This window comes from Lygodium microphyllum, chromosome 19, assembly GCF_053477565.2.
Source record: "Lygodium microphyllum isolate KBCC chromosome 19, Lygodium_microphyllum_v1.1.10, whole genome shotgun sequence".
Lineage (NCBI taxonomy): Eukaryota > Viridiplantae > Streptophyta > Polypodiopsida > Schizaeales > Lygodiaceae > Lygodium > Lygodium microphyllum.
Window position 1 is genome coordinate 47,193,066 of NC_141153.1, and position 576,299 is coordinate 47,769,364.

General features: G+C 43.3%; 3 protein-coding genes across 3 annotated transcripts; 2 read left to right on the forward strand and 1 right to left on the reverse strand.

Annotated features, from left to right (window-relative positions):
• Nucleotides 1-56,176: 56,176 nt before the first annotated feature.
• On the forward strand, nucleotides 56,177-380,838 carry LOC148019832 (intraflagellar transport protein 172-like). Its single transcript, XM_087700018.1, has 46 exons — nucleotides 56,177-56,315; nucleotides 64,216-64,315; nucleotides 64,422-64,522; nucleotides 64,888-65,014; nucleotides 91,133-91,263; nucleotides 101,131-101,183; nucleotides 101,318-101,379; nucleotides 101,481-101,540; nucleotides 114,183-114,259; nucleotides 131,817-131,912; nucleotides 132,158-132,266; nucleotides 132,356-132,448; nucleotides 132,590-132,655; nucleotides 133,092-133,199; nucleotides 138,847-138,918; nucleotides 143,794-143,862; nucleotides 143,958-144,026; nucleotides 146,014-146,142; nucleotides 187,720-187,815; nucleotides 187,999-188,100; nucleotides 268,759-268,887; nucleotides 268,966-269,019; nucleotides 269,116-269,280; nucleotides 297,546-297,665; nucleotides 297,736-297,885; nucleotides 297,975-298,172; nucleotides 298,283-298,334; nucleotides 298,541-298,602; nucleotides 304,059-304,136; nucleotides 304,255-304,416; nucleotides 306,674-306,853; nucleotides 307,060-307,125; nucleotides 307,204-307,337; nucleotides 317,330-317,471; nucleotides 335,302-335,448; nucleotides 335,797-335,880; nucleotides 335,972-336,091; nucleotides 341,714-341,800; nucleotides 342,129-342,263; nucleotides 343,884-343,953; nucleotides 344,046-344,116; nucleotides 344,274-344,378; nucleotides 378,935-379,094; nucleotides 379,228-379,283; nucleotides 379,412-379,495; nucleotides 379,876-380,838. The coding sequence occupies exons 1-46, from the start codon at nucleotides 56,206-56,208 to the stop codon at nucleotides 380,044-380,046; spliced, it is 4,812 nt and encodes a 1,603-aa protein (XP_087556144.1). The 5' UTR covers nucleotides 56,177-56,205; the 3' UTR covers nucleotides 380,047-380,838.
• Nucleotides 380,839-409,723: 28,885 nt separating this feature from the next.
• Nucleotides 409,724-427,526, reverse strand: LOC148019833 (uncharacterized). Its single transcript, XM_087700019.1, has 9 exons — nucleotides 425,347-427,526; nucleotides 425,136-425,258; nucleotides 423,758-423,806; nucleotides 416,828-417,042; nucleotides 416,669-416,737; nucleotides 415,940-416,046; nucleotides 413,718-413,811; nucleotides 413,552-413,621; nucleotides 409,724-411,595 (listed from the first exon to the last, which is right to left on the reverse strand). The coding sequence occupies exons 1-9, from the start codon at nucleotides 426,487-426,489 to the stop codon at nucleotides 410,571-410,573; spliced, it is 2,895 nt and encodes a 964-aa protein (XP_087556145.1). The 5' UTR covers nucleotides 426,490-427,526; the 3' UTR covers nucleotides 409,724-410,570.
• A 127,105-nt stretch (nucleotides 427,527-554,631) lies between these two features.
• Nucleotides 554,632-557,816, forward strand: LOC148019834 (uncharacterized). Its single transcript, XM_087700021.1, has 5 exons — nucleotides 554,632-554,942; nucleotides 556,671-556,792; nucleotides 556,958-557,075; nucleotides 557,154-557,355; nucleotides 557,483-557,816. Exons 1-5 carry the CDS (start codon nucleotides 554,849-554,851, stop codon nucleotides 557,655-557,657), a joined length of 711 nt encoding a protein of 236 aa, XP_087556147.1. The 5' UTR covers nucleotides 554,632-554,848; the 3' UTR covers nucleotides 557,658-557,816.
• The last annotated feature ends 18,483 nt before the right edge of the window (nucleotides 557,817-576,299 follow it).

Sequence of the window (576,299 nt, forward strand, 5' to 3'; positions counted from 1 at the left end):
AAATCTTGCTAGGGAATTCAACAATGGAAGGATCTATGGGGTGAAAGGGCCCTTGACTAGATTAATGGACTTGAAATCCAGAGAAGATGGAACCTCTGTGAGAGAAGGAAGCTAACTAGATTGAGAGGGTGCTTGCTTTTAGGAAAGAAGATTAGCCAACATCTTATATCCTTAAGGAAATGAAGTTGATCGAATGCCTTGAAACTGAATGTGGCAAGAGACTTGGTGATTGCAAGAAAGCCAAGGATTTTCACAAGGGAGATGGCAGGCACATTTTGAAGATGCAAGTCCCATTATCCTTGTACTAAAATGAGGATTTGGAAGAGGAGAGTGAGCAAGGTACAGGTGCTTACCCCCTTAAGAAGGCTCAACCTTATTTTCTGGAAAACTTTGATGAACAAGTTTCCAATGAGGGAGAGACTTTGCAAGTCCAAGAATGTCTATGATCTATTATGGAGTATGTGAGGGACATCGTGAATCCATGAAACATCTTCTATGGGACTACATAGAGGTATGCAAATCTATGGAAGGAACTACTTAAATGGATTGATAAAGCTAGATTTCACATGGTCACTACACCCAAAATAGTTCTTTTAGGGGAGAAAGTAATATGAACAAAGGCTCTTTACAAGTCTGGAATGTAGTGCATGCAATAGGCATTAGAACTATATGGAGGCATAGGAACAAAAAATGCTTTGGAAATTGCCCCTTTTGGAAGCCTCTAGATGTTGCTTTAAGTCTCAAATGCTCACTATACTCAAAGGTCTATGTAAGTTTGGCTCCGCTTTGAGAGTAGCCTACAAGGCATTAAAGAGAGTTTAACTGCTTAATGCTAGCTAAGGATCATCCCCACCATTGATGGTTGATGTAATTATTTCTTACAATTAAAAATTTAGCTTATTGTTCAAAAAAACCTATAAATGGATTTTTGAAGACAAATAGATTGAGTTGAAGTTGAATTGCATTACAAAAAAATTTATGCTAAAATAAGAAATTCACTTATTTGGCTAGTAAGAATGAGATTGTTTTCCAAGGAAATGAATGAGCTAATTATGTTTGGTTTATTTGGTGGCTCGATAGAAATGAATAACTTATTTTGAAAAACTTTAGCCTTGATTGAATTGAATTAGAAAATAGACACCTCACACCCCCTTTCAAGCAAAATTATTGTCTTTTTTCTTTTTGGAAACAATTTTTTTAGTATTAAACCAAGTAAATGAATTTATTTGGCTCAATCAAAATGGGATTGTTTTTCAAGGAAATAAATGAGATGATTATCTTTGGCTTGTTTGGCTCAGCAATAATGAATAATAGAGAGTTAAAATGCTTCTAAGAATCTTAGTGCAATGCATTTAGGTCAAAAGTTTTTGAATTTATTATTGACATTTACATGTCGCCAATGTGAGAAGCTTTTCTTCTTCCATCACTTATGGGTAAGGTTGATGACCCATGTATTACACCCCTAGAGAAGCAAGTATTGTTGAATTGCATAATTCCATAATTGGAGACTCTTTGGTAGTAGAGTAGGATTCCTTATTGATATACATTTGAAAAACAATATGGACCAAAAGTTTCTCCAATCTTCAATGGCTTGTTAGCCTTTTTAGTTTCCCTTAAAGAAATTGCCCCTTCAAGGGTTGCCCTTGGAAAACATTCCTTTGGTGCCTAGGAGGATCGGCTTCAAACTGTGTCTTACATCCATCCATTTTGTCAACTTCCATATGACAAGTTTGTTGTGGTTTTCATGTTCCAAGCTAGGAGTTGGAAACTCATTCTTTCAAATTGGACTCACTTGGGTTCTTTTCTTTTCTTTTTGGCATATATTGCAATCTTTTTATTCTCATCTTGTGGAGAACTTACCTACATCTCTTTAAGCAAAAGTTATAAGGTTGTTTGACATGTAGGGTTTACATTGAGTAACGTTGGAGACATGGTCTACTTGTTCGAGTAAAGGTTATAAGGTCGCTTGAGTAAAGGTCATAAGGTTGTTTGTTATGTAGGGTTTACACAAGTAGTGTTGGAGATGTGGTCTACTTGTGAGTTGTTTTTGCTTTGTGTTGGACTATTTGAAACCCTCTAGATCTTTGCATGGAGCCTTTTGATGATAACAATCTCTATTATCAATCGGTAATTGTATTTTTTTTACTTTCAAGGGGTGGTCTTCTCGAGGCCTTCTTTAAGTAATGTGACTAACATTATCACAATGAAAACCTATACCTACTTATTGCCCTACTAGATTCTATTGTAGAGTAATGGCTTCACGAACAAGTTTATGAGGGCCACACATCCAAAAACCTTATCTTCATTCTCAATAGATCATGGGTACAAGAATTCTCAAATATGCACCGAAATACAAATGCAAAAAACAAGAGGGCAACCTTGTTTAATACTCCTGCTCAAGACAAAATTTCATATAAATAATAATCAATAGAGATACTAGCTAAGGAAATTGCAAAGAGTGCTTTGATCATATAATCAATCATCCTACCCCATATCTTTCCAATCCAACCATAATAAATTTTCAACAAACCCTATCAAATTTCTAAATCCATGTTCAACAAAAGAAAGTTTGAGTGACTATTGATTGCATGATCAATTTGAAAGACCAAATTCAAAGCATCATGAATCCTACATTCTAATGGCAAGTGTTTTGGTCATCATTTCAATGGGGACATTGAGCATGGTAAGAGGTTGCATGTGGCCAGGCAACCTCCTCTCCATAAACTTGGGCATAAGCTTTATCACACCCTAATTAACAAGTGGGATAAGGGACTTCTCCTTCTAAACAAATTCAACATATCACATAAGTATTGGGTACATACAACCTACACTATACATAGAAATCTAATGGGAATAGACTAGGTTCCTTGCCCCGTTTTAGTAACTTGACCATAGGTTCAAGCTCCTCCTACATACTTAAAAAATGATCCAGGGCCAACACACCATTTGCATCAATCTTCCCCTCTATATTCCTTACAACATTTTGCACATGCAACTAATAATCATTATCAAAAACAAAAGGTTGACTCATCAGAGTGGAAAGATTCTTCATGAAGACTTGCAATTCCTTCATCTTAGAACTTCTTATCCTCCCCACGTTCAATCTTCACCAAAAATCCTCTACTCTACTTATTTCGAACTGAGGAAAGAAAAAATGAAGTGAGAGCTTTGGTTTTGAGATACGCCTCAACCTTCAATAGAATTTTAGATATGTAATTCTTCAATGTAGTTTTCAAGGTTCCACATGAGGTGAATAAAAATGTCATCACTAGGCACAAAAAGATGAGTATTAAGAACATCACTCTACATTATTGAGATGAATCTAGCTACCATCTCAAATCATAGGCTAACCTCTCCCATATCTCTTGCAATATACTTTGTAACTTATTGCATGCATCGATCCCACTTAAACACAGGGTCACCACCAAATTTAACTATTGAAGCCCAAAATTTTAACTTTCTCAAAATGGAGATTCGGCTTGGCCATTAAATGTTTTCTCACACACATGATCCTAGGGGCAATGATCATAGATAGCAACATGATCTAAAACTAGAGTATTATAAAATATTCTATATTTCAAATTAGGAGAAACCAAAGATGCCTCACCACAAATGTAAAAGTGGTCCAAACAAGCCACACTCCAAGTGTCATCAAAATGTTCATTATGCCGAGTGATGGCTTTGTTGATATCATTCAACACAACGAAATTGATGTCTATGAATTTGAGCATGTTACTAATGAGTTCTAATAGGTCTTCTCACATTCCAACATGCAATTCATATGACGGGACTAGTCTCACATATCTACAATCATGTTCCAGTTTGCCAAACAGAGTTGTAGAATCACTCACAACTTTGGAACAAGGCCACATCCATTTATCAAATTACATACTTGAAGGATTGGGAGCGTACATAATGCAGCAACCCAAGGATTCCCGCCACACTAATCTCGATTTTGACCTCAACAATGACACAACCATCATCATCCATTACATCAGACAACTGCTTTTGTTTGTCCTTCACAAAGAATGGAGCATCACGAAGCTTGTTACCTATATACCAACAACATTAGCCTTACTCCTCTTTGCCCATATGATACTTTGGACAACGGTGCAACAATAGTTTGAACTTCTACTTCAAATATTGGATGAACATTAGGGAATGATACCCAAACCATACACTCAAAAGCAATATATCCTCGTGTAAAAATGTAGCTGACAAAGGCCAATTATGGACTAAGTTACCCTTGGAGTCACAAAGCATGATAGAACCCTATTTCTTTCCAACTAACAACACACAAATATCTAATAGAAGCCCTTAGCTGCAAACCTAAAAACACAAGTCTACATTGAGCTTGAAAGATATTAAGGAACCATTACGAGAACTCATCGTCAAGGACACTCGATCCATGAACTAAAAATAAAGACCAACAAAAGCAAAGTCATAATGTTTCCAAAAGAACAACTCCATAAGAAGCTCCATGACCACCTTATTGACTCTCTTAAGAGTCAAAAACAACAATTGCCTCTTAGCATGGTTAATGTTGTGCACATCTAAAGCCAAAGCATATGCAATACCTTGAAAGTTAGGGCTCTTCCCTTTCACTTGTGTAGTATAAGGTTCCATTTCCATGTTGCAATCAACACTAGCCTTCTCCATTTTGCATCATGTAGAACACTCCTAGTTCAGCCCTTCCCTAGGCTTCTTAGTTGGCATGCAAGCCAAAGAAACTTGTGCTACTAGTAATTCTTTTCCACACCTTCTTTGCTCATTCCTACCTATTTCCACCTCTTCAACTGGACTCCACTTCAAAGAAGACCTTTAACTTTCATGACTTATCCTTATTGAGCAAGTTAAACTTTTAAAATTTGTTATAAATAAATAAGCAATAATCACAAGTAGTTATTTAAATATAAGCTAATCTTAGCCTAAAGGTGACAATTAGAAACTTAATATTACACATTTACTTTCAATTGGCTGAAGTATGCTTGCTCCACGCTTTAAGTGTGGCTCCTTCAATCCACCACGTTACTTCATCATGATAGATGCAATCCTCAAATGCTCCAATGAAGAGAAGAAAGAGGTGTGGCAACCTTGGCCTCAACTCCACCTCTCACTCTTCAAGCTATGGAAGAAGAAGGGAAAGAAGAGCAGAATGCAAGGCAAAAGAGAAGCTTCACTTTCCAAGTTTCTCACTCTCTCCCTCACTCTCACGCTCCCACTCTCAACATGATGCATAGGAAGATTAGATCTAAGCACAATCAATGTAGTTCTCAATTTTGCACACACGAGAATGAGCTTTTCTAATCACTTTTTTGCTTTTATACATGGGTCTAGGATTTGGGATTTCCTCCATAAGTTTGGCACCCTTCCTTTCTTTTGGCTCTTCACCAATCCCTTTTAATATACGTATATGCCTTATATTAATAAGACCATCATGACCAAAAGTGGATAGAAGCCAAGTACCCACAACTTCACTTGTGGATCTTTTGAACTAAATTGACTGCATTTTACAAATTTCATGTGAGTGATTCCAACTCTCAATGATATTACAATGATAGCGCAACCCAAAGTTGTTAGTGCTTATGTGGACAACGATGCCTAGAACAACACATTGTAATCCAAAAAAATAAATTTCTTTCCAAATCACTCATGGCATGTTGCAATTTCGCTTGCCTTGCATCCTGCTTTGCCATTTGATGGTAACAATGGTAGACCCTTCTCCCAAGCAAACATAGTAGGTTTAATCAATAGTGGTCAAGGGAGAAGTGTAGCACATATTGTTCTTTTGTGGAGTTTGAGAACAATCATGAGCCTAGATTTATGAGCATGAATGTTCCTAGATATGTAGTTAATGCAATTACAGTATCATGAGTTAGCAATGGATTATTAGTAAAAGTATGGGTAGTATAGACCTCCAGGAGCCCCCAACTAAGAAGTAAATGCCCTATGTATGAATATATAAAAAAACCTTTATTTGATGATTCTTGTAATGAATATGGCCCTCTACAATGGATATCAAGCATAAGGAGGGAAATATCTTTATACACATGGCAAACCCTTCTCCAATTCGTTGTCTTTAATATAATGAGAATGATCTTTCAACAAGATTTGTCATCAAAGTATTCGTACATATATAGTAGTTATTAATGAAATCACATCATTGGGGGCTAGAATAGTTGAGGACTAAATGCTTTGTGTATGATATGACATACAATGAGAGGTATACCTTCTTTCCTCCCATTTAGGGAGAGAGAGAGAGAGTCCACACATGAGTATGCCTAATGCATCAAAAGACTAATCAGCACAAATTGATCAATATAATTAAATTCAGGCCAATCAGTCTTATGATGCAATAGGGATCTATGCATGTGTGGACTCTCTCTCTCTCTCTCTCTCTCTCTCTCTCTCTCTCTCTCTCTCTCTCTCTCTCTCGTTGAGAGAAAATAACCCAATACCTCTAATTGGTTATGCATTGATTGGTTCAAATGTTGGGATTTAACGGATTAACACTACAAGGTACATGCCACACATAGACGTCTAAAGCAACGAAAATATTCATCTAAAAATTTGCTCTTATCATCGCTAAAAATATCAGTATATACATCTCTATAGATCCATCACTATTAGTCTTGTTATTACGACACAAATAGTGACTCTTTCCAACGTATGTATCAATGCTGATAGCAATACATGTAGTAAATTAGTGACACTAATAGCGACAATTACTTAGGGAAAAAAAAAAGATGGTATGGCAAGCTGCCCTACAACCTTTCAACACCATGTACTGAATAATGTTCCATAAAGCAATTATAAATTGAGTACACAATTGTCATCGAGACATGTGCATCATGAGATGTTGGAAAAATAGAGTCGTTGATTCAATATTCAAATAACTACCAGATTGATGATGACAACTCATAAAGCTACATGGAATGATAGAAAGGAGTCTTTAAAAAACAGGAAAATGTATCTACAAATATCACAAGATGCGAGTCCATACAAAGGATGAGAAATATATCCAAGGAATGCTACATGGAAAGAGGCTCCATGGATCACAGGGCTAAAAAAGGAAAGGATGTGTGCTCCACAAATCCAAGCGACTGCTACAGCTCTTCGCCATTCGATAGCTCACCTCAACACAATGGAGCATTAAACAAACTTTGCAATATAAACAACTAGAGATTAATCCACAATGCATAATGCATCGTATAAAAACTAACAACTGAAAACAAGAATTAGGCAGCATGACTTACTGAGCTGCCACATGCATACAATCTATCGATGAGTGTAGTGAGACCATGTCTCTTTGCATATCGAGTCTCCAAACCTATAGGATCATGGTTTGTGATGGAGTGATGTAAACAAAACAAAGTAGTATTGTTAGAAACAAGGTTATTAGTATATGTGGTATTCCAAATAAGAAAGGGAGAACAATCGAAAGAAAACTTACAAAATCCTATAAATAAGTTCTCTGGCTGCCCCTCCTTAGACGATGCATGACCACTACCTCCTGTTGTTGTTGCCATGGTCTTGGAAAATTTGTGGCCTCCTTCTTGAATCTCCATCAATCCTCTGTGTCTAACCACTTGGGCTTTGAAGCGCCACTCTTGATTGCCTTGCATGCATCTGATCGTTTATGTGACATGTGTATATGCATACAATCCATCATCCATCCTATGGAAAATCTATGTCGCCATAGGTACCGAGAACTCCTTGTGCAAGGATGCTACCACATAGTCCTTGCTCCCCTCCAGTTTATTTTTTCAATGATCTAAAATGTTGTGTCTAAATACTTGTTGGCACAACTCTCATGCGAGTCGTTACCCTCCTTCCCTCATCATTCATGATCATGATACATGTTTTCTCATCCACAAGATTTCCATATCTTGCTGAGGTGCGTCAAAGGTGTGCCCTCTTCCACCTACAACCATGCTCTTGGACATAACTAGGAGACCCTTGTCCATTTGACATACCTATGGGGGTGGTATCTCTTAGAGTAGCACCCATAGGGGTGCCACTTGCGGACGGTTGAGCGAAATTTGAAGTCACAAGAGTAGATGTCCCTACAGATGTGGCAAACCTTGGAGGTGATAAGTATCCACTAGATCAACGAGATGAAGACACTAAATCAGTGCCTCCACAATACCCACCCAAGCCACTCTCTCTAGAATTAGTACGGGAATGAGAAGTAGCAACCAACTGTGGGGTCAAAACATCTGCATCTTTGCAGCACCTCTCAGAACCACCCCTCCATTAGTCGAGTGAGGCATCCTTGAGCCTCCCTCCAAAGCTAGTCTAGAGAAACTCCATCCACTAGAGATCAAAGCATCTGAGCGTACTGAGGTAGACCGCAAAAAATAGCCAAGGCCGAGACAACTCCTGGTCTGCCATATATTTGAAGCGGGCCATTTGATCCGAAGACATATGTGTAAAGTTCTCGTATAGCTTCTCATTTGTTATCCCTCGACTCATCTTGCTCTTTGGGTATCATCAAAGGTAACCTACACAGTCAAAAAATGATGTTAGCGTAATCAATATGAGGATTTAGGTAAGTCATGATAACATAACTTTGCAAAATAGAATGTTAATTTAAACACATATACTAAAGTACCCTTAAAAGAAAATTATCAACGAATTGAGTAAGCGAATGCAAATACAATTGGCGCTTTATGGCTCCATGTCAAGCTCTTGGCATAGCTCAATATAGATTAGAAGGTCTATACATAGGTCTCCATAGAAAGAGGATTCAACTTTATTCTTGAAAAAATCTTAGTCTCCTTTCTCTTCATCTACATTAATGATGCTTGTCTCCTTTGCATGCTCCAAGCCCTCCTTGCCCTCCACCCCCCTGCAACATCGACCCCTCTACCCGCATACTCTCCTTGTCCATGCTAGGGACATTGCATACACTCGAGCGCTCCAAGGTATTGATGGCACAACATACCACCAATGAGATTACCGAACATTTGGATAGAAGATTTAATATCACATATAAGTGTATCACAAAGTTGTGACTATTTTATGTCATGGAAAAATTAACAAAAAAGATCATGCACCTGTTCACAATGATAGCAAGACAAACATGTTGCACAGATCATTTTATCTTTTCTCGAAATCTACCTCTAGAAATCCAGACCCACCTCATCAAATAGTTGCTCCAGCTCCTTTCGATACAACTTTAAACCACTCTATATCGAATATGATCATGGAGAAGCTACGATAATTCATTGAGATAATACTTTGCAAGTTACCAAAATACTCCTAGATGAGATCCGTGGCTCACCATTGACTCTCTTGCTCGAACTTTGGTATAACACCATAGTCTGTTGTTGTGGAGTGCATTTTGTTGATGCGCTCAACTTGAAAATGTTGCCTACGTGATCGTGCTGTGCTAAAGATTTTTTACTGAACATCAAAATGGCTAGGTTAGTTGTTGCATATTAAATCTAGATATGAAAACAAAGAAAGCATGCGGTCAGCTTTGGACTATATCCCCTCAAGAATTCCCACTTCTCCCTAGTGACCTCTACCCCTTCGTGCGAAGCTATGGTCAAAGCTTTATACAACCACCTCATATGCATGAATCAAAGCATCTCCTCCATGCTCTCAGGACATCAAACCGATCAATGGTGTGTGCTATGTTGAAATTCAAGTTACGCTCCCTCGCATTCTCTTTTAGCCTAATCATACCTACTGAGCCACTTCTCTATGGATACATGATGCAACATACAAAAACGATTCACTTTCTCCTCCATGGTACTATTCATCTTCTTTTCTACCCCATTTTCAACCACCACATCTCTTGTTAGTCTATCATCATCCTTCAACGTCCATAGCATACTGTTATTTGAATCCACTGGTCAAGGCAACCACTCCGAAATATGTACTGATGCCTCCAACACTAGCCACCTTAGGCATGTTGCCCTTTGGACGAGCTCATTGTTGTCACACAAAGCTCTTTAGGATTTTCATGAAGTGCTCCAAAAAGAACATATATCGGATATAAACGAGTCCCGCAATCTCCACTTCATCCATGATGTACTAGGAGATGAGTTTGTATCATGAGTATGCTTGTGGGTAGGTACTTCTCAAAGAGATAGACCATCTCTGCCACTCTCCTTGCCTTGCGGATTCAATAGAGGATGACCCAATCTCCTTTTTGTGAGATCCATTGCACTAAATTTAAGAACTTAAAAATCACCGAACATAATTCTGGAGTGAGATACCTCACAATCGTGATCGATAGTATAAACTACTAAAAATTTAAAGCATTATGAATATCGAATCGACACAAAATAGTGGAATATTGATTATACTTGCTATCAAGGCTAGGACAAACCTGGCATATCTTGTGCCAATCATGGGATTTTAGTCATATTAGTTGGTCATCTTTAGAAAAAGTAGACATGAGGGAATGCATCATACTTGTCAGTGTGTAAATAAACCTGATAATTTGCTTCACCGTACTCTCTTCTTTAATGAACAATACCAAGGAGCACAAGGTAGTTGCAAGCAACCATTAGAGCTCGATTGTGGCGAAAGTGCCTCCATCTTGTCTACCTTCTTCAAATCCATCCCTGCCCCTACAATGTCTATCTTTTCTATGATATGGTCCCACAATAAGCTGCCCATATTCTTGAAAATGTGTATGGGACCCAATAAATGTTTGATCTGTAACAAGTGGGTCTAATATGGCAACTCATAGAAAATTGAGAACCATCATATTCTACTTACAGAAGTGACTCATTGTGGACTATTTTTAAACTTCTACTAGCTTTGGGCATTCATTCGTGTTAGAGGTCATCCAAGAAAACATGCCCTCAATTCATGACTCTCCGGCAAGAAAGCAGCGTGTCCCTGATATACCATCTTCTTCATGAACTATGACCTTCCGGAGTCTAATAGTGGTCTACGCAATGGACATGCATGATAACTTGAGATAACCAGACATGTCACAATATCCCTATGCAGTCAATACAAACATGAATGAGCCATATTAGGTTTCAGCAACAACAAGAACATAAGCTCATTTACTTGAGTACTCCTCGAATCTTGGAAAGTTATGCATGGTCCACATAAAAATAGCTTGTATATTAGCGGACCGTCAACCAAGATGCTTGCTTATGTCTTTCATAGCAACCCCCTCCTCCCATAAAATCTTGAGCTCATCAACTAATGGACGCAGATAGATATCCATGTTCTTGACTTTATAGCACCCAAGAATGAGCAAGCTGAGGATTAGGTATCCCTTCTTTGTAGAAAGCCATGGTGAGATGTTGTAGTTTACAAGGACTACATGCCACACACTGTAAGAAGTTGAGCACAGACCGAATGGATTCACGCCATCCATAGCAAGATTGAGTTGAAGATTCCTTAGCTCTCGTGCAAAGCTTAGAAAGATGGAATCAATGTGACTCCATGCACATGAATTTGCTAATATTCATTGGACTCCATATATGGAATCTATTTTGCACATGCCACTTTGTCAAGCTCACCACGATGCCTGACGTGTGAAACATGTGATGTACATGTAGTATAAGTGAAAAGTGTCTAGGAACCTCCTAAGGGACAGTTTACCCTTGCAAGTCTTATCGATACCTATGAGCACCACACTCTGAACATATCTCCATAGTCTTGTAGTCTCCTCGAGACAACACACAATCATTGACACATACATGAATGTTATTGTAGCCTATGGTTAGCTTTCATAACACCGATCGTGCATCATTACAAGATTTGGGCATTGTGTTTCTAGGTGGCAATATTGATATTTTAGCAACCTAAAAATAAACTCCAAGTAGCTTTAAAGAGCATAAAATTAGTTTTTATAATGGAGTAAAAGACAAAGGAGAGTAGTATATACCTAAACAACTCGGTCACACTCGCATTGCTCCTTCCATACTTTGCCTATACACTTAGGAGCGCAAGTAGCATCTTTAAGTGAGGTACCAACACCCATCATTTAATGGTATGGATACCTCCTCTCTCACTGGATCAAACCACTCAGCATCTATACTTTACATGTACACTTAGGAGTGCAACTAGTGTACTTAAGCGAGATACCTAGTACCCATCATATAATGGTATGGATGCCTCCTCTCTCAATGGATCAGATGACTTAGCATCCGTACTTTGCCTATACACTGAAGAGCACAAGTAGTGTATTTAAGTGAGATACCCATTACCCATTGTATAATGGCATGGATGCCTCCTCTCTTAGTGGATCGGGTGACTCGGTATCCATGGGTAGTAATGCATCGATCATTGCCTCTATCTCGCGCTTCAAAATTGGAGGAAGGTCTAAAAGACTCACCATCTCCTCTGGTGTTGTCAAGGGCATATTTAATTGTGTGCCCTCTAATGGGTTTATCGGCTCAAGCCCATTCATTACATGTCTATGAACTCTTATTATAGATTGCAATAAGTGCACCTCTTTATAGACATTTTCAAAGCACATCTAATATTATTGTATATGATATTCAATTACAATTTGAATGTAAATCATGATTGGTACACACTTTTCTTATCGTTAACTCAAATTCTGAGATTGCTTGGTTAATGATCTCCGATTGATACTCGTCGAAGCATCACACATGGTGTATAGATAAGTGATGCTTTTGTCAAATTGCCCAGCATGCACCGCATAAGGGCACGAGACACCTTGATTAAGATATGCCTCAAAATCTTGAATGTCGTGGCCATCATCGTTGTCCATTTCGTCTATGTTATGACATAAAATACACTTTTGTTTTCCTCATTATTTCTCTTCCCCCATCTCTCTCTACTTTTCTCTTTCGCCTTCTCTTGCTCTCTATTTTTATATTTCCCTTCAATTCTCTATTTGTGTCCCCCTCCCTCTCTATTTCTTTCCTATCCATATCTCTATAAACAAAAGTAAAGAGAGAAAATAAGAAACTTAAAAAACAAAGAAATGAAAAGTAATGTCTCCTTTTCTCTCTTTTATCTCGTTTTTTCTCTCCATCCCTCTTTTTCTATCTTCTTCCATCTCTCTATAACTCTTCCCCCCTCTCTCTCTATTTTTCTATTTCCCTCCATATCTCTATTTATATTTCCCTCTCTCTCCCTCTCTTTCTCTACTCCTTCCTTCTCTTTCTCTTCCAGCTGGGAACACGCATCAATGCACCCTCCAAGAGTTCTATAGATCCTCGGCCACCCCCTCTACAATGAGAAATCCAGTCAACCAACTAGTGGCCCCACCCCAACCCCAAGGAGTCACCTTGGATAGAGCTACAGAGAGAGGCAAAGCTTGCTGCCCACACCCAGCAGGCCCACACCCCCACAGGAGGCATCATCTATTACAGATACAACGAATATACAATGCCACCGAGGAGCCATACCCTACTGCTTCAGCCTCTCCATGTTAGACAAGCCCATGCGGGACATCTTAAGATGACCATGCTCCATGAGCAGTTCCACACTACACTTGAAGTGCATCTAGATTGTATCGAGGTTGTATACCATTTTGTACCTACTCACCTAGTTCACCATAACACCAGATAGTAGCTTTACTGGGACTTGGAAAGCTTCCTAGACATTTTGTATGTAACCTTTTGGTTTTACAGGCCAACTTGGCCTCTTGCAGACGTTAATATAACTTTCTTCTTTCTTTTCCTCACCCTCCCTCCATCTCTCTATTTCCCTCTCTCTCTCATAAAGCTTCCTCCCTCTTCCTTCTATCTCTTCATTTCTCTCTCTCTCTCTCTCTCTCTCTCTCTCTCTATTTTTCTATTTCTCGCTCCATCTCTCTATTTTTCATGAAGCCCCCTCTCTCTCCCTTTTTCTTTCTTTCTTCCTCCCTCTCCCTTCTTCTCTCTATTTCTCTCTCTCCCCCTCAATGCATATATCTACAAACAAAAGTAAAGAGAGAATAAAAAACTTATAAAATTAAAAATGGAAAGCAACATCTCCCTCCCTCTCTTTATCTCTCTCCCCCCTTCTCCCTCTACTTTTCTTTCTTTCCTCTCCCTCCCTCTCTCTCTCTCTCTCTGTCTCTCTCTCTCTTGCTCGCTCTCTAATTTTATTTTTTCATTCATCTCTCTATATCTCTCTTCCTCACTCACACACACACTCTCTCTCTTTTTTCTCTTTCCCTCCATATCTTTATTTGTCTCTCCCTCCCTCTATTTACCTCACCCTTCTTTTCTTCTCCTCCTCTCTATTTTTATCTCTCCTACCTCTCTATTTCTCTCCCGCCCCTCTTTCTCTCCTTCCCTTTCTTTGTTTCCTTCCTTTCCTCTCTCTTTGTTTGTCCCTCCCCCGTTCTCTCCCTCGTTGGTTCTCTCACTCATCCCCCTCTCCCCCTCCTTCCATCTCACTATTTCTCTCTTCCCCTATCTCTTTGTTTCCCTTGTCCCTTTTTTTCTCCCTCCCTTCTTCCCCTTCCCTTCTTCTCCCTTCTGCTCTCCCTCTCTCTCAATGCATCTCTCCACAAACAGAAATAAAGAAAGAAAACAAGAAAACACAAAAACAAAGCAAGGAGAGGCAATGCACCTACCTCAATGAATTAAAGATAAAACCTTTTGTGCCTCCCTTCTGTGACTTCCCTCCCTTCCCCTTTGTACCCTTCTCCTTCTTCTTCACATATGATGGGGGTGGCGGTGGTGATAATCTCCTCCTCTTTCTCTGTCTCTCTTTTCCTCTCCCTCTCACTCTCAAAGCTTTGAGCTTTCTCACTCTCTCTTTATCGTTCTCTTTTGCAAATGGTTTCAAGAAATGCCACTTGTGCTTTTGGTGTTTTTTTCCCTAAAGTGACATTGCCATTTGTGTCACTATTAATATCGCAAATAGTGTCTCTATTACCATCGCTATTAGCATCACTAATTTTAGTTTGCGATGCTTATAGCAATGCTCATAGTGACATCGATATTTTTTGTTGAAACTGACCATTGCTATCAGCCCATTCCCTTGTAGTGTAAGTAGGGCATGGATGTTGGGGTGGATAGAAAAGGTGAAGTTAAGTATTCAAGCAAATGATGTTGCAAAGAAGGTGGACATATGGGACATGTCCCTGATGAAAGGAGGTCATGAGCAAGTTCAAGACATATGAAAAGGGCACCTTCTTAAAGAACAAAGTTCTCGAGCAAGTCCAAGATGTATGCAAAGGGTAAGTTGGGTGAGGATGTTGGGGTTGATAGAATAAGTGATGTGTTCAAGTGTATGACATTGCAAATAAGATGGACTTATGGGGCACCTTCTTGAAGAACAAAGGTCCTTAAAAAGTCCAAGACATCTAAAAAGGATAAATTGGGGATGTTGTATTTCACATAGTGAAAGATGAGTATGATATCTTGCTATTCCTTTAAGCAAATATATGATTTTTCATATACTTGAAGAAGGGATGATGCATGTCCTTTCATGCATGAAGCTACAAATTGATAAGCTCAGTTCACATATCTAGATTTATGATGTAGAGTTGCTCCATTCATGTTATTGATCATGAATAAGTTATCTTTTGAGATGTGGAAGAATGGAAGAAGAGACTTGGATATGAATTTCATTCCCCTTAGGTCTTCTAGGCAAATATGTTAGCTCTAATTGAATGCATGGGGCTCTATTCTTCATTTGATTTTCAAACCAATCAGGCAAAGTGAAAATCAAACAAAGAACAAAGCCTTGAGTAGTTGATTGGGCTACAGTGTTTGCTTGGAATATCTAATGTTGAGTAAGATTCACATTGAAGACCCTTCTCTCCATTAGTCCATGCATGAATAGATAATATCAAATGAGTAAGATGTATATTGAAGGCTATTAGACAAACACAAGATGCTATTATTACTTTCCACATTCAAGTGAGGTTGTATTTCTTTCAATAAGGGTTTATTTCTCAACAAGGAGTTACTTGTAATGGGTGGGATAGGGGGTTGGGGCCTCATGGCAATAGCCTAAAATGGCCAGTAGGAGTCCAACTTCCCAAGGACTCAAGGTTATTTTCTACATGTCTCGTTCTATAGGGGACCTTCCATGGTTGTAGTCCAAGGAGAGCTACTTACTACAACGAATTTGTAACGTAAAGTTGTATGATGGTGCTTATATTGCTACTCTAGATTGCAAGAGTTTCTTTCTATAAGTAGCTTTCTCTTAACTTGAGGACCTTGTGTGTGTATTTGTAAAGGGTTATAATATTTGAGAAGGGGAAAGTCCTTGTCTCCTGTGCGGATGATGATGGTTCTAAGAAGTTTCATACAATCTATGGTGAAATAAACATTTAGTTTTCATGGTACAAGGGCCAAGAAGAGTTATATGGGGATTGTAGACTTAAAAAAGTGTTATTTGATTTGGGGAGACGAGCTCTAGGGATAATCATGTTATCAAATCATAAACCGTGACATTATAACCCATTTTCTTTCTTTTTGCCAAGGTGTTTGCATTGAGTTATTGGATTCCTAGGTGTTCATATTTAATAAATATTTTCACAAGCAACTATAGCTAAAATATATTGGGTTTAGGGTTAAGGTTGTAATAATGCACACATACACGAATAACAAAATAGGAAACTCAAGAGCACATGACCAAGAAAATGACTCTTACTAAGTTTGTCACTATAAAAGATAAAGTAGGCTTAGTAGCAAAAATGTATATGCATAAAGGGAAAAAGCTCCTAAACATGGTAAATTAGTTGATGAGAAGAGAGTAACTATTGAAGAGTAAAGGAGTATGTGAAAGTGACTAGTGTAAACTTCATGCACAACAAATTTGCTATAGCTAAATTATATTAGGTTTAGGGTCAGGATTGCAATAATGCACACATACATTAATAATAAAATAAGAAACTCAAAAGCACCCAAGGAAATGAGTCTTACTAAGTTCATTAAGAGTAATATGGACTCTCTTTTTTGCCCCTTAAGGGGTTTCTCTCACCTATCTCTCTCTAAAAATAGATTCTAAAATAATATTGTAATAAGATATATTTTACAATCAAGAAAATCTCATATTCGTATTTTTAATAGAATTCACCCATTGTTTTATCCCCAAATTGTAGGACAAGGTCACTTTTTTCTCAAAATTCTCACAACTAGAAAAATACAGTTGTGTTTTGTTCAAAAGTAGATCCAATAATTGATGTATGGCTCTTTAATACCCTTATGACTTTTCAACATTAAAATATATTAGAATCATTCCCATTCTCACTTCTTTAAAGGGCGAGAGTCAAAAAGCGGTATAAGTTCACATACACATCATATTTTAAGATTAAATTTTACCCAAGTATACCTTTTTGACTCGGGAGTTTTCTTGTAAATTTTTATCTCTTTTGGACATTTTTAAAGGGCAAATTTTCCTTCCCTTCATAAGCTTTACTTTGATTCCAAATTTTGTGTACTCTTCTCTTTTCCTCTAGAATATGGTTTCTTGCATACAAATTTTTCTTAAATAGCATTGAGGAGTGGTTTTGATGCCATTTGTTGAAATAAAATCATCTCCATCTACAACACTCTCTCTACTACTACAAGCAATCTCCATCTTCAGCACTATTCTATAAGCAATCTCCCTCTTCAACAATCAAGTGATAATGGAGGTATCTTTATTTTTTAATCTTTGTGATGTTATTATTTTTCACAATTGTTGTTTAATCCTTAAGCAACAATTCATGGAGAGAGAGAGAGAGAGAGAGAGAGAGAGAGAGAGAGAGAGAGAGAGAGAGAGAGAGAGAGAGAGAGAGAGAGAGAGAGAGAGAGTATTTGACTCTGTGAGATGAACTAAGAAAATAAGTGATAGAGTGACAAAGAGTAAATTTGGGCAAAATATAAGATGATGTTATTGTTCTTCACTATCCAAGCTTTTGTATAAATGTGTTTAATAATCTTTGATCAATTCTTATATATATATATATATATATATATATATATATATATATATATATATATATATATAAAGAAAGAGAGAGAGAGAGAGAGAGAGAGAGAGAGAGAGAGAGAGAGAGAGAATATATATATATTTTGATAGAACAAAATATAAGATTAGAGGCTAATTAGGGGTTGATTAGGGTCAAGAGAAAGAGTCAATCTCCAATTGGATAAAAAGGAATATAGATATAGTGAATCAAATGGGTATAATTATGTGATTTGAATGATAATCCAAGTTAAAATTGTCATACATTTTTCTTTGTAGAACGCAGGTGCAAGATGTACTAAGACAAAGAGAGATATTCACTTATAATGAGAGGATAAATATGCACCATTGTTCAAAAGAATTGTGGAAAGGGATGATACAATAAGATACAGGATGCAACAAGAAAGAAATGCAGGGAGAAAAATGTGGATCTTTGGGTTGATGGGTGCAATTATCCACCCGATTCATTAACTCATAGGCCACCACAATTTAATAGGCTTATATTATTTATAAAGTTTGTTTGTGAAGGCAATGAAGGATTGCATGGATATACATGTAGACTTGTGACACAAGGATTAGCAGGGGTTCATCAAGCCTTAATAAATATGTAGACAAGATTACAAGGGTATGTGCAATCTTTGAGGGAAAAAGATAGATTATTGGCTGAGAAGGATAGGGAGAATCATAGCCTACAACAAGTATGTCATTGAATATGCTATCCATGCTACACATGTATATAATATGGAGTTATAGTCTAAAATTATGGAGTTGGAGAAGGAGAATAGAAACATAAAGAGAAAGCTCATAAAAGCTTTGGAGATTAGGCCCATTTTAAAAATCAAAGAAGCACACTAATGCATCTAATTAGTTAAACCAATCCACCAATTAACCAGAGGAAGTGGACAATATCATAGATGAATATATGCTCAATCTGCTACAATGAGGAATATGTTTCCTAATGCAGAGAACATCACTATTGCTAAAGTCCTTAGCAAGGACATGGCAAAAAATGCATTGAAAAATCATAAAGTCAGGGACGTTGTGGATGGTGTCGCAAGTGAACATCTTAGAGATATAAGCAACTTGTTTATTGCTACAGATGCTCATGGATTATATGACAAGGTGGGAATTAGTTTTGAGCCATATAGTATGCTCTATCAATAATTGGATACAAGTTTTAAGAAGGTCTTCAAAACTAAGTGAGTAGTGCCTCTGCCAAAAGCATTTCATGAAAAAGGCTTGAAAACAACTAAATGAAAAAGTTTTAGAACTAATTGGTGAGCCTATACATTTGGAACACATACACATATTGAAGTATGGTTCCAAACAAGTTATGTTTGTATTGAATGCATCCAACAACTTTGTATTGGATATATGTAGAGTCCAGGTAGCTATGGTCAAGTTCTACTATATGTTTATGGAAGAATGCAAAGAGAAGCTTAAGTTTGCCTTCAAACTTGTATCAAGGGACAAAAACTTGAATGTGTGAGTATAACACTTATGAATTGAGCATTTGATCCCGACATTGATGAAAACCATCCTTTATACTTCATTTGCAATCAGAGAATGAAACATGGTGATCCTCTCTTCTTCTTCTCTTCTCTTCTCTCGTCTCATGCATGGCTATGGAGGATGGAGCTTGGAGGTGGAGGTTTGAGGATGCTTGAGCTTGCATCAAGTATCATGGAGCTATTGGGGTACTTGAGAGAGGAAGCAACTCAATGAGGCATCAAGGTAAGCTCACTACATTTGTATAAAGGTATGGCATGTCCGCTATGTGAGAGCTAGCCATTAGTGCTCACTTGAAATGTTTGAATAATAACCGGTCCGTGGATCTTGGCAGTTGAGCTTGTGCTTGCCTCTACAAGTAGCTTTCAGCTGCCTCTTGGAGAGCAAGCAAGGCTATCCTTGACCATCGCCCCATATTCCTTACTTGGTTCCTTGAAAAAAACTTGTGATGATGCCCTAGCTTGCAGATCTTGTAGTATTTCTCGCACCAACCTAGAGAATGGTGCCTTAGGAATAATCAAGTTGCTAGTATTCTGCAATTTTCTTATCTCACATCAAGTAGCTGTGCCTGGCCTCCATCTTCACTTCTTATGTGTTGGAGGATGTGTATTACATGTTAGAGTAGTAATGGGAGCTAGAGCAACTGGAGCATGTGGATCACCATTTTTGGACAATGGTTGACCATCATTCTTGATAGATAAGCCATCATTATTAACCGTTGTTGGTCACAATAGCACCATCATTATTTAATGTAGTAGGGCCACCATTGTCGGCCACCAAGGGGCCATTGTCACTCAGCACTATAGGCTTGCTAGATTCGAAAGAATGTTGAGCTGTTGTTCTTGCATGTGCCTTCTTGATAGGAAGTTTGGAACATGCCATGGTTGTGATGATGTAAGATAGAAAAGTTGAGGGTAGAGTAAAGAGTAATGGGGGAAATGAAAAGAGAGACTTGACTTAAACATGAAGCTCTTAAAGTTACTATAGTATAAATGAACTTTAAAATTACTTTGGTATAAATGAACTTTCAAACTTACTATAGTATAAATGAACTTCTCTCTCTCTCTCTCTCTCTCTCTCTCTCTCTCTCTCTCTCTCTCTCTCTCTCTCTCTCTCTCTCTCTCTATACACCCCATCCCTCCCTCTCTTTGTCTCATGCCACCTCCCCCTCATGCCCCTCTCTACAGGCTAGTGAATGTTCTAAGGTTTGAAATTTTCAAATATTTATCTTAAGATTTTGAAATTGGCTTTTTATAGTTTAAATTTAAATTTTTGAATGTTACAATAATATATTGTATCTAAAGTCAAATAAAGGACTCAAGTAGAGATAACCTTAAACTTCACTCTCTAAGATAGGTATTATTACATTGTCCCTTCTCCCAAGAAGTGTGGTTTAAGATTAATAGACCCAAAAGATAGAGCAATTGATATCAAAACCTTGAAAAACATAGTTTGAATCTTTGGAAATATAAATAAATTTTATAAATTTCTATTTTAGCTAAATTCAAATAGACAAACTATCTAAAGCTTAAGATAGGAGTGTTTAAGGTATCTCATGTTTAAGATAGGAGTATTGATGAGTCATATCCTTAGTACCTATACTTTCTCTTAGACTCTAAATATATCAAAATTGTATTCTTTATCTAGGTCTCCATTTCTTGCCATCTCTCTCTTGGATTACCAACCATTTTTCATGGCATTGTCTAGTTGTGCCGTTTTCATATCTTGCTTTCCTCACTTAATATATTACTTTACTTAAAAACTCTACTTCCTGGTATCGTATATCTAATCTCCTATACTACCATTGGAATAATTGGCTCATAGAATTGGAATCATTGATACCACCTCCATGATCGGTTACCTTTTGAAAAGCACAAGGAGTTTGCCAGTGAGATCGTTCCATGCCTTAAGTTGACCATGCTGCTAAACTCCCTTGATTTGCAAAGTATGGACCATGTGCCTCAAGTATATGTTGCATAAGAAAGAGAGATTAGAAACTCAAACTAATTTGCAATGATTATATATTTTTGTAATGGTGACAGTACTACTGACCATGTAGTGTGTTATGCTATTTGAAGTCCATGCCTCCACCATTGAGTTTTGAAATTTAGCCATTGTCTCTTTAAATGTATTGGCATCACCATCCCTAGACCTCAACTTTTGTAAGAGAGCTGCTAATCTATCTAGGTGTATCCATGCTTCTACCTTTTCAATCCTCATTCGTCCCCCATTGATCAAATCTAGAACAACAAGTTGCAACTTTTTCCATGCTTCATACTTCTCTGCTTGTTTCATAAGTATATTGGTTTCCTCATCTCAAGGTGGAGATACAAACTTCCTAGCTTGGGTCCACCAAAGCATGGTTTGCAAGGGATATTTCCACTTTTGCTCGATTTTTTCTCATTTTTTTAAATTTCTACTTGGCCCTCATGCAATCCAACTTCAAAGAGGACTTGTTCTACCTTCTTGCATGTAGCATCAGCTTCTGACATAGGCTGCATCTTGTATGTGAAGCATACATATTCACATACTAACTTCTCAATCATTCTAACCAAACAATGCAATGTGTAAAAGTGAACCCTTATCAATGATATTTCCAAAATAGGGTGCCAATTTAGATCCACTGGGACTAGCACTCCATTTCTCACAACTTTCTAATCACGTGTTTTGGAGCACCTTATTGTCATGCCTTGGCAAGCCATTCTTTCTTTCCATCTTTCCATTTCTTCCCAGTTTGTATATAGTATATGCATGGAAATTTTGTATTTACTACATTCAATAAACCAAACATACACTTCATTGTTTTTAAATCACCTGCAAGATACTATTCCACTTAATAGTCTCCAAATCCAGCAACATGTAAAGTTGCTTCATTATTTTGCTAACGAATGACACTGGGTATATTAGTGAGGTTTAAAAGAGGGCTTCACCTCCAAGATCCCTCACCCTTACACTCTCACTCCCTCCCTCAGGTACTCACAAGCAAGAAAGAGAGGAGAAGGGAAGAAGAGAAGAAGAAGAGTCCACTTTGCCACACACCAAAGAATGAGCACTCATTCACTTTTTGAACTTTATATACAAAACCCTAAACCCCTTTTGGACGGTCATCCCCTTTTTTACATGGCAAGCCATGGCCTAGGCCCTTTTTCCATTGTTCTTCTATCTTCCTAACTTCCTTCCTACTGCCTATCTACCTTTACAACTTGCACGGGTCAGAGTCATGCTCTTAAAATAAATCATAGTGTACCTTGCGCTCTTTTACAAAAGTTTTGACTTACACTTTTTCTTATGCTCCTCTCCTTGATTTAGGACTTTTTCACACTTCTTGTGTTTCCCAATTTTTCTTCACGTGTCTTCATCCTCCATTCCGCTTTTGCCTTGGCCTTGTCTTTTGCTTTAGATTTTCTAGATTTTCCACCTTGTATATCTAAGGGTCCTCCTAGTTGAGTGCCAGTCCCATGGCACTTGCTGGGTGGTGAGTTTAACGTGTTGCTAGGGTAGCCAAGTGGCTTTTTGAGTTTGTATACAAGTCATGTTTGGGGTGTGTTGGAGGGATTTATGGAACCAAAAGGCCCTTGCGTTGGATATGATCCCTGGTGCTGGAGGGATGTATGGAACTTGTTGAAGGGATTTATGGAATTGAAAGGCCCTTGCGTTGGATATGATCCTTGGTGCTGGAGGGATTTATGTACCTATTGAAGGGATTTATGGAACTAAAAGGCCCTTGCATTGGATATGATCCCTGGTGCTGGAGGGATTTATGGAATTGAAAGGCCCTAGAGTTTGAAATGGGCCCGGTCTTGGAGGGATTTATGGACCTATTGAAGGGATTTATGGAACTCAAAGGCCCTTGCATTGGATATGGTCCCTGGTGTTGGAGAGAGGCCGGTGGACGGATCTGGTTTTGAAATTGAAGATAAAGTTGGACAGATCTATTGTTTTCCCCTTTGTGGCTGTTGTCTCTGGCATGGTTTTAAATGAGCTTCTTCATTCACTTTTTGACTGCGGCTGGTGCGTCCACCCCTTGCTTTGTTGTGCCTACATGGTGACATGTCACACAAGATGGGGAGTGCATTGCATGGATGATGGGGTCTATGGAGTTGGTGGTATGAGCCTTTGTTTGTACCTGGGAAGAAAATAAGGTGCACTACCTAGGGGTGTATCTGCCTTACCGTGGAGTGCGTGGTGCCGATTCTTGTGAAACTGGGAGATGGGTCTTCCTTGGGCAAGCTCTCAGTGGTGTTCCACACTTGAGGACCCAATTAGTGCATAAGGGAGGTGCAGTGCAAAAGGCTTAGGGTGATAGGTCTCCTAACCGTAGGTGAGTGTTGCCTCCCTAGGTGTGTCTTGCCCTTGATGTGCCCTAAGCGTGAAGGGGGGGGGGGGGGGGGATTAAAAGGAGGCTAAGTGGTTAACAGAGTCGACTGATCGAGGCCACCAGACATACCTAGCTTGAGGACCCCTGGGTGCAGTGACTGTGGTTGATGTGCAACTTGCGGTGGCTACATGTGATATATTTTTATTTTTTAATTTTTTAAATAAAGTTACATAGTCGCAATAGAAGTTTAATCTTCGTTATTGGAGTGAGGTGGAGAAGGGGGCTTAATAGATTTATTAGGGAATCAATGGCTTTGGAGATACCCCTTGAGGTTTAGGTAGACTTAAAGGGTGGTGGTGGAGAGGAATGGATGATTCCAGCAGGTGAAGGGGCTATCATTCATGTCCTCTAGAAAAGCTAAGCAAAATGAAGGCAATAGAGCAACTTGAATCATTAGTTGAGCCATCGCGCAACTATCTATAGCATTAGGATCAAAATGGAGTACTGGGAGGCCGTGCCCCTGCGGAGTGGGGTCTTGCCTAAGGAGTATCCTAAGCAGGTAATTACAAATAGTAATAAAGGCGGGGTCAAGGCATGAAGAGAAATTGTTAGTGAATTGGATTAGGGTCTTATACAAGTTTTCTAACATGAAGACGAGGGCATCTTCATACATAGTACAATGAGGGTTATAGATTATAGGGAATCGTAGCGGCCATGGACATTGGAGTCAAAATCCACTCCCACCCTTCGAGGGTAGGGCATAAAGGTTGGGTCATTCCACTCAAAGGGTTGAGTGTTGCAAAACGCCATCCAGGTGTCCAGGTTGGTGTTGCAAACCCTTCTTCTCCATGTAGGTTGGCATTCATAGCTGGGAACAAACCTTGGTACTTCAAAAACTTTATTTTGCCAAAATTGAGCATATTCAGTGGCCCATAATGTGGGGTTTTGCGCTCTCTCCTCCAGCCATTTTTGCTCGAGCTTGCTTCCAATGTTAATTACCTTCTCCACCACCTTGATGGGTAAGATCCTACGTAAGGTGGTGGGGAATTGAAAGTTAAAATCAAAGGGTCTTCTAGACATTTCTTGCCTCTCCCAGATTACAAGGTCGGTGTAGAAGCTTGCTGGGGCATTGTCCTCACATGATGGGATAGGTGCCTAGGGTGCCCTCACTCCCTTGGCGTTTCATTTTCTCCTTATCTCCTCCACCATTTGTTTTATTTTTCCCCTCAGTGCCACCTTTCTTTCTATGGAAGTGTTTGCATGTTGTTGCTCTTCAAGCCGTGAGGAAGGAGGTGGTGGGACAAGCTCCTCTTCGTGTGGTCCCATTTCCAAGTTCACATCCACCTCTCTTTCTTGGCTTGGCTCTTGCTGTTCTCCTTCAATGAACCCAAGTGCATCCACTTCCTGTGGGGTTAGGCCTGCCAATAAGAGATAATGGCTTTGCTCTTCTAGGCTTGGGCCGACCCCGCTAGGTTGTGGCAGCATCTGTAGTCCTCTTTTCAGTGCTCTACGACCCATTCCTAGTTTCCTTTTCATTGCCTCTATGGACTCTCCCTCTTCTCATTGGGTGAAGTCCAATAGGGTATCCAAGAAGGCGTGCTGTTGGGTCTAAAAGCTCACTTGGGCAGCCTCTGCTCTGCTTTCAGCAAGTATTTTTTCTTTTTCTACTTGAGGAGACGACATGCCAATGCTTTATTTCTTTTTTCGTTCTGATTAGCCCATTCTTCTGCCCTCTTGTTCATGTCTTCGAGGCTTTCCCCCTGTCTCCGAGCTAGCACTGCTAGTCTATGTTCTTGGTCTTCCATCTCTATCCTTAGCTTTTGCTGCTCTTCTTCTGCTGCGGTAGCCTCATGGGTTAGTTTTTCCACCTCCCTTTCATACATATATGAGCTCTTTCCTCCCTCAACTCCTCCAACTCTTCTATGGCTTTAGTGATTTTCTCCATTTTAGCTTGTAGATATTCATAGCATGCCACAAACTCTTCATTATGTTGCCGTAGGCGTCGTGTGGCCTCGATTTCTTCGTTCAAGTACACCTGGCATTCAACTTCTGTCTCTTCCTTAGCTTGTAGCTGCTCTTTCAGCTCATTGACTTCCCTTTGGGCTATGGCCATTTGGCATGTTCTCTCCAATTGGGATGCAACCATGGCCTCCTTTTCTGCTTCGAGCTCTGCTACTGTGATTCTCTTCTCCTCCTTGGTTCTCTCTAATTGAGAGAGGAGCTCCTTGACGTACTTGCCGTATTCTCTGGGCGGTCTCTTTGTTGTGAGGACGGAGGTTGTAGAGCCTGCCACCCTTTGCCTCTTAGGATCTTGCCTCGACTCGGCGTCTGCCACCACAGCCGGACTTTTGGTTCCTACAAGGGGGGTTCCTTCTCCTACTCCTTGGGCCATTTCTTTATTCAATGGACCCAAGCCATTAGGTTGCTGGCGTCCACCTAGATCATAGAGCTGGGAGTGGAGATGGTGGGCCTTTGGAGAGTGGAAATGGGGGTGATTGGGGCTTTGCCCTTGCCTTCTTGCGCCGCAAGTGACACGAATTCTGGCTCCTGGGAGCTTGAGCTTGCCCTTCATTTTTGATTGGGCTGGTGGCAGGTTCTGGCTCGTTGTGCCTAGATTGCTACTCAATGGACCTATGCATGGTGAGGGCTATGTCTTCCTCCTCCTTTTTTCTCAACTCCTCCTCATCCTCTTCCTGCTTCTGCTTTCTTTCCTCCTCAGCCTTTTTGGACTCCCTGTGGGCCTTTTGTAAATCTGCCTTTTATTGTTTCCTCCTCTCCTCTTCCTACTGTCCTTATGCAATTTTCTTCTTTGTCTTCCTAGTCTTTTCTTAGCTAGTTTGCTCCTGTTGTTCCCTATATTCTTCTTCCTCACTCAATGTCCTTTCACTGGACTGTGCTTCCTGTTCTTGGTGAGGTGGCAACCTTTTTGGTGTTTCATCCACCTCTCATCCTCTTTCTTCCTACCCTTGCCCCAAGGCTTCCTTGATGTTTGTGGTGAGGGACCCCCTCGAATCCAATGGTTGTGGCCTTTGAAGACGAAGCTTTCCTTTTAGCTCTACTGGTGGGAGATTCCCCTCCTATAGTCTGTCCTCCCGTAGCCAAGGCTTTTGACGAGGTCTCAATGGTCTTTCTTACAAAACCATTGAGGTTCACCTCATCCAGCGACCCTGCTGCGATGCTCTCTAGTAGGGGGACGTTGATGCGGCTCATGATGGTGTTGTATCTTTGACTAGAAAACAAGGTGTGCACCATTTTGGCATGGAGCTGGATTTTGGGATCATGGATATTTGCCAAGCTGCCATTTCTAGAAAGGTATATACATCTCTTTTTGGTTTTCTCTCTACTTTGTTTGCCAGCCCAATGCCTTTTCCACTAGCTCCAGGGTCAATTCAATTTGTACATGACAAGATCCCTCTCCCTCATGCACCGTTACGGTGCCGCGGTTCCTGTGGAAAGTCCTCAGGAACTTTGCATAGTGGAAGTAGTCCATCCCCTGGCTTACTACTTCCATGCATTTCTACAGATTGCATTGCTCGATGATTTGCCTCATGGCTGACTCTTCAATGACCACATCTTCTAGGTTGAAGATATGTCGGAACTTGAACTAGTTGAAGGCTCGTGTCTCCAGCAAAAGTCCATATTTTGCCTGTTCCTTTTCCAAAAAAGGCAACTTGCTAGTGTTTTCTTGGCCTGCCATGATGGGTGCCTAACATGAAACCATGTTCATCATTACTGTTATTCAGAATAATCATACAAAAAAGGGAACGATTACATACTTTGCTAATTGAAATGCTTGAGTGCAGAATCGTACTTTTTCCTCCAAGTAGTTTATTGATTTCAAATTTTATTGATATTTTTCCCAATCACAAGTTGTTGCCTTCTACCTTTGCAATGTGTGCTTTTCCTTTATTGTTTTCCTTATGTAATTGATTTGATTCACCTTACCCCCACCTTACCCCCTCCCCCTCTGGAAATGAGAAGAATCCTTCCCAAGATTAAAGGGTTAGAGGATGAAGGGCCTTCAGCGCATAATCTTAGTGTTTTACTTTTGCACGAGCCATGCATAGAAATTCAGATTGTATTCTATCTTAGCATAGCTATCCATATCGAAAGATCGGATGCCGAGGTAGGTGATATAGGTAAGGACATTGAGCAAGAAGTCACCGGAGCCCATACGGCTAGCGATGTGGAGTTCTTCCTCGGCCAGGATGTGATCCAAGTAGGGGTGTCCCTGAACATGTTCTTCCATGGGTCGGTCACAATTGGTCATCAATACCCTATAAGATGTTGGAGCAACATAAGTTGGGCCATACTTCGATGTTTTAATAGCACATCGTTGCTCAGCATTTGTCATGACCCGACATTCCTCAAGCTCCCATTGGAGGCGAAGAGTGTATCATTTTTCCAAGAAAGGGGAGTTGTTGGCTATAAACTGTTTCAAGTCGTTAATTTCTTAATTGTTGGTATAGGCTGTGCACTTATTATATGTAGTGATGAGGCATTGTCATAGCGCTTGCTTGCAGGTGACCTTGGTGGCAATCAGCTCGGTAAATGCTTCAGAAGCCTTAACAAACACAAATTTCAATTCTTCCCAAGAACAAGGGAGTGTTCGTATCTCCATGACCAATTGTTCCTCCAATAGCCCCAAGTCTAAGCAATCATAGCTTTTAGCAAGTGACATGAAAGTTGCGTCCAAGCATCAAAGGCAAGCAACCAAGTCATCCCCCATATGTTCAGCTAAGTCTGCGGCAAGGGTTAGAATTGATCACTACTCATAAGAGGGTTTAAGGCCGGTGGGTGGTTGAGGCCTGACAAAACTAGAGAGTTCAGCAACTAATGGTGGCAGCTTGGTGTGCTCTTTAGGTTGTGGCTTGGCCTCATGGTCAATGGGTTGGGTTGTAGTGGCGGTTGTCGTGTGACTAGATTCCTCTGAGATTTGAGGGATATCATCGGGGCTAGATTTGGGTGGTTTGTGAGTATAGCAGGCGGCAGTTTTGGGCGATAGATTGGTTTAGGCACTGGTGAGCTAGGCATTGGATATTCTATGGACGTAGCGGCCTGATTCTCTTGTGGTTTGTGTGTTGATGGCATAAGGTTTCGTGTGGTCAAGCTTGAGGATGGCGATTGAGTAGGGCCTTTGGTTGTTTTGGCTCTAGGTAACTAAATCCAGGTGTTTTTACCTTTTTAGTTGCCATGCGCTTGCAATATGGCCATGGGGACCCATCGCGACTTGATCGTATGTCGATTGTTATGATTTCATCTTGGCTTTTGAGGTTTCGGGTACGGATCATTAGCCTTGTGAAGCCATGCATTTCTATTTCTAGGTGGTGCTGTCTATTTAGGTACCCATTTGAACTGGAGTTCATGGGCTTCGGCGTTGGTTCTAGTGGGTTGCTGGCATTGAGGCTTGGTAGGTTGTGATGAGTCACGACCCCCCTCCTTAGACTTGACGGTGGGTTTCTCTACCGGTGGCTTTACGGACTTGGAAAGAGTCACATCGCCCTTATTGAAAGCTGTAACTATGCGGGCATTACCCACGGCTAGGTGGATGTAGTGCGACTCGTAGTCGACAATACAATGAGCTTGCTTCTTAAAGGTTCGTCCTAACAACGACTCTGTGCATGCATCTTTAGTGTTGGGCAACACAAAGAAGATTATCGACACGCTTTTAGACTTGATAGAAACAACAACCTTGCACTTTGCCAGAAGTGTGTATGGTTGGCCTCCATAAGGAGTGAGCTTAGCATTAGTGGGATGCAATTGTGGTTTGCCAATTTGGGTCCAATGGTCATGGGTTAAGACATTAAAATCGGCTTCCTCATTGATTAATGCGTTGATGGTGCTTGTATGCTTAGCAGTGACCATCATGCTTAGGTAAGCTAGTGGTACTGCTTCCTCATTCTCACCATCCACCTTAGAGATAGTGGCTACTTGTATGTGGACAGGGGGTGCTAGCATTGGGGGCTCATGCAATGGGTGCATGGGAGGGAAGTACTTTTTCATGCAACTGCCATTAAAGAAGCCTATGCCCTCACCATCTAGGGTTTCGAGTTCTACATTGTCAGTTTGACTGATGGTTCAAACCTTAAAAGGTCCTAGCCTCGTAAACTTTAAATTTTGTTTGTGTCCCTTGGTTGAGTATAGCAGTACCAAGTCACCCTATTTAAAGTTGCACTGCTTGACATGCTTATCAAACCAGCGTTTGTGTCTTGCCTTCTCGCATATTAGTGCATGGGTGGCCAGAAGCTGGGTTTGCGATAAAGTTCAAGTTCAATTAAGCGTTCTGTCTATGCCTCCTTTCCATCCCATCTCTCTTGTAGTGCTATCCTGAGACTTGGTACGAAGAATTCCACGAGAAGGATTGCCTTTGTACCGTATGTCAATCTAAAGGGGGTCTGTCCCACAGCCATCTTGTAAGCCGTGCGGTAGGCCCACAAGGTCGCCATCAGCTTGTTATCCCAGTCACTGTGTGAAGAAGAGACTACTTTGCTTAGGACATTTACTAGAATTTTATTTGTCGATTTGGCTTGACCATTTACCTATGGGTGATAAGGCGAGGATTTTCGATGGATGATTAGGAAGGAGGTGAGCACCACTTTCTTGATGAAGTGTGTACCTTGGTCGCTAACTAGTTCGATGGGGTAGCCAAATCATGATATCGATTGCTCCCATAAGAACTTAGCAGTGGTCTGAGCGTCATTCTTTCTCGTAGATCGTGCTTTTTTTCCATTTTGTCAGATAATCGGTAGCCATAATGATGTATTTGGCTTGTGAATATTGTGTTGTAGGATTAATAGGTCTGATGAAGTCAATCCCCCATTTCTTGAAGGGTTATCGTGGGATAATTGGAGTTAGCTCCATGTGATCCTTACGAATTGGAACTTTAGTCCTTTGGCACTCGTCACAATATTTCACAAGTCGTGCCGCATCTAGGAAGAGGGTGGGCCACCATTGCTGGGACTACAACACCTTGAGGGCTGTTGCATCTTCATTGAAATGTCCTCCTACAATTCCATCGTGTGTCTCTATCAGCACGTCATGCATCTTGTGTTCACACATGCATATGCGCAGTAACCCGTCTTGCCCCAGCCTGTAAAGTTGGCCAACTATCAGCTGATAGGGTTGGACTTTCAAGATGAGCTGCATGAGTCGAGCCTTTTCTATCGGTTGTTCCGGTAGTTCATGTTCAAGCACTTGAACTATGTCATCTGCCCAATATGGTGTCATGTCAGCTCTAAACAAATCTTTTTCACTAGATAAGTGGAATAGATGCATGTTTGGTAGTTCATCCACAATCGATTGTCCAGCCGCTTCTCTCATGGGGATGCGGGACAGATGGTTAGCCATGTAATGATGTTTCCCTTTACACACCATCACAGAGAAATCAAACTCCAAAAGTAGAAGAAGCCATCTAGCAATGCGTCCTGTAGCACATGGTTTGTTAACCAGATACAACAAGGCTTGATGGTCAACAAAGAAAGTAAAAGGCATAGGTAGGAGATAATGTCAAAATTTCTTTATGGCAAACACCATGACCAAGCCCTTTCTCTCTGTTGTAGAGTAATTCATTTTAGTCTTAGTGACTTGTTTGCTAGCAAAGGTCAATGGATAGTCCAAGTTGTGTTCACCAGGTTGGCACAACACAACTCCTACGGCGAATTTCAAAGCGTCGATGTGCACGTGAAACATGATGTCCAATTTGGGGCTCGTAGTATTGGTGATGTGGTTAGAGCCTTTTCTAGTTTCTCATATGCACGTTGGCATTCCTCGGTTCATTCAAATATAATCAATAGCTTGTATAGAGGTCTAGCAATCAATGCATAGTTTAACATAAACCGTCGATAATACCTTGTATGTCCTGAAAAGCACTGAACACCCTTGTAATCAGTTGGGGATGGAAGATCGACAATGACCTTGATCTTCGAGAAATCTGTGGCAATGCTATTCTTTGACATCATGTCTCCTAGGATACATCCATGCTTCACCAAGAACTGGCACTTCAAGGGGTTTAATGAGAGGCGATATAGCCAACATCGTTCAAAGACTGCTCGGAGCCTGTCTAAGTATTCTCGTCAAGCAGAGTGAATACACAAGTCGTCCACGAAGACCTATAACTCCTTCCTCAGCATGTCTTTGAATATTGTACACATCAGTCGTTGGAAAGTGGCTGGCGCATTAGTCAATCCTCCAAAAGGCATGACTATGCAGGCAAAGACTCCCCATTCAGTGGTGGCGAATGCGGTTTTATACTTGTCGTTAGGATGTACTTGCACCTGATTATATCCAGAGAAGCCGTCCAGAAAAATTTAGGCCTATTTGCCAGCCACTCTCTCGAGCATGTGCTCGGTGTATGATAGTGGGTAATTATCTCTCTTTGTAGTTGTGTTTTACCTTATTGTAATTGACACACACTCTAATCTTTCCATTCTTCTTTAATATGATGACGATGGGGGAAACCCAGTCTGTGTGTTCAATTTCTAGGTGAATCTTGCTCTCATTAGCTTGTCGATTTCTTCCTTGACAGCATGGATGTGCTTTGAATTCATGGAATATGGTTGTTGCTAATCAGTGTTGCATCAGGTGTCATGGGTATGTTGTGAGTCACCACACTCGGGTCTACCCCTTTGAGCTCTTCTAGGGACTAAGCAAAGACGTCTATGTACTCTTGCAAGGGAGTAACAAGACTTGCTTCATCTTGCTGAGCCAAGTCATCGACTATAAAGACAGGTCATGGGGTATGCCCCTCCCTAGCTAAATTGACTTCCTTGATCTTGGAAGGTCCTTTGATTGGTTTGCTTGCTTGCCCCTGTCATTTGGCTCCTAGCAAGATCACCACCCTATCTCCCTTTTTGAACTTTATGAATCGTTTTGGTAGGTCTTGTGGTTTCCATTGTTCTTTCGTCCGCATTACTTTTCTCAGCGTTTGTCCTTCCTTCCTTACCTGTCAACGTTGTAGGTGGACAGATAGGTCCCCCTTAGTGCATCCAATCTTGGGAGGCCGAGGTATTTCAGGGTCACTATCCGAGCTGACTTCCAATTTGGAATCAAACTCTCTGTCTTCGCTAGAAAAGAGGGGCTCTCTCCTAGTGGTCGTAGCTCAGAAGGTGAGTCCATTCACAGTAGTGGTGTATCACTCAGTTGGGCTAGGCCTGCCTACTCGTAGTCAATTGCACTAGTGTGCTCCAACCAAGTTCAATCGTAGTCCATGCATTTGACTTCTTTCTCTATTCTAAGTGTCCTCTTCTTGCATGGTCTAGGGTCTACTAGTATTTTTCGATTATACGTCCCCAAGTGTTGTACTCTAGAGTATTGGTTTTCCTTCTGCTCTTGTCACTGAAGGAACAACATTCATCATATTCGTCGTCAGAGCTATCTTTGTATGGCTGCTCCTCATTCTTCTAGTTCTGACAAGTCTCTTCTTGTTGGCCCAATTGTATCTCAAGTTTAACTCGTGTATCTTGGACCATCGCCATTCAAGCTCATCCAAGAGGTCTTGGAGCGGCTTAAGATTCGTTGTTGGATTGCCAGCCGACTTGTTGGTCAAGTACCCTATAATTTTGAGGAGCTCTCGTCTATTGTTTGGGACTCGGAATGCAACATGATTGGGTCTTCCACGTGGGCTCCCAATCATCATGAAGACTGGCACTGAAGGTGTGTCCTTGAGCTTATTAGTTGCCTCAATGGCATGTTCGTACTCTTCAGTGTCTGAGAACGGAAAATCGAGGGTAGCAAGAACATGCATCGAGTCTCGCTCATCCTCAAGATACGGGATATACTTGGTAAGGGCCCCATAGGATCCCTTAGACTGTTGTTTGTCGCCCTTCAGCATGGTGGAGATGTGTTAACCCCAACACAAAGAAAGCAGAAGGAAATAAAAAAGACGCAGGGCAAAGGCGGAAAAAAGGTAGCCCGACTGAAGAAAGAATAGGAGAAAAGGCCAAAAACGCAAGGGCAACCTTAAAAGTCCAAGGCAAATGCAAACGGGGAAATGTGCATTTTAAAATAAAAAGGCGCACCCTAAAATCTTGTAAAAGAGCGCCGGGCTCTCACCCGTGCAATTTGTAAATGTAGATGGGCGGTGGAAAGAAAGCTAGGAAGATAGAAGGACAATGGGAAAAAGGGCCTAGGCTATGGCCGGCCATGCAAAAAAGGGGAAAAGGGGATGACCGCCTAAAAGGGATTTAGGGTTTTGTATATAAAGTTGAAAAGTGAATGAGAAGCTCATTCTTGTGTGTGGCCAAAAGTAGCTCTCCTCTTCTTCTTCTTCTTCTTGTTCTTACTTGCTTGAGTTTGTGCTTGAGAGAGGGAGTGTGAGAGTGTGAGGGTGAGGGACCAGGGAGGAGAAGCTCACCATTTTCTCCTCTCTTCTTCTCTTCTCTTCTCTTCTCTTGTCTTGCTCGCGGCAATGGAGCTTCGAGCGTGGAGCTTGGGGATGGAGCTTGCTTGAAGCTTGCACTTGGATCATGGAGCTACTGGAGTGTGCGAGAGAGGAGGCAACTCAATCGGCTTGGAGGTAAGCTCACTACACCCGTATATATGGATGGTGCGTCGGTTATGTGAGAGGTAGCCATTAGTGCTCGGCTTGGAACGCTTGAACAATAAGCGGTCCGTGGGTCTTGGCGGTTGAGCGAAAGCTCCCACATTTTGGTTCCGTTGTCGGGACCAACGGATTCAAGCCTTGAGCGCTTCGAATCGAGCATTGGAGTAGGGTTTTCTCCGAACCAGTGCTTGAGGTAGATAGGTAGGAAGCGAGGGAGTTTGAAGAGGTATTCAATCTCCTTAGCAAGTAGGTTTTTGGTTTTTTGGATTTGGAAAAGCATGTTGGAGTAGTATAGGTGATTGCTTTGTGATTTGTATGCATTTAGGATAGGAAAAAACAAAGAAAAAGAAGCAAACAGTAGGGTTTTCTGTTGCTGTATAATAGGCTAAAACAGGGAAATAGGGGCACAGATCCTTGGAGTGCTGTTTGATTCGAGCACCATAGTGATTCCAGGCATGTCTGGCATTTCCTTGTAGTGTTTTGTACCTATCTGAAAGGCGCTGGATGATTCGGTGGAGTAGACGTTGACCTAGAGGCATCGCACACAACTCGCGGGCCGCCGTCCGCACCGTTGGACCAGGCCGTCCGAGTCCCAGAATCGGACCACTCCGAAAATTGGACCCCTGTCCATAATCGAACCACCCAGAATCGAACCAGTCTATAATCGGACCACCCAGAATCGGACGGGACCAATTCGGAATCGGACCCCAGTCCAGAATCGGACCAGTCCAGTCTGAATCCTCGTCCTACTACTAGAATCGGACCACCCTATCCGATCCGATTCCTAGAATTGGACCACTTTGAATATCCGACCACTTTTTCGATCCGAGTCCCAGAATCGGACGTGACCAAAATCGGACCACTGGGCCGATCGAATCAACCCAAAATCGGACGTCCGATTTTGATAATCGGACTCCTAAAAATTGGACATTTGAGAATTGGACAAAAAACTGTCAAAATCGGACATGTATCTAGAACACAAATTTTGATGCATCTAAACCCCAAAATTGACCCCAAAGGCTACGTAGAGCTAAAGGCACATCACAGATCCGTCACTGGGCTGAAACTTAGAGCAATTGGCTCAAAATTTGGCTATAAATGGTCCTCCAAATTGTGCATGGTATTTACCATAACGGCCTTGCGGGCCAGGGGGCTGCCCCCCCAAGACCCCCGCAGAGGGGGCTCTGGCTCTGCCCCCTCCGCACCTCCCCTAAGTAGGTTGGAGGGAAAACACGCGTCATGATAGGTCCTCCAAATTAGACCCTAGTGTAGTAATGGCTCTACACGAGCATGGATCCTCACTTGTAAAAGAGCAATCAAAAGCCCATACCCGAACAAAGAGAAACAGAGACCCTAGAACCTCAACGGGCCAATCTAGCCATCCAGGGCAAAAAGGCCATACCACAAGAACACATGTACATTGTGTTCAAACCGCGTCTAGTCGAAGTAGAATGCAACATCATCAAGCTATCAATGCGAGGATGACTAGACATGACAGTCCTGACGATAGATGTACCTTGAGCAGCGCTACACAAATGACCCAAGACCTCAGTAGAGAATCCACATCTGATTGTGCAGTTAGGGACTCAAAGGCATCTGTCAGAAGGCTTAAATTTACAAGCCAAGACCCAGAAGATGAAGACATAGTACCACCTGCTTATCTTAGGGTCAAACTCACTGCGAAAAGAGAGCATACTATTGATGCTCTGATTGATGAAGGAGCAGATTTTAACATCTTGACCTATGAATCATGGACCCTACTAGGCCAACCAGAGCTCCACATCGACTAGTGTAACTCTTAGCCCTTATGGGGGACACCCACAAGCACTCATAGGGAAGTGCAAAATCCTTGCGACAATTGAAACGGAAAGCTTGCCTATCCTATTTCATGTTCCTCCAAATAGTGCTAGTTGCGGGATAGAAACCCTCCTAGGAAGACCCTTCAAAAGGGCGACCACGTGTGAGGCCGACTATGTAGCATAGAGGATACACATGACACTACCGGGTGTAAGGATAGTCACGACCTTTAGCGAGGGTGATCTCATCAAACCTCGAGGGAAAGGCAACCAAGGTGCTGACACAACAGTCAAGCTTGCTGACGAGAGCAAGGACTTGTTGAAAGAGTTAATACAAGCACATGTTGAACAACGAGAACCAGTGAGTGAGGCCATGCCTGAAACAAGAAGGTCAAGAGACAATGCCAAGGACGGGCTTTGGACTTACAAATATCGTAGAAGACCCCAAAAGAAGCCCAAGCCTTATAGACGCAGGCATTGATGGAGGGTCAGCACAACGCCGCGATGGTTATCCAAAGCTTTGCTTCGTGCTCAAGGGTATTATGCAGGCAACCAATGGATTTGGGTACCAAAATCCCCTGCTAAACCACCTCCATCAGCTGAAGGCCAGAGTGCATCAAAAGCAATGAAGCACAGGAGCAAATCTAAGAGAAACTCTAGGTCTTGAGGCAACAAACCAGACATGATTTTTCGAAAGAAAGAGCCTCAGCCTAGCATGGTAAATAGATAGATGTCATATGTAGCCATTGAGCATGCACAAAAATCAGTAGTGCCCAAAGAGCCTTTGATTTCCCAAGGGGAGAACAAGCATCATAGGCACAACATTGCTCATGGCAAGGCTGATCGCTCAACAAAGCAAATGGCACAATCGTCTAATAGCCTTGAGCAAATCATTCAGCTAATGCCATGCCCACCTATGAGTCCTAAATCTCCTACATCCTCTTTTCCCAAACAGACACATGAAGCACTACAGCAGTTGTCAAGGGCGACTGCTCAATTCCAATCTCTATCTCCATCTAAGCTTCCAAATTTCCAAGAGGAGGGACATAATGCCATCTATAGCTCTCGACCTAAGGATATGCCTGAGCAACCTAATGTGACTAGATCAACTCATGCTCGATCTACACAGATGAGTGCTCAAAGGGCAACAAAAGACACGACCACTTCCGATCGCCCCAGGGACTTGACACCGCAATCCACCAAGGGTAGCCGGCCCACTAAACTCGTTGCTACTACTTCCAATCAGGGATCACAGCAGTCACAGCCCTTGGCCGTGACAATGCCCCTTGCAGAACGTGTCCTTAGCAGTTTAGCTATGGAGGAGGTGTTGCAACCAACTTCATTGATAACTCCAACACTTCCCAAGCCCCTAAAGCCTAGGCTATGGGAGCTAAACAGAAGGGAAGAGCTAGACTCTCCAAAAAGGGAGGCAGTTGTATCCTCACAACCTAGCGAGGCTATTCAGCAGGCCACGGCTATGTCCCATAAGGACACACTAGAGAAAGAGAATGCTGAGGCCCAACCAAGCACATCAACGGTTGACCGAGTCCAGGGTCCTGAGTCGTTGAGAGATGCACCTTCATTGACCAAGAAAAAGAGGAGAAAACATCGAAAACAACAACAGTTGCAAGTGGTTGTGGACCCCAAGAATATTGAGACGAAGAGCGCTGGAGAGCTGATGAATAAAGCATCGAGTCCATCCACCAATGAGCCCATTGATGCCTCTTAATAGCGGTGAAATCTCAGACACATCCGTGTGCTCTGAAAAATCAAAGCAGTCGTTGCCATCAATAGTTGCTTTCAACACTCAATCCACTGACAATAGAACTTGCATCGACCAATCAAGAGTGGATACAACACTGTCACAACAGGATGCTAAGACCATGCCTGTCACATCCGAGGAGAACCATGACACAACTACCATCAAGCCTCAAGAGAAACATGAAAACCTTGAAGGCATAAGCAATCCTGGCATTGATCAATCTTGCTCATCTAGGCCTGAGCCCCCAGCTATGCTAAAGCCTAAGGAAACCCTTAGAACTTTGCATGAGATAGCAACCGAGCAAGCCCTCATAGAACATAGAGATGTCGCAGAGTGTTTGACCGAGTGGAACACTAAACTGAAATTATTTGCACGTGTCTATGTTCATGTAGACATGGGCACATTCCCTAGGGAGCAACTTGAGGAATATTTGCCTTATCCGCTATCATGGGAAGAGCATGAATATCTTGACGGACATTATGACAAGCTCTTATATGAACGGATGCGACTCATCTCTGATGAGGAGGCTGACGAACTACGCTTAACCGTGACATTTAATGAAATGCTCTGCTAGCCAAATCTCTTAGAGATAGAGCAACTAAAGCGATCAGAGGGTAGAAGCCAATTTTAAAAACGTTGGTTTGAAAACACGCGCTACAATGGCCAAACTTGGAGCCCAAATCATGATAGTCTCAGAGCAGCGACTGGCCAAATGGCGGTCCCAAAGAGACACCTATGTGGCACCAACTTTATTTCGAGTTCTAGCTTTAGTTCGAGGTATGGACCTAGCTGGAACTAGCCTAAAGAGCCCTTTGATTGATAAAGTTCTCACTGAGGAGGAGCTACATGTTTCCAGTAGACTCGGACAAGGCACCATGCTACTCGATGTTGCCAAATATTTATTATTGCTAAGTAGGCTACCACAGAAGCTAGATATGTGTGCCACACTCGAGTACAATCCTGAGTTCTACAATTGGTTTTTATCCTCATGGAGTGACATGGTTTCATGAACATGTGCATAAATAAACAGCGTGTTTTGTGACTGTGTAAATAATACCAAAAGAAGCAGAGGCCAACACACCCCATGAGCAATGATGACCAAGTGCAGGTGATACGCATCAAGTCAAAACTAAGGGATTCAGGTTGGCGATGTCTTGTTTAGCTGGACATTTTCATTATGGTTGAAGCTTGTGACTTGCATGTACTCTCACGCCTTTCCAAGTGAATGTAGAATGACACATGTCAATGCCTAGAAGTGTTTAATATCCAAGTCACCACAAGACCACCAACCCCACAAAGAACCATTATGGAGGAAGTGACAGGAATACCAAGAAACAAAAGCCATGACGGAAACGCCACTGGATGAGAACCCAAGGACACCTCTGCAGGAAGCACATATTGCAACTGAGCATGGCCAAAGCATAATCATCGATTACCTCCTCCTTCTTGGCTAAACTCTATGTTCAGGCAGGAGCCACGCTCTCAACAAGGGCGAACGTCTCTTCATCATCTAGGATTCAATTCGCAAGATGCTCTGCCCTTGTCCATGCACAGCTCACTCCAACTGCTACCTCAATTGTTTGATGTCTCATATGTGACAAAGAGGTTTGCAAAATCTCAAGTGTATCTCTTCATCTCAACAACAGTTCCTCTAGCATCAAGGTTGGTGACACAATTATCTCTGTAATATCCATTCTTCATAGCCTTTGGATCCCAACATTTCTCAATCCAAATGAAAGGCTAATAGCCTCAATGTATGGCATTGATTGTATTCATTTTTTTTCCACAAAAAAAAAGAAAGAAAGAAAGAAAAGAAAAGGAAAAGAAAAAAGAAAAAAGAAAAAAGAAAAAAAAAGCACACATGATCACATCACCGCACCTAGGGGTCCTCAAATTAGGTACGTCTAGTGACCTTGGTCGGCTGGCTCCGTCCCTAATCCCCTAGCCCTTTGTACATCCCCCACAATTGTTTAGGGCACATTAGGGGCAGGACATACCTAGGGAGCTCATCTCGCCTATGGTTAGACTTGTCACCTTGAACCACCTGCACAATTCTTTTGCACTCCATCTCAATGCCATTACAATCAACAGTGGTAAGCAAGGCATGAAAGATAATGGAAAAGTACACCATACTTTTCAAGCACTACAAGTAGCCATTAGGTACCAAAAGCTAAGACATCAAGAAGCTCAATTATGCTACATTGCCTTGACAAGACCATAATGATATCTCAAGCAATCTTCAAGTGTACTCTCCGTCTTCATCAACAAATTTTTCCATCAACTTAGCCCCTTGCTTCACTAACCCGTTGCTATACAAGGAACCAGGCCGACAGTCTTCTAACTAAGTAATACCTAAATATGCACGAGTACTCACATAATATCTGCACCGAAGTATATACACGGTTTGGGTCCTCAAGTGCAGGACAATACTCCAGGCTTGCTTAGAGTTTGACCTGCTCCAAGCCCCTGTTTTGCCACTTGGTTAGAGTGTTTAAGTAGAATTAGGTTTTTCTACTTCTTGGCCTATTGCAACTCTAAATTCTCTTTTGTTAGCCTAATTTTTTCTTCCCTAAGCTAGCCTTGGCTTGAATTGCTTTCGGTTTTTCTTTTCGTCATATCAGTCTTTGTCTTTCTTGGCTTGCTAGGTCCATGCCTCTCCTTGATCCTCCAACTGTTGGGCCTACTTGCTTAACTCGCACTATAACTGAGCTTTTTCTTTGAGGATGGTTGCATATTGTGCTTCCAAATTTTCAGTTTCTTTTTTTGTGTTGAATTGCTCCTACACTTCCTCATTCTTTTCATCATCACTCTTCTTCTCCTTTAGGGAAATTACCTCCTTCCTAAGGGAATACATCTCCCTAACACTCTACTTTCATTAAGCCACCGATGTCTCTTTGGTGAGTCTTGTTCTCCTTGGGTAGTTATTGTTTTTGAGGACATTATGAAGACACATGATTTGGTTGTCCACAACTCCAAGAACCTATGATCTCTCACAGTTGGATCATTCCACATGCGCTTTCATGTCCCAATATCATGATAGGTAATGGACAATAGTCCATTAGGATAGTGTGGCCTTCTTAATCATAGCTAACAAAGGGATTAGTGTAGTCCTCTTCTTCTACCCGTTCTTCAATGTATTGTACATTAGTGTCACTAAGGGCATGTATGATTATTAGTCTTCAAGGTCTAGGGATTGATTACCAGTCTAGGGGCTTCTTATATTTAGTTTAGTGGTGTTATTAAGGATAATTGAGGTTGTCTTTGTAGGGAAGTCTTTGAGTGAATTGTTGATAGTGAATTGTTAGCATGTAATAGTATGAACAAATAATTGCAAATTGCTATAGGATTGCAACTTGTAGATTTGAATGAGAAATTACAATAAGCTTTCAAGAACATGGTAAATGGACTACATAAAACTTGTAGAACTAATGCATGTATAATAGAATAAGACATAAAGATAAGGGATAATCGAGAAAATACTATAGAATCATAGAACCTTTACCAAGTAAAATGATAAATTTTACTATGAAATTACATTATAGAGAACCAAGTCTTGACTTCCTTTTCCTAAGAAAACTATGCGACCTCAATTTCCTTCATATGCATGAAAATATGTGCATTTCTATTGTTTTTCATGTAGCTCTTATATTTCCTATTGTTACAAGAATTCGTGTTGCTAATGCAAGAGTTGCAAGAATTTGGGTTCTTGCAAAAATTTTGGTTCTCTTGAATTGTTGGAATCTGCTATAAACATAAATAGTTACTTTGTAGGTAGAGAACTTGAATACTTTTTGATATAGAAAACTTCTGCAATTAGCATCTAGCTCATTCAAAACCGTCATGGTCATGCTCACAAACTAATTAAGCTAAATAATCTCAATCATTCTTGCTCTAGCATGAACTACATAAATATCCACTATATGTACTTGCATACTTCCATTTGCTCCAACTTAATTGACAAACTCGCCAAGCTCCTCAAAAACTTCAAAAATATTAGTCTGAATTGAAACATCGAAACAACCTTATCATTCAATGCATATAGATTCTCAAGAAGACTTGGAACATAAGAAAATGCCAATTGAGTATGCACATCATTATTTTCATTATCCTTTCACAAAACAACTTCCTCAAGAGCGTTAATAACCTTAGTGCAATGCTCGCAAATCCATTGGATTATTCACTTGAGAAACCTCTTGTTGAAATAATGCTTTCTCTTCTTAAATTCAACTAATGAAACATATAAAGCTTAAATTACTGCACTTTCTATTGTATTCATTTCCTTTTCAAGCTTAGAAGAAATCCAATGAATCATCTCCATTAGAGATTGATTGATAGAGCACATCTCATGTGAATCTTTAGGAAAATCATATAAACTAACTGATTTGATAATTCTTGGCATTCAATCAAATTTTACAAACTTGATCATTATTAAAAACTATTCATTTTTTGTCCCAAAACATAGTATGCTAAAAAACTACACATAAGGTAATGGATTTGAATGGTTGCAATAGTGGAAACTTATTGAATTTCTTTAGGCTGAAGAGTACAATGACTTGAAATAATATAAGGTAATGGATTTGAATGGCTACAATAGTGGAAACTTATTGAATTTCTTTAGGTTGAAGAGTATAATGACTTGAAATAATCTTCTGCATGTTGGAATCAATATATCTAAAGATGGTGCATTCTGCACTACAAGTAGTGATACTTCAAGTGCTCACAAAGACTCTTCACAAAAATCTAGCTTATTATCTACATTATCTTTCTCAAGAGTAATAAGAAAACAAAGAAAATTATTCACAATCATTACCCTCACTGAGAAAACTATAATCTGCAAACCTATCATCCATAAAAACAACATGATCTTGAATACATAACTGATTTTCTTGATCACTTAACTCATCATCTATCTTGTTGATGACTTCATTACTTCTTTCTTTTTGAGTGAAGCTAATTGGGGATTGATGACGGTAGTTTGTTAGATACAAAAATATGGAAAATACCTTCAAGTTGTCAATGCAAGGTATGTGATGCTCCATTTGGTGAGCTTCTTTGTTGGATTTGGGGCACTCATTGGCTTCTTTGGCTCTTATCCCCTCTCACTCCATTTGCTTCAATCTTTGGCAACACCATAGGTGAAAGGGCACCACCAATCCTAATCATCATCACTTGAACTTCAATCCATATTTGAATTCAAAATATCGTAACACTTCTCCTAAAGTTTTCGACTATTCTAAGCAATCTCTTGACATGCTTTACACTTGAACAAATCTCAACTTTCCTATCTTTATGATTATCATGCCACTCATAAGCTTCATGAAGTACACGCTTAAAAGAAGTTAATTTTTTCCAAAACTCATTATAGAAATACTTGCAAGTTTTTCCTTCTTCATAAGAATAATTAATATAGGATCAATGTTTTGAAGTATGTCCATGATCAAAGTAAACTTTGCAACTCTTTTGCTTCTTTTTTGATTTACCTATTAGAGTTAATAAGAATGAAAAATTTTGAACTTCAAAAGTGAAGATAAAGCATGAACAATCTCTTCCTAATTTTGCTTGGGCTTCCAATAGTATAGACATAAGGCATTGCTTCCTCTTTCTCCCTAGAACCAATAGGAATTTGATACATAGAGGTTACTCCTGCAAAAGTACTTGCATCCTGAAACTCCATTGTGAACAATCTATCAGTTTTCTCATCCAAGGCTGAAGATATTCCTATCTCTCCTTCTTCATTGTGCTAAGACGCCTGTCGATGCTTTGTCCATAACTCCCTCAATTTTGTGGACCTATTTTCTAGAAAAAATATTATTAGAAGGATGAGAATAATTGTCCAACATATAAACAAAGAGGTAGAAGTTGCCTTTTGAGGACCATCCCTTGTTTCACAATATATATGGTGTCTTTAGGGTTTGCAGGTAATTCACAGATCAACCATCAAACAATGTCAGTTTTGCAAATGATTTAAGTCAAATGTACACCATCATGTGGAGGATCATCGAAGTGTTATAGCCCTTGCAAAACTATTGCAAGAAAACTACAGATCAAAATGAGGAATTATATACACATATAATAAAACAAGGTGCACAGATTTTGGAATATCAAGAAAATACTACTGAATTGTAGAAGATTAAATAATTAAAAATTACAATTCTACTGAGAAATTACTAGACATATAACCAAGATTTAGCTTCCTTTTCCTAAGAAGACTACAAGACCTCAACTTCCTTTATATGTATGCAAATACGCTAATGTGAAGAAAACAAGTAAGCCTTACCAAGACCTCAACTTCCTTTATATGTATGCAAGTATACGTATTTTTAACCTTATGCTAATGTGAAGACAATTGAGCCTTACCAAGGGTCAACTTTTGGGCAATAATGGGGGCCAACAATTGGAATCCTCAATAAAGTGGGGTAAGCCAATCTTTTTCATTAGCAATCTCCTTAAAAGGTAGGATTATGTCTTTTTATTAACATTGCAATATAGGCAACCTACACAAGGGTATTTCAAAGATTCCATATAATAATTAGGGGCCCATGAAAGGAATGGCCACAATTGCTGTTGCGGATCTATCTAGATGTGTTCGTCACACTTATTGTATTTAGGTGGTAGCTCAAATGCATTGTTCCAATTGTAAATTTTGGGAATTTTAGTGTGATTGATCCCTTGTTCTACATAGTTCGAATCTTGGATTTTAAAAAACTAGAGGATATATACTGTAATGGATGGCACAATACTCTTTACCATGGCACAACCAAATCTGGAGCCTTTACAATTGATTTGCTTACAAGAGTACATCTAGTATTTGTTTGGGACCCCTACTATCCTACTCAATAACCTTAGATGCATTGATTTTTGATACCCTTGGACCTTTAAAAAAAATGCAAATTCATCATTTTCTATGCCCTCAGAGAAATTTCCATTACTTTGATTGTGCTTAGAAGGAGCCTTTCATGCACAATGAAGTACTCTATAGATAAGGAAAAAATTAGGGAACATGTGATTGCACCATTGTGTTAAGCCCTGTGTGGCACAAGATTTTGGTTCATTTGCTAGGATAAGATGGAATCCATTGTCTTGATTTGGTCATATTCTCTCCATTGTGTAGAAATGATTTCCTAAATAGGATGGAATGAGTTGTTGCTCTCCCTTTGAGAAAGTATAGCCAATCCAAAACACGTATATAGTTAGATTAGAAAGGATAGGCGATAATTGATAAAAAAAATTCTACGAACTAGTGAATTTATGGATATGGAATCACTTGCTAATGACGGTTTATCTTTACTGACTACCTCTTGTTGAAGTGGATTGGTTGTCTAATCTTGTGTATAGTCTGGAATTTCTTTTATGTTGTGAAGCTCTGTTGTAGCAATCTTCTTGGGTGGCATCTTTATTAGATATATCATCAGATGGTGGAAGCTAAGAGATGGGTTATGGGGAAGGTTAATATATTCCGGCATCTCAGGGATAGCAATAAGAAGTGGCAGGAAAGATTTATCCAGCTTTGAAAGTCTAAGGTTTCGTATTAGGGTAAAGTGTTCATGTGGAGGCTGCTCGTTGGGGGTCTTCCAACGGGAGAAGTGCTCCGTGCCTGAAAGATCTCTCTAGGTCATTGTGTTTTGTGTATTATATGTGATGAGACTTTGCTTCACCTCTTTGTCTTTTGGCCTGTTGCGTGACAGATCTGGAATTTCATTTCCCGTGTGTGGTTCTCGGTGGCTCAACACCGCATACCAGTTCGTTCATGGATTATGGAAAATATGTCCTCTATGCCCTTTTTGCCTTCAAATTGTTCCTGCCTATTCCATTTCCTTAGAAGGACAGCCCTGTGGCATATATGGTGTACTTGCAATGCCTTTATTTTTGATTCGGCATCGGGCATCCACGGGCATGTGGCCCATGTGCCTGGATTGGTGTTATGGAAAATCTCTTCTATGATGTCAGCTAACCTGGTTCTTCCAAATATTGATGGTCCCTGACTGGCGATTGTTCGCTCTACTCTAGCTATTCCTTCTGTGTGATGTATTAGAATTGGTCATGTAATAGGTTGTTCTGAGGCCTCATGTAAATATTCTACAAAGAGAGTGTGAGAGAGACAAAATATGCTGACCTGATGGTTTGATGTAATAGAATGTAAGAGATACAAAGAGAATGTTGACCTAATGGTCTGATGTAAATATTTACTACTTAATTCAATTACCTTCATGAAAAAAAAAGTGAGAGAGGTGGTACTCACAATGCCTTTATTTTTTATTTAGCATCGGGCATCCATGGGCATGTGGCCCGTGTGTGTGGATTAGTGTTATGGAAAATCTCTTCTATGATGTCAACTGACCTAGTTCTTTCGGATATTGCTGCTCTCTAGCTAGCGATTGTTCGCTCTACTCCAGCCGTTCCTTCTGTGTGATTTATTAGTACTGTTCATATAATAGGTTGTTCTGATTGTTCTAAGAGCTAGTATGCCTCATGTAAATATTTCCTGTGAGAGAGAGTTTAGGTCTTTTAGCTCTATGTGACCTAATGGTCTGTTGGAAATATTTACTTCTTAATACAATTACCTTCACGAAAAAGAGAGAGAGAGGTGTGGGGGGGAGGACAAGGAGATGGTGGCTCATTTATGAGGTTTTGGTCATTCTATATTGGTTGACCATATTATTTTTATTTTTATTCAATTGGTTGATCTGATGCATATTCGGTATTATTTTATGCATATATATTCAATATCCCTCCTCCTAGGTCAGTAATTCATCTGTATATGCCTGTAGCAAGTACCGATGGTGGAGAGAGGAAGCTAGTGCAAGTGCCCACACAGCCACTGAGACAGACATTATTTTTGTATTGTCTCATGTCTTGATTGAGAGATACGGTTTAGTATGAGAGATATATTTGAGAGAGCTTTCATAAAAGAACAAATATATGTATAAGAAAGGAAAAAAGAAAGGGAAGAATACGAACAAGGCTTTTCAAAAGTAGTATTTGTTTTGTATTTCTTTACTATCAATGAAGAATATAGAGTTTTATTTGGTCATGTTTAAGATTATTTGTTCGAAGGTATTTGTTTTAATTTCTGGTATCCTTAAGTTCTTTTTGTTGAGTTAGTTGCAATGCAGCTTCTGTGTAGAGATGCAGGTTGGGAGAGAGAAGATACAAAGACACAAGATTTGTGGTCCTGAAGAGTACCTCAATAATTTTTTAGATAGGTATATGTACTTTGTACAGCCTGGCCCTTACGAGTGGACACGGGCACTACCCTTTATCCCAACAACCTCCCCGCTAAAGGCAATGTGCCCAAAGGTAGAGGAAAAGAATCAGCTAAGCCTAAGTATGTACAAAGTTGAACCTATCCAATACCCATCATTTGTTGGCAATGGGCAAACCTCTATGTTGGAAGACCCTTCATGAGAAGGTTTGCAAGGTTATCATCAGTGTGCACGTTGACCAGCTCAATGCTCTTGCTATCAAGTACCTCTCTGATGAAATGATACTTCACTTGTATGTGTTTTGTCTGTGCATGAATCAGCTAAGCCTAAGTATGTACAAAGTTGAACCTATCCAATACCCATCATTTGTGGGCAATGGGCAAACCTCTATGTTGGAAGACCCTTCGTGAGAAGGTTTGCAAGGTTATCATTAGTGTGCACCTTGACCAGCTCAATGCTCTTGCTATCAAGTACCTCTCTGATGAAATGATACTTCACTTGTATGTGTTTTGTCTGTGCATGAAAGACAGGGTTCCGTGCTAAAATGATAGGACTCTATCATAGTGGAGGATAGGAACCTTAGTAATCCCAAGCTTAGCAACCAAATGTGATAGCCATAAGGCCTCTTTGCATGCCTCTGTCAGCCACATACTTTGCCTCTGTAGTAGACAATGCAACACACTTCTGCAGCCTGTATATCCAAGAGACAAATTCCCCTGTGAAGTTAAACATAGACCCTATAATGGACTTTCTCTATTTTGTATGTCCAGCATAGTCTGCATCCATAAAGCCAACGACAAATGCCTTATGCTTACCAAAGCATATGCAAAAATCCTTTGTGCCCTTGAGGTGTCTCATAATATCTTTAATTGCTTCCCAATTCTTCTTGCCAGGGTTTGCCATGTACCTGCTAACTATTCCCACTCCAAAGGCAATGTCAGGACATGTAACAACCATAGCATACATCAAACTGCCAACGGCGGCTGAAGCATATGGAATCTTGGCCATTTCAGCCTTCTCATCATCAAATGTAGGGTTGTCCTCTGCACCGAGTTTCACATATGGAGGCAATGAAACTCCGATTGCTTTCCCCCCCTCCATATTGAAACGCTGCAAAATCTTGGATACATACTCCTGCTGAGATAGGTAGAGTAACCCCTTTGATCTATCTCTGAGTATTTGCATCCCAAGAATGTGATTGGCATCACCAAGATCCTTCATGTCAAAGCTGCCATGAAGACTTTGCTTCAATGAATCCAAGGCAAGAGTATCCCTACCAACAATCAGCATGTCATCAACATACAGAACTAAGATAATCAGGCTACTGGTGTATAAGTAGTTGATCAACTTAACTTCTGTGAAAGCCTTGAGACTACATGAAAGTATCAAATTTATGATACCATTCCCACGGTGCTTGTTTTAGCGCATACAAACTCTGTTTCAGTTTACAGACCATCTTCTCTTTGCCTTTAGCAACAAAACCCTCAGGCTGCTGCATATATATGTCTTCATGCAGATCACCATGTAAAAATGCAATCTTTACATCCATCTGTATGAGCTCCATATCTTCAGCTGCAACCAAGCCCAAAATGGTTCTTAGAATAGTCATATTGACTACGGAAGAGAAGATCTTGTTAAAGTCAATTCCATGTTCCTGCTTGTGCCCCTTTGCACAACCAACCGTGCTTTGTATTTTGGCGAGGAACTAGAAGTGACCTTCATCTTGTAAACCCACTTACATGGAAGAGTTTTCTGTCCTTTAGGTAGCTACACCAAGTCCCAAGTACCATTCTTATCAAGTGATTTCATTTAGCATGGCCTTGAACCACTTCTTGATGTCTGGTCTAGTCATTGCTTCCTTGAAGCAGCATGATGGCTCACCATAGTCAATAACCATGACATAATTTGCAGCATACTGCGGAGCAAGAACAAACTTGTCAGGTGGCCTCGATGGTCGAGTCGACCTATGCAGCAAAGGCTTAGTATTTGCAGGTTGTGGAACTTGCAAACTTGCATTTTCAGCTTGCTGTCCTGAAATTTCAGCATGCTATCCAGTCCTTGCTGGTTGTCCTAACTGTATATTTCTTGTTGCAATTGTGGATCATTTTGGGCAATACCTTGCAAGTCATTTCTAGCACCATTCCCTGCATTTTCAAGGTCATTTACAGCAGGTATACGTTGATGTCCACTAGCCATAAATGACTATCTGTTTAGTTCTCAACCAATAGGAATTTCTCAAAATTTTCATGCGCTTCGTCCTTGCTAAGGTAAACCCATACCTTCCAAGTAGCATCATCGATAAATGTGAAACTATTTCTTTCCTCCTAGAGATAACCTTGGCATCTGACATATATTGGAATGTACTAACTCTAGAGGCAAAGATTTTAGTGAAAGAGACTTTTTATGAGATGTTTGCACATGCTTACCGTAAACACAATGATCATAGAGCTCAAAATCAACATTACAAAGACAAGGCAAGTAACCCAAATGAGAAAGTACTTTCATTCTTGTTTGACTCATGTGTCCCAAACGGCCATGCCACAAGGAAACACTTGGTTGCTCGGTCACGACGACAACATGGTCACACACACTAGATACATGAAGTGGATACAAAGTATCACTCTTGCAACCTCTGGCAATAACCCTAGATCCCTTATAGATCTTCCATTCTCCATCACCGAAGGTGGTATGAAGTCCATCGTCATCTAGCTATCCAGTACTAATTAAGCTCTTCTTGATGTGTGGTACATGCCTTACATTCTAAAGAGTGAAGACAGATCCATGCTGAAACTGCAGTTGCACATTGCCAATGCCTGCAATGTCACATGTATAATTGTCCCCAAGATGGATAACACCATGTCGACCTCCTGTATAGTCTGTAAACAACTCAGGATGAGGGGTGACATGAAAAGAGGCACCCGAATCCAAAATCCAAGTGTGCATTGTCATCATTCGTATCAACTATCAAAGCATGTGCGCTGAAACATGAAGAGACAAAGAGTACATCATTCCCATTGTCGCTCTCAGGCTGACTACATTCGCCTCTTCGATATTTACACTGCTCTTCTTAGCAGACTGACTCTCTTTCTTCTCTTCCTTGATGTCATCCGTCTTCTTGCCCTTCCCTTTCTCTTTCTTCCATTTATAGCAGTCACATTTGAAGTGACCCTCTTGCCACAGTGATGGCATTCAACATCCTTATTACGTCCCTTGCTATTAGATTTGCCTTTTATGCTGTGATTTGCCTGTAGTATGCAAAGCACTGCAAGACTTACTAGATGCATTATTCTACCAATTCATTTCTACCATGAGTAGAGCACTCTCTACATCAGCATACAAAAGCATAGCATTAGAATTGCTCATAGCAGTCCTGAAGGTATCCTAGCTCTCTGGCAGAGTGCAAAGCAAGGATATAGCTTTGAACTCAGCATCAATATTGAACTTCAAAGCATCAAGCTAGTTGAAAATGGAGTTAAACACACTAAGGCGAGTAGACATTGCAATACCCTCTTTCATACGCAAATCCATGAGTTTCTTCAGTCAATAGACTTTGCTTATAGCACTCTTCTGGGCATACAATTCTTCCAGTCACTTCCAAATGTCATAAGCACAATCCAACCCTTCAATGTTAAACAACAAGGCATAAGAAATTGATAGCTCAATGGTTGAGCGTGCTTGCTTCTTCTACAATAATATATTATAGCACTGCTTTTGCCAAACTGCAAAGTTGTGTGCTCCTTCAAGCTTCTTGATATGCATAAGATGATTGTCACTGCTGCTAGCCATGATTCACAGCCAAATGATTGTATGACAGTAAATGACAGCTAATGCCAAACAATGGAAGCTCCAAAATCCACTCTGTAGTATGTTAGGAATATTCCCAAGTATGTAGCAGCAAGAATATACACCAGTTCATTGCCCAAAATGCCTCAAAATCATTTAATGAGAGTAAACATACGAATTTCTTGACAAAAACAGAGTGCAGTCCCAAAACTCCTGACAATACAAGTGGCTGTCCTGCAATTTAGGAGTGCAGTCCTGACATTTAGGAAAAATTTGTCCTGAAAATTCAAAATTGAAATAACCTCTTAGACTGATTGAGATTAAGGTCCAAAGAACATGCAAATTTTCTCAAAACATCACCATAATGTTCTTGTATAGAAACATATCAAATTTCCTGACAATGAGGTATGATGTCCTGAATATGCAAGAAACTGTCTTGAATGTACAATAGTAGACATATAGGTAAAGCTGATCAAAAAATGAGCTTTAATAATGCTCAAATGCATTCCGGAATCAAATCCAAGCATGTAGCATCAACCATAAGCATGAATACATGGTTTGGAATGCTTGAGACCAAGTCTAGAAGCAAGACATAATGCATAGACAGTCAAAATGTCATTCAACCCTATTATTCCAGCAACCAAATCTCTGTCAAAACCAAGCAAAATGACGACTCTAATCACCCCAAAATGATCTCTAATCATGGTCATAACATCTCCAAGTCATGTAGCACCAAATGCACTCAAGAAATAGTTGCTGCCCTGTATCTAGCCACAAATATGTCTACAAAATGAGCCAAATCCTTGCCAAGATTAACTCAAAATGGCCTCAAGACAATACCACATGGTTCCCAATGCATGCAACATCAAGATACATCCAAATAGCTATCATATGAGCATCAATCTCAAGAGAGCAGGTGTTGCCCTGTTTATTACAGATCTGAATACTGTGTATTTCAGACGCGAAGCTAAATGTATATCAGTCCCAAGTGTAATACTACACTTCAATGCTCAATGCTAAGCATTAGATGCAAAGTCTAGAACACAACCATGATGCCAAATGAAGAGGAGCAGCTGCTATAGATCTTAAGCATGCTGAAAACCAGATCTACATACCTACGCTAATGGCGGCTTCAGCCCTGAAGAGATTGGAATGCTAGTCCAAGTGTTGGAGATGATGGGGAGGGTCCCCAAGTGGCCAATGATGACTGCCAACAAGCTCAAATGAAGAGGGAAGCTTCAAGCTTCAAACCTTGCTGCCCTGCTTGCAGGCTCTTCGGAGTGAACTCTTCTTCAACTTCAAGCTCCTGCACTTGAAGAAATGCCAAGCTCCTAATTGCCTAAATAACCAAGCTTTGATACCACTTTGTTGAGTTAGCTACAATGGAGCTTCTGTGTAGAGATGTAGGTTGATAGAGAGAAGATATAGAGACACAAGATTTGTGGTACTGAAGAGTACCTCCATAATGTTTTAGATAGGTATATGTATTATGTACAACCTACTAGCCCTTATGGGCGAACATGGGCATTGCCCTTATGTACAACCTGCTGGCCCTTATGGGTGAACATGGGCATTGCCCTTTATCCCAATACTTTTATTCCCCCCCTTGTTTGTCAAACTTTTAATTATCTCATTGTATTTGCATATACAAATACACAAAGGGGCAACAATGAGGGAGAGAAGAAGAAAGAAGACAAGAATAAACAAGACTTTTCAAATTTGATATTTGATTTGTCTTTGTTTAATATGGTAGAATATATGGTTTTATTTGGTCTTATTTAGGGTTTTTGGTCGTAAGCACTTTAATTTAATATTTGGTATTCTTATTTTCATTCATTTAGTCTTGTTTTGTAGATGGAGGCACATATCCTCATTTAACTTGTCATAGGTGTGGTGTAACTGGCTTGCATATTTAGCAAATTATTGCAAGCAAAGGTGGCTCTCTCTCTTTCCCTTTCACACTAAGACCTCAAATTTCTTCTTTCAGTTACCAGTATCCTTGGTTTTTTTAATTTATTTTTTTCTCTCATTTCTCTCTCTTCCCCTTCCTCTTTCTATTCTTTCTCTTGCTAGATGACTAAGCTATCCATATGTGTGTGGATGTGTATCTTCTCTCAAGGAAAAAGAAAGAGCAACTTAAATAGTAAAAGATACTAAAACTTAGAGATCGATAGAAACCATTGGAAACTTTGTTAGCACTCTAGTTCCTCAATTCTTTTGGCCAATTTCATTTGTCTAATCAGAAGGTATTTCCTTCTTCGAAAATTTCCATCCTCCCATTCATTCCCACTAGATCCTAGTCCTTGCTAAAATTTCCCCTTAACAAAAGCAACAATAAGACCACAACAACTCTTTCACAAAAGGCAAAAGCTACCACCACATGTTGCAATGTAGAACCATCTTGCTCATTTCACTATATGAAAAGATTATATCCTCTTTCTCTTTTTCTCTTCCTCTTCTCCTCCTTTCTATCTTCCCACTCACAATTTTCAGCAACAAAGCCAAGAGACCATTAGTTAGTGATTATACCTCTTTCTCTTAGTTAGCTTTGTTCCTCTTGCACAAAGACAAAATTAAAGCATGAGCATGTTTAGGGTCAACATGCCCTTGCAAGTACGTTAATAGAAAAACAACACTTTAATGGAGGCATTTGTGAACCTCCAAGTTGTCGATATCAAGTGTGCACTTTGAACAATGAATTTGCACTCATAGATTGATGCAATTTCTAGCAAATTATTGAATGTCTAGATAAGTCTTATAGCAAGATGAGTTGCATAAACTTAATCCGTGTTTTGGGAAGATTGCATTAGCTCAATTAGTTCTATAATGCTTTTCTAGCCAAGCAACATCACCTATAATTATTTGTTTTTGCATTTGTCATAAGACGCACAAGGAATACTATAAAATTTACTATTTGAGGGACCAAAGGATTACTCCTCGTAAACCTTCTAGAGAATGTTCTTTTCGCTCAATAAAATAATGGAAATAAGCTCTAACGTAGTCCTCTCATTTGTTGTCATCTAGACCATCACATTGTGAAAATGATTGCATTCAACAAATTTAATGCATTTTCCCATCTTGTGAATTTAAAAGTGCTCCAACAACATAAGAAGCACGAACACAAGAATTTGTATGAGTTAGTATGGTTTATTTCTATAGTTTCAACTAATCCTTTTCTTACTCTACGATCTTAGGCAAACATGCCAATGACATTTCAAAATGAATTTTCACAAGCCACGATCCTCAATAGCTAGTTTGATCCTTCAAAAAGTATCATATTCCACACTAAGCTCCTGCAAATAAAAAATGATCCCCTTTTACACTCCAACTCTCTAAAAATCGAAACAAATTGCTTCACATTAAAACATTTAAAAATCCTATAAGATCCTCTTCCACACCGGGACTTCTAAATTCAAAAGGATCCTAAAAAAAAGAATGACTTTTAACACCCAAACTTGTAGAAATGGGCAAAGGTATCCCTTTACATTGAGCCTTCAAGGTATTGTTGTTCTCACTCACAACAAAACGATGAAGCCTAACCTTTGACACAATCTTGTCCTTATCAATCTCAATGTCATCTTCATTCACCATGATGAAATCGATATTGTCCAACCCATTGTATATGTGTTTGGATGCAAGAAAGAGAGCCCTTTAGGATGTTGTATATTGGACAAAGGTTGATATGATTATTATTTTGAAAATTAATTTATTAGTTTCTTTGATTGATTATTGATTTATAGTGATTGGATTTTTATCTTACATGGATTTTACGTTATGCCGATTTGCTGCACATTTGTGACTTGTTGTACATTAGAACATGTAGCACCAATGGTATTGTGCAAGGTGGAGATCAAAAGGATTAATGTATTTTGCGATGTTGGTGTGGACAAATATTTAGATCAATGAAATAAAGAAGGTCTTGGAATTTATAAAATATTGGGTGGAGTGTGAATAATTAGTCTTGCCAAAATGATATATTTGTGAGCATGGATTGCTAGACATATTGTTGTATGCTTTCAAGGTTAGGCATTATCTTACTACTATATTAATTTTGTTGTAGGTTCGAAAAGCACTGAACCTCTAGAGGCTTCCCAAATCTAGCCCCTTTTCCAAACATCCCTTTTTTAAATCAAAACCCTCTCCCCTCCCCTCTTTCTCACGTGTAATCTCTCATTTTCTCTTCCCCCCGCCCTTTTTTTATTAAAAGCCCCGCACACATCTCCCCCTCCCCCCCTTTTTTTAAATTTAAGCCCCCTCCCCTCTCTCTCACTCATACTCTCTATCTTTTCCCCTTAAATTCCTCCCCTCTCCCCCCCTCTCTCTCATGTGTAGGGCCTAGGTTTTTTTTCTCTCTCACTCTCATTCTCACAGTTAGATTAAACTTTATAATTTATCTTTAAATTAAATATTATTAAAAATATTTTTTAATTTAAAGTTTTTAAGGCATAGTTTTTCACACACTTTCAAGAAGAAGAAGAAGAAGAAGAATAAGGATTAAAAAAAGAAGAAAAGATCGAGAGAGGGAGAAAAGAGAAAAGAAAACATTCTTTTTTAAATTAAACCTTTTTTAAATATAATTTTTGACTTAGAAAGAGACAGAGAGGAAATATATAATTTGAAATAGAGAGAAAATAGGGGGAGAGAAAGGGAAAGAGAGAAAAGAGAAAACTAGAGAGAGAAGAAAAAATATATAAAGAGAAAAGAGAGCGAGATAAAAAACTTGAAAGAGAAAGAGAGAAGAAAAGAAAAATAAGGAGAGAGAGAGAGAGAGAGAGAGAGAGAGAGAGAGAGAGAGAGAGAGAGAGAAGAACAATGTAGAGAGAAGAAAAGGAGAGACATAGAGAGAGAGAAAATAAAGAATTTAAAAAGAGAACGAAGAGAGAGAGAGAGAGAGAGAGAGAGAGAGAGAGAGAGAGAGAGAGAAGAAGAATTAAAAAAAAAGGAAAAAAGAGGAGAGGGAGAGAGAAGGAAAAGAGAGGAGAATAGAGAGAGAGAGAGAGAAAGAGAGATAGAGTAAATTAAAAAATTAAAAACAAAGAGGGAAAAGAGAAGAGAGAAAGCTGAGGAATGGATTGTTGAGTGAAGTTGTCATGCCGCTTCGGGGCATTGAAGTTGTTGTGAAGCGTATCGTACGACAACTTCGCTTGCCGCTTCGGGACAGCAAAGCTGTTGCTTCGCACACTCGAAACGCTAGTCAATATTATTGAGTGCAAGATATTGTATAACTTTCTAGATGTTGACCTGATATTAGGAAGAAGAGAAAAATCAATAACCAAGGAAACCGGAAGAAGAAATTTGAGGTTTCAGTGTGAAACCGGATTCGCTGGTCGGGGACCAAACTGGCCGTTGAGAATCGTAGGCTTGTGAAATGAGCTAATGTTGCTTTGAAATGTCGTTAGCCTGTTGGCCCTAAAACCCTTAGAGACAGAGAGAGAGTAGCAGATATGGCCTTGCAGCCTCCGACGAAGAGGATAAACTTTCGGCATAGCTCCACCATCATGCCTCCTTCCAACACCATCGCAAAAGTCACCGCTCTGGCCTGGTCTCCGAACAGGTTTTCCTTCCATCGTCGATTTTGCTTTTCGGACCGCTTGGCGCACACTCGCACACTCGCACACACACACACACAGAGAGAGAGAGAGAGAGAGAGAGAGAGAGAGAGAGAGAGAGAGAGAGAGAGAGAGAGAATACTTTTTCCAGCTGAATGTTGTCTGCCTGTGTATGCAAATGGATTGGTTACGGTTTCTTTAATTGCATATTTGTCTATAAATGGACCACTTATGGTTGTTGAGTTGATAATGGAAACACTAACCAGTTTGCCCTAAGCATATGGGCATGCATGAAAGACAAGCTTACAGTGTGTAACTTCAAATTATGCCTCTATATAGCAACAAAATAAGACCGTTCCATCAATGTCTTTGTAGACATTTGAGGGAACCGTGTGATAGAACCCCATGTTATGTAGACTTTGTGTCTTATCAAGATGACGTTACCTTGTACCATAGAGTTCCAAAAAACATTATTTGGAGCATCCCGTGAGCCTATGTGTTTGAACTTGTGGTGCATTTATGAAAAGTGGTCCCTCTAAAGAGGTACTTTTTAAATTTTTTTTACAGTTTCCTTATTTGTTTAAGGCTTTTTCTTTGTATTGATTGGCTTTGATGACAAGAGAGGATGGATTCTTAATAAGGTTGGTTGAGTCTAGAGAAAATATCGCCTATGTTATTGCCATTGTTTGTCAACTTGATTGGATGGATGGATATTTTTTTCATTAGTACTAGGTTGGTTCAATCTAAAAATGGCTTCTCTTGCTAGAGATTTGGGGAGGAGTTCTCTATGTTCCCTCCTTGGCACAAGGAGTCATCATATGAAAAAACATATATACTTCATTATGAGTTATGAGGTATTTGATAGTAATGGGAAGATCCTAAGAAGGACAAAGTTCTACCTATTGAACTCTTGCCATTGAGGTGATAGGTATTCAGGCCAAAGTGTATATAAATGTCGTAGAATTAAATTAATGCTAGTCTAAGACTGTGAATGGGCACTAGCAGTTCTTGGGTAGGGACAAAGGAATGAATAAATAATTTTTAGAAATTAAAATGTGAAAATTAATTAATGTTGAAAAATGCAATTAGAAGGTTGCCAAGTGGCAAAACATGCTACCACTTGTCAAAATTACCTATGCAAGGTTGAGAGAGGGTTGTTGGGTCTAGCTGAGGGTCATTTGAGCCATTCAAAGGTTGGTGGAGGCAAATATAGTTAGAGGAGAGGCTACTACGGTAGGTGCCAACAATTCTAGGGCGATTCTAGCCAGCTAAGGGCTTTGCCATACTAGACGATAGCTTCCAGGGGGTGGCTAGTAGTAGGCAATTGCTTTTTGGGGTTGGTGACAACATTTTGGAGAGGCCAAGCAGTTGGCGATAGCATCAAATGTCATGCCACAACAGGTGACAACAAGTTTGTGGCGACAAAATTGGGGAATTTCTCTCTCCTTAGCTTCCTCTCTCATTTGATAAACCCTTAACAATTCACAACCATTTCTAGCATTGAGTGAAAAGAAATTGAAAAAATTGTTGTTGAAACCTAATTTACATAAAAAATTAGGGTTTCCGTAACCACTCAGGGTTCTGTGCCCAATTATTGAAGTCTTGTACTTGGTGTAGTAGCTAAAGGCAAGAAATTTGCAGTTGATCCAAGAGGTAGCCTATTCTCAATTTATTGTGGTCCACATGCAAGAGATTGAAGACCCAATTAGCACCATATTGGGAAATATGGGAATTTCCCATAAGTTTGGGACATATGGTCAAAGCTTTGGATTTGTTATAACTTGAACATTATAACTCCAAATCGAGCGCTCTATAGCTCAATAGATTCCATTTTTCAAGCGCTTTCCAATGATAGGTCACATCATATGGTTTTGAGAAACTTATGGCCATGTTATCGAGGTGCCACTTTTTTAGTATTCAAAAAATGGAAATTGGGAGAATCCCAAACTCACTAATATTGTGTTAATTGTGCTTGGATTGTGGTACAATAAGGGGAAAATTGATTTTATGAACTGCTGGTCATTCTTGGCAGCAATTGTATTGAAGATTGAAGGAGATCAGCCCATGCCTTAGTGTACTTCAATGTTCTAGTAATATGAGATAAAGAGAGACCACAAGGGGTGTTGGTTGTTGGGGCCAATCTAATGTCGGTTGTCCAAGATTAAGTAGTAAAGTTTGCATTTTCAGATTTGTGTATTTATTGATTGCTGTAATTTGTAGTAAATCAGGTCATCTACCACCCTTTCCAAGAAGGAAGGCTGATTTCATGGTTCCATTATTGGGATACATAAACTCTCTTGAGTAGGTGGGCCTGGGGCACTTGTGTGCAAACTAGAGAATCTGCATTCTTGCTGAAATTGTGATCAGTTGAGTGCATTACAACAGGCATGTCATCATACAATAGTTTAAGTCATGATGATGTCTCACCATTTGAAGGTACATAAAGCAATAGGGAAAATGCAATGCCTATCTTGGAACACGCATGCAACATGGACACAATGATGAGAGAATGTGGGTTTAAAGTAAGAAGTGGGTTCCTCAAGGTCACAAAATGTGATGACCAGCAAGGGGATAAAGAATATGATGACCAGTTTAAGGCTCATTGAGGACAATAGCTGATATCTTTGATCCTCAGTTCATGTGTTTTTTGAACTTCTCAAAGAAGTTCTCAAAGAAGGACAACAAGGGCAAGAAGAAGATGCCATCCTCTAGAGCTTCTGGGCAGCAAGAAGCTCCCAAAGAGATCCATTGCAGCCTGAGAATGCACAAAATGTTGGTGATAAACAAAAACAACTCATGCCAGTGGGGCAAGACATACAAATGCAAGGCGATGTTGGTAGTGCCAATCCGTTAGTTTTTGGACAGCAGGGCATGCATGCTAATATGGGTTATCTAGGATACTTTGGTGGTGGAAGTAGCTTCCATGCGATGGTTGGTGAAGGACCGCATATTGGGATGTATGGTATGAATCCATAAGGTATGTAGCAACCAATGCATGGAATGCAAAACCCAATGTAGTGGAATGTAGAATCCTATGTTATAGCAATGTGGGCATGGTGTCTGGGCACAATATGGCATGTATGGTAATGGGTCTGCAATCCTCGGTGCGCATGGGGCTCAAGGAAAGAATGTTGGCCATGGAAATGCTTTTTTTGGTGCTGGTCATAATGCAATTATAGTAAATGCACCCTTTTTGCAGCCATCAATTTATGATAATTTAACACCAAAGGGACTAGCAAAGGGCTATGATGATGGTGGTAAAGGGGTGAAATTTGAGACCTTCAGTGTTGCACAAGATAGATCGAAAGTGTTGATTTTCATTCAATAGTTTGATGCAGCCTACTTTGGAGGTAACTTTATTGAATCTTCTAAGATTCAAAAGGAAGCCACAAAAATGCATTGCAGTGGTGGTCCACACTTTTGATGCAAGGTAGAGCACCATCAACATGGGTATAATTTAAGCAATTGTTTGCTTAAATTGTAGAGCACTATCAACATGGGTACAATTTAAGCAATTGTTTGCTTCTAACTAGTTGATGAGTACCTTTGAAGTGGATATTATGTCTGCTTTGGAATAAGTTGGATGCATCACAAGGCAAGAATTTGGAGCAATACAATAAGAAGTTTTGGGAGGCATTGTTGTTGGTCACTTCTTTCTGTGTTGTCCCCCTTTTGGAGCAAATGGAAAAGTATTGTAGTGGGATGCCTAGGGAAATCAAGGATTTTTGCATAAAAACCACCATGACCAGCATGTTACAGCTAATTGAGATGGCATGTATAGTCGATGCTTTGTTGCGTGGAAAGTCTTCGGGCTTCGAGGATGAAGATAAGAAGTCATTTAGGAAAGTTTCCAAGGCTAAGAAAAGGGGTAGATTTGAAAACAATGATGAGAAGAGGCAAAAACAACAAGGACTTGGAAATTGGTGATGCAATGCAAAGAATTAATGGCTGCAAATAAATGCTTTGTATGTGAATAGGAGGGGCACATAGCAAGGGAATGTCCCAATAGGCAGCAAGTTGAAAAAGTTGAAAATAATGGAGATCCCAAAGGAAAAACCCCCAAAATGTTGGTTGGCTTGGATCCCAATGTGGTGGTGGATCAGCCCAACGATGATGCTATAGAACTTTGTGGAGCATGGGGTAAGATTAGAGATTAGCATGCATTTATTGTTTCTTTGATCCTGGTGCACATTCAATTTTATCTTTGTAGACATAGCTACCCATCTAGGCACTAGATAGAATGAGATGGGTCCATGGGGGAGATTGGTATGGCATGCAAGGGGCATGCAGAGCTCGTCACTCTTATCATTGGGAAGCTTTGCTTACATATTCAGACTTATGTGGACAACAAAGGGTTCTTCATAGATGTGATGTATTACTTCGAATGACTTGGTGCCATCACGCTATAGTAACAAGGGATGGACACTTTGTAGCTTTTCATCCCACTCCCATCCCGTACCCATACCGTCCTAGTCCCATTTTCATGTTAGAGCCCCCTCTCATGGTAACAGAGGATGGCAATTCTTGCCTTGTCCCCGTTCCTATCCCCATTGCCAAAACGTGTCCCATGTTACTATGTATCACATGCATGCAGTAGTTGATGCCCATGACAAAGTTGTAACTCTTCATCATAAGGGCAAGGTCCATACATTGGATATAAAACTTAAAAGGGAGTCTGTCCTTGCTACAACAACTTTTGCTATCTCTAAAGTAATAAAAAATTATCTTTTAGGGTACTTGATTTTCGCTAAGGATAAAGATGATGATGAAAATGTTGGGAATGTGTTCTAAGTTGGATAAGGATAATATTTCATTTCTAAAAAAATATTCAGGTTGCTTTTCTCAATCATTTCTAGGGCAGATTCCATCTAAAAGGCTAGAAGATCGCGGTATAGATTTGATCCCTAGGAATAGCCCTCCTAATAAGCCATGATATAGGGTGAGTGCAGCCAAATAGGAGGAGATTATGAGCCAAGTTAATGAGTTGTTGGAAAAGGGATTGATTTAGCCCAACCATAGTAGCTAGGAGTTTCAGAAACGGCAAGGTAAGAAATGGGTTTCAAACAAGTTTCCTATAGTATTAATTTTTAGGAAACATCTAAAAAACCTTTCTTATCTACATGGTAAAAAATATGGGTTATAGAATAAATATACACAAAATACTCAAAGAAGTAATCCTACCTATTCATTATCTATATGACCAATGATTAAATTGTACACTATAAGCATGAAAACAATATCAAACCTTCAAGAAAATAGGCATTATTGACCATTTGCAAATCACATTTCACTTTATAACTATTGACATCCTTATCAATGATTGTCAACGCGAGAACACAATGATGATGCACTAAATCGTACTATGAGAAGAAAAGCTAATACAGTGGAGCCGAAGCTTAGAAGATTACTACACTGTCTTGTCTGAATCGGGCCGCAGCACCCATAGGGAATCTACACAATGAAGGGAGCAAAATGTAGTCCTCCACGCAGTGCGCTATCAAAGTAATCACTAGAAGGTGAAGGACAACTATCAAAGAAGTGAACCCTCGTCCTCCAATGCCATCAAAGACAAAGAAGATGATCACTAGTTGTCAAGGGAGGCAAAGCGCAATCCTCAAATGTCAAGGAGATGGCCTGGATGCAAAATGCAAATGCCAAAGGCCACAAGGCTACAAATGCAAATGTGATCACTGACACCAAGTGTGATGCACTATCACCAAGGGCAAGGAAGTTGATGCCAAGGTGAAGGAGATGACACCAGGCAATGAGATAGCCTCCAAACTGCAAAATACAAATGCCAAGGTGACGCCAGGGTGATGGAAGCTAACGCTTGCTCGTGGAAAGCCTCCCGATGCAGCAAATGCAAAATGCAAGATGACGCCAACTAGTGGGGACTGATGCCAAGGTGATGGAAAGCTAATATCTATATTACAGACGGAAGGCGCATTAGTGCATTTCTTTTTGGGCATTGTAGGCTATCCTATGCACCCACATTATGGGTCTAGCCACTTGCTTACCAATTGTGGCCCCAATTTGCCTATTCATAGGGGATGAGGAGGGTTGGTGGAGGTGGAGAGAGTCAGAGGAGAGGCTGTTACAACAGGTGGCAGCAGTTCCAAGAAAGGTCCAGCCAGCTAGGGGGTCTCCAACAATAGGCGATAGCTTCTGAGGGGTGACTAGCAGCAGGTGACTGCTTCTAGGGCTGGCAATAGCATTCTGGAGGGGCCAGGTAGTTGGTGACAGCATCAAATGCTGTCCCACTGCAGGTGACAGCAGGTCTGCCCCTATTTTGGTGACAGAATCGGGGAATTTTTCTCTCAGCTTCCTCTCTCATCTATTGATAAACCCTCAATAGTTGAAGGGTCTTACTAATATAAATTTTCTCTTCTCTGATTAAAAAAAAAGCAAACTTCACTACTTAACCTTGGACAGCTGATTGTGGATTGGCCCCAACAACTGTCACCCTTGTAGTATTTCTTTATCTTGTATTACTAGAAGGTTGAAGTACACCGAGACATGGGTTGATCTCCTTCAATCTTTAATACAATTGTTGTCAAAAATGACCCGCACTTCATAACAACAAATTCCCCCTTGATTGTACCACAATTCAGGCACAATTGGGTCTTCAATCTCTCACATGTGAGCCACAATAAATTGAGAATGGGCTACTTCTCCAATCAGCTGCAAAATTCTTTCCTTTAGCTGCTACATTGAGTACAAGGTCTTTTGTACTTCGGCATGGATCCCTAGTGGCTGTGGAAACCCTAATTTCTTTTGTAAATTAGGGTTTCAGCAGTGATTTCTTCAATTGCTCTTCACTTAATGCAAAATATAGATCAGCCCTGTAAGGCACTTCCATATCAAAAGATTTGTGTAACAATGGGGAAGTTTGTGTATTTATTGCTTGTTGTAATTTGTGGTAAATCAGGTCATCTACCATGTTTTCCAAGAAGGAAGGCTGGTTTCAGCATCTGTAGAAATGTTTCGGGCACCTATTATGAAAAGAAAGGCCTTCCAAGCCTCCTCCTTTCTATATGCGATACCTTGAAACTCTATGCCTATGCCCTCCTAATCCTCCAAGGTCTCTAGATTGTTGAAAGTTACCTCCAACACAATCGAAGAATCAACTGCAAATAATAAAGCTGTCACTCTATCTAACTAGAAAGCTTGTGATTTGACGTTAATTGGTGGATAGATGTTGAGGTCCGAGGATCCCAATGCTGGAGCTCCCAATATCTAGCCTGACACAGACAGCTCTCTTTGCAACAATACTTCCATGGTCTCTCACACATGACAATAGACTTGTTTAGGTACACACCCCTCTGCTCTGGCTATGGGCGCTAATTATACACTGTTGGCTTGTAAGCAAGTGAGTTTGTGTTCCTATAGGGGAACATTGATATGTCTGCTAGCTGCAGCTGTCCTTTGGAATTAACAGCTTCCTAGGTCTTCATGCTCTATTAACTGGAGGCTGTTGATGTTCAAGGTGATGAGTGGGGGTTGGTCGAACACATTCATGTTCAACATGGTTGAAGATGAGGAGGGTGAGCTATGTGACATGCAATGCTGATTGGCTGCAAGTACATAAAGCCTGTTTACCTTAAAACATAGTGGCCAGCAACATGTAGAGCTTCTCAATTACAAGAATTGATGTTTTCCCACATCAAGTAAAGGAAATTTGGATGATTGGATAGCATATCTCCAAGATTACTTTGAGAACAAGCAGGTTTTCAGTGAAAAGCATCAAATTAATTGCAAACTTGATAATTGCTTGTAAGAGAAGTAAAGGTCTACTAGGAAAGAAAAAGTATTCTGGAATTGAAAATTCTGCTTCTTTCATGACATATGATCTTGATGCTATAACCCTACATCTCACTAGAACTTAATCTCTATTGGCTGGTTTAGTCGAAGGTTGGCTGCTGTTACAATATCACGAATAGTCTACCTTTTTGATGATGCTGGAGGATTGAAGGAGAAATTTGCTACTAAGCCGGCTGACTCAAAGGTGAATAACTTGAAAAGTGCTCTAGTTTGCAATTTGGTTCAATTTAAAACCAGTGGTTTTATCATATCTTTTCAAAGAATAACAGTATGTCTTTGAACAACTGCAGGGCTCCAAACTGTACATAATAGTAGAAATGATGTTTTCTCCTGATAGCACAAAGCTTGCTCTTGCTCAAAGCGATGACATTATCTTTATATATAAGTTGGGGTAAGGAAATTGTAGTTCTTTTTGTTCATGCTTAGGGCTTTTGCTAAAACAATGGCTCTTATGTTCATATAGTCTTTGAAGTTTCCATGCCTCTCTAGCGTTTGCTCTTGTCTTATCTGTTTGTTTCTTTTCCTTTTGCATGAATGAGATTTGAGTGAAGGAAATTAAAGCAATATGTTGCCAAACACCAAAAATAAATCTTTGGCTCCTAGTTGCATGTAGAAAGCTTCATCACTTTTCTGAGAAAATTGGTTGTTCTAAGAATAATAAATATTTCCTGTGACATTGTCAGGTTTTGAATGATATAATATGGTTCTTATTTAATTTTTGAATGTATGTAACTTATTGCATAGTGTTTGTTGTAGGATCAACTGGGGAGAAAAAAAGTCAATTTGCAACAAGTTTCAGCAAACTCTGCCAATTAATAGCATTATTTGGCCAAGGACAAGCCCAAACGAGATTGTTTTTGGGCTTAGTGATGGAAAGGTCAAGGTATGCTGGAAATATTTTTGTGTTGCAGGGCCAAAAAGAGTCCTAATTTACTGCTGTTATGGCTTGCCTATTTTTAATGAATCTACCACAATCAGCATTGAGCTTTTAATGGTCCATCAAAACTGAACTCTGCCCTACCTTGTTGTGGAAGATGAGAAAAAATTATCCCTAGTATTATCACCCAAACGGGCAATGTACTGAAAAGGCCATTGGATGGTGTTAGGTTGTTTGGTCATTGCTAACCAGTGGGCAGGCTTGCATTTTTCTTAGGGTGGTTAAATAACGAAATGGGCACAGCCCATCTCAGTCCCTGTTTTCAAATTGCAGGCTTTATTCATTACCATCAATCGGACTGCCTATTTTCATCACAGGCAAATAATTGGCCTGCTGGTTAAGGTGGTATATTCAATTCTTGGCATTTTCTCTAGAGGAGAATCTTGAACCATATGGCTGAATAGTCCTTGAGGGGAAAGCTTAGGTGCTCAATCACTTGTCTATATCTATCATTAATCTATCCTAGTTATTATTATCTCTGTGAGAAGTCCCAGTGTGGGACAAAGGGCCTTGAATGCCTAAAGCATTGTCCCCATAGAGTTGGTGCCAAGGTGAAAGGCTATACTACAAGAGCCGTGTGACCATCTCCACCAATGCTCAAGAAGAGCATCCTAAGAGCTTTTTGCCAAATTTCTGTGCTTAGTCTAAAATTTGGTGTCGGCATTTTTTCTAGAGGAGTAGTCCTTGAGGGGAAAGCTTAGGTGCTCAATCACTTGTCTATATCTATCATTAATCTATCCTAGTTATTATTATCTCTGTGAGAAGTCCAGCGTGGGAAAATGGGCCTTGAATGCCTAAAGCATTGTCCCCATAGAGTTGGTGCCAAGGTGAAAGGCCATACTACAAGAGCCTTGTGACCATCTCCACTGATGCTCAAGAAGAGCATCCTAAGAGCTTTTTGCCAAATTTCTGTGCTTAGTCTAAAATTTGGTGTCCTTGGTCTTTGAATCTAATTTTGATAGCCAAGCTGCCTATGAAGTCCTCATGCATGGAGAATTGAGACCATAATACTAGAGTGTATGTGACTATCTTTTCTCACTAAAAAGGAAATCCAATTTCTTTCCACACCTGAGAAGAGCATGCTTAAAGGTCTCAGCTAAGTTGTCAATCCTAGGTGGCAGTTCCAAGTGTGGTGTGCTTAGTCTTTAGGTGACATCACTGCCATAGCCTTGAGAGACTGCTGTTGGAGCCTAAGTACAGCTTTTGATATTTAACTTTTCATGTTTTCTTTGGTTGGTCACAGATAATAGCTTTTCCATAGCCACTTGGTTGGCTCTGGTTGGCTCTATTTGGTCAGCTCATGCATTCCATCTTTCTTGAGAATCCCTATTGCCCTCATGCTCAACAAGAAAACATAGTTCAGGGTACCTTGGGTATTTTACTTGAGCTTTGGTCATATCTACATCATGACACTGCGTACAATGGCTTTGGCTATTAGACATTGGCCTTGCCATCTTGTCTTGTATGAGATTTAGGGAGACTAAGTTTATAGGGGCTTAGAAGAAGAAAATTGATGAGATATTTCTTGGGTATTTCACTCATGCCTCACTTATGCCTACGCTGGCATAGGAGTGTTGGTGATCAGTAGGACACTGGGGCACTTTTTACTCTCGATAGGAGAGGTTTTTTCCCCCAGACTTATGGTATTATTTCGTATGTGCTTATGACACACACTTATGGGCACTTACCGTGTTCGGGTGTGAACACCCCCTACAACCCTAAGGTTTAAGGATTGTACCTTGTACTTTCAGTTTACACTCTTTCAGTCTATTGCATTGGGTGTCGTGCTTCACTCTCAAACTGTCTACTGTTTTCTGTGCTGAGCTTCGATCCTGCTGTCCTCTCTCACATTTGGTATCAGAGCATCGGCTTTGCTTTGCTAAGCTCAGTTCAGCTTAGCTTTGCTCAACCTCCGGGAGCTTCTGCTCATGTCTCAAGTTCTTGCTCTGCGCCCAGCCAGCTTCGTCAGGCTGCGTTAGACAGCCCGTTAGTTTCCTCCACACTGCCTGTTCTTGAGAGAGCCACCCGCCAGTCTGCTGTATGTTAGCCGACTACCAGCTCCGTCAGCAATAACTAGTGCTAGAAGCGCTGCTTGCAACGCTCGTGTGCCAGGCTAGTAGGCCCGCTTGACGCCTTCCCTTCTCCATGTCAGTTTTGCAGCCGCCACGTCGCCCGCTAGCTGCTGCACGCCTCGCCAAACGTTCGTCACTAGTCGTCATGCATGCTTGTAGCCGCCTGTGCCCTCCCGCAGTCCCTGACCTGCCGCTCGCCACTCGTCTGGCCCGACGACTGCACTGTGAGGAACTTGCTGCGACGCCTGAACCCGCCAGCGACAGCCCGTTTGAAGCGCCGCTAATCAACCCGCATGACACCTGTCTGACGTCTCTGCACCAGTTAACTCGTAAATTTTTTGGTAAATTGTTTTTAAAAATTTTAATTCTAGCATAAATTTCTGGAAGTAGGGGTTTCTACGCAACAGACACAGCATTTAGAAACGTGTCTGGGACACATTGGATGCAAATTTTTGGGCATATTCATAAAAATTTTTGGGGCTTTTATGTTTTTTGAGGACATTGGTATATATACTACAGCTGCAGTCACAGAAAGATTGTTTTGAACAAATTTAAGGCAGGAAATTTTGGGGATTTTGTTGGTACAGTGTTAGTGAACACTAAATGCACCTTGAATTGCGTGCATTAAAGATAGTTTTGACAGAGTGCACCTTTGCATACTAATTGCAGAAAGTTATTTCGTGCAATTTCTGGAAATTTTCAGATTTCCAGTGTGGTCCTACTTTGACATTGCTCTTTTGCATTTTTTTTGGTAATTGAAAATCATGGCAAATCAGGGAGGAGATGTTTTCACCTATGTATCCAAGGAGGACAGATTGGATGGAAATAACTATTCACTTTGGTCCTTCATGATGAAGAATGTACTTGTGGCAAAAAATCTTTGGGATTATGTCAGTGGAGAAGAAGCTAGACCTGGAGTTGTGGCTCTAGCTACTTCTCCTCTAGGAGGACATGCACAACGGGCACCTTAGCCTGCTCTACTTCAGCCACTTTCCCAAAGAACAGTAGCTCAAAAAGCATGGGATACACAGGATGCACAGGCTTTGTCGCTAATTGCATTGGTAGTTCAGCGGTCAATCATCCCCCACATTTGTTCAACAGCTTTGTCACGAGAAGCTTGGCTAACTTTGGAGTAGATGTTTGCAGGCAAGAATGAAACTCGCATCACTTTCTTAAAGAAAGAGCTAGAGACATTGAAAATGGATGAAGGTGATTCTATCAGGACTTCCGAGAATAACTCATGAATGTTGATGAGTACTATTCAAATGCACAGATGATATCTACCACTTTGAACTCATTACCTCCTTCGTACTTGGCTTTTCATACGGCCTTAAACCTCACCATGAGGATTGCTGGGCAGCCAATCACTTTTCTTTAGTTATGAGTTTCCTTCTAGAGAAGGAGCAAACAAGAAGAAATAGTGGTGTGGATGCTATAGCCTCTGAGCAGGCTTTCATGGCTAGACAGAAGGGCAAAGGTAGCCAAGTGAAGAATACTCTGCAGAGTTCTAGGACTTCTGGCACATCACAAGCAAACAAAAAACAAGGGGGCTTGCAAGCCAAAAATGGAAAATGCCATTATTGCTAGAAGCCAGGCCAGTACATTATTGAGTGCAGAAAAAACGCACCGCCAAGGAGAAGAAAAAGGAGTTAGGAATGTCTGTTTCTGATGCTCCTTCTATTGCTATCGAGTCTGCATCTTTTGTTGTAGATAGGGACTATTGTTTTTATGTATGCAGTTATGACACATCTTGGGCAGATCGAGCATTTAGCTCTACTGAGGATGCATGTACTTGGTTTTTTGACAGCGGTGTTTCTAGGCATATTATATCTCGCAGAGATTTATTTGCTTCTGTTAGTGCTGCTCCAATTGGCAAGTCTGTACAGTGTGCCAATAATGCATCATACCCTGTTCGAGATATTGAGGAGATTATGCTCACAGCCATTGATGGCTCTATTCTCTGCCTACAGGATGCTTTATTTGTGCCAGCATAAAGAAGAATCTGCTCTCTATTTCTTCTTTGGCACGTCGTGGATTGCAGGTCACATTTGATGATGACAGATGCATAGTGAGAGACAAAGAACACATGACTTTGGTCTTGAAGGGCACTTTATGTCATGGGCTATATAAGTTGGATGCTCTTTCAGTTGATCAGTCAGCGTATTTGACCTCCACTCTTACTCCTGCTATGATACAGGCAGAGTTATGGCATGCTAGGATGGGGCATGTAAACTTTGGCAGCTTGAAGCTCTTGCAGCGTACGTAAATGCTAGATGGATTACCTCTACTGGAGAGACCTCCTGAGCACTTGTGTGAAGGATGTATTTTGGAAAAAATGCATCGGTTTTCGTTTTCCCATGATGTTGCTTTTAGAGCAACAGCCAGATTGCAGTTAGTGTATTTAGATGTATGTGGGCCTATGCAGACAAAGTCATTGGGAGGATGTTACTATTTTGTGACTTTTATTGATGACTTTACTCGTTTTTGCTGGGTCTACTCTTTGGTCAAAAAGTCAAAAGTGTATGATGCATTCTTGCCTTTTATTGCACTTGTTGAAAACTAGTCTGGTTGTAAAATTAAGACTCTCCGTTCGGACCGAGGAGGGGAATACATGTCCTCTATGCTGAATTCCTTTTCGAAGCAGAAGGGCATTTTCCATCAGTACACTACTGCTTATACTCCATAGTAGAATGGTGTTGCAGAGAGAAAGAATTGGTCACTCATGGAGATGGCCAGATGTATGCTAAAGGCAAAGAGTTTGCCTCACAGTTTTTGGATGGAAGCTGTCATGTGTGCTTTCCATGTTTTGAACAGATGCCCCACCAAAGCTTTGAGGAAAATTACACCTTTTGAGGCTTGGAATAGCTGGAAACCTTTTGTTGGACACTTTCGTACCTTTGGGTGCCTTGCATATGCACATATTTCAAAGGTACTCATAAAAAAGTTGGATAACAAGGCTGTTAAATGCATTTTTGTGGGATATAGCAGTGAGAGCAAAGGCTACAGACTCTATGATCCTGTTTCTAAAAAGGTGTTTGTCAGTAGGGATGTACTATTTGATGAAAAATCAGAATTGTCCCTGGCTGGTTTAGACACATATCAGGCTGCCCGTGATGTATTTGAAGGGCTGCTGCCCATTACATTTGGTGATTCAGCTAGAGTTTCAGCAAGTGAACTCAATGTTCAGCCAACTGCTCCTTTGGAAAATGCAGAAAATCAGCCATTGGCTGATTTGAATATTCAGCAAAGTGCTGAAACTGAAATTCAGCAAGAGCTTATGCACAGTCAAGAGGCAAGACAAATGCCTAGATGGTATTTACAGACTATGAAAGATAGTCATCTGGATGCACCCATGGCTGGTCGTAGTAGAAGGCAAGCTCGTATGTATGATATTGCACATACCATGGAGTTCGTTATGGTAGAAAGCACCCTTGATGATGAGGAGCCTGAATGTTTTGAGGATGCACAACAAAGTGTGCATTGGATGGCAGCAATGCAAGCTGAATTGGATTCTAACATTAAGAATCAAACATGGATTTGGTGTCTTTGCCATTTGGGAAGAAAACCATTGGAACAAAATGGGCCTACAAGCTGAAACGGAATGTAGATGGATCCATTGATAAATACAAAGCAAGGCTTGTAGCTAAAGGCTATGCACAGAAGAAAGGCATTGACTATGAGGAGACATTTGCTCCTACTTCCCGGATGACGACCATCAGGTCTATGGTTGCTTTGGCTGCTCATTATGGATGGACTGTACATCAGTTGGATATTAAAACTGCATTTTTACACGGGGAACTTCATGAGAAAGTATATGTACAGCAGCCCATTGGTTTTGCAATTGAGGGCTTGGAACACTTTGTCTGCAAGTTGAAAAAAGCTTTATATGGTTTGAAACAAGCTCCTAGAGCTTGGTATGCAAAGATAGATGCTTTCTTGCTTAGCCAAGGGTTCATAAACAGCTCATCTGAGTCTACCCTTTACGTATGTAAAGAAGGGGGATCCATGTTGATCATTTGTCTTTATGTTGATGATCTTTTGCTTACAGGGACACATGCTGATCAGATTTCAGCATTTCGGTTATGAACACCCCCTACAACCCTAAGGTTTAAGGGTTCTACGTTATACTTTCAATTTACACTCTTTCAGTCTATTGCATTGGGTGTCGTGCTTCACTCTCAAACTATCTATTGTTTTCTGTGCTGAGCTTCGATCCTGCTCTCCTCTCTCACAATATTTATGAGGGGCTGCTAGAGGATTGGAGGATGAAGAAAGACACTTCTCTTGCTTGGATTGGCTAGATTTTAAGAGAATTCTAATTCTAATGCTAGTGATTGCCACTCGAAATGAGGGATCCTTTTCCTTGTTTGGTCAGACAAGATGGGAGACCCATGAGGGAGGAAGTTGATATGATAGATTACTCATGGACTTGTTAACCTACCTCAGAATTAGTCTTAAACATAAACTGATGGTATTGGCTGAACTCCTTTGGCTTTTATACATCCCCAAATGAATTCTTTGTACAACCCCAAAGGAATTCCTCATTGTAGTAAATCAGTTACAAATTTCTAGAATTTTGATAGGACGAATGACTCAATAAGTTCTATAAAAAGTAATCATGGGCATTGGGCATCTCTGTCATTCCACATTTGTGTTAGCTCTCCATCTTTCATTGCGACCATCATCTTCTCATGGCCTTCATCAATCTGCTGCTGCCTGCTTCTAGGTGCTGCTGCCCTGCTGGCATGAGACTGCTGCATTTTCTCCCACACTTGCTGCCTGTTTCCTCTGACATCATCCAATCGGTGGTCTTTTGACTTCTCCTGCCTTCTCCACTATTGGATGTGATCATTGGTGGCTGAGTTGCTATGCTGGCCTGCTCTAGGCTAAAGAATCTGCTGCTTTTGCTGTTGTTTGGCATCCCTTCATCATCTGGCGTCAAACATGGTGGTTTGCTAGACTCGGGACCGATTAGAGTATGCCATACTCCATCCCTCACAGCACTGCCACAAGAGATGATGGCTGTTGGCCAGTCCTCGCTCTTGGAGCATATGTTGTATCACACCCCACATTCTTGGTTTTTCCATTGAGTTTCCTTCATTATTCTTCATTCATTTTGTTTCTTCTTTACTTGCATGTTTTTGGTCTGAGTTCATTTGTTAGTTGTGTTTGTACACTTTGTGTTCTCTGTAAATTCTAATGTAGCCTCATGTACACTTTGTGTTCTCTGTAAAACCTAATGTAACCTCATGTAAGTATTAGAGCTGGTGCTCTTATAAAGAGCATCTTGGCACAATGGACATGGATCTCTCAACCACCTTCATCCTGGGAGCATCTAGTGGTCCACCTTGCTTCTTGTCCAGACTTTGAGGTTGCACCATTCCCTAGACATGGAACACATCACTTCTTTCTTTTTCTTCTTCTTCTTCTTCTTCTTCTTCTTCTTCTTCCCAAGTGACTTAAGGAGGATGATAGGGAGATGAAGTGTTTGGAATTTAATCAAAACAAGTTTCCTTCCTTAGCTCCCAACTCCAATCATCCATGCTACCATTGATTCACTTGAAGTCACACCAGAGAACGGTGAATCTCAATCATGGCAACTGCCTGGCATGGATGGCCACCTCTTAGTGGGGAAGAACAAACCACATTTGGGATGATACAGGATCCAATGCCTTCATCTTAGCTAGGCATAGTGGTAGGCTCATGAATCCTTTTGATTTGTATACGCGAAGACCTTTCTTCATTACTCTTGCTATGTAGGAATTGGTTGCAGGTATAGCGGAGACCCAAGTTGATACTAATATGTAAATTTCAATAGAGGAGGCTCTAGAAGTAGAATAACTTAGATAGGTATACTTGTTACTCCTGGTTGCATTGCCTATGTACATGTGCCAGATGAGTTGAGATCCAAGTTGGATCGAAAAGCTGAGAAGTGCATCTTTATTGGTTACTCTCTGCAGCAAAAAGGGTATCGATGCTATAACCCTTCTACTCCTAAGTTTACAATGAGCAGAGATGTTGTTTTTGATGAGATGAGGAGCTGGTATAAACCAGTAAATGTGATTGATAATGTAGATGCACAAAATGGTAATGTTGCACATAATTCTCAGCAGCAGTCACAAGATATTAGTGGACCTGGAGTGTCGCTCACCTTCTGTTTCATATGAGCATGGTTTTGGTGCCTTGCATTCTCAAATCCCATCCATCCCACCCTTCTAGCTTACATTTCGGCTCTACTACACTTCCTTTTGTAGTTTAGGTTTAGATTCTACCTTTTCTTTAGCTTTTCTAGGTTTCTTTTCCTTAGATCATTTTCTCGATTTTAGGACAACTTTCCTTCTTATTTGCAAGTGAGTATTCCTCTCCTTATTGATGCTACTATGTTGGCCATCACTCTCATGCATTGTCCACCTCAATTGTCATTGGGATGTGAAATTTCTGATTTGCTTTGGTCTTGCTAGTAATATTTGATTAACTTAATAATTTAATGTGCAAGTTTGTAAAGCACATGTGATATACATGGTAGTTCTTTCATGGTAACATGCCAACAACCCCAAGGAGGCAGTGGATGTCAAAGGCAAAAGTTGTGATAAGTTATGCCAGCTGGATTTTGATGTCAGTTGGTGTTAGTTTTGGTCCTAGGATAATTAACTGGCCATTAATTGTCAATGGTTAACACTAGGGACTAAGCATTAATTAATTAATTAATGCTGGTGTAAAGGTAATTAAGGCTGGGGACCACTTGGGGTTGCAAATGGCCTAGCCAATTTAATTGTGGATGGGCACTTTTAATTTTGGGCATGGTTAGAAGGGCTTAAATTAATTTTAGAATTATTTAATTTTGAAAATTAATTAATTGGCTGAAAATTGCTGGAAAATGGGATTAGAAGGTTGTCACTTAGCAAAAGTGCCTATGCAATGGGGGAGAAGGTTGTTTGGGGGACTGGAGAGACTCATTCAGTGTATGCAGGCTATGCAGGCTGTGGAAGAGAGAGAAGAGAGGTGGTTGGTCTGATTTTCTACCATTGAAGGACCTTCTAGGGCCGGCTGTTGCAAGAGACCAAGCTGGAGCAAGAGATAGCGGTTTTGACCCTTCTTGGAGCAGGCAATAGTAACCAAGGGCTTGTGAAGGCATTTAATGCATCTCCTAGCAGAAGGCGACAACATTTCAAGCTAATTCAGGCAGGAAGTAGGTAATTTTGAGGTTTTCTCGTGTGGAAAATCTGGAATTTCTCTCTCCTCAACATTCTCTCACCGTCTCCAGCCCATTCTCTGAGAATCTTAGCATCTCTTAGCCAATTGAGAGTATTCTCAATTAGATTTTGTGGACAGCTGGGAGAATTCTGCTGTAAACCCTAATTCTCAGCAGAAATTAGGGTTAGCAGCCACATTGGGACCAATACCAGTAAAGAAAGGCATCATACACTGAAATCAGCAGCTGAAATTCAAGGAATTGTTAGGGATTTCAGATGCTAGCCCATCCCATTTGATTTGGGGCAGCATTTGGCCAATTTGTGGTTCCATTTTACAAATCCTGGGTGAAGATCAAGCAGCACTCGACCCAAATTACTTTGTTGATCGGTTGTGACAGCAAAGGGGATTTTGGATCAGGAGAGGAAATAGTGAAATCTCAGTTGTACTCCATCCAATAGCAATACAAATGAAATAAATATTGTTAGGGGCACTAGTTTTTGTTGACGATGGAGATGGCAGCTATCAGCTCAACATATAGTATGGATAGTAGAGAGAGTGTAGACACAGCTTGACATACGATTCAATTTCAAGTGTGTAAGTGAAAGTACAAAGTACAACGGAGTAGGCTCCGTGCAGATACATTAAGATCAGCAGCCAAGTGTCTGAGCCATACACATTCAATTGTAGTAGTGAAAGCTGCCTTGTATTTAGCTTCACAAGATGATGTGGTAACAATGGATTGTTTCTTGCTAAGCCAAGAAATGCAAGAGGAGCTAGGAAAGAAACAAATTTCACTTGTAGAGTGACGTGAATCAAAATCACCAGCTCAATCGGAATCACTATAATCATGTAATTGCACCGGCCCACTTTGCATAAAGCAATCCAAGAGTCCTAGTGCCCTACAAATAATGAAAAACACACTTCATAGCTTGCCAATGTGACATGTGTGGGCTGTGCACATATCTACTCATTAGGGTTGAGACTGGAACATAAATAAACGAGACATTCAACTATTGGAGCATGTGTATGAATGTCAAACAAATCACTGTCATCATGCAAAGGCAGCTTGAGTCCAGTCTCCATCCATGTGCTAACTGGCTTGCAATCGGCTTGCAATCGTGGAAGCCAAATCTCTCAAGGAGTTTACCGATATATCTAGACTGTGATAATTCAATGCCTCTAGCATCATGAAAAACCGAATGCCGAAATAGTAATGCAAAGGCTCCAAATTTGACATTTCAAAAGTTTGTTGCAAAATTTTCTTGAATGCTGAAATCTGATTAGCATGTGTCCCTATTAGTAGAAGATCATCCACATAAAGACAAATGACCAGCAAGGATCCCCCTTTTTTGCATGCATAGAGAGTAGACTTTGATGGGCTACTAATGAACCCTTGGCTGAGTAAAAAGGCATCAATTTTTGCATACCAAGCCTGTGGAGCTTGCTTCAAACCATACAAAGCCTTTTTCAGCTTGCAAACCAAATGTTCGGATCCTTCAATTGCAAAACCCATGGGTTGTTGAACATACACTTCTTCTTGAAGTTTCCCATGTAAAAATGCAGTTTTAATATCAAGTTGGTGAAGGAATCGATAAGGAACGGAGATAGAGGTAGACAGACCTTACGCTTAGTGAGGGAGACAGAGAGAGTGCGAGTGTGCAGAGTAGAGAGTCAATACGTTTTTTGGTACAATGACGAGTGTACCACTTTAGGTTTTAGATAGATATATGTATGAAGGTATAATGTGCTAAGGGTGTGTTCACACCCGTGCACATATAAAAGGCACGATGGCCCTTTATTCCCAACAACCTCCCACCTAAAGGCAATGTGCCTTAAGAGGAGAAAAGAATTAGCTAAGTCTAAGTATGTACAAAGCTGAAATAAATATATCTATCCAACTCCCATCATTTGTCGGCAATGAGCAAACCGCTCTGGTGGAAGACCCTTCGTGAGAAGGTCTGCAGGATTATCATCTATATACACTTTGACAAGCTCAATGCTCTTGCTGTCTAGTATATCTCTAATGAAGTGATACTTCACCTGTATGTGCTTTGTCTTTGCATGAAAGACAGGATTCCGTGCTAGCATGATAGCACTCTGACTATCACAATGGAGAATAGGTAACTTTGTGATGCCAAGCTCTCCCACCAAACGTGAAAGCCATAAAGCCTCCTTGCATGCCTCAGTGGCAGCTACATACTCTGCCTTTGTAGTAGACAATGCAACACACTTTTGTAGCTTGGAGATCCAAGAGACCGCTCCTCTTGTGAAAGTAAACATATACCCAGAAGTGGACTTCCTACAGTCCGCATGACAAGCATAGTCTACATCCATAAAGCCAACAACAGATGCTTTCTGCTTTCCAAAGCAGATGCACAACTCCTTTGTGCCTTTGAGGTATCTCATAATACCTTTCACTGCATCTCAATGCTTCTTGCTAGGGGTTGCCATGTATCTGCTAACCACTCCTACTGCAAAAGCAATGTCAGGACGTGTAGCAACCATAGCATACATCAAACTGCCAACAGCTGAAGCATATGGTATCTTGGCCATTTCAGCCTTCTCATCATTAGATGTAGGGCTGTCCTCTGCACTGAGTTTCACATATGGAGGCAATGGAACCCCAAAAATTTTCCCCCTCTCCATATTGAAACGCTGCAAAACTTTGGACATATACTCCTGCTGAGATAGATAGAGTAAACCTTTAGATCTATCTTTGAGTATTCGCATGCCAAGAATGTGATTTGGATCACCCAGATCCTTCATGTCAAAGCTGCCATGAAGACTTTGGTTCAATGAATCCAAGGCATGAGTATCCCTGCCAACAATCAGCATGTCATCAACATACAAAACTAAGATAATCAGGCTGCCATCTGCTACCTTCTTGGTGTACAAGTAGGGATCCACTTGACTTCTATGAAAGCCTTGGGATTGCATGAATGTATCAAACTTATGATACCATTCTCTTGGTGCTTGTTTCAGCCCATACAAACTCCTTTTGAGTTTACATACCATTTGTTCTTTCCCTTGTTCAACAAACCCTTCAGGCTGTTGCATATATATGTCTTCATGCAAATCACCATGTAAAAACACAGTTTTTACATCCATTTGTATAAGCTCCATATCCTCAACCAAGCCCAAAATGGTTCTCAATGTAGCCATCTTGACTACAGGAGAGAAAATCTTATCAAAGTCAATTCCATGCTCCTATTTGTGACCCTTTGCAACCAATCTTGCTTTGTACTTTGGTGAGGAACCAGAAGTGACCTTCATTTTGTAAACCCATTTGCATGGAAGGGTTTTCTGCCCTTTAGGCAACTGCACCAAGTCCCAAGTACCATTTTTGTCAAGAGATTCCATTTCTGACAGCATGGCTTTATACCATTTCTTGCTGTCCTGTCTGTCCATTGCTTCCTTGAAGCAAGATGGTTCACCACAGTCTGTTAACATGACATACTCAGCCACATTAATTGCACCAGGAACAAATTTGTCAGGTTGTCTAGTAGCCCTAGACGATCTCCTAACCCAATGGTTATTGTTTAGTGGTTGTTCCTGCAAATTTCCATTTTCAGCATGCTGTGCTAGCATTTCAGCCTGCAAATCAGCATTAACAGCTTGTTGTCCTGGCTGTTCCTGCACATGTAATGACTCATTTTCATGGGCAATGGCTGGCTAATCATTTCCAACATCATTTCCTGCATTTACAAGTTCATTTACAGCAGGTATTTGTTGCTGTACAACGGGCACATTTTGCTGTCCAAAAGGTATTTTTTCCCGGAATACAACCCTACGGACCTCCTCAGTCTTTTCGGGTTGTTTGTGCATGCGATCTTCCCGGAAGATAACGTCATTGCTGCGTACTATTTTCCTTTTCTTGGGATTCCACAATTTATACCCCATTTCACCCTCGTCACCATATCATAGGAAAATATATTTACAGGACTTTGGCTCAAGTGTGCTGCGTTTTTCTTTACGAATGTGCACAAAAGCCTCACAGCCAAACACTTTCAGATGAGCATATGGAGGTGGCTTTTCCGACCACGCTTCTTGGGGAACTCCCCTTTCCTCCCCCCCCCCAAAGACCTGTTTGGTGACCGATTAATCAAGTGAACGGCTGTCATAACAGCCTCTGCCCAAAAACCATGGGGTAATGCAGCATGAGACAGCATCGTACGGACCTTATCCTGTATGGTATGATTCATATGCTCTGCAACTCCATTTTGGGGTGGATTATGAGGGGCAGTGAGCTCCCTCTTTATTCCTTTGCTGTCACAAAATGCCTGAACTCTTTGGACACATTTCCTACCATTGTCAGAGCGAAGACACTTAAGTGTCTTATCTGTCTGATTTTCAGCCAACACCAAGAATTTTTTAAACTTGTCAAGCACTTCATCCTTGCTACGAATAGGGTAAACCCATACTTTCCGTGTAGCATCATCGACAAAGGTGACAAAATATTTCTTTCCCCCTAAAGATAATCCTGGCATTTGACATACATCCGAATGTACTAACTCTAGAGTAGAAGATTTCAAAGAAAGAGACTTTTTGTGAGAAGTCTGTGCATGTTTGCCATAAATACAATGATCACAGTGCTCAAAATCAGCATACCGAAGACAAGGCAAGTAACCCAAACGAGAAAGCACTTTCATTCCTGTTTGACTTATGTGTCTCAACCGGCCATGCCACAAAGAAACACTTGGTTGCTCGGTCACGGCAACAACATGGTCACGCACACTAGATACATGAAGTGGATACAACGTATCACTATTGCAACCTCTGGCAATAACCCTAGATCCCTTACAGATCTTCCATTTTCCATCACCAAAGGTGGTATGAAAACCATCATCATCTAGCTGCCCTGTGCTGATCAAGCTCTTCTTGAGCTAAGGTACATGCCATACATGCTGAAGTGTAAAGATAGAGCCATGCTGAAACTATAACTGCACACTACCAATACCTGTAATCTCACATGAGCTAAGGTACATGCCATACATGCTGAAGTGTAAAGATAGAGCCATGCTGAAACTAAAACTGCACACTACCAATACCTGTAATCTCACATGCATAGTTGTCCCCAAGATGGACAACACCATGTCGACCCCCTGTATATGCGGAAAACCACTCATGATGAGGGGTGACATGAAAGGAAGCACCTGAATCAAGAATCTAGGTATGCATGTCATCATCTGTATCTGCAAGTAGAGCATGTGCACCAAAATGTGAAGAGACAAAGAGTACATCACTCCCACTGTCACTGTCATGAGTGACTACATTCACCTCTTCAATTTTTACACTGCTCTTCTTAGGCTGACTATCCTTCTTCTCTTCCTTGCAATCATCTGTACCCTTCTTGCCACAATGATGGCATTCAACATCTTTGCCATGTGATTTACTTCGTCCCTTGCCATCATATTTTCCCTTTTGCTGTGATCTGCCCCTAGTATGCAAAGCACTGGAAGACTTACTGGATGCATTGTTCTGCCGATTCATCTCTTCCATAAGTAGAGCATTCTCTATATCAACATACAAAAGGATCACATTAGAATTGCTTAGCAGTCCTGAATGTATCCCAACTCTCTGGTAGAGTGCAAAGCAAGAAAGTAGCCTTAAATTCCTCATCAATCATGAACTTCAAGGCAACCGGTTGGCTGAAAATGGAGTTAAATTCACTCAAGTGAGTAGACATTGTTGTACCTTCTTTCATACGCAAATCCATAAGCTTTTTCAGCCAATACACTTTACTTGCAACGCTCTTTTGTGCATACAGTTCTTCCAGTCTAGTCCATATAGCATATGCAGAATCCAAACCTTCAATGTTGAAGAGCAAGGCATCAGAAATCGATAGCTCTATGGTTGAGCGTGCAAGCTCATTCAACTCATCCCAATCGTCCTGATCCATGTCCGCAGGCTTTGCCCCTTTAGTTTTGATCGGCTTTGCCTGCTTCTTTTGTAACAGGATATTGTAGCAGTATTTTTGCCACACTGCAAAATTATGTGCACCTTCAAGCTTCTTTATATGCATCAAATTACTGCTGTCATTGCTGCCAGCCATGGTTTTCAGCTCAAAAGTGACAAAAAAAAAACCAGTAAATGGAGGCCCAAATTGTCACCCAAGTGACCAAGGTACAAACAAGTACCAATCAGCAATAAATGACCACGCAGAAGTACAGATTTCAGATCTATAATTCAGTTTTCAGAAGCACCAAACCAAGTGCTACAGCATTATCCAACTGATTACAGCTGTTCCAAAGGGCTTGTGCATCACATTACATGAGAAATCCCAAAATTCCAGCTGCAATTTCTGTTGTACGTGTATCCACGGGCATAAAATTTGACACGAACGGTCAAAAGCCCCAAAATTTTGTGCTCAAAAGCGTCAAACACACATCCGCATTTCCTCTGTCATTCATAGGATTGTCCAATTTTGCCAAAATAGAGCAATTTCAGCAAAACCCCCAAATTTCACCAAGTGTTGATGTCCAAATTGCGCGGAATTCAACCTGCATGTACATAAAATGACCAAAAACTGCACAAATTTTGCCCAAATTGCAAAAGCCCCAAATTGCACGGGGTCCAATGTGCCTCAATGTCGAGAAATTGGATTAATTTCAGCCCAATTTGTGCATGTACATGAAAAGCCCCAAATGTCGGGGACAAAATGTCACAAATTCCTGCAATTTTTGAGACAAATTTGCTTGTCCTGTATCAAATTTCCCAAATCTGGGAGAAGCCCCAAATTTCTGGGCTAAATGTTGAGAAATTTCACTCAGATGAGCAAAATTTCAATAATTTTGGCGAAATCCCCAATTCAAATGTGCACAATGTTTGTAATTCCGACGCAGATGCCTCAGTTTTTCATGAATAGTGCTCAGTCTGGCAAAGCCCCAACTTTCTGGGCCAAAATTGCACAAATTTGATGTTTTGTGCTTGCACGCACGAACCCCGGTTAGAGGAAGGAGTTTGAGAAAAATATTTTTTTTTTGAAAAAAAAATGTTTCGAATGACGGGTCCGTTGACCCGTCAAGCCTCCCTGTCGCGCGCTTGCCCGCTGGTCCCGTCACGCGTCGCGTGCCCCGTCAGGCCTGTCGCAGGTCAAACGTAGCCTCGTCACGCGACGACTGCTGCCCACTACTTGTCATGTCACGTTTGCCCGATGACGAGTGGCCTCACTGCCACCTCAAGGCAGCGCGACTACAGTTCCGCCACATTCGCCCGATGATGAATGGTGTTGGCGCAGAGCTGGAGCCTGGCCCTCGCACACTCTCCATATCTTGTCCGCTTTCTGTAGCTCACGAGTGCCTCAGCTTGACTTACGATCGACTGCAGCACGCTTAGCACCTTACGCTCTGATACCAATTTGAAGGAATTGATTAGGAACAGAGATAGAGGTAGACAGACCTTACGCTCAGTGAGGGAGACAGAGTGCGAGTGTGCAAAGTAGAGGGTGAACACGTTTTTCGGTACAATGACGGGTGTACCACTTTAGGTTTTAGATAGATATATGTATGAAAGTACAATGTGCTAAGGGTGTGTTCACACCCGTGCACATATAAAAGGCACGATGGCCCTTTATTCCCAACAGTTGGAGCACAATCCAACCATAATGGGCAGGCAAAGCAACCGTACACCTAATGGTGGTCGTACGGGATGCAAGAGGAAATGTCTCTTCATAATCAATGCCCTTCTTTTGCGCATATCCTTTTGCCACAAGCCTGGCTTTGTACTTATCAATGGATCCATCTACTTTTGTTTTCAGCTTATAGACCCATTTAGTACCAATAGCTTTCTTTCCAACATGCAATATATCTAAATCCCATGTTTGATTCTTCATGATAGAATCGAATTCATCTTGCATTGTTGCCATCCATTGCACACTTTGTTGTGCATCCTCAAAAGAATCAGGTGTTGAGAAACCCTTCACCCTTCACCCGCAGTTTGCGTTTTTTGCGTTTTTGCGTTTTGCGTTTAGGGTTTGCAGCCCCAAAAAGGGGCGCCACTGTCTCATTCATTCACTACGGCTGATTCATTCAGTCTGTCACCTCTTTTCTCCAGCCTCTCCACTACCCTCACACCCCTTCAGGAGGACATTGCGGTTCGTGGTTCGTGGCTGTCTTTATCATCTTCCTTGTGCTATGGCACGCTTGTTTCCTTTTATCACATTTACTCCATGATTTGGAACTTCATCATTCCATTCATTAGAGTTTCTTCTCTCTTCTCTTCTCTTCTCCATGTTTGTCGAGTTCACTTCGTGTTCCTCCCCGCCAACCCTACTGTCTCGCTGGTACGTCATCTTTTGACATCAGGCTCCTCAGCATCAACTGTGTTTGTTGCCATAACAAACTCCATTGTATTAGCGTGATTATGCAGACGTGCTTGTCTTCTAGTACAATCAGCAAGAGGAGCATCCAATTGACTATCTTTTAAAGTTTGTAAGTACCATCTAGGCATTTGCCTAGCCTCCTGATTATGTATATGCTTTTGATGAACCTCAAGTTCAGAATCTTGCTGAATATTTAAATCAACCATAGGCCGAATTTCTACATTGTTTAATGGAGTAGTTGGCTGAAAATTTTGTTCATTTAATGAAACTCCACCTGTATCACCAAAAGAAATAGACAGCAGCCCTTCAAACACATCATTTGCAGCTTGATATGTGTCAAGACCAACAAGAGATAATTTTGATTTTTCATAAAAAAAATCACATCCCTACTTGACAAAAACTTTCTTGGAAATAGGATCGCACAATCTGTACCCTTGGCTCTCAGTGCTATACCCCACAAATATGGAGTTGATAGCCTTATTGTCCAGCTTCTTTCTCAATACTTTGGGAATATGAGTATATGCAAGACACCCAAAAGTATGAAAGTGACCAACTGAAGGTTTACAGCTATTGCAAGCCTCAAAAGGCGTGACATTTTTCAATGCCTTTGTAGGACACCTATTCAAAGCATGACAAGCATACATAACTGCTTCCATCCAAAAAGCATATGGAAATTTTTTAGCTTTCAGCATACATCTGGCCATCTCCATGAGCGATTGATTCTTTCTTTCTGTAACCCCGTTTGTCTGTGGAGTGTATGTGATATTATATTGATGTGCAATGCCTTTTTGCTTAAAGAAATTATTCAGCAAAGAAGATATGTATTCCCCCCCTTGGTCCAAATGGAGAGTCTTAATTCGACAACTAGATTTATTTTCCACGTGCAATAAAAGAAAAAAATGCATCATACACTTTTGACTTTTTCACCAATGAATAAACCCAACAAAAGCGAGTAAAGTCATCAATCTCTCCAACACCTCTAACAAGATAAGATGCATTATTGGCACATTGCATAGATTTTCCAATAGGAGCTACGACAATAGAGGTAAACAAATCCTTGTGGGATGTAATGTGCTTAGAAGCACCACTGTCAAAGAACCAAGTGCTAGCATCCTCTGTAGAGATGAATGCTTTATCTGCCCAAGAAGAATCATAACTGCAAGTGTAAAAATAGTAGTCACGCTTGACAACAAATGATGCGGACTCTGTAGCAGTAGCAATAGAAAATGCATTGAAAACAAACATCCCAAACTCCTTTTTTTCCTTGGCAATGTGTTTCTTGCATTCTGTGATGTAGTGACTTGGCTTTTTACAATAATGGCCCTTGCCCTTCTTGGCTTGCGTGCCCCTTGCTTCTTGTCGTTCTGTGAAGTGCTAGAACTTCTAGAACTCTGCGGAGCATTCCTAGACTGATTGCCCTTGCCCTTTTGTCTTGCCATGAAAGCTAGTTCTTAGGCTACAACTTTCACCCCACTGTTCTTCCTTGTTTGCTCTTCTTCCAGTAGCAAACTAACCAATTGAAGAAAGGTAAGCGGATGTGGAGAAATTCTCATTGTGAAATTCAATGCTGTGTGAAAGGCCAAATAAAAAGGTGGCAAGGAATACAAAGTAGTAGAGATCATCTGTGCATCAGAATAATACTCATCTACATTCATCAACTGCTCACACAAGTCCTGAATTTTGTTAAGATGATCCTCTATAGCATCACCTTCCTCCATCTTCACATTTTTAAGCTCATTTTTCAAGAAAGAAATGCGTCTCATTTTTTCTAGCAAACATTTGCTCAAGTGTAAGCCATGCTACTCGTGAAGAAGTAGCAGACCGTATATGCGGGATTATGGACCATTGAACTGTTAATGCAATAAGTGACAATGCTTGGGCATCTGGAGTGTCCTGAGACTTCTGTGTAGCTGCTCTTTGGGGAAGTGGCTGAGCTGGAGCTGGCCACTGACCACGTCCTTCTTGGGGAGGAGTTGCAGGAGCCACAACTCGAGGACAGACTTCTTCACCACTAACATACTCCCAAAGATTTTTAGCAACAAGCACAATCTTCATCATGAAGGACCATAGAGATTAGTTGGAATCTTGTGTTAGGAGGAGAGCAAATACAATAGAAGAAATTGCAAGCTTGACAAAGGTTGAGACTAGTCCACCCTGCACGGACTTGTAGGTATGGCTACCATGCATGACCTTTGGATGAGGTTAAATTGTTTCTATCATTAGTGTAAGTCATGCATGCATCCATTGCTCCCCATTGTACTTGATCTTATCTTCAAATTTTGTTTTTGAGACCCATAGGTCTACTCATCCACTTGGAAGAGAGAGAGAGAGAGAGAGAGAGAGAGAGAGAGAGAGAGAGAGAGAGAGAGAGAGACTTGGATGTAGAGACATGGAGGGAATTGAGGCCTTAATTTCCAAATTATCATTTGAAATTCATGCAATTGACAAGGATTTCAGATACCAGGCCATCCATTGTGAATTGGGGCAACATTTGGCTAGTTGGTGGTTCCATTTGTACAATCCTTGGGTGAAAATCAAGGGGCAATTGGCCCAAATTGATTGCTGATTATATGTACAGCAAGGGGCTTTTGGATTAGCAAAGGAAATTGTGGAATCTCAACTTGTACTCAATCCATTAGCAATTGAAGTTAAAGAAATACTGAAAGAGGTGGCCAATTTGGGGCCAACCGGGTATTTTTTGTCCAAGATTATTAAGGTAAATTGTACATTTCAATTTATGTTTATTTGCTAATTGCTGTAATTAAGTGCTTAATCAAGGAATTACCACCCTTTCCAAGAAGAAAGGTTGGTTTCACCTTCCACTCCTTTGGCTTCACAATCTGCTCTACTGAGAGGCAAAAGGTGTTGCCCAAGTGCTATCCATTTTCCCTCCCTTAGATGGCTGCACGTACACCGACTCTAATGAGGGCATCAAGGATATAGAGGGCTCTCCTCCAAACCTCCTTAGCCCGTGGGCAATCTCAAAAGCAATGCCTTTGAGTCTCCTCATTCTCCCCACATCTAGCGCAAGGAATAGGGTCTCTACCATAGCCAAGCTATATACCAACTGCTAAATTCCTGTGTGCTAGTAACCAAAGAAAGAGTGAAATCTTTATTCGCCTAAAGCTGTCCTCTAGTCTCCTCCAGAAATGTTCTAGGAAAGATTGTGATATACCTTGGAAAGTCCAGTGCAGCTGGCACCACTCCGGTCGTGCTCATTTATATTCTCCTCCCCAACCTATTGGTATAGCCAAAGAAGGGGAAATCTTGAGAAATCTCTGTAAATGGATCTATTATCTCTCCATACCCACTCCCCAAGATCCCACTAAAGTCTCTGCAGCGACCTCCTCCTATGTGTCCAATGTCTCCATCCATCTTCCATACAAGTTTGAGGGTCTAGGTCTAAGTATCAAGTCCTATGAAAATGAGCCACAATTCCAATCCTTTGTTGAGAGCATTCTCTGAACTCTCTAACTAATCTAGATTCTCTTGCCTAAGTTTGCCATCCATCTCTCTTGAGAAAGTAAACACACTCTCTCCACTGGTGGCTACCACTGCAAGAAGAATCTCTCCTCTAGTAAAGAGCCCTATTCATGCCTAATCTGTCATTGTGTCATTTCTCCCTTCAAGAGGTACCACCTCCCTAATGCTCTCCATTATATCTCTGGCCCCCCTGATACCTCAAAGTCTCTGTCTTTGTGTATGGGCTGGCACCTTTAGAAAGGCCAACCACTCTCCCACTATAGAAGCTACTTGTGCCAAGAACCTCCCCCAAGATAGGAGGGTTCTCTCTTCAATGGTGTGGCCTCTCTTTGTCTTGAGTAGCTGATTAAAAAGAAGTGGCTACCTCAACTTCACTTCAACACTCCATTGGGTCAATCTGATGAAGTCCTGTAGATACTGATCTCCATGCATGTATAGTAGATGCAACAAATCTGACCTCAAAACTATTCCCATGCCTTGTAGCTTGGATATGCTGAAATAGCCAATTTATGCTAGGCTGCCACGACTCTCCACGAGTGGGAACAACGATCTCTAATCTCCAAAATAGTAGCTTCTTCTATGGCTCCTCACCCAAAAAGAGGCCCCTAACAATGAGCTTTACCATTAGTGCTCTACTCTAACTATTTGGGTCAATAACCCCCAAATCACCCCTTGATCTAGGCTGGATCGTAACATCCTCGCAGGACTACCATCTCCATCCGAACAAAGGAAATTCCTGTTGAGTCACTCCACTTGGCCAATGCATGACCTAGGAAGGCCCAAGAAGAAGCTATGTACCACATGGTGGAGAACCTAATTTGCAACTACCACCCTGCCTGTTAGTGATAGTCTTGTTGTGCTCCAATATAATAGCTTTTATATTATGCTAAGTAATAAGGGTGTCAACTGCTGGCCTGAAGAAATATCAATGCATGCATTGCAACCCAGGTATCTCACAGAAGTTCCACGGGAGACCCAACTGAAACTCTCGTGTGGTTTACAGTCTATCTGCCAAGTACCACAAATCCAAAATCAATGGGATTTGTGCCAATTACTAAGAGCTCGTGATGCTCTACAAAAGACTTCCATAGTAGCTTCAAAGGTCCTTAAAGTTCTCCTTATCCCCATGTAGATAGATAGATGTGTCATCTAAGAACTTTGTTAGCCTGCCTATGTTAGTCATGTTAGCCTGTCATCTCTTGCTTGTGAGCTCTTGTTAGAGTTTGACGGAGACATTGGAGCTCAGGTAGTTTTAGGTGCATTTCCTTCTGTTGTCAACTTCCTGTGTGCATTTCTAAGCTAGTTTCTGCTTTCCACTGTATGCCTCTACCTACCGGACATTGCCATTGTCATCTGGGACTTCTGTGGCCCTCCCTTTTTTTCTGGCATTTTCCTCAGTGGCCAAGGATGCTACCATTTGCATTATAAGCTGACAGGACGATGCATAGTGCAATGACATGTTTTATGCCTGCTGAATTGACATATGGTCATAAACCCAATTTGCTGATTGAGGAGATGGTTGCTACATAGAGTGTGTTGCCTTGGCAATAAGGGTTAAATAGAGAGGAATTATTGACTCTATGCATTAGAGAATTGGAGAGAAGGCCAAAAGACATTGAGGTAGCAATTTCCAAGTTGCAGGCAACAAGGCTTTAGAACAAGAAGAGATTTTGTTGGGTATTTGACTCACGCCTTACTTACGCCTACGCTCATATGGGAGTGTCGGTGATCAGTAGGACACTGGGGCACTTTTTACTCTCGGTAGGAGAGGTTTTTTCCCCCAGACTTATGGTCTTATTGTCGTATGTACTTATTTGCTTATGTTACACACATTTGGGCACTTAGTGTATGTCGGGTGTGAACACCCCCTACAACCCTAAGGTTTAAGGGTTGTACTTTGTACTTTCAGGTTACACTCATTCAGTCTATTCTCTTGGGTGTCGTGCTTCAACTCTGTCTCTCACTCTCACACTGTCTACTGAATCCCAGCTGTACCTCGATCCTCTGTTCTCACATTTGGTATCAGAGCTCAGCTCAGCTTCAGCCTGCAGTCTGGTGTCTGCAGTCCACGCCAGTTCCGCTCCAGCACGTTCGCCAGTCGCCACCAGTCTGAAGGGCGACGCCAGCTCCAGCCCATGTCAGCAGTTAGTCTGCCTGTCGTTAGTCTCGCCAACAGTCAGTTTCGTCAGCACTGAGGCGCGCTGTTTACCAGTGCGCTGTTCCTCTGTGCGCAGCCTTCGTTCGACTGTCCGCCTGTCGTCCGCCCGTCGGAAATTTTGGGGCTTTTGTGTATTTTGTGGACAGTGGCATTTGCACTGCTGGTACAGTCACAGAAAGACTGTTTTGACAGAAATTTTGGCAAAAATTTTGGGGATTTTGAGATAACAGTGTTGCAGTGCACTGTTTACACCTTGGGAAGCATGCATTAAAAGATAGTTTTTTGACAGAGTACGCCCTTGCACATTAATTGCAGAAGCGTGTTTGCTGCAATTTCTAGAAATTTGCAAGTTTCCAGTTCATACTGCTTTGACATTGCTCATTTTGTCTTTGGAAATTTGTCATCATGGCAAATCAGGGAGGTGATGTTTTTACGTATGTATCCAAGCACACAGCTAGGATGCTAGACAGCTACCTAGATGGTATTTGCACACTATGCAAGATAGTCCTTTGGATGCACCCATGGCTGGTCGTACTAGAAGGCAAACTCGTTTGCATGATTTAGCACATACCATGGAGTTTATTATGGCAGCAAGTACTTTTGATAATGAAGAGCCTGAATGTTATGAGGATGCACAACACAGTGTGCATTGGATGGCAGCTATGCAAGCTGAATTAGATTCTATTACTAAGAATCAAACTTGGGATTTGGTGTCCTTGCCATTTGGGAAGAAAGCCATTGGAACGAAATGGGTCTACAAATTGAAAAGGAAAGCAGATGGATCCATTGATAAATACAAGGCACGGCTGGTAGCTAAAGGCTACGCACAGAAAAAGGGCATTGATTATGAGGAGACATTTGCTCCTACTTCCCGTATGACGACCATCAGGTCTATGATTGCTTTGGCTGCACATTATGGTTGGACAGTACATTAGCTAGATATCAAGACTTTATTTTTACATGGGGAACTTCAGGAGGAAGTTTATGTACAGCAGCCCATTGGTTTTGCAGTTGAAGGCTCAGAACATTTGGTATGCAAGCTCAAAAAGGCACTATATGGTTTGAAACAAGCTGCTAGAGCTTGGTATGAAAAGATAGATGCTTTCTTGCTTGGTCAGGGGTTTCTAAACAGCTCATCTAAGTCTACCCTTTACGTATGTAAAGAAGAAGGATCTATGCTGATTTTATGTCTTTATGTTGATGACCTTTTGCTCACTGGAACACATGCTGATCAGATTTCAGCATTCAAACAAAATTTGCAGCAAAGCACTACTCGTTATGTTTCTCTTGACTCCAAATTGGTTCTCAACCATAGGACTATATGATCATGCCGGACCATTTATCTTGAGTATTTAGTCTAGTGGGAGAACCAACGGGAGGTGGAGGCCACTTGAGAGTCAATACATTCATTGAAGAGTTGTTTTTCCCACTTCATTCTCAGGGATATTATTGAGGACAACAATCTTTCATAAGTGGGAAAGTGTAACATCCTTGGATATATGGATAGGTGGTAGTAGCATTGGTAACAATGCCCATGAAATGACCTAGTGTGAATGCACTAAGGGCACTTCAAGGTTGGGGCAGGCAAGTTCAATTATAGGACTCAAGGCCCAGTTGTGCACATCATTGTGTGATCAACACTCTTAAACTCTTGGCCCGTAGGCTGATGTGCTCGTACATTGGGATGGTGTGGGCCAATGGTATGGGACATCAGCTCTTTGGACGTGGTTGTGATCCAATGTGCTGCTATCTTCCAGCCCTTAGGGGTGAGCCCGTTTGGGTTTGTGGCTAGGAGATGAGTTTGATGTTCAAATCTTGAATGTTGGTGGATATACCTTGTGTTATGGCTTGTGTCAGGTCGGATACTGGCGTTTCACTATGGTCAACCTCTGGCCATGCTCCATGCTGGATGGTAGCTAAGAAAAGGTATCACCTTGCCCATTGCTAAGAGGAAAGTCTAGGAACCCTTTAGAGAGCTGACAGAGGTTTCAAATTGTCACAGGAACTTCTCACCTGTAATCGGATGCAAAAGGGAGTGGGAAGTTCTATAGACATAATTGACAGCAGTTCCAGAAGGGTCACTAAACTTTTATGATGGTGCAAGACTGCAAAGGAAGGAGAATTTGGAACGCATAAAGCTTATCTGAGTTCTTAAGTAGCGATGCTTATATCCAAATGTGTAACATACAGTTACTTGTCCATACACTCTACACATTACCCATGTTTTTACTACTGAAACCATCAATGCTCTATACCTCCCTTAACTTTCTTACATGTAGATTGAAGGCAGACAGCAGATCTGCCACTTGTTTTTCTAAGTGAAGTATTGCCATTTTCCTGACTCATTATTTAGTTGTAATGCTCTACTTTGACATATCCAGTCTGCGCTATAGAACCTATTTTGAAATAGTCTTATCTAGTGTGAGATTCTATTTTTAGTTATACTAAAATGAAGTCTCCAGTATATTCACTTTGGAAAAAATCTTATCCAAGCATGTGATACTGCTGAGCATGAAATTGAAGTTCATGCTTCCAAATCTCTATTGTGATTTAGGGAGCCAGTCCTGGTTTTTACTGCAGTTAATCTACTGAATTTGTGTGAAAAGAAATCAGATTTGAGCAAAAGAGGGGTTGGATTATGTTGTACATCAGTCCCAAGGTGAACATAAACATTCTGTAGGTTGTGCTCTACATGTTGCTCTCTCTACCTCATCACTTGTGGTGCTCCTTAATCTGTCTCATTACCAGTGATGAATAGGTTTGATGCTTAAACACACATTGTTTCAGTTGTTATTGAATTTTTTTAATATTAAGGAGGTAAGTCTTTGATAATGCAGGTAGGACAGCTACGCACGAATAGGACAGCGACACTGTATGATCATGGAGCATGTAGCCCTGTTGTAAGCCTTGCTTGCAGTCCTGATGCTAGCACGTGCTTAGTTGGGCATTTAGACGGCTCAATTTTTTGGTGAGCGTGCTATTGCATGTGCTTGATGCTCACCTGTTCTGATTATTTTCTTACCAGATTGTTTACTCTAAGCAACAACTTTTGATTTCAGAATGCTTTTTTAATTGAGAGAGGGGTTGAAAGTTTGAAAACAGATGTGCAGACCTGATCAGTTGACTTGAGATGTTGTTATATTCTTTGCAATTCATTGTGCGATAAGGATGTCTTCAAGTGTGGATGAAGTCATGTTTCTTTCTCGTACTCGTAGTTGAACTTGTTCACCACTTCTAATTTGTGGGTAAGTGTTGAGATGTCAGCCCTATACATGCATGTCTTGTACTACGTGTTCTTGAGTGGTCATATTATATTCAATCCATGGAATAGATTGAACTTGTGAAATGAGTAGAATAAGTGGAGGTGGGGGATAAAGGATGTGTACAAGGGGAATACGTGTAGGGATGGGAGGGATAGGGTGACTATGCATAGCCGAGAGGGAGGGGGAGATGTTGTTTTGCGAAGTAGGTGGCATCTTGTCTTGCAAGAATGGTGAGGTAGAGGGCTGCTGTTTGGATGGCTGTGGATCCTTAGCAATATCAGGGTGCTGAGTAGAGGCCCCCAATAAGAAGTCTCCATGTGAAAACTTTCCCTTGATAGGGAAGCTTACACTTTCATGGATGAATTAACGCATCACGCCACTTAGCTTCACTGTCATGAACAGACCAAACTTTATTTGCTTTCTTAGTGATCCGATTTGATTGGCTGACCATTTCAGGATGTCTTTTAGTTTCACAAAAGGCTAATCCAATTGCAGCGACAAGGACTAAAAAGACGGCAAGGGAGAGTGCCTCTCCGATGTGGGTCTTCCAAGGTCGACCAAATCAGCCTGTAACCTCAAGGCACTTGGAAATACAGAGGAATATGGCAGAAAAAATAAACCCTAGACTGAACTGGAATAATAGTGTCTTGAATAGTCTTCAAATCCAATCTAGCCATCCTATTACATTTATTGCTTTGCAATTGCTTGCCAGGCCAATTTAGCATCAACTTGCAATTCTTTGGATGATCTACAAGGTTCCTGGTGTGATTACACATGATGGAATCATATTCCACCTGCATAATGTCCATCCACATTGGATCTTCCACAGTGTCTTCAAGGCTTCCAAGAACTTGTACTTTCTCCAACATTGCCATCAATGCATAGTTGACCAATCGTGCGTGAGCCCTCTTTTGCTTCTTTATGCTCTTGGATCCAGTTGGTACATCTGGAAATTCTAAAATTGTTGGTGGATCCTTGCTATTCAAGAGGTGCACTCCTTGACCTCTATCTCAGTAATATTTGCCTCCATACAATTTTCCCATTTAGGCTTCACCTGTTCATGACCATACCTAAAAAATAATGACAAACAGCATGAACTTGATTAGTGAGAATTTTTGGTGGACCCAACAAAGATTTATAGTACTCTAGACACATTTGAATTATAGATGACACTTAGTTGACTAGAACACCTTGCGTAACCAACAAGTGCACAATATGCTTGCATCTATATCTTTGGTGAAGATGATAAAAAAATTGATGAGTTTGGAAATTTTTTACATACAAAGCATCTAACTGGGCCAACAATTTATATTTTGCATATTGCTCATCATGAAGAGCCTAGACTCTACATTTCAACCATTTTGAATAGGTGGTCAATTCATTAGATGTGTCCCCAACACATTGCAAAGTCATAAAATGTTCCTATAATTTGGTTTTGAATGCAGATACTTGCTAAATCCCATATAACCTACACAAAGCACAAGCATTGTCCTAGAAAATTGGTCATGCATCCATACCCTCAAATAGGACCTAGCTGGCAAATGAAGCAATCAATTATTGGATATACTTGGCGAACTGATCATGCATTAAGAAATATTGATTGAATCGTAAGGGCAAACGAGCGAGTAGTGCCTTAGAACACCTTGCGTAACCAACAAGTGCACAATATGCTTGCACGTGTATCTTTGGTGAAGATGATAAAAAAATTGATGAGTTTGGAAATTTTTATCATACAAAGCATCTAACTGGGCCAACAATTTATATTTGGCATATTGCTCATCATGAAGAGCCTAGACTCTACATTTCAACCATTTTGAATAGGTGGTCAATTCATTAGATGTGTCCCCAACACATTGCAAAATCATAAAATATTCCTATAATTTGGTTTTGAATGCAGATACTTGCTAAATCCCATATAACCTACACAAAGCACAAGCATTGTCCTAGAAAATTGGTCATGCATCCATACCCTCAAATAGGACCTAGTTGGCAAATGAAGCAATCAATTATTGGATATACTTGTTGGGTATTTGACTCACGCCTCACTTACGCCTACGCTCATATGGGAGTGTCAGTTTTTACTCTCGGTAGGAGAGGTTTTTTCCCCCAGACTTATAGTCTTATTTTCGTATGTGCTTATGTGCTTATGTTACACACTTATGGGCACTTACCGTGTTCGGGTGTGAACACCCCCTACAACCCTAAGGTTTAAGGGTTGTACTTTGTACTTTCATTCCACACTCTTTCAGTCTATTCGATTGGGTGTCGTGCTTCACTCTGTCTCTCACACTCTCGCACTGTCTACTGCACTCTCAGCTGCACCTCGATCCTCTCACCCCCTCACATTTGGTATCAGAGTTCAGCTCTGAGCTCAGCTCCTGTCTGCAGTGTGCAGTCCCGACCGCACCCGAGCCACCTGTACCAGCGCCCTGTACCTGCGTGCTGCCGCTGCACCTGCAGGTGCTGCCACCTCTGCCCAGCGTGTCCTCTGCCCTGTGTCTGCCCAGCGTGCCCCTTTGCCTGTCAGTCTGCCTGCGTAGCCTCCCTGCGCTGAGCTAGCCTGTGCTGTCAACTCCAGCTGCCAGCGCGCAGCTCCAGCCGCCAGTGCGCCACCTGTCTCCACCCGCCAGTCCTGGGGGCCGCCTCCTCTGCCCAGCGCGCGCCAGTCCTGCCTGCGCGTGTCACTGGCCTGCACGAGCCACCTGTTCGTAGGACGCCGCCTCCTGTACCTGCAGAAGCCCAGCCTGTTCCTGTGTGCAGACGTTGCCTCGGGATCCGTGCACATCGTCAGTCAGCTGCAATCATTCTGCAGAGGTAACATTTTGCATTTTTTATTTCAAACACAGGAGTTCGTGCAGCAGCAGGATCAGTTTTTTGCATTGGGACACGTGCCTGTGTTTGTGACAGAGACGCAGCAGAATCAATTTTCTGCATTGGGACACGTACCTGTGTCTGTGACAGAGACGCAGCAGGATCAGTTTTCTGCATTGGGACACGTGCTTGTGTCTATGACAGAGACACATTAAATGCACATTCTGGTGTATTTGTGACAGAAATTTTGGCAGAAATTTTGGGGATTTTGATATTACAGTGTTGCTGAGCACTGTTTGCACCTTGGGAAGCGTGCATTAAAGACAGTTTTTGACAGAGTACACCCTTGCACATTAATTGCAGAAGTGTGCTTGCTGCAATTTCTGGAAATTTGCAGATTTCCAGCCCTTACTGCTTTGACATTGCTCATTTGTCTTTGGAAATTTGTCATCATGGCAAATTAGGGAGGTGATGTATTTTCCTATGTATCCAAGGAAGACAGATTGGATGGAAATAATTATTCGCTATGGTCATTCATGATGAAGACTGTATTAGTGGCTAAGAATTTATGGGATTATGTCAGTGGAGAGGAAACTAGACCGGGAGTTGTAGCTCCCGTTACTCCTCCTCCTCTAGGGGCACGTGGACAACGGGGACCTCAGCCCGCTCCACCTCAACCACTTCCTCCAAGAACTGCAGCTCAAAAAGCTTGGGATACACAAGATGCACAGGCTTTGTCGCTGATTGCTTTGGCAATTCAGCGGTCCATTATCCCTCACATTCGTTCAGCATCTTCTTCACGAGATGCATGGCTGACTTTGGAGCATATGTTTGCAGGAAAGAATGCGACTCGAATCTCTTTCTTGAAGAAAGAGTTAGAGACTTTGAAGATGAATGAGGGTGATTCTATGCAAGATCACTTGAACAAGATTCAGGACTTGCGGGGCAGCTCATGAATGTAGATGAATACTTTTCGGATGCACAGTTGATATCCACCACCTTGAATTCCTTACCTCCTTCGTACTTGTCTTTTCATACTGCCTTGAACCTCACCATGAGGATTGCCGAGCACCCACTTACTTTTATTCAGCTGGTTAGTTTGCTTCTAGAGGAGGAGCAAACAAGGAAAAATAGTGGTGTGGATGCTCTAGTCTCTGAGCAGGCTTTTGGGGCAAGACAGAAAGGCAAAAACAACAAGGTGAAAAATGCTCCACAGAGTTCTGGTACATCTGGCACATCACAGAATTAGACACAAGGGGGCACACAAGCTAAAAAGGAAAAATGTCATTATTGTAAGAAGCCAGGCCACTATATCACTGAGTGCAGGAAGCGCATTGCCAGAGAGAAGAAAAAGGAGTCAGGAATGTCTGTTTCTACTACTCCTTCCACTGCTAGTGAGTCCGCGTCCTTTGTTGTAGACAGGGACTATTGTTTTTACACTTGCAGTTATGACATCTCTTGGGCTGATAGAGCACTTAGCTCTACAGAAGATGCGGACACTTGATTCTTTGACAGTGGTGCTTCTAGACATATTACATCTCGCAGAGATTTGTTTGCTTCAGTTAGTGCACCTCCCGTTGGGAAATTTGTACAGTGTGCCAATAATGCATCATACCCTGTTCGTGGTATTGGAGAGATTCAGCTCACAGCCATTGATGGCTCTATTCTCCGCCTGTAGGATGCTTTGTTTGTGCTTGGGATTAAGAAGAACTTGCTATCTATTTCTTCTTTGGCACATTATGGTTTGCAGGTCACATTTGATGATGACCGTTGCATGGTTAGAGATAAAGAACGCATGACTTTGGTCTTGACAGGATCTTTGTGTCATGGTTTATATGAGTTGGATGCTCTTTCAATAGATCACTCGGCATACTTGACATCCACTCTTACTCCTGCTATGATACAGGCGGAGTTATGGCATGCTCGTTTGGGGCATGTAAACTTTGGCAGCTTGATGCTTTTGCAGCGTACTTAGATGCTGGATGGCTTACCTCTCTTGGAGAGACCCCCTGAGCACTTATGCAAGGGATGCATTTTGGGGAAAATGCATCGTTTCTCATTTCCCCGTGATGTTGCTTTCAGAGCAACAACTTGATTGCAGTTGGTGCATTCAGATGTTTGTGGGCCTATGCAAACAATGTCATTGGGCGGTTGTTATTATTTTGTGACATTCATTGATGACTTCACACGTTTTTGCTGGGTCTATTGTTTGAAAAAGAAGTCAGAAGTGTATGATGCATTTTTGGCTCTCAGTGCACTTGTTGAAAATCAATCTGGATGCAAAATTAAGACTCTCCGTTCGGACCGAGGGGGGGAATACATGTCCTCTATGCTGAATTCTTTTTTGAAGCAGAAAGGCATAGTCCATCAGTACACTACTGCCTATACTCCACAGCAGAATGGGGTAGCAGAGAGGAAGAATCGGTCACTCATGGAGATGGCCAGATGTATGCTGAAGGCAAAGAGCTTGCCTCATAGTTTTTGGATGGAAGTAGTCATGTGTGCTTGCTATATTTTGAACAGATGCCCTACCAAAGCCTTGAAGACCATCACACCTTTTGAGGCTTGGAACAACCGTAACCCTTCTGTTGGCCACTTCCGTACCTTTGGGTGTCTTGGCTACGCCCATATTCCATAGGTACTTAGAAAAAAGTTGGACAACAAGGCTGTTAAGTGCATTTTTATGGGATATAGCAGTGAGAGCAAAGGCTACAGACTCTATGATCGCGTTACAAAGAAGGTTTTTGTGGGCAAGGATGTTGTTTTTGATGAAAAATCAGAATTATCCTTGGCTGGTTTGGACACATATCAGGCTGCCCCTGATGTTTTTGAAGGGCTGCTGCCCATTACTTTTGGTGATTCAGCTGGAGCTTTAGAAAATGAACCTAATGTTCAGCGAGCTGCTCCTATGGAAAGTGCAGAAATTCAGCCATTGGCTGATCGGAATATTCAGCATAATGCTGAAACTGAAATTCAGCAAGAACTTGCACACAGTCAGGAAGCTAGACAGTTACCTAGATGGTATTTGCAGACTATGCAAGATAGTCCTTTGGATGCACCCATGGCTGGTCGTACTAGAAGGCAAACTCGTTTGCATGATTCAGCACATACCATGGAGTTTGTTATGGCAGCAAGTACTTTTGATAAAGAAGAGCCTGAATGTTTTGAGGATGCACAACACAGTGTGCATTGGATGGCAGCAATGCTAGCTGAATTAGATTCTATCACTAAGAATCAAACTTGGGATTTGGTGTCTTTGCCATTTGGGAAGAAAGCCATTGGAACAAAATGGGTCTACAAACTGAAAACGAAAGCAGATGGATCCATTGATAAATACAAGGCACGGCTTGTAGCTAAAGGCTACGCAGAGAAAGAGGGCATTGACTATGAGGAGACATTTGCTCCTACTTCCCGTATGATAACCATCAGGTCTATGATTGCTTTGGCTGCACATTATGGTTGGACAGTGCATCAGCTGGATATCAAGACTGCATTTTTACATGGGGAACTTCAAGAGGAAGTTTATGTACAGAAGCCCATTGGTTTTGCAGTTGAAGGCTCAGAACATTTGGTATGCAAGCTGAAAAAGGCACTATATGGTTTGAAACAAGCTTCTAGAGCTTGGTATGCAAAAATAGATGCTTTCTTGCTTGGTCAGGGGTTTCTAAACATCTCATCTAAGTCTACCCTTTACGTATGTAAAGAAGGGGGATCTATGCTGATTATATGTCTTTATGTTGATGACCTTTTGCTCACTGGAACACATGCTGATCAGATTTCAGCATTCAAACAAAATTTGCAGCAAACTTTTGACATGTCCGACTTGGGAATTTTGCATTACTACTTGGGCATCCAGTTCATACATGATGCTCGAGGTATTGGGCTATCACAGTCAAGGTATACTGGACAGCTTCTTGAGAAGTTTGGCTTACAGGATTGCAAGCCAGTTTGTATCCCCATGGAACCTGGACTGAAACTGTCAATACATGATGACAGTGATTTGTTTGATATACATACATATGCTTCTGCAGTTGGATGTCTTATCTACCTTTGCAACACTAGGCCGGACATGCAGTTTGCAGTTTCAGCTTTGAGCAGGTATATGCATCAGCCACGTATGTCACATTGGCAAGCTGTCAAGCGTGTTTTTCGTTACTTGCAGGGTACTCGATCTCTTGGGTTGCTTTATGCCAAGGGGGGACCACTGCAGTTACATGCTTATAGTGATTCTGATTGGGCTGGTGATTATGATACACGTCACTCCACTAGTGGCAATTGTTTCTTTCTTGGCTCTTCTTGCAATTCTTGGCTTAGCAAGAAACAATCCACTGTTGCCACATCGTCATGTGAAGTTGAATACAAGGCAGCTTTCACTACCATAGTTGAATGCGTATGGCTTAGACGCTTGCTAGCTGATCTGGATGTATCTGTTACGGAGCCTACTCCTTTGTTCACTGACAGTCAGAGTGCCATTGCAGTGGCACGGAACCCAGTGTTTCATGCCCGCACGAAACACATTGAGATCCATTATCACTTTCTGAGAGAGAGGCTACATGCAGGTGATATCAGCCTTGTCTATTGTCCTACCACCAGTAATGTGGCAGACATCTTCACCAAAGCTCTTCCTCGTGACAAATTTGAAGCATTTCGTGATGCTTTAAATTTGATATGCTTTGGTGGCGGATGATCCTTGTACTCTTGATCACTCTTCACTCCAGGGGGGTTTGTTGGGTATGTGACTCATGCCTCACTTACGCCTACGCTCATATGGGAGTGTCGGTGATTAGTAGGACATTGGGGCACTTTTTACTCTCGGTAGGAGAGGTTTTTTCCCCCAGACTTATAGTCTTATTTTCGTATGTGCTTATGTGCTTATGTTACACACTTATGGGCACTTAGCGTGTTCGGGTATGAACACCCCCTACAACCCTAAGGTTTAAGGGTCGTACTTTGTACTTTCATTCCACACTCTTTCAGTCTATTGGATTAGGTGTCGTGCTTCACTTTGTCTCTCACACTCTCACACTGTCTGCTGCACTCTCAGCTGCACCTCGATCCTCTCACCCCCTCACAATACTTGGCGAACTGATCATGCATCAAGAAAGATTGATTGAATCATAAGGGCAAATGAGCGAGTAGTGCCTTGAAGGCATCCATGGGGTGATGAATCATTTCTAGGACCGAATGGTAATGGTCCAAAAGGACATGGTGTTTCTCCACCCACATATTAAGCACTACCAAAAGGAAGAAATCACTTTGATAGACATATATCTTATGCAATCTAGCCCAAGTATGAGGATGCTGAAGAGAATGAAAGGTAAATCAGGCTTGGAAGGATGGAGCTAGGACCACATATCTTGTTTCAATGAGAAGGCTAGGAGAGCATCCCATGTTTGGCATTTAGGATCATCCATTACTGAATGAGGCAAAGTTGCCTGCTCAGCATACAAGTATTAAAGTCTCTCACGACAATCCCCTAATAGGCCATAGAGAGACAGTAAAAGTCCTCCCATAGCTGCCGACGATCCGAGCTGTGTCGGATGCATACACCCCTACTAACCACAAAGCCTCACTCTCATATATGATTCTACAATCATGAACCTATGTTGAGCATCCTCGCAAATCAAAGATGGCTACAAGGGTGGGAAAACAGCCAGCATGACCCCTGATCTACGGGGAGCTTGACCACTGAAAAACACCGTAAGGTCCTCATATACATAAATGGAACCAGCCATTGAGTGTGCTTGTGTGACACTGCACAAAAAATATCCCAGTTTCCAGCAAAATTAGTCTTCCGCATTTTATACTGCTTGCTCGGAGACGAGATACCCTTGACATTCGAGAATGCTATCCTCATGATAAAGAAAAAAGAGAAAACTATTGCAGCAATGCTTTCCCCTTGGCATCTGTAGTTTTATCTGCATGGAATCTCACTATGAATGACATCCACAAGATCAGCCCTCTGCAAACTAATAGCTGATGCTTGAGAAGGATATTGCTGCTGTTGAGTAGAAAACACATCTCTTGATGGAAGCAATCTTCCCTGAGCATCAAACTGCAAGACAGAATCATCAACCATACCTACTGTGGGCGTATGAAATCATTGAGTACGAGCTTGTGGAGTGCAAAAGAGAAGCTTAAAGAACCCTTTTGGCCCATCATAAACAACAAGAATGCTCTACATTACCTGAGTACGAGCTTGTGGAGTGCAAAAGAGAACCTCAAAGAACCCTTTTGTCCCATCATAAATCTCCTACATCAGAGGAGACTATAGCTGCCCATTATCAACTTCCTTGTACAAATCACCATGTAACAGCAAAGCCTTAAGCTAGGCCCGGATATGAGCAATGAGGAGAACACCACCAGTAAAATAGAAAATGGCAGCCTGGTCATGGAAGGCTGCAATTTGCTTCAGTATAATATTTGTTCCTAGAACTGCCACTACATGCTCACCATTTGGTACAACTAGGAGAAGGCATGACGTGGTGAAGGTGTGCAAAATTTATGTAGTGTTGAGGGGGAGGAGGTAGGTGGGACTGCAAGGAAGAGAGGAAGAACGCTAAAAGGGCTCAGGGGGAGTGTCATTAAAACATTCCATTTCTTGTATTTTTAAGCATCGGTTTCCCTCTACAATTTTTATATCATGAGTAGGACAGTAAGATTGTTATTAGCATGCTTTTCTACTCTTTAATATGCAAGGTTCAACTAGATCTATCTACTAGTGTCATAACTCAATAATAGTTCTAGTCCTCTTTTTGAAGGTTCCCCCTTGAGAAGGTTGTTGGTACTACTGCAACAAAATTGATAGATCATAGTAGGTGTACTTTTGAGGATGCTTTTAATGTTTAAGATTTATATTATTCCAGGCAAAAAAATAAGTCTATTTAGTAAAAGAGACCTTTAAGTTTGGCCAAGAAGCTGAAAATTGTATTATAATCAATATTTTAGCTTCTATTCCCACGGTGCTTGCATGGGGAAGAAGTATTGTTGCGGCAGGTCCTGACTCCAGGGTAACACTCAAACTTTAAGAAGTTTGGTTTTAGATTCTTACATTGTACTGCTGAGTCAACTTCTATTCAAACAATACATTAATTTGCTTTTAATAAAGCAGGTTACATTTTATGACACAAATGGAATAATTTTGGGATTCTTCGATTGCATTGATGACAAGGTACACTAAACACTCTTTTTGTTTGAAAACTTCATTTCTACTTGTTCTTATTCTAACATGTTCTTACCTTGACACTAAATTTTTGGTGTTTCACTTTTCAAATTGGCTTCAAAAAGCTAACGAGTAAGAGATAAAAAATGCCTCGTCGTAAAGGAAGGTCACCTTGGCAAAGATCTTATATGCAATACCAAGCAAGGCGATTGGTCTCTACTAAATGATGTCCATGTTGAGCTAAGCATGCATTACATGCTGATTAGCCACTTAAAACAACCCCAAAACGAGCTTAATCAATAAAATTAGCATGTCTATTGAAATTAGGGTTCCTAGAGAGTGTCTATGCCCAATAAGACAAACCCTAATTTGGGAGGACCCAACCATCCATTAATAGACAAGTTGCCCTCCACTCAATCTCAATCTCGTTTTTGCAGCTTGTAGGTGCCTTCTCACTGCTGTCCACACTCCGTTCGCAAAGGATATCTCAGCCAAAGCTTCCCACCATTGATGTCTACTATCTTGCACCTCCATGTAGCCCTCCATCTGCTGTTGGCAACTGCTACTAGCCTGTCCACTCCATTCAGCTGACTGCGTTTTGCTTTTGTCCACGATTTCCAGCCTGTTATCACCCGAACTGGCTGCCTTTACAGCTGTAGGAGTCCTTTGAGCTTGCTTTTCATCATCAAGAACTGCCATCTATAGCTAGCAACTGCCTCCACATTTGCATTTTGCTGTCCAGCCCTGCTGCACTGCCACATCATCATTTACTGCTGCGTTTTGGTGTTGTAGCTGTCGCTTGATTATCTCTAACAAAATTCTACTACTTTCTGTCTGTTAGTCATTCGCTGATCTAGCCTTGGAGAGGTGTGTTTGCTGCTGGCTGACACCTTTGAAGGCTGTTTGCTGCATTTCACAATCTGTTAGAGTACGACACACTCTTTTGCTCGTACTCTTTGTGTAGGTTCTCGAGACATGGGAGTTCAGGGGTTAGTTTTCACCTTGCATAGTGTGTTTGCTGTATTGAGCATTGTATCTATTTATTCTTATCTAGTGTCATTATCTTTTGTATTCATTGTCTCTGTGTTACCCCTAACCCTAATTGTGTTTCTTTATCAGTCTATGTGTTTGTCGTACGATTGTGTTTTTATTCCGTAGATGAGCATTTCTTTACAGTCCAATCTTTCTTCAGTCCCTTGGAGAGTGAGATGAAACAATCCCCTATTTTATACTCTAACTTGTGTTGAGAACATTCAAGTATATTAGAAAGAAAGTTTTGTCCACTGTGTTATCTCTTGGGCAATTGCATGAAGGCAAGGCTGCCAAAGCTTTTGGAAGTTGCTCCTTGTGAAAGGGCCATAATGGATTTTCTCATGCATGTTAGGAATGGTGATTTTGGAACTTCATTATTAAGAGCCTTCATTGCCTTTCTGATCTCTTTCAGATATCTCACACTATGTCAAAATCTTCTCTTATGTTTTGTTGGTGGCTTGGATGGCTTGGACGGCTGATGAATCTTTTGAGAAGTATTTCTAGGATCAATTTTCTGCTTCCTTCTAGCATTATCTTGACAAGAGCGGAGGTATTCCTAGCCTTCCATGAGCGGACAACCTCATATGGATAATGAAACAAGTGCAGAATCAAGTTGGGGTTTCAATCCCTACCATAGTTGTCAGGTACGAAAGGTACGATAAAATACGGTACTAAATGGTACCTTAAGTTTTTATAAGGTACGGTACGATATTAGTACGAAAAAAAATAACATGATTATTTTGGACTAAAGAGAATAGAATAGATATTTCAAGTCTAAATAGTAATGCTATTAGAGTATATAAGATGAGTACTTGAGGGTAATGTTGGGTTTTCACTCACGCCTACACTCACGGAGGAGTGTCGGTGATCAGTAGGATACTGGGCACTTTTTACTCTTGGTACGAGAGGTTTTTTCCCCCAGACTTGTTGTCTTCTTTCGTATGTGCTTATGTTACACACTTAGGGGCAGTTATCATGTTCAAGTGTGAACACCCCCTACAACCCTAAGGTTTAAGGGTTGTACTTTGTACTTTCAGATTACACTCTTTTGTTGGGTATTTTACTCACGCCTTACTTACGCCTACGCTCATATGGGAGTGTCGGTGATCAGTAGGACACTGAGGCACTTTTTACTCTCGGTAGGAGAGGTTTTTTCCCCCAGACTTATGGTCTTATTATCGTATGTACTTATGTGCTTATGTTACACACATTTAGGCACTTAGTGTGTGTCGGGTGTGAACACCCCCCTACAACCCTAAGGTTTAAGGGTTGTACTTTGTACTTTCAGATTACACTCATTCAGTCTATTCTCTTGGGTGTCGTGCTTCAACTCTGTCTCTCTCACTCTCACACTGTCTACTGAATCTGGCTGTATCTCGATCCTCTGCTCTCACATTTGGTATCAGAGCGGTCCTCAGTCAGCAGCCAGGAGTCCCCGCCAGTCTTGCCTCCGAGTCGCCAGCTCAAGACCTGCCCAGTTCTACCCTGCGCGCAGCTCACAATCAACGCGCAACACTGCCCTGTCCCAGCGCGCCACCAGCAGGAGCCGTCAACATCCCAGACGCGTCACGTCAGCTGCAGGCGCGCTGACGTTTGTCAGCGCAGCCTTCTCACATTTCGTCGTCGCCTGCAGTCGTCCACGTCAGACGTTAGCGTCGTCAGATTCGTCAGTCCGCTTGACAGAGTCTCGTCACGTCACGAAACTCCACGTCAGCTCGCGAGCAGCTCCACCAGTCCGCCAGGGCCCCGTTTCCTGCAAGCGGAGTCAACGCCTGCTCGTGACCACGAACTGCCCGCCTACCCGCGTCAAAGTCGCTGCTCGCCTACCCGCGTCAGACTCGCGACCCGCCTGCCCGCGTCAGAATCGTCAGCCCGCCAATCGACAGCCCGCCTGCCCTGTCCACGTCGCCTGCCCTGTCCACGTCGCCTGCCCGTCAGACCACCGTTTTTTACCACATGCCCAGGTAAAATTTTCAAAAAATTTTATTATTTCAGCCCTAATAAAATTCTGGAAGCGGAGGTTCACACGCGGTTGGCACAGAACTACTGGAGAAATAAATTTCATGCAAATTTCTGGACTGAATCGTCAGAAATTTTGGGGCTTTTGCGTATTTGGAGGACAGATGCATTTAAACTGCTGATACAGTCACAGAACGACTGTTTTTGACAGAAATTTTGGCAAAAATTTTGGGGATTTATTCATAACAGTGTTGCATTGCACTGTTTGCACCTTGGGAAACGTGCAGTAAAAGACAGTTTTCTGACAGAGTACGCCCTTGCACATTAATTGCAGAAACGTATTTGCTGCAATTTCTGGAAATTTGCAGATTTCCAGTTCGTACTGCTTTGACATTGCTCATTTTGTCTTTGGAAATTTGTCATCATGGCAAATCAGGGAGGTGATGTTTTTACGTATGTATCCAAGGAGGACAGACTGGACGGAAACAACTATTCCCTTTGATCATTTGTGATGAAAAATGTATTAGTGGCCAAGAATTTATGGGATTATGTCAGTGGAGAGGAAACTCGGCCGGGAGTTGTAGCTCCCGCTACTCCTCCCCATGGCGCACGTGGACAACGGGGACCTCAGCCCGCTCCGCCTCAGCCACTTCCTCCAAGAACTGCAGCTCAAAAAGCTTGGGATACCCGTGATGCACAGGCCTTGTCGCTGATTGCTCTGGCAGTTCAGCGGTCCATCATACCTCATATCCGTTCGGCATCTTCTTCACGAGATGCATGGTTGACTTTGGAGCATATGTTTGCAGGAAAAAATGAGACACGGATCTTTTTCTTGAAGAAAGAGTTGGAAACTCTGAAGATGCATGAAGGTGATTCTATGCAGGATCACTTAAATAAGATTCAGGACTTGAGGGAGCAGCTCATGAATGTAGATGAGTATTTTTCGGATGCACAGTTGATATCCACCACCTTAAATTCCCTACCTCCTTCGTACTTGTCTTTTCATACTGCATTGAACCTCACCATGAGGATTGCTGAGCACCCACTCACTTTTATTGAGCTGGTTAGCTTGCTTCTAGAGGAGGAGCAAACACGGAAAAATAGTGGTGTGGATGCTATAGTCTCTGAGCAGGCTTTTGTGGCAAGACAGAAAGGCAAGAACAGCAAGGTGAAAAATGCTTCATAGAGTTCTGGCACTTCGGGCACATCGCAGAATCAGTCACAAGGGGGGACGCAAGCAAAGAAAGGAAAATGTCATTATTGTAAGAAGCCCGGCCACTATATCACTGAGTGCAGAAAGCGCATTGCCAAAGAGAAGAAGAAGGAGTTAGGAATGTCTGTTTCTACTACTGCTTCCACTGCTAGTGAGTCCGCGTCCTTTGTTGTGGACAGGGACTATTGTTTCTACACTTGCAGTTATGACATCTCTTGGGCCGATAGAGCACTTAGCTCTACAGAGGATGCTGACACTTGGTTCTTTAACAGTGGTGCTTCTAGACATATCACATCTCGCAGAGATTTGTTTGCTTCAGTTAGTGCACCTCCCGTTGGGAAATCGGTACAGTGTGCCAATAATGCATCATACCCTGTTCGTGGTATTGGGGAGATTCAGCTCACAGCCATTGATGGCTCTATTCTCCGCCTGCAGGATGCTTTGTTTGTGCCTGGAATAAAGAAGAATTTGCTTTCTATTTCTTCTTTGGCATGTTGTGGTATACAGGTCACTTTTGATGATGACCGTTGCATGGTTCGAGAAAAAGAATGCATGACATTGGTCTTGACAGGATCTTTGTGTCATGGTTTATATGAGTTGGATGCTCTTTCAGTAGATCAGTCAGCATACTTGACATCCACTCTTACTCCTGCTATGATACAGGCGGAGTTATGGCATGCTCGTTTAGGGCATGTATACTTTGGCAGCTTGATGCTTTTACAGCGTACTCAGATGCTGGATGGCTTACCTCTCTTGGAGAGACCTCCTGAGCACTTATGCGAGGGATGCATTTTGGGGAAAATGCATCGTTTCTCATTTCCTCGTGATGTTGCTTTCAGGGCAACAACCAGATTGGAGTTGGTGCATTCAGATGTTTGTGGGCCTATGCAGACCATGTCATTGGGTGGTTGTTATTATTTTGTGAAATTCATTGATGACTTCACACGTTTTTGCTGGGTCTATTGTTTGAAAAAGAAGTCAGAAGTGTATGATGCATTTTTGGCTTTTAGTGCACTTGTTGAAAACCAATCTGGATGCCACATTAAGACTCTCCGTTCGGACCGAGGGGGGGAATACATGTCCTCTATGCTGAATTCTTTTTTGCAGCAGAAAGGCATAGTACATCAGTATACTTTAGCTTATACTCCACAGCAGAATGGGGTAGCAGAGAGGAAAAATCGGTCACTCATGGAGATGGCCAGATGTATGCTGAAGGCAAAGAGCTTGCCTCATAGTTTTTGGATGGAAGCAGTCATGTGTGCTTGCCATATTTTGAACAGATGCCCTACCAAAGCCTTGAAGACCATCACACCATTTGAGGCTTGGAACAGCTGTAAACCTTCTGTTGGTCACTTCCGTACCTTTGGGTGTCTTGCCTATGCCCATATTCCACAGGTACTTAGAAGAAAATTGGACAACAAGGCTGTTAAGTGCATTTTTATGGGATATAGCAGTGAGAGCAAAGGCTACAGACTCTATGATCCGAAAAGGCACTATATGGTTTAAAACAAGCTCCTAGAGCTTGGTATGAAAAGATAGATGCTTTCTTGCTTGGTCAGGGGTTTCTAAACAGTTCATCTGAGTCTACCCTTTACTTATGTAAAGAAGGGGGATCTATGCTGATTTTATGTCTTTATGTTGATGACCTTTTGCTCACTGGAACACATGCTGATCAGATTTTAGCATTCAAACAAAATTTGCAGCAAACTTTTGACATGTCTGACTCGGGAGTTTTGCATTACTACTTGGGCATCCAGTTCATACATAATGCTCGAGGTATTGGGTTATCACAGTCACGGTATATTGGCCAGCTTCTTGAGAAATTTGGCTTACAGGATTGCAAGCCAGTTACTACTCCCATGGAACCTGGACTGAAACTGTCATTACATGATGACAGTGATTTGTTTGATGTACATACATATGCTCCTGCAGTTGGATGCCTTATCTATCTATGCAATACTAGGCCGGACATACAGTTTGCAGTTTCAGCCTTGAGCAGGTATATGCATCAGCCACGTATGTCACATTGGCAAGCTGTCAAGCGTGTTTTCCGCTACTTGCAGGGTACTCGTTCTCTTGGGTTGCTTTATGCCAAGGGGGGACCACTGCATTTACATGCTTACAGTGATTCTGATTGGGCTGGTGATTATGAAAAACGTCACTCTACTAGTGGCAATTGTTTCTTTCTTGGCACTTCTTGCATTTCTTGGCTTAGCAAGAAACAATCCACTGTTGCCACATCGTCATGTGAAGCTGAATACAAGGCAGCTTTCACCACCACAGTTGAATGCGTATGGCTTAGACGCTTGCTAGCTGATTTGGATGTATCTGTTACTGAGCCTACTCCTTTGTTCATTGACAGTCAGAGTGCCATTGCAGTGGCACGGAACCCAGTGTTTCATGCTCGCACGAAACACATTGAGATTCACTATCACTTTTCAGAGAGAGGCTACATGCAGGTGATATCAGCCTTGTCTATTGTCCTACCACCAGTAATGTGGCAGACATCTTCACCAAAGCTCTTCCTCGTGACAAATTTGAAGCATTTCGCGATGCTTTAAATTTGATATCCTTTGGTGGCGGATGATCCTTGTACTCTTGATCACTCTTCACTCCAGGGGGGTTTGTTGGGTATTTTACTCACGCCTTACTTACGCCTACGCTCATATGGGAGTGTCGGTGATCAGTAGGACACTGGGGCACTTTTTACTCTCGGTAGGAGAGGTTTTTTCCCCCAGACTTATGGTCTTATTATCGTATGTACTTATGTGCTTATGTTACACACATTTAGGCACTTAGTGTGTGTCGGGTGTGAACACCCCCCTACAACCCTAAGGTTTAAGGGTTGTACTTTGTACTTTCAGATTACACTCATTCAGTCTATTCTCTTGGGTGTCGTGCTTCAACTCTGTCTCTCTCACTCTCACACTGTCTACTGAATCTGGCTGTATCTCGATCCTCTGCTCTCACATCTTTCAGTCTATTGCATTGGGTGCCGTGCTTCACTCTTCACATTGTCTATTGTACTCTTAGCTGAGCTTCGATCCTCCCTCCATCTCACATTTGGTATTAGAGCTCCAGCTTCTCAACTCAGTAGTAGGGACCAACTCTGCTCTAGCCTCAACCTTCAAGAGTCCACTGTCAGCTGGAGCCGCCCTACTCCCGCTCAATCAGCCGGTGCACGTCAGAAGGAGACCCTTGCCCCTGACCAGTGACCTAGGCCATGCCGCCTTTGGTCCACCCGCTCTTGATAAACGCCCAGTGCGCTTGTGCTCGCCGCCCGCTAGCTTGCTTGGAAGCGTTGCCAGTCAACTCTGGAGCCCACGAGTGCCGCCTGTCCTCGTGTGACTCCTGCCCTTCGATGCCGCTACCGTCTTCAGCCCCTGCGCGCCGTCCCAGTTTGCCTGTGTAGCCCGTCTCTTGCACCCTGAACCTGTAGTGCCACCTGACTCGGCTGCCCTTCGCCTGGCTACACTAGCCTACCATCAGCTCAGCTCGACTGGGACCAGCTGCTCTCGCCATTGGTTACTGTACCAGGTATATTTTTTTCTTTTGGAAAAAACTTACTTTTTACTCCAGATTCATCTCTCGAAAAGCGGGTTTTGCCCAATAGGTACAACGGTTGGGATACGTGTTTGGGATGCGACTAATGCAAAAATTTCTTGGCAAATAAGTCAGAAATTTTGGGGCTTTTGGGTTTTGTGAAGACATTGGTATATGCAGAGCAGTAGCAGTCTGAAATAGACTGTTTTTGTGAGCATTTTGGAGCAAAAAATTTAGGGGCTTTTGTTTCTACAGTGTTGCTGAGCATTGAATGCACCTTGAACAAGGTGCATTATAGACAGTTTTGATAGAGTGTACCTATGTGTACTAATTCGGCGAGCTACTTGTTGTAATTTCTAGAAATTTTGGAGATTTCCAAGTTGGTCCAGCTTAGACATTGCTCTTTTGCTTCTTTTGGCATTGATTATCATGGCAAATCAAGGAGGTGATGTATTTACCTATGTATCCAAGGAGGATAGATTGGATGGTAACAACTACTCACTTTGGTCCTTCATGATGAACAATGTGTTTGTTGTGGAAAATCTTTGGGACTATGTTAGTGGAGAAGAAGTTAGGCCCGGAGTTGTGGTTCCTGCTACTTCTTCTCCAGGAGGACGTGGAAAACGGGCACCTTAGCTTGTTCAACTTGCTCCACTTCAGCCACTTTCCCAGAGATCAACAGCTCAAAAAGCATGTGATACACGGGATGCACAAGCTTTGTTGTTGAAGTTCAGTGGTCCATTATCCCCCACATTCGTTCGGCAGCTTCTTTACGAGAAGCTTGGCTAACTTTGAAGTAGATGTTTGTTGGTAAAAATGAGACCCGCATCTCTTTCTTAAAGAAAGAGCTTGAGACATTGAAGATGGATGAGGGTGATTCTATGCAGGATCACTTGAACAAAATTCAGGACTTGCGTGAGCAACTTATGAATATCGATGAGTACTTTAAGATACACAACTGATATCTACTACATTGAACTCATTACCTCCTTTGTACTTGGCTTTTCATACTACCCTAAACCTCACAATGAGGATTGCCCCACAACCTATTTCCTTTCTTCAGTTAGTCAGTTTGCTTCTAGAGGAGGAGCAAACAAGAAGAAGCAGTGGTGTGGATGTCATAGCCTCTGAGCAGGCTTTTATGGCTAGACAGAAGGGCAAAGGCAGCCAAGTAAAGAATGCTCCGCAGAGCTTTGGGACTTAAGGCACCTCACGGGGAAGTAAAAAACAAGGGGGCACGTAAGACAAAAAGGGCAAATGCCACTATTGCAAGAAGCCAGACCACTGCATCATTGAGTGTAGAAAGCGCATCGCCAAGGAGAAGAAAAAGGAGTCAAGAATGTCTGTTTTTGATGCTCTTTTCACTACTATTGAGTCAGTGTTCTTTGTTGCAGACACGGACTATTGCTTTTACACATGTAGTTATGACACTTTTTGGGTTGATCGAGCATTTAGCTCTATTGAGGATGCAAACACTTGGTTTTTTGACAGTGGTGCTTCTAGGCATATCACATCTCAGAGAGATTTATTTGCTTCTGTTGGTGTAGCTCTAGTTGGCAAGTCTGTATAGTGTGCCAACAATGTATCATACCCTGCTAGAGGTATTGGGGAGATTGTGCTCATAGCCATTGATGGCTCTATTCTCCGCCTACAGGATGCTTTGTTTGTGCCCGGTATAAAGAAGAATTTGCTCTCGATTTCTTCTTTGGCATGTTGTGGATTGTAGGTCACCTTTGATGATGGAAGATGCATCGTGAGAGACAAGGAACACATGACTTTGGTCTTAACTGGCACTTTATGTCACGGGTTATTTGAGTTGGATGCTCTTCCAGTTGACCAGCTAGTGTACTTGGCCTCTACTCTTACTTCTGCTATGATACAGACAGAGTTATGGCATGCCCGGATGGCGCATGTGAACTTTGGTAGCTTGATGATCTTACAGCCTACAAAGATGCTAGATGGATTACCTCTTTTGAAGAGACCTCCTGAGCACTTGTGTGAAGGATGTATTTTGGGAAAAATGCATCGGTTTTTATTTCCCCATGATGTTGCTTTTAGAGCCACAACCAAGTTACCGTTAATGCATTTAGATGTATGTGGGCCTATGCAAACAAAGTCATTGGGAGGATGTTACTATTTTGTGACTTTTATTGATGACTTTACTCAATTGTGTTGGGTCTATTCTTTGGTAAAAAAGTCAGAAGTGTATGATGCATTCTTGGATTTTGTTGCACTTGTTGGGAACCAATTTGAATGGTGATCCCGAGGGGCAATATAACTAGACACCTGGGATATCCTATTGGCGTGGAGGTTGCTCCCCGTGCTTTGTTCGATTGGATGGCATCACGAATTCATGACAGGTTCATGTACTGGAAATCTTAGAGTTGGCCTCTTCACGTTAGGCTAAAAGTAGCTCAATGCATTATGATCAGTATGATTTCCTTCTTTTTGCCATTGCTGCCTTGGACTAAGAAGTCCCTTTTAGATTTGGTCCAGCCTATTAGATTTATGCTGTGGAAAAAGAAAGGCAATCGTTTGGGGCAGGTGTGGATCTCCTGGCAGCATGTCACCACTCGAAAAGGATGGAGGGTGCAGCTTTGTTGGATGTTAATTTGCATATGGGCGCTTTGAGGCTGTCCCTTTTGCAGAGTCTATGTATTCAGTGTCATCCTTGGTCAAATATTGCCAAATTCTTCATGGAGAAGACTGGCATCTCTCATGGAAGCACGGTTATTCATGCTTCCTGGTGGCATGCGCTTAATTCTACAAGGCCCATAAAGGTCTCCTAGTCTTTTCTCCTTTCTCATTTAATTGCTTCTTGGCAGGAGATGCTTCGTTTTGCTGTTTGGCATCCTCCGGATATTCGTAAGGAGGAAAATTCGCTGCAAGGAGAAATACTACCTTTCTCAAGGTTGTTGGATTGGGCACACAAAGATTTGCAGCGAGATAAGTTTAATAGGATGGCTAGGTTAGGGTTGAAGACAGTCTGTGATAGGGTTATTCCTGGGCAGCCCCGCCTTTATTCTTTTAGGCGTATTCGTCAGTACTTTAGGGAGAGAGAGAGATTTGGAATTCTGTTTCCTGTGTGTTGCTCTCGTTGACCCAACAACGGATATCACCTCGTTCGTGGATTATGGGAAAGATGACCTCCATAACCTCTTTGAGTTCAGATTACCCCTGCCTTTTCCATTTCCTTAGATGGACAGCCTTGTGGGATATTTGGTGTACTCGGAATGCCTTCATTTTTGATTCGGTATCTGGCATTCAAGGTCATGTTGCCCGAATATGGGGTTTAGTGTTGTGGAAAATCTCCTCTATGGTGTCTGCTGATCTGGTTCTTCCTGACATTGCTGCTCCGTGGCTGGATATTGTTCACTCCACACCAGCTGTTCTTTCAGTGTGACATTTTTGTGTTGGAGTCTCTGTAGACTTTCCTTCATGTCTGTCATTTTCAATGCTGACCTGATGGTCCGATGTAAATATTTACTACTTAATTCAATTATCTTCATGAAAAAAAAAAGAGAGAGAGATTTCTCCATCTCATATCAAGGTAAACTGTTCATGTGGAGGCTGGTTATTGGGGGTCTTCCAACTGGCGATGTGCTGGGTGCCCGCAAGATCTCTGCTAGTCGTTGTGTACTTTGCACTACATGTAATGAAACATTGCTTCATCTCTTTGTCTCTTGCCGTGTTGCTAGACAAATTTGGAGTTTTGTTTCCAGTGTGTGGTCCGCGGCAACTCAGCAACAAAGGCTTAGTTGTGGACAAGAGGACTTCTAGGTGAGCATGGCCCTATCAGATATCAGAATAACAGCTGCAAGTCATCCCTAGTCCAAACTTTCCTTAATGAAGACTGAAGGTCATTGTCACAGATGGTAACTCCGTTACTGCTTGGTACAGCTGGAGAATGAGATGTAGCAAGGCTATAGAGCAGCAACATATAATTGCATCAGAAGTCTTCACCTGTATATGGATGAAGATCATTCACACTCACACAGTCAGTTGTGAGAGACTGTAGGGTGATTCAGATTGCATGAGCAGGAGGTGAGGCCTTCTTACATACTTGGGAGTTTGGTCAAAGGGCTCACAGGAGGCCAACTGATGATGCAGTCTAATCAACCTTGGTTATTGATTCTGTTTGGACTCGTGTTATAGTTCCCACATATACCTAGTATCCACAGCTGAGAGAAGGGGAGAAAGAGTTAATGAGTTTGAAAAGATGGAGCAGCAGGTGGCAGGCAGAGAGAAGCAGATTGTTTTTTTGTTTTTTTGTTTTTTTTTTTCTTTTCGCGGGGCGCGGGGGGGGGGGGGGGCGGGATGTGGAGCAGGTAGCAAAGAAGAGCAGCGGCAGGCAAACACAGCAGGTGGCAAGAGTTCACTGTGATAGCTGAGCAGGTATATTGTACTGAACACCCTATTATATTGATCCTAAATGTCCAACTGTTATCTTTGACTACAATAGAAAGATTGTTCTAACTTCCTTGAAACCCAGAGGAATGACACCCATGGGAAAAACTGTCGGTTATCCTTGCACTCCTAAGACATCTGAAAAAATCCTAGAGGCCATAATATAGTCTCATTTAGCCCATGGCTCAGGTTGCTCTTGGATCTTTCTAATAGAAAGTGTAATTTTGTAGCCCAAAAATTCAAGGTTTTCCCATAAACTTGTGCACTTCTTCAACGTTCATAATCAAGTGTTTGTGATTCTTCACCTCATTGACAAAGATTGGGAAAATGTTCTTTTCAGAAATGCCATTACATTCAAAAATCTAGTGCAAGTAGAAAAATGTGAGTGTGAGCAAGTCTTCATGCTTTTAAGTGCCTTATTTCTGGCAGCACATAATAATTTTCGAAAATTGTCCTTTTTTTTTGGGTGCTGGGTTTGTGGCTGGGGACTTTGTTAGGGTTTTACCTCGGCAGCTTTCAGTTCCACTGGAGTGACAGTGGTACTGGGATGTTTTAATGGTTTTCACACATTTAGGTAACGTTGCTCTCAAGTTGTTTTGAAAGGCTCTTGCAAAACATGTCTGATACAATTCTTATGTCTTACAAGATCACAAGTAATGTCTATAACTTGGGATAATGATGTGCTTTGTCTTTGAGTCCTGTCAGATTCATTTGGCATATTATCTAACATACTTTTCTCATTTGTATACGAATGATGGACATGTAAAATGTTAGTGGAAATGCTTTATACTGAAAACCCAACTCAATGTCTCATAATCTCTAACTCCTGCAGGTGCTTTACAGCTATGGTGCTGAAACTCCCCATGAGTCTTTTGGGCCTGCCCAAGGCGTCCCTTTGTGTTGTCACGTGTTTTTGATTTTTCCATTTCACCTATGCTAAGATAAACAAAAATAAAAGGACAATATCCTCACATGATGTGACATGCCCTGAACTGCCATGCCATGATACGTCTCCACTCAACTGCCAATGATACCACCTCCCTACCAAACCTGTCACCCTGCCTGTTTCGCCTCTCTACAGCAGATGGAGGGAACACTTTGTGAAGAAAACTGCTAGGGTTTGCATTGAGGAAACACAAAGTGTATGACCATGACAGAAACACAAAGAGACAAACAAAGACACATAAAGCAAAACTCAAACCCTAAATGCAAAACTCAAAACTCAAACACAGAAATCAAACACAAACAGAAGAAGGGAAAGAAGAACACAACTCTGAAGTGAATGAATACTACAAATGAATGTAAGAGTGTACACATACTCAAGGGCAGAGCAGTGTGTTGGAGAGTGACATCCTCCAGAGACAGATCCCAAGTCTATGACCACTAGTGGGGACTACTGAAACTCTGTCGGACCGCTCCCCTTTTTAGGGTTTTTCATTAATGAAGTGTGTTTTGGGGCTGTTTTAAGAATGCTAATCAGCTGAGAAGTGTGTTTTAGCTCAATAGCCCCTCTCAGGCCCAAAATAGAGCCGAAAGGTTAGGCCAACCACTTTGATTTTTACTTATCCCAAAGCGTCCCACCCAAAGCAGTTAGGGCATCGGACAATGGGTACACGTTGGCTGCCGAGTGGCCTACCAAGACTACAGAATCGATGGTTATCTTACCAAGGGAGTCCAAGGAGTCACCCTAGGGAGGACAGGGCATCGGACAAAGGGTGCACATCGGTTGCCCAGTGGCCTACCAAGCCCTATAAAGGCGGATGGAACTACATTGAACTTTTTTAATTTTTTTTTCAAAAAAGTGAGTTAAACTTTATGGGATGCGGCCGATTGAGAAACAATGACTCAGAAGACAGGAGTAGGGAGGGTACACCCAACACATCACAAAACAGTACAAGCTTACCCATCTACTCAAGGGTGTCGATGACAAGGGAAAATATGATGAGGGAGTATGGTGGTGTGGTGTCAACAGCCGCTGGTGGAAATAGCTTAGGATCCACTCAAGTGGTGCTTTGCACAATGAGATGCAAAGTATGCTACATGCTAAAGAATGCTCATGCAGCAGGTGCCACTTGGACAGTGTCCCTCATGGGGAAATTGTTCACTTGTCCAAGCGCCCTAGTACAAAGATAATGAAATCATGCAATGCAAAGAGAAAGGTACAACAGGAGGGGAGAAGTTGATGTCGAAGAATACTAAGAAGGCTAGGAACCCCCTCTCAACCTGGATGTAGATGGTGAAGAAGGAAGAGGAAGTTGATGTCGAAGACAAAGTGCTGAAGCTTGTAGAATACCAAGAAGGGTAGGAACCCTCTCTCAACCTGGATATAGATGCCGAAGAACGAAGAGGAGCCCGATATTAGTCTTCGTGTGGTGCCGAGAACCATAAGGAATGGAAGAAGATGATAAAGTTGAAGTGGATGAAGCACCCCGCTGGAAGAGCAAGGTAGAAGTCACTGCCATGATAGCATTGAGAGAGATGCTGCACGAGCCGCCTCGGGAGGGGAAACCTGCATGCTGGAAGAAGAGGAAGCACGCCTAGGATGATGAAACCATGAAAGGAACGGTGCGCATCCCCACATCTCTAGCCCAGGTAGGACCAAAGCAATTTGCAAGTTAGCCCTATACTAAAAGAAAAAACCCTGTAAAAGAGATGAGAATTTGCAAACACAGAGGTGAGTGGTGAGATGCTCCAAAGGAAAACTTAACAGAGAGAAAATCTAACTGAAAAGACAATGCAATGAATGTGTATGTATGTGAGTAAATGTAGCAGAAGACTTAAGAATGGAAAAGCTAAGGATAATGAATCCTATGGGCCCGACTCTAAGAGTGCGAAAAATGGACGCTAGACTAACCTAGGGTATCTTAAAGGACTTAGAGACATGCTAGTCTAAGAAGGTGTCTACCATTGCATACGTCTAGTAGCAGGGCTCTGCAAAGGGAACGCTTGGCAAGGTGGAGGGGAAGGTGAGATGGATGCATGAAATGCAACGAGTGGGAATGGACCCTAGAGTGCCCACCAAGCATGCAAGTGTGCAAGGTGGATCCATAGGTAGGGATGAACTGACTAGGCATGGGCATGGTAGCCGTATGAGTAGCTCATTGTGGAGGTGGGATGGGAACACGGGGAGCAAAAGATGGAAATCCGTACGTAGGTGTAACCCAAGGTAAGTGGGATGACGCACCATAAGCCGAGGATGGAATCCCCTGCATTTGAGGGGTCATGTGAGAGGTGAATCTAGGGGTAGTGAGGGGGATGCCATCACAGCCGTCCTAGGTGCTATGGGTATGCTCATTTGTAGAAAGGTGAGAGGCACTGTGTTAAAGGGTGGCATTCCCCCTAACGAATTACCATGGTGCAAAGAGGTAGAGAATGAGGAAGAGAAGGAGAAGGTGCTAGGAGCGGAGATGGAAGATCTAACCCCTAGTTTGTGTGAAGCGGATGTGGAGTGTAATCTGAGATTTTGAAAGGATGAAGGAGATGATCAAGGGTGGAGGTAGAAGAGGATGGGATAGGAGGGAAGTGAGAAGTATGTGTTACATGCTCAAAGGGAACAGAAGTTGTAGATGTACTTGAATTCTATCTGCTTCGTGAGCCCCACTATTAAAGTTCACATATGCAAAGCCATCCGGATCATGCACCTCAAAAGAAGGAACAAGTGAGGGTTTTGATTAATTCAACTCAAAAGGGTGTACAAACTTGACATTGGACCTGGCTGAAATGATGAAGATGGATTGCCAGACGCTCCAAATGCTGTATGTTCTCCATGATCAGAGAGGTGGCCAACCTCACCAATCGGTCCGAATGTGGTAGCAAAGCTTGTAGGAGGGGTGTAAACATTATTGTACTTGTTGCGATAGTACTCCTCAAAGTCCTCCTCTGTCATGTTAGTGAAATCTGAAATAGGAGTAGAAAAAGAAGGTGAAAGTGAAAGTGGAGTGTCATCTTTCTCACTGAGTCCATAATGCTGTTTCAGGGTCTCTAGTGGTGGAGAAGCCTGATAGGACATCATAGGAACTGGAGAAGAAGGTGTCTGGGACATTGTGATTCGGTTACAAGTCTGTATTGTGTGCCTTACACAAAGACTAGCTCTCCACAATATTCCCAGGATACTCTTTACAAGAGCAGTGGCTCTGATACCATGTGAAGAAAACTGCTAGGGTTTGCACTAAGGAAACACAGAGTGTACGACAGAAACACAAAGAGACAGACATAGACATAGAAAGAAAAACTCAAACCCTAAACACAAAACTCAAAACTCAAACCCTAAACGCAAAACTCAAAACACAAACAAAAAAAGGGAAATAATAACACAACTCTGAAGTGAATGAATATTGCAAATGAATATAAGAGTGTATAGATACTCAAGGGTAGAGCAGTGTGTCGGAGAGTGACGTCCACCAGAGACAGATCCCAAGTCTGTGACCACCAGTCGGAGTGTAGGATGGAGAGGATGCAGCAAACACAGGTGTCAGGAGGACCTGGAGCACCACCAAATGCAAGCTAGACAGATGATGAAGAGGGCTGGCTGTAGTCGTCTGGTGTGGAGAAGCTGTCGCGTGATGATGGAGATGGGCTGCCAGCTGTCGCCTACACATTGGAGCAAACGCAGTAGCAGGTGTGGCAGCAGTCTTTGGGGCTTGGATAGCTATGTGTGTGTGGAGTGATGACTGAAATATGCACTCAAGGGTGTGAAACCTACACAGAGAGAATTGGGGCTGAATGGGGGCAGCCTGTCTATTTATAGATGTTAAAGGGTGCCCCAAAGAAGTAGGGTTTTTGGGGGACCATTGAAACTCTCTCGGACCACTCCCCTTTCTAGGGTTTGTCATTAATTAAGTGTGTTTTGGGGCTGTTTTAAGAATGCTAATCAGCTGAAAAGCGTGTTTTAGCTCAATACACTTGCCACTAGCCGGGTTCGATGTGTGATCATCATTGGCTTATTGTGATAGCTGGATCGACGGTAGGGACTATTCTTAACTAGGGGATGACACTGCCATCAGCATCTTCTTTCTTGGCCTTCATGAGCGCTTCACCCCTCTTGTGCGAGATGGGGAGTGTGTTTAAACATGTTATCCAAAGGGACACCATGTTTGCCAAATGGCTCTCAGAAGGCCGCCCATGATACCCATCAGTGAGTGTCATTATCCCTATTGGCTTCACTGACACTCTACCTCGAATAATTAGGATCCTTGTTGGATTTGACTCATGCCTACGCTCACAAAGGAGTATCGGTGATCCTTGGTAGGACATTGGGGCACTTTTTACTCTCCTTATGAGAGGTTTTTTCCCCCAGATTTATTCTCTTTTATTTTATGTGCCTATGTTATATAGTTTGGGTACTTATTATGTTTCACACCTTTTGGGTGTAAGCACACTCTAGCAATCCTAAGGTTTAAGGGTTGTACTTTGTACTTACACCTTACACACTTTGATTATTGCATTGGGAGTCGTGCCTTCACTCTCACACACTCTCTTCACTATTAATTGTACTCTCAGCTGAGCTTCGATCTCTGTGCATTCTCTCACCTCTCACATTTGGTATCAGAGTTGCTCTCACTCAGCTAAGTTGCCACTCCAATGTCAACCTGTGGCCACCAGCTCCAACTGAGCTCCTCGGTTTTTGACAGCAGCTCAGCCACTTGCACTGCCACCACAATGCCTAGTTTGCTGGTCCTCTCCCACCAGTCTCCAGGTGTCTACGGCAGTTGTTGCGCCTCCCGAGAAGTTCACTCACGTCTGCATTCACAGAGAAGTGTTGGTGATCAGTAGGACACGTGGGCACTTTTTACTCTTAGTACGAGAGGTTTTTCCCCCAGACTTATTCTCTTTTTTCGTATGTGCCTCTGTTACACATTTACGGGCACTTATCATGTACGGGTGTGAACACCCCTTACAACCCTAAGGTTTAAGGGTTGTTCTTTGTACTTTTAGATTACACTCGTTCAGTCTATTGCATTGGGTTTCATGCTTCACTCTCCACACTCTCTACTGCACTCTCAACTGAGCTTCGATCCTCTCAACCGCTCACATTTGGTATTAGAGCTGAATTTAGCTGAGTTCAGCTCAGCTCTGGTCTTATCCTTTAGGAGTACCCGTGCGCTACCGTGCACTGTACGTGGTTCCAGAGATCTGCAGCTTGACCTTTTGCCTCACCTGCACTGCTTGCAGTTTGACCTGCTCCGCCCCCAGCACCTGTAGAGCGCTGCCCTCCTGGTGCCTACCCCCCCAATGCTCGCAGCGCTGCCTCCTACGCCCGTCTGGACTCCTGCCCTACTGCTGCTGCCTGGACACTGCCGCCTTCAGCCCCTCCTGCCGCCTTCAACCCGCTGGCGCCGCCTGTTTGAGCAGCCTGCCGCCTCCACTCTGGTCTGCACCGCGATTGCAGCCTGTGAGTCCTGCCACTCCGCCAGTCCGCCACCACCAGTTCCTGCACCTCTGGCCCGTTTGTGCCCTCCATGTAAAATTCAAGGTAAAAGGACATTTTTAATCAATTTTTAATTTCAAATCTTACTTGCAGGAAAAGGATTGTGCCTGGACAACATATCTCTGCATTTACAAGTGACTGGGACACAATTCACGTAGAGATTTTGTGAAATTTTGGGGCTTTTTGTTGTAAATTCAGAGATTGGCAAATGTACTGCAGTCTTAGTCTGAAATAGACTATTTTTGACAATTCTGGGGCAAGAAATTTTGGGGTTTTTGCTTCTACAGTGTTGGTGAGCATTGGATGCACCTTGGACTGCGTGCATTACAGACAGTTTTACAAAGTGTACCTTGGTTGGCTTATTGCAGCAAGCTATTTGCTGTAATTTTTGGAAATTTTGAGATTTCTAGGTTGGTCCAGCTTGGACATTGCTCTTTTACTTCTTTTGGTATTGATTATCATGGCAAATCAGGGTGGTGATATATTTACCTATGTATCCAAGGAGGATAGATTGGATGGTAACAACTACTCACTTTGGCCCTTCATAATGAAGAATGTGCTCATTGTGAAAATTCTTTGGGACTATGTAAGCGGAGAAGAAGTTAGGTCGGAGTTGTGGCTCCTGCTACTCCTCCAGGAGGATGTGGACAACAGGCATCTCAGCCTGTTCAGCCTGCTCCACTTCAGCCACTTCCCCAATGATCAGCAACTCAAAAAGCATGGGATACACGGGATGCACAGGTTTTGTCGCTGATTGCATTGGCAGTTCAACGGTCTATCATCCCTCATATTCGGTCTGTAGCTTCTTCATGAGAAGCCTGGTTAACTTTGGAGCAGATGTTTTTTGGTAAGAATGAGAGCCGCATCTCTTTCTTAAAGAAAGAGCTTGAGACACTGAAGATGGATGAGGGTGATTCTATGCAAGATCACTTGAACAAAATTCAGGACTTGCGAGAGCAGCTTATGAATGCCGATGAGTACTACTCAGATGCATAGCTGATATCTACTACATTGAACTCATTACCGCCCTCGTACTTGGCTTTTTATATGGCCCTAAACCTCGCCATGAGGATTGCCCCACAGCTGATTACTTTTTTTCAGCTAGTTAGTTTGCTTCTAGAGGAGGAGCAAACAAGAAGAAACAGTGGTGTGGATGTCATAGCCTCTGAGCAGGCTGTTATAGCACGATAGAAGGGCTAGGGCAGCCAAGTAAAGAATGCTCCGCAGAGCTCTGGGACTTCAAGCACTTCATAGGATAATAAAAAACAAGGGGGCATGCAAGCCAACAAGGGCAAATGCCATTATTGCAAAAAGCCAGGCCACTACATCACTGAGTGTAGAAAAGCGCATAGCCAAGGAGAAGAAAAAGGAGTCGGGGATGTCTGTTTCTAATGCTCCTTTCACTGCTATTGAGTCAACGTCTTTTGTTGTAGACAGGGACTATTGCTTTTATACATGTAGTTATGACTTTTCTTGGGTTGATAGAGCATTTAGCTCTACTGAGGATGTATGCACTAGGTTGTTTGATAGTTGTGCTTCTAGGCACATCACATCTCGCAGAGATTTATTTGCTTCTGTTGGTGCAACTCCAGTTGGCAAGTTTGTACAGTGTGCCAACAATGCATCATACCCTGTTAGAGGTATTGGGGAGATTGTGCTCACAGCCATTGATGGCACTATTCTCCGCCTATTGGATGCTATGTTTGTGCCAGGTATAAAGAAGAAATTTCTCTCTATTTCTTCTTTGGCACGATGTGGAGTGCAGGTTACCTTTGATGATGACAGATGCATGGTGAGAGATAAGGAACACATGACTTTGGTCTTGACTAATACTCTATGTCATGGGTTATATGAGTCGGATGCTCTTTTAGTTGATCAGTTAGCATACTTAGCATTCACTCTTATTTTTGCTATGTTAGAGGTGGAGTTATGGCATGCTCGCATAGGGCATGTGAACTATGGTAGCTTGATGCTCTTACAGCGTACACAAATGCTAGATGGATTATCTCTTTTGGAGAGACCTCTTGAGCACTTGTGCGAAGGCTGTATTTTGGGGAAAATGCATCGGTTTTCGTTTCCCCGTGATGTTGCTTTTAGAGCCACAGCCAGGTTATAGTTAGTGCACTCAGATGTATGTGGCCCTATGCAGACAAAGCCATTGACTGGATGTTACTATCTTGTGACTTTTATTGATGACTTTACATGCTTCTCTTGGGTCTATTCTTTAGTTTAAAAGTCAGAAGTGTATGATGCATTTTTGGCTTTTGTAGTACTTGTTGAGAATTAATCTAGCTGTAAAGTAAAATCTCTCCGTTCAGACTGAGGGGGGGAATATATGTCCTCTATGTTGAATTCTTTTTTGAAGCGGAAGGGTATTGTTCATCAGTTTACTATTGCTTATACTCCATACTAGAATGGAGTTGCAAAGAGGAAGAATCGGTCACTCATGGAGATGGCCAGATGCATGCTTAAAGCAAAGAGCTTGCCACACAGTTTTTGGATGGAAGCCGTTATGTGTGCTTGCCATGTTTTGAACAGATGCCCCACCAAAGCATTAAAGAATGTTATGCCTTTTGAGGCTTGGAACAGCCGGAAACCTTCTGTTGGGCACTCTCGTACGTTTGAGTTTCTTTCATATGCACACATTCCCCAGGTACTTAGAAAAAAGTTGGATAATAAGGCTGCCAAATGTTTTTTTGTGGGATATAGTAGTGAGAGCAAGGGCTATAGACTATATGATCCTGCCTCTAAAAAGGTATTTGTCAGTAGGGATGTACTCTACTAGGCTGCCCATGATGTATTTGAAGGGCTGCTGCCTATTTCATTTGGTGATCCAGCTGGAGTTTCAGCAAGTGAACTTAATGTTGAGCCGGATGCTCCATTGGAAAATGCAGAAAATCAGCCATTGGCTGATCTGAATATTCAGTAAAGTGCCGAATCTGAAATTCAGCAAGAGCTTATGCATAGTGAGGAGGCAAGACAAATGCCTAGATAGTATTTACAGACTATGAAAGATAGTCATTTGGATGCACCCATGGTTGGTCGTACTAGAAGGCAAACTCGTATGCATGATATTGCACATACCATGGAGTTTATTATGGTAGCAAGCACCCTTGATGATGAGGAGCCTGAATGTTTTGAGGATGCACAACAGAGTGTGCATTGGATGGCAGCAATGCAAGCTGAATTGGATTCTATCACTAAGAATCAAACATGGGATTTGGTGTCTTTGCCCTTTGGAAAAAAAGCCATTGGAACAAAATGGGTCTACAAGCTAAAATGGAATGCAGATGGATCCATTGACAAATATAAGGCAAGGCTTGTAGCTAAAGGCTATGCACAGAAGAAAGGCATTGGCTATGAGGAGACATTTGTTCCTACCTGCCGAATGACGAGCATCAGGTCTATTGTTGCTTTGGCTGCCCATTATGGATGGACAGTGCATCAGTTAGATATTAAAACTGCATTTTTACATGGGGAACTTCACGAGGAAAAATATATACAGCAGCCTATTGGTTTTACAATTGAGGGATCCGAACACTTGGTTTACAAGCTAAAAAAAGCTTTATATGGTTTGAAACAAGCTCCTAGAGCTTGGTATGCAAAGATAGATGGCTTTTTTGCTCAGCCAAGGGTTTATAAATAGCTCATCTGAGTCTAGCCTTTACTTACATAAAGAGGGGGGATCCATGCTGATCATTTGTCTATATGTTGATAATCTTTTGCTTATAGGGACACATGTTGATTAGATTTCAGCATTCAAACAAAATTTGCAGCAGACCTTTGAAATGTCAGACTTGGGGTCTTTGCATTATTACTTAGGCATTCAGTTCATACATGATGCTAGAGGTATTAGTTTATCACAGTCAAGATACATTGGTAAACTTCTTGAGAAGTTTGGCTTACAGGATTGCAAGCCAGTTTGTACACCAATGGAACCTAGACTAAAACTGTCATTACATGATGACAGTGATTGGTTTGATATACACACATATGCTCCAGCAATTGTATGTCTTATTTAACTATGCATCACTAGGCCGGATATACAGTTTGCAGTTTCAGCCCTGAGTAGATATATGCATCAGCCACACATGTCACATTGGCAAGCTGTTAAGCATGTCTTTCGTTACTTGCAGGGTACTAGATCTCTTGGATTGCTTTATGCCAAGGGGGGACCATTGCAGTTACATGCTTATAGTGATTCTGATTGGGCTAGTGATTATGATTCACATCACTCCACTAGTGGCAATTCTTTTTTTTGTTGGCTCATCTTGTATATCTTGGCTTAACAAGAAACAATCCACTGTTGCCTGCCACATCGTCATGTGAAGTTGAATATAAGGCAGCTTTCACTACCACAGTTGAATGTGTATGGATTTTTTTTTGCAAATAAAATGTGGCTGATGTTATTACTCGAAAAGACAGATTACAACGGGATGCTCATGCTCGACAGACAAGTTGGAGCTAGCGCAAGGTCATAAATAAATCATGTGTACAAGCCTCTCAAGGCGGTCTAGTGGGGATGGGGGCAAGAAGCCATTGGGGGGGGGGGGGGAGTGTATCGCCATTTGGGGCTGCTTGGCTGCATCATCAAGAATAGGTCCTGGCCGCTCCAAGTACGCATGAAATGAAAACATAGCTCCTGATGAGCTCGAGACTCGCCCTGCACCTGGTCCCATCGGCCGCGGAGGGAGTAGATGATGGAGGTCCAGACCTCTGCCAAAGGCGCGTTGTAGTGAAAGCCTCTCCCCCCCAGAAACCTCCTGACACCGTGCCTTCCAGATGTGCCATCGAATATGACTCCCTATGATCTCCCATACCTCAGAGTGGTCTGCTATGGATTCCAGTATTTGGCAGATGGGAAGTGCCTCGAAACCGACCACTGTGCAAGATGCATCCTCAATGATGAAGATCGTGTCCTGCATCCCAGCCTCATACAAAAGGTGACGGCCCTGGCTGACTGCCTCCCAGCAGAAAGCTCCCTTGAGATACATTGCAGGCTGGGTGCTATACGACGGAGAATGTGGTATGCTCCTCTCAACACGAGCTGTGCTGCCTCACGCGACCAAAGGCAATGCTTTGGAGTGTCCAGAATCTGTTGTGTACAACGTTTACAACCTCCATCCTTCTCCATTTGGTCTAACCAACTCCCCACCGCTAGGCCTTCATGTGCCAACAGGCATAAGAAGTATGAAACCCCCCTCCATCTCCAGTTGTCCTATAGGCTGTGACAGAGGGTCCGTGGAAAAGCATCCGTGATGCTGTGCTCCGCCCAGTACTTGCTACGTGAAGGCACCCAGCCTATGTCCTCCTGCATCACTGTGTGTCTGCCAATCCTGGCTATGTACTCCAGGAATCTTGGTGGCTTCTTGGCGACTGGAGTGGCCAGCCATAGCCACTCTCTAGGGTCCCACTCTAGCTCATCAAGTGGCTTGCCCTCCCAAATCCAGAGGCGCCACTCTCGGAGCTCCTCTCAGAACACATAAGGGTCCAGGCGGCATGTCTTTCCTTGAAGGCCAACCACCTGAATGCTCCTCCAGAAAAAGACACATAACCCCTCATCCTGCTACCTTATGTAAAGGACCAGACGCCCCCCCTCCTGCACGGTGAACAAAGTCCCATGTGGGGCGTTGCCCACGCTACTTGCCACCTCTGGGGGGATGCCTATTGGTGAAAACCTACGGCCCATATCTCATTGGGCTCTATTGGCTCTCGTATTGGGGGTCAAGCCACTCTTGAGAAACTGCTCCATCAATCTCCCTTCTACTCAACTCAACTCTTTGGCAACCTGATGCCCGCTACAACACCTCCTGGTCCACCATCCTGTACACCTTCTGCCATGTCCTGATGATATGAGCCGGGCCGGCCTCCCAACCAACCCATTGGATGTGGGGGTGCTCGCCAATCTGTATGCCATCCCGCTCTCTGACCTGGGGGTTCCAGATCACTGGTTGGTGGTCTATCTCCTTCTGGCATACTTGGGGACTCTGAATTAGGGCCTTACAGAGGCCTTGTCACACAAACTATGCGTAGGAAGGAGGATTTGGGGGGTGTGATCTGGGCCATCGTGAAGATCCATCTCAAGGACGGCCTCCAATCACTTCCAAGCCTCAGTCTACGCTCCTGGAGACCCTGCCGCAATAGGACCTTCGATGTTTGCCCTCTTGGTATGAGACCACAGACTACTAGCTTGCCCAAAAGGGCCAGACTCTGATACTCTGGGTCTCTAATCCCAAGCCCTCCCTCTGCTGATGCCGGATGGTCGTCGCCCATGCTACCTTGGGCCGGGAGTCCTTGGAACCGCCGTTTGACCCGACGCATAGAAAATTCTGCACTAGGCGGTGAAGTTGAGCTACACAGGATGAAGAGAAGAACCAACACGAGGCGATGTATCAAGCTGTCGCTAGGAGGACGTGGGTAACCACAAGGGCTTGGCCCGCTAGGGAAAGGCGAGTTGTACTTCAAATAGAGTTGAGGACTAGAAGAAGCTGTCGAGCAGAAGTGATGTCGAGTCCCATATGGAGTTCTACGTAATAGACAGTCTGCCCTCTGTACACCCATCTAAATCCCAAGTGGAGGCCCCTCTGTGCTAGAGTCCAGGTCTATCAGGAAACCAACTGACTTTCGCCAGTTGATTTTCGCTCCTGCTGCAATGCAAAACACCTTGAGAGCTAGTCTCACTCTCTCTAGCATCAACTCATCGTCCTCTATGTAGAGTACTGTATTATTTGCATACTTTGCGTCTAACAGCTTCGTCTCCTCTCTCACCAAAAGTCGGAGGCCACGTAACCCGCTTGCACGTGACCTGAGGAAGTGCGACATCGCCTCTGCAAAGAGTAGGAACAGATATAGAGCTAGAGGGCAGTCTTCTGGACCGATCTCTCCAGCCGAAACTTCTCCCCTCGCCTGCCACCTATGAGAACCTTGCTGGTAGCCGATCTGTAAAGTGCGGAGACCCCTTGGATCCATGCCTGGGGGAAGGCCAACCTTACCATGGTGCTCTCTAAGAAGTCCCAGTCAACCGTGTCATAGGCGCTCTCGAAATCCAAGAGTAGTACTGCCAATATCTGACCATTGTGCTGGGCCCACTGTCGTCTCAAAGAAGGTGAAGACATTGTCTAGGATGCTCCTATCTTGGACAAAGGCTATCTATGTGTCATTAATGATGTCTGCACAGGGCGGAGTCGCCTACCAATCGTCTTTGCCAGTGCCTTGTAGGCTTCTGACAACAGGGTGATCGGTCTCCATTGGGATAGTGCCAACTAGTCTTCCCCTTTGGGGAGGAGATTGATAAGACTTGCCGATAGACTTCCTGGCATCCTTCTTGAGTTGAAAATCTCCTGGAAGGCCAACAGTAACAGGTCCTTCACCACCTCCCAGTAGGTAGTGAAGAAGGCCTTAGAAAGGCAATCCTCTCCTAGGGATTTTTTACCCATCTAGTGCATGGAAGGCCTCCTCAAGTTCCTTCTCTGTGAAGGGGTCTAGGAGGGAGCGTCCCATCTCCTCTGTGACGAGGGATAGGATGTGATTCCAGACCCGCTGTCTACATCGTTGTTCTCTGTCTGGGGAAAAGGTGTCTATAATAGTCAGTGGCAAGCTCCATCACCTCAGTTGGGTTAGAGTGAATTCTCCCATACTGATCCCGAAGACTGCGTATCTGCTCTCCTGAGGTGCAGGGCTGATGCACCTAAAAAACTCTATGCACATCGTGTCCCCCTTCCTCGGCCAAAAGGCTGCTGAGGTGTGCAATGAAAACTCTGAGCGCCTGTCCTCTAGGCCAACGAGGGTTGCTCGTGCGCGTAGCTCCTGTGCGAGGAGGGTGGGATCCCCTGGTGCCTCTTGTATTAGTCTCTGGGTGGCTGCTAGGTCCCGCCGGAGGGCTCTCTCCTCCTCCCAGCTCTGCTGCCTAGCTTGTAGGGCTGCCTCCTGGCAGATACTGCCCGACTCGGATAGGACCTTTGTAACCTCCTCTGTGATGGGGTCCCTCCTACCCCACTCCCTAGTCCAAATCTGCTCAATCTGTCTCTTCATCTCCTCCCTCCTATAGATAGAATCTGGGATCCGACAAGATCGTGTGTCTAGGGTAGAGGTTGGGGCATTGAGTGTCAGGAGAACCGGGTAGTACTCAAACAAAGTGGTGCTAGCCAATTGCCCTACTTGGCCTCCGTGAGAGCATCCCCACTCTCCCATATAAAACCTGTCCAGCCGCTCCAGCAAAACACCACCTAGCTGCTTATATTCCAAGGAGAAGTCCAGCAATCTCTCCCTCCTATGGAAAGCTGGGTGTCTCCAAACATCGCATGCTGCTATTGCCAATAATAAGACCTCCCATGCCTCTGGCTCCTCCCTAGCCATGCCTTGGTAATTTTTACCTCTGCCTTGCTGGTCCTCTAAGGCCTCCAGGTTGTTGAAGTCTCCTCCAACAATCCAGGAGTCCACCTCTGGGAGTCTTGCTGCAATCTCTGCCTAGAACCTACTGCATGCCCTAACCTCAGTAGGGGCATAGACATTGAGGACTCCAAGGCACGAGTCCCCAATATCCAATCCGATGCATAGAATCCTCCCTGCCACAATCGTCTCGTGGTCTCGTACATAGGCAGTGAGGCTCGGACCAATAGAGGTGCATACGCCTTCACTCCTACCATGGGCAGCGATGGTGTGCTTCTAGTAGTAGGTGTGTGAACTACCTGGGAGTATCTTCCCTACCCGTTGGGCCTAGGCGTGCGTAAGCTTGTGCTCCTACAAAAGTAAGATGTCGATCTGTCTGGCAAGGGCAAGCTCGAGCTCTTGGCGAACAATCAACTTCCTGGAACCACGTGCCCCGCTGTAGTGGAGGCTCTTCACATTCCAAGATGCAAGATATAAACTCATGGGGAAACATGTGACTGACCGAACAGGCATCTGTTCGCTGTGGAAGCTGCTGACAAGGAAGAAGAGCTATGATGCATGCGGATACGATTTGCTGCAAGCCTGGATAGTGAACTCCATTTCCCCATGGTAGCCCTTGGGCGAACCATGGGGGTGATAGATGTACTTGGTGGCACCCCCACAACATCTATCAGCCAGGCTTAGAGGCGTGACTCTATACACTCGTAGAAAGGGGCCGTGTGTGCTAGGGGCCACTCGATCATATCCATAGGAGCTCTCCATTGCGGAGAGGCTAGAAAGATAATGCTCAGATGTGGGACCTTGGCCCCAACCCATGGCCCTAGCCCACCAGTTAATGCCCATCATGGAACCAGGCCACTGTTGGGAGAAGAGTGCTAGTTCTCCTCCTCTGATCCACTGGGAGATATGGTCTGGCACTTGGCTGTTGATCTCCTCCTCTATCTCTGCCATCGTCAAATCTCTTGTCTGAGCGGTCTGAAGGAAGAAAGCGTAGTTTGGTCCATCTGGTGGTGCTAGTAGATGGACCTTGCGGCTCCTTGACTTGCGTACCATGAAGATTCCCACCTCCAGAGGTAGTGGAAACTCTCTGCGCTTTGCAACTTGCAGGTAAGACCATGGACCACGGCGAAAAAACTCCTGTGGTAGCTGCTACGCTTGTCTCGGGAAAGTGTTATGGGCGGCATGGATAGATGAGCTGGTGATTGTGTGGGGGGGGGGGGGGTAGGCTGCTGGTGAGTGGAGGATATCAACCTATTGGGCCCCTCACCGCCTGTTGGGGGGAGGGGGGGTCACTTGAACTGGATGGTCGGAGGGGGGGAATGGTGAGGAGGGGGATGATCGAGGGATGGTGGGGTGGTCGGAGGCAGAAGGCGGGTGTGGGGGGGGGAACTGGTGGCTATGGAGGGGGGGGGGCTATGGACTAGGGTCGGGGAGGGGAACCGTGGGGAGGAAGGGGGGGGGGAGGGTGTGGGAGATGTGGGCCCTTGGGTGAGGTGGCCTGTGACGCCTCCATAGGGGGTGGATGTGGAGGCCTGTGGTCCTGCCGGGTGGGGGGACTGGTGGCTATGGAGGGGGGGGGTTGTGGACTAGGGTCGGGGAGGGGAACCGTGGGGAGGAGGGGGGGGAGGGTGTGGGAGATGTGGGCCCTTGGGTGAGGTGGCCTGTGACGCCTCCATAGGGGGTGGATGTGGAGGCCTGTGGTCCTGGCTGTGTTTGAGGGGTTGACTGCGGCCCCCTTGCCGAGGGCCTGTCGGCGAAGCTGCCTTGGCTCCGAAGCGAGTATAGTCTGCTGCTTGATGCTCAAAGTCATGGCAACACAAGTACTACCTTGGTTGCCTAGTCACAATAACTTGCTGCGTGAAGGAGTGTTCTCCTACCTCGATCTCTAGAAATTGTGGTATATTCTTTGTCTTTGTCACTGCTACCCGTACCTTTGGGACTCCTGTAGCCGTCACTGCGTCCACGAAGGAGGTGGGAAGGACAATACTGAAGAGTTGTTTAAAGTCCTCCACTAACTGGCGCTACTCTATTGCCAGTCCAAGGAAGAGTAGGGTGGCCAGATGTCTAAGGAATCTGTTTTTAAGCGCGAATGCCTCCACTGTGAAGCCATTGTACGAGGGAACCATGTAGATGACCCCCTTCGTGGAAGCATAGGGTGAGCTAGCCAGTAGTTCATGGGCTGGGTCTGCCGAGGTGAGTCGTACCATGAAAATGCCTTGACCTATGAGAACTGCCTCCACGATCTGTGCAGTGCCAATGCGCAATGTGGAGTGAAGCCAATCCCGAAGCGAGTGTCCTACAACTTGACCAAAGATTGCTGTTTCTTTTAGCTCTAGCTCTGTGGCACGGACGGCTAAGAGCTGTTCCTCAGAGAGGACGATGCGCAAGGTGTTTGATTGGGGGGCACTCACAGAGTGCACCGGCGTCTGACCAGATGTTTCCATTGCGCGTCCCTGCTAAGAACCTACCAATCATGCTGTGTCGTCGGAGGGGGGAGTGTTGTTGCAAATGGAGGGAGCAAGAGGGGGGGGGGATTCTGTTTTCCGGCGGTGGAAAAAGTGTTGGACTCCACTGGTGGCTCAGCCGCAAGGCGAGGGATGCGGGGGCAGCGTGGGGGGGGCAGTTCCAGGCATGGGCCGTGCAGGGATTCCTGGCTGCCAGCAAGGCAGGTGGGGGTGTGAAGTGTGAGGAGAAGAAGCTCATCGTGGTGGCCAGGAAGGGGGGGGGGGGGGGGCGACGGCTGCCGCGAGGAGGGGGAAGCGTGACGGCGGCCACACGGGAGGAGGGAGGCGCAGTAAAGTTGTTTGCTAATGGCACAAACTCTAGACGGATGATGCCTAGCTTAACTTGCTTCCTGTTGAAGTGGTCATGTACACCAAGGTGCTGCCTTCATTGATTGATGATGGGGTTACCAGCTAGTACGATAGCACTCTGGTTGTTGCAGAAGATGCTGGTTGGTCTTAGGATGTTTTCAATGATTTGATTCACCCTCATTGTAGGGATGATAAGTGGTACTGATGCATAGTTGAGTTCCAATGGCTTGGAATAAATAAGTCCAAAACTTCAAGATGAACTTGGAATCTCTATGGCTGGCTATATACTTTGCCACTCCATGAAGTTTGTTTGGCATTATATACAACCTGTTGGATTTTCAAATGTGATCGTGTCTTTGGTTTGTATTTCACCAAGTTTTGTCTTTAAGTAATGCTAGAATGCTATGAAATTGAGAATATGCAGATGTAATGTAATAATGAAACTAGAGAATAACTGAAAATGAAAGGGGCCAACATGGTAAATAACTTTTTACTATTTACAGCATTGTGGAAACAGATGATGTCTGGGAAGACCTGGGTCGACAGGAAATAAAACATTTGTATACTGTTTCTGCTCTAGCATGGAAACCTGATGGGAGGTGGTTGGACAGCTTCTCATTTTTTACTTGCATCTAACAGTTATTCTCATTTTTCTGTAATATGAACATGACATGTGTTTTACTTGAACTAACACCAAACCATATTATTTATTTTTCTTGTCATAAGTTTCTGGAAGTTAAGAGAAACAGAAAAGAAAACTCACTGTCTCTATTCTAAACTTCTAAATTGACCTGTATGCGATGCATGTTAGAGTAATTGCTTGATATTTTGGACCACACAGCAGCCAACTTGCAGTTGGCAGCCTTTGTGGAAATGTGGATGTCTTTGATACATACTTGCGAAGGCAAAGATACAGTGATAAATTTGAGTTCACCTACATTTCTGAGAATAAGGTAAATGGTATGAGGTCTTGAAAGCAACCTATTGGCTGAAGAGGGTTTGCAAGGATTCACGTTGAGCCTTGGAATATTTCATGATGTAGGTTATTCTAACACAGTTTTCACCCTACACACGTATGCTGCTGCAGTCTCAGTTTGGATGGGATATACTTAAAATCAACATATACATGGACCAGGCATTATTCTTTTTAGGAATATACACGATTTCTTAATTCAAGTTTGTTCTTAATCATTGGTTTTGTTTTGTTAAACTTCTGTGTCAACTAAGACTGCTTTAAGGACGCCTGATAACTGATTCATTTGTACTTTATTGACAGTATCTGGTTGCTCACACTGAAACGACATTGTTGCTTGGAAACCTTGAAAACTGCAAGCTATCAGAGGTTATAAGTGATTCATACATCGCTCTTTCTCTTTCTGAAACATTGCATCAGTTATTTTGGAGATGATCGCTCTGCTGTTGTCTGTCTGTCTCTTCTCTTATTTGTTGTTTATAGATGAAGTATCATGTTCTTCACAACAAGATTTCACCACTCTTATGCACATAACAAATCACAAGGCAAATTGCATTCAGAAAAATGTCTGTGACTTAAGTTGTGACACTGTACAAGGGAGTGAGATATATTAATGGAATTGAGTCGTTTGGTTGATATTCCATATGGATTCCCAACTGGAAACGTCAATATTGGATTTTTGCTTTTGAGAATAGATTATTCTTCCTATACAGCATTTATGGAGGTCTAACATTTGAATTATGATATAGTTTGGCAACATTGTTTTCACATTTTTTAATTGCAGTTTCTGCATATTTTTATGCAGATCTTGTGGCATGGAAGTGGTAATGAAAAATTTATAAGCGACAATCCTCATGTATGTTTGATTCATGATAATGGGGAACTCTTTGCAGTTGAGTATGGTAGTAATGAGGTACTCATCACAGTTCAGATGGATCATATTCAGGAGGCTTTAATTAGTCTTCGTCTAGACAGAAATTACTCATCTGCACAGGCTTTGAGAACTGGAATTAATAGATTGGCTTATCTACTTGATTTACAAACTATGCAAGTTGTAGACCTTACGAGGCAAGTCTTTCAGATGCATGGTTTAAGAAAGAAAACTTTTATTGGCCGGATTTGTAGTCTCATTTTGTAAGTAAGATTTGAACTGCAAGTAGCCATCTGACTATCTAACTAACAGATGCATTGTTACTTTTCAGTGGTAAGATTGTTAGGACTATCAGTCATAATTCTGAGATTGTGTGGCTACAACTCAATCCTAAAGCTAGTCATCTTCTTTTCTGTGATAAGAAAAGGGCTCTTCACCTTTTCAGCCTCTATAAACAAGTATGCAGATACTATATGCTTCAATAGTATTCTAACATTCAAATGTTGATAACGTACAATCAGATGTAATTCTCTACAAGAGGCTGTTTATTGTTGAGAGGTAATTGGCATTTTGTATCACCTGCATGACATGGTTGTGAGTGCAAGGTGTAAAGACAGAGTGAAGAACATGCAATATATTATGCAGAGTTGCTTTTTTTGGTGTGATAAATACAAAGTATAAATATCCTAAAGGCCAAAGAAAAATTTCAAGTTCTTGCTTGTAGACTCAAACGTTTCCTTCTATGTGATTCTAGATGGCCATAAGAGTGTGAATGTATGATCCTTCTGCACCACATCTATTTGACTTTTGGGATGTACCAACTTCTACTGGATGAACATGTTTCTTTCTTTGCTTGGACACACTACTAGGCTCTTTAACTAGCTGGACAATGAGAAATCAGGTATTCTTGTTTTACAAGAAGGAAATCAGCTGTTTTCACTTACAGTGAATTGACAACCAAAGTCACTGGTTAAATTTAACAAGCTTCATCAGCTGGAGCCATTGCATCTGCAGTTTGGCTTTCAGAGTATGCAGTTCTAGGATTATACACTCCAGTAAAACAGGTTCCATTTCAAGAGTGGAGTATCATAGACAATGATTGAGCGTTTACAAAATTGCAACTCTTGCTTGTTTAATAGAAGAGGACCTCAGCGTTCTGTTTCTCAACTTTGAAAAGGCCTATGTTAGCATGGACTCCAAGATTCTAGAGGGGACTGTAGTTAGGATGGGCTTTGCGAAGCGCTCTTCAATGAGCAGAAACCTTATGCTCACATATACTGCTCAATCAAGCAGGTCTGCCCTCTAGAACCTTCCATCAACCTTTTGTATGTAAGACCATGAGCTCTTTTTTGAGAGACATCAGGTTACCCATTACAGATCAAGGATGGCCTCTGAGATGTCAAGCTCACAACAGCTCACCTAGATGTAAACAAGGGAAACTTCAAGGCTTTTCTTCAGTGGTGGAGATTTTTTTCTTTTCGAGCTTTTGGTGCCTTCATGGATTTCCATTAATCCTAGGGTTGTGGCTCTCCTCAACCCATATAAAAACTTTCTGGCCACCTCATCGAGTCATAGATCAGACATCAATGAGGTATCTACGCTGCAATGCTTGGATATGAGACAGATGGCCCCCATTTCTCTTGAGCATTAGATGAAAGCTTGCACATTGGAAGCTTTCCCTACTTGAAAGAGTAGTGAGAGAGAATCAGTTTCTTCTAGCAATTTTATGTACCACTTCTTGCTGGTGCTTCAGATCTTGCATCGGACTATAGTGGTTCATTCTAATCTCCTATGGCCAAGAGGGAACTGAGCTAGAGAAAACATTTAGAATTATCAACACTCAGTGTCAGATAAGAGCTTTACCTAAACATTACAGTTAGAGGACTTCATTGAGGACAGAATCCCTTAGAGAAACTCTAGAGACTATAGGAGATCAGACGTTAGCTAGTTGAGCTATGGTGAAATGTTTCCCTAGGATCCAATGTGCACACGAGACACAACACAAGCCGTACCCACAAGCAAAGAACACAAAAGGAATTGACATCAAGCTCACTGCGTAGCCATAGACTCAAACGGGCTCACCCCTAAGCTTGGGAGTCGGTAACAACTAAATCATGATCGTGTCTTGAGAGCTGCTGTTCCCATACCACTAGCCCATACCATCCCAGTGTGCGGATGTGATGGCGGGCTCACCCCTAAGCTTGGGAGTTGGTAACAACTAAATCGTGATCGTGTCTTGAGAGCTGCTGTTCCCATACCACTAGCCCATACCATCCCAGTGTGCAGATGTGATGGCCTATGGGCCAAGAGCCCGAGAATGGTGATCACACACTCATGTGCATGCACGGAGCTTTGACCGCAGTGTCTCGTGAAGGAGTGGAGGTCTCAACCGAGGAGTGGGAATTCTCAAGGGGATGTAGTCCAAAGGTGACAACATGTTTAGGGTTTGTCATATCTATATTTTATATGCGACAACTAATTGAGTGGATATTCTCAAGGGAATGTAGTCCAAAGGTGACAATGTTTTTAGGGTTTGTCGTATCTATATTTTATATGCGACAAATAATTAATTGTTTCAATGTACAATACAAAATATATAGTACAGTGTATGCCTTGAGATCTCTTTCCTATGAACCGAGTCCAGGATCTCCCCAAACTGTTGAAGAGGAGATGTGATCTTCTTTTTATATATTTTTTGAGATCTACCACAAGATAGGCTAGAGATTACACTTGTCCTAAATTAGTCACCATTTGAGATTTCTGGTACGGTAGGAGAGTGGCTGGCCTTCATAGCCCTATGAGGTTCAAAGTTATAGATTATAAGGCTTAAGGGCAACTGCCTTATGCATGATAATGGATGTAGCTACCCTTAAAGAGTGGAGATAGGGAATTCTAGAGCGTTTCAGACCTAGGCGGGATGGTGTATCAGAGGATATGTTTCATATTGTGACTTGACCCTATTATAGAGATGCTTTACTTTAATGTTAAGGTGGTGGAAAATTGATCAAGAATTTTTCGATCTTCAAGAGTATGAAGGTTGTTCTTAGCACAAGATCAAGATTGTCACACAAGATGCAAATCCCTGCTTATGCATGGATGGCGGGAGATTGCTGGCTACCAAAGGAGGCCATTGTAAAGGGTGGATTGGGATTCAAGGAGTGTATCTGGTGAGATCCATTCCTAGATTAACACCCAAACATCTCCTATTTGAGGAGCCTGATTTGAGCCACTCCATTAGGTAAGAGCATCTCAAGATAGAGAAACAACACATTAATCCATTGCTTGATACCTTGCAAGCTCAAATCAATGTGTACTAAAGAGCCTTAAGGATAGAAGTTCTAGGATGACCATTGAATGAGGACTGAGGTACTCCCAAAAGCTGAAGCTGCTAGAAGAGCAATTCACGATCTAGTAGAGGAAATGATAAAATGAAGTTGGCATTATGAGGAGAAAAACAAGCTAGGTAATAGTATTTGCATGATCTTTAGAGAGGCCTTTTGTCTTGAATTGGATGTTGTGACAATGTTTATTAGATTTGAATGATTGCTAGCTATTATAGTGTTCATCCTATCCAAGGTTAGCTACCATAAACAGAGCAAAACCTGGAAAAGCAATGGGTGTACTAAGCCCAAAAAACAAAAAACAAAGGTGGATTGAATGAGAGATTTAGGTCCCAAAAGATCTTATTTTTTGGCTTCTCACACACAACAGACTAGCTGTGGGCACATGGCTAGGCTTGAGGAGGTTGTGTGCCTTGTTGATGATGTGAGCAGTGGAGGGACTGCCATTATAAAGAAAATATCTAAAAGGGAGCATAGATTTTCAGTGGCATGAAAGGTGAGATGATAGTGAGTTGGGCCACAATCTTCCTACTGTTGACAACAAGATGTAAATGGAAAAGTACACTAAGATAACTGCACAGAAGTGGTGAAAGATTGGTTAACTAGGATAAATGAAAGGAATCGTCAGGAGTATTTGGGCCAAACATGAAAAGGGGGCGCATTGGCGACCCTTCAGAACGGATTTTTCGAGTTGCAAGCGCTGAAGCATGCTACAAAAAGAACAGTGGACAACTCTCAATCAATCCGAATCAGTAGAGCATTAATAACCTTTTTTTCTGGAAAAGGTTACCTTTAAGTAGATATACTCATGTCATAAATGAAGTGCTGAAGGTGCACTCATTCTCAGCAAAGAGGAAATGATATACTCATGTCATAAAGGAAATGGTGAAGGTGACATAGGGGATGGGGTCTGGGATGGGAGGAGCCATAGACTGTAGTACCTCGTAACTACCCCAAATGTCATTATGTAGATGCAGGGAAATGAGTGATGATGTGCTTTCCTATCCTGTTACAGGCTGCAAACTATTATGATGATGGAGATAGTCTGTATGGACAGAAGCATCTATTTGCTCAGCATGATGATGGAAATAGTTTGAAGGGAGTAAATGCACCTATTTTCTTAGGATAATAGTTTTTACATAATAAAAGCATCTGCTCGCTTTATCACCGCAAAAATCTGCAGATAGCCTGAGATTCCTAATGCATCTCTTCTCTCAGGCTTATAAATGATTGCCTTTTTGCTAGGCTGGTCCCTTTCCCTTTTTCAAGTCTCAAACTTGAATCACTTTAAGGACTTCATCAAATATCATACCTTGATAGTGGCAGCTATGAATGGAGACACTTTTTTTTTTTTTGAGAGAAGGAAATTCTATTAATAACACCTTGGAGAAAGCCCCAAGGTAAAAATACAAGGCACAAGGAGCTTTGTAAAGAGCGTTAAGGAACTTTGTAAAGAGTGTCTAAGTACATCATAAATACAATGGTTGCATGAACAGTCAATGTGGTGGGCTATAGTGCCAGACCATCTGAGGGCCGTGGGCCATAAGGAAAAACTGCCGGAGTCCCAGATCTGTAGGAGGCCTCTCTCCTCCTCCTCCTCCTCCTCCCAGAGCCACCTTGTAACCTCTCCCATCTTGAGCAGAGAGTTTGGATGATCACTGTCCAAATCCTTGAAAGAGTCATGGACATAGTTCATTTGAACTCAGTTGCAATGCTTTAAAGACAAGACCTCCCTTGGCCTTCTAAAACATGCAACCGGATCAGTAATGGCCTTCTAAAAGTGATGCTCATACGGCCAGTTGCTTGTAAATATCAGTGGTTTGCAACTGAAACTGCTTGACACTACATCTGCAGTCAGCTTTACTGTGAGATGGGAAACAGCGATAGGTTATTTCCATGTTTGGAGTTAGAGGATGCCCACCTGAAGCTCTCAGGTGGGCAGGAAAGGTTCATTTTAACAGTTTTCAGATGTGATGCCTATGCTTGATTTAGAGAATCTACATTTTTAGGACTGTCTTTAGGGAGGTTCATCATGAGGAGGGGGAGGGACAGCCGATGTGGATCTCCTGTCAGACACAAACCACAAACAAGGAGGGTTTTCTCCTCTCATCTTCTTTAAACTGGTCTTGTACTATTTGGCAATCCTTTAAATCAACTTTATCCTTCACCAAACTGTTTTATTTGAGAGACTGTAATGTGACAGAGGAGTTTGTGTGAAAGTCCTGGCTTTCAGAATTTGTGAAAAACTCGATGGCATCAAAATATGACATATGCAAAAAATAGGTTTGGTTTAAGCATATCTATATTTCTTTCATGCTTAATAGCTTTAGATGCACTAACTTCTGCAGGAACAGAGAACGATGTTGAACCTTTGCAATTTTGTCCAGTGGGTTCCTGACACAGACGTGATCATTGCTCAGGTATCTTTCCTTTCATTACAATGCTATTGGGTCTGATTGGTTGTGGGATTCAGCTAACAATATCCCTTGTTTATAGGTCAGGTATTACTTTTTATATAATGTTATCAAACTGAGAGTTTCTATAGCTTTCCAAAATTGAGCTACTCGTGCAAGTTTTCATGTAGCTTCATATTCTTTTATGGCAGAGCATGCTCATGCAGAGATAATGGTATGAAGAGTGGAGTGTATAGCATTTTCATGTAGCTTCATACATTTTATGGCAGACTCACACTGAAATATGGTATGAAGAGTGTACATCACTTCTAAAATTCCATATGTAGCCAGCTTCTCATGATCACCTTTCTTGCAATTATCCACGAAGATAAGCACTCAATTTGAGAGTTCTCCAACTGAAGAAACACATTTGCAGGAACAAAAGGATGAACTTGCTGTAGCTTGAGACAGGCAGACCCTTGAATGCCTTAGGTGCAGCTTTACAGGCATGCATTAGATGAATCTCTGTAGCTTGAAGTATCACTATGTCCTGAGCTTTCATGATTCTCCAGAGATCGCTGTCCTCCAAGAAACAAAGCATGTCCCTTTATTCTTGATCCAGTGTCCACAAGAATTAGGCTTGCCAGGAAATATATCAAGCTAGTGGAGAAATGTATGTTATATGAACTATTTGTTTACAGTGTCTGAAAGCACCAAGGAAAAAGCAAGATTTAATCGGCAAGAAAGTTTTGACTGCAAATGCTGCAGCCATTATCTGTGCACATCCATTTTCAAAAACTCAAACTTGTCATTAAAAGCACACACAGTCATGGTGTAAGAAGCAGACAATAGATGATATAGCAATATGTGAGTATATAGCCCTCCCATCTTGGAAAGGAGGTCCTACATTCCCATGTTCCATGTATATTTTATTTGTAGATAAAACTCTTCTGATTTGAGAACAACAAAGATGACTTGAAAGGTACAACTTTTCATCCTTAACTCTACTGTGAATGCCCATGAGCTTACTGATCTAAATATCCATTGCATTTAGAAAGCAGTGCCTCCACATGCAATGGCACCTTCTCTGCCGTAAATGTGACAGGAACCACAGGTATTATTGTGATATCTAAGGTATACAAGCCCCCTCTTTGGAGAGTCAGTGAGACAATGGGTGCTGATGTGGTGTGAGCATAGGTAAAAATGATTGAATATATCAAAACATTTAACATGCAATATGCCACACTGGAACTTGTAAATCTTTAAATGCCTTTACAAGCTGAAAATTCATGCCTTGTGCCAAGAAATAGGTGCAAACTTGCAAAACTTATGCAAAAGCCATGTCTGGCAGCCAATGCATGCTGATATGGTATTGCAATCAGACTCGATCTGCCTTTGTCCCCCACACCCCACCTCCCCCCAGCCCATGTACAGTCCCCACAACAGAAAAATTGAGATCCCCCAGGGCCCTATCATTTTAAACTCTCAAAGGTCTATGAATACCCCCTAAATTTGTAGAAAACAAAACACAGAAGGAGAGAACATGGTGCTGCTAGGCTGATTGCTGTATTGTTTGCTATTTTGTACCAAGAATTTGGCATGTGGAGAGCCAGCAGGCCTGCATTACTCAGAAGAATGTCAAAGACCAAGTGCTCCACATTCTAGTTGCAGCTAGAAAACTAATTTATACGAGTACAAGACCTTGGGAGGAATAGGGGAGGGAAGTGAAGGTTTGGTGTAGCACCACCAGGGAATAGCATCCCATATGAAAAACAGGCTATGGTAGCCCCATGTGTGAAGGAACGACTCTTGAAACTCCTATCAATGCTCAGAAGCTCCCTCAACACTCTCAAAGGGAGAGTGAGTGATCAAAGAACAGAGCTGTGCTAAAGTGGCATATATTGAAGGGCCCTTTCTGTTGAAGTCCAGCTAGCAACAGGCTTTCCAAACATGCAACCCTGTGAGGCTCCTAATAAGCTCCCACACATTGATTGGGATGTTGAGGGTTCTAGTATTTGCCGACTGAGCAAGGCATCTAATCCCACCACAACACAGACTTAACCAAGAAGAAACACAATGAGTTCATGATTCTCGGAACGAGAAAGAGCAGTGGATTTTCAGAAGGTGAAGATTGATTCTAGGATGCTGTGCTTTCGATCAAAGAATAGAGCTCTGCTAAAATGGCATATAGTGAACGGCTCTTTCTGTTGAAGTTCAGCTAGCAACAGGCTTTCCAAACATGCAACCTTGTGGGGCTCCTAATAAGCTTTCACACTCTGATTGGGATGTTGAGGGTTCTAGTATTTGCTGACTGGGAAAGGCATCTAAATCCACAACACAGAATTAACCAAGAAGAAGCACAATGAGTTCATGATTCTTGGAACGAGCAAGAGCGGAGGGTTTCCAGAAGGTGAAGATTGTTTCTGGAATGCTGTGCTTTCGAACAAAACCTGTCTTAGTGGGATGGATGATCTTCAGTATCAAAGGAGACAATCTGAGGCTGATCACCTTTGCAAGAATGTTGAGAGCAGTTCCAAGCCAAAGGTCTCCACTATATCATCTCCAATTTGTGACCACTACCCTTGGGAGTGAGATGAATCAGTCCCTTGGATAGCCTCGTTGCACATCTCCTAATGCAATAATCTCTTGGAAAGCTGTCATAAGGCCTGCTTGAGAAGATCCAACTAGTTCAAGAAGAAAGTCTTGCCTGTCCTGGACACTTGCTTGAAGGCAAGGCGTGATTGCCTTTGTAAGTTCCTTCTTTGGGAAGAGAACCATCAAATCTCTGCTTAGGGCATCTGGTTTGGATTCTAGAAAGGCTATGTAGTAATATGTAGCCACGTATGAAACCTTGTGAGGAACCTGCACTAAGGATCCCTCAGCTCTCTTGATTCTCCATGCTCCCTATAGAGTGTCTAGGTTCTGTAGTGCAGAAGAAGCACTTCACTCTATCTTCAGTCTTAAGTCCTATAGAAAGCTCTCACATGATCCTTATGCTCTGATCTAGCCTCATTCGCAATATTTGTGTGTGCTTTAGCAACATCCATCCTCTCAACCACCCATGAACATCCCCTCCCTCTCTAATGCTTCAAGTGATGCTCTAGCAATCATCTCCCTCTCTCTAAAAGGCCTTGGATGTCTCTCCTCCCTCTCTACTGCTGCCAATGATGCTCTAGCAATCCTCTCCCTCTCTAAACGGCCATGTCTTCTTCTCAAAGCCTCCTCTCTGAAGGAGTTGAGTTTCTGGAGGCTCTCATCCAAATCTCTCGTTGTTCAGCCAAGTGAGAATAATCTAGACCCTGCAAAGTGCTCTTTGAGATTGTCATTGTAGTACAAGAGGTTGGGGATCTTGATGGTCCTCTGAATCTCTCATAGAGAACCAATTGGACTAGTGAATGGTCTGAGAGAGTAGTGCCACGAATGGCACTGACTAGTCCATCTATATCACAAACCCTAATCTCCATATAAACCTGCCAATCTAGAAAAGATCATGTCTTTTGCTTGGGATGCCGTGTGGGGATAGACATTTATGTAGAGCAGCAGTTGGCAACCCTACTTTTGAGCATTAGGTAGAAGCTCCTTTATGGAGCACTATGAGACCTGCTGGAAAGCCCTCACACATAAAAAAACATCAAGATCTCACAAGCAGCCCCCCCGGTTTGATCAAGTCCCCTACTTGCTAACAAAAACTTGAGGTGACTACAGACTGTAAATTCGGGCATCAAACAGCTTGTGTTTCACTTGGTAATTGTGGCAAGACCAGCGCCACTGGAAGGAAGTTTTGATGCAGGATTATGATTTGTGGGCTCCCACTAGGGATTGACATTGCATGTAAAAAAGCACCATTTAGCCTTTGTGCTTTCTAGAGGAGAAAGATGACTTTTTTATCTATGGATTGTTGCTTCTAATTCGCAATTAGTTGGTGCAATCCAATAGAATTGACCCTGTCAATGATGTCAACAACAATGCTTGGAGACACTAAACTGCTACCTTTTGGCATGCAGGTCCAATTGCTTTGGAGAGGAACTTGTACAGGCTTTTGGCAGGCAGTTTGCAAGCTAGAGGTGTCACTTACTTTATGAGGCTGAGTTATATGACATGAATGAGGCTGGCTCCTTTATTGTCCTTGATTTAGAGGCCCTGCCCACCTAGTGGGTTGAAGCCTTCAGGATAACAATCAAGATCTAGAGACTAGGAGCTTATAGGGAGCGTTGCAGAGAGGCATATCCTGAAAGCCTGCTACTAGATCTTCAGCAGAGTGATTTTGGCTAAATGCCACCCTTGCTAGCTTTGATCTTCTACCTTTCATTCTTTTTGAGGATGAGCTTTAGGGAGATTTGTGGCATTATTAGGAGCTTGGATAGGTGTTCTTTCCCATTGGGAATTCTATATCTTTTCTAGATCTATACTCCCAGACTTGCTACACATTTTCTCTCGTCTTTCATGCCACTCAGACTGCCTTGAGAGGGTTTGTGTCTGTGTGATGTAGTTCCAACATTATTGTGAGCCTTCCTATTGTATGCTCTAGCTCTTCTATTGAGCCCATGTATTGCCATGCTTGCCCCCCCAGAACCCCCCAAAAAAAGTAATATGAATAACAGCATGTTTTTACTCCATAAAACAGGGAGCAAACTCATCATAATGACTATCCACCATAATTCCATAGTCGATTCAAAATCATTAAAGCAACTAGTTACTCGTTACTTGGTTGAAGCCCTTATTATATGTCTTATATGAAGCACTTGTAACTTTCATGTACAGTATTTGATTTGCATATTATTTTCCAGAGTCAATCTCGTAACAACTCAATCCATCATAGCTATGAAGCACTTACTAAATTCTTTGTATGAAGCACTTCATAACTTCTCGCATGCATTACTTGATTCACATGTTATTTTCCAGAGTCAATTCACATTGTGCATTTGGTATAGCATTCTAAATATTGACCATCCGACAATCTTCCCTTTGAAGGTATAGTTTTGCTATCTTTCCTTTTACTTTTCAAAGTCAATTGTCTTGCCCTTTCAATAGCTCATTGTTGTTCCTTGAAATTTCCAAATACATAGGGAGATTTGGAAGGGGTTCGACGTGTACAAGGACGTACGGAAGTATTGGTGAATGAAGGATTCAGCAATGTGGGTGAGAGTAGAGATTTTTTCATTTTTCTGTGAAAACTTTGCTTTTATTAGATAAAGGAATAACTGAATAGAAAGAAAAGAAAACCAGTAAGACCTCATATATCAATGTTCAAGTATTGGTAACTGGTGGGAAGGCATGCACGGACAAGTTAACATCAGCAACAATGTTCAACGTTACAAGTGTCATTTAGTTCAATGTGTTTCAGTTTTCCATGCCTTTTGGTCACACTCACATGCAATCAAGGACAGTTGGATCTTGTACATTTCTATTGAACTTGTGAAGTCGAGGAGCACAATATGGTCTTGCTTCCTCAATCTAGCCAAAGTTGTGGTCTCCCAAAAAGGTGAAAATGTTGTCCAAGATGCTGTGCTCTCGGACAAATCCTATCTATGGTGCTAGCCTGAACCTAATCGCCTTTGCAAGCATCTTATAGGCAGTTCAAAGCAAGGTGTAATCTCCAATCTGCCTCTACTTCCTTTGAAGCGCTGATAATATCCTAGTAGCTCACAAAAAAGAACTTATCCAGTCCATCTTCTCATGGACACTTCCCTGAGAGCAGTGTGTGAGCTACCTCCTCCAACTCCTCCATTAAATGGGCCATTCATAATCTTGTCTGCAACCATCCTGCTGGCCTGACTGTCTTTGTATCTGTGAGGCCTAGTGGTGGATCCTAGTAGAGCTAGATAGTATTGTTTGGCCATTTGTCTCGCCTCCAGAGGCCCATGTGCAATGGATCCATAATCTCTCTTAAGTCTCTGAACACCTTGTCTCGAGTGTTTTGGCCCCATGCTGCTAAAAATTGTCTGTTAACCCTGTCCCCAGACTGAGTCCAGAAAGAAGCTCTCCAATGGAATGTGTACTCTGATCTAGCTTCCTTCATGGTATCAATCTCTGCTCTGGTAGTGTGCTTTCTCTAAGCTGTCCATTTGCATCCTAGTCATCACACCTTGTCCCTTTGTAAGGCAGCCAAAGATTCTTTGGCAGTTCTTTCCTTCTCTAGAATGCTCTTTCTCCTCCTGATAGCCTCCTATTTGAAGAAGGAACTAATCTCCTTTAGGCTGTCATCCAAGTCACTAGCTACTCATCCAGCTGAGAAGGGTCTAGATGTCCAAATCTGTGTGACTTTCTCTCTAAGATTCTCCTTGTAGAACAAGTGGTCCAGAACCCACTGGAGTGGGGCTCCCCTACTCTCTCAAAGAGAAGTATCTGTATTGGCGAGTGGTCCAAGAGGGTCATGCTAAGTATGATGCCTGCAAGGTTGCCTCTGTCGTAGGTCGAGCCATCCACATAATATCGATGAATCCTTCTTGGAGAAAGTCCTAGCTCTTACTACCTTGTCTCTCCTAGAGAAAGTCTTGGTTCCTACTGCCCTATCTCTTCTTGAGGATCTCTCCCGCCTTTCCTATGGATTTTCCTCTTGCCTCCTAGACTTTTCTACAAATTTTTCTTAGCAAACTGTTCTATATAGACTTGACTTGTTTTTTCCCTACAGAATTTCTTCAACATTTCTCACTTCCCTGTAGCATTTCCCATGTTTCCCTATAGACCTTTTGTTGTATTATTTCCCCATAGACTTTGCTACTTTTATATATTATTTCCCAGATTTTCCAGGTAGCTCCTAGATTTTCCTTCTTCCCTTGGACTTTCCCCACCCTTGGGTGGTTCTACATCCAGAGCTTCAACCCACTGTTCTAGCAACTATAGTCTAGTTGAAGTACTAGCAGACAAAGCATACTACTCTGAGGAAGCCAACGTGCAGCACATACACCCTACCTTGCCTCTATTCCATAGAAGTAAATATTCAAGCTTCTAAGAGAGTGACCCCATTTGCAACAACAGAATCAATACATGATAATCAAGTTTGTGTATGTGATTAGCTAGTATGTACCCTCTAAGCAGTTGAATAAACAACGATCTATAGATAATTGAATAATCATATAATGTAAGTTGGATTGCCTCTTAAGGGTGCTCTTTTTGCAGCAGGTTTCATATGAATTGGATGATGCATTGATTGATGTTGGTTTAGCTTTGGAAAAGTATGACCTTGATTGTGCTTTCTCAATTTTGGAACCTCTTCAACTCACCTTGGAGACTAGACTAATGTGGAAACAGGTACCTTTTTGTTGGATTTCATTTTATCAACTAATACTTTTATATGGCCAAACATGTTCAGTAATAGGTATTTTATTTTATGAAGGGCACTCTTGAATTTAATTAGGGGGACTTGGTTTTTAATTGATATGCATAGTGGGCTACAAACTCCCATGTGAGAAGTAAATAAATGACTGGGAACCGGGTGTTGCTAGTTGGTTGCTTTGAGAGTGGCTACCTCATCAAATAAGAGGGCTTGTTTGCTTTTTTTCTTTTCGACCTTCTACCATGGCTCTCTGAGACTTTTGAGCTTTTCAAATCTCTACATTGCATGTAAGTGACTATCAAGCAAGCTCCTTGCTATCGCGCTGTTTCCCGGCATCACACCTCCCCCCTCCCTCTTGCCGCCATCACGCCTTCCCCCCCTCTTGGTTGCCATCGCGCCCCTCTCTTCCTGGCCGCCATTGCGCCTCCCTCCTCCCTCCTACCCGACATTGTGCCTTCCCCCCTTCCCTCCGTCACGCTGCACCCCACTTCCTGATGTGCTGCGCCCCCCTTCCCTCCGTCTCAACAGGGACGTGCAATGGACACATTTGGTTAGACACCGGTTCATTCTGCAAGTCCCCCTAGTCAAACACCTTGCATGTCATCCTCTCTGAGAGGAATAGCTCTTAGCCGTCCGTGCCACAGAGTTGGAGCTAAAAGAAACAACGATCTTTGGTCAGGTAGTAGGACGCTCCCCATCCAGGGCCCAGCTTTGGGATTGGCTTCACTCCATGCTGTGCATTGGCACAACGTAGATCGTGGAGGCGGTTCTCATGGGTCAAGGGATGGTACGACTCACCTCGGTAGACGCAGCATGTGAGCTACTGGCTAGCTCACCCTATGCTTCCATGAAGGGGGTCATCTACATGGGTCCTTGGTACAGTGGCTTCACAGTGGAGGCATTCGCGCTCCACAACAGATTCCTTAGGTATCCGGTCATCCTACCCTTCCCTGGATTGGCGATAGAGTATCGCTAGTTAGCGGAGGACTTTGGCCGGCTGTTCGGCACTGTCCTTCTCGCCTCCTTTGCGGACGCAGGTAGGAGTCCCAAAGGTATGGGTGGCAGTAAAAGAGACAAAGAATATACCACAGTTTCTGGAGATTGAGGTAGGCGGACACTCCTTCAGGTAGCAGATATTGTGAATGGGCAGCCAGGGTAGTGCTTGCGTTGCCATGACTTTGGGCATCAAGCAACAGATTGCACGTGCTTCTGAGGAACAACTCTTAGTTGTCCGTCCAGAGCTGGAGCTAAAAGAAACAACGATCTTTGGTCAAGTAGTAGGACACTCCCCATCCAAGGCCCAGCTTCGGGATTGGCTTCACTCCATGTTGTGCATTGGCATAGCGTAGATCGTGGAGGCGGTTCTCATGGGTCAAGGGATTTTCATGGTACGACTCACCTCGGCAGATGCAATGCGTGAGCTACTAGCTAGCTTACCCTATGCTTCCATGAAGGGGGTCATCTACATGGTTCGGCATTCGCGCTCCACAATAGATTCCTTAGATATCCGGTCATGCTACTCTTCCCCGGATTGGCGATAGAGTATCGCTAGTTAGTGGAGAACTTTGGACGGCTGTTTGGCATTGTCCTTCTCGCCTCCTTCGCGAACGCAGTGACGGCCGCAAGAGTCCCAAAGGTATGGGTGGCAATGAAAGAGACAAAGAATATACCACAGTTTTTGGAGATTGAGGCAGGTGGACACTCCTTCAAGCAGCAGGTTATTGTGAATGGGTAGCCAGGGCAGTGCCTGCATCACCATGACTTTGGGCATCAGGCAGGAGATCGCAAGCGCTTCGAAGCCAACGTGGCTTCTTCCATAGGCCCACAAGTGGACATGGAGGGCTTTGTTGGGTATTTGACTCACGCCTCACTTACGCCTACGCTCATATGGGAGTGTCGGTGATCAGTAGGACATTGGGGCACTTTTTACTCTCGGTAGGAGAGGTGTTTTCCCCCAGACTTATAGTCTCATTTTCATATGTGCTTATGTGCTTATGTTACACACTTATGGGCACTTACCGTGTGTCGAGTGTGAACACCCCCTACAACCCTAAGGTTTAAGGGTTGTACTTTGTACTTTCATTCGACACTCTTTCAGTCTATTGGATTGGGTGTCGTGCTTCACTCTGTCTCTCTCACTCTCACACTGTCTACTGCACTCTCAGCTGTACCTCAATCCTCTCACTCCCTCACATTTGTTATCAGAGCAAGGATTCAGCTCAGGTTCAGCTCAGCCTCTCGCCCTGTTCACTCCTGTACCAGCAGCACCCAAATTCGCTGAGCTCTTGGTCAGCTCCAGCTTTGTCAGCTGCTGCCCCAACTGCTGGCCATTCAGACCTGCAATCTCCACCATTAGTGCAGCCACCTGCACCGCCTGCAGGTCCGCCCCCAACTGCCTGTGCTGTCGCTTGCAGCGCCCAGCTTGTAGCTCATGCGACAGGGCCTCCTCCAGCTCGTCTGCCCGCCAGCACCGCCTACTCCTGCTCCCACTGCACCATCAGCGCTAGGTTCACCAGTGTGTCCTCCTGCAGCTCGCCACCGCCAGTCAGTCCGCCAGCATCCTCGGCTCAAGGAGACGCCGCCACCTGTCCGCTGGAGGCGCCGCCTACTCTGCAAGTGCACCACCTGTAGACCCCGTGTGGATCAGTGCTTGCCTTCTGTGCTGCGCCACCTGCTTGCGACGCCCCTGTTCAGGCATCGTCAGCGACTCCGGCTCCTGCCACGTCTACTGCTGCGCCGCGTGTCACCCGTCAGCACCACGCTGAGTGGTCAACGACAGCCTGTCAGTACATCAGGTATTTTTAAATTTTTTTTTTCTTTATCCTTTCATTCCAGATAAATTTCTGGAAGAGAGGATTCCTACGTAGCAGGCACAACATTCAGAAACGTGTTTGGGACACATTGAATGCAAATTTCTGGCCAAATTTATCAGACATTTTGGGGCTTTTATGTTTTTTGAGGACATTTGCATATGAACTGCAGCTACAGTCACAGAAAGACTGTTTTGAACACATTTGAGGCAAGAAATTTTGGGGATTTTGACATTATAGTGTTGCTGAGCACTGTTTGTACCTTGGGAAGCGTGCATTAAAGATAGTTCTTGACAGAGTACACCCTTTCACATTAATTGCAGAAGTGTGCTTGTTGCAAGTTCTGGAAATTTGTAGATTTCCAGCCCTTACTGCTTTGACATTGCTCATTTGTCTTTGGAAATTTCTCATCATGGCAAATCAGGGAGGTGATGTATTTACCTATGTATCCAAGGAAGACAGATTGGATGGAAACAATTATTCGCTATGGTCATTCATGATGAAGAATGTATTTGTTGGGTATCTCACACGCCTTACTTACGCCTACGCTCATATGGGAGTGTGCGGGTGATCACTAGGACACTGGGGCACTTTTTACTCTCGGTAGGAGAGGTTTTTTCCCCCAGATTATGTGTACTATTTTGTATGTGCTTGTGGTGCACACTTACGGGCACTTACTGTGTTCGGGTGTGAACAGCCCCTTATAACTCTAAGGTATAAGGGTTATCATTTTGTACTTTCAGTTTACACTCTATTCAGTACTATTGCATTGGGTATCGTGCTCAACTCTGTCTCTCACTCTCACACTGTCTACTGCACTTCAGCTGCACCTCGATCCTCTCCCATCTGACATTTGGTATCAGAGCTCAGCTCTGAGCTCAGCTTCTGCTTGCAACGTGCAGTCCTGACCGCACTCGAGCCACCTCTGTTCTGCATCTGCCCTGCGCGCAGCTCCAACAGTCGGCGCGCAACACTGCCCTGTCACAGCGCGCCACCAGCAGGCGTGTCGCGTCAGCTGCAGGTGCTGACGTTTGTCAGCGCAGGCTTCTCACTACAGTCGTCCACGTCAGCAGCTGCCCGTCAGCAGTCGCTCGTCAGCTCGCGAGCAGCTCCACCAGTCCACCAGGGCCCTGTTTCGTGCAGGCGGAGTCAACGCCTGCTCGCGACAGTCTTACCTCGCCCGTCAGACGACCTGCCTGCCCGCTTCAGATTCGCGCAGCCCGCCAAATCTGCCTACCGCCGTTGTAAAGCTCCACGTCAGCCAGTCCGCCCGCCCGTCAGACGACCTGCTCCACGTCAGTTCAGCGTTGCCACACGACCAGGTAAAATTTTCAAAAATTTTATTATTTCAGCCTAGAATAAAATTCTGGAAGCGGCGGTTCACACGGAGTTGGCACAGATTTACTGGAAAAGTAAATTTCATGCAAATTTCTGACTGAATGGTCAGAAAATTTTGGGGCTTTTGTGTATTTGGAGGACAGATGCATTTAAACTGCTGATACAGTCACAGACCGACTGTTTTTGACAGAGATTTTGGCAAAATTTTGGGGATTTATTCATAACAGTGTTGCACTGCACTGTTTGCACATTGGGAAACGTGCTGTGTCTGTCTGTGACACATTGAATGCACATTTTGGGGCTTTTGTAACAGACATTTGTGACAGAAATTTTGGGCAGAAAATTTTGGGGCTTTTGATGTTTTAGTGCTGCTGAGTACTAATTGCACGTTGGGAAGCGTGCATCAGTGACAGTTTTTTTGTGACAGAGTACCCTTTGCACATTAATTGCAGACTTGTGTTTGCTGCAATTTCTGGAAATTTGCAGATTTCCAGCCCGTACTGCATTGACATTGCTCTATTGCCTTTTGGGAAATAATGGCAAATCAGGGAGGAGATGTATTCACCTATGTGTCCAAGGAAGACCGATTGGATGGGAACAATTATTCCCTTTGGTCTTTCATGATGAAGAATGTATTAGTGGCAAAAAATTTGTGGGATTATGTCAGTGGAGAGGAAGCACGACCGGGAGTTGTGGCTCCCGCTACTCCTCCTCCAGGAGGACGTGCAAGAGGGCAACCTCAGCCCCCTCCACCTCACCCCGCTCAGCCACTTTCCCCAAGAACTGCAGCTCAGAAAACTTGGGATACACGGGATGCACAGGCTATGTCGCTGATTGCATTGGCAGTTCAGCGTTCTATCATTCCTCATATTCGTTCAGCAGCTTCTTCACAAGAAGCTTGGTTGATATTGGAGCAGATGTTTGCAGGAAAGAATGAGACTCGCATCTCTTTCTTGAAGAAAGAGCTAGAGACTCTAAAGATGAATGAGGGTGATTCTATGCAGGATCATCTCAACAAAATTCAGGACTTGCGGGAGCAACTCATGAATGTGGATGAGTACTACTCAGATGCGCAGCTGATTTCTACGACATTGAATTCACTGGCTCCCTCTTACTTGGCTTTTCATACTGCCTTGAACCTCACTATGAGGATTTCGAAAGAGCCCATCACTTTCATTCAGCTTGTCAGTTTGCTTCTAGAGGAAGAGCAAACTAGACGGAACAGTGGTGTGGATGGTATAGCCTCTGAGCAGGCTTTTATGTCAAGGCAGAAGGGTAAAAACAGCCAAGGGAAAAATGCTTCGCAGAGTTCTGGTAGTAGTAACACTTCACAGACAAGTCAGAAACAGGGGGGCACGCAAGCCAAGAAAGGAAAATGCCATTACTGCAAGAAGCCTGGCCACTACATCACTGAGTGCAGGAAGCGCATCGCCAAAGAGAAGAAGAAGGAGTCAGGGATGTCTGTTTCTGCAGCTCCTTCCACTGCTAGTGAGTCCGCGTCCTTTGTTGCAGACAGGGACTATTGTTTTTACACTTGCAGTTATGATGTCTCTTGGGCTGATAGAGCATTTAGCTCTACAGAAGATGCTGACACTTGGTTCTTTGACAGTGGTGCTTCACGGCATATCACATCTCGTAGAGATTTGTTTGCTTCTCTTGGTGCACCTCCCGTTGGGAAGTCTGTTCAGTGTGCTAATAATGCATCATACCCTGTTCGTGGTATTGGGGAGATTCAGCTTACAGCCATTGATGGCTCTATTCTCCGCCTACAGGATGCTTTGTATGTGCCTGGCATTAAGAAGAATCTGCTTTCCATTTCTTCTATGGCACGTTGTGGTTTGCAGGTCACCTTTGATGATGACCGTTGCATGGTCCGTGACAAGGAACACATGACATTGGTCTTGACAGGTTCTTTGTGTCATGGGTTATATGAGTTGGATGCTCTTTCGGTAGATCAGTCTGCATATTTGACATCCACTCTTACTCTTGCTATGTTAGAGGCAGAGTTATGGCATGCTCGTTTGGGGCATGTAAACTATGGCAGCTTGATGCTATTACAGCGTACTCAGATGTTGGATGGATTACCTCTCTTGGAGAGACCTCCTGAGCATTTATGCGAGGGTTGCATTTTGGGGAAAATGCATCGTTTCTCTTTTCCCCGTGATGTTGCTTTTAGAGCAACAGCCAGATTGCAGCTTGTGCATTCGGATGTTTGTGGGCCCATGCAGACACAGTCATTGGGTGGTTGTTACTATTTTGTAACATTTATTGATGACTTTACACGTTTGTGCTGGGTCTACTGCTTGAAAAAGAAGTCAGAAGTGTATGATGCATTTTTGGCTTTCAGTGCACTTGTGGAAACTCAGTCTGGTTGCAAGATTAAGACTCTCCGTTCGGACCGAGGGGGGGAATACATGTCCTCTATGCTGAATTCTTATTTGCAGCAGAAGGGCATTATCCATCAGTACACTACTGCATATACTCCACAGCAGAATGGGGTAGCAGAGAGGAAAAATCGGTCACTCATGGAGATGGCCAGATGTATGCTGAAGGCAAAGAGTTTGCCTCATAGTTTTTGGATGGAAGCCGTCATGTGCGCTTGCCACATTTTGAACAGATGCCCTACCAAGGCCTTGAAAACCGTCACACCTTTTGAGGCTTGGCACAGCCGCAAACCTTCTGTTGGCCACTTCCGTACTTTTGGGTGTCTTGCATATGCCCATATTCCACAGGTACTTCGAAAGAAGTTGGACAACAAGGCTGTAAAATGCATCTTGATGGGATATAGCAGCGAAAGCAAAGGCTACAGACTCTATGATCCCGTGACCAAGAAGGTTTTTGTCAGCAGGGATGTTGTATTTGATGAAAAATCAGAATTATCCTTGGCTGGTTTTGATACATATCAGGCTGCCCGTGATGTCTTTGAAGGGCTGCTGCCCATCACATTTGGTGATTCAGCTGGTACTTCAGCAAATGAACCTAATGTTCAGCCAGCTGCTCCTATGGAACATGCAGTAAATCAGCACATTGCTGAAACTGAAATTCAGCAGGAACTTGTACACAGTCAGGAAGCAAGACAGGTGCCTAGATGGTACACGCAGACTATGAGAGATAGTCATTTGGAAACACCCTTGGCTGGTCGTACTCGAAGGCAAACTCGACTGCATGATTCAGCACATTCCATGGAGTTGGTTATGGCAGCATGTACTCATGATAATGAGGAGCCTGAATGTTTTGAGGATGCACGACATAGTGTGCATTGGATGGCAGCCATGCAAGCTGAATTGGATTCTATTCATAAGAATCATACTTGGGATTTGGTGTCTTTGCAAGTTGGCAAGCGTGCCATTGGTACGAAATGGGTCTACAAATTGAAAAGGAATGCAGATGGATCCATAGATAAGTACAAGGCACGGCTGGTAGCTAAAGGCTACGCACAAAAAAAGGGCATTGACTATGAGGAGACCTTTGCTCCTACCTCCCGTATGACGACCATTCGGTCTATGATTGCCTTGGCTGCACATTTTGGTTGGAAAGTGCATCAGCTGGATATAAAAACTGCATTCTTACATGGGGAACTTCAGGAAGAAGTGTATGTACAGCAGCCCATTGGTTTTGCAGTTGAAGGCTCAGAAAATTTAGTATGCAAGCTGAAAAAAGCTCTATATGGTTTGAAACAAGCTCCACGAGCTTGGTACGCAAAGATAGATGCCTTCTTGCTTAGTCAGGGGTTTGTAAACAGCCCATCTGAGTCTACCCTTTATGTACATAAAGAGGGGGGATCCATGCTGATTTTGTGTCTATATGTAGACGACCTTTTGCTCACTGGAACACGTGCTGATCAGATTTCAGCATTCAAAAATAATTTACAGCAAACTTTTGACATGTCTGACTTGGGTATTTTGCACTATTACTTGGGCATCCAGTTTGTACATGATGCTAGAGGCATTGGATTATGTCAGTCAAGGTACATTGGGCAACTTCTTGAGAAGTTTGGCTTACAGGATTGCAAGCCAGTTTGTACACCCATGGAACCTGGGCTCAAACTGTCATTACATGATGACAGTGATTTGTTTGATATCCATACTTATGCTCCAGCAGTGGGATGTCTCATCTATCTATGCCACACTCGGCCAGACATACAGTTTGCCGTTTCAGTTTTGAGCAGGTACATGCATCAGCCTCGTATGTCGCATTGGCAAGCTGTGAAGCGTGTGTTTCGTTACTTGCAGGGTACTAGAGCTCTTGGATTGCTTTATGCCAAGGGGGGACCACTGCAGTTACATGCTTACAGTGACTCTGATTGGGCTGGTGATTTTGATACTCGTCACTCCACTAGTGGCAATTGTTTCTTTCTTGGCTCGTCATGCATTTCTTGGCTTAGCAAGAAACAATCCACTGTTGCCACGTCGTCATGTGAAGCTGAGTACAAGGCAGCCTTCACTACTGCAGTTGAGTGCGTATGGCTTAGACGCTTACTTGCTGATTTGGATGTATCTGTTATGGAGCCTACTCCTTTATATACTGACAGTCAGAGTGCCATTGCAGTGGCACGGAACCCTGTGTTTCATGCTCGCACGAAACACATAGAGATTCACTACCACTTTGTCAGAGAGAGGCTACATGCAGGTGATATCAGCCTTGTCTACTGTCCTACCACCAGCAATGTGGCAGACATCTTATAACTCTAAGGTATAAGGGTTATCATTTTGTACTTTCAGTTTACACTCTATTCAGTACTATTGCATTGGGTATCGTGCTCAACTCTGTCTCTCACTCTCACACTGTCTACTGCACTTCAGCTGCACCTCGATCCTCTCCCATCTGACAGTATTAGTGGCTAAGAATTTATGGGATTATGTCAGTGGAGAGGAAACTCGACCTAGAGTTGTAGCTCCCGTTCCTCCTCCTCCTCCTCAAGGAACACGTGGACAACGGGGACCTCAGCCCGCTCCACCTCAGCCACTTCCTCCAAGAACTGCAGCTCAAAAAGCTTGGGATACACGAGATGCACAGGCTTCGTCGCTGATTGCTTTGGCAGTTCAGCGGTCCATCATCCCTCACATTCGTTCAGCATCTTCTTCACGAGATGCATGGCTGACATATGTTTGCAGGAAAGAATGAGACTCGAATCTCTTTCTTGAAGAAAGAGTTAGAAACTTTGAAGATGAATGAGGGTGTGTCTATGCAGGATCACTTGAATAAGATTCAGGACTTGCGGGAGCAGCTCATGAATGTAGATGAGTACTTTTCGGATGCACAGTTGATGTCCACCACCTTGAATTCCTTACCTCCTTCGTACTTGTCTTTTCATACTGCATTAAACCTCACCATGAGGATTGCCGAGCACCCACTCACTTTTATTCAGCTGGTTAGTTTGCTTCTAGAGGAGGAGCAAACAAGGAAAAATAGTGGTGTGGATGCTATAGTCTCTGAGCAGGCTTTTGTGGCAAGACAAAAAGGCAAAAACAACAAGGTGAAAAATGCTCCACAGAGTTCTGGTACTTCTGGCACATCATAGAATCAGACACAAGGGGGGACGCAAGCTAAAAAGGGAAAATGTCATTATTGTAAGAAGCCAGGCCACTATATCACTGAGTGCCGGAAACGCATTGCCAAAGAGACGAAGAAGCAGTCAGGCATGTCTGTTTCTACTACTCCTTCCACTGCTAGTGAGTCCGCGTCCTTTGTTGTGGACAGCGACTATTGTTTTTACACTCAAAATGAACCTAATGTTCAGCCAGCTGCTCCTATGGAAAGTGCAGAAATTCAGCCATTGGCTGATCGGAATATTCAGCATAATGCTGAAACTGAAATTCAGCAAGAGCTTGCACAGTCAGGAAGCTAGACAGTTACCTAGATGGTATTTGCAGACTATGCAAGATAGTCCTTTGGATGCATCCATGGCTGGTCGCACTAGAAGGCAAACTCGTTTGCATGATTCAGCACATACCATGGAGTTTGTTATGGCAGCAAGTACTTTTGATAAAGAAGAGCTTGAATGTTTTGAGGATGCACAACACAGTGTGAATTGGATGGCAGCAATGCAAGCTGAATTTGATTCTATCACTAAGAATCGAACTTGGGATTTGGTGTCTTTGCCATTTGGGAAGAAAGCCATTGGAACGAAATGGGTTTACAAACTGAAAAGGAAAGAAGATGGATCCATTGATAAATACAAGGCACGGCTTGTAGCTAAAGGCTACGCAGAGAAAGAGGGCATTGACTATGAGGAGACATTTGCTCCTACTTTCCGTATGACGACCATCAGGTCTATGATTACTTTGGCTGCACATTATGGTTGGACAGTGCATCAGCTGGATATCAAGACTGTATTTTTACATGGGGAACTTCAGGAGGAAGTTTATGTACAGCAGCCCATTGGTTTTGTAGTTGAAGGCTCAGAACATTTGGTATGCAAGCTCAAAAAGGCACTATATGGTTTGAAACAAGCTCCTAGAGCTTGGTATGCAAAAATAGATGCTTTCTTGCTTGGTCAGGGGTTTCTAAACAGCTCATCTGAGTCTACCCTTTACGTATGTAAAGAAGGGGGATCTATGTTGATTATAGGTCTTTATGTTGATGACCTTTTGCTCACCGGAACACATGCTGATCAGATTTCAGCATTCAAACAAAATTTGCAGCAAACTTTTGACATGTCTGACTTGGGAGTTTTGCATTAGTACTTGGGCATCCAGTTCATACATGATGCTTGAGGTATTGGGCTATCACAGTCAAGGTATATTGGGCAGCTTCTTGAGAAGTTTGGCTTACAGGATTGCAAGCCAGTTTGTACTCCCATGGAACCTGGACTGAAACTGTCATTACATGATGACAGTGATTTGCTTGATATACATATATATGCTCCTGCAGTTGGATGTCTTATCTACCTATGCAACGCTAGGCCGGATATATAGTTTGCAGTTTCAGCTTTGAGCAGGTATATGCATCAGCCACGTATGTCACATTGGCAAGCTGTCAAGTGTGCTTTTCGTTACTTGGAGGGTACTCGATCTGTTGGGTTGCTTTATGCCAAGGGGAGACCACTGCAGTTAAATGCTTACAGTGATTCTGATTGGGTTGGTGATTATGGTACACGTCACTCCACTAGTGGCAATTGTTTCTTTCTTGGCTCTTCTTGCATTTCTTGGCTTAGCAAGAAACAATCCACTGTTGCCACATCGTCATGTGAAGCTGAATACAATGCACCTTTCACTACCACAGTTGAATGCGTATGGCTTAGACGCTTGCTAGCTGATTTGGATGTATCTGTTACGGAGCCTACTCCTCTGTTCACTGACAATCAGAGTGCCACTGCAGTGGCACGGAACCCAGTGTTTCATGCCCACACGAAACACATTGAGATCCATTATCACTTTGTCAGAGAGAGGCTACATGCAGGTGATATCAGCCTTGTCTATTGTCCTACCACCAGTAATGTGGCAGACGTCTTCATCAAAGCTCTTCCTCGTGACAAATTTGAAGCATTTCGCGATGCTTTAAATTTGATATCCTTTGGTAGCGGATGATCCTTGTACTCTTGATCACTCTTCACTCGAGGGGGTTTGTTGGGTATTTGACTCATGCCTCACTTACGCCTACGCTTATATGGGAGTGTCGGTGATCAGTAGGACACTGGGGCACTTTTTACTCTCGGTAGGAGAGGTTTTTTCCCCCAGACTTATAGTCTTATTTTCGTAAGTGCTTATGTGCTTATGTTACACACTTATGGGCACTTACCGTGTGTCGGGTGTGAACACCCCCTACAACCCTAAGGTTTAAGGGTTGTACTTTGTACTTTCATTCGACACTCTTTCAGTCTATTGGATTGGGTGTTGTGCTTCACTCTGTCTCTCTCACTCTCACACTGTCTATTGCACTCTCAGCTGTACCTCGATCCTCTCACTCCGTCACAGGCTTTACATGGGTCCAGAGAAGATAGAGAGGAATATGGCAAGGAGGGCCGTAGTCAGCCCCTCGGACACAGCCATGACCTCACCCGAGGGCCCACATCCTGCATACCCTCCCCTCTTCCCACGGTTGCTACCCCCCCCTACAAGAGGAGGTGAGGAGCCCCATAGGCCGAGATTCTCTAGTCACCTGCAGCCTAAAAGCCCCCCTCTCCACACAACCACCAACTCATTTGTCCATGCTGCTCGCCACCAACTCATTCGTCCATGCTGCTCGTGAGACATGCACAATTGCTACCACAGGAGTTTTCTCGCAATAGTCGATGGTCTTAGCTGAGAGTTGCGGAGTGCAACGAGTTCCCACTACCTCTGGAGGTGTGAATCTTCATGGTACGTAAGTCAAGGAGCGGCATGATCCATCTACTAGCAGCACTGGATGGACCAAACTACGCTTTCTTCCTTCAGACCTCTCACACAGAAGATTGGACGATGACACAGATAGAGGAGGAGGTGAAGAGCGAGGTGGCAGACCATATCTCCTTGTGGATGGGAGGAGGAGGACTAGCCCTCTTTTGCCAGCAGTGGCCTGGTTGCATGATGGACATTGATTGGTGGGCTGGGGCCGAGGTCCCACATTTGAGCATTATCTTTCGAGCCCCTCCGCAGTGGAGAGCTGTGATGGATGTGATCGAGTGGCCCCTAGCACAGGTGGCCTGTTTCTACCAGTGTATAGAGTCATGTCTCTCAGTCTAGCTGATAGATGCCTTGGTGGTACCACTAGGTGCATATATCACCCCCATGGTCCGCCACCCGAGGGCTACCATGGGGGAACGGAGTTCACCGTCCAGGCCTGTAGCAAAGCGTACCCGCATGCCTCATAGCTCTTCTTCTTCGTGAGTAGTTTCCACACTGAATAGATGCGTGTTCTGTGAGTCACATGTTTCCTATGAGTTTACATCTTGCATGCAGCCTGCCCTTGCTGGACAGATCAACATCTTACTTTTTTAGGAGCACAAACTCGCTCCTAGCCAAGCCCAGTGGGTAGGGAAGGTACTCCCAGGTAGTTCACACACTTACTGGTAGCACGCCATGAGTACCCACGGCAAGAGTGGAGGCGCATGCACCTCTATTGGCCCCAGCTCACCGCCTGTGTACGGGACCACAGGACGATTGTGACAAGGAGGGTTCTATGGATTAGATTGGATATTGGAGACTCGTGCCTTGGAGTCCTCAGTGTCTATGCCCTTGGTTAGGGCACGCAGCAGGTTCTGGGCGGAGATCGTAGCAGGACTTCTAGAGATGGACTCCTGGATTGTTAGAGGAGACTTCAATAACCTGGAGGTGTTAGAGGACCAGCAGGGCAGAGGCACATGTTACCAGGGCATGGCTAGGGAGTAGCAGGAGGCATGGGAGGTCTTCCTACTAGCAATGGGAGCACCTGATGCTTGGAGAGACCCAGCCTTCCATAGGAGGGAAAGGTCGTTGGACTTCTCTTGGGGATACAGGCGGCTAGGCATTGTTTTGCTAGAGTAGCTGGATAGATTTTATGTGGGAGAGTGGGGATGCTCTCGTGGAGGCCAAGTAGGGCAGTTGGCTGGCACCACTTTGTCTGATCACTGCTTGGTTCTCCTGACACTGGATGCCCCAACATCTGCCCTAGACACACGACCCTATCGGATCCCAGATTCAATCTACAGGAGGGAGGAGGTGAAGAGACAGATTGAGTAGATTTGGACTAGGGAGTGGGGTAGGAGGGACTGGATTGCAGAGGAGGTTGCAGAGGTCCTAGCCGAGTTGAGTAGTATCTGCCAGGAGGCAATCCTACAGGCCAAGCAGTAGAGCTGGGAGGAGGAGAGAGCACTACGATGGGACCTAGCAGCCATGCACAAACTACTACAGGAGACGCCAGGAGAGCCCACCCTCCTCGCATAGGAGGTGTGCGCACGAGCAGCCATCGCTGGCTTAGAGGACAGGCGCTCAGAGTTTTCATTCCGCACCTTAGCAACCTTCTGGGCGTGGAAGGGGGACACGATGTGCAGGGAGTTTTTCCAAGTGCATCAGCCCTACAACTCAGGAGAGCAAATACGCAACCTTCGGGATTGGTATGGGAGGATTCGCTCTATCCCAGATGAGGTAATGGAGATTGCCACTAACTACTATGGATGCCTTTTCCAGCAGGAGACAGCCTCAGCCAGAGGACAACGATGTAGATAGTAGGTCTGGGATCTCATCTTGTCCCTCGTCACATAGATGGGACGCTCCCTCCTAGACCCCTTCACAGAGAAGGAACTTGAGGAGGCTTTCCATGCATAGGAGGGGCAGAAATGCCCGGGAGAAGATGGCCTTTCCAAGGCCTTCTTCACTACCTACTAGAAGGTGGTGGAGGACCCGTTATTGCTGGCTTTCCAGGAGATTTTCAGCTCACGAAGGATGCCAGGGAGTCTATCGGTAGGTCTTATCAATCTCCTTCCCAAAGAGGGAGACCGGTTGGAGCTATCCCAGTGGAGACCGATCACGCTGCTGTCAGTAGCCAATAAGGCACGGGCAAAGATGATTGGTAGGTGATTCCGCCCTGTGCTTCCAGACATTATTCATGACACACAGACAGGCTTTGTCGAGGATAGGAGCATCCTAGACAATGTCTTCACCTTCTTTGAGGCAACAGAGTGGGCCTAGCACAGTGGTTAGGGATTGGCAGTACTACTTCTGGATTTTGGAGAAAGCCTATGATAGGGTTGACTGGGACTTCTTAGAGGGCACCATGGTGAGGTTGGGCTTCCCCTAGGCATGGATCTGCGGGGTCTCCGCACTTTACAGATCGGCTAGTAGCAGGGTTCTCATAGGTGGCAGGCGAGGGGAGGAGTTTTGACTGGAGAGATCGGTCCGCCGGCAGGGCTGCCCTCTACCCCCATATCTGTTCCTACTCTTTGCAAAGGCGATGTCTCACTTGCTCAGGTCACATGTGAGCGGGTTAGGTGACCTTCGACTTGCAGTGAGAGAGGAGACATAGCTGCTAGACTCAGAGTATGCAGATGATACAACACTGTACATAGAGGACGATGAGCTGATGTTGGAGAGAGTGAGACTAGCTCTTGAGGTGTTTTGCACTGTAGGGGAGGGAAAATCAACTAGCGAAAGTCACTTGGTTTCCTTACGGACCCGGACTCTAGCATGGAGTGGGGCATCCACTTGGGATTTAGATGGGTGTGTAGACCGTCCGTTACCTAGGATTCTAGGTGGGACTCGACATCACTCCTGCCTAGTAGTTTCTTCCAGTCCTCCACTCTGTTCGGAGGAAGCTGACCTATTGGAGTACAACTCGCCTTTCCCTAGGAGGCCAAGCTTTCGTGGTTAACCAAGTCCTCCTAGGGATGGCTTGGTACATCACCTTGGTGCTTCTCCTCGTCCTATGTAGTTTAGCTTTGCCGCCTAGTGCGGAACTTTCTCTAGGCCGGATCAGACAGTTCCAGGGACTCCCGGGCAAAGGTGGCGTGGGTGACCATCATCCGACATCGATTAGAGGGAGGGCTTGGGATTATAGACTCAGAGTATCAGAGTTTGGTCCTTTTTGGCAAGCTAGTATTCCACGGTTTCACATCACGAGGGTAGACATGGAAGGTCCTATTGCAAGAGGGTCTCGAGGAGTGTAGATTGAGGCTTGGCGGTGATTGGAGGCCGTCCTTGAGATGGATCTTCTCGACGGCCCAGATCACTCCCCCCAGATCCTCGTTCCTACATAGCCTACTTTGTGTATGGTAGGGCCTCCGTGAGGCCCTAATTTAGAGCCCCCCAATCTGCTAGGAGGAGGTAGACCGCCAACCGGTGATCTGGAACCCCTAGGTCAGAGATCGAGATGGGATACAAGTTGGTGAGCACCCCTATATCTAGTGGGATGATTGGGACTTTCTTCCGTGGAGGAGGATGCGGGTGGTTGGCCTTCAGGGAAAGACATGGCGTCTTGACCCTTATGTGTTCTGTGAAGAGCTTCGTGAGTGGCACCTCTGGATATGGGAGGCAGGCCACTTGATGAGTTGGAGTGGGACCCTGGAGAGTGGCTATGGCCGGTCATTGCTGTCACCAAGAAGCCATCGAGATTTGTGGACTACACAACCAGGATTGGGAGACACATACAAATGCAGGAGGATATGGACTTGGCGCCTTCGTGTAGTTGATACTGAGTAGAGCACATCACGAATGCTTTCTGGCACCGCCTATGGGACAGCTAGAGGCCGAGGAGGGTTTCGTATTTCTTATGGCTGTTGGTACATGGAGGCCTTGCGGTGGGGAGTTTGTTAGCCCGGATGCAGAAGGATGGAGGTTGTAAACGTTGCACACAACAATTTTTGGAAACTCCAAAGCACTGCCTTTGGTCGTGTGAGGCAGCGCAGATCGTGTGGAGAGAAGCATGCTGCATTCTCTGCCGTATGGCACCCATCCTGGGATGTACTCATGGGGAGCTTTCTGTTGGCAAGCAGTCAGTTAGGGCCATTACCTTTTGTATGAGGCCGGGATATGTAGGACACGACCTTCATCATTGAGGCTGGGTCTTATGCAGTGGTCGGCTTGGAGGATCTAGCCATCTGCAAAGTATTGGAGCCCACCGCTCTGAGCTATGGGAGATCGTAGGGAGTCTTATTGGATGGCACATCTGGAAGGCGCGGTGTGAGGACGTTTTTGGCGGGGAGAGACTTTCAGTACAGGCGACTTTGGCAAAGTTCATGTGCACTTGGCGCGGATAGGACCTGTTCTTCGTGATGTAGGTAGGTAGCCCCAAATGGCGATACCCCCCTGCGTAATGGCTTCTTGCCCCCATCCCCACTAGACTGCCTTGAGAGGCTTGTACACATGATCTATTTATGACCGTGCACTAGCTCCAGCGAGTCTGTCGAGCATGAGCATTCTGTTGTAATTAGTCTTTTCGAGTAATATAATCAGCCACATTTTACTTGCAAAAAAAAAGTGATTCTCAAGCAAACTCTTATTTTCAGTGCTGAACACATTTGTAGGTTTATTGATTTAACATCTCTAATATTTTCTAGTACTTTTGGACTTCTTTGAACCTCTACATAGTCGCATGGTGAGACTTTTAAGCAAACTCCTATTTTCAGGTGTTATCTCACTATATCAAGTACATGGCCTGCCCTTGTTGCCTCGGCCACCAGAGGACATACTCATGTCATCTACCTTCTTGAGCACGGGGAGAGTTCATGACACCATCAACAGAGGAGAGAATGGCCGACCTCAGGACCAAGATTGTCTAGTATTAGAGCACATAATCACATGCTTGAGATATACTCGTACCCCTTCTAGCCCACTTATTTAACACGGCCCTATGTGAAGGCTTCCCTGCTAGGTGGTGAGCTAATTCTGTAGTACCAATCCTGAAAGCTCGAGACCCCATGGTTCCTACGAACTATAGAACAATCATGTTTGGCCATGTGCTAGCCAAGCTTCATGGATCAATATTAGAGCATGAGGTGGGAAAATGGCCAGATAAGCATCAATAATAGGCATGTGGACATGCATGGTTTTGGAGGGGATACTCCGTCCTTGATCATATCCTTGCACTCTGAGCCATCATTGAGGAGAGCAAGGCATAGGGGAGGTGGATATACTGCTGCTTTGTGGATTGCGGTAAGGCCTTTGACACAGTACCATGTGCTAAGCTTCTGCAAACACTACAGGATCTAGAGGACCCGGCACCCGATGGAGATGAGATGGGGGGTACTAGCACTGTATGAGTCTGTCACTAGGGAGGTTTGAGCACTAGAAGGGCTATTAGAGGAGATCACTAGCACCATTGGAGTGAAACAAGGATTCCCACTCACCTACTCTATGCAGCATTTCTATTGATGAGAAAGGAGATTACATTGATAGTCATGCAGGGGAGGGAGCTGGCTTGCGGGGGCATTGATACCCATATTGCTATATGCAAATGACATAGTCCTCATCTCCAGCTCACTGGAGGGATTGTAGTGCCACCAAGATGCGCAGTCCAGGCGTTTAATACTTCCTCCTAGTGGATTCTCTGATCATAGGTCATGGTGTTTAATACTTCCTCCTAGTGGATTCTCTGATCAGTATCCCCTTTCACATATGGAGAGGAGATAGTGGAGGTGGTCCAGAGATATGTTTATTTAGGGATTACATTTTCATGGCCAAGATTCAATTTGAAGGCAATAGAGGATAGACTCACACAAGGCTATGCAATTCTAGGATCGATGGAGAGCCACTGCACGCACAGTTTCGAGGGCCTCAAACTAAGCTCTAGCTCTTCGACACTTTGGTCACACCATCACTTCTATATAGGGTCCCCATATGGGGATTGAGCCTCTATCACACGAGGAGAGCCATGCAAGATCAACCACTACCCGGGGGAGAGGAGATATATGAGGGTTAGGAGCAGATGGAGAGACCCCTAGTACTAATGATTTGAGAGATGATCTGAAGTCAGTCCTCTATTACCACATGGAATTATTAAAGTAGAGATGGGAGCACTAACCATAGTGGCATAGACCCTTCTTGAGACAATGACCTTCTTGCATTGGGTCTAGCAATTGCCGAGACAAGGATACTCCTGGCTCGCACTAGAGTCGTCTAGAAAGCTAGCATTACAGGGGGATACTAATTTTTGGTATGCTCAGAGAGAGGCATGGTTACGGCTATATGGAGTACACATGGATTACCTCCCAGCACTATAGTATAGGTTGGATTTTCCTCACTTGGAACTCAGTTGAGAAGAGCTGAACCGGACCATCAGGATGGACATAATTTAGATACATATAGCTAGAACATGGGTCACAACTATTGAGGATATGGAGACAAAGAAGGCTTTCTACTGGAAGCATCTTCTACACATATCCCTAATGGCTTTGTTATCGGCCCAGGATACCTGGTTGCACACCTGTCTCATGGTGTATGATCAGCCATTGGACAACTTCATACATCCTCACACCAACTACTAGAGATCGAGGTAGGTAGATACGACACACACTTCCTCCCCCTAGAGAAGAGGATTTGCTAGATCTATCAGGTTGAGTGAGAGACTGAGACCAAGCATCAACTGTTCCCACCACTATAGAGCCCTCCTTGGATCAACTGGTGGCCCCACCACAAGGAGCCACCCTATCCATCTGTTGGCAGGTTGAACTTCACAGTCTTGGCAAGAGAGTTATTCTCTTCTTGCACAATCGGTCCCTTATTCTTGGTGCGAGTGACAGCAGCAACTTCCAACTCTACCAAATTGGAGGCAGGCTCTTGTACCTTTTGTTGGCTGTTAGTGCCATTGGCCTTTACAGGGGCTGGACTCGAACAGTCCTTTGCAGTGTAGCCTTCTCCTTTGCATCGGCTGCATAAGGGCTTGTAATCCACAGATCGTCTAGGGTTTGGACAATTTGGGGAGATATGATCCTTTTCTCCACACCTATAACATTCCACCTCTAATCTCTAACCACCGCCAAACTGTCGTCCTCTGTAACTTTGAGAGGGAAACCTCCTTGGATCGAAATTAGGACCAAATTCCCTATGCTTTGGTCCAATATCCTGTGTTGTTATTTTAGATTCCAGCAAGTTAAATCTTGCATTTTCATCCTTCTGTCTTTGTTCATGCATCTCTTTCAGAGAGCAAATATCCTCTGTATGGTTCTTCCGCAAACAGTAGGAATAGAAGGCTGCAGGAATGGTTGGTTTTCGGGTATATTCAGTGGCTGTATTAGAGCGCATCAAATCTCTTCCAGCCCCCGCAGGAGTGGATATATTGGCAGTATTCACCTTCAGCGTCTATAACTGCTCTGTAGCCCTGGGTGACACAACAAGAAAGGGAATCGTAGACACGGGAGCTGGGGTTAGTGTGCTTAGCCACACAGTGCTTCAGACTTGGGGAAACCCGCCCGTGGAAATTGCTAGGTTTAATGTCACATTAGCAAATGGTATGAGAGTGAAGCCATTCGGGGTACTGAAGAATTGGCCAGTGAAGATCGCAGGTGTCCAGTTCTCGACGATATCTCACCGCTTCAATTTCTCTATGCTAGATAGACACATGAGAGATATCTTGAGATGAGAATGCCTCCTGAGCAGTTTCACATTGTATTTGGCTTAGACATCATTTTGTACTTATCAACTCTGTATTGTTTTTTGTTTATTTTCCACGTAGTTAGTCATAGCATTAGATGAGAGCTTTCGTACCAAGAAATGAGATTACATCGATAGTCATGTAGGGGAAGGAGCTGGCCCGGGTGGGGGGGCGCATTGATACCCATATTAGTGCATGAAAATGACATAGTCCTCATCTCCAGTACATTGAGGGATTGTAGCGCCACCTAGATGCACTTCTGTACGCCTTCTGTCAAGACAGAGATCTCATAGTGAACCTTGGGAAAACAAAGGTTATGGTGTTTAATACTTCCTCCCAGTGGATTCCCTCATTAGTACCCCCTTTCACATATGGAGAGGAGATAATGGAGGTGGTCCAGAGATATATTTATTTGGGGATTACATTTTCATGGCCAAGATTCAATTTGAGGAGGGCAGTAGAGGATAGACTAATACAAGACTATGCGACTCTAGGATTGATGGAGAGCCATTGTGCACGCATACAGTTTTAAGAGCCTCAAATTAAGCTCTAGCTCTTTGACACTTTGGTCACACCATCACTTCTATATAGGGTCCCCATATGGGGATCGAGGCTCTATCACATGAGGAGAGCGATGCAAGATCAACCCCACTACTTGGGGGAGAGGAGATATATGAGGGATAGTAGCAGATGGAGAGACCCCTAGTACTAATGATTTCAGAGATGATTTGGAGTAAGCCGTACCGCATGGGATTATTAAAGTAGAGATGGGAGCACTAACCATATGAAGGGAGCTCTCTTGCTCAACCCGTGAGACCTACAGACCACTTATTGGTCAAGTGTTTCAAGTCGAGCGGCCATGGCTACCTCTCACATAGCCAATGCACTATCCTTACCTGTGGGGTGTAGTGAGCTTACCTTGATGCTCGATTGAGTACCTTCCTCTCTCTTGCACGCCGGTAGCTCCACGATCCTTGAGGCAAGCTCAAGCAAGCTCAATCCCTTTCCGTCAAGCTCCATTCTCGATAGCCTCGAGAGACAAGAGGAGAGAAGAGAAGAGAAGAAGATGAAGAGATGAGATGGGGGGCTTCTTCTCCTTGATCCCTCACTCTCACCCTCACTCCCTCACTCAAGCACAAGCAAGAAGACAAGAGAAGAAAAGAAAAAGAAGAAGCTTTTTGCCACTCGCCCAGAATGAGCTCTCATTCACTTTTTAAACTTTATATTATATATACAAAACCCTAAATCCCTTTTGGGCAGTAATCCCCTTATCTCCCTTTTCTTACATGGCTGCTAGGCTCTTTTCCCATTGTCCTCCTCTCTTCCTAGTTTAGTCCTACCACCCGTTCATGGTTACAAATTGCGCAGGAGGGAGCCCGGCGTTCTTTTATAGTGGTTTTGGCTGCATCTTTATATTTAAAGGTGCTCCTTCTTGCTTTTGGCTTTTGCGACTTTCATGGTGGTCTTCTACACTTGGTGGTTGTTCCCATGCTTTTAGGTTTTCTTCAGGCCCACTCTCTTGTAGGGTATCTTTCCCCTTTTTTCTACCTTGCGCATTTTCTCTTGATGCCTCGTTTTCCACTTCCTTCGCTTTGGAGTAAACACCATACTGGCATAGACCTACAGACCACTTATTGGTCAAGCGTTTCAAGTCGAGCGGCCATGGCTACCTCTCACATAGCCAATGCACTATCCTTACCCCTGGGATGTAGTGAGCTTACCTTGATGCTCAATTGAGTACCTTCCTCTCTCTTGCACGCCTGTAGCTCCACGATCCTTGAGGCAAGCTCAAGCACGCTCAATCTCTTTCCGTTAAGCTCCATCCTCGATAGCCGCGAGAGACAAGAGAAGAGAAGAGAAGAGAAGAAGATGAAGAGAGGAGATGGGGGGACTTCTTCTCCTCGATCCCTCACTCACTCCCTCACTCCCTCACTCCCTCACTATCCTCACACCAGCTACAGATTGAGGTAGGTAGATACGATGAAGACTTGCTCCTTCTAGAGGATAGGATTTGCCAGCTCTATTAGGTTAACTGAGAGACAGAGACTGAGCATCGACTGTTTCCACCACTTTAGAGCCCTCCTTGGACCAACTGGTGGCCCCGCCACAAGGAACCACCCTAGATATAGCCAGAGAGAGGTGCTAGATAGACCGTCATCGGGGGACCATTGATTGTAAGAAACGGAGCATCATCAACATACTTGTCTCATGTCCACTCGCCACTTACTTTTTGCGGGCCGTAGATACCAGCAAGAGGGGGAGAAAAACGACAGGCGCATTCATCTACCGCCACATTCGACAAGGTATCATTGAGGTATACATTGCGATTCGTCTTCTAAATTGAAATTTGATTCATAATTTAATTCGCCTTCTAAGTCGAAATCGAGATAATATCATGATTCATAATGGACATTTGATTTATACGTAACTATCTATCTCCCTATTCTAATAATTAACTTCTCTCTAGTATCTATGATCTATCTCGATTCTCTCTTTCCCCCCCGGGCCACAAGGCCCCCAACCCTTGGGCCCCATCTTTCTTTATTCTTGAATCTTGAAAGTTGAAAGTTGAAAGGCTCAAGTTTCAACTCTCTCTAGACTCTTTCTCTCTCTAAACTCCAATTTCGAAGTACTGTTAGTAATAAGTATACTTGTAATTTGTAAATTGTGATTGTAGGTGGGCCCCTCAAATGTGGTGCAAGATGTTACCAACAATATATCGAATTGTCGATGCATGGGCCGTTTGCTTGAGGCTGAGTTCCCTACGATTGTGTGGACTCCATGTGCAAGTCATTGTTTAGACTTGCTCATGGAGGACATTGGGAAGCTCAAGTAGGTGAAGAGAGTGGTCCGTAAAGCTACATCAATTGTCACATTCTTCGCGGTAAAGGTAAAGGTGCTTGCGATGTATCGTGAGCATAGCACATTGGAGTTGAAGAAGCCTTCTTCAACTTGCTTTGCTTACCTGTGGTTATTGTTGGAGCGTCTTTATGAGGTGCCGTCCGCCTTGCGCCAGACACTGGTGTCCACTCTATGGAATGAGTGGGATGAGCATGAAAGAGAGGCCAAAGCCATGCAGCGCTTGTGCCTTAATGAGCAGTTTTGGCAAAAATTTCGTGCCGTTGTCATTGTCGTGACTCCCTTTTATAGGGTGTTGCAAATGAGTGATTGCGAGGGGTCTACCATGGGCCTTCCCGTTCACTTCTTTAGAGCGTCATTGGTGGAGGCACGTGCTTGTACAGTGATCACAGAGACAGAGCGTGCATATGTTTTAGAGATAGTAGAGAGAAGATGGACGTGGATATATAAGCCCATCCATGGTTTTGCCTCATTCGTATATCCCGCCTACAAGTCACCGGCGGTCATGGATGATAGAGAGTTCCGTTCGGACCAGCTTGCTTATTTGACTCGTGTGGTCCCTGTGGATGACCACAACGCAGTATTGGAGAAGCTAGAATGCTATGCAGATCAGAGAGGGTATGTGGCTTTTGCTTCTCCCACTTGTTGGAGGAGAGAGTCACTTGTGAAGCTTGTATTTTGGTGGCAAAACTTTGGATATGCACTGGAGATCCTTCAGCCCTTAGCCACAAGGGTCCTTGCCCAGGATTGCTCTTCGGGTGCATGTGAGACAAACTGGAGTGCGTATTCTCTCATTCACACAAAGATTCGCAATTGGCTTAGCACACGAGAGTAAGAGCGGCTAGTCTATTGCTGCACTAACTTACGCATGATGAGGGCTATGATGAGCATGGGTAGTCCGAAGCAGGTAAAGTTTAAAAACTTAACCATAACATTTAAAATTTGTTGTTTTAACTTTTAAACTTTGAACTTTGAAGTTTATACTTTACAATTTAGACTTTAGCAATTACAATGATCAATCTTACGTGTATCACTGCATTGTGTAGGTGAATGTTGATACATTCAAGTTGATGGGCGATACTCTTCCGTGTATACATAAGGAGGTTGACTTTTGCAGAGCTCTATAGAGAGCTTATAGCAGCAGATACTCGTGACACTCGCAGTCAGTGTGCTGGTGGACGAGGAGTTTGAGTAGGTGGTAACATGGGCATGGTCATTCGACGCCCTCCATCATTGAGGAGGGGTGGTTTGGCTTGCAGACATATGTAAGGCGGGGCTCTAGTAGCTCACATCTTGTGCCTCATGATGACATCCCCTCCTTGCCTACACAGCCGCCCGCTAGGGAGCCATCATTTGATGATGATGGTAACCTCATCAGTGAGGATGAGTATGAGTGTATCTCATCATTGGATGTCGAGGAGTCATCTTCAGACTCTCTTAATGAGCACTTCGATGGTTCTGATGATGATGATGATGATGATAGTGATGCTTTATCAAAGATTTATTTGACATAGGTCTCTCTTTTTTTTTGTATCAGATATACTAGAGTATAGTTGTATCTCATGTTTTGCGCAGCCCATGCGATCGTGATGGTCATCCTCATTTATTCATCTTATTCTGTAATGAAATGGCTATTTCCACTTTAACCTTTGACTACCATGTGCCAATAGTTTTGGGCTCTGGGCAACATGCCTTTATCGTTGAAAGAAGGGCTGATTAAGCTAATTCCCAAACTCCCGTCCCCATCAAAGCTTATGCAGTGGAGACCTATTTCATTGATGGGCTCTATATATAAGATCGTTGTGAGGGTGTTGGCAAATTGTCTCCATAAACACTTGCATGATCTTATTCATCCTCACCAATATGGGCTTATTAAGGGCAGAAATATTGTGGGTGAGTAGCAAGTGCAAAGAAGAGTAGGCTGAGAGGACAACCTTATTAGATCGATCACGCAAGGGAAAAGGACTCAGTGACTCCACCATTTAGCATAACATGGGAGGTGGCACCCATATTGATGGTCTCTTGGACATACAAGGTCCAAAACCGATAATTGCCATGAGATCTGCAAAAGAAAAGACCACTCAAAGAAGTCAAAGGCCTTTTCCAAGTCCAATTGCACTAGAACAACCTCCTGTTGTGTATGCCATGCATAGTCTACGGACATTTGTGCATTCAGGATATTATGATATGGGGTAGTTAGCTGGTCTATCCCTACCTTTGCAATGATAGTTTGTTGGTCAGGCATTGGCTGATGATACTTTTATGGTTCTAAAAGCCGATGCTTCTAATCTTTGGACAGCCTTGGATGTATGGCAAATTTTTGGGCATGCGTTAGGTGTACGAATCAACGCTACCCAATCTTCCCTCATAGTTGCCTTCGTATGTTGTACAGATAGGTGCGTACGGTATGATCCGTACGGTACGTATCCATACAAAATCGGACGACTTTTTGGGCCTATTTGGGCCAGGTCGCCTACGCATCATCGATCCCGCATCACACGTTTTCTGTGCCCCCGCTTTGACTCTGCCTGCTTGTGTGGCACTTTTTGGGGGGGTGGGAAGCCTTGGATATCTCTAGCTGGCAAGCCCTCTCTTTGACCGTTGATCCCTCTTTGACTGTTTGAACTTTGACCCTTCTCTCATCTACAAAAGGTGCTCCTCTTCTCCATGCTTCCACACCAATTCAGCAAGCACTTGTGGCTTACCATTCTCATCTTCCTCTCTTGGATCTTGATTCTTGAATGGACTTGTGATTTGTCATTCTCGAATCTCACCTCCCATCCCCTCTTTCCCGCACCCTATTGAAGCATTTGCCATTCTCAAATCTCATCTCCCATCCCCTCTATACCGCATCCTATCAAAGCATTTTCCATTCTCATCTCCCATCCCTCTCTCTCACTCTTGCTCTTTCAACCTTACCCCAACCTTCGGGCCTCTCAAGTCTCCCTCTCAACTTTCAAGAGTCGAGACTCAAGCATCTCTCTCTCTCTCTCTCTCTCTCTCTCTCTCTCTCTCTCTCTCTCGCCTCTTTATTTGTCATTGGCACCATGACTCGTGAGAAGTACGAGGCCTTCAATTTGCATGTGATCCATGTGGAGAGGGACACAAAGAAGTCCAACTCCCACCATTGGACATGCAAGTATTGCGGGAAGCGCTATACAAATGGTGCAACTCGGCTTCTCCAGCATCTTTCCAAGACGGGGGGGCAAGTTGCTCCATGCAAGGAGATCCCTCAAAACATTGTGGAGGATCCACAAGAGGAGGAGGAAGTGGCTTATGGGCACCAACTCCTATGCCTACTAATGAAGAAGCATCCAATGTGGGTGTATCTTCAACCGATGTGGAAGAAGCCTATACGATTGGTGGTGGGGGCTCCATATCCACATCCGGCTACGGTAAAAGACAAAGAGTGGAGACTCATGCGGTGCTAGAGAGACAATCGTCTCTCTCTCAAGCTCCTGGATTGGTTCCTTTCTTAGATAAAGGCAACGACTTGGGGACATTGAAATTGCATGCACGGTGATTGAGTGCAATCTTGCATTCAATGTTCTAAAGCAAGAGCATTGAAAGAAGATGGTAAAAGCCATTGCCAATGTGGGTCCATGTGAAGGGTGGACCGGTGTCACATACAATGACATGAGGACCAGAAAGATTAAATAGAGGAGGGGATTGATAGAGTCCTTGATCCTATTTAGGCCGCATGGATAAAATATGGTTGCCCCATTCTCACCACGGATGGAGTGATCGTAAGAAATGGGGCATCATCAACATACTTGTCTCATGTCCACTCGGCACTTAATTTTTGTGGGCCGTAGATACCGGTAAGAGGGGGAGAAAAACGATGGGCGCATTCATCTATTGCCACATTCGACAAACTATCATTGAGATATACATTGCAATTTGCGTTTTAAATTTATTTGACTTTCTTTCATTATGATAATATCATGATTCATTATTGAAATTTGATTTATACATAACTTCTATTTGTAAATTGTAGTTGTAGGTGGACCCCTCAAATGTGGTGCAAGTTGTTACCGACAATGCATCGAATTGTTGGCGCATGGGCCGTTTGCTTGAGGCCGAGTTCCGTACGATTGTGTGGACTCCATGTGCAAGTCATCCACCATAGCCTCTTTGTATGGGACAAATAAGGCAAAGAAACATACAACAAATAAAGCCTTAGACTAGGTCATGTATGCATAGTTTATTAAAACCACGGTTGTTGAATACCATGTCTTTCCACCTATCTCGACCTACCAATACCACCTGCTAAAAGCCTATAAACGGCACTCATTCCATCAGTTATTATCAGTCAGTTGCACTTGCATTATGCTTGGGTAATATTAGATGTTCTTCTTTATCAATGCTTCTGCCTCATTATGATTGTCTATTTGCTCATCAGTGATCCTCCATAGCATGCATTCTCAGTATTTTAACATGGTATTAGAGCGAGTTTTAAGCTAGTGAGTCATCAAGCCACTAATTGAGTCATTCTAGTTTGATATTCTGGCTCGCTCCACTTTTCCTTGGATCTCTCACCTACCTCCATAGCTACCCACCTTCAGTGGAGGACTTGAAGCTCCCAATCCAGGCCAATTCAGCTCGTGGTTTCTTCTAGGGAAATACTCCTTGACTCAGGGCGCTCCGGCTTATCACGTCAAACCTCAACATTGCTGCCTCCACGCTCCAACATTGCGCCATTAGTCAGTTGCTGCATTTTCTGCGCCATATGTTGTTCGTACGTTCGATTCCACCTGCACGTGCATCGATGCTGCCCACGACCATAGGACAATTGAAGCCACATAACCACTTTATCTCTAGCCCAGAGGGTTTGTAAAATGACTGAATCTACGTGTTGCAATAAGAAAAAAACCAGTTGCTTGTCAAAACCCTAAAGAGGGAAGCCGTAGCTATCAAGCTCCAAGGTTTTGCTTCATTTCCTTCTCTCACTTCTGTGGCTCAAATCAAGTCACTGACTCTCTAATCTGGTCCAACACTCGGTCTTCAGCAAGCATTCAAGTTATTTACCAGCAAGGAGGGGAGTTCTTGACAAGATTCTCAAGCATTTCAGGCAACAGTGTCCAATGACACCCATCTAGTGCTTTTAGCACTTATGTCATTTAACATTATCAGCTTTGCCCCTGATCAAAACTGATTTTTTTGCAACTCCAGCATCAAATCAAGGAGCTGAAGACTCAAATCTGCAAGATCTTGAAGATACCAACTTCAAGGGCATTATGGCGACCAAATCATCTAGCATCAATTGGTACTAATCACCTAGTGCTTCTTAGCACTTGTGCTCAACTTAAATTTGAATTGTTTGGAGCTGATTTGCTGTTGATCTTGCAATCTCAGAATGGGCAAGGACTCACCGACATCCCGATTCAATGGAATTGGATTCCATACATGGCAAACTAGGATCAAACTGATCCTAATGAAGAAAGGATTGTGGTCAATCACAAGTGGTCAAGAGAAGAAACCAAGGACACAACTTGCAAGAATCAACTTGAAGATGGATGAAGACATTTGCATTGGAGTGCTTCTCAAAAGTCTTTCACTTGAATTTGATAATGTGTCTACCAAGCGAGACTTTCTCCCTCCCGCCCAAACAGTTTGCTGACCCCCCCTCTCCCCCCCCACCCTCCAGTTGCTCCCTCTATCTGCAGCAACTCCCACCCCTCAGGTTGCACCACGACGTGATTGGTAGTTCTCTCAGAAGGGACGCGCAATGGAAACCTTTGGTCAAACGCCAGGGCACTCTGTGACTGCCCCCCAGTCAAACATCTTGCACGTAGTCCTCTTTGAGTAGCAGCTCTTAGCCATCCGAGCTAAGGAGCTGGAGCTAATGAAAACAACGATTTATGGTCAGGTAGTAGGACATTCCCGAGCCAAGGCCCAACTTCGGGACTGGCTTCATTGCACGCTGTGCATCGGCACATCGTAGATCGTGGAGGCGGTCCTGTTGGGCCAAGGGATCTTGATGGTTCGGCTCAGCTCGGCGGACGGAGCTCGCGAGTTACTCGCCATTGCACCATATGCGTCCACGAAGGGGGTCATATACATGGTCCCTTGGTATAGTGGCTTTACTGTGGAGGCGTTTGCACTCCACAACAGGTTTCTTTGGCACCCGGTCACCCTTCTTTTCTCCAGCCTAGCGATTGAGTATCGCCAATTGGTGGAAGACTTTGGACGGCTCTTCGACAGTGTCCTTCCCGCGTCTTTCGCGGATGCAGTGACAGTAGCAGGAGTCCCAAAGGTACAGGTGGCAGTAAAAGAGGTCGAGAATATCCCATAGTTCCTAGAGATTGAGGCAGGTGGGCATTCCTTTAGGCAGCAAGTCATTGTGACTGGGCAAGTAGGGCATCAGCCTGCGTTGCCACGATTTTGGGCACTCCACAGCCCCCCCACATCCTGTACCTGCGCCACAGACCGCCTCGCCTGAGTTTCCGCAATCCCTTCATCCATCCACACTGTTCTTCCCCCCCCCCCACCACCCACCCACCCCCCCCCCCCCCCCCCCCCCCTGCATCCCTGTCCATCCCACCATCCCTTGATCCTCTTCCCTCCCATCACTCCCCCTACCGAGCACCCCCCCTGATCCGCACCCAATTTAGGAGACCCCCCTTAGGCCCATCCCCCCTCCTCCCACAGGGGGTGATGAGCCACACATACCTACCTCCTCCGCGCACTAGCAGTCTTCCCCCTCCCACACAGCCACCATCTCATCAATCCCTGCTACCTGCCACACCTTCCCGAGACAGACACAGTTGTTGCCTCAGGAGTTCTTCCGCAGTGGCCCATGGTTCTACCCGAGAGTTGCGGAGAGTGGAGAGTTCCCACTACCTCTAGAGGTGGGGATCTTTGTGGTTCGTAAGTCAAGGAGGGGCAAGGCCCATCTACTAGCACCACCGGATGGACCAAACTAAGCCTTTTTTCTTCAATCCTGTCACTTAGGGGAGTGGACGACTACACAGACTAAGGAGGAGTTGAAGAGTCAGGTGGCGGATCACATCTGCCAATGGATGGGAGATGAAGGATTAGCACTGTTTGCACAACGGTGGTCTGGTTGCATGATGGACATTAACTAGTGGTCTAGTGCCGAGGTCCCACATTTGAGCATTATCTTTCGAGCCTCCCCCATAGTGGAGAGCTCCGAGGGACGTGATCGAGTGGCCCCTGGCACATGCAGCCCGTTTCTACCAGTGTATAGAGTGGCGATTCTCAGCATGGTTGATAGATGCATTGATGGTACCACTTGGAGCATCTATCACCCCTATGGTCTCGGCGGCCGAGGGCCCCCATGCGGGATTGGAGTTTACCGTCTAGACTAGCGGCAAAGCGCACTTGCATGCCTCACACTCTGTCCTCCTCATCAGCAGTATCCAAACCGAACAGATCCCTGTTCGATCAGTCACAGGTTTCCCCATGAGCCTACACCTTGCATCCTAGAATGTGAATAGTCTCCACAACAGTGGGGCACTTGGTTCCAGGAAGTTGATTGTTCAACAGGAGCTGCAGCTTGCCCTTGCCAGACGGATCGACATCTTGCTTTTGCAGGAGCACAAGCTCACCTCCACCCAGGCCCAGCGGGTTGGGAAGGTACTTCCGGGCAGCTCGCACACTTACTGAGAGCACGCCATAGGTGCCCACAACAGGAGTGGAGGCATATGCACCTCTATTGGCCCGAGTCTCACCGCCTATGTACGAGACCATGGGACGATAGTGGCAGGAAGGGTTCTATGGATTAGATTGGATATTGGGGGCTCGTGCATTGGAGTCCTCAATGTCTATGCCCCTAGGGAAGTTAGGGTATGCAGCAGGTTTTGGGTGGAGATCGCAGATGGATTCTCAGAGGTGGACTTTTGGATCGTTAGAGAAGATTTCAACAACCTGGAGGCTTTGGAAGAACAGTATGGTAGAGGATGAAGCTACGAGGGCATGGTTGGGGTAGAGTAGGAGGCATGGGAGGTCTTTTTGCTTGCAGTCGGGATACAGGCAACTAGGTGGAGTCCTGCTAGAGCGGCTGGATAGGTTTTATGTGGGAGAGTGGGGCGGCTCTCGTGGAGGCCAGATTGAGCAGTTGCCAGGCACCAAGTTGTCCGATCATTGCCCGGTTCTCCTGACGCTTGACAACCCCGTATCCGCCCCAGACACATGATCTTGTCGGATCCCTAACTCGATCTATAGGAGGGAGGAGGTGACAAGATAGATAGAGCAGATTTGGACCAGAGAGTGGGATAGGAGGGACCGGATAGCCTAGGAGGTTTGTAGAGGTCCTAGCCGAGTCGAGCAGAATCTGCCAAGAAGCAGCCATACAGACCAAGTAGCAGTGCTGGGAGGAGTAGAGAGCGCTGTGGCGGGACCTTGCAGCCACGTAGAGATTATTGCATGTGGCACCAGGGGATCCCGCCCTCCACGTGCGGGAGGTGCACGCGCGAGCAGCCATTGCTGGCCTAGAAGACAGACGCTCGGAGTTCTCATTCCGAACCCTAGCAGCCTTCTGGGCGTGGAAGGGGGACATGATGTGCAGGGAGTTCTTCCAAGTGCACCAGCCCCACACCGCAGGAGAGCAGATACGCAGCCTTTGGGATCAATATGGGAGGACCTTTTCTAGCCCGGACGAGGTGATGGAGATTGCCACCGACTATTACACGCGCCTTTTCCAGCAGGAGGCAGCTTCAGCTAGAGAACAGAGATGTAGACAACAGGTATGGGATCACATCCTGTCCCTTGTCTTAGAGGAGATGGGACGATCGCTCCTAGGCTTCTTCACAGAGAAGGAACTAGAGGAGGCTGTCCGTACACAGGATGGGCAGAAATGCCCGGGGGAGGATGGCCTTTCTAAGACCTTCTTCACAACCTATTGGGAAGTGGTGAAGGACCCCCTACTGAGGGCCTTCCACGAGATTTTCACTTTAGGACAGATGCGAGGGAGTCTCTCGGCATGCCTTATTAGTCTTCTCCCAAAAGGGGGAGACTGGTTGGAGCTCTCCCAGTGAAGACCGCTTATTGTCAGTGGCCTATAAGGCACTGGCAAAGATGATTGGTAGGTGATTACGCCCCATGTTTCTAGCTATCATCCATGACAGATAGACAGACTTTGTCCAGGATAGGAGTATCCTAGACAATGTATTTACCTTCTTTAAGGCGACATAGTGGGCTCAGCACAATGGGCAGAGACTGGCCGTACTACTCTTGGATTTCGAGAAAGCTTCTGACAGGGTGGACTGGGATTTCCTAGAGGGTACCATGGTGAGGTTGGGATTCTCCCAGACTTGGATTCGCGGGGTCTCTAGTCTGTACAGATCGGCCACCAGCACGGTTGTCACAGGCGGAAGGCGAGGGGAGGAGTTTCGGCTGGAGATATCGGTTGGACAGGGCTGCCTCCTAGCCCCATACCTGTTTCTACTCTTCAGAAAGGCGATGTCTCACTTCCTTAGGTCACGTGTGAGTGGATTACACGGCCTTCGACTTCCAGCGAGAGAGGAGATTGAGTTGCTAGACTCAGAGTACGTAGATGATACAACCCTCTACATAGAAGACAATGAGTTGATCCTGGAGAGAGTGAGACTGGTTCTTGATGTGTTTTGCTCTGCAGCGGGAGCGAAAATCAACTGGTGAAAATCGGGTGGTTTCCTCACAGAGTTGGATTTGAGCACAGAGTGGGGCGTCCACCTGGGATTTAGATGGGTGAGCAGAGGGCAGACCGTCCGGTAGCTAGGGTTCCAGGTGGGACTCGACATCACTCTTGCCCAACAGTTTCTTCCTGTCCTTGATTCTATTCGGAGAAAACTGACCTACTGGAGCACGGATCGCCTCTCACTAGCCGGACGAGCTGTGGTGGTTAACCAAGTTCTCCTAGCGACGGCCTGGTACATTGCCTCGTGTTGGTGCTTCTTTCCATCGTGCCTAGTATAGCTTAGCTGCCTAGTGCGGAATTTCCTTTGGTCAAGGTTTGATGGTTCCAGGGATTCCAGGGCCAAGGTGGCATGGGCTACCATCATACGACATAGGTGAGAGCGAGGGCTTGGGATCATAGACCCAGAGTATCAGAGTATAGCCCTCTTGGGCAAGCTAGTTGTCCGCGGTCTCACACCAGGTGGGCAGACCTGGAAGATCTTACTGCAGGAGGGCCTTTAGGACTGTAGACCGAGGCTTGGCGGTGAGTGGAGGCCGTCCTTGAGATGGATCTTTACGTCTGCCCAGAACACTCCTCCCAGATCACTTTTCCTTCGCAGCTTACTCCGCGTGTGGCACGGCCTCCGAAAGACCCTAATCCAGACCCCCCAAGCTGTTAGGAGGAAATAGACCGTCTGTCGGTGATATGGAAACCCCATGTCAAAGATCGGAAAGGGGCACAGATAGGTGAACGAGGCCGGCCCGGCTCGTACCATCAAGACATGGCAGGAGGTGTACAAGATGGCGGACGAGGAGGTGTTGCAGTGAGTATCAGGCTTCCAGAGAGGAGTGGAGTTGAGGAGAAGGGAGATAGACACAGCAATATCTCTCAAGTGGCTTGCTCTCCGATACGAGAGCCAATAGAGCCCGGGGAGGTATGGGCAGCTAGGTTTTCACCATTAGGTATCCCCGTTTAGGTTTCAGGTAGAGTGGGTGGCACTCTGCAGGGACTTCCGGCCCTTGACAGAGGGCAGCAGGATGAGGGGATTTCCGCCCTTTCGTGGAGGAGGATTCGGGTGGTGGGCCTTCAAGGGATTCGGGTGGTGCGCCTTTGGATATGGGAGGGCAGACCACTTGATGAGCTAGAGTGAGATTGAGGAGAGTGGCTATGGCCGGCCTCTGTGGTCACCAAGAAGCCACCCAAGTTCTTAGAGTACATTGCCAGGATTGATGGACATGTACTGATGCAGGAGGATATGGATTGGGCACTGTCACCTTGCAAGCATTGGGCGGAGCATAGGATCACGAAGCCCTTCTGACGGACCTTCTGGCGCCGCCTATGGGATAGCTGGAGACCGAGGAGGGTGTCGTACTTCTTATGGCTGGTGACACATGGAGGCTTGGTGGTGGGAAGTTGGCTTGCCCAGATGCAGAAGGAGGGAGATTATAAGTGCTGCACACAGCAGTCTTTGGAAACCCCAAAGCACTGCCTTTGGTCATGTGAGGAAGTGCAGCTCGTGTGGAGAGGAGCATGCCGCATCCTTCACCGTATAGCACCCAGCCTTAGATGTATCTCATAGGGAGCATTCTGTTGGCAGGTAGTCAACCAAGGCCGTCACCTTTTGTATGAGGCCGCGATGCAGGACAAGATACTCATTATCAAGGCAAGTCGTGCGCAGTGGTTGGTTTGGAGGCTCTACCCATCCGCGAGGTACTGGAGCCCACAACAGACCGCTTTGAGGTATGGGAGATCATAGGAAGTCTTACTGGATGGCATATTTGGACGGCCCGGTGTGAGGAGGCTTTCGGTGGAGAGAGACTTTCAGCACATGCGACCTTAGCAGAGCTCTCGACCGCCATCATCCACTCCCTCCACAGTCGGGACCAGGTGCAGGGCGAGTCCAGGGCTCATTGGGAGCTCTGGGGTCACTTCATGCGCACTTGGGGCGGCCAAGGTCTATTGTTCGTGATACATGCAGGCAGCACCCCCCCCGGCGGCTTCTTGCCCCCATCCCCCCCAGACTGCCTTGAGAGGCTTGTATATGTGATGTATTGGTGACTTTGCATCAGCTCTAGCTAGTCTATTGAGCATGAGCACTCTATTGTAATCAGTTTTTTGAGTAATATAATCAGCCACATTTAACTTATAAAAAAAAAAAAGATAATGTGTCTACCACATTAATCAACATGCCAAAGCCGAAACTTGTGGACATCAAAGCCTCTCTCCTAGAAGAGGAAAAGAAGATCAAGAACAAAGGTGAAACAAGCATCTCAAGAGACCAACAACTTCTCTATGTGAAAGGAAAGAAGAGCGTAGTCTGTGATTTTTGTAGGAAATCTGGGCATATTGAGAAATTTTGCTATGCTAAGAAAAAATCTCAAAGAGCATATCTTTCTACAGTCAAAGAAGATGAATACAACATAGAAGAAGAAGAAGAAGAAGAACCCCAAGAACAAAAGGATAAGACTTACTAGTCCCTCTTTTGTAGCTCATTTTTTGATGATAGACTTTTTTAGTTTAACATATGGACTTGCCTTACGTTCCCACCATAAGCTCCTAAAACTCCTCATGTAGCCCCTGCACACTACAGCCTCTACACACTTAGTGAGGCCTTGTAATAGCCCCTAGCTTTGTATGGTTGTTTTTTGTTTTTTCCATGTCTACACTTAGCAAGGTTCTACTCACAACAACCTCTGTATACTCGGTGTCTTTTCCAGTTGTGATCGAGGAGGGGTGTTGAGAAATGTGCAATCACATCCACCATAGCCTCTTTGTATGGGACAAATAAGGCAAAGAAAGATATAGCAAATAAAGCCTTAGACTAGGTCATGTATGCACGGTTTATTAAAACCACAGTTGTTGAATACCATGGTCCCTTTCCACCTATCTCCACCTACCAATACCACCTACTGTAAGCCTCTAAAAGGCACTCATCCCCACACACATTCCATCAGTTATTATCAGTCAGTTGTACTTGCATTATGCTTGGACAATATTAGCAAAGAAACATACAACAAATAAAACCTTAGACTAGGTCATGCATGCACGGTTTATTAAAACCATGATTGTTGAATACCATGGTCCCTTTCCACCTATCTCGACCTACCAATACCACCTGCTAAAAGCCTATAAACGGCACTCATTCCCACACTCATTCCATCAGTTATTATCAGTCAGTTGCACTTGCATTATGCTTGGGTAATATTAGATGTTCTTCTTTATCAATGCTTCTGCCTCATTATGATTGTCTATTTGCTCATCAGTGATCCTCCATAGCATGCATTCTCAATATTTTAACACATTTAACACATCTGGCCTATAAGTCACCCGCGGTCATGGATGATAGAGAGTTCCATTCGGACCAGCTTGCTTATTTGACTCATGTGGTCCTTGTGGATGACCACAATGTAGTGCTGGACGAGCTAGGATGCTGTGCAGATCAGAGAGGGCATGTGGCTTTTGCTTCTCCCACTTGTTGGAGGAGAGAGTCACTTCTGAAGCCTTGATTTTGGTGGCAAAACTTTGGATACGCACTGGAGACCCTTCAGCCCTTAGCCATGAGGGTCCTTGCCCAGGATTGCTCTTTGGGTGCATGTGAGAGAAACTAGAGTGCCGGGCAGCCTGATATGTATCCAAACCAGCCAATGATAATTCTGATTTTTCATCAAAAACAACATCCCCGCTGACAAAAACCTTCTTTGTAACGGGATCATAGAGTCTGTAGCCTTTGCTCTCATTGCTATATCCCATAAAAATGCACTTAACAGCCTTGTTGTCCAATTTTTTTCTAAGTACCTGTGGAATATGGGCATAGGCAAGACAGCCAAAGGTACGAAAGTGACCAACAGAAGGTTTACGGCTGTTCCAAGCCTCAAAAGGTGTGATGGTCTTCAAGGCTTTGGTAGGGCATCTATTCAAAATATGGCAAGCACACATGACTGCTTCCATCCAAAAACTATGAGGCAAGCTCTTTGCCTTCAGCATACATCTGGCCATCTCCATGAGTGACCGATTCTTCCTCTTTGCTACCCCATTCTGCTGTGGAGTATAGGCTGTAGTATACTGATCGACTATGCCCTTCTGCTGCAAAAAAGAATTCAGCATAGAGGACATGTATTCCCCCCCTCGGTCCGAATGGAGAGTCTTAATCTTGCATCCAGATTGATTTTCAACAAGTGCACTGAAAGCCAAAAATGCATCATACACTTCTGACTTCTTTTTCAAACAGTAGACCCAGCAAAAATGTGTAAAGTCATCAATGAATGTCACAAAATAATAACAACCGCCCAATGACATGGTTTGCATAGGCCCACAAACATTTGAATGCACCAACTGCAATTGTTGCTTTGAAAAGCAACATCAAGAGGAAATGAGAAACGATGCATTTTCCCCAAAATGCATCCCTCGCATAAGTGCTCAGGAGATCTCTTCAAGAGAGGTAAGCCATCCAGCATCTAAGTACGCTGCAAAAGCATCAAGCTGTCAAAGTTTACATGCCCCAAACGAGCATGCCATAACTCCGCCTGTATCATAGCAGGAGTAAGAGTGGATGTCAAGTATGTTGACTGATCTACTGAAAGAGCATCCAACTCATATAAACCATGACACAAAGATCCTGTCAAGACCAAAGTCATGCGTTCTTTATCTCTAACCATGCAACGGTCATCATCAAATGTGACCTGCAAACCACAACGTGCCAAAGAAGAAATAGAAAGCAAATTCTTCTTGATTCCAGGCACAAATATAGCATCCTGCAGCAGGAGAATAGAGCCATCAATGGTTGTGAGCTGAATTTTCCCAATACCACGAACACGGTACGATGCATTATTGGCACACTGTACAGATTTCCCAACGGGAGGTGCACTAACTGAAGCAAACAAATCTCTGCGAGATGTAATATGTCTAGAAGCACCACTGTCAAAGAACCAACTGTCAGCATCCTCTGTAGAGCTAAGTGCTCTATCGGGCCCAAGAGATGTCATAATTGCAAGTGTAAAAACACTAGTCCCTGTCCACAACAAAGGACGCGGACTCACTAGCAGTGGAAGGAGTAGTAGAAACAGACATTCCTGACTCCTCCTTCTCTTTGGCAATGCGCTTTCTGCACTCAGTGATATAGTGGCCGGGCTTCTTACAATAATGACATTTTCCTTTCTTAGCTTGCGTCCCCCCTTTTGTCTGATTTTGCGATGTGCCCGAAGTGCCAGAATTCTGTGGAGCATTTTTCACCTTGCTGTTTTTGCCTTTCTGTCTTGCCACAAAAGCCTGCTCAGAGACTATAGCATCCATACCACTATTTTTCCGTGTTTGCTCCTCCTCTAGAAGCAAACTACCCAGCTGAATAAAAGTGAGTGGATGCTCAGCAATCTTCATGGTGAGGTTCAATGCAGTATGAAAAGACAAGTATGAAGGAGGTAAGGAATTCAAGGTGGTGGATATCAACTGTGCATCCGAAAAATACTCATCTACATTCATGAGCTGCTCTCTCAAGTCCTGAATCTTATGTAAGTGATCCTGCATAGAATCACCCTCATGCATCTTCAAAGTTTCCAACTCTTTCTTCAAGAAAGAGATTCTAGTCTCATTCTTTCCTGCAAACATATGCTCCAAAGTCAGCCATGCATCTCGTGAAGAAGATGCCGAACGGATATGAGGGATGATGGACCGCTGAACTGCCAGAGCAATCAGCGACAAAGCTTGTGCATCACGTGTATCCCAAGCTTTTTGAGCTGCAGTTCTTGGAGGAAGTGGCTGAGGTGGAGCGGGCTGAGGTCCCCGTTGTCCACGTGCACCTTGGGGAGGAGGAGTAACGGGAGCTACAACTCCCGGTCGAGTTTCCTCTCCACTGACATAATCCCATAAATTCTTGGCCACTAATACATTCTTCATCATGAATGACCAAAGCGAATAGTTTTTTCCGTCCAATCTGTCTTCCTTGGATACATACGTAAAGACATCACCTCCCTGATTTGCCATGATGACAAATTTCCAAAGACAAAATGAGCAATGTCAAAGCAGTAGGACTGGAAATCTGCAAATTTCCAGAAATCGCAGCAAACATGCTTCTGCAATTAATGTGCAAGGGCGTAGTCTGTCAAAAAACTGTCTTTTAATGCACGCTTCCCAAGGTGCAAACAGTGCTAAGCAACACTGTTATATCAAAATCCCCAAAATTTTTGCCAAAATTTCTGTCAAAACAGTCTTTCTGTGACTGTACCAGCAGTTCATATGCAACTGTTCTCAAAATACTCAAAAGCCCCAAAATTTCTGATGATCCAGTCCAGAAAGTTGCATCAAATTTATCCCACACCTGTGGTGTGCCTGCGGTCCCTGCTGCGTATGAACTTTCTCTGCCAGAAATTGATTCTGGACTAAAATTAATTAAAAAAGAAAAAAAGAAAAACACACCTGACGTGGTCAGGGCGGACGAGCAGAGTGACAGGTCTGACGTGGACTGGGCACGCGGGCGGCCGTTGGGCAAACGTGATGGCGCTGGCGACGTTAATGGATGACGTGGACTGGACAGGCGGGCGGGCTGGACAGTCGCGAGCAGACGTTAGACAGACGTGGAGCAGGCTGACGTTTGACGGACAGGACGACAGTCGACTTCGGCGGTGCCTGGGCTGACGAGGACAGCGCTGACGAACAGCGCGCTGGTGGAGCTGCGCTGGCGGGTGGCTCTGACCTGGCGGGTGGCGCTGACCTGGCGGGTGGAGCAGCACGCTGTAATCTGGAGCTGCGCGCTGTAACGGTGGCAGACTGACGGGGGCAGGGGCACGCTCAGCAGGCGAGTGGCTCTCTGACGCTGGCGACTGTTGGCGAACAGCACTGGCGTGCTGAAGACTGACGACTTGGAGCAGAACTGGCGTGGGTTGCAGACTGCAGACTGAAGACTGCTCTGATACCAAATGTGAGATGGAAGGATCGAGGTGCAGCTGGGATTCAATAGACAGTGTGAGAGTGAGAGACAGAGTTGAAGCACGACACCCAAGAGAATAGACTGAATGAGTGTAACCAGAAAGTACAAAGTACAACCCTTAAACCTTAGGGTTGTAGGGGGTGTTCACACCTGAGCACATAAGTACATACGACAATAAGACCATAAGTCTGGGGGAAAAAACCTCTCCTACCGAGAGTAAAAAGTGCCCCAGTGTCCTACTGATCACCGACACTCCCATATGAGCGTAGGTGCAAGTGAGGCGTGCGTGAGTCAAATACCCAACAGATACAAAGAAGTCTCACTGACACCATTGGCGTTGTGATTATTGCGGGAAGTTCTATACAAGTGGGGTGCTTGACTTTTCCAACACCTTTCCAAGATGGGGGGGCAAGTCGCTTCATGAAAGAGATCGGCTAAAACATCACAAACGAGATTCTTGACAAGATGGGGGGGGGATCTAGTAGAGAAGTTAGCACATTGTCACCGATCTCCACTCATGATGAAGCCTCCAATAGATAATCACCAAAAATGTTTCGTTCGGTTTCATGTTTTGAGGTTTGTTTCATGTTCCGTTTTATTGACTACTTTGAGGTTTTGAGGTTTTTTGAAGAGATTGCATATGCAAAGTGAACTATGGATTCAAGGATGGACCTATGCGGAAATTCATGTAGGTTAATATTACAAAAAATGTATTTGGACAAAGTTTTTAAGAGGTAGCTTGCATGTCAAGGGCAATACTCTTTGGTGCAAGCAATGTTTCATTCTTGTGAGCAATTAACTCATACACTCCATTCTCTATACAACTACTACTCCTAGTAGGCTCTTGTACATGAGGATAAGTAATCTCCAAGACACTACCAGTACTTGATCATCTCTACCATCTCCAAATAATTAAAATTACTATATATTAATAATATTAGAGCAAAAATATGTCCATTAAAATCTTCATTCCACCTAGATCCTAGAGTCAAAAGTCTAAACCCTAAAATAGAAACATGCATTTCACCTACTCATTTAGTTTGTTGCCACACTAACTTGTTCATGATGTGGGTGATGCTCAGTATGAGTAGTTCCAAATAGGTAAATACCAAACCATAAGAGTGTCTACTTAAATTCAATTTGTTGTTTTCAACTTCATGCTTTAAATTTCACCTTTATATGTAGGTGAATGTCAACACCTTTAAGTTGATGGGTGACACTTTTCCAACTATGTATTAGGAGGTTGAGAGGAGGAGAAGTTGATCTTTGTTGAACTTTATAGAGAGCTAATGACATCTAACACTTGTGACACTTGCAATCTCAACATATGGGCAAGGTCTCATTGTTCAGGTAGCTTGTTTTCAGAGGCGTCATCATTTAGTGCCCTTTTACATCGATGGGGAGAGGTCAAAGAGGCATGTAGACATATATTAGGTAGGGCTCTCATAGCTCTAATCATTTTCCTTAAGATGCTATCCCCTTATCTACCTCATTAGTGAGTATGAGTGTGAATGTCTTACCAGCTACATCTGAGGAGTCATTTTCATAGTCTCTTGTTGAGCACTTTGATGCAAACGGCATTGATGAGGATGATGATAGTGATACCTCATTGTAGGCCTCTCTCTTTATCGGGCTTCCACTTCTCTTTTTTGTATCCACTCCATCTATGTGAGTTATAGCGTATGTGGCTGCCAGCCTATGCCATAGACATTTTGGCTTATAACCTTATGTATTCATCTTATATACTCTAATGTTATTGGTATTGTGACTTTAAACATGTGTTCTATCATGTTTAGTCTTTAAAAAATCAAGGTTTTCTTTTTTCATACTAATATTTTATCGTACCTTATAAAATCTTAAGGTATCATTTAGCACCATATTTTATCATACAATACCGTGCCATACCTTTTGTACTTCACAACTATGCTTCCACCTTTGTCTATATTCTGTATTTGGATAATTTTATGAATTTCTCCAGACTTTCAATAGCTACACTATCATATGCCTCTAACTACATGCTATGCAGCTTGGTGAATTATCTCTACAAGAAAAGAAGGTGCACCATGCTGAGGCATCATATGGACTTTTTGGAGATATTTGTCGATCTCATTATCTTCATAAGGTCTTCATTTCATTACCTGAAATTTCCACGCAACCATTTCCAGTGTCCAATATGACTTACATAGTATACACACATTGCTTTTGATTTACTAGAGGAAACTATTCAAATTCTCTTTTATCCCTTTGTTAGGCTAATAAGCATACAAAGTATCTATGTTCAAAATCTTTTTTTTGTCTTTGTTAGGCTAACAAGCATACAAAGTTTCTCCAAATAGATGTGGAAAGTGATGTCCAACATGGCCATTTCATGCATGCAAAGTTAGCAGTACTTCAGCATCAGTGGAAAGTACGTGGTTCTTATTTCTCTTTTCTCCCTATGGTATTATATGAGCTTTTCAAACATGTACTTGCTTGTATATTTAGCATGCCATAGTATCATCATTTTTAGAATTTTTCAATTATCTTAGTGCCACAAGGTAAACCTCTTGCTTTGTTAGTGAACCTTTTTCTTGCCCAACATCATGTTGCCACGTAAGCTGGTGCAACAGCAATACAACCAACAATGTGAGAAACGCAAAACATAGCACAAGAATGAGAGAACTATGCATTCATATCACAGCACCAATCAATGACCCAATCATAAGTGGCCTTCACAAGCTACAATGCAACATCACAAGAAAAACAAAGCTGGCACCAAGCAGTAGTTACTAGTAACCATCAAAAGAAATGCCTTGCTTTTAAATCATAGTTGAGGGAAATGGGGAAATAGAAACGGCAAGTTTTGAGGAGACGAAATAGAAATGGTATGTCATCAAGAGGGAGAGGGGAGAAGGGGGAGCAGGGGATTGAGCTTAGACCCTAGGTGCTTAGCAGGTAGAACTTGGAATATAAGTTTCATGCTCAAAGTCGAAGCTTTCTAATTTCTAGCTCTGTGTGTGTGTGTGTGTGAGAGAGAGAAAGAGAGAGAGAGAGAGAGAGAGAGAGAGAGAGATTTTAGAGAGAGAGAGAGAGAGAGAGAGAGAGAGAGAGAGAGAGAGAGAGAGAGAGAGAGAGAGAGAGAGAGAGAGAGAGAGAGAGAGAGAGAGAGAGAGAGAGAGAGAGAGAGAGAGAAACGACGAACGCGATGGCGGAACATCGAGGTCTGACGACCGACGGCTGAACATTGCGGTCTGGCCCTGGCGACTTGCCCTGTACAGCGGGCACGCTTCCTTGCCCTGTGCGCAGCAACCTGAGATCTTCCCTCAGGGCTGCGCAAGTTCTGTTTGGCCCAGCGTGCAGACGAAACGCGCGCGAGAGAGAGAGAGAGAGAGAGAGAGAGAGAGAGAGAGAGAGAGAGAGAGAGAGAGAGAGAGAGAGAGAGAGAGAGAGAGAGAGAGAGAGAGAGAGAAGAGTATGCTGCTGAGAACGCGATGCTGCTCCCGCTCCGTGCCGCCCTGCCATCGCTAGGTCTGGCGTGACCTGCGGGCGCGTTTTCCTGCGCCGCCGCCGCCTGAAAACCCTACCTGTCGCCACCCCGCGTTTGCCTCAGGCTCGTTGTCGGCCCTGTTCGCCAGGCGTTCGCGTGTCGTCACCATCATCGCGGCCTGCATCTCTGCCTCTTTCGCCCAGTCGCGCCTGCGCCCTGCGCTGCTGGCGGCATCCCTGGTGCTGTCTTTAGGCCGTCCTGCTCCTGGAGCCGTCGGGAGCAGTCGCCCTGCCCCTGGAGCCGCCAGCGTCTTCTGTTCCGGCCGCCCTGTCAACGCCCAGCTGCCCTCTCGCTGATGCCCTATTCAGGATAGCATCCTCCTGACGCCCTGTTCCCGGACGCTGCTGACGGACCCCTACCCGGCATCCCAGCCTGTCCCGTCCTGCTGTGGAGACCGCCCGGCCTGTGTTTCGCTTGTCTGCCCCTGCACGGAGACAGGTAAACCTCGGTTTTCATTAGCTCTCCTTGCTGAGTACACCCCTGGACAGCGCCTCTGTACAGAAAAAAGGGAAAGCGAGAGAGACGGCAAAACAGAGGGTCAGTCCTCATTCGAGAGCAAATCATCATCTACGATGGCTGGTTTGGATCTGGACTTCATAGATCAAACAGTGGCAGCACTGGGCCCGGATTCTGATGCGGAGGAACCTGAGGATATGGTTCCATGCAACGAAGAGATGCCCCCTGGTCCTGACATCCAGCCTGCGGGGAAACGTACCAAGCATGCTTCGGAAGAGATAGGCATTTCTCAGGATCGGTCCTATGCCCAGGTTGCTTCGGATTCGGTGGACTCTCAGGAAGTGGACTGGGAACACTTGCTGGAATTTGCAAACACTTTGCTTGGCGATTATGTGCAACATAATCAGGAAGCTTTTTCCGACTCTGCACCTGACGATGTGCTGGATGCCACCGTGGACCCAAAAACTGTCCTACGCTCCTTTTCGGTATTTCATGATCGCGCTGTGATACTTTTCTTCACTGGTCGAATCCCGTTGCTTTCCCGTATTCGCCAGTGGTTGCAACATCTGCTACAAGGGGACTGTGTTGAAGAGATTTTTATTGGCTCCCGGGGTTTTTTTGAGGTCCTGTTGAAATCAGAGACGCACCGTGCTGCTCTCCTGTCTAAAGTGCCTTTGTTTTTTGAACGCCGGTTGGTTCATGTGGTTCCATGGCGTCCAATGGCAGATTTTCAGCGTCTGCTGCAACGTGAATGCCCGGTCTGGGTCGAGGTGGAAAACTGTCCGGCTGTTTATTGGCCGCTATTGAAGGATGCTATGGCCGTTGTGGGCACTGTTCTGGTCCCTCCTAGTCTCCGGGCTGTGAATCGCAACCGCTTGTGTATGCTATGGGACACTGCAAGAAAAAGGCCTGCCTGGTTACGCCTCAATTGCCCTGGCATGCACCCATTACACTTTCGTTTGAAATGGGGCAATTTTGCAGGGCATTGCTTCTCCTGTGGACAATTGGGGCACTTTATGGCCGAGTGCCCGGAACAGCAACACAATTCCCATAATGACCATGCTGTGCCGCCCATGGAGGAGATGGTGTGTGATGCTCCATCGCTGGATGCTACCCATCAGCCGCAAGCTTTGGCCAAAGGTAAACAACAGGTTGCGGGTCTGGATTCTAGCGCCACTAATTGGGTGGAAGTAGGTGCAAAAAAAGGCAACAGGGTTGTTGCGGCCATGCAGAACAATGTGCCTACTACATCACAAGATTCCATGCGTACATACATGCGAAGGAAGGAAATGCAGTCTTCTGAGCGCTGGGCTCCTGCTATGGTTTCCTCTGGCCCCCGTTATCAGTCCGCCAGGAAAATGTCTTCGGATCGTTCTAAGGGTCCCTCTGCTAAGCTGGCATTTGATACCAGAGGTAATGTCATTACCCCGTGGGACCGTCGTTATCCCCGGTCCATCCCAAAGCCAGCAGATATGCCGTCTACTTCCAAATCTGGTCCGCAGAACTCTTTTGCAGTGTTGGCAGATTTCTTGGACGAGGGAGTCCTGGACATTCTCGCTGACAAAGTCAAATCGAGGCAAGCAGTGCCTCGCACCTGATTTTGCTTGGAGTATACATGAAAATCGCCACGTGGAATGTGCGTGGAATTTGTTCTCGTCACAAGCAACATGCTATGTGGACTGTGTTGCATGAAAATCAGTGGGATGTCCTGTGCGCTGTTGAGCACAAGAGTCACGATGAAGCCGGAAAAGTGGTAGATTGCCAGGGCTTTAGACTGTTTTATGCTGGGTCACAGGCCATGCATTATTCGGGTGTGCTCATGATTGTCCATGACAAATATCAGCCTGTTCTGATTAAAAATGATGTTCATGGCCGTTTTTTGGTGATTGAAATTATATTCGAAGGGGAAATTTTATGGCTACTTGGCCTCTATGCTCCGAATGATTCCTTATCTCGTCGGGCGCTTTGGCAAACTTTGCAGGCCTCCTTGGCACTTGGCAGACGGGGCTTCTTCATGGGGGATTTCAATATGTGTGTGGATTCCTCCCAGTCCACATCGGAGCATTCGGTGATGGATACGCCGGAAAGTCGTATGTGGTAGGCGTTGGCTCTTGACGTCCTCAAGCAAGATCTCTGGTCCTGGCTACACCCGTCCTCTACAGGGTTTACTTTCCATTCTGCCCAGTATGCAACAACATGGTCGAGATTGGATCGTATATATATCATGCAGAATGATGATTTTCTTCCTGAGCTGCTCGAAATAAAAGTATTGCAGCAATATGCCCTGTCCGACCATTTCCCTCTGCAGCTTGAGCTGCTTGCACAACCCATTGCCCCGTTCAAGCAATTTCTAGAGAGACTCCCTTTGCGTTTCAATTCGTCTTACCTGAAGCATGCCATCTTTCAGGGCTATATGCAGCAATTGATCGACAGATTTCTCTTCGACTTCTCTTCTCAAGGCACTGCGTCATTTGAACGATTGCTCTCTAATGTGCAGCGGGTTGCTCGGCAGTATGGGATCCACCATGCCTCTCTTTGTCGGCAGCGTCGCAAGGCAGCTGAGGACATGCTGGCTTTGGTTCGTTCTCTGCTGGTGGACACTCCGGATGATGCCTTTCTGCTCGCACTGGCCATGCGAGTGGCGGATCTTATTAAAGAATTCCAATTGAAATCATATCAGCAGGCCAAACTGCAACATCTGACAGAGACGTTGCAAGATAATGCATGTCAAACCCATAAGTTCTTTCGAGCTCTTCACGCCTCTCCTGCTAGGGAGAATATGACCAGACTTGAGGATGCAGAAGGTCACCTTATCATGGATCCGCAGACTATTGTGCAGATGTGCAGGAATTATTTCCGTGACCTTCTCGGCACCACTTCTCCACCTTCAGATCAAATCACTCAGGCCCGTTCGGATTTTTATGACCTGGTCCGCAATCAGCTACCGCAGGACATGCAAGCTATTATGGAGTCCGATATTTGTGAGGCAGAGGTTATGGACGTCTTGTTACATTTGCCCAAGGATAAAAGCCCGGGTTGGGATGGTCTCACCAATGAGTTCTTCGAAGCTTTTGCTACCCAACTGGCGAAACCATTGCAGGCCTTGTTTCAGCAGGTGTGGCAAACCGGGATCATGCCTTCCTCATGGAAAGAAGGCCTTATTAAACTGCTTCCAAAAGTTCCTTCGCCATCTACGTTGACACAGTGGCGCCCCATTTCTTTGATGGGTTCAATGTACAAAATCTTTTCCAAAATAATGGCGAATCGGCTTCATAAGCATCTCCCGGCCATTCTGCATCCTCTACAGTATGGTTTCATTAAGGGCCGAAATATTCTGCACAATGTATTGAATGCTCAACTAGCTATTGATTATGCAAGGCATTCTAACCAGGAGGTAGTACTGATTCAATTGGACCTGGAAAAGGCTTTCGACTATCTGGATTGGTCTTTCGTCGCTGAACTTATGTCGGCTATGGGCTTTGGTCCCCGGATGTCTCGTCTAATCTACACCGTTAGCGCTGCGGCATCTTCGCGAGTCATGCTAAACGGAGGTGTTACTGAGCCATTTGTACTTGCCCGCTCTGTCAGACAAGGATGCCCTTTGAGCCCGCTATTCTTTGCCCTCGCGACACATCCAGTTCTTTCCATGTTATCCCATATGGTAGCCTCTTCTCAGTTGGCCGGTCTGTCGCTTCCTTCAGGACAGCACTTCATTAGCCAATCCCTGGCGGATGATACTTTTATGATTTTGCGGGCGGACAAGGACAACCTCAAGCGCGCATTGGATGTTTGGGGCATCTTTGGGCAAGCCTCCGGCCTTCGCATCAATGCGCTCAAATCAGCCATTCTCAGCTGCACGGAGTCGGATTTGCAGTCCTTGGACTGGCAGGGTCTGGTTGTTCCTCGTGGCTCCATTGTCAGGCACCTTGGGTATCCTTTGGGTGTCGACGTTCCACCAAAGCAGCTTCTGCAGTGGATTTCTCAGAAAATGGTGGCCAAGTTTATGTATTGGAAATCTCAAGCCTGGCCCTTCCATATTCGTCTCAAAGTGGCCCAGACAATTATGTTGCCAATGCTGACATATTTTTTGCCATTGTTGCCCTGGACTACTACCACTCTCAATGCTCTTACTCAGTCTATTCGCTTCATGCTATGGAAGAAGGACTCATTGCATGCAGGTATCTCCTGGATTTCGTGGTAGCATGCCTGCACCCCTAAACGCATGGGTGGCGGAGCTATTTTAGATGCCCAAACTCACATGCAGGCACTCCGTTGGTCTCTCTTCCGCGCCATGTGCTCGGATCATCATCCATGGGTCGATATAGCCCGTTATTTCCTTGAGAGCCATGGGCTTCTACATGGCAATACCCAAATCCGGACTTCTTGGTGGCATGTTCTTAATGCTGATTCGAGGTTCTCCAGTTCCTCTTCGTCGCTGCTCAATCTTTTGGTATTTTCCTGGAAACGGGTCCTTCTAAAGGCTCAGTGGCATCCAGCGGAGGATCGCTTGACTACGAATTCTTTTCAATTGGAATTATTGGCAGTCTCGCGTTTACTTGCATGGGAAGGCAAAAATGAGCTTAGACCACAATTCAACCGGATGGCTCGTTTGGGCTTGTCTTCGGTCGCGGATGCCACCCTGGCTAGTCGCAATGTGCTTATATCATTTCGTACAGCCAGGAGGCTTTACAGGATTCCGCGGGGATATAGGCCTTTATGGGAACAGCTTTTGCGGATGCTCCAGAGCAGACAACCCTTTCCTGCCCTTGCTTCAGATCATCCCTGGCAGGATTGGGACCTACAAGGCCGGCTGCCTTTAAGCAAAGCTTCTGCTAATCAAGTTTATCATATTCTGATCAAAGATCAACAATGGTTACTTACCAAAGCCAATGCTTTATGGGGCCTACGAAAATCTCGGTCCTGGTGGAGGGCAACTGTGATGGAGGGCTGGTTGAACAAGACCCCCTTCAAATGTAAAGTATTTCTTTGGAGAGTGATGATTGGTGGTCTTCCGCTTGCGTCGGCTCTTTCCAAGCGACGAATTTCCAATGGCAACTGTTTCTTTTGCACCACTGCGGTGGAATCAGCCCGCCACAGATTTATTTCTTGCCCTGTCGCAAAAAAAATCTGGTTCTTTTTGTCGGCTATTTGGCTAGGAGCGGTTGGATTCACGCTGCGCCCCTTTGATTGGGTTTTCGGGCAGCCGAAATACCCCACTCCTGCACAGCCACATATGAAACTCATGTATCATTTTCTTCGATATTGGGGCTGTTGGCATAACTGGACAATTAGGAATGCTTTTCTTTTTGACTCCGCCTATAATGTTCAGCGACATATTGCGAGGCTTAAGGGCCTTTTGTATTGGCAGTTAGATCTTCTCCGGCATTCTGATTTGCTCTCTAGGGAGGACTTCCGTCCCTGGCTTATGGCAATTTCATCTGCCCCCTTGCTATAACTTTGTAACATGTAGCACTTAGCCCCTCTTTACATGATGGCCTGGATTGGCGTCATGTATCTTGTAATCAAGTTATCTTGTACCTTTTTTCGTAATTAATACAATTACCTTTTACGAAAAAAAAAAAGAGAGAGAGAGAGAGAGAGAGAGAGAGAGCCGCCTGTGTCTGTCGACCTGCAGAAGGTCGTCTGACCTGTCCCGTTCCGCCCTCCGCTTCCTCCTGGGCCCTGTGAGTCCGTCTGGCCCTGCGCTTGCGAGTCCGTCTGGCCCTCCTGCGCCCGTCTGGCCCGCGTGCGCCCGTCTGGCCCTCCTGCCGCCGCCCCTCTGACCTGCGGGCTTGGCGCCGCACTGCGCGCCGCCCTGCCCTCTCGCCTGTGCCGCTACCCCCTGCGCCCCTTCGTCGCCCCCCTGCGCGCCTTTCGTCTTTGACCCGCCTGCGTACTACTTCGCCCTGCCCTGTGATTTCTTCGCCATCCTGCCCTGCACGCCGCCTGGCCCCTTCCTCCAGGGCAGCGCAGGCTTGATTGGATCCTGCGCGAAGCTGGGGACCAGCAATCCGTCCCTGCGCAGGATCGACCTCACCTAACCTAGCTCGACCTAGCTCGCCCTCTGCCAGGACGCGTGTGAAGACAGCAGTATGGCTGGCCTGGATTTGGATTTTCTTGACCGGACGGTGGCAGCCCTTGGCCCTGATTCCGATGCAGAGGAGCCGGAAGATATGGTGCCATGCACGGAGGAGTTGCCGCCGAGTTCTGAACAGCCGCCTACCGGCAAACGCTCCAAGCATACGCCTGATGAGCCAATGAGTCCTCCGGAACGCTCCTATGCGCAAGTGGCCTCTAATCCCGTGGATTCGCAGGAAATTGACTGGGAGCATTTGCTGGACTTTGCCAATACTCTCCTCGGCGATTATGTCCAGCATAATACCGAATCTTTTTCTGTTGCAGGAACGGATGATGTGCTGGAAGCCACGGTGGACACCAAATCAGTCTTGCGATCCTTCTCGGTGTTCTATGACCGTGCAATTATACTTTTCTTCACTGGCAGGATCCCAGTGCTTTCGCATATTCGCCAGTGGTTGCACCATCTATTGCAAGGGGAGTCTGTTGAGGAGATCTTCCTTGGACCTCGCGGGTTTTATGAGGTCCTGCTGAAATCGGAAACGCATCGCGCTGAGCTCCTGTCCAAGTTGCCGCTATTCTTTGATCGCCGCTTGGTCCATGTTGTGCCATAGCGCCCCATGGCCGACTTCCAGCGTCTGCTTCAATGCGAATGCCCGGTGTGGGTGGAGGTGGAAAACTGTCCGGCGGTCTATTGGCCCATGTTGAAGGATGCGATGGCAGTTGTGGGAACAGTGCTGGTTCCCCCAAGCCTCAGGGCGATGAACCGCAACCGTTTATGCATGCTATGGGACACGGCCAGGAAAAGGCCCGCGTGGCTTTGCCTCAATTGTTCGGGCATGCATCCTTTGTATTTTCGCTTAAAATGGGGCAACTTTGCGGGCCACTGCTTTTCATGTGGTAAATTGGGGCATTTCATGGCCGAATGCCCTGAAAAGCAATCGTCTTCGGAGGATGCGCAGGTTGTGCTGCCCAAGGACGACATGGTGCTTGATGCCACGCCCCAGGAAGCCCTTCAGTCTCCTCATGTCATGGATAAAGGCAAACAACAGGTCCTGAGTGTGGATTTCCGTCGCACTGACTGGATTGAGGCACGTCCTAAAAAAGGTAAAAAGTTGGATGCAGGCCTGGCGGATCCTGGGCCTCCCGCTTCCCAGGATTCCGTGCGTACGTATACGCGCCGGAAAGAAATGGCCACTTCACAGCAGGTTGCGCGTCCTACAGCCCCGTCGGGCCCCCGCAATCAGTCTCCAAGGAGAGCCTATACCGACGGCCCCAGAGGCCCACCTGCCAAGCTGGCGTTCGATGCCAATGGAAATGTTATTACACCCTGGGATTGGCGTTATCCCCACCCCTCTCCCAAGGCAGTGGATTTCCCTTCTACCTCCAAAGCAGGTCGCCAGAATTCTTTTGCAGTATTGGCTGATTTTCTGGATGAGGGTGTCCTGGATGCTCTCGCGGAAAAGGTGAAATCGAGGCAGCAGGCGCCTCGTTCCTGACTTCCTTCTTTCAGGATACAGGAAGATAGCCACGTGGAATGTGCGAGGCATTTGCTCTCGCCATAAGCAACATGCCATGTGGACCGTCTTGCATGAGAACCAGTGGGATGTATTGTGTGCAGTTGAGCACAAAAGTCACGGTGAAGCAGGAAAAGTGATGGATTGTCATGGATTCCGTCTGTTTTATGCAGGGACCCATGCTACGCACTATTCGGGCGTGCTGATGATTGTCCATGTGAAATATCAGCCTGTCCTTGTTAAAAATGATGTGCAGGGCCGCTTTCTAGTGATCGAAGTCTTATTTGAAGGAGAGATTTTATGGCTGTTGGGCCTCTATGCTCCGAATGATCCCGCATCCCGACGGGATCTTTGGTCCACTTTGCAGGGCTCCATGTCACTCGGCCGAAGGGGGTTCTTGATGGGAGATTTCAATATGTGTGTTGACTCTTCTCAGTCCACTTCAGGGCATTCGGTAATGGATACGCCGGAAAGCCGGGTGTGGAGTTCCTTTGCTTTGCACGTAGTCAAGCAAGATCTTTGGTCGTGGCTTCACCCTTCTTTTTCATGGTTTACTTTTCATTCCGCACAATATGCAACTACCTGGTCGCGACTGGACAGAATGTATATCATGCAGGGCGATGATTTTCTTCCCGAGATGCTGGAAATGAAGGTCTTGCGGCAATATGCGTTGTCGGACCATTTCCCCCTCCAGCTTGAGATGCGGGCACACTCTATTGCACCTTTTGTGCAATTCCTGGATAGGCTCCCTTTACGTTTCAACTCCTCTTATTTGAAGCATTCAATTTTCCAGGGCTATATGCAGCAGCTGATTGAGAGGTTCTTATTGGACTTCGCCTCTGAGGGCTTGCCTTCATTTGCACGGCTGCTCTCTAATGTGCAGCGGGTTGCTCGCCAGTATGGGATCCATCATGCCTCGCTTTGCCGCCGACGTCGACATGCAGCAGAAGACTTACTGGCTTTGGTCCGTTCCTTGCTCCTGGATTCCCCTGATGATGATTTTCTGCTGTCTCTGGAGAGGCGGTTGGCCCATCTTATTCAAGTGTTTCAGTTGAAATCTTATCAACGGGCCAAGCTGCACAACTTGACGGACACAATGCAAGATAGCGCCTGCCAGTCTCATAAGTTCTTTCGCGCCTTGCATGCGTCTCCGGCTCGCGAAAATATGACCAAACTCCAGGATTCGGAAGGTCGCATGGTCACGGATCCGCAGACCATTGTCACTATGTGCAGAAACTATTTTATGGAACTTCTTGGTTCCTCTTCCTCGCCTTCTAGCCAGGTTACGCATGCCCGCTTGGTCTTCTATCATCTGGTCCGCCAGCAGGTTCCAGTTGATATGCAAGCCGCTTTGGAGACGGATATTTGCGAGGAAGAGGTTATGGACATTTTGTTGCACCTGCCGAATGATAAAAGTCCTGGCTGGGATGGTCTCACTAATGAATTCTTTCAGACCTCGGCCACGCAGTTGGTGAAGCCATTGGTGGCCATGTTTCAGCAGGTCTGGGAAACGGGGGTCATGCCCTCCTCATGGAAAGAAGGCCTTATCAAACTAATTCCAAAGGTCCCTTCGCCGTCAAAGTTGCAACACTGGAGACCAATCTCTTTGATGGGCTCCATGTATAAAATCTACTCCAAAGTGCTGGCGAATCGGCTTCACAAGCACCTTCCAGCTATTGTGCATCCTCTCCAATATGGTTTCATTAAGGGCCGCAACATTCTGCATAATATCTTAAATGTGCAAATGGCTATTGACTATGCGCGGCACTCCGGTCAGGAAGTGGTATTGATCCAATTGGACTTGGAAAAGGCGTTTGATTATGTGGACTGGTCTTTCATTGCAGACCTCATGTCGGCTATGGGCTTTGGTACCCGAATGTCCCGATTGATCTACACCATTAGTACTTGCTTAATGGTGGAGGTACAGAGCCATTTGTCCTTGCACGCTCGGTCAGACAGGGTTGTCCTTTGAGCCCTCTCTTCTTTGCCCTGGCGACTCACCCGGTCCTTTCAATTTTATCCTCCATGGCAGCCTCTGCTCAACTGGCCGGGCTGTCTCTTCCGTTGGGTCAGCACTTCGTTAGCCAATCTTTGGCTGATGACACCTTTATGATTTTGCAGGCGGACAGGGACAACATTCGAAGGGCATTAGATGTTTGGACACTCTTTGGTCAGGCCTCTGGGCTTCGCATCAATGCCCTTAAGTCAGCCATTCTCAGTTGTACGGAGCCTGATTTACAGTCCTTAGGCTGGCAAGGCCAGGTGGTTTCCCGTGGCTCCATTGTCAGGCATCTTGGATACCCATTGGGGGTGGATGTACGGCCAAAAGACCTGCTGGAGTGGATTTCACAAAAACTGGCGGCGAAGTTTATGTATTGGAAGTCGCAAGCGTGGCCATTCCATGTCCGCCTCAAAGTGGCCCAGACAATCATGCTTCCAATGCTAACGTATTTCCTGCCTTTGTTGCCATGGACACCTACTACTGTGAAGGCCCTCACTCATCCCATCCGTTTCATGCTGTGGAAGAAGGATTCACTGCAGGCCGGCATTTCCTGGATTTCATGGTCACACGCATGTACCCCTAAGCGCATGGGTGGAGGAGCTATTTTGGATGCACACACTCATATGTTAGCTCTCCGTTGGTCCCTTTTTCGTGCCATGTGTGTGGACCATCACCCATGGACCATCATAGCCCGTTATTTTCTTGAGGACAGCGGGCTCCGCCATGGCAACACACGGCTTCGGGCCTCCTGGTGGCATGTCCTTAATGTTGACTCTCGTGTTTCCAGTCCCTCTTCCTCTTTGTTACTGCACTTGGTCGGCTCTTGGAAAGTGGTGCTCCAAAAGGCCCGTTGGCACCCAGTAGGGGACCGCTTGCAGACTAACTCCTTTCAGCTGGAATTGTTGGCAGTATCGAGACTCCTTTCATGGGAAGATAAACATCAACTCAGACCAAGATTTAATCGCATGGCCCGTTTAGGTGTGACGTCGGTTGCGGATGCTACCCTTGCCATTCGCAATGTCCTCGTATCATTTCGGACTGCTCGGCGACTCTTCAAGATCCCGCGTGGATACCGTGATTTATGGGAGCAGCTTTCGTCGGAGCTTCAGGGTCGGCAACCCTTTCCTGCCTTGACTGTGGATCGCCCTTGGCAGGACTGGGACCTTGCAGGCCGCCTGAGTCTGGAAAAGGCCTCTACTAATCAGGTGTATCATCTTCTTGTTCAAGATCACCAATGGCTGGGAGAGAAAGCTAATACTGTTGGGGGACTGCGGAAATCGCTGTCATGGTGGCAGAAAACGCTGATGGAGGGCTGGCTAAATAAGACACCTTTCAAATGCAAGGTTTTTCTTTGGCGGGTGATGATTGGTGGTCTTCCTCTGGCCTCGGCCCTTGCCAAGCGTCGCATCTCGAATGGCAATTGTTTCTTCTGTACCACACCGGCGGAATCGGCCCGACATCGTTTTCTCTCTTGCCCGCTCGCCAATAATATCTGGTCACTCTTGTCGCACATTTGGCGCGCGGTGGTGGGGTCCTCGCTAACTCCTTTCGACTGGGTTTTTGTGCGCCCGAAGTATCCCGCACCGCCACAGTTGCATGAGAAGATCTTATTTCACTTTTTCAGATATTGGGGATGCTGGCACATTTGGACCACGCGCAATGCTTTTCTCTTTGATTCGGCCTCTAATGTACCCCGACATATTGCCAGGCTTAAAGGGCTCTTGCATTGGCAGCTAGATATCATCCGACACTCCGACTTGCTCCCTCGGGAGGATTTGCATCCGTGGCATATGGCAATTGCCTCTGGGTCGTTGCCATGATTGGTGTAACCTTTTCAGTGCATTACTACGGGGCTTCCCCACACGTTGGCCTAGGGCCCTCGTGTATCTTGTAATCAGAAAAAAGAGAGAGAGAGAGAAAGAGAAAACCTCTTCACATGATGGCTTTGTGTCATCATGTATCTTGTAATCCAGTAATCTTGTATTTTTTTCGTAATTAATACAATTACCTTTTACGAAGAGAGAGAGAGAGAGAGAGAGAGAGAGAGAGAGAGAGAGAGAGAGAGAGAGAGAGAGAGAGAGAGAGAGAGAGAAAGTCTTTCTTTGGAGAGTGATCATTGGGGGTCTTCCGCTTGCTTCGGCTCTTTCCAAGCGACGAATCTCCAATGGCACCTGTTTCTTTTGCACCACTACTATGGAAACCGCTCGCCACCGATTTATTTCCTGCCCCGTCGCTAAGAAGGTCTGGTTATTTTTGTCGGCCGTTTGGCGAGGGGTGGTTGGTATCACACTGCGCCCCTTTGATTGGGTTTTGGGCCAGCCCAAATACCCTTCTCCCGCACAGCCACACATGAAGCTCATGTATCACTTTCTTCGATACTGGGGCTGTTGGCATAACTGGACCATTCGGAATGCTTTTCTGTTTGACTCAGCCCATAATGTTCAGCGACATATTGTGAGGCTTAAGGGCCTCTTGTATTGGCAGTTAGATCTTCTCCATCGTTCTGATTTGCTCTCTACGGAGGACTTCCGTCCTTGCCATATGGCAATTTCCTCCGCATCCTTGCCATGAAATTGTAACTTGTAGTGCTTAGCACCTCGTCGCATGATGACTTGCATTGTCGTCATGTATCTTGTAATCAAGTAATCTTGTATTTTTTTCGTAATTAATACAATTACCTTTTACGAAAAAGAGAGAGAGAGAGAGAGAGAGAGAGAGAGAGAGAGAGAGAGAGAGAGAGAGAGAGAGAGAGAGAGAGAGTCTTCTCCATCGTTCTGATTTGCTCTCTACGGAGGACTTCCGTCCTTGCCATATGGCAATTTCCTCCGCATCCTTGCCATGAAATTGTAACTTGTAGTGCTTAGCACCTCGTCGCATGATGACTTGCATTGTCGTCATGTATCTTGTAATCAAGTAATCTTGTATTTTTTTCGTAATTAATACAATTACCTTTTACGAAAAAAAGAGAGAGAGAGAGAGAGAGAGAGAGAGAGAGAGAGAGAGAGGCTCTCCTTGGAGACTGATTGCGGGGGCCCGACGGGGCCGTAGGACGCGCAGCCTGCTGTGAAGTGACCATTTCTTTCCGGCGCGTATACGTGCGCACGGAATCCTGGAAAGCGGGAGGCCCAAGATCTGCCAGGCCTGCATCCAACTTTTTACCTTTTTTAGGACGTGCCTCAATCCAGTCAGTGCGACGCGAATCCACACTCAGGACCTGTTGTTTGCCTTTATCCATGACATGAGGAGACTGAAGAGCTTCCTGGGGCGTGGCATCAAGCACCATGTCGTCCTTGGGCAGCACCACCTGCGCGTCCTCGGAAGACGATTGCTTTTCAGGGCATTCGGCCATGAAATGCCCCAGTTTACCACATGAAAAGCAGTGGCCCGCAAAGTTGCCCCATTTTAAGCGAAAATACAAAGGATGCATGCCCGAACAATTGAGGCGAAGCCAGGCGGGCCTTTTCCTGGCCGTGTCCCATAGCATGCATAAACGGTTGCGGTTCATCGCCCTGAGGCTTGGGGGAACCAGCACTGTTCCCACAACTGCCATTGCATCCTTCAACATGGGCCAATAGACCGCCGGACAGTTTTCCACCTCCACCCACACCGGGCATTCGCGTTGAAGCAGACGCTGGAAGTCGGCCATGGGGCGCCATGGCACAACATGGACCAGGCGGCGATCAAAGAAGAGCGGCAACTTGGACAGGAGCTCAGCGCGCTGCGTTTCCGATTTCAGCAGGACCTCATAAAACCCTCGAGGTCCAAGGAAGATCTCCTCAACAGACTCCCCTTGCAATAGATGGTGCAACCATTGGCGAATGTGCGAAAGCACTGGGATCCTGCCAGTGAAGAAAAGTATAACTGCACGGTCATAGAACACCGAGAAGGATCACAAGACTGATTTGGGGTCCACCGTAGCTTCCAGCACATCATCCGTTCCCGCAACAGAAAAAGATTCGGTATTATGCTGGACATAATCACCAAGCAGAGTATTGGCGAAGTCCAGCAAATGCTCCCAGTCAATGTCCTGCGAATCCACAGGATCAAAGGCCACTTGCGCATAGGAGCGTTCCGGAGGACTCATTGGCTCATCAGGCGTATGCTTGGAGCGTTTGCCGGCAGGCGGCTGTTCAGAACTCGGCGGCAACTCCTCCGTGCATGGCACCATATCTTCCGGCTCCTCAGCATCGGAATCAGGGCCAAGGGCTGCCACCGTCCGGTCAAGAAAATCCAAATCCAGGCCAGCCATACTGCTGTCTTCACACGCGTCCTGGCGGAGGGCGAGCTAGGTTAGGTAAGGTCGAACCCGGGCAGGGACGTATTGCAGGTCCCCAGCTTCGCGCAAGATCCAGTCAAGCCTGCACTGCCCTAGAGGACGGGGTCAGGCGGCGCGCAGGGTGGGATGGCGAAGGAACCACAGGACAGGGCGGCGCAGCACGCAGGCGGGTCAAAGACGAAGGCGCGCAGGGGGGCGACGAAAGGGCGCAGGGGGTAGCGACAGGCGAGAGGGCAGGGCGGCACGCAGGGCGGCGCCAAGCCCGCAGGTCAGAGGGGCGGCGGCAGGAGGGCCAGACAGGCGCAGGCGGGCCAGACAGGCGCACGCAGGGCCAGACGGACTCGCAGGCGCACTTTCTCTCTCGCTCTGTCTCTCTCGCTCTCTCTCTCTCTTTCTGAAGCGGCAGACGACCAGTTACAAACAGGCGAAGGTCTGGGTCAAAACGGCAGACGTCATGGCAGAAACGGGCAGCGCGCAGGTGGAACAGGCGAAGGTCTAGGTCAAAACGGGCAGTGGCGACGGGTCTCCAGCGAACCTGCAGATCGCGCGCTCTTCACAGTGCAGGGCGCCGCAGGCTGCAGGCGTCGACGGGTACCACGGAAGGTCAGGTCGCCCTCGCGGAAAAGGTGAAATCGAGGCAGCAGGCGCCTCGTTCCTGACTTCCTTCTTTGAGGATACATGAAGATAGCCACGTGGAATGTGCGAGGCATTTGCTCTCGTCATAAGCAACATGCCATGTGGACCGTCTTGCACGAGAACCAGTGGGATGTATTGTGTGCAGTTGAGCACAAAAGTCACGGTGAAGCAGGGAAAGTGATGGATTGTCATGGATTCCGTCTATTTTATGCAGGGACCCATGCTACGCACTATTCGGGCGTGCTGATGATTGTCCATGAGAAATATCAGCCTGTCCTTGTTAAAAATGATGTGCACGGCCGCTTTCTGGTGATCGAAGTCTTATTTGAAGGAGAGATTTTATGGCTGTTAGGCCTCTATGCTCCGAATGATCCCGCATCCCGACGGGATCTTTGGTCCACTTTGCAGGGCTCCATGTCGTTCGGCCGAAGGGGATTCTTGATGGGAGATTTCAATATGTGTGTTGACTCTTCTCAGTCCACTTCAGGACATTCGGTAATGGATACGCCGGAAAGCCGGGTGTGGAGTTCCTTTGCTTTGCACGTGCTCAAGCAAGATCTTTGGTCGTGGCTTCACCCTTCTTTTTCAGGGTTTACTTTTCACTCCGCACAATATGCAACTACCTGGTCGCGACTGGACAGAATGTATATCATGCAGGGTGATGATTTTCTCCCCGAGATGCTGGAAATGAAGGTCTTGCGGCAATATGCGTTGTCGGACCACTTCCCCCTCCAGCTTGAGATGCGGGCACACTCTATTGCACCTTTTGTGCAATTCCTGGATAAGCTCCCTTTACGTTTCAACTCCTCTTATTTGAAGCATTCAATTTTCCAGGGCTATATGCAGCAGCTGATTGAGAGGTTCCTATTGGACTTCGCCTCTGAGGGCTTGCCTTCATTTGCACGGCTGCTCTCTAATGTGCAGCGGGTTGCTCGCCAGTATGGGATCCATCATGCCTCGCTTTGCCGCCGACGCCGACATGCAGCAGAAGATTTACTGGCTTTGGTCCGTTCCTTGCTCTTGGATTCCCCTGATGATGATTTTCTGCTCTCTCTGGAGAGGCGGTTGGCCCATCTTCTTCAAGTGTTTCAGTTGAAATCTTATCAACAGGCCAAGCTGCACAACTTGACGGACACAATGCAAGATAGCGCCTGCCAGTCTCATAAGTTCTTTCGCGCCTTGCATGCGGCTCCGGCTCGCGAAAATATGACCAGACTCCAGGATTCGGAAGGTCGCATGGTCACGGATCCGCAGACCATTGTCACTATGTGCAGAAACTATTTTATGGAACTTCTTGGTTCCTCTTCCGCGCCTTCTAGCCAGGTTACGCATGCCCGCTCGGTCTTCTATAATCTGGTCCGCCAGCAGGTTCCAGTTGACATGCAAGCCGCTTTGGAGACGGATATTTGCGAGGAAGAGGTTATGGATGTTTTGCTGCACCTGTCGAATGATAAAAGCCCTGGCTGGGATGGTCTCACTAATGAATTCTTTCAGACCTCGGCCACGCAGTTGGCGAAGCCATTGGTGGCCATGTTTCAGCAGGTGTGGGAAACGGGAGTCATGCCCTCCTCATGGAAAGAAGGCCTTATCAAACTAATTCCAAAGGTCCCTTCGCCGTCACAGTTGCAACACTGGAGACCGATCTCTTTGATGGGCTCCATGTATAAAATCTACTCCAAAGTGCTGGCGAATCGGCTTCACAAGCACCTTCCAGCTATTGTGCATCCTCTCCAATATGGTTTCATTAAGGGCCGCAACATTCTGCATAATATCCTAAATGTGCAAATGGCTATTGACTATGCGCGGCACTCCGGTCAGGAAGTGGTATTGATCCAATTGGACTTGGAAAAGGCGTTTGATTATGTGGACTGGTCTTTCATTGCAGACCTCATGTCGGCTATGGGCTTTGGTACCCGAATGTCCCGATTAATCTACACCATTAGTGCTGAGGCTTCCTCCAGAGTTATGCTTAATGGTGGAGTTACAGAGCCATTTGTCCTTGCTCGCTCGGTCAGACAGGGTTGTCCGTTGAGCCCTCTCTTCTTTGCCCTGGCGACTCACCCGGTCCTTTCAATGTTATCCTCCATGGCAGCCTCTGCTCAGCTGGCCGGGCTGTCTCTTCCGTTGGGTCAGCACTTCGTTAGTCAATCTTTGGCTGATGACACCTTTATGATTTTGCAGGCGGACAGGGATAACATTCGCAGGGCATTAGATGTCTGGACACTCTTTGGTCAGGCCTCTGGGCTTCGCATCAATGCCCTCAAATCAGCCATTCTCAGTTGCACGGAGCCTGATTTACCGTCCTTAGGCTGGCAAGGCCAGGTGGTTTCCCGTGGATCCATTGTCAGGCATCTTGGATACCCATTGGGGGTGGATGTACGGCCAAAAGACCTGCTGGAGTGGATTTCACAAAAACTGGCGGCGAAATTTATGTATTGGAAGTCACAAGCGTGGCCTTTCCATGTCCGCCTCAAAGTGGCCCAGACAATCATGCTTCCAATGCTAACGTATTTTCTGCCTTTGTTGCCATGGACGCCTACTACTTTGAAGGCCCTCACTCATCCCATCCGTTTCATGCTGTGGAAGAAGGATTCACTGCAGGCCGGCATTTCCTGGATTTCGTGGTCACACGCATGTACCCCTAAGCGCATGGGTGGAGGAGCTATTTTGGATGCACACACTCATATGTTAGCTCTCCGTTGGTCCCTTTTTCGTGCCATGTGTGTGGACCATCACCCATGGACCATCATAGCCCGTTATTTTCTTGAGGACAGCGGGCTCCGCCATGGCAACACACGGCTTCGGGCCTCCTGGTGGCATGTCCTTAATGCTGACTTTCGTATTTCCAGTCCCGCTTCCTCTTTGTTACTGCACTTGGTCGGCTCTTGGAAAGTGGTGCTCCAAAAGGCCCGTTGGCACCCAGTAGGGGATCGCTTGCAGACTAACTCCTTTCAGCTGGAATTGTTGGCAGTTTCGAGACTCCTTTCATGGGAAGATAAACATCAACTCAGACCAAGATTTAATCGCATGGCCCGTTTAGGTGTCACGTCGGTTGCGGATGCTACCCTTGCCACTCGCAATGTCCTCGTATCATTTCGGACTGCTCGGCGACTCTTCAAGATCCCGCGTGGATACCGTCATTTATGGGACCAGCTTTCGTCGGAGCTTCAGGGTCTGCAACCCTTTCCTGCCTTGACTGTGGATCGCCCTTGGCAGGACTGGGACCTTGCAGGCCGCCTGAGTCTGGAAAAGGCCTCTACTAATCAGGTGTATCATCTTCTTGTTCAAGATCACCAATGGCTGGGAGAGAAAGCTAATACTGTTTGGGGACTGCGGAAATCGCTGTCATGGTGGCAGAAAACGCTGATGGAGGGCTGGCTAAACAAGACACCTTTCAAATACAAGGTTTTTCTTTGGCGGGTGATGATTGGTGGTCTTCCTCTGGCCTCGGCCCTTGCCAAGCGTCGCATCGCGAATGGCAATTGTTTCTTCTGTACCACACCGGCGGAATCGGCCCGACATCGTTTTCTCTCTTGCCCGCTCGCCAAGAATATCTGGTCGCTCTTGTCGCACATTTGGCGCGCGGTGGTGGGGTCCTCGCTAACTCCTTTCGACTGGGTTTTTGTGCGCCCGAAGTATCCCGCACCGCCACAGTTGCATGAGAAGATCTTATTTCACTTTTTCAGATATTGGGGTTGCTGGCACATTTGGACCACGCGCAATGCTTTTCTCTTTGATTCGGCCTCTAATGTACCCCGACATATTGCCAGGCTTAAAGGGCTCTTGCATTGGCAGCTAGATATCATCCGTCACTCCGACTTGCTCCCTCGGAAGGATTTGCAACCGTGGCATATGGCGATTGCCGCTGGGTCGTTGCCATGATTGGTGTAACCTTTTCAGTGCATCCCTACGGGGCTTCCCCACATGTTGGCCTAGGGCCCTCGTGTATCTTGTAATCAGAAAAAAGAGAGAGAGAGAGAAAGAGAAAACCTCTTCACATGATGGCTTTGTATCATCATGTATCTTGTAATCCAGTAATCTTGTATTTTTTTCGTAATTAATACAATTACCTTTTACGAAAAAAAAGAAGAGAGTGTGTGTGTAAGAGAGAGATGTGATGCGTCGCTGCCGCCTGACGCCATCGCCTGCAGGTCCCGCCCGTCGCCCTCACTTGACGCCCTCGCCTGCAGGTCCCGCCTGACGCTTGCCTGCACGTCCCGCTCGTCGCCCTTGCCTGACGCGCTCGCCTGCAGGTCCCGCCTGACGCCCGCCTGCACGTCCCGCCCGTCGCCCTCGCCTGCCATCACGTCCGTCGCCCTCGCCTGACGCCCGCCTGCACGTCCCGCCCGTCGCCCGCCTGCACGTCCCGCAGGTCCTGTCCTGCCATCACGCAGGTTCCGTCTGCGGCTGGAATCGGCCGCTGGCATCCGTCCGCAGCTTTCTCTCTGCGGCAGCAGTGCGCGTCGCTCTGGTAGGCTCTGCATCAGGTTTCACGCCCTTGTCTATTCCACCAAAAACCCTAAGTTCAACAGTCGCCCTGCTCCTGGCGCCGCCAGCGTGCCCTGTTCCCGGACACTGCTGACGGACCCCTGCCCGGCAGCCCAGCCTGTCCCGTCTTGCTGTGGAGACCGCCCGGCCTGTGCCTCGCCTGTCTGCCCCTGCACGGAGGCAGAAAAAAGGGAAAGCGAGTGAGCCGGCAAAACAGAGGGCCAGTCCTCCTTCGAGATCAAATCATCATATACGATGGCTGGTTTGGATCTGGACTTCATAGATCAAACAGTGGCAGCACTGGGCCCGGATTCCGATGCGGAGGACCCTGAGGATATGGTTCCGTGCAACGAAGAGATGCCCTCTGGTCCTGACATCCAGCCTGCGGGTAAACGTACCAAGCATGCTTCGGAAGAGATAGACGTTTCTCAGGATCGGTCCTATGCCCAGGTTGCCTCGGATTCGGTGGACTCTCAGGAAGTGGACTGGGAACACTTGCTGGAATTTGCAAACACTTTGCTTGGCGATTATGTTCAACATAATCAGGAAGCATTTTCTGACTCTGCACCTGACGATGTGCTGGACGCCACCGTGGATCCAAAAACTGTCCTACGCTCTTTTTCGGTATTTTATGATCGCGCAGTGATACTTTTCTTCACTGGTCGAATCCCGTTGCTTTCCCGTATTCGCCAGTGGTTGCAACATCTGCTACAAGGGGACTGTGTTGAAGAGATTTTTGTTGGCTCCAGGGGTTTTTTTGAGGTCCTGTTGAAATCAGAGACGCACCGTGCTGCTCTCCTGTCTAAATTGCCTTTGTTTTTTGAACGCCGGTTGGTTCATGTGGTTCCCTGGCGTCCAATGGCAGATTTTCAGCGTCTGCTGCAACGTGAATGCCCGGTCTGGGTCGAGGTGGAAAACTGTCCGGCTGTTTATTGGCCGCTATTGAAGGATGCCATGGCCGTTGTGGGCACTGTTCTGGTCCCTCCCAGTCTCCGGGCTGTGAATCGCAACCGCTTGTGTATGCTATGGGACACTACAAGAAAAAGGCTTGCCTGGTTACGCCTCAATTGCCCTGGCATGCACCCATTACACTTTCGTTTGAAATGGGGCAATTTTGCAGGGCACTGCTTCTCCTGTGGACAGTTGGGGCACTTTATGGCCGAGTGCCCGGAACAGCAACACACTTCCCATGATGGCCATGCTGTGCCGCCCATGGAAGCGATGGTGTGCGATGCCCCATCGCTGGATGCTACCCATCAGCCTCAAGCTTTGGCCAAAGGTAAACAACAGGTTGCGGGTCTGGATTCTAGCGCCACTGATTGGGTGGAAGTCCGTGCAAAAAAAGGCAACAGGGTTGTTGCGGCCATGGAGAACAATGTGCCTATTACATCACAAGATTCCATGCGTACATACATGCGAAGGAAGGAAATGCAGTCTTCTGAGCGCTCGGCTCCTGCTATGGTTTCCTCTGCCCCCCGTCATCAGCCCGCCAGGAAAATGTCCTCGGATCGTTCAAAGGGTCCTTCTGCTAAGCTGGCATTTGATACCAGAGGTAATGTCATTACCCCGTGGGACCATCGTTATCCCCGTTCCATCCAAAAGCCAGCAGATATGCCGTCTACTTCCAAATCTGGTCCGCAGAACTCTTTTGCAGTGTTGGCAGATTTCTTGGACGAGGGAGTCCTGGACATTCTCGCTGACAAAGTCAAATCGAGGCAAGCAGTGCCTCGTACCTGATTTTGTTTTGAGTATACATGAAAATCGTCACGTGGAATGTGCGTGGAATTTGTTCTCGACACAAGCAACATGCTATGTGGACTGTGTTGCATGAAAATCAGTGGGATGTCCTGTGCGCTGTTGAGCACAAGAGTCATGATGAAGCCGGAAAAGTGATAGATTGCCATGGCTTTAGATTGTTTTATGCTGGGTCACAGGCCATGCATTACTCGGGTGTGCTTATGATTGTCCATAACAAATATCAGCCTGTTCTGATTAAAAATGATGTTCATGGCCGTTTTTTGGTGATTGAAATTATATTCGAAGGGGAAATCTTATGGCTACTTGGCCTCTATGCTCCGAATGATTCCTTATCTCGTCGGGCGCTTTGGCAAACTTTGCAGGCCTCCTTGTCACTTGGTAGACGGGGCTTCTTCATGGGGGATTTCAATATGTGTGTGGATTCCTCCCAGTCCACATCAGAGCATTCGGTGATGGATACGCCGGAAAGTCGTATGTGGCAGGCGTTGGCTCTTGACGTCCTCAAGCAAGATCTCTGGTCCTGGCTACACCCGTCCGCTACAGGGTTTACTTTCCATTCTGCCCAGTATGCAACAACATGGTCAAGATTGGATCGTATATATATCATGCAGAATGATGATTTCCTTCCTGAGCTGCTCGAAATAAAAGTATTGCAGCAATATGCCCTGTCGGACCATTTCCCTCTGCAGCTTGAGCTGCTTGCACAACCCATTGCCCCGTTCAAGCAATTTCTGGAGAGACTCCCTTTGCGTTTCAATTCGTCTTACCTGAAGCATGCCATCTTTCAGGGCTATATGCAGCAATTGATTGACAGATTTCTCTTCGACTTCTCTTCTCAGGGCACTGCGTCATTCGAACGATTGCTCTCTAATGTGCAGCGGGTTGTTCGGCAGTATGGGATCCACCATGCCTCTCTTTGTCGGCAGCGTCGCAAGGCAGCCGAGGACATGCTGGCTTTGGTTCGTTCTCTGCTGGTGGACACTCCGGATGATGCATTTTTGCTCGCACTGGCCATGCGAGTGGCGGATCTTCTTAAAGAATTCCAATTGAAATCATATCAGCAGGCCAAACTGCAACATCTGACAGAGACGTTGCAAGATAATGCATGTCAAACCCATAAATTCTTTCGAGCTCTTCACGCCTCTCCTGCCAGGGAGAATATGACCAGACTCGAGGATGCAGAAGGTCACCTTATCATGGATCCGCAGACTATTGTGCAGATGTGCAGGACTTATTTCCGTGATCTTCTCGGCACCACTTCTCCACCTTCAGATCAAATCACTCAGGCCCGTTCGGAGTTTTATGACCTGGTCCGTAATCAGCTACCGCAGGACATGCAAGCTGTTATGGAGTCCGATATTTGTGAGGCAGAGGTTATGGACGTCTTGTTACATTTGCCCAAGGATAAAAGCCCGGGTTGGGATGGTCTCACCAATGAGTTCTTTGAAGCTTTTGCTACCCAACTGGCGAAACCATTGCAGGCCTTGTTTCAGCAGGTATGGCAAACCGGGATCATGCCTGCCTCATGGAAAGAAGGCCTTATTAAACTGCTTCCAAAAGTTCCTTCGCCATCTACATTGCCACAGTGGCGCCCTATTTCCTTGATGGGTTCAATGTACAAAATCTTTTCCAAAATAATGGCGAATCGGCTTCATAAGCATCTCGCGGCCATTGTGCATCCTCTACAGTATGGTTTCATTAAGGGCCGAAATATTCTGCACAATGTATTGAATGCTCAACTAGCTATTGATTATGCAAGGCATTCTAACCAGGAGGTAGTACTCATTCAATTGGAGCTGGAAAAGGCTTTTGACTATCTGGATTGGTCTTTCGTTGCTGAACTTATGTCGGCTATGGGCTTTGGTCCCAGGATGTCTCGTCTAATCTACACCATTAGCGCTGCGGCGTCTTCGCGAGTCATGCTGAACGGTGGTGTTACTGAGCCATTTGTACTTGCCCGCTCAGTCAGGCAAGGATGCCCTTTGAGCCCGCTATTCTTTGCCCTCGCGACACATCCAGTTCTTTCCATGTTATCCCATATGGTAGCCTCTTCTCAGTTGGCCGGTCTGTCGCTTCCTTCAGGCCAGCACTTCATTAGCCAATCCCTGGCGGATGATACTTTTATGATTTTGCGGGCGGACAAGGACAACCTCAAGCGCGCATTGGATGTGTGGGGCATTTTTGGCCAAGCCTCTGGCCTTCGCATCAATGCGCTCAAATCAGCCATTCTCAGCTGCACGGAGTCGGATTTGCAGTCCTTGGACTGGCAGGGTCTGGTTGTTCCTCGTGGCTCCATTGTCAGGCACCTTGGGTACCCTTTGGGTGTCGACGTTCCACCAAAGCAGCTTCTGCAGTGGATTTCTCAGAAAATGATGGCCAAGTTTATGTATTGGAAATCTCAAGCCTGGCCCTTCCATATTCGTCTCAAAGTGGCCCAGACAATTATGTTGCCAATGTTGACATATTTTTTGCCATTGTTGCCCTGGACTGCTACGACTCTCAATGTTCTTACTCAGTCTATTCGCTTCATGCTATGGAAGAAGGACTCATTGCATGCAGGTATTTCCTGGATTTCTTGGTCGCATGCCTGCACCCCTAAACGCATGGGTGGCGGAGCTATTTTAGATGTCCAAACTCACATGCAGGCACTCCGTTGGTCTCTCTTTCGCGCCATGTGCTTGGATCATCATCCATGGGTTGATATAGCCCGCTATTTCCTTGAGAGCCATGGGCTTCTACAGGGCAATACCCAAATCCGGACTTCTTGGTGGCATGTTCTTAATGCTGATTCAAGGTTCTCCAGTTCTTCCTCGTCGCTGCTCAATCATTTGGTATGTTCCTGGAAACGGGTCCTTCTAAAGGCTCAGTGGCATCCAGCGGAGGATCGCTTGACTACGAATTCTTTTCAATTGGAATTATTGGCAGTCTCGCGTTTACTTGTATGGGAAGGCAAAAATGAGCTTAGACCACAATTCAACCGGATGGCTCGTTTGGGCTTGTCTTCGGTGGCGGATGCCACCCTTGCTAGTCGTAATGTGCTTATATCTTTTCGTACAGCCAGGAGGCTTTACAGGATTCCGCGGGGATATAGGCCTTTATGGGAACAGCTTTTGCGGATGCTCCAGAGCAGACAACCCTTTCCTGCCCTTGCTTCAGATCATCCCTGGCAGGATTGGAACCTACAAGGCCGGCTGCCTTTAAGCAAAGCTTCTGCTAATCAAGTTTATCATATTCTGATCAAAGATCAACAATGGTTAGTTACCAAAGCCAATGCTTTATGGGGCTTACGAAAATCCCGGTCCTGGTGGAGAGCAACTGTGATGGAGGGCTGGTTGAACAAGACCCCCTTCAAATGTAAAGTATTTCTTTGGAGAGTGATGATTGGTGGTCTCCCGCTTGCGTCGGCTCTTTCCAAGCGACGAATCTCCAATGGCAACTGTTTCTTTTGCACCACTGCGGTGGAATCGGCCCGTCACAGATTTATTTCTTGCCCTGTCGCAAAAAAAATCTGGTTCTTTTTGTCGGCTATTTGGCAAGGAGCGGTTGGATTCACCCTGCGCCCATTTGATTGGGTTTTCGGGCAGCCCAAATACCCCACTCCTGCACAGCCACATATGAAACTCATGTATCATTTTCTTCGATATTGGGGCTGTTGGCATAACTGGACCATTAGGAATGCTTTTCTTTTTGACTCCGCCTATAATGTTCAGCGACATATTGTGAGGCTTAAGGGCCTTTTGTATTGGCAGTTGGATCTTCTCCGGCATTCTGATTTGCTCTCTAGGGAGGACTTCCGTCCCTGGCTTATGGCAATTTCATCTGCCCCCTTGCCATAACTTTGTAACTTGTAGCACTTAGCCCCTCTTCACATGATGGCCTGGATTGGCGTCATGTATCTTGTAATCAAGTTATCTTGTACTTTTTTTCGTAATTAATACAATTACCTTTTACGAAAAAGAGAGAGAGAGAGAGAGAGAGAGAGAGAGAGAGAGAGAGAGAGAGAGAGAGAGAGAGAGAGAGAGAGAGAGAGAGAGAGAGAGAGAGAGTCGCTTGAGAGAGTGCGAGAGCGAGCGCACGTGTGCCTGCGTCGGTCGCCCTTGGCGACGCCCTGCGCGCCGCCCTGACCTGTCGCCTGTCGCTACCCCCTGCGCGCCCTTCGTCGCCCCCCTGCGCGCCCTTCGTCGCCCCCTGCCCTGTCGCCCTTCCTCACCCCCTGCGTGACGTCTTTGACCTGCCTGCGTGCTGCGCCGCCTTGCCCTGTGATTTCTTCGCCGTCCTGCCCTGCGTGCCGCCTGGCCCCTTCCCCCAGGGCAGCGCAGGCTTGACGAGATCCTGCGTGAAGCTGGGGACCTGCAATCCGACCCTGCGCAGGATCGACCTCACCTAACCTAGCTCGCCCTCTGCCAGGACGAGTGGGAAGACAGCAGTATGGCTGGCCTGGATATGGATTTTCTTGACCGGACGGTGGCAGCCCTTGGCCCTGATTCCGATGAAGAGGACGCAGAAGATATGGTGCCATGCCCGGAGGAGTTGCCGCCGGGTTTTGAACTGCCGCCTGCCGGCAAACGCTCCAAGCATACTTCTGATGAGCCAACGAGTCCTCCGGAACGCTCCTATGCGCAAGTGGCCTCTGATCCTGTGGATTCGCAGGAAATTGACTAGGAGCATTTGCTGGACTTCGCCAATACTCTGCTCGGCGATTATGTCCAGCATAATACTGAATCTTTTTCTGTTGCGGGAACGGATGATGTGCTGGAAGCCACGGTGGACCCCAAATCAGTCTTGCGATCCTTCTTGGTGTTTTATGACCGTGCAGTTATACTTTTCTTCACTGGCAGGATCCCAGTGCTTTCGCATATTCGCCAGTGGTTGCACCATCTATTGCAAGGAGAGTATGTTGAGGAGATCTTCCTTGGACCTCGCTGCTTTTATGAGGTGCTGCTGAAATCGGAAACGCATCGAGCTGAGCTCCTGTCCAAGTTGCCACTATTCTTTGATCGCCGCTTGGTCCATGTTGTGCCATGGCGCCCCATGGCGGACTTCCAGCGTCTGCTTCAACGCGAATGCCCGGTGTGGGTGGAGGTGGAAAATTGTCCGGCGGTCTATTGGCCCATGTTGAAGGATGCGATGGTGGTTGTGGGAACAGTGCTGGTTCCCCCAAGCCTCAGGGCGATGAACCGCAACCGTTTATGCATGCTATGGGACACGGCCAGGAAAAGGCCCGCGTGGCTTCGCCTCAATTGTTTTGGCATGCATCCTTTGTATTTTCGCTTAAAATGGGTCAACTTTGCGGGACACTGCTTTTCATGTGGTAAATTGGGGCATTTCATGGCCGAATGCCCTAAAAGGCAATCGTCTTCGGAGGATGCGCAAGTTGTGCTGCCCAAGGATGACATGGTGCTTGATGCCACGCCCCAGGAAGCCCCTCAGTCTCCTCATGTCATGGATAAAGGCAAACAACAGGTCCTGAGTGTGGATTCCCGTCGCACTGACTGGATTGAGGCACGTCCCAAAAAAGGTAAAAAGTTGGATGCAGGCCTGGCGGATCCTGGGCCTACTGCTTCCCAGGATTCGGTGCGCACGTATACGCGCCGGAAAGAAATGGCCACTTCACAGCAGGCTGCGCGTCCTACGGCCCCGTCTGCCCCCCGTAATCAGTCTCCAAGGAGAGCCTATACCGACGGCCCCAAAGGCCCACCTGCCAAGCTGGCGTTTGATGCCAAAGCTAATGTTATTACACCCTGGGATCGGCGTTATCCCCGCCCCTCTCCCAAGGCAGTGGATTTCCCTTCTACCTCTAAAGCAGGTCGCCAGAATTCTCTTGCAGTATTGGCTGATTTTTTGGATGAGGGTGTCCTGGATGCTCTCGCGGAAAAGGTGAAATCGAGGCAGCAGGCGCCTCGTTCCTGACTTCCTTCTTTGAGGATACATGAAGATAGCCACATGGAATGTGCGAGGCATTTGCTCTCGCCATAAGCAACATGCCATGTGGACCGTCTTGCATGAGAACCAGTGGGATGTATTGTGTGCAGTTGAGCACAAAAGTCACGGTGAAGCAGGAAAAGTGATGGATTGTCATGGATTCCGTCTGTTTTATGCAGGGACCCATGCTACGCACTATTCGGGCGTGCTGATGATTGTCCCTGAGAAATATCAGCCTGTCCTTGTTAAAAATGATGTGCAGGGCCGCTTTCTGGTGATCGAAGTCTTATTTGAAGGAGAGATTTTATGGCTGTTGGGCCTCTATGCTCCGAATGATCTCGCATCCCGACGGGATCTTTGGTCCACTTTGCAGGGCTCCATGTCACTCGGCCCAAGGGGGTTTTTGATGGGAGATTTCAATATGTGTGTTGACTCTTCTCAGTCCACTTCAGGGCATTCGGTAATGGATACGCCGGAAAGCCGAGTGTGGAGTTCCTTTGCTTTGCACGTAGTCAAGCAAGATCTTTGGTCGTGGCTTCACCCTTCTTTTTCAGGGTTTACTTTTCATTCCGCACAATATGCAACTACCTGGTCGCGACTGGACAGAATGTATATCATGCAGGGGGATGATTTTCTTCCAGAGATGCTGGAAATGAAGATCTTGCAGCAATATGCGTTGTCGGACCATTTTCCCCTCCAGCTTGAGATGCGGGCACAATCTATTGCACCTTTTGTGCAATTGCTGTATAGGCTCCCTTTACGTTTCAACTCCTCTTATTTGAAGCATTCAATTTTCCAGGGCTATATGCAGCAGTTGATTGAGAGGTTCTTATTGGACTTCGCCTCTGAGGGCTTGCCTTGATTTGCACGGCTGCTCTCTAATGTGCAGCGGGTTGCTCGACAGTATGGGATCCATCATGCCTCGCTTTGCCGCCGACGTCGACATGCAGCAGAAGACTTACTGGCTTTGGTCCGTTCCTTGCTTCTGGATTCCCCAGATGATGATTTTCTGCTGTCACTGAAGAGGCGGTTGGCCCATCTTATTCAAGTGTTTCAGTTGAAATCTTATCAACAGGCCAAGCTGCACAACTTGACTGACACATTGCAAGAGAGTGCCTGCTAGTCTCATAAGTTCTTTCGCGCCTTGCATGCGTCTCCGGCTCGCGAAAATATGACCAGACTCCAGGATTCGGAAGGTCGCATGGTCACTGATCCGCAGACCATTGTCACTATGTGCAGAAACTATTTTATGGAACTTCTTGGTTCTTCTTCCTCGCCTTCTAGCCAGGTTACGCATGCCCGCTCGGTCTTCTATCATCTGGTCCGCCAGCAGGTTCCAGTTGATATGCAAGCCACGTTGGAGGCGGATATTTGCGAGGAAGAGGTTATGGACATTTTGTTGCACCTGCCGAATGATAAAAGTCCTGGCTGGGATGGTCTCACTAATGAATTCTTTCAGACGTCGGCCACGCAGTTGGTGAAGCCATTGGTGGTCATGTTTCAGCAGGTTTGGGAAACAGGGGTCATGCCCTCCTCATGGAAAGAAGGCCTTATCAAACTAATTCCAAAGGTCCCTTCGCCGTCAAAGCTGCAACACTGGCGACCAATCTCTTTGATGGGCTCCATGTATAAAATCTTCTCCAAAGTGCTGGCGAATCGGCTTCACAAGCACCTTCCAGCTATTGTGCATCCTCTCCAATATGGTTTCATTAAGGGCCGCAACATTCTCCATAATATCTTAAATGTGCAAATGGCTATTGACTATGCGCGGCACTCCGGTCAGGAAGTGGTATTGATTCAATTGGACTTGGAAAAGGCGTTTGACTATGTGGACTGGTCTTTCATTGCAGATCTCATGTCTGCTATGGGCTTTGGTACCCGGATGTCCCGATTGATCTACACCATTAGTGCTGCGGCTTCCTCCAGAGTTATGCTTAATGGTGGGGTTACAGAGCCATTTGTCCTTGCACGCTCGGTCAGACAGGGTTGTCCTTTGAGCCCTCTCTTCTTTGCCCTAGCGACTCACCCGGTCCTTTCAATGTTATCCTCCATGGCAGCCTCTGCTCAGCTGACCGGGCTGTCTCTTCCGTTGGGTTAGCACTTCGTTAGCCAATCTTTGGCTGATGACACCTTTATGATTTTGCAGGCGGACAGGGACAACATTCGAAGGGCATTAGATGTTTAGACACTCTTTGGTCAGGCCTCTGGGCTTCGCATCAATGCCTTTAAGTCAGCCATTCTCAGTTGTACGGAGGCTGATTTACAGTCCTTAGGCTGGCAAGGCCAGGTGGTTTCTCCTAGCTCCATTGTCAGGCATCTTGGATACGCATTGGGGGTGGATGTACGGCCAAAAGACCTGCTGGAGTGGATTTCACAAAAACTGGCGGCGAAGTTTATGTATTGGAAGTCGCAAGCGTGGCCATTCCATGTCCGCCTCAAAGTGGCCCAGACAATCATGCTACCAATGCTAACGTATTTCCTGCCTTTGTTGCCATGGACGCCTACTACTTTGAAGGCTCTCACTCATCCCATCCGTTTCATGCTATGGAAGAAGGATTCACTGCAGGCAGGCATTTCGTGGATTTCATGGTCACATGCATGTACCCCTAAGCGCATGGGTGGTGGAGCTATTTTGGATGCACACACTCATATGTTAGCTCTCCGTTGGTCCCTTTTTCGTGCCATGTGTGTGGATCATCACCCGTGGACCATCATAGCCCGTTATTTTCTTATGGACAGCGGGCTCCGCCATGGTAACACACGGCTTCGGGCCTCCTGGTGGCATGTCCTTAATGCTGACTCTCGTTTTTCCAGTCCCTCTTCCTCTTTGTTACTGCACTTGGTCGGCTCTTGGAAAGTGGTGCTCCAAAAGGCCCTTTGGCACCCAGTAGGGGACCGCTTGCAGACTAACTCCTTTCAGCTGGAATTGTTGGCAGTATCGAGACTCCTTTCATGGGAAGATAAAGATCAGCTCAGACCAAGATTTAATCGCATGGCCCGTTTAGGTGTGACGTCGGTTGCGCTAACTCCTTTCGACTGGGTTTTTGTGCGCCCGAAGTATCCCACACCGCCACAGTTGCATGTGAAGATCTTATTTCACTTTTTCAGATATTGGGGATGCTGGCACATTTGGACCACGCGCAATGCTTTTCTCTTTGATTCGGCCTCTAATGTACCGCGACATATTGCCAGGCTTAAAGGGCTCTTGCATTTGCAGCTAGATCTCATCCGACACTCCGACTTGCTCCCTCGGGAGGATTTGCATCCGTGGCATATGGCAATTGCCTTTGGGTCGTTGCCATGATTGGTGTAACCTTTTTAGTGCATTACTACGGGGATTCCCCACGCGTCGGCCTAGAGCCCTCCTATCTCTTGTAATCAGAAAAAAGAGAGAGAAAGAAAGAGAGAACCTCTTCACATGATGGCCTTGTGTCATCATGTATCTTGTAATCAAGTAATCTTGTATTTTTTTCGTAATTAATACAATTACCTTTTACGAAAAGAGAGAGAGAGAGAGAGAGAGAGAGAGAGAGAGAGAGAGAGAGAGAGTTGGGCCCCGAGGTTTTTTTGAGGTGCTGTTGAAATCTGAGACGCACCGTGTTGCTCTCCTGTCTAAACTGCCTTTGTTTTTTGATCGCCGGTTGGTCCATGTTGTACCATGGCGCCCAATGGCAGATTTTGAGTATCTGCTGCAACGTGAATGCCCTGTGTGGGTTGAAGTGGAAAATTGTCCGGCTGTCCATTGGCCATTGTTGAAGGACGCTATGGCCGCTGTGGGCATTGTTCTGGTCCTTCCAAGTCTAAGGGCTGTGAATTGCAACCGGTTGTGTATGTTATGGGACACTGCAAGGAAAAGGTCTGCTTGGTTACGTCTCAATTGCTCTGGCATGCATCTGTTACACTTTCGTTTGAAATGTAGCAATTTTGCAGGACATTGCTTTTCCTGTGGACAATCGGGGCATTTTATGGCTGAATGCCCGGAGCAGCAACACACTTCAGATGCTGGCCATGTTGCGTTGCCCATGGAAGATATGGTGTGTGATGCTCCGTCGCTTGATGCTATCCACCCACCTAAAGTTCTGGAGAAAGGTAAACAACAGGTTTCGGGTCTGGATTCCCGTGCCACTAACTCGGTTGAAGTACGCGCAAAAAAAGGCAACAGGGTTGTTGCTGGCATGGAGAATACTGTGCCTACTACCTCATAAGATTCCATGCGTACCTATATGCGCAGGAAAGAAATGTTGTCTTCAGAGCGCTCTGCTCCTGCTATGGTTTCCTTTGTCCCCCATCCTCAGCCCACCAGGAGAATGTATTCGGATCGTCCAAAGGGTCCACTTGCTAACCTGGCTTCTGATACCAGAGGCAACGTCATTACCCCGTGGGATCGTTGTTATCCCCGTTCCATCCCCAAGCCAGCAGATATGCCGTCTACCTCCAAATGTGGTCCTCAGAACTCTTTTGCTGTGTTGGCGGATTTCTTGGATGAGGGAGTCCTGGACATTCTCGCAGAAAAAGTCAAATCGAGGCAAGCTGTGCCTCGTACCTGATTTCTTTTTTGAATACACATGAAAATAGCCACGTGGAATGTGCGAGGAATTTGTTTTCGCCACAAGCAACATGCCATGTGGACTGTATTGCATGAGAATCAGTGGGATGTCCTATGTGCTGTTGAGCACAAGAGTCACGGAGAAGCCGGAAAAGTTGTGGATTGCCATGGCTTTCGTTTGTTCTATTCAGGGACACAGGCCATGCATTATTCGGGTGTGCTCATGATTGTACATGAAAAATATCAGCCTGTTCTTATTAAAAATGATGTACATGGCCGCTTTTTGGTGATTGAAATTTTATTCGAAGGGGAGATCTTATGGTTACTTGGCTTCTATGCTCCGAATGATCCTTTATCTCGCCGGGAGCTTTGGCAGACTTTGCAGACCTCCTTGTCACTTGGCAGACGAGGCTTCTTGATGGAGGATTTCAATATGTGTGTTGATTCTTCCCAGTCCACATCGGAGCATTCGGTAATGGACGCGCCGGAAAGTCGTATGTGGCATGAGTTGGCTCTTGCAAGCAAGATCTCTGGTCCTGGCTACACCCGTCTTCTACAGGGTTTACTTTCCATTCTGCCCAGTATGCAATAACATGGTCGCGGTTGGACCACATATACATCATGCAGAATGATGATTTTCTTCCTGAGATGCTCGAAATGAAAGTGTTGCAGCAATATGCCTTGTCGGACCATTTCCCTCTGCATCTTGAGCTGCTTGCACAACCCATTGCACCTTTCAAGCAATTTCTGGAGAGACTCCCTTTGCGTTTCAACTCGTCTTACTTGAAGCATGCAATCTTTCAGGGCTGTTCTTATTGGACTTCTCCTCTCAGGCCACTGCTTCATTTGAAAGATTGCTCTCTAATTTGCAGCGGGTTGCTCGGCAGTATGGGATCCATCATGCCTCTCTTTGTCGGCGGCGTCGACAAGCAGTGGAGGACCTGCTGGCTTTGGTTCGTTCTCTGCCTGGTGGACACTCCGGATGATGCATTTCTGCTAGCACTGGCAATGCGGGTGGCTGATCTTATTAAAGAGTTTCAGTTGAAATTGTATCAGCAGGCCAAATTGCAACATCTGAGTGAGACTTTGCAAGATAGTGCGTGTCAGACTCATAAGTTCTTTCGAGCTCTCCATTCCTCTCCTGCTCGAGAGAATATGACCAGACTCGAGGATGCAGAAGGCCACCTGATCCTTGATCCGCAGACTATTGTGCATATGTGTAGGAATTATTTCCGCGACCTTCTTGGTTCCACTTCTCCACCTTCAGCCCAAACTACTCAGGCCCGTTCGGTTTTTTATGACCTGGTCCGCAATCAGGTTTCGTAGGACATGCAAGCTACTATGGAGTCAGATATTTGTGAGGCAGAGGTTATGGACATTTTGTTACACTTGCCCAAGGATAAAAGTCCGGGTTGGGATGGTCTCACCAATGAGTTCTTTGAGGCTTTTGCTACCCAACTGGCGAAACCATTGAAGGCTTTGTTTCAGCAGGTGTGGGAAACGGGAATCATGCCTTCCTCATGGAAAGAAGGACTTCTTAAACTGCTTCCAAAGGTTCCTTCTCCGTCTACGTTGAAACATTGGCGCCCAATTTCTTTGATGGGTTTTATGTATAAAGTCTTTTCCAAAGTAATGGCGAATCGGCTCCATAAGCATCTCCCTGCCATTGTGCACCCTCTCCAATATGGTTTCATTAAGGGCCAAAACATTCTGCACAATGTATTAAATGCGCAATTGGCGATTGATTATGCAAGGCATTCTAATCAGGAGGTCGTACTGATTCAATTGGACCTGGAAAAGGCTTTTGACTATCTGGACTGGTCTTTCGTTGCTGAACTTATGTCTGCTATGGGCTTTGGTGCTCGGATGTGTCGTCTAATCTACACCATCAGTGCTGCAGCGTCTTCGCGAGTCATGCTGAATGGAGGCGTTACTGAGCCATTTGTCCTTGCCCGCTCTGTCAGACAGGGGCGCCCTTTGAGCCCTCTCTTCTTTGCCCTTGCGACTCATCCAGTTCTTTCGATGTTATCTCATATGGCAGCTTCTACTCAGTTGGCTGGATTGTCGCTTCCTTCTGGACAGCACTTCATTAGTCAATCCTTGGCTGATGACAGCTTTATGATTTTGCATGCGGACAAGGATAATCTTCGAAAAGCATTGGATGTTTGGGCTCTCTTTGGTCAAGCATCCGGCCTTCGCATCAATGCGTTCAAATCAGCCATTCTCAGCTGCATGGAGTCGGATTTGCAGTCCTTGGACTGGCAGGGTATGGTTGTTCCTCGTGGCTCCATTGTCAGGCAACTTGGGTACCCTTTGGGTGTTGATGTTCCCCCAAAGCTGCTTCTGCAGTGGATTTCTCAGAAAATGGCGGCTAAGTTTCTGTATTGGAAGTCTCAGGCCTGGCCTTCCATGTTCGTCTCAAAGTAGCCCAGACAATTATGTTGCCAATGCTCACATATTTCTTGCCATTGCTGCCCTGGACTACTACGACTCTGAATGCTCTTACTCAGTCTATTCGTTTCATGCTATGGAAGAAGATTCCTTGCATGCAGGTATTTCCTGGATTTCTTGGTCGCATGCGAGCACCCCCAAACGCATGGGTGGAGGGGCTATTTTAGATGCCCAAACTCACATGCTGGCACTCCGTTGGTCTCTTTTCCGCGCCATGTGCTCGGATCATCATCCGTGGGTCGTTATAGCCCGTTATTTCCTTGAGGATCATGGGCTTCTGCATGGCAATACCCAAATCCGGAGTTCTTGGTGGCATGTTCTTAATGTTGATTCGCGGTTCTCCAGTTCTTCTTCATCGTTGCTTACTCATTTGATATGTTCTTGAAAACTGGTCCTCCAGAAGGCTCAGTGGCATCCAGCAGAGGATCGCTTAGCTACTAATTCTTTTCAATTGGAATTGCTGGCAATCTCGTGGTTACTTTCATCTATGGGGATTGCGTAAATCCTGGTCATGGTGGAGGGCAACTGTGATGGAGGGCTGGTTGAACAAGACACCCTTCAAATATAAGGTCTTTCTTTGGAGAGTGATGATTGGTGGTCTTTCGCTTGCTTCAGCTCTTTCCAAGCGACGAATCTCCAACGGCAAGTGTTTCTTTTGCACCACTATTGTGGAATCTGCCCGGCACCGATTTATTTCTTGCCCCATCGCTAAGAAAATCTGGTTATTCTTGTCAGCCGTTTGGCGAGCGGTGGTTGTTTTCTCACTACGCCCCTTTGATTGGGTTTTTGGGCAGCCCAAATACCCCACTCCGGCACAGCCACATATGAAGCTCATGTATCACTTTCTTCGATATTGGGGCTGTTGGCATAACTGGACCATTCGAAATGCTTTTCTTTTTGATTCCGCCTATAATGTTCAGCGGCATATTGCTAGGCTTAAGGGCCTCTTGTATTGGCAGCTAGATCTTCTCCAGCATTCTGACATGCTCTCTAGGGAGGACTTGCGTCCCTGGCATATGGCAATTTCCTCCGCGTCTTTGCCATGACTTTGTAACTCGTAGTACTGGAACCTCTTCACATGATGGCTTAGTGTCATCATGTATCTTGTAATCAAGTAATCTTGTATTTTTTTCGTAATTAATACAATTACCTTTTACGAAAAAAAAGAGAGAGAGAGAGAGAGGTAGGTCCTTTTATGAAAAAAAGAGAGAGAGGTAGGTATGCAGTTTTATATGAAATCTCACTCTTCACATATTCTTGCAGTTGGTGCAGATAATAAAAGGGCTTCTGATTCTGCTTTGTGCTTTGACAAACGTGGGAGGCTTGTGCCTCCTCGGGATGTTTTCTATTCTCAATAACAACAGTTTCCTTCTTGTGCTTCGATTGCTAGTTTGCAGAGGGCAGATTTTGTAGATGTAATCTGCAGCTAAAGCTATTGATGTTAAAGGGAAAGGGAAAGTGGTGATTCAGTAGTTTTCTTTTCATTTTGTGATTTATCATGAGACTTGCTTTATGGAATGTCACATGCATTTCTTCGGCCAGTAAGTAGTATTGGTTGTGGAAAGTTGTGTTAGCTGAAAATTGGGATATTTTTTTGTGCTGTGGAGCACAAACAACATGCTTTGCTAGGGTCTTCTTATGTATATAAGGATTATACAATTTTCTTTACTGGTCAAGTTCCACATAAATCTGGAGTTATGTTGGCCATTAGATCTTCCCTGCAACGATCCTGGGTTACTCACGACCCTCGTGGCAGATTTATGATGCTGGAAATCCTATATGAGGGAGAGGTTTTATGGCTGGTGGGTGTGTATGCTCCTTCTACTACTCGGGAACGCCCTCAGCTTTGGGATGACTTGCATTGCCTTGCCATGGCTCGCCAAGGCTTTGTTCTGGGTGATCTTAATGCATGTGTATCTCTGGATCAAGCCGCTTCACTGCACTTAGTCATGGATGGTCTTGAGCGACAGGCTTGGGATGCTCTAGCAGCTGTGTCTTTGAAACAGGACATGTGATCTTGGATGCAGCCCTTGGTCTTTGACACTCATGTTATCCTATTGGTGTGGATGTAGCTCCGTGTGCCTTTCTTGATTGGATGTCATCTCATATTCATGATCGATTCATGTATTGGAAATCTCAAGGCTAGCCTCTTCATGTGAGACTTAAAGTTGCTCAATGTATCATGATCAATATGATTTTGTTTTTCTGCCATTGCTTCCTTGGACTAAGAAGTCTCTTTTGGAACTAGTTCAGCCTATCCGATTCATGTTGTGGAAAAAGAAAGGGAATTGTTTGGGCCAGGTGTGGATTTCGTTGCAGCATGTGACTACTTCTAAAAGGATGGGCAGAGCATCTTTATTGGATGTTAATTTGCACATGGTTGCTTTGAGACTAGCACTTTTGCAGGCACTATGTGTACAGAGTCTTCCCTAGTTAGATAGTGCAAAAATTTTCATAGAAAAGACTAGTATCTCTCATGGTAGCACGGTTATCCAAGTTTCTTGGTGGCATGTGCTTAACTCCATGACACCTATTAAGGTCTCCAAGTCTCTCCTTTCTCATTTGATTGCATCTTGGTAGGAGATGTTACATTTTGCAGTTTGGCTCCCCTCGATTTTTGTAAGGGGGAGAATTCACTGCAAGGACAAGTATTGGCTACCTCTAGGTTGTTGTATTGGCATGGTAAAGATTTGCAGCGATACAAGTTTAATCGGATGGCTCATTTGGGGTTGTAGACACCAGTCCTTGATGGTGTTGTTCTTGGGCAGCTGCGTCTTTATTCTTTCCAGCGTATTGATTACTACTTTCGGGTGTCTCCATGATATCATGACATTTGGTTATCCATAGAGGACAGGCTTTTGAGGTTCTCTCGTTTGCCTGCTTTACAACCATCATCTCCCTGGCGAGATTAGATGTTTGTGCTTCTTGATGATTTCGAGAAAAGGTTAGCTAATCAGATATATCATCAGATGTTAGAGGCCAAGAGATGGGTCACTAGAAAGGCTAATAGATTATGGCATATTAGGGATAGGAAAAATAAGTGACAAGAAAGATTCATCCAACTCTGGAAGTCTAAGGTTCCTTATCAAGATAAAGTGTTCATGTGGAGGTTGCTTATTGGGGGTCTTCCAATTGGGGATGTGTTGCATGCTTGCAAGATCTCTACTGGTCGTTCTATATTTTGCACTACATGTGATGAGACATTGCTTCATCTCTTTGTCTCTTGCCCTGTTGCTCGAGAGATTTGGAGATTTTTATTCCAGTGTGTGGTCCTAGGCGACTAAGCATTGGATATCAGCTTGTTTTTGGATTATGGGAAAGATGACCTCTACGTCTACTTTGCATTTAGATTATTCCTACCTCTTCATTTGCTTGGATGGACAGACCTGTGGCATATTTGGTGTATTCCGAATGCCTTTATTTTTTATTCAGCATTGGGCATCCATGGTCATGTAGCCCGTCTTCGTGGTTTAGTGTTATGGCAGATCTCCTCTATGGTGTCAGTTGATCTGGTTCTTCCTGACATTGCTGCTCCCTGGCTGATGTGGTTCTTCCTGACATTGCTGCTCCCTGGCTGGATATTGTTCGCTCCACACCAGCTGTCCTTTCTATGTGATATTTCTATGCTAGATTCTTGGTAGACTTTCATTTGGGTCTCTTTTTTTTTTTTTTTTCTTTGCCGACTTGACGGTCTAATGTAAATATTTACTTCTTAATTCAATTATCTTCACGAAAGAGAGAGAGAGAGAGAGAGAGAGAGAGAGAGAGAGAGAGAGAGAGAGAGAGAGAGAGAGAGAGATTACGCTAGAGAGAGAGAGAGAGAGAGAGAGAGAGAGAGAGAGAGAGAGAGAGAGAGAGAGAGAGAGAGAGATCTGGAAGAGAGAGAGGAGAGTCGCGATGGGGTTCGAGCGTGGAGAACGGAGCGATGGCGACCTGCCGTGACCCGTCTTCTGCAGCGACCTGGCTTGCGCCTGCTTTTTTCTGCCCCGCTTCTGCACGCAGGCTCTGCGCCCGTCCGCCATCGTCTGCAGGTCCGCCGCCTGCGTCTGCAGGCCCCGCCCTCGTCAGCAGGCCCTCCGCCCTCGTCAGCAGGCTCTGCGCCCGTCCGCCATCGTCTGCAGGTCCGCCGCCTGCGTCTGCAGGCTCTGCGCCCGTCCGCCATCGTCTGCAGGTCCGCCGCCTGCGTCTGCAGGCCCCGCCCTCGTCAGCAGGCCCTCCGCCCTCGTCAGCAGCCTCTGCGCCCGTCCGCCATCGTCTGCAGGTCCGCCGCCTGCGTCTGCAGGCCCCGCCCTCGTCAGTAAGCCCTCCGCCCTCGTCAGCAGGCCCCGCCCTCGTCTGCAGGCCCTCCGCCTGCGTCTGCGGGCCCCGCCCTCGTCTGCAGGCCCTCCGCCCTCGTCAGCAGGCCCCGCCGCCTGAGCCCCGTCGTCCTAGTCTGCAGGCCCCGTCTGCAGGCTCCGTCGCCCGCGGCTGCGTGCCTGATCTCCTGTCGCCCCTGCTTCGCAGCAAGTCTGTGGCTGACGGTTCAGCAGAGAGAGAGTTCGTCCTCTGTGTGAAGACAGCAGTATGGCTGGCCTGGATTTGGATTTTCTTGATCGGACGGTGGCAGCCCTTGGCCCTGATTCCGATGCAGAGGAGCCGGAAGATATGGTGCCATGCACAGAGGAGTTGCCGCCGAGTTCTGAACAGCCGCCTGCCGGCAAACGCTCCAAGCCTACGCCTGATGAGCCCTTGAGTCCTCCGGAACGCTCCTATGCGCAAGTGGCCTCTGATCCGGTGGATTCGCAGGAAATCGACTGGGAGCATTTGCTGGACTTCGCCAATACTCTGCTTGGCGATTATGTCCAGCATAATACCGAATCTTTTTCTGTTGCGGGAACGGATGATGTGCTGGAAGCCACGGTGGACCCCAAATCAGTCTTGCGATCCTTCTCCGTGTTCTATGACCGTGCAGTTATTCTTTTCTTCACTGGCAGGATCCCAATGCTTTCGCATATTCGCCAGTGGCTGCACCATCTATTGCAAGGGGAGTCGGTTGAGGAGATTTTCCTTGGACCTCGCGGGTTTTATGAGGTCCTGCTGAAATCGGAAACGCATCGCGCTGAGCTCCTGTCCAAGTTGCCGCTATTCTTTGATCGCCGCCTGGTTCATGTTGTGCCATGGCGCCCCATGGCCGACTTCCAGCGTCTGCTTCAACGCGAATGCCCGGTGTGGGTAGAGGTGGAAAACTGTCCGGCGGTCTATTGGCCCATGTTGAAGGATGCGATGGCAGTTGTGGGAACAGTGCTGGTTCCCCCAAGCCTCAGGGCGATGAACCGCAACCGTTTATGCATGCTATGGGACACGGCCAGGAAAAGGCCGGCGTGGCTTCGCCTCAATTGTTCGGGCATGCATCCTTTGTATTTTCGCTTAAAATGGGGCAACTTTGCGGGCCACTGCTTTTCATGTGGTAAATTGGGGCATTTCATGGCCGAATGCCCTGAAAAGCAATCGTCTTCGGAGGATGCGCAGGTTGTGCTGCCCAAGGACGACATGGTGCTTGATGCCACGTCCCAGGAAGCCCTTCAGTCTCCTCATGTCATGGACAAAGGCAAACAACAGGTCCGAAGTGTGGATTCCCGTCGTACTGACTGGATTGAGGCACGTCCTCAAAAAGGCAAAAAGTTGGATACAGGCCTGGCGGATCCTGGGCCTTCTGCTTCCTAGGATTCCGTGCGCACGTATACGCGCCGGAAAGAAATGGCCACTTTACAGCAGGCTCCGCGTCCTAGGGCCCCGTCGGGCCCCCGCAATCAGTCTCCAAGGAGAGCCTATACCGACGGCCCCAGAGGCCCACCTGCCAAGCTGGCGTTCGATGCCAAAGGAAATGTTATTACACCCTGGGATCGGCGTTATCCCCGCCCCTCTCCCAAGGCAGTGGATTGCCCTTCTACCTCCAACGCAGGTCGCCAGAATTCTTTTGCAGTATTGGCTGATTTTCTGGATGAGGGTGTCCTGGATGCTCTCGCGGAAAAGGTGAAATCGAGGCAGCAGGTGCCTCGTTCCTGACTTCCTTCTTTGAGGATACATGAAGATAGCCACGTGGAATGTGCGAGGCATTTGCTCTCGCCATAAGCAACATGCCATGTGGACCGTCTTGCATGAGAACCAGTGGGATGTATTGTGTGCAGTTGAGCACAAAAGTCACGGTGAAGCAGGAAAAGTGATGGATTGTCATGGATTCCGCCTGTTTTATGCAGGGACCCATGCTACGCACTATTCGGGCGTGCTGATGATTGTCCATGAGAAATATCAGCCTGTCCTTGTTAAAAATGATGTGCAGGGCCGCTTTCTGGTGATCGAAGTCTTATTTGAAGGCGAGATTTTATGGCTGTTGGGCCTCTATGCTCCGAATGATCCCGCATCCCGGCGGAATCTTTGGTCCACTTTGCAGGGCTCCATGTCACTCGGCCGAAGGGGATTCTTGATGGGAGATTTCAATATGTGTGTCGACTCTTCTCAGTCCACTTCAGGGCATTCGGTAATGGATACGCCGGAAAGCCGGGTGTGGAGTTCTTTTGCTTTGCACGTGCTCAAGCAAGATCTTTGGTCGTGGCTTCACCCTTCTTTTTCAGGGTTTACTTTTCATTCCGCACAATATGCAACTACCTGGTCGCGGCTGGACAGAATGTATATCATGCAGGGCGATGACTTTCTTCCCGACATGCTGGAAATGAAGGTCTTGCGGCAATATGCGTTGTCGGACCATTTCCCCCTCCAGCTTGAGATGCGGGCACACTCTATTGCACCTTTTCTGCAATTCCTGGATAGGCTCCCTTTACGTTTCAACTCCTCTTATCTGAAGCATTCAGTATTCCAGGGCTATATGCAGCAGTTGATTGAGAGATTCTTATTGGACTTTGCCTCTGAGGGCTGGCCTTCATTTGCACGGCTGCTCTCTAATGTGCAGCGGGTTGCTCGCCAGTATGGGATCCATCATGCCTCGCTTTGCCGTCGACGTCGACATGCAGCAGAAGACTTACTGGCCTTGGTCCGTTCCTTGCTCCTGGATTCCCCTGATGATGATTTTCTGCTGTCTCTGGAGAGGCGGTTGGCCCATCTCATTCAAGTGTTTCAGCTGAAATCTTATCAACAGGCCAAGCTGCACAACTTGATGGACACAATGCAAGATAGCACCTGCCAGTCTCATAAGTTCTTTCGCGCCTTGCATGCATCTCCGCCCCGCGAAAATATGACCAGACTCCAGGATTCGGAAGGTCGCATGGTCACGGATCCGCAGACCATTGTCACTATGTGCAGAAACTATTTTATGGATCTTCTTGGTTCCTCTTCCTCGCCTTCTAGCCAAGTTACGCATGCCCGTGCGGTCTTCTATCATCTGGTCCGCCAGCAGGTTCCAGTTGATATGCAAGCCGCTTTGGAGACGGATATTTGCGAGGACGAGGTTATGGATGTTTTGTTGCACCTGCCAAATGATAAAAGCCCTGGCTGGGATGGTCTCACTAATGAATTCTTTCAGACCTCGGCCACGCAGTTGGCAAAGCCATTGGTGGCCATGTTTCAGCAGGTGTGGGAAACGGGGGTCATGCCCTCCTCATGGAAAGAAGGCCTTATCAAACTAATTCCAAAGGTCCCTTCGCCGTCAAAGTTGCAACACTGGCGACCAATCTCTTTGATGGGCTCCATGTATAAAATCTACTCCAAAGTGCTGGCGAATCGGCTCCACAAGCACCTTCCAGCTATTGTGCATCCTCTCCAATATGGTTTCATTAAGGGCCGCAACATTTTGCATAATATCTTAAATGTGCAAATGGCCATTGACTATGCGCGGCACTCCGGTCAGGAAGTGGTATTGATCCAATTGGACTTGGAAAAGGCATTTGATTATGTGGACTGGTCTTTCATTGCAGACCTCATGTCGGCTATGGGCTTTGGTACCCGAATGTCCCGATTGATCTACACCATTAGTGCTGAGGCTTCCTCCAGAGTTATGCTTAATGGTGGAGTTACAGAGCCATTTGTCCTTGCACGCTCGGTCCGACAGGGTTGTCCTTTGAGCCCTCTCTTCTTTGCCCTGGCGACTCACCCGGTCCTTTCAATGTTATCCTCCATGGCAGCCTCTGCCCAGCTGGCCGGTCTGGCTCTTCCGTTGGGTCAGCACTTCGTTAGCCAATCTTTGGCGGATGACACCTTTATGATTTTGCAGGCGGACAGGGACAACATTCGAAGGGCATTAGATGTTTGGACACTCTTTGGTCAGGCCTCTGGGCTTCGCATCAATGCCCTTAAGTCAGCCCTTCTCAGTTGTACGGAGCCTGATTTGCAGTCCTTAGGCTGGCAAGGCCGGGTGGTTTCCCGTGGCTCCATTGTCAGGCATCTTGGATACCCATTGGGGGTGGATGTACGGCCAAAAGCCCTGCTGGAGTGGATTTCACAAAAATTGGCAGCAAAGTTTATGTATTGGAAGTCGCAAGCGTGGCCATTCCATGTCCGCCTCAAAGTGGCCCAGACAATCATGCTTCCAATGCTAACGTATTTCCTGCCATTGTTGCCATGGACTCCTACTACTTTGAAGGCCCTCACTCAGCCCATCCGTTTCATGCTATGGAAGAAGGACTCACTGCAGGCCGGCCTTTCCTGGATTTCTTGGTCACACGCATGTACCCCTAAGCGCATGGGTGGCGGAGCGATTTTGGATGCACACACTCATATGTTAGCTCTCCGTTGGTCCCTTTTTCGTGCCATGTGTGTGGATCACCACCCTTGGTCCATCATAGCCTGTTATTTTCTTAAGGACAGCGGGCTCCGCCATGGCAACACACGGCTTCGGGCCTCCTGGTGGCATGTCCTTAATGCTGACTCTCGTGTTTCCAGTCCCTCTTCCTCTTTGTTACTGCACTTGGTCGCCTCTTGGAAAGTGGTGCTCCAAAAGGCCCGCTGGCACCCAGTGGGGGACCGCTTGCAGACTAACTCCTTTTAGCTGGAATTGTTGGCAGTGTCGAGACTCCTTTCATGGGAAGATAAACATCAACTCAGACCAAGATTTAATCGCATGGCCCGTTTAGGTGTGATGTCGGTTGCGGATGCTACCCTTGCTACTCGCAATGTCCTCGTCTCATTTCGGACTGCTCGCCGACTCTTTAAGATCCCGCGTGGATACCGTGATTTGTGGGAGCAGCTTTCGTCGAAGCTTCAGGGTCGGCAACCCTTTCCTGCCTTGACGGTGGATCGCCCTTGGCAGGACTGGGATCTTGCAGGCCGCCTAAGTCTGGAAAAGGCCTCCACTAATCAGGTGTATCATCTTCTTGTTCAAGATCACCAATGGCTGGGAGAGAAAGCTAACACTGTTTGGGGACTGCAGAAATCGCTGTCATGGTGGCACAAAACGCTGATGGAGGGCTGGCAAAATAAGACACCTTTCAAATGCAAGGTTTTTCTTTGGCGGGTAATGATTGGTGGTCTTCCTCTGGCCTCGGCCCTTGCCAAGCGTCGCATCTCGAATGGCAATTGTTTCTTCTGCACCACACCGGCGGAATCGGCCCGACATCGTTTTCTCTCGTGCCCGCTCGCCAAGAATATCTGGTCACTCTTGTCGCACATTTGGCGCGCGGTGGTGGGATCCTCGCTAACTCCTTTCGATTGGGTTTTTGTGCGCCCGATGTATTCCGCACCGCCACAGTTGCATGAGAAGATCTTATTTCACTTTTTCAGATATTGGGGATGCTGGCACATTTGGACCACGCGCAACGCTTTTCTCTTTGATTCGGCCTCTAATGTACCCCGACATATTGCCAGGCTTAAAGGGCTCTTGCATTGGCAGCTGGATATCATCCGACACTCCGACTTGCTCCCTCGTGCGGATTTGCATCCGTGGCATATGGCAATTGCCTCTGGGTCGTTGCTATGATTGGTGTAACTTTTTCAGTGCATTACTACGGGGCTTCCCCACACGTTGGCCTAGGGCCCTCGTGTATCTTGTAATCAGAGAAAAAAAGAAAGAGAGAGAGAAAGAGAAAACCTCTTCACATGATGGCTTTGTGTCATCATGTATCTTGTAATCCAGTAATCTTGTATTTTTTTCGTAATTAATATAATTACCTTTTACGAAAAAAAGAGAGAGAGAGAGAGAGAGAGGGCCCCGTGACCTGACGACGACCCACCTGTGCGTTGCGGGCGATCTTCCCCCGGACCTGCGTGGAGGGTGTCGGCCTTGACGTCCACGTCCTGCCATCGCCTGGACCTTCCGCCTACTTCAACCCTCGTCAGCACGTGTTGTTACTGCGCCCGTCCGTCTCGTGTGCCCACGCCGTCGTCCCGCCCTGCCATCGTATAATCTGGTGCGCCCTGCTGCTGTCCCCATCTACGTCGTCGCTGTCTGACGCCCTGCCAGACGTCACCCCCCGTTCGTGCCAGCCCAGTCGCCTCTGTTCGTCGGTAGGTCACGTTGTCCATCGTTGAGGGCTGCATCGACGCCTGTGGTTGACTGTCGCGCCTGCTCCCGGAGCTGTCGAGACGCCCTGTTTCTGCCGCCCTATCCATGGTAGCCTACCCCTGACGCCCCGCCCTGTCAACTTCACCGCTGCTGCGGTTCGAGGCGCCGCCTGCGTGTGCTCCTACTTTCGTGCAGAGGCGCCCAGCTCCTGTGAAAACCCTAAACCTGACCTTCGTCAGAGAGGCAGCGTCCGGGACTGCTTGCCCTCTGCTCTGTACACAGAGAGAGAAAGCGAGAGAGAGAGTGTCGGTCAGGCCTTCTGTGAGATCAGTTCATCATACACGATGGCTGGTTTGGATCTGGATTTCCTAGATCAAACGGTGGCAGCACTTGGCCCGGACTCTGATGCTGAGGAACCCGAGGATATGGTTCCGTGCACTGAAGAATTGCCCCCGGGTCCTGACATCCAGCCTGCGGGCAAACGTACCAAACACACCCCGGAAGAGATTGGCGTTACTCCGGATCGTTCCTATGCGCAGGTCGCTTCGGATCCGGTGGACTCTCAGGAGGTGGACTGGGAGCATCTGTTGGAATTTGCCAACACTCTGCTTGGTGAATATGTTCAACATAACCAGGAAGCCTTCTCTGCCTCTGCTCCAGACGATGTTCTGGAAGCTACCGTCGAGCCAAAAACTGTCTTACGCTCCTTTTCGGTATTTTATGATCGCGCGGTGATACTCTTCTTCACTGGTCGCATTCCGCTGCTTTCCCGTATTCGCCAATGGCTGCAGAGTCTGCTACAAGGGGAATGTGTTGAAGAGATTTTTGTTGGATCCCGGGGTTTTTTTGAGGTCCTCTTGAAAACAGAGATACACCGCGCTGCTCTTCTGTCTAAACTGCCTTTGTTTTTTGATCGTCGGTTGGTTCATGTGGTTCCATGGCGCCCGATGGCAGATTTCCAACGCCTCTTGCAACGTGAATGCCCTGTGTGGGTAGAAGTGGAAAATTGTCCGGCTGTTTATTGGCCGCTATTAAAGGATGCTATGGCCGCTGTGGGCACGGTTTTGGTCCCTCCCAGTCTCAGGGCGGTGAATCGCAACCGCTTGTGCATGTTATGGGATACCGCACGGAAACGGCCTGCATGGTTACGCCTCAATTGCTCTGGCATGCATCCGTTACACTTTCGTTTGAAATGGGGCAATTTTGCTGGCCATTGCTTTTCCTGTGGACAGTTGGGGCACTTTATGGCTGAATGCCCCGAGCAACAACACGTTTCAGATGCAGTTCATATTGCTCCGCCCATGGAAGATATGGTGTGTGATGCTCCGTCGCTGGATCCTATCCACCCGCCCCAAGTTCTGGCCAAAGGTAAACAACAGGTTTCGGGTCAGGATTCCCGTGCTACTGATTGGGTTGAAGTCCGTGCCAAAAAAGGCAACAGGATTGGTGCTGGCATGGACAGTACTGGGCCTACTACTTCACACGATTCCATGCGAACATATATGCGCAGGAAGGAAATGATGTCGTCCGATAGCTCCGCTCCTGCTATGGTTTCTTCAGCTCCCCGTCATCAGCCCGCCAGGAAAATGTATTCGGATCGTCTCAAGGGTCCACCTGCACAGCTGGCGTTTGATACTAGAGGCAACGTCATTACTCCGTGGGACCGTCGTTACCCATGTGCCAACCCCAAGCAAGCCGATATGCCGTCAACTTCCAAATCTGGTCCTCAGAACTCTTTTGCGGTGTTGGCAGATTTCTTGGATGAGGGAGTCCTGGACATTCTCGCCGACAAAGTCAAATCGAGGAAAGCTGTGCCTCGTACCTGAGTGTGTTTTTGTATACACATGAAAATAGCCACGTGGAATGTGCAAGGAATTTGTTCTCGTCACAAGCAACATGCCATGTGGACTGCATTATATGAGAATCAGTGGGATGTCCTGTGTGCTGTTGAGCACAAGAGTCACAGTGACGCCGGTAAAGTGGTGGATTGCCATGGCTTTCGTTTGTTCTATGCAGGAACACAGGCCATGCATTATTCGGGTGTCCTCATGATTGTACATGCCAAATATCAGCCTGTTCTTATTAAAAATGATGTTCATGGCCGCTTTTTGGTGGTTGAAATCTTATTTGAAGGGGAAATCCTATGGTTACTTGGCCTCTATGCTCCGAATGATTCCTTATCTCGCCGGGAGCTTTGGCAGACTTTGCAGACTTCCTTGTCACTTGGTAGACGCGGCTTCTTCATGGGGGATTTCAATATGTGTATTGATTCTTCCCAGTCTACATCGGAGCACTCGGTCATGGATGCGCCGGAAAGTCGTATGTGGCACGACTTGGCTCTTGCTGTTCTTAAGCAAGATCTTTGGTCCTGGCTACACCCGTCTTCTCCAGGCTTTACTTTCCATTCGGCTTAGTATGCCACAACATGGTCGCGGTTGGACCGCATATATATCATGCACAATGATGATTTTCTGCCGGAGATGCTCGAAATAAAAGTGTTGCAGCAATATGTCTTGTCGGACCATTTCCCTCTGCAGTTCGAGTTGCTTGCACAACCCATAGCCCCCTTCAAGCAATTTCTGGAGAGACTTCCTTTGCGTTTCAACTCCTCTTACTTAAAGCATACAATTTTTCAGGGCTATATGCAGCAATTGCTTGACAGATTCTCCTTGGACTTTTCCTCTCAAGGCACTGCGTCATTTGACCGATTGCTCTCTAATGTGCAGCGGGTTGCTCGGCAATATGGGATCTATCATGCCTCTCTTTGTCGGCGCCGTCGACAGGCAGCAGAGGACCTGCTGCTTTTGGTTCGTTCCCTGCTGATGGACACTCCGGATGATGCATTTCTGCTTGCACTGGCCCTGCGGGTGGCCGATCTTGTTAAAGAATTCCAATTAAAATCGTATCAGCAGGCCAAATTGCAACATCTAACAGAGACTTTGCAAGATAGTGCATGTCAGACCCATAAGTTCTTTCGAGCTCTCCATGCCTCTCCTGCTCGAGAGAATTTGACCAGACTCGAGGATGCACAAGGCCACCTTATCCTGGATCCACAGACTATTGTGCATATGTGTAGGAGTTATTTCCGTGACCTTCTCGGTTCCGCTTCTCCTCCTTCAGCCCAAATTACTCAGGCCCGTTCAGTCTTTTATGACCTGGTCCGCAATCAGCTACCGCAGGACATGCAAGCTACTCTGGAGTCAGATATTGGTGAAGCAGAGGTTATGGATGTCTTGTTACACTTGCCCAAAGATAAAAGTCCGGGTTGGGATGGTCTCACCAATGAGTTCTTTGAAGCTTTCGCTACCCAACTGGCGAAACCATTGCAGGCTCTGTTTCAGCAGGTGTGGGAAACAGGGATCATGCCTCCCTCATGGAAACAAGGACTTATTAAACTGCTTCCAAAAGTTCCTTCGCCATCTAAGTTGACACACTGGCGCCCCATTTCTTTGATGGGTTCCATGTACAAAATCTTTTCCAAAGTAATGGCGAATCGGCTCCATAAGCATCTCCCTGCCCTTGTGCACCCTCTCCAGTATGGTTTCATTAAGGGCCGAAATATCCTACACAATGTTCTGAATGCCCAATTGGCCATTGATTATGCCCGGCATTCTAATCAGGAGGTGGTGTTGATTCAACTGGACCTGGAAAAGGCTTTTGACTATCTGGACTGGTCTTTTGTTGCTGACCTTATGTCCGCTATGGGCTTTGGTGCTCGGATGTCTAGTTTGATCTACACCATTAGTGCTGCGGCGTCTTCGCGAGTCATGCTGAACGGAGGTGTTACTGAACCATTTGTCCTTGCCCGTTCTGTCAGACAGGGGTGTCCTTTGAGCCCTTTATTCTTTGCCCTTGCGACACATCCAGTTCTTTCCATGTTATCACATATGGCCGCCTCTTCCCAGTTGGCCGGACTGTCGCTTCCTACAGGACAACATTTCATTAGCCAATCCCTGGCGGATGATACTTTTATGATTTTGCGTGCAGACAAGGATAACCTTCGACAAGCATTGGATGTTTGGGGTCTCTTTGGCCAGGCGTCAGGCCTCCGTATCAATCCGCTCAAATCAGCCATTCTAAGCTGCACGGAGTCGGATTTGCAGTCCTTGGACTGGCAGGGTCTGATTGTTCCTCGAGGTTCCATTGTCAGGCATCTTGGATACCCATTGGGTGTTGATGTTCCCCCAAAGCAGCTTCTGCAGTGGATTTCTCAGAAGATGGTGGCCAAGTTTATGTACTGGAAGTCTCAGGCCTGGCCTTTTCATGTTCGCCTCAAAGTAGCCCAGATAATTATGTTGCCAATGGTCACATATTTCTTGCCATTGTTGCCCTGGACTCCTACGACTCTGAATGCTCTCAGTCAGTCTATTCGCTTCATGCTCTGGAAGAAGGACTCATTGCATGCAGGCATTTCCTGGATCTCGTGGTCGCATGTGTGCACCCCCAAAATCATGGGTGGCGGAGCTATTTTAGCTGCCCAAACTCACATGCAGGCACTCCGTTGGTCCCTTTTCCGCCCCATGTGCTCGGATGATCATCATCCGTGGGTCGCTATCGCCCGTTCTTTCCTTGAGGGTCATGGGCTTCGGCATGGCAATACCCGACTCCGGAGTTCTTGGTGGCACGTTCTTAATGCGGATTCACGGTTTTCCAGTTCTTCTTCATCGCTGCTTACTCATTTGGTGTGTTCCTGGAAACACGTCCTTCGAAAGGCTCAGTGGCACCCAACGGAGGATCGCCTGGCTACTAACTCTTTTCAATTGGAATTACTGGCAGTCTCGCGTCTACTTTCGTGGGAAGGTAAACACGAGCTTAGACCACAATTCAACCGGATGGCACGTTTGGGCTTGTCTTCAGTTGCGGATGCCACCCTTGCCAGTCGCAATGTGCTTATCTCGTTTCGTACTGCTAGGAGGATTTTCCGGATCCCTCGTGGATATAGGCCTTTATGGGAACAGCTCGTGACGGTGCTCCAGAACAAACAACCCTTTCCTGCTCTTGCTTTGGATCATCCCTGGCAGGATTGGGACCTACAAGGCCGGCTGCCTTTGAGCAAAGCTTCTGCCAATCAAGTGTATCATCTCCTGATTAAAGATAATCAATGGCTAGTTACTAAAGCGAATGCTTTATGGGGATTGCGTAAATCCCGCTCGTGGTGGAGGGTCACTGTGATGGAGGGCTGGGTCAACAAGACACCCTTTAAATACAAAGTCTTTCTTTGGCGAGTGATAATTGGGGGTCTTCCACTTGCTTCGGCTCTTTCCAAGCGACGAATCTCCAATGGCACCTGTTTCTTTTGCACCACTACTATGGAATCCGCCCGCCACCGATTTATTTCCTGCCCCGTCGCTAAGAAAGTCTGGTTATTTTTGTCGGCCGTTTGGCGAGGGGTGGTTGGTATCACACTGCGCCCCTTTGATTGGGTTTTGGGCCAGCCCAAATACCCTACTCCCGCACAGCCACATATGAAGCTCATGTATCACTTTCTTCGATACTGGGGCTGTTGGCATAACTGGACCATTCGGAATGCTTTTCTGTTTGACGCCGCCCATAATGTTCAGCGGCATATTGTGAGGCTTAAGGGCCTCTTGTATTGGCAGTTAGATCTTCTCCATCGTTCTGATTTGCTCTCTACGGAGGACTTCCGTCCTTGGCATATGGCAATTTCCTCCACATCCTTGCCATGAAATTGTAACTTGTAGTACTTAGCACCTCTTCACATGATGACTTGCATTGTCGTCATGTATCTTGTAATCAAGTAATCTTGTATTTTTTTTTCGTAATTAATACAATTACCTTTTACGAAAAAAAAGAGAGATTACGCTGTGTGTGGACAAAGATAACCTTCGCAATTCCTAGAACAAGTATATCAGAACCACAGGTTACCTAATAATATTGTATGTGACTATGGGCCCCAGTTTATATTCGGGTTTTGAACCATGGCTTTAAGATGGCCTACAACAATTGTATTTGGAGATAGTGGACATTGATCACTCCAAGCTTGTGTTGGGTTTGCCTCTTAGCACAAGATGTTGCCTCATGTTCCTTGTCTTTGATGCTCACATTCTTTTAGTGTCAACACTTCTTATTTTCTTATACATTGAGGCTATTCACAATTAAAGAGTAGAAAACATCTTAAGATGAGATTGATGTTGATAGGGGGACATGTGGCATATTTTGCATGAGAACCATTGGGATGCTTTGTGTGCAGTTGAGCACAAAAGCCATGGTGATGTTGGTTGTGTTTTGGCTTGTTATGGATTCCACCTTTTTTATGGTGGTTGCAAGGCTAAACACTATTCGGGTGTTCTCATGGTTATACACGAGAAATTCCAGCCAATGCTTGTTAATAATGATGTTCACAAATGCTTCTTGGTGATTGAGATTGTGTTTGAAGGTCACGTGCTCACAAATCCCCAATCAATTGTAAGTATATGTGGGGAATACTTCACAAACCTTTTGGGCTCACATCAAATATCTTCTACGTAGGTTACGCAAGCTCTTGCACTCTTACGCAAGCTCTTGCACTCTTTTATGCTTTTGTCAAAGATTAGATTCCCCAAGACAGAAGGCTTCCTGGAAGCTGATATCAATGAGGGTGAAGTTATGGACGTCTTGTTGCATCTACTAAATGATAAAAGCCTCAGTTGGGATGGGATCAACAATGAATTCTTTGGCACCTATGCATCTCTTTTGGCAAAATTTCTGATTGCCATGTGCTGAAAGGGTTTGGGCTTCAAGCAACATGCCATTATCATGGAAAGAAGGGCTGATTGAATTGATTCCCAAACTTCCCTCCCCATCGGAACTTATGCAGTGGAGACCGATTTCATCGATGGGCTCTATGTATAAGATCTTTGCAAAGGTGTTGACAAACCATCTCCATAAACACTTGCTCACCAATATGGGTTTGTTAAGGGCAGAAACATTCTTCATAATAACCCAAATGCACAAACAGCCATAGACTATGACCGGCATACACAACAGGACCTTCTTCTCGTGCAATTAAACTTGGAAAAGGCCTTTGACTTCTTGGAATGGTCTTCTATTTTGCAAATCTCGTGGATGTAATGGGTTTTGGACCTCGCATGTCAAGGTTGATCTACACCATCAGTATGGGTGCCACGTCCTACGTTATGCAAAATGGTGGAGTCATTGAGCTTTTTTCCCTTGCGCAATCAATCCGACAAGATTTTCCTCCCATGCCATTCTTCTTTGCACTTGCTACTCACTTAGCTTTTTTCCCTTGTGCAATCAATCCGATAGGGGTGTCCTCCCATCCCATTCTTCTTTGCACTTGCCACTCATCCTTTTCTTTCTATGCTATCACATCTTGTGGGTATGGGTCAATTAGTTGGTCTCTCTCTACCTTTGCAGCAGCAGTTTGTTGGTCAAGCACTGGCCATTGATACTTTTATGCTTCAGAAAGTCTTCTCTTATTGATTACACAGCCTCCAATTTGCTAGATTTAGGGTGGTAAGGTAAGCTTGTCCAACATGGTGACATTTTAAGGCATCTTGGTTACCCCTTGGGGATTGATGTGCAACTAAAAATTTTGCTGAAATGGATATCGCAAAAATTGGAAAAGTTTGGCTACTGGAAGTCTCAAGCTTAGCCATTCCATGTGTGCCTTAAAGTAGCCTGGACTATTATGCTTCCCATGCTCATCTACTTCTTGCCATTCCTTGGACCAATGTTGCCTTGAAGGATCTCGCTTGGCACTTCCATTCCGTGCTCTAGAAGAAAGATTCTGTGCGGGCAGGTATATCTTGGATATTGTTGAGTCATGTTTCCATGGCAGGTGGGGCTGTTTTGGATGTGGCGACTCATATGACAGCCCTTCGTTGGTCGTTGTTTCAAGCCTTGTGTATTGGTCAACAACCCTAGGGGTTTATTGCTTGCGCTTTCCTTGAGGACTGCAGCCCTTCGTATGACAATACAAGGATTCAAGGTTCCAAGTGGCATGTGCTTGATGCTCAAGCTCACTTTTCTACGTATACCTTTGTTCTTCTTAACCATTTGGTGTCCTCATGAAAAATCATCCTTTCCAAGGACCGTTGGCATCTAACAAAGGACAGATAGGTAGCTAATTCTTTGCCAGTGTGAATTCTAGCAATGTCTCCTATTCTTTCTTGGTAAAGAAAATCCAAGAAGAGACCTAAGTTTAATTTCATCGCTCTTGACCTTGGTGGCTAACACCACCCTCTTGCCACGAGGTACTATGATGTCCTTTTCTTTCGGGTTCCTCGTGGCTACAATGATCTTTGGGGTAGAGTTTCCAATCTTTTGCAGAATCGACAACCCTTTTCTATCCTAGATTCTAGTTGCCCTTGGCAAGACACAGATCTTACAAGGCGTTGGATCCTTCAATCCTCTTTAGTTAATCAAATCTATCATTTCATGATTAGAGACTGCACATGGTTGACCACCAAAGCCAACACTCTTTAGGATTGCACAAATCCAAACCTTGGTGGAAATTGACAATAATGGAGGGATGGATCAATAAGACGCCTATCCCCCTTGCATCGGCTTGTGGTGGTAGGGACAAGGATGTGTCCTCTTGACTGGGTCTTTGGTAAAGCTAAATACCATGGTCTACCATAATCTCATATGAACATCCTGTTTCACTTCTTCAAATTATGGGGTTGCTATAGCATATTTGGGTCATTTGTAATGCATTCATTTTCTATGCTGCATCGAGCATTCAGTGTCATGCTCCAAAGCTTAAGCAACTTCTTTAGTGGCAGCTTCACCTTCTACAACATGCTGATATCTTGGTCAGAGATGATTTAGTTTCTTGGCATATGGCAATCTCCTCTGTTCATTGGCCGTGACTTTGTATCTTTTATGCAAGATGGACTAGAGTCATCCTACATCTTGTAATCTTGCAACCTTGTAACTTTTCATAAATTAATACAATTAGCTATTATGAGAGAGAGAGAGAGAGAGAGAGAGAGAGAGACTGCCGTCGACGGGTTGACTGTCGTGCCCTGTTTGCTGTCGCCATCGCCATCGCCTGCGGGATCTGCGCGTCGTCGCCCTGTCCGCCACGCCTGTCGTGTCGCCTGCGCCCCGTCGCCCTCGCCTGCAGCCCCCGTCGCCTGTGCCCCCGTCGCCTGTGCCACTGTCGCCTGTGCCCCCTCGCCTGCAGCCCCCGTCGCCTGTGCCCCGTCGCCCTCGCCTGCAGCCCCCGCCGCCATCGCCTGCAGGCCCCGCCGCCGTCGCCAGCATCTGGCGCCCGTTGCCTGCGTGCCCCGCCCTGCCGCCGCCTGTCTGACCTGCGGGCTCGGCTCCTGGTCAACGCGCGGCTGCGCTGTGTGTCAGCGCTCCTGTCGCCCCTGCTTCGCAGCGAGTCGGCTGCTGACGGTTCAGCCCTGCCGTCGCCTGCCAGCCTTCCTCCTCAGCGTTCTGGCCTTTGTCACTGCCCGTTGGCCCTGTGTTTCGCACTCTTGCATCGGCTCCGTTAGGATTGCGCCCTGACCAACGCGCTATCGACACCCCCTTGGGATTGGCCACGGCTGAGGCCGACAAGTCTGCGGGACTCGCCCAAAGAGAGAGAGAGAGAGAGAGAGAGGGGGCGCGAGTGTGAAGACAGCAGTATGGCTGGCCTGGATATGGATTTTCTTGACCGGACGGTGGCAGCCCTTGGCCCTGATTCCGATGCAGAGGAGCCGGAAGATATGGTGCCATGCACGGAGGAGTTGCCGCTGAGTTCTGAACTGCCGCCTGCCGGCAAACGCTCCAAGCATACATCTGATGAGCCAATGAGCCCTCCGGAACGCTCCTATGCGCAAGTGGCCTCTGATCCTGTGGATTCGCACGAAATTGACTGGGAGCATTTGCTGGACTTTGCCAATACTCTGCTTGGCGATTATGTCCAGCATAATAATGAATCTTTTTCTGTTGCGGGAACGGATGATGTGCTCGAAGCCACGGTGGACCCCAAATCAGTCTTGCGATCCTTCTCGGTGTTTTATGACCGTGCAGTTATACTTTTCTTCACTGGCAGGATCCCAGTGCTTTCGCATATTCGCCAGTGGTTGCACCATTTATTGCAAGGGGAGTCTGTTGAGGAGATCTTCGTTGGACCTCGCGGCTTTTATGAGGTGCTGTTGAAATCGGAAACGCATCGAGCTGAGCTCCTGTCCAAGCTGCCACTATTCTTTGATCGCCGCTTGGTCCATGTTGTGCCATGGCGCCCCATGGCCGACTTCCAGCGTCTGCTTCAACGCGAATGCCCGGTGTGGGTGGAGGTGGAAAATTGCCCGGCGGTCTATTGGCCCATGTTGAAGGATGCGATGGCAGTTTTGGGAACAGTGCTGGTTCCCCCAAGCCTCAGGGCGATGAACCGCAACTGTTTATGCATGCTATGGGACACGGCTAGGAAAAGGCCCGCGTGGCTTCGCCTCAATTGTTCGGGCATGCATCCTTTGTATTTTCGCCTGAAATGGGGCAACTTTGCGGGACACTGCTTTTCATGTGCTAAATTGGGGCATTTCATGGCCGAATGCCCTGAAAGGCAACCGACTTCGGAGGATGCGCAGGTTGTGCTGCCTAAGGATGATATGGTGCTTGATGCCACGCCCCAGGAAGCCCTTCAGTCTCCTCATGTCATGGATAAAAGCAAACAACAGGTCCTGAGTGTGGATTCCCGTCGCACTGACTGGCTTGAGGCACGTCCCAAAAAAGGTAAAAAGGTGGATGCAGGCCTGGCGGCTCCTGGGCCTACTGCTTCCCAGGATTCCGTGCGCACGTATACGCGTCGGAAAGAAATGGCCACTTCACAGCAGGCTGCGCGTCCTACGGCCCCGTCTGCCCCCCGTAATCAGTCTCCAAGGAGAGTCTATACCGATGGCCCCAACGGCCCGCCTGCTAAGCTGGCGTTTGATGCCAAAGGTAATGTTATTACACCCTTGGATCGGCGTTATCCCCGCCCCTCTCCCAAGGCACTGGATTTCCCTTCTACCTCTAAAGCAAGTCGCCAGAATTCTTTTGCAGCATTGGCTGATTTTCTGGATGAGGGTGTCCTGGATGCTCTCGCGGAAAAGGTAAAATCGAGGCAGCAGGCGCCTCGTTCCTGACTTCCTTCTTTAAGGATACATGAAGATAGCCACGTGGAATGTGCGAGGCATTTGCTCTCGCCATAAGCAACATGCCATGTGGACCGTCTTGCATGAGAACCAGTGGGATGTATTGTGTGCAGTTGAGCACAAAAGTCACAGTGAAGCAGGAAAAGTGATAGACTGTCATGGATTCCGTCTCTTTTATGCAGGGACCCATGCTACGCACTATTCGGGCGTGCTGATGATTGTCCATGAGAAATATCAGCATGTCCTTGTTAAAAATGATGTGCAGGGCCGCTTTCTGGTGATCGAAGTCTTATTTGAAGGAGAGATTTTATGGCTATTGGGCCTCTATGCTCCGAATGATCCCGCATCCCGACGGGATCTTTGGTCCGCTTTGCAGGGCTCCATGTCACTTGGCCGAAGGGGGTTTTTGATGGGAGATTTCAATATGTGTGTAGACTCTTCTCAGTCCACTTCAGGCCATTCGGTAATGGATACGCCGGAAAGCCGGGTGTGGAGTTCCTTTGCTTTGCACGTACTCAAGCAAGATCTTTGGTCGTGGCTTCACCCTTCTGTTTCAGGGTTTACTTTTCATTCCGCACAATATGCAACTACCTGGTCGCGACTGGACAGAATGTATATCATGCAGGGGGATGATTTTCTTCCCGAGATGCTGGAAATGAAGGTCTTGCAGCAATATGCGTTATCGGACCATTTCCCCCTCCAGCTTGAGATGCGGGCACAATCTATTGCACCTTTTGTGCAATTGCTGGATAGGCTCCCTTTACGTTTCAACTCCTCTTATTTGAAGCATTCAATTTTCCAGGGCTATATACAGCAGTTGATTGAGCGGTTCTTATTGGACTTCGCCTCTGAGGGCTTGCCTTCATTTGCACGGCTGCTCTCTAATGTGCAGCGGGTTGCTCGACAGTATGGGATCCATCATGCCTCGCTTTGTCGCCGACGTCAACATGCAGCAGAAGACTTACTGGCTTTGGTCCGTTCCTTGCTTCTGGATTCCCCAGATGATGATTTTCTGCTGTCACTGGAGAGGCGGTTGGCCCATCTTATTCAAGTGTTTCAGTTGAAATCTTATCAACAGGCCAAGCTGCACAACTTGACTGACACATTGCAAGATAGTGCCTGCCAGTCTCATAAGTTCTTTCGCGCCTTGCATGCGTCTCCGGCTCGCGAAAATATGACCAGACTCCAGGATTCGGAAGGTCGCATGGTCACTGATCCGCAGACCATTGTCACTATGTGCAGAAATTATTTTATGGAACTTCTTGGTTCTTCTTCCTCGCCTTCTAGCCAGGTTATGCATGCCCGCTCGGTCTTCTATAATCTGGTCCGCCAGCAGGTTCCAGTTGATATGCAAGCCACTTTGGAGGCGGATATTTGCGAGGAAGAGGTTATGGATGTTTTGTTGCACCTGCCGCAGGATAAAAGTCCTGGCTGGGATGGTCTCACTAATGAATTCTTTCAGACCTCGGCCACCCAGTTGGTGAAGCCATTGGTGGTCATGTTTCAGCAGGTTTGGGAAACAGGGGTCATGCCCTCCTCATGGAAAGAAGGCCTTATCAAACTAATTCCAAAGGTTCCTTCGCCGTCAAAGCTGCAACACTGGCGACCAATCTCTTTGATGGGCTTCATGTATAAAATCTACTCCAAAGTGCTGGCGAATCGGCTTCACAAGCACCTTCCAGCTATTGTGCATCCTCTCCAATATGGTTTCATTAAGGGCCGTAACATTCTGCATAATATCTTAAATGTGCAAATGGCTATTGACTATGCGCGGCACTCCGGTCAGGAAGTGGTATTGATTCAATTGGACTTGGAAAAGGCGTTTGATTATGTGGACTGGTTTTTTATTGCAGATCTAATGTCTGCTATGGGCTTTGGGACCCGGATGTCCCGATTGATCTACACCATTAGTGCTGCGGCTTCCTCCAGAGTTATGCTTAATGGTGGGGTTACAGAGCCATTCGTCCTTGCACGCTCGGTCAGACAGGGTTGTCCTTTGAGCCCTCTCTTCTTTGCCCTGGCGACTCACCCGGTCCTTTCAATGTTATCCTCCATGGCAGCCTCTGCTCAGCTGGCCGGGCTGTCTCTTCCGTTGGGTCAGCACTTCGTTAGCCAATCTTTGGCTGATGACACCTTTATGATTTTGCGGGCGGACAGGGACAACATTCGAAGGGCATTAGATGTTTGGACACTATTTGGTCAGGCCTCTGGGCTTCGCATCAATGCCTTGAAGTCAGCCATTCTCAGTTGTATGGAGCCTGATTTACAGTCATTAGGCTGGCAAGGCCAGGTGGTTTCCCGTGGCTCCATTGTCAGGCATCTTGGATACCCATTGGGGGTGGATGTACGGCCAAAAGACCTGCTGGAGTGGATTTCACAAAAACTGGCGGCGAAGTTTATGTATTGGAAGTCGCAAGCGTAGCCATTCCATGTCCGCCTCAAAGTGGCCCAGACAATCATGCTACCAATGCTAACGTATTTCGTGCCTTTGTTGCCATGGACGCCTACTACTTTGAAGGCTCTCACTCATCCGATCCATTTCATGCGATGGAAGAAGGATTCTCTGCAGGCAGGCATTTCGTGGATTTCATGGTCACATGCATGTACCCCTAAGCGCCTGGGTGGTGGAGCTATTTTGGATGCACAAACTTATATGCTAGCCCTCCGTTGGTCCCTTTTTCGTGCCATGTGTGTGGATCATCACCCGTGGACCATCATAGCCCGTTTTTTTCTTGAGGACAGCGGCCTCCGCCATGGTAACACACGGCTTCGGGCCTCCTGGTGGCATGTCCTTAATGCTGACTCTCGTTTTTCCAGTCCCTCTTCTTCTTTGTTACTGCACTTGGTCGGCTCTTGGAAAGTGGTGCTCCAAAAGGCCAGTTGGCACCCAGTAGGGGACCGCTTGCAGACGAACTCCTTTCAGCTGGAATTGTTGGTAGTTTCGCGACTCCTTTCATGGGAAGACAAACATCAGCTCAGACCAAGATTTAACCGCATGGCCCGTTTAGGTCTGACGTCGGTTGCGGATGCTACCCTTGCCACTCGCAATGTCCTCGTATCCTTTCGGACTGCTAGGCGACTCTTCAAGATCCCGCGTGGATACCATGATTTATGGGAAAAGCTTTCGTCGGAGCTTCAAGGTAGGCGACCCTTTCCTGCCCTGGCTGTGGATCGCCCTTGGCAGGACTGGGACCTTGCAGGCCGGCTGGGTCTGGAAAAAGCCTCTACTAATCAGGTGTATCATCTTCTCATTCAAGATCACTAATGGCTGGGTGAAAAAGCTAATACTGTATGGGGACTGCGGCAATCGCTGTCATGGTGGCAGAAAACGCTGATGGAGGGCTGGCTAAATAAGACACCTTTCAAATGCAAGGTCTTTCTTTGGCGGGTGATGATTGGTGGTCTTCCTCTGGCCTCGGCCCTTGCCAAGCGTCGCATCTCGAATGGCAATTGTTTTTTCTGTACCACATCGGCGGAATCGGCCCGACATCGTTTTCTCTCTTGCCCGCTCGCCAAGAATATCTGGTCACTCCTGTCGCACATTTGGCGCGCGGTGGTGGGGTCCTCGCTAACTCCTTTCGACTGGGTTTTTGTGCGCCCGAAGTATCCCACACCGCCACAGTTGCCTGTGAAGATCTTATTTCACTTTTTCAGATATTGGGGATGTTGGCACATTTGGACCACGCGCAATGCTTTTCTCTTTGATTCCGCCTCTAATGTACCACGCCATATTGCCAGGCTTAAAGGCCTCTTGCATTGGCAGCTAGATCTCATCCGACACTCCGAGTTGCTCCCTCGGGAGGATTTGCATCCGTGGCATATGGCAATTGCCTCTGGGTCGTTGCCATGATTGGTGTAACCTTTTTAGTGCATCACTACGGGGATTTCCCACACGTTGGCCTAGGGCCCTCGTGTTTCTTGTAACCGGGAAAACGAGAGAGAGAAAGAGAGCGAGAACCTCTTCACATGATGGCTTTGTGTCATCATGTATCTTGTAATCAAGTAATCTTGTATTTTTTTAATAATTAATACAATTACCTTTTACGGAAAAAAAAGAGAGAGAGAGAGAGAGAGAGAGAGAGAGAAAGAGAGAGAGAGAGAGTGTGTGCGTGTGAGAGAGAGAGAGGGAGAGAGAGAGAGAGAGAGAGAGAGAGAGAGAGAGAGAGAATATCTGGTCACTCTTGTCGCAAATCTGGCGCGCAGTGGTGGGGTCCTCACTGACTCCTTTCGATTGGGTTTTTGTGCGCCCAAAGTATTCCACACCGCCACCGTTACATATGAAGATCTTATTTCACTTTTTCAGATACTGGGGATGCTGGCACATTTGGAACACCCGAAATGCTTTTCTCTTTGATTCGGCCTCTAATGTACCGCGACATATTGCAAGGCTTAAAGGGCTCTTGCATTGGGAGCTAGATCTCATCAGGCACTCTGACTTGCTCCCTCGGGAGGATTTGCATTCCTGGCATTTGGCAATTGCCTCTGGGTCCTTGCCATGATTGGTGTAACCTTTTTAGTATACTAGTCCGGGGATTTCCCACACGTTGGCCTAGGGCCCTCGTGTCTCTTGTACTCATGTAATCATGTAATCTTGTACTTTTTTTCGTAATTAATACAATTACCTTTTACGAAAAAAGAGAGAGAGAGAGAGAGAGAGAGAGAGAGAGAGAGCTCGTTGAGAGAGAGAGTGTGTGTAAATGTTTCAATTCATTACGAGAGAGAGAGAGAGAGAGAGAGAGAGAGAGAGAACGATGGAGAGAGAGAGAGAGAGAGAGAGAGAGAGAGAGAGGTTTGCCCGTCGTATGCGCCCGTCGCCGCCATAGCCAGGTACGCCCGTCGTCTGCGCCCGTCGCCGCCCAGGTTCGCCCGTCGCCCGTCGCCTGTTGCCCGTCGCCTGTCGTCTGCGCCCGTCGTCTGCGCCCGTCGCCTGTTGCCTGAGCCTGCAGCTGCCCGTCGCCTGCAGGCCTGTCACCCATTGCCCGCCCCTGACGCCCCGTTGGCCGCGGCTGCCCCTGGCGTCCTGTTCCGTCGGGCGCAGCTGGGTCCTTCGCCCCGCTGCTGGTCGGCCTATCGCCAGCGGCCCCCGCCCTGTTGTCGCCCGCCTGCGTGGTGAGCTCTGCACCCGTTTTTGTTCGTTTGCCCTCTGAGTTTTAGGGTTTCTGCTGGCGAGGCCCCTGCCCTGCGCCCGCGACTATCCTGTGCTGCCGTCGACTGCCAGACCTGTGCCCCACCCCCAGGCCCGTGCACCGTTAGGGTTGCGCCCTGCCACACGCGCTCGTGGGACAGGCCACGACTCAGGCTGACAGGACGCGTGTAAAGACAGCAGTATGGCTGGCCTGGATTTGGACTTTCTTGACCGGACGGTGGCAGCCCTTGGCCCTGATTCCGATGCAGAGGAGCCGGAAGATATGGTGCCATGCACGGAGGAGTTACCGCCGACTTCTGAACAGCCGCCTGCCGGCAAACGCTCCAAGCATACGCCTGATGAGCTAATGAGCCCTCCGGAACGCTCCTATGCGCAAGTGGCCTCTGATCCTGTGGATTCGCAGGAAATTGACTGGGAACATTTGCTGGACTTCGCCAATACTCTGCTTGGTGATTATGTCCAGCATAATACCGAATCTTTTTCTGTTGCGGGAACGGATGATGTGCTGGAAGCCACGGTCGACCCCAAATCAGTCTTGCGATCCTTCTCGGTGTTCTATGACCGTGCCGTTATACTTTTCTTCACTGGCAGGATCCCAGTGCTTTCGCACATTCGCCAGTGGTTGCACCATCTCTTGCAAGGGGAGTCGGTTGAGGAGATCTTCCTTGGACCTCGCGGGTTTTATGAGGTCCTGCTGAAATCAGAAACCCAACGCGCTGAGCTCCTGTCCAAGTTGCCGCTTTTCTTTGATCGCCGCTTGGTTCATGTTGTGCCATGGCGCCCCATGGCCGACTTCCAGCGTCTGCTTCAACGCGAATGCCCGGTGTGGGTGGAGGTGGAAAACTGTCCGGCGGTCTATTGGCCCATGTTGAAGGATGCGATGGCAGCTGTGGGAACAGTGCTGGTTCCCCCAAGCCTCAGGGCCATGAACCGCAACCGTTTATGCATGCTCTGGGACACGGCCAGGAAAAGGCCCGCGTGGCTTCGCCTCAATTGTTCGGGCATGCATCCTTTGTATTTTCGCTTAAAATGGGGCAACTTTGCGGGCCACTGCTTTTCATGTGGACAACTGGGGCATTTCATGGCTGAATGCCCTGAAAAGCAGACGTCTTCGGAGGATGCGCAGGTTGCGCTGCCCAAGGACGACATGGTGCTTGATGCCACGCCCCAGGAAGCTCTTCAGTCTCCTCATGTCATGGATAAAGGCAAACAACAGGTCCTGAGTGTGGATTCCGGTCGCACTGATTGGATTGAGGCACGTCCTAAAAAAGGTAAAAAGTTGGATGCAGGCCTGGCAGATCCTGGGCCTCCCGCTTCCCAGGATTCCGTGCGCACGTATACGCGCCGGAAAGACATGCCCACTCCACAGCAGGCTGCACGTCCTACGGCCCCGTCGGGCCCTCGCCATCAGTCTCCAAGGAGAGCCTATACCGACGGCCCCAGAGGCCCACCTGCCAAGCTGGCGTTCGATGCCAAAGGAAATGTTATTACACCCTGGGATCGGCGTTATCCCCGCCCCTCTCCCAAGGTAGTGGATTTCCCTTCTACCTCCAAAGCAGGTCGCCAGAATTCTTTCGCTGTATTGGCTGATTTTCTGGATGAGGGTGTCCTGGATGCTCTCGTAGAAAAGGTGCAATCGAGGCAGCAGGCGCCTCGTTCCTGACTTCCTTCTTTGAGAATACATGAAGATAGCCACGTGGAATGTGCGAGGCATTTGCTCTCGCCATAAGCAACATGCCATGTGGACCGTCTTGCACGAGAATCAGTGGGATGTATTGTGTGCAGTTGAGCACAAAAGTCACGGTGAAGCAGGGAAAGTGATAGATTGTCATGGATTTCGTCTGTTTTATGCAGGGACTCATGCTTCGCACTATTCGGGCGTGCTGATGATTGTCCATGAGAAATATCAGCCTGTCCTTGTTAAAAATGATGTGCAGGGCCGGTTTCTAGTGATCGAAGTCTTATTTGAAGGAGAGATTTTATGGCTGTTGGGCCTCTATGCTCCGAATGATCCCGCATCCCGACGGGATCTTTGGTCCACTTTGCAAGGCTCCATGTCACTCGGCCGAAGGGGGTTCTTGATGGGCGATTTCAATATGTGTGTTGACTCTTCACAGTCCACTTCAGGGCATTCGGTAATGGATACGCCGGAAAGCCGGGTGTGGAATTCCTTTGCTTTGCACGTGCTCAAGCAAGATCTTTGGTCGTGGCTTCACCCTTCTTTTTCAGGGTTTACTTTTCATTCCGCACAATATGCAACTACCTGGTCGCGACTGGACAGAATATATATCATGCAGGGCGATGATTTTCTTCCCGAGATGCTGGAGATGAAGGTCTTGCGGCAATATGCGTTGTCGGACCATTTCCCCCTCCAGCTTGAGATGCGAGCACTCTCTATTGCACCTTTTCTGCAATTCCTGGATAGGCTCCCTTTACGTTTCAACTCCTCTTATTTGAAGCATTCAATTTTCCAGGGCTATATGCAGCAGCTGATTGAGAGGTTCTTATTGGACTTCGCCTCGGAGGGCTTGCCTTCATTTGCACGACTGCTCTCCAATGTGCAGCGAGTTGCTCGCCAGTATGGGATCCATCATGCCTCACTTTGTCGCCGGCGTCGACATGCAGCAGAAAACCTGCTGGCGTTGGTCCGTTCCTTGCTCCTGGATTCCCCTGATGATGATTTTCTGCTGTCTCTGGAGAGGCGGTTGGCCCATCTTACTCAAGTGTTTCAGTTGAAATCTTATCAACAGGCCAAGCTGCACAACTTGACGGACACAATGCAAGATAGCGCCTGCCAGTCTCATAAGTTCTTTCGCGCCTTGCATGCGTCTCCAGCTCGCGAAAATATGACCAGACTCCAGGATTCGGAAGGTCGCATGGTCACGGATCCGCAAACCATTGTCACTATGTGCAGAAACTATTTTATGGAACTCCTTGGTTCCTCTTCCTCGCCTTCTACCCAGGTTACGCATGCCCGTTCGGTCTTCTATCAACTGGTCCGCCAGCAGGTTCCACTTGATATGCAAGCCGCTTTGGAGACGAATATTTGCGAGGAAGAGGTTATGGACGTTTTGTTGCACTTGTCAAATGATAAAAGCCCTGGCTGGGATGGTCTCACTAATGAATTCTTTCAGACCTCGGCCACGCAGTTGGTGAAGCCATTGGTGGCCATGTTTCAGCAAGTGTGGGAAACGGGGGTCATGCCCTCCTCATGGAAAGAAGGCCTTATCAAACTAATTCCAAAGGTCCCTTCGCCGTCAAAGTTGCAACACTGGAGACCAATCTCTTTGATGGGCTCCATGTATAAAATCTACTCCAAAGTGCTGGCGAATCGGCTTCACAAGCACCTTCCAGCTATTGTGCATCCTCTCCAATATGGCTTCATTAAGGGCCGCAACATTCTGCATAATATCTTAAATGTGCAAATGGCGATTGACTATGCGCGGCACTCCGGTCAGCAAGTGGTATTGATCCAATTGGACTTGGAAAAGGCATTTGATTATGTGGACTGGTCGTTCATTGCAGACCTCATGTTGGCTATGGGCTTTGGTATCCGCATGTCCCGACTGATCTACACCATTAGTGCTGAGGCTTCCTCCAGAGTTATGCTTAATGGTGGAGTTACAGAGCCATTTGTCCTTGCGCGCTCAGTCAGACAGGGTTGTCCTTTGAGCCCGCTCTTTTTTGCCCTGGCGACTCACCCGGTCCTTTCAATGTTATCCTCCATGGCAGCATCTGCTCAGCTGGCCGGGCTGTCTCTTCCGTTGGGTCAGCACTTCGTTAGCCAATCTTTGGCTGACGATACCTTTATGATCTTGCAGGCGGATAGGGACAACATTCGCAGGGCATTAGATGTTTGGTCACTCTTTGGTCAGGCCTCTGGCCTTCGCATCAATGCCCTTAAGTCAGCCATCCTCAGTTGTACGGAGCCTGATTTGCAGTCCTTAGGCTGGCAAGGGCAGGTGGTTTCCCGTGGCTCCATTGTCAGGCATCTTGGATACCCATTGGGGGTGGATGTACGGCCAAAAGACCTGCTGGACTGGATTTCACAAAAACTGGCGGCGAAGTTTATGTATTGGAAGTCACAAGCGTGGCCATTCCATGTCCGCCTCAAAGTGGCCCAGACAATCATGCTTCCGATGCTTACCTATTTCCTGCCTTTGCTGCCATGGACGCCTACTACTTTGAAGGCCCTCACGCATCCCATCCGTTTCATGTTGTGGAAGAAGGATTCACTGCAGGCCGGCATTTCCTGGATTTCATGGTCACACGCATGTACCCCTAAGCGCATGGGTGGAGGAGCTATTTTGGATGCACACACTCATATGTTAGCTCTCCGCTGGTCCCTTTTTCGTGCCATGTGTGTGGACCATCACCCATGGACCATCATAGCCCGCTATTTTCTTGAGGACAGCGGGCTCCGCCATGGTAACACACGGCTTCGGGCCTCCTGGTGGCATGTCCTTAATGCGGACTCTCGTGTTTCCAGTCCCTCTTCCTCTTTGTTACTGCACTTGGTCGGCTCGTGGAAAGTGGTGCTCCAAAAGGCCCGTTGGCACCCAGCAGGGGACCGCTTGCAGACTAACTCCTTTCAGCTGGAATTGTTGGCAGTATCGAGACTCCTTTCATGGGAAGATAAACATCAACTCAGACCGAGATTTAATCGCATGGCCCGTTTAGGTGTGACGTCGGTGGCGGATGCTACCCTTGCCACTCGCAATGTCCTCGTATCTTTTCGGACTGCTCGGCGACTCTTCAAGATCCCGCGTGGATACCGTGATTTATGGGAGCAGCTTTCGTCGGAACTTCAGGGTCGGCAACCCTTTCCTGCCTTGACTGTGGACCGCCCTTGGCAGGACTGGGACCTTGCAGGCCGCCTGAGTCTGGAAAAGGCCTCTACTAATCAGGTGTATCATCTTCTTGTTCAAGATCACCAATGGCTGGGAGAGAAAGCTAATACTGTTTGGGGACTGCGGAAATCGCTGTCATGGTGGCAGAAAACGCTGATGGAGGGCTGGCTAAATAAGACGCCTTTCAAATGCAAGGTTTTTCTTTGGCGGGTGATGATTGGTGGTCTTCCTCTGGCCTCGGCCCTTGCCAAGCGTTGCATCTCGAATGGCAATTGTTTCTTCTGTACCACACCGGCGGAATCGGCCCGACATCGTTTTCTCTCTTGCCCGCTCGCCAAGAATATCTGGTCGCTCTTGTCGCACATTTGGCGCGCGGTGGTCGGGTCCTCGCTAACTCCTTTCGACTGGGTTTTTGTGCGCCCGAAGTATCCTACACCGCCACAGTTGCATGAGAAGATCTTATTTCACTTTTTCAGATATTGGGGATGCTGGCACATTTGGACCACGCGCAATGCTTTTCTCTTTGATTCGGCCTCTAATGTACCCCGACATATTGCCAGGCTTAAAGGGCTCTTGCATTGGCAGCTAGATATTATCCGACACTCCGACCTGCTCCCTCGGGAGGATTTGCATCCGTGGCATATGGCAATTGCCTCGGGGTCGTTGCCATGATTGGTGTAACCTTTTCAGTGCATTGCTACGGGGTTTCCCCACATGTTGGCCTAGGGCCCTCGTGTATCCTGTAATCAGGAAATCCTCTGCATCCTTGCCACGACGTTGTAACTTGTAGTGCTTAGAATCTCTTCACATGATGACTTAGATTGTCGTCATGTATCTTGTAATCAAGTAATCATGTACTTTTTTTCGTAATTAATACAATTACCTTTTACGAAAAAAAAAAGAGAGAACGATGGAGTGAGTGATGGCGACTTGACCCTTCGCGTCGATTCTGTCGGGGCCTGAACGCCTGCGCAATCCTGCCCCGCGTCAACGCGCAGAGCTGAGGCAACACAGAGAGAGAGAGAGAGAGAGAGAGAGAGAGAGAGAGGCGAGACGTTCCTCTGCTGTCGGTGCCTGCACCCTCCCGTTTCGCCTTCAAGAGAGAGAGAGGATGTGTCGAGCGATGGCGGAACTGGCTGGGGCCTGACCTGGTGACGCGCGTCCTGACCTGTGCGCTGCGGGAGATCGCCCCTCAGACCAGCGTGGGGTTCGCCCTGACGACACTATCTCGCCCTGCCAACCTGTAAGTACCCTGCCGTCCTTCAGAGCCTACTGCCGTGCGACCTGCTGTTCTGGGTCGCCCTCCTCGGAGAGAGAGAGAGAGAGAGATCGCCGCCTCTGGTTGACGGTCGCGCCTGCTCACGGAGCCGTCCCGCCGCCCTGTTTCTGCCGCCCTAGCCACGGTGGCCTGCCCCTGCGGCCGTGAGTCAGCGGATCCGCCCCTGCCTGTCTCGCTGAATCATCTGAAGCCGCCCTGTCAACTTCACCTCTGCTGCGGCTCGAGGCGCCGCCTGCGTGTGCTCCTCCTTTCGTGCAGAGGCGCCCAGTTCTTGTGAAAACCCTGAACCTGACCTTCGTCAGAGAGGAGAGAGTTCGTCCTCTGTGTGAAGATAGCAGTATGGCTGGCCTGGATTTGGATTTTCTTGACCGGACGGTGGCAGCCCTTGGCCCTGATTCCGATGCAGAGGAGCCGGAAGATATGGTGCCATGCACGGAGGAGTTGCCGCCGAGTTCTGAACAGCCGCCTGCCGGCAAACGCTCCAAGCCTACGCCTGATGAGCCAATGAGTCCTCCGGAACGCTCCTATGCGCAAGTGGCCTCTGATCCGGTGGATTCGCAGGAAATCGACTGGGAGCATTTGCTGGACTTCGCCAATACTCTGCTTGGCGATTATGTCCAGCATAATACCGAATCTTTTTCTGTTGCGGGAACGGATGATGTGCTGGAAGCCACGGTGGACCCAAAATCAGTCTTGCGATCTTTCTCGGTGTTCTATGACCGTGCAGTTATTCTTTTCTTCACTGGCAGGATCCCAATGCTTTCGCATATTCGCCAGTGGCTGCACCATCTATTGCAAGGGGAGTCGGTTGAGGAGATTTTCCTTGGACCTCGCGGGTTTTATGAGCTCCTGCTGAAATCGGAAACGCATCGCGCTGAGCTCCTGTCCAAGTTGCCGCTATTCTTTGATCGCCGCCTGGTTCATGTTGTGCCATGGCGCCCCATGGCCGACTTCCAGCGTCTGCTTCAATGCGAATGCCCGGTGTGGGTAGAGGTGGAAAACTGTCCGGCGGTCTATTGGCCCTTGTTGAAGGATGCGATGGCAGTTGTGGGAACAGTGCTGGTTCCCCCAAGCCTCAGGGCGATGAACCGCAACCGTTTATGCATGCTATGGGACACGGCCAGGAAAAGGCCCGTGTGGCTTCGCCTCAATTGTTCGGGCATGCATCCTTTGTATTTTCGCTTAAAATGGGGCAACTTTGCGGGCCACTGCTTTTCATGTGGTAAATTGGGGCATTTCATGGCCGAATGCCCTGAAAAGCAATCGTCTTCGGATGATGCGCAGGTTGTGCTGCCCAAGGACGACATGGTGCTTGATGCCACGCCCCAGGAAGCCCTTCAGTCTCCTCATGTCATGGACAAAGGCAAACAACAGGTCCGAAGTGTGGATTCCCGTCGTACTGACTGGATTGAGGCACGTCCTCAAAAAGGTAAAAACTTGGATACAGGCTTGGCGGATCCTGGGCCTCCCGCTTCCCAGGATTCCGTGTGCACGTATACGCGCCGGAAAGAAATGGCCACTTCACAGCAGGCTCCGCGTCCTAGGGCCCCGTCGGGCCCCCGCAATCAGTCTCCAAGGAGAGCCTATACCGACGGCCCCAGAGGCCCACCTGCCAAGCTGGCGTTCGATGCCAAAGGAAATGTTATTACACCCTGGGATCGGCGTTATCCCCGCCCCTCTCCCAAGGCAGTGGATTGCCCTTCTACCTCCAACGCAGGTCGCCAGAATTCTTTTGCAGTATTGGCTGATTTTCTGGATGAGGGTGTCCTGGATGCTCTTGCGGAAAGGGTGAAATCGAGGCAGTAGGTGCCTCGTTCCTGACTTCCTTCTTTGAGGATACATGAAGATAGCCACGTGGAATGTGCGAGGCATTTGCTCTCGCCATAAGCAACATGCCATGTGGACCGTCTTGCACGAGAACCAGTGGGATGTATTGTGTGCAGTTGAGCACAAAAGTCACGGTGAAGCAGGAAAAGTGATGGATTGTCATGGATTCCGCCTGTTTTATGCAGGGACCCATGCTACGCACTATTCGGGCGTGCTGATGATTGTCCATGAGAAATATCAGCCTGTCCTTGTTAAAAATGATGTGCAGGGCCGCTTTCTGGTGATCGAAGTCTTATTTGAAGGCGAGATTTTATGGCTGTTGGGCCTCTATGCTCCATGTCACTCGGCCGAAGGGGATTCTTGATGGGAGATTTCAATATGTGTGTCGACTCTTCTCAGTCCACTTCAGGGCATTCGGTAATGGATACGCCGGAAAGCCGGGTGTGGAGTTCTTTTGCTTTGCACGTGCTCAAGCAAGATCTTTGGTCGTGGCTTCACCCTTCTTTTTCAGGGTTTACTTTTCATTCCGCACAATATGCAACTACCTGGTCGCGGCTGGACAGAATGTATATCATGCAGGGCGATGACTTTCTTCCCGACATGCTGGAAATGAAGGTCTTGCGGCAATATGCGTTGTCGGACCATTTCCCCCTCCAGCTTGAGATGCGGGCACACTCTATTGCACCTTTTGTGCAATTCCTGGACAGGCTCCCTTTACGTTTCAACTCCTCTTATCTGAAGCATTCAGTTTTCCAGGGCTATATGCAGCAGTTGATTGAGAGGTTCTTATTGGACTTCGCCTCTGAGGGCTGGCCTTCATTTGCACGGCTGCTCTCTAATGTGCAGCGGGTTGCTCGCCAGTATGGGATCCATCATGCCTCGCTTTGCCGCCGACGTCGACATGCAGCAGAAGACTTACTGGCCTTGGTCCGTTCCTTGCTCCTGGATTCCCCTGATGATGATTTTCTGCTGTCTCTGGAGAGGCGGTTGGCCCATCTTATTCAAGTGTTTCAGTTGAAATCTTATCAACAGGCCAAGCTGCACAACTTGATGGACACAATGCAAGATAGCACCTGCCAGTCTCATAAGTTCTTTCGCGCCTTGCATGCATCTCCGCCCCGCGAAAATATGACCAGACTCCAGGATTCGGACGGTCGCATGGTCACGGATCCGCAGACCATTGTCACTATGTGCAGAAACTATTTTATGGATCTTCTTGGTTCCTCTTCCTCGCCTTCTAGCCAGGTTACGCATGCCCGTGCGGTCTTCTATCATCTGGTCCGCCAGCAGGTTCCAGTTGATATGCAAGCCGCTTTGGAGACGGATATTTGCGAGGACGAGGTTATGGACGTTTTGTTGCACCTACCGAATGATAAAAGCCCTGGCTGGGATGGTCTCACTAATGAATTCTTTCAGACCTCGGCCACGCAGTTGGCGAAGCCATTGGTGGCCATGTTCAGCAGGTATGGGAAACGGGGGTCATGCCCTCCTCATGGAAAGAAGGCCTTATCAAACTAATTCCAAAGGTCCCTTCGCCGTCAAAGTTGCAACACTGGCGACCAATCTCTTTGATGGGCTCCATGTATAAAATCTACTCCAAAGTGCTGGCGAATCGGCTCCACAAGCACCTTCCAGCTATTGTGCATCCTCTCCAATATGGTTTCATCAAGGGCCGCAACATTCTGCATAATATCTTAAATGTGCAAATGGCCATTGACTATGCGCGGCACTCCGGTCAGGAAGTGGTATTGATCCAATTGGACTTGGAAAAGGCATTTGATTATGTGGACTGGTCTTTCATTGCAGACCTCATGTCGGCTATGGGCTTTGGTACCCGAATGTCCCGATTGATCTACACCATCAGTGTTGAGGCTTCCTCCAGAGTTATGCTTAATGGTGGAGTTACAGAGCCATTTGTCCTTGCACGCTCGGTCCGACAGGGTTGTCCTTTGAGCCCTCTCTTCTTTGCCCTGGCGACTCACCCGGTCCTTTCAATGTTATCCTCCATGGCAGCCTCTGCCCAGCTGGCCGGTCTGTCTCTTCCGTTGGGTCAGCACTTCGTTAGCCAATCTTTGGCGGATGACACCTTTATGATTTTGCAGGCGGACAGGGACAACATTCGAAGGGCATTAGATGTTTGGACACTCTTTGGTCAGGCCTCTGGGCTTCGCATCAATGCCCTTAAGTCAGCCCTTCTCAGTTGTACGGAGCCTGATTTGCAGTCCTTAGGCTGGCAAGGCCAGGTGGTTTCCCGTGGCTCCATTGTCAGGCATCTTGGATACCCATTGGGGGTGGATGTACGGCCAAAAGCCCTGCTGGAGTGGATTTCACAAAAATTGGCAGCAAAGTTTATGTATTGGAAGTCGCAAGCGTGGCCATTCCATGTCCGCCTCAAACTGGCCCAGACAATCATGCTTCCAATGCTAACGTATTTCCTGCCATTGTTGCCATGGACTCCTACTACTTTGAAGGCCCTCACTCATCCCATCCGTTTCATGCTATGGAAGAAGGACTCACTGCAGGCCGGCATTTCCTGGATTTCTTGGTCACACGCATGTACCCCTAAGCGCATGGGTGGCGGAGCGATTTTGGATGCACACACTCATATGTTAGCTCTCCGTTGGTCCCTTTTTCGTGCCATGTGTGTGGACCACCACCCTTGGTCCATCATAGCCCGTTATTTTCTTGAGGACAGCGGGCTCCGCCATGGCAACACACGGCTTCGGGCCTCCTGGTGGCATGTCCTTAATGCTGACTCTCGTGTTTCCAGTCCCTCTTCCTCTTTGTTACTGCACTTGGTCGGCTCTTGGAAAGTGGTGCTCCAAAAGGCCCGCTGGCACCCAGTGGGGGACCGCTTGCAGACTAACTCCTTTCAGCTGGAATTGTTGGCAGTATCGAGACTCCTTTCATGGGAAGATAAACATCAACTCAGACCAAGATTTAATCGCATGGCCCGTCTAGGTGTGATGTCGGTTGCGGATGCTACCCTTGCTACTCGCAATGTCCTCGTCTCATTTCGGACTGCTCGGCGACTCTTTAAGATCCCGCGTGGATACCGTGATTTGTGGGAGCAGCTTTCGTCGAAGCTTCAGGGTCGGCAACCCTTTCCTGCCTTGACGGTGGATCGCCCTTGGCAGGACTGGGATCTTGCAGGCCGCCTGAGTCTGGAAAAGGCCTCCACTAATCAGGTGTATCATCTTCTTGTTCAAGATCACCAATGGCTGGGAGAGAAAGCTAACACTGTTTGGGGACTGCGGAAATCGCTGTCATGGTGGCACAAAACGCTGATGGAGGGCTGGCAAAATAAGACACCTTTCAAATGCAAGGTTTTTCTTTGGCGGGTAATGATTGGTGGTCTTCCTCTGGCCTCGGCCCTTGCCGGACCATTTCCCCCTCCAGCTTGAGATGCGGGCACAATCTATTGCACCTTTTATGCAGTTGCTGGATAGGCTCCCTTTACGTTTCAACTCCTCTTATTTGAAGCATCCAATTTTTCAGGGCTATATGCAGCAATTGATTGAGAGGTTTTTATTGGACTTCGCCTCTGAGGGCTTGGCTTCATTTGCACGGCTGCTCTCTAATGTGCAGCGGGTTGCTCGGCAGTATGGGATTCATCATGCCTCTCTTTGTCGGCGACGTCGACATGCAGCAGAGGACTTACTGGCGTTGGTCCGTTCCTTGCTCGTGGATTCCCCAGATGATGATTTTCTGCTGTCACTGGAGAGGCGTTTGGCCCATCTTTCAGTTGAAATCTTATCAGCAGGCCAAGCTGCATAACTTGACTGACACATTGCAAGATAGTGCCTGCCAGTCTCATAAGTTCTTTCGCGCCTTGCATGCTTCTCCGGCTCGCGAAAATATGACTAGACTCCAGGATTCGGAAGGTCGCATGGTCACTGATCCGCAGACCATTGTCAATATGTGCAGAAATTATTTTATGGAACTTCTTGGTTCTTCTCCCTCGCCTTCTAGCCAGGTTACGCATGCCCGCTCGGTCTTCTATCATCTGGTCCGCCAACAGGTTCCACTTGATATGCAAGCCACTTTGGAGGCGGATATTTGCGAGGAGGAGGTTATGGATGTTTTGTTGCACCTGCCTAAGGATAAAAGTCCTGGTTGGGATGGTCTCACTAATGAATTCTTTGAGAACTCGGCCACGCAGTTGGTGAAGCCATTGGCGGTCATGTTTCAGCAGGTTTGGGAAACAGGGGTCATGCCTTCCTCATGGAAAGAAGGCCTTATCAAACTGATTCCAAAGGTCCCTTCGCCGTCAAAGGTGCAACACTGGAGACCAATTTCTTTGATGGGCTCGATGTATAAAATCTTCTCCAAAGTGCTGGCAAATCGGCTTCACAAGCACCTTCCAGCTATTGTGCATCCTCTCCAGTATGGTTTCATTAAGGGCCGCAACATTTTGCATAATATCTTAAATGTGCAAATGGCTATTGACTATGCGCGGCACTCCAGTCAGGAAGTGGTATTGATTCAATTGGACTTGGAAAAGGCGTTTAACTATGTGGACTGGTCTTTCATTGCAGATCTCATGTCTGCTATGGGCTTTGGTACCCGGATGTCCCGATTGATCTACACCATTAGTGCTACGGCTTCTTCAAGAGTTATGCTCAATGGTGGGGTTACAGAGCCATTTGTCCTTGCACGCTCGGTCAGACAGGGTTGCCCTTTGAGTCCTCTCTTCTTTGCCCTGGCGACTCACCCGGTCCTTTCAATGTTATCCTCAAATGGCGGCTTCTGCTCAGCTGGCAGGATTGTCTCTTCCTTTGGGGCAGCACTTCATTAGCCAATCTTTGGCTGATGACACCTTCATGATTTTGCGGGCGGACAGGGACAACATTGGAAAGGCATTAGATGTTTGGACGCTCTTTGGTCAGGCCTTTGGTCTTCGCATCAATGCCTTTAAGTCAGTCATTCTCAGTTGCACGGAGCCTTATTTACAGTCATTAGGCTGGCAGGGCCAGGTGGTTTCCCGTGGCTCCATTGTCAGGCATCTTGGATACCCATTGGGGGTGGATGTACGGCCAAAGGACCTACTGGAGTGGATTTCACAAAAACTGGCGGCGAAGTTTATGTATTGGAAGTCGCTAGCGTGGCCATTCCATGTCCGCCTCAAAGTGGCTCAGACAATTATGCTACCATGGCAGGGCCAGGTGGTTTCCCGTGGCTCCATTGTCAGGCATCTTGGATACCCATTGGGGGTGGATGTACGGCCAAAGGACCTACTGGAGTGGATTTCACAAAAACTGGCGGCGAAGTTTATGTATTGGAAGTCGCCAGCGTGGCCATTCCATGTCCGCCTCAAAGTGGCTCAGACAATTATGCTACCAATGCTAACGTATTTCCTGCCATTGCTGCCGTGGACGCCTACTACTTTGAAGGCTCTTACTCATCCCATTCGTTTCATGCTATGGAAGAAGGATTCACTGCAGGCAGGCATTTCGTGGATTTCATGGTCACATACATGTATCCCTAAACGCATGGGTGGTGGCGCTATTTTGGATGCAGAAACTCATATGCTGGCTCTTCGTTGGTCTCTTTTTCGTGCCATGTGTGTGGATCATCACCCGTGGACCATCATAGCCCGTTATTTTCTTGAGGACAGCGGGCTACGCCATGGTAACACACGGCTTCGGGCCTCCTGGTGGCATGTCCTTAATGCTGACTCTCGATTTTCCAGTCCCTCTTCCTCTTTGTTACTGCACTTGGTCGGCTCTTGGAAAGTGGTTCTCCAAAAGGCCCGTTGGCATCCAGTAGGGGACCGCTTGCAGACTAACTCCTTTCAGCTGGAATTGTTGGCAGTATCCAGATTACTTTCATGGGAAGACAAACATCAGCTCAGACCGAGATTTAACCGCATGGCCCGTTTAGGTGTGACTTCGATTGCGGATGCTACCCTTGCCACTTGCAATGTCCTCGCATCGTTTCGGACTGCTAGGAGACTTTTCAGGATCCCGCGCGGATACCGTGGTTTATGGGGAAAGCTTTTGTCGGAGCTTTAGGGTAGGCAACCCTTTCCTGCCCTGGCTGTGGATCGTCCTTGGCAGGACTGGGACCTTGCAGGCCGGTTGAGTCTGGAAAAAGCCTCTACTAATCAGGTGTATCATCTTCTCATTCAAGATCACCAATGGCTAGGTGTGAAAGCTAATACTGTTTGGGGACTGCGGAAATCGCTGTCATGGTGGTAGGCAACGCTGATGGAGGGCTGGCTGAATAAGGCACCTTTCAAATGCAAGGTCTTTCTTTGGCGGGTAATGATTGGTGGTCTTCCTCTTGCCTCGGCCCTTTCCAAGCATCGAATCTCGAATGGCAATTGTTTCTTCTGTACCACTACTACGGAATCGGCCCGACATCGTTTTCTTTCTTGCCCGCTCGCCAAGAATATCTGGTCATTCTTGTCGCAAATCTGGCGCGCAGTGGTGGGGTCCTCACTAACTCCTTTCGATTGGGTTTTTGTGCGCCCAAAGTACCCCACACCGCCACAGTTACATATGAAGATCTTATTTCACTTTTTCAGATACTGGGGATGCTGGCACATTTGGACCACGCGCAATGCTTTTCTCTTTGATTCGGCCTCTAATGTACCGAGACATATTGCCAGGCTTAAAGGGCTCTTGCATTGGCAGCTAGATCTCATCCGGCACTCCGACTTGCTCCCTCGGGAGGATTTGCATCCCTGGCATATGGCAATTGCCTCTGGGTCGTTGCCATGATTGGTGTAACCTTTTTAGTGCATTAGTACGGGGGATTTCCCACACGTTGGGCTAGGGCCCTCGTGTCTCTTGTAATCATGTAATCATGTAATCTTGTACCTTTTTCCGTAATTAATACAATTACCTTTTACGAGAAAAAAGAGAGAGAGAGTCTAATGATGTTGTCTAGCCTAGCGGCTCATGGTGAACTGATCGAACTCTCACTCCCTTTGCAAGAGCAGTTGGTCGGCCAAGCTTTGGCAAGTGACACTTTTTTGTTTCTTAAGGCTGATCCTGATAATATACAAAGAGCGATGGATACATGGGACTTATTTACCCTTGCTTCAGGGCTCCACATTAATGCATATCAGTTGCACTGAGAGTGGCCTTCACGCCTTGGGTTGGCAAGGCAAGGTTGTGCTTAAAGGCTCTGTTGTTAGGCATCTACACTATCCTTTGGGGGTGCAAGCTTTGCCTAAAGTGCTAATGGATTGGATATCCTCAGGCATCATGGATAAGTTTTTGTATTGGAAATCACAAGCTTGGCCTTTCCACGTAAGATTGAAAATAGCTTAGGAAATCGTGGCACCAATGGTTTCATATTACCTCCCATTGCTCCCTTGGCCGAAGTCTAATTACCAGAAATTACTCAACTCATTTGTTAGTATCTGTATCCACACCTCTTTCCTTGTGCAAAAGCAAGGATACAAGTGATCAAAAGGTCTGGGTGGATCTCATGTGGAAGTGTGGTCATCCGAGATAAGATCTTACCTTCCAATCATGTTCTACTAGATTGGACCGAATGACATGATTGAGCGATTAGTTGGGATCAGGGCCCGGGGGTAAGGCCTTGAAAACAAATTGATAAAAAATGCATGGACAGTCTCCTAAATGTGTGAGCATAGACCATTTTTCAAACACCACCTAAAAAGGTAGTATTTAAGGTAGAAATCACAAAATCCTTCCCAAAATCTAGTTGTCAACTAAAAATCACCAAATTCTTTTTTCTATAGAATAAAGATGTGGCTAATTACATTACTCAAAAGAAAACGCAACAAAGTAGAAGTCCTCAACAACATAGTTGGAGCTAAGTGCCAAACAAATCATGTATGTACAAGGCCCTCTTAGGCGGTTTGGGGGGAATGGGACAAAGAAGCCATGGTGGAGGTAATACCGACAAGGGTTGCCATTCTGTATTAACAGTCCTCCAAAGCCTCTATCATATTTAAGTCTCCACCAATTATCCGAATGTTGACAGAGGGTAAAGACTGAAGGTTGTCCAGAATTATCTTCTGTTCCACTGGCCATTTGGGGCATAAATGACCAACAGTCCATTGACTGCCTCATCTACTCTCACAAAAACCCATAAGACCCTCCCTTGGACTAGGATACCTCAGTCGTGAACTATTTGAAGCCATTGTTGTTCTATACAATGCAAACACAACCCTGAATCTCTGTAGCACCCATTGCTGAAGCCTAGTAAGTGAAACTTTGCCTTGGTAACAACTCCGATATCCTCTCTACCAAGAGATGATACCCTTGGTCATGAGAAATTCAACAAAGCCTCCAACAAGCACCCTACGAAGAAGATGTCTCATGAGACTTTCACCCTCCCTCCCCTCATACCGGGTCGGTATGAGGGAAGGAAGTGTGAGGCTTGGGCAACCCCATGTGACCTGGTATGAGGGAATGGAGTGCGAGGCTTGGGCAACCCCATGTCTCCCCCCCTCCTCCATGGTGGTTGTGCCTCATGGAGCAACCATCGTTTTTGTCTCCCGGCGTGTAGGGTTCTCATTTTGAGCGAGGCAGCTAGGCCCCCTGCTCCAAGTTCAAGTCGACACAACTTTTTTTTGAGGAGAGGTGGGATTGACCCGTGGCGCCATGGTCCAAGATGGTTGAAAGTGGACCCTTGTGAGCCCGAAACTCTTTTGTGGCGTGATTCGATGACTCCAAGCGTCAAGTTACCCATGTGCAAGTTAGACAAACGAGTTACGCGTGTTGTGAGCGAGCCGCGACATGGAGGGATATCAAGGGCGTGACACAACCTTGCACATTCCATGAGAGGAACATGTACGTCTCTCAGACTGGTGTGGCTCCAGAGCCCATGTCCATCTCCTCTGCCTTCTAGTATAGACTGCATCATGTCTCCTCACTGCAATCTCTATAGCCTCATCTAGAGTAGGAAAATCCTCAAAATCTAGGGAGTGATTCAAGCCACATACTCCAGCTCCTCCTCTCTTCCCCACGCGGGGAGCATCTCAATTCCCACCCTCTCTTCAACAGTCAGGATCTGTGAAACCATATTTGCATAATCTAGAGCCACACATCCAACTCCTCTCTCTCCCACAGCAGGGGAATCCCCTCCTCGTACTTCTGAAGCTAAAATCTTTGTATCTACATGGAAAATTTCTAGCAGAAAGGGATAGAAGCTAAATTATCCAAAATGCCATGAAGTCATGGCTACTGAAATTAACAACTAGCTAGCAATGGCCTAAGGGATTGGAGGTGAAAATGCAGGTGTGGCTACTTGGGCTGCTGGTAACTAGGGGAGAGGTAGAGGTGCAGGTGCATCTATCTCGATTGCTAGTGACTAGGAGGTGCAAGTGCAACTATCTAAGTCACTCATGTCTGGGCAAGATGGAGGTATAAGCGCAGCTATCTTGGCTGGGGGGAGCTAGAGCTACACATTGACCCTGATGAGCACCCTAAAGCCTCTTCCAGGCCTTACCTTATGCCTTCCATTTGCTTTTGGGATCATTTCTTTTGTTTTTGTAATCCAATTCCCTACAAAGTGATGAGGAAAAACCTGTCATGTCTCAGACCAATTGCTAGAGAGGGTTTTGTAAAGATCATTCATGCCCTCGATCTAGTGCTTGTTTACAGTTTCTACATGACAAACTAGTCACTGAGGTGAATGTGTGGATTTATTTCTGATTCAAAAGTTCTATTTAATTAATTATTGATGCTCTATACATCATTGATTTTCCAGGATGCTGAAGAAATGTTGTTAAAGCATGGCCTTGTTGATAATGCAATAGACATGTGCATAAATAGTTACAGGTATTCTGTCTATAAAAATCACAAATTGTCATTGGCAACATGATACATCAGCATGCAAAGTGTAATATGTCATAAACAAATTTTTAATTCAATCTAATGCTGATCCTTATGTTCCTGCCTACTTGCTGTGTCCCTTCTTTACGCCATTGACATATCTTCATGGGAATCATAATAGGCTATTGGATTTGGCATGTGCTATTTAGCCATCTGCTCATGAGTCACCAAATGGGTTAAAGTTAGTTTTCCATTTGCAGCCCTTTGCTGTAAACCAAAGATAACATCGGTGAAGAAATACCTTAAAAAATAGATTTTCTAGTCATCTGTCACATTTCAGTTTGGGTCGGTTAAATCTGTGAAACTGTCAAAGGTGTGGTTGTCAACTTTTTTTAAATTCTATTAATAAATCCCCTGTTATTGTGTTTTGTTCTTGTATAAGCCAAAATGTATAAGCAGCAGCTGCATGGAAGAAATAGGCAGAATAATAAACCCGCTAGTTATTGTGTTTTTTTCTTGTATAAGCCAAAATGTATAAACAGCAGCTGCAAGGATGAAGGCAGGATCTGAGCTTTGATGAACCATGCAAAGGTTTCATTTGGGGTCCTTGATCATCCTGCTACACTCAATCTGTTTCCACCTATGCTGTTCATGTATCTGATCTTTTAATGTCAGACGTTCAAATTATATTAACTCCTTTTGAGACTGTTCAGTGTTCATATAAAAAACGAAGTGTGAAACGCTATGTTAATTTGACTGTAGCATACTCACCATTGTTCCTGTCCAGTTAATATCAGATGGAATGATGCACTGGTAATGGCAGATGCTAAGGACTTCCATGATAGGAATAATTTACGTGAGAAGTATTTCAAATGGCTGTTACAAACAGGCCAGGCAAATGCTAGCATTTAAGCCCTTGAATATTAATTTCTCTAGGATTAGACTAAACTATGATAATAGTCAGACATAGAAATACTTCAACTTTCCCTTTTTCTTCAACAGTAGCTCAGTATATTCTGCATATTTTCTTCAGTTAGAAGATGCTGGCAAAGAGAAGATACAATCTGGTGATATTTGCACTGGCATAAAAATTTTTCTGTGTGGAAAATTTATCGGTCATGCTGCCGATTATGCCTTAAAGTCACCCATTCAAAGAACTGAGGTCAGTGCCTTTCATTTACTGAAATGATTCTTGCTCGGAATAAACTAATTCTTAAAACTTTATAACTTGCAATAGCAGGAATTATTGGATACAATAGCAGAGGCACTTGCAAGTTCAGAGATGTTTGAAAAGGTCACACTCTCAAAGAAACGTCTTCTTTCCCTATATCATCCTTTCCTTGTAAATCTTTATTTACAAGCATATTTTGGTGGTGGATAAAAATTGCAGCTTGGTCAATTTATGGAGAACATTGGGGATTTGCAAAGGGCTAAATCAGCATATCAAAAAGGGCATTCTTATCGTCATGCTATAGAGCTAGCACGAAGAAATTTTCCAGATGAAATATCTCAACTTGAAGAAGAATGGGGCGACTGGTTGGCTTCTAAATACCAGGTTCTAGAGATTATAACTGTCTATAATTCTTAGCGTGCAGATCAGTAAACAATTTGATTTGGCCTAATCCAACACACAGTGAAATGAAAATGAAGATGTTATACCAATGTGCATATAAACACATTAAGTTTCAGCTTTTCTGGTTTTCTTACTAACTTCCAGAAGGATACTTTCACAGGGGAAAACTTTAAATTGCTATAAAAGAGAAACTCCACAGGTACACTGAAAACTGGACCAGGGTAGAAACCAAGAATGTGGTTGCCACAGCATCCTGATGATATCATAGTAGATTTAGAAATATAGAATTATTTTTATATTTCAAGGAACAAGATTTCTATTACAACTAGCTCAGCTATGAGCCAAGGTTAGAAATATATACAACAGAACCTAATAAAAAATCACCATAAAGAAAATAGGAAAGGAAACTCACCTAAATCAAGAGGAGGCCAAATTGTAAAGGGGAGAATCTCCTACTAGGAGCCAATCAAATAAGGAGAAAGGACTGAAATTTCAAGGGACCGCATCAGAGTCAGAACACACCACCAAGAAGCCCAAATAACATTACGACCATGGGAGATACCAATCTCCTCAATAAAAAATTTGCAATATCTGTCCAAGGATGAGTTTGTACACATAGAGCCTACAAAAAAGCTAGTCTCAAAGCTGTGATATGGATATTGACATCCAACAAAGCAGCCCCATCCAACCATTTTGGAGTAGTTACATGCTACCAAGATATCCACACCTGACCTAGACAATTTAATAAAGTGGATGGGCTGCACCAATTCCGAGAGAGACTTTTTGGTCCAGAGAAGTAAGGGCAAAAAATATGAAACCATACTAACCATGATGGATTGTGCGACTTTAAACTGCACATAAAGAGGCCAGTCCCAAGATTTCCAATACATAAACCTGTCATGAACTCAGGAAGACATCCAATTTTGCAAGGCCTCAGGAGCCACATCCACACACATGTGATAACCGAGCTGCCAAGTAATTTCATCTTTAGAAACAACTACTCCCTGCTAGCTCAGAACTTGCAAATCTATCTCCATACAAGAACTCGATGTAGAATTATGAGCATTGATATGAAGCACTGAAGCCAAACCAACTAGACTCCAAACAGCCATTGCCCTATTCACATTGGTCTAGTCAACCTTGAGAAACATAAAGGAATTGTATGCCAAAGATTAACCCAAAAGTTGACTACCACTAGGAAGAGTTAAACCAATGATGTCCTCATCATCAACCAACTTATCCAATGAAGAGACCATCAGGTGAGTGACCAATGTGAATGGTAAAAGACTAAGAGGGCAAACTTGATGAAGAGAATGAGACATGGCTCATTTGTGATCCCCCCTCCCCCTACAATTTAAGTGCACTATGTGCCATAGTGTTCCAGCTGATGGTATCAATAAGAGAAATGATGCGAGGACCAAAATCCATGCTAGACATTAGTTGCCATAGAAAACGCCAATTAACATGATCAAAAGCCTTTTAAGTATCTAGCTAGATCATAACAACCTGCTGGCAACAAGCTTGCATGATCAATCCCCATCTGAACGTTCAAAATATTATCCATGATGTTTGTCCCTTAGTAAGACCATACTAATATGGATGAATCAACTAGAGAAACTTTTTGCAATCCATTGGTCATGATTTTGGAAAGTATTTTGTACAAGGTATCCATAACAGAAATGGGTCTCCATTGCATCAAGGTGCACACGGAAGGAACCTTGGGCAGCAAACAAATGACTGCAATCTTCTAATTCCAAGGCATCAAACCAAATCTCCATACATGCTAGCAAAGGCAAGTTAGTGGGCTTTTGAATTGTTCAACATGGACTGAAAACAGTTTATTAGCGAGGCGGCGGCAGGCCATCCCAACCAAGACATTTCTTGAGCTTAGTAATATCCAACTCCATCAAATTTGCCCATTCAAGCTCAATCTAATTTTGGACCATGTCACAAATGTGTCAATGAGCAGAATGAACAGCATCAGAAAGAACTGCATGCAGACCCAACATGCAGTACTCCAAGTACATCTGAAAATAGATCCAGGCTCAATAACCATGTCACCCTGCTCATTCATCAAGCACACAATATTCTCCTCCATAGCATATTTTTGCCATAGATGAGCAAAGAAATGATGAATCTAATTGTTATTATCATGCAAAACATCCCAAAGGGCTAGCAATTTATACTTACTATAGGTAATAATTTATCAAAGGTATCTTGTGATATGCCCCAAAAAAGCCAAATTGATCTTTTCTGTAACATGTAAGTAGTGTTTGGAAGTGATTTTTAGCTCGTTTTGAGAGTGTGGACAAATTTTGGTAATGATGCATTTTTTGTCAAAATTTCTCCAACATATAGGAACATGTTTTGTCTTTGAGGTTACATTGTAGTCAAATTTGGCAGAATTCAATTGAGTGCCATCTCACAAAGTTTGAAGAGGGCATTGAGGAAAACATTTTGTCCTCTCACAAGCTCTATCAAATTCCTCACAGTTTTGAAGCTATGAGCCTTTGAAAATGAAAAATAAATTTTTTCAACACTTATTTTTTTTTAAAAACGTGTTGCCATGTTGCTTTCGCCTTTCTTTTGTTATTTTTGGTAGATTTGCATTGGTATGCTAGTTTTTGAGGATTGCATTCTTTATTTTCTTGGAAAAAATGTGTCCTTTGGAAAAAGCTTCTTGCTAAGTGCATAAAGCCGTTTAGAAGGCAACTAATCAAGATAGACCATCATCTTGTTTTGTGAAATTCGAGATTGAGATTGTGAATGAGAATGAGATTGTGAGTGAGACAAAGAGCAAGATTGTGATTGCAAATGAGATCTTTCATGTACATAAATATAGTACATGAAAGATCTTTCATGTGAGGGTGATCGGGTGGATCAAGCTCCTCATCTAAGTGCATGTTGTTGGCTACTACTCCTTGTAACTCAGTCATATATAATACAAAAACTCTCTCCTCTTCTCTCTCTACTCTATAATTTCTTTTCAATCGAATACCATATTGAATTTTTATAAGATTCTGACCAGTCTTGTTTCATGTCCCCTTCCTGTTGCATAGACACCGAATGTTCCAACAAGGATTGCAAATGCTACAATTCACCTCCAAAGGCTTATGCATGTTAAATACAATATTGTCAAGACAAAGCATGTGCATTGTTCCTAAAAATGGGCCATGCATTTCTATCCAAAGCAATTAGTTGCTGCATTTACCCAAAAACTAATCATATAGAAAAGATTGATTAAAACGCAGAGTTAAATGAGCAAGCAGAACCTTTAAGGCATGCACCAACTAATGAGCCATTTCCAAAACCAAGGGATACTTACCAAAAAAAACATGTTGTCTCTCCACCCACATATCAAATACTGTTGGAAAGAAAGCATGGGGCAACAAAATAGTCTGGGTCACTTTGAGGTGTACATGAAGTCGCCAAGCCTGAGATTTCTAGTAAGGAGAAACCTGTCAAGCAGATGTCCCATGTAAGCATTGAAGACAGCATGACTCAAATAGGGGGAATTGAAATACAAAGAAAGTCTACTCAGAAACTGTACAAACAGAGCAATGGACTATACAAGCATGTCAAACTACAAAGGAAAGTGATCTAATAATGCATACTTCTATAATACTCTCATTTCCAAAATATTTGAAAAGAAAACATCATCATGCATAATATATACAATTCAATCGAGGCCATGTCATCAAATGTTGGGTAGCTGACTGAAAAGTAAATCATGCGGTCGATCCATAGAGCCAAGGCTAAAGGTGTTGTTTGAGGATAGCCAATGCAAAATCATCCCATGCACGGCTCTTTGGTGCATCCATCACTAAGTGCTCAGATGTAGATTGCAAAGGATCCATACACATATTGAAGTGGCCCATTAGTAAGCCCGGTCTACCAAGAGACAAGTCTGCTTTTAGGCAATCCCATAGGTCATGATGGTACAAGGAGTCGTTCAATGCATAAACTCCAACCAGCAATAAAACCTAACCTTCAAACATAATTTCAATCACCAAAGAACACCCAAACACATCATTCTTTACAAGCACCAGTTGAAATTTCTCATAAACAACCATGAGGACACCAGAGTAATGCATTGCAATGCCCCCAACATTAAACAATCGAAACCCATGGCAATCCACAATTCTACCTACTTTACTAGTGACTTTTATGTTCAATAGCACATAATACATCCCAACTATTCTCGTCATCCAAAAAGTCTATCAGCACTACAAATGCATTTTTCCCATGATGATCAAACTTAGAGGTAGTGGGATCCTCACTTAAGAGCTGATTTTGGATACGACGATCCTAGGGAATGGTCAACTTGCCTCTCTCCCTCTCTTTTTTCGTAATGAATGATTATATTAAAAGTCAAATAAGGAAAGAACAGAAAGAAGTACAAAAGTAAGGGCAGGGTATCAAAAGAGACTGCCCAACACCATGGTACTAAATCATCTCTAGTCAAGATATGAGCATGCTAAATGAGATCAAGATGTGACCGAAGAAGTCCCTTAAACTTTGCAACATGACTCTGGATGCCCGAGGCAGCATAAAAAATGAATGCATTGCAAGTGACCCAAATATGCCAATGACCCCACGTGACATGCTTTGCCAACTGACACTTGACTGTCGCGATTCAGCACCTCTCCTTTCTATCACCCTTGATGCTTCAATCAGCCCGTCACGCCTCTGCCATGCCCTTCCCATGCTTCCATCCAATTGTCATGCTTCCTACATCCCATCACACAGCCTGTCACGCCTCCTCCACCGTGCCACTTGCCCGCCATAGCTCGCCTATCCCACAAACACCAATCCATAGCCATAGTCCTCGCCTTCTTCATTCACCCTCCCAGCCTTCGTCCAATTCCTTGTCGTATCCATCTTAGCACATCCCTCCCTTCAGGTGTCAAAATCACTAGAGCAAAGCTCAACACAAGTCATCCAATCATAGCTAGCACCACAATCACATGGAGCTAGCAACATCGCATGAGATTGCAGCCGATCCCCTACCACCACTAGGGGGCTCTAGTGCAACCCTCCACACATAGTCGGTCGATGCCTTCCCGCCGATTCACTTTGGTCTGAACATAAAGTTGGCACTTAGGGACAATGTGACAACCCTAGAGGCGTCTTCTCTAGCTTGCAAATTGGTTGGAGATCGCCTATCCATTCACATTCTCAAGGGCTCCATCTAGTCGGCTTTCAACAGCACTCCTGCTAGGGTCACATGCGTGGTACCCCTAGGGAAGGGGTGCTTCGAGCTGGCTCGCCCGAGCAAATGGAGCCAACACTTCTTGCCAGCCCTCTTGATGTTACATCATCAATGGCATACTTAGACACATGGATTGAGGGCCAAGACTACTCATCACTCAGAAATGGCACTGCCATCACCATCTATTTTTTCGGCTTCAATGAGTACTTCACACTATACCTCTCTGAGATTGGCAGTGCATTCGGCCATGTCATACAAAGAGAGAGGACCTTGTGGACACAATATCAGAACGCCCACACAAATACCCATTGGTTCAAGTTACTGTTCCCATAGAGTCCTTACATTAACTTCCTCAAACCATCAGGATTCCCTTTGTCCATGGAAGTTTTCTCACCCAGCCTGTCACATACAGAAGACCCCCGAGGCAATGCTTCGCTTGTAGGATAATCTGACATCTTGCAACGGAGTGCCCCAAGACTCACCAATGCCAAACCTCCTTCAGAGATGAGGGAGATGGTAGACCTAGGACATGGAGGCCTGTCACATACAGAAGACCCCCGGGGCAGTGCTGCGCTTGTAGGATGATCTGACATCTTGCAACGGAGTGCCCTAGGACTCACCAATGCCAAACCTTCTTGAGAGATTAGGGAGATGGTAGACCTAGGACATGGAGGAGTGACGCAAAGGGCCAGAGACGATGCACTACTAGATAGAGAAGGCCACACCAACAATAGTGAGAGCGCGCATACGAGGGACAGGGGTAGAAGCAAAGAGGCCCAAAGTTGAGACAGGCAGAGGGACAATGGGGAGTGGTCAAGGACCTTAGACCACCAATCCATACAGTGCCACCTCAGCCTCCAATGGCCTCCATAGCCACTCCCCAAGTTATCCAAGAGCTATAGATTCCACAATAGATTACAACAACACCACAAATAGATGCAACCCAGGCCATAGAGGCAATGATACGAGTTGTAACTTAGGAGACACACAAACCTACAGACGCGCCATTGTCTCCTAGACTTCTATCTCACTAAGTGGTGATTCCAAAGTTATTACTATCTCAGGTCCCTGACATGCAACAAAGATAGCAAAGAGGATACACGAGAGAGTTTATGCTAGTAGACAGCAGAGATAGCGTGGGCAGCAGAGCCATACCGGTTTGAGAGACCGAGATGCATTTCATGAGGATACTCTCATGGAACCATTAAATGCCACTTCTCTAGTGTCACCAACTGACACTTATGGCCAAATGAATGACCCAGGCCATCAACTGGCACCAAATACCACCAAGTATCTGTGCAACATAACTTGTAGCACCATTTGCCTTTGATATCCCGTGATTTCCTCGAGTCTTGGGCTCATAAATTTACTCTAACCCTAGTTACACCTCACATGTGCTACATTTACTTAACCATGTGGTTAAAAATTAATCCACATGTTAAGTGAGCTTTTAAAAATACATGTCCTCATAATAGAAAACCTTGGATTGGAAAGGCATTTTGTTAAGCTAGCTTGTCATTACCACAAATTTCCACCAGGCTTTGCATTTCCGGAGACCCTAAGTGGTATTGCCTTTCTGGACAAGTCAGTCCTTAGCGCGAATAAGCAAATGATATATTTGATTGGTTGAAGCACGACCCAAAAGTAGCCAACCATCAATCATCCAATCCTGCCAAGGGACCTCCTGGTCCAAAGAGGGAAGAGGTTGCACGGGCCGTAAAGAGGTGGAGATGTCGTGCCACAAATCACGTAGCCTCCAGACGTATGGAAGCAGTGTCAAGGCAACTTGAAGGACATAACAACCCCATTGACACGTACAAGAGCATCGACAATAGTGACGAGTCCCAAAGTTGCCCCATCCTATTCATCATTAGTCTTTGTTCCTATTTGCCTTGTCAAGAGAGAAGCTTTCAAACCATTAACACTTCTGGTCTCGGGGAGTTTGCCACCTCCCGATCCAAAGGTGGGTGCCAAAAAGATTTAACAAGGACCAATTTCCAAGAGTGGACCAAATGATTCAATAGCATAGAAGACTTAGGCTAGATAGGTTGTTTGGCATTAACCACATTCGACCATGAGACAAATCGATGACTCAAGGAAAGACCTAGCAATCGATGATTAAGGTTGATTGCCCTCGTATAAGGCCTCGAACAATGACCAACAAAGAGTATTCATATGTGTCTCCAAGTCCAGAATAACCCCACCACCCATTCCTTTGGGAGTGCAGACATTGTGCCAAGAGATCCAAGAGGGTACCATCTGAGTATAATCTTCTTTCCAAAGCAAAAACCAAATAGGTTGTGTGATTTACTGTAAATGACACTTTGGCCAAGGGAACAAGGGAAGGTAATATGAAATCATTGGTATCATGATTGTCTGTACTATTTTTAATCTCACAGGACAAGGCCAAACTTATGATTTCCAATACACAAAGTTATCCATAATGCCCAACAAGATCCAATCTATTAGCGCCTTGGGTGAAACCTACACTCCCGAAGGATAGCCCAAGTGCCTGAAAAAATAGCCCTTAAGCACTACCTCGCCTTGCTAGCCCAAAGCCCAAAGCCCAAAGATCGCTCTCAGTGCAACTATTAAGGGCCGACTTGGATGCATTAATGTGTAGTGTTGAGGCAAGGGTGAATAAGTCCCATGTGGCCATCGCTCTTTGTTTGTTATCTAGATCAGCCTTAAGAAACATAAAGGTGTCATCCGCCAAGGCCTGACCCACCAACTGTTCCTACGAAGGGAGAGAGAATCCGACCACCTCACCATTGGCTATGCTAGACAAGAAAACATCATCAAAATGGGGTGAGTGGCCAAGTCAAAATCGGACTCACACGCACACAGGTCTGCAAAAGATGAGCAAACAAGAGGCAGGGTAGGGTGCAACAGCTGGTGTGTAGGTCAAAATCGTCAGGCAGGTTGGCAACCAGGGCAGTCCAACCCCCAGTCTTGGACGAAACAGGGCACGTAGGAAAATATATCGGACTAGTTCCACACCATACTTGGAACACACATGAATTGTACCCAGCCTATATACCATTTTCTACCTACTCAATTAGTTTATCATAGCATTGGATGGTAGCTTTACTAGGACCTGGAAAGTTTCCCAGACATTTTGTGTGTAACGTTTTGGTATCATAGGCCAACTTGGCCTTTCGTAGACGTTAATATAACTCTCTCTTTTTTTTTCCGTAAAAGGTAATTGTATTAATTACGAAAAAGGTACAAGTTTACATGATTACAAGATACACGATGGCTCTACGCCAGTGTGTGTAAAAACATTCTGTCTCTCTATAAGAACTAGACGACTAAAGAGTTACAAAAAGTCATGGCAAAGACGCAGAGGAAATTGCCAGATGTCAAGGACGTAAGTCCTCTCGAGGGAGCATGTCAGAGTGCCGAATAAGATCTATCTACCAATGCAAGAGACCTTTAAGCCTAGCAATATGCCCCTGAACATTAGAGGCGGAATCAAAAAGAAAAGCATTCCGAATGGTCCAGATATGCAGGAGTCCATGGCAACAATGGCAAGAAATATGTGAGCATTGGCAACATAATTGTCTGAGCCACTTTGAGGCGGACATGGAAGGGCCACGCTTGCGACTTCCAATACATAAACTTAGCTGCCAGTTTCTGTGAAATCCACTCCAGTAGTTGCTTTGGTCGAACGTCAACACCCAACGGGTACCCAAGATGCCTGACAATGGAGCCACGGGGAACAACCTGACCCTGCCAGCCCAATGACTGTAAATCAAACTCCGTGCAACTGAGAATGGCTGATTTGAAGGCATTGATACGAAGACCAGAAGCATGACCAAAGAGCGTCCAAACATCTAATGCCTTGCGAATGTTGTCCTTGTCCGCACGCAAAATCATAAAGCTATCATCAGCCAAAGATTGGCTAATGAAGTGCTGTCCCAAAGGAAGAGAATCCGGCCAGCTGAGTAGAAGCTGCCATTGAAGATAACATTGAAGGAACCGGGTGGGTCACCAGGGCAAAGAAGAGAGGACTCAAAGAGCAACCCTGTCTCACCGAGCGTGCAAGGACAAATGGCTCTGTAACACCACCATTGAGCATAACTCGCGGAGAGGCCGTAGCACTAATGGTGTAGATCAATCGGGACATCCGAGTACCAAAACCCATAGCAAACATAAGTTCTGCAATGAAAGACCAGTCTAAATAGTCAAAAGCCTTTTCCAAATCCAATTGAATCAATACGACTTCCTGACTAGAGTGCCTTGCATAGTCAATAGCCATTTGCACATTTAAGATATTATGCAGAATGTTGCAGCCCTTAATGAAACCATATTGAAGAGGATGCACAATAGCTGGAAGGTGCTTGTGGAGCCGATTCGCCAGCACTTTGGAAAAGATTTTATACATCGAACCCATCAAAGAAATTGGTCTCCAATGTTGCAACATTGACGGCGAAGGAACCTTTGGAAGCAGTTTGATAAGGCCTTCATTCCATGAGGAAGGCATGATCCCTGTTTCCCAAACCTGCTAAAACATAGCCGCCAATGGCTTCACCAGTTGGGTAGCTGAGCTCTCAAAGAATTCATTGGTGAGACCATCCCAACCAGGAATTTTATCCTTAGGCAGGTGTAACAAAACTTCCATAACCTCCTCCTCACAAATATCTGCCTCCAAAGTAGCTTGCATATCAAGTGGAACCTGATGGCGGACCAGATCATAGAAGACTGAGCATGCATGCGTAACCTGGTCAGAAGGCTACGGAGAAGAACCAAGAAGATCCAGAAAATAATTCCTGTACATATTGACAATGGTCTGCGGATCAGTGACCATTCGACCTTCTGAATCCTGGAGTCTAGTCATATTTTCTCAAGCAGGAGAAACATGCAAGGCGCGAAAGAACTTATGAGTCTGACAAGCACTATCTTGCAAATTGTCAGTCAAGTTGTGCAGTTTTGACCTGCTGATAAGATTTCAACTGAAATTCTTTAATAAGATCAGCCAAACGCATCTCCAGTGACAGCAGAAATTCATCATCTGGGGTGTCCACCAGCAGCGAACGAACCAAAGCCAGTAAGTCTTCCGCTGCGTGTCGACGCCGCCGACAAATAGAGGCATGATGGATCCCATACTGCCGAGCAACCCGCTGCACATTAGAGTGCAGTCGTTCAAAGGACGCCGAGCCCTCAGAGGCAAAGTCCAATAAAAACCTCTCAATCAATTGCTGCATATAGCCCTGAAAGATTGGATGCTTCAAATAAGACGAGTTGAAACGTAAAGGGAGTCTATCTAGCAACTGCATAAAAGGTACAATGGGTTGTGCAAGTATCTCAAGCTGGAGAGGGAAATGGTCCGACAAGGCATATTGTTGCAAGACTTTCATTTCCAGCATCTCAGGAAGAAAATCATCATCCTGCATGATATACATTCGGTCCAACCGCGACCATGTAGTTGCATATTGTGCGGAATGAAAAGTAAACCCTGTAGAAGAAGGGTGGAGCCAAGACCATAGATCTTGCTTAAGTACCTCAAGAGCAAAGGCATTCCACACCCGACTTTCCGGAGCATCCATCACCGAATGCCCTGAAGTGGACTGAGAAGAGTCAACACACGTATTGAGATCCCCCATCAAAAAACCCCTTCTGCGAAGTGGCATGGAGCTCTGCAAAGTCTTCCAAAGATCCGGTCGGGATGAAGGGTCATTCGGAGCATAGAGGCCCAGCAACCATAAGATCTCTCCTTCAAATAAAACTTCGATTACCACAAAGCGGCCCTGTACATCATTTTTAATAAGAACAGGCTGGTATTTCTCATGGACAATCATAAGCACGCCCGAATAGTGCATAGCATGTGTCCCTGCATAAAACAAGCGAAACCCATGGCAATCCACAACTTTTCCTGCTTCACCGTGACTCTTGTGCTCAACCGCACACAAGACATCCCACTAATTCTCATGCAAGACAGTCCACATGGCATGTTGCTTATGGCGAGAACAAATGCCTCGCACATTCCACGTGGCTATCTTCATATATTTTCAAAAAGAAAATCAGGAACGAGGTACCGCTTGCCTCGATTGAACCTTTTCTGCTAGAATGTCAAGGACACCTTCATCCAGAAAATCAGTTAATACTGCAAAAGAATTCTGACGGCCCGCTTTAGAGGTAGATGGAATATCCACTGCCTTGGGAGTGGAACGGGGATAATGACGATCCCAGGGTGTAATCACATTACCTCTAGTATCAAACGCCAACTTAGCAAGTGGGCCCTTTGGACCGTCTGTATATAGTTTCCTCGTATACTGATTACGGGGAGCAGAAGGAACCATAGTACGTGCAGCATGCTGTGAAGAGAACATTTCTTTCCTGTGCATATACGTGCGCACGGAATCCTGTGGAACATTAGGCCCAGAATCCCCCAAGCCAGCATCCAACTTTGTACCTTTTTTGGGACGTGCCTCTAGACAGTCATTGTTACGAGAATCCAAAACTAGGACCTATTGTTTACCTTTATCCAAAACATTAGATGGCTGGTTGGCCTCTTGTGATGGAGCATCAAGTACCATGTCATCCATAGGCAGCACAACCTGCGCATCATCTGAAGATGGTTGCCTCTCTGGGCATTCGGCCATAAAATGCCCCAATTTTCCACACGAAAAGCAGTGTCCTACAAAGTTGCCCCATTTCAAGTGAAAGTGCAAAGGATGCATGCCAGAGCAATTAAGGCAAAGCCACGCAGGCCTTTTCCTGGCAGTGTCCCATAACATACACAAACGATTGCGATTCATGGCCCTTAGGCTTGGGGGAACCAGCACCGTTCCCACAATGGCCATGGCATCCTTTAACAATGGCCAATAAATAGCCGGACAATTTTCCACTTTAATCCACACCGGGCATTCACGTTGAAGCAGGCGCTGAAAGTCTGCCATAGGGCACCATGGCACAACGTGGACCAAACGGCGATCAAAGAACAATGGCAATTTGGACAAGAGCTCAGCCCGATGCTTCTCCGATTTTAGCAGCACCTCATAGAAGCCTCCGGGCCCAACAAAGATCTCCTCAACACACTCCCCTTGTACCAAATGGTGCAACCACTGGCGAATATGGGAAAGCATTGGGATCCTGCCAGTGAAGAAGAGTATAACCGCACGGTCATAAAAAACCGAAAAAGAGCGCAAGACAGTTTTGGGGTCCACCGTGGCTTCCAAAACTTCTTCAGTTCCCGAGTCAGAAAAAGCTTCATGATTATGCTGGACATAATCGCCAAGCAGAGTATTGGCAAACTCCAGCAAATGCTCCCAATCAATCTCCTACAAATACACAGATTCAGAGGCAACCTGCGCATAGGAACGTTCCTGATGACCCATTGTCTCGTCGGAAGTATGCTTGGACCGTCTGGTCGATAAAAGCCATATCCAGCCCAGCCATGCTTCTGTCCTCTCTCTCTGTCTCTCAGTCTCTTGCTCTCTCACTGGCTCGCACTCTCTTAGCGGTGTAATCCCAAGGCAGATCGACTGCTGGATGCAGAGCAGGACAGCAACACAAAACCAGAGCAAACGGAATAGCAGACGTGCAGGAGCAGAAATGAGATTAGAGCCACCATCTGACTTGCCTGCAGGTTGTGGACTCTCACTCACTCTTTCTCTCTCTCTATGGGTACTTACAGGTCGACGTGCAGAAGCAGAGACCCGCGATGACGTGGTTTGAAGGCCGACGTGCAGAAGCAGGGATCCACGATGACGTGGTTTGAAGGATGACGTACAGAAGCAGGGACCCGTGATGACGTGGTTCACTCGCCCTCTCGCTGTGTGGCTGCCTCAGCCTGCGTCCAGAAGCGGGGCAGAATAGCGCAGGCTCAGGCCCGATCGTACCAACACGCGAGGTCAGGTCGCTGCAACAGAAGGGTCACGACAGGTCGCCGTCACGCTGACGCAGGGCAGGCGAGCACAGGCGAAGCAGGCGTTCAGTCTTCAAGTGTCAACGGGGCAGTTTAACAGGGCACTGCACGCTGACGCAGGGCAAGCGACCACAGGCAGATCAGGCAGGCAGTCGTCAAGCGACCACAGGCGGGCACAGGCGGATCAGGCGGGCACTGGCGACCACAGGCGGATCAGGCGGAGGCGTCAACGGTGCAGTCTAACAGGGCGCGCAGGACTAGGCGACGGCGGCAGGGGCGGTGATCCACAGGTCAAACGGGCGACGGTAGGGATAGGCGCACAGGCGATGACATAGCGGCACGCTTCTCTGTCTCACACACACCAATATAACTCTCTTTTTTTTTCGTAAAAGGTAATTGTATTAATTACGAAAAAAGGTACAAGATCACATGATTACATAATTACAAGAGACACAAGGGCCCTAGGCCAACGTGTGGGAAATCCCCATACTAATGCACTAAAAAGGTTACACCAATCATGGCAACGACCCAGAGGTAATTGCCATATGCCAGGGATGCAAATCCTCCCGAGGGAGCAAGTCGGAGTGTCGAATGAGATCTACCTGCCAATGCAAGAGCCCTTTAAGCTTGGCAATATGTCCCGGTACATTAGAGGCCGAATTAAAGAGAAAAGCATTGCGCGTTGTCCAAATGTGCCAGCATCCCCAGTATCTGAAAAAGTGAAATAAGATCTGCATATGTAACTGTGGCGGTGTGGGGTACTTTGGGCGCACAAAAACCCAATCGAAAGGAGTTAGTGAGGACCCCACCACCGCGCGCCAGATTTGCGACAAGAGTAACCAGATATTCTTGGCGAGCGGGCAAGAAAGAAAACGATGTCGGGCCGATTCCGCAGTAGTGGTACAAAAGAAACAATTGCCATTCGAGATTCGACGCTTGGAAAGGGCCGAGGCAAGAGGAAGACCACCAATCATTACCCGCCAAAGAAAGACTTTGCATTTGAAAGGTGCCTTATTCCGCCAGCCCTCCATCAGCGTCGCCTGCCACCATGACATCGATTTCCGCAGTCCCCAAACAGTATTAGCTTTCACACCCAGCCAATGGTGATCTTCAATGAGAAGATGATACACCTGATTAGTAAAGGCCTTTTCCAGACTCAACCGGCCTGCAAGGTCCCAGTCCTGCCAAGGACGATCCACAGCCAGGGCAGGAAAGGGTTGCCTACCCTGAAGCTCCAACAAAAGCTTTTCCCATAAACCACGGTATCCGCGCGGGATCCTGAAGAGTCTCCTAGCAGTCCGAAACGATGCGAGGACATTGCGAGTGGCAAGGGTAGCATCCGCAATCGACGTCACACCTAAACGGGCCATGCGGTTAAATCTCGGTCTGAGCTGATGTTTGTCTTCCCATGAAAGTAATCTGGATACTGCCAACAATTCCAGCTGAAAGGAGTTAGTCTGCAAGCGGTCCCCTACTGGATGCCAACGGGCCTTTTGGAGCACCACTTTCCAGGAGCCGACCAAGTGCAGTAACAAAGAAGAAGAGGGACTGGAAAATCGAGAGTCAGCATTAAGGACATGCCACCAGGAGGCCCGAAGCCGTGTGTTACCATGGCGTAGCCCGCTGTCCTCAAGAAAATAACGGGCTATGATGGTCCACGGGTGATGATCCACACACATGGCACAAAAAAGGGACCAACGAAGAGCCAACATATGAGTTTCTGCATCCAAAATAGCGCCACCACCCATGCGTTTAGGGGTGCATGTATGTGACCATGAAATCCATGAAATGCCTGCCTGCAGGGAATCCTTCTTCCATAGCAATGGGATGAGTGAGAGCCTTCAAAGTAGTAGGCGTCCACGGCAGCAATGGTAGGAAATAAGTTAACATTGGTAGCATAATTGTCTGAGCCACTTTAAGGCGCACATGAAAAGGCCACGCTTGCGACTTCCAATACATAAACTTCGCCGCCAGTTTTTGTGAAATCCACTCCAGTAGGTCCTTTGGCCGTACATCCACTCCCAACGGGTATCCAAGATGCCTGACAATGGATCCACGGGAAACCACCTGGCCCTGCCAGCCTAATGACTGTAAATCAGGCTCCGTGCAACTGAGAATGGCCGACTTAAAGGCATTGATGCGAAGACCAGAGGCCTGACCAAAGAGCGTCCAAACATCTAATGCCTTTCGAATGTTATCCCTGTCTGCCCGCAAAATCATAAAGGTGTCATCAGCCAAAGATTGGCTAATGAAGTGCTGCCCCAAAGGAAGAGACAATCCTACCAACTGAGCAGAAGCCGCCATTGAGGATAACATTGAAAGGACCGGGTGAGTCGCCAGGGCAAAGAAAAGAGGACTCAAAGGGCAACCCTGTCTGACTGAGCGTGCAAGGACAAATGGCTCTGTAACCCCACCATTGAGCATAACTCTTGAAGAAGCCGTAGCACTAATGGTGTAGATCAATCGGGACATCCGGGTACCAAAGCCCATAGCAGACATGAGATCTGCAATGAAAGACCAGTCCACATAGTCAAACGCCTTTTCCAAGTCCAATTGAATCAATACCACTTCCTGACTGGAGTGCCGCGCATAGTCAATAGCCATTTGCACATTCAAGATATTATGCAGAATGTTGCAGCCCTTGATGAAACCGTATTGGAGAGGATGCACAATAGCTGGAAGGTGCTTGTGAAGCCGATTCGCTAGCACTTTGGAGAAGATTTTATACATCGAGCCCATCAAAGACATTGGTCTCCAATGTTGCAGCTTTGACGGCGAAGGGACCTTGGGAATCAGTTTGATAAGGCCTTGTTTCCATGAGAAAGGCATGACCCCTGTTTCCCAAACCTGCTGGCACATGACCGCCAATGGCTTCACCAACTGCGTGGCCGAGTTCTCAAAGAATTCATTAGTGAGACCATCCCAACCAGGACTTTTATCCTTCGGCAGGTGCAACAAAACATCCATAACCTCCTCCTCGCAAATATCCGCCTCCAAAGTGGCTTGCATATCAAGTGGAACCTGCTGGCGGACGAGATGATAGAAGACCGAGCGGGCATGCGTAACCTGGCTAGAAGACGAGGGAGAAGAACCAAGAAGTTCCATAAAATAATTTCTGCACATAGTGACAATGGTCTGCGGATCAGTGACCATGCGACCTTCCGAATCCTGGAGTCGAGTCATATTTTCGCGAGCCGGAGAAGCATGCAAGGCACGAAAGAACTTATGAGACTGCCAGGCACTATCTTGCAATGTGTCAGTCAAGTTATGCAGCTTGGCCTGCTGATAAGATTTCAACTGAAAGACTTGAATAAGATGGGCCAAACGCCTTTCCAGTGACAGCAGAAAATCATCATCTGGGGAATCCACGAGCAAGGAACGGACCAAAGCCAGTAAGTCCTCTGCTGCATGTCGACGTCGCCGGCAAAGAGAGGCATGATGAATCCCATACTGGCGAGCAATCCGCTGCACATTAGAGAGCAGCCGGGCAAATGCAGCCAGGCCGTCAGAGGCGAAGTCCAATAAGAACCTCTCAATCAATTGCTGCATATAGCCCTGAAAAATGGGATGCTTTAAATAAGAGGAGTTGAAACGTAAAGGAAGCCTATCCAGCAACTGCATAAAAGGTGCAATAGATTGTGCCCGCATCTCAAGTTGGAGCGGGAAATGGTCCGACAACGCATATTGCTGCAAGACCGTCATTTCCAGCATCTTGGGCAAAAAATCATCCCCTTGCATGATATACATTCGGTCCAACCGCGACCAAGTAGTTGCATATTGTGCGGAATGAAAAGTAAAGCCTGAAAAAGAAGGGTGAAGCCACGACCAAAGATCTTGCTTAAGCACGCGCAAAGCAAAAGAATTCCACACCCGGCTTTCCGGCGTATCCATTACCGAATGTCCTGAAGTGGACTGAGAAGAGTCAACACACATATTGAAATCTCCCATCAAAAACCCCCTTCGGCCAAGTGACATGGAGCCCTGCAAAGTCGACCAAAGATCCCGTCGGGATGCGGGATCATTCGGAGCATAGAGGCCCAGCAACCATAAAATCTCTTCTTCAAATAAGACTTCGATGACCAGAAAGCGGCCCTGCACATCATTTTTGACAAGAACAGGCTGGTATTTCTCATGGACAATCATCAGCACGCCTGAATAGTGCGTAGCATGTGTCCCTGCATAAAACAGACGGAAGCCATAACAATCCACAATTTTCCCTGCCTCAGCGTGACTTTTGTGCTCAACTGCACACAATACATCCCACTGGTTCTCATGCAAGACAGTCCACATGGCATGTTGCTTATGGCGAGAGCAAATGCCTCGCACATTCCACGTGGCTATCTTCATATATCTTCAAACAAGGGAGTCAGGAACGAGGCACCTGTTGCCTCGCTTTCACCTTTTCCGCGAGAGCATCTAGGACGCCCTCATCCAAAAAATCAGCCAAGACTGCAAACGAATTCTGGCGACCTGCTTTAGAGGTAGAAGGAACATCCACTGCCTTGGGAGTGGGGCGGGGATAACGCCGATCCCAGGGTGTAATCACATTACCGTTTGTATCAAACGCCAGCTTAGCAGGTGGGCCCTTGGGGCCGTCTGTATAGGCTTTCCTTGTAGACTGATTACGGGGGCCAGACGGGGCCATAGTACGCGCAGCCGGCTGTGAAGTGAACAGTTCTTTCCTGCGCATATACGTGCGCACGGAATCCTGTGAAGTATTAGGCCCAGGATCCGCCAGGCCGGCATCCAACTTTTTACCTTTTTTTTTACGTGCCTCAATCCAATCAATGCTACGAGAATCCAAACCCAGGACCTGCTGTTTGCCTTTATCCACGACATTTGGTGGCTGAAGGGCCTCCTGTGTCGGAGCATCCAGCACCATGTCATCCTTAGGCAGCACAACCTGCGCATCCTCGGAAGACGGTTGCCTTTCAGGGCATTCGGCCATGAAATGCCCCAATTTACCACATGAAAAGCAGTGGCCTGCAAAGTTGCCCCATTTTAAGCGAAAATGCAAAGGATGCATGCCAGAACAATTGAGGCGAAGCCACGCAGGCCTTTTCCTGGCTGTGTCCCATAACATGCATAAACGATTTCGATTCATAGCCCTGAGGCTTGGGGGCACCAGCACTGTTCCCACAACGGCCATTGCATCCTTCAACAATGGCCAATAAACCGCCGGACAATTTTCCACTTCCACCCATACCGGGCATTCTCGTTGAAGCAGACGCTGGAAATCGCCCATAGGGCGCCAGGGTACAACATGGACCAAGCGGCGATCAAAGAATAATGGCAGCTTGGACGGAGCTCAGCTCGATGTGTTTCCGATTTCAACAGCACCTCATAAAAGCCATGAGGTCCAAGGAAGATCTCCTCAACACACTCCCCTTGCAATAAATGGTGCATCCACTGGCGAATATGTGAAAGCACAGGGATCCTGCCAGTGAAGAAAAGTATAACCGCACGTCATAAAACACGGAGAAGGACCGCAAGACTGATTTCGTGTCCACCGTGGCTTCCAGCACATCATCAGTGCCCGCGTCAGAAAAAGTTTCATTGTTGTGCTAGACATAATCGCCAAGCAGAGTATTGGCAAAGTCCAGCAAATGCTCCCAGTCAATCTCCTGCGAATCCACCGGATCAGAGGCAACCTGCGCATAGGAACGTTCCTGAGGACCCATTGGCTCGTCAGAAGTATGCTTGGAGCGTTTGCCCGCAGGCGGCAGTTCAGAACCCGGAGGCATCTCCTCTGTGTAGGGCATCATATCCTCCGGCTCCTCTGTATCGGAATCAGGGCCAAGGGCTGCCACCGTCCCGTCTAGAAAATCCATATCCAGGCCAGCCATACGGCTTCCTGAGCACTGCCCGCGGACGAAAAGCAGGGGACCACAGGCGAACAGGCGTGCACTCGTTCGGGCGTCGCTCTCTCTCTCTCTCTCTCTCCCTCTGTGTACAGATCAGGGGGTGCACCACTCGGCTGCAGCAACAGGACTACAACGGAGAACCGGGTAGACACACGCAGATGACCCGGGGTGTCGGGTAACACGAGAAACACGGGGGAGGCGTAAATGTGGCTGTGGCAGCCCTGCACGCTGACACAGAGAAGTCTACCACAGGCGGAGCATATGTCAGGCAGGGCGGACGACAAGCGGGGCAGGCGTCAGTCAGGGCGGACGTCAGGCGGGGCAGGCGTCAGGCAGGGCGGTAGTCAGGCAGGGCAGACGTCAGGCGGGGCAGCATTCGACAGGAGGGGCAGACGCCAGACGTCGATGCAGGCGAAGTCGCAGCAGGCGTGCAGCGAGCAGGCACGAGGCGCAGACGGCGGTGGCAGCTGCGACAGGCGTGGCCACGCGAGGGACTGACGGGCGCAGCAACGGCACGCTCTGACGGGGTCGCGGCTGCACAGGGTGAACGACGCGCGCTAGGTCAGGCGGGATGAAGGCCCGCCATCGCTCCTCGCTCACGACTTCTCTCTCTCTCTCTCTCTCTCTCTCTCTCTCTCTCTCTCTCTCTCTCTCTCTCTCTCTCTCTCTCTCTCTCTCTCTCTCTCTCTCTCTCTCTCTCTCTCTCTCTCTCTCTCTCTCTCTCTCTCACACCAATATAACTCTCTCTCTCTCTCTCTCTCTCTCTCTCTCTCTCTCTCTCTCTCTCTCTCTCTCTCTCTCTCTCTCTCTCTCTTTTTCGTAAATCTCTCTCTCTCTCTCTCTCTCTCTCTCTCTCTCTCTCTCTCTCTCTCTCTCTCTCTCCTTTTTTTTCCCCGTAAAAGGTAATTGTATTAATTACGAAAAAGGTACAAGTTTGCATAATTACAAGATACACAATGGCTCTACCCCATCGTGTGTACATGCTGACTTTCTACAAGAACCAGACAACCAAAGAGTTACAAAGTCATGGCAAAGACAGAGGAAATTGCCATATGCCAAGGACGTAAGTCCTCCCGAGGGAGCATGTCAAAGTGCCGGAGAAGATCTATCTGCCAATACAAGAGAACTTTAAGCCGAGCAATATGCCGCAGAACATCATAGGCGGAATCAAAAAGAAAAGCATTCCGAATGGTCCAGTTATGCCAACAGCACCAATATTGAAGAAAGTGAAACGGGATCTTCATGTGTGGCTGTGTTGATGCAGGATATTTGGGCCGCGCAAAAACCCAATCAAACGAGCGTAGCGAGAGGCCAACCACCACTCGCCAAACGGCTGACAGGAATGATCAGATTTTTTGAGTGAGGGGGCAAGAAATAAAACGATGACGGGCGGATTCCACAGTGGTGGTGCAAAAGAAACAGTTGTCCTTGGAGATTCGACGCTTGGAAAGAGCTGAAGCGAGCGGAAGACCACCAATCATCACCCTCCAAAGAAAGACCTTATATTTGAAGGGTGTCTTGTTCAACCAGCCCTCCATCACAATTACCCTCCACCATGACCGGATTTTATGCAATCCCCATAGAGTATTAGCTTTAGTAACCAGCCATTGATGATCTTTAATCAGAAGATGGTACACCCGGTTAGCTGAAGCCTTTTCTAAATTCAGCCGGCCTGCAAAGTCCCAGTCCTGCCAAGGACGATCTGTAGCAAGGGCAGGAAAGGGTTGTCTACTCTGGAGCACCCTCAAAAGTTGTTCCCATAAATACCTGTATCCACGAGGGATCCTGAAAAGCAAGGGTGGCATCCGCTACCGAAGTTAAGCCCAAACGTGCCATGCGGTTGAATTTTGGTCGAAGCTCATGTTTACCTTCCCACGAAATTAACCGCGAGACTACCAACAATTCCAGTTGAAAAGAATTAGTAGCTAAGCGATCCTCCGTTGGATGCCACTGAGCCTTCCGGAGGACCAGTCGCCAGGAACACACCAAATGGGCAAGCAGAGATGAAGAAGAACTGGAGAACCGCAAATCTGCATTAAGAACATGCCACCAAGAACTCCGGATTTGAGTATTGCCATGCAGAAGCCCGTGATCCTCAAGAAAATAACGGGCTATAACGACCCATGGATGATGCTCCGAGCTGGCGCGAAAAAGAGACCAACGGAGTGCCAACATATAAGTTTGGGCATCTAAAATAGCCCCTCCACCCATGCGTTTGGGGGTGCACTCATGCAACCAAGAAATCCAGGAAATGCCTGCATGCAAAGAATCCTTCTTCCATAACATGAAACGAAGTGTAGTAGTAGTCCAGGGCAGCAAGGGCAAGAAATATGTGAGCATTGGCAACATAATTGTCTGGGCTACTTTGAGGCGAACATGGAAGGGCCAGGCCTGAGACTTCCAATACAGAAACTTAGCCGCAAGTTTTTGTGAAATCCACTGTAGTAACTGCTTTGGGGGAACATCAACACCCAAAGGGTACGCAAGATGCCTGACAATGGAGCCACGGGGAACAACCATTCCCTGCCAGTCCAATGACTGCAAATCCGACTCCGTGCAGCTGAGAATGGCTGATTTCAAAGCATTGATGCGAAGACCGGAAGCCAGACCAAAGAGAGCCCAAACATCTAAAGCTTTGCGAAGGTTATCCTTGTCCCCATGTAGAATCATAAAGCTGTCGTCAGCCAAGGATTGACTAATGAAGTGCTGTCCAGAGGGAAGCGACAATCCAGCCAACTGAGTAGAAGCTGCCATGTGAGATAACATCGAAAGAACTGGATGAGTCGCAAGGGCAAAGAAGAGAGGACTCAAAGGGCACCCTTGTCTGACTGAGTGGGCAAGGACAATTGGCTTGGTAACGCCTCCATTCAGCATAACTCGCGAAGACGCTGCAGCACTGATAGTGTAGATCAGACGAGACATCCGAGCACCAAAGCCCATAGAAGACATGAGTTCTACAATGAAAGACCAATCCAGATAATCAAAAGCCTTTTCTAGGTCCAGTTGAACCAATACGACCTCCTGATTAAAATGCCTTGCATAATCAATCGCCAGTTGCGCATTCAATACATTGTGCAAAATGTTTCTGCCCTTAATGAAACCATATTGGAGAGGATGCACAATGGCAGGAAGATGCTTATGGAGCCGGTTCGCCATTACTTTGGAAAAGATTTTATACATAGAACCCATCAAAGAAATTGGGCGCCACTATTTCAACATAGACGGCGAAGGAACTTTTGGAAGCAGTTTTATAAGACCTTTCCATGAGGAAGGCATGATCCCCGTTTCCCACACCTGCTGAAACAAAGCCGTCAATGGTTTCACGAGCTGGGTGGCAAAAATCTCAAAGAACTCATTGGTGAGACCATCCCAGCGAGGACTTTTATCCTTGGGCAAGTGTAACAGAACATCCATAACCTCCGCCTCACAAATATCTGCCTCCAGAATAGATTGCATATCCTGCGGAACCTGATTGCAGACCAGATCATAAAAGACTGAACGAGCATGAACCATTTGGCCTGAAGGAGCAGAAGTGGAACCAAGAAGGTCGAGGAAATAATTCTGACACATATTCACAATAGTCTGCGGATCAAGGATCATTTGACCATCTGCATCCTGGAGTCTAGTCATATTCTCTCGAGCAGGAGAGACATGGAGAGCTCGAAAGAACTTATGAGTCTGACAAGCACTATCTTGCAAAGTCTCCGTCAGATGTTGCAATTTGACCTGCTGATAAGATTTCAACTGAGACTCTTTAATAAGATAAGCCAGGCGCATTGCCAGAGACAGCAGAAATACATCATCTGGAGTGTCCACCAGCAAAGAACGAACCAAAGCCAGCAGGTCCTCCGCTGCTTGTCGACGCCGCCGACAAAGAGAGGCATGATGGATTCCATACTGCCGAGCAACCCGCTGCACATTAGAGAGCAATCTTTCAAACGAAGCAGTGCCCTGGGAGGAGAAGTCCGATAAGAATCTATCAATCAATTGCTGTATATAGCCCTGAAAGATTGCATGCTTCAAATAAGAGGAGTTGAAACGCAAAGCGAGTCTATCCAGAAATTGCTTGAAAGGTGCAATGGGTTGTGCAAGGAGCTCAAGCTGGAGAGGGAAATGGTCCGACAAGGCATATTGTTGCAACACTTTCATTTCGAGCATCTCAGGAAGGAAATCATCATTCTGCATGACATATATGCGGTCTAACCGCGACCATGTTGTCGCATACTGGGCAGAATGGAAAGTAAACCCTGTAGAAGAAGGATGCAGCCACGACCAGAGATCTTGCTTAAGAACGGCAAGAGCCAACTCCTGCCACATACGACTTTCTGGCGCATCCATTACCGAATGCTCTGATGTGGACTGTGACGGATCCACACACATATTGAAATCCCCCATCAAAAAACCCTGTCTGCCAAGGGACAAGGAAGTCTGCAAAGTATGCCAAAGCTCCCGGCGAGATAAAGGATCATTGGGAGCATAGAGGCCAAGTAACCATAAGATCTCTCCTTCGAATAAAACTTCAATCACCGTAAAGCGACCATGTACATCATTCTTAATAAGAACCGGCTGGTATTTTTCATGCACAATCATAAGCACCCCAGAATACTGCCTGGCATGTGTCCCTGCATAGAACAAACGAAAGCCATAGCAATCCACAACTTTTCCTGCTTCACCGTGACTCTTGTGCTCAACAGCACACAAGACATCCCACTGATTCTCATGCAATATAGTCCACATGGCATGTTGCTTGTGGCGCGAACAAATTCCTCGCACATTCCACGTGGCTATCTTCATGTGTATTCAAAAGAAAATTAGGTACGAGGCACAGCTTGCCTCGATTTGACCTTTTCTGCGAGAATGTCCAGGACTCCCTCATCCAAAAAATCAGCTAAGACGGCAAAAGAGTTCTGACGACCAGATTTGGAGGTAGATGGCATATCCGTTGTCTTGGGGATGGAACGAGGATAATGACAATCCCATGGGGTAATGGCGTTACCTCTATTATCAAAAAGCCAGCTTAGCAGGTGGACTCGTCGGACCATCCGAATACACTCTCCTAGGTGGCTGTTGACGGGGAGCAGAGGAAACCATAGCAGGAGTAGAGTGCTCTGAAGACAACATTTCTTTCCTGCGCATATAGATGCGGATGGAATCTGCTGAGGCAGTAGACACAGAATCCACCAGCCAGCAACAGGCCTGTTGCCTTTTTTCGCGCGTACATCTACCCAGTCATTACCACAGGAATCCAAACCCGAGACCTGTTGTTTACCTTTATCCAAAACTTTAGGTGGCTGGGTGTCATCCTGCGACGTAGCATCACACACCATGTCTTCGATGGGCAGCGCAACCTGCTCGGCATCTGAAGTGTGATGCTTCTCTGGGCATTCCGCCATAAAATGCCCCAATTTTCCACACGAAAAGCAATGGCCTGCAAAGTTGCCCCATTTCAAACGAAAATGTAAAGGATATATACCAGAGCAATTAATACGTAACCAAGCAGGCCTTTTCCTAGAATTGTCCCATAGCATGCACAGACGGTTGCGATTCATGGCCCGTAGGCTGGGGGGGACCAGAATAGTGCCCACAGCGGCCATGGCGTCCTTCAACAGTGGCCAATAAACAACCGAGCAGTTTTCCACTTCAACCCACACAGGGCATTCACGTTGCAGCAGGCGCTGAAAATCTGCCATTGGGCGCCATGGCACAACATGGACCAAACGGCGATCAATGAACAATGGCAGTTTAGACAGGAGAGCAGCATGGTGCGTCTCAGATTTCAACAGCACCTCAAAAAAACCTCGGGGCCCAACAAAAATCTCTTCAACACATTCCCCTTGTAGCAGGCTGTGCAGCCATTGGCGAATACGGGAAAGCAGTGGGATCCGACCAGTGAAGAAGAGGATCACAGCACGTTCATAAAACACTGAAAAGGAGCGCAAAACATGTTTCGGGTCCACAGTGGCTTCCAGAACATCTTCCGTTGCAGAGTCAGAAAAGACTTCCTGATTCTGCTGAACATAATCGCCAAGCTAGCAATATGTCCCTGAACATTAGAGGCTGAATCAAAAAGAAAAGCATTCCGAATGGTCCAATTGTGCCAACAGCCCCAGTATCTGAGAAAGTGAAACAAGATCTTCATATGCGACTGAGCCGGTGTGGGGTATTTGGGCCGCACAAAAACCCAATCAAAAGAGCTTAGCGAGAAACCAACCACTGCTCGCCAAACTGCTGACAAGAGTGACCAGATTTTCTTAGTGAGAGAGCAAGAAATAAATCAATGACGGGCCGATTCCACACTGGTGGTGCAAAAGAAACAATTGCCGTTGGAGATTCGACGCTTGGAAAGGACTGAAGCAAGAGGAAGACCACCAATCATCACCCTCCAAAGAAAGACCTTGCATTTGAAAGGTGTCTTGTTCAACCAGCCCTCCATCACAGTTACCTTCCACCATGACTGAGATTTACGCAATCCCCATACAGTATTAGCTTTAGTAACCAACCATTGATGATCTTTAATCAAAAGATGATACACCTGGTTAGCTGAGGCCTTTTCCAAATTCAACTGGCCTACAAGGGCCCAGTCCTGCCAAGGAAGAACTGAAGCAAGGGCAGGAAAGGGTTGTCTACTCTGGAGCACCATCAAAAGCTGTCCCCATAAATCACGGTATCCACGAGGGATCCTGAAAAGCCTCCTGGCTGTACGAAACGATATCAACACATTGCGACTGGCAAGGGTGGCATCTGCAACTGAAGTCAAGCCCAAACGTGCCATGTGGTTAAATTTTGGTCTGAGGTCATGTTTGCATTCCCAAGAAAGTAATCGCGAGGCTGCCAACAATTCCAGTTGAAAAGAGTTAGTAGCTAAGCGGTCCTCCGCTGGATGCCATTGAGCCTTCTGGAGAACCAATTTCCAGGAACATACCAAATGAGCAAGCAGGGAGGATGAAGGACTAGAAAACCGAGAGTCTGCATTAAGAACATGCCACCAGGAGCTCCGAATTTGGGTATTACCATGCACAAGCCTGTGCTCCTCAAGAAAATAACGGGCTATAAAGACCCACGGGTGATGATCCAAGCACATGGCACGAAAAAGAGACCAACGGAGTGCCAGCATATAAGTTTCGGCATCCAAAATAGCCCCGCCACCCATGCGTTTGGGGGTACATGCATGCAACCAAGAAATCCATGAAATGCCTGCATGCAAGGAATCCTTCTTCCATAACATGAAACGAATGTACTGAGTAAGAGCATTCAATGTAGTAGTAGTCCAAGGCAGCAATGGCAAGAAATATGTGAGCATTGGCAACATAATTGTCTGAGCTACTTTGAGGTGAACATGGAAGGGCCAAGCCTGTGACTTTAGCTGCCAGTTTCTGTGAAATCCACTCTAGTAGGTGCTTTGGCCGAACATCAACACCCAAAGGGTACCCAAGATACCTGACAATGGAACCACGGGGAACAACCATTCCCTGCAAGTCCAATGACTGCAAATCTGACTCCGTGCAACTGAGAATGGCTGATTTCAAAGCATTGATATGAAGACTAGAAGCATGACCAAAGAGAGTCCAAACATCTAATGCTTTGCAAAGATTATCATGTCTTCTCTCTGCAATCTCTGCAGCCTTGTGAAGAGTAGGGAAATCAGCAGAGTCTAGGGAGTCATCTTAAGTCATATCCTCATTTTTTCTCCCTCCCTTCCTCTGTGGGGTGGCCTGGATCTCTGAAACCAACTCCTCTCTCCCCTTGAGGGGAAACCCCCCTATAAGTACCAAGGACATGTGAAATAGCATATTGGAATCAGCTACAATGTTGGCAACTAGTAGTTGGGGTATGTCTAGCACTACCATAGGTGACTAAGGGGGAGGGTAAATGGCTGAAGTATCTGTCATGAATAGAATAGTCTAGGAGAGGGGGTTGAATGCCACCACTAGAGTACGCAGCACACCTACTACTTTATCTCTATAAGCAGCAGAATTGGTCCCTGACAACTCTCTACTGTCTCTCTGGCTGTTGTACCTGTCCTCATTGTCTCCTCTGTTCTGTGGCTTGTCACCTCTGCCACTCTTGTCCTAGTCTCTGTCTTTGTCTTCTGTGTTGGTACCTTATCTCCTTTGCCACTGTCTCTCACTCATGAAGTGTGACAAAGGAGGCTGGGCAAGGATGAACAACCTGTCTTCCCTGATGCATCCTGGGGCAATGTTTTGCAAGGTGACCTAGGCCATCATTCCACAGGAAAAACACTGCCTTAGAAGGCAAATGTAGTATACAGTCTGAAGCACATACCTCCCCCCCCCCCCCCCCCCCCCCCAAACGATGACCTGAGGATCTTGTCTTCCAAACATCATCCACAATATGCGAATAGGGTTTGACTACTCTGGACAATATTTTCACTCTGTGAGGTTATGTAGTGGATCCCCCCAGTGGTCAGGAGATAGGTGTCTGGGTTTCAGAAAGGCATGCAACAGACCCAAATAGGAGTCACTTGAGGGGAAACATGGCTCATCTGGGCTTTCTAGAGCAATGGATTAGTCAGCCAGTGGATCAATATTATCAGCCTTGTACTGGTAAGCCACTTTATGGTAGAGTGATATTAGGGATCAAAAGGAAGAGGAATTTTGATTGTATAGGTCAATCAAAGCCCTTTAACCCCATGCCTGTTTTTGTCCTGGCAGAGCACTGTCTTACCTCCTCCAATCTAGAACCACGTATCTTCATGGCCTGAGACTTCCATTTTGGCATGAGACAGTTGTTGGACTAGGCATATGGAGATACATTGCCCTATATGTCAAGAATGTAATAAAAGTCCTATATTATGTTTAAGATGGGTTCTCTTTTTGGGGGGAGCTAATAAAGGTTGTCAATGTGGTTTGATGTCTAAAAATGACCTCTGTCACATTTATTTATAAGATACAGCCATTTGATCACTTTCCTTGAGGTCTTTACACATGACTTTCATGCACAAGGTTTGCTGCCATTGAATCGTGTGTTCAAAATAATCGGTGCCATGACAAAAGGGATGTCTTGACCTACATCAGCATATGTGATCTTTACAGTCCTAGCAATTTGTTTCCATTTTAAGAGGAAAGAGGCTAGCTGGTGTTTTTCTTTCCTGCATTCATTTTGGCCCTGCCTCCTCAATGAGTGAATAATGTTGAGTATTCTCACATACCCATATATTAGATACCTAGCTATCTACTGTGTGATTTCTTCATAGAGTAATATGATGTTGACAGATCTCTTAGAAGGATTATGCATTTCTCTCTTTTTTGAAGTAAATGGCATCCTTTTCTGGAGGACACAGATGGAGGCAGCAATCAAGCATTACCTTGAAGCAGGCTGTGCTTCTAAAGCTATTGAGGCAGCAATAGCATCGCATGAATGGAACAAAGCTGTTCAAATTATGGCTAATCAAGACTTCAAGGTCAGTCAAATGATATTTCATGTTTGATGTATATAAACAAAAGCTGACCTGACAGCTCTCCTTTGTGAAGGTTGTGAAACCTTTCTATATCAAGTTAGCTCAGCACTTTGAGAAAACAAAGCAGTTTCAAGAAGCTGAAGCATTATACAGAAATGCAAATTTACTGAGTGAAGCCATGAGAATGTACTTAAAAGCAAATAAGTTGGAATCTGCAGAGAAGGTACACTTACATATTAGTAGGTCAAGCATATCATTTGCTCTGTATCAGTAGTTCCCAAGTAAAGTGCTAGGCTATCCATTAATCTCCAGGTTGCATCTCAATTATTGTCTGTGGAGGAAGCAATATCCATTTACCTGCATCAAGCAAGGGACTATGAGGCTTCTAGACATTTCAAGGATGCAGAAAAACTTTATATTGAAGCTGGAAAACCAGAGCTTGCTGTGAACATGTATAAAAAAGAAGGAATGTTTGACGACATGATTCAGCTGGTTGCAAAATATAAGAAGGTTTTATGTCTCTTTCTATTGGGATGTGTCGTTAGAAAGTGTCGCTGTCGTCTCAGGTTTTGCAAAGTAATTGCTGTTTCTGATGATGCTTTGCTATCATAATTATACAGGAAGGCCTTAAAGAAACCCATACAGACCTTGCTAATCTTCTTAGAAACAAAGGTTTAAGCTTTTTCTACCTCACCATGACAAGAAAAAATTATCGTGCTTTATTCATTTGGTTATTCTTATGCTTGATTATACTGTCTAGACACCATATTCTCAGCTTGTAAAACTTCCACTGGCTTCTAGTAATAGAAACATACTATCAGGGTGGTAAACTAAACAGAATATGTAATTTACATTTTTCTCTTGTTTATCTGAAACAGGACTATTAAGAGATGCAGAATATCATTACTTGGAGGTGCACGATTGGAAAAGTGCTATGAAGGTTTGAGTTTTATTTATTTTTTTCATTTTTTCTGGTGAACACATCAGACAAGGTAAGGCTTTAGGTTTGGTCATCACTCTTCTGGTGCTGAAAAAACATGCCTTATGGTCAAGTTTTATTTTTCCAAAAAAAATAGCATCTCACAAGTATATACAATTTCCAACTCTTCATGCATAACATCTATCTCTGAATCACCACCAGAATTAGGCATCTCAACAAGAGCAATGTCTATCAAACTGGAATCAAATTTTCCTAGAATGAAGTCTAGCCATTTACAAATCAGTGGATACCACACTAATAGACTCATAGAGTCTTTACACAAGGGCTAATATAGATAGAGATATGCCTCTTCCACACACAAATCTTCTTCCTCTACTGAAGCAAGCATATTTGCTTCTAGCACCAAGGGCTTACTCAAGAACCTCCATATTTGGGACCTATGCAATGGCTTGCCTAGACAAAGCATGGCTGCCACAACCTGGGACAGACTCAAAACCACTCACCACTGAAATTGCAACCCCTCTGTCTGTTGTTGCCACCCTTCTCAGCTGCCACAACATGTGGATAGGCTCAAAATGTCATGCTGGAGTTCCTCTGCCTTCTGCAGTACTCTCTTGTTGCTCCAAAAACTTCTGGGCAGCTCCCATTTTGTTGCACTAAGTGGCCACTCCAAAAACAACTCAACAAAATTTGAACTGAACAGATGCCAATTACAAAACTCGCACCTTCAATCTTTGCCAAGAAATGTAAATCACACCATTCGCACGAGTCACCTTAATCAAATCACTCAAAAGCCATGCTAGTCACATTGGTCTACAGACCACACAAGTCAGCAAGTCATAATACATCTTCTAGAAATTTTGGACTAGCTGCACATGGGTTTAAGAAAAACTTGAGTTTTCTTTTTCAGAGAAATGAAAGATTGTACTAAGAAATCCCCTTAGGACAAAGTATCCCAAGGCAGAGTACAAAACAGCCTTGCAAGGGACTTTCAAAAAAAAAAAATACAACAAAGGAGAAGTCTATTATAAGGCCTAAGTGAATAACCACTGTGAGGTCCATAGTGCCAGATCATGTGTGGCTGACAATGAAAGAAGTGCCAGAATCCCAGGTGCTGAGAAAAGCATCTCTCCTCATGTTCATAGTCTCCGAATCACCCTGTATCCTCTCCATCATAGAGAATAAGGGTGATACATAGGATGATAACAGAGAATAGACAGAGAAACATGGGGCACTTCAGGTCAATCATCCTGAACAACACAAGAATTCAACAGTTAGCTCGCAGTTCAATCTCACACAAACAATCAAAAAAGCACAGATACCAACCCAAACAGTGAAGTGAGTAGTGAGGGATCACAACCACAGGCGACAGTGTAATCAGCCTTTGCAAAGCAGTCCCAGCCCTCCACCACAGGTGTAGCGGCAAAAACACAAGGTGCAGCCATCAATAACAGCAGAAAACAGGTTTCATGATTCAGGAATGATGTCGTCCAGCTGTAGAAGAAGCTCCACAGCAGAAAATGCAGGTTACGTCAGCTCAGATTAGCAGCCAAACAGGTCACCCAGCATGAAGCAGGTTGGGAAGCAGCAAATGCAAAGATTGCAGACATGTAATCAGTGTAAATACAGCAGCAACAGCAGTCATTTTTTATACCATGTGAGAATGCACAAATGAACGGAAGTGAGAAAAGACAAATCATGAAAATAGTGAAGAACAAGAACTCAAAAGCAAACGATGAATGGGCAATAGGATCCATAAATGAAAGCATCAGATGTACAGTACAGTGCTACAGAAATACCAACATGTGTGATGACCAGCAGTGCATTCAGTCTCCCTCTCTCCAGGTGGATGTAATCCAATACAACAATACTAAGTGAGTGGAGAGGGGCATATAAATAGGCCATAGCATCAGACAGAAGACAAGAAGTTGCCATCCTCATCTTGATGAGGTCCCTCTAGGCTCCTCTGTTTGCCGCATACTACCGCTCTATCTCTGAGGTCAAGAGGCTTACCAGATGTCCATGCTCTCAACAACTAGAGCATTGTCTCAGCATGCTATGTGCTTTACTTACTGAACCATCTCTCCTCCATGGAATGGTGGGAATGGTGATGGATGGAAGCAACAAATCCTCCACATATCAGGGGTACTTTCACTGTCACTGACTGGTACAAGAGGGTGCCCTCATCTATTGGGTCTAAGTAGGACCTCTCCCACTCCATCAGTCATCCAATAATACTATCAATCTCTAGGATGAAAGGGGTTAAGTGCTCATATAGGCAAGGAAAGAAGGTTATGATAGTGATGCCATCTTGGAGTCTAGAATAATCCTTGTTGTGAACCCACATGTCGAACAAAGAAAATGCTGTACGAATGTCTAAGGGAATATCCAAAGGCCTCTTGCACTTGTCAAGAACCTCTTCCCCTTCAGGGTAACTGAGAGAAGTTTAGGTCATGTGTAGCGGTCAGTACATGGGCGGTACATGGGCAGTGACTAGATACATCTAGTGTGAGATGCTTAATCTACCTGCTGCGAGCATTGAAGAATGGTCCAGATTTGTTCAAGGGGTTTAGGAATCTCACTGATCAGTGCACATGGGACCCCACAATGCAAGAAGATCCTACTATGTGAGCTGGGCTAGGTGAAATATCGCTAAGAGTAGTTGGCTGCAGACACAAGCAAGAGGTTTATCTCAAGACTTGTGTAAGCTTGTTGAATGACCGAAAGTAAGGTCTCTAAATTTAACTTTAGGTCCTATGATGCATTCATGCTAAAGAAAATGAAAAGGAAAGGCTACAAATCAGAACAAAGAAAGAGGTAGAGAGGTGGAGAGGGCTGAAAACACTGAAAAGGCAGGCAAGAAGAGTTGGCAGTCGTGAGTAAATAACAAACGCTGGTGATAATTTAGGTCAAAAATACCCATCTTGTTCATTGTATGTCCTAAATGATATGCCAACCAGAATAACTTGTATGTCAGCTGAAAGCAGTTAGCTCTAAAAGTTTCGTAAGAAGGTCAATGCATGCTAAGTGAAATGGATATTAGAAACAAAAAGATGGTAAGAACTGGCACGTTCGACTGCATAGCCTTTTTAAGATCAAACTACCATAGAAGAGAAGACAGCAATGTCAATGTGAGAGGGTAAGGATCGAAGCTCTCACTTGAGAGTGCATAGTTGACATTGGAGAGTGAGGATACAGTACGACTCCCAATGCAATTACAAAGAGTGTAATGAAAGTACAACCCTTAAACCTTAGGGTTGTTAATGTGTGTTTACACCCGAAAGGAGTAAAACACGATAAGTGACCGAATTGTGTAACATAGGCACATAAAATAGAAGATAATGTAACTGGGGGGAAAAACCTCTCATAAGGAGAGTAAAAGGTGCCCCTGTGTCCTACTACAAATCATCGACACTCTTCTATGAGTGTAGGCATAAGTCAACCCCAACAAACCCCCCTGGAGTGAAAAGTGATCAGCGTACAAGGATCATCCACCAAAGGAAATCTAATTTAAAGCATTGCGAAATGCTTCAAATTTATCGCAAGGAAGAGCTTTGATGAAGATGACTGCCACATTGCTGGTGGTAGGACAGTAGACAAGACTAATATCTCTTGTATGTAGCCTCTCTCTGACAAAGTGATAGTCGATCTCTGTGTTTCGTGTGTGCATGAAACATTGGGTTCCGCGCCACTGCAATGGCACTCCAATTGTCAGTAAACAAAGGAATAGACTCCTTGACAAATACATCAAGATCAGCCAACAAACATCTTAGCCATACACATTCAACTATGGTAGTGAAAGTTGCCTTGTATTCAGCTTCACAAGATGATGTGGCAACAGTGGCTTGTTTTTTGCGAAGCCAAGAAATGCAAGATGAGCCAAGAAAGAAACAATTTCCACTCGTAGAATGACATGAATCCAAATCAACAGTCCAATTTGAATCATTGCAAGCATGTAGTTGCAATGGTCCCCCCTTGGCATAAAGTAGTCCAAGAGTCCAAGTACCCTATAAATAACGAAAAACACGCTTCACAACTTGTCAATGTGACATGTGGACTGTGCATATATCTGCTCAAGGCTGAAACTGCAAACTAAATATCTGGCCTTGTGTTTGCATAAATAAATGAGACATCCAGTTGTTGGAGCATATGTATGGATGTCAAACCAATCACTGTCATCATGCAAAGACAGTTTGAGTCCAATCTCCATCAGTGTGCTAACTAGCTTGCAATCCTGTAAGCCAAACCTCTCAAGGAGTCTATCAATATATTTGGACTGTGACAATACAATGCCTCTAGCATCATGAATGAACTAAATGCCCAATGCAAATGTCCCAAATCTAACATTTCAAGAGTTTGCTGCAAATTTTTCTTGAATGCTGAAAGGTGATCTGTATGTGTCCCTGTGAGCAGAAGATCATCTACATAAAGACATATAACCAGCAAGGTTCCCCCCTCTTTGCATACATAAAGAGTAGACTGTGATGGGTTGTTAATGAACCCTTGGCTGAGTAAAAAGGCATCAATTTTTGCATACCAAGCTCATGGAGCTTGCTTCAAACCATACAAAGCCTTTTTCAGCTTGTATACCAAGTGTTTGGATCCCTCAACTGCAAAACCAATGGGCTGTTGTACATACACTTCTTCTTGAAGTTCCCCATGTAAAAATGCAATTTTAATATCAAGTTGGTGCACAGTTTTAATATCAACCATGTAAAAATGCAGCTTTAATATCAACCATGATGGGTAGCCAAAGCAATCATACACCAAATGGTGGTCATAGGGGATGTAGGAGCAAACGTCTCCTCATAATCAGTGCCCTTACTTTTGCGCATAGCCTTTCGTCACAAGCCTAGTTTTATACTTATCAATGAATCCATCCGCTTTTCTTTTCAGCTTATAGACCCACTTTGTGCCAATGGCAAGCAGGAGAGATGGGAGCAGGAGGGGGAAGGCGGCACACTGGTTGCAATGTAGACCACCAAGGATGAGAGAGAAAGATGGTGGGAGAGAGGGATGGGTAGGCTGCAGTTGGAAAAGGGGCACACAGTGTGCAAGCTGATGGGAGGCGAGGAGGCATAAGAGAGAGGAGAGGAGGAAGAGGAGGGCAGTGTGCAGGCAGGCAACATGTGGCAAGGCCAGGCACTCAAAAAGTTGACCTAATACTAGATTCAAGTCAGTACTAAGTCCCTCATATCTCCTGCTGCTTACAATAACAAGCAAGCATTTGTAGCTGGAATTAGATATCTCAAGTCACTAGTTGACTATTTCAATTGTCATGTAATAATAAGCTTGAAAACTTTTATCTGAGATCAGTAGTTGACTACTTCAATTGTCATAACTAAAATTTGAAGCTGGAAGTCTCAAGTGATTTTATTATCTTCTTACACTTGTGGGGCTTAATCCTTCTGGAAATTTTCAAATAGATATCCTTTCTTCTTTACTGAGTTTGGCAGATGTATACAACTTCTGGCATGTGGGAAGATGCCTTGCGTGTTGCTAAATCATGTAGTGGTCCTCATGCAACCACACAAGTTAGTAGATCTTAATTCAGCACCACACAGCTTTTTGCTTGTACATCTAAGTGCAAACTTACCACAATTGTTCCCATGTGCTCTGAATTCAATTCTAATTTTTGAACTTGGACTGAAGGTGGCTTATGCATGGGCAAGTACATTGGATCAAGTTGATGGGGCAGAATTACTGACAAAACTGGGCCTTCTTGACCAAGCAATAGATTATGCTATCAATATTGGTGATTTTGACCATGCATTTGGATTTTGCTGTGCAGCTTCAAAGGACAAGCTTTCAGAGGTTGACCATCTTTTCATAACCACCTAGCTTGACCAGTAACATGTAACTCTCAACAGAGGTGTTAAATCAATAGATGAAAAACATTAACATACTATTTCAGACAAGACTATCAGAATATTAGAGATGCATGTTCTTCATAAGAAACAAGCTTGCAAACACTGGCTTAAGCTGGATCTCAATAGCAGGGCATCTGATGTTGCCTGATTCTTAGTGAAGATCACCTTGAAAGGCGAGAGGAAGAAAATGTAGACCTAAAGGAGGAGAGAAGAGAGGAAACATTATGAAAGTTGGAGTGGCTTGTTCTGTTGCCACTTTCAAATAACAGTTGCATTTCTTATGGAACATGTGGACAGGAAAACGCTATCTCATAGTTACCAAGAATGGGGAATGGGAACAGGACCCCCCCGGAACAAGGGGAACGCTTAGGATTGGGGAACGGGAATGGGGGGAACAGCATATATATATATATATATAAATAATTCAGTCAACACATTGGAAATGCCCCAAATTTGGGGCAATGCTTGATCTGAAATACCCCGAAATTGGGGACATTGCAGCCAAGTCCGATGCCCCGCATCTTTGCTGAAAAAGCCCCAAATTTTGGGCAATCCTTTTGAGGACATTGCAGCCAATTCCATGCCCCAAATCCTTGCTCAAAAAGCCCCAAATTTGGGGCAATGCTTGATCTGAAATGCCCTAAAATTGGGGACATTGCAACCAAGACCAATGCCCCAAATCCTTGCTGAAAAAGTGCCCCAAATTTGGGGCAATCCATGATCTGAAATGCCCCAAATTTGGGGACAGTGCAGTCTGATTCCAGGGAACGGCCGTTCCAAACAGGGAACGCCTGCTGGAACGGCCCCGAACGGGGTTGGAACGGGCAGGAACGGGGCTGGGAACGGGCAAGAACGTTCCATGAGTGTTTCTCAGGTAGACGCATGCCGGAACACGTTAATCCGTTCCTACAGCCCGGAACGGGCGTTCCCTGTTTCTATGCGCTATCTTCATTTACAGCTTGAAACTCAAATAACAATTTCAACAATGGGTTCAAAATGTAGCTACTTTAGCATAGAAATTCCTTGAAGTAAATCCTTGTGTTCTGATGCTAAGTCTAATTCTTGAACTCAGACTGAAGGTGGCTTTCATAGGCAAGTACATTGGATTAAGTCGATGAAGCAGAATGACTGAAACTGGGCCTTCTTGACCAAGCAATAGATCACACTGTCAATATGGGTAATTTTGACCATGCATTTGTATTTTTCCATGCAGCTTCAAAGCACAAGTTTTTAGAGGTTGACCTCCTTTTTCCTAATCACCTAGCTTGACCAGCAAAATGTAAACTCTCAACAGAGGTGTCAAACCAAACAATAAAAAAGATTAGCATACCAGTTCAAACAAAGCTGTCAAAATAAGAGAGAGTATGTTCTTCATAAGAAACAAGCTTGCGAAGACTGCCTTAAGCTGGACCTCAATAGCATCGCATCTGATATTGCCTGATTCTTTTAGTGAAGATCACCTTGAAAACAGAGGGGAAGAAAATGTAAACCCAAAGGAAGAGACAAGAGAGGCAACATGAGGAGACTTGGAGTGGGTTGCACAATAATCATGCCCAGTCTTATGGAATACATGGACCGGAAAAGGCCGCCTTCATTTACAGCTTGAAACTCAAATAATAAGTTCAACACTGGGTTTAAAATGTGGCAACTTCAGCCAGAGATTCCTGAAGTAAATCCTTGGGGCCTTAATGGCAGCTTATCTGATGTCCACTGATTTTCTTTATAAGATTGACCAGTAAATCCTTAAAAAATGGAAGTCAGTTGAAGCCTGCATGCCTAGACATCCTTTCTAATGCTTTTCAAGAGGAATGACTTGCGTAAGGAACCTTCACAGAGCAGGATGCCAAGTAACGAGAGAGGATATTGAGAGCCATGGGAAAACTGCCTATTTCTAAACCATTAGTTTGCATGTGCAAAGCACAAGACAAGGTGCCAATGCCAAGGAGGAGAGGGCAGGGTAATCACCAGTCACATGCATCAGAGAGAAGCAGTGTGATCACCCCCTTGATGCTTTGACCCTTGAGCAACCACTTTGTACCTATGGTCCTTTCCAATTCAACTTTCCAGTTAATGTCCACTATTTCTACTAAGAAGAACAGAATTTTGAAATGGACTTTGATTTCTGCAAGATTTTGACAATGTTCAACAAAATTTTTGTAAATGAACTGACAATGTTTTGCAGGATTTTTGTCAATTTACAGGTTCATCTTGCATATGCGGAGATTTTAAAAGGTCAAGGTCATCTTAGAGACTCAGAAGATCAGTTTTTAAAAGCAGGAAAACCAAGAAAAGCCATAGAAATGTACATCAATAAACAAGATTGGCAAGCTGCTCTAAAAGTTGCTGACTTGTTTGACCCCTCATCAGTTGCAGATGTCCAAGTAAGCATTATCCCTTAAGTGAGCTGTACAGTAGACTTAAGTAAGCTTTACTCCTGGAAGTAAGCTGTCCTGTACCCTAGTAACAGACAATTGTTTTAGAAAATGCAAACAAAAAGAGAGTCCGAGTTTTATCTGCATTTTTACAAAGTTGTGTCTGATAATGGTCAGAAACACAGTTCACATAACTAAGACCAATGAGCTATTAGGTTGCTCAAGCAAAAGCACTTTGCGAGAAAAATGAGCTGAGCAGAGCTGAGGCTTTATTTCTCCAGGTACTTGACACATTTGTTGAGACTACCTCTGGCTACTTGGAACTGGATACAAAATGATTTCTATGTTTTCATGGGCAGGCAAAGAGGCCAGATCTTTCCATAGACATCTACAAAGAAAGGAATCACTGGGAAGATGCAATTCGTGTCGCTGAAAACCATATGCCTATTCAGCTTAGTCAATTACAATCTGAGTTTGCTGCTTTCATGCAAAGGTGTTTATAGACCACTTTTCTGCAGGCTAATCAATATTTCTGTCCATAAAAATGGTAGTGCATGCAATCTTAATCAGGCTGATGAATGTTATGTGTTCGTAGAACCAATAGTATGGACAATTCGTTGGAATGTCTGTGGCAAACATTTGGATAGAGAGGATACATTGCATGTTGTCAGATTTGAGATTAGACTCTTCCAGGGATGGGGATTCATAACCAGATACACAGCAGCAGACAGGCATTAACAATTGTCAGCTCCTTTGTTCACACAGCATGCAAATGGACTTAAAGCTTTCCTGAAGCCAGATACAAAATTTTATGCTCTCTTTAGAGATTGGATCCCTACTGGCCTCTCGGTAGTGTTTCATAAGCATGTCGGCATTCCTTGGCCCACTCAAAGACAATAACTATAACAATCTAGCAATTAGCACATAGTTAAACACAAATTTCCAATACTATTTAGTGTGGCTAAGAAAGTATTGAAGTCCCTTATAATTTATTAGTGGTAGTAAGTCAATGATTACCTTGACTTTTGAGACGTTGCTAGCAATATTGTTTTTGGAAACTATGTGCCCTAAATTACAACTATGCTTAACCCAAAACTGGCACTTCAAGGGGTTCAATGAGACCATATTGTCCACAACTTTCAAAGACTACTTGGAGTTTTTCTATCTCCATTCTCCTTGCAGTTCCATCACTAGATCACGGAGGAAAGCGCACACATGGGGCACATTAACTTGGACTCAATGTAATATGGGGCAAAGGCAGGTCGGTATGGTACCCCCTCAAATGGGGATACTTTGTAAACCAACTCAAGTCAATATGATGTAGTCATGCACATGCATTATGTTAACTTGTTTTTCTCTTCGCCTTTCAAATTATAGATCTTAGATTCTTTCTTCATATGCTGACACCTAGTGGTGGGATCCATGCGCATTTCAACTTATGTGTGGATAGAAATTTTGTTGGGTTAAGAAGGATAGTAGTTCGATATCCAAGGATTCAAACATCGGAATTCACACTGGAGATAAATCCTGTACGATTGAAAGTATCAATGCATTTGCAATGCCTATCCCTAAAAGGAGCAGACCTTTGTAATTGTCGACTCCTCCATGATCCATATAGCGTGTATATCGGAAGCCAAATATGTGATGCCACAAGAGTCTTTTCAAGGGTAGCAGACAGGGAAAGGGCACAGACTAAACCAGGGAAACAGGATAGGGGATGGGACAGCATATTTGAAAAATGCAATTTACTTTAACAACAATTAAAGTACTCTAATGAATTACATAAAAAAGAAGATCTAGACTTTGGATAAATGAAATTACCAAGATACGATATTCTAACAACTGCACACACAAAATGAAATCTATGTCCCAAGACTCCAATGAGGAGCATATTGATTTTGAGATCTAGGGACAACCATAGGATAGTTGCACAAACATCCTGCGGCATGAAGGTTGAACCATACAAAGAAGGCTATAAAAGTCACAAATTAGTTAAGATTGAAGCAACCACAACTCGCAAGCATGTATCAAAGTTAGAGTGAGCAGGTATCGAAGTGCTAGCTAGCTTCATGAGCTTCATAATCAATTGCATCAAATGCACCACTACACTCGAGCAATCTAAAATCAAGAGCCTCTATGTGAGATGGATAGTTGAGGACTTTAGCAGTTGTTTTTCTTGATTTTTTGGAGAAGATATCACAGGCAAATCGATGCTTCAATAGAAAAGTAATCATATACATAGATTGCTCAATAACTATTTCCACCCATATAATCTCCCACTCTCCTTCACCAAATTTTTCAAACAATGAGCCATACAACATGATACAATAATGTGAGCCCTCAACAATGGCACAGCCGAACCCAACAAAAATCTGTTGGCCAATCAACTCAATGGCACTAATCCACTTTGCCAGCTAACTTGTGTTTTCATACCCTACTCCACAACATGCTTTCTGTTCTCAAGCAGAGTGGTCTTGGAAAGGCATGTGTAGTTAGGGTCATAATCCCTGATCTTCTTACCACAACCTTCAATACTTGGTTTACTCTACAAAAATATCAAAATGCCCTGAATATTTTAATTTGAGTGTAATCTGATGTGTATGTTGTCAGATGGGAGAGGATCGAGGTGCAGCTGAAGTGCAGTAGACAGTGTGAGAGTGAGAGACAGAGTTGAGCACGACACCCAATGCAATAGTACTAAAATAGAGTGTAAGCTGAAAGTACAAATGATAACCCTTATACCTTAGAGTTATAAGGGGCTGTTCACACCCGAACACAGTAAGTGCCCGTAAGTGTGCACCACAAGCACATACAAAATAGTACACATAATCTGGGGGAAAAAACCTCTCCTACCGAGAGTAAAAAGTGCCCCAGTGTCCTAGTGATCACCCGCACACTCCCATATGAGCGTAGGCGTAAGTAAGGCGTGTGAGATACCCAACAAACCCCCCTGGAGTGAAGAGTGATCAAGTGTACAAGGATCATCCGCCACCAAAGGGCGTCAAATTCAAAGCATCGCGAAATGCTTCAAATTTGTCTCGTGGAAGAGCTTTGGTGAAGATGTCTGCCACATTGCTGGTGGTAGGACAGTAGACAAGGCTGATATCACCTGCATGTAGCCTCTCTCTGACAAAGTGGTAGTGAATCTCTATGTGTTTCGTGCGAGCATGAAACACAGGGTTCCGTGCCACTGCAATGGCACTCTGACTGTCAGTATATAAAGGAGTAGGCTCCGTAACAGATACATCCAAATCAGCAAGTAAGCGTCTAAGCCATACGCACTCAACTGCAGTAGTGAAGGCTGCCTTGTACTCAGCTTCACATGACGACGTGGCAACAGTGGATTGTTTCTTGCTAAGCCAAGAAATGCATGACGAGCCAAGAAAGAAACAATTGCCACTAGTGGAGTGACGAGTATCAAAATCACCAGCCCAATCAGAGTCACTGTAAGCATGTAACTGCAGTGGTCCCCCCTTGGCATAAAGCAATCCAAGAGCTCTAGTACCCTGCAAGTAACGAAACACACGCTTCACAGCTTGCCAATGCGACATACGAGGCTGATGCATGTACCTGCTCAAAACTGAAACGGCAAACTGTATGTCTGGCCGAGTGTGGCATAGATAGATGAGACATCCCACTGCTGGAGCATAAGTATGGATATCAAACAAATCACTGTCATCATGTAATGACAGTTTGAGCCCAGGTTCCATGGGTGTACAAACTGGCTTGCAATCCTGTAAGCCAAACTTCTCAAGAAGTTGCCCAATGTACCTTGACTGACATAATCCAATGCCTCTAGCATCATGTACAAACTGGATGCCCAAGTAATAGTGCAAAATACCCAAGTCAGACATGTCAAAAGTTTGCTGTAAATTATTTTTGAATGCTGAAATCTGATCAGCACGTGTTCCAGTGAGCAAAAGGTCGTCTACATATAGACACAAAATCAGCATGGATCCCCCCTCTTTATGTACATAAAGGGTAGACTCAGATGGGCTGTTTACAAACCCCTGACTAAGCAAGAAAGCATCTATCTTTGCGTACCAAGCTCGTGGAGCTTGTTTCAAACCATATAGAGCTTTTTTCAGCTTGCATACTAAATTTTCTGAGCCTTCAACTGCAAAACCAATGGGCTGCTGTACATACACTTCTTCCTGAAGTTCCCCATGTAAGAATGCAGTCTTTATATCCAGCTGATGCACTTTCCAACCAAAATGTGCAGCCAAGGCAATCATAGACCGAATGGTCGTCATACGGGAGGTAGGAGCAAAGGTCTCCTCATAGTCAATGCCCTTTTTCTGTGCGTAGCCTTTAGCTACCAGCCGTGCCTTGTACTTATCTATGGATCCATCTGCATTCCTTTTCAATTTGTAGACCCATTTCGTACCAATGGCACGCTTGCCAACTGGCAAAGACACCAAATCCCAAGTATGATTCTTATGAATAGAATCCAATTCAGCTTGCATGGCTGCCATCCAATGCACACTATGTCGTGCATCCTCAAAACATTCAGGCTCCTCATTATCATGAGTACATGCTGCCATAACAAACTCCATGGAATGTGCTGAATCATGCAGTCGAGTTTGCCTTCGAGTACGACCAGCCAAGGGTGTTTCCAAATGACTATCTCTCATAGTCTGCGTGTACCATCTAGGCACCTGTCTTGCTTCCTGACTGTGTACAAGTTCCTGCTGAATTTCAGTTTCAGCAATGTGCTGATTTACTGCATGTTCCATAGGAGCAGCTGGCTGAACATTAGGTTCATTTGCTGAAGTACCAGCTGAATCACCAAATGTGATGGGCAGCAGCCCTTCAAAGACATCACGGGCAGCCTGATATGTATCAAAACCAGCCAAGGATAATTCTGATTTTTCATCAAATACAACATCCCTGCTGACAAAAACCTTCTTGGTCACGGGATCATAGAGTCTGTAGCCTTTGCTTTCGCTGCTATATCCCATAAAGATGCATTTTACAGCCTTGTTGTCCAACTTCTTTCTAAGTATCTGTGGAATATGGGCATATGCAAGACACCCAAAAGTACGGAAGTGGCCAACAGAAGGTTTGCGGCTGTGCCAAGCCTCAAAAGGTGTGACGGTTTTCAAGGCCTTGGTAGGGCATCTGTTCAAAATGTGGCAAGCGCACATGACGGCTTCCATCCAAAAACTATGAGGCAAACTCTTTGCCTTCAGCATACATCTGGCCATCTCCATGAGTGACCGATTTTTCCTCTCTGCTACCCCATTCTGCTGTGGAGTATATGCAGTAGTGTACTGATGGATAATGCCCTTCTGCTGCAAATAAGAATTCAGCATAGAGGACATGTATTCCCCCCCTCGGTCCGAACGGAGAGTCTTAATCTTGCAACCAGACTGAGTTTCCACAAGTGCACTGAAAGCCAAAAATGCATCATACACTTCTGACTTCTTTTTCAAGCAGTAGACCCAGCACAAACGTGTAAAGTCATCAATAAATGTTACAAAATAGTAACAACCACCCAATGACTGTGTCTGCATGGGCCCACAAACATCCGAATGCACAAGCTGCAATCTGGCTGTTGCTCTAAAAGCAACATCACGGGGAAAAGAGAAACGATGCATTTTCCCCAAAATGCAACCCTCGCATAAATGCTCAGGAGGTCTCTCCAAGAGAGGTAATCCATCCAACATCTGAGTACGCTGTAATAGCATCAAGCTGCCATAGTTTACATGCCCCAAACGAGCATGCCATAACTCTGCCTCTAACATAGCAGGAGTAAGAGTGGATGTCAAATATGCAGACTGATCTACCGAAAGAGCATCCAACTCATATAACCCATGACACAGAGAACCTGTCAAGACCAATGTCATGTGTTCCTTGTCACGGACCATGCAACGGTCATCATCAAAGGTGACCTGCAAACCACAACGTGCCATAGAAGAAATGGAAAGCAGATTCTTCTTAATGCCAGGCACATACAAAGCATCCTGTAGGCGGAGAATAGAGCCATCAATGGCTGTAAGCTGAATCTCCCCAATACCACGAACAGGGTATGATGCATTATTAGCACACTGAACAGACTTCCCAACGGGAGGTGCACCAAGAGAAGCAAACAAATCTCTACGAGATGTGATATGCCGTGAAGCACCACTGTCAAAGAACCAAGTGTCAGCATCCTCTGTAGAGCTAAATGCTCTATCAGCCCAAGAGACATCATAACTGCAAGTGTAAAAACAATAGTCCCTGTCTGCAACAAAGGACGCGGACTCACTAGCAGTGGAAGGAGCTGCAGAAACAGACATCCCTGACTCCTCCTTCTTTTCTTTGGCGATGCGCTTCCTGCACTCAGTGATGTAGTGGCCAGGCTTCTTGCAGTAATGGCATTTTCCTTTCTTGGCTTGCGTGCCCCCCTGTTTCTGACTTGTCTGTGAAGTGTTACTACTACCAGAACTCTGCGAAGCATTTTTCCCTTGGCTGTTTTTACCCTTCTGCCTTGACATAAAAGCCTGCTCAGAGGCTATACCATCCACACCACTGTTCCGTCTAGTTTGCTCCTCCTCTAGAAGCAAACTGACAAGCTGAATGAAAGTGATGGGCTCTTTCGAAATCCTCATAGTGAGGTTCAAGGCAGTATGAAAAGCCAAGTAAGAGGGAGGCAGTGAATTCAATGTCGTAGAAAGCAGCTGCGCATCTGAGTAGTACTCATCCACATTCATGAGTTGCTCCCGCAAGTCCTGAATTTTGTTGAGATGATCCTGCATAGAATCACCCTCATTCATCTTTAGAGTCTCTAGCTCTTTCTTCAAGAAAGAGATGCGAGTCTCATTCTTTCTTGCAAACATCTGCTCCAATATCAACCAAGCTTCTTGTGAAGAAGCTGCTGAACGAATATGAGGAATGATAGAACGCTGAACTGCCAATGCAATCAGCAACATAGCCTGTGCATCCCGTGTATCCCAAGTTTTCTGAGCTGCAGTTCTTGGGGGAAGTGGCTGAGCGGGGTGAGGTGGAGGGGGCTGAGGTTGCCCTCTTGCACGTCCTCCTGGAGGAGGAGTAGCGGGAGCCACAACTCCCGGTCGTGCTTCCTCTCCACTGACATAATCCCACAAATTTTTGGCCACTAATACGTTCTTCATCATGAAAGACCAAAGGGAATAATTGTTCCCATCCAATCGGTCTTCCTTGGACACATAGGTGAATACATCTCCTCCCTGATTTGCCATTATTTCCCAAAAGGTAATAGAGCAATGTCAATGCAGTACGGGCTGGAAATCTGCAAATTTCCAGAAATTGCAGCAAACACAAGTCTGCAATTAATGTGCAAAGGGTACTCTGTCAAAAAAAAAACTGTCACTGATGCACGCTTCCCAAGGTGCAATTAGTGCTCAGCAGCACTAAAACATCAAAAGCCCCAAAATTTTCTGCCCGAAATTTCTGTCACAAATGTCTGTTACAAAAGCCCCAAAATGTGCATTCAATGTGTCACAGACAGACACAGCACGTTTCCCAATGCTGAAAACTGAACCTGCTGTTCAGCACGTTTCCCAATGCTGAACCTGAACCTGTTGCACGAACTCCTGTGTAAAAGAAAAGTGCAGAATGTTACCTCTGCGTGTTGACGACGGGCACGATTCCCGAGATAATGACTGCTGGGTACAGTCGGACTGACGCACAGGTACAGGCGTGCAGGTCCAGTGACACGCGCAGGCAGGACTGGGCGCGCGCTGGGCAGAGGAGGCGGTACCCAGGACTGGGTGGTGGAGACAGGTGGCGCGCTGGCAGCTGGAGCTGACGGCACAGGCTAGCTCAGCGCAGGGAGGCTGCGCAGGCAGACTGACAGGCGAAGGAGCACTCTGGGCAGACACAGGGCAGAGGTGGCGCGCTGGGCAGAGGTGGCAGCACGCAGGTACAGGTGGCGCGCTGGGCAGAGGTGGCAGCACGCAGGTACAGGTGGCGCGCTGATTGTTGGAGCTGCACGCTGGGCAGAGGAGTCGTCTGGTGCTGCGCGCTGACAGACTGACAGGCGCAGGCAGGACTGGGCAGGAACAGGCGGCTGGGGCAGAACTGGCGGGGGCTGCAGACTGCAGACTGAAGACTGCTCTGAGCTGAGCTCTGATACCAAATGTCAGATGGGAGAGGATCGAGGTGCAGCTGAAGTGCAGTAGACAGTGTGAGAGTGAGAGACAGAGTTGAGCACGACACCCAATGCAATAGTACTAAAATAGAGTGTAAGCTGAAAGTACAAATGATAACCCTTATACCTTAGAGTTATAAGGGGCTGTTCACACCCGAACACAGTAAGTGCCCGTAAGTGTGCACCACAAGCACATACAAAATAGTACACATAATCTGGGGGAAAAAACCTCTCCTACCGAGAGTAAAAAGTGCCCCAGTGTCCTAGTGATCACCCGCACACTCCCATATGAGCGTAGGCGTAAGTAAGGCGTGTGAGATACCCAACATATGTATCAAATGTTTAAAAACTTATCATATAACTCACCTAGATCATAGAGATCCAGTAGGAGATCATTAAGTGTCACTCATAATCGTGGCATGGCACTGTGTATAGTTTGATTTTACTAACGAATACTTCATCAAAACCCATAGAAACCTTCATGACCCTTTGGGACACTAGAACACCCCTATCCCACGCTACCCAAGTCTAGTGCTCTCTTTCAGAAATGTAAACTCCCACCTGAATCACTATGTCCCCACCTATTCCTGCTCAAAATGTAAAACAGTCCTGGCAATAATTTTCCTTAGTCGCAAAAGTGATCTGAGAAGTTAGGCTGTCCAGAAACCCAGTCCTTTGGAGACATCGACATCCCTACCACTCAAGACCAAACAGCAAACAGCAAAGGCCAAACTTTTCTTGCCAAGTAGATTCAACAAGCACCAATCTCCACGAATGCACCAAATGATTCAAGACCATAGAACATTTAGGATGAACAGGCTGTCATCTTAAGCATTAATCACAGGCCACCATAAAGTAGTGTGCAGCCTGCAGGCTGCTATGTGCAGCATGAAGTGTGGGCAGAAAGTGGGCTGAAAGGTGGCAGAAGCAGGCCAGAAGGTCCAGTGGACCAGATCAACTCATTACTCATTGCAAAGAGTCCCATTCTCATCACTCATCCATTAGACACCCCCATGTCTGGCCAAATGTGAAGAACTATGATAAAGAAAAGTCTGAAAAGAAGACTATTCTTTCATAAAGGCATTGGTACCATGGGTGGGCATGGACTCTTGGGGTGCCCACTATCACAGCACTCTTGGCGTGTCCACTATCACGGTATATACCAACCTGTTGGATTGAGGTATTAGTTGTCAATAAGCCTCTCTAATATGCAAAGACACCTTTTTCACCCCTTGAGGCTCTTGCACAATGCTACCATCCAAACTCCACCCGCCGGTCACTGATCACATTGATACTTGTCTAGAGGAGGCATTGCACATGTGGCCTGAATAGGCACGGAAATGGTAATTAGATCTTCTCGTTTACAGATCCAAGCTTCGTTCAGGTATCATCCTTAATCTAGAAGATATCATTGATATTATCTTGTACTTTGCAAGAAAAGATGTTAATCTACACATTTGTCGCATTTCTCTCTCAAAGGACTTGACATCAAGCTCCTTGTCTTCTCAAACTTTTTAGCAAGATCCTTACTATATCTCCGCCATGGCAATGCCACTAATCCACATTTTAAAACTGGTCAATCTTGGAGAGATTTATCCCTCCCACTCTCTCTTGAGAGCGAGAGAGAGATCACAAATTATGCCTTGGCTGTGTCTCGAGACATGAAACACCAGCTCCTCCTAGGCTTCCTGCTCTGTTTCTCCAAAATATATCTTGGCTGCCACCGGCTATGTCCTCTACTAACTCAGTTGTCTTGTAGTCTGTAGGCCCTTGCCAAACTCAGTAGTTTCATCTATGTAAATATTTCTTTTCTGTCAGAGGCAATTGGTGTGGTCCCTGGAAACAGGTTCCTACATCTAGACACACGTAGTAAAAAGTGATGCTCCCAACAAGGTGTATATAAGGGCACTGTTGCTTAGATGCATCTAGGCTCTTCCCACCTGGTGTACAATACGGGTGACTGTGTTTCAAGTCTCAGCATCCCACAGAAGAGTCCGTGGAAGTCTGCAAACTCTAGTTGAAAGGCTAAGAGCTGTAAAATAGGAGGGATTTTGTCTTTCAAATTCTGCAGAGGACAAGATTGAGGTGCTCATGGACCTGTGCTTCTACCACACCACTAGTGCTTGTCATCTCAGATTGACAAGTAGACTCTTACTTCTGTCAGGCTTTGCATTAAGGTTAGAAGACTGCTATTGGATCCATGAGTTAGACCAGATGTATTTACATTTGATTTTCCATTGTTTGTAGCTTTTATCTATAATAAGACCCCTCACATGGAGGGATTTTCTCTTTGAACATTAAATTAAAGAGCACTGGTTTGACAAAACACACGGAAAGTGTTTCTTGAATTTTACTATCTCACACAACTGCAGAAAGAATGGAGGTATGGACACTTTGGAAACAGTTCTAGCAAAAGGAAAAGCAGCAGAATTAAATCACAGCATTGATAAAGCTATAGACATTTACCTACAGTTAGATCTTAAAGCCCTGCCTGACATGCAGAAACTGCAAATGGTACTAACATCACATTACCTTTTATTCTAAAAGTGTCATGTCATCAAGCATCTGTTGTTAAAACTTATTTATAAATTATACACCTTTCTCTAATTGCAGTGGAGCATTGCATCTTAACAATAATTTGAAACATATATTTTCCTTGTTGAGCAGTTGTCTCCAGATCTTTTTACAGTTGACTGTTCCATATCTCTAATAATTTTACTTTTTGTTTCTTAAACTTTCCCTTTCATACCCTTCATTTCTCATCTAAAATTTTTCCATTTTCATCATTCACACCCTTTGTAGTGTCTCTGAGTGTGCCAGCCTCGTGCTGCCAAGCAGTGTGCTCTCTTTTCCCACTGGAATTTTGCTAGAGCAGAGCTAAGGAAACACGACAGCAAAGTCATAGTAGTGGGTGCCATGAGAATCTCAGGAGAAGGGTGGACAGTGCAGGCACCTTGTGCTGAGAAAACATGGGAGACTATGAGACTATGCAGAAAATGAACTGTGATAGTTGTGCCATCCCAAGCATGGAGTAATCCTTGCCCTCAATCCACCTGTTGAAGAAGGCCTGCCGTCCAAACATCCAATGGGCCTGTGGCAAGCACTGCCTCAGACTGCCCTGGTGTGTTGAAGCTGACCCTAAAACACCCCTTCCTAGTTGGGTTACTTTTGTTTTCTTGTAGGGGTGCTTGTGAGAGATGCCTATATCATGTCCACTGTTGGTCTGTCACTAACCAGCCACTATGCCAGATATGATGCCTCCAAGGCCACCACTCTATCTCTAATGTGGAGCTCTACATATGGATCAAACCTGATCGGTGGGATAGTATCAGCCGTGAGAAGTGTGGAAACTGTGGGCTCTGCATTGGAGCCTGACACACACACACATATGTACATATGTATGTATATATGTATGCATACATATATACGCACACGTGTGTGTGTGTGTGTGTGTGTGTGTGTGTGTGTGTGTGTGTACATACATCTACACACACACACACATATGTATGTATGTATACACGTGCACACGCTTGCGCACATGCACGCATTGTGTGTGTGTGTGTGTGTGTGTGTGTGTGTGTGTGTGTGTGTGTGTGTGTGTGTTAGAGAGAGAGAGAGAGAGAGAGAGAGAGGAATTTACGAAAAAAAAAAGAGAGAGAGAGGAACAAGAATGTTGACCAGGGGTGTGTTGGCTGCCGGTCTTTCATCAAGCTTGGCTGGCTTGAAGGCCTGATGTAAATATTTCTATACATTAATTTAAACCTCTTCACCAAAAAAAATGTTGATCACGGGCTCTCCGCTATGAGGCTAGGAAAAACAGGAGAGGTGGAGAAGGGGCAAAGTAGAGCTGGTGTAGGAGACAAGGTAGGAAAGACTGAAGACACATGTTGGGCAGAGCTGACCGCCGGTTGCAGGGTGGCAGGGCAAACAAGCCTGGACAAAACTATCATGCAGCGAATGGCAGGAGCAGCATGTTGTGTAGGAGCAGAGTGACGGACAGAATGGCAGCAAGCAGAAGTGAGGCAGCATGCAGCAAAGTGAGGTGACAGGCAACAGAGCTTGGTGACAGCACAAGATCAAAGCACATGCAGCTCAAACATGAACCAACCTTTGTTGAGAGTGCGCGGATAGAGGAAGCGTGAAGATTTGCAGCAGGAGTGTGCAGGTGAGTGAGAGTGACAGAGAAAGAGAGTACGATCTGATTTGGGTGTACCAACAATGTGTTGGTACACAAAGAATAAAATGTATTTATACTTGGGGCACGTAACATGTACAACATAATAATACATGTGTACGATACACGGAGGTGAATAAAGGACCTTTACATCCCAACAACCTCCCACTTAAAGGTCCAAAGTGAACCTTTAACCAACTCCCACTAGTCGTATGCAATGCTCATGCCGAGCCTTGCTTAGATTTTTAGTGAGAATATCTCCAAGGTTGTCCTGTGTTTTGATCTTGGTCAATGTGATTAGACCATCTTCTAGAATCTGTATGATAAAGTGATATCGCACATCTATATGCTTTGTGCATGAATGATACATGGCATTCTTAGCCAGATACACAGCACTGGCTATCACATCCTAACATTGGAGTACTCATAGACATGCCGAGATCCTTTACAAGTGTGCTCAACCATATAGCTTCCTTAGAAGCTTCAGTAGCTGATATGTATTCGGCTTCAGTAGTACTCAGTACTACAATGATCTGCAACCTGAAGCACCAAGAATTGGCCCCATTAGCAACTATAAAGACATACCCGCTAGTGGACCTGCAAGTGTCCAAGTCACCTACCATGTCTGCATCACAATAACCCTGCAGACTAGGTACACCCTGCCCATAGCAAATACACTTTCTTTGTGTACCCTTTAGATATCGAAGAATACACTTGACAACCTCCCAATGTAGTTTGCCAGGATTTGACATAAACCTGTTCACAGCTCCCACTGCATAAGCAATGTCTGAACGAGTAGCGACCATAGCATACATAAGAGAGCCACAAGCTGATGCATAAGGGACTCCCTTCATAGCATTGGCTTCCATGTCATCTTTTGGCCTGCTGGCTTTACTAAGCTTAAGATATGGAGGTAAAGGCAACCCAAGAGGCTTAGCTTTAGCCATGTTAAATCTATCTAGTGCCTTTTCAATGTACTTCTCTTGAGATAAGAACAGCAATTTTTGTGTTCTATCCCTGCAAATTCTCATGCCCAAGTTATCAAAATCTTTCATGGAGAAAGTTGATTTCAACTAATCTTTGAGAGCATCCATGCTAGTCTTTCTTTTTCCAACTAGCAACATATCATCCACATACAAAACAAGTATGATGGGGTTGCCATCTGTATCCTTTTTCATGTATAAACAATAATCTGCATGGATGCGTGTAAACCCATGAGAGAGTATAAAAGTGTCAAACATAGCAGCTAAGAAACGTGTTTCTTTGAATTTGAAACTTACGAAACGTTTCTTAAAGTACGAGACGTTTCTGAGAGTAAACGTTTCTGAGAGTAAAAAACGTGGGCGTTTTTAACTTTTTTTATGTTTTTGGTGAGTTGGAACCCAAAACATAGTTTTTTTGACAAAAACTAGTGAGCAATGTTAAACATGATAATGATGATGTGTAATGACTTGTGAGGGCTTATGATTTTGGATAAGAGACTGATTTTTTTTATTTTATTTAGTTATTAAACTTTGTCAATCTAGTATCTATTCTTGTCTTGAGATTTGAATATTATACGACTTTAGTCTCATTTATGAGTTATTTATGATATAGTATTATTCATTCTTGATTTTGACATTTTGTCAGTTTGTTTTGAAATGAGAATCATGATATTGCAACTTGACTCACTCCATATTATAGATAGGCTATTTACATGTTAATTTCAATTTTCTTTGTATGATATATATGAATCATAATGTTTGAGTTCTAAACCATAGTATGGCTTATCCAAAGACTAACTTTGACATAAGTAACAAGTCAATAATGGATCATGGATATGTAACGTATCATGTATTATTCTCAATTGACTCTATTATCACTCAAGCTCAATTAGCCATTCTTTGTTTAAGAGAGAGTTCCATAGAGGTTTAAAACCTCTTTCCCCAATCAAAACTATTAAAAATCTCTATATAAAAAAACCCACGTTTCTTATTTTACCCCCCTTGAAAGAAACTTACGAAACATGTTTCTAATGTTTCGTTTCTAAACGTTTTTTACATTTCTGGCTGCTATGGTGTCAAACTTTTTATACCACTGGTGTGGTGCTTGCTTCATCGCATACAAGCTGCGTTTTAGTTTACACACCAACTACTCTTTTCCAAGAACTACAAAGCCCTCGGGCTGTTTCATGTAGATCTCCTCATTAATGTCACCATGCAAAAAAGTTGTTTTCACATCCATTTGGTACAGCTCTAAATCCAATACAGCACTGACAGCAGAAAGCACACATAAAGTGGTCGTATTCATAACAGGTGAGAAGACCTCTTGGAAGTCAATCCCTTCCTTCTGTGCATACCCTTTGGCAACCAGTCTTGCCTTGTACTTGGGTTTCCCATCAACTGTCTTTACTTTGTAAATCCATTTGTTTGGAAGAGACTTTCTTCCTTTGGGCAACGACACAAGATCCCAAGTATCATTAGCATCCAGAGATTTAATCTTTTCCTGCATAGCTAGCTCCCACTTACTGCTGAATTTGCATGACTTGGCCTCTTTATATGTAAGGGGCTCACCCTCATCTGTAAGCATCACATAGTGCAAAGAGGGGTCATACCTATGTGGCTGCCTTCTTAAGCATATAGACCTGCATACCCAATGATCTACATTCTCGGGAATCAGGTCTACATCTAGAGGCTCACCTTCATTTTCATTTCCAACACCTGCATTTTTATAATCAACAAGTCTATTTTGTTGTCCATCATCATCTGGCTCAAAAATAACCGGCTGATCATCAGTTTTAGCCTATGGTACAGCATCATGAGGCTCATCATTTGAAGTAATAGGTGGCTGCAAATTCTGAAATTTAGCCTTTTTCATGTCTTCATCAAAAGGCTAAAGTACTTTTCAGCAACTTTGCCTCATTAAACACAACATTACGGCTGCGAGCAATTTTCTTGGACTATGGTAATCACACTCTATAGCCAAATTCACCCTCATCACCATAACCCATGAAAATGCCTTATGGATTTCGGGTCAAGTTTACTTCTCAACTCATCTCTAACATACACAAAAGCATCACAACCAAATATCCGTAAATGGTCATATGAGGCCGATTTGCCAAACCAAACCTCCTCAAGGATGCCATTATTTAAGGACCTGTTTGGAGAGCGGTTGCAAATGTGAACCGTAGTTTTAAGTGCCTCTTCCCAAAATTCATTTTGGAGATTAGCAATGGATAGCTTGCACCGCATTCTCTCACATAAATTCCTATTGTATCTTTCAACCACACCATTTGGAGAAGGGCTGTAAGGAGCTGTAAGCTCCCTCTTGATTCCAAGTCACAAAAAGACTTAAACTCAAGCATTTCAGCTTTCTACCTGTCTGAATGGTCACAAATGCATGAAAAGTTTTAAAAACAGCAAACACTTCACTTTTCTTTTTCAACAAATAAACCCAAATCTTCCTAGAACAATCATCAATAAAAGAGACAAAATATGCAGTACCACCCAATGATTTCACGGGCATACTACATACATCAGAATGCACTAAGTCCAAGACATTGGACTTACGGGAAACACCATAGTAAAAGGAATTTTTCATTTGCTTTCCAAACTGACAATCATTACAAAAATCAAGTTTAGAGCCTTTTCCATCAACCCTCTTCAAAGAGGTAAGGACATCAAGTCTGTGAATGAAGTGTTGCACACATGGGTTGGGCTTTTTAATGCACAACACACGATCTATTCATGTGCACTGCACCATAAGGCTCCCTGGCCTTCCTTCTTGCACTACATGCCGGCATAGGGCGTGATGCACTGTTGCACCATCAAATTTGCACAATGCATACAACCTCTGCACAAGTGAATGTGAGGATTACATCAATGGGTTTCAGGAATGGACTGCCCTCTGTATCTTTCAATAGAGTGTGAGACAGAGGGTGGGTTGAGTGTGACTAGTGTTTCTCCTCAATCAATTCCGAGAGGTGAGATTGAGGGACGTACGACAATTGGAGTCAGGTACGTTTCTATTTCCCTCTGCACACACGGGACGGGTCTCTACCATCGGCTCTCTGGCTCATATGGCCTAATCTCTTGTGCCACAACTCCAAATGACAGCCAATTTCAGCAACTGCAAAAAACTTGCCATTCAAAGCTTTACAGTGTAGACAATACAAAGTGCCCTTCTTGGTTCCTTTTGCAATCAGCATGGAACCCTTTTTCAATTTCCACAAACCACCACCAAACAGTGTAGTGTAACCATGCAAGTCAAGCTGACCAACAGATAGTAAACTCTTCTTGATGCCAAGCACATATCTGACATTTCAACACAAGCTCTTGCCCATTATCCAAGGACAAGTATACAGTGCCTATCCCATCAATGCTGCAAGCATGGTTATTTCCAAGATATGCTTTTCCATAACTGTCTGCATTGAACATAGCAAAACACTCCAAGCAAGGAGTTACATGGAAAAAGGCACCAAAGTCTACAATCCAAGTTTGAGTGACACCATCATCAACTGACAAAAGTGCATCAATCACATCAACCTCAGTAATCTACATATCTTGCATGTGACATACAAGAGCATTATAACCTACTGCACATAGTACATCAGTCTCTACATCCGAGAGCTCCTCTATGACTGCAGTGGAGGCCACATTGGCCTTTTCCTTGCCTTTGGCTGCCTCAGATACATCTGTCTTATCCTCTTTCTTCTTTTTGTCTCCTGCATTCTTTTTTACTCATCCAGTTGCATATTCACTAACTTGCGCATTAAATGCACTTGATTAACAAGTGTGGTGATCTCATAAGCAGTTTTTAATTTCTCCCATATTGCATGACCAGTATCTAAGCCCTTAATGTCTGTCAAAATGTCATCAGTGGCACCCATCTTCATATAAGCACAGCTTTTTTGTTGACTCTGGCCCTGCATCAGACATTTGTGTGGGTTTATCTTCCTGAAAGCATCCTCACAATCCTTTAAGAACAATATGCCCTAATACGGCCTTTTCAAAGGTCAAAACCCTGACCATCAAAGCGTTTGATTTCCATCAAACTCTTAATGTCAAAATTGGAAGAAGTTGCAGCCATTTTTATCACAAACACAAGTGTAAATGCATTGAACTGCATGAGCACAAGCTAAACCAGCAAATACACTGCTGTTCTTGCCCAACCAGCAATAAACCTCTGTTGTTTTTACATAAACCAACCACCACACGGGCAAATACTACAGAAATTTACCCAAATCTGCACAAAATCCCAAATTTTCAAGTCTAACAGTGCGTAAATGTCAGCCAATCTGACCCAGCTGAACAAAATTTCATCAATACATGAAAAGCCCCAATTTTCCAAGGTCTAATGTCAAGAAATTTTACTCGGGTGAGCAAAATTCCAAAAAATTTGGCAAAATCCCCAATTTAACTGAGCTCAACATTCACAATGTCTGTGATTTCTGACACAAATGTCACTGTCAAGCATAAACAACATCAAATCTGGGAAAAGCCCCAAATTTCCCGAAGCAGATTTGCACAGATTTGTAATCTGTGCTTATGCGTGTGAACGCCCGGAAGGGGAGAAATAAAAGTAAACTAGAATTTCTAATTCACGTCGCTTCAGTCCGTCCTGTCAGAAACCCACATCGCCCACTGTCGCCGGCTCGTCACGCACACCTCCTGAGCTTCCACGTGCTCCCGTTCCCGTTTCCTGTCACTGGTCCACATGCGTGTTGCCTCGGCTATTCGCCTGCGGCTGTCGCCTGTCAGTTGCCTGCATGTCTTCCACTCGACTGCCCGCCAGTCTTCCGCACGACCTGTGTTGCACAGATCGTTTTTCTTCAAGTCAACCTTTGCTAGTCATTTGCATGCGACTTGTTGAGCTGCAGCCTACCTATTGGTCTCAGAAGCGTGCATAGCCTGTGCTCTGATACCAGTTGTTGAGAGTGCACGGATAGAGGAAGCATGAAGATTTGCAGCAGGAGTGTACAGGTGAGTGAGAGTGATAGAGAAAGAGAGTATGATCTAATTTGGGTGTACCAACAATGTGTTGGTACACAAGGAATAAAATTTATTTATACTTGCGGCACGTAAGGGTACATTCACATGTACAATATAATAATACACGTGTACGATACACGGAGGTGAATAAAGGACCTTTACATCCCAACAACCTTGATCTAGAGAGGTGGATTAAGAGAGCAGCTGCCCCAAATTCTTAAATTGAGGGTGGAGCTAACTAATCTAGAACAAGTGTTATTGATCTCCAAGCTTAAAACCACCCATTGCTACTACAAAGGCCGTTATATTGGCCTCATTCCCAACAAGGTACACGGTTGTATCATTCATGAACTCTACATCCAAGAGCTCATTAAAGTCAAGGTCACCTCTATACCACTAACTAGGATGTGATTGTGTGCAAAGGAGTGAAAGATTGCCATCCCTCTAACGCGCTACTCTAAAAATCCTATCCTCAACATAGTACCCTCCAAGAACTCCCAATCTAAATTCTTGTATAATGAGAAATTAAGAATTAAGATAAGATAACCACTTGGCACAATACTTGGCATGTTACCTTGCATATTAAAAAACAAAAACCCAAAGGGATTCGACTGACGGTGACAACTAAGGGCAAACGAACTATTTCAATGTGACGCCTACAAACTTTAGCATATGCCATATTATACTAATTCTACTACAACCAACATCTGGCAATGGCCACCTTGACCCTTTTTAATCTTTTGTGAACCAATGTTAGAACCACATTAAAAAATTCAGGTTTTAAATATGAAGACCTGAATTGGGGATGGTTGTATGCCATCCGTATCGTCCACAGGGCCCAAAATTGGCTCCATGCAAAGAAGTAAGAGAACTATGGGCGAGGAGAAAGGTATTCATTAAACAACCAAAAGTACTCGCTAGAATTGGCATTATGAAATTACACTTGAGATCGTGGTCTAATGGTTAAGTAGCGACCATGAATCAAGACAGCTCCAAAGACATGATGAATGTCTCTACAATTAGCTCCACCTCTCTTACACCTAGCAATTGCCATTTTCCTCTTTATAGGACCTTTCCCAGTAATAACAATTCAATCTATTACACCTGCATGTGGAGGCCCATGGCAGCCTAATATTCACTCAATCTTTTAGGATGTCTAGACAAAAAGTCACATTCGCAGCTGCTATCATTAGAGCATGAACATTTTTTTCATCTAGCCTCCAATAGCTACCATCGACAAGAGTTAAAGAGAAGAGAAGACAACACTTCTCTTCAATCACTATTGAGCTATGACAAAGGCCGTGACAAAGGGAGTACCTCCTGAGTGGAGGACAGATGCATCCACTTCTCACACTTATATTGGCCTCTCCTCCAGAGGGGCATCTTTCTCGGGGTCATTGCAACTAGTAGAGATGGGATATTCACGTTCATGGTGGAAGAGGATGGTCATCTTCATAGAGAGGACTTGGGTCAAGCAAAGTTCATAAGATGATCTAAACAAAGGGTCAAAGTAGTGACACACCATGAGAGGAGGTGATGCATCAACCTAAACCCAGTCACCTACCTAATAGATGGATGGAGACATTGGGGCCTATCAGAGGAAGCCCCTTGAGATATTATAATGGGATCTAGAACATTGGATTTGGAGTGATTCATTTCTTGACAGGCCGTGAGATGTGGTCACCTTTGGCTATTCTACCAAGATGGGGAGGATGATTTAGAGGAGTAAGATCAGAGCACATCCAGCAACCACTTCTCATCAACACAGATAGGAAACCTCAGATTATTTCCTGTTAGACCTTTGGAGGAGGTTGGATGACAACTTTTGGCCTAGGAAGATATCCCACTTCCTATGGTTGTTAGCTCATAGAAGCTTAGCACATTGTACATGGCTTGGTTATGATAGAGTCTAACCCTTGCAAATCCCATGTAGAGTCTAACCCTTTGCAGACCATGCAGGATGAGTTAGACTCTATTGCCACTAAACCCAGTCACCTACCTAATAGATGGATGGAGACATTGGGGCCTATCAGAGGAAGCCCCTTGAGATATTATAATGGGATCTAGAAAATTGCATTTGGAGTGATTCATTTCTTGACAGGCCGTGAGATGTGGTCACCTTTGGCTATTCTACCAAGATGGGGAGGATGATTTAGAGGAGTAAGATCAAAGCACATCCAACGACCACTTCTCATCAATACAGATAGGAAACCTCCGATTATTTCCTGTTAGACCTTTGGAGGTTGGATGACAACTTTTGGCCTAGGAAGATATCCCACTTCCTATGGTTGTTAGTTCATAGAAGCTTAGCACATTGTACATGGCTTGGTTACACCCAAGAGAATAGATTGAAAGAGTGTGACCAGAAAGTACAAAGTACAACCCTTAAACTTAGGGTTGTAGGGGGTGTTCACACACGACACACACTAAGTGCCCATAAGTGTGTAACATAAGCACATAAGCACATACGACAATAAGACTATAAGTCTGGGGGAAAAAACCTCTCCTACCGAGAGTAAAAAGTGCCCCAGTGTCCTACTGATCACCGACACTCCCATATGAGCGTAGGCGTAAGTGAGGCGTGAGTCAAATATCCAACAACCCCCCCTGGAGTGAAGAGTGATCAAGAGTACAAGGATCATCCGCCACCAAAGGATATCAAATTTAAAGCATCGCGAAATGCTTCAAATTTGTCACGAGGAAGAGCTTTGGTGAAGATGTCTGCCACATTACTGGTGGTAGGACAATAGACAAGGCTGATATCACCTACATGTAGCCTCTCTCTGACAAAGTGATAATGGAATGTGTTTCATGCGGGCATGAAACACTGGGTTCCGTGCCACTGCAATGGCACTCTGACTGTCAGTGAACAAAGGAGTAGGCTCCGTAACAGATACATCCAAATCAGCTAGCAAGCATCTAAGCCATACTCATTCAACTGTGGTAGTGAAAGCTGCCTTGTATTCAACTTCACATGACGATGTGGCAACAGTGGATTGTTTCTTGCTAAGCCAAGAAATGCAAGAAGAGCCAAGAAACAAACAATTGCCACTAGTGGAGTGACGTGTATCATAATCATCAGCCCAATCAGAATCACTGTAAGCATGTAACTGCAGTGGTCCCCCCTTGGCATAAAGCAACCCAAGAGATCGAGTACCCTGCAAGTAATGAAAAACACGCTTGACACCTTGCCAATGTGACATACGTGGCTGATGCATATACTTGCTCAAAGCTGAAACTACAAACTGTATGTCCGGCCTAGTGTTGCATAGATAGATAAGACATCCAACTGCAGGAGCATATGTATGTATATCAGACAAATCACTGTCATCATGTAATGACAGTTTCAGTCCAGGTTCCATGGGAGTACAAACTGGCTTGCAATCCTGTAAGCCAAACTTCTCAAGAAGCTGCCCAATATACCTTGATTGTGATAGCCCAATACCTCGAGCATCATGTATGAACTGGATGCCCAAGTAGTAATGCAAAACTCCCAAGTCAGACATGTCAAAAGTTTGCTGCAAATTTTGTTTGAATGCTGAAATCTGATCAGCATGTGTTCCAGTGAGCAAAAGGTCATCAACATAAAGACATATAATCAGCATAGATCCCCCTTCTTTACATACGTAAAGGGTAGACTCAGATGAGCTGTTTAGAAACCCTTGACCAAGCAAGAAAGCATCTATTTTTGCATACCAAGCTCTAGGAGCTTGTTTCAAACCATATAGTGCCTTTTTGAGCTTGCATACCAAATGTTCTGAGCCTTCAACTGCAAAACCAATGGGCTGCTGTACATAAACTTCCTCCTGAAGTTCTCCATGTAAAAATGCAGTCTTGATATCTAGCTGATGCACTGTCCAACCATAATGTGCAGCCAAAGCAATCATAGACCTGATGGTCGTCATATGGGAAGTAGGAGCAAATAACTCCTCATAATCAATGCCCTTTTTCTGTGCGTAGCCTTTAGCTACAAGCCGTGCCTTGTATTTATCAATGGATCCATCTGCTTTCCTTTTTAGTTTGTAGACCCATTTCGTTCCAATGGCTTTCTTCCCAAATGGCAAGGACACCAAATCCCAAGTTTGATTCTTAGTAATAGAATCTAATTCAGCTTGCATTGCTACCATCCAATGCACACTGTGTTGTGCATCCTCATAACATTCAGGCTCTTCATTATCAAAAGTACTTGCTGCCATAACAAACTCCATGGTATGTGCTGAATCATGCAAACGAGTTTGCCTTCTAGTACGACCAGCCATGGGTGCATCCAAAGGACTATCTTGCATAGTCTGCAAATACCATCTAGGTAACTGTCTAGCTTCCTGACTGTGTGCAAGCTCTTGCTGAATTTCAGTTTCAGCATTATGCTGAATATTCCGATCAGCCAATGGCTGAATTTCTGCACTTTCCATAGGAGCAGCTGGCTGAACATTAGGTTCATTTTCTGAAGCTCCAGCTGAATCACCAAAAGTAATGAGCAGCAGCCCTTCAAAAACATCACGGGCAGCCTGATATGTGTCCAAACCAGCCAAGGATAATTTTGATTTTTCATCAAAAACAACATCCCTGCTGACAAAAACCTTCTTTGTAACGGGATCATAGAGTCTGTACCCTTTGCTCTCATTGCTATATCCCATAAAAATGCACTTAACAGCCTTGTTGTCCAACTTTTTTCTAAGTACCTGGGGAATATGGGCATAGGCAAGACACCCAAAGGTACGAAAGTGGCCAACAGAAGGTTTACGGATGTTCCAAGCCTCAAAAGGTGTGATGGTCTTCAAGGCTTTTGTAGGACATCTGTTCAAAATATGGCAAGCACACATGATTGCTTCCATCCAAAAACTATGAGGCAAGCTCTTTGCCTTCAGCATACATCTGGCCATCTCCATGAGTGACCGATTCTTCATCTCTGCTACCCCATTCTGCTGTGGAGTATAGGCAGTAGTGTACTGATGGACTATGCCTTTCTGCTTCAAAAAAGAATTCAGCATAGAGGACATGTATTCCCCCCCTCGGTCCGAACGGAGAGTCTTAATTTTGCATCCAGATTGATTTTCAACAAGTGCACTGAAAGCAAAAATGCATCATACACTTCTGACTTCTTTTTCAAACAGTAGACCCAACAAAAACGTGTAAAGTCATCAATGAATGTCACAAAATAGTAACAACCGCCCAATGACATTGTTTGCATAGGCCCACAAACATCTGAATGCATCAACTGCAATCTGGTTGTTGCTCTGAAAGCAACATTACGGGAAAATGAGAAACGATGCATTTTAACCAAAATGCATCCCTCGCATAAGTGCTCAGGAGGTCTCTCCAAGAGAGGTAAGCCATCCAGCATCTGAGTACGCTGCAAAAGCATCAAACTGCCAAAGTTTACATGCCCCAAACGAGCATGCCATAACTCCGCCTATATCATAGCAGGAGTAAGAGTGGATGTCAAATATGCCGACTGATCTACTGAAAGAGCATCCAACTCATATAAACCATGACACAAAGATCCTGTCAAGACCAAAGTCATGCGTTCTTTATCTCTAACCATGCAACGGTCATGATCAAATGTGACCCTGCAAACCACAACATGCCAAAGAAGAAATAGAAAGCAAATTCTTCTTGATTCCAGGCACAAACAAAGCATCCTGCAGCCGGAGAATAGAGCCATCAATGGCTGTGAGCTGAATCTCCCCAATACCACGAACAGGGTACGATGCATTATTGGCACACTGTACAGATTTCCCAACGGGAGATGCACTAACTGAAGCAAACAAATCTCTGCGAGATGTAATATGTCTAAAAGCACCACTGTCAAAGAACCAAGTGTCAGCATCCTCTCTAGAGCTAAGTGCTCTATCGGCCCAAGAGATGTCATAACTGCAAGTGTAAAAACAATAGTCCCTGTCCACAACAAAGGACGCGGACTCACTAGCAGTGGAAGGAGTAGTAAAAACAGACATTCCTGACTCCTTCTCTTTGGCAATGCGCTTCCTGCACTCAGTGATATAGTGGCCTGGCTTCTTACAATAATGACATTTTTCCTTTTTAGCTTGCGTCCCCCCTTGTGTCTGATTCTGCGATGTGCCCGAAGTGCCAGAACTCTGTGGAGCATTTTTCACCTTGTTGTTTTTGCCTTTCTGTCTTGCCACAAAAGCCTGCTCAGAGACTATAGCATCCACATTACTATTTTTCCTTGTTTGCTCCTCCTCTAGAAGCAAACTAACCAGCTGAATAAAAGTGAGTGGGTGCTCAGCAATCCTCATGGTGAGGTTCAATGCAGCATGAAAAGACAAGTACGAAGGAGGTAAGGAATTCAAGGTGGTGGATATCAACTGTGCATCCGAAAAATACTCATCTACATTCAAATTTATCCCACACCTGTATCGTGTATGCGGTCCCTGCTGCGTATGAACCTCCTCTGCCAGAAATTGATTCTGGACTAAAATAAAAAATTTTGTTAAAAAATACCTGACGTGGATTGCAAGCGGACGGGGCAGTGTGGCAGGTCGCTGGTTAAACAGAAGTCGTCGGGCTGTCAGAGCGGGCGAACGGGACGCAGGTTTACTGACGTGGACTGCAGGCTGACGGTCGCTGGTCAGACGGTGTCGGGCAGGCTTGGTCAGATGGTGTCGGGCGGGCTGCTGACGTGCCAGAGGCAGGCGGCCACCAACAGGTGGCGCTTTAGACAGGCGGCACTGGCGCTGGCGTCGCTTCAGACAGACGAATGGGCTTCAGGCAGGCGGCGCAGGAAACAGGTGGCCCTCGAGACAGGTCGCGCTGGTGACAGGCGGCGCCCAGACCTGACGAGTTGGAGCTGCACGCTGGCGAGAGAGTCTGCACGCTGGCAGACTGACGGGCACAGGAGCACGTCTGGCTGAGATGGCGGCTTCTGCAGGTGCAGCGGCAGTACGCAGGTACAGGGTGAAACTGACTGGGGCTTTCGAACAGGATTAGACGGTGCTGGCGGGCAGATGAGCTGCAAGTCGACTGGGCAGAGCTAGCGAGGGCTGCAGACAGCAAACAGAAGACTGCTCTGATACCAAATGTGAGATGGAAGTATTGAGGTGCAGCTGTGAGTTCAGTAGACAGTGTGAGAGTGAGAGACAGAGTGAAGCACGACACCCAAGAGAATAGACTGAAAGAGTGACCAGAAAGTACAAAGTACAACCCTTAAACTTAGGGTTGTAGGGGGTGTTCACACCCAACACACACTAAGTGCCCATAAGTGTGTAACATAAGCACATAAGCACATACGACAATAAGACTATAAGTCTAGGGGAAAAAACCTCTCCTACCGAGAGTAAAAAGTGCCCCAGTGTCCTACTAATCACCGACACTCCCATATGAGCGTAGGCGTAAGTGAGGCGTGAGTCAAATACCCAACACCAATGACGTGTGGCTGTGGTTGGCTGGAGAAGATACAAAGACACTACCTATGAGACTGTCCTTGAGCTCAGTATGTATGAAGAAGAGCCCTCAAGATGCTCTTTGATGGCATAGTAGAGACCATGGTTGAGGCTTAGGGGGTAGTAGCTTGGGTCATAGACAAAGGCCCAACATGTGGATATGAGGATTTTCAGGGGAGCCACTGCTTTCTCATCATTGGCTAGCATCTGAGAAGGATCCCAACTCCAAACTACTCGCAAGCATAGTGGACACAACCACGCTGTCATAGATGGGAGTTGATTGCTAGCATTATTGCATGCTACAACTTGGACTGCAAGTTGCAAGCATGCTATAGACCTTTAAGGTGTCTCCATTGCAAAGACTCTTTCAAGGATTATGACAAAGATCATAATACCCTTTGTGGGAGATGGGAGAGGCTGCACCTGTTATCGGTCATGAATCGGCTAGACATAGTGGCTCCAACGGCATTATAGTTTCTTGACCTTCCTCCAAATATGCTTAGTATGCATTCTACACCCAGAGCTTCTACATTCCTATGGAAAAGTGAGGAGGATGTAGGGCAGTTCTAAGAGAATGAGGAAGAAAAGGGAGAATTTCTTGCAGATTTGGGATTCGGACACCTTCTTTCATACCACCCCTCTGATGGTCTGGCATTTTAGCCCATCAGATTGGTTGTGATGCCCATCAATGTCAACTACTACCTACCATAATGAATGATTTCCAATCACAGAGTTGGGGTATTTCCTCACAGAGTCTACCAACAAGGTCTGAATATTCAACAGACCATTGACCAAAAGCATCAACACAGACGGAAGTCTCTGCAAATAAATGTACTAACAAAATATTCAAAGGTTACTTTTGCTCACAGAATACTGCAAGAAGAGTGGAATTTCTAGCCAATTCATGCATATGAATATTCAAAATGTTAAGGCATCCATGCATCTTTGGAGACCAGGTTAACCCTTACAGTGAAGCCATCGTTCCACCAGAGCAAGCGTGTAAAATTCGTCATGCATTAATTGAACCATAGGCAAAAGAATATTTGGTTTAATTTGAAAAGTAAATTTGAAAAGCACTAGCGATACTTGAACCATGCCACAATGGGGTCAAGTTTTGTTTCTCTATCTTATTCTTCCTCTGTAGTCAAGCACTATGATCAAGAAGCTGAAAGATCAGACTCTTAGCCGCCTTGAGAGGGCAGCTAGACTTGGACCCTAATCCACATCTATAAAGGCTTGCCATAGAGAAGGATCTTTATTTTTCATCTCTAAGATATAAGAGTGAGTTTTTCTTCCTTTTCATTTTCTTTTTTCTTTTTTTTCGTGAAGATAATTGAATTTAGTAGTAAATATTTACATCAGACCATCAAGTCAGCAAAGAAAAAATGGACACAAATGAATGTCTACCAAGACTTTAACACAGAAATGTCACACAAAAAGGACAGCTGGTGTGGAGCGAACAATATCCAGTTAGGGAGCAGCAATATCAAGAAGAACCAGATCAGCTGACACCATAGAGGAGGTCTGCCATAACACAAAACTGTGAACACGGGCCACATGGCCATGGATGCCCGATATTGAATCAAAAGTGAAGGTATTCCGAGTACGCTAAATATGCCACAGGGCTGTCCATCTAAGGAAATGGAAGAGGCAGGAATAATCTGAATGCAAAGCTTCCTCTCCATTTTCTTTCTCTTAGTGTTATAGACTCTCCATCAGCCCAATGATCTAGTCATGGTAATGTCACTCAAGATGATCCAATCACTCAAGGTAATGTCAGTTTCTCAGCTGAGGAGTCAGGTGCATCTTGATGTACCACTTGAACAAAGGGTGTCCCATTTCACCACGTCCTATTAAGCAACCAATCACAGAGTGAGTCATGCAAGTATTCAACCATGTGTTTGAAGTAACGCATCCAAATGAGTGGCCGTTGATCTATCCTCAGATGGCTGCAGATGATGTTGGAAAAGAGAGGGTTTGAAATTGTCCCAAGTCCAGAAGTAGTTGCAAACAACTTATCCAACAGCTATGATAAGGCCTGTGGGCCTATAAAATCCATCAGACTTAGAGGATCCATAGGCCACATAAAAGTGGAGAGTGGAATACGTCATCACACGAGAATTTTAGATCCTTCCAGTAATTCTCCCATGCTGATGGACAACCATCTTCTCCAGACCATCACATCGGCCACTTCATTTATTTGATTCAGGAGCAAGAGGGAATCCATCAAACAGTGTACCACATTGTGGGAAGAATTTGCTCGGTGACCAAGACTTGACCTGCTAGGGTTAGGTGCAAGAACAGCTGTGCAGTGCTGGAATAGAGTAATTTGCAGCAAATATTGTTATGTGCCAAAGACCGGAAGTATGGCCAAATGGACAGCTCTTTTGTGTTCTTGCGGATTGTCATGTCCAGTGCATGTCCTGTTCTTATCTGGACCAATAATCAAAAATTTTGCTTGAAATGGGTGTATTCGACATGTTTTCACAGAAAATTTTGGTTGAATTTTGATGAACCTTCAATATAAAATGGAAAGCAAAATACGCTATCATTGAATAACTGTCTTCATAAAGGTGAGTCATATTTTATAACGGGGTGAACATAAGGTTAAAGAGAGAACATTGTAAACTTTGCAACAATTTGATTTGACACTAGATTCACAACCCTTCAAGTGATACGTCTTCAATTAATAAGTTTTCAGACAGGAAAAACCCAACAGAAAATGTCATCTTACTTGTATGATTATCTCTTACAATCTTCCATTCAAGCTCTGTAACCATAAGGTGTTGATAAAAAAGGTGTGGCACAAAGCACTGGATTTGGCCAAAGAATGTGCAGAAAATCGACTACCAGAAGTACTTAAAGCTGTAGCTGAACAACTTGTAAGAGCTGGACAATTCAAGGAAGCTGCAGAGCTGCATTTGGAGTATGATGATCATAAGGAAGTATGGAAGCAATCTTAAGTGCTTTCCAAATCTTAAGGCTTAACAAATTGTTAAAGTTTTCTCCAAACATGGTTCTTTTACTTTGAGGTTCATTTTCATGAAAAATTATCTCATATGTGGCATTCTGTGAAACAGTCATGTGACCTGGTATTATTCTGTGTTGTGGATGTAACTGCTTGATGTTTTGATAGTTTGACATTGGAATATGTTTTAGTAGCTTTAAAAATATATGTATTACATAAAAGGCATATCATATTTAAACAGCTATAGTGAAGATTTGAAATCAGTTTACTTCTGTCGGAAAGCTAAACAACATTCCAAGTCTCACAATGCATTCAATGTTTCCAGGCCGCAGAATTTTACATCATGGGTGGTTATTGGGAAGCAGCACGAAAAGTTGCAGCGACTTTTGGACAGCAGCAGCTTATTCAGGTGTGATTCATGTTTTCAGGCATGCAACTTTCTCAGTTTAAAGGCATATAAACTATCATGAACCACCTTTTGTTTGTGTTACTCTGCCCAGCATATCGAACACCTTCACAAGGAGCATTTATTGAACAAGGGTGAAGCAGGGTTGCTTGTTAACATTGGAAGAATACCAGAGGCACTTGAGCTGTATGCTCAGAAAGAAGAATGGGACAAGGTAACATTAATTTCTGTCCCTCATAAAATAGAAACATAATACAACTTTAAATAATCACATAAAGTGAAACACAGAACATGCAGATGAAACACTATGATAAAACCAGGTTGAGAAGGATACAAATGAGCAGGATCATAGCTGCTACCCAACATTGGGATAGACATGGTGTCTCTTTGTATTTCCTAGCTGACTTTTAGAGGAGATTGGATGGCAGCTTAGACCCAAGAAAATTTCACTTAACTTCGCACTTGGCTTGGTTACAGAAGGTTCCCTGTAGCTTGCATCAGACGCTTCCTAGACATGTCGTTCCCCTACAGATGGGACATCTACACCTCATCTAAACATAAGTTGTACCTACTGTACTAAACATATTCAGTAGGAGGTAAACCATAGAGGGCATTATAGCCTCCATTACTACCATAAAATGGGTGCTCACATCATATTCATTTGATGGGTTTCCACTATCTGTAGATGTGCATTGGCTTCAAGATAAGTCTCATGCCTGATAGCCATCTCATTTCCTAGCAGCTTTACATGCTTGGCCCAAGGGAAACCAATGAGATCGCTATGGCAATTACAGTACCATCTTGCAGTAGCCTTATTTGACGCATCCATATTTCACAGGGAACCTCCTTTTCGGTCTGTAAAAGACTGAGAGGCATACGTGGAATGCCCTCTCAAGCAGGTTATTTTGCAAATGCCATATCCGTCTCCAAAATGGACACTCTTAACTTTATAGTCCTACCTTTTCAGTTGATTCAGCACTCTTGACATGTGAATTCTCTCACATAGGGTTCTTGAATCTCAGACTTCTCATGTGAGTCAATGATACCCAAACGGATCTTCAAAAGGTTCAGATTCATGCTAGAACTAGAATTCAACCACTTTTTTTCCAGAAGTTCATTAAGCTTGTCAAAACTTCATTGTCACAAGTTCATTCTTGACACTCTTGACTGACTTCTTTTCACTGTCATTGTGATGGGATTTGGGTCCAAGATGGACCAAGTAGCCTGCAAAGCATGGCTGTGCAGACACCTGTATTCTGGCCACCAAGAAAGAAAGTAGAAACATATTCCATCAAAAATGGTCTACTTTTGGCAAAGCAGTGTGTGTATGCCTGTTGATGAGGACATTTGTGTTAATTCTAAGCATGATGCAATATGTTTAAGACAAGTGGCATTACACTATACTCAAGCATTGGAAAGTGGATACTTCTTTTTGTCACACCATAGGGCTTTGTTGAAATCTACATGCATGTCCAAGCCTCCTACTAGTGAACAGCACTAATAGGCATCACAATTCCATTTGGATGGAAGTTCCAAAAATAGTAACCTTCTAAACTTTAGAAGTCACCAAATTTAGATTCTAAAGAGCTTAATTTTCTAGGTCCGCCAGTTCATGGTTTGTTTATTTGATCATGACCATCTAGTTTTGCTTTCCGAAACCACTCATTATATGAGCTTCTAGTCAATGTGATTACGCAAGTGAAAAAGTGTTCGTCATTTAGGTTTTCTAGTCGATCTGACAGCTCGACAAAACTTTTAATTTCTCTTGGACATCTCATCAATGATGACCCAAGTATAATTACAAGGCATTCTTCCCATTGGCCATCCTTGAATTTAAAAATGCACATTTAAACATAGTTTGAAACACTCAAATAATACAATTTGCATTTTAAGGTATATGAGCATCAAATTAATTCCAATCATTGGGGCAATACATCTTGATAAGAGTTGATATATAGAGAGTCAGTTACAACATACAGCAGTCTCTTTTGCTACTTTGCTGTGCCTCTTGTATTTCTATGTGATTAATATAACTACTCATTACAGGAAAAAAGAAAGAGATAGATTGATGTGATCTCTGGTGGATTTCTAGCCTACTCTGATGCCCAGCAGATACTGCCTACTAGAGGTGCTACTGCTCTTGCCCATGCTTGGAGCTGTTTGAAGCTGCTGCCTGATCAGCTGGAGGATCACCCGTGACAGTTGGCTGCCGCTCAGCCTACCATCCAACCTACCACTTAGTCAGAGTTTGCTGCCCATCTGTCTTTTCTAATCCAACAGCTTCCCACTCTATGTTTGCTGCCCATTTTGGCTGCTCAACATTCAGTCATGGGTGTTGTCACCACCATCATCAACCCCTGAGTTTTGCTGCAGCCATCCTTCATCAGCAGCCTACATCTACGTTCTCCTCTCCTAAATGGCTGCACAGCAGTCACCTGATTGCAACCAATCATTCGAACAGATTTCTTCATCAGCACTTTCCATTTTGCTCCTCTAGTTGGCAGCCATCATTCCAGAGAGATTACATCTTCTTCATCACTAATAGCTCCTTAGGACTGTGCTGCACTCCAGTCTCCCTCTATGGCTGCCCACCATCAACCAATGTGTTCTCTGAGACTTGGTGTCATCGACTCAACTCTGCTCACCTCAAAACCAGTCCTAGAGAGACAAAACCATGAGGCTTGCTCCTACATTGTATCAGCATTATTCAAGATTCATTATTTTGTTCGAATTTTATAGTTCCAACTTCTGTGTCATAGTGTTTGCACTCACATCCTATGTTCCTCCCTGCAAACCCTACCGTTTCTTTTTACATGGTATGAGAGCTTACCTTTACAAGTTGTTGGAAGAGAAGCCATCTAAATGTTGCTTGAGGGTGTTTGATGGAGTATACGGAAGACTATAAAGTTGCATCTTTAGTGGTATCAAAAGTTTCCCGTACCTTTTTGGCCCTAAGGTAAAGATGACAAGAAGAGTGTCTAAGAGACCAAGCTCAATGATAGCCCAACACACTCTCATTCATTTCTAATAAATCTTGATGGAATCCAACATTTTGCCAAACAACTTTGGGTGTACAAACTACCTTCCATGTGCCTTCTCTCATAAGGATAAATTGAATTTAATCTTCAAGTTCCACACTACAAACCCAATGCCTGAATACTTTTCCCATACTTTAACATGCTAATGGAAGACAACATTGTGCTAATGGTAACACAAGAAGGGCAGATGAAAGGTCTACTATAGTCAAGATAGAACCTGAGGGTGATTGAGAAGCAACAAAGAGTTCCCAACTAAGTCGACTTCCTAGAAGAGCTATCGCTAGAACATGCTGCTACCTTGGTAAAGTGGTGGGCACAAGAACAACGCCAACCGGAGGTTGCTTGGACAATGGTGGCAACTGGTGGATGTCTAAAATTGAGGCAGCACTAGGCGGCGATGTTTGTGAAGCAATTGACCATGAGCAGCTAGATGGCCCAGCCAGACCGCAATTAAATAGGGCAAGGGCGATGCTTGGGTGGCTGCCAAATGCCAAAAGACAAGTGGTGACGCAAGGTTGTATAGGGTACCACAAGGCAATATAGGCAACAATGTCAGACTGCAGGGTGCGCAGTGGCTAGAAGATGGTGTGCAGGTGAAAACAACTAGTGTCACAAGAGCGATAGAAGGAAGCATAGATATTGGGTGCAAATATTTCTATCCATAAGGTAGGGCTCTTGCAGACTGGCACATCAGCAATGGAACAACTGCAAATGCTAGAGGCAACCTGGCTAGTGGTTGGCATGGCACTAATAGTTAGGCAATGAACAAATTTGGAAAGGGGGCAAGGGACAAGTGGACAGCAAGTTCAGTAGGAACTGTCATTGATGTTGAAGGCAGCAGTGGCTCTAATACTACTGTTGGGTGTTGGAGCCTAATAGTGATAACCAAAAACTATGGGGAATACAACTTTTTTTTGGGAGAGAGAGAGAGAGAGAGAGATGGTGTATGGAAACATTTGCAGCAAAGGCCCAAGCTCGTGCAACAAAATCTCATCAAACTTCTTGAACCTTTGTGTTTGCCTAGTCCCACTGTGCCTCTTGCACACTTGTCTTTTATAGTTACTGAATCCCTTGTATCTGGTTCATACAAGATGGCCTAGAGCCGCCCTGTATCTTGTCAATCTTGTGCTTGTTTTTTTCATAATTAATATATAAAACCCATCACAAAAAAAAAGATTGGATTGGCATGACCAAACAGATGTAGCTTAGTTGGTCAAGTTGAATGAGTGGTGACCAGAAGGTCTTAGGTTCAACTCCTAATTCTGCATGGTCATTTTGTATAGGTGTAGAAAAAGGGAGATTTGAACCCGGGTCAATGGGTTAATAGAATAAGTGGCTTACCACTAGGGTAGCTGCTTGATTACGAAAACAAAGATTGGATTGGCAAGAAAAGATGGCAATGCAAGGCAGCATTACAAGAAACTTGGGATATCCTATGGGTGTACATGTGCTGCCCAAGCAAATGCTTGATTGGATTTCAGCTCGTATTGTGGACAAATCTGTTTACTGGAAATCATAGGCAAAGCCTTTCCATCTGTGGCTCGAAGTTGCCCAAATGACTACGTTGCCCATTATCTCATATTACTAACCATTGCTGACCTCGTCAAAGACTACCTTGCAGGAAGCCACACGTTCCAACTGCTTCATGTTGTGGAAAAAGAATTCTACACATTCTAGCATTACTTGGATTTCATGGGATCATCTTTGTACACCTAAGCCAATGGGGGGTAATGCAATTTTAGACATGGAGACGCATGACAGCCCTCTGATGACTTTGTTCATTGCCATGTGTGTTAACCAATGGCCTTGGGTTGCCATTGCTAGATTTATTTTGGAAGACATACATGCGCTTAATGTTGACTAGCCCATACGACTGAAATCCTTCCCACTATTAGTCCACCTTGTTCACTCTTGGTACATGGTCCTCAAGAAGTCCTCTTGGAATCCCCTGGAGAATCAACTATCAGGCAATTCCTTGCGAGCTGCAATTTTGACTACTTCGGAAATTGTTTCTTGGGATGCATAACAAGAAGCTTGCCCCCAATTGATGCTTTAGACCTCTCAAGCACTACTTTGAGGTCCTTCCATTCCATGTAAAGTAACTTTCATGTGCCTAAAGGTTACTATGATCTATGGCCAACAATCTCAGACTCTTTGCTTGTTTAACAGCCATTTCCATTAGAGAAAAAGAGAGAGACTTGCAAGTCCAAGGCAGAACTAAAAGAGATAGATTCATGTGATGTGTGATATGAAACGGCAAATGATAGGGCCTCAATATATAGGATAAGGTATACACCCAACCTTGTGACCCTTCTCAAATGCTCAGTGGTGTAAGGAGTGTTCACCCTACACATACATACTAACACACACTAAGGTATGTTTACACGTCGAAGTATTCAATAACTAACACTATTATCCAACAACTTGATGTTAAACATTTTGACAGACAACAAAACCACACATCGAGACTCTCCTAGTTGCAGCCAATAGTCTTTTATGGACCCTAGTTGTACAGCTCTTGTATTATTAGCTGTAGCAGTATACAAGTACTTTCTTGTTAGAGGATTTTCATACTCAATGAAATGCTTGTTATCAGCAAAAAATGGACCAATTCAGGTCTCTTTCAAACATCTCTCTTTTGTCTTGTTGCATGCCTAATGAAATAGGAAAGTGATTAAAAAGATTGGTCACTTTCATGTTAAGAGATATCTGATTCATGTGTTAGATAGTATTGTCACAGTAGACAGATTGGCTGTTACAGAAGGCCTCATTTGGCTTCATTGTGTGTCTTTGTTCAGGTTCATGAACTTTCACGACAAATGGACCTTGAAGTACAAAAACACTTCTCTATCCGTCATGCAGCATATTGCTTGGAAAACTCCAATGTACAAATCAATAAGTAGCTCAGCCAATCACGTGATTTGGAATATAATATTGATGATAATGAGTTCTTCTCCCATCTATAATTGTTTAAGACTTACAATCTGAACCTTTATTACGATCCCAATGCAGACAAATGTTTTCTAAATACTATGTGCAGCAAGTAATATGGCTATTATAGTAACCTTGAAAGTTCTATGTTTAAGAATACATATAATGCTCTAGACCAGACATTAGAAAACATGACATCACAAGGAAGTATACTATGAGTTTTTGCATGAAAAACCGGATAGTTTTAAGTAAGATGATTGGTGTTTTTGTTCAAAAATCTAGGTGCTGGAGGCAATATCACTGATGTCACGTTATGGCCTTCCATATACTATGGATGGCCTTGCGATCTTTGGACATGTTGCATCTAAACTTCTTCACTCATCTAATGATTCTCCTATGTCTATGCATGCAATGCAGGTAAAACAATGGTGTTTTGAGCAATTATCTAACGGATGAAGTTGAAAATAAAACACACACTCTCTAATCTAAAAAGGAACTGAGCTTTTAGTATATGTATGAGAAATCTACACCAGATTTAGTACATGTACAGATGTTTGAATAGATACTATCAGAGGGCTTGCATGCATCGAGATTCTTGCAAATCTCTCCACAGCAAGCCATGATAACCACAATATTAGCCACCTGGTGCTTCAATGACTTCCATCATGCAACTAAAGGGCATGTTCATGCTTCCTATGCTCAGAAGGACTTGTGGTGTAGTTCTCTTAAATCGCTTTCAGCTTTGACTATACAAGTGAGTTGTGAGTTAGCTCTTCTTGCTATTTGATCAACGTATAAGGTCACCCTGACTTGTTCTTCAAGTTTCCTACTTTCTACTGGCTTCATTGTTAGGCTCTATAGAGTCGGAGCTCTTTACAAGCTCAGTGTTTCTTCACACATGCAGAAGATCAGCATACAGAGATAAATGGCTAAATTTTGCTTCATTATCTTCTCTTAGTTAACAACATAAGGAGCCATTTAATGTACTAGAATATCATCCTCAGCAGCTTATTAAATGTCACATGTTTAGACGAACTCCACCTAGGAAAGGCAGGCTTGTCTTGCTATTTCCCAAGTTGACATGCTTTACATATATCTGAGATAGCTTTAGGCATGGAAGGCACTCAACCATCTATCGACACAACAACTCATAAAGAGAGTCGTATCCAAGATGTCTTAAGCCAAAATGCTAGAGACACTCAATGTCCGTGGGCTCCTATGTGGTGGCTAAACCTTGGAAGCGATAGAAGTCAAAGCCCTCAATTGTCAGCTTGCAAAGAAACCAAGTCATGTGGTACAAGCCACTAGGCTATGCCTCACCGCAAACAATCACTAAACCAATCTGAGAGAAGAACCTCAATTGTGGTCACTATAAAGAAGACCGCTCATCCCAACTAGCAAAGTGAACGGATAACAAATTCACCCCAAGCTAGGGGACATAGTATACATCATCCAACACACCAAGATGCAGGCCTTGGTCAGTGGCAAAATTGATCTGACTGTGAGCTTGAATCTTGATTGAGGAGTTGTTCTCGACACGGACCATCCTGGCTGCAAGGGCTCAGGAGATGAAAATGTCTGAGACAAGAGTCCTATGATGACTAGCTCCACTATTCACAATCCAAGGAGTAGCTGAAATCTATGGGCAAAACATAATGATTGTTTAACACTTAGTCCTGAAGAAAATGTCTTTAGCACGTGCCTTTGTAGGAGGTGTGAAAACTGAGAAGGGGTATTTTGCAGCATTGACTCTTGTTGAAACAATGTGTCATTACCGAAGCTTCAATGTCCTCACTTTTCATTGAAGAATTAGCTTCAGAGAACACCCTGTGCATATATGTGTATAACTCTCTCTAGCAAGAGTTATTAATCTGACTAAGGTTTATGAAGCATATTCGATTACTCTATAATACCCATTCATTTGATGAGTCCATCTTTCTCATGTAGTCATTTCTCTCAACTTGCTTGTCAACTTGCTGTCAAGTTAGTGGTATATGGAATAACAAAACCTAATCACTTTCTTCTGTTATTGAACAGGAACTCAGAATTCTTCTTTACAACCACATGCAAAGCATCAAAGGCTCGGATTTACTCAAGAATCATACAGGTGCAAGGCCACAAATAGCAAGTCACAGTACCTTGATGATTGATGTCTTCATTCTACACTAACCTGTTTAGTACTCTACATTATGCTTACAGCACTCCACGACCTGGAAATACTTTTACTACCAGTAACTTACAAAGTTCTTCGATTTTCCTGCCAACAAAAGGTATTTGTTTCCTCTGCCCCAAAACCAAAAAAAAAGGAAGGGGCAAGCCTATGAATAAATCCCTCATAAAAAAATATCCCAAGTCCAGATTATGGTCATTTCTGACTCCAACTACTTGGAAACAACACTTCTCACAAGGAGCTCACCTGCTGGACAGGGTCTCAAAGAACTAGCTGCTAAGCTTTCCATATCATTACTACGATTTATCCAACATATACCAGCAGATAAAGCATTCTATGAAGCAGGCATTGCCTGCAAAGAGGTACTTTTCTATATTCTTCAGGTCTGTAAGCTTCATTTGAGAGTATGATCCAAGGATTTTCCCAAAAAAAAAGACACTTTGCCTTTACTTTTTTTCTTCCAAATGTCTTCTATGCTTTTGAAATGCTACTTTGCAAAAGTGACACAATTGATTGTCGCATAGTCTATACAGCTGTAATTCGGTAGTCTGAGAAAAATGCACGACCAAGTCTGAGTGTCTCTCTAAGTTTGAGTGTCTATACAGCTGTAATTCGGTAGTCTGAGAAAAATGCACGACCAAGTCTGAGTGTCTCTCTAAGTTTCTACTGTGACATTTGGGGTAAGCCCTTCTATGCCCACTTGTAGACCATAAATTCCTTTGGTGCATTAGGTAGCTCGGCCACCAAGGACTTTTCCCTAGTCATGAGCTCAACAAACATATCTCCATGACTAAGGTACATGTCAGGACAAGGGTCCTGCTATGGCTATGGGAGAATTGCCACATGTATGGTATGCATGCTTGGAGTTCACTTATACAAGTATATAAGTGGATGATTGGGTGGAGAGTAACATGCCAATCCTCTTGCTTATTCTCACATTGGTACTAGAGCCTAAGAGATAGTCTCTCTCTTACATCTATCTTCAAAAGTGTACCTTATATTCCTGATTTAAGCACCAGTTTCCAATGGTTGTGGGAATCACTTTCTAAGAGGCATATAGCATGAAAGTACTTTCTGCAATATGCATCTCGAAACAAACGGTTTAAGTTAAACTGACTGTCCAGAGTTGAAATTTTAGAAAGAGAAGTGAATCGAGATTATTACTGTGAGAGAACTGAAAACAAATATCATTCTCACTAACACTCAACTTACAAAAAAGAAGGGAGGAAAATGCAAAACTAAGATGATGGAACCAAAGAACTGTGTATATATAATTTGTACAAGTGAATGTATACATAAAATACATCTAGGTGATCATGAAGACAATGATAGGATGCCAATCTAGGTGTGTCAATGTATAAATGGGTGAAAAGTGAGGTGCCCAGGACAAAATATGGGCATGCCTGAAATGAGGCTGGCCACTATCTCCACACACTTGTGAAGAAATGCTTGAACAAAGAGAGAGAAACTCAGAGTGTATGACAAACACAGAGTGAAAAGTAGAACTCAAAGATGAATGAGTGAATGATGCTGTACATAAAATATACTACAAGGCCCTTGAACCTCTGAATCTTGAGGACTAGGGATGAGGTGAGCTCAAGGAGTCAAAGACACCAATGTCAGCTCCGAGAGTGTCATACTCTGACCAGATCCTGAAGAACAGCAACAGCAATCCAATGATGTTTGATGTCTGATGTAGGTGGCAGCAGTGTAAGCAGCCCAGAATGCTGGAAACACACATCTAACTGACTGAATGATGATGTCAGCAGTCTGAGTAGGGGCAGATGGCTGTGCAAACATCAGGGCAGCCTGCTTGGCAGTGTAACACAGATGTAGCAACTATATAATACCTCTGTCTAGCAGAATGCAGATGTGGTGGCAATGAAGAAAGCTCAATGATGATGTCTACATGTTGGGAGTGTTGAGTTAGAACACGCTTTACAACTAATCAATGAAAAACGCAAATTTGGTGTGGTTTGAGAGAGTTCCAGTGGTCCCCCAAAAGCCTAATTTTTTGGGGCACCCTTCAACATCTATAAATAGACAAGCTGCCCACCATTCAGGCTTATCCTTTTGTGCAGGTTTCTCACTCTACCATACAGATTTCAACCATCAACCATCTACCATTTGCTGTCCAGCCATCACCAACTGCAGCCCATCACTATCCAACCTTGGGCGGCCTGTTTTGAGCCATCATCCTGCTGTTCAAAGGTCTCCATCTACTACATCATCATAGCATCTGATTAGCTTGTGTTTTCAACATCCGGTGCCAAGCGACAGGCTGCTGTCATCTCTCCCACTAGGCCATTACTACAATACCTATGATTTTGCTATCCAACAAGCCGTCTACACCAACAAACACCTCTCATGTTATCGCATCAATTCCCTGACACTCTAGTAATCGGCATTTGATGTTTCCCGCACAACAACACTCCAACTAGTGGTTACTACACTTGGGATCTGTCTCCGATGGACATCACTCTCCGACACTGCATCGCTCTGTCCTTGGGCATTTTGTACACTCTTACATTCATTTACAGCATTCATTGACTTAAGAGTTTCTTATCTCTGTGTTTCAATTTTGAGTTTTTGTGTTTGCGTTTTGCATTTAGGGTTTGAGTTTTGCTTCTCTATCTGAGTCTTTATGTTTCGGTCTTAGTGGTGGTCTATGCACAGTGAAGGTTTGATATCCAGCAATGCAATGGAGAGAGAGTGTGTGTGTGAGTGAGAGAGAGTGAGATGCACGACATGTGGGTACAAAGAGTTGTACTTCTCTTAGGTTTTTATGATAATTAGGTAAATTACTAAAGTACAAGTGTTAGGGTGTGTTTAGACCCAAGCATGTATAAAAGGCATAGTGGTCCTTTATTCCCAACACACCACACATGGCAACCTCACATTCAGATTGATAGACAATGGGGACAGCCAAGGTCTCTAGTTGAGCGAATTTTGAGACACTATACAAGAGCTTCTAGACCCCGCCATAGAGAAACATCCTGTCTCTAAACTATGTCGTGGTTACTAATTGTGGTGAGCCCTCTTATTATGCCAATGCTATGACTAGGGATGACAATCATAAGTGGATAAAGGCCATGTAGTCAAAGATGGATTCTTTAGTGAAAATTACTATTTGGTATGAAGAAATGCTAGGGTTTGCACTGAGAAAACATACGATGTACGAATACGACTAAACATAATAACTCAAACAAAAACGAAAAATAAAAAATGCAAAACACAAAAACAAAAACACAAACAAAGAAGAGAGAGAACTGTGAAGTGGGTGCATCAATGGTGTAAATGACAAAGAGAATATACAAGATGCTCAAAAGCAAAGCAATGGATGTAGTCAGAGTGTCATATCCATCGGAGACAGATCCCACGTGTTGTAACCACAAATCGGATCTGAAAGAGTGCTGAAAGTAGAAAGGCAACAGGCCAGAAATCAAAAGAGCAATGTATCACTTGTCGGAGGCTATAAACTAATCACCAAGTGTCGTAAACACCAAGGCACCAATTGAGAAGGGTCAATCAGAAAATGTACGGACCTGCACTATCAGAAACACCAAGTGTTGTGAATACCAAGGCACCAATTGAGAAGGGTTAGTTAGAGAATGTACGGACCTGCACTATCATAAGCACAAGGTGTCTAATGTAGAGGATGATGCTAATTAGCAAAGAGGCTAGCAAGACAACAGACACAGCAAGACTTTTTGTGAAGTTGATCATGTAGCCTCATGTAGCACAAGAACTAACATTCAAATTCATAGAAGGTTGGCCAACAAGGCAACGAAATGATATGCTAGATAAAGTTAAAGTATTTTTCAACCAGCTTATTTAAAAAGAATGTAACATGATCATCATCTGACTTCAATGAGCCAGAAGTGGTTAACTTGGAGAGTAACCACCTATATTTGGCCAACTTCACTTTCAAGTCCTCCCCTTCCTTAATAGAAAACTCTTGAAGTTCAATACATTGGGTTCAACCTCTCACCACATAGTGATCAAGGAGATGACTCCAACACTCGATGCGAGGGGAAAGTATTGTAAGTGAGAATGAAACTCAAGAAGCAATCCTTGCATTAACTCAACATTGGATAGGGCCATTTCGAGCATTCCATTGACCAATGTGATCACGGTGAGAAGGACCCAGCATAGGCTCCAGACTAACGACTAGGTCCCAAAGACACTAAGATTCAAGCACTTGTTGCATAAAGTTAGAAAAAGTGGTGAAATTTGATTCGTTGAAACCGAGTCTTATCCATGGAGGCATTCTTGGCCATAGCAAAACAAATGTGGTCGTACTAAAGAAAGAATAGGATGGATAGGGTGGGTAGGATGGGGGAGTTGAGTACACTTGAGGATTGCCCGCCATGCATGTGAAATGTGTTCACAATGGATCCAAAAGTGGGTATGGGCTGACTAGGCATAGGCATGGTAGCAACATGTGGAGCCCAAGGCAAGCAGAGGGATGGGGACATGATAGGTAAGAGGATGGAAATCCATGTGGGAGTGACCCGTGGAGTGAGGGACAGTGCAGCGTAGGCAAAGGATGGAAATCCCTGCGTTTGAGAGACCAATGGATGGGGTGGTGAATGTCCAAGGGTAGTTAGGGGGATACCCATCACAACCATCCCAAGATACACAGATATACTCACTTGTGGGTAGGTGTAAGGCACTGTGCACAGTGTTAAAAGGTGGAATTCTTACTAATGATGTACCAAGGTGCACAATGGCATTCTCCCGTGGATAGCTGACATGTAGTGTAGAAAAAGAAAAGGTACTAGGAATTGAAACAAATGATCCAAATCCTAGTGTATTGGATGCAAATGTGGAGTGCAATCCTAAGTTATTGAAGGTAGAAGAAAGAAAATCTATGTTTTAACCAAAAGATGGAGGGATAAGTGACTACAAGCACCGTGCTCAAATGAAACAAATGTGTCAGATATACCTACATGTTACATTTGCTTCGAGAGCCTCCTTGATTTACATTTACATACTCAAACCTATCATTATCCAAATCCTTGTACCAAAAGAAAAAAAAAAGGGAGAGTTTCGATTCAAATAACTCAACAAGGTTATATAAACCTGATACTAGGCCTGACTGTGATAAAGAACATGGATCACGGATCATCCCAAATGATGTATGTTCTCCCTGATCAAAGAGGTCACCAATTCCACCTACTGATCCGGATATATTAGGAGCATAGTGTTTAAGAGTTGGAAAGCGGTAGCTGCGACTATACCCGATGTGCAAGTATTCTTGGAATTCCTTGTTTATCATGAAATGTATATCTAGCCAAGAAGGAGATGAAGATGAAGTATTACCCTCTTTGTCGAGTCCATAATGCCTATTCGGGGCCTCCGATGATGGAGAATCCTAAAAAAACACTATGGGATCCCAAGAAGGAGTCTAAGACATTATGAATTGGTTACATGTCGTTGGTCAAGAGCACCAACTCGAAGACACTGTGAAGATATGCTAGCTTTTACACTGAGAAAACACAAAGTGTACAAACACGACTAAAACACCAAAACTCAGACAATAATGCAAAATACAAAAACACAAACACAAACAAAGAAGAAAAAGAACTATGAATGGAATGAATCAATATTGTTAATGATTGAGAGAATATATAAGATGCTCAAAGGCAAAGCAATGGATATAGTTGGAGTGTGATATCCATCGGGGATGGATCCTAAGTGTTGTAACCACCTATTGGGGCTGAAAGAGTGCTAAATAAGAAAGGGTAACAAGCTAGAAACCAAAACACAGTAGTCTAGAGGTTGAATCTAGCACACACAGCAATGTACCACCCAGGCTGAAAACTAATCACCCGTGTTAGATTTTTCCAATTCTATAGGCAGTGCCCAATGTTCTTGTTTGTTAGTTTGCAATGTGGACACAACTAAGCTAGTAAATGTGTCACCGCATTTAGAGTTAGTACTAGAGTTAGTTGACTTCAGTTGAATTAGGGGCTAGGTCTACCTTAGACCTAAGGGTATACATTCATTCTATCACTTTCAGTTCAACAAGTACACTCAATCATTTTTCAGCTCACGCTATCTACTGCTCACTCTCTTTCTCTTCTTCCATTTCCAATTCTTGGTATTAGAGCTAGAAATGTGGGTTTCATCTCGCCATTGCTTAGCCGGTGCCACCCACGCGAAGTCCACTCAGCCAATAAAGGAAGAGAAGTTGTTTTGGAGGGAGGAGCTGTTGTTTTGGAAGAGAAGTTGTTGCTTTGGAGCAAGAGTTGCAGTTGTTTTCAGCCTGATCACAATCGCGTACGCAATCTTGCACAAAGCCTTGCACACCCAACCTCTCTCAACTCTACTTGTGATATTCTCAGCTCTACCTACCATTTTCTCAGCCCTACCCACCATTTTCTTAGCCCTACCCACCATTTTTCTCATATCTGGAAAAAAAAATGCAAAAACCCTAATTTCTAAATTTGGGGGTTTTCAAAAATTTACACAATTTCTCATCCATCTTGCTCGTCTCATCCCCAATTTCAAAGAAATTTGGGGCTTACCTAACTTGCCCAATTTTTTTAATTTCTTTGAGAAAGTTTGGGGCTTTTGTCCAATTCGAGCTCTTGTGCATAAATCTCCACCAAAATTGCTAACATTGCAATTTCTTCAACATTTGTGCGACAAATTTGGGCCTTTTCTGATTGTTGGGTCCGACATGCATCTGGAGGTAAAGCCTAGTTACTAGTTGCTGTCTACATACGTCTCGAGGCGACGTTACACCAAATTCTAAGGTTGTAAGTATAAAATCTATTCTATTTCTAAAAAATTTGTCGAGAAAATTTAGGGCTTTTGTTGACACATCCCAAAGCAGTAAACAATCGTTGCAATAGCATTATCTTCTTGTCCATATCAAATTGGGCAGAGAAATTTGTAAGCACTGTTGTATAGCATTTTGCATGAGCATGATCACACCTACATTGCCTCTTGCATAACTTCAATGTATTGGCATTATGTCCTTGTAAACATGCATCTGTGTGTATTTATCCCTTTTTATTCTTTTAGAGTAGTCAACTTTGGATCCACCATATTCATGGCATTGCACATGGCAGTCTCTCTTGCTTAATTAGCTTTGTAGCTTGCTTTCAACTCATCTTTTTTGCCTCTCCACATATCCAACATATTTACTTTCCACAACCTTAGCCTATTCCTTTGTCATCGACACCCAGTAGTGGTAGGGATAGCTTGCTTATTTGTGAAGGTATTGGATGTGACTGTTAGTCTCCCATTAGTTAATCAACCACAATCCATATTTTTGAAACAAACGCTTAAACACAAACAAAAACAAAAACAAACCAAAAAAAAAACTCATTGTGGTTCCATCACCTTTGCAAGACTTAGTAGGCCACTGGGCAACCGACATGCACCCTTTGTCCGATGCCCCAGCTAATTTGGGTTGGGACATCTTGGGGTAAAAACAAAACATACTACAACACTTTGTGTTGGCCTTCCTTTCTAGCTCAATTTTTGGGCCTGAGAAGGGGTGTTGACCTAAAGTAAGCATTACTAGACAATTGTTGTAGAAGGTGTAGACTGCCTAATGAAGACTAGAAACAAGCCCCAAGTGGATGTAGACAAGGTTGGGCAACCTCGGCTAAGATGTACTCTATAAACAGGGTGTGGGCAAGAGGGCCTAAAACCAGCAAAAACGAGATTGGGCTGCATGGAGGGTAGCCTACCTATTCATAGAAAGTTTCAGGACCTGGAACCTCTCCTCGTTTTAAACTCTCTCAAACTGCGCCCTATTTTAGGGTTTTCATTGAATAAGCATTTTTGGGGCTGTTCAAGAAGTTAATTCAACACCCCGACTGTTTCTGTTGTCCATCCATCTGTTGTCACCAACTGCCATGGGGCACTCTATTGCTGCATTTATACATGCTTGCTGCTGCCCTGCCCAGACAACTGCAGAATTTCCTATGTTTTCTGCAACAGGCTGCCTATACAGGCTGCCATGTCATCATCCTAATCTGTGTTTTTCTGTAGGCTACCACATCATAACTAACTACTGCATTGTCTGTTTTTCTCTCTACTCTGCATGTCCAACACTAATCTAGCACATCAACTACTGCGTTTGTTGTTGTCCAACTTCTTCGAGGCTACCTTACTGTGTTTCAGGATCCGTACGACACACTCTCCAACTCACTACCTCTTCCTTGGTCCTCAAGACACAAGAGTTCGGGGTACAATTTTCCTTCCCTGCACAGTTTGTTTGCTCCATGAGCATTGTATATTCAGTATTCATTCATTCATTCAGATCTTCAGAGTGTTCATAGTAACCCCAACTGTGACTTATTGAGTTTATGCTTTGTCGTATGCTTTCATCTATGTTTCTGCGTTAGGGTATTTCTTCACAAGGGTTCCCAGCTAGTTATCATTCTATATGTAGACGATATGCTACTCACCAAACCAAAATAGCATAAAATTGCAAATTTTCAAGGCTGAATTGAAACATGCTTTTGCTATGTTGGATATGGGCTGTTTACACTACTAGACAATTGTTGTAGAAGGTGTAGACTGCCTAATGAAGACTAGAAACAAGCCCCAAGTGGATGTAGACAAGGTTGGGCAACCTCGGCTAAGATGTACTCTATAAACAGGGTGTGGGCAAGAGGGCCTAAAACCAGCAAAAACGAGATTGGGCTGCATGGAGGGTAGCCTACCTATTCATAGAAAGTTTCAAGACCTGGAACCTCTCCTCGTTTTAAACTCTCTCAAACTGCGCCCTATTTTAGGGTTTTCATTGAATAAGCATTTTTGGGGCTGTTCAAGAAGTTAATTCAACACCCCGACTGTTTCTGTTGTCCATCCATCTGTTGTCACCAACTGCCATGGGGCACTCTATTGCTGCATTTATACATGCTTGCTGCTGCCCTGCCCAGACAACTGCAGAATTTCCTATGTTTTCTGCAACAGGCTGCCTATACAGGCTGCCATGTCATCATCCTAATCTGTGTTTTTCTGTAGGCTACCACATCATAACTAACTACTGCATTGTCTGTTTTTCTCTCTACTCTGCATGTCCAACACTAATCTAGCACATCAACTACTGCGTTTGCTGTTGTCCAACTTCTTCGAGGCTACCTTACTGTGTTTCAGGATCCGTACGACACACTCTCCAACTCACTACCTCTTCCTTGGTCCTCAAGACACAAGAGTTCGGGGTACAATTTTCCTTCCCTGCACAGTTTGTTTGCTCCATGAGCATTGTATATTCAGTATTCATTCATTCATTCAGATCTTCAGAGTGTTCATAGTAACCCCAACTGTGACTTATTGAGTTTATGCTTTGTCGTATGCTTTCATCTATGTTTCTGCGTTAGGGTATTTCTTCACAAGGGTTCCCAGCTAGTTATCATTCTATATGTAGACGATATGCTACTCACCAAACCAAAATAGCATAAAATTGCAAATTTTCAAGGCTGAATTGAAACATGCTTTTGCTATGTTGGATATGGGCTGTTTACACTACTATGTGGGGATTCAATTTACCCAAAATTAGCATGGTATCATCATGCTGCAATCATAGTATGTGAATAAGCTTTTGCATAGGTTTAACATGCAAGATTGCAAACCTATGTGCACTCCTATGGAACCAAGGCTCAAGCTGTCCATGCATGATGGTGAAGAGATGTCTAATGTTGCAATTTACAGCCGCGCTATTGCCTGTATTATTTACCTTTGCAACACACAATAATACATTGGCAAGCTGTCAAGTAGATCTTTAGATACTTGCAAGGTACTCAGTCATATGCTTTATTATTTCCCAGGCACGAGACTTGCACCTATAGGCTTACATCAATTCAGACTAGGCTAGTGATTCAAACACTAGGTAGTTTACTCGGAGACACTGTTTATTTTTTGTATGTTCGTGCATTTTATAGCTAAGTAAAAAACAACCTACAATGGCGATCTCATCTTATAAGGCTAAGTACAAGGCCACGCCTTCACAACAACATTGAAATGTGTATGGTTGTGTAGATTATTGACTAATCTACAAATTTCATTGAAGGGCCCTATGAAGAAAACTGCTACGGTTTGTACTAAGGAAACACAAAGTGTACAACCACAACAAAAACACAAAGAGACAAACAGACACAAACACAGAAAGCAAAACTCAAACCCTAAATGCAAAACTCGAAACTCAAACACAGAAACTCAAACACAAATAGAAGAAGGGAGAGAATAACACAACTTTGAAGTGAATGAATATTGTAAATGAATGTAAGAGTTTACAGATACTCAAGGGCAAAGCAAAGTGTCAGAGAGTGACGTCCACCGAAGATGGATCCCAAGTCTGTGATCACCACTCGAAGTGTAAGATGGACAGGATGCAGCAAACATAGGTGTCAGGAGGACCTGGAGCACAAACACAAGCTAGAAGAGGGCTAGCAACTATCACGAGATGTGGAGTTGTTGCCTGATGGAGCAAGCTGTCGCCTGGAAAGATGACACCAAACGCAAGCTATAGATGCAATCGCCAACTGCCGCCAGGTGTTGAAGAGGTCCAAACACAACAACAAAAGGTCGCCTGATGATGGAGATGGGCTGCCAACAGTCGCCTATACACTGAAGGAGCAAACGCAATAGCAGAACGTGTGGTAGCAATTGCTAGGGCTGGACAGCCACGTGTGTGCACACTGATGGCTGAAATCTACACTCAAGGGTGAGAAACCTGCATAGACGGGAACAAGGCTGAATGGGGGCAGCCTGCTATCTATTTATAGATGTTGAAGGGTGGCCCAAAGAATTAGGGCTTTTGGGGGACCACTAAAACTCTCTAAAACCACTCCCCTTTTTTGGGTTTCTCATTAATTAAGTGTGTTTTGGGGCTGTTTAAGAATGCTAATCAGCTCAAAAGCGTGTTTTAGCTCAACACCCCCTCTCAAGCCCAAAACTGAGCCAAAAGGTTAGGCCAACCACTTTGATTTTTACTTACCCGGAGACATCCCACCCCAAAGCAGCCAGGGCATCGAACAAAGGGTGCACGTCAACTACCTAGTGGCCTACCAAGCCCTACAAAGGCGATGGTAATCTTACCAAGGGAGTCCAAGTACTTGTTGAAAAATGTGCAATCACATCCACCATAGCCTCTATGTAAGGAACAAACAAGGCAAAGAAACACATTGCAAATCAAGCCTTAGACTAGGTCATGTATGCATGGTTTATTAAAACCACAATTGGTGAATATATCATTGTCACTTTCCACCTTTCCTCACCTACCAACACCACCTACTGTAAGCCTATAAAAGGCACTCATCCCTACACTCATTCTATCAGTCATTCGCATCAGTTGTACTTGCATTATGTTTGGATAATATCATTGTTCTTCTTTGTCAATGTTTATGTCTCATTATAATTGTCTATGTGCTCATCAGTGATCCTCCTTAGCATGCATCCTCAATATTTTAACATGGTATCAAAGTGGGTTTCAAGTTAATGAGTCATTAGGCCACTGATTGAGTCATTCCAGTTTGAATTTTTGGCTCCCTCCACTTTCCCACGAATCTCTCACCTACCTCTATAGCTACCCACCTTCAGTGAAGGGCTTGAATCTCTCAAACCAGGCCGTTTCAACTCGGGCTTTCTTTTGGGAAACTCTTCCTTGACTCAGGGTGCTCCTTCCTATCACTTTAAAGTGTGACATTGGTGGCTCTCCTCTCCAGCATTGCATGGTTTCCCAGTCGCTGCCTGTTCACGCCTACAGTCCATTCGTACAGCCTGCACAGTCCATGCATGCAACATTGCTGACGATTTCCATGGGGCTTTTGAAGCCTACTATCTAATCTACCTCCCCATCAAATCTCTTGCAATATAATCATCTATACATGCTGCAATCAGCAAAAAATCAGTCGCTTGTCAAAACCCTAAAGAGGGCAACCATAGCCATTAATCTCAAAGCTCAAATTTTACTTCATTTTCCTACTTCCTTTGGCTCAGTAATGTCACTGACTCTTTGATCTGCTACAACACTGAGTTCTCAGCTAATCTACCACTTCAAATCAACAAGAAGAAGATTCAACATCAAGATCAACATCAAAGTGCTTCAACTACATAGTATCTGATACTACCTGGCGTTGATTAACACTAATCCCCTTGTGTCCTTTGACACACTCAAATTCAACTCTTCTGCTGGACTATTCTGAGTTGTTTGTTTCTACTCCTACCAACAAATGGGAAAAGATTCACCCTCATGCCAATTCAACGGTGTCGGATTCCATACCTAGCAACTAGGATCAAGCTGATCCTGATGAAGAAAGGCTTGTGGTCAATCACAAGTGGTCAAGAGGAAGAAAGCAAGGGAAGCTGCACTTTCAATCATATGGGATAAAAATGATGATAAGGCTCATTCTATTATCAAACTCAAACTTGATGACAACTATATTTATCATGTTGATGATTGTGAAAGCTCTTACGCGACACGGAATCAATTAGAAACCCTATTTGGAGCTCATTCAAAATCCTCCAAATATGGCTTACTGATTGAATTTTTTAGGCTTGACATGCAAAGTAATACCTCACTTGCAACTCATTTGAATTATATGGAAAGCTTATTAATACAACTTGCAAGAATCAACTTGAAGATGGATGAAGACATTTGCATTGGAGTGCTTCTCAAGAGTCTTCCACCTGATTTTGATAATGTGTCTACCACATTAATCAACATGCCAAAGCCGAAGCTTGTGGATATCAAAGCCTCTCCCGGAAGGGGAAAAGAAGATCAAGAGCAAGGGAGAAACAAGCATCCCAAGAGGAGACCAACAATTCCTATATGTGAAAGGGAAGAAGAATATAGTCTGTGACTTTTGTAAGAAAACTGGGCATATTGAGAAATTTTACTATGCTAAGAAAAGGTCTCAAAGAGCATATCTTGCTACAGTCAAAGAAGATGAAGACAACAATGAAGAATAAGAAGAAGAAGAACCCCAAGAACAAAAGAATAGAGCTCATCAGTCCCTCTTTTGTAGCTCATTTTCTGATAGACTTTTTTTAAGTTTAAAATATGGACTTGCCTAATGTTCCCACCATAAGCTCCTACATTCCTCATGTAACCTCTGCACACTACAGCCTCTACATACTTAGTGAGGCCTTGTAATAGCCTCTAGCTTTGTATGATTGGTTCTTTCCATGTCTACAATTAGCAAGGTTCTACTCACAACAGCCTCTGTATATTCTATATCTTTTCTTGGTTGTGATTAAGGAGGGGTATTGAGAAATGTGCAATCACATCCACCATAGCCTCTGTGTAAGAAACAAACAAGGCAAAGACACATTGCAAATAGAGCCTTAGACTAGGTCATGTATGCATGGTTTATTAAAACCACAGTTGGTGAATACCACAGTCACTTTCCACCTTTCCTCATCTACTAGTACCACCTACTGTAAGCCCATAAAAGGCACTCATCCCCCACTCAATCTATCAAACATTCTCATCAGTTGTACTTGCATTATATTTGGATAATATCAGTTGTTCTTCTTTGTCAATATTTATGTCTCATTATGATTATCTATGTGCTCATCAGTGATCCTCCTTAGCATGCATCCTCTAAAACCAGCCTTCCTTCTTGGAATGGGTGGTGATAACCTGATTTAAGACTTAATTACAGCAATAAATAAATGCACATAAAATGAAATACACACTTTACCATAACATTCTTGGACATAGACTCCCTGTTGGCCCCAAAACTAGCGCCCCTTGCGGTATTTCTTTAGCTTTCATTCAATTGGAAGGAGTACAACTTGAGATTCTTCAATCTCCTCCTGCTAACCAATTGCTCTTGCTATCATAAATGACCAGCAAGCCTTTTGGGTCATTTGCCCCTTGATTCACCCAGGACTTCTTTTGTAGCTCATTTGCCTCAAATCAATTCAGGATGGGCTGGCTCTTAAAATCCCTTGCTAATCTTCAATTATCAGCTGCTGATTTAAGTCCCTTGAGCCTTCAATCTCTAGCACGGATCCCAAGAAATTACAGATCAACCCACCAAAAATGGCTGAGATCTCCTCCGAATGGCTAAGAATTGCTGAGAATGGCTGAGCATAGGCTGAAGGAGATGAGAGAATGCTGTAAAGAGAGAAAATTTTGAGATTTGTCGCAAAGAACTGATCAAAATCAATTGCTGCCATGTTGTACCAGGCCCGAACGGATGCACCAACAACAATAGGAGCATCAAAGAATGTGATCTTCAGGAGAAAGTGAATCAGCAGCAATTGTCAGCTTCCCAAGGTCAAGAATATGCGATCTCCATCACCAAAATAGTCTCCAATGGCTGGGAATTGGCCCCAAAAGCTAGCAGCAACAATCCAACACCTCTTTCCAACAGCTCCAAAATGAAAAAACGAGATTTTCCTCTCCCTTCAGCCCTATTTAGCCTTTCCCCCACTTGAATGGGAAAGTTTTGCCAAGTGGCAGCTTTCTTAATCCATTTTTAACAATTTCCAGTCATTTAATTAATTTCAGCCCTTAATTCATGCCCAGAAAATTGACCTTGCCCATCCAAAAATTAATTGGCTAGGCCATTTGCAACCCAAAGTGGTCCCATGCATTAATTGACCCTTGGACAAGCATTAATCCATTGACACTTAATGGCCAATTAATGGTCCTAGGGGCAAACTGACACCAAAATTCACCTAGAATCTAACAAGTGTAACTTGTTACAACTTTTGCCTTTGACACCCATCTTTTTCACAGGGTCCTTGGCCAAGCCTTCAATTGTGATAAAGTAGCTTGCACCTCACATGTGCAACACATGTGCATCTTTTAATTGTACATTTGATTAGTCCTTTAATCAAATGTCAATTAAACATAAGCAAAGCATCAAATTTTCACGTCCTCGTGATAGACCACCCCCTTGAAATCCTTGCAATCGTCCTCGATTGCACTGTAATGTGTCAAAGCAAACAATATTGCACTGGAATTTTCACAAGGCATCATAGTCAACACAACATTGGCCACTGCTGGCTAACTATCTCTTATGCCCACCATTTGCTGAAAATTTCCAGCCGGCATAAACATAGCATAAAGCTCAACAATAGTTCAGAACTATTGCCAGAAACTCATCGAATGCATCCCAAACTCTTGTTTCTCAACAGTGCTGACTAGAACAACCATAGTAAAGCATAAACCGAGCGGAAACCATGGCTGAATTGTCAATGGCATTCAACACACATGTTGCTGCTGTCCATAGAACCAGCTAAATACCACTGAAACTAATGATCATACACTGAAAACCAGCACTCAGTAATCAGTCTCTCATGATCATAACCTGATGCAAATGTACAATTTCAGAGCTGCAGTGAAAACCATACCCATTTGCATACATACTATAGTGACTAGTACACTGAATAGTGACCTCATGGCAGACATACTGTCAGCACAGTACCTTGGATGCATATTGAATACATCCGAGATCCACTATACACGAGAGCTGTCCATTCCTAGAAGAGTGGAAGTGCTAGCTCCCCCTTGAGTATCAGGTGGTACTCTGGACCCTTGACCTGCTGGGGTACTTAGTTTGTTGATTCACTAAACCAACCCCCATAACAAACTTTTGAAATTTCCTATTGTATGCCAAAGTTAGGGCCCGCCACAAAGGCCTTTTAATGAATTTTAATAAAAAGAGAGAAAGAAGGCTCCTTTTGATATTTCCACATATGAAGGAGTACTTGAGAAAGTGTGGAATCTCTTTTTTAATTCTCGCAAATCATAATTATAAACATGTTGTAACTTTACATATATAAGCCTTGGCTAAAATTATATTATCTAGAAGCACAAGTCTACTAAACCATTTACATTCTTGCCCAACTGGCACCAACTGCTTTTCACCATGAGCATCTTTAGGAGCATCTTGAGAAGGCTTTGGCTTGTCCTTCGGTGCATCTTGCTGTCCCGAAGTTCTAGAAGAAGATTTTCTCTTCTTGCCCCTGTTGTCCTTCGTAGGAGTGTTCAAAAACCGAGTAAACTGAGGATCTTTTGCCAATTCAGCAAAGATATTGGCTGCTTCCCTCATTGGATTATTGAATGCATTATCGAATTCCATTTCCCCTTGTTGATCATCATCCTCTTTCTGCATTGAGGATCCAACATCTTGGCCTTCAGCCACATTTGCAGCATGTTTTCCATGATTCATGCCTTGTCCAAGATCAGGGCCTAGGCATTGCATTTCCTTCTTCCCCATGTGAATGTGCATCATGAGAGGCATCATTACTGCTTGATTGCATCCCACTGTATAAAGACATCTTGCTGTAATTTCTCAGTTGAGCACCAAGATCAACACTAGCACAATCAGGTGCCTCGGGCCCACCAAATCAAGAGATTTGATGTATCCCGGCAATGGAACCTTGAAACCAACCTTCCTTCTTGGAATGGGTGGTGATAACCTGATTTAAGAGTTAATTGCAGCAATAAATAAATGCACATAAAATGAAATACACACTTTACCATAACATTCTTGGACAGTAGACTCCTTGTTGGCCCCAAAACTAGCGCCCCTTGCGGTATTTCTTTAGCTTTCATTCAATTGGAAGGAGTACAACTTGAGATTCTTCAATCTCCTCTAGCTAACCAATTGCTCTTGCTGTCATAAATGACCAGCAAGCCTTTTGGGTCATTTGCCCCTTGATTCACCTAGGACTTCTGCTCCAATTTGACCCTTGGCTGGCCAAATGCTGCCCCAAATCAATTCGAGATGGGCTGGCTCTTGAAATCCCTTGCTAATCTTCAATTATTAGTGCTGATTTAAGTCCCTTGAGCCTTCAATCTCTAGCACGGATCCCAAGGTGGCTACTAAACCCTAATTTCTGCTGTAAATTAGGATTTACTGCAAAAATTACAGATTAGCCCACCAAAAATGGCTGAGATCTCCTCCGAATGGCTAAGAATTGCTGAGAATGGCTGAGCATAGGCTGAAGAAGATGAGAGAATGCTGTAAAGAGAGAAAATTTTGAGATTTGTCGTGAAGAACTGATCAAAATCAGTTGCTGCCCTGCTGTACCAGCCCCGAACGGATGCACCAACAACAATAGGAGCATCAAAGACTGTGATCTTCAGGAGAAAGTGAATCAGCAGCAATTGTCAGCTTCCCAAGGTCAAGAATATGCGATCTCCATCACCAAAATGGTCTCCAATGGCTGGAAATTGACCCCAAAAGCTGGCAGCAACAATCCAACACCTCTTTGCAACAGCTCCAAAATAAAAAAACGAGATTTCCCACTCCCTTCAGCCCTATTTAGCCTTTCCCCCACTTGCATGGGAAAGTTTTGCCAAGTGGCAGCTTTCTTAATCCAGTTTCAGCAATTTCCAACCATTTAATTAATTTTCAGAATTAATTAATTCTGAAAATTAATTCAGCCCTTAATTCAAGCCGAGAAAATTGACCTTGCCCATCCAAAAATTAATTGGCTAGGCCATTTGCAACCCAAAGTGGTCCCATGCATTAATTGACCCTTGGACAAGCATTAATCCATTAATTAATGCCTAGTCCCTAGTATCACCACTGAGCCAATTAATGGTCCTAGGGAAAAACTGACACCAAAATTCACCTAGAATCTAACAAGTGTAACTTGTTACAACTTTTGCCTTTGACACCCATCTTTTTCACAGGATCCTTGGGCCTTCAATTGTGAAAAAGTAGCTTGCACCTCACATGTGCAACACATGTGCATCTTTTAATTGCACATTTGATTAATCCTTTAATCAAATGTCAATTAAATAAAAGCAAAGCATCAAATTTTCACGTCCTCGTGACATCCTCGATATTTTAACAGTACTCACCCCAGAGAGAACAAGACATTGGACAAAGGGTGCATTTTAGCGGCCCAGTGGCCTACCAAGCCCTACATGAAACCACATTGAACTTTTTTTCTATTTTTTTAAAAGTGAGTTAAATTTTATGGGAGCGGCCAATCGAGTAACAGTGACCCAAAATATGGAAGAAGGGAGGGTATACCAAACACATCACAAAACAGTACAAGCTTACCCATCCACTCGAGGGTATCGATGACAAGGAAAAAAGGTGAGATGAGGTATCTATGTGATGGAGTATGGTGGTGTGGTGACAACAACCGTCGATGGAAATAGCTTAGGATCCACTCAAGTGGTGTTCTGCACAATGAGATACAAAGTATACTACATCTTGAAGAATGCTCATACAGCACGTGCCACTTGGACAGTGTCCCTCATGGGGAAATTATTCACTTACCCAAGTGTCCTAGTACAATGATGATGAAATCATGCAATGCAAAGGGGAAAGGTACAACAAGGGCGAAGAAGCCGGCGTCAAAGACAAAGTGCTGAAGCCTATAGAATACCAAGAAAGATAGAAAACCCATCTCAACCTACATATAGATACCGAAGGGGGAAGAGGAGCCTCATGTCAATCTTTATGTGGTGCCAAGAACCATGATGAATGAATGAAGATAATGATGAAAAGAATGAAGAATCCTCCTAAAAGAGCAAGGTAAAAGTCACCGCCGTAATAGCATCAAGAGAGATGCTACATGATTCGTCTCGAGAGGGGAAGCCTCCAAGCTAAAAGAAGAGCAAACACTCCTAGGATAATGAAACCATGAAAGAAACGACATGCAGCCCCACGTGTCCAGCCCACAAAGGACCAAATCAAACCTACAAGTTAGCCCGACTGAAATACAATTGAGATAAGAATCTGCAAGCACAAAGGTCAGTAGTGAGATGCTCCAAAGCAAAACATAATAGATAGAAAAAGCTAACTGGAAGTACAATACAATGAATGTGTATGTGTGTGAGTAAATGAAATGGCAGACATAAGAATGGAAAAGCTAAGAACAATGAATCCTATGGGCCCAACTCTAAAGAGTACAAAACCTAGAGATGCTAGTCTAAGAGTGTGGTTACCATCGCGTACGCCTAGTAGCAGATCTTTGCCAATGAAACGCCTGACGAGGTGGAGAGGGAGGTGAGATGAATGCATGAAGTGCAATGGGATCGAAACCAACAAACCAATCACACAATCCCTCACGGATAGTAAAAGAGACTGTCTTCTGAGGCTGTTCGCATGCCACATGTCCAGCAACGACTAGTGCTAAGGGAGCAAATGAAGCAGAAGCAGGACGCATAGCCCCACTGGACTGTGCAGTCGCAGCGGTCTGCTGAGCCTTTTTAGATAGGAGACCTTGGGCCTTGGAGCGATACTCCTCATCCACATGGCCGGATCTTTGGTAGTGTATGCAAAACCTATTTTTCTTAGGGAGTTGCTACTAGATAGATCTTGATTCTTTGGTTCCGTCTAAGGAAGAGGTGTCACCCTTGGATTGGCTTGCGTTCGCATCTTGCGAATTCTTGCTACTCTTGGTTTCCCCTCCCAAAGAAGAGGCAACCAACCCCCTCTGCTCTGAATAGGGCTGTGATGAGGATTTCTTGTGGACTTGATCATGTAGCCTCACGTAACGCAAGAACTAACACTCTAACTCATAGAAGGTCGGCAATCTAGGCTGTGAGATGATGTATTCAATGAAATTAAAGTATTTTTTGGGCAACGTATCCAAGAAGAATGTAAATTGATCGTTGTCTGCCTTTGAAGAGCCAGTAGTGGCGAACTCCCGCCTATATTTAGCCAACTTGACTTTCAAATCATCCCCTTCCTTAATAGAGAACTCTTGAAGCTCAAAGTTGAGATTTATGCACTAAGTACGATCTCTAGCCACATCGCAGTCCAAAAGGTGACTCCAATGCTCTTACGCGAGCGAGAAGTGCTGTAACTGAGAGTGAAACTTAGGAAGTAATCCGTGCATCAGCTCAACATTGGCTGTGGCATTGCAGACTCTCCATTGATGCATGTGGTCAAGGTGAGCTAGTCAAGGGTCCTGCATAGGCTCTAGACCAAGGACGAGGTCCCAAAGACCCTAAGACTCAAGCACTTATTGCATGAAATTTGACCAAGTTTTAAAATTCGACCCGTTAAAACGAGTCTTATCCATGAAGGCATGTTTGGCCATTGCAACAAGATGATAGTGCTAGGTGATGGATAATGGGGAAAACTCTAATATGGCTAGGATGGGGGAGTGGAGTACACTTGAGAATGGGCCCCAGATTGCCCACCAAGTTTATGGTGAGTGTGCAAGGTGGATCCATAGATAGGGATGGGCTGACTACGCATGGGAATGGTAGCCACATGAGTAACCCAAGGAGGTGGGATGGGAACACATGGAGCAGAAGATAGGAATCCCTACGTAGGTGTAACCCAAGAAGAGTGTGAAGACGCACCATAAGCTAAGGATGGGAACCCCGACATCTGAGTGGTCATGTGAGATGTGAATTTGCGGGTAGTGAGGGGGATGCCCATCACAGTCATCCAAGGTGCTATGGGTGTGCTCATTGAAAGGTGAGAGGCACTGTGTTAAAGGGTGACATTCCCACTAACGAAGTACCAAGGTGCAAAGAGGTAGAGAATGGGGTGGAGAATGAGAAAGTGTTAGGAGCCTAGATGGAAGATCCAACCCTTACTGTGTGTGATGCAGACGTGGAGTGGAATCCAAGGTTTTGGAAAGATGATGAGAGGTGATCAAGGTGTGATGTAAAAGAGGGTGGGAGGGGAGGGAATTGAGAAGTGTGTGTTACTTGCTCAAATGAAACAAAAGTTGTAGATGTACCTGAATTACGTGTACTTCAAGAGCCCCCTCTATTGAAGTTCACATACGCAAAGCCATCCGGATTCTGTACCTCAAAAGAAGAAACGGGCGAGTTTTTGATTCATACAACTGAAAAGGATTGTACAAACCTGACACTGGACTTGGCTGAGATGATGAAGATGGATCACCAAACGTTCCGAATGCGGTATATCCTTCATGATTGAAGAGGTGGCCAACCTCACCAACCGGTCCGAATGTGGTAGTAAAACTGGTAGGAGGGGTGTAAACATCACTGTACTTATTGCAATAGTACTCACCAACCGGTCCAAACGTGGTAGTAAAACTGGTAGGAGGGGTGTAAACATCACTGTATTTATTGCGATAGTATTCCTCAAAGTCTTCCTCTATCATGTCCATGAAATCTGGAATAGGAGTAGAAAAAGAAGGTAACGGTAAAGGTGGAATGTCATCCTCCTCTCACTGAGTCCATAATGATGTCTCAAGGCCTCCAGTGATGGAGAAGCCTGATAGGACATCATAGGAACTAGAGAAGAAGGTGTCTGTGACATTGTGATTTGGTTACGAGTCCTATTGTGTGCCTCGCACAAAACCAAGCTCTCCACAATATCCGCAGGATACTCTTTACAAAGCATCGGCTCTGATACCATGTGCAGAAAACTACTAGGGTTTGTACTGAGAAAACACAGAGTGTACGACCACGACAAAAACGCAAAGAGACAGATAGGGACACAAAAAGTAAAACTCAAACCCTAAACACAAAACTCAAAACTCAGACATAGCAACTCAAGCACAAACACAAGAAGGGAGAGAAGAACACAACTCTAAAGTGAATGAATACTGTAAACAAATGTAGAGTTTACAAATACTCAAGGGCAGAGCAAAGTGTCGAAGAGTGACGTCCACCGGAGACGGATCCCAAATCTGTGACCACCAGTCCAAGTGTAGAATGGACAGGATGCAGGAAACGCAGGTGTCAGGACGTGGAGCACAAATGTAAGCTGGACAGGTGTCCAAGAGGGCTAGCAGCTATCGCATGATGTGGAGGAGTTGTTGCCTGATGGAGGAAGCTGTCGCCTGGAAAGATGACACCAAACACAAGCTATAGCTGCAGTTGTCAGCTGCCACCAGGTGTTGAAGAGGTCCAAACACAGCAGCAAAGGGTTGCGTGATGAGGGAGATGGGCTGCCAACTATCACCTACACACTGGAGGAGCAAACATAGTAGCAACAAGTGTAGCAGCAGTCGTTGGGGCTGGACAGCTACGTGCGTGTGGACTGATGGTTGAAATCTGCACTCAAGGGTGAGAAACCTGCGTAGATGCAAATACGGCTGAATGGGGGGAGCCTGTCTATTTATAGATGCTGGAGGGTGGCCCAAAGAATTAGGGTTTTTGGGGGACCACTAAAACTCTCTCAGACTACTCCCCTTTTTAGGGTTTTTCATTAATTAATTGTGTTTTGGGGCTGTTTAAGAATGCTAATCAACTAAAAAGCACATTTTAGCTCAACAAGTCCTACACCCATTCTTTTTTATAGTCAGAGTGCTATTGCCATGGCACAGAATCCTGTGTGTCATGCTTACACAAAACACATTGAGGTACATTACCATCATGTCAAAGAGGGATGCTATGTAGGGGAGATCAGTTCGATATATATTTGTACTCAAGAAAATGTTGCCAACTTTCACTGAGCACTACCTCGTGAGAAGTTTGAGGCTTTTCGAAAGTCCTTGAGCTTACTACCCTTTGATGATTAATCTTCTTGTACTTCCATCATGTTGGCACTACAGGGGAGGGTTTAGAATTTGCCAATTCTATGCACCCAATGTTCTAGTAAATTAGTTTGCAATGTGAACACATAACCACATTTAGAGTTAATACTAGAGTTAATTGAGTTAGGCGTTAGGTCTACCTTAGACCTAAGGTTGTCAATTCATTCTATCACTTTCAGTTCAGCACATACACTCAATCCTTTTCAGCTTTCTCTTTTTTTTTTCGTGAAGATAATTGAATTAAGAAGCAATATTTACATCAAACCATCAGATCAACTAAAAAAACAAAATAGACACAAATCAAGCCAAAAGGCCTCTAAAACCATAACACACAAAGATCACACGGAAAGGACAGCCGGAGTGGAGCGAACAATATCTAGCCAAGGAACAGCAATGTCAAGAAGAACCATGTCAACTGAAACCATAGAGGAGATCTGCCATAACACAAAACCACGAACACGGGCCTCATGACCATGAATACCAAAGGCAGAATCAAAAATGAAGGCATTCCGAGTATGCCATATATGCCACAAAGTTGTCCATTGAAGGAAATGGAAAAGGTAGAAATAATCTGATTGCAAGGTGGACATAGAAGGCATCCCATAATCCATAAATGAGCTAATATCTGCAATTGAGTTGCTGAGGACCACACACGGGAAACAAAACTCCAAATCTGCCAAGCAACAAGGCAAGAGACAAAGATGAAGCAACGTCTCATCACATGTAGTGCAAAATACACAATGACCACAGGAGATCTTGGAAGTACACAACACATCCCCAATTGTTGGAAGACCCTCAATAAGCAACCTCCACATAAACACTTTACCTTGATAAGTGTTGAGATGTTTGCAATCACACCTAACTCAACCTCTTTGTATGAGGCAGTTTTGGGCTTAGGACATGCAAGCAGACTAAATCCCATAGACACAGAAAGGGAGACTGCTACCTATCCAACAACTATAAAGCATTGTACTTGACTATCACTTTTTCATATATGATGAATGCAATATCATGATGCTTTCCTCTTTCAATTAGTGTCTTGATCATTGTCAGTCTTATACATAAGATTGTGTTTATGAGTCCAAGTCTCAATCTTGGAACCTAATTCACTTGTGTAACGGGTCAAGTCTTTGTCTATGTCATCATGAACTTAATCTTCATCTTCAATCCACCATAGCTTTTGCCATGCTCTAGATCCCGCGCCTTTTGACATTTTAACATGGTATTAGAGCTCACTTGGCATGGCCTAGCTCAACCTAGCTCTTCTCTCTACTCTTCCAACTTCTCCTAACCTCAGGTCAGCTCATGGTTCCAATTTTCACTTTACCTTTAGTGAAGCTTCAATGGCTGCCATAGCCAGACAGGACCCTGCTCACTTCGAGAAGTTGGATCTCCACGTAGAGGCCATATCTCTTCTCTCTTTTGGGGAAACATTCTTGAACTCCCTGCGCTCCTACCTAGCACATCACAACTTGACATTGCTGATCTATATGCCCAGCATTGCGTGATTTCCTTCTCGTTTTTAAAACAGTGCCTGTTGCCAATCGTACAGTCTGCGTGCTTCGCCTACCTCATGATGTTGGACAAGACCATAGGGATTTCAAAGCTTGACATCTAAGGCACCTTCCCACTGGAGATCTCGTTGAGATACTGCTACGTCACACTGTTGTAGACAAAAAACCAATGGTTGCTGTAAACCCTAAGTTGGGAAGCCATAGCTTTTGAGCTCAAGCTCATAAAACTCATCATTTTCTTCATTTCCTCTCTCCTACCACTTAAATGCCACCTTGATTGCACTGAAACTGAAGGTTTTAGTAAAGATTTGGGATATTTTGAAGATTTTTTTTGAAGTCTTGAAGACCTCAAGCAGTAGCATCAACACCAAAGCTTTATTCTTTGCTTCATTCTTCCTCCATTTGGCAAGGCGAGTATTGTCACTCTAATTTGAGTATTTACTCAATGTTCAGCAAGATTTTACCAACAAGGAGGGGACTCAACCAACGGGTTCATCAAGCAAAGGATCAATATCAAAAGTTCAAATTTGCTAGTATCTTCTGATACTTACATAGTGCCTTTTGGCACTGGTATCTCTTGTGTCTTTTGACACATTAAGTTTCAACTCTTTTGCTGGTCAGAAAATCAGAGATTTGGAGCTGATTTTCAATGACAAACATGAAGTATTTCATGAAGATGCCATTCATAAAGAGAAGTGCAGTCATTTTTACTCACTTGTACCACATAGAAGATGTTCTTACTCTACTTGCAGGGAAAAATGGAGTTGTGAGCATTCAAGTGCCATCCATGTTTCCATTTGAAGAACTTGAAGACATGCCTGCTACCTTGGAGATAGTGTAAGCTTTTGAAGACATTTCTTCTATCTTGAAGACCATTCAAAGCTCAAAGATTGTACCTTTGCTTGAGGGAGACCATAAAGAAAAGAACCAGTTGACTAATGCAAGCAAAGTCCATGGAAATGACCACCATGAAGAAAAGAACAATGCAAGCACATGTTTGTGGTGTGCCCACACTTTGTAGGTGGTACTTACTAAAGCCTCTACACACTTTGTGTCTTTCTGGTTGTGATTGGCCATTCCCATGACCCATCTCTTGACCTCGACCATCTAATGATAGATCTGATTAGCTGACCTATTCTCAAAATCATCTGAAAGCACAAACATCCAATTCCTCCAAGGAGACGATGGTTGTAAAGCAGACAATGGAGAGTACCTCAAAAGCTTCTCCTGTAAGGACAACCAAATGTCATGATAGCCATGAGGCACCCGAAAGTATTGACGAATGCGCCTGAAAAAATAAAAACAGGGCTGCCCAACAATGACACCATCATGGACTGCCTGCAACCCCAAGCGAGCATCGGATTAAACTTATCTTGCTACAAGTCTTTATCAAGTCCAACAACCTAGAGGTAGCCAGCACTTCTCCTTGCAGTAAATTCTCCAACTTACAAAGATCAGGAGCGTGCCAAATTGCAAAACGCACAATCTCTTGCCAAGATGCAATCAAATGAGAAAGAAGAAAAGACCAGGAGACCTTAATAGGCCTCGTGGAACTTAGCACATGCCACCAAGAAACTTAAATAACCTTGTGACCATGCGAGATACCAATCTTTTCGATGAAAAATTTTGCAATATCTGTCCACGGATAACTCTGCACACGTAGTGCCTACAAAAGTGTCAACCTTTAGAAGTAGTCACATGTTGCTGAGAAATCCATACCTGGCCCAAACGATTCCCTTTCTTTTTCCACAACATGAAGTGGATAGGCTGAACCAGTTCCAAAAGAGACTTCTTAGTCCAAGGAAGCAAGAGCAGAAAAAATGAGACCATACTGATCATGATGCATTGAGCAACTTTAAGTTTCACATGAAGAGGCCAATGTTGAGATTTCTATTACATAAACCAATCATGTATACAGGATGACATCCAGTCAAGCAAGGTGCAAGGAACTACAGCCTACATCCACACCAATAGGATAACCCAAGTGTCGGTAATATCTCCTTTAGAAATCACAACTCCTTGCCAACCCAAAGCTTGCAAACAACTCTCCGTACAGGAAACCAGTGTAGATTTCTGAGCATTAATATGAATCCCCGACGCTAAAGCAAAGAGATTCCACATATCCATTGCCCAAATCATCAGCCAAAGATTGACCCAAAAGTTGGGCATCACTGCAAAGAGACAAACCAACGATCTCGCCCTAATCAACCAACTTATCCAACAATGAGAGCATTAGGTGAGTAACTAAGGCAAATGGCAAAGGACTGAGAGGGAACCCTTGCCAAATAGAACAAGAGAAGGCAATTTCATATGTGATCCCCCCATTAAGTGCAATACGTGCCACGGCACCCTTACTAATGGTATCAACAATAGAAGTCATGCAAGGAGCAAATCCCACGGTAGACATCAGCTGCTGCAAGAAAGACCACCCGACATGATCAAATGCCTTTCAAGATCATGCTGAAGCATAACAACCAATTGGTGTGAGACTTTGGCATAATCAATCCCCAATTGAACATTCAAAATGTTATGCATTATATTCCATCCCTTAATGAAACCATATTGATATGGATGAAACAAATGTGGGAATACTTTTTGCAATCTATTGGCAATGATTTAAGAAAAGATTTTATACAAAGAGCCCATAATAAAAATGGGTCTCCATTGTTTCAAGGAAGTCGAAGAAGGAACCTTGGGCAACAATTGAATCACAACAATCTTCCAATCTGAAGGCATCAAACCACAATTCCAGACTTGGTGACATTGGCGAGTTAATGGGTCCTTAAGCTACTCAACATGGGCTGGAAACAAATTGCTAGCCTATGCGAAAGCATTGCATGACAATAACTGTCAATCTCATTAGTTCTTTGGTCATTTACGCCATAAATATGCTCGGGAAAATATTGTGCGTTTGTTGGATGAGCAAGGTGATATGGTTACGGAACGTGTCTCCATCTTTCAAATGCGCATCAACTATCATAAATCTTTGTTGGGTCCACAAGAGATTCTTTCTGATGCTGTTCACTTTGCTCGTCGATACATTTGTGACTTGGGTAGTAATCAGATTAAGCCTGAATGGGCTGATTTGATGGAAGTTGATATCTTAGAGGCTGAAGTGGAAGATGTGCTGTCCCATTTAGCACGTAGGAAAAGTTCTAGCTGGGATGGGCTTCCTAATGAGTCGTTTCCAGGATTGGACACATGCTGGCCAAAATATATGGCTCTATCGTGGAACAAGCATTGAGTGAATGGGCCAAGATGCATGGCCTGAGATCAAAAGGCCAGGCTAGCTTCAGGAGGGGATATACAACTCTGTTAGAGATCAGATCAGCACAGGGCAGCAGGTGGCCTGGTGCAGTTGGACTGCACAGTCGGACTGCCACGTGGCAGTCCGACCTGCAGCAGCCAGTCGGCTGCATTTAATGCAGCCGCCTGGCTATTTCTGGCGCCCTATTTCCCCCGTTTCTCGGCTATTTATACCTGGCACTTTCAGCAGTCTGACACACACTTCTCTGCTCGCAGATTACAGACCGGTGACGCGCAGATTCTGTCTCTGTTCACAGATTTCAGACAGCAAACAGTGCAGACTGCAGCAGACTTCGAGGTGGACAGCAGGTTGCATCGTCGAGGTGGAGACACGCAGTCCAGCGCACTGCGCCCGTGTATATATCTGCATATCTTTGTATTCAGCATTCTTTATACAGCAGATCTTCATCGTCCACTGTCTCTTTCTCTCTCTTCTCTCTCTGCGTTCTCTCTCTCTCAGTCCTACGCTTCCGCACCGCTGCACTCTGACATGGTATCAGAGCAGTGTTTGAGGGCTGACTGAGCGCAGAATCAACCTGGAGAGGAGTTTCCATCGCGACACAAATTTGCGTTTTTTGCGTTTAAGGGCAAATAGGAGGGCTGCGCCTTGGAACAAGGCTGAACGAGTGTGGGTGCACAGGAAAGGTGGTGGATTTGCTGCTGTTTACTGCTGTTTGACGCGGAGGAAGTTTGAGTTTTCAGCCTACAAGTGCAGGTTTTGCTTTTTCATCGCCTCCGGCGGGTGAAGAAGCTTCAGGACGCGGAAGAGCCTTAGCAGGCTGAGTTTTCCCAGTCAGAGGGGGCTGCTTTTGCGTTTGTGAAGGCATTGCAGGTGAAGATGTCTACAGAGATGGACTTGGAGTTCCAGGCGATTATGGACCGGAAGGTGCCTGTCTTACCGGCTCTTCCTACAGATCAGAAGCTCGACGGCGACAACTACCGCATTTGGCGCGTCATGATGTTGGCCATCCTTGAGTCCTATGATTTGGCGGAGTTGGTACAGGAGGAGATTGACCGGCCCTCGGTAAGAGATGAGTCCAAACTCTCTTCCGATGCTCGTGCGGAGTTGGCCAAGGCCCAGTCTCATTGGGACAAACTGAATTCCAGGATTCGATCCTTTCTCTTTCTATCATGCACTACAGCCGTGATCGCTCACATCGAGCACTTGACGGTGGCTCGGGAGATATGGCTGGAGCTTGATCAGATGTACAATCGGATGACCCTAATGAAGAGGGTTTCTTTGGAGGTACAGATGCGGACCTTGTCCGTAAATAAGTCTTCTTCGCTACGGGAACACATTAACAAGCTAAGGCAGCTACAGATGCAGGTTCAGAATGCGGGGAAGCCGATTTCCTCCGAAGACATGGCGATCACACTATTGTCCCAGTTGCCGCCACGATTCGGTACATTTTACTCTGCCCTTATTGCTTCGGGGCGAGAGTCTACTCTTCGGTGGGAAGAGTTGGTTCCTATGGTCTTGGACCAAGAGGAACAGTTAAAGGGACAGAATGCTTCCAAGTCGGAGGCGCTGACAGGTCAAGCCTTTCAGAAGAAGGGGAAGGACCAAAAAAAGAAGAAGGGGGATAACAAGTCCAAGAAGGACAAGGAGAAGGACAAGGACAAAGACTCCACATGCCATATTTGTGGAAAGACTGGCCATTGGAAGAAGGATTGCCCTGACAAAGACACGAAGGACACCAAGAAGAAGGACACCAAGGATTCTGGAGCGGTGGCTGCACCCTCATCAGCTGCATTTCTTCATCTAGCTGTCATTGAGGACGCTTCACCGAATGCTTCTGATGCTGCGATGACGGCTCCCCAAGCTCGAGAGTGGATTGTTGATAGTGGTGCCTCACGGCACATGACTCCTTCATGAGATGGTGTTGCCCAGCTGCGACCATCGCGTGGGCAGATTCTCATTGGAGACAGCTCTTCAATTTCTATTGCAGGTCGGGGTAAGATGCAGCTTATTCCGGATGGACGAGGTGGTACCCATACCTCAGAGGTTTTGCATGTACCTGGATTAGGGTACCATCTCCTTTCAGTTCATAAGATTTGCTCCCTTGGCCTTTTGGTGGAGTTTGACAGTACTACGGTGCGAGTCCTTGATCGTGGATCGAGGAAGGTTCTCTCATCCGGATATGAGGAGAACGGCATTTACAAACTGAAGTCTTCCACCGCCCTCTCTACTCTTCTTCTTACTTCTCAGTCACAGTCCGAGTTATGGCATGCTCGGTTTGGTCACCTGAACTATGACTATCTTCGGAGGGCGTCACGTGGACAGCTTGTTCGAGGGTTGCCGGATATAGTGGTGAGCCAGCAGCCATGTGTCTCCTGCATATGGGGGAAGCAGCATAGGGATGCCATTCTCCACACAGCTTCGCGGCGGTCTACTTCACCGATGGAGCTAGTATCCTACGGATCTCTGTGGCCCTATGAGGAATGAGTCCCTGCGTGGGAGCTCGTACTTCATGCTGATCGTGGATGACTACAGCAGGATGACATGGGCCTACTTTTTGGCATTGTATACTTCTTTGTTATATTCATTTATTACTAACGTTTCACTTTGCAGAGGACATTGCATCCTCATATATATTGATATACTCACCAGAGAAATTATCCTCATGATTCTCTTAGTGATATACACGGCTAAGCAAAAACGTGCATTGAATAGAATACTACTTTTTTTTGCTTATTTTTTATTTTATTTCTTTGTCTAGTTTAGTAACATGTTTCCATTTGTAGTGTTGGCAGGCTCATGGCTACCTTTTTGGACACCACATATGAGGATATTGTTAATCCTCAAAAAACATATATCTTTCTCCAATAATAAGTACCCTTGCAAAGTGATGTGCATTCTTGTGGATAGAGAGCGATTTCAAATGTTTATAGGACAATAGATTCAAAGGTACTCAAGATAGATGGGGTTAATGTAAGTATTTTTCACATTGTTTATTCTTTGAGGAACCCTTATTTGAGTTTTCCGACTTGTTACATTTTTTCTCACAATGCCAAGAGAAGCTTTCTCGCACTTCAAGGATTGGCTTCTCTTTGAGGAGAACCGATCAGGCCGGAAGTTGAAGACCTTGCGATCCGACAAGGGAGGTGAATTTGTGTCTAATGAGTTTGCTCGGTTTTGTGCAGATAGAGGAATTCACCAGGAGTTTGCCAATACCCACACTCCTCAAGAAAATGGTATTCTTGAACGGAAGAACCGCAGTGTGATCGAGATGGCGCGCACCATGATGGAGCACCGACAGACCCCTCAGGTTCTGTGGGCCGAGGCTGTGGCTACTGCCGTCCACATCCTTAATCGATCCCCTACTTCGACTATGGAAGGGATGACCCCATTTGAGGCTTATTTTGGGACGAAGCCAGATGTTTCTTACTTTCGGGTCTTTGGGTGTGATGCCTATGTTCACATTCCCAAGGCTCACCGTGATAAATTTGAAGCAGCTTCCCGAAAACAAGTATTTGTTGGCTACAGCTCCCAGTCCCAAGGCTACCGACTGTATGATCCCGTCAAGCGGGATGTGTACACTAGCCATGATGTGCGGTTTGTGGAGGTTCCGGCTACTTCAACGGGTGAGGAGCATCCCGTTCTTGGAGATCCAGGGGAGAGTTGGGCTCCTTCTACAGTTCCACTGGAGCCCGTGCCTTTTGATTATGATTCTGTTTCTGACACAGAGTCTACTGTTCCACCGGACACCTCTGAGGAGTTACCACTGGTGGATATTCCAGAGTCTTCTGTTGATGGAGAACGTCGAGGGGAGGTTCGACCTCCTCCTCGCTGGGCCCGTGACACACTCCGTGATTCAGGGATCGAGGGGGTTCCTGAGGAGTGGGGACCGCAGGATGGTCCGCGGCGGTCACGAAGGCACCAGGCACATTCTACGGAGCTTGTTTGCTCCAACTATTGTTTGATGACCCGTGTTATGCAGGATCGAGAGCCCACCTCCGTGAAGGAGGCTTTACAGTCCGCCCCATGAAAGAAAGCTATGGAAGCTGAGTTGGAGGCTATTGAGAGGAATGGCACTTGGTCACTCGTGCCACGCCCCCCGAAGAAGAAGGTGATTGGAGTCAAGTGGGTCTTCAAGACCAAATACCTCAGTGATGGTACTTTGGATAAGCACAAGGCTCGCCTTGTTGCTAAAGGTTTTGCACAGCGCCCAGGGATTGACTGTCATGACACTTTTGCCCCCACAGCTCGTATGGCGACCATTAGAGCTGTTCTTGCTTTGGCTGGCCATAGGAGATGGCCTGTTTATCAGTTGGATGTGAAGTCGGCCTTCCTGAATGGTGATTTGAAGGAGGAGATCTATGTTGAGCAGCCTCCTGGCTTTGGTTCTTCAGATGGGAAAGTCTACAGGTTGAAGAAGGCCTTGTATGGCCTCAAGCAAGCCCCGCGTGCATGGAACGAGACGATTGATTCGTTCCTCCAATCTCAGTTGGGATATCGGCGGTCCAAGGCCGATCCGCAGCTGCAGCAACCAGTCGGCTGCATTTAATGCAGCCGCCTGGCTATTTCTGGCGCCCTATTTCCCCCGTTTCTCGGCTATTTATACCTGGCACTTTCAGCAGTCTGACACACACTTCTCTGCTCGCCGCAGATTACAGACCGGTGACGCGCATATTCTGTCTCTGTTCACAGATTTCAGACAGCAGACAGTGCAGACTGCAGCAGACTTCGAGGTGGACAGCAGGTTGCATCGTCGAGGTGGAGACACGCAGTCCAGCGCACTGCGCCCGTGTATATATCTACATATCTTTGTATTCAGCATTCTTTATACAGCAGATCTTCATCGTCCACTGTCTCTTTCTCTCTCTTCTCTCTCTGCGTTCTCTCTCTCTCAGTCCTACGCTTCCGCACTGCTGCACTCTGACAAACTCTAGACCATATCTTTACATTGAGGGCAATCATCGAAGAAGGCAAGGCATTCAAGAAAAAGATCTACTGCTGTTTTATGGACTTTCGCAAGGCCTTTGACACAGTGCCACGTGCTAGACTCATGAGAAGAATGCAAAACATTGATGTGCCTGTAGAGATACAGTGGAGTATCTATGCCTTGTATGGGACAATGACGGGCAGAGTACGAACACCTGAGGGCATCTCAGATACAGTCAATAGCACCATTGGGGTGAAACAAGGCTGTCCACTTTCACCGACACTATTTGGGTTGTACATAGATGAAATTTCAGAATATGTGGACAGAACTGGTGGAGCCGGATGGAGAGCCAGTGGAGATGGTTAGGCATTATGTCTATTTGGGGGTCACATTGAAGGGACCACAGTTCTCTTGGAGAGAGACATCAGAGGCTCGTTTGGCAAAAGCATATGCAGCCTTAGGTGCATTGGAGAGGCAATGTGCTCACATACAATTTCATGAGCCGCGCACCAAATTTTGGCTTTTTGACACCTTGGTTACACCCACACTCCTATATGGGGCAGCTATTTGGGGTCCGAGTCTCTTTCACATGAGGAGACAGCCTTTGGGAGACCAGGATGGACCAGAGAAGGAATACTATGACGGGTGGGAGCATATGGAAAGACCACTGGTCATGATGATCTCACGTATGATACGAGCGAAGAGCTCGACCCCACATGAGATTATCAGAGCTGAGTTGGGAGCATCACCCATGGTGGCTGAGGCCTTGGTCCAGGCAGTGACTTTCATACATAGACTATGGGAGCTCCACCAAGATAGATACCCACGGCTAGCCTTGGCTTCTTCTAGACAACTAGCAATAGATGGTGACAGACATTGTTGGTATGCTCAGATGAGTATATGGATGAGTCTACATGGGCTGCAGATTGACAAACTACCCCCCTTTGACTATAGCCTGGATTGCCATACACTTGACCTAAGCCGATCAGAGCTAAACCATGTGATCAGAGCAGACATACTGAAGTTAGATACGGAGAAGACCTGGATCCGACCCCCCTCCCCCCATGGCACGAGGATGGCACACTACCAGACCCACTTCCTTCAGGTATCTGAGGATGGTTTCATCACCCGACCCAATTACATGGACACACAGCTGCCTCATGGACTACGCACAGTTATTGGTCAGATCCGCACCTCATCCCACCACCTGAGGATTGAGACAGGCAAATGGGAGGGTATACAGATAGAGGAACACATATGCCCACTATGCGATAGAGAGCCAGAGACAGAGGAACACTACATCTGCCAATGCACTGTACATTATGATATACGAGGTAGATACCGTTGTCTGTTTCGAGAGGGTTTTGGACCCCTGAGACGGATCATGCAGTTTGAGGATCAGAGATGCTTGGGATTCTTCCTCTTCGAGCTCCAGAGGCGCAGAGCAACAATTCTACAGAGTAGGAGGCCCCCACAGCTCGGCTCACATAGACAGAGAGCAGTCACTGACTTTTTCACTGATACACGACAGAGTATGGCAGATACCACTACTACTGCCACACAGCCTACAGGAGTACATCATCATTGGACCTCATCTTCTGTAGGTGTCCCTTTGGATAGAGCAGTGGCACTTAGCTGGTCTAGGCGCCCACGTTCACCCGGACGAAGGCCTAGACATCCACACCATAGACAAATTAAAGCCATCATTGAACGCCACAGGAGTCAGATGCTGAGACACCTCAGCCATGCAGAGATACACCTCCTTAGAGGACAAACATCTCATTGATGGAGAGTTTTCCTTTTTCTACTTTCACTTTTAGATCATTGACATGTTTCCCTTTTATAGGACACTATTTCATTTTTTCAGTCTTATAGGCATGTTTTTCATCTTTTCTCGTTTCAGATGAGACACACACCATCATTGTATGTATTGCTTTGGTCTCATAGGCCACATTGGCCTTTTAGAGACGTTAATATACTCTCTCTCTCTCTCTCTCTCTCTCTCTCTCTCTCTCTCTCTCAACCCTCTTGCACTCCATAGCTTTAACTCTACATACCACCATTGCTTCCCTCTCACAACAAACATCATCAATCTCCTAGACTACTGCTCTGCTGTAAAATGCGACAGTTTTTTCGTTGGTTGCCTGCTCCTAACAACACCCAACTGCTGCATCATCCAAAAAGCTGATCAGAACTGCCCAGCCTGCAAAATGCAGCTGATTCAGGCTAACAACTTCTCTGGACTGCTACAACTTCACCTCAAAAAGGTGGTGGTGTTGCTGCTGCTGATTTCCAGCCTGCCACATCATCCAAGTGCTATGTTTGCTCTTCTTCATCCTGTGCAGACACTAGGCATCCCAAACACAGATTTTCAGCACAATTCTGACCTCAAGTGCTGGTTGGGTGCTCCCACCAGGATCTATTCAAGTACAGCCAACTCTTCTTACTAGCTTGTGGTGTCACCAACTCCTTCAGCACCCCACAAGCTCTAGACCCTAAGTCACGGATGTCTATGTGGGCTTTTCATGCCTCTGCTTCAAGCATTCATCTTCGCTCCAACTGCACTCAAGGATTCATTATACCTTGCTTATTCATAGATTTTATTATCCTTTCATTCTGTTATCCCAAGCATACATTTGTTACTCATGTTGTTTGTACATCTTTGTGCACTTTATTAGCCCTTTTGCTCTCACAACTAGGCCTTCTCAATGTAAGACATCCTGTAAGCTTTTTGTTTGGTTTTGATTGTTTCGATCAAGGTGCAATACTCTTATCTACTATTTGAATTAGGTCAACTGGGAGGACAAGGCCTTCATGTACTTTAACCAATACCTTGACATAGCAGAAGCAATAGATGAAGAAGACACCAAAATCATTTTGGAGAATCCAACCTTCAAACATACTGATATTCCCCATGATGTTTTTGTTCCAAAAACTCATTTTGTTGACGGTAAGCCCCTGAAAAGTGTTAAGGAAAGCTCACTTTGGAAATCGGACAGTATTGAATGTATACATGTTGCATAACCATATCACCACTCTTTAACATGTTTTATGGCCTATGTTTCGAAAATTATGCTGTGCAGTGGAAAAACAGGAAGAAGTACAAGAATGGGTCATTCAATTCAGTGTAAATCAACAGGTACATATGATGTCATTAGTCTGCTAAAGAATACCTTTTTACTCATGCAAGCACCCCAAGGAAGGACATTTATAAATCAAGAAGTTTGCATGGGTCGTACTGAGAAAGGATCCCATTATTTGCTTCAGGTGGACAGATCATTGATGACTAGAGATTGCGAAAACTGTGGAAATTCCATCTATGAAGCCAGTCTGTATTGTTTGCATTGCAAGGTCAGGTGATGTATTAGAGCTGTTTGCATAACCTAAAGGTCGATCAAATCAAAGGTACACTTTGAAGCTTAGAATTGACCGTTTCTTAGGCATAGCTGTTCAGCACAAGGTAGAGCTTCATGCCGGAACGGAAATGCTAAATCCCTTTGCATAATTCCTAGCTGTCTGAATTCGTTGGTTGGTGCTACGCTGTGTAGATACCTGACGCTGAATGTGCCTAGGCACACACCAACAAAAAAGTGGACATGAATTGGAATGTTTTTTTTCCAGTTAGGAGTCAGAGAACTGACTGCACTAATTGGCATCATCAAAATAATGCTATTCTTTTATTTTCAGTCTTATCTTACTTGAACCAAAAGCTTGTTTATTCGTTGAGGCAGATCCAAAGCAAGCCATGCTGCGTGACAGGATACCCCCTCCAGCATCCAGAAATGCAAGCTGCTTGCGCAGCCTGCCACATGAAAGCAAACAAGGATGACTGGACCACATTTACCAACACTTTTCGAGCGTGCGCATGGTGCAATGCGTCAGTCACGCATGAAGACCAGTAGCTTGAGTTTTGGTCAGCTGGCGCTGTTAGTGTCACCTTGCATCTGCAACCTGTGCATGTTTCACTTCTTATGCCAGGTTCAACCAATCAATCATATAAACAAGCTCTGGCATGGCATATCAACGTTCCTCACAGCACTCACGAAATGTCCTGTGGGCCCCAATCAATCATAGAAACAGGAGCTGGCGTGGTATATCAACGTTCCTCACAGCGCCTGGGGGTGAGAAGCAAGTACCTTGCAGCTCTCATGGACGCATAGAAGCTCTGACGGAAGGTGCAGAGACATGAATGGCGACGGCTCTCTTTCAGGAGGTTTACGTACTTTGCCTTTAGAAAAACCAAAATCTCACGGGAATGCTCATTGCACCAGAGTTGGCACCCCTTTCCGGATGTATAATCAACTTGGGTGTTAGTATCTCCAACATGCATTTTAAAATTTTTCATTTCTTATTGAAATGAGCGGTAATGTTCGATAGAAAATAATGCAATGATGTTGACTCGCATAAGTTCTCATTCTGGTGGTACTTGTAGATGATCACTTTCGTATAATTGGCATCATGATGATGTTGACTCGCATAAGTCTTTATTACGCGTGGTACTTGTACGTCGTTTTCGTACAGTTGACATCATCATGATTGCAAGTCCGAGTCACATGTAGTCGTCACTCGCAATGAAGCTAGACTTGGAATACTCCAAAATGTAAGCAATGTTTCTGCCATATTTGGCTAGCTCTTGAGATCAAATTGATCTTCACATCTTAAAGAAAAGAATACAAAAAACCAACAGAATAGCATTGATACAATATCTCCTTTACGTATGTAAAGTGGGGAATTTTGAACCCCTAGTATGCACATTGGATACAAAATAGTTGTTCTTTGTTCAATTTTTTGGTTTCCCCTAAACACAATATTGAGTCACAATTAATATTAGGCCCTCCACGCTAGGGTTCATGGACGTCTCATGTAGCAAGAGTGATTCATAGTTAGTGGAGTCACAAAAAAACAATCATGAGAGACCCCAAAACTTTTGTGTTATGTATCAATATTTATATATTCAACAGCATAGCTTCACACATGTATAAACATGCTCTATGAATGTACCAAGATATTCAAATGTTTTTTCAATATGATTCTAGGATGTAACTAAAATAAAATCAAATATATCGGCATCAATAGGGTCAAAGCCTAAACTATATCTCCAAATAATTCTTATGAACATTCCTCAAAGTGCTTGTATGCATCCTATATATGCTTGTAGACCATTCCTTATAAAATGCACCTCAATGCTTACATAATTCACCAAAAAGCGTGCTTGGAACACTAGGTTGCTTTGTGATGAAGCAACAAGCAAAGTTACCGTGCAACTTCGCTCAACAATCCATTTCACCTATTTCCCTCTCCTCTTTTTTCTCTCTCTTTCTATTTTTTTCCTCTCTCTCTCTCTCTCTCTCTCTCTCTCTCTCTCTCTCTCTCTCTCTCCAATTCCTTATGTCTAATTTTTTCATTTCTCTCTCTGCCTTTTATTTCAATTTATTTTCTCTCATCTCCTCTCTATCTATCTCTCTGTCTCCTTTTTATCTCTCCCTTCGCCCCCTCTCTCTCTCTCTCTCTCTTTTCCTTGTCTCCTTCTCCTCTTTTTTCCTTTTTTCTTCATCTTTGTCTCTCTTCATTCTCTCTTAATTTTATTTATTTTCTCTCTCTTTTAAATTTTATATTTTCTCTCTCTCTTAATATTTAAATTAAAAAATAAAAAATAATAAGGCTTTTAAAATACTTAATTAAAAGAGAAAAATAAAAATGAGAAAATTTTAATTTAAAAAGTTTAATCTAACTAAAAGAAGGGAAGGAGAGAGAGAGGTCTCTTTTCTCTCTCTCTCTTTTCCTTGTCTCTCCCTCACCTCTTTTTTCCTTTTTTTCTTCTTCTCTCTCTCTCTTCATTATCTCTTTAATTTTTTTCTTTTCTCTCTCTTTCTTTTAAATTTTATCTCTTCTCTCTCTATGCATTTATATTATCTCTTCTTCTTCTTCTTCTTCTTCTTCTTCTTTCTCTCTCTCTCTCAAAAACTGTCAAAATTTTTAATTAAAAAATTTAGAATATTTAATTAAAATTAAAAATTAAAAATATTTTTTAAAAGAGATAAAAGTTTAAATTAAAAATTTTAATCTAACTGAGACACAGAGAGAGAGAGAGAGAGAGAGAGAGAGACTTTTGATTTAAAAAGGGGAGAAAGAGACATTTGTGAAAAGTTTGATTTAATTAAAATAGAGAGAGGGGGGGATTTAATTAAAAACAGGAGGGAGAAGAGAGTATCTGTGATTAAACGTGAGAGGGCCACCAACAAATCGATAAAACTTGCAAGTCTTACTATCATTACAAAAAAATAAAGTAATCCTCCTTCCTATTTCACATGACACGCATTAAAAAATGACCCTCTTTCCTAGTCTTATCTTAGTTTTCAAAAACAAGTTCATAAATTACCTAAAAAGCACAAAACCTTCAAACTACTACTATTACTGATGCCCTTTAAGGCTAGTTATCAACATGTCTCCATGCATTTGCAACAAGAACATCAGGTTAACATGGTGCATGTACTTTTTCTTCAAAAGCTCTTTGCGAGACCAAAACATGACCAAAACGTCCTCACCACCCAAAAGTTAACTCATCTTAAAAAAAGCAACAGGGAGTCTTGATTTTGTGACATGTGGAATAAGTGCCTAAACTTGAAGCCACATACCTAATCATTTCTTGATCTAATATATATTGATATTTTTCTTTTAGCCAATTCTATTCCAATTTTATTTCAACTGTGTGAAATGAATGATTCCCTTCTTATTAGGGAGCACTCATGTTCAAAGAGGTGTGAAATGTGCCTAAGATGCCTCAAAGGCACATAGGACAAAACTATGGAACTTATGATTCATATATCATTCACTTTGGGTACCATTGGCATGAAATAACACAAACTACTAAGGCTACAATAATTACTATTTATGTCAATGTTTCTAAAGTAGCCTAATACTTAGGCTTTTTGAACTCTTCTATGATGGCTTTGCCACCTCGATAAACTACTTATTCTATTTATTAAAGAAGTACCAAAAGCCTTTCCAAAATTGAGAAGGCTCTCATATTTTTTGAATTTGTTATTTTTCTAAAATCTTATCCATGAGGGTGATATATATATATAGAGAGAGAGAGAGAGAAAGAGCGAGAACACATTAAAAGAAACTCAAAATTTAGGGGAGAGTGACAGGTGGGTATTATCTCTCCCTCTCTCTCTTTCATGAATGGAAACAGGAGCCGAAGTTTTCACGCACACACACACACACAGAATATTCTAGCACCGGTCGAGTAAGGCATCAAATAGTCAACAAAAGGCAAGCACAAGAAGAGCCTCCCCCCCCCCCCAACCACTCTCTCTCCTAACACACCAGTGTAGACATTTGACATTGGGCAAGAGGGAGGGGAACGCGTTCTCTCTCTCTCTCTCTCTCTCTCTCTCTCTCTCTCTCTCTCTCTCTCTCTCTCTCTCTCTCTCCAAGAGGTAGAGCAAGCGAGAGGCGATTGACAAGTGAGAAAGGCCAAGAGGCAAGAAGTGAGAAGGCGACGAGGAGAGGATGTGGATAGGTGTAGGAGGACACATGCATTGTTATTTTATTATAATCATTATTTTGTTTTTAAACATTATTTTAATAACTAATAACATTCTTATAATTAGTATTTTTCAATAGTAAATGTTATTAAAACAAATAATATTCTTGATATACATGCTAAAGTAATTCATTATAAATATTTAATGTAAATCAATGTTTTATTTTATGTTCACGTTTACATTTAGTTAAAGATCTTTATGGTAAATTTTCATTTTATAAAGTTTTAAAACTTATTATGTATGACACACTAGTATTTTAATGATATAGTCAGTGTTATATGTGTGTGTGTGTGTGTAGTATATTCTTTAGAGTTTGAAGGTTTTGTGCTTCTTAGGTAATTTATGAACTTGTTTTTAAAAACTAAGATAAGAATAGGAAAGAGGGTCATTTTTTTATGAGTGTCATGTGAAATAAGGTTTTTTTTATAATGATAGTAAGACTTGCAAGTTTAATCGATTTGTTGGTGTCCCTCTCACGTTTAATCACACACACTCTCTTCTCCCTCCCCTTTTTAATTAAATCTCTCTCTCTCTCTCTCTCTCTCTCTCTCTCTCTCTCTCTCTCTCTCTCTCTCTCTCTCTCTCTCTCTCTCTCTCAATTAAATCAAACTTTTCACAAATGTCTCTTTCTTCCTCTTTTAAAATCAAAACTCTGTGTGTGTGTGTGTGTGTGTGTGTGTGTGTGTGTGTGTGTGTGTGTGTGTGTTAGATTAAACTTTCTCGTTTAAGCTTTTATCTCTTTTTCTTTTAAATATATTTTTATTTATTTTTTCATTTTAATTAAATATTTAAAATTTTTTAATTAAAAAATTGACATAGTTTTTCTCAGAGAGAGAGAGAGAGAGAGAGAGAAGAAAAGGAAAGAAGAAGAAGAAAAAGAGAGAATATGAACATAGAGAGAGAGAATTATAGAGAGAGCAAGATAAAGTTTAAAAGCGAGAGAAAAAGAGAAAATTTAAAGAGAGAATAAAGAGAGAGAGAGAGAGAGAGAGAGAGAGAGAGAGAGAGAGAGAGAGAGAAAACACAGAGAGAGAGAGAGAGAGAGATGGAAGAGAGAAGAAAAGGAGAGAGAGAGAAAGAATAAGAAGAAGAAGAAGAAGAAGAAGAAGAAGAAGAAGAAGAGACAATATAAATACATAGAGAGAGGAAAGAAAATTTAAAAGAAAGAGAGAGAAAAGAAAAAAATTAAAGAGATAATGAAGAGAGAGAGAGAGAGAGAAGAAGAAGAAAATGAAAAAAGAGGTGAGGGAGAGACAAGGAAAAAAGAGAGAGAGAGAGAGAGAAATGTTGATATTGCAGATCTAATTGCTATGTTGATATTAGAAGAGAAAATTTTGGGTCTTTCTACATCTTTGTCACAAAGAAACAACAATTGAGAGCATGCGCTCTACTCTAATACAAAATAGAGGTAGAGATTGTGGTAGTAGAGGCCCTGATGAGAGTGGTGGCCATTATGGGCACAATCAAGGGCAATCTCATGACTCATAGAAGTAGTCACATATAAGAGGCGGTAGAGGCCAATCTTGAGGTAGGGAGAGCCATAGAGGATGTTGTGGACAAAATGCAAGTTATAATAACAAAGAATGCTATTATTATGGTCAAAAATGTTATATTTCATATGACTATCGAGAGAAGAGAGGAGGTGAAAATAACAGAAATTTGAGAAGAAGACATAACAATTACTCGGTTAATGTGATGCATGTGTCTAACATCACAAAGAACTTAGTTTTAGTTCGAGCAAGGATTACAAGTAAAGTTCAATCAGAATAGCTACTTTGTAGAAGATTTCAAGAATGGATGTGAATGGATGTAAACTAGTTGCAAAAGATAAGCATGTGGGAAGGATGTTTACCTTGGATGTAAATGTACTTGATCTGAAGATTGCTATATTTGAACAAGATGTGAGAGTTGTGGCTGATATTGACATTTGGCATAAACATATTGGCCATGTTAATATGGAGCACTTAAAAAATATACAATCACATGAAATTATAACAGGCTTTGCTTAAGTTCAAAGTGGCTGATATGGAGAAAGTGTGTAAAGCAAGACACACATATCTCTAATACCAAGGTTTGCCACCACATGGCCTAACCAAAGAGCCTCCTTGCAAGCCTCAATGGGGCTGTAACATACTTTGCCTCTATAGTAGATAGAGAATGCATTTTTGCACCCTAGACATTCAAGAAACAACACCCCAACAAAGACAAAGACATTGCCAAATGTGGACTTTCTACTATGTCCATGTCCTGCATAATTAGAGTTAGTGTACCCTACAACTTTTGTATCCTAGCCACCATAATGTATGCACGTATCCACCATGCCCTTAAGGTACATCACGATACCCTTCATGGCATCCCAATGCTGCGTACCAAGTGTAGCCATATACTGTGCCACAACCCCCATTGCAAATGCTATATTAGGATGAGTGGATATCATGGCATACATCAAACTACCCACTTTGGATGCATAAGAAAGCTTGGCCATCTTGGCCTTTTGCTCATCAAACTGTGGATAATTAGCCTAACTAACATTCATATGAGGAGGTAAAAAACAATCTCTAGGCTTAACATCATGCACATGAAACCACCGAAGGATCTTCTCGATGTATTTTTTCTATGATAAGTAAAGAAGCCCCTTAGACCAATCACATGTGATGCACATCCCACAAATATGTGAGGCTTTCCCATCTTCTTGAGCTAACTTTTCAAGACATTCAGCTTGTCACCTCATGAGCTCTCCCAACAATCAACATATCATCCATATAGAATATCAAAATCATAAGGCTACCATCACATGCATTCTTCGTGTATAAACACATATCCATATCACTATAGGTGTATCCTTGTGAATGCATGAAAGCATCAAACTTGTGGTACCATTTCTTAGGTACTTACTTAAGACCATAAAGTTTCATTCTCAACTTGCACACTAAGTGTTCCTTGCCTTTTCTCTCAAAGCTCTTAGGCTACTGCATAAATCTCATCATGCAAATCCCCATGTCTGATAAAGATCTAGATCTAACTGAGTAACCAAAGCTAATACCAAGCATAGGATAGTCATCTTAACTATAGGAGAAAATATCTCATGAAATTCAATACCATGCTCTTGCTTAAAACCCTTAACAACCAATCTGGCCTTATATACTAGCTTGGGACATCTAGGGGTACTTTTTAACATGTACACCACTTGCATAGCAAAGCACGTTTTTCACTAGATAAAAAACTAACTCCCACATATAAGTTTTTGCAATGAGTCATACTTTGACTACATAGCCCTCTCCCAAGAGTGACTATTACCTTTGTGCATGGCCTCATCATAAATAAAAGACTTAGTAGCATTTTTCACTATAACATAGTCCATGGAGAGCTCAAACTGCTCAAGAGGATGTCTATTTCTAGTAGAATATCTCAAAATAGGCTCTAGGGCCTAGACATCTTGGCTAACATCATGGTCATGGGCCACTCAAGCATCACCTTCACAATGTATTGAGCAAGCTATATGGGAGTAGGAGGCTTCTCTTGAAATATCACCCTACATACCTCAACTACATGCTCAAGGTTCTTATGCATTATCTATTCATGGAAAACAACACCATAGCTTAGATGACCTTTTGAGCATGCAAATCTCATAGGCACTAGTCCATCTCATATGTATCCTTATAACTAAGAAAGATGCATTTCACTAACTTAGGATATAGCTTATTGCACTTGTCCTTGGGAACGTGACAAAAAGCCTCACAACTAAAGATATGTAAACGAGTATATGATTGAAGTTTTCCAAACCATAGCTCCTCTACAATCTCATAGGTAAGAGTAGTGCATGGGGATCTATTAATCAAATGTATGGCAATAGTAATTGCCTCAACCCAAAATCACTCTCTCCTAAATCCCCCTGTTCATGCACTTTGCCATACCATTGTCGAATAGGGTGTACGAGGTGGTCAATTGATGCTTACTGCCCTTCTCATTATGAAATTGCTCGAATGTTTTAGATACATAGTCACCCCCATTATCAAATCGTAGACATTTCAGCCTATACCCATACTACTTCTCAACAAGAACAAGCTAATGCTGAAACATAGCCAATACATCTCATTTTGCTTTATGGGGTATACCCAGACCTTATATGTAAGCAATCATTAATGAATGTTAGAATGTTAGAATGTTAGAATGAACAAGCCAGAGGCTCACCCATGCACATAATGCAAGACTTCTTATGTGAACTACATGTCTACCTACCATAAAGGCAATGATAACAGGAATCAAAACATTTATAGTCAAGGGGTAGAAGACATTGCAAATGGGTAAGTCATTTTATTCTCTTTAATGACATGTACCCAAGGTGACAATTCCATAACAATACATATGGTACTATAGCCATGGCCAAAACACGGACAATAGACCCAAAGACAAGTGCCCAAGGTGACGATTCCATAATGATACATATGGTATTGTAGCCATGGCCCAAACATGGTCAATAGACCCAAAGACAAATAAGAGATAAAGAGTTCTAAACTTGACATCTCGTGGAAGGATAAGATTCCCATAGGTAATCTTCCATGAGAAATCACCAAAAGATATAAAGTAACCTACATCATCTAACTATCCAATAGAGAGTAGGCTTTTTTGTCAAAGTTTGAATATGGCATATATCATACAAAGTAAAGATGTTTCATGAAGAAAATTGTAGTCGTATATCTCAAGTATCAGTAATATCCAGTGCCAAGTCATTACCCAATCTAATAGATATTATTATGATGTGATAGGAGTGGAACCACTCTCAATGAGGGGTAACATGAAATGAAGCCCCTAAATCAATCAGGCAACACTGACCATAAGCTAACGAGGCATCACTCAACTGTGAAACATCAAGAGAAGAAGCTACAACAAGTATGTAATCATCATCTGAATTAGTTTCAACGCTACATTAATCTCTTCAATCTTGAGGCTAGACTTACTGGAGACAATGTTGCGATGATCATTCTTTTCTACACTTTGCCATTTCTCTTTTCCTTGCACTTGTCATCATGCATTTTATGGCATTGTGGCCGAATATGACCTAGCTTCCCACAATAATGACAAGCCAATGTGGACTTATGACTATGAGACTTACTGTGAGATTATCCATGTGACTCAGAATGGGACTTCTAAGAGTCTCTACCATGACAATCATAACCACTCTTAGCATTACTATCTTTGACCATCAAAGGATGAGAGCTACCAGAAGCATCTTTTTTCTTTTTGTTAACTTCTTCATTTAATAATGCACCCTCTACATCTTGCAATTTCAATCCATCAACATGCATATTTGCACATATAGCAGTACGGAATGTGCCCCATGATTCAAGCAATGTAGCCAACAAGAACAATTGTGGAAGATTCTCCTTAAAGTCAATTCCCTGCAAAAAAAAGTGGCTGATAATGTAATGAAACCCATTTAAGTGGGCGGATCTTCTCCCATAACTACTCTGCATTCTACCCTTCAAAAAGAACACAGATGGTATCATGGATTTGAAGTATAGAATTTTCTTCATAGGTGTAGAAAGTGGTGGTCTAAAGATGGAATGTATGCAATAATGTTTCATTACACTTTTGTTGCAACAAAGAAATATCTTACCACCATGGTGTCAGAAATAAATACCCAAGCAATGATGCAATAGTCGTCATAAACGAGTGGAAGAAAACATCTCATCAAAATCAATTCCTTCTCTTAAGCATAATATTTAATCAACCAAACCAAATTCAAAGGTGTATGGTAAGAATTAGAGTGAGTGACACAAGGCAAAAGGATAGCAAATTTGTTGTATATAAAGTTTACACTAGTCACTTTGGTAGACTTCTTGAAGAGACACAAGGCAAAAAGATAGCAAATTTATTGTGCATGGAGTTGACACTAGGCACTTTCACATACTGCTTGACTCTTCAGTAGTTGCTCTCTTCTCATCAACTAGTTTGCCATCTTTAGGAGTTTTTTCCCCTTATGCATGTATATTTTTGCTACTAGGTCTACTTTATTTTACAAAAGCCTTGAGATTTTCTTAACAAAAATTTACAAGTATATTGTTCTCTTCCATGGATGTTCTATGATAAAGTTTTATATTGTTTGAAATTTTTTTGTGTAAGTTATGTGCGCACTCTGACATGAACTTTCTTTTGTTTTGGTACTCTAGGAGTCTCTCACAATTAAGAACAATGATCTTTTAAACACTCAACTTCTTCTTCAACATCTTTGGGTCTCTCTGTAAACACAGTTACAGGTATGTTGTCTTGTTTTTTTGTTGCTCCATAGTTAAATTTCATCTCATTCGGACAAAATCTATACAAGTTATATCCATACTAAGCTTTTATTTGTTTTTGTACTCCAATAATCTCATAGTGAAGGAACAATGATCTTGTATAACTCAACTTCTTGTTCAATATCTCTAGGCTTCTTTGTGAAAAGAATTATAGGCATAATGTCCTTTCTTTGAAGCTTCTCCATGGTTAAATTTCATTTTAGTTGGAGAAAACATTTGCAAATTAAGCATATTCTAAGTTAAAGTACCCTTTCCTATTGTATCCTAGGCCTCCATCTCAACGAGATACACCTATTGTCCAGAAATCAACTTCTTTTCTAAGAGCCTTAGGATTGAGGGCTACAAAGTTTCTTAGGGACATTACTCTCTATAATGATTAAATATAAAAATTTAATTTTTTTGTAAATATTTTGTATGAATTATTATTGTTGACATCTAATTAAGATCGCTAGAAAGAAATATCTAGTATAGATTTGAACATTAAGTTTCCAACGTTCATACATTCTTGCATTTAGAAATCCACAATTAAAATTCTATGAATGAAAAAAAAAAATGATCTTGTTATGACATTTTTTTAAAAAGATTCTAAAACCATGGAATAGCATGAGATATCATCAGTGTTGTAGTCTCATAGCATTGCATAATATTAGAATTGCATATGTAAAATGACAGAGTGCATGAAAAATATTGTTATACTAATGATTCTATATATGGATAAATTCACTTACATGTAATAATAAAAGCACATAAAAACATGTTGATAGGTAACTTTTGTATTTGGTTAATATAGATGTCTCTATGCAAGAAAAACATCAATAACATACTTGCAAGGGAGGTCTTCAATAGCAAAGATAGTAGTGATAATTGGATTTGTGATAAATACTATAAGTTGGATTGAATTTTGATGTACCCAAGTACTTGAGAGAGTTTCAAGGTCAAGTTCAAGGATGTTGTAGACCCCATCAAACATTGAAAATGTAGAATTTTAGAGTTCAAAAAAGTGTTTAATGGGCTAAGTACAATAACATAAGTGTTGATCCAACATGTTTATATACATGAACAAATCCGTATACACGATGAGAACTACATTTCAAAATATAAACAAAACAGTAAGTTTCTAAATTTTGTCATTGTTTATCCTTTTGTATCAAAGTTATTTTTTATAATCTTTGCATGTTTCTAATTCAAGTTTGTTTTACTGCAGCTCTATATCCATCAACTCTGTATGAATCTCAGAATGTGTAATGTTTGAGCGACAAGATACATGTTTGGCATGAAGACATAGGTTGTTTGATCTATGATAATAACTCAACAAGTCAACTTGCGACTCAAAATATATTTTTTGATAATTCATTGTATATAGTAGAAAGTCAGATATTGCAACATGTCTCGTTTTGTTGCCATTATCTAGTTGTGAATGGTTGATTGGTAGCTTGGAGTTGTCAGAAGTATGTAAGTCAAAGATAGAATTTGACATCAATAGTGCTATGAAACCTACCACAAGCTCCAAAGATGTGCATCTTAGTTGGTTTATTCCATTTTCATTGTTTGCATATTTGTTTGGTTCATGTGAGGCTCTGAAGAAAACAAAGATTACTTATCAAAGCAAGTGCCCATCCAAGGAATGGATGAGTTAGCTATTGGGCGAGTCTCATGGCATGTCAAAAGAACACATTTTGATGAGGCCATTGAGTGTAGGGTCAGTCAATCAAATCTCACATTCAAGTAAATATTTTGTATTGATTTGTATGCCTTGATTCAATTGATTTAGGTCTTGCTTAGATGAATTGTTGTGTTAGTCACTTTTACTTATCATATTTTTTATTTTAATTATAGCTATTTCATCGCTAGACAAACTCTATGCATTCGCTCTCAATATAGAAGATGGCGACTTTTGCGCGAGGGAAGTGGATCAGCTTGGATCAAGATACCCAAGATGAGACACATACAGCTCTCATAGATTTGCTTATCTTGTGGAATGATCATAATCCTTTTGTAGTTAGCGTAGAGAGTCATTGGCTCATTTTTTTTGCGAGAGAAAATACCAATTAATGTCAAATAACCCCTTGTGTAACTTCTATTCAAGTTAGATTATAGAAAAGTCATGACTCCTAATGAACAATCCCTAACATGTAAGCAATGTGCTTCTCCACATATCCTAAAGAAAGTGCAATCCTTATAGAAATTCTTATAAAGAGCAAATATACATTTTTTAAAACTTCTGTATACTTTCAATTTTAATAATTTTGATTTACTATGATCCAAATATGTGAGTATATATGTTGTAATTAGTCAATCGCATTGGTTGAAATCATGATTAAATTGTAGGAGGCTAGAGTTATATAGCCTTTGGAAATTTATCTTTGCATAATGACATATTGCAGCTCATTTCTTTAAGCAATTGCTCTGTTGTTGGAAGAAATGAAAATAAGTATTGGAAGCATTTAGATTTCTACCTCTTATTAAATGGAGTCAATGCTTTTGTTTTAGTTCACTGTTTAACATATTTAAACTAGTCTATTGAGTGACAATAGTAATTTGTAATCGTATTGATTGAGTTCATGTGTTGATAAGGCATTTGCTATATGGTTGGCATATGGAAAAACTATGTGCTACACAACAAGTTTCAGATTTCTTATTTGTGAATGATTTCTATCAAAATATATATGATCACTTGATGTGATAATATATATGATCACTTAATGTGATATATCTACCATCTCAAAGAGTTTTGTCAATGAGCTCATTAACATTTTTGCTAGGAAAAGTAATTTGAACACATAAAACAAAGCAAGTAAATTAGGGCTCTCTTAAGAATCTGTTAAGAATTTGATCTAAAGGGATGTGGGGCGACAACTGTGTGCTAGAGACGTATCCATCTCATCCCAAGACCACACCACAATGGATCTCATTGAGCATGATGCAACCTTTTCCATCAATGTTTTGTGCATTGATGTGTAAGAGGATAGTGAGAAAGACATAGACACACCCTCTGAATCATAGCTACAATATTTCGAGAGCAAGCCTAAGGAAGCCCTCTCGATCCAAGCGAAGAGGCATCACAGAGCTTAGATATTGAACACCCACCTCCTTGGCCTGCTAAGATGCTGACCACCCCTTTCTTCTCTCCATGCTATCACCATCGAGGGGGGTGAATACCTATTCATGCAAGATGTGTTGGAGATTTTGGAGATAAGAGAAGAAGAACATGCATGATGCACTAGATGATTTTATAGATTTTGATGTAGAGGATGCCCCACCACATGTGGATGAGGTAGCTCGATATAATGGCATAAGCATCGATGACATCTTTGCCATTATGTGCATCCAAAAGCGAACTGAGGATGTAGCGCCAGAGTACGACATCTATGATTAGAACTTTAAGTGCTTTGCAAGAAAGCATTTTTGGTCTACATGGTACCTTCCTAAGAGAGATGAGGGCGGCTTGATTGCAGGAGCTGACCTGGATGCTCCATTACAATGGAAAATAGATGACATGGACAATGTAATTTTTATGTTTTTTAATGCAACTTCACCCATAGGGTCTCTAAGGCATGCAATGTAGTTTGTGATAAGTGTCATTTATTATTGTTTTTTATATGAACATAATGCTTATTTGTCAAATTTATATGCAAGATGATTCATTATTTAAATTTAATGCACAATACTTTATTGAATTCATATGCAATATTTATTTATCCAAATGCACGTAAGGAAAACTTAAATAAATAAATAAAGTAAATAGCAAGCAACTAAACAAAAATAAGATGTGTCAAAAAAATTGTATCCATATTCATAACAATTTATAAAGGATCTAGTACAAGCAAGGTTTTAATAAATCACTTCAAAAGCTAGATTTATAAATGTCTCAGTAGTAGATCCCTATTGTTGCTATTCTCCATACCATGACTGTCTCTCCATCACCCAAAGAACCTCACTATTTGTCCATCCCTATTAGTGGCATTGACCCTCCTTGCATACACCGCTGCATAGACCGTCTCCGGATAAGTCAATGAGAAGGGCTTCAATAGCTTAATGTAGTGTAGCGAGGGCCTAGGCAATCCACTAATCAATGTCCCACACTTGAACTATTGGGAAAGTTCCTCCTACTATTTCTAATCACTATGTTCTGTATTATCTCTCACACCACCTTGTGGAATGTAGCCTTTGGTATCAAGAGGTGTGTGGTCTTTTGATCATGGCAAATCTCTAAAGGGCCACTATGCCTGGCTTCCATCAACGCTTACAATGGTGGTGTGGTGGTGGTGGTGGTGGTGGAGTAGGGGGAGTTGCAAAGATAGAGTTGAGCTTGAGGGGGAGTGTTGAGATGGCAAGCTCAACACGTGCGGACATTGATGATGGACCGCCTAACTAGATGAGTCCGCACGTCTACACTTAGCATGTTTGTGGTCATTATGATACTCACATGGCCACTGACTTATCACTTATTATATTTAGTTTGTTACACCTACCTACAGCTGGCAAAGATATAACACCAGTCGATTAGTGTAGTCGGTTATGCACTGTTTGACTTAGAAGGCCGCTTTCCTTTATGTTGTATCTTATCTATACTTTTTGTACATTGTATAATGTGTGGAAGAAGAAGAAAAAATAAGCAAGAAAACGTTTTGGCCTCCATCTCTCTTCTTATGTTCTTGAGTGAGCTTCCTCTTGTGTATACAATGTGTGTTTGGCATAGCAGCTCAAGTAAATCCCCCCATCACGCGATTCTTGACAAAATAGCTTAATCTCATGGGAGAAACACATTTATGTACATATTATAGAGCTAGGAATTTCCTTCAAAGAGAGCATTATACAGCACTATGATTGCATATCATAAACAAATGTAACAGGGAGAATCCATGTGCTTCATGTCACCATAGAAACTTTTGCCATCCGCCACCAACTTATGTGACACCAAATATCGCTCATATTGGACAGGAATGGTCCATCTCGTTGATATCATATAGTACTTTAACGCATCCACCACCAACAAGTTACATGATACCAAACATCACTTAAATAAGCCAACTGGCATGGGCCTAACCTTCAAAACAAGACCCCATATTTCAGCTTATCCTCAGTACCTTTTGTCTTAAGTTATTTACTAGTGGCGCCCCAAGTCCCCACCTTCAACAAGAAGGTTCACCACTTGCACTTCATGTTATGAGAAGTTTGCAACAAATTAAACATCACTTTTGAAACTAATCAGAGCTAGAAAAGTTGTCTGCCCTTCACTAACATGTACAACAACATACACCACATCTAATCATACCAGCTACCATTGCAAGGTATTCTCACACATAACTCAGGGTAGAATTAGATCCATTTAACATGGGAAGAAAGTCAAAGGTGTGCTTAGGAAATCTACTCTTACTGAATGTGTTCTACTAAAACAATTTTTACCGAAGATGTCCTAGGTGAAATATACTCCTCATGGATCACCATGGTTAGCAAGAAGTGTATCATCATCAGAGTGCCACAAGAAATGATCTTCCTAGACCAAGTGCTCCACAACTCTAAATAGAAATCAAGATATTGAAAACTCTCTCAACAAATGTCTTAGATTACTTCCATATAGATACAACCATCAATCAGCTTGAGAAACAACCATTGGATTTGAAAATTATGCAATTTACATGACACCAAATAATCGCTTGTATTGGATAAGAAATGTCCACCTGGTTCATGTCACCATACATTACTTAAGTTATTCACCACCGGCAACTTCTGTGACACCAGACATAACCACCCGGCCTTCAAAATACAATCCCATTTTTAAGCTTGTTTCCATCCCATATTTAAGCCTATTCTCAATTGCTAACTCTAGTGTTATTTAGTAGTATCTATATCATAAAATTTCCAAATAAAAATGAAACTTCATAAATAAAACATGTTTTGCCTCAATTCCACCTTCAACAAGAAGTTCCACCACTTGCACTTGATCTCATGGGAGTTTTGCAGGATCGGGAAACTAGCCTCATCCCGCTTTTGAAACAAAATTGACAATCTGAATCAGAATAGAGAAGTTTTTTGCCCACCACCAGTGACCTATACAAGGGCATACACCACATATCTAATCATACGAGTTATTATCACTGTAAGGTATGCTCACAACCTCTCTTTTGTCAAGGATAGAATAAGACCATTCACCATAGCAAGAGAAAATTAAAGGAGTGCTTTTGCAAATTTGGTCTATTTACAAACGAAGGGAAGGGTATCTCTGTAAAGGCTCTTAGAATGGTAGAGAAGCATCAACGATATAAATATGGTGCATCCATTCAAACCTTTGACTCAGATTTTGTATGCAACCCCTTATCATCATAGAAAACACCACCTTAGTGATTCTCCCAAAAACACCAGTTTTGATCGTACACACAAGGATTAAAACACTATGTTCAATAACTTCTGTCTCAACCTTCTCTTAGCTATCACATATGCATTCAACCAGAGTAAATGTGCTTATTACTAAATACTCCATTATCCGAAATTAAAGAGCCTTTAGCAAATCGCTAAGTGTGACAACTTTTGTACAAACAGCCACGTTATGATTTTTGTTCTTCAAACTTCAATATGACTATCGTTATAGTACCTCACAATCTAAAAACAAGATACTAGAAGTTACCTAAAATTATTACTTCTTGGCATTAGTGGTAACTCTTAGTGTTTTAGAACGAAACGAAAAAATGGAAGCAGATGCATAGACACATGCTTAAACCTATCCATTGGCCATCCCTGATCATATGCTCGTGGAGGCCTTGACAACGTGTGCACTCAAACCTTGGTTGGTCGCTAATCATCTGCTCTGTATGCTCGCAGAGGTCCTGATTTTGCTGTCATCGCTCCTTCCAAGCTTCGCTTCTTCAAAAACAGGATTTAAACCCTAGGATTCTAGTGTAAACCTCTACTTTGAATTACATAAAAATGATAAGGCTACATTACTCAGATTCGTTCGACACCACGTGAAAGTCTATCCCAAAAGAATCTCTGTTTGGAGCCATGGCATCCGATCGCTCGAAAACTCTGTAGATTCCCAATCGTGAAAGATCCGTTCATCTTCATTCCAAAAGTATATCCTTCCAGATGCTTTTACTCTTATCTGGAACCATTTATACAACATTTTCCAACTTTACGAAGTTTGTTACCCCTAGCTCCTTGAAGAAAGATCTCCACTTCACAATAGCACTTTCTCATACCAACCTTGAATAGCTTGTAGATATGTAGGATCAACTTCAAGCCATGCTGCTTGCAACCCACTAATAACTTTGATCTTTCCATCTTGCATAGCTTGCAAGTGGATCGAAGATGTTTTCTCTCTCAAGCCCACACTTTCTTATTTGTATGATCATTCCTATATGATGTATCCATTAAGTTGGTACCTTATGGTACTAATACATAAGGTATGGTACCTAAAGTATGGTATAGTATGAAACCTATCATATGTGGTACTAGTACAACTATGACTAGAAGTTAAACTCACAACCTCTCTAGCACCAAGGGCAAAATCATATCCATCCACCATGGCAATACAAAATTCAAGGAGTCCTTTAGCAAATTTGGTGTTGCTAGACGTTTTGTGATTCGCAACTATTTTAAGGAAGATGTTTTGACTGGAACGTACTCCTCCTTGATCGTTGTGATTGGTAAGAAAGTATTATGGGAGCACCATCAAAGTGCCATGAAAGATAATCCTCCTAGACCATGTGCTTGAATAGTCTGATTCAAAATTAAGATATTAAGAAACTCTCTCAATGAGTACCTTGAACTACTTAAATAAAGTCTACACCAATCAGTCAGCTTGTAAAACCATTGTTGAGTTGAAAATATGATCAAAGGAGCTAAACCAGATATCAAGAAACTCTCAACAAGTACCCCGGACTACTTTCATAAAGACTCTGCTAATGAAACTCTCTAGATGAGTACCTTGATTACTTCCATAGAGACTACACCAATCAATCATCTTGTAAAAAAATTGTTCAGCTGAAAAGTGATTAGGAATATCCAAATTAGAAGCCAAGAAAAATGTGGAAACTAGAAACCAAAGGCAACTAGCACATGCAAAGGAAGGGAGGGGATAGTCCCTCAGAGGCAAAAGAAATTGAGGAGGACCAAGTGCGTTGCAGCCCCTCTTACAACATGATATATGTTGTACAGGTTAGTGGTGGGGAGGCAAATTCTCCGATCTGATTTAGATTGTCATTTTTTTCTTGGATAGAATGCAAACTTAAATCACACAATGCCTTGTAACTAAAAGAAGGATCACCAGTACTCCCAAGAATTTCTCATTGAGAATAGAAAAAACTCACTGAGTGTACGTAATATTGCATATTAAATGTATTATTGACCAAACTATGTGTGACATTGGAAACTTAAAAATTCATAAAATACAAATCATGGGCAAAATGGAATATCATATATCGGATGTAGTATTGCCAAACCACAAAATATAGTAAGTATATAGTGCATCATTCCAAGTACAACTTTTCATCACGTATGTGTGATTGCACATTAAATTTATCCTCCATCAAACTACTTACAAAATTGAAAACTTAAAAATTCACACCATACAAATAATGGAAAAAATAGTGTATCACATATCAAATATAGCATTATGAAACCATAAAATACACGATAGATAGTACATTGCAAACCAAGTACAACTAGAGCTATGCAAAATTTAGCTCTATTTTAAAGGCCACTGCTATTAAATACTTGAAGTTCTACTAGAAGATAACCAAAAACTAAGCTCCATAAAATCTACAACCAAACCTGAGCTAAACATAGATCCATTTTTACAAGGTAGCTTTTGAAAGCATGTTGTTGACATTAAGATTAAATGCATTCTTGTTGTTGCGAAATCTATGAACAAGAACCAAATCTACGGGCTTAATAGTGATACGTTGGGCATGAATGGCTAGAAGTTGGCCATCACTCATGAGATCAATCAAGTATAGGCTAAGAAGAAAATTGAGCAAATGGACGAGCATAGATGAGAGACCATCAACCGATTGGAAACTGAATTGATGCAAGTAGGCGATGAAAGAGACTTGGTTAATGAAAGAACCAAGTTTGCGGAGAATCTACTGCAAATCCAACAAAGAAGTCTAACATGCATTGTGGTTGAAGTCATAGAACCTTGTGAGAAAGATACAATGGATGAGATTAAGAGGAAGCTTTAAACAACAAAGAGCTCACATGAAACGTATCAAACAATAGTGCCTAAGGCTCGATAGAATTTTGCAATAGCTAAATGTGTGTGACAACTTAAGGATGAGGGGTCTATAAATGCTGAAATTGGAAAATTGGGATTCATCATCCAAGAGGAGACATTATTGTCACCCATATTGATGAATGTAGATGAATGGGAGTTGATAGAGGGCCTAGAACTAGCCCATGAAGAAGAGACCAATTGAAGGTTCATCAAATAAACTCGCCTCTTCAAACTCAAGAATGGACCCTAGAAGGGATCAAGAAAAAGTCTCGGGTCTTTCCCCAACATGTGCCAAATATGTCATTCCTTAATACAGGGAGCCCACAATTACTAGTTGGGAGGGAGAAATTATAACTCTAGAGGTGTGGGAGGTTTAGGCAATGACTCTTACTTTCAACCTCCCATGAAACCTCCAAATAATGCGCTCTCCAAAGGTAATGTTGAAAGTTATAGAGAGAGGAGTAGCACTAGGACAAAGATGGCTTGATCAAATGACACGAGACCTAAGCCCTTGCTGCCTGAGCAAGAAGTATACTGAGTGGGCAAGGTTATTACTGAAGTACCAAAGTATGGATATGAATCATATCTTGAATGGAGGAATAATATTTTAGACATGAAAAATGAAGCCTGGATTTCCTTCTATAATGTTGTAGCATTGGAAAGACAATACCCCACTTATCTTCCTTACTCACAAAGTCATTGAGCAAATTATGAACTAAATAAGCACAAAAATTTTGACTTTCCCCTTATCTTAAATATCAAAGTAAAAAGGGAGAAAGATCATCTCAAGTTTTAGGATTGGAATCTAGTTTCTTATTTTAAGAGCTTAGCATTCCAATTTTTAGATTGCCCAAACCAACCTTTATCACCATATGTAACTACTTATTACTACTCATAATCCTACTAAATAAATGGCAAGCACTAGAAGAAGAGGGTCTCCATCCCTTATGCTTTGACATAAATTCAAGAATTGATAAGTATGCAATAGCCAAACTAATCTTTTGTGCCACTGTGCTACCAACCTACTACCTCAACCTATTGGAGGACATGAGTGAGAGTTTGTCCACCGATTGTAACTACCCTTTCCTGCATAGTCCCTGTTGGCAACATGAATGGCTATGGGATGGCTATGAAGAGCTACTTCATGAGCAAAACCTGCATGGAGCATTCCTTGAAACAACACCTAGGGGTCATCAAGTTGAAAGTGCCTAAGTGACTTCGATTGGCTGGCTTCATCTCCAACCCCCTAGACATTTTTTCCACACTCTCATTTAGGGTCCTTAAGGGTAGGACAATCCAAGAAATGGGTAAACCGACCACCTTGACTGCCACAACACTGCACTAATAACTTAACACTAATTTGGTCCTCAAGGGTGGAATATACATAGGAAGCTTCAACTTGCCTAGTGTTAGATCTAGCTCCCAATCACACACCCACCCACCTATGCACCCTTCACTTAAACATAGGCACACAACTCTTCCTTGTAAATACATTAACTACTACCCAAAATACCCTCACCTCACCCATATTTCATCATCAGCCTAACCTCATGCGCTCAAAGCGAAGGCAACAAGTGTAGCATGCTCATATGATATAAGGCGACCAAGAGTTGTGTAGAGAAAGTGTGCTAAAAATAGCAAAAACAAAAAATAATTTTAGGTGCCATGCACTTTGGGATATCATGAAGCATTCATTCTATGCAAATGTTCAAGATCTTCAACATAATATTGGAATTTCTTTTAAGCTCTAGGCTCACTCTTATGCAAATTGCAAATAAAGATGGTACACACATAAATGTGTGTGAGCCAAAGACAATTTTTGAGTACTCGTTTGACATGGAAAATAACTTATCGAGAGATGTAAAAGATAAAGTTGGTTGTGGGTGCATGAAGTTAAATATACCTACCTCATGGTAAAAGTCTCCACTCATATTTGAAGTGGAAAAAGCTTATGAAAGGTCATTCTAGTGCGTTAAATCAAGTGAGAGCTTCCAACTAGTTAAAAAGCATTGTCCTATTGTAAAAGTGTCCACTCATATTTGAAGAGGAAAAAGCTAATGAAAGGTCATTCTAATGCGTGTAAATCAAGTGAGATTATCTCTTTTTTCTCCTTTTATGCATGGCATAACCTTAAAGAATGGATTGCTCACTCCTCATAAGCGTTTAAAGCTTGTGGGGAGCCTCATGTTCAAGCTATTGCGTGACTGTTTCTCATTCACTTATTGTCTTCTTCTTCTAAATGACTTGGGCATTGTATAACTCCTCCACGATGTCTTTGCTTTGAAAGAATAATGTATATTCTTAATAATCCTATTTTTCCATGCCTTGGCTATTGCATCTTGCCAAGGACCTTTGCTCTTCAACAAAATAAGGCCCATGAATATGAAGAATGTGTTGGGTTTTTAAAAACAACATTTAGTGTATATTAATTGTATTCATATCTCACAAATCCATACTTTCTTGAGATCCACCCAAATATTACTAAATATTTCATATTTAAATATAGCCTTTTTTATTGCTTTTCATAAGGCATTGACCCTTCAATATGAACATGCTCCCAAAGGACGCCTAGAATTTGTTAATTTTGATAAGTAAGCCTAGCAATTGAAATTGTAGGAGTCTAGGCAAACCAAATGCCCTTCTCTTGCATCTAAGGTTTTTGAACCATAATCAAAAGATGCATAAGATGCAAAGTATAACTTCAAATGGAACCCAAGCATTCCATCAAAACCATCCCCACCATTTTTTATCAATTCATAAACATTAAAAAATGAAGGAAGTCTATAGTAGAAGGATCATTCTTATAAATATTTCCATCCACTCATAGATCTAGGTGCTTCCTCCCTTCAACTCTAATCATACAATTTGGTAGTCTCATCCTTGTCCAACAATGTTTGATGATGTAGACTTCTCCAAGATGAATACGCTTGATCAACCTAAATAGTAAGCTTATGGTCACATGCACCTATACTTTCTAACAAGGTATTGGTGAGACATTATAGCAAAGTGTAATCTACTAGGCCAAAATATCATAGAGAAGGAAGAAAAAGAAAAGCAAAAGAGAGAATGATGTATCAAATGGCCATGGAGGAAGAAATAGACATGGTTTCTGTGTGAAAATATATGTGGTATAAGATTTCAAAAGTTAAAGGGGAAAGAGTAATGACCAAAAGTGACCTTGAGATGAGTTAATGAATATAGGAATTTAACATGGCCGATCTCTTCAAATGAACCATATATTCTCTCATAACTCACATCTTAATGAAAATTTTTGGAGGGTCCATTCTATTAAAACCTTAGCTGTGGCAATTTGCTTACATTGCCCTTTTTTTACCTTTGAGAGAGAGAGAGAGAGAGAGAGAGAGAGAGAGAGAGAGAGAGAGAGAGAGAGAGAGAGAGAGAGAGAGAGAGAGAGAGAGAGAGAGAGAGAGACTATGTGTGTGTGTGTTGGGGGAGGGGGCTGTGGGGGGAGAGGGGGGAAAGAAAAAATATTAAAGGTGAGAGAGGGGAGCAAAGAGAGAGAGAGATAGATAAGACTATCCTCCTCTAAAGACCTCCACCCTCCTCACCCATTCAAACCTCCATCCACTATTCTCATATATCCTCCACCCACCCTCTCTACTCGTCACTTGACCACCCACCTACCACTACCTACCTTTTTACCCTCTCCTATATTCTATTAATCTTGACTCTATCCCATCTATCCCCCACCCACCTCTTCTACTCTCTTAATCATCCACTCACCCACCACTGTGTGCCCCCACTTACCTTTTTTTAGCATTTTAATACCCTCACCTACCTTCCCTTATCCTAGCATATCCCCTCCCCTCATATACCCCTACTCTACCCTTCTCTACTAGCCAACCCTCATCTATCCCCACCTACATTTCACTATCCTCATCCATCTCCCTCAAATCCCACCTATCCCCAACTAATCCCTCTATTCCTTGCCTATCCTCTCATTACACTTGCTTATCCCCTTGTACAATCACCCACCTTTCATTATCCATGCCTATCCTCCTCCACTCATCTCTACCCTAACATGCCCTTGTTATACCTGCATAACACCCTACATTGTTGCCACCTTTCACTACACCTGCCTACCATCATCTACTCATCTCTACACTTGTTTGCCCCCATCTACTATTCTATTGTATGCTTCTTATTCTTGAACATGGGAGTTACAAATGGGTGAGCCAAATAGATTATTTAAAATGTATTACTAAGATATTCTATTTGTATATTATTATTGAGAGGACGTCATAAGCACTTGTTGCATGCACCATAGATTTTCCATGGTGGTTCTTGCATTTGTAGTTTCTTTGTATGTATTGTCCATCAATCTATATATTCATGTTTGCAAATTGATTCTTATATGATATTATTTTGCTCCACTTGTTGTTTCAATTCAATCTGTTAAGTTTGTTTTCTTATTATTTAGTTGAGTGTTTTCTTTTTCTACCTTTGCAAAAACTAGGTACAACATTTAATAATTCATTCATCCAATATTGTTCTGGATGTTCCGTCTATAATCTTTTTTGCTAAGTTTGTGTGTGATTCTACTCGTGCATTTTCAAGTACATGTATGCAACAAATATGTATCATGTTTGTTTAACATTACACCCATGTTCTCAATATTCATTCTTTATTTTGAGAAAACACAATATTAGTGAGTTTGGGAATCTCCCAAATCCCATTTTTTGAATACTAAAAAGGTGGCACCCGGATAACATACCCATAAGTTTTTCAAAACCATATGATCTGACCTATCATTGAAAAACACTTGAAAAATGGAATCTATTGAGCTATAGAGCACTCGATTTGGAGTTATAGTGTTCAAGTTATGACAAATCCAAAGATTTGACCATGTGTCCCAAACTTATGGGAAAATCCCAAATTCCCCAATATGGTGTTAGAAGTTGTTAATGTTAGTTGTACGATTGTTTGTATTCATACACTTGCGGTATTGTTCACTTGATGTTTTGGTTGTCCTATTAATTATTGTCAATGTATAGGTGTACATTGTTTGTCCAACTTAAGTTAGAATCTATGTGTTTGTAGATTTTGGACTAATAGTCTAAATTCGTTGCTCTTTACACTATGATCAAAAAATGCTAAGCTATATGTTTGATTAGCTTTATCCAATTATGTCTGAAATACATTTTCTGTAAACTTGTTGGCCATGATACTAAAATGTTAATATTTTGATAGTTTGTGTATGCAAAAATCATCTCCCTATAAACCACCCATTCGTGTTAGCTTGTAATTGAGATAACAATATGCAAGCTCAATAAGAAATCTCTAGGTAAGTATGAATATTGCAACATTATTGTTCGATTCCATAAGAATTCTCTAAGTATGAATATCAATATTTCAACATTATTGTTCAATATTGTGTATATGTTTCATTTATTAATGTCTGTCAAACTGCTATTGAAAGTTATCTAGTTATACTTATTGCACGACTAAGTTAAACAAGCAATCTCCAACACTATATTCAAGATTATACATATATCAGGCCAATGATTTTGAATATTTTATGATATTATATTTTATAGTAAATCAAATTTTATCCGCACTTATATGGTTTTTGTCCATGTTTCAAAATGTGTAGTTTGTTGATTATTGTCATGTAACAAAAAGTATGTTAAACATTGTTTATGAATAGCGTGCATAACATATAATTTCTATGAATTTATCGATCAAATTTCAATGTTTTATTTATAATATTTTGATGTTTTTAAGTGTACGAAAAACTTCTTCCCAAAACATTCAAATCCAATAATCATCAATTAATACAATGTTATGTAAGTTTGACAAGATTTCAAAATAAGTATGCGACTCTCTGTTCCCCTATTGGGGTTAGACATTGTGCGTGTGTTTGTTTAAGTGTGTCAATCAATGCCCTTTAAATTCTACTAAATTTATGTTAAGTGATAATAAATGCACAATCAAATCAAGCAAGCATTCTCTTGCGTTTTATGGGCAATCGTAGTGCATAGTCTTAATATATCCTCAAGCTTTTGAGTTGGTGCATTTGTATTTTGTCCATTTGTAATGATTGTTCGAAGTTCTTTGGCATTTGGGTTCTCATCATGGAAAAGGAAGTTATGAATTGTATTGGTATTGTCACAAGTAAGCACAAAATATAAATTTCACAAGTTTGTTGATGATATATTCCAAATGCTAAATGGTAAGTTTTGCCTAGTTGAATAGACATTGAAGTCAAACAATAATAAAGTATGGAGTACATGTGAATGCATTATTATTTTTGCTTATTATTATTACAATAAATGTTCTCTTAGTATGAAGTCATATACAAAGACTTGGTGCATGTGCATGCAATAACAATAGTACTTGTACAAACTCTACATTCTTGTATAATTGTTTTTAAAATGTGTTTTACTTTATAATGAAAAATTTTGAACATCATCTAAGGGAAAAGACAAGGTGCTGCTAGTGTGGAAAAGTTTTCCACACCTACATATATTTCTTGACCCCCCCTCAAACCCCACAACATTGTATAGTCTAGCAAGACTCAAAGAAACAAAGTGCAATTTGATTGATGGGGTACCTTTCTATAGCCCTTACTCTTCTTTCCATATCCTTCTGCTATTATTCCTTTATTGGCTAGGGCCATGCACAACTTAGATTATCACATTGTTGGCAAGAGGATTGATAGTTAGCTTCATTGAAGCACCATAAGCTTTTAAGCATGAGCACATGGCTCCTCCAATCAAGGGGGGGCTTTTGCCCACTAAGCCTCTCCAAAGACCTTCTAAGAGGCAATGAGCCTCGCCACCCATGATTGCTTGATTCTAATCACTACCTCCTTAGTCAAGCAACAACTAGTCTTCCCACCCTTGGTAGGTCCATTGTCCTTTAGGTAAGTTGATGATGTTATCCACTATTCCAAGAGCTAGGCTAAAGGCTATCCACACCCCATCCTCTTTACCAAAGAGAAGGCCATAAGATCAGCCTCTAGAGATTTTCCATCCCTTGACTTCATGCATGCTTCTCTATGATTATCTTGTGCCATAATATCAAGTGCCACGCATGTTTATTACCAATGTCCCAAATAAACTCCTTCAATAGTTTCTCAAGCTGCAACCAAAGACAAAGGCTGATGCAACAAATGTCAGGGCCAATGTGATGATAGTTCTAGTACTTGAAGCTTACCTATAATAGTACAAACCTTGAGTGCATTGAAGGCAACCGTCTTCTCAATATTCTCCCTCAACCACTCCAATCTCTATTTCTAAGTAATGGCTATCCCTAAAGGACAAAGTAAATATCTCACAACCACCCCATTCTCTACCATCTTAAACCCAACTCAATCAAGGCGGTTGTCCCATCCTAGTAACAAAAGAATTGTCTTATATTGGCTTAGTATAGAACTTGAGAGGTAAGAGAAGAGAATGTGCACCTCTATTAAAGCCTCCACTAACCCCATGTCTGCTTCCAATAAATTTGAGTTATCATCAGCGAAGACTTGGGAGCTTAAGTGCCTATCCCCAATTATACGGAGTCCTTTGATTACAACCTGTTGTACCTTATGTTAAACCTTTCTCACTAGATGATCAATAGGATGGGAAACAATATTGCTGCAAGGGGGCATCTATGTCTAAGTAGTCGAGCACACCCCATCAACAAATACTTTAGTTGAAGCATTGGTGAAAAGAATACTTTCCATGTGGATGAAGTTGGCTCCAAATCTCGTTTCCTCGAGCGCGCTGCACATCTATGATAAAGCTCTAGTTAATGCAATCATATGCCTTGTCAAAGTCTATGTTGATGAGGACAAATTCCTTGTCCAATGACATTGTCAAATCCATAAAGAATGCCAGATTGAGCATAGCATCATGGGTCCTTATCCTAGAGATGAAGCCATGGTGCAGTGAGTGAAGGACTTCCCCCAATAGAAGTTTGACCCGAAGGGCAACAAAGGCTTTAACAATTATCTTGTATGCTAGGTTAAGCATGGTGAGGGGTCTCCATCTATTGATCTACTGAGGAATAAGCTTAATCAGTGCACTGTTCACTTCCCCAGGGAGCTCTCCTCTCATCCAGCAGAAATATGGCAAATCTTGCCAAGTTAGTTCCACATGTATCCCATATGCTCTGAAAAAGTTTGGCCAGGAGCCCATCTGGACCTAGGTACTTCCCTTTCTTCATCTTGAACAAAGGCAATTTGAAATTGCTCTCCTTCGAAAATGCTCTGTCAAGCTAAAATTGTATTTTCTCCGGGAACGACCTTCTGATAGTCACCAAGAACTCTTGCATCCTCCTTTTGTACTCCTTGGAAATTTCATCCTCTTTCCTTACCATAATAGAAGACCTGTGAAATACATCCATAGCCTTCCTTCCTTCCTCTACTTCTACTCTGACCACTATTTCCCTCTGCTTCTTATTCTTGACAGTCTTGGAAAATAAAGCATCGGGTGCATCCCCTTACACTTCCCCCTCAAATGCATATCTTAGCACCGTGAACTTCACGTCTTTCCATAGCCTCAATGGACGTCTTTCCATAGCCTCCATGGAAATCTTCAGAGTCCTGAAACAGCGTGATGAGGCATTGATCACGAGATACTGCTACTGGTAGCACACAGAATGGCAGGTCCAACTCCACCATGGCTTCTGCTTCCTATGAGAAGCGTAAAGCTTGCCATAGCTCCCTTCATGCATCAATCTTACCTTTCCCTTGATCTTACTCCGCAATCCGGCCTTAAGAAAGGAGACGTTCGAGGCATGGCAGACCAGAAATGCAGAGTCTTCTGTATGAACCTTAACCCCGCCCCGGTCCATAGGAGACGCCTACATTGTTTCGTGGCTAATATGGAAGGGAGGCACAGCACACCCCGCCCACCCCCTTGTAAAACTGTAGTAGAAGAGTATGTAACTATAGACAAAAGACCACAGTAGAGAGCTCCCACTACCATAACAGGATTAAAAATGTGGCAATCGAAGGTTAGAAAGAACATCTCAAAGAAGTAACAACAAAGGTCTTTTACAGTCACATTAGATATATACCAATCAAATCTCTCTTCTGTCGATAGTGACCACAACAATACTTTCCAATGCTAGTAAAGTGTATGTATACATCTGTCACACTTGTCAATATTGTTCCATCCACCGGCAATTACATTAGTGTCATTATGGTTACAAATACCAAAATGTTTCCAAAACGTGAGGTATCTTAACATTAGAAGATAGGACCTATCCCTTTAACACTAGCCTTGTAAGCTTTATAACTATTTGGGTAAAAGGATGAGACAAAATTGGTTCATGCGTATGTGACCCACACAAGATCAAACGGAGAAGGGTAAAAAAGGGTCGTATTATGAGTTGAAAAGAGTCCCATCTTCATGACCACCATTGAGGCCATTTTCAAACGACAAACAGCATCTCTTATGTTCCCAATCAGATACACCTCAAATGTTTTACTTAACGGGTTAAAAATCTTATGAAAATTACTTTGGCATGCCAATGAGGTTGTAACCCGAGTAGTTTGAGCATGTAAATCTGAGACATCATCAGATGGTTTGTCATTATATGTTCATATTATTTAGACTGCAGTTAATAGAGGCCTAAGCCTCACATGTGGCTTACAAGGAGCCAATCACAAGATTACCAAGACACCATGCACACTGGTTGATTTAAGGTGATACAGGTGGAGGTAAACACTTTTAAAGTTACCCTCACTTATTAAGTTTGCCTCATACCTTGTTTTGGCCTTACACTATTGGTGGCACATTCAATGTACACCTTCATTGGCCTCATCTTACAACGTAAGCACATACAATCGATGCAACTATGGCTCAATAAGAGCCAATACTAGTCACACAGTACATAATCACAACTATATGATAAATGCAATTGTGACTTAGTAACAGAATTAATCGAGTTAAAGCAAATTATGTGGTCTATTGTCCCTGACTGGATAATGCAGACTGATTCCACAAATGAATCGGCCAATAGTCAAGACCAAATTGCTAGATATTTTTCTTGCAGCTTGGTTGCTTAAATGTTTCGTCATTTGATTTTATTATTCTTATGAGATCCAGTTACTATTCTCACTCGTGACTCTTGCAGGCCTTCCATATACTTTCATAGACCATGACTTAAGCTTCTAAGCATGAGTGCATACAAAAGCATCTAGAGATGCCTCAAAAGGCATAATTAGGATTTCACTTTTGTTCCACCCAAAAATAACCTTGAAAGCTTCCCTTCCAACCAGACTTCTACTTATAGGTGCATTCTAATCACCTCTACCTACATCGCCCATAATGTCTGCTATTAATGGCACATTAAACTTGCTACTTCAACCTAGCATGCCAGTTTGCACACCTAACAAAGAGTTCCAGCATGAGAAATATGCCCCCAAAGAGTTGCACACCTGGCAGAGAGTCCCACCATGAGAAATATGCCCCCGGGGCATCCCCTCACATGTCATCTCAAGGCTAGTAAACCATTCAAAATAACCTTAGTCCATTTGTCCATGCATAACTTAAAATTCGACCACTTGAAGGTACACATCCAATTGGTCATGTTAAAATTCAGAGATAATATGACTGAATAATATGGAACTCACTTGAGATTGTTCCCAGCAAGTGTTCTTCGTGCACATATGAGGCTTCATGAGAATCAAATAAAACCTTTCATCCATACTTACATGCAAAAGGTAGTGTGACAAATCACTTACATGCTAAGGGTAGTGTGACAAATCACTTGCATGATCAACTGTCCGCTGCTTCAAAGACAGGACGGGGTGTAATCTACATAGCATCAGCAGATCTTCAAATTTCTTTGCACTCATCAGTTTCCCTTTTGTACAATTTATCCCAGAATCTAGAAAAAAGGCTTCTGAGGGCCAAATTAGGCCACAGAGCCTCATCTTACAAATAGTTGTCATCAACTAGGCATGCTGAAGCCAGGATCAGCTCAGTCGAGCCTGAAAATTGTCTTTAGTAATATTGCCACTCAAAGCTATCCATCACATTGTTGACAGTCAAAATGTCCCTGAATCAGGGACCATCAAAGTTACAGTGGGTAGCCAAGGACAAACACGGTCCAGCACAACATATCACCCTTTTAGAAGGGGATTCCCCCCCATGAGAGGTTAGCAGAAAATATCACGTACAATATAAACCTCCAAAAAGAGGCTCTAGATGGTGAACCCCAACACAACCAGGCCTGTGAGGCTGAATTCCCAGAGGAGTGCCTTGGACTTCTCATATAAAGTGCTTATGCAGTATCACCTCTGATTACTTAACCCAATTCTCACACGTGGAATGGAGGTATCAGCTTCCATTACAGGAGTACACCACTGAAAGCATTTGCAATTTGTACTACAAAGCCAATGAAAGATGTCAAGGAGATTTCCAGTTGAAAGCAAGACTGGTAAAGCTAGAGTTTCCAAGGCCACTCAATATATCATCATTTGCAAAGTCATTCAGTAAACTTTGACTTGGATCCTCGAGAGAGAGATTCTGCTCTTGTGACAGGACAGATAAATTCTGCCTTCCAGCATTTAACGTCTCCATGTTATTCACAGATACATTTGAACCAAAACTCCTCACATTGCTTCCATTGTCAGACGAAGAGAGTTGGTTCACCATGCTATTGCTGAAGCTGCTGCTCATTCCGCCTAGTGTTCCAGCATCATTGTTGGACATGGCATTACTAATTATGGAGCTGCTCCCACCATTAGGAACTGCTGTTCCATTGTTGATGCATACTCCTAAGCCATTTGCACTTTTCATGATGTTTCCTGCACCACAAGCTATTCCACCACCTAATCCTGAACTGCCTAAAGTATTTCCACTTGCATAAGCTTGCTGAAATGAAGCACCATTTCGCAGCTGGGATGGCAACATCATTTCCTGAAGGAGATGGTTCATCACATTTGAAGTCTCTGGTCCTTGCGAGACAGACTGCTGTAGCAGGTTAACAGCAGAGCCCAAGGAATTTTGTTGAGCTGGATGTGAATGTGCACTCATGGGTGATGGTTGCCCACCTACAAGTGGATGGCAGTTTTGTAAAGAACTGACAGAAGCACCACCTTGGGAAGACAGCAAAGAGGTAGGACCATGACCAGTTGATGTATTGACATCGGCAAGAAATGAACTGGAACTGTTACTTGGCAAAGAGTTCTGTAATGAGGTTAGGCCATTTTGCTTAAGCACTGGAAAGGCACCCATGGCAGTTGTAGTCTGAGATAAATCATCTACAGAGCTGTTCATGCTGTTGTCAGTAGATATCGGCACGGTTTTATTTGTTTGGCTGATGCCTTGATCTGTAGGCACACCCTGCAGGCCTGTATTCTCTAGCTGCTGCAAAGCCTGACTGGAAGGAGCCCCAAAAACACTTCGACGAGGAAAGTTCTTCAGGCTGTCTGCAGAGCACACAACAGATTAAGATAACCACACTAACAAATGCAATTGCAAGTGAGATGGCTGGAAACTAAATAACACTGCTCATACTAACCCAAATAATTTTGTTTTTGACATTGAAAATATCAGTCACAACTCTAGACGAAAGTATAACAGCAAGCACATAAAATAGTACATATTATATACCAAAAGAACCTGCAAGACATGAGTTGGCCTTATGAAGAGGGTAGGAGCCAGCTCTCCTACAAAACCATGGCCATGGAGAATTTCCCAAGAAGTCTGATGTGCTGGGGACTCAATAAGAATGATTCAAAAATGCATCAACTAGACTAGAATTCTAATTTAAGGCTAATCCACTTCATACTTTATACATCAAGGGAATCTTATTGGTTTCCATTGAGATTTTACTATACAATATAAATCGATAAGACTCAAAAACTTATTGATAGATCAATTTACTTCTTCATCCGCTTGCCATAATTGCACAGAGCCCAAGAGTATATCATGCTAGCTGCTTGGAGGGACCAAGCCTAGCTAGAATTTTACATGGCCCCAATAGGTCAAGGAAAATCAAGGGAACTGACAGCAGGTTTCATAGTTCCATTGATTTTCTACAGACACTGTTATAGTATCCCATAATGGCACAGAGTCCAAGAGTATATCATGCTAGCTGTTTGGAGAGACAAGTCTAGCTAAAATCCATACATGCTGCTCCAATAAGCTATAGGAAGGGACATGAGAGCACGTTTGATAGCTCCATTGAACTTCTCGAGACAATGTTATTATATACCATGGTTGCCCAGAGCTTGAGAGCAGTTTCTCCAAAGAAAATAAAAACCAAGGTAAAACTTACAAAGCACCAAAACACAGTGAAGCAGGTTCTGCTCAGATCACACAACGTATACGCTTCCAACCACTGAAGAACCTTTACCATTCAAAGCATCAGCAGTGATGTTTGGATATCATTACATCTCGAGGCTGCATTGTGTACTTGTGTTGGGTAAGATATGTGGTCCAGTCCAGAATCGGAGCTCCAATCCAAAGTCTGTAAGACTTGTCCCAACTGATAAATCCCTTGAAAACATCGGTCAGTTGAAGTAAACTCCTTTGCCACCCCTGACTAAGGCATAGCCACAATTGGATTTAGCCATTCAAACAGATGCATGCTGCCCTTTTTCTCTTTGCATTGACTCTCCACCAATGACCACACTGGAACAAGATTAAGACCCAACTTCACAATATGATGGCACACACAACAGATGCAACCTGCCCACGAAGTTGAAGCTTGCTCATATGCGTTAAGTCATTAGAATCACTAGTCAGCTTGTGTAGGCTTTCTTTTTCTTTAGAAAATCTACTCACTTTCTTTTGCAAATATCATCTCTCTATTAAACGATTGAGCATACATCTCCATGGATATGCATTTCAAAATTTGATGGATATCTTGCAACCTAGATTGTGGAACTAGAAATACCTCAAACCACTTTCTGTAGCTTTGCTGTCAGAATGCATGGTTAGTGCTACTGACAAACAATAGCGAGTCACCAGGTAGTACAAGGCTACAAAATAGCACAGAAACTAGTATCTAGTTTTCAGTCACAAGACAAACACTCATGAGCCCCTGACTTAGGATTGCAAGCATTATCTGCTATTGAGCCAGAGAGGAGCTTGAACCTTAGCTAATTCAGCCTTATTACAATGTACTTTTTGGTGTCTTCAGTTCTGATAAGCAATTGGCAATCTGGTTTTCCACAATCAAAAAGTCAAACAATGACTATCTGATATTGCCATCCATGTTAGGCAATGTAGCTATCCACAATCAAAAGTCAATCAATGCCTACCTGATCTAAAAACCTTAAGTGGAGAAGCAGAGAAATAAACTACAGGTAAAACCTACACAGGAGACTGCAAGCATATCAAGTTGGTTTGTTTGGGAAAAGAAAATGTGTAAGGGTTACCTATTGGCCCCATTCCTCGATCTCTACTGAAATCAATCAGGTCTTTCATGCTACTTACAACCTCTGAGATCTGCAGGAAATGTAACAAAGAAATCAGTATCAGAACGGATAATTTCAGCATCCAGCCTACAGAATCATTCCAGACTATTGACAGCTAATCACCCACCTGAAGACAGCGAACGTATCTTTTTGTATACCCTAGGTCATTCACAGTCGGTGCCTCCAAAGTTCGGGCCAATTGCCTGGCAGCTCCAACAAATCTGGCCAGAAGCACAAACATCCAGGGATCAAAAGCCACAAACATGCACCCCTCATGGGAGACCAGCATAGAACCCATAATTGACTGATTAATATAGATAGATAGCTTCACAGCTTAAGATAAAGCTTACTTGAATCAAAAGAGAAATAAGCAACTGAGAAGTAAAACCAATGAGATAGAAGGATGAATCAAGACATACATGCCCAATGCAAACGTGAAGGTGAAACAGCATATATGAAGAGAGCAAGTAAACCAATTACTGAGTTGAACCAAGGCATAAGCACACAAAATAAAGATGAACTGACAAACATGACGGGCTAGTGTACTTTCATAATTTCTATACTGTGCTATGGTTGCATGATGCAATGAAACACAAGGAGGTAAACTGACTGATCTGAAATGCTTGTCACTCCACTGAAATACGTTTTTCACAGGAGTTGAAGGCAGAGAAGGACAGAGATGTATCACTAGGTTACTGATAAAAACTTTATTATGTATGACATTAGGTACAAAGCAAAACTCATGAAAACACAGATTCAGTAATGTGAACCACTAGTCCAGTCGTTGCATGGAACCAGGCAATGGAATTGACTCATTCTGCAGCCAACTCATAATCTACTCAGGATTCCTCTCAAAACCACACACAGAAACGACACAGAAAAAAGTGATATTGAGCTCTGGGAGAGTGGAAGATAGAGATGCAGTCGATGCTCATAAGAAGGTAGGATAGTACTTTGCAGGCCAGAAGGGTCAAAGGAAGGACACATTGGAGGCAACAATGAGAGTCTACATGTCAAACAGTGGTTGTCAGTATCTTGGACTAATACCATCATCACTACCAAGAAGGTGAACTCTTCCCATCAGTTTTACAATTAGATGTTGTGAACCTAGTGGCATGGAGACTACGTAACATATCGTGCATCATCCTCAGACGGCAATTGGACCATTTGAGATACAAACCAATGACCTTTGTTCATATCAAATGAATTTTTTATCCACAAAAAAATTAAAGGGGGGATACAACAGCACTGCTCATTCGAGGAGAAGGTTAGATTGAGATCCTCCTCTCCTCCTAGACTTGCATTCAGTATGAATACATAGTCTCATCATACTGTAAGTCTCAATCCTTTGATGTCATTGTCTTTTCTTTCTTTTGAGTATTATTAGTTAGCATTCACTGGAATTCTATATTGTACAGCTCAAACCATGAATAAAATGGTTAGACATTATTGTTCAATGTCCAATTAATATCAAAATCTATTAAAAGACTGCTACTAGAGTGTGTCATCAATTCAACAAACTCATCAGTATCTGTCACGGTATGCAAGATGACTTGGATCAATACAGCCAAAAAATTTCTAGCAGCCAATATCTGAAGACTTTCCTATGTGCTTCTGCTATAAGTCATGCTCTGTATATTCACTGCCCAGTGGTATTGCATAAGAGGGCCACTACCATATCTCTGCGGGAATTTTAATTTTATGATCATCAATAAGTATATGATGAGCAAAAGATATTGCAGGTTGGTACAGCATATCCAGTAAGGAACTTTTTAATGAGAACTAAAGCTAGGCCATCCCATCTCATGCAAACTGTTATTCAAGATAAACAACTACATCTTGGCATAAACTAGAAATAACATGTAAGCCAGCCAAATGATAAAATATTGGAGAAGTCAAAAAACTGCATTGTATACTCCTGAAGGCTCCAGGGCCTCCTTGATGTAATCATAGTTAAGCCACTGCAGGATGCATAACACGGGCCATCATTAAAAGTCCCCTTTGAGCCAAAGGCTTACATGTGTCCATGGACCACAACTGCATCAAGTATCAGATATCAAACCACCCTTCATGTAACAGTGACCCCTAGGAAATTTGTAGACAAACTTGCCATACAAAAACCACAAGAGGTGGACAAAACATACTCCCCCCATCCCCCTCCACTCCACCTCACAGGCCGAGATCATGTTAGCATTTAACCTCTCTGCATCAAGTCCATGGGTCTGTAAGCCACTGACATGTGGCTTTGCACAACTGTCTCAACCATCAATTGTCAGACAGCAGAATTTAAATAAACATCAGTTTGAAGTCTTGTTCTCACAGTGCTGTCAGGACATAATAGCAACTTACAACTGGCAATTGTTTTGAAGATCTTGCATTGAAAGACTGGAGGTTCCGTTCTGGTTTTGACTGACTAGTTGCTGGTACTTTTGTGCACTGGTCGCAAGTTGAGTAACCTGCAAGACTAAAAACATAATGAGAGAGTAAAAACTTTCCAATTAGAAAGTATGGTATATTACAGAGTAGAAAGCAAAGATGCAGAAAGACAATGAGCTTTGATAGGTGAATGCCACTTTAAGAGCTCTAAAATTAGCCTCTATTAGAACAAGCATCTTAGCCTGGCTTCCATAAAACATTTGATGTCAAACATTGAGCACTTCCAACACTCCATTTTGAGAGATCAAGTTTTGTTGAGTTTGGGAGGCTTAAGCTGAGTAAAGGTGTTACCCAGGAAGGCACTGGGGCAGTAATGCACAAGGGCAATATAAACACTTGTCTGAGAATTAGATAAACTTCCCTCAGCTACTCAAGGCACAGGTTGAATAACAGCTTTTCAAAAAATACATTTTTACCTCTAAACAAAGTCCTCAAACTCCACTAAACTAGCAACATTTTAGAATGCAACTTCACACTTCTAAATTAGCACAATTGTGGTTTGGTAGCATCAAACAAGCAAGAAGTTCCCTAAACGAAAAGATGCTTCCAACAGCATTCCTTGGCCAATGGCCTCATGCATGCAGCAACAAACAGGAAGCTTTAGAAATTCAAGACAGTACTTTTCAAAAGGTCTCCACTAACCTGTGGAACCAATAGCCTTCGTGGCAAAAGCTCCTCATGACCTCGAGCACAAAATTGCCAGGAAAGAATCTGCTAATTTGGAAAAAAAAAACTTATCTTATCATGTCTTTATTTTAGTTTCCACAATTGAATATAAGGCCTTTAAGATTTCAAGTTCACCTTGAGATCAGGTGAAAATATTATTTTGAGCTGACCATCACGAACAACTCGAAGCTGATCAAAGATGCTTTCTTGGATGGCTTTATCATACTCTAACACCATATGGCCTGAGTTCAGGCGATATTCATGTGAGACATCCACGTACAAAAGCTCATCCAGAATCCCACTATCATATTTTATTTTGCATAACCTCGGAAGCACCTCCACAGTTGTCTCTGCAGCAAGACAGGAAATCAAACTGGAAATTAGCATTAAAAAACCAACTGCTTCTCAAAAGCCCAACTACAGGATTCCCTTCAGCATACACATACATTACACAGGAGCTGGTAAGAATCAAAGTGAACATTCCAGAGAAACCTCCTGCCACACCACAAATATAGAACAGGTTGTACCCCAGGTCCACCAATCATGGACTAGGGCCATAGGGCATGTATGAAAAGTACACATGTACACAAACACAAAGCAATTAAATTGGGCTAGCTCCAAAATACCAGATAAAAGGCCACATAGCAGTTGACAAGACAATGTGAATGACAAACAGCCAAACCCATATATGCACGGCAGGGTCAAAAGGCACAGGGCATCATACTCTCTTGTCTGGGAGATGTTAAGATGTACAGTCTAATGCGGTTCAATAAGAAGTACACACATCTAAGTGTGTGATATGGCCAGGCAGGTGGCAAATCTGCTTGCAGATGTACATCTCTCACTAATTGCAGGACGTGTGTAGCAGACTTGTGGACTAGCCACAGTGACAACTCCATTACAGAGCTCTGTCACTAGTTGATTGATTCACTTCAAACACTGAGATGTTAAGATGTACAGTCTAATGCAGTTTGATAAGAAGTACACACATCTAAGTGTGTGATATGGCCAGGCAGGTGGCAAATCTGCTTGCAGATGTACATTTAACACTAATTGCAGGACGTGTGTTGCAGACTTGTGGACTAGCCACAGTGACAACTCCATTACAGAGCTCTGTCACTAGTTGATTGATTCACTTCAAACACTGAAGCCTAGTAGCAAAGCAAATATCAACAGAGGATTGAGAGGCATAATTGTCCATTATGGTAGGTGCAAGTCTGTTCCATCAAGCCTGAATTAGATGCTCCTAAGGCTTTTCATATTGTGTTGCATCACACCATGTAAGATTGTCTATTTTCATACATCTATCGCATGAAAAGCACAAACAAAACACAATTACTAAGTTCTGATGCTATTGTTCCAAGCATCAATCAAGTGACTTCTTTCCAATGTCTCTATCCCACAATTAGGAAGACTAAATTTGATCACATAAGCAAGCCATGTGCAATCAACTTGCACAATGAAACAAATTCTAAAAGGGATACTTTGATCATAACACTAAATTGTCACTATGCTGGGAAGATACAAGCTTTCTTTTTGGTGAAACATGGGAATAAATTAACCATGTAAAACAGGTGTCATGTTCGGTGTGTACTTAATACATATCAAAAACACTGGGGAGGAGAAACTATTGTTGCTGGTCCACCCCAAGAACACACAGACAGTCAACAAAAGACTGTTGTTGTGATCTCTGGAAACAGTTGTGTCACACATTGGGTGTTCGATCTTAGGAACAGAGAGGCAATCAAATCAAGACTGCTGGAGTGATCTTTGACAAAAAGGAGTAAGAGCCAATACATGGGTCTCCAAAAAAGGGATGATTGCCAAATCGCCAAACTGACAATAATGCCCAGTATCTCACCCAATCAAAGGGGGTATAAGTAAGATCTCAAAGCAGGACAAACAATGCCAAAGAGCCAGAAATACTTCCCAAAAGTGCCAATGCAAAAGCAAGCTCTCAAATATGCTGAGATACAATCAAGGAGAGACCGTAAGGCAAGGCAGCCCCAAAGAACATAATGTATTATACTGTGGTGCCCTGCAATGGATTCAACACAGTCCCACTTGTGTAGATATGCTAGAATTTGCAGAGACAACACTGGGATTATACAAACATGACTAACACACAGTGGACTCAGAGGAGCACAAAAGAAGGAGAAGTAAAATCTAATGAACAAAAGCAATAGTTAAAGGAAGAGATACAGGTGAAGGGTGCATGATGAGCAGAGGCTGTCCAACAACCATTCTCTGATGGAAACAGGCTGAGGGAAAATGTCTAAAAGTGTCATCCTCCATGAATGGATCCTGACTGCAGCAAACAACCAATATCGGAGTAGAAAGCCGATACTAAGGGCTAAAGACAGTAAGGCAGCAGGCTGGATGTCAACATGCAGCAATGTGGGGCTGAGGCTTACACAATACAGCAGTGTACTGCCTGATGACAGGCTCTGGAAGGTAAGGGCAGAAACACCTGGAGGCTGGCAGCAGCATAGCAGTCCCAAGATGAAAAGGGCTGGAGAAGCAGCAGGGCAGCAACTTCTCGAGTCAGTGAAGAAGGGTAATGATGAAGATGATGATCATGAAGATAATGAAGAGCTGGAACAATATGAGAATGAGGGATTGGGAATGGATGCCACAACATGTCCTCATATAGAGGATTTTTGTGCATTAAGTCTTATTGTCACAATGTTAAAATGCCTTTTTCACAAATAATCCTTCTTGGGGCCATTTTTGGAGTGAAATCAGGCTGAATTGCATGATAATTTTGTGTTGTTTGACACCTTTAATTTTGGTTGCTCGACACCCCTCACCGGAAAAGAGAAATATAACTCCACAACCTCATTTACCCAAAAGGTCCACCCAAAAGAGGCCAAGGCATCAGACAAAGGGCGTCAAGGGCCTATTAGGATCACAAAGGCAATGGATATCCTTCTTTTGAGTGCCCAAGTGAATGGGTCTTATGTTTTTTCTTTTTCTAAATGCAAATAATAGACATTAGGATCCCTAGTCACATAAATACAAGTATTGATTAACGTGATATTTATAAGAAAGCCCGTTTAACGAGTTGTGACAGTGTGTATAGATAGTCATCAAAAACATTTCATCATGCTTCGTGTTTCGAGGTTTCAAGGTTAGGTTTCATGTTTCATTTCCCTAGCTACCTTCAAATTTCAAGTTTTCCAGGTTTCACAAAACAGTATTTATAATTTCATCATGCTTCATGTTTTGAGGTTTCAAGGTTAGGCTTCATGTTTCATTTCCCTAGCTACCTTCAAATTTCAAGTTTTCCAGGTTTCACAAAACAGTATCCATAATTTCCAAAATTACTGAATGTTAGTAATTAGTAGAAGAAAATATATACTTATAGCAATATTAGAGGAAGAAAATAGATCCATAAGATGAAAATTATGATTCCGCCCCTATCTTGGATTCAAATGTTTTAGAGCCTAAAACAAAAACAACCATTTCCCCTACTCTTTTAGAAATTAGCATTTACAACTCACAAATCACATGTATAGGCTACAACAAATATATAATACATAATGGCAAGTAAAATCAAAAATTGATATTCATCAGTGGAATCCTTGTGGGAAATCTTTGAGGAGGCATGTCACTCAAGGAGGTGAAGACCCAAGGTAGAGGAAGAGGTGGAGAAGGGGAAAGTGAAAGCGGTGGAGAGAGAAGAGGAAGAAGAAGAGATGAGGTGGAGATGGGAGGTCCAAGAGGAAGAGATGGAGTAGGAAGAGATGGGGGAATAAGGAGATGAATAAGGAGGAGAAGGTCATGGGGCATGCAAAGAGGAGGGTGTGGAAAAAAGCGGGTCACAAAATAAAATAACTTACAATTTTTAATTAAAGAAACCCTTGAAAAAATTCATTTCACAACCCCATTTATCAAAATGGAATGTAGTATGAAGAGAGAAACAAGGAGGAGGTGGTGGTGGGGCACACAAGGAGATGTGGAAAAAAACGTGGGTTATAAAAGGAAAACAGCTCACACATTTTTTTAGTGGACATTGTTGAACATATATGCTAACATTGTTCAAAAGGCAATGATATTTGGTGTAATCAAAGGATTGCTCAAAAGAGAGTTCAACATTTTGGGACCCCATTTCACGCATATTGAGCCTTCATGCTTTGCCCTATGCGTTTTTTGGTGACTACATGCATATAATATAGTAGGAAAAGTACGACTAAACCATTGGTTGGCCTAGTGCAAATAGTTTGCACCTAGGGTTTCAATTGTTGCATAGAAAAAAAAAGACAGGAAATTCATGTGAGCTGCACAATTCAACTCTCAACCTTGGCATGACCCATTTTGGTAACTAATTACATTAATCCTTAGCAAGTTAGTGTATGTTTGCCACATGACCCACTTACTTGGTTCTAGTCCCTATAAACAAGTATTAAATGGTCAAACCCTCGTGCTTTCAATGACCTAAGCCCTTGGTCACACCTATTATTTAGGTGTGTTGTTAGTCATGCCCTTGAAACCAGCCTTCCTCCTCAGATAGGATGGTAAATAACCTGATTTATCACTAATTACAGCAAGCATAAAATTCATACATATAAACTGAAAATGCAAATGTTCTTAATCTTGGACAATGGACAACCTATTGGCCCCAAAACTGGCCCCTCTTGTGGTATTTCTTTAGCTTGTATTGAAAATGGATGAAGTACAACTGAGATTCTTTAGCTTGTATTGAAAATGGATGAACTACAACTGAGATTCTCTGATTTCCTCCGCTAATCCAAGTGTCTCTTGCTGTCAAAACTAACCAGCAAGCTTTCAAACCAATTCACCCCTTGATTGCTTGGGGATTAGCCTTCACCTTGCTCATTGCGAGACAAATTTAGCCCCAAATTTGATCATTGTTCGCTGGCCTCTTGAATCTCCCTGAAATTCTTCAATTTCAGTTGCTCGAATTCAAGTCCTAGGCCATCGATTCAGAGCACCTATCCGGAGGTGACTATCAAACCCTAATGTATGCTGTAACTAGATTTTACGGTAGAGATTTTCCAATATCTCCCCCTTGGACAACACAAATGGCTAAATTTTACTGAGATAACTTGAGAGATGGCCGTAGGATGAGAGAGAATGCTGTAGAGAGAGAAATTTCAGAATTTCATCGTGAGAAAGGCTGAAACAATGCCGGTACCTGGCCCAAACAACCATGGAAGTTGCCACGTGCAGCTTAGGACCACCGAAAAGGCTACTACCCTCTTCTATATGCTGTCACCTCCACCAGAAGGACCTTGGGCTACTGTCACCCGCACCTAATGGGCTCCAAATTGTTGTCACCTACTATAGGATTGATCCTTGGTGGCTACAAATCACATCAATAGCATCTTCTTTCTCTCTAATAGCCTCCTCTCTCACAATGGCTGAAATAGAATTCCACTAGCCCCCAAAAACGTTTTTCCCACTTGCATGGGCAAGTTTTACCTAGTGTCAACCTTCTAATCCCATTTTTTCAGCATTACCCAACTTATTAAATTAATTTTCAAAATATTGATTTTGAAAATTAATTTAATAATTATTCTAATGCCCAAAAATATAATTCCACTCGCTAATAATGAAATTGCCAAGACCAATCTGTCTTCCAAGTATCCCTCAATAGTTATTAGTCCTTAGACCCGCATTAATTCGTTAATGCCTAGTCTCCAACGTCACCCCCACTCACATTAGTGGCCAATAAATTAGTCTGGGCCAGAATCCGAGTACCACCTAATACCTATCAAACATAACTTACTACAACTTTTGCCTTTGGTATCAACCGATATTTTGAGGTCTTGGGTTCCACACTATGAAATAATTAACTTGCATCTCACATGTGCAAGTCACACCAACACATTTGATTAACTTATAACCAAATGGAGACTAAAAATTAAGGGCAATGGTTTCTATAGGTAGTGGTTTTGGACCAATGTTGGCAAAAGTTGATGCGGTGAATTGGCATTCATCTAGCATTTTCAATCCCAAGCATATGCATAGAATGAGCTAGAGCCTTGCCAGAAAGGATCCTAGACGTTGGTTTTTAATTTGCCAAAGCTTTAAACATTAATGTCAAGTCTAAAAGTGGGATTCTTCCATTTGATCAATTGCACATACAATGAGCTAGAACCTTGCTAGAAAGGTTCCTAGACTCTAGCTTTTAATTTGCCAAAGTTTTGGATGTTAATAATGAGTCTAAAAGCAAGGCTCTTTCACTTGACCATTCATCTAACTTGATTAAAAGTTTTTGGCCATTTAATGTCACAAGGTTAAAAGTTTTTCACTTTACCATTCATCTAGCTTGATTAAAAAAACTCAAGGTTATTCCTTGAAAGTGGTTGAATTTCTCATGGTCAATGCTCTCTTGCTTAATAGCCTTACTAGTGTGATTGGGTGGGTTTGCACTTGTGCCAAACCAAATTAGCTGCTCATATCTAGCACCTTGCTTATGCATTGTGCTTCTTTCATCTCTTGAAGGTTAATGGTGTTTAGGATCTCAATATGATTTTTGCACTTGTGCACACCGCACAGATTCAAAATTCAACTTTCTGCATTCATTTAGCACTACCTCTTCCACATCTTGAGTTTGTGTTAACAAGTTTTAACTATCAAATTGAGTACTCACTCAACAAAGGCTGCAGATATTATGCACACTGCTTGCTATTGTTGCTGTTGGGGATCCTGTTACCGGCCAAAATCTGTCAATGTGGCAAGCAAAAACAAAGCAAAATACACCTCCCTTTTACCTGAATCTACAAGCACCAGGACCATGTGACAATGCTCTCAGTTAAATTCTAAAGAATATCACCTAATGAATAAGTGGACCCTTCTCCAAAGTGAAAATAATTTGTAGCATACACAAAACTTGAGAATGAGGCAGTTATGGGGAGGTGCTCACAAGCAGTGTATAGTTTTCTCCAAAGGAGAAAGGAGGGTTTCAAAGGGGCAAACAAATCAACCAGGATACAGATATTCATGATAAATCAATAAATACAGCTTAAAGAAGGTGACTAGTTCAACCGTTTTGAAACTTAAAAACCTGGTACAGTAATAGTACAAACTGGAGCTTACCAAATCCTCTACCCGGTCTTGATCCACATATCTCACAGTGCCAAACATCCTGCATTGAAAGCAAAATATTTCCATAATAAAGTTATAACAGGCATCTGGACTACTGTTATTCAAGCAGTCACCTACTTGAAAGTCAGAACCTGTTGCCAAAACAAATCTAGCCACCGTTTCAAGGCCTATGAATCTTAATGAACTAATAGCACAGAATCAGTACAAAATAAGGAATTAAGTATATATGCTTCGGTGACCAGTACACAGCCATCCAAGAATATCATATGAAGAAATTTCTCAACACTACTTTCTATCAAGGACCTTTACAAGCAAAATACATGAAGCTTACAGTTCCAAGTCGAGAAAAAAATTTATCAGAAAGGGGCACTTGTGGGTGTCACCACCACAATCAACAAGCTTTATAACATTCTAATACAGCATTCACTACAAGTTTTAGCTTATTGTTGTTCACTAACAATTGTAGAGCAGGGAAGTAGCAGTCCTCAATGAGCCCAAATGAGGAACTAGACAGCGGAAGCCTGGCAGGGTAAGCATTGCGCAATTCCTCTCAGAGACTTAGATAGCAGTAGTTTCTTCAGAATTCTTGTCAGGTAGCAGCTCCACTGCAAGCTTGAGTCCAAGGGCCAAAAGGTGCCCGTAACACATGAAGCCTATTGAAGCCAGTATATGTAAACCAACTACTTCAAGAATGGAAAGTAAACACTACATCCTAATCACTGAGTAAGGCCCAGTATGCCAGACTGGTCACTTGCCAGAACTCTGCTGTGATTCATGAATAATCAAAGAAAATAACAGCTTAGTACTGTATTTAATGCAAGAAGGAAAATTGGGTTCAAGGAGGGTACTACACAACTCTATAACACTGGTGACAAAAAGACAGGACCAGGCTCTAATGCCCACCTGTGCAAAGCACAGTCTTTAATCCATAAGACTACCGTGACTTTTGAAGCAAGAGCCAGGGTTAATAACTCAATCCTCCTAAAGAATGCAAAACAAATGATCATAAAACGAACAGATCGTGTGCTATGGATTATTACAAATCAGTAGCACTCCAGAATCTTGGGATATCATAAGTAACTGTGTGAAAAGTAGACTACCCAGGGCAATTAGCATGATTTGAAAGTCGACATTCCCAAGTAGAATGCATGCTGAGACACTATACATGCTAAACATGACAAGAAGTTGTATGGAGTTCCACAGTTTATTTGGCCATATGAGGGCAGAATTCAGTACAGCTATGCCACCAGTCCAGATGTATGCATGGAAAGCACACCCACGCATTATATAGATGACCACCACAATAGAAAAACAAAAGAAACTACAGAACCTGCACAACAAGACATAAGAAAAGTGGCTCAAGAAGAACCTGTGGGAAGACACCAGTTGGTTGTCGTCCACTGTTACCATACTGAGAAACACACCAACGCTTCTTAGCTCGAGGTGCAAAAAACTCTTGCACAAATCTCCTCCAAAATTGGATATTATTATCCTGTAAAAAACAAGTCATTGGTGAATCTCACACTGTCACAGACTAATTTGATGTTGCAATGGCAGCTTCGATTGAGTATAAGCCATGCCTGAGGACGTTGCCGTTGATTATACATGTACTGCATCAGCCTGCGAGCACAGATCCCTGGCTCAAATACAAGTTGTTTGGAAGGTCCTGCTATCTGCTGAAGATGTTGTTGCAATTGTTGCTGCTGAAGCTGTGTCCTATGCTGATGCAGGAGTCGCTGCTGTTGCAGGAGATTCATTTGCGCCTGAAAGTGCTGAGACTGTTGACGGTGAAGCTGCAATGCTTCCTGTCTTTGCAAATGAGAGGTGAGGACAGATTGCTGTACAAGCTGAGGCAACTCAGTCTCTGTCTTCATTTCCACCTTTGGAAGTGACAATTGCTGATGCAATTGCTGCTCATGTTGGCGTGAATCAAGCTTCATTGGCAATATTCCTTGAAAAGCTTGGACACGCTGCTGCTGCTGCTGCTGCATCTGCAGCTGCTGCCGCAAGTCAATTTGTTCTGACTTAACAGACGTCAATCCCTGCACAGACTGCAGTGATTGCTGCCGTACAGATGCATCCATCTGCTGTTCCAGCTTGACAGAAGCTAGACCCTGCATAGACTGCACCTGGTGGCTCATTTGCTGCTGTTCTAGCTTAACAGAGGCCAATCCATCCATAGCCACAGGCTGTTGTTGTGTTCCTAAACCAAAGCCTTGTTGATTGCGTGCATGTTGTAACCCCATTTGCTGACCTTGTCCAGGTAGAGAAGTGCCAAAATCCTGCACCTGTGTATGTTGCTCTAGCTGTTGCTGACCTAGTTGTGTTTCATGAGAAAACTGAGAGTTTGCAACATTTACTTGCTGCTGTAGCTGCAGAGGGTCTTGTTGATCCAGTCTGTTGGCAGACCCTTGACGGGTTAATGATTGTGAGACCATGCCTGCCGTGCCAGATAAACTACTGGATGAATAGGAAAGTGGTGATGCAGGTAACACCATTGAACCTGTTCCAGTAAATGCAAGTGGCTCGGCACCAACACTCAAGTTCCGATGCAGAGAAGGAGATCCTGTGTGGCCTGAATTCGAGCCTAATGTATGAGACCCTTGGCCATGCAGGCTTAGATTTCCTCCGACAGTTAGCCCCTGGTTCATACTGTTAAGTTGAGCATTTCCGCCATTTACAGATGGGCTAGTTGAAAAGCTGCCCAGCATATTAAGCCCCATGTAGTTACCGCGGGGAGAGGCAAGAGGTGGAAGCACAAGTGCAGCCGATTGCACACCCTGTAGGCCACTGCTCGAGCGTAGAAGTGATGTAGGAGGAATGTTCTGAGTTTGGGGCCCTGCCACCGGAGGAAGCGCCACTGAAGACGTCCCAGGCCGGTGGCTTGAGTCTAAATACTGATCCAGCGCCAGGGCTCTGCCAAGCCAGGTCTTTTCTTGCTCGGACAGGGCCTGGTTTCTGACAAAACTAATGCTTGCTGCTGAAACTAATTGTTTTCTGCGTTAACCTGTTAAGGCGACAGCATGCAGGCCCATACAGAACTATGAACCTGATCAAGGTGCAAGCTCTGTTCACCGGCGCTGGCATTGTCATAATCTCGGAATGAAGAACTAACAACAGGCTTGGATCAGGAGGATGGGCCCCCTATGAAGCACCTGGGCGCCCTTCCGGCAATTGTCACCAGCAGATTACCATCCAGCATGTTCTGCTTCCCATCAGCAGGGAGAAATGTGAAGGCACGAGCTCCAATTAGCAAAGATATGAACGGCACAGGCAGACGTGTTTACCAGCTCGCTACTAGTAGGAATGGGGAGCCGAGAAGCTCTTGCCTAAGATAAGCAGCCTGATTGTCCGTCATCGTGAATTTTCCCCTTATTGCCGGAGCCTCCATCGCTGTCTCTTCTGCTAGGGCGGCGAGGGACGGGCCATTTGATAGGTTCGCAGCTGAGAGTTCTCTTCTGATTCGTCCTATTCTGCGGCAAAGCTGATAAGGGCCGGGCGGGCGGGGGCGGGGGCGGGGGCGGGGGCGGGGGCGGGCAAATGGAGAAGGGGAAGGTACGAAGGGGAAGGGGGATAATAAGGCTAATGAAAGGCGAACAGGGGGGAGAAAGGGAAAGGAGAGAGAGACAGAAGGGGGCGAGGTTGTGAGAGGAGGGGGAGGGGCTGAGAAGGATACGACAAAAAGAACGAAGCTCCACAGCTATGGCAGAAAAAACTGCGCACACAGACCGAGAGAGAGAGAGCCAGAGAGAGAGAACAGGGGACGAGAAAATATGCATACTGTGCACACAGGAATGCACCTAACGAAGATGCTGACCGGCCTGGCCGGTCGCCCCCGCTTGCGAGAAATACCGAGGGAGACCGACCGCGGAACATTGACTGCTGGTCTCCCGTCCTCCCAGCCCACGTGGCACTCCCCTGGCTCCCTGGATCGCCGCCACGTCATCGGATCGGATGAATCCAACGGCACCCTCCTGTGGGCCCCGCTCCAGATAAGGACGGCGGCGATTCCCGACCGGTTCTTGCCGGTTTTGTAGCGGCTTAGCTGGTGCTCGGTTCCCGGGCTGCGACCGGCTTGACGGGTTTCGGACGGGCAGTAGCCGGTGAGCGCTTGGGATTCCCGGACACAAGTCATGATGGCCATTGCGATGCATCGCACATCGTCACGCAAGCCACATACCATCAGCCAGCATACAGGCTGTTCACCCGCCGACCGCCTTATCTTTGCATGCTGCCGTATCACTCAAACATGAGATGGCTTTGGTTGTGATTGTTGTCATGGTGGCACATTGTGTATTGCCAACTTGTTGAGGCAATGGGAAGAGTACCTTGACAATCTCAACATAATAATTTCCCCATAAGAAGATGACACTACTACCCAGAATGATGTAAAGCATTGAACTACCACAACTAGGTTGACATGTGCAGCTTAGTAAAGGAGTTTGAAGTTCTATATGCAATTCTTGCATGCTTGTTATGTAGCAGTTTTATTGATGGTGTTTAGACATTCGTCATGTTTCGAAGTGAAGTATGTTTGTAGATAAGTTTTTGCGTTGTTTAAATACATAGAGGATGTCGAAAGAAGAATATGTATGCATATGTAATTCGAGTCACTGATCGTGATTTTAAATGTTCATATTTCTTTTGGTCATAGGCGCCATGGTCAAGTGGGAATAAGAATGGAAACACTGAATTTTCCAAGGTGATATCTAGGTAGGGTGAGGTTCTAGCAGGCAAGCCATTCGTCCTGAACGTTGTCGTTCTTTCAACGAGACGATTATTATTCCGTAATATGATGCATGCAAACTCGTGCTAATCGGCTCTTTGGAATGTCTGTCGTCTACTTTGCTCGATTACATTTTCGAGCAAATTGCAATATCTTTCATTCTCGTGATCTGCTTGGAGCATTGAGATAAATGGAGAGCTTTCACAATAGAGCTCTATAATCCTTGTGATGGATTACCTATTGAGGATTCAAAGCCCTATCCTTGGATGTGGATGTTCTGCAATAGCCATGTACTTTAGGATTAGTGGATTATGCAGCATGTTGAAAGCAAACACATATGCATATATCGGATGTAATCAAGTCAATTCTAGTAGATGGCTGTGAAAGTAATCTATCATTCCAAGAGACTAGAGGGTTATCGAGAATAGATCGACAGTCCAAGCTTCCATTCGCAATCGCTCTTATCATTTTGCAAACCGAGATGGATGCATCAATGATGCTCAATAGTTGAAGCTGTAACAGCTTTGCATTGAGAATTCGTTTTGTGTAGTTTAGTAAGAGTGACACCACGTATTTGTTTCTCTCTTGCTTTGCAAGACATGGTCGACATTTAATTATTATCATGTTGACTTTATGCTATTGGCATACAAGGATGAGAATAGTGCTTGACAAAGCCATCGTAACTTGTATTTCTTATGTAGATGGATCATTCTTTTGTGAGTTGACAACATGATGTTGCATTGTGACTATACCACAGGATGCGCACATTGTTAGTCTTCCAATGATACTTTCACATTTTGTCGCCCAAGATGATTCAAATTTTTCTACGTCGTACCAAGTTGCAGCAAACGGTTTTAGTGATATTTTTCTAGAAGCCATAGTTTTCCTTTTCCTAGAAATCATGAAGAATGACTTGTGACTTTGTTTGTTTGTAGCGTTCATTAATGTGATGAGAACAATATATTTTTATCATAAAAATGCAGTACACTTGTTCACGAAAGAATATGTTATACTTCAAGATTTTATTTACTTTTTAGATGGTTTGTTTTTTCAACATGCAAGGATGATGATTTTCTTTTTTTTTAGTAATTCTAATAAAATAAATAAATAAAATCAATAAACAATAACAATACTTCAAAAACTAAAAAATAAATAAATAAAATGTGAAAATGTGCTATATAGCATGTCGAAGAGTTAGCACAAATCTCTTCATAATTAAACAATTATGAGAGAAGGTGTCATTCCCCCGTCCATTCAAAATATCCGATTTGTTGAAGTTTTATGTTTTCGTTTTTTTTTTTTCAGTATGTTCAAATGTTCGTTACACTTACATTATTGCCATATGTTCAAAATATCATTTTCTTTCATTTTTATTTTACTACTATTTACTAATCTTAAAAAGAATGAATGACGAAGATTTAAACCTAACCTTAATAAACCAAAAAGACGAAGGACAAAATTGTTTAAACTAATCTTAAAAAGAACGAATGACGAATATTTAAATCTAACATTTTAGCTTGCAAATGCAATAGCTGAGAAACTGACATACGCATCTCCACACACTTGTGTATGACCTTCCTCTCTCCTCAAGCAAGAGACGAATTTCGTAATGAAGAGAATGGCCTGTACTGCTTAACTCTCCCCCCTTTATGTAGGCTTAAGGCTTTCCAACATTCAAAGCTTTCCTTTAAGCTTTTTTAAAGCTTTTGTAGTTTACAAACTTGAAAAGCCTAAAAGCTTTCAACCATTTAAGCTTTTCTTAAAAAGCTTTTCTTCAATTTTGGGTGTACACTTATGTTTTCCTTCTTTAACCCAAAAAAAATAACAAAAAATATCATTACAAAACATCACATAGCTATACTTGTAACTAGTATCAAACTTTAGGTAGTATTTGGCAAAAGTCTAGGCAAATGCATGGGTTTGAATGCTTTTAGGAAACAATTATATTACTCAATGTGGGAACATTAAAAGCTAGGGATTTTCGACTTTTCGCCTTCCCAAAAAACTCGTCAAGAGGCATCTAATGACAATAGATGGAAGATTGTATTATTCTTCACCACTTTGACAACAATTCGACATTTAACAATGAGAAACCTTCGATCATCAAACAATTATACCCCTCATATTGAGATTACAACTTATTAGTTCCAAAAATTGTGAAATGGTCCCAATAACTACATACAAACCCCTCTCAAGGAAGAGGAGAGTCTCTCATCGTGGCCATTTATAAGGCTTGGACCAACAACCTCTTTTCAAGCACTAACTAAGAATTTAGCCTTCCACTTAAGCAAATTAAAAAAAGCCTCTAATCAAACCTTAGCTAACATCTTAGTCATTTGAACCATACAAGGGTAATGCACTTCCCTTACATTAGTCCTTGAATCAAATAAGTATCATGCACTTGCCATATGTGTCATTTGTACTCATTTGTATCCACTCAAGAAAACACGAAATATGCACTTCCCTTACATGTCTACGATCATGGAGTTTGTAGACAACTCTACACATTGGTGAAAAATGGTGGATGGATGGTTGGGAGGGCCACCATTCTCAATGCAGTGGCCAAAACCTTATCAAAACAATAAGGCTTTTCTTTCACATGGCCTATTGATTTAGGTCCTTATATGAGATTTATTGTAGCAGACATTTAGTCAAGCATGTGGTTTCATTTATAAACTTCTAAACGCTTATTTAGACTCGAGCAATGTATAATTTTAAAGCCATACCCCCTAAATAAGCATCCAAACACAATACAATATCATAAAAGGGGATTAACTATTAAGTTGAGTATGCATACCTCAAGGGCTAATATTGGTTGAACGGTGATCATGGTTAAAGCTTAGACAACTTAGGTAACTTAAATTAGAAATCATATTCCACAATGAGTGCAATAAAGATCAATTCTTCTATTCTTACCAACATGTGTCATGTTTATGGTTAAGACATTAATAGGGGTAGGGAACATCTCACTTAAGATTGTGTTCTAAGTCCTTTGTAGTATTGTAAAGAAAACTCAAAAGATGGCAAAATACCACATGTACCATAACCATTGTTAGTACCCTTAAAGTAAAAAATGGAGTTTGTCAAACCACTTCACCTCTCATAGCCAATAACTATTATCAACATCTATTATTTCCATGAAATGAATAGCCTCAAATGTGGATGATGCCATTCTAGATGTATGGATCTTATGTCAAAATTCAAAGTTTGTGTGGACAATGGCAAGTGGCTCAAATTGCAAACATTGCAATGTTTCAAGCGAATTGGGCTCTTTTTAATTGTCCATTTGACCATGCATCACTCGTTATCAACCAAGCATTATAAATCTTAGTTGAGAACCTCGATGTGCCTACATTCAAATCAATGAGAGGAGCACTCTCACAATCATACCTTATTTTGGTTGCACGAGACTAATGATCAAAAAGCATCTCTTCTATAGACTATGAAGTCCATTGACCCGATTAAAGAAAACCACACTCTTTGTGCAACAAGTGAGAGCATTGCCATGTTACGTTATAAACCCACTCTATGTTTTCAAATATGTTAAACTTTGCTTGATGAAGCTTGATTTGAATAAGAATGTGTGCTATACATCCTTTCACTTAAGCACATTTGCAATTAAATTTGGAGAAAATTTAGCAATAATTAATATTGTTTGGGCATATATATTGATTTTTCATCGCGATGTCTACCATCTTTCTTTTAGAGCCTTAGAATATAAAGAAATGTGCTTGATTGCATATTGGAAGCATTATGCAAGTAGAGCATTATTAATGCCAATGTATAAAGGAGGAAAACTTATAAACTCATGTAAGGGAAAGTGACACTTTCTCCTAATGTTTTGAGGCAACCTTTTTCCTCCTTACATCACAAGTAATAGTCTCATCTTTGATGCACTTCCCATGTAAGGAGATGATGTGGATTTCTCTTTTGAGAATTGCTATTCTAGTTTTTTGTTACTATGCCCAAGTCATTGACAATAAACTTTTTATATTCAGACAGTCAAATCCCAATGCCATGGTAGAATGTTTTTTGTTAAGAATTTATTCATGCATACAATGTGCAAGTTAAAAAGGCCACCACCAAGGTGAATGATTGGTTGTGCACTTCACTTGCTCTTGTATATCGTTTGTACGAGATGCTTTTAAGGAACACACCCCCTTAAAAAAGCTCTCTCTCTCTCTCTCTCTCTCTCTCTCTCTCTCTCTCTCTCTCTCTCTCTCTCTCTCTCTCTCTCTCTCTCTCTCTCTCTCTCTCTCTCTCTCTCTCTCTCTCTCTCTCTCTCTCTCTCTCTCTCTCTCTCTCTCTCTCTCTCTCATGCTCATGCTCATACATACACATCCACATACCCACACACATAGATATAGACAAGCCTAGAAACTTACTTTTAGTAGAAATGATGGGCAATTTATCATTTATATTTTGCAAAGCATTAGAAGATGCAAGTTTTACATCTTGATGTTCTATTTTGCACAAAAATTTACATTTCTTAATTTGCCCTTTCAACCATAAAGTTGTATCCAGATAATAAATATTTTCGACTCAAAATTCAAAACAACTTCATGTATGGTTTCAGTTCTAATATGTGCTTCATTTCATGATGATGTGCATTTATTTGAAACAAAAATTCCCGTAAAACATTGGATCTAGTTAGGGTAACTTTTAGTTCAATAAATCTTGAGGTTTTTTTGAAACTAGTGGTCCACTTTATGGAGAAAGGAGGTTTCATGCAATGTCATATTTCTTATTTTGTGCATGTTGATGCCAATGTTTCCTTGTTTTGATGGTATTCTCCCTCATGATCTCATTTGATAATCCACATCTCACAACATCATCCTTGTGGTGATATGCAAAATCCCCAAAGATTTTCCACCAACACTCTTGACTCCCTTTTTTTGGAGTCAATCTAGTGTTGCATGACTTAACAAACAAAACAAAAGCAAACTAAGCAAATTATTCATGGAGACATCAAATTTTCATTTGGACTGACCTATGCTTGGTTTGAACTTGAAGCGACATCCCAAAATAATATCCATGCATATTAGATCAAAATTATGTTAGCTGTCTCTTGACCATGCAAAAATCACATTGGCACTTGTAGTTGCGATGTGTACTAGATTAAACATACTCTTTTTGTTAGAAGAGCTAATTTAGGCTTTCTCTTTTGAGTGCTACGATTTGATGCAATGTAAAGTACCATGTATCTCTCCCTCCCCCTCTCCCCTGCACCAAATGTGTGTGTGTGTTGTGTGCATGCATGTGCACATGCATGTGTGTGTGTTGGGAGGGCATATACATGTGCACATGTGTGTGTGTGCTTTTGCTTCTCGTATGTACACGTACATGTTATCATAAAATTGCATGTGCATAGACATATTCAAATCAAAGTTTTGTTGCCTCGTTGCTTTAAACTAGTAGAAAGAGACATGCATGTTGATTTCTCTCTCATACCATTTGATCTTGTTGTTAGCAATTTGAAACTTATAATATACATATACATAGAATTTTCTCACCTAAGGAGTTAACCATACTTTTAAGACTTTTAAAAGCCACCAAAAAATATATAGAAGACTACCCTTTCTTAAGCTAGCGTTGAGCAAAGCAACTCAGTAGTTTAATAAAAATGTACAATGGATATGTCTCTAAAGCATTTTATGGGAATTATGAAATGATTTTTGTTTAAACTATTTGATCCACTTATTCTTAAATGGGTTGTTATGACACTACATGTGAGTATTGATCATGGATGCTTCTTAGCAAGAATGTCTTGACCTCACATTGTTCAACCCCCATCCAACCATAAGAGGCTTACTTGTATTGTTATTGCATTTAGTTTAGTTTTCTTTTCTTTCTTTTTTTTTGGGGGGGGGGGGGGGGAGGGGGTATGTTTCCACCACGTGCATTGATTTTTGTGCATCATTCTATTGTTTTGGTCTTAACAATATTTAGAAAGTATCAAGGGGCTTCTATATATATATATATGAGATACCTCATAAAATGTTTTAAGAGTTTCTCTCTAGGGTATTCATAGTGCATCCCTCTTTGCTCTTTTATATTTTGACTATCTTGAGCCTCATAAAATTATAGCCCATATAAAGGGACCCTAATTGGCACTACCACATCCTTCTATCATTCATTGTTGCTCTCTCTAGATTGATGCTATGCTATTGGCTTGTTGTTGCAATTCTACATTGGTGGCTATCTTTGGAGTAATTCACTTTCTCTTAGAGCCTTTCTTGAGCCCACCACACTTCCAAACATATGTTAACTTGTATGTCCAACATGTAGGTCACCTCCTTAAATGACCTTGTTAATGGAGGGGATTTTTTATTTTTGGTGAGTAGGTGTGAGAAGCTAATTTCAGAAATGGCAGCAAGGCACTTCCTATTCGGTTGTAGAAATGTGGAGTGGCTGAGATGAGTTAGAGAGAAATAGGCAATATAGAGAATCAAGGGAGTTGGAGGGGGAGAGAAGTGTGTGGAACAAGGTGGAAGGAGGTAGATGAGGTTAAGAGAGGTGGATGCTAGTGTGGGAGAAGTTATCTGAGGTTTGGGACAAATGTAGAGTGGAGGTGGGGATGTGTATGTGTGTGTATTTTGACTCCGTGGTTGGTATAGGTGTTGTTATGTGCTTAGGGTCTAATTCAGTTAGTGCATGGATTGAGTTCATTGATGTCCATGATTTAAGCAAGAGTGCAGAGGGAGGGGGGTTTGAGTGCATGTGTACACGTGTGTGTGTGTATGCACGCAGGCGTGCATGTGCATATGCACATGTGTGTGTGTGTGTGTGTGTGGATGGCCAAAGCTACATCTCATTTACTTCTTAAGCAACCAAGCTATAGCGTTTCGTGTTGGTGCAAACAAATATTAAAATGATTTAAATTATAATGCGTAGATTGGATCTTGATAATTCTTTGAGGTAGGTTCTGCTTTTCTATAGGAAATGCATAAGAGTTATAAAAATATTGAGTTTGGTGGAGACCAACGAATCTTAATTATAGGAAATGTGAGTGCTTTCTTACTACATATGCCATCTTCTTCTCGACTATTGTGCTAAAATTTGGCAAAATTATTAAAATGATTAAAAATTGTAATGTGTAGATTAGATCTTGATAATTCTTTGAGGTAGGTTATGCTTTTCTTTAGGAGATGCATAAGAGTTATAAAAATTTTGAGTTTGGTGGAGGCCAACTAATCTTAATTATAGGAAGTGAGAGTGCTTTCATTTATATATGGCATCTTCTTCTTGACTATTGTGCTAAAATTTGTCATGAGTTGGATTGGGTGACTTTTTAGTTATATCATTTGCACAATCCTTCTTGGATTATAACGAATATTTTCATGCTTGCACTTTTAACCATAAAGTCCTTGTTGTGTCATTGCAAGTGCTTTTTCAATCCTTTTAATGCTTTCCAAGACATGTCTATTTGCGATACATCAACCACATTTGATCCCTATGTGCTTCATCTATTTCTTGCCGCTAAGTCATACACTCTCTAGCCTCGCCTAGGCTTGCTTGTGGCCTTTACACATGGACCATCTTAGTCAATAGAATTAAGCTACCTTGTCTTAATTGGATTCCTTTTGATAATTAGGTTAGCTCTTATGGATTTTCAAACTAGTGTAGATTAGGATAGAGGAAGGGGCATGAGACAACCTTGAGGAGAACTAGTGTGTTGGAGTTATGGCCAACCTAGTCACATCTCCTCTATATATGTAGAAAAGCAAGAGATAGGATGAGGAAATAAGGTAGACCAAAGATGCCTCAAATGTAGAATTACACGTGTGTATAGTAATTGACCTCTAGAGAAAGAGCCTCTATGAGTAAAGCCATTGTATCATGACCCTTGAATCTATTTGGAGTTGAAATTATCATTAAGGAGCTAAGTCATGCTCTTTTGAACACAAGAAATAGAGATCCAAGTCAAGGAGCAACAGTGAGCTTACTAGGGCCACCAATGATCATTAGCTTAATCATGGAAAAATGAACTCTTAAAAAAATGAAAAATAAATCTTCTAAGAAGCTTAACCTAAAGACAAAAACCTAAACAACCTATTTCACTAAGCCAATTGTGTCTAATGTAGGGAGTATCTAAACCACCCAATTAGCATCCAAAAAATCCACCAAGGTCAGAGAGAACTTTGATCCCAATCATAAACTAGAGGTCATAGATAAAGTGAAATAATGGGTCAAAGAAGCACAAAATTAGTTTGACACAATAGTTGAGGAGATGGATAATAGTGATAATGGGCTCTTGAGAACAATAACATTCTCAAATTGCAATAGAGCTAGGCCTTTCAAAGGCCTAGTACCATCCATCCAAGCATAAGGAGACCTTTCAAAAGCCTACTACCATCCATCCAAAGCATAGAGAGACTTACATAACACCTAGGGCTCAACACTACAACCATAAATAACATAGACTAAATCAAATCGAGGACTAGACACTACTAGGAGTATGTTTAAGGATAATGTAGCCATTTGAAAAGCCTTTAAGACATGGATAGAATGCAAACAATAAGTATAAACCATAGAGAACGAAGATCAATCTAGCATGCTAACACCAAAACCAACACTAATCCTAAGTGCATTAATAGTCAACACCTTCTAAGAAAGAGTTGAGAGGCATGCAATTATTCTAGTCCTAGACCCAAGAGATACTAGAAGGAAAGGAAACATAGATTCAAGGTTGGAGCTAACATAACAATAGTGGATTGCAAGAAGTATGGGAAAGTCCACCCATTGAGATTGTGTTTGATGGTTCAAATATAGAATTCATTGAAGGTTTAAAGGATTGGCTTGTGAAAATCACAAAAGTACGATTCTTGGTTAACCTCGTGATAATGAATGGTGCTCACTCTGATCTTCTCTTAAAAAGACCGTGGACAAGGAATCTAAGACTCATGAAAGATCGATATAATAGTCTAGTAATCTCTAGCAACAAAAAGGGTTAGTGCACATGAAAATGAAAAATTGAAAGATCTCACTTGTGGACTTAGATGCTATATCAATATGCTATCAAAACATAAAGACTCTCCACCTAGAACTAGCTTGTAAACAAGTACATTCCATTCCCAATGTATAAACGAGACTAGATGTATGTCTTAATGGCCCTAAACCTACCATTCACAAATAAAAAAGAATTTAAGTGGGGGTTGGTACCAAGTTGAGTTCTAAGAAGCCCAAAGCCTAGGCACCCATACATCATGCCACCAAATACTGAAGCCTGGAGTATGAAAGCAAGATCGAGGATGTGCCTTTGTTAAATGTAGTAGAACCAGTGAACAATGTAAGAGTAGTGTAAATAACACATCTGAACGCTGAGGACCAAACCTTCAATGCCACTCTCTTAAATTAGGATTAGATTGCTTGCAAAGAAAGAGTACATATTAAATGCTCTCATTGATGAAGGCGTATATCATTATACTCTTATCCATGATGCTTGGATCCAAATTGCACAACCCAACCTTACGCAAATTGATGCTAAAATTAACCCAGAAGGGGGTAAACCTTGTTCAATGTTTGGTAAGTGAGAGACGATGATGACTATCAAAACTAAATGTTTATGAATGATGTTTTAGGTGCTATACAATTGTGAAGGTGTCAAAAAAGAAGTATTAATTGATTAGCATTGTAAGTAATAAATAAACTACAATGTAGACTATGATGCATAGTGAGTGAAATCAACATTACTAAGTGCAAGGATTGTTGCACCTTTCGGTAAGGGTAACCACTGTAAGGAAGAAGACCTTTTAGTTAAGATTGATGCTTAAATGATTTAAGGCAACCAGGAGTCATGCAAAAAAACCACACAAACAATAGCAAAAATAATTAAGGCGCTAGGTCCTCTAGGGCATTGTGGAGCATTCAATGTAAATTTCAAGGATCTCAATAATATTATTGTAAAATATTTTTTAAGTGTGAGCTCACTCCATTGCAAATTGTAAATAAAGATGGCACACGCATGAATGTGCAAGAAACAAATATAAATAATGAGGACTTTTTAGATAGGTAAAATAACCCAACAAGAGATACAATATATAAATTTAGTAGCGAGTGCCTAAAGTTAAATGGCCCTACCTATTGTAAATGTGTCCACTTATATTAAAAGTGAAAAAATCCAACAAACGGTCATTCTAATGCGTGTGAATCAAGTGTGCTTCCCACTTCATTGTGAGTTTCTATGCATGCCATAGCCTACAAGAATGGATTGCTCACTTCTCATGAGAACTTGAAAGTTTTCATGTACGAGATTGGTGAATCTCAGGAGCTCATCTAATTGTCAAGATTGCAAATATAAATACGAGTGGGGCTCATCAATTCATCAAGACTACAACTATCAACAAGTGCTCTTACTTTATCCTTATTCTTTGTGTCCTATCTCAAAGATTTAGCCAATTTGCATATTTGTATCCATGGTCAAGCTAGGCAAGAGAGAGAGATAGGAAGCTCTCTGGATGAGAGAGCATGAGTGATTGAAGGATCAAAAGAGTGCGAATCAATATGCATACATTCATCTAACTTTAACACAATCATAAGTAGAATCAATTGGTAGGACAGATAGATTCTTGATCTATTGATCATCCTTGTTGGTGACTACAAGAGGATTACCCCATATGCTAGCGAGATGGGATTTCTCACCAAGATGTGTGTGCTTGCAAAAAACTTACGTGTCAATGATCCTTGCTCAGTGAGAAGCATCCCCTTGCTGCCAAATCTATTGGTTGTGACTACAAATACACTCACATGCATAGCCGAGGAGAAACAACAAAACAAGAGAGGTCCCAAGAGGACTAAATAACAAGAAACCCCAACCCATAACTAGATATCGCAACCTAGGGGGAATTAGAAAATCTAGTTAAACAACACCTACAAAAATGCACCAAAAAAACATCATTTAAAGGAGGGCATGCAAAAAGTGAATTAGATGCAAAGGTAGTTGGACTATCAAATACCTACCTCACTTGCTCTATAGCTTCTGATCAAGAGATTATTAGCAATGATTGTAGCAAAAAAAAAGAGGAATGTTTCCCTAAGTTGTATCAATCCTAACCAGATCAGGAGTGACCCTTATCTCAAGAAGTCACTCAAAAATACCAACCAACAAAAGTAAATTATGTGACAATCCATACAGATTTGTCAAACAAATCGAGCAAGTCTACAAGGCATTTGGTTCAAGAGCCTTGATGATGCCAAGACGAATGACTTTAACTTGCTCGAGAATTATTCATCAAGAGATTCTCAAAAGCAGGATGCATAGATAATCTCATTGTCAAGCTCATGAATGTAAAGAAAAAGGACAAAGAAAAAATCCAAGACTATATCATGCATGTACGCAGTCTCTATAAGAGAATCCATAGAGTCATTCATACATTGTGGAGGCAATCACCTTTTAGTGGAATGCCCTAAATGTCAATCGATCAATATTGTGCATGAATTATGGGAGAGTATAGTATAAGGAGATGAACGATGGTTGTTTTCCAAGGAGATTACGTTACCCTTAACCTTATCAGCAACACCTCTAGCTCCATTAGCACTTCTTGCACCTAAATGATTAGAGATAGGATGCATGTAGGGTGGAAATTAATCCAACAAGGATATGTTGACCCCTTGCACTGATCATAATGCTTCCACAAAGTGATGCTCTTGTTTAGTACATGGAGGAGCCATTGAATGAAGAATTATACCTAAACCCCTACATCTAATATGACAGAGAGAGCAACCCAGTCATTATGGACTACCAACCACAGTTCTAGTAATGACATTAGGTAGAGGAAGAGGTTGAGGTTTTGGAGACACACGGTCTAAATAATAGGTGACCTATTGGAATTGTGGCTACTCTAAGCACATGTCATCTCGATGCCAAAAAAGGAACAAGACAACAAAGACAAGGCCAAACTTAGATGGCCAAAATGTGGAGTCGTACATTTATATGCTAATTGCATGAGTTGAAAAACTTCTACTAGCATGACAATCATTCCATTAGTACGCATAGGCCTTTTTGGAGTAGAATCATTGGATAAGGAAGCAACACCGGTCTTGCTCATATATGCTCACTAAAGCACAAGCAAAGCAAGTGGGAGTGTTGATATAAAGTCCAAAAAATCTAGATGCTTCTAAGAAGAAAAAAAAAGAAAATGTCTAAAAATAAGCGTAATTTGAAATGTGAATGCACGAACATGTTAACCATCAATACACAAGTCCCCAACGCTAAAGAAACTACCTTAGAACCCAAAATACAAAAGCAGGTGATTGCAAAAGTAGGAAATGTATTCATAGTAATCGTCATATGAAAATCATTAAGAAAGAGGTTGGATAAAAGAGGCCCAAGTGCACCTTAAAGATATTGACTTGGCATTTGACCATGATGCTTCAAGATCTCTTAAGCCTAGACTCACCATCTATTCTAATTCACAACTCTATTGAGAACCAAATATTTAAGAATTGAGTAAGATTTAGCTATGGCCTACCCTAAACAAGGGTTTACAACTTAGAGGTCTAGAGGGCATAAACACAATGAAGTTTGCTTAGATGAAACAAAACTATGTAATGGCAACCTTATGATTTTGGTACTCTATGTTGAGGATATGCTTATTACTGGGAGAGCTCATGATGAGTTGGATGCCTTGAAAACTAAGCTTAAGAAGAGCTTTGTGATGAAGGATATGGAAATAGCATTGCACATTCTTGGGATGCACATTCGCATGATTTCTCTAAGGGGCTCCTTTATCTATCATAGAAGAAGTATATCCAAAAAGTCATTGATTGGTTTCATATGTAGGATCATAAGCCTATTGGGGCTATCCTCTATCTTCTCATGTGAAGTTTAGTCAAGTCAATTGTCCGTAGTCTGATGAGCAGAAAGCCGAGAATGCCAAGATCCCTTGTGTATCTACCATGGGTAGTTTGATGTATGCCATGATAGCTACTCGTCCTAACATAGCATTCGTAATGGGAATTGTGGCATGCTATATGGCTACACTTAGCAGACGGCATTGGGATACTGTCAAGGGCATAATGAGGTACCTGAAGGGCACAATAGCTATGTGCATATGTTATGGTGCCTAGGATACAAGAGTTGTGGGGTACATTGACTCTAATTATGTAGGATATGTAGATAGTGGAAAGTCCACATCTAGCTATGTCGTCCCCTTTGTCAGAGGTGCTGCTTCTCAGATTTCTAAGAACATAAATGCACAACCCTCTCTACTATCAAGGTCGAGTATATAACAACCATTGAGGCTTGCAAGGAGGCTCTCTAATTAGGGCGTCTGGTGGTAGACCTTGGTATTATTGATGTGGTCCCTACATTGCATTTGAATTCTATGAGTGCTATCCAGTTAGCCAAGAATCCGATCTTCCACGTGAAGAGAAAACACATTTGAGGTGCGTTACCACTTCATCAGGGAGGTCATTGAGAACAAATTTGTTAACCTTGTCAATATCTCAGTTGACCAAAATCCTGCAAATTTGCTCATGAAAAGTCTCTTAATAGAGTGTTTTGCCTTCCTTAGGAAGTTAATGGGTGTTGGATGAGATGACATATTTCCTCATCCTGTTGTACTTATGTACATTTGTATTTTGTCACATTTTTCTTATTCTCTCCTCAGGCACATTCACCTTTAAGTGGGAGGTTGTTGGTGGTAAAGGCGCATGTGCCTAGCCGCCAGTGTATTATTACATTGATAGTATCCACACACCTATACACTATTGTAGGTGGTGGGCATCCATCATGGTTACTCCATTCTTTATTCTTTTAGTGACATTTGAATAAAGGGAAGGCTGATCACACATTGTGACTGTTGGAGTTCCCACATTTGCTTTGTGTGTGTGTGTGTGTGTGTGTCTCTTGTTCCTTCCACCATAGCTCTTGCTTTCACTTACGTGCTTCCACTTTGAGCTCACTCCCTTCAATTCATAAATAACCTTTGCGTTCGCTCGAGTTGGGAGGAATGCCTTGAGAAACTCAAATTGGCTTTAAAGAATGTCGGTAGTATCAACTATCCTTGTATCCACTCAAGTGCCAAGTCATCTTAGGCGATGTGATATCTAAGAGTAGCATAGTGATCAATAGTGTAGAAATTAGAGTGGTAATGGATCTCGTGCCACTTGAAAACCATAAGAGCACCCAATGTTACTTAGGAAATATTGAATACTATAGGTGCTTCATGTTGAGCTATGCTATAATAGTAAGATCTCCTTAGTAGCTCCTAATTGTCTAGGAATGGATTGAGGAATGCTAGACATCTTATGAAGCACTCAAAAAGGTTCAGGGTAGTATCGTGCCAACTTAGTGAGCATAGCATGGAACTTTCTGCGATTTTTTATAGCAATATAGAAATGAACTATTCAACTATGGAAAGGGAAGGATTGGGAATAGTAAAGTTATGAAAAGTTTCAATATTATTTACTATCTACACCATTCACATTCTTTGTAGAGTATCAAGCACTTGTACTTGGTAAATAATTCTTGCATCATATGAAGAATAGCTCAATGATTTCTATTATTCCTAGAATTTGGCTTCTCAATGGTGATACGAAGGGAAAGCAACACTTTATGGGGATGATTACATGTCACGAGTGACAAGTGGAGAAAAGGCAACTAGCATTGATGACAATCTCATTGATGTTAATGTATTTAGGATTTGGTAGAATGCTCAACTCTTCAAAGCTAACTAGGCTAGCTTAGAGAATGGATTACTTGAACAACCAATTGAAAAGGCATGACTCACCTATCTGATCAAGACCAAACCCTAACAAATGATTGTAGGAAGGGTAGTTATATTGGCTAGGATGGGACTTTCTTCTTCAAATAGGTATCTTGCACTCTTACATGGTCATACACACGCTATCACATGCACTAGTGCACCATCACATGCACATATTGACATCACACACATGCACATACACTAGTCACGAGAAGCATAGTTCACTTGTGCATAGATAGTGCATTTGGGCATACATCAAGTCTACATTAGTGCACCTTAGGTTGAGTGCACAAGTGCACTTACAACAACAGTTATGCACATGTCTTGAGGAATTGGGACTCACACTTATCTTGGGCACTTAAGCACTGCATTCTTATACATGCACTTAGGCACTTCGTTAGGGCTCACCCACACTAGGTAGGGTTGCAATCATTCACAAAATTAAGGAAGTGCCATGATAAGTACATGGATGAATATCAAGCAACCACTTTTACACAAATGCCATGGTGAGGAAGCTCTTGCAACCACAACTACGGTGGTGGCCAATCCTATTCAAAGACACTACATGCTTTGTCAACCATTACAATATGTGCAAGATAACAAAACTACTAGTTTGAAAGGACAAGATGGAGATCTCTCTATTGACTACCTAATCACCCCTTAAAATTTTTGGGGACAGATACTATGGGATACATTAACCCCGTTGCTAAGTGTTCACATGCTACATTTTTGTGGCTATAGACTATATGACACGATAGGCAAATGATAGGGCTAATCACAAGAGCAATGCTTGAATGATAGTCAAGTTCTTATGGGAGCAAGACATTTCTCATTTTGGCTATCAAGATTGCTAGTCCAAGGGACTCATTTTATGAATGATATAATTGAACATCTCCTATCTACATTCTTAGTCCTACATTAAAAAGCTTCTTACCATCCTCAAGGAAATGGTCAAGTAGAATCTATGAATAAGATACTTTGTCAATGTGCTAATCAAGACTATTTCTACCTCAAGATCTACGATCATAAACTCATGGAAGCTTTATGGGCCTATCAAACTACCTACAAGATAGGCACATCACAAACACCCTTTTGGCTCACATGCAGAATCAATGCCATAATGCTAGTCAAGTTCATGGTCCCTAGTCTTCGAATTCTAATTTAAGAATATTGGGAAGGCACCAAAATTTGGTTGATCACCTAATTGAATTAGAATGCTTGATCGATACCAAATTGATGGTCAAGTTTAGTGGTGGTTGAGGTTGTGATTGAGTTATTAGGAATCATTAGTCCATTTTACCATATTTTCCTAAAGTACAGTGCTTTGTATCATATCATCGGAAGAAGTCGTGTTTTGGCTAGTGGCAGAGGTCAAAGTAGAATCCAAGTTCTTTACCTTTGGGACTTGGTTGTTTTGAGGTTTCATAGAGTGCTTGGATTTGATTTTGTCAATGGGTTTATCCTTCAATTTTACTTCTCCATTCCTTTAAGGTTGGGATTCATGTTGTGAATAGTGACATGGGGCTGTTGCTATCATGGTTCCCATTTAGATTGTAGTTAGGCATTGGAGGTTTTTTGACTAATTGTGGTTGTGGCTCGTAAGTGATTGGGCACGACAAATAAGCCAAATATAGAGAGAATCTTGATAGTGCCCTTGCACCTTGAGACGGGCTTTGGATACTAATTTGAGTGATGAGTGAGGCCTTCTTTGATTTTTCTTTTGCCTCATCAGCTTTTGGCATGATTTTTTAATAGACTAAAGGGGATGTGGCATTTGTTGGGATTTGTACTTGGGCCTCCAATGAAGTTGTGCGAATGACTAGGCCATGCTAGCTAGTTGTAGGTTCTCAGCTTGAGTGGCCATTAGTTATTTTGGTAATGTTTTGTTTGACTTATTGACTCAATGTTGAGTTAGGGGGTAGGAGTGTCAATTTTTGTGTGCCCTATAGTTAATTGCCCTAGGCTGAAAGTAAAAGATGACTCTCATTCTTGGGAATTGTAAGCATAGTTTTTTCTCAATATAATTGATGTTACAATTTATTAGGTATTTGAAGCGTTGTCCTAAGAGTATGTTAGTCCCTATAACTTCCTTGTTTGATAGGATATAGAAGAGGAGAGGAATACTTTTAATTTTCACCTAAGCATCAATCTACATTTCCCTAATAAAGAGTAATGTTTGCCCCCACGAGGGTTTATTTTGGCATATGTGAACATCAATTGCAGTTGACATGATTCTATCTAGAAATAGTATGGTAGGATATTGAAATTCAATATCTTTTTATTAAAACAACAATACTGACAATTTTTGCTATGGTGAACCATACTCAGAGGTAGACTAGTAGTATGAGCAGTTCATCCTCAAAGTTTAGGCTACTAATAACGACTACTCTAGTATTGTCGCATGGGGCTATGGATTGAAAGATTTTGTTGAGAAAACCATTTCATTACTTGTTCACATACAACAAGTCCCACACTATCGTGGCAAGGCTACCAAAGGGACTAATGGAGGATATGACAAGAAGGGACATTGCGAAGCAAGACCTAAATTGCTTGTGGCTCAAATGCATTTTTGAATCCCTTAGCAAAGATCAAAGAGTTTTGAGAAAGTACCTCAATGCCAAGCTTACAAAGGTAGAAGCAAAAAACGATGACATTAATCGTGATAGTGCTCTCACCAAGATCATTGCTTTAAGTATGGGGAATCCCTATTGAGGCCATACTTAGTTGTTTCAAAGATTAAACTCCAAATCTCCTACCTACAAAGAGCATCGGTTTGGGGGTGAACCCTACTTTGATGCTCGATTTGAAGCATGCAAGAGCTCAAGCTTGAATCCGTTGGTCCTGGCAATGGAATCAAAATGTAGAGATAGCTCATGCTCAACCACCAAGACCCATGGATTCCTTATTCCTTCAAGCATTTCAAGCAAGTACCTATGGCTATCTCTCATCTAGTTGATGTGCCTTCGATCCTACCAGGCTGTAGTGAGCTTACCTTGATGCCCAAATGAGTTGCCTCCTCCCTCAAGCACTCTGGTAGCTCCACCATTCATGATGCAAGCTCAAGCATCCTCGAGCCTCCACCTCCAAGCTCCATCCTTCATAGCCACGATCGAAACGAGAGAAGAGAGGAGAAGAGAAGAAGAAGAGAGGGGATGATAGAGAGCTTCACCTCCATGATCCCTCACCCTCACACACTCACTCCCTCACTCACTCACACTCCCTCACTCAAGCACACACAAGCAAGCAAAGAGAAGAGAAGGATAGAAGAAGGTGAGTCCACTTTTGCCACATACCCAAGAATGAGCTCTTCATTCAATTTTCAACTTTATATACAAAACGCTAAATCCCTTTTGGGCGGTCATCCCCTTATGCCCTTTTTTACATGGCCGGCCCTCTTTCCCATTATCCTCCTATCTTCTTAGCTTCCTTTCTAATGCCCATCTACCTGTATAATTTGCACAGGAGGGAGCCTGGCACTCTTTTACAAAAAGTTTTAAGGGCGCCTTGCATTTAAGAATGTGGTTCTGCCTTTGACTTAGCTTTTGGTGCTGCCCTCGCACTTTCGACCGTTTTCCTTCTTGCTTCTTCCTTTGTGTCCGATTCCTCCTGGGCCACCTCTTTTAGGTCCCGACTTGCACTTTTCCACTTTTTTCACTTTCTTGTTATGTTGAGGTTAACATTACCCCCCTCCTAGCCTAGTGCCAGTCCCATGGCACCGATGGGTAGTAGTTGGAAGGTGGGATGGGTGTAGTCGAATGGCTTTTTTGAGCTTGTATACAAGCCCTTGTAGGGGATGGTGTTGGATGGACCAGCCCTTGAAATTGAAGTTATAGTTGGGGTGGGTCCCTCCCTGATGTGCCGACCTTGAGTGGATTAGTCCCTTGAAATTGAATATCTTGTTGGACGGATTGTTATGGGAAATACCAGGTGGGTGGACCCTAAATGGACGTATCCATCCTTGAAATTGAATATGGTGTTGGAGGGATCCTTCCCCTCGCCCTTCTAGGTGTAGCTTTTTCGGATTCTCTTCAAGCTGCTTGATTCCTTCGCCTATGTTTGTTTAGACTTTACCACATGTATAGGAGGAAACCTCACACTCTTATAAAATGAATTACATTGCGCCTTGCACTTTCCTTGCGAGATCCATGGGAAGTTCTCCCTCATCCTTGAGATGTTAAAATACGCGGGATCTAGAGTATGGCAGATGCAGAAGCTATGGAGGTTGAAAGAGGAAAAAGAAACTCATGAAGACATTGACCCTGACAAGGACAAATTGTTACACAAGTGAATTAGGTTCCAAGATTGAGACTTGGACTCATAAATACAATCTTGTGTATTGATAGTGACATGACACTTTACCGGAAAGAAAGAGTACTATCATTGCATTAGAGAAAGAATGCAAGTACAATGCTTTATAGGATTTGAGTGGTGGTACCTTCTCCTACTACGCATATGGGATTTTGGTCCTGAGCCCTCATTGCTCCTCACAAAGGGACTAAAGTAGGTGTGATTGCAAATATTTCAACACCCCTCCTCAATCACAACCAGAAGTACAAAGTGTATAGAGGCTTTAGTGAAGGCAACACCTGCAAAGTGTTGGCACACCATAAACATGACAAAACACTAGAGGCTGTTGCAGAAAAAGGCTAAGTGTGGGTACCACAAACATTATGGATATCTAGAGGCTGTAGCAGGGGCCTCACAAAGTGTACAGAGGCTATAGTACAAGGCTAACTGAGCAGTTTACAAGTTTATATTTGAGGCATTAGGGCTAGGAAATACAAAACTAAAAAAGTCTATTTGAATAGAAGTATTGATGAGGTTTGTCCTTCTCCTGGTGGTATTCTTCTTCTTCTTCTTCCTTTGCTCTGTTTTCTTCTTCTTCTTTGACTACAACTAGATAGGCCTTTTGGGACCTCTTTCTAGTGTGGCAGAACTTCTTGGTGTGTCCGATTCTTTTGCAGAAGTCATAGAAGAGATTATCCTTCTTGCCTTTGTACCTGTTGCCAACATATAATGCATGTTCATGTCTAGAGGTGCTTGGTTCTTCCTTAGTTTTTAGCTTCTTTTCCTCCTCTAACAGTGATGCCTGGATATCAACAAGTTTAGGATTTGGCATGTTGATTAAAGTTGTTGATACATTATTATATTCAAGAGGCAAAACTCTTAAGTAGAATACCGATGCAAACATCTTCTTCCATTTTAATGTTGATTCCTACAAGTTGGGTTAGAAGTCCTTCCATGTAATTTAGATATGTGGCAAGTGATGTGTTGGACTTCATTTCAAGCCTGAAAAACTCAATCAAGAGATCATACTTTGATGATTTAGACTGTGCACCGAACAAAATGTCAAGTCTCTTTCATGTATACTATGAGGTCTCACAATTATCCACATGGTGGATATAGATGTTGTCTAGCTCCAGTTTGATAATGGCATGAGCCTTATCATCGTTCTTTTGCCAAGTGACGACAAGATCCGCATCATGAGGCTTCTTTTCTTTTCGAGTGGTAATGGCCCAAAGGCTCTTCTTCATTAGGATCAGTTTGAAGCGAGCAGTTGGAGAGTCTTTGCCCATGTTAGACTTGCGAAAATAGCAACAAATCAAGTTCAAACTTATCAAATTTGAGCAGTAGAAGAGTTGGTTGAGATGTGTCAAAAGACACAAGTGCTAAGAGCACTAAATGAGTGTCAATGGGGACACTGTGTTTTTTCCTTGAGTCTTCCAAATCTGCAAAATCCTTCAAGTTCTTTCAAATGAGAATCTTACCCTTTTTGATTTGATGCTGGGATAGTAGATTGGAGTGGCAGTGGGTTATTCCATTGGCAGAAGAGAGAAAATGATGAGATTTTTGAGCTTCAGTGAAGTTTGGCTACGGTTTCCTGGATTAGGGTTTTGACCCAGCCCTGGTTTTTTGCTGATTGTGGGAGCTACAATGGATCATTTTCAAAACTTTTTTTATCAAAATGAAGCTTTAATGATGGACTATCAATGCCCTATGGTGACCATCAACATCGTGACCTGTAGCGATGGCAACAGCAGCACGAACAACAGTAGGGGCATTCTGGACAATGACCACAAATTTGGTCAATGCTAGGCTCTAGAGTGGCCAATGTCAAGGTGTCAGGTGAAAGGAATCTTCTCCCTGAGCGAAGGAATAACTCTCTAGAAGAGAATCTTCCAAAGGTATGAGCTCTATGATGAGATATGAAAGCTTTAAGTGCAGCAGGTCCTGTCTAGCTGTGGAGGCCACAGAATAGAACCTGAGAAAATTGACAATGCTGAGTGGTGGATGTGGCAATATCAAGTTCTGAGATGATACAGAGAAGCATCAGAAGGGGAACACTTCTGCAGAAGGAAGCTCGGTAAGATTTGGCATGTGGAGTGAGATACAAGAGCTTCAATCTAATAGGGTGCTGTTGGCTATGGCAGCCATGAAGGCAAGCTTGAAGGTGGAGATGGAAAGTGAGTTCATAGACTAGGGCTGAGCTGAGTAGAGATGGACCAGAGGTGAAGATCTACTAAAATGAGCTAAGTCATGCTCAGCTGAGCTCTGATACCATGTTAAAATATGCGGGATCTAGAGTATGGCAGATGCGGAAGCTATGGAGATTGAAAGAGGAAAAAGAAACTCATGAAGACATTGACCCTGATAAGGACAAATTGTTACACAAGTGAATTAAGTTCCGAGATTGAGACTTGGACTCATAAACACAATCTTGTGTATTGACAGTGACATGCCACTTTACTGGAAAGAAAGAGTACTATCATTGCATTAGAAAAAGAGTGCAAGTACAATGCTTTATAAGATTTGAGTGGTGGTACTTTCTCCTACTGTGCATATGGGATTTTGGTCATGAGCCCTCACTGCCTCACAAAGGGACTAAAGTAGGTGTGATTGCAAATATTTTAACATGAGAGAGCCTTGCTATCTGGTGCTTTTCATCATTTCTTCTGAGCTTGCCTTCTCTTCCACTTTTCCTACCTAAGCAGAATGAGCTTCTTCATTCACCTTTTGATAGGGGCTTCCTTGGTTTTCCTCTGCATCGTGTGGGATACATGGTGACATATTGTGGAACATTACCCCTCCGACAATAACCTTGATTTTTGAGAAGTCTGTGTGCCAATGCCGTTCTTTGACACTACGTGCTCACCCTAGGATGCATCTGTACTTTACCTAGAATTGGCACTTCAAGGGGTTCAACGAGAGATGATATGACTGACATTGTTCAAAGACTGCTCGAAGCTTATCTAAGTGTTCCTGCTAAGTAGAGTGAATACACAAATCATCTATGAAAACCTCTAACACCTTCCTAAGCATGTCTTTGAAGATGGTATACATAAGCCTCTATAATAGTTGGTGTATTAGTCAACCCAAAGGGCATGGCTATGTAGGCAAAGACGCCCCACTCCATGGTGAATGCAGTCTTATGCCTATCATCAGGATGCACTTGCACCTGATTGTATCTCGAGAACCATCCAAGGAAATTGTAGGCTTCTTTATCGGCCACTCTTTCGAGAATGTACTCAATGTATGGCAATGGATAATTATCTCTCTTTGTAGCAGTGTTTACCTTCTTGTAGTTGAGGCACACTTTGATTTTTCCGTTCTTTTTCAGTACAATCACTATAGGTGAGACCCAGTCTGTGTGATCAATCTCATAAATGAATCCTGCTCTCAACAGCTTGTCAATCTCCTCTTTCACTGCGTGAGCATGCTTAGGATTCATCGAATACAGTCTCTGCTTGATCGGTGCTGCATCAGATGTCATGGATATGTTGTGAGTCACTACACTTAGATCTACCCCTTTTAGCTCATCAAGGGATCAAGAAAACACGTCAATATACTCTCGCAAGCGAGTAAGGAGACTTTCTTCCTCTTCCTTAGTCAAGTCATTGGCTACAAAGACAGGTTAGGGTGTCTCCCCTTCCGCAGCCAAATTTACCTCCTTATCCATGGCAGGCCCTTCTATTGGTTCACTGGCTTGCCCTTGGCATTTGGCTCCTAGCAAGATCACCACCCTATTGCCTTTTTTGAACTTTGTGAATTGCCTTGGTAGGTCTTGCGGTTTTCTTTTCTCATCAACCTATGGTTCCTTAGGCCGCTCTCTCCTTTTCTCCTTCAGCCTTCGACACCTTAGGTGAACACGTAGGTCCCCTTTGATGCATCTAGTTCTAGGAGGTTGAGACATTTTGAGATTGCTATTTGAGCTTACTTTTGACTCAGAATCTAACTCCATGTCTTCGCTGGAAGAGGAAGTCTCTCTTGGGGGTCGTAGCTCAAAGTGTGAATTCGAATTGAACAATGGTGCAGCATTTGGTTGGACCAGGCATGCTCTTGCTTGTAATCCATTGCTCCTATGTGTTCCGGCCATGTGCAGCTGCAATCCATGTTCATGACTCCTTTCTCAATCCTAAAGACATTGTTCTTGCTTGGTTTGGAGTCTGCTCATATGTGTTCTATCAGTTGTCCCTCAGTGTCATATTCTATGGTATCCCTCTCTCCTTTGCTCTGGTCACTAAGGGAAAAACAATCCTTGTATTCATTAATAGAGCTATCTTCATCTGACTACTCATCATCTCCTAATTCTTGATATGGCTCCTCCGTTTCGTCTGTGACTAAGGTCCAATTGTATCTCAAGTTTAAGTCGTGCAATTTGGTGGTCCATTGCCACATAGGTTCGTTCAAGAGATCTTGGAGAGGTTTAAGGTTAGTGGTTGGGTTGCCTACTAGTTTGTTTGTCAGATACTCTAGGATCTCAATGAGTTCTCGCTTGCTGCTAGGAATATGGAATTGGACAGGGTTTGGTCATTTGTTTGAGCTTTCAGCCATCATGTAGATTAGCACTGAAGGTTCATCTCTGGGCTTACTGATTGCCTTAGTAGCCTACTCGTACTCTTCCTTGTCCAAGAATGGTAGATTGATAATGGCTAGCATGTGCATCCAATCTCACTCATCTACTAGACAAGGGATATTATTAGTCATCTTCTCGTAAGATTTTCTAATATGGGCATCACCCTTTAGCATGGTTGAGACGGCATCTAGGTCGACCGGTGTTGTCTTCCAAGTGTCCATCTCTACCTTCATTGCCTCTGTTCTATTGCCTAAGAAGATCAAACCATTACCCTAGTCCTCTACGACCCGTGCATTGCATATCCAAGGCCGGCCTAGCAGGACGTCATAGTCCACCCCCTTCATGAATATAAAGTCAATAGAGAATTGGACTCCCGTGATCTTCACGGGCCAATTCTTTAGCACTCAAAATGGCCTTACCTTCATTTTGTTAGCTAATGTGACATTAAACCTAGCATTCTCAATAGGCGGGTTAGTCTCATTACTCTCTTGCGGGAGTATGTATACATCTTTGCTTAGTCCCTAGAAGAGCTCAAAGTGGTAGACCCAAGTGTGATGACTCACAACATACCCATGACACCTGACGCAACACCGGTCAAACAGCGACCATATCCCATGAATCCAAAGCATGCCCATGCTGTCAAGGAAGAAAACAACAAGCTAATGAGAGCACGATTCATCTACAAAATTGAACACACGAACTAGGTTTTCCCCATAGTTATCATATTAAAGAAGAATGGAAAGATTAGAGTGTGTGTTAATTACAAGAAGGTAAATGTAGCTACAAGGAGAGATAATTACCCACTACTGTACACCGAGCACATGCTCGAGAGAGTAGCTGGAAAAGAGGCCTACAGTTTCCTAGATGGTTTCTCTAGATACAATCATGTGCAAGTGCATCCTAACGATAGGCATAAGACCGCATTCACCACTGAATGGGGAGTCTTTGCCTACATAGTCATGCCTTTTGGATTAACTAATGTGCCAGTCACTTTCCAACGACTGATGTGTACAATATTCAAAGACATGCTGAGGAAGGAGTTAGAGGTCTTCATGGATGACTTGTGTGTTCACTCTACGTGGTGAGAACACTTAGACAGGCTCCGAGTGGTCTTTGAACGATGTCGGCTATACCGCCTCTCATTGAACCCCTTGAAGTGCCAATTCTGGGTGAAGAATGAATGTATCCTAGGACACATGGTGTCAAAGAATGGCATTGCCACAGATTTCTTAAAAATCATGGTCATTGTCGATCTTCCACCCCCAACTGATTACAAGGGTGTTCGATGCTTTTTAGGACATACAAGGTATTATCGACGCTTTGTCTTAAACTATGCATTGATTGCTATACCTCTATACAAGCTGTTGATTATATTCGAATGGACCGAGGAATGCCAATGCGTGTATGAGAAACTAAAAAATGCTCTAACCACAATAACCGATACTACGAGACCTAGATTGGACGCTCACATTTCACATGCACATCGACACTTCGAAATTCACCATAGGAGCTGTGTTGTGCCAACCTAGTGAACACAACTTGGACTACCCGGTGAGCTTTGCTAGCAAACAATTCACTGAGATTGAAATAAATTACTTGACAACGGAGAGAGAGGATTTGGCCATGATGTTTTCCGTAAAGAAATTTTAACATGATCTTCTAGCTATGTCTTTTACTTTCTTTGTTGACCATCAAGCCTTGTTGTATCTGGTTAACAAACCATGCGCTACAAGACACATTGCTAGATGGCTTCTTCTACTTTTTGAGTTTGATTTCTCCATGATGGTGCATAAATGGAAACATCATTACATGGCTAACCATCTGTCTCACATCCCCATGGGAGAAGCAGCTAGACAAGGCATTGTGGACGAACTGCCAAACTCACATCTATTCCGTTTATCCAGCGAAAAATATTTGTTTAGAGCTGGTATGATGCCATATTGGGCAGATGACATAGTTCAAGTGCTAGAACACGGACTACCAGAACGACTGATAGAAAAAGCCCGACTCAGGTGGCTCATCCTGAAAATCAAACCCTATCATTTGATAGCTGGAGAACTTTATAAGCTAGGGCAAGACGGGTTACTGTGCTAATGCGTGTGTGAGCACAAGATGCATGATGTGCTGACAGGGACACAAAATGGAATTGCATGAGGACATTTCAACATAGACGCGATAGCCCGCAAGGTGTTGCAGTCCTAGATATGGTGGCCCACCCTCTTCCGAGATGCGGCACGATTTGTGAAGCACTATGACGAGTGACAAAGGATGAAAGTTTCGATTTGTAAGGATCACATGGAGCTAACCACAATTATTGCACGATAACCCTTCGAGAAATGGGGGATTTACTTCATCAAACCCATTAGTCTTGCAATATAGTATTCACAAGTCAAATACATCATTGTGGCTACCGATTATCTAACAAAATGGGCAGAAGTGCGAGCCACATAGTTCCTATGGGAGCAAGTGATCTCACAATTTGACTGCCCCATAGAACTAGTTAGTGACCAAGGCACACACTTCATCAACGAAGTGACAGCTCACCTCCTATCCTCCTTCCTAATCATCCATCGCAAATCCTCACATTATTACCCTCAGGCAAACGGTCAAGCTGAATCAACAAATAAAATCCTAATAAACGTGCTGACCAAAGTCATCTTTGCTTCACGCAATAATTGAGATAACAAGCTAATGGCTGTAAGATAGACCCCCTTTAGATTAACACATGGTACAGAGGCAATCCTTCCCTTGGAATTCTTCGTACCCAGCCCTTCAAGAAAGATGGGATGGAAAGGGTGCATGGATGGAACGCTTGATTCAACTCAAACACTTAACGGAAACCCGGCTTCTAGCCACCCATGCGCTCATATGCGAGAAGGCAAGATGCAAAAGTTGGTTCGACAAGCATGTCAATCAATGCAACTTTGAACAAGGTGACTTAGTACTGCTATACTCAGTCAAAGGACATAAGCAAAAACTGAAGTTTCGAGGGCTAGGACCTTTTAAGGTTCGAAACATCAACCAAATTGGCAACATAGAACTCGAAACCCTAGAGGGTGAGGGCATAGGCTTCTTCAATGGCAACCACATAAATAAGTATTTCCCTCCCACGCACCCATTGCATGAGTCCCCAATGCTAACACCCCCTATCCACGTATGAGTAGCCACTATCATTGAGGTGGATGGTGAGGATGAGGAAGTAGTACCACCAACTTACCTATGCATGATGGTCACTGCTAAACACCATGCACCATCAATGCATTGATCGATGAGGGAGCTGATTTTAATATCTTGACTCATGACCATTGGACCCAAATTGGCAAACTGCAGTTGCAAGCCACTAACGCTAATCTCACCCCTTATGGAGGCCAACCCTACACACTATTAGGAAAGTGCAAGGTTGCAGTTTCTATTGATTCTGAAAGCATGCTGATAATCTTCTATGCCTTGCCCAACACTAAGAATGCAGGCACGGAATCACTGTTAGGATGAACTTTCAAGAAACAAGCTCATTGCAATGTCGACTATCAGTCGCAGTGTATCCACCTAGCCATGGGCAACGTTTGCATTGTTACAGCTTTCAGCAAGGGCTGCGTGACTCTTTTCAAGATCGTAAAGCCACTGGTAGTAGAGGAACCCACCATCAAGACTAAGCAGGGGGGTCATGGCGAATCACAACCTCGACGTCAGCAACCCACTGGAACCAACGCTGAAGCCCACGAACCCCAATTCAAATGGGTACATAAACACAGAACACTGCCTAGGAATAGCAACCCACGACCTTGCAAGGCTAATGATCTACACCCGAAACCTAGGATGTTAAGACAAAACTATAAACACCGACGTATGGTCAAGTCACGATGGGTCCCCAAGGCCTTATTACAAGCGCAAGGCTACTATGAGGGTAACACGTGGATTTGGATGCCTAAAACCAAAGCAACCAAAGACCCTACAAAAATGCCATCCTCAAGTTTGACCACATGAAACATCATGCCAAAGACACTCACAACACAAGAGAATTAGGCCGCTAAGTCTCTAGAACCTCCAAAGCCTAGCTCAACATGGCCCGAACCAATCTATCGCCCAAAATTGAGGCCTGTCACTAACAAAATGCCCAGTTCTAGCGCTGATGATACCCCTCAAATCTCAAATGCATCTAGTAGTACAACAACCGAAACTACCACCAAACCCATTGAACGTGAGGCCAAGCCCCAACCTCAAGAGGAAACCAAGCTGCAACCATTAGTTGTTGAGCTCTCTAGTCCTGTCAAGCCTCAACCACCACTAGCCTTTGACCCTCTTATGAGCGACGATCAATTCTAACCTTAGCCACAGACTTAGCTGAAAATACGGGGGACGACTTTGTTGCTTGCCTCTGACACTTAGATGCTACTTTCATGACCTTGGCCAAGTACAAACACTCCCTTGCTCTTGGGAGGAGTCGGAATTTATATTTGTTAAGGCTTCTGAAGCAGCTCAGGAGTTATTTGCAATTGAGATATCCCAGGAGCAAGCAATCAAGCAGCGACTCATTACTTCATATACCAAGAATACAATCATGGCCACAAACCAAGAAATTGAGAAGTTGAAACAATTTACTGACCACCACGACTCCTCCTTCTTGCGGAAATGGTATGCTTTATGCCTGCAATGGGAGCTAGAGGGATGCCAAATAATGACCAACATTGAACAGCGATGCGCAATTAAGGCATCTGAATATGACCCAACCTATGTCGCTCCAACTTCCTATAGGGTGTTGGCTTCCATTCGTAACTGACCCCTGGAAGAACACATTAAGGGACATCCTTATTTAGATCACATCTTCAACTGAGGAGGAGTTGCATGTTGCTAGTCGAGTGGACTCCGGTGAGTTCTTGCTTGATGTTCTCACTTACATTACACACGTAGGCATCCACGCTTTCGACATGGATAGCTATGGTTGTATGTGAGTATAATCCAAATTTCTACGTCTGGCTCATGCGAAGGTAAAGCACTAAGATTATGTGCTGAACACCCTTCGTCCTCTAACCCTTTAATCCTAGGAAGGATTCTTCTCAATTGAAAGAGGAGGGAGGTAAGGTGAATCAAACCAAACACATAAGAAAAACTATAAAGGAAAATCACACATGAGGGACCTCAATGGTAGGACAAAGCAACTTCTGACTGAGGAATTGACAATAAAATTTGAAAGCAATAGACTTAGACTGCTTGGAGGAAAAAAAATCTAATTCTGTACTAAAAACAATTTAATCTGCCAAGCATGAAGTCTTTTCTTTCAATGAGTATGGCCTCTCCCTTGAAAATCAAGCATACAACCAACTCAGGTTTAGGAGCATCCACAACATCGAAGGGGTAGTGACCAGCGATGAAGCCGTCAAGAGGATTGTGGATCAATGCAGCCTCGCCACGCATATCGAAAAGTTCTGACCACAAAAGTGTGTGGAATTCTTGAGGACGTATGACCCCGATAAGGAGAGTAGGACAGTGTCTTTGGCAAGCAAAGAAGGAATCAAGCAGGGGCAAGTCCTGCTCAGCAAGGCCTTAGTGGAGAAGGTGTTGGGGTTGGAACCGAAGGTGGAGAAGAGGCATAAAAGGGATGTCTATGCCATGTTGGGGATGAAGAAGGAAAGTGTCTTAACCAATGATGGCATAAGTATCCAGGACATTCCCGACGCAGAGGTCAAATTGCAAGCCAAGGTGATCCATGTCCTCTTCTCCAGCCTAAGATACAATTCGCTCATGCATAGGATCAGCATGCCCGTGCTGGAGAGCATGGCGGCTCATTCATTTCATGAAGTGGATTGGAACGGCTATGTCAAGAAAACCATAGACCAATCAACCAAGACACTAGACCTTGGAAGCAAACCGGAAAGTGGAGAATCCCCAACATCAAAGAGAACTGACAGGAAGAACCCCTCAACCAAGGCCTCATTCATAGGGTATGGAGGAGTCTTTACCACCCTTATCCGAGAGATGATAAAAGAGGCGCAAGACGGAGAAGAGGGATCATATAAAATGCCTAAGAGGTCATCTCGTCATCACGACAAAGAACAATCAAGTGAGAGGACGATTAGTGAAGAAGAGGGAGAGCAAGAAGCTCAATCCAGCAAGAGGAAGGTGAAGACGCCTAAAAAGAAGACGATAAAGAAGAAGCAGGAGGAAGAGAGGAAGAAAAAAGAGAAAGCAGATCTACTAAAAGACAAGGCTGAGTCGAAAAGAGCCGAGGAAGAGAGGAGGAGAAAAGCTGCCAAACAGGAGGAGAAATTGAGAAGGAAAGAAGAGGAGGACTTGGCACAAGCTGTGCACATGTCCATATAGAATAGCAGTGCAAGTACAAGAAACGAGCAGCGATGAGCCCGCCTAGGCAGGACAAGCCGGGAACCAATGCCCAAGCATCAAAAGACTTACGTCCACCTAACCCAGAAGGAAAGGGCAAGGCCACACTCCACCTGACCCCGTCTACCCTCTTGCCCAATACCCCAACCATCACAGCAACGCCAGGCACCCCAACCATAGTGGACGCCAACAATCTCATGGCATGGGTGCAGTTCTTTGCCAATAAGACACATACCCCAATGCCCACCTCCAATGCGGGAACCCCAACGACAAGAGTGAAAAGACTGGCAGAGCTGCAGACGTCGAATCTCAACAGGGGCCCAAGCGACCAAGAATAGATACTACCACCACAGAACTGCACCATGATGGCCAGGATGAGCATGTCAGGGAGCTCTACGTTCAGTTGGAAAGGGCAAAGGAGGAGAAGAGAGCAGCAATGGCGAAGCTGGAAATGGAAAGGGAAATGGCAAAAGCCTCCCAACTAGAAAAGACCTGCCAAGTGGCCTTGCAACAAAAAGAAATCCATGCAGTGAAAGCAGAGCTAAGGGTCAAGGAAAATGACGAAGAACAGTGGCGAAAAAGACTAGAGGAAGAGAACTAGGAGCTAGTCGCAATGCAAAGGGAATACAAACTCCTGGTTCTACAACAGGTGGAGCTCGAAGCACAGGTGAGAAAACTCCAAGAGGGCATGGAACAGCCTGCCACACTGGAAGCAGAGAGAGCACAAGAGTAGGAAGAATGGAAAAAAGAGAGAGGAGAAGTAGAACGTGGAATGCAAAGACAAAGGGAAGAACGAGCAACACTAGAGAAGGAGATCGAGTGCCTAATAGAAGAAAAAGATGACCTTGTACAAAAATGGAAAAAGCAGGAGCCGGTGATAGTGGCCTATCACAAAGGCAAAGCAAGGGCCTGGAAGAAATGAAAAAGAAAGCAAGGGAATGGGAAGCCAAGAGCGAGAAGCAAGTTAAAGATCTAGCGAGCCGCTTTGCCCTTGTAGAGGGAGATCAAATATTAGCAAAAGGCAGGGCAAGCACTGCTCTAGCTAGTCTCAAAGTCCAACAACGTGCCTTCCTCAGCACGATCTTAGACATCACACTCTTTGAGGAGGAGGAGGCAATTGATGTGCTTAAAAGGAAACTAGAAATAGCCCACAAGGCGATCAAAAAAGGGTTGTGCTCCTAGGTCCAAGACACAAGTCTCAACCCGATCAGTCAAGATCAACAAGAGAATCGGTTGGGAGCAGGCTTGACACTAGAGGAGATTGATGCCTTGGAACTTCAAGAACGACAACCCCAGGAGGTAGGGGCAGGGTCAAGCTGTGAAGGAATACAACAAGATGAGGAGTGAATCCCACCACCCTCTTACCACAACCAAAGCCCCTCCAAGAACAAGATGCCACAACGAAAAGGAAGGCAAAAGCAAAAAAGAAGAGGACTAGAATATTAGATCAAGCACAAAAAAGAGCTCAAGCACAACCACTTGCAGTTCTACAGCCGCCCATCCCACTAGAAAGGGAATGCTTACCCATGAACTGGAATACAAAGTTGTCGGTGTGGGAGCAGTGGGAAAATCGCCGCCAACCCTTCGACCTCACCTTCTGATATCCAGCAAGCTTGAGCAAAGTACTATCCACCGAAGCAGTAACATAAGTAATCACCATGGGAAGAAGGCTTGGTGAAATATGGCTTGTTGAAAGAGAAAAATCCAACGGCTTAGGGGACAGAATCCCCAAATTACTGGGAAAACAAGGTTGAGGAGGTACCCACACGGTGAAAGGCTACAAATCCCAACCTAAGTGGAGGAGAAGAGTTTGGAACGGCAACGTGGATGCATGGATGTCATTTTGTGGCTCCCTACCCTTCGAACAAAATGATCTGACCTATCTACCATATCCTTGGAGGATGGGAGTAGATTTTGACCCTGACATCCATGGCCGATACGACTTTCCCAAGATCTACAATGTCAACGCCACAAAACCAGAGGAGACACTCACCTTCTCAGAACAAGATCTATGGGACTCCATGGCCCATTTCCTAATGGAATTCTCCTATTTCCCAGACCTTGCCTTTGTAACAACATGTAATTATATTAGATTACTTAGGACTCTCCTCAAACAACCCCCCGCACTAGCAAGGTACCATCTTCTGCCACTCTTTTTTGACATTAATGCGGGAATAGATGGGTGTGCCATGACTCGACTAATGCTGCGTGCTGCTTTACTCACATCCTTTTGCATGGCCCTCCTTGAGGACATGAACGACAGCCAATTCACCAACTATAACCATCCATTCTTGTCCACCACAACTCTCCATGTTAAAATAGGCCAAAAAGGGTATATGCTAAGTAGGCACTTCCTTAATAAATCATTAAAGCCCCCAACCTCCCCACCCCACGCCCACGAACCTAGAAAATGAATCCGTTATCTTGTACTAGTTCACCAAATTCAAGAAACTATTTATTCAAACAAAAAAAGATATCACATGTAGCCATCGCAAGTTGCACATTGATCACAGTCACTACATCTAGGGGTTCTCAAGTTAGGTGCATCTGGTGGCCCTAGTCGGTCGGCTCCATCCCTAACCCCCTAGCCTCATTTTAATTCCCCCCTTCATGCTTAGGGCACATCAAGGGCAAGACACACCTAGGGAGGTAACACTCGACCTATCACCCTAAGCCCCATGCATCGCACCTCCCATTGCACTAACTGGGTCCTCAAGTATGGGACACCACCGAGAGCTTGCCCAAGGTAGACCCATCTCCCAGTTCCACAAGCACCGGCACCACACACTCCACAATAAGGCAGACACATCCCCAGGTAGTGCACCTTCTTTTCTTCCCAGGTACAAACAAAGGCTCCTACCACCAACTTCAGGGACCGCATCATCCATGCAATGTACTCTCCACCTTATGCAAAATGTCACCATACAGGCACAACAACGCAAGGGGCAGACGAAACAGCCCCAGTCAAAAAGGGAATGAAGAAGCTAATTTAAAACCGCGCTGAAGACAGCAGCCACGGAGGGGCAATTAACGGATCTGTCCAACTTTATTGTCAATTTCAAAGACATAAATCCCTCCAACACACCTTCCACCAAGGCTTGTACAAGGGTCTTTCAGTCTCATAAATCCCTCCAACAAGTCCATAAATTCCTCCAATACCAGGGCTCATTCCAAACTCAAGGGCCTTTCAGTTCCATAAATCCCTCCAACAGGTCCATAAATCCCACCAAGACCAGGGCTCATTCCAAACTCAAGGGCCTTTCAGGTCCATAAATCCCTCCAACACCAGGGATCATCTCCAACTCAAGGGCCTTCCAATTCCATGAATCCCTCCAACACACCTCCCAACATGGCTTGTATACAAACTAAAAAAGCCACTTGGCTACCCCAGCCACACCGTGCGACTCACCACCCAGCAAGTGCCATGGGACTAGCACTCAATTAGGAGGGGGTAATGTTAACCCTCAAATGAACAAGGTGAAAAAGTGGAAAATCCAAAAAATCTAAAGCAAGACCAAGGCAAAAGTGGAATGGAAGACAAAGGCGCGTCAAGAAAAATTTGAGAAACACAAGAAGTGTGTAAAAGTCTTAAATCAAGGACAGAGGCGCACAAGAAAATCACAAGTCAATACTTTTGTAAAAGGGCACAAGGCGCACCATGATTTATTTTAAGAGCGTCGGGCTCTCACTGGTTGTGCAAATTATAAAGGTAGATGGGCAGTAGGAGACTAGGAGAACAATGGAAAAAAGGACCTAGGCTATAGCCAGCCATGTAAAAAGGAGATGACCGCCCAAGGGAAAGAGGGTTTTGTATATAAAGTTCCAAAAGTGAATGAGAGCTCATTCTTTGGTGTGTGGCAAAGTGGATTGTTCTTCTTCTTCTCTTCTTCTCTTCTCATGCTAGCTTGTAAGTGCATGAGGAAGGGAGTGTGAGAGTGAGCGAGAGAGTGTGTGATAGTGAGGGATCTTGGAGGTGAAGCTCTCCACCATAATCAACCTACTCATTGGGGTGCAAGTAGCAATAGGTAGACTAGGCATGTTCATCAATTTCTAGAATGGAATAACAACATTCTAGTTGCCCCAGCCATGTATTCCTAGGCTACTTCTTGAGGCAACTCCTTCTGTATTGCTTCCTGTGCCTTGAAGGTGATATGATTTGTGGAAAGTGTCTAGTTCCTAGTGATTGAACAACTTCCGTACTATGTTCTCCCTTGTCCTAACGAGTAATTACACAATTTTTAGGGGAAGGGTCTTCCTAAATTTTCCCTCCTCATACACCTTGAAATTGAATGTTACCCTAATATCTGACTTTTGCTTTTTGTGATACTTACCCAAGGTCTCTTGAGGTTTTCATTTCTCTTCTTCTTCTTACTATGGAATATCAAGTGGATGGTCTATTACCTTTCGAGTGGGAGATTTTAAGACCTTAATTATTCTTTCATAGACCTCTCATTGCTCTTCGCTGATTTCTTTCATTTTTGGGACATTTTTTGCTTCTCCTATCTCTTTTGCATTGTATTTGGGAAGTTCATCCCTTTTTCTAATGGTTGTCATGATGGAAGGTGGCTCTAAGGCTATTTCAAGTTGGGGGTAGTAGCCTTTACTTGATGATGGGAAGGGATCAAGTCCATAGACCCATAGATTTGAGGTCTTGGTCATCGTATCCTATTTGTCAAATGTGGGCCTCCAGTCTTTCCCTAGAAAATTCATAGGTTAGTAGTTCAAACTCTTCCCCCCCTCCCCCCCTCCCCCCCCCCCCCCCAAATCTACCTATCTTCTCTAGAGCAAATATTACAATACTTAGTTGGGCCTTTATATCTTTCACATAATCAACAGGTCTCTTTATAGTGGTAGTCATAGCATCATGGAATTGACATGTTGGTATACAAATACATGTTGTTTGTAGTATCTTTCCTAGAAGAGGGTGTTAGTGAGATCGAAGGCCACACAATGAAGCATATTCATATGGGCCTGTTTCATTCCTCTATCCTAACTACAACCCTTGTGAGGTTGGACTCATAAGCAACTTGTAGAAAGATCTGTGCTTTGGCCTATTGGGGGTATCAATGAGTTGTTGTGTGAGAAATGTCACCCTTGCCTATTCACATTCTACTTGTGCCTTGAGTACAATTTTTGGTGTCTTGCTCCTTTTGCTGCTTTGTCTCAAGGTTGTATAGGCGAGCTTCATCTCCTCTAGCTCCTCATTTTTTCCTTCCAATTCATTGATTTTCACTTTTAGTTCCTTGTTTCTAACTTCTAACTCCTTGCTTTTGTTTTCAAATTCTTTTTTTAATCCTATCAAGTCTTGTAGGTTTTGGTGTTGCTCATTGGATTGTAGTACAAATCTCTCATACGCCCCTTGAGTCTCATCTAACTGTACATGGAGTTTTTGCTTACTGCTAACAACTTGGTCCTTATCCCTACAGAGTTCTTCAATATGGATGTTGCAATGCACTAAGGCCCCCTAATGTATTTTTTACCATGTCGCACTCTTGTGGAGCTTTGTAGACCTAGCATGGTATTACTTGTCTTCTTGGGCAATGGCTCTATTATACCCTTTATTTTTGCTAGCTCCATGAGCTTAGTTAGCATTGTTTGGATGGTTACAATGAGCTGTTGAAAGGTGCCTTGGTTGATATGCGATGGGTTTTCAACCACCCTTTTTTTTGCCCTTTTCAGACCTATCTTACCCTCTTTGACCTAATATTTCTTCCACCCACTGTGAAAGTGTCTCTTCTCTTTTACATGTATCCTCTTCATAGGATTGCAATAGTGAGCTTTGGAAGTACTTCTTTTCTTAGTGTGGCTTCTAACATTTTTAGTTCCTTCTTGACATCTTCTTAGTAGGGCAAACTATGGCTTGCTCTTCTTTTGTCTCCCTTTCATAGGAATCCTTTGAGGAGGAGCTCTTTACACGTTCTTCTCTTCATTTCTTCTCTCTCCTTTGGCTATCTTGTTCTCCATCCAAAGATATGTTTTTCTTATCCATCTTCCTCTACATTTTCTCCTCTTTGTGAGTGGTTTGTTTTTTTTTTTTTGGTGCTTTCTCAAGCTCTTTCCATGTGTCTTTCTTCCCAATCACAACCCCTTGCGGTGGGTTAGGATATTTTGATGGTTGGATGGCCTCAATAGGGATTCCCCATACTTAAAGCAATGATCTTGGTGAGAGCACTATCATGATTAATGTCATCACTTTTTGCTTCTACCTTTGTAAGCTTGGCATTGAGGTACTTTCTCAAAACTCTTTGATCTTTGCTAAGGGATTCAGAAATGCATTTGATCCATAAGCAATTTAGGTCTTGCTTCGCAATGTCCCTTCTTGTCATATCCTCCATTAGTCCCTTTGGTAGCCTTGCCACGATAGTGTGGGACTTGTTGTATGTGAAAAAGTAATGAAATGGTTTTCTCAACAAAATCTTTCAGTCCACAACCCCATGCGACAATACTAAAGCAGTCGTTATTAGTAGCCTAAACTTCAAGGATGAATTGCTCATACCACTAGCCTACCTCTGAGTATGGTTCACCATAGCAAAAGTTGTTCCTATTGTTATTTTAATGAAAAGATATTGAATTTCAATATCATACCATACTATTTCTAGAAAGAATCATGTCAACTACAATTGATGTTCAGATATGCCAAAATAAACCCTCATGGGGGCAAACATTACTCTTTATTAGGGAAATGTAGATCGATGCTTAGGTGAAAATTGAAAGCATTCCTCTCCTCTTCTATATCCTATCAAAACAAGGAAGTTATAGTGTTAACCTCAACGCAATAAGAAAGCGAAAAAAGTGATAAAGTGCAAGTCGATACCTAAAAGAGGTAGCCCATGAGGAAATCCGACACAATGGAAGAAGCAAGAAGGGAAACGACCGAAAGTGTGAGGGCGGCCTCAAAAGCTAAGTCAAAGGCAGAAGCGCATTCTTAAATGCAAGGTGCCCCTAAAACATTTTGTAAAAGAGTTCCATGCTCCCTCTTTTGCAAATTGTAAAGGTAGATGGGCGATAGAAAGAAAGCTACGAAGAGAGGAGGACAATGGGAAAGAGGGCCGGCCATGTAAAAAAGGGGATAAGGGGATGACCGCCTAAAAGGGATTTAGGGTTTTGTATATGAAGTTGAAAAGTGAATGAAGAGCTCATTGTTGGGGTGTGTGGCAAAAGTGGACTCACCTTCTTCTCTCCTTCTCTTCTCTTTGATTGCTTGTGTATGCTTGAGGAAGGGAGTGTGAGTGAGTGAAGGAGTGAGTGTATGAGGGTGAGGGATCGTGGAGGTGAAGCTCTCTATCATCTCCTCTCTTCTTCTTCTCTTCTCCTCTCTTCTCTCGTCTTGCTCGTGGATGGCTATGGAGGTGGAGGCTTGAGGATGCTTGAGCTTGCATCACAAATCATGGAGCTATCGGAGTGCTTGAGGAAGGAGGCAACTCATTTGGGCATCAAGGTAAGCTCACTGTCAGCTAGACAAGAGATAGCCATAGGTACTCGGTTGAAACACTTGAAGGAATAAGCAGTCCATGGGTCTTGATGGTTGAATATGAGCTCTCTCTACATTTTGGTTCCATTGCTGGGACCAACAAATTCAAGCTTGAGCTCTTGCATGCTTCAAATCGAGTGCATCGAAGTAGGGTTCACCCCCAAACCAGTGCTCTCTGTAGGTAGGAGATTTGGGAGTTTAATCTTCAAAACAAGTAAGTATTTTGTGTTTCTAATGATTGGGCAAGTAGGAGAAATCATTTCAGTGCTTTACTTTTGATTTTTGTTGCATTTAGAGTAGGTAGGATCGAGAAATCAAAGCGGGAAAGCTTTAGTGTTGCTGTTGTAAAATAGGCCCAAATAGGCCACAAATCATGAAAAAGGAAAAAAATGAGTGCTCGAAAGGGTTTATGTCATCAAGAGAGTGATTGGAGAGATCGATCCGAGGAAGGGTTTATAACCCAAGAGGCCATGGAAGAGCTCATTTGCAACAACTATTGCATTTAGAGAGAGAGTGAGAGAGAGAGAGAGAGACCTATTGCCCGCATTGGATTGATCAATTCACCCAAGAATTTTTAGCGCATTGCAGGTATGCACAACTATTCTCCCTTGTCTATAGCTTAGATTTGGAGGTGCTTGCTACAAGGTGTGTGGTAAATTGTGTGATTCGAGTGATTTATTGTTGTGTCAGCCAAAATTGTGTCGTATTTGGCCTGCCATCCGAGTGACGGCAATTTTGGGCCGAATCCCAGAGTCGGCCCTCCACCCTCCTGTATTCAGCTATTTGGCCCACTTGATTTAGCCCTCGTCTTAGCGTTTGAATCGACCATTCGGACCAACTTGGCATTTGGTCCACTTGACTCGACCCTTGGCCGTTTGGACACTCTGCCTCAGACAACCCACTCGAACGATCTGAATCAGACGTTTGGCCCAATTGCCTTTAGCCCATTCTTCTCATTCGGCCCTCGTCCACTAACATAGGCCGAATCGGCCATTCGGCCCCTGCAATTTGAGCGTACTGGGTCGAATTTGGATTTTTCCAAATTTTTAACCAAACCCTAGCTGACCCATACCATTATTGTAGGAATCCCCTAGGCCATACGAATGCTTAGAACACCTTTCTGGCCACATGAGAAATAGATAGATCAGTGAAATGTGGACTTGGAAGTGACTCTAGCCGACCAACTAGCAATCCAAGCCACTAAGTAGTGCTAGATTGAGTCATAAATCCCCAAACGGATCCTAATTGAGCTAAACAATGCAACATAGACCCTAGGACCACTAAGAACGATCAAAAATCGAGCTTACGACTTATCAGGTCAAATCTGTAAACGTGAGTGGCAAGAGTTGCGTAGTTACTTTGCCTTCACACTTGTATTGTTTTGTAGGACTTGAAGTACACCTAAGAAAATCCAAAAGCTTGATTGCACACATGCACGGAAAAGGGTACACACACGCACTGAGTGACTGTAAATTGAGGATTGTTTGTAATTATCAAGGAATGCACTCAGACATAACCCAAGAATGAACCCACCAGTAGGAGAAGATCTAGAGACATAGTCGGGTGATCAAAACCCCAAGCGTAGGACCAAGTGAAAGATGCAGCAAGGAAGCCAGGAGGAACAGACACCATTGGAGGAGTGGATCTACCTGATCTAATCAATCTCATCGACAACTTGGTGGAGAGAGAGACCCCAGATATGGCAGAGACAAGCACTAACCATGGGCGGGATGAGGAGCTCGACCTAGGCAGTCTCTTGACAGAAATCTAGCAGCTAGTTGCCAATTATGATCTATAGGCCCGAACAGACCACCACGATAGGACGTTCGAGAATGTCATAATAGACCTAGGAGAGGAGAGGAGATTGGTACACAAAGCTTTGTGAAGCCTGGTGACCTACAATCACAAGCAATAGGCCAGGAGCTTGTGGCAAAGAACATGGAAGTATATGAAATTCAAAGGATGCTAGTGCTAGCAAACACGAATAGGACAGGTCCTGATGCCGAGAGGGTAAGAGCGCTAAAAGGAGATCTTACACTGAGTGAGCTTCTCATGAAGCGAGTGCTAGACAGCGTGTCTACCAAGTGAAGTGCCACTACAATGGCAACCTTGTTGCTTACAAGATTAGGGGTTATGCAAGGCTACAAGATCTAGTCTAAAATCCCTGTAGTCGCAAAGTAGTTGGTTAAATACCAACCAGACGATGACCCTTACAACTTCATGAAGCAATTCGAGTAGATTTGTGAAGCCAACGACCTCATCGATCTCGCTTAGTGATCACAAGCCTTTAGCTTATGCTTGGGCGATTAGGGAAGGACTCAGTACACCAACCTAGATGTCGTAGAGCGCAATAACCTCAAGAATATCTTCATTAAGAGATTCTTGGAGGTTGGGTACTCAAACAACCTAATCATATGACTCATGAACATGAAACAGAGAGATAAGGAAGACATCAAGGATTATGTGACCCATGTAAGGAGTCTCTTTAAGAGAACCCCAATAAGACCGAACAACCCATGGAGAGAGCGGTGTCTACATTCTTCATCAATGGGATACGAGGTGAAGAATTCTACAAGGCCTTGGCAAGCAACTCAAGCTTGCAGCGAGATGCTAGCTAGGGTCTTTGAAGAGGCCACTAAAGTGGATGACTAGCTCAAGGAGAGAAACTCTAAGAGCTCAAACCAACCCTAGAAACTCCAAAAGAACTTCAATGCCAAGTGAAATATCAAGCCCACATGGGGAAACCACCTGCTAGCCAAGTGTCAGGACCTTAGGTCCCAACCTTGCGCAAATCGCAGTAGGTTCAGCCACGATGCCATGCATTGCCAATTGCCAAGGAGACTTTCATATTTGCAACCTTACCTAGTGAATAGGCTGCCAAACTTCTTCGAGAGAGAGGAACCCCATTGGGTCTCCTAGCACCCAACGACGCTAAACCAGCCATTCCTAGGATGGAGATAAACCCCATCGGAATACCTAGGCCACTTGGACCCTACGTAACCCACCCACTGAGCGATGCTCCAGTCCACTATGTGAAAGAGCCGAACAATGAGAAATACTATGTGAACCCTTACATCTCGTATAACGAAGAGGGTAATCTGATCCTCATGGATTACAAACCAATACTGGTGATGGCATTAGGTAGAGGTAGAGGTAGAGGCATAAGAGGGCTGACCCAAGAGCCAATCCCCTATTGGACTTGCAATCACCCAGGACATATCTCCTCGCACTGCCCCCTCGAGAGGAGGCCAACCACGAACAAGATAGATCTTAGTGCATAGAGTGTGGAATCACTCATCTATTTGCAAATTGCCCAAGATAGAAACCACCTTCTAGTTTGGTAATCATGCCATTAGTCCTATTGGGATTGTGTCTCGACACCAAAAAATCATCTATTTGCCGATTGCCCAAGATGGAAACCACCTTCTAGTTTGGTAATCATGCCATCAGTCCCGTTGGGATTGTTTGGTGTTGAGACACTCGACGGGGAGGCCACACCTATCCCATTACATGTCATGACTTGCACACAGACAAAACAAGTCAGCATATCATTGCCAAGGCCTAGCAATTTAGACACAGCCTCAATTGGGAAAAAGAGTCATAGGCGAAGGAAAAAGAAACTAGATACAAAGGTTACACTAAAAATGGAGAGTGCCACAACACTGCTATGCCTGCTGGAAAAAATGAGACAGAAGCAAAGGTAGAAACATCAGCTCCAAAGAAGGCTGAGAAGGGAAGTGCGAAGGTTGAGGAGTACCCCAATCCAAAGCGCCAACTCGAAGCCATTGAAAAAGTGAAGGAGTGGGTAAAAGAGTCCCAAAAACACCTAAAAGACACTGGTCCCATCTCTCAAGCATAAGCACACCAATCTCACCACCATGACCAAAATCGAGAGAGCGCGCTACACCACAAGCAATGCTACTTAGAGAGAGCTCAAATGCTATGGGCTAACGAAATAGTCAAGGCCATTGGCTTGGAAATATAGGATTTGGAGAAAACCTAGTAGCTAGCAAACCTCCTTACCACATTGGTGACCACCCGTGTGACGCTCAGCCAAGGAATTTTACTTAGGCCAGCATCCGACACTATGGCAAGAGCTGAAGCAATGGGTTGAAGGTTCGATGGAGTAAGCTACCATTGACTTGCATGAATATGATGCAAAGACTCAAATACCGAGTCTGATGGTGCACTCAATGCCCAAATCCTTGCACGTCAATGCTTTCTAGGAAGGTGCAAAAATGCATGCCGTCTTACTAGTCTTAGCTCTTGGAGATACCACAAGAAAGGGAATTGTAGACATGGAGGCAAGAGTTAGTGTGCTTAGCCACGTAGTCCTCGATGCGTGGGTGGGTACCCACCCTCCACCTAGCACACTTACACTCTTAAACCTTGTTTGCATTACTTCATGCACTCGATCCTTGTATACTAAACTCTAGCTTGGCTCAAGAAGTGCATATCCTTGTGCATTAAACCCTAGCTTGATGCAGTGTGCATTGAGCATCAATCACTAATCATCGTGCACTATTCATTAAACCAAGTTCACTAGTCCCTCCCTTTAGTGCACACCATCTTGACAATAGCCTCACCCTAGTGCATGTATCTTGCACTCTACTTAGCATATATAAACATCTCATTGATAATTAGGCACTAATCCCATTGGGCCATTCTCGTCTTGCTCAGCCAAGTCCTCAGCTATAAAGACAGGTCTTGGGGTCTCCCCTTCCCTAGCTAAATTGACCTCCTTGACCTTGGCGGGTCCCTTGATTGGTTTGCTTGCTTGCCCCCTGTCATTTGGCTCCCAAGAAGATCGCCACCCTATCTCCCTTTTTGAACTTCGTGAATCATTTTGGCAGGTCTTATGAGTTTCACTATTCTTCTATTCACATTACTTTGCTCTGCATTTGTTGTTTCTCCCTTAATTGTCGGCGTCATAGGTGGATGGGTAGGTCCCCCTTAGTGCATCTAGTCTTGGGAGGCCTAGGTATTTCAGGGTCACTATTTGAGTTGACTTTCGATTCGGAATCGAACATTCTGTCTTCGCTAGAAGAGGGGCTCTCTCTTGGTGGTCGTAGCTCAGAAGGCAAGTTCATTCGCAGCAGTGGTACATCACTCGGTTGGGCTAGGCTTGCCTGCTTGTAGTTGATTGTACCTGTGTGCTCCAATCAAGTTTGATGGCAGTCCTTGTGTCTGACTCCTTTCTCCACTCTAAGTGCACTTTGCTTGCGTGGTCTGGGGTCTACTCATATTTGTTCGATTATATGTCCCCTAGTGTCGTACTCTAGAGTATCGATTTCCTTTTCACTCTCGTCAACTGAAGGAACATTAGTCCTCATATTCATCTTGAGAGCTATCTTTGTCTAGTTGCTCATCATTTTTAAGGTTTTGACATATGTCTTCTTGCTGGTCGAGGATTAGAGCCCAATTGTATCTCAAGTTTAAATCGTATCTTGGACCATCGCCATTCAGGCTCGTCTAAGAGGACTTGGAGTGGCTTAAGATTCATTGCTAGATTGCCAACCGACTTGTCGATCAAGCACCCTAGAATCTCTAGGAGCTCTCGTCTATTATTTTGGACTCGGAATGCAATGGGATTAGGTCTTCTACATAGGCTCCTGGTCACCATACAGACTGGTACTGAAGGTGTGTCCTTGAGCTTACCAATTGCCTTGATGGCATGTTCATACTCCTCAGTGTCCGAGAATAGTAGATCGATGATAGCAAGAACATGGATCCAGTCTTGGTCATCCTTAGGGCACGGGATGACATACTTGGTAAGGGCCCCATAGGATCCCCTAGTCTGCTGTCTGTCGCCCCTCAGCATGGTGGAGATGGCATCTAGGTTGACTAGCATAGTCTTCCAAGTGTCCATATCTACTCTCACAGCCTTTGTTCGATTGCCTAAGAAGATAATACCATTGCCCCCATCTTCTACAACTCTGGGGTTGCGCATCCAGGGTCGGCCTAGCAGGATGTCGTAGCCCCACTCCCTTCATGACTATGAAGTCAACCGAGAATTGGATTCCTACAATCTTCACCAGCCAATTTTTCAACACTCCGAATGGTTTCACCTTCATTCTATTAGCCAACGTGACGTTGAACCTAACAGTCTCGACCAATGGGTTCCAGGTCTAGAGTACTACATGGCTTAGCACACTTACTCCTACCCCTGTGTCTACAATCCCCTTTCTTGTGACATCCTCTAGAGGTAGGACAAGCAGTACTACATGCATTTCCGTGCCTTCCCAAAAAGCATTGACATGCAAGGATTTAGGCATGGAATGTAGCATCAGACTCGGTATTTGTTTCCATGTCATGCTCAGGCAAGTCTATGGTAATTGGCTCATTTGGTTCTTCGATCCACTATTTTAACTCTAGCCATAGCGTTGGATGCTGCCTAAGCAAGTCACCCAAGCTTAGAGTTACAAGGGTGGTCACCAGTGTATTGAGGAGGTTTCTAGTCACTTGCCTCTATCCTAAGTTTGCGGTTCTTGGCCAATGGCCTTGATTGTTTTGCTGGCGCAAAGCATTTAGCCTTTGTCTAGGTGGCTTTGCTTGTGGTGTTATTGCCTTCCTTGATTTTAATTGTGGTAGAGAGATTGACACACTTATGCTTGAGAGATCATCGATCTCATCTTCTAGTATGGGCTCAGTATCTTTTAGGTGCTCTTAGGCCTCCTTCACCCATTCTTTCACCTTCTTGATGGCTTGAGTTGGTGCTTTGGGTTGGGGTACTGCCCGACCTTAGTAGTTTCCCTTTTAGCCATCCGTGGAGTAGACGTTTCTTCCTCTGCATCAATGACTTTCCTCCCCACAGGTAGTGTTGTGGCACTTCCGGTTTTGAGGGTGACCTTAGCATCTGGTCTTTTCTTCCTTTGTCTTAGACTCTTTTTTCCAACTGAGATTGCATCAAGGTTGCTAGGCCCTGGCAATGATATGCCGGTCTTCTTCATCTGCACGCGGGTCATGACATACAATGGGATATGAGTGGTCTCCCCATCGAGTGTCTCGACGTCAAACAACCCCAACGGAACGGATGGTTCGTTTTCCAAACTAGAGGATGGTCTCCGCCTAGGGCAATCGACAAAGAGATGAGTAATTCCACACTCCAGTGCATCTCAGGTTAGCCTTATCTCTATTTGCTTGCTCCCTCTCGAGGCAGCATGAAGAAATGTGTCTTGGGTGACTGTAACTCCAACACATGATTGGCTGTTGGGTTTGTGCTCCTAGGCCTCTGCATCTCCCCCTTCCTAATGCCATCATAGGCACTGGTCGGTAGTCCATAAGGATTGCATTGCCTTCCTCATTGTACAACATGTATGGGTTTACATAAGGCTCATTACCGTTAGGCTAGTCCACATAGTGGAGTGGAGTATCACTCGGTGGGTGGGTGACATAAGGTCTGGGTGGTCTAGGGATACCTGTAGGATTTATTTCTATCCTAGGGATGGGTGGCTTAGCATCATTAGGTGCCGGGAGAGCCAATGGGGCTCCCCTTCCAAAGAAGTTCAATGGCCTATTTGCAAGGTAGGGTTGACCGTAAGGTTGCGGGTATGGGAGTCTTTGAGGTAGTCTACACCATAAAATGCTTATATCCCTAGGGTTTGAAATGTGCCTAACACTTGATATATGTCCTTATAGTTTGGTTTTTTTACCATCTTTGTAGGTGCGAGATGACAACTAGGTCCCATGACAACACTTGCAATACACATTAGAAGCCAAGGTTTTCACCTTTTCTTTTGTGTGGATGCAAGTAACAGTTGGACCATTCACCCACTCAAGCCTAGAAGTATAAATGAACTTGTTTTAATTTAATAAAATTCTACATACATCTACATTGCTTGCTTATTTAATTTTAAGGTAAAGTTTTTTTTATACATATAATTTTTTTGAAAATACTAAGTAAATTTTAAATAATTTATTATTTTTTCAATAATTCTATATGTTTCATTTTTGAAGCGCACACACACACACACACACACACACACACACACACACACACACACACACACACACACACACACACACACACACACACACACACACACACACACACACACACACACACACACACACACACACACACACACACACACACACACACACACACACACACACACACACACACACACACACACACACACACACACACACACACACACACACACACACACACACACACACACACACACACACACAAAACTTATTTATTTTGCATTAGTGTTGCACCTTGATTCTTTCTCTATCCCTAGCCATTCCTCCTCATCCAACTACCTCACATTTCTACTTACTACAAGCCTTATGCTAATTTGGGGATGATACATTGACCTTGGATCCTAGCTAGATGCTCGCTAGTCTTGAATACTACAACGCCTTTACTCTTGGCCTTTGTTTATACTCCCTAGTCTATAAGAAGATATCATGTTGGTCTTAGTCTATTATATACAACTTTTTGAAACCCAAGTATTGAGATACCATAGGTGATACTCACATTAATAACTCTTAGAGGTGATGGCACAACAGTGTCTTCAAGCTTTAATAGGTGCATAATGTGTTTTCGTAGAGCACTACTTGATAAATAATCTGGAGACATGCATCTTCTCAATATGTCATACAATAGTCTTAATATTCATGATTCCCCAAGCCATAGTGTGGTCGTTGCTACATGCATTTCCTAGTTTCCATTGCTACCTTAAATGTGATGGTATCCTTGTCCCAATAAACATGCAAGACATACCCACTTAATTTGATTTTTTTCTCTAGGTATCATACTGGAGAAAATGCATTGGTGTTTTATTTGCCATGTGTAATCAAAATTGTAGCATAGCTATGGAATTAATAGTGGATCATATGAATATCAAACTTCAAAATTGACAGATTTGAAAGCTACCATTTGATGATGAACATGGTTACTCAATAGTGTGTTTGGATCAAGAATTATAGTTTGACCAATATAATCTCACTTTAAATGATTAGTGATCAATGGTCAGGAGTTTATGAGGAATAACTTGTCCTCATAATATTTATTGCATAGGTAGATCATATAGATCACCATGTTTCACTTTTTGGCCTATTTAGGTAGTTGAGCACTACAATTATCATTCTCTCTTTAATCTTCATTGTTGGAAATATGATCGCTATCATTGCATGATAAGTATACATTTATTTGGATAATGGTAGTTTGGCTCAAGGCTTCTTTGTCAATATGTGATGTAAAAGGATATTGACATGACATTGTAGGCAATAATACAGGGTGGTGACTACACCCTTGAATCACGAGTGATTAGATGTGGATATAAGGCTGAGCTTATACAATCTGCAATGATTGGTTTGGGAAGCCCTACACACCATCAGACGGACCCTATATTTGACTCTTTTGCATGCACTTCCTAGTTGTAGGCCTACACCACAACTTGGCATGATCATTGCCATCTCCCAAGCTATTGTGTTGTTGATAGCTTACATGATGGAATTTGGTAGAGACTTTGAGCCTTTCGTTACTAGTAGAACTTTTTGTTTGAATGAAGTATACATAACTAGTAATGCTTCAACAACATGCATACTCAATACATATGAATATGTGGCATGATATGTTTTGTACCACATGTTTTGGTTCATCACACATATTGATTCTTATTGGCTTCTTGTATACCCCTCATTTGTGTATTGGATACTCATGTTACTTAATAGTTATCTAAGCACTACTTCTATTCGGATGACAATTGTTTATGGCTAGAATAAGAAATCCTCAAATGTGCCTATGTTTAAATGTTAACATAACAAAAGTATTTAGCTATCTTATATATGCACAACTCTTCATTTAGTTTAGTTTCTTTAGCATCCTTAGTACCTTGGGATCTTAATTTTAAAACAATACTATACTTAGCTCCTACAAATGTACAAACTAGACTTGTGGGTTTCCTTAGTTTACGAAGTAAGTCTTTCTAGATGTCTAAGTATATGAGGATCTACTTTGGCTTCTTAGTGGAGAGTTACTTTGGATATTTAGACATAATTGCATTGGTGGTACTAGAGTTGTCCCAAGTGTTTTGACTTATAAATATCCCAAACTAAGGTAATAGTAAGGGTGAATTGTAATAATTCTTTAGCAATGTTTTTTCTTGTTGATGAGGTGACACAAAGATATCTTAGTTTTGGTCTATAACATTTTAAGAATTACATGAATTTTTGCGATTGAGTGTTTCTAGTGTCTCTATAGGTGCAATCGAGATGACAATTGGGCCTCATCATGACATCTCTAGTACACATAAAATGATAAGGTTCTTATTAAATAAATCTTAAATGACACATTACACCTTTTTGTACCCTAAAGATCCTTTTCAATTGTAATTAATTTTCTTATTTGTAAAGATTTATATACTTTTTATTTTATCTCATTGATTCCCATATGATTCAGCTTTTAATGAGGGAAAAGTTATATTAAAAACAAACATGCACACACATATGTGCTCTCTCACTATGCTGAAAATAATGTTTCTCCTTAGTAATTGATTAATATGGTATGTTCTTGTGATTATAGGGAAAAAGTAATTATAGTGGACCAAAAAGTGGCACCCCTCTCCCCAATTTTTGTGGTCAAATACAAGGGTTTTTCTCTTTAAAAAAGCTATTCATTACAAGCTCCCCCTTTTTCACCCTTGAGTATGGCCACTGCTCCATATGATGATTACGGGTTGGGTGTTGATGTTGGCTTGTATTGCTACTCACTCTCTCCCCCATTTTATGCTCCACTTGCTTTTAATCTACTTCTCGATTTTCACATAGCTAAGTAACCTACCTTCTCCCATGTTCCTTTTATACCCCAGTCCAAGCCTAGCTGTAAAATAACACTCCTTGGGTTTTCGTCAATTATTTGGACTACTAATATTAAGTTGATGCATTCGAAGTGCGCGCACGCACACACACACACACACACACACATTCTCTCTCTCTCTCTCTCTATGTGTGTGTGTGTGTGTGTGTGTGTGTGTGTTTCCAATCATTTACATGTGTGCCCCCCTGTAAGAGCTTTGTAGCTATACCATGGTGTTGCTACTGGAAACGACTATATACGGAGTAGTAGTGACTCTAAGCCTTGCTTGGTTTCCACTCTATGTGTGATTCCCTATACCCAGTCATGAACCCTCTCATGTGTGGTGTCACGAGGGTGTAGTCCTAGGATGTGCCTATATTGTACCATTTCTTTCATTGAATAATAGAAGAGTATACCTTGCTCTCACATATTGTGTTACATTTTGTGCCGTGTTGAGTGAGTGAACGAGTGCAAGTGCATCACACTTGGTATTAGAGCAACTCGTGCTCGGAGTGAAGGAGTGAAAGGGCATCACACTTAGTATTAGAGCAACTCTTGCTCAGAGTGAAGGAGTGCTCATGAAAGTAGGAGAGGAGATCCAGTGCCCCAAAGAGATCGTGCCAAAATGATCCATATCCCAATGCCCCACGTCGCATCTACACTCGTTGTATTGACCCCCGTTGCGTCAAGTGATGACCTCCCGACACGATGACCCCAACACTAGCCAATACTTGAAGACGTTGTCATGCCGCTACGCACACACCGCGTAAAAAAAAATGAGTGTGGCTTCCTTATAGATTTAGAGAGCCAATGCCACTTTAGGCATTAGTGTTAGTGTCCATGGTTCAAAAATATTAGATTTTTGGACAAGTTTTAGCCCATTTTTGATATTTTAGATATTATATATTATAAAAATCCATTAAACTATAGATAACTTCTAGATTAGGATGACATGTAAAAGAAAGCATGCAGCTTTCACCCAATTTTGAGAGGATTTTATCTAAAAAGAGAGATTGACGAAATCACACGACGTGCGATTGTTGTTTTCAGGCAGTGAACAACACTCTGAAGTGGAAGATGAAGAAGGAGTGATCCGGCGGAATTTTGGCCAAGTGTCTTGGTATTTTACCCCCCTTTCGGAGCCAATAGAAACATCAGATTGGCGATCTGAGCAACATAGAGGAAGGTATTATTTTATATAGGTTTTTGTCTACAAGAGTTTTATCTTCTCATAATGCAAGAATAAACTGATAGGCTTCATCTCTGTTAGTATTCTTCTACATTTTCTAATTCTTTTTGGGAGTATTCTTCTACGCCTTCAATTTCTTCGAACCCCTTCTCTTCTGTCTACTCCTCTCCCTGAATCTACCTTCACCCTGCTGTCTCTTACCCCCGTGGTGGACTTTCGACACCGTGCTAGGGAAAGTTTATGCTATCATTAGGGGTGAATTTCGAAAGATATTTGGGTTGATATCTTCAGCCATATTCAAAGAATTAGCTACAACAATATTCTTTTAATTCATTTCTTACTCTACAAAAGACATCTTGTCAAAATATGCAAGTATTATGTGCCCCTATGGCAAGGCAATGTTTGTAGATCATTCATAGATGTTTTGAGTTGAATTAAGAGGAGCTTTTTCTCTTATTTCTTGGCTGTGGTAACTTATCCTTATCAGGAACTCAATTTGAAGCTCTCTTGAAGCAAGTCTCTTTGCCCTACAAGCCTTGTAATTGACTCATAAGCTTTTGTCCCTAACAGTCTACATTGAATGTAATCATGCAAAGTTGATTCATGCTATGGCATCATGTATGAATGATGGGATGTAGAGTTGTTTATGATACATGACAACATATTGTACTTGATTTTTTTGATTGCTCTTATAGTCAAGAAAACAAGCTTGATTTGAGTTAGAACTTATGAGATAATACTCTTGTGATCTTTGCTAAGAACATGCAGTTGGAAGCTCAATTAACATCTTCAAGGACTTGGCTTGAAACCTTCAACCCCCATACATTCTTCTCTCTCAAATCCCTGTGATTGACCGTGAAGTACCTCTTGAACCTTTAAACATTCAATGTAATCTACTTATCTCTTGAAGACACATCTCCATCTATCTTGTCCAGTTTTCTTGTCAAACCCCTATGGTGACCTTCAACCCTACGTGCTGTGACATTGGTGAACCCGACATGAAGGTCGATGTAAGAGAACTCCAAGATGGGGGATTCTTTAGGAGACACTCTACAACAATTGGTGCGCATACTGCAATAGACTTAGCAACAACAAATGTAAATGTTACAACAACAACAACAACAACAACAACAACAACAACAACAACAACAACAACAACAACAACAACAACAACAACAACAACAACAACAAAAAATGCAAGACGAAGAGAAGATTGATTCCACAGCTATCAAGGCCCTAGAGGAAGTTGGGTGAGAATTAAAACAATTTAATGGTCAAAATGTCTCTATTTTCATTCGCTTGTATGTTGAGAAAATGCTCTTCTTTGGTGTACCACAACATGCATGGAGTCGCTATTTTACCAGACTAACCAAGCATGGTCTTCAAGGAAGAATCCATGGTCTTTTTGAGCGAGATGCGGATTGGGATGCATTCAAAAAAGCCCTACGCAAAGAATTCTTCTTAGAAGACTCTGGCCTAATGATGAAGAAAAGCTTCATTTGGGTTGAGAAACCCAACAAAGGCTTAGCTGCAACGGCTTTATACCATAAGTTTGAAAGTAAGTTTGGACAACTTGATGCTGAAGACCAACAAAGTATGGAAGGTCAGAAGATTGAATTATTCCTTAAGGCTGTAGATCCCATTCTACAAGAGAAGCTTGCTGATTGCCTAGAAGATGCTACCTCCAAATCAGGAGTCAAAACTGCATGGACAAATGTAACTGATGTAGTTAACATGATTGCTCCAAGAAAGCAGATGCGATAAGATTGGGCTCTACTTCAACTTCAACAACTCCATTGATGGAGCTTGTTCCACCTTCAAAATCCCCTATTCCTTTGACTAATCAACCAACTCTTTCTTCTTTTGTTCCTTCTAAAAATGATGTCATGGATGAACTCATTAAAAGCATGCACGACCTTCGTCTGAATCTTACAGAAATTAGTTCCAAGGTGGAGAAGCTGGATGTCAAAGTTGAAGAATGAGGATGATCATAAACTCAAAGACCCATGAGAGAAGTCTTTAAGAGGCGTTGTATTTGGTGTGACAGCCAACAACATGACAAGAGGGAGTGTTCTGCCTTCGGTGCGGTTGAAGCACAGAAGCTCGTCCTTTGGAAAGACGAAAAAATTCATGCAGCTAAAACTGGTCTTCCACTGGAACCAAATTTTGGCAAGGGTGGAATGAAGAAAAGATTTAGCTGTAAAGAATGCTTACGCAGCGATTGATGTAGCTACCTATGGGCTACAAATTGAACCAACTAAATCAAATTTGAAAGCATGTAAAGCAAATGTGCAATCTAAAGTATGGATGCAAGCACTAGATCAAATGGAACATGGTAAAGCAGCCAAAGAAGATTTGGCTAACACCAGTCAGTGCATTCACGGAATAACTGGTTGGAAAGAATCGGTAGATTCTTTTTTCACCTTTGCACATTTGGCTGACATCAATCATAAAGAAGTCTTGATTGAAGAAAAGAGAAGAAGAGAAGATGAACCAGGGCCTTCCTCTTTTGCCCCCCCTGAAACGGGTAACTAAAAGAACACCTGAATAACCAAAGCTTGTTGAAAATATAACCCTAGATCAAGAGATAGAAGATGCGCCACAAACAAAGAAGATCGAAGGAAAGAAGAAAGGCAAGCAGCTAGGCTACAAATTGCAGTCTGACATAGAATCTCAAACAAGTCCCAGAAGAACGAATTCTGGGAAGCAAAATTGAATTCACCTTAGGCAAAATTCTTGGAATTGCCAAACGTGAATTCCATGATGTAATTATTAATGTAATCAAAAGGAAAAGGCAATATGTTGGTGATGAAGCTGAAGAAACATTGCATGCTTCTTTGCAAGTTCTTCAAGTTTTTGTGCAGGATGAAGAGAAGCTGGCTTCACAAGGAATTCATCTTGAAGCAGTTAAAGAATTAATTGCACCAATTGAAGCTGAAGATAAAGAAAGCATGAATGCAAAAATTAAAGAAGTGAAAGCTGAAAATGTAATGGTCGACTAGTCCAAACTAGTTGGGTAGCCCATCTCTCAAAAAGAAAGCCATCTACAGTACATGCATGAGGAGGAAGAGGCTCGGTTCATTCCAAGCAGTCACTACTCCTGTACGGTGTATGCATTGGGCAAGAGCAACAACAGAGACATTCGTCAAAATTGGAGAAAATGAAACATCATGTATTGCACTCTTAGACCATGGCTCGGAGATAAGCGTAATGGCAAGGAGTCTCTATGAAAGTGGCGGATGGCCCATAGATGTTGATCCAAGTTGGTGAATGAGAGCTGCAAACAACTTTTCTGGAGAATTATATGCTACATGTCCTAATGTGCATGTAACTATTGGAGACATAAAAGGCAAATTTCACTTTTTTGTTCAAGACTCTTGTAGTTACCCTATCATTCTTGGGCAACCTTACATTTTTGAAGCCTGCTTGGAAACAAAAGCTCTTGATGATGGTTCTTCTTATGCTCGAATCCGAAGCAAGGATAATGAACGAGATGTCCAATTTCTTATTGTGTGTGTTAACCATCATCGAAACAGAGATCGTCTGCGTGATTATCCTATGCCTCCTAATGCCCGATAATTCAAGGGTTTTCGGGCTACACTGCTATAAAAGGAGGCTATGGCATTGCATCATGTAAAAAGATTGAACCTCCTTATGCTACAGAAATTGTGTCTCTAGGAAATATGTATGTATGTACAGCCAATAGTATGGGCTGTTATAAGTCTCTTCTAGCCATGACTAAAGTTGACAGAAAATATTTATGTCGTGTAAAAAGGGAGCTGAAAACTTATGATATGATGGCTGAAAATGAAGATATTTCGGACATTTTTTTGGATTGATTACTACTGACACATTGGCTGAATATATGTAGCTTCTCACGCAGAAAATCAGTCCATAGAAGTATGTACATTGGATTTTTATCAAACAATTCAAGAATTTTTTGAGCAGGAAGACATTGGTTTACTCAACAAGGCTGAAGCGCAAGTGGAGACAAAATACAAGACGGTGGATAAGAAAGTCAAGCATGTGGCAGTCCCATTGCCTCCTAAAAGTAAAGGGCTGGCTGATAGGGTAGCAAATCAGCCAAGTCTTCATGATCCTTCCAACATTGGTCACAAGTTCATGTCTGAAAGTATAAAAGAGCTTAAAATAGGTGAAAATTCTTTCCTTTCGCCGGTTGAAAAACACTCTTTTATACAAATGCTAATGAAACATGGAAAATATTTTACATTTCAACCAAGTGAAATAAGTTGTGTGGATCCAAATATTGTGGCTCCTATGGTCATTTTTACGGTCCCACATGTGCCTTGGAACCTCAAGCCCATTCCCGTTCCAAGGGCGCATTTGCCCAAATTATTGGAACTTCTAAACAAGAAGATTAGAATGAAGGTTTTAGAACCTTCTTCAGCACCTTACTCAAATTGATGGTTTACCATACCCAAGAAAAATGGATCTTTACGATTCATCCAAGATCTACAATTTGTTAATCATGTCACAATCCGAAATTTTGGTTCGGGTCCAATTGTTGACGAGTTTGTTGAAGCTTTTGCAGGTAGAGCAATTTATTCTATGGGCGACCTATATTCAGGATATGACCAATTTCCGCTATAAATTAGAAAGCCCAGACATTACCATAATGAAGACACCTCTTTGGGTTGGTCTGCATGTGCACTCTACCACAAGATGCAACAAAATCCGTAGCCCATATGATGAATGCCATGCACAAAGTCTTAAGGGACTTTATTCCACAACTTACTCTTTCATTTCTTGATGATGTACCTATCAAGGGATGTGAAGTCAATGAAAAGAATAAGGAGCTTGACGAAGATGGCTGCATGACATTTGTAGTTAACCATATTCATGATTGTGACATGATTTTGACAAGGCTAGAAGGGGTACATTTTACCCTTTCTGGAGCTAAGTTGATTTTTGGAGTAGAAGAAGTCGTAGTGGTTGGACATCTGTGTGGCCCCTACGGACATAAACCTTCACCAATCAAGATAGATGCCATCAGCAGAATGCAAGAAAAATGCACAAATATTTCAAAGGTGAGAAGATTTCTTGGTGCATGTGTATTCTATCTCGTATGGATATCACATTTTGCTCATGTATCCAAAAATTTCTATCAATTATTAAGAAAAGGCCAAAGATTCTCTTGGGGGAAAGAGCATACTCTCACTGTGCGCAAACTAAAGAAGTTGTTAATTTTAGCCCCCACTCTCAAAAGGGCTGATTATTCAAATGGTCAACCCATCATCCTTACTGTGGATACAAGTCCCATTGGGATAGGATGGGATGTTGGCCAAAAAGACCTTGAAGGTAACATGTATGCAATTTGTTTTGGAGCAAAGGTTCTCAATGAATGTCAAAGAAGGTATACATAAGTAAAAAGGGAATTGTGGGGAGTCGTAACAGCATTAAATTGTGATCGTGAATACTTTATAGGTGCTTTCATAGTGGTAGAAACTGATTGTCTTCCACTCTTGGGCATGATTGTCAATTGGTCTACACCCGACATTGCTATGCTAAGATGGATTGCATATATTAAATCTCTCAACCCCAAATTAAAGCATATTGCAGGAAAGGCGAATCCAATTGCTAACATGCTGTCACATGCAAGATATGACAATGAAGAAGAGGTGATGGAAGAAGATGAAGTTGAAGAATCTATACTTGCTGAATTTCATTCCATAGTTGCTGAAAGTACCTTTTCATCAGTTGTTGCATATACAAACTCAAAGCTAAATCTTGCAGGTGAAGCTGATCTTTTTAATGGTATAACATTAAGTATAGGAAAATGTACTATTGTAAATCAACATACAGCAAGAAAGATCAAAGATTTATCTATGGAAGAAGGGTGGTCAACTAGAAGCCAGCATGCTCATTGCATTGCTCAAGTTCTAGTTCATTTGCTTGAAGAAGATTGGTTGGCCAATATTTGAGCACAATGAAGAAGAAAGAGACTTGGACTGGTGAAGAGTTCAAGCATATTAAGAGGAAAGCTTATGGCTTATTTCTTAAAAATGGGCATCTATGGAAGCATGCAAAGAAGAAGAAAGGAGCACCTGTCCGAATTTTAGGTAATAAAAGGTTGCAACTACAGGTAATGAAGGAATTTCATGAAAGCTTGTGGGCTGGCCATAGAGATATATGGGGAACCTTTATTAAAGTCAAAGAAAAATACTTGTGGCAGAACATGTATCGAGATATAGAGCATTTTGTTGAAACCTGTTATGTGTGTCAGATGTATTCTATGGTCAAGCATCGAGGTGGGTTACAACCAACTTATCCCTTGTCTATACATTATAGATGGGTTATTGATCTTGTAACCATGCCTACAAGGATATGGAATATGTGGTATTTAGTGCTTCCAAGAGAAGATCTAACCAATCAAGTCAAAGGTAAAGCTTTAATAACCAAGACCACTCAAGCTATTTGTCACTTTTTGCTTGAAGAAGTATTTTGCAGATATGGTTGTGTTAGTAAGGTAACTGCAGATAGAGGAGAATTGGATGCCGATGAGGCACACAACTTCTTTGCTCAATTGGGTATCAAGTTGGCTTTGACATCAGCCTACAATCCTGAAGGAAATGGAAAGAGTGAGAGAGGACATCAACCTATTCTCAAAGCTCTAGCAAAGTCTTGTAGAGGAAAGATCAAAGAATGACCTAAAATGCTACCTTTTGCATTATGGGCTGACCGGACTACTCATAATATAGTGACTGGCTATATGCCAACTGAACTTATGCATGGACAACAACCAATTATGCCAATTGAAGAATCTATTCTCATTTGGAGTCTTCTACCTTAGGAGGAAGGCATAAGTAGAGAAGAGTTTTTGACTTTGCGCATATAGCAGCTAGGAAGAAGGCCGGAAGATGTTCAAGTAGCTATTAAGAAGTTAAAAATAGTAAGATTAAAAAACAAAAGAAGATTTGATAAGCGACATCGACTTCAACCAGAGCAATTCAAGAAAATGATTGGGTGCTTGTCTATGACAGTAGAATAGACAATCAATACAGTGCTTTTAGGAAGATGGTAAAGCATTTGTTTGGCCCGTATGTGGTAAAGGTCGTTCATGACAATGCCACATATTCATTGGCTGAATTGGATGGGCCAAGCATGAAGATACTTGTAGATGGAAAAAGAATCAAGCTCTTCAAATGAAGAGAAAGTTCAACATATGAGTTAGAAGACTTGGATATAATTCAAGAGCATGAAGACATAGAGGAAAAAGAAGAAGAGGCAGAAGATAAAGACATTGACATGGTAGAAGATACTTCTTCTGACACTACAAATCCGTAAGACTTTGGGTGGATGTCATGCTGCTACATGCACACTGTGTAAAAAAAATCTAGAGTGTGGCTTTCTTATTGATTTAAAGAGCCAATGCCATTTTAGACATTAGTGTTAGTATCAATGGTTCAAAAATATTAGATTTTTGGACAAGTTTTAGCCAATTTTTGATATTTTTAATATTTTCTCTTGTAAAAATCCATAAAATTGTAGACAATTTCTAGATTAGGATAACATCTAAAAGAAAGTATGTAGCTTTCAGCTAATTTGAGAGGATTTTATGTAAAAAGAGAGATTGGCGAAATTGTGCGACGCGCGATCGCTGTTTTCAGGCAATGAACTGCACTCTAAAGTGGGAGATGAAGAAGGAGTGATCTGGTTGAATTCTAGCCATGTGCCTTAGTATTTTACCCCCCTTTCGGAGCCAATGGAGGCATTAGATTGGCGATCTGAGTAGCATAGAGGAAGGCATTATTTTATACACATTTTTGTCTACAAGAGTTTTATCTTCTCATAATGTAGGAATAAACTGACAGGCTTCATCTCTGTTAGTATTCTTATACAATTTCTATTTCTTTCTGTGAGTATTCTTCTATGTCTTCTATTTCTTCGAACCCCTTCTCTTCTGTGGGCTGATTTGGGGCTGATATCTTCAGCCATATTCAGAGAATTAGCTATAGTAGTGTTCTTTTAATTAATATCTTACTCTACAGAAGACATCTTGTCAAAATATGCAAGGATTATACGCCCCTATGGCAGAGCAATGTTTGTAGATCATTCATAGATGCTTTGGGTTGAATTAAGAGGAGCTTTTTCTCTTATTTCTTGGCTGTGGTAACTTATCCTTATCAGGAACTCAATTTGAAGCTCTCTTGAAGCAAGTCTCTTTGCCCTATAAGCCTTGTAATTGACTCATAAGCTTTTGTCCCTAATAGTCTACATTGAATGTAATCATGCAAAGTTGATTCATGCTATGGCATCATGTATGAATGATGGGATGTAGAGTTGTTTATGATACATGACAACATATTGTACTTGATTTTTTTGATTGCTCTTATAGTCAAGAAAACAAGCTTGATTTGAGTTAGAACTTATGAGATAATACTCTTGTGATCTTTGCTAAGAACATGCAGTTGGAAGCTCAATTAACATCTTCAAGGACTTGGCTTGAAACCTTCAACCCTTCTCTTATCTCTACCATCTCTGGAGTCTAAGCTCTTGAACCCCCATACATTCTTTTCTCTTAAACCCCTGTGATTGACTGTGAAGTACCTCTTGAACCTTTAAACATTCATTGTAATCTACTTATCTCTTGAAGACACGTCTCCATCTATTTTGTCTAGTTTTCTTGCCAAGCCCCTATGGTGACCTTCAACCCTATGCACTGCGACAACGTGATGCGACTTCCTTGCAACAAAACCACCACTGGAAGGTGAAACATGGCTTCCTTGTGTTGTTGTCGACAACCTCGAAAGCTAAGGTGCGGATCCCCATGACCACATGGAGGATGATAGAGAGAACACACCCATTCCAACAATGGAAGAGAGGAAGAAGAGCAGAGGGCAAGAATGGAGAGTAGCTCAAGAGGAGAAAAGGTAGCTAGACTGGAGAGGTAGTTGAAGGGCATGTCAAGCCTATTGGACTCAATTTGTAGGAACATGCAGATGAGAGAGGAGGAAGAGGAAAGGAGAAGAAAACTAGAAGTGGAGCAGGGTTACAAAGAGTGGGTGTTACAGCAACAAGAAGAGGAGAGAAGACATCAACTACAAGAGGAGATGGATAGGTTAGGGAGAGAGGAGAATTCTAGCAGGGTGCATGATAAAAGAAAGAACAAGGAGAAGGTAGTGGAAGTAGGAAGTAAGAAGAAGGACAAAAGACACAACCATAGAGAAGAGGAGGAGAGTGACAACTCAGAAGATGACTACGACAAGTTCAAAATGCCCCAACCCACCAAGTACAAAGGAGAGAGAGACAGGTTGGTCCTGAAGAAGTGGATCACCGAGGTAGACATATACTTGAAGTATGCTAGGATGACTGAAGACGTGAAGGGAGAGGTAGCAACAATCTACTTAGAGGAAGACACTACTAGTTGGTACTTGCTAGGACAGGAGCAAAGGTGCACCATCTTTTCATGGGAAGAACTACAAGAGGAACTCAAAGACTATTTCATTCCAAAGATGGAGAAATTCAAAGTTAGAGATGAATGGAGAAACCTCAAATGGACACAAGGGAAGATGAAGGAGTATGTCAAAAAATATAGGCAGCTCATGCTGTAGTTACCCAACATGGACACTGACACTAAGCTACATGGATTCTTATTTGGCATGCAAGAATGGGCCAGAAGGGATGTGGAGAGATAGGAGCCAACTAGTTTAGTTGAGGCCATGAGGATGGTTGAAAGACTAGTGGACCTAGAAGGGAGGAGGATAGCCTAGGAGAATTAGACCATATTCAACACCAACCTCAACAACAATTACTAGACCCCAAGACCCAATACCCTAGAGGCCCATTTCTAGAGATGCGGAGTCAAACCTCAAGCATAACCCTAGCCGCATCACAATCTGCCTTAGTACCAAGAGGAGCAGTTGAAAGATGGGGAGATAACCACTACGGACTAACTCCGAGTGCATCACATATGGGCATGCGGGATCAAATACATCATGGTGGAGACCCCAAGACCCAACTACAGGGATTAGATGTTTCAAATGCAAGGGATCCCACTATCAAAATAGATGCCCCATGGACGACATAGCCTCATCAAGTGGGTCTAGAGTAATGGCTAATAGTGCATATGGAGGAGAGGAATCACACATCCAAGAAATCCCCAGTGGAAGTGATGCCCCATGGACAACACAACCTCATCAAGTGGGTCTAGAGTAATGGCTACTAGTGCATATGGAGGAGAGGAATCACAACCCCTGCACATCCAAGAAATCCCCAGTGGAAGTGATGAAAGTCTAGAGCATCCAAGGGTGGGGATGTCCCCAATGCATGGCGGCCCGTATAGTAGCAATCCAACACTTATACATCAAGGTCAGAGTGAGTGAAGGGGATTAAGCCATTATGGTGGACACGAGGGCCACCCACAACTTCATCACACTAGATTGTGCAGCCAAACATAGGCTCAAATTGTCTAAGGCCCCAGAAGGATTAAGAATAACTTTTGCACAAGGAAAAGCCAAGGAGGTGAAACAAGTCTTTGGAGTACAAGTAGAAGTAGGAAAGTGGAAAGGTAAACTCAACTTCTTAGTCATTCCCATGGACGATTTTGCAGTCATATTAGGCCTGGAATTCTGTGACAAGTATGCCATCGCAATGTTTGGGAAAGGAATTAATGAGATGATGTTGGATATGCAAGGAGAAGGCATTAGAATACCCTGTGAAAGAATGTAGCTGCTAGGTAGAACATCAATCAAAGTGCAAATGAAGGAGAATAAGCTTAGAGTCTCATGCCAAATGACGAAACCAAGTACAAGTCAACTAAGAGCACCAACCTAAGCATCGCCTTGTCAGGTTAACCATATCAGGCACCTTGCATCATGACCTGCAGTGGAGAAGTCAGTAAAGCAAGGAGACATGGTGTATCTATGCATGATTCGACCCATTGAGCACAAGGTCACCAAGAAGCCTAAACCCCAAGCCAATAATATAGAAGTGGCAGAAATACTTGAGGAGTTTAAGGATGTAATGCTAGCAGAACTACCCAAGGGCCTACCACCCAAAAGAGATGTGGATCATAAGATCAAACTCATTTTAGGATCTGCCCCACCAGCTAGAGCCCCTTATCATACGAATCACACAAAACTCATGGAGTTGAAGAACTAGTTGCATGAATTAGAAGAACAAGGTTTTATGTGCCCCAACAAATCCCCCTTCAGTGCCCCAGTGGTGTTTGTCAAGAAGAAGGATGGGGGACTGAGGCTATATGTAGATTATAGGGCCCTTAATAAGATCACTATAAAAAACAAATATCCCATGCCTCTAGTTGAGGACCTCTTAGATAGGCTATATGGAGCCAAATACTTTAGTCGCATAGACCTTAGGTTAGGGTATGATTATATTCACATAGCAGAAGAACCCCAAAACAACTTTTTGTACCCGATATGGCAGTTTTGAATGGCTAGTCTTAGGTTTTGGACTGAGTAATGGTCCAGGTACCTTTGGTGGCCTCATGAATGGAGTCTTTAGCCTAAGATAGATGTCTTCGTCATTATCTACATCGATGATCTCCTAGTATATAGCAAAACTATAGAGGGACACAAAAGACAATTACGTCTAGTTCTTGAGAAGCCAAGACAACAAAAGCTATATGGCCAAGCCAGAAAAATGTGAGTTTGTAGTGAAGGAATTAGAATTCCTAGGATTCATTGTATGAGAGGCCGGTATCAAAGTGGGCCTCAAGAAAGTAGAACCCGTCAAGAATTGGCCTATGTTGAAGATTGTGAGGGAAGTGCAAGAGTTTCTAGGCTTCATGGTATTTTGTAGAAGGTTCATCAAGGATTATAGCCTCATCATCACACCCCTATCCCACCTCACCAAAGAAGATAACACGTTTGCATGGAGAAGCGAGCAGTAGGCTACTTTTGAGCTGATGAAGAAATGTATGAGTCAAGCCCCTATCTTGAAAGCCCCCAACTTCACCAAGCCCTTTGAGATCTCCATAGATGCATCAGACTATGGCATTGGGGGTGTGCTAGTGCAAGAAGGCCACCCCATAGCTTATGAATCCAAGAAGTTCACAGATGCTAAAACCAGATGGAGCACACACAAGAAGGAGATGCTAGTAGTAATCCACTACCTTAGAAAATTGAAGCATTATGTCCAGGACAAACACACTGTAGTCTTCATCGACAACATCTCCCTCAAATACTTCAAATCCCAATCGAAGCTATCTGCCAAACCAGCTCGATGCTTGACTTCCTAGTAGAATTCGACTTGGAGATCAAACACAAGCCATGATCCACCAACAAGATAGCAAATGCTCTAAGTCACAAAGCTGATTTGAAAGTTGTCAGTGTGGTCAACAGCAACTTCCTCAAGTTAATGAAGGAGGCTTTGGAACAAGACCAAGATATGCACAAGATTATAGAGAAGATGTGAAAGCTGACAAGACACAGCATGACATGTATACCCTCAAGGAGGAAATTCTATTTTTAGGAAAAAGATTGTACATCCCCAACAATGTGGAATTGAAGAAAGTCATTTTACATGAAGTGCATGATGGAAAACTAGGTGGACATAAAGGACAAAGAAAAACACTTGAAGTACTCAGAAAGTAGTTCTTTTGGGCCAACATGAAGGAAGAAGTCATAGACTACATCAAGACATGTCCTATGTGCCAACTTGTGAAGGCACCATGCTCTAAGCCAACAGGCTTACTCCAACCAATGCCAGTACCTAGCCAACCATGGGATGTAATTAGCATGGATTTCATTGTTGTGGACCTTCATGAATCCCATGGATACACCATCATTTTTGTAGTGGTGGACTATTTCTCCAAGCAAGCCCACTTCATACTACCAAGCCACCATTGAATGCCATGGAGGTAGCCCACCTCTTCTTCACACATGTTTTCAAGCTACATGGTCTACCCTTAGCTATAGTGTCAGATAGAGATGGAAGATTTATGAGTGATATGTGGAAGGAACTCTTCAAGACCCTAGAAACACAGTTGGGATTCTCATCATCCTTCCACCCTGAGATAGATGGACAAACAAAACGGGTTAACCAAGGCATTGAAGAGACTATCTCAGGAGCTACACCGGGAAGACCAAAAGGATTGGGCCTTATACCTCGATGTGCTGGAGTTTCACTACAACAGCTCAATCCACTCCGCCATTGGTTACACACCCTTTGAATTAGCCATAGGAAAAAAGTCATCACCCCTCTTACCTTAGCATCAGGAGCGGCCAAAGCTGAAGATTAGGATGTGGAATAATTCTTAAAGAAATGGAGAGACCACAATGTTGCAGCTAAGCAAAGCCTAGAATAGAGCAAAATCACCATGACAGAACAAGCCAACAAAAAGAGAAAGGTGGTACTCTTCACCAAGGGTGACATGGTCTTATTTAGCTCCAAGCATATGTCACTCCCAAAGAATATGAGCTGCAAATTCAATCACTGCTCCTATGGACCTTATTGCATTACTCAAGTGCTGAATGAAGTCACATACAAACTTGACCTGCTAGAAAGTATTTGTGTTCATAATGCATTTCATGCTTGACTTCTGCACAAGTTCTATCACGACAATGAATGGGGGTAGCACGTACCAATGCTTCATTCCAATGGCCCCTTCAAAGTAGAAGCATTCCTTCGGTGTCCTGAACACAAAGGGTACCCTGAGTACCTCACCAAGTGGAAAGGGCACCCTCTCAAGGAAGCCACTTGGATTTTAGAAGTGGAGGCATGCAAATCTGGTAAAGATGCCTTCACCATCTGGCTCAAGGAGAATCCCACCAATTCTTTCAATGTTATTTGAGTCATCCTAACGGAACTCATCATAGGCCTAGTAACGCCTCCACTCCTCAAATGTAATTGAGTCGAGGGTGGACTTGCATGGTAGCACGAATAAACCAAAGGCCCCCAACAAGTCTAGACGGGCAGACATTAACCAGCTTGCTAGAAAAAGCATTGTTAAGACCCCCAAGTCCTAGTGCGGTAGACACTAGCTAGTATGATAGTACATGCTTTGTTAAGACCCTGTGAATGTCTCAAGTCCTAGACGAGCAGACACTGGCCAGCTTATTAGCAAAAGCTGTGCTAAGACCTCGAATGAGTCAAATAACCTCTACCCTTAGATTGTTGAGGATAGCAATCCAGTAAGCAAGGGTGAATGTAAGGGATTTGTAGCTATACCATGGCATTGCTACCAGAAACACCTATACAGGGAGTAGTAGTGACTATGAGCCTTGCTTGGTTTCCCCTCTACGTGTGATTCACTATACCCAATGGTGAACCCTCTTACGTGAGGTGTCACGAGGGTGTAGTCCTGGGATGCACCTATGTTCTATTGTTTCTTTGATTGAATAATATAAGAATATACCTTGCTCTCACATATCGTGTTACCTTTCTGTGTTGTGTTGAGTGAGTGAACGAGTGCAGGTGTATCCCCCCTACCCCCAAAATCCGCATGTGCCCCCCCAAGTGTATCCACATGATGCATGTGTGGACACTTCTTTTATTTTCTGATATAGCTCCTTTCGCCATCAATAACAGTGATCGTTTTGTTTTTGGATGATACTCTGCAACAAAGGCACAGGCCATGTTGATATGCATATGGTCCCCAGTTGCGAAGATGGTTGGCAAGGAATTGTGTCGAGTCGTAACTGAACTATGATGCGAGCTCTACTGCAAGGAATTGTGTGTTGCAAAGAGGGTTGGCAAGGGACTATTGGCGGTCATCATGCCGGTTCTGTTGGAGTCATAGTTGAGCTCTGCTACAAACTCTGCCCCCTTGACGTATGTCTTCCCTCGTCGTCTCCTTACCAAAAAGTCAACCCGTTCCAATGAAACTAAAACATTTCTTTCTATTATCGTCCTACTTTATTAAAATTTTATTACTATAGCTTATTATTGTGTGTTAATATGCTGCATAATTCATATATGAAATTTTCCCATAGGTAGAGAGAGCGATATAATGGGTTGCTGAAAAATAGACTCTATTGATGAACAAATTTTTCTTAAGGCCTCCATGGCATTAAAGGGGTATGCACATAACCTTTGGCAAAGGCACTCTTACCCTATCCCTATTTAAGACACTATAAGAATTCCTCTCCTCTCCCATTTTCAGCTGCACTCATTGTGCAATAGTGAAGAGGCATGTGTGATGCATCCAATCTCTCCCTTTTGCAATACCCTACCAACATGGAATTCCATAAGGTAACCCTATAAAAGCTAGTGTCATGGATAGCAGTTGGTTTGAATGGTTGATGCTTGTGATGTGCAAGAATCCATGGTAGTCCTCACTAATTGGTTTTTTTGTTTGGTTTGTAGGTAAGAAATTTGATCCATCTCACTCTCATGGTTATATGCCTTCTTTTGGGATCCTTTTTGTATAAGTTTCATCTTTTAACTAAATTGCAATTACTTTCTACTTCAAGCCATTTATTCTGAAATATTTGACCCTTGTCCACTTTACTTGGTATCTTGGATCTTTGTAAAGATTGAATGAGTTTGTTTTGTTTTCTACTAACACACACACTGATGGGGTTGGTGCTATATGCAACCATCCTCTATGGTTGTGTAGATCGTTTCATGGCACTAAGATTTGGTCACACTTGGTTACAAGGATCCTTTGCCAGCCCCCTATATTTTTGTTCAGTGCAAGGGAGTTTCACCAAAATCTTATTGAATTGAACCTTACAACCATAAACTAGAGCTTTGACTCATAACATCTTTTGCTTCTACAATTGGACACCTCATGTTGGAATGAGGTGTATCACATTTACCTTTTGATCCCAAATTGGCTATCTCCAAGCTTAGAACACTCTATGGCAACCTTGAACTCTTCATCAAGGATCATAGGAACATGAACTAGTGGTCGAAATCTTCCAAAGCCATTATCAAAAATATATTGTCTCACACTAGTATTCCCTTTACATATGAGAACCCCAAGTCCAAGGGGTCCATTGACATTGCTACTCCATCCCCCAATTTTAGTCGACATAAAGCTCTTGTTCCCACAAAGTTTATGTAGAAAGAAACTGAAGTTTTGAGTGCCATATAGGAACCCCCAAAATGGGTCAAAAAGCATGAGCAAGGCTCATGTGTTGACTAGTTCATCCTTCCAAGGACCGCAGTCTACTTACAAGCTTGCAATCACCAACCTTGGACTTACAGTATCTTCACCTTAGTTCCCCCTATCCCATTTGAGATGTGGCTTCTCTTGCTCAATGGAGATGATATAACCACTACTGTGAGAAATACTTATCTTCTCTTGCCCATGAGGATATTTCATCTCTCACACAAATTGCTATGCTCAATGGGCCCATTACAATTAGTATGTTTGAGACTAATCATTGCACCTCCCCCTTCAATGTATTGTCCACCAAATTTACCAAACCTAAGGGCAACAAACTAGATTTTGAATTTGTATATCGAATCTTTAGTATCTTAGAACCTTTATCAAATGTTGATGTGATCTGGCTAGCCACATATCAAATAGTAGAAATAGTACAATTTGTTGGGGGTAAAGGTGCCTTTGCCTAGCCGCCCGTGTATTACTACACTGATAGTACCTGTCACTGCACATTGTAGGTGGTGGGTGCCTATCATACCATCACTTTATTCTTTATTCTTTTAGTGATAGTTTGAATAAAGGAAGGCCCGGTCACAAATTGTAACTGCTGGAGTTTCCATTTGTGTCTCTCTCTCTTCTTGCTCTTGCTCTCCGCCATAGCTCACTTCCAAGCAAGCTTCGATCCTTCTCACCTTTTAACTAGTGTCAAAGCTTTGGATTAGAGCTTGATCATGGAGCTTGGCCCAGCATTACTTCAGCCCAGATTGAAGACCTAGAGCTTGGAGCTTCAATGCCAGCCATGGCTTCTTCCCCCCGAGGTAAGATTTCATCTCTCGCATCTCCCCGGACGTCATAGGCTCTTTGCAAGTGTTCCTTGGCTTTATTGGGCACCTTGTATGTCCCCCATTTTCCCCCTTATTCTCAGCATAACCAGCATGCCCCACAGTCAACTCACGTGTTTTTTTGCCCTAGTTTAAAAATCTGGCTCAAAAATCTCATTTTTTCTCATATCTCGGGCATCCGGAACCCGATTTAGGCAAGGTACGAGTAAGTTGGGGTATTGACATGCTCCGGATGCGATAGCGATGTCAGATCTACCAAATTTTGATCACAACATTTTCTGCAACAAATCTGAGTTGATTCACAGCAAGAAAATGTCATGCTTTTAGCTTATGTGATGCTTCTGAGGCTTGGTATTTGATGCCCAGATAACTTGGGGATGTTTGCCCAATGTTTTGAGATGCTTTAGGACTTGGTTTGAGCTTCTATAGCTCGATTTATGCAGGGATTTACTGCTGTACATTGCTTGGGCATCAAGGCTTTATCAGGGACAGCTTATGCATAATGTTCTTTGTTGACATTCGGGTGTCCTGTTGGATGTATTGATACTTGGTCATCATGATTTATGCCCGGATATGTTATTTGAGAGCTATTGAGCCTTGATTTGGATGCGAACACTTCGTTGTTGGTTGGGATTTATGCTACCTTGGTTGATAGGTTATTTTACCTCCGGTTTGGTTATGCCTATTGGTTTCGGGCTATATCTTTAGGATATGCAATGAAGTATTGACCTTCGGGGTACGACATTGAGCTTATCTTTGGTTTCGAATCTTCATTTGAGCTTGAGCTTAGCTTTGGGATGCATTTGATGCTTCGTCTTGGATGTACATATGGCATGTATGTTACCTATGTGTCTGACCGGTCTTGACATGCTTGGCATATGCCACTACTACATGCTACTTACATTGTTTGGAGTTGATTGCTACCAGTGCCTTGTCTTTGGCTTGCATCTGGCTTTCAAAACTTACTTGGGATATTTCTTGGCTTGCCAGAGTTGTATTTGGGATACAGTTGATGTCTATGGATGCTATCCTTGGAGGCTACAGAGCCTATATGCTCATGATGTCTTATTGATGTCTGGTCTTGGATCTTTTATCATTGGTGCTCTCATATGCCTTTCTTGAGCTTCTTGGCTTGATCCATATGGCTTTTGTGCCAGTGGGAGCATCATTGGATGTTTGAAAGTTTTTGAGCAGGTGGTTTATGCTATTGAGCTTTGAGTCTTCTAAGTCAGTTGGATGTTGCATGGTTGATATGTCATGGTCCATATATATATAGTTGGGCTGATTTGGGCTTCGCACTCCCTGAGCATGCACCTCTTTGTGTCAGGACTTGCCAGTGTTGTGTACACTTTGCCCTATTACACAAGGGGTGTGCCGGTTTATTGACGGATTCGTTTGACATGCTTGGGTGTTTCTCAATGTCCATATGACTGTCATATGCTGATTTATGCCCTCTTGATGCTGGTTATGCTTTGACAGTCCAAGGTTGACTTGGTGCATTGATTTTGCCTACAGTTTGCTCTCATTGTACCTAGCTGTAATTTATTACAGCAAGCAGTTATATATGGATTGATGTGAAATTTTCATGCTGAATCATCCTCATTTTGTGTACTTTTGATGGTACTTAGTGGGCAGCATCATTAGCTATCAGTTCATGGTCATTTTGCCTTGGTTTTGGTGGTATTTTGGCTGTTTATAGAAGCAGAAAATAGCAAGCAGTTTTGAACTATCTGTAGTGTTTTGGACTGCATTATGGGTTCTTCTTCCACTGATAGTGCTATTTTCAACATCACTAAGCTTGATGGTACGAATTATGGCTATTGGAAGAGCCAAGTTTGGCAAGTATTGGTACAGAAATCGTAGATAAAGCCACTAAGGATGCATGGTGAGCAGCCTGAAACTATGACTAACGACGAATGGGATGAGCTTGATGAGTTATACAAGTCCACCCGCATCTTGTCTCTCACTGAACAGGTGCATTACAATGTGGTTGAGGAAGCACAAAGTGCTTGGCAAATTTGGGATAAAATTAGGAACCTCTATGACAAGAAAAGTCCAGCAAGTCAGATGTATTGGTTGAAGCAGTTTATGGATCTATGCATGAAGGAGAATATGACAATGTCTGCTCATTTGAGCCAGTTCCATGCTATTCTCAAGAACTTGACTTCGCAGGGTATTACCTTTAATGATGAGGGTACTCCATTATTTTTACTTGGGACTCTAAGTGAGTCATGGGATGTACTCCACACTGCCTTATGTGCTATTATTTTGAACTTGCCTGATGTAGAGAGTTCTCTTCTGCAGGAAGAGATCAACCATAAGAACTTGGATGCCTCTCATGTGTCGAATGCTTTGATTGTTAGAGGCAGAGATGGTAATGGCAAGAATGACTGTGGGAATGGCCGTGGTAGAGACTCGCAGAAGTCTAGGTCTAAGTCGCGTAGTAGCAAGTCTCGTGGGAGAAATGCTAATGTGACATGTCATCATTGTGGCAAAAAGAGTCATATACGCGCACAGTGTCATGAGTTGCACAATGAGAAGCGCAAAGAGAAGGGGAAAGACAAAGTACAATAAAAGTCCTCTGATCGCAGCATTATGCCTGCAAAATCTAGTGTGAAAATCGAGGAGATAAATGTCATGCAGACTGATGACTCCGATGGGGAATACATACCTGCAGCTAGTTCTTGTGATGCTACATCTTTGACCGATGTTCACTCTATGTATGTGCAATGCTGGATTTTGGATTCTGGTGTTTCATTTCATGTTACTCCGTGCTGTGAGTGGTTCCATTCCTACCGTACTATCTTTGGTTCAGTTCGCTTGGGTGATGACAGGTCACTTGCTATTGTTGGCATTAGAGATGTACGATTGCAGTTCTCTACTAGTAGTACCTTTCTGTTACAAGATGTACATCATGTACATGCGCTTACACACAGTCTTATGTCTACAAGGCAGCTTGATGATGCTGGGTTTCATGTTTCATTTGGAGATTTTACCTGGAAGATCACCCGTGGCAGACTTGTGCTTGCTAGAGGTGCCAAAGCTAGCAGCCTCTATCCTCTTGTAGTTGATGGGTCCTCTGTTGACCATGTTTTGTCAGTGGGTTCCATCCCACATGTATCTCTTTGGCATGCCCATTTGGGCCATATGTCCTTGAAGGGAATGAAAATGCAATCTGGTGTGCAGAACTTACTGCCCCTTGACTATGCCTATTTTGATTCATGTGAGCATTGCAATTCTTTATGGCAAACAAACTAGGAATACGCATAAGAAGTCTGGTAGGACATGCATGAGTGAGCCCCTGGCATTGGTACATTCGGATGTCTATGGGCCCATGCCATGTTAGTCTATGGGTGGTGCAAAGTATTTTGTGACGTTCATTGACGATTTTTCGCGTAAAGTCTGGGCTTACCCCATTAAGCTTAAGTTCGATGTCTTGGCTGTATTTTAGAGATGGGTTGAAAACCAAACAGGGTATAGGTTAAAATGCCTTAGGAGTGACAATGGGGGAGAATATGTTTCATGTGCTTTTGAGCACCTATGTGACAAGAGGGGTATTAAGCGTCAATTGACCGCCCCCTATATCCTAGCCTAGAATGGTTTGGCTGAGCGGATGAATAGAACCATCCAGGAGTGTGTACGCAGTATGCTTAGCCATGTAGGCTTACCACAGAGCTTTTGGGCTGAGACAGTCAGTACAGTTGTGCATGTCATAAATAGATCACCTTCTAGTGGTTTGGATTTTCAAGTTACAGAGGAGGTATGGACTGGGAAACCTCCATCTTATGCGCATCTACGTGTCTTTGGATGTGAGGCATTTTGCCATGTGTCCAGAGACAAGCATACTAAGTTGAATCCTAAGAATATCAAATGCATTTTCCTTGGCTATGGAGATGCAGACGAGATGGGTTACTGCCTCTGGGATCCGCAAGCGTGGAAAGTCATTCACAGCCATGATGTAGTCTTCCATGAAAATAAGATGCATATGAAGCTTGAGAATGTGGTAGAGATACGCAGGGTTATATTCCATGAGGAGCCATGTGCTCCTACACAACTAGTTGGATAGCCTGTAGCAGCAGTTGGTACACATGGCCAAGGTGTTGGTGGACCCGACTGCAGAGCCTGCCATGAGATGGTCTACTAGAGATAGACATCCACCTTATAGATTTAAGCCCTCAGTGCATTATGTCTTGGTTACAGATGCAAGAGATCCTCTCACTATGATGAGGCTATGCGCAAGGGTGACAATCACTCTTGGGAGAGGGCTATGTAGTTTGAGAAGACTCGTTGCACAAGAATATGACTTGGGATTTGGTCGCCTTGCCTCAAGGCAAGAAGACTTTGCCATGCAAATGGGTGTACAAGCTGAAAAGTACCCCTGGAAACCCCAAGTCAGCTTATAAGGCAAGATTTGTCACTAAGGGTTTTAAACAGGAGCATGGAGTTGACTTTGATGAAGTCTTTTCTCCTATGGTCAAGATGACCACCCTACGCTTGGTTTTGGCCTTAGTCGCGCAGCTTGACTTGGACATGTATTAGATGGATGTCAAGATTGCATTCTTGCATGGGGATTTGCATGATGAGATATACATAGAGTAGCCTAAGGGCTTTGCAGAACGTGGTAGGGAGCACCTAGTGTGTAAGTTGAAGAAAAGTCTTTATGGCTTGAAGCAGGCACCTAGGGAGTGGTATCATAAGTTTGATGCCTTTATGCAATCACAGGGCTACAACAAAAGTGCTATGGATCTGTGTCTTTACACGAAGAAAGCCCATGATGGCTCATTGCTTATTTTGGTACTTTATGTGGATGATATGCTCATAGTAGGGAAGCTCATGATGAGCTAGATGCTCTTAAATCTCAGCTGAAGAAGAGCTTTGAGATGAAGGATTTGGGATAGGCCTCTCACATTCTTGGTATGCGCATTAAGGGTGACAGGCATCAGGGACTACTCTACGTCTCATCGAGGGAGTACATTCATAAAGTCCTTGAGCGTTTCTGCATGCAGGACGTAAAGCCTATTGGTTGTCCATTACCTTCTTATGTGAAGGTTTCATAGGCCGATTGTCCGCAGACGGATGAGCAGAGGACTGAGATGGTCAAGATCCCTTATTCATTAGTCGTGGGCAGTTTGATGTATGCCATGATAGCCACTCATCCATATATTGCCTTTGCAGTTGGTGGTGTGGCACACTATATGGATACACCTAGCAAAAAGCATTGGGATGCTGTAAAGGGTATCATGAGATACTTGAAGGGCACAATATATATGTGTATCTGCTATGGCAGCCAAGATACAGGAGTTGTGGGCTACACAGGCTCCGATTATGCAAGACATGCAAATAGTAGGAAGTCCACTTCCAGCTATGTCTTTATCTATGCTGGAGGTGCTATTTCTTGGATGTCTAGGGTTCAGAAGTGTACAGTTCTCTCTACCATTGAGGTCGAGTATGTTGCAGCCACTGAGGCTTGCAAGGAGGCCATATGGTTGGGCCGTTTGATTCATGACCTTGGGATTGATACTATACCTACGCTGCATTAGGATTCTATGAGTGCTATTCAGCTAGCCAATGCGAAGACAAAACACATTGAGTGAGGTATCACTTCATACATGGGGTCGTGGAGGACAAGTTCGTTGACCTTGTCAAGATCTCCATTGAAGAAAATCCTGCAGATTTGCTCACGAAAAGCCTCACTACTGAGCACTTTGCCTTCCTTAGGAGATTGATGGGCGTTTGGATATGAGATGACATTTTTCCTCATCCTGTTGTACATGTGTACATTGAACTGTCTTTTCTTTTTCTTTTCACTCCTCGCTGGGCAGATTCACCTTTAAGTGGGAGGTTGTTGGGGGTAAAGGCGCCTCTGCCTAGCCGCCCGTGTATTACTACACTAATATTACCTGCCACTGCACACTGTAGGTGGTGGATGCTCGTCACCGCCACTTTATTCTTTATTCTTTTAGTGACACTTTGAATAAAGGAAGGCCCGGTCACACATTGTGACTGTTGGAATTCCCATTTGTGTCTCTCTTTCTTCTTGCTCTTGCTCTCCGCCATAGCTTACTTCCAAGCAAGCTTCTATCCTTCTCACCTTTCACAATCTTATGGTTTGATCATGCATTATGGTTTATTATGCACAATATTGAGTCCATTTTTTCTACCAAATCATTAAGGGGCTCCATGCTATTCTTCTTTAGATGGATTGCTTATGCGGCCCATGAAGTTGTGAAAGCTTCTCTGGTCTTCTTGTACTATAGGGACATGGTTCTTTCGGCTACCAAAAACCTTAAGTTGTCTAAGGATGCCTCTAATCTTCTCAGTTCTTCTCAAAGATCATGGTGTTAAGTTGATAGAATGGTGCTCTAATCCCCCAAAGACTATGAACAACTCCAATTTCTTCAATTACAAAGATCCTCCCAATCCTTCTCTAGACGTAGCAGACCTCCCTTAGGGCACTATCAACCCAAAAACTTTGGATCTCGAATGTTCTCTACCTCTTCACAAGGGTCATACCATAAATTTGAAAATCATTCAAAATGTTGAACTTAGAGTCTTACTTTCTAAGGGTTTGAATCATATTCCTTCATGACTTGTTTCATTTCTCTTTCAAAGTTATTCAAGCAAGATACTCAATCCCTTGTATCAAAGTTTGATTGTTACATCACTAATAAACTCAACATAGCCTAGAGTTACAAAAAGCATGGAGTATTGGTTTCCCCCATCATGATGATTCCAGTACATGCTCGATGACTTTTTTATTGCTCGCATAGATAAGGCACCTAATAACCCCCTCTTTTTTTGCAAAAAACTTGTAGTTTTTTTGTATACTCCATGGGTTGGGACAAGTTTAATGGCTTGGATTTTGAGCATACACATGTAAGCTTGGGTACCATTGCAACTCAAATTGATGATTCTATGTCGATTTCTCATTATATCTCCTCTAGCACTTCACCCTATCTTATGGACTTCTTGAAGGCTCATAAGTTGGAATTTTGATTGCTTACCAATGCTTCCAATGTGTTTATGTAAAATATTATCATATTCTAATCCCTATGAGTTGCACGAGCTCAAGGAGAGAGTATAAGCTGGCTAGGCCTTGCATTATGCCTTAATAAAGTATCTTAACTACTACTAATTAATCTTGAGCCAGACTCATACGCCATGTCGCCAGCCCCTTCATGCAATTGATTGCATGGAGCCTCGCTTAGAGGATCCTGAGCGAGGTAGACATGCAGGATGAGAGCATGGCTGACCTCGATGGAGGGGAGAGTGAGGATTTCACAGACTACTCGATGGTTTCACACAAGTAGAAGAGAAGTTATTTTGACAAAGACTCCATCAGTGCATCGAACAAGTTGGCGGTGGAGAGGCCTGTGCAACGACCTCCAACTCTAAGTTGCAGAGCTCGCAAGAAGATTGTAAGCGGCAGATTGAAGCCAATCCACAAATTGTTGCTGAAATCTTGGCCAATTCCCTCCTCAGGAACATGGAAGGTGGTAGAGAAGGAAGTATGGGTTGAAATCCCCAAGCTCCCTGCCTGCCTATGGAATCTGTTACCTGACATTGCCAGGGTTTGGGAAAGCCTCTGTATGTGCCTCAGCTTGCCAACCCCTTCCGCAATAGGGTCTGTTTGTTGTGGCGCACCTTGGAGGAAAAACCCAACTATGTCAATTTGGATATCCCTAGTGTTGGTAGTCTCAGGCTTAAACTCATCTGGAGTAAGTTCGCACGGTCATGCTACAAGTGTGGTTCTGGGGGCATTTCTACAAGGAGTGCATTGACTACAAAGCTGAGGATGAGGAGCCCAAGCAAGGGCCCAAGGCATCGTGGGCTAAAGTTGCAAAAGCCAACCAACACCGCCGTGCAAATGACACTCACACAAAGAATAAGAAGAAGGTTGGTAGACTGTCAGAGGTAGAAAGGGTAAGCATCTGGCAAAGAAAGCAAGTAGAAGCAAGGTAGAGGAACACAACGTTGGGGGGACACCCTCAACTAGCAATACATTCACTACTTTTGGTCCAAATTGGCCATACCCAAGGAGAGCAGAAGCAGAGTCAGCACATTTTCTCATCTTAACAAGATCCCTTTGGACCACTTGGCCCGGGAGTACCCAAGCCTAGAAGCAAAAATGCAAGCAACACTTGGCAAATGGTTTGGCAACCAGTTTAGAAAAGGCATGCAAGACTGTTTGTCGCTAAGTGTAGCACTGACTGGGAGGAGGAGAAGGAAGGTAACACAAGCAAAGGGAGGCAAAACCTCAAGCCTCTGTTGGGGGTAAAGGCACCTCTGCCTAGCCGCCCGTGTATTACTACACTGACAGTCACCGCCACTGCACACTGCAGGTGGCGGGTGCCCGTCACCATTACTTTATTCTTTATTCTTTTAGTGATAGTTTGAATAAAGGAAGGCCCAGTCACACATTGTGACTGTTGGAGTTCCCATTTCTAATCTCTCCCTTTCTTGCTCTTGCTCTCCCGCCATAGCTCTCGAGTCCAACCTTCGATCCGTCGCTCCCTTTCAACTGGTATCAGAGCTTTGCTTTCCGACTCTTGAGCTTGGTTTGTGGCATTCTCAGCATCCCATCGACTCTCTACTTGCATTGGGTTTCCTTCTCGACAGCCATATCCGACTCCTTCGAGCTCCCGTCACTCCCCGGCTTCCCAAGCACCTTCCTGGCATTATTGGGCACCTTCAAGGCATTACATCAGAGGTATTTGATCATTTTCTTTAGGGTTTACTTCAGTTCTCAGGTCTCACATGCTGTAAACAAGTTGTGGCAGCCATAGTTCACACCTCTTGGAGCTTCCTTCACCTGGATCTTGCTTCCAGCCTATCATGGCTTGCTAAGGCTTGGTGTAGGCCTTCTTTGGCCCTCATTTGTGCCCCCTTTGGGCCCCATTGTTGACACGTGGGACAACAGACCCCCCCAGCCAATTCACTTTTTTTTGGCACCTGTTTCAAAATCTAGCCCAAAAATCACTCTTTTTGTCATATCTTGGGCATTCGGAACCCGATTCAGGCAAGGTAAGAGTCTAAGTTGGGGTTTTGGCACACTCCGACGCGATGATGATGTCAGATTTGCCAAATTTTGATGACAAAATCTTCTGCAACAGATTTCAGGTCTGAGACAGCATGTATTTGTATGCCTATGCTTGTTTGGGCATGACTACATAATCGGTTTGATGCCTATTGCATCTCGATTGATTGGGGGATTGAAGCTACATGTAATGCTATGATTTTGGCCTGATTTTGGGGCTGGAAATACACAGTTTATAACAGTAAATGCATGCTGAATACTCTTGGGCTGAAGCTATCTTTCATGCTTTGACATATGCCTATTGGTTCTGAATGTATGTCTTGGGTTATGCTATGATGTATTGATCATCGAGGGACGACTTTGAGCTTGTCATTGAATCCGGATGCTTTTGGCAGCTTGAGCTTATTTCAGCCCACACTTATTGACATTGGTATATGCTTTGACACTGATGCTTCTTGGGTTTATGCATACCCGTTGCCTACGGCTTGATGCTCATGTCACGGTTGATTACCCTATGCATACGTTGAGCTTGAGTGCTCATTGAAGCTCCACCTTGGATGCATTTTGGATTATCTGGAGTAGTCTTGGATGTTACTTGGCTTGTCAAAGTTTGGATTGGGATGTATTTGATGTCTTACGTGCTTATGGATGCTACATACGGATGCTCTACTGCCTACATGTTCGGGATGTACTATTGATGTATTGTCTTGGACTTATGTCATTGGCACTGTGTCTTGCCTTGGCTTGAGCTCTTGAGCTCGTACATAGGGCTTTTGTGCTAGTGGGAGCATTCTTGAATGCTTATCAGACATTGAGCAGGTGGTACTTTTATGCATTGAGTCGTTACATGCTATTAAGCAATTATAGACACTTGAGACTTTGGGACTTCTTACTTTTTGGGATGATACATCATATGTCTTGGTTCATTGTATGCTTATGAGCTAAGTCTCAGTTTTCGATCCATATCTTTGTGAACTGACACCTACTTGTGTCAAGTTTTGGTAGTGGCAGGAACACTTTGCCCCGTTGCCCGGGGGGTGTGCCTACTCACTTGCATATGTTTGTATGACATACTTGGGTGTTGGATTCATGCTTATCAACCGTCATATGCTTATGCTATGCCCGCATGATGCCGGCTTTGGTCTTGGCAGTATCTGATTGCCTTGGGATCCGATTTTGGCAATGTTAGCTCTCTTTTACTAAAATCTAAAATTTATTATAGCAAGCATATATGTATGGACTGACATGGATTTTTCATGCTGAAACACTCTGAAATGATGTACTTTCACTAGTACTTGGTGGGCAGTAGCTTTGATTCCACTTTCTTCGCCATTTTTCCTTGATTTTGGTAAATTTTTTGTCATTTCTTGGAGTAAACAGCAAGCAGTTTTGAACTGTCTACAGTCTTTCAGCCTGCATTATGGCGAGTTCGTCCACTGATCATGCTATTTTCAACATCACTAAGCTTGATGGTATGAATTACTCTTATTGGAAGAGCCAGATTTGGCAGATGTTGGTGCAGAAATCATAGATCAAACCTTTGAGGTTAAGCGGGCATCTGCCTGTAACTATGCCAAATGATGAATGGCTTGAGCTTGACGACTTATGCAAGTCCATTATTGTATTGTCTCTCACAGAACATGTTCACTATAATATCTTTGAGGAAGAATAGAGTGCATAGCAGTTGTGGGAAAAGATAAAAAATCTCTATGACAAGAAAAGTCCAGCGAGTCAGATGTATTGGCTGAAGCAGCTTATGGATCTGTGCATGAAGGAGAATGTGACTATGTCTGCTCACTTGAGCCAGTTCCATGCTATACTCAAGAACTTGACTTCGCAGGACATCACTTTTGCAAAGGATGTCACTCCTCTTTTCTTGCTTGGTACTCTTAATGAGTCATGGGCTGTATTCCGCACTGCATTATGTGCCTCTACTGCTACCTTGAAATTATCTAATGTTGAGAGTGCTCTTCTGTAGGAAGAGGTTAACCGTAAGAATTTGGATGCCTCTCGTGTGTCTCATGCTATGACAGCTAGAGGCAGGAATGATGGATATGGAAAGCATGGCAGTGGTAGTGGCCGTGGACGGGATTCTCAGAAATCTCGATCCAAGTCTCGTGGGAAGTCACGTAGCAAATCCCGTGGCAGGAATGCAGATGTTACTTGTCACCATTGTGGGAAAAAGGGCCATATTAGGCCACAATGCCATAAATTGCGCAATGAAAGGCACAAAGATAAGGGGAAAGACAAAGTGCAGGATAAGTTTTCTAATCGCAGCATAGTACCTGCAAAGTCCAGTGTTAAAATTGAAGAGATCAATGTTATGCAGCCTGAGAATATTGATGATGATGATTATATCCTAGCAGCTTCTTCTAGTGCTTCGCAGATGACAGAGATACACTCTATGTACGCATAGTGTTGGCTCTTGGACTTAGGTGCGTCCTTTCATGTGACATCTTGATGAGAGTGGTTTCATTCATACCGTACTGTTTCGGATTCTGTGCACTTGGGTGATGATAACTCTCTTGATATTGTGGGCATTGGTGATGTTAGGTTGCAGTTTCCTTCTGGCAGTAGTTTTGTTATGCAGGATGTACGTCATGTATCTGCTTTGACACGCAGTCTTATGTCAGCTGGACAGCTTGATGATGCAGGATATCATGTATGTTTTGGAGACTCTGCATGGAAGATCACTCGTGGCGGCAGACTTGTGATTGCGAGAGGTGCCAAGGCTGGCAATCTCTACCCCTTGATTGTATCAGCTTCTTCCCTTAATCATGTTTTGTCTGTGGGTTCTATCCCACATGTATCTCTTTAGCAGGCCCGTTTGGGCCATATGTCTTTGAAGAGAATGAAAATGCTTTCTGGTTTGCAATACTTACTGCCCCTTGATTATGCATGTTTTGATTCATGTGGGCATTGTCTTTATGGCAGGCAAACTAGGTCTACGCATAAGAAGTCTGGTAGGCCATGCATGAGTGAGCCCTTGGCATTGGTACATTCGGATGTCTGTGGGCCCATGCCTTGTCAGTCTATGGGTGGTGCAAAGTATTTTGTTACGTTCATAGATGATTTTTCACGGAAAATTTGGGCTTATCCCATTAAGCTGAAATCCGATGTCTTGGCTGTGTTTCAGAGATGGCTTGCATTCGTTGAGAACCAGTCTGGGTATAGGCTAAAATGCCTAAGGACAGATGATAGGGGTGAGTATGTCTCACGTGCTTTTGAGCAGTTATGTGATGAGAGGGGTATTAAGCGTCAGTTGACTGCCCCCTACACACCCCTCCAAAATGGTTTGGCTGAGCGGATGAATAGAACCATCCAGGAGCGTGTACGTAGTATGCTTAGCCACGTAGGCCTACCACAGAGCTTTTGGATTGAGGCAGTTAGTATAGATGTGCATGTCATAAATAGATCACCTTCTAGTGGTTTGGATTTCCAGGTTGCAGAGGAGGTATGGACTGGAAAACCTCCCTCTTATGGGCATCTCCGTGTCTTTGGATGTGAGGCATTTTGCCATGTGCCCAGGGACAAGGGAAGTAAGCTGGATCCCAAGAGTGTCAAATGCATTTTCCTTGGTTATGGGGACGCAGGCGAGATGGGTTACCATCTCTAGGATCTGCAGGCGCGAAAAGTCATCCGCAGTCATGATGTAGTCTTCCATGAAGACAAAATCCATAGGCAGCCTGACAGAGTTGTTGAGATCCACAGGGTCATATTTCAGGAGGAGCCGGGAGCTCCGGCACAGCCAGTTGGACAACCTACAGCTGCAGTAGATGCTCATGGTCTGCTGCCGTGAGACGGTCTACTAGAGACAGATGTCCACCATATAGATTTCAGCCCTCGATGCATTATGTCTTGGTTACAGATGCAAGAGAGCCTTTCACTTATGATGAGGCTATGCGCAGGGGTGACAGTCACTCCTGGGAGAGGGCTATGCAGTCTGAGATAGACTCTCTGCATAAGAATGACACTTGGGATTTGGTTTCCTTGCCTACGGGCAAGAAAACTTTGCCATGCAAGTGGGTGTACAAGCTAAAAAGTACCCCTGGACACCCCAAGCCGGCATACAAGGCTAGATTGGTAGCAAAGGGTTTTAAGTAGGAGCATGGTGTGGACTTTGATGAGGTCTTTTCTCCTGTGGTTAAGATGGCCACCCTATGCTTAGTCTTGGCTTTGCTTGACTTGGATTTATACCAGATGGATGTCAAGACAGCTTTCTTACATGGGGACTTGTATGATGAGATTTATATGGTGCACAACCTAAGGGCTTTGCAGAACCTGGTAGGGAGCACCTAGTGTGCAAATTGAAGAAAAGTCTTTATCGTTTGAAACAGGCACCTAGGGAGTGGTATCATAAGTTTGATGCCTTTATGCAGTCACAGGGCTATAGTCGGAGTGCTATGGATCCGTGTCTTTACAGGAAGAAAGCTCGTGATGGTTCTTTATTGATTTTGGTACTCTATGTGGATGATATGTTGATAGTAGGGAAAGCTCATGATGAGCTAGATGCTCTTAAGGCTCAGCTCAAGAAGAGATTTGAGATGAAAGATCTGGGACAGGCCGCTCACATACTTGGTATGCGCATTACACGTGACAGGTATCAGGGACTCCTCTACTTGTCACAGAGGGAGTATATTCATAAAGTCCTTGAGCGCTTCCACATGCAGGACGTAAAGCCTATTGGCTGTCCATTGCCTTCTTATGTGAAGGTATCATAGGATGATTGTCTGCAGACAGAAGAGCAGAAGGCCGAGATGGCCAAGATTCCCTATGTATCTGCAGTGGGCAGTCTTATGTATGCCATGATAGCCACTCGTCCAGATATTACCTTTGTAGTTGGTGTTGTGGCACGCTATATGGCTACACCTGGCAAGAAGCATTGGGATGCCGTGAAGGGTATCATGAGGTACCTGAAGGGCACTGCAGATATGTGCATATGCCATGGCAGCCCGGATACAGGAGTCGTGGGGTACACTGACTCTGATTATGCAGGACATGTAGATAGTAGGAAGTCCACTTCCGGCTATGTATTCACCTATGCTGGAGGTGCTGTTTCTTAGATGTCCAGGGTGCAGAAATGCACGGCCCTTTCTACTACAGAGGCCGAGTATGTTGCAACCACTTAGGCTTGCAAGGAGACCATTTGGTTGGGTCATTTGGTTGCTAACCTTGGTATTGATGCTATCCTTACACTGCATTCGGATTCTATGAGTCTTCGATCTGTTGCTCCCTTTCAGCCTCTAGTTGGGCAAGTTGGAGAGGGTGATCATAATGGCAGAACCTATGAAGCATCTCAAACTGGCCACTTTTAATGTAAAAGGGCTCAATGGAGGAGCCAAGAAGTATCTATTTTGGAGTTGGGTTTTTAAACTTAACTTAGATGTTATATTTGTGTAGGAACACAAACTACACTAGATGAGAGGAATGCAGTTCACATACAAAGACTATGCTTGTTTTGTAAGTGGAGCCAAGGGTTCTTATGTGGGATGTATAACTATCATTAAGAGTAAATGGAATCGTGCTTGCCTATTCCACTCAGATGAGGGTGGCATGTTGGTCACCAAGATTGGTTAGGAGGGTGATTGCATCAGACTTATCAACATCGATGGCTCCATAGAATATAGGATTAGGAAGAATCAATGGAGGCAATTAAGTGAGCTGATAGGAGACTTCTGCCTAGTTGGTGGCGACTTTAACATGGTGACCAAGCAGGAGGACACTTCCACTCCCTCATCTTTGCTGGCAGATGAGGAGGCTACCCTATGGGATGACGCCATAACATGCCATGACTTAGTTGACCTTGTTGACCATTTGCAATTGCCCAACCTTACCTTTACCTTCAACTCCTTGGCCCACAAAGGATATTGGTCCCATCTTGATCACTGGTATTGCAATGCTCGTGGGGAGTGGTTACATGAAGTGGTCTCACTCGAGGTCGAGTCTAGCTCCTTTCTTTTTGACCATTTTCTTGTCATCATCAAACTCCACTCAATTTCTTTCATCAAAGTGGATGGGCTACATAAGAACCTGATAGCTAATGCTAGACATTTCAAGCAGACTATCTTCAACTACAAGATGTTGGGCACTACCACCAAGTTTGAAGAAGATGTAAATAGCCAGCAGCAAGACCCATGGGGTGATTTTGCCAACACTCTATAGCATATGATTTCCTTACAAGACTCTCTACTATGTGCCAAGGAAAGGGAAGAGGAATAATGGGCATGCTCCACCATGTCTCTCATGGCATGGATTGCACGCTCCAGAGAGCTTCAGTATTATGAGATTGAGAAACTAATTAAAGCTCAAGCAATTGGAGCTACAACACTGAAGGAGGTTGAAAAGCTCAATCGAACTTTTTCTAACTTTTTCTAAATGGCTCATTCTAGATCATAACCGCATCTCCTCACGATTTTGCCCTACAAGAAGACAACAACCAGTGGTGGATAACTGACCCCTCTGTCATTGCATGTAGATGTAGGGACTTCTACACTGATCTGTATGATGGTTCGCAGCAGGCAATGGCGATTGATTGGGCAATCGACAAGATCCTTGAAGCTGTTCGTCAAGTCATCTCACTGAGGTTGACAACGGGGCAATCTCACAACCGTTTTCCTAAGAGGAGCTGCATACGGCTCTTAAAGGCTTGGGAGTCAACAAATCCCTAGGTGTAGACGGGGTCGCATGTGAATTCTTGAAGTACAGTTGGGATTTCATAGGTCGCAGCATCAACATCCTCATCAACAATTACTGGATAAAAGGCCAGTTCCCAGAGTCCTAGCTAGACAACATTATCACACTTGTTCCCAAGCGAAAAGCCCCAACCAAGCTCAATCATCTCATTTTGGGCCATTGTGGGAGCTTTCACTCAACCGCTGAGACTCTCGGACCGTTTATTGTTTCAAGCGTTCCAAGCCGAGCACTAATGGCTACCTCTCACATAACCGACGTGTAATGCCTACCTTACGGGTGTAGTGAGCTTACCTCCGTGCCGTTCGAGTTACCTCCTCTCCCGCGCACTCCGGTAGCTCCACGATCCAAGTACAAGCTTCAAGCAAGCTCCATCCTCAAGTCCACGCTCCAAGCTCCATTGCCGCGAGCAAGACAAGAGAAGAGAAGAGAAGAGAAGAAGAGAGGAGAAGATGGAGAGCTTCTCCTCCTCGGTCCCTCACCCTCACACACTCACTCCCTCACACTCTCACACTCACTCTCTCAAGCACAAGCTCAAGCAAGCAAGAAGAAGAAGAAGAAGAAGAAGAAGAGGAGGAGAGCTACTTTTGGCCACACACAAGAATGAGCTTCTCATTCACTTTTCAACTTTATATACAAAACCCTAAATCCCTTTTGGGCGGTCATCCCCTTTTTCCCTTTTTTACATGGCCGGCCATAGCCTAGGGCCTTTTTCCCATTGTCCTTCTATCTTCCTAGCTTCTTTTCCACTGCCCATCTACATTTACAAATTGCACGGGTGAGAGCCCGGCGCTCCTTGAATTAAACCATGATGCGCTTGCGCTCTTTTACAAAAGTTTTGACTTGCGCTTTTCCTTGTGCGCCTTTCTCCCTTATTTAGGACTCTTCTCCTTGTGCGTCTTTGTCTTCCGTTTCTCTTTGCCTTGGCCTTTTTCTTTGTCTTGTGCTTTAGCTTTTTCGGATTTTCCACCTTCGTTCGTTTGAGGGTTAACATTACCCCCCTCCTAGACGAGTGCCAGTCCCATGGCACTCACCGTCGTAGGTAGCAAGCGTTTAGCATGCACCGAAGACGTGGGTGACAAGGACGCCTGTGGTTTCCGTGGAGGAGTGTTAGTGGCAGTGTGGCAGAAGGTTCTGGGGGACCTGTTGGTGGCCAAGGTGGCTGGTGGAAGGTTGTTGGAGTTCGTGGTAGGGCTAGTCTGTATTGGGGATGGCATTGATGGCCAGCACGAGTATTGGTTTGTTGGGGATTCTGCACATGACGATTCTTTGCGGGCTTGTCAGATGGTAAGGGATAAGCATTCAGAGTTGGGTGTTGATGAAGAGCAAACGACACTTTCGTTGGAGTCTTCAACACCTGCAATTGAAAACCTCTCATGTGGTCTCTCCCTAAGGATAGTGCTAGTCTTCTCTATTGTGCACAAGACATATTTGATTAGTTTGGGAGACAGGTTGAACTCTAAACAGGCTGAGAGTATTGTCCTGTACTTGAGGACCCAAACTGTGTATATACTTCGGTGCAGATATTATGTGAGTGCTCGTGCATACTTAGATATTACGTAGTTAGAAGACTGTGGGCTAGTTTCTCGTAACAATGTGTGGATGAAGCAAAGTTGTCCATGTTGAGAAGAAGTATATGTGAAGGTATATGAGACATCCTTTGCATTGTGACTGCACAACGTAGCATAATTGAATACAGGGACACCGCACCTTTGGTAGCTGGAAGCTATTGGGCTTGCTTGATGAGGACGGTGTACTTTTCATGGCCAATCATGCGGTGATTACCACCACTGGTTGCAACGGTACTAAGGCAGAGTGCAAGAGAGAATTGTGCAAGTGGGTCAGGGTGACAGGCCTAACCATAGGCGAGACAAGCTCCCTAGGTATGTCCTGCCCTTGATGTGCCCTGAACAATTGTGGGTGATGTTAAAGGGCTAGGGGACTAGGGACGGAGCCAGTCGACCAAGGTCACTGGACGTACCTAATTTGAGGACCCCTAGGCGCTGTGCTGTGATCGTGGGTGCTTCTTATCTTTTTGTCATTTCTTTTTTCTTCTCTTTTTTTTTTGTTCTGTTCTCTTTGTTTTTACTTCTTTTTTCTTTTTTTTGGGACTTGCCTGAGTACAGCCATTACAATATGTTGAGGCTATTAGCTTTTCAATGGGTTGGAAAATGTCAAGCTTCGAAGGCTCAAGAATTGGATATTATAGTGATGATTGGGCCCTAGCCTCGTTGTTAGAAAGCAGTTGTTGAGATGGGGAGATACACTTGAGATATTGCAAGCCTCCTTGCGACACACGTGATGTTGGTACAATTGAGGTAATGACTGCCGTGAGCCAACTATAGAGCTTGACCCAGAAAGAGAGCGTAGCCCATGCATATGCTTTGGGCCATGCGATGTGGGTGGTCGGCCAGGGTGATTTTTGCTTTCGATAGCGTGGCTTTGTCGCGGCTCTTTGTGGGGTCAATGGTCTTGCGGTGATCGGGCATTGAACACTTTCGCACCCGGACCTGTATTATCCTGCATCCACTTGTCACTTCGTGAGAGTATATGCTTGCTTGTGTTAAGTGCATCGAACAAATGCAATCATGATAAGACATAATTTTTCAGAATTCTATGATGTCTATTGGGATGCCTATTTCATTGCTTGTTAAGGTAGCATACATTAACGAGAAGTAACGAGAATGTGTACAAGTGGGGATCTTACCCCTTTACTCATCAAAAAACAAAATGTTCTGGCATGATGACTTGCCAAGCTACTTGTACATCATAGGGATTTAGTTGATAGGTACGAGGCGGGGTGAGTCCGGTTGGCTAGGCGATCGGGTCGGTGCTAGTGCGGGGCTCCCGTGAGGCTGGGCAGGGAACATGTCGGCTGGGACATGAATGGTGCAGTCCTGGGCCACGACCATTTCCAAAATGTCCTTAAACAGCTCATTAAATTCTTCCCTGTCCCGGGTCGCCTTTTCTGCCCTTGAGCATCTGGTGCCCGAGTGTACGTTGGGGGTTTGTGCCACTGGCGTTCCCACCTGCTGCGCGTTTCTTTGAGTTTCGACTTTCTTGACTCGAGGATTCTTCAGCCTTCAGGACGGTGTCGCTTAGGGCCTCGCTTCTTGGCATACCTCTTGAGGGTGGGCACATAGCGCTCCGGTGGAGGGGCGCGTGCCACATGCTCCCTCATTTGTGAAGAGCGTCTTTGCATGCCAGATGTCCATGGTTCTCCATGTGTTCTGTCTGGAAGCCTGCAAGATGCAATCCAAGGGTTAGACCTTGATACAGGATACAACTGTTCGCATGGAAGGGATTTTAGTGTGGTTCATCAAGCACATATGACAAGAAGGGGAGGGGTGAGGCATGCAATGTTTTGTCGTAAAGGGATGGCCCCCATGATGATGTTCGTTTTGCCTCCAGCCATTAGCCAAGATTGGCTTATGCTAAGTTATGTGGACTGGTTGTCATGGAGTGGGATAGGGCACATCCTCGGAAGGGTAGACCAAAACAGGAAGAAGGTGTATAGAAAGGGAATGTACCCTGTCTACAACATCAGTGTTGTTGGTCAAGGCCTCCTATGGCGGTAATGTGGGTTGCATGCCCTTCACTTGGAGGTGGGAATGGTCACACGGCTTTTAAATGTGTGATGAGAAGAGGACTTGAGGAGCTTAGCCTGTCAGACCCAACTCTTCTGCCTGCGCTTGACTATCATCACTTGTGTGTGTTGATATTGTTTATACAAGGTGACACAAAAATCAGTGTTTATTTATATACATACTTATGAATCCATATCACTTCACGAGGATAAGAACCAATTGTAGAACTCGGGGTTGCACTGGAGCGTGGCACACGCATCCAGCACTCGTGGCAGCTTACTTAGTACCAATAGATATTTTGCCACATCAAGCAGCATGGAACCTTGTCCGAGTCTACTGGCAATATGTAACTCCTCCTCAGTGAGAACCTTATCAAACAGAGCATTCTCTTGGCTAGTTCCAGCTAAGTCCGTACCCCGAATGGCAGTCAGCACTCGAAGGGAAGTTGGTGCCACATATGTTGGGTCCCTTTGGGATCACCATGTGGCCAATCGCTCCTCAGAGATTGTCATGATCTGAGCCCCTAGTTCGGCCATTGCAATGCGACGTTCACATGAACGCTGTTCAAATTGACTTCGGCCCTCTGTTAATCGCTTTAGTTGCTCTATGTCTATGAGATTCGGTCGGCAGAGCACTTCATTGAACGTGACTGTTATGCGCAGTTTGTTAGCCTCCTCGTCAGAGATGAGTTGCATGCATTCATGTAAGAGCTTGTTATAGTGCTCGTCAAGATGTTCTTGCTCTTCCTAAGATAAGGGGAATGGCAAGTATTCTTCAAGCTGCTCCTTAGGGCATGAGCCCATGTCTGCAAAGACGTAGATACATGCGAACGCTTTGAGCTTAGCATCCAACTCAGTTAAGCATTCTGTGACACTTCTATGTTCAACGAAGGCTTGCTCGGTTGCTATCTCATGCAAGGTTCTAGGAGTTTGCCTAGGCTTTAGCATAGCTGGGGTTTCAGGCCTGGATGAGCAAGATTGGTCACCATTGGGATTGCTCATGCCCTTGGGGTTTCCATGTTTCTCTAGAGGCTTCGTTGTTGCGTTATGGTTCTTCTTGGATGTGACTAGTGTGAGTTCGTCACCTTGTTGTGACCGTGTTGCATCCACTCTTGATTGGTCGATGTGGGCTCTATTGCCAGTGGATTGAGCGTTGAAAGCAACTGTTGATGGCAACCGCTACTTTGATTTTTCAGAGCACACGGATGTGTCTGAGGTTTCACCGCTATTAGGGGATACATTTATGGGTTCATTGGTGGATGGACTCGATGCTTCATTCATCAGCTCTCCAGCACTCTTCGTCCCAATGTTCTTGGGGTCCACAACCACCTGTGATTGCTGTTGTCTTCGTTGTTTTCTCCTCTTTTTCTTGGTCAATGAAGGTGCATCTCTCAACAATTCAGGACCCTGGGCTATATTGACTGTTGATGTGCTTGGTTGGGCCTCAGCATTTTCCTTCTCTAGAGGGTCCTCATGGGACCTAGTCATGGCCTGCTGAATAGCCTCGCTAGGTTGTGCGAGCACAACTACCTCCCTTTTCAGAGAGTCTAGCTCTTCAGGCGACTCCCTCGTGTTTAACTCCTCCAACCTAGTCTTTAGGCCCTTTGAGAGTGCTGGAGTTGTCGAGGGATTTGGTTGCGACACCTCCTCCTCCACAGGTAGACTACTAAGGACATGTTCTGCAAGGGGCATTGTTACGGCCAAGGGCTGTGACTACTGTGATCCCTGAGTGGAAGTAGTAGCGGCTACTCCAGTGGGTTGGCTACTCTTAGTGGATTGTGGTGTGAGGTCCTTGGGGCGATTGAAAGTGGTCGTGTCTTTTGTTGCCCTTTGAGCATTCATTTGTGTAGATCCAGCATGAGTTGATCTAGTCGCATTAGGTTGCACAGGCATATCCTTGGGCTGAGAGCTACGGCTAATGTCATGTCCTACCTCTTGGACATTTGGAAGCTTTGATGTAGGTAGAGATTGGGATCGAGCAACTACACTTGACAATTGTTGTGCTTCCTGTGTCTGTTTAGGGCAAGAGGGTGTAGGAGACTTGGGACTCCTAAGTGGTTTTGACTCTGGCTGGGCGATTTGCTTGTGGCTGTTAGATGATTTTGCTATTTGCTTTGTTGAGCATTTAACCTTGCCATGAGCAATGTTGTGCCTATGATGCCTGCTATCCTCTTGGGGGATCAAAGGCTCCTTGGGCACTAGTGGCTTTTGCGCATCCTCAACAATTACATCTGATGTCTGCTTGTCAAGCACACTAGGCTGAGGATCTACCCTCCGATTGGTCCCGTTTGGTTCCTTGATTTCGACTATGAGGGGCTCGGTCACTCCACTGTTGTTGACTCGAGCTTGGTTTTCCGTTTAGATCTCCTCCTACGCTTCTTTGCTCTTGATACGACCTGGCCTTCAGTCGACCAGGGAGGTTTAACAAGGGGTTTTGGTACCCAAATCCATCGATTGCCTTCATAATACCCTTGAGCACGTAGCAACGCTTTGGATATCCATCGTGGCATTGTGCTAGCTCCTCATCGATGCCTTCGCCTATAAGGCTTGGGCTTCTTTTGTGGTCTTCTATGATATTTGTAAGTCCAAACCCTATCCCTGGCCTTGTCTCCTGACCTTTTTGTTTCAAGTATGGCCTCACTCACTGGTTCTCTTCGTTCGACCTGTGCTTGTATCAACTCTTCCAACAAGTCCTTGCCCTCGTTTGTAGGCTTGACTGTTATGTCAGCACCTTGCTTGCGCGCGTTTTCCCTCCAACCTACTTGGGGGAGGTGCGGAGGGGGCAGAGCCCCCTCTGCGGGGGTCCGGGGGGGCTATCCCCCCCGGCCCGCAGGGCCCTTACGGTAAAAGCCATGCACAATTTGGAGCACCGTTTATAGCCAAATTTTGAACTACGTGCTCTAAATTTTAGCCCAGTGAGGATCTGTGATGTGCCTTTAGCTCTACGTGGTCTTTGGGGTCAATCTTGGGGTTTAGATGCGTCAGAATTTGTGTTCTATATACCTGTCCGATTTTGACAGTTTTCTGTCCGATTCTCAGATGTCCGATTTTCAGGAGTCCGATTATCAGAATCGGACGTCCGATTTTGGGTTGGTCCGATCGGCTCAGTGGTCCGATTTTGGTCACGTCCGATTCTGGGAGTCGGATCAAAAAAGTGGTCCGATCCTGCGAATCGGATCGGACAGGGTGGTCCGATTCTAGTAGTCGGACGGTCCGATTCTAAGACTGGTCCGATTCTGGGGCTCGGACGGCCTGGTCCGATTCTGAGTGGTCCGATTATGAACTGGTCCGATTTTGGGTGGTCCGATTCTGGGACTCGGACGGCCTGGTTCTACGGCGCGGACGATGGCCCGCAAGTTGCACGCGATGCCTCTAGACTGACATCTACTACACCGAATCGGCCAACGCCTTCCAGATAGGTACAAAACACTACCAGGAAGTGCCAGACATGCCTGGAATCACTATGGTGCTCGAATCGAGCGGCACTCCAAGGATCTCTGCCCCTATTTTCCTGTTTAGCCTGTTATACAACAATAGAAAACCCTACTGTTTGCTTCTTTTTCTTTGTTTTTTTCCTACCTTAAATGCATACAAATCACAAAGTAAATACCTACACTACTTCATTCCACAACATAAATCTCAAGAAAGCAAAAAACCTACTTGCCAAGGAGATCGAATACCTTCTTCAACCCCGTCGCTTCCTACCTATCTCAAGCACCGGTTCGGGGAAAACCCCTTACTTTGATGCTCGATTCGAAGCGCGCAAGCGCTCAAGGCTTGAATCCGTTGGTCCCGGCAATGGAACCAAAATGTGGGGGCTTTCACTCAACCGCCAAGACCCTCGGACCGCTTATTGTTTCAAGCATTCCAAGCCGAGCACTAATGGCTACCTCTCACATAACCGACGCGCAATGCCTACCTTACGGGTGTAGTGAGCTTACCTCCGTGCCGTTCGAGTTACCTCCTCTCCCGCGCACTCCGGTAGCTCCACTATCCAAGTGCAAGCTCCATCCTCAAGCTCCACGCTCCAAGCTCCATTGCCGCGAGCAAGACAAGAGAAGAGAAGAGAAGAGAAGAAGAGAGGAGAAGATGGAGAGCTTCTCCTCCTCGGTCCCTCACCCTCACACACTCACTCCCTCACACTCTCACACTCCCTCTCTCAAGCACAAGCTCAAGCAAGCAAGCAAGAAGAAGAAGAAGAAGAAGAAGAGGAGAGCTACTTTTGGCCACACACAAGAATGAGCTTCTCATTCACTTTTCAACTTTATATACAAAACCCTAAATCCCTTTTGGGCGGTCATCCCCTTTTTCCCTTTTTTACATGGCCGGCCATAGCCTAGGCCCTTTTTCCCATTGTCCTTCTATTTTCCTAGCTTCTTTTCCACCGCCCATCTACATTTACAAATTGCATGGGTGAGAGCCCGGCGCTCCTTGAATTAAACCATGATGCGCTTGCGCTCTTTTACAAAAGTTTTGACTTGCGCTTTTCCTTGTGCGCCTTTCTCCCTTATTTAGGACTCTTCTCCTTGTGCGTCTTTGTCTTCCGTTTCTCTTTGCCTTGGCCTTTTTCTTTGTCTTCTGCTTTAGCTTTTCCGGATTTTCCACCTTCGTTCATTTGAGGGTTAACACCCATATCACTGCTTAACTCAGTCTACAAGCTATTTGCAAAGGCCCTAGCCAATAGATTGATGCCTCTCTCCAGTAAACACATCCAGGCCTACCAATATGGATTCATAAAGGGTAGGAACATCATGGACAATGTTCTTAATGCCATGATTGCCATTGATTGGGCCAAGGAACCAATCAAGAGGTCACCCTATTACAATTGGACATTGAGAAGACTTTTGACAAAGTATCATGGAGATTCATTGAGAAGGTGCTCAGAAAGATGGGGTTCAACCAGAAGATTGCAGAAATCCCTAAGCTTTTGGCAGGGAGGGCCCACTCCTCTCTCTCCCTTAATGGTACACACTTGCTTCCCTTCTCGGTTTCTAGGGGAGTCAGGTAGGGATGTCCTCTTAGTCCGCTACTCTTTGTGGTGGCCACCATCTGTTTTTCTACATGCTGCAGCACATGGCAGATAAAAATGAGATCTAGGGCATTAGGTATAGAAATAACAGCTTTTGAATCTTTACAATCTAGCAGCGGGTTTTAGTATCAACTACAAGAAATCAAAACTGATAAGCATTTCAGAGGAGGATCTCAGGAATATTCAATGGAAAGGAGATGTAGTCAAAAGAGGGAATATCTTTCAGTACTTGGGCTTTCCCCTAGGAATCGACATCTTGGAGTCAACCAGGACTAAATGGGTATTGAATAGGATACATGACAAGGTCAGTAGTTGGGCAAGAATGGATTGGACACTGCATACAAAGTTCAAGATCCTCTCAATCTTCATATTCCCTATGCTGCACTTTTACTTGCCCTTGATTAGTTGGTCAAAAAATACCCAAAAGCAATGGGAGTCCTTGGTCGGGAGGTTCCTTTGGGGCAAAGCCAAGGTATGCCTATCCCATTGATGTAGAAGTCTTGGGGAGCTCGCTAAGTGAAGGAGGTTTGAAATTACCCAACCCTCAAGTCGAGGTGGATGCACTAAGAGCCAAGTTGCTGCCGAAATGTTGGTCAAAGGAATGCTCGTGGGCCTGCATGTTACTAGATCTATTGGCTTTAATAAATAGTAAATTGTGCATAAATTGGGGCCTTGGAGGAGCTGATGTGGTGCTCTCTCATGTAATTGAGAAAGTCAAAGCCCATGGCATTTTCCATCAACTCAAGGACTCATGGACCAGGATCTTAATAAGTAGGACAGTCAGCAAATGAAGACTCAATAGACATCTACACAGGGGAAAACTTAATGTGGTCCAGGAGATTTAACCCGCCTTTGGACACGCTCTTGGGCCGAAGAGGCATCACACTAGCTAAGAAGGGGCTCTCCAGGTTTGGGCAATGGATTCACCTAGACGGATCCATCATCAGCTTTGATTGGGTCATAGACAATCTAGGTTTGCTGTCATATCAGCTGGGAATGGGTAGCTGCACATTGTCAGGGTCTCATCACATCTACACTGACAAGCATGTGCTTCCCAAGAGTTTACTCTTGGGGGACAAAGAATTACCATCAATGCTCAAGACAAAAGCCATTTGAGCTACTTTATTGTGTGATTCTACAGGTACTCTCAAGGTCAGAGCACTCTAGGAGCTTGATGTAAGCCCATCGAGGCTAATGTTTTGCCTTGAAGGCAACTAGATGTTAAATTTTCCTTTGAGAGACAGGGTCTTCATATGGAGAGTGATGGTCGGAGCCTTGTTTTATGGCTCCAAACTCAAGAATAGGGGGATGTCTAATGGACTTTGACATTGTGGGCAAGAGGAAACCATATGTCACATTTTTTGGCACGATTGTCAGGTCAAGGTTATTTTGGATCATGCCTCAGCAGAGTTTGCCCAAAACTACAATGATAGTGAGCTCAAATTTTCATGGGTCTTTGGTGATTTTAGGTTCACGAATCTCCACAAATGCCTTGTGGCTCACTCAATCAGAATCTGTGTATTGGAAAGTGTTAACCCTCAAACGAACAAGGTGGAAAATCCAAAAAATCTAAAGCAGAAGACAAGGCTAAGGCGAAAGTGAAATGGAAGCTGAAGATGCACCAAAGAAGAATCTAGAAACACAAGAAGTGCAAAATAGTCCTAAATCAAGGAGAAAGGCGCACAAGAAAAAGCACAATTCAATACTCTGAAGAAAACGTCATCAAAGGAGATTGTGCATGCATCCCTTTTTTTGCAGAAGCTATATCTTCCTACAAAAATGGTTTTTGGAGAAATGGCCCATCATCCTTGACCGTTTCAACATGGTCTACAACTTTGCAAAAGAAAGTTTTTTCAAATTCCTCACAGATTTTGAGATATTCATGACACCTGTGCCGCAAACTGGTTGTTTTCTACAGTAAACAACAAGTGATTCCAAGACACTTGTGGCTTTCATCCTAACAATGTATATGCCCTTATTATCATGCATTTGAGTATGATATTGGAGTGTTAAATGCTTAGTTTTGTAGCTTATTTGCAAGTTGGAAACAATGAACTAGTTACTGTCCAATCTTGTTAGCGCGATGAGCGTTGCTCAAAATTGGGTTTACAAGGCTTGCTTCTTTTTTTAATTAAAAAATATGGTTTTTTGAGATCTTTCTTCTTTTTACGGATATGGAAATTGACAAAATCCTTCTTCCAACGAATACTTTGTCCGTGTAGATTACGTATAGCAGTCTATTTACTAGAAATTGGCTCTATCAGAGTGCAAGTACGAACAGGGGCTTTCTGGAATTGTAAAATCGATTTGGGATTGATTTGGAGAAGAGCTTAGTGTGAACTTCCTCTATGCAGGAGATTTAAGGATTAAATCTTTAAGCTTTATAGCTTTAAGCTTTAGATTTAAAAGCTTGACTTAATCATTTTTTTCCAGCACAGGTTGGTGGCACGTTGTAGACGGAATCGGCAGTGACCAGTTCATGCCGAGTTACCAAATTGAATTTGGAAACAATATACCTACAGGGTTGAAGTATCTGTGATGCTTATTTGCTACTGACAAATACTTGGATCATACCACTTGAGTGGTAGATGCTTTTTGGGATATTGTGAGTGCTGAAAGTCCAAAGTTTGGACTGATTTGGTGTTGGTTATACCAGGGTATTGACTAGTTATTGTCTGCAAGAAGGATACCTATCATCTTCACTTGACATACATACAATATATTCTGACCAGTTGGACATGAGATGTTTTGGGGTTGTTTTGAGGTCTAAATACTCTTGTTTTAATAGAGAAAACACTGTTGGTTATAGTAGTGGACTAGCTGTATTTGGTACTGCTACTTGCATACAGTACAAACATTGATACTTGTATGGACATAGTTTGTTGTTGGGATGTTTTGCCACTACCATAGAATGTTTTAAATTGATTTGAGCTTGGTTTGTGCTCAGTTGATTGTGTTTTTTCATTGTTGGAATACAATTTATAGCAAGAAGGTTGTTAGGAAAATTGTCTTGAATTGTAGGAAACTGTCCTGAATAGCAGGAAACTAGTCCTGAACTGTAGGAAAAGAAGTCTGATACTTACAACTTGTATACATCACTGAATACCTAAACTGCAACTATGGCAAATGCTCAAGGCACTGATAATACACTCAAATTGTGGGAGAAAAGTTGGACAACAAAAATTTTGCTTTATGGAAGTTCCGTATAAAGAATTTTTTGGTTGGCAGAGGTTATTGGGACTTATGTACAAGTGATGAGGCTGAACCTGAAATACATGAAAGGAATCTGCTAAATGATCAGAAAAGGGCTCATAAGCTATGGACTGAGAGAGCATGCAAGGTGTTACATTGGTTTTCCTTATGTATATCAAATGCTAAGGTTATACAGATTACTAGATGCAGTTCTCCAAAGGATGCATGGGACATACTCATGTGAAGAATTATGGAAATGTAACACATGCAAGAAAGATTTAGCTAAAGAAACAATTCAATAATATGTCTAGGAATGGCAAAAGCATTCAGGCCTACACTACAGAGATCAAGAACATAGCAGATCAGCTTGCCACCATTGGATCTTCAGTGTCTGAGGATGATATGATTGCAGTGACATTGAATGGACTTGGCAAAGAGTATAAAGCATTTGATACGTCTATTTCTGTGAGAGCTAAATCCCCTGATTGGGATGAGTTGATTACTTTGTTGCTGCATGAGGAAGTTAAGCTTGGGGTGAATATAAGTTCTAGTACGTCTCAAAGCAGAGACACTATTCTTTACTCTAGCCAGCATGGCAGAGGCGGCAGAGGCCGTGGCTCTTTTCGAGGTCGAGGAGACACTCGAAACACTTATGGACAACATCGGCAGAATGCCTGGCATGGCACAAATACACATGTCCAGCGTGGATTTGGTGGCTTTAGAGGCAGGGGGAGATCACCCCATGGTAGAGGTGGTGGATCTGGTTCATGGCAATCAAATGATCAGTCAAACAAAGATAAGGATTGTCACTACTGCAGTAGATATGGACACATTGCAAAGGATTGTTACAAGAAGCAGGGAGATATGAAGGCAAAGGGCAAACAACATGGGCACTATGCATCTTCTAGTGGTGCTCATGATGAGCATGTTGACAAATTGTTTGCCATGCAGCATGTGTCTAAGAATGCATCTAGGCAAAACAAAGATGAGAGATGGTACATTGATTCAAGGGCTTCGAATCATATGACACCCCATGGAGAATGGTTTAATGAGATGGTTGCACATTTGCATGGACATGTTTGTACTGGGGATGACACCCAGCATACTATTCAACATAAAGGAGTTGTACCTTTGTTGATGCTGATGGCAAGAAAAAGAGCCTACATGTTGTACTACATGTACCTACAATAACCAAGAATCTTTTGTCAGTTGGACATAGACCAGAATCTGCAGGTGAGATTTAATAGAGATGGATGCTTTGTTAAAGAATATGGTAATGGTTGCAAATTGATTGCTAGAGGCCAATGAGATGGCAGAATATTTACTCTTGATGCGTCAATTCCAGAATTGAAAGCAGCCATGTTTGTACATGATGATGGTGCTATACGGGATGTTGAGATATGGCATAAGCAAATTGACCATGTGAATGTACAAAAGTTAAAATCTATGCAACAGAAGGAGATTGTGCTTGGACTACCTAAGTTCAAGTATCATGACTTTGGACATGTATGTGATGCATGTCAGTTTGGAAAGCAGGCAAGGTTTCCATTTATGAGACATGTACGGAATAGCTCACGACCCTTGCAATTGGTACATTCAGATGTATGGGGTCCGTCTCATAATGCTTCATTTGGTGGTGCCCGTTACTATGTATCCTTCATTGATGATTTCAGCAGGTATACTTAGCTTTACATACTGAAACATAAGGATGATGTGTTTGATGCATTCAAGGACTTCAAGAAGCATGCTGAAAATGAGTTGAGCTATAAACTTTCATGTCTTAGATCAGATGGAGGTGGAGAATATGTCTCTAATTACTTTGATAGGCACCTTGCTAAACATGGGATCAGAAGACAATTAACTTGCAGCTATACACCACAGCAAAATGGTGTAGCAGAAAGGAAAAATAGGGTATTGATGGAATCGGCAAGAGCTATGCTGAATGAGAAGAGTTTGCCAAATGGTTATTGGGCTAAAGCAGTAGTGACTGCTGTCTATGTGCTGAATAGAACCCCTACAACAAGGATTCATGATGTAACTCCATATGAGAGGTTGTATGGTCATAAGCCTGACATTTCACACTTGAAGATATTTGGTAACATTGCATATGTGCATGTTTCTGATGAAAAGAGGAAGAAAGTGGATCCTAAAGCTGCCAAGAGTGTGTTCCTTGGTCATGCACAAGACCGGAACGCTAACAAGTGTTATGTACCATCTACACATGAGACATTGGTTAGCAGAGATGTTATTTATGATGAGTTGGTATCATGGTATGGTAATCCGGTTGCAGTGGCTACTAATAGATCAGTCAGCACTAGTAATGCTAAAAATACACCTACAATGAAAACATCTATGAGTGGTCCTAAGGTGATGGGTCACCTACAGTAAGTCCTTGGTCAAGACGCTTGCGGAGTCGTACTCCTACGTCCAGTGACATGGATATGTCAGTGAGGGGGAGATTGGTTAAGGGAAAAGAAAAGATGCTTAAGGATGTGACATGTCCACTTACAACAGGTTATGAGTCATCCAGCAGTGATAGCTTGGATAGTGAGTTGGGCATTCCATCTATTATGACGCCTGGAGTAAGGCAGAGTCGTTATATACCGCCTCATGAGAGACAAGCTCAGAGTGAGCCACAGTTACGAAGATCTGAGAGAGTCAGAAAACTAGTTGACAGGTTTACATACACTAGTTATTCAGCCCACCATTATGCATATATGGCTAGTGTGACAAGTTACAAAGAACCTGCAAAGTTTGATGATGTAGTTACAAATGATAACTGGTGTGCTGCTATGGATGAGGAGTATGTAGCCCTGGCTGAAAATGAGACATGGGAATTGGTTGAGTTACCTGAAGGAAAAGTCCCCATTGGCTGCAAATGGGTGTACAAGGTTAAGTGCAAGTCAGATGGTTTGTTAGAACACTATAAGGCCAGGCTAGTTGCAAAAGGGTATGCACAACAATATGGGCTTGACTATGAGGAGACTTTCAGTCCAGTGGCTAAAGTGGCAACAGTCAAAACTGTCATTGCTTTGGCAGCATGCAAAGGTTAGAAATTATGGCAAATGGATGTCAAGAATGCCTTCTTGAATGGTGATTTGGTTGAGGAAGTATATATGGAGCAGCCTAAAGGCTATGTTCACCCGGACTTTCCTACACATGTATATAAGCTAAAAAAGGCTTTATATGGACTGAAACATGCACCTAGAGCATGGAATGCTCGAATTAGCAGTTATTTATAGCAACATGGATTTAGATTGGATGATGCATATCATAGTCTATTCACGAAGAAGATAGATCATGGATATGTGTTTCTAGTGGTTTATGTAGATGATCTTATCATCATTGGAGATGATGAAGAGGGCATTGCTGAAATTAAATCATGTTTACAAGCTGAATTCAAAGTCAAAGACCTTGGTGAACTAAAGTATTTTCTTGGGACTGAGGTAGTCTCTTCGTCTCAAGGTATATGTCTACTACAAAAGCAGTATGCTCATGACATGTTACAGAAGTATGGTATGGCTAATTGCCAGCTTATGGAGACACCTCTTGATCAGAATGTCAAGCTACAGATTGATGTTGGGAATGACATAGAGAATGTGACCATGTATCGGCAGATGGTGGGCAGCTTGATATACTTGACTATTACCCATCCTGACTTATGTTATGCAGTGGGGTTGATTAGTCAATTCATGCAGAAGCCTCGCAAACCACATTTAGATGCAGTCAGGAGGATCATGAGATATGTAAAGGGTACTACAGATTATGGGCTATTTTATGCATATGGAAAATCTCTTGACTTGACAGGGTTGACTGATGCTGATTGGGTTGGTTGTGCCTATGACAGGAGGTCAACCAGCGGTTATGCATTTGGATTGGGAAATAGTATGATTAGTTGGCAGAGTAAGAAACAACCTACTGTTGCATTGTCTAGTATAGAAGCTGAGTAGAGAGGAGCTGCCTTAGTGGCTTGCGAAGTAGTTTGGTTGATGAAACTGCTAAAAGACTTGGGAATACAGCTGGAAAGCAAAGTGAGATTGCATTGTGATAACCTCAGCAATGTTATGTTGGCTAGTAATCCTGTCTACCATGCTAGGTCCAAACATATTGAGGTTCACTACCATTTCATCAGAGAAATAGTTCTTACAGGATAAATTGACTTGATTTATGTGAAGACTGAAGTCCAAGTGGCAGATATATTTACCAAGTCTCTTGGTAAAGAAAAGTTCATATACTTCAGACAACTACTTGGAGTTTATCATATGGTTTGAGCTTGAGGGGGAGTGTTAGAATATCAAGCTCCCATTACTCTTCAGTCAATCTATCTTTATGTGTGTGACCGACATTAGCTGGATGTAGCTGTACACATGTGTGACATTCAATAAGTCGGTGTAGTCATTGACTTAGTATTGGTTAGTCATACCTATGTGTGTAAGTCTCTTTCAGTTAGTATGATGGAAGAATAATGGAAGAAGAACAACAATAAGCTGAGGCTCATCTTCCGCTCCACTATGTCTCTCTCCCTCTCTTCCAACATTCTTCCGGGGAAGTGTTTAGGCATTGGTAAGAGCTCCATTATGCCATAGTTAGTCAGCAAAGTAGTATGAGTCCTAGGATAGCTTACCTAGTTTACACTAGCTACCTTGGCTATCTTGTTTATCCCCATTTAGCTTCCCTCAGTCATGTCTAGCTCCTAGCTTGATCCAACACTGATTGGTTTCTTGGTATCCTTCCCAGCATTGAGAAATTGCATTTAGGCAAACATTGAGGTTGAATAGCTTCAATCATTGATTGTGTTTCCAGACAAGTCTGCTATAATACACTATGGACAATATGTATTTGAATGCTTATGCCTATGTAATACTTATGGGGCAAGTTTGAAACTTTTGGATGCTAGTTTGATTCTTGGGAAACCCCCTTAGATTGATTTGAGCTTGATTAGCTCAATTATTGAATGGTTTATTTTTGTAGCAAAGTTTAGACAACAAGCATTCACTATGAAGGTCTATGTATTATATTCCTACAAGCGGTTTGAGGATTCTATATGTATCTATTGATATTTGGCATTGATGTATATGCCTAGATATGCTTATGATGTGCTTGAAGCTTTTCCTTTGAGCTTGGTTGAATAAATTTTGGCAGTGGCTTATTGATACGGTGATTCTTCACTTGTGGGTTAAAGGAGTATTGTTGATATATGCTGCCGAATGTATTGATTCATGTCTTTGGGCATCTGGATGCTATATACTTGATGTATTAAGCTTTGTTATGACTTGGGCATTCAAGATTTTCTTCTAATGGGAGCCATTTATACTTACATTGCAAAGGTTGGTTCTTTGGGAGACTCTTTATGCTCTCTTAATTTATGCATACATTGTTCATTGCAAAGATTCATGATTGTGGGCTGATTTGCTTTTGAGCTTGGATACATTGTACCTATCATTGACAATGGGTTTTCAATGATAGATACATATTTGATATGCATTGTTGTATGCATCTATGTATCTAACACCTCGGATGTCTTGATAGTCTTTAGTACTTAGTGGTTTATGCTTTGTCTTGCACTACTAGTTGTATTACATATCCCAATTGCTACATGGATATTTCTACTAGTGGAAGCTTACTCTTTTTTATCATTTGCCTATAGATGTATGGTTATTTATTGTAGTTTTATGGACAACCATGCTAAAACTATTTTCAAGAATTTTCATAAAGAGCTAATGGTTTGTTTTAGCACTTTAGTACTTCTTTCTTGTGGATAAATTTTGGGGCCGATTTGTAGTTATTATAGTAGCCCTTACTCTATTTGGTTTGCAAAACATAATGGCAGGTGCTTCAAATGCATCCAATGACAATGTTATTTTCAACATATAGAGTTGAATGGCAACAACTTTTAGTATTGGAAGAATCAAATATGGCAATGAAAAGAAGCAGGTTAGGCCATTGAAAGCCAAGGGTATAAAGCTAGAAAATTGGGATAGAGATGATTTGGGATGAGCTAGAAAATTGGGATAGAGATGATTTTGGGATGAGCTATGCAAGTCTACTATCACACTATCTTTGTTTAAGTAGGTGTACTTCAATGTTATTTTGATTGATATGTGGTGCATATGGTTTATGAATGAAGATATATGATCTTTATAACAAGCAAAGTCCTACATCTCAGTTGTCTTAGTTGAAGAAGCTTGTGGACCTTTGCATAAAGAAGGGCACCCCTATGTCTACTAATCCAAATGAGTTGCACTCTATTTTTAGCCAGGTTATATTGCAGGGCATTCAATTTGAGGATAACAAAAAGTCTTTGTACTTGCTTGTTACACTACCATCCCAAACTCTTCATGTATTTACAGTGGGAGATAGAATTGGTAGAAATGGGAATAATAACTATGGTAAAGACTCACATAAGTCTCAATCCAAGTCTTGTGGGGGCAGACTTGCAGTAAGTCCTACAATCGTAAGTCCTCTTTGAAATGTCATTATTGTGGGTTGCAGGGTCACATTAAGCTCTGCAGTTCTATAAAATACACAATGATAACCATAACATAAAAGGAAAAAGGAAAGCCCAAGATAATTCCAAATCCTTTGATGATCACACTATTGTTCCTAAGTCCAGTGTTAAGATAGAATATATAAATGCCTTGGAGTACAGTTTAGATGATTACATACTCGTTGCTTCATCACTTTTTTATGCTACTCAATTGATCGATGCTCCCTCTTCTTACTTTTAGTGTTAGCTTCTTAATTTGGGGGCCTCATTCTATTTTACCCCATATCATCATCAATTTAATAGCTATCATATTTTTATGGGTTTGGTTAGATTGGAAGATGACATCGCATTAGATATCATTGGCATATGTGATGTTACTACAGTTTGATATGGATGCTCCTTTTGTACTTCATGATATACGTCATGTCCTAACTTTGACTAAAAGCCTTACCTCAACTAGACAATGGGATGATGATAGGTATTATGTATCTTTTGGTGATTTTGCATGGAAGATCACTCATGGCAATGTTATTTTCACTAGAGATGCCAAGGTTGGCAATCTTTACTCTTTGCTGGATTTGTTGGTCATATCTTGGCCAGGACCGATCTTTCTCATGTACCTCTTTGGCATCATTGTCTTGAGCATATCTCCCTAAAAGGAATGAAGGTCTTAAACTCATTTGTAGTATTTTTTTCCTCTTGACTACTCATATTTTGACTCTTGTGAGCATTGTTTATATGGCAAGCACGCATGTAACTCTCGTAAAAAGTCTAGCTCATAAAAAATCCTACTAATCATTAAGTGATGCTAAGTATTTTGTCAAGTTTATTGATTATTATTTACATAAGATTTGGGTCTATCCCATTAAGCAAAATTCAGAGGTTCTACCTATGTTTCAACACTTTCTTACTATAAGACATTTGAGTAGCTTTATGATGAGAGGGCTATTAAGTGTGTCAGTTACCTGCCATATACCTTACCCTAGAATGGTGTTGTAGAGTACATAAATAGGACTATTTAGGAAAGAGTCTACACTATGCTTAGTCATGCAAGCTTATCACAACACTTTTGGGTTAAGGTAGTTACTATTGTCAGCCATTTTATCTTTCTTGGATATGATGATGTAGATGAGATGAGCTATTCCCTTGGGGATCCGCTAGCTCGGAAGGATGATGCTATATTTTTTAAGGAAAATTTGCATTGAGACTAGAGCAAGCAATTGAGATACGTAGGGTAATCTTTCAAGAGGAGCCTCTTGCTTGTGCAATCAATCCCATTAGACAGCTTGGTGCAATTATTGTTGATGATGTAGGTGGCCTAGGATCCGCTTGTTGTGCATGATCAAGATGTTGGATAGAGAGGACAAGCCATATAAGCCCCACATCTAGTCTTGAGACACTCCACCAGAGCCTTTATGTGAGAAGGCTATGTGCAAAGATGATAGTCACTCTTTGGAGAGGGCCATGCTAAGTATAATTCATTGCACAAAAATTATACATGGGATTTGGTTTCTTTGCCCAATGGAAAACATGCATCTCCATGTAGGTGTACAAGTTAAAGAGTAACCTTGGTCGTCCCAAGCCAACATATAAAGTTAGATTGGTTGTTAAGGGTTTAAGTAGAAGAAATGAGTTGATTTTTATGAGTTATTCTCTCTTGTAGTCAAGATGACTACCCTATGCTTGGTATTGGTCTTGGTTGCATAGATAGATTTGGACTTGTATAAGATAGATGTGAAAACAACTTTTCTTCATGGGGACTTGCATGATGACGTTTTTATGTAGTAGCCTAAGGGTTTTGAGGCAAAGGGTAGAGAGCACCTACTCTGTAAATTGAGGACAAGTCTTTATAGAATGAAGCGAGCACCTAGGGAATGCTATCATAAGTTTGATGCCTTTGTGCAATCCATAGGGTTACTCTTGTAGTGATATGAAAGAAGAACCGTGATGATGGCCTTATCACTTTGATGCTGTATATATTGATGTCTTGGGAGTGCTCATATATATGGGGCAAGAAGAGCTTTGAGATTAAGGATATGGGGCATCCGTCTCATATACTTGGTATGCGAATAATGTGTAATCACTCTGAGGGCTTTCTTTACTTGCTATAGAAGGAGTTCATTCATAAAGAACTTAGCAGTTCCATATGTAGGGTGGTAAGCCTAAGCTAGATGCCCATCACCTTCTCATGTGAAGATTAGTCAAGAAGATTGTCCCAAGTCAAATGATGGAATGCCAAGATGGCCAAGGTCATATATGCCTCCGTAGTGGGTAACTTAATATATGCCATGATAGCCATTACACCTGACATAGCATTTGCAAGAAGTTATGGCTCATTATATGGTGGCACCTAGCATGCAATATTGGAATACCATGAAGGGTACCTTGAGATACCTTAAGAGCATTGGAGATATATTCATTTGTTATGCAAGACATGCAGATAATAGGAAGTCTACCTTTGGGAAAAATGCATGACCTTGTCTGCTACTAAGACTGAGTACATTGCAACCATTGAGGCTTGCAAGGAAGCCCCATAATTAGGCCATCTTGGTATGAATATGACTCCTATCTTGCATTTGGACTCTATGAGTGCCATTCGATTGGAACATAATTGGATTTAGACAAAGCACATTGAGGTTTGTTATCACTTAATTAGAGAGGTGATTGAGGACAAGCAAATAGAGCTTGTCAAGATATTGACTGATGAGAATCTTGCAAATTTACTCATAAAAGTCTCCTATTGGAGTGTTATGCCTTCCTTGGAAGAAGATGGGTATAGGATGAGATGTCGACTATTCCTTATCCTATTGTACTTTTATGTACACTTTGTACTTTGTCACTTTTTTCTTATTTTCTTCACACTTGGATAAATTTTCCTTTAAGTAGGAGGATGTTGGGGTTTAAAGGTTGCATGTGCTTAGCCACTTACATTACTTGTACTTATTGCATGCATATCTATACACTATAGGTGGCAGTCGCCCGTCACAATCACTTTATTCTTTATTCTTACTATGACAATAGAATAAGGGAAGGTAGGTCATACATTCATGATTGTTGGAGTTCCCAAACATCATGCTCTCTCTTCTTTGCTTGAACCTCCATATCTCTTGCTTATCTCTTACTTCCACTCTTGCTCCACCTTTCAACATCTACATTATCAATGACTAGCACTTCGTTCTTTGCTACTACAAATCACAATTGCATAAAGTTCATAATAATATGAAGATTGATCTTGATCAAAATCAATCTAACTACTGGAAAACATCTTGAAAAGCAATGCTATTGTAATTGTCACCAATCAAATCCACCAAAAGCCTCTACCAAGATCGATCCTACGAACAACAAGGAGAAAAACTAAAACACTAAAGCATAAGGTATGCTAAGTGACAGGGAGGGAAAAGGCTATATAAGTCTTAAACGTCCAAGGCTTATGGTGGGGATACATGCTATCATTTTTTAAAGAATTGCATACTGATACTCATATATATATATGTATGTATGTATGTATGTTAGAATAGAGAAAAATATAGAGAGAGTAAGAGATAGAGAGGGAAAGAGTGAGAAGAAAGGGACAAGATTTTGCAATCCCATCGATAATTCCCTCTCCATACGCTCCTAACATTGTATTCTCTATCCTCATCACTACCCTACTTTTCATACTCGTCACTAATATCGTATTCTCCATATGCTCATAATATCCTATTCTCCATCCTAATCATTGCCTTGTTTTTCATACTCATCACTAGCCTACTCTCCATACAAATCTTCTATTACCCCTATATCTAACCTAGCTTAACCGCCCATCAAAGATCTTCACTCCCTTTACTTTATTAAGTCATGGTCTCAAGGGAAAACAAATGCTTGAGGATCATCAATAATGTTTCCTACTATAAGGAACAAAATGTCAATGTGGCATTGCACCTTTGAGAATGTATAGACATGCACTCTATTTACAACCATTTTCAAAAGACGGTTTGAAATTGTATTCATATCCATGACTAATTTACGTGAATGAACACTTTTAAAGGATTAATTAATGAAGTCTTCAATTCCTAAATGTCTAATTAGATGGTGCTAGATGAATTAGAAAACTAGAAAGGTTCTTTGAGGAAAGCACATGGTTAGATCCTTGATGACCTTTCTAATGGCAAGGTGCTAGATGAATTAGAAAACTAGAAAAATTCTTTGAGGAAAGCACATGGTTAGATCCTTGATGACCTTTCTAATGGCAAGGTGGTCTCGGTTAGCCAAGAGGTTTCCATCATAAGTCAAATATTAAATTAGGCAAAGCTAGGAAGAGCCAAAACTTGACTATCCTTACATGTCCTCATTACAATCCAACTAGTGCCATTTTAGGAGATTGGAGTTGAGACTATATCACATGGGTAGAGGGGTTGATGTGCATTGCTCCCTCTCATTTCTCTCTCTCTCTCTCTCTCTCTCTCTCTCTCTCTCTCTCTCTCTCTCTCTCTCTCTCTCTCTCTCTCTCTCTCTCTCTCTCTCTCTCTCTCTCTCTCTCTCTCTCTCTCTCTCTCTCTCTCTCTCTCTCTCTCTCTCTCTCTCTCTCTCTCATGATAAGATTGGATACTCTCCAAAACATAGTTCACGTGCTCTATTTTTCCATTAGACTAGATATTTAGATGAGCTTGTGGTTAGAATACTTTGTAAGTTTCTTGAAAATTTCCTATAAAATTGTGTTCTAAATTTAGAGTCTTGATTATCAAAAGGTGAAAAGCATTCCAAAGGCCCTACACTACAATGGATCCTTGATTCTACTTATTTTCAAAATTTTCTAATGAAAACACAATATAGTATAGAATTGATTTGAATGAAGCTCAACTTATTGATTTCACCTATTTGGCATTAGCAATGGACTTTCTTCTTCGACATCTACACTACATTATATAATCAAGACGCTTCTAAAATATATTTTAAAGATTGATGCTATATAAAACCATAATTTTAACATGTAGAGGCACTATACTTGAGTATTAAATGTAATAGGGATCACAAATGACTCATTTTCTTCAAATGTATATCTAATTAGTGCATCGTTAAGTTTTTCCTTTCAAATATCATATAAGGACCCTCTAGATAGAAGTTGCTCCTATACCAAAATTACTAGCATTAGCCAATGTGGATGTGTGTTTCAATTGTACATTTCAAAGTATATGAAATTAAGATTTCAACTTTCTACTTATAGAGAAGTTATGCTCAAACTATAGAGAAGGAATGTACTAAAAGAGGGAAATGATCCCAATTATGTAGCATTTCAAAGAGATGGCTTCTCCACCACACCTATATGATTCAATAACTTCTTTCTAGATGGTTTGATTGTTGGCATACTTATCCCAAACCTTATGGTGTTTAGAGAGAGTGTGTGCATGTGTGTGCACATGTGTGTGTTAGCAAAAGGTAGAAAAAACTCATTCAATCTTTATAAATACTAGATATAGAGAGAAAAGTGGATAGGGGTCACAATCTTTTGGAATAAATCACTTGAAGTAGCAAAGTAATTACAACTTAGTTGAAAGATGCAACTTATACAAAAAGGAACTTGAAAGAATATACATAATTGCAAGAGCCACAAGCATTGAATCTCTTACCTATGAATCAAACATAAAAACGAGTTAGTGAGAACTACCATGGATTTTGTGCATCATAAGTGTCAATAATTTAGCCCACTTTCCATCTATGTCACTTATTTTTGTAGGGTTACTTTTTGCGATTCCATGTTGGAAGAGTATTGTAGAAGGGAGAGACTAGATGCAACACACATGTCCCTTTAGTATTGCACAATCAGTGCAGCCAAAAATGGAAGAGGAGTTTTTATAGTGTCTTCAATAGGGATAGGGTAAGAGTGCCCTTGCCAAAGGTTATGGACATAGCCCTTTAATGCCATAGCCTTAGAATAAATTTGTTCATTAATAGAGTTTATTTTTCAAAAGCCCATTGTACTACTTTGCATGTGGGAAGATTTAATATATGAATTTGGGGGCATATTAAGACGTAGTAGTAAGTTACACTAATAAATACTTGATAAAATAGAATAACAATAGGAAGAAATGTTTTAGTCTCACTATAACTATGACTCAAATGGAACCAGCATGATGACCATAAATACTTCCTTACGGACCAACTTCGCAACAAAGAAGATGACAAGGAGTAGAGTTTGCAACAACCAGAGTTCAATTATGACTCAACAAAACCACTATTATGACCACGTACAGCTCCTTGCCAACCATCTTCACAACTAGGGAGTTGAAGCATGTCAAGATGTCCTATACCTTCATTGTAGAGTATCATAAAAAAATAAAATGATTACTATAATTATTTTTAGTGAAAGGAACTGTAGCAAAAGACAGGTTCCATAGGCATTGTGTGGAGATACAATTAGGGAAGCAAATGCAAATAATGGGAGATATAGGGAGAGCAAACCTCAAATGCAGAGGCATAATATTAGTGGTCCAAATACTTGATAAAAATACAAGTAATGTCATTGTACACTAAAACTTGGAGAGGAAGGAAAATGATGGATTGTAGTATCAAACCAGAGCTAGGCATGGACCCAGATATAAAAGGAACATTGGGAGGAGGCAATTTACCTAGCTATGTGAAGCCTGCGAGTAGGTTGAAAGCAAGGGGAGCATAGAATGGGGGAGGGAGTGAGCAACAATACAAGCTAGAATCAACACCCAACCCATAATCATCATAGGGAGCAATGGCCATAATCAAGGGTGTAAAAGGGCAGAGCTTGTAGAAGAGCTTATTTAAAGAGAAGAACCCTAGTGTTTGAGGGCGACCACAAAAAGGGGGGAGAGGTGTGCCACTTTTTTGTCCATTGCAATAATTTTTTCCCTATAATTACAAGAACATACCATATTAATCAATTGCCAACTAGGAACTGTATTTTCAACATAGTGAGAGAGTGCATATGTGTGTGATAAAACCCACCACTAGTCCATATCTTTGGGAAAATTGAAGGGTGGTAGTATCCATGGGATCACACCCATTCAAACGATGGGGTCCCAAAGTATACACTATCTTTATAACTTCAACAAAAATATGGGTGTTTTTGGATTCAAAGGCACACAAAAGGATTCACCATTTGTTGCTCATATTGCAATCGAAAATGTCATCCAATCATCGATCAATGAGGGTGTTAAACAAGCATAAGTAATGATAACTGGACTTGGTCTGGGAAGGGACACAACTTCAAAGCTCTAGTAAGTCCAATTTCAGGATTCGATGGCCTCTTAAGGAATTCCCAAATGAGTCTTTGTAATCAAATTTTCTCAAACCCATTATTTGTAGACCTCTTTATTAGAAGTCAATTGTGAGCTATTACAAGGGAGGCATCGTTATTGGAACACAAGATCGGCCCAATTTGTGAGAGAATGATTCTTTGTGTTTAGGAACTAGGGTGGTTAGCATCATGTTGTATGTATCTAATACATTTGAAAGGCAAATGTTTTTTTGTCAAAGGATTGTACCACAAAGTGTTTGGTTTCACATAGAAATTCCATGTTGAGAAAGTTGATATTGTGAAAGATGAAGTGCTCAAAATCATAGAAGAAAAAATAATTCTCATTAAGATCAAATTCCATAGGGTTATATCAATAGACAGAGAAGATGTAAACTGTTGGGGGTAAAGGTGCATGTGCCTAGCCACCCATGTATTACTATACTAATAGTACTCGCACATCTGTACACTGCAGGTGGTCGACGCCCATCACTGTCACTTCATTCTTTATTCTTTCAGTGATAATTGAATAAAGGGAAGGCTGGTCACATATTGTGACTGTTGGAGTTCCCACGTCCTCTCTCTCTCTCTCTCTCTCTCTCTCTCTCTCTCTCTCTCTCTCTCTCTCTCTCTCTCTCTCTCTCTCTCTCTCTCTCTCTCTCTCTCTCTCTCTTCCACTCTCTCTCTTCGAGCTCACTCCCATCAATCGATATCAGAGACAACCATTTGAGAAGATTCTTCATCCTTTTCTTTAGCCCAGATTCAAAGCTTCAACTCAAGGTTTCATGGTAGCCATTTTTTTCTTTCTCTAGAGGTATGCATTGAGTCTTTTCTTCTTCCAGCTTGTTCTCGCTTGCTCCGCATTTTTTGAGGTGCTTCCCAAGGCTTAATTGAGCCTTGTTGAGAGCTTATTGAGTTGAGAAGCATCTATTTTATCCATTTTGAGTGGATATAGAGCATGTTATAGAAGTCGTGGATAGCTATGGCAGCTTGATAGCACTGTCATATTTTAGCCATAACTTTTGCATACAGTATTGGATTTAGGCATTCTATAACTACAAACGAAGAGGGCGATAAGATCTATACATTTAGGTACTCATAGAGTTAATTCTGTGCACTTTTTTGTTCTCTATTTTGCAAAACACAACAGTTTTGGTTTGGACAATAAAATATAAATTTCATAATGAATGTTTGATGCTTTGGGGATGCTATTTTGGTTCCCAAATAGTATGGTTATGCTTTTGGGAGGACCAATTTGAGCTTGACATAGCTCAAATTTCACTATCATTTCAATGCTGTAATAATAAGGCAACAAGTATTTATTAGCCAAAATCTTATACTTAATGATCATTGATGCTCTATGGGATACTCAGTGGATGTATCACTACTTTGATTGTTATATATACTTTTCGATATGCTATGGCATGCTTTTGAGTTGAAACTTGAGCTTCGTTACGTTGATATTAGTTATGGTTACATGCCTTAGTTACTTCACTAGCTTATGCAATTACGAGCTTGAGGAATATACTGAGTTTTATGCTTATGCTTTGTGTATCTTGGATACTCAGATGTCATTCACATGATGTTTTGAGCTTTGCTTGCTCATTTGGCATTCGACCTTTGCTTTAGTAGGAACTACTCGGCTTTATGTACTAAGCCATATTAGCACTTGGATATAGTACAGAGAATTTGGTTTTTATAGTTGAGCTTGAGCTTATCACAGTGAGACAATGGGACTCAATGTGACATGTACATGCTCTTGTGATATTTATTGGATGTAGTTATCCTATCATGGACTGATTTGATATCTTGGCTTGGATCTAGTCCTTATGTCTCTTAGGGTGTTGTCAGTGGTATTTATATGCTTCCAGGTTATGTGTTGAGCTTGTACTTAGTGGGTTATGCATCTATTGGCAGTTCTCTTCATTTACTCTTGAGACCTACCCTATGCATGATGTCTACACCTATTGCATGTATGGTTTCTAACACACTGCAGTTGTGACTATCTTCAATGCCGGTTATTTGTGGCTTCTTCCTTCTTGGTTGCTCATAGTTGGTTGTTGGTATATTGCCACAATTTATTATAGCAACATGTCATTTCGGTTCTATGCATTTTATTTGAGGGCAGTCACCTAGACTTGATAGTCTTTTGCTTACAGTTTGTGGATAGTTCATTACTTTAGTAGTATTTCCTATCTTCCACTTGATATAGTAGTGGTTTTGGGGCTGATTTGGAGGGTATTACAACATCTCGTCTTGCCCTTCTGTGTACTTGCTTGGTCTCATTATGGCTAGCAATTCTTGCAACATTGCTATTTTCAATGTTGAGAAACTGGGAAGGACCAACCATAGCTATTGGAAGACCTAGATATGGCAAGTTCTAATGCAAAAATTGTAGGTTAGACTACTAAAAAGTGGAGGTATCAAACCCAAAAACATTGCAACTGAGGATTGGGATGAACTGGATGAGCTATCCAAGTCCAATGACCATTTTATCACTCTCTACACAAGTTTGCTACAATGTTGTAAGTGGAAATCAGACTACATATGAGCTTTGGACATAGATTAAGAATCTTTATGACAAGCAGAGTTCTGCATCTCAAATGAATTGGCTAAAGTAGTTCATGGACCTTCACATAAAGGAAGGGATGTTTATATCTGTACACTTGAATGAGTTGCACTCTATCATCAATCATTTAGCTTTGCAGGAGATTGAGTTTAAGGATACTTTGCATCCTTTATTTCTTCTTGGTACTCTACTTGAGTCATGGGACACTTTTTGTATGACTCTCTATGCTAAGGATGGGTTGAAATTGTAGGATATTGAGAGTGCCCTCTTGACAGAAGAGGTGAATAGAAAGAATGTGGATGCTTCCTGTACGTCACATACATTGATTGTGAGAGGTTGACAAGATGAAAATGGTTGTGATAGAGACTCTAATAGGTCTCTATTTAGGACACATGGACAGTCTCACAGTAAGACTTATGGCCGTCGGCAGTCTTTTGTCACTATTGTGGGAAAGCATGTCATATTCGGTCACAATGCAATAAAATACACGAAGACAAGGGTAATAAAAAGAGAAAGGTTAAAGTGTGGGACAAGAATGATGATCGCAGCATTGTGCTTAGTAAGTCTAGTGTCAAGATTGAGAAGATTAAGGTGATGCAACCTAATGTATTTGATGATCTTATCTTGGTAGCTTCTTCTTTGGATGCTTCAGGACTTACTGATGCTTTGTCAGGACATACTCAGTGTTGGTTGATAGATTCAAGGGCTTTCTTTCATATAACCCATCACAAAGAGTAGTTTCACTACTATCGTAGTATGACTGGATCTATCCATTTGGGTAATGACCTAGCATTGGAGATCATTGGTATTGGTAATGTCATTTTGGTTCAGGCAGTATCTTCACTCTTCATGATGTATGTTATGCACCAACTCTCATGAAGAGCCTTATCTCTTCTGGCACCTTGGATGATGCAGGTTATATTTTCTCTTTTGGTGATTCCTCATAGAATATTTTTTGTGGGAATTTTGTCATTGCACCTGGTGTTAAGTCTAGTATCCTCCATTCTTTGCTTGTATCTAGGTCAATTGACCAAGTTTTGGTTTTGCAATTCCACATGTATCTCTTTGGCATCATCGCCTTGGGCACATATCTTTGAAAAAAATAAAAATATTTATCAATTTGTAGGATCTTCCACCCCCTAGACTATAAGTGTTTTGAGTCTTGTGATCATTGTTTATATGGCAAGCATGCATGTAGTAAGCATAAGAAGTTTGGCATGAAGTGTATGGGTGAGCCTTTGGCTCTTGTTCATTCGGATGTATGTAGTCCCATGCCCTATCACTCACTCAGTGGTGTGAACTATTTTGTCACATTCATTGATGATTACTCACATAAGTTCTAGGCTTACCCTATTAAGCAAAAATATGATGCCTTATCTACCTTTTAACATCGACTTACTCTTGTTGAGAACTAGTTTCAATATAAGCTGAAATACCTAAGGTCAGATAATGGAGGTGATTATGTCTCGAAAGATTTTGAGAAATTTTGTGATGAGCAGGGTATTAAGCATTAGCTGATCACCCCCTACATTCCTCCCCAGAATGGTATTACCAAACACGTATGAATAGGATGATTCAAGAGAGAGCCTATAGTACACTTAGCCAAATGCGCTTCCCCCCAGCACTTTTGGATTGAGGCAGTTACCATTGTCGTACACTTGATTAACTAGTCCTTTTTCATTACTATTGATTGCCATGTTGTAGAGGAGGTATGGACTGGGAAACCTCCATCTTATGCTCATTTGCACATCTTTAGCTATGAGGCGTTCTGCCATGTTCCCAAAGACACGCGCAATAAGCTGGATCTTAAGTCTTGAAATGCATCTTTCGTGATTATGGGAATGCAAGTAAGATGGGCTATCACCTATGGGATCCACATGCTTGTAAGGTTATCCATAGCCATGATGTAGTTTTTCACGAGAAAAATATATATAAGTAGCTTGAGCAAGTAGTTGAGATACGTAGGGTGATCTTTCAAGAGGAGCCTCCTGCTCTCGTACAACCAACTAGACGGCTTGCAGTAGATGCTCTAGTAGCCCATCAGGCCCCGCCTGTTGTGTAGAATCAGCCTACTTTGAGACACTCTATTAGAGCTAGATGTCAACTTAAGTACTTTATGCCCTCTATGGATTATATTATGGTGACAAATACATGTGAACCTCTCTCTTATGATGAGGCCATACACAAAGATGATAGTCGCTCATGCGATAGAGCTATGCAGTTGGAGTTTAACTCCTTATAGACTAACCATACATGGAATGTGGTTCCTTTACCTAGTGGCAATAAGGCATTGCCATGCAAGTGGATATACAAGTTGAAAAGTATCCCTAGATGCCCCAAGCCTACTTATAAGGCTAGATTGGTAGCTAAGGGTTTCAAGCAAGAATATCGTTTTGACTTTGATGAAGTCTTTTTTCATATGGTTAAAATGACATGATCCTATGCCTGGTACTAGTATTGGTCGATCAGGTAGATCTAGACCTTTATCAGATGGATGTAAAGATAGTTTTTTTACATGGGGACTTGCATGATGAGATCTATATTCAGCAACCTAAGGGCTTTGAAGAAAAAGGCAAGGAACATCTAGCATACAACTTGAGAAAGAGCCTTTATGGCCTCAAGCAGGCACCTAGGAATGGTACCACAAGTTTTATGCTTTTATGCATTCACAGGGATATAGCCATACTCTTATGGATATGTGTTTATACATGAAGAAGGCTCATGATGATAACCTTATGATTTTGGTACTCTATGTGGACATTGTTGGGAGAGCTCATGATGAGCTGGATGCCTTGAAAAGTTAGCTCAATAAGAGCTTTGAGATGAAGAGCATGGAATAGGTCTTAAATATTCTTGGGATGTGCATCATGTGCAATCGCTCTAGGGGGCTCCTTTATCTATCACAGAAGGAGTATATTCATAAAGTCCTTAAGTGGTTTCACATGCAAGATTAAGCTTATTGGTTGTCCTCTACCTTCTTATGTGAAGGTTAGTCACACCAATTGTTTGCAGACTGATGAGTAAACAACCGAGATAGCCAAGTTCCCTTATGCATCCACCATGGGCAATTAGATGTAAGTAAACAACCGAGATAGCCAAGTTCCCTTATGCATCCACCATGGGCAATTAGATGTATGCCATGATAGCTACTTGTCCTAACATAGCATTTATAGTGGAAGTTGTGGCACACTATATGGCTATACATGGTAGATGACATTAGGATGCCGTCAATGGTATCATGAGATATCTAAAGGGCATAGCAGCTATGTGTATATGTTATGGTTGCCAACATGCAAAAGTTGTGGGGTACAGTGATTTTATTTATGCAAACCATGTAGCAAGTATAGTAGCTATGTGCATATGTTATGGTTGCCAATATACAGAAGTTGTGGGGTGCAATGACTTTGATTATGCAAAACATGCAGCCAGTAAGAAGCCCACCTTTGGTTATGTCTTTACCTTTGATCGAGATATTGTTTCTTGGATGTCCAAGGTGCAAAAATGTATAGTCCTCTCTACTACCGAGGCCAAGTATGTTGCAGCCACCACCACTAAGGCTTGCAAGGAGGATCTCTAGTTAGGTTGTCTAGTAGAAAACCTTGGTATTACTAATGTGGTCTCTACACTACATTTGGATCTTATGAGTGCTATAAAGCTAGCCAAGAATGTGGTCTTCCATACGAAGACGAAATACATTGAGATGCTCTACCATTTCATCAAAGAGGTCATTGAGGACATGTCTACTGACCTTGTTAGGATCTCAACTAACCAAACTCTTATAGATTTGCTCACAAAAAGTCTCTCAACGAAACGTTTTTCCTTCTTAGGAAGTTGATAGTCATTGGATGAGATGACATATTTCCTCATCCTATTCTACTTATGTACATTTGTACTTTGTCACTTTTTTCTTGTTCTCTTCTCACTAGAGGCATATTCGCCTTTAAGTGAGAGGTTATTGGGGGTAAAGGCACCTATGCCTAGCCACCCATGTATTACTACGTTGATAGTACCCACAACCTGTACAATGCAAGTGACAAGCGCCCATCATTGTCACTTTATTCTTATTCTTTCAATGACATTTGAATAAAGGGAAGGCTAGTCACTCACTGTGATTGTTGGAGTTCCCACATCCTCTCTCTCTCTCTCTCTCCACCATAGCTCTTGCTTTTGCTCATGTGCTTCCACTTTAGGCTCACTCCCTTCATAAACATCACTTAGAGTAAGAAAGATAGTGAGGTTAGGGGCATTAATAAGGAGTAGATCATCATAGATGCAAAATGTGTGGATGAAGTGTCTTAGTATGTCATGATGATTACTAGAGGCAAGATTCCTACAAAAGGGATATTCAAGGTAGAAGAGCTATAAATTACACAGAAGAGGGGAGCATGAAAACCCATAGGAATTCTTGAGCATTGCCTTTTTCTTGTATTAGTCCATTTGATGATGGTGTTTTCTATGAGCCAAGTATTATGCATAAGACATTCTTCTAAGGTGGTATTGTTGTAGGAATTCTTAGAAGAGTTCACTCACACAAATTGAGATTGGCTAAAGGAAAGGAATTTACATTTCTTGAACATGAATGCCCAAGTTATGATGTAACTCTTGGCCATGACTAATCCATATTCACCATGTTGTGGGGATGGATTCATAACACTTCTTGATATCTACTAAGTATACACTAAAAATGGTAAGGGGGAGATTAATAAATACTTTTTGTATAGAATTAACAATCTAAAATTATTGAAGCTTAATCCCTAATTCAAGAAACACCTTGTTATTAAGTTCAGCAACCATTTCCATCATAACATGCTTGCAAGTCTTAAGAATTATAGTGAGAATATGATAATATTTTAGACACAAAAAGATATGTATTAAATCAAAAAATTTCCACTAAAGTTACAGAGGCTCAGGGCCTAATGAAAGCTAAAATCTTGGCCACATCCTCACTTTTCAACTTACCCAGTTTACCATATAGCTCCCATTTACCTAAAGCCCTAAAGACAATGTCCCTCCATACTATTGAATTACAAGATCCTGAGAACACATGGTTATTCCTACTAAGCCAAAGGCTTTCTGTAGAGGCGATCAACCATCAAGACCCACGGACCGCTTATTGTTTCAAACGTGCCAAGCCAAGCACTAATGGCTACCTCTCACATAGCCGATACACGAGCGATACACTATCCATCTCTACGAGTGTAGTGAGCTTACCTCCACGCCCGATCGAGTTGCCTCCTCTCTCGAGCGCTTTGGTAGCTCCACGATCCAAGTGCAAGCTTCAAGAAAGCTCCATCATTAAGCTCCATGCTCCAAGCTCCATTACCGCGAGCAAGACAAAAGAAGAGAAGAGAAGAGAAGAGAAGAAGAGAGGAGAAGATGGAGAGCTTCTCCACCACGGTCCCTAATGAGAGAGAGAGAGAGAGAGAGAGAGAGAGAGAGAGACCATCATATTGATCTCTCATTATGCATCTCTTTGCTAACTTGACATCATGTTGTTGTAATATTAATATTCATAGGGTAGAAAATATAGTTACACTTCTTTGAACTAATCATATATGTGTGCACATGTTAGGACTTCCAATATACACACACAAATACATGCACACATACATATGTATATCTATTAATGAAAGAGAGAGAGAGAGAGAGAGAGAGAGAGAGAGAGAGAGATTTTTAGTGACGATATTTTTTCAATAAAAGAGAGAGACAAAAACAAGTTCTTAGTGAGATACACACACACACACACAAACAAAGAGAACAATCAAGGTAGGTTCGTCTAGTGTATATTAAAGAAGTAAAGACACATCTTTAAAGATTATTGCTCATAAAAACTCTAATCCGCCTTAACTAAGTAATTTCAATTGGAAGGGTATTAGGACTCAATGGAGAAGAGAGAGAGATAAAAATAACTTTTGGATGAGAGAGGGAGAGAGAGGAGATAAAGACAATTATTGATGATAAGCAAGAGAGAGGTGTCTTTTTAAAAATCATTGATAAGAAAGAAGAGAAAAATATATGAAAAGTAGTTTGATATAGAGGTATCTTTTTCAAATTAATGTAGGAGAGGCCCAAAAGCTGTATTGTAGTATTATAGGAAAGAGTGCTAGAATATTTTAATGCCATGGCTCCCCCCTCTTTGGCTTTAAAATTTCTAGCACTCTCTCCTATAATACTACCCCTCTCATGCATTAATAGCCTTCTCTCTCTCTCTCTCTCTCTCTCTCTCTCTCTCTCTCTCTCTCTCTCTCTCTCTCTCTCTCTCTCTCTCTCTCTCTCTCTCTCTCTCTCTCTCTCTCTCTCTCTCTCTGTGGCTTTAAAAAATGCTAGCAACTCTCTCCTATAATACCAATACTATCTTTGGGCACGCGCGCGTGCACACACACACATGCATGCATGCATGCACACAAAAAGAAAGACACATACACACTGCACTAAATTTATTGCTTACTTAATAAATTTATGATTAATATTTATTAGTTAATTACTAAATAGAAATATAAAGAGAGGGGAGGGAGAGAGAAATAGAGACGAATGAGAGAAGGAGAAAGTGAGACAAACAAGAGAGAGAGAAAGAGAGAGAGAGAGTGTGTGTGTGTGTGTGTAAGAGAGAGAGAGAGAGATAATATGACTTGCTTTGAATTTTTTTCATCGAAAAGAGGGTTGGTAGTAACCCATCGAGCAACCCTTTCTCGAGACAAAGAAAAATTTCACAAGTCTCCTCCATAATTTATTTTAGGGAAATTATGAAAAAAAAAATCGTTGTTGCCAGCAACGCCTTCTTGGAAAAAAAGTTTTCACAAGTTCTCTCGGAAAAAAATTTCATTGAATAGGGGGCTGCCATCAATCCCTTTCCAACAAAAGAAAAAAAAAAGTCATAAGTCCCCTCAAAGAAATGGAGGTAAGTTGTGAATTTTTTCACTGAGAAGGGGTTGCCGACAACCCTTGTTTTTTAGCAAAAAAATATTTCATGTCCCTTTAGAGAGATGATGGAGGGGAGTTGTGATTTTTTTTTTCAAGGAGAGGTTTTTGACAACCCCTTTCCTACTAGAAAAAAAAATCAGAGCAAGTTGCATAATCTCTCTCTCTCTCTCTCTCTCTCTCTCTCTCTCTCTCTCTCTCTCTCTCTCTCTCTCTCTCTCTCTCTCTCTCTCTCTCTCTCTCTCTCTCTCTCTCTCTCTCTCTCTCTCTCTCTCTCTCTCTCTCTCTCTCTCTCTATGAGGAGAACTACAGCATTCAAGTGGACAAAGATTTGTTCTTCTAGTTCACATACGAGATAAAGAGAATTTCAAACCAGATGATGATATTGCGTCTTAGAAGTTGTACAAGTTAGTAGCATAGAGACTTTTCTATAAACATAACTTGGTATCCTTCAATAGAAATATATTTGCAATGGCATCTTGTCGATGTGTCTTTTATATGTAATAGAACTATGAATGGCATATTCATGTATGGGAAATTGGAGAAGGGTGTGTTGCAAACTTTACCAGGGGAATGCAAGGATTAGGTGGACTTGAAGGAGGAGTAGCTCATGTATAAGGATGACTAGATTGAGCAGCAATGGAATAAGGAGGTGTACTGAAGATGTCCTACCTTCCTCAACTACCTAAAGGTGAATTTCTCTCTAATGATAAGGTATTATACCAAAAATACTCGAAGAAAAAAAGGCACAAGAGACATAAGGATCCAAATTCCTAGTAAGTAATTCCATATGTATTCTTTCGAATATGTCTCATTTTTATATATTCTTCTAAAGAGACTATGGCTGATTATAGGAAAGCGATACCATCATTGCATTTGTTCTCGTAACTCATTCTTCGAAAAGGAGTCAGGGAAATGCCATAGTTTCTAAAATTATTTAATGATATTGATTGGCCACAGTTGTAGCCCTACAATGATACTATTTCTAGATGAAAGCATAAAGAAGATGCAATGTAACCCACCTAACTCTTTTATATATCCATCTATATTTGAAGAAAATCCCATGGATACCATCCTCTTCAAACACATGCTTCCCTATTTGATTAAGAAAAATCCCATGGATACCATCCTCTTGGAATGCATACTTCCCTATTTGACTACTGAGCTAGCAGGTTTTCACAGTGTCTAGAAGTTTGTTAGAGAACATCCATTCCACCCTCCAGCAATAGAGTTGGATTGATATATAATGTTTGCAATAAATATGTTCATTTGCTTTGTGCATAGTAGTTCACTAACTTGCAAATGCATGTGTGGATTTAGTATATTCTTATGTAGTAAGTTTATACAATATAATGTGAAGTATATCAATTTATTAAAATATTTAATTGTTGAAGTTTGGAGTGTAAAATGAAGAATTTTTACAAGGAATAACAACTACATGTAATAAAGCAATACGAAGCTATATCTTACGAAGATTGTAAAACAATTGCTTGCAAGGGTCTATTGTAAGCAGATGCATAACTTCAATCCATATGTAAGCCTAATCAAATGAAGAAGAGAGGGAGCAAGAGAAAGAGAGAGAGAAATGTGTAAGTATAATTGGATATGTTTGTGGTTTACTTGCGTGTGCATAATTGAGGATATAATCATAAAATACATGCAAAGAAGGGAAAGAGGGGGGATGTGAATATATATATAGTGTGATATCACTTATATATATGTAATTAAACCACTAACATTGTGATAATATTATCAAAGATAAGCACATAAGCTTAATCTAGTGATGTAAATAAGTTAAGGAGAGAGAACTACTAATACATTGTTGGAGAGAGAAAGAGAAAGCAAGAGAGATGATAAATGAGAGAGTTGGGAGTGAAAAAGACACACACACATAGAGAGAGAGAGAGAGAGAGAGAGGTTATTGTTGAGAAGGAGGAAGAGAGAGAGACGGATGTCTTCGGTCCCCAACATATGAGAGAGAGAGAGAGTGTGTGTGTGTGTGTGTGTGTGAGGAATGTGTGAGTGTAAATGTATTTGGTTTTGCTCATGTGTGTACAATTGAAGTACTAATACATCATGATGTAATTCTAACATATATGCAAATAATTGAGGAGGGATGTAAATGTATACTTCTGTGTGATATCATTTGCGTATGTGTAATTCAACCACTAACATTGCGATAATATTATAAAAAATAATCACATAAGCTTAATGTGGTGATGTAAAGAATTTAAGCACAGAGAGAGAGAGAGAGAGAGAGAGAGAGAGAGAGAGAGAGAGAGAGAGAGAGAGAGAGAGAGAGAGAGAGAACTACTGATGTGTTGTTAGACAAAGAGAGAGTTGGGGGTTAAAAATAGATAAAAGAGAGAGAGGGTATTATTGAGAGGGAGGAGAAAAGAAAGATGCATGTCGTGGGTCTCCAAGATATGAGAGAGAGAGAGAGAGAGAGAGAGAGAGAGAGAACTACTGATGTGTTGTTAGACAAAGAGAGAGTTGGGGGTTAAAAATAGATAAAAGAGAGAGAGGGTATTATTGAGAGGGAGGAGAAAAGAAAGATGCATGTCGTGGGTCTCCAAGATATGAGAGAGAGAGAGAGAGAGAGAGAGAGAGAGAGAGAGAGAGAGAGAGAGAGAGAGAGAGAGAGAGAGAGAGAGAGAGAGAGAGAGAGATTGGTTGTGGTTGTGATAAAGAGGGGGAGAGTAAGATGTGATAGTGGTAGTGGTGGTGCTCATGGTAGTAAAATTATTGAGGGGAGTGAGATGTTGGTGGTTAGAGTCCCTAACATATGAGAGAGAGAGAGAGAGAGAGAGGAGAATTGGTTGTGGTTCTAATAAGGAGGGGGAGAGTAAGATGTGGTGGTGGCGATGCTAGTGGTGGTGGTGGTAGGGATAGTGGTGGAGGTGATGGTGGCAATGGAGGAGCAGGAGTGGCGCTTGATATATGTCCAAAAGAAAAGGGGGACCAATTGGACTATGTGGAATAAAATTGGAGGCTACCAAAAAAAGCTCGCTTCTCGCATGCACTCTTATAATCGAATCATACTTTTGGAGAGTTACAAATCCAGAGCCATATACTTCCTGGATCAATCCTAGCTGGCGAAGCTTGAAGAACTCCTTCATTTTCAAGGCATGATAGAAAGGAGAAAGATACCTTCCATGCACATCTCCTTTTATGATGTCCCATGTAGCAATAGTCTCCAAGACTCTAGTGTCTCTACACCACTACTTCCACCAAAGATGTGTTTTGCTTGATAGTTTCAACTTAGCTAACATGGCCTAGTTAGGGATGCTTGTACCTACGACTCAAAAATAGTCTTCTATATATTCAATCCAAACTCCAACATCTGTTTCCACATCCTTACCCTTCCCATCAAACTTGGGTGGTCGTAGGGGTGGTGGTGGCAATGGAGTAGCAACAATGGCACTTGATATATGCCCAAAAGAAAAAGAGGACCAAGTGGACTATGTGGAATAAAATTGAAGGTTGCCAAAAAAAAAGCTCGCTTCTCTCAAGCACTCTCATAGTCGAAGCATACGTTTGGAGAGTTATAAATACAAAGTCATGTGCTTCCAACCTCAACCCTAGCTAGTGAAGCTCGAAGAACTAGTTCATTTTCAAGGCATGATAGGAAGGTGAAAGATACCTTCCATGCACAACTTCTTTTATGATTTCCCATGTGGCAACAATTCGCTTGATAGTTTCAACTTAGCTAACATGGCTTGGTTAGGGGTGCTTGTCCTTGCAGCTCAAAAATAGTCTTCTATAGATTCAATCCAAACTTCAACATATATTCCACGTTCTTACCATTCCCATCAGACTTGGAAGGTTTTATCTACTTGAGAAGAAATTTCTTCTATTTGTAGTTCAATAGGAGAGCAATGATACCCAAAATATCCTAATTTTACAATGCATAAGGAACTAGTTTAATACACATCATAAAGCTTATTCACCTTTTAACTTAAGATTTTCTTGAAGGACTGTAGTTTTTGCACATATTGAAGAGAAAGAAATATCTTTTACTAAAATTATTTACAATAGCCAAAGGTATTAGATCATGACACAGGTTCTCCTATGAAGATTCACCCATGGAAATCCGATGCATCGATAGTATCATAGCAAGGAGGCCCAACAAAAACTTCTAGAATTCTAGTTTGGAAGGAAGGTATGGGTAGCCTTCTTTACAATAATTTTTGCGATGAGAGTGGCTTAGGATAACAACTCTATCAACCATAATGGCTCAATTTTCTTGCTCATAGACATAATGGTTTTATGAATCGAGCATCCATCTGTGTGGAGGGTAGAGTTTGATTTTGGTTATTCAAAATTAAATAAGCAGATAATATTTAGACTTTCCATCCACTAAATTCACTTCAACTTTGTTTGGATGTAAGCAAGATGATCCACGTTTGATGAGGAAGTATATGCCTTTACACATCTAATGTCCTCCACCGTATAGTGAAAATGGGTTATAAATTCAACCCAAAGTATACATGAATCAATCTCTCATGCCAGAAGTTTAGAGAGTGCATGGTTGATTTAAATATGGCCCAAAATACTAAGAATCTTTTCTAGGCTTCATCACTCTGATCCAAATTCACTAAGCATTAGTAGCATAAATAATTTCTTCTCAACAAACTCTTGTGTAATTTTATTAGTTTTCAAACAATATTTAGATTTACGAATAAAATTTTCTTTGCCTAATACTACATGTAGCTTGCCTAACTAAAAGCATATTGACAGTACGTATTTTAGTAGCCCATTAAGAAGTAATCAAGATTACTGCCATCCGAAACTCCTTACAATAACCAAACATTCATAACCCTGAACTACTTGAGTTTACCTTGTAGGGGAATCTCCAAATCAATCCCACAAAGGATCGATATGGAAAAATAGGGATCATAATATAGCATACTATAGTCTCTTATTAGCCATCTAGCATAAGCTTCTGAGATGATTGCATTTGCTATCATCCCTAAAGCTGAAGCAACCCATTGGCACACTTGATTCAAAGAGAGTAATAAAAGAGGGGGAGTGATGCATATCAACCTCTCTATCCATGAGATACAATCTCAACTCTAGCCCCTAAAATGGCACTGGTTAGATTCTAATGATGGCATGCTAGGATAGTCAATATTCGGCTCTTCCTAGCTTTGCCTAATCAAGTTACAATAGAAGCCTCTTGGCTAATCGAAACCACCTTGCCAATTGGAAAGATCTATCATCAGGGATCTAAGCACCCACTTCCCTCAAATGACTTTTTTAGTTTTCTACTTAATCTAGCACAATTTAGTTAGACATTTAGAAATCAACATCATTAATTAATCCTTTTAAATAATGTTCGTTCATGTAAATTAGTCACATACATGAATACCATTTCAAATAGTCCTTTGAAAATGGTTACAAATAAAGTATTTATCTACACATTCTCCAAGGTGCAATTTCACACCAACATTTTGTCCCTTACATCGGGCCACATATCCAAAGTATCCAGATATTCATGTCCAACTTTCCTAGGCACTATTCATCAATCCACCCTCGACTAGCATTGGGGCCTTTTGAAAGAACCTATCCGGGGCTTGTAGGGTTTCTTCTCTATCCCAATCTGCTATCAAGCATATGCTAGGAATTACAACCAGAGCCCCATTTGTCCCCACTTGCCTCAAGAGTAGAGTCAATTGCTATAAAGAGACCTCTCATCACTAATGCATGTCCTAACTTCCAAGACAGAACTGATTTCTCATGAGGGAATCCCAATGAGAGACTTAGTGTTTGTCAACTCACTACTTTAAGAGTTTTTTCAAGATTCAATAAAAAATAAGACAAATATTATATCTCATCTAGGAAAGCATCTCTTTCCAAATCCAGTAACCTAGTTTCTTAATACTTCAAACAAGTCATTTCATGCATCAACTTTCCCTTTTCCATAACAAGTTTGAATTCTCTTTAAAATGGAACAAGAATAAAAAATCTCTTGTAATATCCCACAAAGGGAAATCAATTAGTTTTATCTTGATGCCTTTCCTATATCATAAGGTTTTTTATCCAACATTTTGTCATACACAATCACTATTTTATTGTCTTAGAAAGTATATTGAAATAGAAAGAGAGTACCTGGTCTTGAGTTAAAGCAATAGGGATATTGTCTATGTGCACCAATTCTCATCTAGCTTTGACATTCTTTTGCTTAGGGGCCATCCTTCTCATGCAAATTCTCCTAAGGTGTTCTTTATAGTTTCCTTCTTGGATCCTTGGTGATCCTTGAGCACTTTGACCTTGAGACCATGACTTAACAAAGTAGAGGAAGTGAAGGTATTTGATGGGTGGTTAATCTAGGTTAGAGAGAGGGGTGGTACAAGATTTGTGTGGAGAGTAGGCTAGTGAAGAGTGTGAAAAATAACATATTGATAAGCATGGTGAATACGATATTAGGAGTGTATGGAGAGGGAATTGTTCATGGGATTTCAAAATCTTGTCCCTTTCTTCTCACTCGTTCCCTCTCTATCTCTTACTCTCTCCTCAATATTTTCTTTCTCTCTCTCTCACTATCTTGCCACTGTCTCCCTCTCGTCACTATCTCTATCTCTCCCCCTCTATCCCCTTCTCTCTCTCTCTCTCTCTCTCTCTCTCTCTCTCTCTCTCTCTCTCTCTCTCTCTCTCTCTCTCTCTCTCTCTCTCTCTCTCTCTCTCTCTCTCTCTCTCTCTCTCATAGAGTATCATTACACAATTTTTTTTAAAATTATCCCCTATAAGCCTTGAAGGTTTAAGGCATATATAGCCTTTAGCCTCCCTATCACTCAGCATGCTTTACACTTCCATGTTCTAGTTTTTCTCCTTGTGTTATTTGTAGGATCGATCTTGGTGCATCCTTTTTGTGGGTTTGATTGGTGATAATAGCGATAACATTGTTTTTTGGGATGCTTTGCATTAGTGAAATTGATTCAAATTAGGATTGTTCTTTGTATGATTATGAGCTTTATGTGATCATGATTTGTAGCAAAGGATAGTATGTTGGTCATTAACAAAGTAGCTATGACATCAACATGATTTGTGCAAGCTTGACAACAACTAATTATGATAGTGATGGTGATATACGCAAGGCCAAGTGATGACGAGACTAACTACTAACAGGGGGAGGAATCATTTTATTCGAAAGCTTTTAAGCTTTAATTAAATTTATTAAGATTAATCATTTCATGGTTAAGCCATTACGTAATCCATCATGCATGCAATGTATCGACAACAATAGATGAGGAAGGCACAACGTTGTGATTGGGCCCTCAGTAATGCTAGCACCTAAGATGTTGTTGTGGAGCAATTTTTGGGCTTGTTGCTTCTCCATAGTGGAGGCAAATTTCACTTAAATGAGCAAAAATGTATGATCCATGTTGACCTTAGCGGGCGACCAGGTATAGTGGTAGGTTATTACTTTGGAGCAGGTGGCATAGGCGATGGCCGCCTAGGCAACATTAGCTGACAAGGAAGCCATCCCCTCCCCTCCTTTGACACTGAGGATATAGAAGGGTGGCTTGGCCCTGCATCCAAGGGCCATCTTGCCATAAGTCAACCGCATGCCTGCCCCACGAGGCCCCTAGCATGGGACAAAAATGGGGGTGTCACTAGCTTCACAAGTTGTGGTTTTTATTGTTTCTTTAAAGAAAGGTCTCCCCCATTTTGAGTCATTTGGCCATTGTTAAGGGGGTCTTCCCCTGTAATCAAGATTTATATGTTCCCCCTCCCCTCGCCCCCCAAGCCAAAGGGAGGTTTTATGGGCCAAGGTAGTGCAATATTTTTCTCTTTTTGTAAAATTCATTTGTAGAGGGAATTTAAACCCAAGAAAACATATATTTCCCACTGCGCATTGATATCTCCTCAAGAACCTAATTTTTTTCCTCAAATGAGAGCTTTCTACCTTATAGATTTAACATGTTAGTTATCTTTGTAAAGATAGTGTTCATGTGGGAGAAATCTATTTTCAAAAGAATATTCTATGGGGCTTGTTGTTAACTTGCTCCTATTCAAACTCAAATTACATACTTCAAGGGATTTAAACTTGGAACTTACACCACAATTTTAGACTTTGACAATGACTTAAATCCATTGTGCACTTCACACACTAAAAATTGAAAGAGGAAATCAAATATAAAATTGACGTTTAACGTGAAGTGAATTGCAAAAATTTAAAAAACACCGTCAAAATCTAAAGAAAATGTTTAAGTCCTTGAGATTTATGAAACTTAATTATAAAAATTGCAAGTATGTGTATTTAATTCAGAAATCCCTCTAAAATTTTGAGGTAAAGGATTTTGTGTTAGCTACCCAAAATATTTCTTATGAAGACAAACATTTGAACCCAAGAAAACACAAAATTGGACATAGATAGGACACACCTAAGTCATTGGCTTGTGTGTGAGAGTTTTGGCTAAGTTAGTTCACCTTCCATACACAAATCAATGACTTGTAGACCTTGCTTCTAAGTGAGGAGAGAGAACCCATTGAGTAGGAGAGGGAATGTCTCAAACATGAAAGAGAAGTTGTAGCGAGTGAGGAAAGAGAATTTATTAACCATTCTTGTGACGCCATGTGTACAAATCTTTAGCTAGTTAACCTACCTCTTATGACATTTAGGTCGACAAAGTTGAAATCACTAATCCACACAATTGATAACTTGGTTATGTGGAGTGTAGCATCTAAAATATACTTAGTTGTGGAGTGACTTGGAGTTTAAGGTATTGATTATAATTAATGAAACTAGTCTAGAAATATAGGAGTTGTTCTCGTGAGGGTTTCAGAGCCCAAACAATTTTCTAGGAGGTTCCTAGTTTTGTGTTTGCAAATGTGTCCACATAGGGGTTTTTGTAAATCCCCCTCAAATAAAAAATTAAAACAACTTGTTCTAAAAGAAAAACAACAATCCCTCATCCCTTAAATTGGAAGGACCTTTAATTTTACCTTTGTTCCATTTAAAAATAGTGGTTTTTTTTTTGGTTGAAAATAGGGCGGGAGGTTTCTCCAAAAAAAACCGCTATTTTGGAGAAAACTGTGACATGGAGGTTTCTCCAAAAAAACCGCTATTTTGGAGAGAACTGTGACATGGAGGAACCTGCAAGTGACACAAAAGCGCACATTCACTCGTCTCCAGAATCGTGCGCTCATCAGACACCACACATCTGTGTGTGTGTGTGTGTTGGTTGACCCTCCAACATGGGGCAGTGGCACTACCATCTGTGCACACAGCAAAGCACAAGAAACAGAAAGAGAGACACAGAGAGAGGGGTGGAGCAAACCTCCCAATCGCAGGACAGACACAGAGGCCTGCCGCACAGCAGCCTGGCTTGTGCCTCTGGCCTTACCAGGACTGTGTTATGCCCGCCCTATCACGACGAGCTTTCGTCCTCGCGGGCCTCTTAGCCTTCGCTGTTGCATCCTTCCTCTCCTTCCCGGCATCAATAGCTCCAGGTTTGTCCCAATCTCTTTCCTTTGCAGCTTATCTGAGTTAATTTTTATTTAGCTCAAGCTATGGATGCTTCAACGTCTGTTCATGGACCTTTCAACTAAGGGCTTGTCTCATTTGAAAGGGGTATTTGTAGTACCTGAGCAAATCCTGTACCTGCCACTTCAGATTTGCAGCATTTGAAAGGGGAATTCATAGTATCTGAGGAAATCCTGTTAGCTTAATGTATGGATGCCTAAAACATGGATCAGTTCACGATAGACAGACCGGCAATGCCTTGATCTCTATGCATCGCAGAGTATGGAAGGTGGAATTTGAACGTAGTTTTGTGTGGTAATTGTAATGTTCATATGTGAGGGGTCCTGTAGGTTCGAGATTACAGAACCTGGGCCGGGCAGTTAAACCTCCTGTTGTTATTGTTAACTTTCAATGATCAATCACACGGGTTGCTCTGTGCCTCCTACAGTGAGATCTAACCTTCTGCGGTCATGCGATCACTGCATCACTGTAAACTATCAGTCGCCTTCTTGTCATCACCATCATTATAATCATCATCATCATAATTCTTATTGTTCTCATCACCTGACAAATGCACACCAATCTGAGCTCCTATTTGGTTAAACTAGTTACTACAGCTAGTCAGACATTTCCTGTGTGGAGTTTTAAAATATGGGTCTATTGCAAGTTTATGAATGGGTCTAGGAATATTTTACGTAGTTGGAATGTGTGAGGGTGGGCACAGAGCTCATGAGCAGTCAATCTATCTCGTGCCTATGGCCACAATATTCCATGTGATGCTGCTACAAGCAAAGAGACTGATGCTATACTGTTTTCAGCTTTGAGTTTCCTTGCTCAGATTCAATCTCTGTTGTAGAAATCTTAGGACATAAGGGCGCAGTACATATGTGGGCCTTTCAGTTTTTAACCTAGTACTGTGATTCACAAGGCCACACACACTGACACTCTTAACAGTTACCTGACTTCTCATCAAACAGTCCAAGGAAACAGCCAGGAGGAATCATCAGTTTTGATGTAATGAGACCAAACTAGCATACTTGTGAGGAAAATTAGCAGTGGCCTGAATATAGGTTCACCATTTATGTTTAATAAATCTCGAGTTAACACCTCTCAAGCTCAATAAATCTCCCATTTAATAGTTACACATACAGCAATAGACCCCAAGTGAGAGATAATACACTAAACGTTGATAGTTGAATTAGTTATGATGTTAGATGTGATGTGGAATTCAAGCATGCATTCTCTATAAATAAGCAAAAGATAAACTGAGTTGCTTGGAAGATGTAAGTGGTGGAAATGTGTATGTGGCACAGCCAGCTAGATGGCGCAAGACTTGTGCTGAGAGCACAAAGGCCTTGATAAGCTGAAAAGCAATTTTGACACTGATTATGAACATTCCATAGGGGCTACTCACTTGCTACATCGATTACAAACATTTGATGTGGGGTAGCTCCTTTGTTACATACGAGAGTCTGAACATTAAAGTAGGAGATTATTAGAATGGAGCATGAGTTTTAGCTCATGGCTCCATCTATATGAGATCCTTGTGGCTTGACTGTTGTATTCTTTTGCTGAGGAAGGAATGTAGGCTAGAACATTTATGGATATTCTCACATCTCTGTCTTTGTGAAAATTGTATGCAATTTGTTTTTGATTGCCTGCTATATCCAGCTATCATAGGCCACGCCAACCAGGTTGGGTTTGTTCTTTCACAGACATGGCCACTGAGAAAGGTTCGACCACTGTTGCAGATGCTATCAAAGATATTGGGCTTCAGAAGATCAAAGGTCCCTCAGATTCAAGCAATGTGAAAGTAGGGTCGTTTTGGGAAGATCAGGTGCATGTTACCACCTTGCAGTCAATTTTATGTTGTGTACAGGTGCTGTTTCAGTATATATAGAGTCTGGGTCTGGATGCCTGAATTGCTTCATATACACACTGCTAGATTGTTTTCTTCATATGTAACAGTAGTGAAATGCATCTTCAATGTCACGGTTGTCAGATAGCAGTTGTTCACATTCTCCGAAGATTTGGTTGCAAGCTATGCAGAGCCAATGCCTTGGAGTTGCAGAAGGTCGTTCCTATTCTGGAAGCAAACAATGTGCGGGTTGTGGCTGTTGGTATGGGTGCTTCTGTTTGAGCATTCTACATGCAAGAAAGTTGTTGGTTTCTGGGGCTGATTTGGCTTCTGTATTTAGGCATTGAGGAGCTTGGCCTGGAGGAATTTTTACAAGCGGGTTATTGGAATAGTGAGCTCTACATTGACGATGGAAAGAAAATTCACCAGGCATTGAACATCAAGTCTGTAGGACTTATGGGTGCAGTTATAATGCTGTATAATGTAAGAGATGCTATCAAGAAGTCCAAGGATGTGCCAGGAAACCTGAAGGGTGATGGAAGGTGAGCAGTTAGTTAGTTTCTTTTGATGGGAAGATCTGAATTTGGTAACACATCCATACTTTCATATAACCAGAAAAGGTACAAATATTAACCTGTTTTGTTATAATTTCGAATTTAACAAGTGCAGGCAACTTGGGGCTACTTTTGTGTTTGCAAAAGGAGGTGCAATGCTGATGGACTTCAGGCAGAAAGATTTTGCGGACCACCCTTCTGGTCGTTCCATTCTTGAGGCTTGTGGCATTGATCCAAATCTTTACTCTGGTGATTCAGAGAGCAAAGCAGAGGTGGTCTGTGAAGGCTGATCACCAATTTGCAGAGTTTGTGAACAAGCTTCTATTGTGCAAACGTCAGATCTTTCTAGTTTTATGGCATTTGCTTGTTGGTCTTGTATGTATTAGATTTGCTCTTTGGGTTTGTATGGTGTACATTATGAATCTATGATATTGAAATTCGGTCGGCTCTGTATGCTGTTTGTAATAAGGGATAGCTCTGCTTCCAGCATAATCAAGCTAGAGTGGAACATGGAATTATCACTGTGGAAGCTATGTGTCTTCCTGCAAGACACTAGGTCCTAATTTGCACAACGAGTTTAGTAGAAGATCAGAGAATCCAAAATAGATCCTTAAATATTTATTACAGTAGTTAAGTGGAGGTTTGCAAAAGTATGGCTTGAGCGCCCAAGCATGAACACACACACTTGACTATGGAGGCGCCTCATTGTCCTATCCAGGACAGCCTTTCAACACCCGCACCACTCATCCACGATCAGTCTCTTCTATTGCATTTAGTCACAAATGCTCTAAATCACCCAATCTCACAAGTGCTCTAGTTCATCGACAAGGTGCACATAGAAGGGAAGAGTAAGTTGCATTTGTTGATACCATCAATTCAAATCTGTGCCATTTTTGAAAACATGCTGTACAATCCCAAAACAGCCCAACACCTGAGCGAAGTTTCATGAAGTTAATAGATTCTTAAAAACACAATGGATGGCCTAAGTGTGCCCTGTCCTCAAATAATTTAATGTTTGTGCCTTTGGAGAAAACATCATGTGTTCTCACGACACATGCAAAGCCATGATTTGATGTCTATGGACCCTACACACCTTGGTCGTTGCCATCATCATGACCTATCTTATGTAATACCCTCCATATAGTCCTTTTACTTTGTTATCTGTTCGACTTGGTCCTATGCCTGAAGTCAGGGAAGAGTGTCACCAAATTGTCTTGTGCATGGAGTAATCCTTATGCTAAAGAATATATTGAAGCTTCTTTCTTTGCATAGCCTCCTATCCATAGATTGATGCTCTGTTTCAAACTCTTAAGACACTAAGGTGATCAAGATTTAAGCAAGTATGGCTACAAGAACCCAAGCATGATCAAACATGCTATACTTTGAATTCATGGAGTCGTCTAATTGTCATACGTGGGACAACCTAACGTCTACATTACCCATCCTCGATTAGTCTCCTACTGCATTTAGCCACAAACACTTTAAATTGCTTGATCTCATAAACATTCTAATTCCACACACTGCATGCAATAGGCACGAACAGGAGGGAAGTTGTGCTTGTTGATCACCATCCAACCGCCATGGGTTGATTACCCAACACACACACGGCCAAGATTTACTTTTCGCCATGACCTTGGATGCTATGATCGCCACCCTTGTTTCGCCATCCACACGACGCTCTTGCCCAGTCGTCCACCATGTCCATTCCATGGCATGCCCGGTGCTTAAGCTCGTGTATTAGAACTTCAGATGTTTCCCATCACAGAGCCTCCCAGTACGTTCAAAGCAAGGGTAAGGAGTTTTCGCCAAATTGACGCATCCAAGCCGTATTGCCTCGTGCACAGGGTAGGCCATACGCAGATATCGAAGCTTCTTCCCCTGCGTACTCTTTTTGTTCCTATGAAGCAATACTTAATTAGCAACTGTTAGATACTGGCAAATACATGTTTGTACAAGTATGGCTCCAAGAGCCCAAGCATGAACTTCGAACCCACGAAACCGCTCCCCTGACTTATCAGCCCAACAATGCCCACATTAGTCTTCTACTGCATTCTGGATCGCCCGATTTCATGAAAATTCCAAATTTTAGACATGATCGACAGGCAAGAATCGAAAGTATGCTATCGATAACCCCGAATGTTGTTTAAGTTTTGCCGCTTTAGTTGATTAAAACACAGCAAACATCGTGTGCCATGTCGTCAACATATTTAACGTTGAGACTTCGTAGCAAATGTCTCGTACACTCCCGCCGTGATCTGCTTTTTCACATGCCCGAGTGCTATGATCACCCCACAACCCTACAGGCCATCATTACTACTGTTGCAATGAGTTGTTTTGCCATTGATATGGCTCTTGTACACCTCAGGCTTGCCTAGTGTACAAGGGCATGTATGTGCCCCGGCAGTGCGTAGGTGCATTACTTTGCATGAGTGAAGTTAGGAATCCCGTGAATTCTGAACTTTCAAGTTATGCATTGTATTATTAATGATTGGAAAGGAACCCCAAGTCATTGATATGGAGGAATACCTTATATTATTAATGATCTTAAAGGAACCCCCAAGTCATTGATATAGACGAATACACTATTCATAGCATTGCTAATGATTTTATAAGTGCATGTATCTCACTTCATTTATGTGTGGAGGATTATTTGGTGCAAGCTACAAGCACTGTAGTTGTCTTGCACTCCTAAACTAAGAGGTTTTTATGTGAAAAATGAGCCAATCAAGAGTGCACTAGAGATTGCTCAAGTGTACCTTCTATCTTAAGGCAAAGATAATTATTTTGGCATTGATTCACTTAGAACATGACAATGCTGAAATAACATGTTCCTACATCATGTACAAAAAACCCTTAAAAATCATGTAGCCCTAGAATTTTTTATTATTTAGCCTTTTTGCAAATTCCAGTCATGATAGTTCATGTCATTTGGTTGATGGCATATGGCCCTTTTTGTAGCTGAACAGGTGCTGCCTTGTTTAAGAGCCAATGTTCCTACTATTTTTGGAGAGAGAGAATGTGTACTTGTGTGCATCCACGAGTGAGGGAGAGAATGTGTGCCTATATACATGCACAAGTGCACATCATTCACAAGTGCACATGTATGCATGCATGCAACTTATTCATAAAATGAATTCCAATGATATTGACTCTCCTTCCTTAGTATATTAGCATGTCATACGGCTGTATGAATTATGTTAATCGTAATATTCTACAAAATTCTTATAGTAATATTTTTAGACACTTACAATATTGTATACAATGTTCAAGTGTTAAGTCCAAATTGAACATATATGAAATTCATGGAGTAATTCTTTTGAACTATTGCGGGTTGAAAATAAGGCAAATTCAAGTTTTTAACACAAACCTAAATGTAATAATCCACAAAACATGGCATGCCATGCCATCAAGTGTTTTCAAGTAAGTGTGTATCTATATTAACTCATGTTGAAACATTATTCCCATTGGACAAAGGTTTTTATGTTTGTGGGAGGGCAAGAAGAGACTCTATCACCCTACCAAAGTTCATTGGTGAAGTCATGGGGTAAGAGATTCAAAGGTTGATGAGTGACATCAAGTGATTTATTGACATTGATGAGAGGGAAAATCAAAGCAACAATCAATTGTACATTTACTTGAATTACACAAATGGAGAATTGAGTACTTTAGCTCACACCAAAGAATTGAAGATGGGAACCCACAATGATATTTAAATCATTCTAAATATTTGATGGAGTTGGATATCTTGGTTGTTGATGTTGGCATATGTAGGTTATCAAAAGGCAACATGTAAACAATGTTAAGATGGACTTTCTTTTAATTATACTTTACAATACTTTCTTCAACTTGAGTCTAGACTTTTCTTTTTGTAAAAACTTTTGTTACTCTCACCAACTTGGGTGAAAATCCATCATGAAGTACAAGTCAAATGTGGAAGTATTGCAAAATATTTTTGAATATAGAGACCAAGTTTTGCATTCAAGAGGAAAATACAAAGGTTAAACCTTCACTCATGTCATTATTTGTAATTGGAGTTTGTAATAAGAATTGATAACCTACTACTTTGTGTATGTGCACATGCACGTGCATGTGTGTGCATGCGTGAACCTAGACAATCTTTGCCTAGCAATCAATAAGCAGACCACTTTAGTTTAGGAACACTTGCTCACCCACACACTTTTGTCCTTTCACTCCATCTTAGCCCCACCCCCTACTTAACTAAGTGACTAACTAGTTTATTAATGCTACCTGCCTAGCTAAAAGGGTCATATCTAGGATGAATAAGCACCTACATATGTGTTAATATCACTTTGCCATTCTCTCTCTCTCTCTCTCTCTCTCTCTCTCTCTCTCTCTCTCTCTCTCTCTCTCTCTCTCTCTCTCTCTCTCTCTCTCTCTCTCTCTCTCTCTCTCTCTCTCTCTGAAACTTAAATTAAATAAGTCAAGTATATACATCATGCCTTTTGGCCAACCATAAAAATCTTAACAATTCACAAGCCAAAAGGCTATCAAACCCTAGCACACAAACTTAACGTCAATAGCACAACAAGAGTAGAGCAAACAATATCCAACCAAGAAGCAAGCACGTCAGGGAGGAACAGATCCACTGAAATCATGGAAGAGATATACCATAACAATAATCCTCGAACACACACCGTATGACCATGCATGTCTGAGGCCAAATAAAAAATGAAGGCATTACAAGTGCACCAAATATGCAACAGAGTTGTCCATCTGAGAAAATGGAAGAGCCGAGGGTGATTAGATTGGAAAGTGGACAAAGAAGGCAACTTGCCCAAGACCCAAAAATGGACAAATGTCTATTGTCGAATCACCGAGGTCCACACACATGAAGCAAAGCTCCAAATCTATCTCACTAGAGGGCAGGAGATGACGAGATGAATCGGTGTCTCATCACATGTAGCACAAAAGGTAGGAGATGAATTGGTGTCTCATCACATGTAGCACAAAAGATAGCTGTGTCACATGAGATTTTGCAAGCACATAGCATATCCCCAATGAGAAGATCTCTAATAAGCAACCTCCATTTGGAAACTTTTCCTTGATAAGGAATATAGGACCTTTAGAATTAAATAAATTTGTCCACCGCTTCTCTGCTATCCCAAGCATGCCAAACTTTATTGGCTTTCTCAGTAACCCATCTCTTATCCTTTATCATCTTATGGTAGATCTGATTAGCCGATCTATTCACGAAATCATCAGGTTTCACAAATATCAAATCTTGCTAAGGGAAAGTAGGTTGAAAAGCACGCAATGGATTATATTGTTGAAGCTACTTCTACAATGTCAACAAGATGTGGCTATACCTCTAGGCACCCAAAATTATTGGCACATGCGATGGAATGAATAAATACAAGATCAGTCAAGAATGACAGCATTACTTACCATGTAGAACCCCAATTAAGACATCCGATTAAATTTCTCTCTCTCCAAATCTGTATTTGGCTAGTCAAGCAACTTGAAAGTGGCCAACACTTCTATCTATAATGAATTAGCATCCTTTCGGAGGTCTAAAGGATGCCAAACTATAAATCAAAGAATATCTTACCTAAAGGTAATCAAATGAGAATGGAGAATTGACTATGAAGTTTTAAGAGGCTGTGTTGAATTCAATACATTCCGCCAAGATGCTCAAATGACTATGTGACCATGGGAGATACCAATCTCCTCAATAATAAAATTTCCAACTTCAATCTCCATGGATGAGTTTGCACACATAGGGCTTGCAAAAGTTGACCACTATGAAGAGATAAACCAATAATGTCCCCATCATTAGCCATCCTATCTAGCAAAGAGAGCATTGGGTGAGTGACCAATGCAAACAATAAAGGACTTAGAGGGCATCCGTGATTAAAATAACGAGATAATGCAATCTCATCAGTGACTTCCCCATTGAGCGCAACATATGCCACTGCATTTCAAGTGATAGTATCAATAAGAGACTCATATATGGGGACCAAAGCCCATGTTAGCCATCAATTGCCTCATGAAAGACCAACAGATGACATGATCAAATGCCTTTTCAATATACAATTGGATCATAACTTGCTGGCTAGAGGCCTTAGCATAATCAATCCCCATCTACACATTCAAAGCATTATGCATAATATTGTGTCCCTTAATGAAACCATATTGATGTGGATAAATCAATTATGGGAATAATTTCTACAATCTGTTTTGGCAGTAACTTTGGAAAAAGATTTAAATAAGGAACCCATAATAGAAATGGGTCTCCACTATTTCAAAGTACATTCGCAACCATATCACTCTACTTGTTCATCGATTGTGCAATATTCTTTGGAGCATATTTTTGACATAGACAAGAAAAGTGATGAGTTTGACAATTGGTATCATGCAAAGCATCCAAACTTAGCCAACAATTTAAATTTACCATATTCCTCCTCTTGGAGAACTAGTACTCTATATTTCAGCAATTCAAAGCATGTGATCAAGTCATCAAAGGTATCCCCAACCTATTGCATACTAACTACATGCTCTAAAAAAGAGTGCAAATACTGCAATTCAGCATGAATGGCAAATGCATGCTTAATACCATGTGGTTCAAACAACACGTGCATTATCCCTTAAAAACCAAACATGCATCAATACCCTCGGATAGAACTTCTGCAAAATGTAGTAGTCAACTATTGTATATGCCTAAAAATTTGATCTTTCAGCAAGAAGGGCTAATTAAAATGTAGAGGCAAGTGGGCAAGCAGTACCTTGAAAGCATGCACAAGTTGATGAGAAAGGACATGATGCTTCTCAATCCACATGGCAATCATTGCTAGAAGAAAGGAATCACTCTGGTAAATGTACATCCTATCCTGCCTTACCCAAGTGCCTAAAAGTTGGAGAGAGGATATGTAATATGGACTCATCATCCCAAAGCTAACAATGATCTAAAGTATTAGGCCTATACACACCTACCAACCATAGAAGCTTCCCCTCATACATAATCTCCATCACTAGTAGGAATCTACCCCAAACATCCTCAATCACGAACCAATGAAGGCTACAACAAAGATCAAACAACCAACATAACTCTAGATTTATGTAGAACCAAAACACTGAAGAACATTGTAAAATCATTTTTTAAAAATGGGTGGAACCCCTCAACAAGTGCTACTTGTGCTCCACAATGCAAAAAACATCCCAATCACACTAGCAAAAAAAGTAATCCATAACCTATACTGTTGATTTGCTTTGGAAACTCTACTTACTGTTGCAAACATGTACATGATCTATAATACTCTATGCATTAGTCTAAGATGCCTTGGTAATTCAGTGATCATCGCACTATTATTCTAGCAAGGTTGTTGTTTTGTCATATGCCCTATGACATTGTGATAAGCCTATGTCATATGCTCCATGGCATTGTCATATGCCCTAGTACAATTGTTATTGTCATGCACCCTATGGCATTGTGATAGCCCTATAGCATAATAGCTAGATAAATACTAGATTTCTTTTGGTTTTAATGTCACACCCAATGTGATGCCATTAGTGTGGTATGCACTATGGTTGTGTTGTCAAACACAATGTGTGACCATTATTGTTGTATGCACTACAATTGTGGTATATTGACAAGTTAGTATAAAGTAATAATGGTCGTATTAACTCTTGAAGAATATCAGGTTCTAAGATTCATGCCAAACCAAGCATGTTATGGGTGTATATTGTGTGCCTTATCTATGACATGCAACCTAACATGGTTTAGCCTTAAGAAAATATTATAGCACAAAGAAAGTTTGCAAGTTTCTAGATAGCAAGGTAGGCTACCCTTGTTTGCTATCACAAATCATTTGAGGAGGCTTTAAACTTCATTTCATCTTTGCAAACACATGAAAGAAAGGAGAACTCACCATTCAAGATAAAGGCTAGGGTAGGGTGAAGTATTTGTCTCTAGTCGCCCTTTTACAAGGATACATTGAGAACTTATTTTTATCTTGCCTAAGCTAGGAGTAAGTATACACATATGCTGAATGTAATGTAAGATGAATTGTCTTACCATATCAAGCCCTCACATAATGTTAGATGAATTGTCTAACCATATCAGACCCTCATATAATATAACATGAACTGTGATATTCTTCTAAGGTAGTCAACAATGTCATTACTAGAGCATTGTTGTCAAATTGTTCAAGCTCATGTGAATGTCAATCTCATAGCTTACCTAAGGGATGGGCATGGAAGACAATTCATGATGAATCCTAGCCTATCTCCAAGCCTATCCTAGGCTACACATAAGCACATGCTTATCTAGCCTACACCTAAGTGTGCATCCATCTTATGCCTAGCCTAATTAGCAAAACTTAGTCGAGCTTGTCCTAGCCTAAGTGTACTAACCTAGTGCTAGTACTGCTAAGATCCAAAACCCTAAACCTATTATTTTAACATACCTACAAGCAGATTAAGGTACTACAACTATAGACTCGCTAAACTACTAGTCACTAATGAATTACTAATCTACTAATCTACTAGTCTACTAATAATCTATTAATCTAGTATTGTTGTTGCTTATCTACTAAAATTGATGTTCTATTGCTACTACTAGTAGCGTACTAGGCTACTATTACTACTAACCTACTAAATTCTAAACTCACGTATCACCTACTATGAACGTACTAAATCTTAAACTCACCAACCTACCACCCCTACTAATGTATTACTAAAGTACTGCTAACAACCTAAGACCAAAACCTTTTACTAATAACATAGCAATCTTCTTAGTAACCTATTCATGTGTTTCTAAGACTAATCTATTAACCTCTAATATTCGATCCACTAATCACTACCACAACATACCAATCTTCAAACCAACCAACCTACTATTCTACTACCTATAACCATAACATGCTAACAACTAGTCTAACAAATAATAACCTTACTCTCCTAATCTATTAAACACAATATACCTAATGTACTCTACTAAATAGCATACATAGGGTACTAACATCCTACTAGTCTACCTACTAACTTTCTATCTTCAAAAATCCTTCATCCTATTTGATATTACACTTCTTAAATACTTGCATATGAAAACATTTCATTATAATTATTTTATCAAGAAAATAAATATAATGGAAAATAGTTCACATACCCAGTTTAGGATTGATGCAGAGCCCAAACTTGCACATCTCATGATCTCACTACCTACACACAATCTCGCTTAAATATTATGTGCTTTAGGTCATAGGAAATTATATAATAAACTACATTAATACATCAAGTCTAATTTTCCAACAAAAAATGAGTTTTGTGTGTGCATGTGTGCATGTGTGTGCATGTGCATGTGCAAAGTTTGAGACCTTAGGAGGAATCTTGAGAAAACCAAGGTTATGATATTCAACACCTCATCCACCTCTAAGTATCAATTCACATTTGATGGAGAATCAATGGAGGTTTTCCAACAGTAAGTATACTTAAAAGTCACCTTAGAAGGGCCACAATTTTCTTAGAGAGAGACATTAGAGGCTCAACTAGCACGATCATATGCAACATTAGGTGCCCTAGAGGGACAATGCACATATACAATTCCATGAACGATGCACCAAACTATGGCTCTTTGATGCATTCACCCACACTCCTTTATGGGTTAGCCATTTGGGGTGCAAGCCTCTATCACAAGAGGAGATGGCCATTGATAGTTCATGATGGACTAGAGAGGGAGTTTTATGATGGATGGGAGCATATGAGTGACCATTGGTCATGATAATATCACATATGCTACGAGCGAAGAGCTCAACCCCATAGGAGATCATCAAAGCAGAGATGGCAGCAACACCTATGGTGGTTGAGGCGCTACTCCAAGTAATGACTTGTATACATAGATTATGGGAGTTTCCTCAAGATAGATATTCTCAACTAGTATTTGCTTCTCATCTAGAAAATTAGCAATTGAGGGTGATAGACATTGTTGGTCTACTCAAATGGATATATTTTGCAAATCGATAGACTTCCCCCCTATGATTATAACTTGGATTGCCCCACACTTAAATAGTTGATTAGAGCTGAACCATGTGACTAAAGCAAATATATTGAGACTAGAAATGGAGAGACTTGGATTAAGCCCCTTTCTCCACATGGCACGAGGATGGCACACTACCAGAGTCACTTCCTTCATCTCTATGAGGATGGGTTCATTGTTCAACCAAGCAATATCGATACCCATCTGCCACATGGCCTATGTTTGTGAGAGAGAGCCAGAGATAGAGGAGCATTACATCAATCAATATACACTGTACTATGGCATTCAATGCAAATACCACTATCTGTTTCGAGAGGGTTTTGGCCCTATATGATAGGTGAGACAATTTGAGGACCAAAGGGTTTTGGGATTCTTTCTCTTAGAGCTTCAAAGTTGTAGAGCCACTATTCTACGAGATAGGAGCCCCCCCAGAACCAGCTCCACCTAGACAAAGGGTTGTTACTAACTTTTTCACTACTACACAATCTTGGCCAACATTGCTAATAGACAATGAGCAAGGACACATCGCAGAGTAGCTTCATCCTCAGGAGGTATCTCCCTAGACAGAGGAATGGTACTTAATCAAGCAAGATGCCCATATCCACTTGGGAGGAGACCCAAACGCCCTTATCACAAAAAGATTAGAGGTATCACTAAAGTGCACAAGAGAGACAAATGCCGAGGCATCTTAACCACATAGGGCTACCTCTCCACCTTAGAGAGATACTCCATCGAGGGAAAAAGAAGTTCTACCATTTTTATTCTCTTTGTTTCTTCCCTATTTTAGTATTAGTATATAAATTTGTACCATGAGCATATTCATACACATAATACTACCTAATTTCTAGTATCATAGGTATACTTTTTACCTTTTAAGATGAGAAGTGCATGTCATTTATGTATTGGTTTGGTCTCATAGGCCACGTTGGCCTTTCAAAGACATTGATATACTCCTCTTCTTCTTCTTCTTCTTCTTCTTCTTCTTCTTCTTCTTCTTCTTCTTCTTCTCTCTCTCTCTCTCTCTCTCTCTCTCTCTCTCTCTCTCTCTCTCTCTCTCTCTCTCTCTCTCTCTCTCTCTCTCTCTCTCTCTCTCTCTCTCTCTCTCTCTCTCTCTCTCTCTCTACAATTTATATGACATCAACAAAGAAAAGAACAACCAAAACCTAGCCTACATAAGATACGTTGCCTTTGAAGATAGAAATGAGCACATTTCCTTGGAAGAAAGAAGTGAGTGTACTTGTGGAAGAAACAAATAAGAAATAAAACAAAACATGCAAACAAATGGAGAAGGATTTGTGCTCTTATATCAAACAATGGTGTGCAAGAAATGAGCAGAGGAAAACTTCAATTGTAGATATTTTCCTAATGGTATGCCTATTAGTATGATTGTTTGTTATATTATTTCACATCACCAAACTAAGCATGTCATCATATTCCATGTTATTCTTGAATTGAACCCATGCTTAGCTATGATGCTATACTCAACCTAAAGCATTATGGGTCGTGCTAGTGCCTTTTTGTGTGTAATAGCCTCAATTGCTTGCTATGTTGAGTTGTTTTGGCAACTCCACTTATTGCTACTACAAACATTTAAATAATCTATAACAGTTTGTGCATTTAGGCTTAGATACCTTAGTAATTCGGTGACCATAGCACTATTGTGCGAGAATGCTATCTAGTTTTAATGTGAGATACAATCTCTCGTCATTAATGCAGTATGAACTATAGATGTGGTGTATTGACTAGCTAACATAAAATAATAGTGACCATATTAACTCTAGGAGGCTATCAAGTGCTAAGATTCATGCCAAACCAAGAATGTTATTGGCCTCTAGTGTGGCCTATATTATGTGCCTTACTTGCAATATGCAACCTAAGGTGGTAGACTTGAGAAACAAAATATTATATAGCAGAAGCAAAATTGTGCAAGGTTTTAGATAGCAGGGTAGGCTACCCTTACTTGCTACCACACATTGTTCGAGCACGCTTTAAACTTCATTTCATATTTTCACACACATGAAAGAAAGGAGCACCCACCATTCGAGATAGAGGCTAGGAGTAAGGTGAAATATGGGTCTCACTCAATTGCCCATTTAGAAGGAACCATAAGTTGATCAATGCATAGAGTACACATAGAAATGTTTGTACTTTGACATTTGATAAATCTGACAAGGACAATCAAAGTCCATTGTTATTCAAAAATTGCCACATCATAGACAAATTATACAAGTCAAGTTAAACTATCATCAAATCAATGAATATGTTTAATACAACAATATACATAGAGCCATGCAATAACTTAAATGCTAGTTTGTAGGAACACGCATGATGAAGAAATTATCTACAAACCAATTAATAATAGGAATTAGTAAGCATTAAGATCTATTAAAGGGTTACATGTGTCAGTGTGGATTATCTCAATCATTATCCCCTTCCCACCTTGTGAATGGTACCTAGTTTGAGGTAGAAGAAACCATGTGCTATAGGGGTAGTGGACAGGGCTATAGAAGACGTGAAAGATGTGTGTGTGTGTGTGTGTGTGTGTGTGTGTGTGTGTGTGTGTGTGTGTGTGTGTGTGTGTGTGTGTGTGTGTGTGTGTGTGTGTGTGTGTGTGTGTGTGTGTGTGTGTGTGTGTGTGTGTGTGTGTGTGTGTGTGTGTGTGTGTGTGTGTGTGTGTGTGTGTGTGTGTGTGTGTGTGTGTGTGTGTGTGTGTGTGTGTGTGTGTGTGTGTGTGTGTGTGTGTGTGTGTGTGTGTGTGTGTGTGTGTGTGTGTGTGTGTGTGTGTGTGTGTGTGTGTGTGTGTGTGTGTGTGTGTGTGTGTGTGTGTGTGTGTGTGTGTGTGTGTGTGTGTGCGAGCGTGCGTGGTCACGCTGCACACATGAGTGTGTAGACGCACACTTTTTCTTTTTCTTTTTGGGGGGGGGGGGCTGGCTTGTTGTATATATGAAGAAGTGAAAGATTTGTGTGTGCCACCTATTATTTTCTACCGATGATTATTTGTGTGAGGCTGAGGATTTGTTTTCTTAACAATGTGTGTTTTCAGCATCATGCCATGACTAGTTGACTTAATTCAAGTTGTAGGGTCACCTTACGAGACAATTGACTTGCAAATGGCAAGTTGTATTCATCTGTCATTGGGATTGTATTGTTTCATTTCTCCTATAATATCTGAATTTGCAAGTGGAAAGTCGCATTCACAGAAGTCATCAGGATTGTACAAGAGAAATCCCATCATATAAGTTTATAAGTGGAAGCTCCCACAAATAGAGGGTCAAATCAAACATTGTGTGGTGCATGCACATTAAATTACCAATTACCTATTAGTTTTTCCAAGCTCATTGAGCTAAAATATATGATGTTAAGACTTCAAGCTTAGCTCTACTATTATCTTTAGGTTGTGTGTAACCAACACTTAGCTTGTCCAATTGTACCACATGCGAACATTGAATAAGTTGGTGACTTTAGAATTAGTCGGTACTTGGTGTGAATGGTCTTACAGACCTTAGTGTGTTGTATTCACTTTAGTTATATGGGTTATGGAATATGAAGACAAGAGAGCATAAGGCTCCTCTCTGTTGCTCCAACACCTCTCTCTGTCTCTCTCTTTCAACATGGCATCAGAGCCATGAATGAGCTCTATGGTGGATAGCATTTGTGAAGCAGACTTGGAACTTGAAGATTCAAGGTTCTTGACAAGAGAGGCTGACTACCATTGCTCTTGTTGAAGGTATGCATTGCATCATTTGGTTTGCCATTGCTCAAGAGGTTGTATGTGACTTTTCTAGAGCATTGTGGAGGCTTTAGTGAGAACTCAAGAGCAAGCATTGGTCATCATTTCATTGTGGAGATGCTACTGTGATCATCATTCCAGCCTGCTGTTTGCGCATGATGCTAAGGGAGTCTCCTTGGCTACCAACAAACTCAACAAACACTTACTAAGCTATATATTACTTGGAAATGCTTCTTGGAAGGTCCCTTGATGTCTTAATATGCCATTGCTTGGTCTGGAGATGATATATGAGTTGGAAAAACTGGTTACAAGTTTGAATTGAAGACTATCTGTTGTATACAGACAACATACAGCATGCATGTATCTCTTACATGAGCTTGGAGCTCTCTAACATACCCAAAAGCATCATTGGAGCATAGATATATGCAAGTAGGACATATGGATTTGATTTTGTGCCTTGGAGCTAGAATTTTTTGCTAAAATGCTCAAATCTTGAAATTTTTCACAGGCTAAAAACTGTCATTTACTGTGGACAGCAAGCATTGTCTTTTATTGAAGCACTACATGACATTGATTGACCCCTAACGGCTTGGGATGTGTCCAGGAATGTTTGGAGCATTAGGACAAGCATTGAATGCTACTGAAAACTGAAGTCTAGAGCTTTAAAAAAATGCATTTAAATTGTCCTAGTTGTTTACAAGCAAGGAATGCAGTCCATGACATTGCTTCTTGAAGACAAAGTGTCTATGGTTGTATGTATGGTCATGTATTGACCTCGACAGACTTCAGCAAATGTATGAAGTGATTTGAAGACATTTTGGGGCTGGATAAACCTTGTTTTGCTAAGTAGTTGTTGACTGCAATCTGTGAACAAGAGTTTTGGCACTTGTACTTGCTGGTTATGCACTAATTTGTGCCAGCATGATCATATTTAGACTGCTACATGTACTAGTAGATGGCTATGAAGTTTTGGAGCATGTACGACATGTATACATCTCAGTTTTAGCTGTGAATCAGTTGTTGGTCACTGACAGTTTATAGATTTCAGATTGCATGTATGTACTCTGACAGTAAGGTTGCATGATAGAGAGTTAAAGCAACTACATGGTGTATGTATTGACTGATGTCCCTACGGGTTATGCCACATGTCTATGGATGGAATTGAGATGTTAAGGGGCTGAAATACTCTAGTTTCAGTAGTGAATCTGTTGCAAAAAACTGTCATAAATAGTCAAAGACTACAGTTAGTCAGAGAGTGCAAGAAATCAGGCAGTGACTAGATATTGTCTGGTACAATACGGTAATGCAGATAGGATCGACAACATAACCCAAATAGTGGGGGGAAATCTTGATAGTAACAATTACGCCATATAGAAGTTCCGCATGGAGAACTTCTTAATGGAAAAAGGATACTGGGAGTTGGTAATTGGGGGAGAAGCTGTAAATCCGAGCTCCCAGAGAGGCCTACAGCTGATCAAAGACGAGCACATCGAGCTTGGACAGAAAGAGCTCGCAGGGTTTTATATTAGCTGTCTCTATGTATCTCGGATGCTATGGTGATGCAGATCATGAACTGCAAGTCACCAGAAGATGCATCGAATATTCTGATCAGATGTTATGGCACAACTACAAGTGCCAGGAAGATACAGTTAAATTATAAATTTAACAACATGGACAAAAAAGGCAGATCTATACAGGATTATGTCACAGTGATTAAGACCATTGTAGATCAGCTAGCATCCATTGGCACACAAGTTGCGGATGAAGACATGGTTGCAGTGACATTAAATGGTTTGGGATCTGAATATAATTCATTTGATACTTCCATTTCTGTACGAGCTGAAATGCTAGATTTCAATGAGCTTGTTGCATTGCTCATTCATAAAGAGGTTAAACTGGGATTGGCTACAAGCTCTAGTAGTTCCAAGAACAAGGATGATGTCTTTTATTCGCATCAACACGGCCGTGCCAGCAATGGTAGAGGTTATGGTTTTAGTAGAGGAGGCCAGCAAAATGTCTCCTATGGCAATAATAACCAACAGGGTTCAAATGCAAGAGGAGGTGGAAATTTCAGAAACAGGGGGAGATCTAGCCCTAGCAACAACAGCGCCCATTTGACAATCCTAATAAGGATAAGGATTGTCACTATTGTGGAAAGTATAGTCATATTGCCAAGGATTGCTAGAAGAAGCAGGGAAATCAAAGAGGCAAACATCATGGACATTATGCATCTTCCAATCAGGCAGAAGATGCATCTGGGGATAGATGGTTTGCCATGGCATATGTGAAAGACAGGGTTGCTGAGAAGTCTCATGAGGATACAATTTGGTACATTGATTCGGGGGCATCGAATCATATGACACCTCGTGGTGACTGGTTTACAGATATGGTGCCTGAGAAGAATGGCTATGTATGTAGAGGGGATGACATGTAGCATAGCATAGAACATAAAGGCAAAGTACCTTTGGTAATCCATGATGGCAGGAAGAAGAACTTACATGATGTATTGCATGTCCTGTCAATTACTAAAAATCTATTATCTGTGGGTTAGATGATTGAGCAGAATTTGCAGGTCTGATTTAATAAGCATGAATGCTTCATTGAGGAGTTTGGTAATGGTTGCAAATTAATTGCTCGCAATCATAGGAATGACAAGATGTTTACTCTTGATGCCACTTTACCACAGTTGAAATCAGCAATGTTTGCCCATAGCTCTGGCACAGTTAGAGACTTGGAAATATGGCATAAGAGAGTGGGACATGTTAATCTTCAACAATTGCAAATGATGCAGAAGAAACAGCTTGTGACAGGTCTACCCAAGTTTCAATATACAGATATTGGTCATGTCTGCTATGCTTGCCAGTTTGTTTAACAATCGAGGTTGCCATTTGTCAGGCGTGTAAGAAATAGTACGCGACCGTTGCAGTTAGTTCACTCTGATGTGTGGGGGCCAGCCCATAATGCATCCATGGGAGACTCCAGGTAGTATGTGACATTTATTGATGATTACAGTCGCTATACTTGGGGTTTATATCTTGAAAAAAAAGGACGAGGTTTTTTCTATTTTTCAGTTGTTTAAAAAACAAGTTGAAAAGGAATTTGATTGTTACATCTCTTGCTTGAGATGTGATAGCGGTGGGAAGTATGTGTCAAATGAGTTTAACAGTTTTTTGGCTGAAAATGGCATACGTAGGCAACTTACCTACAGCTACACTCCTCAACAGAATGGGTAGCTAAACGAAAGAATAAAGTATTGATGGAAGCTGCTCGGGCAATGATGAATGAGAAGAGTATGCCACTCTATTATTGGGTTGAGGCTGTTATGATAGCCATGTATATCTTGAACAGGACTCCCACTGCAGGTATTCATGAGATGACACCATTTGAGAAACTGTATGGCTACAAGCCTGATGAGAAAAGGAAAAAGCTAGATCTGAAAGCACATAAGTGTGCCTTTATTGAATATTCGCAAGAGAAGAAGGCATACAAATGTTATGATCCCTCCACTCATGATACATTAGTGAGCAGAGATGTCATCTTTGATGAGATGGCCTCTTGGTATGTATCACCGGCTATAGTGCCATCAGATATACCTCCTACACATGTATCTATAATTGATTCGTAGTAGCAAAGTACTGCATTGACAGATCCTAGTGGTACGACGATAACTCCATGGAAAGGGAGATTACGGAGCTTTGGCTCACCGTCCACTAACACCATTATGTCAATGAGGGGGAGATATGATGTGATAGTGGACAGCAAAGGGAGAGAAAAAGTCCTTGATGATACATCCAATGTGATGACACGTGGCAAGATGACTTCAAGCTATGACTCGACTGATAGTCTAGACACTAAGCTTGGTATTCTAACTGTGTATATACTTGGCACTAGGTAGAACAGGTACATTCCGCCTCATGAGAGAGGGGAATCGAGTAGTGCACCACAGCTTAGACGATTGCAGAGAGTCAAGTACCCTGTGGATAGGCTGACTTACAGTGGTTTTTTTGCGAAGCATTTTGCTTATATGATAAAGGTGACAAAGGTCAAAGAGCTTGCTACATTTACTGAAGCGGTGATAGATAAGAATTGGTGCATAGCTATGGATGATGAAATATCTGCTTTGGATGAAAATAGTACTTGGGATCTTGTGCCACTCCCAGAAGGAAATAAGATCATTGGCTGCAAATGGGTCTACAAGATTAAATATAAGTCGGATGGCAATGTAGAGAGGTACAAAGCCAGGCTGGTTCGCAAAGGGATATTCCCAGCAATATGGGTTAGACTATGAGGAAACATTCAGCCCTGTTGCCAATATGGCAACCAGACAAACAATGATCGCATTGGCTACTGCTAAAGGCTGGAAATTGCAGCAAATGGACATGAAGAATGTGTTTCTCAATGGTAATTTAGCAGAGGATGTTTATATGGATCAGCCTGAAGGGTATGTACACCCTGATTTTTAGCATTGTATGCAAACTGAAAAGAGCATTGTATGGGCTGAAACAGGCTATGAGAGTCTAGCATGCAAGGATCAATAATTACTTGCAGAGTTTGGGATTTACTATTGGCAGGGCTGATCACAGTCTGTTTACAAAAAAGACAGACAAAGGCTTTGGTAGTGCTGGTCATCTATGTTGATGACTTGATAATCACAGGTGATGATGACTTTGGGATACAACTTGTTATGTAGTTGTTGAAATCTAAATTTGACATGAAAGACTTAGGTGAACTGAAGTATTTCTTGGGTATTGAGGTGATCAAAGCTGAAAATGGTTTATGGCTGATGCAAAAACACTATGCCATTGAAATGCTGAAGAAATATGGCATGGCTAAATGTAAACCACCTCTTGATCAGAATGTTAAGTTGGACATTAGCACTAGAGCTAAAATTGATTATGTGACTATGTACAAGCAGATGGTTGGTAGTCTAATCTACTTGACTATCACTAGGATGTGGACTTGAGTTATGCAGTTGGACTCATTAGTCAATTCATGCAAAAGCCCAGAAAGCCACATTTGGATGCTATTAGGTGAATTATGAGATATGTAAAGTCCACTGTAGATTATGGGTTGTTCTATGTGAAAGATAAGCCCTTGACATTGGTTGGATACACAGATGCAAATTGGGCAGGATGCTTATATGATCGCAGATCTACGAGTGGTTATGCTTTTGGCTTTGGAAGCAGAATGATCAGCTGGAGGAGCAAGAAG

Excerpts from the sequence above, each read along its gene's own strand:
- LOC148019834 (XM_087700021.1), top strand. The coding sequence starts at position 554,849 with ATGCCCGCCCTATCACGACGAGCTTTCGTCCTCGCGGGCCTCTTAGCC. Across the intron at positions 554,943-556,670 it reads CCCGGCATCAATAGCTCCAG|ACATGGCCACTGAGAAAGGT; the intron begins GTTTGTCCCAAT and ends GTTCTTTCACAG. Across the intron at positions 556,793-556,957 it reads GGTCGTTTTGGGAAGATCAG|ATAGCAGTTGTTCACATTCT; the intron begins GTGCATGTTACC and ends CACGGTTGTCAG.
- LOC148019833 (XM_087700019.1), bottom strand. The coding sequence starts at position 426,489 with ATGGGGCTTAATATGCTGGGCAGCTTTTCAACTAGCCCATCTGTAAAT. Across the intron at positions 416,738-416,827 it reads TATTTTCACCTGATCTCAAG|ATTCTTTCCTGGCAATTTTG; the intron begins GTGAACTTGAAA and ends CCAAATTAGCAG. Across the intron at positions 411,596-413,551 it reads TCGAGGAATGGGGCCAATAG|ACAGCCTGAAGAACTTTCCT; the intron begins GTAACCCTTACA and ends TGTGCTCTGCAG.
- LOC148019832 (XM_087700018.1), top strand. The coding sequence starts at position 56,206 with ATGGCCTTGCAGCCTCCGACGAAGAGGATAAACTTTCGGCATAGCTCC. Across the intron at positions 101,380-101,480 it reads CGGCAGGTCCTGACTCCAGG|GTTACATTTTATGACACAAA; the intron begins GTAACACTCAAA and ends TTAATAAAGCAG. Across the intron at positions 307,338-317,329 it reads TTTGCTGCTTTCATGCAAAG|AAAGAATGGAGGTATGGACA; the intron begins GTGTTTATAGAC and ends ACACAACTGCAG.